Source organism: Bos javanicus, chromosome 19 (assembly GCF_032452875.1).
Source record: "Bos javanicus breed banteng chromosome 19, ARS-OSU_banteng_1.0, whole genome shotgun sequence".
Taxonomy (NCBI): Eukaryota; Metazoa; Chordata; class Mammalia; order Artiodactyla; family Bovidae; genus Bos; species Bos javanicus.
The window spans coordinates 59,626,440-60,112,445 of record NC_083886.1 but is presented as its reverse complement, the minus strand read 5'-3'; the positions used below and the strand labels follow the sequence as shown (position 1 = coordinate 60,112,445).

At 50.3% G+C, this 486,006-nt stretch overlaps 6 protein-coding genes across 18 annotated transcripts; 3 read left to right on the top strand and 3 right to left on the bottom strand.

The window, feature by feature from the left end:
* Positions 1-21,867: 21,867 nt before the first annotated feature.
* Positions 21,868-394,565, bottom strand: SLC39A11 (solute carrier family 39 member 11). 7 transcript variants are annotated; one of them, XM_061392958.1, is made up of 11 exons: positions 394,434-394,563; positions 316,383-316,447; positions 303,786-303,904; positions 298,030-298,068; positions 261,962-262,120; positions 196,156-196,297; positions 123,963-124,133; positions 68,142-68,211; positions 27,991-28,089; positions 25,209-25,367; positions 21,868-23,501 (listed from the first exon to the last, which is right to left on the bottom strand). In XM_061392958.1, the coding sequence occupies exons 2-11, from the start codon at positions 316,396-316,398 to the stop codon at positions 23,423-23,425; spliced, it is 1,053 nt and encodes a 350-aa protein (XP_061248942.1). In that variant the 5' UTR covers positions 316,399-316,447; positions 394,434-394,563; the 3' UTR covers positions 21,868-23,422. The 7 variants fall into 7 exon arrangements, with proteins under 7 accessions (XP_061248942.1, XP_061248943.1, XP_061248947.1 ...); XM_061392959.1 differs by having other exon boundaries at positions 196,177-196,297; XM_061392963.1 differs by lacking the exon at positions 25,209-25,367 and having other exon boundaries at positions 394,434-394,565.
* On the top strand, positions 362,175-381,180 carry SSTR2 (somatostatin receptor 2). Of its 2 annotated transcripts, XR_009731514.1 has the most exons (3): positions 362,180-362,264; positions 372,524-372,687; positions 378,235-381,180. XR_009731514.1 is itself a non-coding variant. In XM_061392954.1 (2 exons), exon 2 carries the CDS (start codon positions 366,571-366,573, stop codon positions 367,675-367,677), a length of 1,107 nt encoding a protein of 368 aa, XP_061248938.1. In that variant the 5' UTR covers positions 362,175-362,264; positions 366,480-366,570; the 3' UTR covers positions 367,678-368,281. The 2 variants fall into 2 exon arrangements, 1 of the variants encoding a protein (XP_061248938.1); XM_061392954.1 differs by lacking the exons at positions 372,524-372,687; positions 378,235-381,180 and adding an exon at positions 366,480-368,281 and having other exon boundaries at positions 362,175-362,264.
* Positions 393,914-406,089, top strand: COG1 (component of oligomeric golgi complex 1). 2 transcript variants are annotated; one of them, XM_061392956.1, is made up of 14 exons: positions 393,919-394,261; positions 395,907-396,151; positions 396,302-396,483; positions 396,611-396,781; positions 398,925-399,081; positions 399,955-400,165; positions 400,545-401,330; positions 401,867-402,013; positions 402,462-402,623; positions 403,424-403,551; positions 404,013-404,121; positions 404,557-404,666; positions 404,745-404,823; positions 405,894-406,089. In XM_061392956.1, the coding sequence occupies exons 1-14, from the start codon at positions 393,947-393,949 to the stop codon at positions 406,035-406,037; spliced, it is 2,946 nt and encodes a 981-aa protein (XP_061248940.1). In that variant the 5' UTR covers positions 393,919-393,946; the 3' UTR covers positions 406,038-406,089. The 2 variants fall into 2 exon arrangements, with proteins under 2 accessions (XP_061248941.1, XP_061248940.1); XM_061392957.1 differs by lacking the exons at positions 404,557-404,666; positions 404,745-404,823; positions 405,894-406,089 and having other exon boundaries at positions 393,914-394,261; positions 403,930-404,013.
* Positions 404,930-425,803, bottom strand: VCF1 (VCP nuclear cofactor family member 1). Of its 2 annotated transcripts, XM_061392966.1 has the most exons (3): positions 425,508-425,803; positions 420,477-420,576; positions 404,930-407,319 (listed from the first exon to the last, which is right to left on the bottom strand). In XM_061392966.1, exons 1-3 carry the CDS (start codon positions 425,726-425,728, stop codon positions 407,089-407,091), a joined length of 552 nt encoding a protein of 183 aa, XP_061248950.1. In that variant the 5' UTR covers positions 425,729-425,803; the 3' UTR covers positions 404,930-407,088. The 2 variants fall into 2 exon arrangements, with proteins under 2 accessions (XP_061248950.1, XP_061248951.1); XM_061392967.1 differs by lacking the exons at positions 420,477-420,576; positions 425,508-425,803 and adding an exon at positions 407,521-407,844.
* MTNAP1 (mitochondrial nucleoid associated protein 1) lies at positions 425,727-438,849 on the top strand. Its single transcript, XM_061389919.1, has 8 exons — positions 425,727-425,794; positions 426,216-426,343; positions 426,609-426,719; positions 427,413-427,453; positions 429,438-430,908; positions 434,632-434,724; positions 435,273-435,377; positions 436,527-438,849. The coding sequence occupies exons 1-8, from the start codon at positions 425,727-425,729 to the stop codon at positions 436,553-436,555; spliced, it is 2,046 nt and encodes a 681-aa protein (XP_061245903.1). The 3' UTR covers positions 436,556-438,849.
* A 24,605-nt stretch (positions 438,850-463,454) lies between these two features.
* CDC42EP4 (CDC42 effector protein 4) lies at positions 463,455-483,928 on the bottom strand. 4 transcript variants are annotated; one of them, XM_061392953.1, is made up of 3 exons: positions 483,809-483,895; positions 468,671-468,733; positions 463,455-466,165 (listed from the first exon to the last, which is right to left on the bottom strand). In XM_061392953.1, the coding sequence occupies exon 3, from the start codon at positions 465,970-465,972 to the stop codon at positions 464,929-464,931; it is 1,044 nt and encodes a 347-aa protein (XP_061248937.1). In that variant the 5' UTR covers positions 465,973-466,165; positions 468,671-468,733; positions 483,809-483,895; the 3' UTR covers positions 463,455-464,928. The 4 variants fall into 4 exon arrangements, with proteins under 4 accessions (XP_061248937.1, XP_061248936.1, XP_061248934.1 ...); XM_061392952.1 differs by lacking the exon at positions 483,809-483,895 and adding an exon at positions 482,842-483,122; XM_061392950.1 differs by lacking the exon at positions 468,671-468,733 and having other exon boundaries at positions 483,809-483,928.
* Positions 483,929-486,006: the final 2,078 nt, after the last annotated feature.

The following is a 486,006-nucleotide window of genomic DNA, read 5'->3' as shown; positions in this document are numbered from 1 at the left end:
TTCATCTGCCCACGACTTAAACAACCCAGCCCCTCCCTGATCCCCTCATGCACCCTGTGCTAGCCCATCTCGATTTCTCTGTTAAAACTCTTCCTTTGCCTGGAGGATGGACCACCCTCCACCCTTACTTCCTGAAGTCCAGCCTTTCCTCATGTTCCCCAAAGATTCTGACCTTTCCCTTCACCCTCCGAGATATTTTGCTTGTACCTCTCTTAGGAGGGGCTTGCCTGGTGGCTCAGTGGTAAAGAATCCGCCTGCCAATGCGGGAGACTTGGGTTCAATCCCTGGGTTGGGAAGATCCCCTGGAGAAGGGCATGGCTACCCACTCGAGTATGCTTGCCTGAAGAATCCCATGGACAGAGGAGCCTGGTGGGCTACAGCCCGTGAGGTCACAAAGGAGTCAGACACGACTTAGCGGCTAAAGAACCACCACCTCTCTTGGGGCGTCTGTCCCAATCTGCCTCATATAATCATAAACCCAGGAAAGGGGCTCTTTCCGCTTCCCTTCTACATTGTACACTCGAGGCAGAAGATCACACCGTGTTCAAGTCTGTGGTTGCCCCTCGGGACTAGCTGAGCAGCCGGTTTGATGTAGGTGTTTAATACCCGTGTACAGAATGAACGGATGTGCCTATTGCTTGGGAGATTTTCCAAAGGGCAAGTGGGCAATCCATTTCCGGGCCTGTCTCTCTTTCTACTTAATGAGGCAAATCAGCTGTAGCCCTAACGAGCCCCATGCTGCTGGTGGAGCCGATGACTAGGCCCATAACAGACTTGGGGCTGCTTTATGAAAGCACTCTCCACACAGCTTTATAGCGCAGCCAGGCACACAAGATCGGGAAGAGATAGCTGGAGAGTTATTGGATCATGAAGCGAAGTCGAGACAAGAGGTGCTGTGTTCATCTGCACAGTCAGGGAGACCCAGAGCACAACTGAGCCACCCCCGTGCGAAACAGCCGTCCTTGGGCCCCGTGTCGTCCACAGCCCACCCAAAAGCATCCCACGAGGTTTGGGGGAGCCTGTGCCCAGGTGCATGGGGTCAGGGAGAAGAGCCCGAGGGTCTAAAGTGGGTATAGGTGGGGGGTGGCGGGAGGCAGCCAAGAGGAGAGGAACTGTCAAAAGTGCCATGAATTCAGTGCCCGTCTCTTTCTGCCGCTCTCCCTGGCTCCCGCCTGCCTGCCCATCACCCTGCCTCCTGCACAAGGAGCTATTGAGAAGGGGCAGAACAAACGCGGCCTTATGCGGCTCCCGAGGAGGCTCTGGGTTTGTCCCAGACAGCTGCCTGTAGCACGCTATGGTTACTCATTACCCGGGCTCCCAGGCAGGAAAAGCAGCTAGCTTAATAGACCCGAACTAACCCTCAGCTCAAACACTCGAGCCGTAAATAAATAAATAAGTCAGGTGTACCGGCCCGGGGGAGGGCGGGAGGGGCGGGCAAGGGGACTCAGGGAGGAGGAGGAGGAGGAAACAAAACGCCTCGGGAAGCAGAGCGGGAGGGGCGGAGGAGGGCGCGCTCCCCTTGGAGGAAGCACAGAGGGGTGTTTGTGCTGCTGGCGCGTCCCCGCCTGCAGAGTGGACTCGGGTCTCAGCTGGCCATTCGCAGAGAAAGAGGACTTTGAGAGGCCAGGCAGGAACGCCCCGTCTCTCCAGCGCCCAGGCCCCCACCCGCCCAGGCGTGGCCTGCTTCTGGAAATGATCATCTGCCGCTCCATTTGCTGGTGGAGGACAGATGCGGTGAGACCAGGTGTGAGCTTTACCTGCCTCCTGGCTCCTACAGCAAATGGTCTGGTCCACACTCGTCACAGCTCCCCCTGAACAGGTAGGGAGTATGTGGACAGATAGAGAAGCCTGAGGGATTAGAGGCGGGGCGACAGCTGGCCTAACCCCCGATTTAAAAATATCCATACCAGTGGTTCCTTTCCAGAGGTGACCTCCGTCCCCTCCCACTGGGGACACCAGGCAATGTCTAGAGACAGTTCTGATTGTCACAGTGGAGGGTGGGGCTGGTACTGGCATTTAGTGGTGAGAAGCCAGGATTTGTCTAAACACACTCCAACGCCCAAGACAGCCCCCAGGACACAGAATGCTCCAGCCCCGAGGTCATGGAGCTTGGGAAATCCTGCCCTGGATCTCTGTCTCAGAACCGAATCCGCAGCCCAGGTCCCCTCTCCTTCTGCAGAGGGCATCCATCAGTCCCTTAACCCGTGACAGTTCCAGAAACCCACCCATCCTTCCAGGATGAGGGAGGGAGGGAAATCCTAGACCCACACCCACACGTGCGCGACAGTAACCCGTCTCCTTTTGACTAACTCTGGAGACAGAAACCACAGAGGACGTGTATCAGTCAAACCAGCGTTTCTGAGTCACTGCCTGACCAGTCAGCAGACTGAAAGTAAAAGTCGCTCAGTTTAGTTCAGTCGCTCAGTCGTGTCCGACTCTTTGCGACCCCATGAACCGCAGCACGCCAGGCCTCCCTGTCCATCACCAACTCCCGGAGTTCATTCAAACTCACGTCCATGGAGTCACCGATGCCATCCAACCATCTCATCCTCTGTCATCCCCTTCCCCTCCTGCCCTCAATCTTTTCCAGCATCAGGGTTTTTCAAATGAGTCAGCTCTTCGCATCAGGTGGCCAAAGTACTAGAGTTTCAGCTTCAACATCAGTCCTTCCAGTGAACACCCAGAACTGATCTCCTTTAGGATGGACTGGTTAGATCTCCTTGCAGTCCAAGGGATTCTCAAGAGTCTTCTCCAAAGCCACAGTTCAAAAGCATCAATTCTTCAGTGCTCAGCTTTCTTTATAGTCCAACTCTCACATCCATACATGACCACTGGAAAAACCATAGCCCTTGTTGAAAGTCTCTCAGTGGTGTCCAACTCTTTGTGACCCCATGGACTGTAGCCCACCAGGCTCCTCTGTCCATGGAATTCTCCAGGCCAGAATGCTGGAGTGGGTAGCTTATCCCTTCTCCAGGAGATCTTTCCAACCCAGGAATTGAATAGGGGTCTCCTGCATTGCAGGCTGATTCTTTACCAGCTGAGCTACCAGGGAAGCCCAGTTAGCAGACTGGCAAAGTAATTTCCATAACAAGGTTGCGGGCACCCTTCACTTTGTCTTAGGGTCTCTACCAGCCTTGACACGTTGAGGGTTTGGGAGGTTGTTTCTGGGTTTTGTTTTCTCCTCACTCTGTTTGTGGCTCACTAGCAGAATGGTCTTACGCTAAACCTTCACCCTCCCTGGACCTCAACTTAATAACGTCAGGGTGGGCAGGGATGGTCCCCAGTCACCATGTCATGATCACTGCAAAGTTTAATGAGCTCTTTGAAAAGATAAGGGCTTCCCTGGTGGCTCAGACTGTAAAGAATCTGCCCATAATGTGGGAGACCCAGGTTCTATCCCTGGGTCGGGAAGATCTCCCGAAAGAGAGAATGGCTACCCACTTCAGTATTCTTGCCTGGAGGATTCCATGGACAGAGGAGCCTGGAGGGCTGCAGTCCATGGGGTCACAAAGAGTGGGACATGACTGAACAATAGCAATATAACGGAATAATAAAAGTGCCTACCCCGTGGTTCTAGGAATGAGCACATTCACGTCAAATACCCAGTGCTGGGCGCACAGCAAGCACTCAGCAGATGCTGGCAACTCTGATTAATGCTCTTGCATGAGAAATTCTTCTTGGAGTCTAACCTCACACTGCCAACTCCCACCCCTGCTTCCCAGAAAGCCATCTCTGCCCACGAATCCTCTGTTGACTTCTGTTGCCTCTCGGTGGAGACGTCAGACCTGCCCGCTGCCGCTGTTCCGGGTCCACCCAGCTCACTCAGGAAGGGACACGGTGATAGGGTCACCAAGCTTCCACCTCGGGGACCCTGAGGTCCGCCCGGGTGGCCCAGCAGACCTCAAAGGAAGACTAGCTGGGGGGCCCCCGACCGAGGCCCGCAGCAGGCGCCTGTCTCCCTCAGTCCCCCAGATGCTGACGGCAACATTATTGCCACAATAAAGCAATGATGGCCACTATCAACACTCAGTCGGCCTCGCCTGCCCTTCACAACCGGTTTGTCAGAGCTGCCCCTCCCTGCCTTGATGTTAGCTTATCTGCTGCTGGAGACACAAGTCTCTGGTTTAACTGTGGCAAATTAATTATTGAACTTCACAGACAGCTCTTCCCCAAACACCTGACAATCACCCCCACTGGCTGCGAGGCGGGATCCTCGGTCACCACGGGTTAGTTCCACTGCCAGAGAAGGATTCGGGGTAGCCGAGAGAAACTCTCTTCCTGCTGGAAGCCTGCCCCAACACTTGCAACCCTGATAAAAAGTGAAAGCGTGAGTCGCTCTTTTGTGACCCTGTGGACTGTAGCCCGCCAGGCTCCTCTGTCCATGGGATTCTCCAGGCAAGGACACTGAAGTGGGCAGCCATGCCCTCCTCCAGGGGATCTTCCTGACTCAGGGAGCGAACCCAGGTCTGAGCCACCAGGGAAGTGCCCCTGATACCTGCATGAAACAGCAGCATCTTTATAACACAGGCTGAAGCAAACTCTTTGTAAATCGGTAAATGGTGTTGGGCCGCATAACTCACCAGCTTATTTCTGCTGAGCTGTATAAGCTGCTTGCTTGGCTGAGAGCAGATGCTTACTTGGGGTTGCACTGATGAAGGGATACACGAGGAGCCTCTCCAACTCAACCCAGGATACTGAGTAATCACCAAAAGGCACAAAACAGCATCTCTAACTCACCGACTTAACCATCACTCACTGCACTTAGGGCTTCCCTGGTGGCTTAGAGCGTAAAGCATCCACCTGCAACGCAGGAGACCCAGGTTCAATGCCTGAGTCAGGAAGATTCCCTGGAGAAGGCAATGGCACCCCACTCCAGTACTTTTGCCTGGAAAATCCCATGGACGGAGGAGCCTGGGATGCTGCAGTCCATGGGGTCGCAAAGAGTCGGACATGACTGAGCGACTTCACTTCATTTCACTTCACTGCACTTAGGGGACAGGCACTATCTGAAACCCTTCTTCCGAAGGTCTCTGAGGCTAACACTGTCGTCATTGGTCTCGAGATTACAGCCCAGATACGAAGGGATGAGGAGGTGAAGTCACCTGTCCAAGACCTAAATGAGTAGCCAACCAGGATTCAGACCCAGACAGAGTCCACACGCCTACACATTACAGTACACTGCTTCTTGTGTAGACATCACCCTTACCTACAGGGAACAGGAGACCTGGAGGCCACCACCCACCTCAAGGTCTGGAACGCGACAGGTACCACTGACATTCTTTGCCCTTTCTCCCCCCAGAAGGACGAAAACGCCTGACTTCTGTTTCTTATTCCCTTTCAGCGCAGTCTGACTACGTGTGTATGGATCTCTAAAGACACGTTGCTTAGCTTTGCCTTTGAATCTCATCAAGATGGTATTGGGACTTTGTTGGTGGCCCAGTGGTTAAGAATCCGCCTTCCAATGCAGGGAAAGTGGGTTCCACCCCAGGCTGAGGAATTCAGATCCCGCATGCTGAGGGGCAACTAAGCCTGAGTACCACACCTACTGAGCCACAACCATGACTAGAGTCCTTGTGCCACAACTAAAGATCCTGCATGATGCAACTAAGACCCAACACAGTCAAAAAAAAATTTAAAAAGTGATATTCAAAAAAAAGATGGTATCATGTTCCATGTCACTGGCAAGTCCCTCTACCCAGAAGGGACAAGCCTATTTTCTTGTATTTTCTCTCCACCGTTTATGTTTCTCTCCACTTCAACATTCCTGAGCATCGTCCATGCTATTTTATGTTCTTCTCTTCTTCCAGTAAGGTGGAAGGCTCTCTACAACAAGGATCATAAGATGGGACCCAGGTTGGACAAAGGGTCTCTGGGCACTTCTGGGCACCCAGGGAATGGCCTTGGGCACCCAGGTCAATATTTCTTGGATGTTTCATGGCCTGCAGGACAACAGTCCAAGACAAGATGGTTAAGGATGGGCCTTGGGGGCTCCCCTGGTGGCTCAGTGGTAAGGAATTCACCTGCCAATGCAGGAGACACGAGTTCGATCCCTGATCTGGGAAGATCCCTCACGCCACAGAGCAGCTAAGCCCAGGCACCACAACTACTGAGCCTGCGCTCTAGAGCCCAGAAGCCATAACTGCTGAAGCCCACTCGGCCCAGAGCCCATGCTCGAAACAAGAGCAGCCATCGCAGTGAGAAGCTGGGCATTGCAACCAAGAGTAGACCCCACTCGCCACCATTAGAGAAAAGCCCTCGCTGCAAACAAGGACCCAGAACAGCCAAAAAGTAAGCAACAAATCAGTAAAAAAAAAAAAAAAAAGAAGAAGAAGAAGAAGAATGGGCTTCAGATGGTGAATGGACTTTTAGAAAGTGAGTCTTTCCTGCATTCGGATCCCCCCGTAGTAATCAGTTATTAGCACAACTGTGTCATAAACAGCCACGGGCACACTCAGTGTCTCACAGCCACAGTCCTTCATTCCCACATTTGCAGGTCTGCAAGTTGACTGTGGTTCTGCCAATCTGGAAAGGACGCAATTGGGCGACTTGGCTTTAAGTTGCCAGTTGGCTGAGCTTGGATCACCAGGCTATGAGTTGATTCTAGTTTTCTATTGCTGCATTTAGCCAGCCCAACGCTTGGTCACTTAAAAACAAAACAAAACAAAACAGGGATATCACTGGTGGTTCCGTAGCTAAAACTCTGTGCTTCCAACGTAAGGGTCCTGGGTTTGATACCTGGTCAGGAAGCTAGGGGGCTCAGACAGGAAAACATCTGCCTGCAGAGTAGAAGACCTGGGCTCGATCCTCAGTCAGGAAGATTCCCCTGGAGGATGAAATGGCGACCCACTCCAGTGTTCTTGCCTGGAGAATGTTATGGACAAGGAGCCTGGCAGGCTACAGTTCATGGGGTCATAAAGAGTCAGACACGACTGAGGAACTAACACTTTCAGGGAACTAGATCCCACAAGCTGCAACTAAGACCTGGCACAGCCAAATAAAGAAATATTTTAAGTGAAAAAACAACATGTGACCAAGCTCAGCCAATGCAAAGGTATGCAGAGAGACATCAGTCAAGTGCTGAGTGAACCGCAATAAGAGCCAAGAGCCAACCGCAAGGGCCAAATGGACGAGGATGGGGGACACGATGCCACAGAGCACCATGGTCTCCCCAGATCCCTCGGGGAGTCCCAGTTCCAAGGTCTGGGACTGGCCCTCCTGAGTCCTTGTCCTGGATTCTTTCCTCGTCTCAGGGCATTCGAAGGACAAATGCCTTCCGATCAGAATATTTTCCAAATACTCAACATCTGGAAGGACCTGTGACAAAGGACCCCTTTGTGCGGCGGGAAAATGGGCTGTCGATAAAAACAGCACCAGATCCCAGGAGAGCTGGGAATGAAAGGGGCAGAGACACAGCGGGGAGGGCGGGTGTGAGAGCCAGGCCAGCGGGAGGTGCGCCCAGAGGGGGACGATCATTAATGCCAGGCTTGTCCCATGCTTCCCCTTTCTCTTCAGCACCTTAATTACATTAAGGGACATTGAAGAGGCGGTCATGGAGAGGGAGGCAGGCTGGATCTCAGAGGATGTGTGGAGTGGTACAGAGAGACAGGGAAGGGGGAGAGATGGAGGTGTTCCCACGACAACGTTTCTCACATCTGGACAGTGCCAGGCAGAGACACGACGGCTGCTGGAATGTTCAAAGGGGACAGCGTTCTGACTCCATCTCAAGCCAGATGGTTTCCTCACGTCCTCGGAATCGTGTGCAGGTACACGCAGGAACAGTGCACTCGCAGAAGCCTCTGGTCCCTTCGTTCCAGCAGGAGGCCATCCCCTGTGTGCATGTGTGCACGCACGTGCCTGAGGCAGTTAGGAGAACTCTGGAGTAACAGAGCACGGAGTGCCATGGGGCTTCCCACCTGTCCTGCAGCAACCGTGCCTCCAACCCAGCCCCCAGGCTGTCCCCAAACCCAACAGGGGCCTGCTCAGTGGAAAGTTCCTCGGAGACGGAAGGTCTGGGATGTCCAAATTCCTATCAAAATGCCAGGCGTGGAGAGCTGTAAGCACACTGCCTTCCTAAAGTATCTGAAGATCTCTGCATGCAGCCCTGGCAGATTCCTGGAGCTGGAATGAATGTCGGGAACCTGGTCACAAATGGACCCCCTGGGTGGCGCTCTCAAATGCAGATTCCCAGGCCCTGTCCAATGAGCAGGACAGCAAATCCATGAATCTGCATTTGGTAGGCTCTACAGGTGCTTTTGAAAACTTTTACTGAGGTATAGCTGATTCTCAACGTTGATTTCTGTTGCACAGCCAAGTGACTCAGGCATACACGCACGTACCTTCTTTCTCATATCGCCTCCACTGTGGTCCATCCCAGGTCGCTGAGTGTAGCTCCCTGTGCTTTGTCGTTTAGCCCTCCTGTATACACTAGTTTGCATCCGCTAAGCCCAGACTCCCACGCCTCCCCTCCCTGCCCCACTTGGTGACTCAGTCTGTTTCAATTCTGCAGATACGCTTGCTTGTGTCGTATCTTAGATTCCACATGTAAGCAGTATCATACGGTACGTGTCTTTCTCTGTCTGGCTGATTTCCCTTAGGATGATCATCTCTGGCTGCATCCATGTCACTGCAAATACAGTTATTCCATCCTTTTTATGGCTGAGTAATATTCCATTGTACATACATACTACATCTTCTTTATCTGTCCGTCTATCGATGGACATTTAAGTTCTTTGCATGTCTTGCCTATTGTGAATAGGGCTGCAATGAGCACTAGGGTGCATGGATCTTTTCAAATTGGAGTTTTGTCTGAATATATGCCCAGGAGTGGACTATGGGTGTTTTCTTTTCAATGCACATTCAAATGTAAAAAGTCCTGATCCAAATCATGACCCGTCTTCCAGCAGACCAGCACTGACTAATAAGACACATGCTGTTCGTTCGACCCTTAAACGTCTCTAAGGCTGCACAGTTCTCAGCACTCAGCAGGGCAGGGCATCGCTGCCTTTCTTTAAAAATGTTATCATGCTGTTTGACTATGTTTCATTTACCTGGTCCTTAATAAAAATAAGATTTTAATTTAAAAAATGATGAGAATGCTTTGGAGCACTTGTGGTAACAACCCAGAAGGTGTAAGAAAAGCACCAACCCACGTGATGTTCTCTGGCAGGGGAGGGTCAGGCTGGAGGAGTCTTGTGGGAGGTAAGAGATGGTCCCTGCGGTGCGAGCAGGGAGGGAACACAGCCTCCGCTCAACAGGTGAGGGTGTCCCTCGCCCTGCTCCTCCCCGTGGAGTTTGACAGAACAAGAGCTCAGGACAGGTTCCAAAGTCTCCCATCCCTAACGATTCACTGCTTTTAGGAACAGAGGGGCTTCCCCAGTGGCTCAGCAGTAAAGAACCTGCCTACCAAGGCAGGAAACACAAGACACGTGGGTTCCATCCCTGGGTCGGGAAGATCCTCTGGAGGAGGAAACGGCAGCCCACTCCAGTATTCTTGCCAGGGAAATCCCATAGACAGAGGAGGCTGGCGGGCTACAGTCCACAGGGTCGCAGAGAGTTGGACACGGCTGAGCGATTGAGCACAGAGCGCTCGGAAGCCCAGACTAAGAGAAGCGAAGTCAGGGTCCAGGTTCCAGGAGAGTGGAGGGATCACGGCGGCTCCGCTCTGCACGTCTGCTCCTCTAAGCCCAGCCCTAGGGAACAAAGCCAAGATCTTAATCACGCGGCGAAGCTCCGGCACGCTGGGCCTGTGATACACCTGTCTCCACCGTCAGGCAAATGAGCGGGCTTGCAGGCAGGGGCCTGCCCCACCAAACAATGCACCCCTTTGTCCCCGCCCAGGGCTCTCGGGGTCCGCAAGGAAGCCCCATCCATCAGCACCTGTCAGGGCCCTCGCCGCACACAAAGGGACTTATGATCCAGGCAGGGCGCCGGGCCTGCAGCAGGCAGCTCCAGCTGACACGCAAAGTGTCAGTCAGCCTTCCACAGGGCCGGGCGGGGACCCGGGTCCTGGGGGCCGGGCGGCGGGGCGCTAGCTCTCATTCCCAGAAGCCAAGCAGGGCCCGAGAAGGTATCCTTGGATCTCTGACCCATCCTTTCTTAAAACCAGCCCTGAGTCAGCTGTATTAAGAAAAAATCATCTTCCCATTTGAACAGAATTAGCGTCTTACTGTTGTGTGAAACCTGTATAAATCTTAATTATGTTGGATCGGCTCACAGTGCTCCTCAAGTCTACAATGTCCTTCTACTTCTCTGTGCGTTCATTCTATTCATTTTCAAGAGTTTGATATCAAAACTCCAACTAAAAATATCAGTTTATCTGCTTAAAAAATAATTGCAATATATAGTGGAACTATATGCAACCTTGTTCTGCACCTCCCAAGTCTCCTTAAAGGTGTTATCCTGCTTTTGTAATTTAAAAAATAAGAAAGCAAGAAGCGATGTTTCTGCACAGAATGTATCTAAGCTTAAAGTATACAATATTTATATTTGTTCACTTGATGATTATAAAATATAAGGCTATGAAAATAAAAATAAAAGGAAAGAAAGGAAAATCATCTTCCCATGTGGGCAGAGGGCCGCGCCAGCTACCGGAGCACTCAGGATGGGCACGTGTGCCGGGCACGCCCACCCCCAACCCTACTCACGTGGCCAGCAGTATAAAGTCCCAGAACCCCGCCCGGGAAGGGGAGGATGGAAGTATGACTTCCCGAATGAGATGGCCTACAAACGCAACACCAGCCAGAAAGGTGTCGCTGTGTCCTCTGTAGCTGGAGAGGTGGCAGGCTCTACAGAGGTTTGGGGGGTTCGCGTCCTCTGAGCACCCAGAAATGCCCTCCTTGGAGGCTGCCCGTGTTATTGTGTGTATTTCTAGACAAGCCCTGCAAACCATTCCCGGCCAGCCCCTTCTTTCCACACTCCATCCACGTGACTGCCAGTCACTTCGGCCAGGAACGCACAAGCATTTTCCTCTGGCAAACCACAGTTCCTTTGCAGAATGCTAGGTTGGCCCTGGCGCTCAGCACAGTGGGAAGGGACAGGAGAGGAGGGCGTGTCCCTCTGGGATGGAGTCGCTGGCACCATCTGCCAGGCCGTGAGGGCAAGGAAAGTTCAGAGCTACCACAAGGGCCGATTCAGCCACAACCCCCGGACCCCGTTTCCTATGCCTACCCCACAGACTTCTTTATGGGAATGAAATGAGATCATGAATCAGTTATGAGAAAAGCAGCGAATCCTTTGGGAATACAGGATGTCTGAGCTCAATCATCAAATTTTACTGTTTTTGACCCAAGGCCACTGCTCAATTTAAAGAGAAGGAATAGAAATATATAATATTTAAAGTAAATTTTACAGTGTTTCTTTGTGTATGTCTAAAAGACATCCTTTCCTTTTCAAGATGCGGACAGATCTGCTTAAATGCATAAAGTGGCACAATGTCTGAGGTTTTTTTTTTTTGGTTTTTGTTTAAAAATAAGAAGGGGAATTTGCCTGATAGTCCAGTGGTTAAAGACTCCTTGATCCCAGTGCAGGGAGTCGGGGTTTGATTCCCGGTCAGGGAAATAGATCCCGCAGGCCGCAATGAAAGACCCCAGGTACTGCAACTAAGACCTGCCTCAGCCAAATAAATAAATATAAATAAATGTTCTTTAAAAATGATGAGGAAGGGGGGCGGAACAGTCAGGGGGGAGTGGATGACTGTTGGAACTGGGTGATGGGTACGTGGGGTTCGTGACGCCCTTCTATTTACCTGAGTGTAGGTTCAAAACCCTTCACGAGAAAAGGTAAACAAAACCAACCTGCAAAGAGAAAAGAGTAAAGAATGAACCTACCAGCGTAGGGACTTACACAGGCATCGTAAGGCGGCCGATCAGACCCAGCCGTGCTTGTAAATGGTACTGGCTTTGCTTTTTTTTAGTCCAGACAGCACAAAGGTGAGTCAGTGCCTGCCCATGCTGGACAGTGAGCCACTCGTCATTTTCGGTAGGATCCAGACCAGCAGACCGTCACTCACAAAGTATGTCTGCTATAGTACAGAGTTACGTCACACAGTAGAGACCAGGGGGACTCTAAAGGAAGTTGCTAAACTCGGGATACACTGTAATCAAGGCTGTGCAACTGAAAAGTGAAAAAGTCGCTCAGTCGTGTCTGACTCTTTGTGACCCCATAGACTATGCAGTCCATGGAATTCTCCAGGCCAGAACACTGGAGTGGGTAGCCTTTCCCTTCTCCAGGGGATCTTTCCAACCCAGGGATCGAACCCAGGTCTCCCGCATTGCAGGCAGATTCTTTACCAGCTGAGCCACAAGGGAAGCCCAATCAAGGACGCAGGGATGATTTTTAAAAAGACATCACACAAAGAGAACAGGCTCGTGGCTGCCAAGGGGAAGGGGGCGTCAGGGAGGGATGCGGTGAGAGTTTGGGCTTAGCAGATGCAAACTATGATACCTAGAGCAAATAAACAAAGTTCTACTGTACAGAGCAGAGAACCATACGAAATACCCTGTGATGAGCTACAGTGGAAAAGAAGATGAGGAAGAAGCATCTTATTCTTGATCCAGGAAGATCCCACATGACGCAGAGCAACAAAGCCTGTGTGCCCCAACTACTGAGCCTGTGCTCTAGAGTCAGGGAGCTGCAGCTACAGAAGCCATGCCCTGCGAGTAGAGAGTGTCCCCCCACCCCACTGCCCCTAGGAAAAAAGCCCCTGAAAGCAACGAAGACCCAGCACAGCCAAAAACAAAATAAATTAAAAAAAAAATTTTTTTTTTTAAAAGACGTCACAAAGACATTAAGTAGAAGGAAGGGCGGGTGGGCTAACTAGAACAGCTGACAAAAATCCCTTTTCATCACCTGGTCCTCCCAGGTAAAGCAGCAAAGGAGCCTGAAGGACTTCGCTATTATTTCTGTAGAGATTTTTGAGAAAGCAGCGGCTCCATTCCTAACTGGCACATTGGAATCCTAACGCACTAATGGAATTTGCCGCATCTTTGCTGTTACTGTTCGTGCGGATCGAGGCGACCATTAGAGAGGGAATACCAAAAATCACCAGTTCAATACTTTGGCCACCTGATGCGAAGAGCTGACTCATTTGAAAAGACCCCTGATGCTGGGAAAGATTGAGGGCAGGAGGAGAAGGGGATGACAGAGAATGAGATGGTTGGATGGCATCACCAACTCAATGGACATGAGTTTGAGTGAACTCCGGGAGTTGGTGATGGACAGGGAGGCCTGGCATGCTGCAGTTCATGGGGTCGCAAAGAGTCGGACACGACTGAGCGACTGAACTGAACTGATACCTGAATCATAACATCTTGACATCCGAATGCACAGGTCCTAGCTTCTCTTCTGATTGGCACAATGCTGACCTTCTTCTCGACTTATTTAAGCATCTGACATCCTGAGCTGGCTCGAGTTCCCTCTACATCTGCCAACAATATCTGAACGAAGAATGGTATTGACCTAAGCATGAGGCATGGTCAAGGAGCAGGACATCGAGGGTTCATGGGTCATATCTCCAGGGGCCAGACAGCTGGGATCAGCCTCCCTGACCTCCTCCCACTAGAGGAGGGAGACCATGAACGCTGAACTGGCAGTGGGAGGAACCTGGGTGTAGGGGGTGGTGGCCGCCCTGGGCAGAGAAGGGAGTGTTTTCGGGGGAGCCTTGTACCCTACTTGTTTGCTGCACTTTTCCAAACCACAAAGCCCTGCTAGGAGCTCCCCTGCCAAGGCTGATTGCAATCTGCCACGCTATCTGCATTGTCATCAATCGTGCAGACACGAGGTTGGTGCTGTGAATTCCAAGGGTGCTCCCTTGGGGAATCGTGCCTTTTCCCAAAGCCAGGTTGTCTGGGCATCTAGGTACTTTTCTCCATCAGTGCCGGGGTTGTCAGGTGCATCTCTGTTAACTTCCCTCTCTCCTTTCCAACCGGCCCCAACTCTCCTCAGTCCTAACCTCAACTCATTACTGCCCGGGGCGGGGCGGGGGGCCGGGGAGGTGGTTTGCAGAAACTAACGCCTGTGGCTGGTAATTTTTATTTGGGCCAGCCCAAACTTAATTCTGTTATTTCACTAACACTTTGCAGGTTATTACACTCCATAGTTACACTGACACACCTGTGAAGACTTCTGCAGCGCCCGGAGTTTCATTTTCACTTTCCGTATCAGAATCAATCACTAAAGTTTCTTGTCTTTTTGTTGGTCTCATATTCATGCCGTCTGAATCAGAACTATACTCTGAAGATCTGTCACCATCTGAGACACTAGTACATATGTCACTGGGACCATCGAAGAAAGTAGCTGCACAAAATTTACCGAAAAATTCTTCACTCAGAATTTCTCGATGTGTCATTTTTTTTAATTTTACCGTATTACACTTGCGCTTATACATAGGGTTGGAACAAAAACCAAACAGAGCAAAATGTGAATGATAACGACAATCGTTAAGTTGTACAATGAATCTGTAATCAATTTTAAGCTCTAACAACTTTTCATGGTGATGTTCATTGGGTCACTCGCTAAAAATGAACTGATACGTCTCTGGTCGATAATGTGTTAACAAGAGGCTAAACCATCCACCAGTTTTCACCTTGGTTTTTCACACTGAAGGACAGAGCCCCTTGAGGAAAAGGTTTCAACCTGACTCTCCCTTTAAGCTCAATGGCTGTGTCATCCAGCCAGTGGCCGTCACTGTAGCTGGTACCTGGGTCCCCCCAGCCCCGAGTGCTAGGAGAGGTGGCCTCTGCCTGGCAGAGCGGGATGATGAGGGGGAAACTGGCATCCAAGTTTTTTTCTGGATTAGGAAAAGAGGATTTTACCTTTCAGCATCTGCCAACCTGATAGGTTCGCCAAGAGTTTTACATGTGCCAAGAATTCTACATTAAATAAACACACACACACACACACACACACACACACCCCTATCTCATCCCTCCCCCCTAGACAGGCATAACCTACTCAGGACGGAAACAGCTCTTAGGAAGGAGGACGGTCCGAGTTCATGGAACCTTTCTGGTTTCCACAGCACAATCCGTTCTATTTCACCAGATGACCTGAAACACCCCCTTCACGTTCAAGTTTGGGTTCCAAAGGGAGAAAGCTGAAGCTTGACTTTGACCTACCGGATTTGTGTTGTCTTTATTACACACATCATTATACACATTCTGAATGTACAGGCATATAAAGAAATTCTTAGGGGCCTCCTGGGTCTGTGTGTTCTTACTGATCTGTCAGGGGACTCTGTTCAGGAGGCATCCTCGTCCTGTCCTTTTGCCTGCAAAGTGTAGCCAATGGCTGAGCCTTAGAGGGCCAGAGCCATGGAATTCACGTTGGGAGCCAATCCGTAAAAGTTCCTAAGTCTAAATAAAGGCACTGACCACAATTAAGACCCCTCTGTCCTCGGCTTGTGCAAGTTTGCCTCACGACACAGAGGATTAGTACAATGGCCATCTCCAGCCAAGTGACCAAATATGGCAGAAATCTGCAGATTCAGGTACCATTTAGGCAAGAGTGGTCTTTCATCCTTTCAATCTGTATTGCAGGCGTGTTAGCAAACAAACACTTTTACATTCTTTATCATTTCACGTATTAAGTTCAACCAGCATTTTCACGGGACAAGCAGAAGGGGAGCAGTTCACTGTTTCCATGGGACACTTTCCAGGGGGTGGTAGTGACCAACCCAGGCTGCAGGCCCAAGTGCATGCTGAATTCGAACCCTAAAAGGCAAAGTTCAGAAAAGGGAGTACACCCTTGCTGCACACCTGGAAATCTGAAACAAAACCAGCTAAGAGTCTCTCCTCTCTTCCCCTAGCCCCCTGCCCTCTGGCTTGTCCTGTTCCCTTTCTTCCCTGCACTTCCTGGGTTTCCTGGAGGTTAAGTGAAGGGAGACACTGTGTGTGTGCTTAGTCACGCAGTCGTGTCCGACTCTTTGTGACCCATGGACTGTATGTAGCCCACCAGGCTCCTCTGTGTGTGGGATTCTCCGGGCAAGAATACTGGAGTGGGTTAACATTTCCTTCTTCTAGACCCAGGGATCCAGCCCACGTGTCCTGCATCTCCTGCAGTGGCAGGTAGGTTCTTTACCACTGAGCCACCTGGGAAGCTTGAAAAGAGACACTAGTCTGCCCTTAAACCCCAAGGCTGGGTCCTCACCAACTCCCAACAGCCTACAACAACACCCCTCCCTGCTGGATGGAGAGAGGCCAGTGAAAGACAATTTTGTGGCTTGTAGTCTGCCAGAGAATGGAGACCTCATCAGAAAAGGCTCCACCCAATTTCCAGGCTGATCTTTTAATTTGGGGGAGGGTCATGGGGTGCAGGGGCGCTGGGGTTAATCCCACTGACCCAGTTGCCCTTTTGGTGCATCCTCCAGTCCACATCCTCCGTGTCTTGAAACAGAAGGCGGTAGCAAGGGCCCTAAGGATGCCGTGGGGTCCCCAGCTGTGCAGCCCCGTCAGAAGCTGCCCAAGCCTCAGGGCCGGCTCTGGGGGACAGACGGTGATCATGTAAGACCCCTTTGCTGCCAAGGCACTGGCAGGACCGGGACACTGTCAAGTCGATGAGAACAGAGAGAAAGGAGGGTTGAGGAGGGTTGAACTGAACCTCAACGTGGGCGCAGAGTCGCTGTCTCCCCGCAGCTCTATCGATGGCCCAGGTCTAGTCTCCCGCCTGCATCCTGCTGGGAGGAGGGGAACCAGGAGGAACTGAACCCGCCCGGAGGGACCTCCTCCTGCCCAGGAACAGGCTGAGGGGCTGCACTGTGCTAGAAGTGAAGTCGCTAGAAGTTGCTCAGTCATGTCCGACTCTTTGAGACCCCACGGACTGTAGCCTACCAGGCTCCTCCCATGGGATTTTCCAGGCGAGAGTACTGGAGTGGGTTGCCATTCCCTTCCCCAAAACTGAATTCACTACATGGGACTCCCGAAGTTCTGCTGAAGCCTCGAATCCTGGAACTGGAGGCCTCCCTGCCCTGCCCTCAAGCCGAGTGAATTCACGGCGCGCAGGGGACCAGAGTGCACTTACCTAAAAGCCAATGGAGCCTGGACCGCAGGGATGCTGGCTCACAGGCGTCCCTCCGAAGCCTTGCGCCTAATTTTTTTGCACTGGTGCACTGTTTTCCCGAAAGACCACCGCTCAAACTGTATAAAGATCCCCCGTCCCACTAAACTCGCGTGCATCCGTGGAAGGGACAAGCCACAGAGGGCAGGAGCGCCGGAAGGCAGGGGTCCCTTTGGTGAAGTGAACCCGCCTCCCAGTAGCCAAGTGCAGTCGCAGGGGTCGAGGGAGGGAGGATGATTCCACGGCACGAAGCCCCGCCCACTCCCCACCCACCAGACGGCCCCGCCCCCTTGCCAGGGCCCCGCCTCTTGCCAGGGCCCCGCCCCAGCAGGTAAACAGAGCCCCTGAGGTTCCAGGAACGTGTATCCAGGCCCTGAGCACACTTGGGCGCCTGACACGTGGGACCAGGGCAGTAGCCAGGGGGAGATGACCCGAGAGCTGGGGAACCCAGGCCTTTGGAAGACCTGGCCGCAGGGCCAGTCTTGGGTGTGTAAGTTAAAAACTGGTGCAGCTCACTGCAGCAATATATTTATAATAGATAACCAACAAGGACCTACTGTACAGCACAGGAAACTCTGCTCGACACTCTATAATAACCTAAATGGGAAAAGAATTTGAAGTGGAGTGGATATATACGTATCTGTATAAGCAAATCACCTTACTGCACACATGAAACTAACACATTGTCAGTCGACTGTGCTCCAACATAAACCAGAAATTTGTAAAATCTGGTGCGTAAACACGTAAGATTGGTGCCTTTTGTTATACATGACCATGTGCTGTGCTGTGCTTAGTCGCTCAGTTGTGTCCTACTCGTTGTGATCACATGGACTGTAGCCCATAAGGCCCCTCTGTCCATAGGGATTCTCCAGGCAAGAACACTGGAGTGGGTTGCCATGCCCTCCTCCAGGGGATCTTCCCAACCCAGGGATCGAACCCAGGTCTCCCACATTGCAAGTGGATTCTTTACCTTCTGAGCCACCAGGGAAGCCCAAGAATACAGGAGTGGATAGCCTATCCCTCTTCCAGGGGATCTTTCCGACCAGGAATTGAATCAGGGTCTCCTGCATTGCAGGCAGATTCTTTACCAGCCGAGCTACCAGGGAAGCCCATAGGTAATCAAACCTTGATTTAAAAGCAAGGAGGAAAAGAAAAAGAACAGTGCCCTAGGCCCCCATTTGGCCAACTTCCACAGATTCAACCAACTTCTCTTGAAGGTGAGGGTGTGCAGGATGTTGCGTCAAGAAAGCTCTAAGGGAGGAAGGGTGGGAGGTTCAGTGGGGCATCCTCGGTACAGAGCAGAACCAGCTCTGCCCATCACCACCTTGGTGAGTACAGCTTCCTGGATCCTCCACCCCACCTCATTGTCAGGCGTGGTTGTAACATACAAGTCAAGGAGGATTCAAGGAGGTGGCCAGGGTGGGAAGCACCTTGCCTGGCACAGTCTTAACTAATGGCCTTCTGGTGCCTTCCTCAGCGAGACAAGATGAGAATGTCCCTGGAGAAGATCCAGACACTCATATGGCCCCCACCACTTTTCATTCCAGTCCCCTGGGATAACTCAAGGGGGTCCATCAAAGGCAGAGTCTTCAGGGAATGAGATGTTCCCACCATCAGACAATCAGGGATATGAGAGACAAGAGGCAGTCCTGGGAAGTGGTGCTGGCAGCTTAAAAAAAAAAAAAAGAGGAAAAACTGCTCAAGCTAGTTTAGGGCTGGCTCTGATATGCTGACCCCTCTAGAAATGGGCTGCTATGGTGTTATACTGCCATTGAGGACAGCAGGTGACGAGAAAACCTCCCAGTGGGGAGAATTCTAAGCACACATATCTACATCTCATCCGCCCACTTGGTAGGAAAGATGATTTGATGCAAGAAGCTGCATCAGTTTATGAACAGTGACAGATGGCCTGAGCAAATGGTCAAGCAATGAAAGGAAGCAAGAGTAGAGGTTTGGTGACAGACATTTGGGGAAGCAGAGAAAGCTGCGCCTCTCAGAAAGGGGCAGTTGTGAAAATAATTGTCTGTCCAGTGAAAGGGCACCTGGAGGCTCCACTGTGCAGGAGACTGTTATTAAGCAGCAAAGACAATCTAGGAGTAACAGTTTCTTTCCCCAGGGACATCGCTGCTTTCTCAACTGATTCAAGAATAAAAGTGGCCACGCTGTCTAAGAAGGCAACAAGGTGTGGGCTCAAGCCCTGGCTGTCCGTCATCCATCAGCCTGGCCAGCGCACTCACAGGACGTGATGATCCCTGACTCTGCGCACTGATGACACGCCAGTGACCCCACACGCTGCCTGGCTGCACACTGATTGCTTCGGACCTCTTCCATTATGGAAAAGGCAGAGGTTGCTCTTCACAGAGGCAGGCTCATATGTCTGGATTTGCAATAAACTTCTTGTCCATCTTATCATCATGGCATCCGATAACATCCTATAACATTGCTTCTGACTAAGGAATTCACTCTACAGTCAAAGAGGGAAGGTGATGGCAGATATCCTTACAATTTGATCCTGTCCTCCAGAATCGGTCATCTATTGTCAACCATTTTGCACCAGGCAGTGTATTAAAAAGTAGAGATCACTTTGCCAACAAAGGTTGGTATAGTCAAAGCTATGGTTTTTCCAGGAGCCAGGTACAGATGTGAGACTTGGCCCATAAAAAGTGCTGAAGAATTGATGCTTTTGAACTGTGGTGCTGGAGAAGACTCTTGAGAGTCCCTTGGACTGCAAGGAGATCAAACCAGTCAAACCTAAAGGAAATCAACCCTGAATATTCATTGGAAGGACTGATGCTGAAGCTGAAGCTCCAACACTTTGGCCACCTGATGCGAAGAGTTGACTCACTGGAGAAGACCCCAATTCTGGGAAAGACTGAAAGCAAAAGAAGAAGGGACTGCAGAGGATGAGATGGTTGGATGGCATCACTGAATCAATGGACATGAATTGGAGCAAACTCTGCGAGATAGTGGAGGACAAAGGAGCCTAGTGAGTTGCAGTTCACAGGGTGGCAAAGAGCTGGACATGACTTAGCACCTGAACACCAACAACAGATTATACAAGATTTGGTTTTATCTTGTGATAAACTTTAGCTGTGAGACAGCATCTAATGAGGCTGAGATATTGTTCTATAAAATGGGTGTTTGTTCAAATGAGTAATCACCATGTGATATCATTTCTCCCACAGCCAGACAAGGCAGGTCTGAAGGAAAAGAGGGAGGCGTACCGCCACCTCCATTCTACTGACTGACTCTTACTCTAGTCAACGCTGGACTCTGCCTGGTTAGAGTGTTTGTGTCCAAGAAAGGAGTGTCCTTCTACTGGGGCAGCTAGTCTCCAGGGAAAAGGGAATAACAAAGTTTAGATTGCCTGAGGGATGGCTCCATTATCCAAGCAGAAAGGTTTTGCTTTTTTTTTTTAAAGAAAAAAAACAGAAGAATCACAGTGATAAGAGAACAGACTCTGTATGATTTCAATACCTTCAGACCATGAAATTTTTGCATCTTGTTTTATGTCCCTGGATATAGTCCAGTGTCTCCTGGTTTATAGTCTATGGAAACTTGAATAGAGCTTTCACTCTGCTGTTATGTGCTGTGTGCTTAGTTAAAACTGCTCAGTGGTGTCTGACTCTTTTCAACACCATGAACTGTAGCCCGCCAGGCTCCCCTGTCCATGGGATTCTCCAGACAAGAACACTGGAGTGGGTTGCCATTTCCTTCTCCAGGGGATCTTCTCGACCCAGGGATTGAACTCAAGTCTCCCGCATTTCAGGCAGATTCTTTACCGTCTGAGCCACCAGCGAAGCCCAAATTGTATAAATCTTAATTATGTTCAATTGATTCATAGGACTTTTCGGGTCTACTGTATCCTTCTACTTTTCTGTCTATTCATTCTATTAATTTTTGAGAGTTTGATATTGAAACTCCAACTAAAAATCTTAACTTATCCACTTAGAAAATATTTGTAATATACAGCAGAACGGTATGTAACTTTGTTCTGTATTTTTCAACTCTCCTATAAATGTTATCATAAATTCATAATTTTAAAAATTAAAAAAACAGAGGGAAGTGTATATAGATGTTGAACAGTAAAAGAGTGAGGCTGCAATACAGTTAATTTTTTTATTCTTTTGGCTCTCCACTCTCTGAACTCATTCCAAAAATTGGAAAATCCATTATTATGGGAGTCTTAGTAAGAGGGCAAGACCTGTTAGTTCATGGACACAGGATCCAAACTCTGCCAGCTAGATGACCCTGCTCTGCTCAGAAGTTTGAATGTGAGGTCAGGGCACAAGCAACCGGGATCAGTCTAGAGTTCTTCCCCATGGAGATGCTGGGGGCATCAAGTGGTGGCGTCTGAGTACTGGTCCAGGATCAAGGGGCCATGGCATCCAGGTCAAGCCGTTTCTAAGACGTGACTGGGTCACACTCCCAGAGCTCTGGGGCCTCCCAGGTGGCACAATCCGCCTGCCAAGGCAGGAGACGGGTTTCATCCCTGGGTCGGGAAGATCGCCTGGAGAAGGAAATGGCAACCCACTCCCGAGACCTCTAGTTTTCTTGGATCTAGCCCATTTTCAAGTTTGATTCTTCATAGACCCTATGAGCTCCCTGATAACCTTCCATTAAATTCTTTGCCCAAGTAAACTGGAGTTGGACGCTGTTGTCTGCAACCGTGAATCTAGCTAGCCCTTCCCATCTGAGCTCTTTCCTTTGCTGCTCCTGGTGATGGGTAGGGCAGAGGCTAGGACTAACTCTAGTTAGCTCTCATATCATCCACTGGAAAGAGGCAGCTTTGAGAAGGACTGGACACAGTACAGGTCATCCACAACAGTATCCCCTTTATTGGTATTAATCACAGTTATGAGGTCTTGTCCATCAGAAAGAAGTCTGCATTATGTAGAACTCTGTTACAAAGACATAAAAACACCCATATGCCAACCACTAAACCAATGAATCTCTACCAATCAAACTTCTGAACGTGCCTTTAATGTTGATCATCAGTGCTCTGGAAGAAGGTACACAGATACAGCACAGGGCATTCCCAGAACAGTGTATCCACCCTTGGAAGCGATGAAACATGTCAACCTGGGGGGGGCCGTGATCACACAACGCCTTAACACCTGGCTCTTGGGTTGCCTGCCTCGTCAGCAGAACCCACTCAAGGTCCCGTGTGCCTTTGACCAGCAAGAACAGCAGGCCTCAGCTACGTTTGAAGTAGACAAGATACGCCACCCCTGCAGGAGAAACTGTGTGTATAGATTAGGGAGCAGACTGGCTTCAAGTCTCATTCAAATCTCATTCTTTAGGGGTCATTTTAGAATGATGACTTGGCTAAAATTTACTTTAAAGGGGACATGTAAAAAAATACCTCTCGTTATTCTACCCTTCTTCCTGTCTCATCCTGAGTTTTCTGACCAAAATCCAGTAAAACAGCTTAGGAGGTCTGGGTGAGGTTACAAGTTACCAAACAGTCAAAGGAGGAAGACCCAGTGCAGATTCCTAGTCTTGTATTCACTTAGGCGAGCTTCAGTGACTCCCTCCATAAGTAAACGAAGAGGTTGAGTTCTAGCAGTTTGCTGGTGTCCCCAAGGCTCTTAGAAAAATGAAGGCTGTAAGCTTATAAAAACACGTCTGGGGGACTTGGAGACCATGGCAGAATGAGTTGCTCTTGGAATCTAGAGAGAGCTGAGGTCTCTAATCAAAGTGCCTCTCTGTCCTTGGTTCACAGGGCTCACTGTGGATCCACAGTTATCCTGATTCCCTCACCTTCGACAGTGCCAATCTCTGCCTTCAGAAAAAGAAAAAGAAAAGACCAGCTGATTTTCTTCCTTTCGTCTGCGCCTCCTTCCATGCAGCATCCCCTGTCGGGGAGGAAGAGGAAGGTAAGTTCCTCCCTGGGTTGCTTTGTCTATGATGCTCCTGTTCCAGTCTTGATGGACAGAGGATCAGCGATAAAAGAGCGGGAAGGACGGATAAGAGCTGTCTCCTGGCCTTTCTGAGTCAGATGCTCGGGAGACTTCTCTCTTGCTTCTGGAGGTGACCTTGAGGAACTTCCGTTGAGTCTAGCGAGGGCGACTGAAGGTACAAAAGATTTCCCTGATCTGCGTTTCCTTGGTCATCCCACTGAAGAAAGATTCTACGTAGTGGCCAAGCACAAATCTGTAGTTCTGGGCCTGCTTGAAATTCCAAATAAAACCACTATCTCCCTCAAAAGAAATCTAAAAAGTGTCATATTTTAATCAGAGTCAATCAAGGTAATGAGATGAAAAAGCAGAGGAAGGAAAACGTTTGCATGTGAAGAAAGAGGCTGGTCCTGCCGAAGCCAACGGTGGCCGCCTCCTCGTGCTGCCTTCCCTGGGTCCGGAGCGTCTCGGCACTAGCCCAGACCCACATCCAATGACATCATCACCACGAAGCCCAGGATGGAGGCCCAGGACGCCAGTTTCCCGTTACCACTAGGAGGGAAGGAAAGGCAGAGAGTGAGCCCTGGATGCCCCGAGGAACAGCGTCCAAGCTGACAGCATCCTCCAGTGTCCAGTTCCAAGAGAAACGCACTACTCCTATTCATAATAATAGTAACAATAATAATATTGACTTGGGATTAACAGATACGCACTACTATATATACAACAGACAAACAGCAAGGACCTACTGCAGAGCACAGGGAACTATATTCAACATCTTGTAACAACCTGCAATGAAGAGAATCTGAGGGACTTCCCCAGAGGTCCAGTGGCTAAGATGCTGTCATCCAGAGCAGGGTGTGCAGGCTCAGTCCTTGGTTGGGGAACTAAGATCCCACACAGTACAGGGTACAGCCCCAAATCAAAATAAGTAAAATAAATTTGGTTAAAAAAAACCTTTAAAAAAGAAAAATCCAAAAAAGAATATCTAAATGTGTATAAATGAATCACCTTGCTGTACACTTGAAATCAATACAACATTGTAAAGTAACTGTACTTCAATTTAAAAAATAGCAATATTGACAAGCGTGCATGCCAAGTTGCTTCAGTCATGTCTGACTCTTTGCGATCCCGTGGACTGAAGCCCGCCAGGCTCCTCTGTCCATGGAATTCTCCAGGCAAGAACACTGGAGTGGGATGCCATGCCCTCCTCCAGGGGACCTTTCACACCCAAGGATCGAACCTGTGTCTTTTAGTCTCCTGCATGGGCAGGCAGGTTCTTTACCACTGGTGCCACCTGGGAAACCCCCAATCATGACAAGTAACTTTTATTAGGGCTTACCATGGTGGTTCAGATGGTAAAGAACCTGCTTGCAAAGCAGGAGACCTGAGCTTGATCCCTGGGTTGGGAAGATTCCCTGGAGAAGGGCGTGGCAACCCACTCCATTATTCTTGCCTAGAGAATTTCATGGACAGAGGAGCCTGGCGGGCTACAGTCCATGTGGTTGCAAAGAGCTGGACACGACTAAACGACTAACACTACATGTCAGGTAAACTAAATCGTGTAAACCCTGAGGATCAACAGATGAGGTCAGTCCTGTTATCATCCCCATTTTCCCGGTGAGAAAATGGAGGTCCGGAGAAGTAACTTCCTCAAGGTCACCTTGAGGGCTCCGGAATCCATGCTTGAATAGCAAAAAGCAGCAGTGACTTTCTGAAGACACACCTGACCTTGTAAACCTGCCTTAAAATCATTCTGCTAGGAAAACCGGAAGGAAATAAAGGCAGGGATCCCCCTCCTGCCCCCCCAACACCTGGCCTACAGCTGGACAATGGAGACCTGGAGGTGCAGCTGTGGTTAACATTGTAGAGCTCACCTCTCCCTCCTTCCAGCCCCAGTAAAATCTAGAGAGAGAGAAAGACAGAGAGAGACAGAGAAAGAGAGAGAGAAAGACAGAGAGAGACAGAGAAAGAGAGAGAGAAAGAATATGCAAAACAATATTCTGTGTATTGGGGGTGGAGGGTGGGGCTTGATATCAGGTCGTCCGGCTCTCCACCCACCTGCCTGTTACTCCTCTTTCGGTTTCAAAGAACCCAGTCGAGAGGGTGGAGATGACCTTGGGAAGGGGCCTGAAGAGGTGGAGGTGTAGGAAAGAGGGGCCAAAAAAGGCCGAGCAGATGCGGGGGCGGGGTGGGGGGGGCGGGGGGCGGCGCGGCTGGGAGGGAGACCAGGCCGGGTGGGGGCGGGGCGGCTTTCACCTGATCTGGGCCTCGGGGATGATGTCATCCATAATCACGTAGACCATGGCGCCAGCCGCAAAGGCCAGCGCGTAGGGCAGGATGGGCTCGGCCAGCACCACCGCGAAGGCGCCGAAGACCCCGGCCAGAGGCTCCACCATGCCGCTGAGCTGCCCGTACCTAGGAGAGAACAGACGCGTCCCCTCGGGGAGGCTCGGGCAGACACCTCGCGTGCTCCGCGGGCTGCCTCGGCTCTGCAAAAGGTGTGCATTGTCCTCCACGTCAGATCCTGCATCGCTGGGCAAAACCACCTCATTGTGTGTCGTTTCTATTAACACCACCTCTGTCTGCTTTCCCAACTCCCTATTATTACACAGTCACCGTAGGCACCCCCTCCCAGGTTTATTTTAGAGTTTTAAGTTTCCCACATTGTCTTCTTAAAATAACAGCCTTATTGAGATAGAATTCTCCTACCGAATGGGGCACCCACTGAGTGTGTACAGTTCAGTGGTTTTCAGTGTATTCACGAGGTTAGGCAACAGTTTCCCCACAATCCAATTCCAGACGGTTTTCATTACCCCCAAAACAAACCTCATACCCACTGGCAGCCACTCCCTGTTCCTCCCTACCCTCAGCCCCTGACCACCCCTAATCTACTTTTTGTCTCTAGGGATTTCCCCCCTCTGGATGTTTCCTATAAATGGAGTCAGACAATAGGTGATCCTTTTTACTGGCTTATTTCAAGGCGCATCCCTGTTGTAACAAGTGGACTTCATCCCTTTGATGACTGCATAATATCCCATTGTATGGACACACTGCTGTTACACCGCCAGCCGTTCACCAGCTGAGGGCTACATTGTCCTTTGAAGGCTAGAACACTGACAAGGAGGAGTGGGGCAGACACTTCCCAAGGACTTGGGTTGTGCTTGGTGTGTGTGGGGGTTCCGGCCACAATGGCACCCCCTTCTGAAGGACCCACACCTGCTGACCCCTGCCCACAAGGTGGACCTACCTGGCCGGGTATACAGTGAGGGCCTCTCCCCACAACACCCCCTCCTTGGATTAAGGTGAGATTTTTCCTTTGGAAAACACCCTTTATCTGAGGGTGTCTGGAGGCTGGAATCCCACGAGCTCTATTAAAACAGCAGCCCCCACGAGCCCTGAGAATTCAGTGCCTGGAGATAAGCCTGTACCTGAGCCCCATGGCTGAGCCCCACCAGCAAGAGACACCTGTATGGGCTGAACACCAATACGCAAGGTGCTGGGACATCTTTCCCACTGTTCCTTCCGTGGGCATCTGGCTCCGAGCCTCAGTCCCTTCATCTGTAAAACGGGGGGTAAGCGACAACCTCTCCTCCTGCCCTCCCACCGAGGACAGGCTAGGACTGTGAATTCCCAGCACCCAGTCCCCGCTTGCCCTGACCAGAAACAGATGGAGGGCGTGGGGGAGACACAGCCTGCACCGCAGCATTATCAAAGGAGCCGCTGCTTCCTGCTCTGTGCTTGCGTGCTCGGAGCACCCTCTGCAGCTCTTGAGTGTGTCCAGTTAAACAGAAACTTTCATCTCAGGGTCTGGACACTGACCGCAGGGGCCCTCTTCCCGCCCCTCTGCAGCCCTGGACCTTCTGTATGAGATGACAGTCACGGCTCTCAGCTGCAGGGAACTGACGTTTCAAAAGAATCTCTAGGGTCATCCTGCTGGCCTTCTCTCAAAAGCTCTGTTCCATCGTCTCCCAGGACAGAGGAAGAGATGATAACGATGGAAATAAAGTGATTGACGTATATGCAAGAACTTGTAAATCATAAGACCCTATAAAATGGAAGCTGCTTTTTAACTGTTGTTAGCAGTCCTGTAAAGCTCTCAGCAAACATTCTAGAGTGGCGACTGCTTTAACCAAGAGGCGTCCTGAGGCTTGGGGCCCTGTGAGCTGAGAGGCAGAAGAAATGGCAGCCTCGGCACCACCGCGTGACGAGCTGATTATCTGACACTCTGGGCCCCCGGGGCCCCTCCTCTGAAGCCTGGGGAGGCCCCTTCCAGGTCACTGGGAAGGTAAAAGTTGCAAACAGACTGGAAAGCCCTTTGTTCAGGCACTTGGTTGTGTCTCTTTGTGACCCCGTGGACTGTAGCCCACCAGGCTCCCCTGTCCATGGGACTCTCCAGGCAAGAACACTGGAGTGGGTTGCCATTTCCTCCTCCGGCAGATCTTCCCGATGCGGGGATGGAACCTATGTCTCCTGCATTGGCAGGCGGGTTCTTTCCCACTGAGCCACCTGGGAAGCCCCAGAAAGCCCTTTGGGGATTATGAAAACATTAAGTGTGAGCACCACGGGCTTCACCTGCCCAGATGTTGCTGAGAGAACCCTGGTCCTCACCTTGACGAGCGTCATGATGGGCGCTGGTGTGATGGCCCCTGGGGACAGACTGGGGTGAGTGAGCCTACCCAGGGCTTGTGATAGGGCCAGTGGACGGCAGAGCTGCCTCGGGTCTTCCACCAGCAGGGGAGAAAACCCCACCCTGAGTGGGCATGGCTATCCCTGGAAGGCTTTTGAAAATAGGAAACTCCTATTCAGCGGTAGTCGGGGCTGAAGGTCAAGGGACGAGCTTTGGGGGTGCAGGATCTAACCAGATGGCCGGTGTTTCTGGAAACTCCAGGTTCACTTCCGGCCCAGAAGAGGTTAAGCTCCAGGTTCGCTTCCGAGCCGGAAGAGCTTGCTCTTGAAGAGAGAAGCCGGCCGGAGGACTGCCCTGAACTCCACCGCAGACCCGGCCCTGGCCCCTGACGCCGGCATCTGCAGCACTTACCAGAAGGCTCTCCAGGTGGAGAATCCAGCCCCTCGCAAGGGCAGGCTGACGGCGAGGCCCTCCGGGAAGTTCTGGATCCCAATTCCAAGGGCTAAATTCCTGAAAGACCAAGGAGGCGCGTGAAGGGAGGACGTCCAGAGCGGAGCACCCAGGCGGACGGGGGCCCCTGGCCTCTAAGCAACGCCCTCCTGTGGCGTCAGAGGTGCGGGTGGATCCCTGTGACGGGTGAAGGATGGGGAAAGGTTAGAGCGGGAAGAGGAGGGGGACGAGGACCCTCCCCCTTCACACCGTCCCGGGTCCCTGGAGACGCTCCGTGTTGATGGACATTACAGCGCAGCTCGGGGCACGCTGGCTGGGTGTCAGGAGAGCCCGGGTTCGCCACTTACCCACACAACTCTGCACAAACCACCTCACTTCCACACCTCGGACCCTCATATGGAACACGGAAGGGGTCACGTGGGTTAACGACATCCACCATGCCGGGCTGTCGTACCCAGTGACCTGATTCTGTGCTTCTATGGGGGTGGTCCCTTCCTTTACGGCCTGAAGATGGACAAGTCACATTTTTGTTGAGAAGCCACTTCAGAAACGGGACGAGGAGGTTTGGATGCAGACTGTGACGGGGACACAGATCAGGGGCTGGGCTGGGCTTCCCGGCGGCCTCCGCTCACCAGTCTGCTGCTAACACTGCACTTCTGGGGGCTCTGGGGACTTCACCGCGACCCTCTGCCCTCCTGCCTGGGCTCTGTGAATTGGTCATTTGGTTGCAGCCAAGCCTGGAGAGCCTGCTTTGCACCCAGACCGGGCATTGGAGTGGAAGCGAGGGAGAAACAGAAAGAGACAGGACAAAGGTACTCCGTGATCCTCGGGGAAACCCCCAGGCACCCACACACACCACGAGCCCTCATTCCACAGGCAGCAAACCAGTGCAGGAAGCTGGACGTCCACTGCAGAGGATGGAACGGCACAACCGGAGGGAAACCAGGTCAGGCTGAGTGCAACGGGAAGGCAGCCTTAGGGTACCTCCCCAGACGAGACTACCCTGGCTGGACAGGTCCGCAGGGCAGCCCTTCCACCAGGGCTCATCTGATCACTGAAGGTCTGCAGGGTTTGAGATGTGGGTGCCACTTGGCAAGCAGTGCTGGAACGTGGCCCGAGGGAGTCGTGGATGGACTGGATGAAAAAGGGAAATGCCACCATCCCTTGGCTTTGGTCAGTTGGCTCATGTCTGTCTGCCTTGCTGCCAATGGGGGTCCGGCCATCAGCTCTGGACAGCGGCCAGGGAGTGCCTTCAACCAGCAGCCGGCTGCACCCTGTCCTCCTTGCCCACTCAGCCACCCAGGTGGCGCAGCGGTGAAGAATCTACCGGCTGATGCAGGAGACACAGTAGATGTGGGTTCGATCCCTGGGTCGGGAAGATCCCCCAGAGAAGGAAATGGCAACCCCCTCCAGTTTCCTTGCCTGGAAAATTCCATGGACAGAGGAGCCTGGCAGACTGCAGTTTCTGGGGTTGGACACGACTGAGCGATTGAGCACGCAAATGCATACAACAAGGTTTTTTTCAATGAGGAAGGTCAAGGTGCCTGTCCAGGTCTTACACCCCTTGTCAGAGGGCACTCTGTGGCTGGCTCGTGGTCCCAGGCCATCATCTGTCCCCCTCGTCCACAGGCAGGCACAGGACTCACCCCAGACCTAGCCAGGGAGGGAGTGGCCGCCCCATGTCGCCAGTGAGTCAGACGTGGGGCTCCATCTGTTCAAAGTCCTCCCCATGACTTGGGACTGACTGTAGCCAGCAGTCAGGCGGGCAGGCTGTGGAACCTCCTCCTCTACACCCTGCCTGGGAGCCACCATCCTGATAAGCGGCACAGAAACCCCATTCTTCTACGCCTGGCCAGCCGTATTCCCGGAGCCCTGCCCTGTCTCCGGCATGGGGCTGCCAGCCCAACCAGGTACCGCACCCTTGGGATCGTGCTAGCACCGTGGAATCGTTCCTGAGTGCAGCTGGGCTCCTTCAGCCACAGCAAGGGCTGGACCACAGCAGCTCTGCCTTCCCCACCTTTGTATCCATTCCTTCTTAACCTGGCCACCCTCTGCACACACACGCTGGGGCATCAGGTTCCCATGGACGCTGTGTCCTGGGCATCTGTGGGGGTGACCCAATGGAAAGGCTCAGTTCCCTCCACACTCTCTCTTCTGCTTCTCCACTTGCATCAGTTCAGGAATTAACTGCCCCTGCACCAGGGGGAGATTGTGAAAAATGATGGGGTCAGGCGCTGGGACTGTAGACTTGAGGAATGTGCCAACAGTGTTGAGAGCCACTGGCCTAAGAAGTCATCAAAAGGGAAGCTGACGGCGAAGACAGTGGCCACACCCACCTCCATCTCAGGAGCCCCTGCCCTGCTGGGAGCCGAGGACACCAGGGGCCACTTGCAGCTGCGTCCGATGGCCTGCAGACTGGGGTGGGTGCCAGAGGGGATCCTGGGAAACAGCAGGAGCATCACAGGGGAGGGCCACTGAGGACAGAGGATGCATCGACAGAAATGATGGGGGGGCTTCCCTGGGGCTCAGTGGTGAAGAGCCGCCCGCCAATGCCAGGGACACTGGTCCGATCTCCCATCAGGGAACATCCCACGTGCTGTGGGACAGCTAAGCCCGTGCGCCACAACTACTGAGCCTGTGCATCGAAACCACTGAGCCCGTGCACCCTAGAAACTGTGCTCTGCAAGAAGAGAGCGTTAGTCACTCAGTCGTGTTCAACTCTTTGCAGTCCCTGGACCGTAGCCCGCCAGGCTCCTCTGTCCATGGGGTTCTCCATGCAAGAATGCAGGAGCGGGTTGCCACTTCCTCCTCCAGGGGATCTTCCTGACCCAGGGATCGAACCTGTGTCTCCTGCATTGCAAGCGGATTCTTTACCATCTGAGCCACCAGGGAAGCCCAGAGATGCAACAAGAGAAGCCAGCGCGATAAGACCTTGCACCAGGACAAGAGAAAAGGCGGCACAGCAGTGAAGACCCAACACAGGCAAGAATAAAAGTGGCAGAGGGTCGTGGCCACCGTGTGTCCAGGTGCGAAGGAGAGCCGGGAAGCTGGGGCTCAGGGAGTCGGGGCTCCCCGCTCAGAGCTGACTGAGGAGCGGCAGGGACCGGACACCGTGAAAGTGTCCACAGCCCGGTGATCTTTCTGACCTTGCACCAATTCCTTCTCCAGCTCACGCTCCTCACACTTCCAGATTCTGTGACCTCCGGGTCAGAGCCAAGGCTGGAGATAGCGGTTGGCAACCAGTGGGGATCCGCTTTTCAAGAGTGACTCCAGAATCCAGCACTGGGCTCCAGCCACTCGCGAGAGCTCACACACACACTAATCAGGGAGATGTCAGGAAGGGCCCCACATCTTACAGGAGTTTACAATCTAATGGAGGATGAAGAGACCCGTTTACAAATGACTCCAGGACAGCAGCTGGCCAAAGGCCATGAGAGAAGCAGAAAGCCCACGGAGAGAAATTATTCTGGCCAAGAAAGAGATTCTGGGACTCTTTCCTGGAGAAGGTGACATTCAAAGTGGACTTTGAAGGATAAGGAGCCTTTCAGTAGCTAGAGAGAGATGGGAGGTGCTTTTCCATCAGGAAGAATGGACAGTGTAAGCAACGGTGCGAGATTTTAGGGCGGGGTGGTCCAGGCCTACCATCTCTGCTGCTGCTAAGTCGCTTCAGTCGTGTCCGACTCTGTGCGACCCCATAGACATCAGCCTACCAGGCTCCTGCATCCCTGGGATTCTCCAGGCAAGAACACTGGAGAGGGTTGCTATTTCCTTCTCCAGTGCATGAAAGGAAAAGTGAAAGTGAAGTCGCTCAGTCGTGTCTGACTCTTAGCAACCCCATGGACTGCAGCCTACCAGGCTCCTCTGTCCATGGGATTTTCCAGGCAAGTACTGGAGTGGGGTGCCCCCACCCCAATTTAAAGCCACAGGGCACAAAGAAGAGCAGAAAACACTCTGGAGTCAAGGCCCATCTCTCCTTGGCATCATCTTCTAAGACTCCTCCCTGTGCAACTAAGCTTGCTGGCTTTTCAGGACAAATGCCTCAGCTCTGACCCAGTGGTCTCCCCAAGGGCCAAGCCTGAGGTTCCATCCCAGGGTCTCCCCCCATCTCTGGAGGCTGACCCCTGTGCTGAATGAGAGGGTTCCCTTAAAATCCATGCCTTAGCCTTCTCCACTCAAACCTTTCACTTAAGAATGTTCCCTGGTAGTCCTTTGGTTAAGACTCTGAGTGCTTCCACTGCGGAGGGTGCCAGTTTGATCCCTGGTCAGGGAACTAAAATCCTGCTTGCCATGTGGCCAAAAAAACAAAAGCTTCTGGCCTTGAGCTTGGGGAAAGCTCTCGGCAAGTGTCGGCAGCAGCACAGACCCCATTGCAACAACCTGCGGCTGAAACCAGCTTGTCTGTCGTTACCACGCCTGTTGGAGGGAGACTAAGGTCCTCTGGCTAGAATAAAACCGACGATAATCATCCCTGCCCATTTATGGCGTGTTACTAAATGTCGGGCGTGGTTGGAAGCATTTTGCGTGTAGCGACACGCTCCGTACTTGCAACTACCTCCTAAGTGTTTTCTACCATCATCACCCCATTTCACAGATGGGGAAACTGATGCACAAGGGGGTCAGGTGACATGTCCCCAGGGTGACCCAGCTGGGAAGTGACAGAGGGGACCCGCAACCACTGCTCCACATGCCTCGCGTCTTTGGGCCTCAGGCAGACCCATCAGAGTATCCTGGAGAGAGACAGTTATCTGGGCTCCAGGCCCCAGCAGAGGAGGAGGTGCTGCCGTGCCTCCTGGACCAGTGAGCTGAGGCTCTGGCTCGCTCTGGCAGTGAAGGAGTGAAGGCCTGATGGGGGTGATGTTAACCAGAGATTTCCAGGTAGGGGGGTCAGAACGTTCCACCTATGGCTGGCTTCTCCTCGACCTGCTGCTCTGGACACTGGGGACCAGTTCCTTGCTGTGATCAGAGACCTTCAGGTAGGGGGGTCAGAACATCCCCCCTACAGCAGGCTTCTCCTTGACCTGCGGCTCTGGACACTGGGGACCAGTTCCTTGCTGTGATTGCCCATCTGGGGCACTGCAGGACATCTAGTGGCATCCCTGGCCTCTACTCACCAGATACCAACAGCCTCCCTTCAGTTGGGACAACCAGGAACATCTGCAGATGCTGCAAAACATCCCCTGTTGAGAACCACGGACCAGAGTGAGCAAGCTTAGGTGAACTTGCTTTCTCCACAAACACCTGAATGCCTGAAACTGCCAGACTGAACAAGAAAACCGCCCGACCGCGTGCATCGTGTTTGAGATTTGCCAGGCTCAGTGGAGTGGACTCTTCTAGGAACATTAGCTGCAGCAAGACAGATCCCTGGGATTCAGGGTAAAAGCAACACCTGAGAACCACCGGGGCCCTGATTCCTTCTTCCAGAGGCAGTAACTTCAGAACCGCAGTGCTGCATGATTCTGGGGGCACGCTGTGTTCTCAGTGAATAGCGCCCCCTGGAGTTGTGCAGTGGGATATTCCTGCTTGAACCCCAGCACAGACTATGCTCTGTGTAGGGGTTACTTTGGCTTCCCTGGTGGCTCGGTGGTAAAGAATCCACCCGCCAGTGCAGGAGACATGGGTTCGATCCCTGGGTGGGGAAGATACCCTGGAGAAGGAAATGGCAATCCGCTCCAGTATTCTTTGCCCGGAGAATACCATGGAGGGAGGTGCCTCGTGGGCTGCAGTCCATGGGGTCATGAAGAGTCAGACACGACTTAGCGACTGAACAACAAAGAGGTTATTTCTGGGGTTGCAGGCGAGGCCTCCTGGGGAAATGGTGGAGAGAGTCACGGGTTTCTCTGAAAACTGGCAAGTGAGCCTCCTTGCAGCCCGCAGACCGGCTCTTCGGGCTATGTTCTCTGGCCGGCTGATTATGAAAGGAGACCGGCATATTCCTGACAAGCCCTGCTGCACCTCGGCTTTCAGATCCTCCCAGGAGTGATGAGCGTGTGTGTTCTTGTGTGGCAGGCCCTTACACACGGTGGCGATTGTTATCATCCTGCTGTGAAAGGCCCGATTGTTCAGGCGAGGCGGTGACATCACCGGCTTCCCACTCGGGCTGCTTGTCGAGGTGTTTGATGAGCCTGCAGGTGGGAAGGGACTGGGTGCTCCCCGCAGGGCTGCCCGGCCCTACCTGCTTGGTGGAGCTGGCTTAGCACGCAAGGGATCTTCCCCCACCCCTTGTTTCTCTTCTGGGAGGCTTACTGCCACGGGCTGGAGCGATGAGATGACCCATCGGTTCCCTTCAAGTCGGCCGCCCTCCCTGAAGAGGGCTGGGAGGAGCCCCAGAAAGTCAAGCCACAAGGCAGGGTGGTGTCAGAGGGTGGTTCAGGCCACCTCTGCACACCTCTCCGTGTCAGAAAACAGAGGAGCCTACAGCTGGCTAGGTGAGCTCTACTCCCCGAGAGAGGCCTCGGGGACCTTGACCAGCTAAGTCTCCCAGCACGCAAGTCAAGCGTATGCACAGGACCAGCGTGAGGCTGCCTTGCTGTTGCTCTTTAGTTGCCAGATCGTGTCTGACTCTTCTGTGACCCACATGGACTGTATCCCACCAGGCTCCTCTGTCCATGGCATTTTCCAGGCAAGGATACTTGAGTGGGTTGCCATTTCCTTCTCCAGGGGATCTTCCTGACCCAGGGATCGAACCCACATCTCTTGCTTGGCAGGTGGATTCTTTACAGCTGAGCCACCACCAGGGAAGCCCCAAAGTTGGTGTGACTCACTTTGTCACAGGGGTTTGGCATCTCTGAGATGTGCCTGCTGGTATAGAAACCAAACACTCCCATCAAGCCAGGCTCAACGTTTTAGAGAAGGGCTTCGGACTAAAACATTTCGTTTTTTTTTTCAGCACACAAAATACCACTGCAAACCGCTCTAACCTTTTCCAGCATTTTGGCACCTTCTTCTAAAGGACTTCTTTTTTAAAGTGCCTATTTATAAGCATCTATGATTTCTTTCACTCAGGAGGTATAAGTTCATTTTCTGTCCTGTAGACGTAGGAACCAAGGCCCAGAAAGGGTGAGGGGGAAACCTGAGAACACAGCCGGGGTCCCGCAGCTGGGGAGCCGGCACTGGATCCCAGGCCCTCTCCCCCCACCCTCTATCTCTTGGGAGACACAGGAAATGCGGCCAGTGGCCCGGGGGGACCCCCACCATCTCGCCCTGGTGAACAGCTCAGCGTCCTGACTGGGCTCCCTGTGTGTCCCGTGCCCCCAGAGTCCGTTCTTGGCACATCCGCCATGTCCGCCTGCCATGCTTCTCTGCTCAGAGCATCCCTGGGCAGCACACGGCCCTCGGAGGCAGAGTCCAGGTCCTCCCCGCAGCCCCCAAGACCCACGAGCCCCTGCCCTCCCTTCCACTCCGGCCTCCTCATCCACGGCTCCTCACCCGGCTCCTTCCCCTCCAGCATCCCGCCTCCTTTCTCATCCTCTAACGTGCCTGTCTACTCCCGCCTCAAGGCACTTCTACTGGAACCTTCTTTCTCAGGTATCCGTGGCTCATTTCTTCCCCTTTTAAAAAGACTGAGCCAGAAACTTCCCTGGCCATGACTTTATTATGTCTTTTTTTTTCTTGTATTCTCATTCTCGTCAATTAGTTTCAGTTGCCAGGACTGATTCCATACAATGGTTGTAGGAGATGGCCTGAGACCACTTGGTCCCGCTCCATTTTGGTATGTCCTTTCTACTTAAAAAAAAAAATGCTGGGGATACTCCCATGTGCCTTTAACGCTGTTTTTTTTAACTGGACAGCAGCTCCTACCTTCTATATAATCTACTTATTTTTTATGTCAATTGTTCATTTTTTTACCTCCCAAAGCTCCAGTACTTTGACCACCTGATGCGAAGAGCCGACACTTTGGAAAAGACCCCGATGATGGGGGTCGACAGAGGATGAGATGGCTGGATGGCATCACTGACTCAATGGACATGAGTTTGAGCAAACTCTGGGAGACAGTAAAGGACAGGGAAGCCTGGTGTGCTGCAGTCCATGGGATCGCAGAGAGTCGGACACGACTGAGTGACTGAACCACATCTGACCTGGCATCAGAACAAGCTGAGAATCCTTGTCTGTCCCCAAGAACCTAGAAGAGTGCCAGGCGCACACTGATGAGGCAGACCTGCGCACAGACGCGGGCCTGTGAGTTCTAGCGAAACCTGAGGTCTGGTCGGCTCCCAGCTGCAGGCAGTCAGTAGCCAGCATGTCACGACTCCCTGGCCCCGATGTCTCCAGCTGTACAATAAGGAGGCTACCCGGGTGCCCCCAGGAGCTCTTTCCCAGAGCCCCGAGCTTTGTGGCTCCCACACAACGATGGCATTGTGGGTTGTCCAGATTTCGGGGGCTGCGGAAACAGGCCCCCGCCTTGGCCAAAGCTCACTTTCCTGTTGGCACACATCTGGAAAGCTCCAACCCCACACCATCGCGTTGCGCACATCTGGACAGCATAAACCGATCACCCCGAGAGGAAACTCCAAAAGAGCAGCTCAGCCAAAGCTGGAGCACGGGCCAAAGGAGAGAGAGAGAGAGAGAGAGAGAGAGAGAGGTGGGGGGTGGGGGCGGGGCTGAAAGGCTCCTTTCTTTTCCAGCCGCACGAGGATCTCCCGGGCACGATCTTTGGAGCTGAATGCTCTGTGGCTGAATAACAGACGCTCTCAATAGCCTTCGAGGGCAGCCGCTGTCCCAGGGCCCTCTCCACCTGGCTCCTGGCCAGCGCGAAACTTAAAGAGCAGGGATTTTACCTCCCTAGCCCCTTGTTTAGACTGAGCTGTACCTTCACTTATCCTTGGGGCACGTGGACCAAGTTCAAAGCTGAACGCCACCTGCTCCTCCTCCCCCTTCAGGGAGTGTGATTGAACCTCGCGCCTAGTGCAAACTGAACAGGGAGCTTTGAGCTCTAGTGGGAAACTGCTGGCTGTCTGCACGGAGTGAGAATGTGTGTGTCCCTTGGTCCTGCATCCCTCCATGTCCAGGAAGAGATTCAGTTCAGTTCAGTCACTCAGTCGTGTCCGACTCTTTGCGACCCCATGAACCACAGCACGCCAGGCCTCCCTGTCCATCACCAACTCCCGAAGTCCACCCAAACTCATGTCCATTGAGTCAGTGATGCCATCTAACCATCTCATCCTCTGTTGTCCCCTTCTCCTCCTGCCTTCAATCTTTTGCAATATCTGGGTCTTTTCAAATGAGTTAGCTCTTCACATCAGGTGGCAAAAATATTGGAATTTCAGCTTCAACATCAGACACTCAGGACTGATCTCCTTTAGGATGGACTGGTTGGATCTCCTTGCACTCCAAGGGACTCTCAAGAGTCTTCTCCAACACCACAGTTCAAATGCATCAATTTTTCTGTGCTCAGCTCTCTTTATAGTCCAACTCTCACATGCATACATGACCACTGGAAAAACCATAGCCTTGACTAGATGGACCTTTGTTTACAAAGTAATGTCTCTGCTTTTTGATATGCTGTCTAGGTTGGTCTGTGAGTACATAGTCACTCCAACACCCGGCCTGGGCTTCCTTAACCCAGGGAGGGTTGATATTCCTTTGCAAATGAAAGGAGTTTCGGGGGGCTTAGAGCGTCCTGCTAGCTCCTCAGCCAGCAGAGATGAGCGGTGCAGGGAGGGGATGGGCAGGCAGAGGAAACTTGGCTCTACACATTTGTTAGCTTCAGGTCCAGTGAGGTCAAGGGCTTGACGGCCAGGACAACCTGGGACATGGGAAGACTCAGGTTGGCAACAGGGAGCCTCTGGGCCAGTGTCCTGTGAATAGGAGGAGAGGGCTGCAGACCTGTGGCCTCTAGTAGGTGGCTTCTTCACTTTTCACTGTGTTTCCAGAGTCCATCCACGTTATATCGCGTGCCAGGGCTTCATTCCTTTTCGTGGCTAAGTCAGCATCCTACTGCGTGGATCCACTGCATTTTGTGCATCCGTTTATTCACAGATGGAGATGTGGATGGCTTCTGCCTTTCGGCCATTGTGAACAGCGCTGGGTGTACAAGTTTTCATAGGGACACCTGTCTTGGTCATTTGGGGCAGAAAATAGGAGTGGAATTGCCAAGCCACGTGTTCAGGATGTGGTGCTTCTCTGAGGATAGCTGGGGGCTGTGACGTAACATGATTAGAAGGGTGACTCTGAGTGTTCACGATGCTGGTGTGGGTAGAGAAGCGGAGGGAGGCAGGAGTTGGGGATGCCGGGTCAGGAGAGGTCAAACGAGGGCTACGGGGGAGGAGAGGAGCCACAGGGCCCATCCTCCTCACTCTGCCGTCCCCTCCTGCTCATCCATCACTGCTGTGGACCGTCCGCCTCAAGCGAGACAGAACCCTTTCCCCCCGAAGCTGAACAGAGCAGGATGCTGTGGTCCTCGCCCCCCATGTCCCCCACCTGCCTTCTGTCTGTGACAAACTTTAGCCAAAGAAGCTTAATCTCAGAAGCGAGAACATGCAGGAATAAAGGAAAACAGTCGAATCAAATAAGACTAAATAATAATAATAATGTAGTCAATGAGTTAGTTCCTTCTCAAGGACTGTAGATAATATTCTAAGCCATATTTCTGGAATATGAGTTGTCTTATAGATACTGAAACCCCACCACCAGGTGGAAGAAGTTAACTACATGATGAGCAGACTGTAGGCACAGTGTAAGCTGCCACAGTCCCAAGAACTGGCCTCAAGGAAACAGGAACAAACCAACTCTAAAACCGGCCCTGAAGTTTACAACTGTACCTAAAACAATCAAGATGAGGCTGGTCAGACCACCGATGACCAATTTCAAAGTGACCGTCAGAGCAGACTGTGCTGCTTCTGCATGTGGCCCCCCCCCTCCGTCTAAAATTTCTTGCTCCCTGATTGTTGATTGTCGGCGTGGGGAGGGAGGGGGAGTCAGCCTTCGGACAGGTGTCCACAACCACCCCCACCCGCAACATCCAAACTGAAGCAAACTTTCCTTCCATCAACGTTGCTTCTTTAATGGCGTTTAAACAGCGAGCAGCCAGACCCCACTTCTGGCTACAAAACCACAGAAGGGCCAGTAGGAGAGCCTGGTGTAGGCGAGACAGGTGTGTCAAGCTGATTTTGAACTTCTTCCTAACTGGGCTCTAAGAAACTCACTGGCTCCCCCAAAGTTTTACACAGTGTTTTTGTTTGTTTGTTTGTTTGTTTTTTGGCTATGTCCTGTGGCTCGCGGGATCTCATTTCCCCAGCCAAGGGCGGAACCCGGGTCACAGCAGTGAAAGCGCCGAGTCCCAACCACTGGACCAGCAGAGAACTCCCTACGCAGTGTTTTTTTAAAGCTAAGGGTCCCCATTACTATGTCTGAGGGAACCTCCGTGTCCAGACCATTACCTGCAACTTGGCCACGAGGCGATTTCCACCCTGAGGAAGCTGTTTATTCAGTGGAGTCTCAGCTATCTCCTTATCAACCCTCTTATTTATATAACTGCTTGACTTATGAGTCAATCTCCAGCGCATGGTGAAAGTTCAAATCCGAACAAGGTAAGACCTACAGCTTGACCTTGAGGCACCTGTTTCTTTAAAACAAGAGCAGAAAGTCGGCGACACAAGACAAAATGAACTTGGTCCACTGGCGCCTAACCACTCCGGGGGGACCAGCCTCTGAGAGAGACCTCCTGCCTGGAGTCTTTACAAGAGTTGTTTCTTTTCCTGCTCTAGAGTCCAGGATGGTGCGGGCACTCGACCCTCAGACGGAAAACACATCACGTGGTCAGCTATCTTCTCAAGAAGGCTCTGCTTCCTGCAAAATCTTCAGGGGGAGCGGGGCTCCCTCCTACTTGCCACATTCACCCCAGCAACTGTGTTTGGCAGAAGACCCATTGGCTCTTTCCAGGTAGCTAGCTCTCTGTAGGTCCTGGGTGGAAGGACAGCTGGGCGGCTGGATGGATCGAGCAGACACTCCTGAGACTTTGCTGGTGGTCCAGTGGTGAGGAATCCACCTGCCAATTCAGGGGACTCGGGTTTGATGCCTGGTCCAGGAACTAAGGCCCCGCTTGCCAAGGGGCAACTGAGCCCGTGATCTGCAACTAAGGAGCCCGCATACTGCAGCTCCTGAAGCCTGCCTGCCCTGGAGCCTGGGCTCTGCAGCAGAAGTCACAGCGACGAGAGGCCCATACACCACAATGAGAGAGCAGCCCCCTGCTCACCACAACTGGAGAAAGCCCGAGCGCAGCAGCGAAGACCCAGTGCGGCCAGAAATAAGTAAATAACAATAATGAAGAGGACAGACACTCGGACGGAAGAGAGGCGAAAGCTATCCAATGCTGTGATGGCTCTGGGTTTGCTCCTGCATTTCCTTGAGGCTGATGCGATGTGATGTGATGTGGAGGGCAGAACTGGGTCAGCAGAGGATGTCACACCTCGTGCTTGGCCTATAAAAGCTTCTACTGAGAAGCAAAAGGATGACCCAGTAGAAAACCCCATTTACAAACACGGAGCCAGGAAACCAAATCACGGTCATCAGGGAGCCCAGAGTCTCAGTGACACAAGTTGCTTCCATCTCCCTGGGGAGGACCGAGCCCCAGGCCTCCTCTCTGAGGTCTGGCAGCTTGGGGGCCCTTCCCCAGGCTTAAGGCAAGGGAGTTGTCTTGCCTTTTCAACCCTGCACACCAGATCGCAGCTGGCAGAGGGGCCCTTTAAGTCCCTGGGTCATGCCATCCAAGAGCTTAAGGCGGTTTCCCAATCAAGCTTTCAAGGGCAAATATTTGCCATGACTCACAAGAAAGGTTTCTCTGCTCTCACGTTGGCCCCCGAGGAGCCATGGGGTTAATTTCTGTTAACGGCTTGGGATTATCCACAGGCTACAACAGAAGCTGGGTTCACCAGGCTCCCTGGACGGCTGATGAGTCAGAGGCTGGGCTCCTGGACTCACTCGGTCTGGGGAAGCCTCTGGGGTCCCCGCAGCTGAGGTCACCGGAACGTTCACGGCACCACTTCCTGGAGCAATCAATGATGCAGGTGTCTGGCTCGTGGGCCGGACGGACAATTTATGAGCAAAGTAACACATCATAAGAGGGGGGCAGGAAATGCTAAGAAGCCAGCCAGCCAGGACAGAGGACCATTCTCTCTAACCAGGGAGGCCGATGGAGCTGCCATGCCGGGTTGGGACGAAGCGGCACAGCCCGTCCCGGCAACAGTGGCCGGGGATAACTCGGGCCGCTCCTCCACACCCTCGAGGCTGCCGTCAGCCTGGGCTGCTGCAGTCTGCATCCCCTGTGGCTTGACTGTTTCAGCACACAGGTGGTCCCAGGTCACTGAGGGTCCTGGGGATGCATCAGGCTCATGCGTGACTGCCATGTCATCCTGTGGCCTCTGATTCCAGCTGACCCAACTGAGGGTGGGCCCAGTGCTGAGCAGGAAAAGGATCTGTGAATCTTCACTGAGCAGATGATTCATTTTTTAATAATTCTATTTAGTTAGTTACTGAGTCTTTTTGGCTGTGCTGGGTTTTCACTGCTGTGTGGGCTTTTCTCTAGTTGCAGTGCGCCTGAGGTGGAATCAGGCTGCAGAAAGCTGGGGGTCACTGGAGCCACCAGAAGCTGGAGGGGACCCAGAAGGATGCTCCCCAGGAGGGCTCAGAGGGAGGGCGGCCCTGCCAGCACCTTGTCCCCAACTTCCGGCCTCCAGAACCGTGAGAGGATCCACCTCGGTTGCCTTAAGCCACCCGCTTTGCGGTAATTAGTTAGGGCGGCCTCGGGAACTAATCCAGGGGTGGGGGGGCATCCGCAACACCTGGATGCCAGGTGGGGTGAAGCAGCCCCAGGTGTGGGGCAGAGCGCCTGCCAGGAGACAGATAATCATTAAGAGAAGAGAAAAGCATATGTAATTATCGCTTGGAAGGGCTCAGCAGGAAACAGGTTGCTGGCGGATCAAGAGGAAATGGGGGCGGGGGCGGGCTGGGGGGGTTGCGGCTGAGGGCCCAGGGTGGGAAGGAGCCGCAGAGCTGAGGTCTGCACTGCGGTCCTCACCCCACCCTGACTCGCCTCTGCCCCGAGTTGCTTCTCCCTTCAACCTTCCCCCATCCTCCCCCTCCACCGACGGCGGGTGATCTTTCTAAAGCACAATCGCAGTCGCCATTTCAAAGGTGCCTGCCAGGAGGGTGCAAGGTGGCAGACATGAATTCTCAACCTACAGACCAGAGACCAGGGGCTGGGGGGTTAAGTGACATTTGGACGTTTAAACCGAGTCCAGACTCCAAACCCTATTTCCCTTTCCGCTAGAGGGTTAGCTGCATGGACACCTGCTCACCGTGCTCATTTTATTCCAAAACCTCCAGGGGTGGCCCACCACCTGACAAAGAAAAACATTCTCTAGGGGAACGATGAAGCAGGCGATTGGGATTAACATACACACACTGCTTATATAAACTAGATAACCAACAAGGATCCACTGTATAGTACAGGGAACTACAGTCAGTATTCTGTAATAATAAGGGAAAAGAATATATGTCTATAAGGAAAGGAAAGGGAAGTCGCTCAGTCGTGTCCGACTCTTTGCGACCCCATGGACTGTAGCCTACCAGGCTCCTCCGTCCATGGGATTTTCCAGGCAAGAGTACTGGAGTGGGTTGCCATTGCCTTCTCCAGTGGATCTTCCTGACCCAGGTATTGAACCCCGGTCTCCTGCATTGTAGGCAGATGCTTTACCATCTGAGCCACCCATATATATAAACTAACACAATATTGTTAAATCAACTATACTACAATAAAGAAAAAAACCAAACCCTTCTGCTCCTCAATGGAACACTCAGTTCCCCTAGCTCTCATTTCCGTATAAATCTCCTAATTCACTGCCAGACCCCATCAGGAGCCTTCCAATTTACCCAGAGAGAAGATCTACTCACTCTTTTTAGCGCCTTCATGAACCTATATTTATTATACATAAACATCATTATAATATGTGCGCATGCTAAGTTGCTTCAGTTGTATCCGACTCTTTGTGACCCCATGGACTGAAGCCTGCCAGGCTCCTCTGTCCACGGTATTCTCCAGGCAAGAATACCAGAGTGGGTTGCCATGCCCTCCTCCAGGGGATCTTCCCGACCCAGGGATTGAACCTCAGTCCCTTTCATCTCCTGCATTAGCAGGCGGGTTCTTTACCACGAGCGCCCCTGGGAAGACCCACTATAGATACTTGTGTTATATTGTCATTGTCCACATTTTTGAGCCCTGCTGTGGGTTCTCCCTGTGGTAGATGCTTTGCATATATTATCAACTCGTTACTACAACCACCTTGTGAGAAATATTCTAGCATCTGCTTTTTGCACAGGAACTTAGGACCGTGGCCTTGGGTGATGGCGTCTGAACCCCATGCTTTCAGCTACGCTGTGCACATAGCATTCTTGTTTCTTTTCTGCTAATAAAATCAATTTTCACGTGGCCTTTCATGGTTTTGCAAAATACTTTTGTGTATGTCATCTGACTGCAAAAACTCCCACTCCTAGATGAAGGCATCTCTCTTCCATATCTGCTCCCCATAAAGATCAGGATGCGGTTGGAAGCAGGGGGCCAGGCAGAGGTTTTGACCCACCCATAATTTCCATCAGTTGCCCACTGCCATCAAACCATCTCAAAGAAGCCAGAAAACTCCCAAGTGTCCAGAACAATGAGCTCGCTGTACTGCAGGGTAAATCCCTGGATCAGGTCACCACGGCTGTGCTGTTCGTCTCAGAAACACTGAGTCAACCGGGGATGTGTTCCCGGCGGGGACCACGCCCCGGAGAGCCGACCCCCTCACTCCATGATCCTGGGGCCCAGAAAACAGTCTTCTGTCTGATCTGACCTCTACGTGGCCATTGGGATAGGCTTAGAAAAAAAGAAAACGCAGAGGCTTGAGTCCTCTGCCAAGGCCCCCCCGGCCGCAATCCCGGGGGCCCGACAATTTATTACCAGACAGGAGCCACACAAGCTCCGTTATCACAGTTACTGCCTTGTCCGGAAACAATGTTGCCTTTCAAATTGTTTTCCGCCTGGGACGGTGGATTTATAAACTGAACTGGTGACTAGGAACAGAAGCCTGGGCTGCAAAGACTAAACACCTTGTTCTGAGTGGGTCTGGTTTAGTATTATCCTGATAAGATAAACACAGATAATGACCTGCTGGGGGTGGGGTGCTTTTATGTATACACGTCTCCACGTCTGCGTTCACCCAGGGAAGCGGCTGGCGATGGGGGGCTGCCTCTCACATCAAAGGCAAGAGAGAAAGCCACTTTTTGGATCTCTTTCCAGTAAGGAAGTTGGAAATAATTATAAGATGTTGGGTTTGTCTCTTCCCTAAACAGCTCGGAAATACTCTGATTTGGTTACTTTCCAAAAGGGTGGCCCTAAAATGGTCATGATTGCTTTCAGGGCAGTGCAGCCGCGTTGCTGTTGCTGACAAGTCTTGTTGAGGCTGGGTTGCACATGTGGGGTTAATGAAAGCAGGCTCCTATTTTCTGTGTGTATGTTTACAAATTTCTATAATAAAAGCAATATATATATATGTATATATGAGGTAATTTTGGCTGAAAAACTGCTGAAGTTGGGTGACAGGCATATAGAGGTGTATTATTGAAGTATTCTCCTCCCTGTATGTCTATTTAAAATGTTCCATGGTAAAAAGCCAAAAAAAAAAAGGACTCTGGCTGAAAAGTATAGAAGTATTAGTGGCTCAGTCATGTCCGACCCCATGGACTGTAGCCCACCAGGCTCCTCTGTCCATGGGATTCTCCAGGCAAGAATGCTGGAGTGGGTTGCCATACCATTCTCCAGGGGATCTTTCTGACCCAGAGATTGAACCTGGTCTCCTACACTGCAGGCAGATTCTTTACGGTCTGAGCCACCACGGAAGCCCACTTGGCTGAAAGGCAATGGCTTAAAACCCACTTAAAACATCAACAGATGGGCCACATACTGTCCTAGGAGATGAGAAATCAGTGTGGACAGGATTGGGTCCCTGCTCCTACAGGGCTGACATTATCCCCACAGTTCAAATATTCCTCCAGTGTGAACATCTGGCTGGGCTTCTCCAGTGGTCCCTCTGGGGGTGGGTCTTTGTGGGGATGGCAGTGTACTGAAATCATTCTGGACTTGCCTGGGGCTTGGAGAGGGGGCTGGCCCTTTGGGAATCTGTCCAGTCTGTTATTCCTAGAAACCCAGAAGCAGGATGGAAGGAGAGGGCCTTTAGGAAGCCCCACAATGTGCACTGGGATCTCTTTATTAATGTCCTTCATGAATAGCACAGGTAGCGCAGTGGTCAAGAATCTGCCGACCAGTGCAGGAGACACAAGAAACACGGGTTTGATCCCTGGGTCGGGAAGATCCCCTGGAGGAGGCAATGGCAACCCACTCCAGTATTCTTGCCTGGGGAATCCCATGGACAGAGGAGCCTGGCAGCTTACAGTCCGTGGGGTCACAAAGAGTTACACACGACTCTTTAATAACAGCCGCCCCTTGTCCCTGGGACGTATTTCCAGAGAGGGTCCAACCCATTGGTGGCCTTGGGGCCCTGCTGTGACCCCTCCAGACAAACAGCTGTCTGTCCTGTTTTGAAAGGTCTCTGGGGATGAGGAGACAGCGGCTGGCAGGGGCTGCCGGCGCTGTGAACGTGTCAGCTGGGGAGCAGGGGACAAAAGCCTTCTGTGCGGCTCCAGTGTGACGCCTCTGAACTGGCACAGGCGGCTGAAATCTTGGAATCACCAGCTTTTGGGCTTGCCGTGTACGTACATCCTTCAGGAGGGTGTTTTCAGAATCTGGGTTTTGATGGAGTCCCATGCCTAAAAATCGGTCCAAGGGACAACCCCCGGGGGAGTCTGACGGCTCAGCCTCAGCCAGACAGAAAAGGAGCTACGGGGTTTCTGGGAGGATGGGAGCTCTTGGGGGAGGGAGGTCAAGAACGTGAACACCTGTGTTTGAGGTCAGCATGTCCCTGTGCCCCTTCCAGGAGCGAGCTGCCACCACAGAGCTGAGTCCTTTGCCGGGAGATGGGTGAGGTTGGGGTCCGCTCCCCTTTTTAATGGAGAGTTCCTGTTTGGCACCTTGTGCTTGCTCTGGCGAGCTTGGTTGAAACAAGGAAACTGATTCGGATTTTCTGGATAGTTTCTCCTCAGGTGGAGAGGTGATTTTAAGCCTCAGAATCACAAAGGCATTTCCATCGAACCTTCAGGGCGTGAGTACAGTTGCTTGGGAACAGTATAGTTTGAAGGGGATCCAAGATGCTAGGTGAGACCTGGTGGCTTGGTGGTAGAGAATCCACCTGCCAAGGCAGGGGACGCAGGTTCGATCCCTGGGTCAGGAAGATTCCCTGGAGGAGGAAATGGCAACCCACTCCAGTATTCTTGCCTGGGAAATCCCGCGGACAGAGGAGCCTGGTGGGCTACAGTCCACAGGGTTGCAATGAGTCAGACACGACTGAGCACGCCCGCATATGCAGCATAATCGTTGAAACCAGCAGAACACCCGGCCATGATTTCCCATCACAGTGAAAATCAAATCCCAGGTCCTTTCAGCGGACACGTTTCCCAGGCGGCCTGATTTTTCACCAACTTGCGCCTGTGTATTTACGCTTGCCTTCACTCTCTAGAGGGTTCCACTTTGGACAGTGAAGATGTTTTTTATCCTAACAGCATCTTACCTAACCTTCTGCACTTATGATCCTGACTCTTTACCTGAAAACCTCCCAGCACCTGCTCTGCCTCAGACACACTGTTCTCCTATTTCCCAAACGTATTGCCCGTTCTGTATGAATCAATGCCTGTCACATATATCCATTTCTCAACTCTTTTCATCAGAATGGCTACCCACTCCAGTATTCTTGCCTGAGAAATCTCACAGACAGAGGAGCCTGGAGGGCTACAGCCCATGGGGTCACAGAAGTCAGACATGACTGAGATACTAAACAACAGACGCAGCATCAGACACCGGGGTGCGCTGGGGTGGCCGAAAAGTTTGTTGGGGTTTTCTGCACAGTCTTATGGAAACACTAAATGAACCTTTTGGCCAACCTGATATTTACTAGTTTCTGATACCACCGAAGTGGGGGTCAGGGGTTGCCAGGGAGGGAGGGAGGGGTCAGGATGGCACAGCCCCTGCCCTCAGGTTCTCAGATCCTGGCAGAAGAGACACAGAAAATGGTCCAAAGTGAGCTGATAAGGGGGCAAGAGAGGGAGAGAAGGAGCCCCCCGACCCCCAACGCACAGCAGAACTTGCAACCCAAAGACCCACATGAAGCACAGCTGTTCTGACACAGCGGAGGGCCCCTTGAACGCTCCTTCGAGGTCGGGGAGGGGCGGGTTTGGAGGCTTGGGCAGCATTGGCCCTATCCTACAGTTGGCATCCAGATGCTGGGCATGATTTCAGCCTGACCCACAACGCCTCCCAGGAGGGCAGAGGCCTGGAATTTCGCCTGGAGGGAGGGAGGCGCAGGGGAAGCTGGCAGAGCCTCTGACGGTGGCTCCAGGGCAGGTCGGAGATGCTCTCTTTCCCACCGAGGAGGGTGCGCAGGGTGGTTTTCAGGGGCAGCGAAGCGGGCAGGCCTCAGGGCCAGGGAGCGAGCGCCCTGCTGGCAGACGCAGGGCGATGCAACTGACGGAACACAGACACTCGTCAGGGGATGGATCACTGACTTTCCCCGGATGCACCACTCCACGATCCTGCAAGTGATTTCCAACTCTGTTCTCCTGAGTCTGAGGTGAGGGGCCTACTGCTTTTTCTTTAACCATCACAGACACATAGTGTGCGTCAGTCGCTCCGTCCTGTCCAGCTCTTTGCGACCCCCTGGACTGTAGCCCGCCAGGCTCCTCTGTCCCTGGGATTCTCCAGGTGAGAATATTGGAGTGTGTTGCCATTCCCTTCTCCAGGGGATGTTCCCAACCCAGGGATGGAAGCCAGGTCTCCCGCATTGCAGGCAGATTCTTTACCAGCTGAGCTGTCAGGGAAGCCCCATAATAGGCGCATAGTAGGACTTCAAGCCACCTAGGACAGAGGTTCTCAATCGGGGTGACCTGTCCCTGTCCCAGGAGACACTGAGCGATGTCTGGAGACATGTTGAGTCGTCACAACTGTGGGGGGGGTTCCCACCAGCACGCTCAGGGTAGAGGCTGATGGACGGGGGAGCCCCCTCCCCCATGACAGGGACGATCAGGCCCAGAGCTCAGAGTGCAGAGTTTTGGCAATCGCTTTAGCACAAAAGCAGGAAGGATGGCTGGAAGAGGATGCGGATTCTCCTTTCTGAGGGATTTTAAGAATGGATTCCAGCTGTGCTTGTAGGTCTGGGAGGCTGGGGCGAACAAAGACGCCCTAAATGGGCCGCTTGACCTCCAGAGCTCCGTCACCGCCCGGCACCAGGCGCCGGAGCTGCAGCTCCTCCCCGTCTCGTCCTTCTGCCCCTTCCTCCCACGTGGGTTGATTTCGGAGGCTCTTCCTGCACTGTGAGGGGGTTTCCATGAGGAGTGGATCCTTTCCAAACCAGAAGGCAGTAAAAAGTCCCGCCCGTGGGACCAGCGTTCCTGCTGCGTCTATGCTTCAGGACAGACAGAAACCACAGCAGGAACGCTGTGTATCGAAGTCACATCTCTCCAGATTCAAGTTCCAACCTGCAGACGCTTTACAGCCACGTCATGAGGTGCAGAGCCGATGGCCTTTTAATGACAGCCGTTCTCTGGGGGCAAGAGATAGGGGAACTTGTATAGGAAGAATACAAAAAAGGCAAAGGAGCACCTTTGAAGGGGCATTTTCTTTCCAGGGTGGAGGTAACACGGCAGGGGCCATACCTAAGGCTGAGACCCTCCGGCCATCTCTGCCCGCACAGCGCTCCAATCATGTCACCCACATCCTTCGTCTTGACAGCAGACCCATGAAGCACACACAGTAAGATTTTCTGGTTCTGAACCACTGTTCTCATGCACTGAAGTAGTTTTTCTGAGGCCAAACTGAGAAGTGGGCAGATCCAGTCTTCAAATCCTTCTCAGAAACCTGTAGGGCTTTCCAGGAGGCTCAGTGATGAAGAGTCTGCCTGCCAAGAGGGAGACCCAGGTTGGATCCCTGGGTGGGGCAGCTCCCCTGGAGAAGGGAATGGCAACCCACTCCAATATTCTTGCCTGGAAAATTCCACGGATGGAGGAGTCTGGTGGGACACAGTCCAGGGGGTTGCAGAGATTTGGACATGACTGAGTGACTAAGCAGCTGCAGCAGCAGAATGTGGTAACCTTCCTTTGTGAACCAAGGTGGACTCATGGTTGTTTCTGATGTTCTTTTAAATTTCTTTTTGGCTGTGCTGGGGCTTCGGTGCTGCGCGGGAGCCTTCTCCAGCGAGTGGGGGGTCTTTGCTGTGGTACGTGGGCTTCTCATTGCGGGGATTTCTCTTGTCGAGGAGCACGGGCTACAGATGTGTGGGCTACGGTAGTTGGGGAGCACTGGCTTAGCTGCCCCTCAGCATGTGGGATCCTCCCGGACCAGGGATCCAACCCATGTCCCCTGCAGTGGCAGGTGGATTCTTAACCACTGGACCACCAGGGAAATCCCTGGACTGAAGGTTTTTAGAGACCATGACCTTGAACGAATGTAGGAGAAGTTTAGCTACCTTCCACCTCAGCATCTCTCTGGGAGAGACTCAGAAGTTTTTTCTATTGGATGATCCCAAAGCTATTATTTTTACCGTGAAGTACCTGCCCCATGCATGACACTGTTCTCAGCAACTGACACATGTTAACCTTACCATAAGCAAGACCATCTTATCATCCTCAGTTTACAGACGATGAAACCAAGGCACAGAGATGTCAGGTAGCTTATTCAAGGCCACCCAGCTCTTCAGTGGCAGAGCCCAGACTTGGGCTCCAAAGGCTGGTTTCGGAGCTCATGTTTACAACAGTGTGCTGAGCTACCTCTCTGGGGAGTAACTCCCCAGTTCTTCAGCATTCAGACTAAAGAAGTAAAGGGAGCAACTAAAACCACAGGTCCTAAGGAACTATGAGTTTGCAAAGTGCTGGGCAGTTTACCAAGTGCTTTTCCTCAACATGATCTCTGATGGGTCCTGCAAGGCTCTGAATTTGATGGCTGTCTCTAGGAACCCAATGATGCTGTCACCAAAAGACCCAAAGCACCCTGTGTGTGTGTGTGTGTGTGTGTGTGTGTGTGTGTGTTTGCGCTCCATCCAAGAAGGACCAATGGAATCACCCATGAAGGTCCCCTCACACACCTCAATCAGGAAATTCTCTGCAGAGCCCCCTTCCCTCACTCTCAGTCCACGGGGTTCAGCAGAGGCTCCACAACCTCCAGAAAGCAGAATGAGACCCTACTCTGGACAGTGTGAGTAATTCCATCCTTCTGGCCCCAAGAATTGGTTCAAGTAGGGAGTATGTGATATCAGTTGGTCTAGCCAGACCCCAAGGGAGCTACTGAGAAGAGACGGACCTGGGAGGACACAGGACTGGAGCCGTCAGCAGGACGCCGTCTTGCCACCAGGTAGGCCCAGAGAATCAAGCCAGCACTGAAGAAGACAGAGCGAGAGGGAGAGAAAAAACGAGCAGAGGCCTGATGTTACAATTTGCAGCCCTGGATCAAACTGGTCCTGAAGTCTCGTTCCCGGAGTCTTCAGTTCTGTGAAATCAGTAAATTCTCTTTTCAGCTTAAGATGATATGAATTTTGCTTCTGTTCCCTACAAATGATATAAGTGAAAACTAAACCTATCTTATTGAAACAGTTTCAAAAGGACACTACTCTGGTTGGGAACAGGGTGAGGAAAAGCCTGCTCATTGAGACGCTGCTCCCTCTCCCCACAGCTTTACCTAAAAGGAGAATGTAAACTGTAAGGGGGGCTTCCCTGGTAGCTCAGTGGTAAAAAACCCACCCACAATGCAGGAGACGCAGGAGACACGGGTTTGACCCCTGGGTTGGGAAGATCCCTTGGAGGAGGAAATGGAAATCCACCCCAGTATTCTTGCTTGGGAGATCCCTGAGACAGAAGAGCTTGAGGGCTACATTCCAGGGAGTCGCAAAGAGTCAGACACAACTCAGTGACTGAGCACTGCACAGCCATACACTGTAGCATTATGGGGAAGAAATGAGGTTGACTTTACCGGAGCCATTTTGAAAGGAGCAGTAGATTACCTGTGAATGTTATCAGTTAATTCACAGAATTTGCTCCTGTGTGAGTTACTCATCAACTCTCCCATCCATAGCCACATGGTACCTGTGACACCAGCTCCAGGGGTTGGACATGACTGAGCAACTGACACCAGCTGCCACTTGTAATCACTGACTCTGGGTGACAGGTGGGATGGATAAGGGGGCATGGGTTGGCCCATCTCCTCTACATAAGGTCAACACAAAGTGTTTAGCATCCGAGCAGATGGAGGGCTACCCAGCTCAGTGACAAAGGCTAGACTAAAAGCATCTTCCCAGGCACATTTCACTACAGCAAAAAGCTTCTGCTTGGAGCAGCTGCTTCTTTATGAATTCTGGATTGAGGACACCCAAACAGAGCAGAAATCAAGCAAATGTCACTTCCTCCCAATGATCCTATTCTCTGTATATTTTTCTCTAGTTTCACGGCCCCCAGGAAACCCTTGCACAGCAAGGAGATCAAACCAGTCAATCTCAAAGGAAATCAACCCAGAATATTCATCAGAAGGACTGATGCTGAAACTTTGGCCACCTGATGCGAAGAGCCGACTCACTGGAAAAGACCCTGATGCTGGGAAAGATTGAGGGCAGGAGAAGAAGGGGACAGCAGAGGATGAGACAGTTGGATGGCCTCATCGACTCAATGGACATGAGTTTGAGCAAACTCTGGGAGACAGTAAAGGACAGGGAAACCAGGCGTGCTTTAGTTCATGGGGTTTAGTTCACGAACGGTAACAACAGAAAACCCTCAGCGATCTGTCCCCGAGAAGCACGGCCCCCAGCTCTGTGCTGTCCATGGCAAACAGCTGCCTGCTGACACCCTGGGTTTCAGACGAGGGGCCTCCTGGTGTTTGTTTTCCTGCTGATTGAATTACTCATGCCTCATTTGTCCACTTCCCTGAAACAATCTTTTTTGGATGCCTTTCGAAACCTGAGTCTCTGCGGTTTGTCTGGACTGGTTTTTATTTGTGGAGGAGAGTTCGCTTGTCTAGGGCGGAGAAAGATGGGGTCTGCAGAAGTCATGGCATCTGTGGCTTCCTGTCTCGTGAGCTCCTGCTGTTCTCCCCAGGAGCCAGGATTCCTCCTGGAACGCTCTCGTTCCCATTGGAAGCTCCTGATGAAACGGAGACGGGGAAATCTTGCCAAATCTGCAAAGTTTCTAAATAATTCTCAGCTCTCAGGGAACAAGAAACACATTGCAAGCTTCGAGGGCAGGGGCAGAACAAATAATTACTGAGTCTGTTGGTAAACAGACCCAGAGAAGACAACTGAATCCAGCTTGTTCACTCTTGCCTGTCAGGCAGAATTTAATACCATCCTGTTTCTGTTTTCCTTCTACCCATGACCCAAGTTACAGCTTGCTTAATTTCTGTTTACAATGTGAGGCTCCTGGTGATGGAGGGAAGGAGAGGTCTGGTCAGATTTTCCCAGGAGAGTGTGCCCTGTAGACCAGAGGTTCTTAACTCAAAAAGATCCTCAGTCGGAGAAGCCAAGTCCAATTAAATCAGAATTACTACAGAGGAGAACTTGGAAACCAGTGTGATTCCATCGTGCAGCCAAGGTTTAGAACCACGGCTTGAGAGCTACACTACATAATGTCACAGCCTGAGCCATGCATGCCTGCTGAGCGCTGGAGACATGGTACATCCAAATTGAAATGGGCTGTAAATGGAAAGTCTTCACCAGATTTCCACAAGTCAGCACAAAAAAAGAGAACACAAACTACATCATTAATACTTTTGTTATGTTGATTACATGTAAAACAACGGGGGTGTGTCCTGAGTGATGTGGGTGATGCTGTGGGGTAGACCAGAAATCTGTAAGGAATCCTCCAAGGAAGAGAAAGAAGAGATACTCACGTCTTCAAACAATTCTCAAGACATCACTGTCTCCATTTATAAGACGCACAAATCCCCAGTGAGGCCCCTTAGCACATTCACACCAGTATGAAAGTGTTAGTTGCTCAGTCACGTCCAACTCTTTGTGGCCCTTTGAACTGTAGCCTGCCAGGCCCCTCTGTCCATGGAATTCTCCAGGCAAGAATACTGGAGTGGGTTGCCATTTCCTTCTCCAGGGGATCTTCCCAACTCTGGGATGGAACCCGGGTCTCCTGTATTGCTGGCAGATTCTTCACCATCTGAGTCACCAGGAAGCCTTCCCCCACCTACACCCGTACTAGCAAGCAAGCTTGTTGTGATACATCCTTATGAAGTCTTGGTTCATTTTCTGTCCACCAAAAAGAACACAAGAGGAAGGAAAAGTCTGTGATGTTGGACTAGAGTTTCCAAGAAAAAGTCAAAGTTCAGGCTGGAAATCTCTTTTTATCCAATCTTCTTAAGCATGGCCAAAAAATATCCTCAAAGTGTTATTCTTTTCCCCATCTCATTTTTTAAATCAAAAGTCATGTAAAAGGTAATATGGAAAGAACTTTTGATAGATTGCTGCTGCTGCTGCTAAGTCACTTCAGTCGTGTCCGACTCTGTGCAACCCCATAGACGGCAGCCCATCAGGCTCCCCCGTCCCTGGGATTCTCCAGGCAAGAACACTGGAGTGGGTTGCCATTTCCTTCTCCATTTGATAGATTAGGACCAGCTAAAAATCTTGGATATGGCTGTACCAGAAAACAGTGTTTGTGATTTTTGAGGCTTGAGTTTTCAGTCTGCTTTGAAAGGTTTCCAGTGCTTTGCTGGGAGATACGAGGAACCTTCCAGAGAGCTTAAAGGTAATCCTCCCCTGGAAAGCTGCACACTTCCTTGTTACTCCCTTGACAAAGACCCTTGGTCAAAGCATATGCTTTCACGTATTTAGCTAAACCACAGAGGGAGACGAACTGAACTTTTACCTTGAAAGTCAATACCATGGGTCACAGTTGAGATATGATCAACAGCAGGATGGGACAGGCCAGGGAAAGTCAGGATCAAAAATATGGACAGACCAGACATTGTAAGAGTAGCGGGGAGAGCTGAGGTCAGTGGGTGTTAGGACAACATGTGAGAAGAGGGGAGCACGGGCAGGGAAACAAAAACCAAGATCCTGCAGATAAGGGGCAATGGGGAAAGGCAGGACCGACAAGGAAGGACAGGGGAGCTGCTCGACATTCAAGCAGATGAGACAGTTTGAAGAGTCCACATAAAGGGAAAGGTAGAGAAGAAGCAGGTTCAAGCACGCAGAAGGCACCATCGGAGCCTGGAGCTCAGCGTCCAGGGAGAGCCGGAAGGATGAGGACTCCTCTACCCACAGACCAGGTACGCAATGGGGTCAGAACCCAGGCTGAAAGAATTCATAGTCAGAGACTTAAAACCCAGGTCAGAAACTGGGGGTCAAGGGGGACGCCCAGAATGGGGGAGGGGTCTGACAACAACTCTCACTTCAACTCTGTCCATCATCGAATATAGCAAGAACCACTCCTATGTTACTCATAGATGGGAGAGTTTCCAGGGTAAGTGACAGGCCGGCCGATTATCCCAAAGAAGGCATGGGTCGTGAACCACATTACTCTAGTACTGATCAGCAACTGCTGGGTCAACAGAGTAAGACCCAAAGGGTTCCCATAGTCTGTTCTTGACTCACTGGTCGAGCTCAGCATTCTCGTCTCCTCCCTTGGAACCTCGGTCTCTGTGAGAGGCCTTAACATCAAGCTGTGCAAATCCAAAAGACCAGGAGGTTTTCTGGCTGGTCTCATTTCTCACGCCTAATTGGACTCCAAGCATTAGCCTGATGCCAAAACCAGACAAGGACATCACGAGAAAATAAAACTAAAGACCAATACCTCCTACAAATACAGATGCAAAATTCCTCAACTAAACCAAATTCTGCAACATATAAAAAGAGGCCGTATGTCATAGCCAAGAGAGATTTATCCCTGGAAGGCAAGGTTGGTTTAACATCTGAAAACCAATGCAATATTCCATACTGACAGGATAAAACAATGAAAAACAAATAATTATCTCAATAGATACAGAAAAAGCATTTGATGGAATCCTACACTGTTTCATGATAAAAACAAAAACAAAACCATCAGCAAACAAGGAACAGAAGGGACCTTTCTTGACCTGACATACAGCATCTATGAAAAACCCACAGCTAACAGCATACCCCGTACTTACTGGGGAAAGACTGAAAGCTTTCTTCCTAAGAACATGAATAAGACAAGGATGCTCGCACTTACTGTTTCTATTCAACACTATACTGGAGGTTCTAGCCAGAAATTCGATTTTTCAAAAAATCATTGAGGCTTCTGTATTGGAAAGGAAAAAGTAAAACTCTCCCTATATGAAAATAACATTAACTTCTATACAGAAAATGCAAAGCAACCCACAAAATAATCATTAGAGCTATAAATGAGTTCAGTAAAGCGTCAGGATAGAAGATAAATATAACTCCCCAATCCACTACACACTAACAAAACATCACAAAGGCTTGAAAATGACCCCAAAGGAGTGAAATGAGGTCGGAAACGTTGTAAAACGTCTCATTCCCCATCCTGAACACTGGGAGTGTTTGGGCTCTAGGAGCTCTGACCCCATGACTGGGGGCCTGAGCACCAGGAAGGTCAAGGTCGGATGCACACTCCCTGCACACCCCGGTCATGGTCAGGGAGGGCCCTGGGGGCAGTGGGGGTCTGCACTCTTCCACCAAACAGCAAAGTGCACCGTGACAAAGTGCTCCAAGAAACTAAAAAAGCAAATTATCACGTGATACAGCAGTCCCACCTTCGGGTATATACACAGAAGAATTGAAAGTTGGATCTCAAAGAGATACTGGTGCATTCGTCTCTTATGTTCTCTGCATAGGCAGGCTTCGCACCAACTGGGAAGCCCCCCAGTGGAACATCAGTCAGCCTTAAATTGGAAGGAAATTCAACACATGCCACAACATGGATGAACCTTAAGGACATCAATAAATCTGTCATAAAAAGACAAATAAAAGGGGTTTCCCCGGTGGCCCAGTGGTTAAGTAAGAATCCACCCTGCAATTCAGAGGATGCAGGTTTGATCCCTGGTCTGGGAAGATCCTACATCCCTTGGGGTGATTAAGCCCCTGCACCACAACCACTGAAGCCTGAGTGCCCCAGAGCCCGCGCTCCGCAGCGAGAGAAGACGCTGCAGTGAGAAGCCGGCGCTCCGCAGCGAGAGGAGCCCCTGCGCGCTGCAACGAGAGAAAAGCCTGAACAGCGATGAAGACGGGGTGCAGACAAAAATATAGTAAATAAATACATTTTTTTAAAGTTACAGAACAGAGAATAACGTTTTAAAAATAATAATAAAATAAAAAGGCAAATACAAAATGATCCCCTTTATATGAGGTTTCTGGAGTGAGTAGTCAAAGTCACAGAGCCCGAAAGTAGAGTAGCGGTTGCCTGGGGCTGGGCGGGGGTGGGGGTGAGGGGAGGGGTTATTGTTTACTGGGGACGAGGTTTTCGTGGGGTTTTTTTTTAAGATGAAAAGGGTTCTGGAGATGAAGAAGACGGCTACACAGCACGTGATGTACTTACTGACACAATCACACACTTAAAATGGTTAATTTTATGTATGTAAGCCTGCGTGCTAGGTTGCTTCAGTCGTGTACAACTCTTTGCAACCCCATGGACTGTAGCCCGCCAGGCTCCCTTCTCCATGGGATCTCCAGGCAGGAACACTGGAGTGGGTTGCCACGCCCTTCTCCAGGGGATCTTCCCGACCCAGGGATCGAACCCATGTCTCCTGCGGCTCCTGCATTGCAGGCAGATTCTTTGCTTTTGAGCCACCGGGGGAGCCCCTTTACACACGTATACTGTATCACAATTAAATTTTTAAAAATAAGACCAAACAAAACACCACGACACACTGAAAGAGAAGAGACATCACGGAAGAAAGGAAAAAGCTTCTTTCCTGCTTTTTGAACAAAAGACATTGCCTTTTCATTTTGCGTGAGGTCCTGCCCATTATGTGATCATCTGTCCTCCCATAAGAAAAAGCTGGCGTTTCTCTGGGTGTCATTCACTCACTTGCAGTGAAACGCTGGCCTTAAGAGGCCCTGTCCTCTGAAGTGGTCCCTCTCTCCCCTGACTTGGGAAAGCTGTGACCTTGGGAAGCGTAACCCCCTTCGGAATGGACAGTGGAAACGGGGTGGGAGGTCTCCTAAGCCCCTCTTCTCCACTTTCCTTCTAGAACCTTGGCTCTCACGCAGTGGGGTGCTTCCTGGCACAGGGGAGCCTTGACGATGCTCATTTGGCCCCTGACCTCCCATCTGGAGATGGTCAAGGGCGAAAGCTGGCTGGAGGGGGGCTGAGGTCAAGGCGCCAGACGGAAGGCTCAGGGCCACGGCAGTCCCCGTGCCAGGCTGGGCCGCGGGGTGTTTGGCCAGGGGTCCTGGGCCAGCAGTACTGCTCTGAGCTTGGGAAATGGTGTGGCTTTGGGCCAGTCACTTGCCTTCTGACTCTCTCCAGTGTGAAATGAGGCTTCCTGAGGTCTCTCCCAGAGCCAAGGTCAAGTCAGAAGGGCATTGCTCGTTTGTAACATGACGATGGTGTCTTGGCCTCCGTGACTTTTTCCATCCCTTCTCCCTCGCCTGCACTGAAAACTACCCATCTCAGGCCCCTCAGTCTCCGGCGAAGCCCCCCTGAGCAGGCCTGGGGCGCCTCCGCTCCCCACCTGCAGGCGGTCGGGACATCAGGCAGGAGGGAGCTGGGCGGGGCGGCCCCCAGCCCGCGCTTCTGGACAGAATGAAAACCCCGACGCCCCATCTGATGGAATCACACCGAAGAAAGGAAACTTGTCTCTTAAGAACAAGCGAGAGGCTGATGACTGAAGGCCCAAAGAATTTTGTGGTTGGACCTTTTTTTTTCCTGTTGTTTGTTTTCTGGCACAATCTGCCTCTGTTTCGGAGCCGACGGCCGCGGTGCCTGTGACAAAGGCCTCTTTCTTACGACAGTTTAATAGCTCCGATGTGGGGGACAGCCCCGACTCCCGCGGGGCGGCCTCTGGAGGCGGCCTCTCGGAAAGGAGAGAGCCTCGCTTTCGTCCAGTTGGGTCCGAACTGAACTGAGAGAGGCTTAAGGAAACAACAACAAAAAACCAAACCAAATGGGAAACTCCTTTCGAAACAGGAAGTGAAGGCTTGGGGTGGGGAAGACAAAATGTGTCAGGAGAGAGGAGAGACTGGATCCAAGAGGGATGCTCAGAGCTCACTGTCTGCTGAGGGCGGAGGGGAGGAATCTTTGTGGGGGCGGGGAGATGCGGATGGAGACGCGGCGGGCCGGGGGGTGTGGAGCGGGTCGTGTGTATCGATTCCCTATGGCCGCCGTAACCAAGGGCCGCCATCCAGGTGGCTGAAGACAACAGAGACGCATTCTCGTGGTCTGGAGGCTAGATGCTCAAAAGCAAGGTGTCAGCAGGACCACCCTCTCTCAGAGATCTCTAGGGAAGGTCCTCCCTCGGCTTGTCCAGCTTCCGGCGGCAGCGGGCACTCCTGGACACTTCTTGGCTTCTGGCTGAGTCACTCTGATCTCTGGTTCCCTCGGGGTGTCTGTGTCGTCACCCAGCCTCCTCCCGTGTGTATACCTGTGTCTCTTTTCCTTGCCTTATAAAGACACTGGTCATAATGGATTTGCGTGTGCACATGCGTGCTCAGTTGCTCAGTCGGATCTGACTCTTCTGCGACCCCATGGACTGCAGTTCCTCTGTCCGTGGGATTTCCCAGGCAAGAATACTGGAGTGGGCTGCTATTTCCTCCTCCAGGGGATCTTCCCGACCCAGGGACTGAACCTGTGTCTCTTTTGTCTCCTGCATCGGCAGATGGATCCTTTACCATTGCGCCTCCTGGGAATTTAATCCTGCACGTGGAAAGCGCTGGCTAAATGTTTCACGACTGCCAGAGGCAGGGCTGGGAGGCAGAGAGCGGGGGCAGGGGTGTTAATCCTGGGCTTCCGCACACCTGCCACCTGCCGTGAGCTTGACCTCAGGGCAAGTCCCTGGGCTCCGGATTTTCACCTGGTTCCTGAGAGGGCAGTAAGGACTGAGCAGCGCATGTGAACAGCCCTTCAAGGCAGCCACCAGTGCCATGCCGCAAACCCGCTAATGTGCCCAGGCTGCTGTCCTAGCTGGTCCAGCAAACGGCAGTGGATTCAACACCAGCACCCATCCGAGCCCCTGGTGACTCTGGAAAGCGCAGTTGCTTTCTGCCTCTTGCTGCATGTGACACGCGGTCCTAGAGCACGGTCAGAGCAGCAGTGGGAACGCAAGAGGGAGAAGTCTGTGTCATTCCCAGTGCCTGGGAAAGCCACAAACAAACGACGAGGCTGCTCTTCGAGCCTCGTGGGGTCCACGCCTCCCCCCAAGCCCGCCCTGGGCTAGACAGAGCACACGTTGTGCTGAGATCGGTCCCTGGTGCCAAGATGGTCAGCCCTGTCGCCAGGCACTCGGGTGGGGGTGGCCGGGGGCCGCGGAGGAGGAGGCAGAGGAGGCGGCCCCGCACAAATGGGCTCCTTGTGCTGCTGATGTGAGAAGCGGCCACCGGGCAGACAGGGCAGGGCAGCATGGAGCCGCCTCCTTGTTCTGGGCCCGAACTCATGCGGTGACACTGCGGAGACTGCAGAGTCCAGGGAACTGGGCGGGGGCGGGGGGGCGGTGCGTGCAATAGAGAAGCAGCTCGTGCTGTACAGAGGGGACTGCACACTTGAAATCACGCATAGAATTCAGGCGGGCCATCAAGGCCAGGTGCAGAGCAGACCGTGCCCAGCCTGGTCCCAGGCCCCACGCAGAGAACAGAAGAGGCCCCCGGCGAGGGTGCAAGATGGGGAAATCGAAGCACACAGTATCAGAGTGAGAGCCACCCCCACGCCAGCTCAGCACTCAGGCAAGACGGCAAAGCCAGCCTGGGAGGGCCGGGGCGGGGAGGAAGGCTGTGAAGGCACGGCGGCTGCAGGCGAGTCACAGGAGGTCAGAGCTCCCACGCTCCTGGACACGGGCCTCTGGCCTGGAACCCACAGAACCCTTGTCTCCTGCATCAGCAGGTGGATCCTTTACCACTGAGCTGCCTAGGAAGCCCAAGAACACAATTGCATATTGTTATTGAAAAGGGCTTTTGTGCATTTGAATAGAGAGAGAATTAAGTCCCTGTCCGGGGCAGGGAGACGCAGAAAGGACTTGGTTTTATCCTGAGTTTATGAACTAATTTTTGGTGATAAATACAGATTGTAAGAGAGAGTGACTGGCTGTGAGAGCAGCTTTGTTTCAATGCCTTTACTTTGCAGACTAGAAGAGGTAGCATTTGTACATCGGGCTTCACATGCCTGGGAGACACGTACTGTCCCACAATCACTAGGAGTCCTAGAACCACAGCTGCCACCCTGCTTTCTAACGTGACACAGCTGGAAATGTAGGTAGTAAGAGCCCAGGGCACAGGCGGGAGGCCAGGTGCGGGGAACCCAGAGTCTCGCCCTGACGCCCCACTGCCGCACGGTGGCGCTGTCTGCCAACCAGCTGCCAGTTCCACCGGCTCCTGATAATTCAAGGTAAGGCTAGGCAGCTGTGTCGGGGGACGGGAAAGAACAATGTATTATGGGGAGGAGCTGTCAATAGACTGACTCTAGAATTCCAGGATGGAAGACTCTTCAGAGTCCCTTGGACTGCAAGGAGATCAAACCAGTCAATGGTAAAGGAAATCAGTCCTAAATATTCATTGGAAGGACTGTTGCTAAAGCTGAAGCTCCAATACTTTGGCCACCTGAGGCAAAGAACTGACTCCTTGGAAAAGACCCTGATGCTGGGAAAGACTGAAGGCAGGAGGAGAAGGGGACGACAGAGGATGAGATGGTTGGATGGCATCACCGACTCAATGGACATGAGTTTGAGTAAACTCTGGGAGTTGGTGAAGGACAGGGAAGCCTGGCCTGCTGCAGGCCAGGGGGTCGCAAAGAGTCAGACGAGACTGAGCAATGGAACCGAAGAATTCGTGGCAAGGTAGTTTAATGGGTTCAAGAGAAGAGCTTGTCTGCCTCAAATAGGATGGAAAGTGCCATCTGCTATTGCAAATAAAAAGCAGCACAAGATTTTACTTCCAGTTTTGCTGACATGATGGAAAGGGTAGCGGTGGGGAGGGGCCTGTGTGTGTGGCTGGCCAGGGTGTGTCCTCGCACTGGTGCTCCAGTCTCAGGCTAGAGACCGCTCTGCAGCGAGCTGAGGCTCGGCTGCAGCTTCCCCAAGCCAGGAAAGCTGAGATCCAATTCAGAAGGTCAAGACTTCCTCCTTGAGGAAGAGACAGTCTCGTCAGGACTCCCCAGACGTCTGGGAACTTGGTCCCGCCACAGGGAGGTCTGGGGCGTTAGCAGAGCAGCCTGCGATGTGGAGATGGCCCTGGCAGCCTGCTCCTTAAAAGATGCTGCTGCTGCTGCTAAGTTGCTTCAGTCGTGTCTGACTCTGTGAGACCCCATAGACAGCAGCCCACCAGGCTCCCCCGTCCCTGGGAGTCTCCAGGCAAGAACACTGGAGTGGGTTGCCATTTCCTTCTTCAGTGCATGAAAGTGAAAAGTGAAAATGAAGTCGCTCAGTCATGTCTGACTCTTAGCGACCCCATGGGCTGCAGCCCACCAGGCTCCTCCGTCCATGAGATTTTCCAGGCAAGAGTACTGGAGTGGGGTGCCACTGCCTTCTCCAAAAGATACTGAGTGAACACCAATGAAAGAATTTATGTTTTATTTCCCCAACTGCCCTCCAGGGCTTCCCTTGTAGCTCAGTGATAAAAGATCGACCTGCCAAGCCAGAAGACATGGGTTCAGTCCCTGGCGGGAAACTAAGATACCGCAAGGCACGTGGTGCAGCCAAAAAAAAGTGCTCCTGGCTGCCCTGGTGGTTCAGAAAGAACCCATCTGCTAATTCAGGAGACTCAAGAGATGCGGGTTCAATCCCTGGGTTGGGAGGAGTCCCTGGAGAAGGAAATGGCAACCCACTCTAGTATACTTGCCTGGAAAACCCTATGGGCTGAGGAGCCTGGCGGGCTACAGCCCATGGGGCCGTTAAAGAGTCAGACCAAACGTCTGCTGAGTGACCAAACGTCTCCTCTCACCATGTCAACGAAGTCTCCTCTTCAACACTGCATTTATCTTGCAAACGTGTTTTCCTGATTAAACTTGAAGAGAAGTAGGTGGACAACTGGAACAGATGGATGGGCACGTACAGGTCTACGCACCTGTCAACTTATTAATGTTGACTAACGAGCAGGAAGATGTGTCTACTGCCGTCTTTGTCTCTAAACAAATGGCTGCTTAGCTGATTAATGGCTGCTGTCTTAAATGAATGCTAATATTTCAACATGCATATCGGCTTTTAAGCCAGGCAGAAGGATACACCTGACTTTCGCTTTGCTCTTTGATCTGAGCGGCAAACACAGACTTCAGAGTTTGTTCTGATGCCTTAATGTGTAACTCAATGAGCCACGTCAGGTCCAGATGCCGGCTAAGACTGCAGGCATCCTTGACCAAGTGTCTGGGTGTTGGGTAGCCATGGCTGGCCGGGGCACTCAGCAAGAAAAAAAAAATGTCCAGGAATACCTCGGTGTTGCTTTGTGGATTCTGTGGGGTGTACCGTCAGGTCAGCGGCCAGCCTCCTCTGCTGCACGTAGCCAGCTGCGGGATGTTTGCCATGCCAGCCGGTCAGGGTGTGTTCTCAGATTACAGACACCTCTCTACTCGTGCTTAAGTAGGATGCATGCAATATGTGAGGCCAAATCCGAAGCATAAATAGCCTCGCTCTCCCTGCTGGTTTGAATTATGCCTGCCGCTGAGTTAAGAGCTGAGGGCACATTTCCTCTCTGGAGCACACATCCTCTGGAGGTAATGACACTTCAGGAGGGAAAACCACTTAAGCGGCCAACTCCCCAAGGAATGGCAGGATGGAGAAGGGCTTTGTGGTGAAACCAAAGAGAAACTGCTGCGGGACCTGATCGGAAGGAAGAAAGTCGTGATTCCCTTGAACTGCTGGCGGAGGCTCGTCTTCCTCCAGGAGATGTTCGGTTTGGAACAGGTCCCCTGAAGATGTAGGCCACCACCTGGGGGAGGAAGGCGGACCAGGTGGAAGGCTGGTGATGGGGAGGGCGCCAGAGCGGCGACGCAGCTACAGCATCTGAACACTAGATGGCAGCAGCCATATACAGATTACTCACTGGGGCCCCACAGGTGGACTTGCTGCCTTTTCCTACTGTTCATGGGATTCTCGTGGCAAGAATACTGGAGTGATTTGCCATTCCTTCCTTCAGTCAAAGGATGGCAGGGCTTCCCTGGTGGCTCAGATGGTAAAGAATCTGCCTGCATTGCGGGAGACCCAGGTGTGATCTCTGGGTTGGGAAGATCCCCTGGAGGAGGGGATGGCTACCCAATCCAGTATTCTTGTCCCTGGAGAATTCCAGGGGCAGAGGAACCTGGCAGGGTTCCATGGGGTTGCAAAGAGTCAGACATGACTGAGTGACATGAACACACATACCTGTAGTCTTTTTGCCTTTTCATACTGTTTGTGGGATTCTCGAGGCAAGAATATTGCAGTGGTTTGCCATTTCCTCCTCCACTCAAAGCTATGGTTTTTCCAGGAGTCATGTATGGATGTGAGAGTTGAACCATAAAGAAGGCTGAGCACCAAAGAACTGATGCTTTCAAACTGAGATGCTGGAGAAGACTCTTGAGAGTCCCTTGGACTGCAAGGAGATCAAGCCAGTCAATCCTAAAGGAAGTCAACCCTGAATATTCATTGGAAGGACTGGTGCTGAAGCTGAAGCTCCAATACTCTGATTACCTGATGTGAAGAGCCGACTCCTTGCAAAAGACCCTGATCCTGGGAAAGATTGAGGACAGGAGGAGAAGGGGGCAGCATAAGATGAGATGGTTGGATGGTATCACTGACTCAGTGGACATGAATTTGAGCAAACTTTAGGAGATGGTGAAGGACAGGGAAGCCTGGTGTGCTGCAGTCCATGGGGGTCACAAAGTGTCAGACACCACTTACTGAATTAACAAAAACACATGTAGTCTTTTCTGGTAGCTGGTGTCACAACTTGGACAGTGAACTTGGCCATGGCTGTGCTCCAATAAAATTTTACTTATAGAAGTCAAATGTTGGGCCCGATTTGGCCCACTTGCCAACCCCTGCACTAAACGGAGAGCTCTGCCTGGCCCAGCTAGCTCGGTCCACACATCACAGGCATATGCCAGGTAACTCTTTTCCCCTCCCAAATCCATGCAGACCTGTCCCTCATTCTCCCTCAGCCCTTCTCATTTACCTATGTGATTACCTACGTCTCCTGAACTCGAACTCTCCCTCCCACTCGATGAAAGAATCAGGTGACAAATGCTGCCTATCGGTTCTGAGTCTAAACCCCCTCCTTCCCATCAGCCTCTCCATTCCCACCATCATCGAGCCATCCTCTAACTTCTCTGTCGCTCTTAAAATAACAGGTAACAGCAGTGTCAACAGCATCTGTCCAGTCGCTGGACTCTTCACAGGGATCCGTCTACCTCCCCCACACCAGAATTCTTCCCTTGAGTGGCGTCAAGGTTCAAATTGCCCCTTGGACTTTGTCATCAGAACCCACCAAGGTTGTGCTATTTTTCGATTACGTGGCGCTGAGGTCAGAAAGTCTGGTCTGAACGGTATTGACCTGGGTGTGTTCTCACCTTCTCTGTGGCACGGTGCTGTCACCATTTCTGGGAAACACCCACACCGTGTGCTTGGGAAGAAGGTTGACGTTTTCCTAACTGCTGGGTTGGGGTCCACATATGTCCATTACGCACATTTTGTTAGCACATTACCCATTTATCAGTGTCAGAGAGGGGAGCCGTTCTCCCCACCATGACTGGGCTTCTGACTGTTGCTCCTTGCAGTTCTGACCATTTTTCCTGAGCCTTGTGAGGCTGATGTTGCTGGAAGCGTACACACGCGGGATCATTATGTCAGCCGGGTACCTTGTCTCTCTTGTCATTAAGTACTGACCTTTATTCTCGCAGCGGCTTTCCGCCTTTGAGCCTGCCTGGTCTGAGACTGAAACTGCTAATGCCCGCTTTCTCTTGACCAGCATTCACCTCGTGTCTTTTGTCATGCCTTTATCTTCCACCTCTGCATGTCAACGTTTTAGGCACGTCACTTGTTAATTACGCAGAATTGGAATTTTAAAAAGCAAAACCTCTCTTTCAAAAGATGCATTTAATCGTCTGATGACTGTTTTTACACCCCCCCTCCCCCTAGCATTAGTCTGTCGTTCTCTTTTTTATCTTCCTCTCTGCCTCCCACGAAACCCTGCGTGGTCTGCAGCATGAGCTAAGGGCAGAGAAGGCTTACATGCCTTGACTGGCGGCAGGGGCTGTTCTGAAGTAAGATCAGAGGAATTTGAAAGGAAGAACCCAAACCACAAACTGTGTATGGATCTGTAAGTGGGGCAGACAGACTGAAGGACAGGGTCTGCGTGAGGCCACCCTTCTTCTGTCTCTGTGGCCGACATTGTATGGACCCACTCTCCCCACCATTCCCCACACTCCATACCCTGGACACAGGGGCAATGAGGGCAGAGTCAGAGGGGCATAAAATCCCCCCAAGGAGGCTGGTTTATCAGAGGGTTTCATGAGGCTGAAAACAGCCCCACCTCCCCAGCTCGATCGCAAATGGAGAGCCCCGAGGAGGGTTTACATAACTCAGAGGATCTGTCTGGTCTCAGGAAACAGGGAGCTGGGTTGAAAAGACTTTTCTTCTACTTTCTTCAGAGACACGAAGCTTAGCAGAAAGAGCCGGTGACAGAACATTGGAGTTGACATCTTGATGTCGAGGGAGATGAGGTGCCACCAGACGGGAAGCCGGGCCGTGAGCACGGTGCCTGGGGCAGGCTGTCACTGGCTGGCACGGACGTCTCTGGAGCGTGCGCGACTCCCGGGACTCGGGAGGGCCCCTCAGCGCCCAACACTGCCCGCCCTGATGGTCTGCGTGGTCCAAGGCAAGTGGAGATCAGATGGCTGTGCCAGGGCATGAAGCCCTCCCCGCCCCACCACTCCTGGGGCAGGAAGAGCAGCCCGCAGGCTTGATGAGGCCAATCAAGCCCCAGGTCTGGGTGATGGTCCTCACAGTCTGAGGGCTTCACCCATCTACCATCTCCTGGGATCATCGTCATAGGTGTCTTGTTTAATGCTGACCCTGGAGTCGGGGCGAGGGAGCGACTTGCGAGTCTGACAGGCAGGAATGAGAATCGAGAAAAAGGAAAAAACCTCGACCCACGACGTGGCAGCCCATGTCCGCGTCCGGGGCTTCGTGGAGCAAACGGGCCCCTTCACATGTAGCATCAGAGCCCAGCGATCCCAGTGACTACACAGACACACGGAGGCCCTAGGGCAGCTGAGGGTCTCGAGGAAAGGATGCGACGGGGAGTAAAGAGACCCCAGGAAAGGTGGGGACTGAGCAGGGAGGGTGGGATTCTGTGAGGAAGTAGTTCCTAGCAACCACAGTCCACAGACCCAGGGCAGACCATTGAAGGAAGCGGCAACATTGCCTTCAGGGGAAAAAAGTCGATTTTGAGATTGTACCGGTCAGAGGGCAGTCGAATGAACTCAGCACAGAAGCCAGTGGCCACCGGACCACCACTTTGAGCCGAATTATGTTTTCAAAATATCGTGATTTCCAGGGACTTCCCTGGCGGTCCGATAGTAAAGGATCTGCCCGCCAGTGCAAGGAACACGGGTTCGATCCCTGGTCTGGGAAGGTTCCACATGCCGCAGGGCAGCCGAGCCCACGCGCCACAACCGCTGAGCCCCTGCTCTACAACAAGAGAAACAGCGAAAAGCCCGCACGAGGCAATCGAGAGCAGTCCCACAAAGCGACACAGGCCCAGCGCAGCCACAGATTAATTAACTTAAAAGTTCTGAGCACCTTGAGAGTGCGCTTGTGCTAGCTGTTCCAAAGTCGCCGCGGACCCCACCACTCCCAACTATCCGCCCCCGAGCGGCCCCGCCTGCCTGTCCCTACCTGATCGCCTGCACCCGTTTGTGCTATCCTTCGTCCCCTGCGGGCATCTGAGTCTTCTGCCCTTGGATGGATGGCACCGCGCCCTCCTTCAGCCTGGAGGCTGGGGTACTCCTGGTTCTGTGGGCACGAGTGGACCAGGCAGCTCATCTGCACGAAGCCCCCTTATGGTCCCGAGGCTGTGGCCTTATCCCGGCTCTGGATGATCCGAGAGAGGTGGAGGGGAGAAGAACCCACAAGGCCTGGTGACTGTCTCGGGAAGACAGGGGGAACAGGGGCCCAAGGATGACAGTGAGCTTGGCTTGCTCAGCCAGGTACCTGGTGGTGACGGGAGACCAACGGAGAATCAAGCCCTGGGGCTGCGGGAGAACGGCCAGGGAGAGAGCGCCGAGAAGAAGGGGGGCCCTGGAGATGGAGCGCCGGCGAACATGAGCATTTCAGGAGGGGCCGGCGGACACAAAGCCGGCAGGAGAGCCGGGGAAGAAGCAGACGTGAGAGAGAGGAAATCGGGAGCGGAGGCAGCCAGGGAGAGGAACGCGAGGGCTCGGAAGAGAGGGAGGGTCTAGATGGCCAGCCGTGGCCTTTGTGGCTCTCTGGCCTTTCCATCCGCCTGGGGCTGAATTCTCGGATATGGGACCGGCGAATACCAAGGGCGATCACGGTACTCGAGCCCTGGCGGATTCGAGCATCTGCCGGCGGGTCCTGGAATCAACCCCCCAGAACACTGTCTTATCCTGATTTATCCATTTACAGCGTTTGGAAAACAGCATGCAGTTACATCCACGGTTGGTTTCCAAAACAGCTACCCCTAAGCCAGCTTGCTGGAAGAACTTGGCATAAGCCTGTTTCTTTGATGGAGCATCTCTCTCAGGTGTGAGCGCCCCTGCCCTCCTCCTCGCCTCCACCAGTCAGAGCTGGGGGGCTGGGGTGCTGCACAGCTCAGTGCAGACGGCTCACCCGAGGCACCAGCTGGCGCGGTGCCACCAAGGCATAAGGTGTTGCTTACCTGGCACTCTCGAAGGTGGCCGACGCCGTCTTTCCCACGGCCCCAAATCCAACTCCAACCGCAAGACCCTCTGAAAGAGACATAAAGACGCACGAGGCATCAGGAATCATTCTTCTATACTATTACACCTGCATATGGCTTCCCAGGTGGCCCCGTGGTAAGAACCCGCCTGCCAATTCAGGGCTTGTGGGTTTGATCCTTGGGTAGGGAAGATCCCCTGGAGGAGGAAATGGCAACCCACTCCAGTGTTCTTGCCTGGAGAATCCCATGGGCAGAGGAGCCTGGTAGGCTACGGTCCACAGGGTCACAAATCGTCAGACACAACTGAGCAACTACACAGCAACAATACTTGCACAAAGCCAAAACCAGCAGACCGCTGTGGGCTGGGTTAGGGCTGTCGTCCACCAGGGCAGGGAGATGCATGGTCGGACCCGCTTGGTGGGGGTACCCCTGGGGTACCATGGAAACAGTTACATACTCCATCACACTGGCAAACCTATGGTCCTTTTTGCATACTTTATAGTCACTCAACACGCTTACACTCATTCAGCTGTTCAGAACAGGCCGTTTCTTCACTTCTTCGTAAGAAATCAGAATAACAGGATTTCAGCATGACACAACACAGGTTAAAAGCAGATCCTGCAAAGGCTCATTTCTGAAACAGGTGTGCCGCTCTGTTTGCAGATAAAGGAACTCGACGTAAAGAATGAATCTTACATTTGTAAAGGTCAGTGGATTTTTCTATTACGCGTTGATGTTGAGAAACTGAAGTTTTTGAGTCCTGGAGTTCATTTGAATTTGACTGTTTTAATCCTTTTTGCTTGCAAAATGCTTGCAAAAAAAGGGGGAGCTTTGATTCAGAGGTCCAGGCTCCTCAGCCTTGATAGTTTCTTGTCCTTTTCTTTGTCTTTCAGAGATTTCCTCCAAGGGTGGGCACTGCAGAAGCTGTCACTCCAGGGAGGAATTTGGATAATAAAAGTTCAAAACTTTCAGGACTGCCTGATGCATCTCACAAGCTTCAAAAAGAATGAATGTCCTTGGCGAGGTTCCACATACCACTGGGGGCTGAATTTCAGGCCTGGCTAGGGTGGATATGTCTAAGGGTTTCAGGCATCCCTGAGATCCACGGGGAGGCAGCCTCTTACACAGCCCTGGAATCTCGGGAGCTGTCCATGGTCCCGAGAAGATAAAGTTAGAGGACATCTGAGCTGCCTCCATCTGGCCTGTCTCCCACCTTCGGGGAGCCCAGTGTTCACAAGTCTGCTGTTCTCAATCTTTTTTTGTACCAACACAGCCCAGACCACAACCCACTCCCATCAGCAAGTTGTGGTCTCCTCTGGGGCAACGTTCTTCACCAGGTGTCAAAAGCTAAGCAGAGACTGGCCTGGGTTCCTTGACACCAGGGGGGCCAATCCCTCCCTTTGAGAAAACTTGCTTTTCTAAACCATAAACAGCAGCTGGTGGCTCTTTTGTTAAAGATTCTGCTCGAATGAGTCATTTAATGTAAATGGTAGTGCAGCCCTGACAATAGGACTTACATTAATTAGCCAACTAACCCTTTCTAGTTATTTAGCACTTGACTTACTAATGCTCCCAACAGCTCTGGAGGTGGTGGTGGTGGGGGGGGGGGGGGGCGGGGAGCCGTGCGGGGAGGCTATCCAACTAACGTAGGAGAGAAAGGGCTCCTCCACACTGACAGGGTGTCAAGGGGCAGGGCCAGGCTTGACCCTCAGTCCCCCAATCCCTTCACCATCCCAGTTGGCTGAGATGGGCTGCAGCTATTCTCCCAGGTGTGGGCAGCACAGGCTGGCATCCGAGTATCTGCATCCCAAGGAGGTTCTGAGCAAAGGGAACGCATCCTGCCTCTGCCCCGCCCTGAAGCTTGGCCACGCCCACAGCGGGTACCACAGCCTCTGCCCCGCCCCGTAGCTTGGCCACGCCCACAGCGGGTACCACAGCCTCTGCCCCGCCCCGTAGCTTGGCCACGCCCACAGCGGGTACCACAGCCTCTGCCGCCAAATGCACACGCGGTGGCCCCCCAGGTGGCTCAGCAGGTAGAGTCACTCTGCAACGCAGGAGGCACAGGACATGCGGGTTTGATCCCTGGGTTGGGAAGATTCCTCTGGAGGAGAAAATGGCAACCCACTCCAGTTCTTGCCTGAAGAATTCCCATGGAAAGAGGAGCCTGGAGGGCTACAGTCAAAAGGGTCACAAAGAGTCGGACACGACTGAGCACACGCGCATGCACATCTTGGCTGTCGGCCAATCAAGTTTCCGATTTGGAATAAAGGAGAGGAAGAAGAGGTAACGGAAGAAGGGAATATGACTGCAGTTGTCTGAAGGTGGAGGAGTGCCTGATAGCTAAACTAATGAGAAACCAAGACGAATGACCCACCCGGCAAGACAACAAATACGGGAATGAAGGCAGATACTGGAGACCAGCTGGTGGTAGAAAGAACCCGCTGGGTGAAACAGGGAAGAGGAAAAAATGAGACTGGTGTTCACACCCCAGGGCTTCCACCAAAATTGCAAATCAGGGAGATAATTAAGACAAGAATCCAAAGTGGCTGGAATATTATTAGTAAGCCAGGCCTCTTTTCACAGCTGCTGCCATTAAGCCGAGTGCAGAGAGAAGGAAGACCAACTTCCAAACCTGGGGTTATAGGCCCCCGGGACGCAGGGAGCCAGGGTCCCCAGGGCAAACTTGAGAACAAGCCCCAAACCTGCTCTGCCCATTCTGCTCTTCTGCGGGTGGGGGTCTGTGTCTCACCATCTCCCACCCCTCCTGAATCTCCATCTCTCCCCACCCTCCACGGGGAGGGGGCACGGGCCTTCTGTTCCTCCTTGACCGGGGAGCAGCCTCCACCTTCAGAGACCAGCTCTCCACCCAGGGAGAGAGCATCCCAACCTCCCTTCAGCAAGCTAATCCCGGGCCTTCCCCTGGGCTGTGCCCCTCTGCCTGCAGTGTGAGTCAGTTTTCTCTTGTTCCGGAGGTGGGAACCAGTAAGCCCCCCTATCTCAGATCATTTCTCCACCCTTTCTGTATTTCAGCCATGCCATGCGGCTACTCCCCAGTCAGGGACTGTGACAGGCAGAGACGGAGGGGCTGAGCAGAGAGGAGCGGGTGGTCCGATAATGGGCCTTCTAGCCAGATGATGCTTTACCACTACTTATGCTTTAGGAGCAAGTCTGAACGTAATTCATGCCCAGGTCACTCACTGAAAAACAGACACATAACCATCCTGGAGCATCAGCTGCTGGATGGGACCACCGGGCCCCGGGGGTGGCCTCAGGAGCCGCCAAGCGGGCCGGGCAAGCTCAGCTTAGATCCCTCCTCTGCCCACCTGGTCATTGTCGCTAAGCTGGGAGATGGACATCAGGCCAGGTGAGGGGGCAGTGCTCACCACAGGGCAGTAGGTGTCCCCTCTCGGCCATCAAGGACTCACACACCACAGGGCGGTCCAGCTGCCTTCGTGCCCAAGCTGATCCCACAGCTTGGAGGCGGCTTTGGGGGATACTGGCCCCCAGTATGTGAATTCCCCTTCCTGGCCTGTGGGAAGGAAATCCAGGAAGATGGGAACTCTGAAATATCATACATTTATTAAAGAAAATATTGGTCTGTCCAGCCAGGTATTGCCACAGGATTCAATTGCCATGGAATTCCTATGGGGTCTTGAAAAGGTCTAATAAAGGATGGAAGTTATCAACTTAAACTGTTACCTTTTTTTTAGAAAAAGTAGTTCGACACACTTTTCTACTGTGGTTTGTGAACCCTGCTGTTCATATGGGATGAAGTTAAGTGTTGGGAAAGATGAAAAATAGAGGTGTTCCAGAAGAGGTGGATTTAACTCCAGTTCTTTCTCTCTTATTATTTTCTTACTTATTTTCATTGAAATATAGTTGATTTGCAACGTTGTTAATTCCTCTTGTACGACAAAGTGATTTGGTTACACAAAGACTGTATTTTATTTTCTTGGGCTCCAAAATCACTGTGGACAGTGACTGCGGCCATGAAATTAAAAGATACTTGTTCCTTGGAATAAAAGCTATGACAACCCTAGACAGCATATTAAAAAGCAGAGACATTGCTTTGCCAATATAGGTCCGTAGAGTCAAAGCTATGGTTTTTCCAGTAGTCGTGTACGGATGTGAGAGTTGGACCATAAAGAGGGCTGAGTACCAAAGCACCAGTGGCTTTCGAACGGCCTTGCTGCGGGGAAGGGCACCCTGGGGCCAGCTGCCTGGGAGGCACACCTTCATCGCTGTGGGCGCGCCTGGCCACACTCTGCCCCGCAAGCAGAGTCAAGGTACAACTAACTCCTTGTGGGGGCACCTTTGGAGGTACGGGGGGCACACAGTCATGGTTTTATGATTCCTCTAAGAAGTTGGGAGGAGACATTTTTTTAAAGCCCCTTGAAGGACTTCTGCATGAAATTAGACTTTGGCAGTTCTTTTAGGATGATGAATAACCCCGTTTATCCCTCCCCATACTTGACTCTCACCAAAGCATTTCCAAAAACCAGACAAAGAAAAGACTTTGATGCCTCAGATCACTGTCATGCTTTGCGGCACTGAAGGCAGATGGTATCTAGTACAATGCATGTGGCTCATGAGGGCGGTGGGGGGTGGTCCTTGTTTTCTTACTGGGAGGTTAACAGAGGAGGAAATTAACTCTGTGCCTCCCCCAGCCCAGTTCTGTGATTGCCAGCTGCCAGGTGGGGGCCCTCGGGGCTCTTCTGGGTGGGCCCCACGTGGTTGTGGCTCTGATGGGTGAACACGCCCACCCAGCCTTGGGTCATCACGCACAGCGTGGAAAGGTCAGGGGCTGTGTTCTCCCGAGTCCACGTCTTGTAGACAAAGCTGACCTACAGGAGGAGAGAATGTCACGGGCACGATGACATCAAGAAAACTGGCCCTGAAGTGTTTATGTCTCTGCCTGATTTATCCCCTGAAGCCTGACTGCACCTCCGCCCTTCCTTCCTGCGTCTGAGATGTGCCCACACCCTTTCAACACCTCGGTTTTTTCCTAAACCACCTTCCAGTTTTACTTTTTCTAAGACTTTAGGCACAAAAAGAGGCTTCATTTCACGCTCTTATTTTGAAGTTAAAAAGTGGTTGCTTTCAATCACACTGCTTACTGCTTTTTAATCATGGTGATATACTTTCCCTTGAAAAAAAAAAAAACACAAAACGCTCAGAAAAAGTCTAAAGTAATAATTTCCCTACCTCCAATTCCTATCCTTAGTTTTACTCCCAAGAGGCAAAATATTTCTTAACAATTCTGACTTTCAATTCTCTGATGGGTACCGCTGTCACTTTAAATAACATATTAACATATTGGTTTCTTAAGTTTATCACAGTATTGATTTAGAGAGTCGTTGATGGCTCCATGGTTTCTTCCTTATCAGTCTTCCTGTTGAGTGTCCTTATAAATGTTGAGGAACGTGGAACACATGCTTCCCACCTCTGCTTTATTTCCACCTTTATCAAAATTACAGCGTTTGATATTGCTCTGTAGATGATATTTCATTTATGATTTATTCTCAAGACAATTCAAAAAATTCAATCCAGATAAAAAGTGAATTTACAATATCGGGGTGCTAACACGGTATTCTCTATATAATCAGGTTGCTATGTGATGAGAAGGAAGAGCAAGCCTAAGGCTTTAAACTCTTCCCATTTGAAGAGGATGGTCCCAAGGCCAAGTGGACTCCTTCCTGACTCCTTTTTGGCATTCATTCCATCTTCTAGGTGTTAATTTTCTAGGGTTTCCCAGGTGGTACTAGTGGTAAAGAACCCACCTGCCAATGCAGGAGACGCAAGAGACTTGGGTTTGATCCCTGGGTCGGGAAGATCCCCTGGGATAAGAAGTGGCAGCCCACTCCAGGATTCTTGCCTGGAGAATTCCATGGACAGAGAAGCCTGCAGGGCGAAAGTCCATGGGGCTGCAAAGAGTTGGAAATGACTGAGTGAATGAGCACACCCTGCTCTTCAGTTCAGTTCAGTTCAGTTCAGTCGCGTCCAACTCTTTGCCACCCCATGAATCGCAGCACGCCAGGCCTCCCTGTCCATCACCAACTCCCAGAATTCACCCAGACTCACATTCATCGAGTTAGTGATGCCATCCAGCCATCTCATCCTCTGTCGTTCCCTTCTCCTCCTTCCCCCAATCCCTCCCAGCATCAGAGTCTTTTCCAATGAGTCAACTCTTCGCATGAGGTGGCCAAAGTACTGGAGTTTCAGCTTCAGCATCATTCCCTCCAAAGAAATCCCAGGGCTGATCTCCTTCAGAATGGACTGGTTGGATCTCCTTGCAGTCCAAGGGACTCTCAAGAGTCTTCTCCAACACCACAGTTCAAAACCATCAATTCTTCGGTGCCCTGGTCTTAATTAGCTACTATTGTCCTTCCTTCCTTCCTTTCTTTCCCAATTGTTACTTTTAACTGTGGTAAAAAACAGATGGGCAAGGAAGCTGGAAGGATGGTTAGGACTAAACCCACCAGGATGAAGCATCTCTTGAGAACTAACAAGAGAAGCAGGAGTGAAAAGAGCAGCAAGCAAGAGGAGGATGGAGAATGGCCTTGGAGCAAATTGATGACGGATGACAGAGCACGCCAGCACCCGCAGAGGAGCGGCAAAGATGATACCGTAAATCACCGTGAAGCACTTGGCAAATTTAAAGTCCGGTGTAAATGCCACATATTAATAAAATATTCAACTCAGCCGGCAAGGTGCTCTGAGCCCAGAGGCCTTCTTTTAATTAATGTCAGATTTGATCCAAGACATGCTCAAGACAGATGAGGGGGCGCTCAGAAAATCCTCCCCTGACCGGCTTCATCACTAGCTCCTGCATTCCTGGAGAACCTGCTCTCCTGCCTGACATGTGCAATCCTGTGTTTCTTGTGGGGGGCGGGGGATGCAAGACAGATGTGGGCTACCCCTGGAGAGTAGGGGATAGAGGTGAGGAATATGATGTTGTTGTGACCCCAATGGGGGGGGGGCGCGGTCAGCGTTCTAAAAAGAAGACTGAGATTTGAAAGCGCTTCACCAATTACACTTGAAAGCTTTCGCACAGCAACGGAAACCATCGACAGAAGGAAAAGACAACCTACTGAACGGGGGGAGATATTTGCAAATGATACGACCAGTAACGGGTCAGTACCCAACTACATCCACGGCATCCCAGTCACTGCTCGAAAACCAAACAACCTGATTGAAAGATGGGCAGAAGGCCTGAATAGATGCTTTCCAAGGAAGACATGCAGGTGGCCAACAGGCACAAGGAAAGACACCCACATGGCTAACCTCAGATTAGCAAAGCCTGGCCGTCGACAGCAGCAGGCGGCCGCGGGTACACTGCTGTCAGGTCCCCAAAGGAGCGGTGTGTGCTGCCCTGACCTTGTGTCCATAGACCCACCACAGCCGCTCCTTCCACCCTGCTCAAACTGGGCTCTCTTCTTCAGACAGACAACCAGCAGGCCAAGGGAGCTCCAGGCTCCATGGCGTCTGCTCATTCCTGCTTGCTGTGGCTGCCCTGGCTTTCAGGGCCCATCTGGACTGTTGCTTGTTTGGGATTGAGGACGTAGGCCTATGGCCTGCTCCAGCAGATAAACGTTTGGTTCTTCTAGAGTGTTCTCACCCTAGACTGTGGTTTGCAGATGGCTGCTGTGCGGTGGAGGTGGAGACAGTCATACCAGGATCTCCAGGGAGGGGCTGTAACCGTGGAAAGGCTTTCTGTGGGACTAAGATTCTCATCTGTGAACCCTCCAGCCGCCTCCCCATCTTCTTGCACGCATGCGTACATGCCTGCATGCTAAATCACTTCAGTCGTGTCTAGCTCTGTGTGACCCCACGCACTGCAGCCCGCCAGGCTCCTTTGTCCGTCGGCGTCTCCAGGCAAGAATACTGGAGTGGGCTGCCATTTCCTTTTCCAGCCCCATCCTCCTCCCCTCCTCCAAAAGGAAAACCAAGGTCCTGCACATCAGTATTTTCCAAATGGAGCCCCACGGAGCTCCAGTGACCACGGAAATGGGTTCTATAGTCAAATACTGTGTTGAACCACCTGAAATCACTGCTATTTAACTGGTGCTTTTTTTTTTCTGGGACTATAAAACAGCAATCTCATATGGTCCAACCTAATGAGTTCTGGAAACCTTGAATATTCAGATTTCACATGAACCTTTAAGGCCTGAAGAATTCCCCGAAGTGAAGAAACCTGTACAACTTTGTTTTCCAAATGGAGTTGACACCAGAACGCTTTTATTAGATAACACCTGTTAACATCTTGCAGAACCTGTGTTTTATAGGATTTTTTCCTTGGGAATACTGCCTCAGATAATTCAAGATAATTAAGAGCTTTCTAACCCTTATGGCAGAAAGTGAAGAGGAACTAAAAAGCCTCTTGATGAAAGTGAAAGAGGAGAGTGAAAAAGTTGGCTTAAAGCTCAACATTCAGAAAACGAAGATCATGGCATCAGGTCCCATCACTTCATGGCAAATAGATGGGGAAACAGTAGAAAGAGTGTCAGCCTTCATTTTTGGGGGGCTCCAAAATCACTGCAGATGGTGACTGCAGCCATGAAATTAAAAGATGCTTACTCCTTGGAAGGAAAGTTATGACCAACCTAGATAGCATATTCAAAAGCAGAGACATTACTTTGCCAACAAAGGTCCGTCTAGTCAAGGCTATGGTTTTTCCTGTGGTCATGTATGGATGTGAGAGTTGGACTGTGAAGAAAGCTGAGCACTGAAGAATTGATGCTTTTGAACTGTGGTGTGGGAGAAGACTCTTGAGAGTCCCTTGGACTGCAAGGAGATCCAACCAGTCCATTCTAAAGGAGATCAGTCCTGGGTGTTCTTCGGAAGGACTGATGCTAAAGCTGAAACTCCAAGACTTTGTCCACCTCATGCAAAGAGTTGACTCATTGGAAAAGACTCTGATGCTGGGAGGGATTGGGGGCAGGAGGAGAAGGGGACGACAGAGGATGAGATGGCTGGATGGCATCACTGACTCGATGGACGTGAGTCTGGGTGAACTCTGGGAGTTGGTGATGGACAGGGAGGCCTGGCGTGCTGCGATTCATGGGGTCACAAAGAGTCGGACACGACTGAGTGACTAAACTGAACTGAAGCTGAGGCTTCCCAGGCGGCGCTAGTGGTAAAGTACCCACCTGCCAATGCAGGAGAAGTGGGTTCAATCCCTGGGTTGGGAAGACCCCTTGAAGGAGGGCATGCCAACCCACTCCAGTATTTTTGCCTGGAAAATCCCTTGGACAGAGGAAAACTGGGGGGCTGCAGTCCATAGGGTCACAAAGAGTCGGACACGGCTGAGCAACTAAGCACAGCACAGAACAAGCTAGTCTCAAACCCGCCTCCCCATCACATCACTGTATTTTAATAAAAGGAAATTCACTGTTCTGTGTGTCTTATTCAACTCACAGGACTTACTGACTGCTTACTCCATCCCTCCCAGGCATCTGCTTAGAACTGTAGGTGCACTGAAACACGAACGTTCTAGCCAAGGAAGCCGCCCTCTAAGAAGGAATGGCCAGCCTGATTTGGAAGACTCAGGGAGGGCTGCATGGAAGAAGCGATTTCTGAACTGAGGCTTCGTGGAACTTCCTAGATTAGGAAGCTGGGGGGCAGCACCCAGCTCCCCTGGTCACACCCAGTTCTGTTCTCAAAGCCTGCCTCCCAGGAGATCAGGTTACCTTGTTAGGGCAACCACTGACCGAAACCACCCGCCCTTTCCAAGCATCACAGTAAACACCTGTATGAGTTCTCTCACAGCAGGAGGTCCTGGTCAGGACCATGGAACTAATGAGTTACCACCAACCAGAAGAATTGGGGAAAAGGCAAAGGGAGAGAGGGGATCCCAGTCCGTGCATCCAACCTCCCAGAACCCTTCTGGCTAGAATCTAACTACTGAGCGACGCTCAAGCTACCAGGAACGACCCTGAGTCAGAACGATTGGCCAGAGACAACCCGGAATCTAACCCCAGCACCGTCAAACCCCAGGCTGTTAGCCGCGAGGCAGAGCTGTCCTCCTGGTTCCCTCGCCTGCTGCTCTCCCCCCGGGGGCCCCTCCCAATAAAGTCCCTCGCTTTGTTAGCACATGTGTCTCCTCGGACAGTTCATTTCTGAGCGTTAGACCAGAGCCCGCGCTCGGGCACGCTGCCTGCAACGACCTGGCAGACGTGGTTATCCGTCAGCTGCTTCCGCTGCCTGTTTGCCTCGTCCTCTCCCATCTCCCTTGATGATGGTTTATTCATTTCTTTCAGATCCAACAGCTTCACCATATGCTCTGAAGTTAAGAGTCCAGTGGGGGCCAACCACTGGACTCTTCCCCATGACCCCTTCCCCTCTGTCCCTGAGCCTGTCTCTGAGCCTTGTCACGTATCTGTCCAAGGATGCCCCGTGTGGCCGAGTGAGGGGCTGTCACGATGGCTGATCTTCTGGGGAGGTGGGAGATGAAAGTGGGGTCACAGCAAGGGGAGGGTGCGGGGGAGCGGTGTGCCATGCTGTCCCCCTCGGTTTCGAGCCCTGGCCCTCCAGAGTGGCAAAGCAGTGAGGGAAATGAGGGTAAAACTCTTCTGCTTTGCTGAGGGCAAAGGGCATTTCTACAGTCTAGAATGATGTCCTAACCACCACCCCCATCCTACCCCAAATCTCCCTTTGTTCATCTGTAACAATAACTGAAGTGGACCCCCCGCCCCCACCCAGGGGACTGTGCACTGGTCCTGGGCCCTGGGTCATTAACAAGGGTGGCCGACTTCCTCTTGGAGTTCCAGCCCTTGGGATTCCCCTGTGATGACTTGCTTTCCCCTAAGGGAGCCCCAGGGTCTGTCTCATGAACAAGACGAGCATAATCGGCATCAGCAAGGAGACAGAGCCGGGACCACTGGGACTGGAGCGAGTGACGGGGCTGCAAGGCACCCGACTCTTGTTCCCAGATCAGGAGTTTGGGTCAGACCCTGCATTTAGCGACAGCTGTATCAAATGTCTGCCGCTTGTAGCCTGGAAAGAAGAGGAAAAGTGAATGACAGCAGGGGTGGGAGACAGCGGTCAGTCACAGGGTTCTGCAGACTCTCCACAAAGGGTCATCCACCCAGGGATGGGGGAATCACGTCAGTCTGACGGGGGTGCCCCCCCTCCACTGACGTGCAGCTCTTGGGGAGCTGGGCCGGCCACTGTTGCCTCCCTTTCCAATGAAATCACCAGCAAGCCACCCCCACACCCACCAACTTTTAAAAGCAGGTCAATCGCAAGCTGGCTGTTTTTCAAGCTGGTAATGAAATATTTGTCAGTTTCATCTTTGCCTTCATCTTTGTGTTCTAAGGTTCCCCTCAAAAACAGATTTTGTCTCTCCCTCTCTCATCCTGCAAAGGACAGGGTGACTCAGAGCTTGGCTCGGTGCTGATAGCGAGACAATAAGAAGGTTTTCATCAGCCTCTGGAGCCCAGATCCGTGGTTGGCAGCTAGAGGGTGGACGGGAATCAGAGCCCCTGGGAGCTCCTCTTGGCAACAGAGGCCACAGGGTCTTGTGGTGGAAGATGGGGTGCAAACTTAGGTGTGACGGTGGTTACCGAGGGGCCGGAGATGACTTAGCGTGTCCTTCCATGAACTACCCTAGGACCTGGACGAGAGACCAGGGAGGGTAATGTAACACTCACCCTACAAGGGCGAGGTTTCCCAGGTGGCTCAGTGGTTAAGAATTCACCTTCCAATGCACAGGACTTGGGTTCAACCCCTGGTCGGGGTACTAAGATCCCACAATCCACAGGGCAGCTAAGTCCAAGCTCTGGAACTAGAGGGCCAGCACATCCCAGTGAAGATCCAGAGCAGCCAAAAAAGGGGGAAAAAAAAGGAAAAAGAAAGCCAAAGGTGAATTCTCAGATCTGGCCACTGACAAGACGGCGGCGGCGGTGGGTGGAAGGTGTCGTGCTGGCTCTCGGCCTTGGGCTCCGGTGGGAAACGCATTCGGTGTGTGTGTGTGTATGCGTGCTCAGTGGCTTCTGACTCTCTGTGGCCCTAAGGACTGTAGCCCGCCAGGCTCTGTCTGTGGGATGCCCCAGGCAGAAACACTAGAGTGGGCTGCGATCTTCCTAACCCAGGGATCGAACCTGCATCTCCTAAGTCTCCTGCATTGGTAGATGGACTCTTCACCACTGAGCCACCTGGGAAGCCCATGGTCTCCATCTTAATAAGGGGAAAGCTCAAACTACCGCACAATTGTACTCATCTCACACGCTAGTAAAGTAATGCTCAAATTCTCCAAGCCAGGCTTCAGCAATATGTGAACCGTGAACTTCCTGATGTTCAAGCTGGTTTTAGAAAAGGCAGAGGAACCAGAGATCAAATTGCCAATATCCGCTGGATCATGGAAAAAGCAAGAGAGTTCCAGAAAAGCATCTATTTCTGCTTTATTGACTATGCCAAAGCCTTTGACTGTGTGGGTCACAATAAACTGTGGAAAATTCTGAAAGAGATGGGAATACCAGACCACCTGATCTGCCTCTTGAGAAATCTGTATGCAGGTCAGGAAGCAACAGTTAGAACTGGACATGGAACAACAGACTGGTTCCAAATAGGAAAAGGAGTTTGTCAAGGCTGTATATTGTCACCCTGTTTATTTAACTTATATGCAGAGTACATCATGAGAAACGCTGGACTGGAAGAAACACAAGCTGGAATCAAGATTGCTGGGAGAAATATCAATAACCTCAGATATGCAGATGACACCACCCTTATGGCAGAAAGTGAAGAGGAACTAAAAAGCCTCTTGATGAAATCAAAGTGGAGAGTGAAAAAGTTGGCTTAAAGCTCAACATTCAGAAAACGAAGATCATGGCATCCAGTCCCATCACTTCATGGGAAATAGATGGGGAAACAGTGTCAGACTTTATTTTCCTGGGCTCCACAATCACTGCAGATGGTGATTGCAGCCATGAAATTAAAAGACGCTTACTCCTTGGAAGGAAAGTTATGACCAACCTAAATAGCATATTCAAAAGCAGAGACATTACTTTGCCAACAAAGGTTCATCTAGTCAAGGCTATGGTTTTTCCAGTGGTCATGTATGGATGTGAGAGTTGGACTGTAAAGAAGGCTGAGCGCCGAAGAATTGATGCTTTTGAACTGTGGTGTTGGAGAACACTCTGGAGAGTCCCTTGGACTGCAAGGAGATCCAACCAGTCCATTCTGAAGGAGATGAGCCCTGGGATTTCTTTGGAAGGAACGATGCTAAAGCTGAAACTCCAGTACTTTGGCCACCTCATGTGAAGAGTTGACTCATTGGAAAAGACTCTGATGCTGGGAGGGATTGGGGGCAGGAGGAGAAGGGGACGACAGAGGATGAAATGGCTGGATGGCATCACTGACTCAATGGACGTGAGTCTGAGTGAACTCCGGGAGTTGGTCGCAAAGAGTCGGACACGACTGAGCGACTGATTTGATCTGAAGCTCCTGCTGATGGTAAACACGTGCGTATCCTACACTTCCAGGTCAGGCTGGCTTTCTTATCGTCCTTTTGCACGTGGGTAAACTGCAAGGGACTGTGATAAATGTATAATCTGGTTATAATTAATGGTGACAAAAATAATAGTCAACCTGGGCTTCCATGGTGACTCAGATGGTAAAGAATCCGCCTGCAATGCAGGAGACCCAGGTTTGATCCCCGAGTCGGGAAGATCCCCTAGAGAAGGGAATGGCAACCCACTCCAGTATTCTTGCCTGGAGAATTCCATGAACAGAGGAGCCTGGCGGGCCACAGTCTATGGGGTTGCAAAGAGTTGGACATGACTGAATGAGTAACACTTTTACTCAAGGGACTGTGATAAATGTATAATCTGATTATGATTAATGATTAAAAAATAATAGTCAACATCATTTAGCATTTACCACATGCTAGGTACTGCTATACACCTTTTATGTTCTTCTCATTAAAAAAAAAAAAAAATCCTGAAAATAGCCCTATCCTTCAGGGAACAACGAAGAGCCGGAAGCACAGGTGTGTGTGGAGGCTCACTGGTGTGTCACCCGTTGCAGGAGGGAACCCGGAGGAAGAAGAGGGGAATGGGAGACGCCTGGCCCTGCAGGCTCCCCTTGCCGTAGGCTGTCTCCTCTCCCCGGGAACCAGCCTTGCCCTGGACGACAGAGCCTCCAAGCTGAGCCTCATGGTCTGATGGATTCTCTTTAAAGTTTCCTGCAGCCGCCTCTGGGTTCACGCCAGGAGCCATCAGTGAGAAGACAGGACAATGGATAATAAAGCACGGGGCTCAGATTCCTAATAAAACAAGACGGCACTGTAATGTGCCCATAAGCCATGGCTAAAGCCGAATGCAGTACAGAATCGAGAAAGAAAAAAAAAAAATCAATGTGTGATTTACAGAAACAATGGTTTTTAGATGTCAAACAATCCAGGAAAGTGTTAACATCTCACATCGTGTTAATTTTTAAAGTGCAATAAACTGGTCATCAGGAAAAAAAAGGGAAGATGGTGTCAAAAGCCTGGAGAGATTAAAAAAAAAAGAGCAGCAGCGCAGAGAGCAAGCGTGGCCCTCACCCTAGGCCTCCGGAAGGTGGGCACCTCTCCACCACCCGGCGCGCCTCTCCTCCAGGGAGCGGAGCGCCCTTCCATCCCAGCCCGCCGCGTCCTTCCTCGTTCCCCACCCCTTTGCTCATCAAAATACAAGTGTCCCGACAGTATTCTCCCAGGCCATCATTCACCTGGCCAGGTGCCACGTCTGAGATGAAAAGCTGTCTCCTGGGGCTCGCCCTCCTCTCCTGAGCCCTTTCCAGCAACGCTGCTCAGGGAAAGTGCTGCTCGAGTCTTCACTGAAGACCCCTCCTCAGGAGGGCGGAGGAGGGCGTACTGCAGGGCTGACACCACGGACGGGGCTGTGATCACTCCCCAGTCCCGGCGGCTCAGATGGCAGAGAATCTGCCTGCAATGCGGAACACCCGGCTTTGATCCCTGGTTCGGGAAGATCCTCTGGAAGAGGAAATGGCAACCCACTCCAGTATTCTTGCCTGGAGAATCCCATGGACAGAGGAGCCTGGCAGAATACAGTCCACAGAGTTGCAAAGCATCAGACACGACTGAGCGATTAATACTTCCACTTCATTTTCACATCATCCCTGTACCCCCAGAAGGGCAGTCTTTGGGGTTCCTATCCGTCAGGCCGTACGTGTCCCTTGCTCATTACACGTGAGTATTCCGTTACCTTATTGACACATCCAAGTTCAAGACCTTCCAGCTTTCCTGCCCACCCGTCAGTACGCCCAGGTTTAGCACAATGACATACATGTCCTTTATTTTTTTCCATCTATTTTTTATATAGATTACTCCGATATAAAAAGAGACCCCACCAGGTCTCGAAGCTACTTGGGGAGTGACGCTAACTAATGCCAGGCTACCCATAGGCGTTTCCGGTAGAACCCATCTTGGTTGAGACGTGCGTGGGCACACACAGGAGGCTTCCTAAGCTATACCAAATACAGACTGTGAACCAGGCAAGTCAAAACAATTGGCTGAAAGGAAAGTGGAAGCAATGATCTGTAAAAGTGATTCAAAGTGCCTTGAGGGTGCGACTCAGTGACCACAGCCCTGCGCTGACCATCTCCTGTATCTCCATGACCCTGGAAGCCAGACAGTGGGGTTCAAATGCACTCGCAGAGTGACAGACCCTGCTCGAGAAAATGCTGTCTGTCGTCCAGGTGAAGGGAGGAGGCGAGGAAGGGAGCCCGATCCCTGGGTGACAGGACTCAGCTGCGGGGGGGACGGCAGGGTCGGGAGAGAAAGAAGGAGGAGGGGAGTGGGGACGGGTCACAGACTCCCGAGCGCGGGCTGCCCACAGCACAGGGATGGGCTCGTGGCAGGGAAGGAGTGAGCCAAAGAACAGAGGGGGAAGGAAAGCGCAGAAACGCAGATCTTCTTGGGTCCGGGAGGGCTGGCTGAAGAATCTTGGCTTCGGCACAAACTGTCCTAGGGCACGGGGCGGGGAGGCCCGCCTTCGCCCTCTGCTGGTCTGCACTTCGGGGTGCGTCTTCTACAGACCAGGGGAGAGTGGGTCCCCCAACCACTCGCCCGAGGGATGTCACGGTGCCCGGGCTGTGATATGAACCAGACCCGGGACAAAGCTGCCTTCCACAACTGCTAGAAGATGAGCTGAACACTTTGACCATCACTGACCTGTCCACCTGGGAGAAACTGTGGGCTTAACCAAGAATTAGGCAGACCCTTCTTCAAGGAAGGTGGAGGGATGGGGGGTAGCCGGAAGAAGCCACAAAGCCAACCTTCCCTGAGGCTTCTGAATTGGCAGAAGCAGTCTGGCCTACGGACGGGGCCTGCAGCGGCAGGCACGGGCACTTCCTATCAGCCTGGCTGTGGACCTAGAAAGCCAGAGAGCGAGGGCCCATGTGAACCACCAGCGGGGATGGCTCTGAAGTCCAAGCTGCTCTGGCTTCCGATGAACCGCCCTGGGCGCCCGTGTCTCTTGGGTTACACGATGTCATGGCACCTTTCTTGGTTTCTGTGGGTTCTCTGCACCCTCAGGCTGCCCGGTGACTTGGTCCATGGAAATGCAGGGGCTCGCGCTGTCTGCAGCTGTGGGGCACAACACCTTCCTCTTCTTGCTTCGCTGATTCATGCCTGGCTCCCGAGAAATTGATGGCTTGGGAGAGCTTGTGGCTCTCCTGGCCTCCCCCAGAAGGGCTTGGTGATGACTTTGGGTACTAAAAGCGCTAGTTTCCAGGCAACTAAAGAGCAGGGCTCCCATTAGAGCTCTTTGTTTTGCAAAAGCAAAACAGAGCAGCAGATAATTAAACTGGCCAGGCAACATCTCCCTGGAATAACCTGCGTCCGCCTGCTAAGATCCTGCTAAGACCCCTGTTCCCCAAATAAAGGAAAACAGACTCGCCTGACCATGACTCGAAGGGGCTCCCAATCTCGCATTAATTGGGGGTGTCAGTTGGCCTCACAGACCCAATCAGACGGCAACACAATCAACAGCAGACAAATGGGCCACTTTCGTGCCCCTTTATCAAAAAAATCAAAAAGTTTCTTTGAACAGGAAACAGTGGCCTCTGGTTTGAACACCTCCCATCTGTCTGAATCTACTGTACACGTTCGCCAGTTAGGCTAGCTTGCTTTATTCTTCTTTGTAAGCTGAGGTCGGGGGACATCTCATTAGCCCGAGAGGACCTAGAGCTCAGAAAAGGCCACCTTCTTCCTTTCCTGCTTTTCCTCTCCACGAGGCTCAGGCCTTGAGACCTCCCCGCTCTGTTCTGTTTCACGATGGGTGGGCCATCTTCTAATTCATGTCCTGTCTCAACTTCCAGGGAGGAATGGAGCCTGGCCATGCAGCAGGAAGGAAGATAAAGCTCTGGCTAACGTGAGTATCCACTTTTCCCATCATCCCCCAGTCCTTTCCTTTGCTCCACTTGCTTTCCACAGCCCCCTTTCCATCTCTGAGACCCTTCCCTGGGGAGCGCGTCCCAGGAGCATTTTCACTCCTGCCTCTGTAACCGCTTCTGTGGTTCTAAGCCTGGAGGACAGCTAAGACCCCAGTCCCCTGGAGGCCAGTTTCCAGGTAGCTGGACCTCCCGGCTGGTCCTTGGATGAGCTGCATCTGAGTCATCCATGGCCCGCCTCGAAAACACCCACTGTGGATTCAGTGAAGCAAGGGGCAGGGAAGCTGCGTTTGCAAGAAGCACGACAGACTGATGTTAGCACTGCCGGAGGGAAGCCTTGGGGAACGGAGTCCAGGACACAAATAGAGGTTGAAAGACCTCTCAGAGCTGACCCAGGGGAAGTCTACACCCTAACAGAAGTCTCCAGGAAACAGTGTGCCCCAAGGGACTGCATCTTATAAGACCATCATGGCAGCCCTGTACCCATCATGGCGAGTAATTTACCTGGGGGCAGCTCTGGGAAGCCAGGCTGCAAGGAACCAGCCAATTTCAATGAGTGATCCTCAAGCCTCATCACTCAGGAACCACCCTGCCCTGAGCCCAAGGCCAGGCTTTAAACCTCAAGATATGCTCTCTTGTCTGCCTTGAAGGAGGAGGCTATTGTCCTTCTCTGGAGCGGGGCTGGCTCTGCCAGGTCTCAGGTGCAGGCAGGCGGGGTCTTTTCCATGCAGACACAGACTCTCTAGTGGTAGCATGCAGGCTCACTGGTGGCAGCTGGGGGGCTCCGGAGCGAGTGGGCTTGGTAGTTGAGGCACACGGACTTAGTTGCTCCATGGCAGGGGGATCTTAGCTCCCAGACCAGGGATGGAACTGTGTCCCCTGCATTGCGAGGCGGATTCTGAACCACTGGACTGCCAAGGAAGTCCCCAGCGATGAGTTTTTCAGTCCTGCTCTTCAGCTGCCGAGGAGAGTTTGTTGCCCGCCAGCGCTCTATCTGCACTGACTTCTGAACGACCGTGGGTATTCACAGAACTCCTCCACCAGGCCTCCCAGGTCCCCCGTGGCTCTGAGTTATCCATGAAAGCTTCTTTTCCAGGCAGATCCCACATAGCTGCCACATGTTACGTCTCCGTGGATCAGGCTCATCCAGGAAGAGAGGGGAGATGCAGGTAGGGGAGACGTGATTACAGACAGCGAGGCTGGGGCATGTGTGTGCAAGCATCAGAAGGCAGAGTATAGTCGGGCACACCCTCCACCCCGCGGAGTCCACTTGGTGCCCATCCCGGAAAGGTGCTTGGACCCTGGGGGGACCCACAGACACTGCCTCCATTCTTTCTCCCTCCAGCCAATGTCAGTTCACCTGACGTTTCCCAGATGCAAACCGTCCTGGGAGTGTGCAGGGCAGGCATTAGGCAAAAGCTAGAAACAGGCTGTTGATTTCAAAGAAGATGTCATCCACCCCATCCTATAGGCTTCCCTGGGGGCTCAGCGGTAAAGAATCCACCTGCAATGCAGGAGTCACAGGAGACATGGATTAGAGCCCTGGGTCAGGAAGATCCCCTGGAGGAAGAAACAGCAACCCACTGCAGTATTCTTGCCTGGAGAATCCCAGGGACAGAGGAGCCTGGTGGGCTACAGTCCATGGGGTTGCAGACTCGGATACAACTGAGTGACTAAACACACCCACACACACTCCATCCTACAGGTGCCAAGCTTGTGGGGGTCCAGGGTTGTGAAGTCACCTCGAACAATCTAACTAACAGGGTTTTTCCTGCAGCTGAGGGTCCACCCTTAAGCACGGATATTTTCCTTCATTTTGATAGAAGCTACTCTCACAAAACAACTCATCTTGCTGCACCCTTCATTTAATTGAAAGTCTGCACCGCTGACTCAGAATCGGCTGGGAAACACTCATTACCATGTGAGGACGTGAGACGCGATGGCCTCGGGCATCTGAACGTGGGAGGGGATGCCAGGTCCTCGTTAGAGCCACCCGGCTGGTCTGCTGATCGAGGTGGCGTCTGTGTGAGTGGCACGCCGTCATCAATCCTATGTCCCAGTCCTTGTCGTTAGGACTTTTGCTTTCTTATCTCCTGGCTGTCAGGAGGCCTCCACAGAGACAGACCTTTCTCTTTCACATTTCATTTAAAATTTCTTCCTCATCTAATGAAGCTTTGGGAAGCAGATAACCAAATTGCTTAGGCTTGGTCAGAGACTAAGGATAAGCAGTATTCTGCACTAAGGCAATCTTTTCTTTAGCTGAAGTATAGGCGATTTACAATATCTTGATAGTTTCTGATGCACCACAAAGTGATCCAGTTATATAAATGTAAGTAGATACAGATATGTTCCTTTTCAGATTCTTTTCCATTGTAGGTTTTTACAAGATATTGAATATGGTTCCCTGTGCTATACAGTAAATGTTATCCATTTTCTAAATAGTACTGTGCATCTTCTAATTCCCAAATTCTTAAATTATCCTCTCCGTCTTTCCCCATTGGTAATCATAAGTTTCTTCTCTGAGTCTGTGAGTCTGTTTCTGCTTCGTATTGTAGGTTCATTTGTCTTATTTTTTTTAGACTTCACATACAAGTGATTACCTTTCTCTTGACTGACTTCATTTAGTATGATCATCTCTAGGCCCATTCACATTGCTGCAAATGGCACTATTTCATTCTTTTTATAGTTGAGAAATATTCCATTGCATATATATAACGCGTCTTCTTTATTCACTCATCTGTTGATGGACAAGCTTTCATACCTTGGCTATTATTAAACAGTGCTGCATGAACACGGGGGTGTATTTATCTTTTCAAATCAGAGCTTTCATCTTTTCCAGGTATGTGCCCATTCTTTTGTGCATCAAATTCACATGCTTCAGGATTTTTCTGATCTTTCTCTCGGAAAGCAGAGCCTTTTACCTTGACTTCCTGTTACCCAGCTGCACTCTCCATGAAAGAGCTCTTTACCACTTGCCCTGACCTTGCGAAACTGTAGAAGCACTCAGTTTCTGGGGGCTGGGAAGGAACCAATGAGTTAATCAGGTTTGTATCATGCATGCATACACACACACAGACATCCACTTAGTGTACATCTATTTTTTCCCTCCAGTTGGCAAGACGGTCTTTAGAAGGCATTTAGGGGGCTGGCTTAAAGTTTTCTGAAGATCCTGGAACACAAATTAGGATGAAAGGGGTGGTCTTCAACTTGTGGGGATTTGTTACATGCAGCCTATAGGCCCTGCACGGTACGAGGGGTCACGGGGCACAGAAATGTCCTCGGACTTCACAAGTTCATCCTTCCGTGCAGACGGGACCTGTTGTTTCCTTTTTAGATTTCACATACAAGTGATTACTTTTCTCTGACTGACTTCATTCAGTAGGCTCATCTCTAGGCCCAAAGAACAGCAAACTGTTCTTTGCTCTCTGCTATGTATTAGGTCAGCATCCAGCTTCTTCTTTAAAGTGGCTCCTAAATTCACTTCTCTCTTTCTAGGCCGCGCTCATCATCTCAGCCTGAGCTCTCATCACCAAACGGGTTTGGCATCTTCTTTCCTGTGATTCACATGTAACTCCATCACCAAAATAAGCATCTGTCCCTAACAAAGTTCCGAAGCTCCACGAGTATTTCCACTGTCCTGCCGCTTCCTGAGCCCTCCTCTGCTCCACCCACCCTCCCCAGGCCGAGGACCAGGCCCTCCTCTGCTCCACCCACCCTCCCCAGGCCGAGGACCAGGCCCTCCTCTGCTCCACCCACCCTCCCCAGGCCGAGGACCAGGCTCCCCAGGTCCGGTCCATCCCCCACTCCCCAGGCCCAGGAAACCCACTGCAGAGAACACCCTGCCCCAGAAACTTCCGAGGGGAGATTACACTCCATCCTCTCACCCCACGTCTCTGGAAATGCTCTGAAGTTTCCACCGTTTATGTTATCTCATTTTTAATCCACCCTTAAGTTGGGGGCAGGGAGGAAGTGGAGGTTATACAACCAGCACTCTTGGAAAGGAGCAGATCCAGGACACTGGCTTTTAAAGGACACGTGTTCAGTGCATTCGGTCAGATACCCAGACTTTCCATCATCACCATCGGGGGAAAAAAACACAAATATTCTATTTCTTAAGACACACCGCTGCATTGTAGTGGGCTGGGGTGTGTTTCACCCCCTCCAAAAAAATACATGTCCAAATCCTGGCCCTCGTGCTTGTGAACACGGCCTTATTTGGAAATGGGCTCCTGACAGATGTAATTAAGGTTGGGATCTCAGATGACAGCGTCCTGGATTGGGATGGACCTTACATGTAAAGGGCTTCCCTGGTAGCTCAGCTGGTAAAGAATTCCCTGCAGTGTATAAAATTTATACTTCAGGACTTTCCCTGGTGGTCCAGTGGTTAAGAATCCGCCTGTCAAGGCAGGGGTCACAGGTTTGATCCCTCGTCCGGAAAGATCCCACATGCCATGGGGCGACTAAGCCCGTGCGCCACAGGTACTGAAGTCCAAGTGCCCTAGAACCCTGGTCCACAGCCAGAGAGGCCCCCGAAGTGAGAAGCCGCCGATGGCCATAGCTAGAGAAAGCCAGGGCACAGCAACCAAGGCCCAGACAGCCAAAAATAAACAACCATGTATACTTCAACTAAAAAAAAAAGAAAGAAAACAAAAACTCTAGGCACCTCAGTCATCTTTCCGTCACCAAGCTGTCCTAATAGGAAAGTCAGCATGTCTCACACGCCCTTTTATTACCTGCTTTACAGATCTGGACTGAGCCCCAGGCAGGACCCAGCGATGAAAAGATGAATCAGAGCCAGGCCTGCTCAGGAGGATCGGGCAGCCCAAGGAGGGAGGCAAGCAGGTAAGCACACAGGTGTGAGTGAGTCAGGAGCACTGCAGCGAGGGGAGCCCAGAGGGGAGCGGGCGACCCTCACAGGGAGTGCCTCGTCCAGTTCAGCCCCACTTCTTCCGCTCATCCACCTCGGAGCTGAGCCTTGGGACCCACGGAGGACTCAATGTAGGAGCTCGGAGAAGTCGGAGAGGTGCTGACCTTGACTTAGGGGTGTGCCCATCTGAAGCCTTCATGGAGAAGGTGGCTTTTGAGTTGGATGTTAGAGGATGCATAAGGGTTTGGCAGGGAGCAAAGAGGGCAAAAACCTTAGAGAGAGAGTGAACTGTGGCCTTGGGAGGTGGACAGGACAGTGAGGAGTTGGTGTGGCTGGAGCTGGGGGGCTGGGGTGCCAGGACAGAACACCCTCTTGTCTGTCTGTCCATCTCTCTGGCCAGACCTGAGCTCAGGGTCAGTTGTATAATGAATTTAAGAGAGAGCCATCTACCCCCGCAGGAGCTCTGTTTGTTTCATTTAGTCATTAAGTCATCATGTCCGACTCTTTGTGACCCCATGGACTGTAATCCGCCAGGCTCCTCTGTCCATGGGCTTCTCCAGGCAAGAACACTGGAGTGGGTTGCCATTTCCTCCTCCAGGGGATCTTCCTGACCCAGAGACTAAGCCCAGATCTCCTGCACTGGAGGTGGATTCTTTACCACTGAGCCACCAGGGAAGCCCCCGTAGAGTAGCCACAGGAAGCTCAAAGTCAACGCTTCCCACCAGAATGGCCCCCTCTTTCCTCTCAGCTTCGCTCCCTTCCCTGGAATTCCTGTCTCTCTGGAGCCAGACATGGGGGCCCTTGGCAATCATCCCCTCTCGCCAGTGCGATCACCGCCTAGCCCGGGAAACGCTAATCCCACCCCAGCAGACTTCCCTCACCAGCCTCATTACAGCGGGAGCCCGACTCCATCCCCTCTAACCCATCCTTCCTGCTTGCCCAGTAACACAGTCTCTGCCGGGCACAGGGCTGTCAAGCCATTTACCTCTAGTCTGCCCTGCAGCTGGGAGAAACCATCACGACCCAAGGACGCTTCTGGGCCACACGAGCCACGGTATTCAGGTCTGTGACAGACACTACGCCGGGACCCCAGACAGCACAGGTGCTGACGCGCTTCTCCCTGGATTACTGCGGTCGCCCCCCAACCAGCTTCACACGTCTCGCTTCCCCTCTGTGTTTGCCACAACACTGTCAAAGTGATCTAGGTCAAGTGTGTGTGGAAGAGGAGTTCCCCACCTCCCACCGCCGGCAGGAGGAAGCCCCCTCTGGGCTGGATTTCAATCGGACAACATCCCTCGGGAAGTCTGAACTGCTGGCGGATGTGGAACGAGCTTGAGCATCCTCACAGCTGGCAGAAGAGCTCTCACTGTCCATCCCACTCACCACTCCAGGGATGCTCTCCTTCTGTACCCGTTTCATCTCCTTTAAGACCCAGCACAGACGTCCCACCTGCAGGAGCTCCTCTCTGACCTTCACACACCCCTCCTCTGCGCCCTCCTCACATCTTAGTCACTCCACACTAACACCAATCCCGCTGTTTGGAAATCATCAGTCGGTCTGGGAGAGTCTTTCCTAAAGCACAGGCAGCACATTTTAACAAGCCTTTGTAACAGAAGTTCCGAGTGGAACCCAGTAAACATTTGTTCTGCTGGTTTTAACCGGAGGAAATGGTCAGCACGGATGGCAGGTAGATGGACTGAGGCGTTTTTATACGGTTATGATGCAGAGCATCTGCATGCCAACCAGATGCTACCCACGAGAGAAAGCAGATCAAGGACACCGCGGTGATTTCTTGGGGAAATGAACTGCTGTGATGTTAATGGACAACGAGACTACAGCAAATGATACGGGCTCAAGGTTTTAACATGTTGAGTTTGACGCTTATAGAATATTCAGATGAATCTACCCAGCCAGATGGTGGGTGGGCAGTAAGCCAAACGCCCTGCAGCAAAGGAGAAAAGTCTGAATGGCAGATATTGATGTGATGTTGTCGACATACATAGTCTGCAGCTCAGACAGTAGGGAAAGGTGACCGGGACAAGACAGTGGATCCAGAGAACTACAGAGCACAGCAAAGGGAGCAACAACTTCTAAAAGGCAGCAGGCCGGCCTGCAAAGGGACGGGAGACAGACATTCAGAGACAAGAGGCGCCCGGGTCAGACTGGGATCCCGAGGGGCAACAGACGTTCGCTGTACGTGTGTACTCAGTCAAGTCCGACCCTTTGCGACCCCAAGGACTGTAGCTCGCCAGGCTCCTCTGTCCCTAGAATTCTCCAGGTGAGAACACTGGATTGGGCTACCATTTCCTTCTCCAGGGGATCTTCCAGACCCAGGGATTGAACCCACGTCTCCTGCATTGGCAGGTGGGTTCTCTGCCACTGAGCCACCTGGGAATTGGCTGACAGTTATATACACTATAACAATATATTAGCTTGACTAGAAATGCTCTTCTATGCTCAAAAACAAGTTTCATCGGATTGGTCAAAGCTCGTCCTTCAGATCGCTAAATATTCATCTTCTCTAACTTGTCATATCACCCAGGGGTCACGATGGGGCAAAAGACCAGAAGCCTACAAGAAGTCTGGAAACAGCCTCACAGGGGCCTGAGCACATGCTGAGGTCTCGTGGTACAACCTTCGGTTCAGTTCAGTCGCTCAGTCGTGTCCGACTCTTTGCAACCCCACGGACTGCAGTACGCCAGGCCTCCCTGTCCATCACCAACTCCCGGAGTTTACTCAAACTCACGTCCACTGAGTTGGGTTTTAGGAATTCACTGGACAGTAATGCGGGCACAAGGGCCTGGGCACCCAGCTGGAATCTGATGGACACGTACCCTGCCCTGCCTACACACGCCTGGGAGCTGCGGTTCAGGCTCTGAGTGTGCCCAAGGAGCCAGCGGGAAGTCCTTCCTGTCCTCAGTTAATACTGTAACTACAGATGCCTGCGAGGCCGGCTGTCCCAGACAATTGGCCTACAGCCTGTGCTGGCACAGTCTTTACATTTATCTTCCTGTCTCACTGTAAATAACCCAATTTCAAAGGCAAATGCTCTATCCACCCTCCCACATATGTGTCTTATTTTACACGTCTTGCCTTTCCATCAAGAGGGAGAAGGAGTCCTAGATACCAAAATAAACTCCCCTCCGCAGGCCTAAAAATGCTCAGCCTGTGAGAACAAAAGATTGCAGGATGAATTTTGGGGTATTTTTTTGAGATGGGAACATACCCGGGATATTCCTCGATGACCAGGGAGTATCCACAGAGGCTTCTCGAACCGTCTTAAACATTCGCTCCTCTACTTCTGTTTGGGTAGGAGGTGAGATCTATAAATGATGGGCGGAGAGATTAAGGGCTGGGGATGCTGGAAGCAGTGCTATGAGAGATGGAATGAACCAGGGTCCTCCAGGGCGCCTCAAGCAAAGCTGCAATCCGGTACCTTTAAGACACAGGGCAGGGGACCTGGTATCAGCTTATTGGGACAAGCACTCTTCAAGAGGCTCTGAAACATCCACTGTTGGTTACTTTTGAAACACAAAGCTTTCAAGGCAACTCTCCTTTTAAAAGCTGAAACAGTGGGGTTCTATAGTTGCTTCCCCTTTCCTCAGAGTCCTTCCTTCTAATAATTCAGACTACCGTGCTCCCAGCCAATGTCTACTGACCCTTGGGGAGTAAAGATAATTTTTTTTTTCTATTTTAAGACTGTACTTTATACAAAATAACCAGTTCATATGGAAATAAATCTGTAGATCTCCAAAGATCAAAAAGCTTTTCAAAAAAGCTCTTTTAAAAAATTATCCAGCACATAAACTAGAACTGACTACTGATGTAAGTGGGGGCTTCTCTGGGGGCTCAGACGGTAAAGAATCTGTCTGCAATGCAGGAGACCTGGGTTTGATCCCTGGGTGGGGGAAGATCCCCTGGCGGAGGGCATGGCAACCCACTCCAGTATTCTCGCCTGGAGAATTCCATGGACAGAGGAGCCTGGCGGGCTACAGTCCACGGGGTCACAAAGAGTCGGACACCACTGAGCGACTCAGCACAGCACACACACGGATACAAGTTTCTCAGTGAAACAAGGAATCAGTAGACCAGACAAAATACACACAATATAAAAATAAACGGTGCTCCCCCTCCGGGGACTGGCTAGGAAAGATCATGGGCTTCTGCAGCAGGAGGGCCGGGCACCAACCCCAGCTGGGGTGGGAGTCAGCGTTCACTAACTCACTCCTGTTTTTTTCTTTTCGTTAATTTATTTTTAATTGAAGGATCATTATAACATTGTGCTGGCTTCTGCCATAGATCACAGATCAGTCATAGGTATACATACATATGTCCCCTCCCTCGTGAGCCTCCCTCCCACCTCCCATCCCATCCCACCCCTCTAGGTTGTCACAGAGCCCCGATTTGAGTTCCCTGAGTCACAGAGCAAATTCCCACTGGCTATCTATTTTCCATGTTTCCAAGCTGCCCTCTCATTCATCCCACTTTCTCCCTACCCACCGCCACCCGCTGTGTCCGTAAGTCTGTTCTCTACGTGTGCGTCTCCATTGAAAGCGTTAGTCGCTCAGTCATGCCTGACTCTTTGCAACCTCAGGGACTGTAGCCCGCCAGGATCCTCTGTCCATGGAATTCTCCAGGCAAGAATACTGGTGTGGGTTGCCATTCCCTTCTCAAGGGGATCTTCCCAACCCAGGGATTGAGCCTGGGTCCCCTGCACTGCAGGCAGATTCTTTACCATCTGAGCCACCAGGGAAGGGTCTCCATTGCTGCCCTGCAAATAGGTTTATCTGTACCACCTTTCTAGAGTCTATGGTGGTGGTGGTTTAGTCGCTAAGTCGTGTCTGACTCTTGCAATCCCATGGAAGTCTGCCAGGTTCCTCTGTCCATGGGATTCTCCAGGCAAGAATCCGGGAGTGGGTTACCATTTCCTTCTAGATTCCATATATATGTGTTTTGCTGACTGACTTCACTCTGCAACCCACTCCTGAACCCACCTACCCTTGGTAATTGTTAAGGGAAAGAAAGTCAAGCAGGACACAGAGAATCCATCTCTGGTTGGTTCAACTCAACTTCGCAGCCATGTTTATGCCACATTCTAAGTCACCGTGCCCCCCTGGTCCCTGGCCTGTTCTGTTCCCCCGCTGGGAGGCATTGTCCACCCTGGTTGATTCTTCTCCCTCTCTGGACCCGTTCCCTGGGCCAGCCTGGTTATCATCTGCCCCCGTGGTACCACGTCCCTCTGCTGTAGGCAGATCCATCAGGGTTGAAGATTCACATTCATTTGTGTAATTCTTTAATTAATGTCCTCTTCCCCCGTGGGCCACAGGAGGGCAAGAACAGCATGTTTTATTAACTACTGTATCCCCAACACCACGCAATTCAAGCAGCCTTTAATTTATTAATCATTGTTTTCCCAGCATTTAGTCGGTCACATAGCCTTTAATTGCATTCTCTGGGCCTGGGGAGACGAGGTCATTTCCCCACTGATTAAACCCAAATTAGCACCCGAAGCTGTTTCCTCCTCGCTTCCTGGATCCTTCAATCAGCCTCGTCTTCGTCTAGCTCCTCTGCTAGCATCCATCTGCATCAGCCTCTCCGATCGCTCTCTTGCCATCACTTCTTCTGGCTGAATTCACTTCCCCCCATTTCTGTGCAGTAACAGTTTTCTCTAATGGTCTCTCTCATCTGAGAACAACCCCGCATTGGCATCTGGAGAATTTCTGAAGATTAGTTTGCGTTTATCCATTCTCTTTCACACAGAAGAGAAAAAAGCAACGGTAAGGACGTTGACCGACTTCACACAACCCAGTTAGCCGTTTGTGCTTTCCTTTCCTTAATTTTTCAGCGGTTTTTGCTGTATGACTTTCTCGAAACCAAATTTTCATTAGGCTGGCTCGATAACTTGACCCCAGAAAAGGAAATTTAAGAATAATACACATGTTTTGCGGTGGAGGGGTAAATTAGGAGTTTGGGATTAACGGATACGCTACTTTATATAAAACAGATAACCAGCAGGGACCTACTATGAATAGCACGGGGACCTGTACTCAACATCTTGTAATAAATGGAGGAGAATGTCAAAAAGGAAGAAGACAATCTCTTCTCAGATGAGAGAGATCATTAGGGAAAACTGTTAACGCACAGAAATGGGGGGAAGTGAATTCAGCCAGAAGTGACAGCAAGAGAGCGATCAGAGAGCTTGATGCAGATGGATGCCAGCAGAGCAGCCAGACGATGGACTATTACTCAACCATAAAAAGGAAAGGAATTGGGTCACTTTTAGAGGTGTGCATGGACCTAGAATCTGTCATACAGAGTGAAGTAAGTTAGAAAGAGAAAAACAAATATCATATACTAATCCATATATGTGGAATCTAGAAAAATGGTACAGAGGAACCTATTTGCAAGGCAGGAACAGAGATGCAGACACAGAGAATGAAAACAGGGACAAGTCGGGTAAGGAGAGGGTGGAGCAAACTGAGAGAGTAGCATCAACTTGTATTCCCCACCATGTGTAAAACAGACAGCTGGTGGGAAGCGGCGGTGTGGTGCCGGGAGCTCAGCTCGGTGCTCCGTGATGACCTGGTGGGGTGGGGAGTGGGGGGTGGGAGGGAGGTTCAAGACGGAGGGGGTATATGTCTACATAAAACTGACTCACTTCATTGAGCAGCAGAAAGCAACATAACATTGTAAAGCAATTATACTCCGATTTTAAAAAAGAACAAAAAGAACACATATGGTAACAAATGTGTATGTATATATACCGTATAACTCCATCAGTTTGCTGTACACCTGACACTAGCACAGCAATGTCAATCCACTGTAGTCCAGCAAAATTTTTTAAAAGTAAAATAAATCACTAAACATAATTTGTGATGATAGCACAAGGGAAAAAAAAGAAGAAGAAAGCACATAATTTCGACAGACAGGAAGGCCCGTTCACGGCCAAACAACAGCCCCATCCGCAAACTGATGAGAAGGACGTGAGTCCGCGGCACCTGCTGAAGAAGGAATGCCCCCGCACTGGAACAGAAGTCCTGCACAACCTCCGAGGCAGAGCCCCCAGGCCCAAACACCCCAGCCCCAAACACTGGGGGGTGCTGTGTGCCGAGACTGGTGACAGCAGCTGTGAAAGGGGGCAGCCTCCAGACACCACGTGGTGAAAAGTGCTCACGGGGGATCAGGTCAGTGAGGGGCCCGGCTACAGCCTCCCAGCATGCTTTCTGTTCTCTGTGCTGATGGCATCATCTTCATGCAACTGAGCACCATGACCTCAGAGGTCAGCATTCCGGTCCCCTCCCAGCCATGGATGAAGACAAACACTTTGAAGACAGCGGGACTTTACTTCACTCCGTGCCAAACAACCTTCATGTATTTCTTACTAATTCTGCACGTGCACTGGGACTTGGGCCCACCGAGAACAACAAGAGCGGCTGGGTTGTTGACCTGGAAACTCAAGTCAAGGAAGAATTCGTTGGGGCAAAGGGAGTGTGAAACGGAGGATAGCTTTGTGACTGGCTGTGAACGCAGGTCAACTGTCACCAAGGTGGGAAACAGGCCTGTTGCCTGGAAGATAAGAGCCAGTGTGCCGATTCCGCCCTTCAGTTGACTTCAGCGAATAGGCCTCAGCCACCCCCTGTGCAGAGGAGACTGCAGACTCTAGAGGAGCGTGTGTGTGTGTGTGTGTGTGTGTGCATGCTCAGTCATGGCCAACTCTTTGCAACCCCATGGACTGCAGCCCGCCAGGCTCTTCTTGTTCATGAAATTTTCCAGGGGAGAATACTGGAGTGGGTTGCCATTTCCTACTCCAGGGGACCTGGTGGTACAGAATCTGCCTGCCAATGGAAGAGATACAAGAGATGCAGGGTCAATCCCTGGGTTGGGAAGCCTAGAGGCAGAAAATAGCAAATCGACTCAAGGCCATCTATCTCTGAAAGTTCTGTGTCAGTTCTAAGAAAGTGCTTTTTCAAGATGAAGGAGCCTTTAGAATGTCATGCCCTGGGGCAATTTAGAGGCCTCAACATCCAGAAGTCCAGGCCGGGAAGTCGAGTTTTATTGGAGAAGGGGAACGATTTTGATAGGTAGAAACTGCCCGCCATGATGGATACATAAATTATGAGCATGATCAAGCTTCATTTTCTCTATCTGGCCTGGCAAACCTGGAGATGTTAGTGCTGGGAATTTAACTTAAATTTAGCTTTCTGACTTCCCCCTGAGGACAGAAGAGTGAGCTAAGGGGAGTCAGAGCTGCCAGGATGCTCTGAAAAATCGAATCCACTCACCACCTGGGATACAGAGATGTTACAGCAGCTTCTAGCAGGAAAGACTAGTCGTCTACCCCTGCACAACGGGGACTTGGGGATAACAGACGGGGCAGAATATCCATTTTTTGGTCTTTTCCTGTAGATAAGGTGTCACTTAGGGTTGAAGTTTTCTTGTTCCTCTAGGAGAGCAGACCAGCACATCCAGGTCCGCAGGCTAGGCTAATCCTAGAGGTTTTCTGACCTCAAAAAAGATTCCATCCTGGCTGCCCACGGGTAAATTCTCACAAATGAACATCTGAAATACAAACCAAGTGACTTGGATGAACAGACCCCAGCACGGGAGCGGGCAGTCCTGCTCCATGACAGAACTCTGCCTGCAGAGCTACAAAGATGGAGGGTGATCACACGTTTTCCTTGACTGGACGTTCGTCAGAGCAGGGAGAGGCCTCACACCGCATCTCCAAGGAGTGGGATTATAGGAAGAAAGTGTTTCTTTCCAAGGAAGCAATTTCTGAAATTCGTGTCACATTTCCATGCAAAATTCATAGGTAGGATTATGTATCACAGATTCCTGGGCTGCAGCCCAACAGGAGCACATTTCAAGAAGTCCCGTAGGGGCTTCCCTGACGGTTCAGTGGGACAGAATCTGCCTGCCAATGCAGGAGATGCAGGTTCAATCCCTGGTCCAGGAAGATCCCACGTGCCGTGGAGCGACTAAGCCTGTGCTCCACAACTACTGAGCCTGCGCTGTGGAGCCCGGGAGCCACAACCACTGAGGCCGCAGGCCGCCAGCTACTGACACCTGCGGCCCTAGAGCCTGAGGTCTGCAGCAAGAGACGCCACCACAGCGAGAAGCCTGAGCACCGCAATCAGAGTGGCCCCTGCTCCCCGAAACTAGAGAGAGGCCTGGCACAGCCAAAATACAGGAAGAAAATTCTTTAAAAAGAGGGAGAGGCCCACAGAGTGGTAGAGTCATCAAGACTTAGCTCAAATCTTGGTTCTACCCGAACTTGGGCAAGTTATGTAACTTCTGTGAGCTTATCTCTTTAAAAGAAAAAAAGAAGTCCCGTGGCTGGGCTAGCGTTCCTCAGTTAGTCTCAGGTCCCTCACCTCCCTACTGTCTTTCACCAGCTGGCCTGCCTTCTGTACAAACTGCCTGGTCCCCTGGGGGATTTATCTGAACTGGACAGGTTTTTTTCTTTAATATAATACCTAGGATTTGATGATGGAATGCATTGTATGGATCAGAGGAATGGACAGATAAGGGAGGAAAAGGATTAAAGGTAATAGCTTGCAAGCTTTTAAGGGGAAAAGTGTTACTTAATATGTGCTCTGTTGTATCTGGATTAATGGCAGTAGGGGCCAGAAAGGGATAAGCTGTGATGATGGGAAACAAGCTCTGCTTCTCTGAGATGAGGGTGCAGGGTCCACCTTTCCCCCTTCTTGGCCTGTTAGTAGAAGCCACACGGCCCCGCTCTGAAGTCGTGAACCAGAGCTCTGGGCTCCCCAGACCACATCCCCGCCCCCTGGTGAGCACGCACACAGGGAACAGACAGAGTCTCCAGGCTGGGAACCCAAGACTCCCAGGCCCACCTCCAGCTGAGAACGGGACTGTGGGTCTCAGCTCCTTCAAATCAAAGCAGACAGCAGCCTTCAAATCTAGGGCACGGGTAGCACCCAGCGGTGCCCGAGACTCGTGCCACTCTCCCCAGAGCAGTCCCACCATCCCGGGGAAAGGAGATGGCACCTTGGAGCTGATGGTAACTCCTGGGAATAGTCACCATAAACGGCAAACGGCAGATGAACTGGGAGGCTGGGACTGACATACGCACAGGACTGACACTGCATAAAACAGACGGTTAACGAGAACCTGCCGTGCAGCACAGGGAGTCTACTCAGTGTCCTGCGACCACCTGAAGGGGAGGGACCTCCTGCGTGACGGCCCAGTGGTCACGGCAGGCCACGCTTCTGCTTCGGATGGCCCGTCGCGACGGCAGGCACACGCCACGTGTAGCAGGCTGCCTGTCTCTCTGTCTAAATTCAAGACTCCACGAAGGCAAGGACTGTAGGCTAACTGCTGGACAGCACAGCGCTGTGTACATAATAGGGGCTGAACACACATTTGTTGGATGAAAGGACCGAATGAAAGGAGAGAACGAATGCATGAGAACAAACGGGAGAGAGAAGAAAGACGAGGTGGGGAGCAGGATACGGGAAATGAGGACAGGAAAGAAGCCGGGGCTTTTTATATGTATATACAGGGCCGTGTTAACATAATGAAATGCAAATCCCACTCAGAGCAGCCTGCCAATCAGCCTCCCTTTCTTTTGACTGCAGCCCAGGGGCTCTAAGTTATGAGGATGGAGCCTCGGGCAGGCTCAGCCTCAGGGCGGGAGTTGGCAGGGAACTCCTTAAATCAGCTCAGCAGGTCTCTGGTCACAACAGAAAACCTATTTCCTAATATACCAAGTAGAGGAGCCTGGAAGTCACATCTCGTTTGTTAAATGAGGCTTCCCTCCTTGTCCTCCCAGTAGTAACGGGCTTCAAATCCACCTGCTCCCATCAGCAGCACCCAGGGAGCCAGCTGGCCAGTCTGCCCTGCCTCCTTCCCTCGGGGTCACCCCACACGTATGGGGGTTCCTTGCCCTGCGGTTCCCAGCACCCCTGCTCCAGATTCCTGGAAGAACACCCTCCCTGTGGCTCTGGGCTGTCATGACCAATTAGATGGCAGCCTGAGCTATGGTTTCTGCAAACACAGCCCTCCCGCTGCTCCCAGGGAAATGTCAGATGGCGGGTGGGGGCAGGAGGGGAGAGGGACAGATGGAGACGATGGTTCACCAGGGAGAGGCTGCGGAAATGGAACGCAGGCCCAGGAGAGGAAACATGGTGTCCACAGCAAACACGCTCAGATCTAAGGATGTCACAGCCTTGGACTTGACACTGACTCAGCACTGACTGCGTGCAAGGTACTGAAGGGTTCCGTATACAAAAGACAGCACCCCAGTCCCTGATGTTCAAAGCTGCTTGGGAAAACAGCACACACACAGAGAAAGGGTAAATGACAATATAATGCAAGGTGGCAGGTGCCACAGGCTAAATAAGCCATTCACACAGGAGCTGTCAGATCGGCGCTGTCTATAGGGCTGAGGCAGCTGGGAGAGTTCCTGCAGGAGTCAGGGCGGAAACGTCGCGAATTCCTGCTGTGCTTCGGGGAAGGCTACTCCCAAACGGAGAACAGTGCCTGGGCCTGAGTCCCTTCCTGTGTGTGAGAAGCCTGAGCTGCTTCCCACACGTAGGAGGCTACGACAGCCAGATGCAAGGCAAGGACCTGCCGGCCAGGAGTTTACAATCCAGTAGAGGGCCCGAGGTTCACAAGTGCCTCCATACTTGTGATCCAGGCAGCGTGTGGGTCACAGATACTACTGTGAATGATAATAAGAGTCTACTGTACTGCCAGTGCCTCTGCAGGACTCAGTTTCCACGTCTGCATAATGGGTTTGTGAGCATTGACTGCGATAAGGAATAAGGCTGCCACTGGCGGTAGAGAAGACTTGAGTGTCTCTCCTTCTTCCTCCTTCCCTTCTGCCAAGGTGATCAGGCAAGAAGGAGACAGAATTAGACAAGGGATTTCAAGGGTGGGTGCTCAGAATGGGAGGTTCTATTTATTTCGGGAAATACTGGAGAAAGGGGCCAAAGGTGTGTGGAAGGCAGATTGTGAGGCACCGTCTCAAGCCTGTCTTCCTTCAGTTTGTAGGCTTGGATTTGAATGTGACCTCATTGGCTCACTTGGGAATGTCAGGTGGGCTCCCAGATCAACTTGAGGCCCCAACAGTGGGGACCAGGTGTTGGGACTCAGCGCTGACTTGTGTCAAACTGGCCATCAGCCCTTTAAAGCACAGATATCAGGAGAGACACCTGGTCCAGTTACAATTGACCATCCTTTTGACTATCAGAAGGAGTGGGCTGTTCACAAGGCCCTGTACCCATTGTTTTAGTGGGATTTGGGGAAGCAGCAGAGATGTGTGCCCTAAAGGTGCCACCTTTGAAGGACGCTTGCTTGGGACTTGCCTGGTGGTCCAGTGGCTAAGACTCTGCGCTCCCAATGCAGGGGGCCTGGGTTCAATCCCTGGTCGGGGAACTAGACCCCACACGTTGCTTCTAAGAGTTCGTGTGCCGCAGCTAAAAGATCCCACACGCTGCACCAGAGAGCAAAGCCCCCACGGGCGGGGACGAATCGAGAGAGCAGCAGTAAAACACATGCATTACCACGTGTGCAATCAGACAGCCAGTGGGGATGTGCTACATGGCTCAGGGAGCTCAAACTGAGCTCTCTGACAACCAAGGGCGGGGGATGGGGCGGGAGGCGGGAGGGAGGCTCAAGAGCGAGGGGACACACGTGTCTCTAAGGCTGAGTCGTGCTGATGTGTGGCAGAAACCAACACAACACAGTAAAGCAATTATCCTCCAATTAAAAATAAATAAATTTTAAAAATTAAAATCCAAAAAAAATCGCACGTGCCACAACCAAGACCCGACACAGTCAAATGAATAAATAAAAGCAGATATTTTAAAATAAATCAATGAGTTCGCTTAACTATCTGAAGTCTCTGGGTTTTTTTTAACTTTTAAAATGGAGAAAACACTAGTAACAATAACCATGGACTAGTATTGAAAGAAAATGTCTTTCCAGTTGTAAAACAGTAATGGTTAATCTACTGAAGGTGAACATACACCTACTCTATCCCCCAGCAGTTCCATGCCTAGGCGTATACACGAGAAATGAGTACATGTGTCGGCCAAAACACGTGTGCAAAACATTCACTGTGGCTCTTCTAATAGCCCTCAAACCCCCATGTGTCCAGCCACAGCAGAATGGACAGCTGGCAGTATAAAAATGCAATGGACTCCTCCTCATTGCCTGGCGGTCCAGTGTTATAATGGAAAACAATGATGGTAATCATCATCGTCTAATGCAACATGCTCATGGATGAATCTCAAGGCAAGAGAAGCCAGCCACAGAAGAGAACATGCAGCATAATCGCGCTAAGTGGTATAAAAGAACAGGCAAAATCTATCTATAGTAAAATAAATTAGAATAGGAGTTAAGAGATAACTACTATTAACAGATAGCTACTATTCTAATTCATTCTACCACAGATAGATGTTGCCTGTTATTGAATATCATTGGATGGAATTCTACTCCATGCTCTCTTCTCTATCTTGCCTGGGAATGAATACCAAGAAGTCTTCTGTACTGCTAGAAATGTTTTGATTTGATCTGAACAGTGGTCACAGGGATGTAGACACTTGTAAAAATTCTCTAAGATCTGTCTTTTGGGACTTCCCCGGTGCTTCCAACATAGGGGCGGTGGTTTGATCCCCGGTCGGGGAACTAAGATCCCACGTGCTGAGCAGTGCGCCCCCCAAATTTTTTTTTTTAATTTAGAAAAAAAAGAAGAAAGATTCGTTTTTCTGGGCATATGTTATAACTTGATTTTTTTAAGAAAAGAAAAGATTGTAATTTGAAAGCTTGTGGGGAAGATTTTCTGAGAAAAAAAAAAGATATATTTTTAGAAACCCACATGGATCTCAGAAGTAAGGAGAGAGGTCCGGCACCTTTGAAAATCAGAGGTGTGGTCACTGAGATGCTGTAACTAATACAGCTTAATTCTCCTTCCTCCTCCAGCTCTGCCTTTAGCGGTGCGAACCTTGGCAAGTCACAAGCTTCAGCCACGACCTACCTTATCTTTGAGGTCGGTTTCAATTCTAAATTCTTTGACCATTGGGTAAAAGGCAGGATTTTTTTTTAAACAAAGGAGTCTTCACTCTCTTCTCTCTTTTGCAACCAGACACAATTTCCTTGCCTTCATCCTCCCACCACTGGCTGGCTGAGAAGCTCTCGGGGTGCGGAAACCACACTGCCCGTGTCTTCTGCATTCGGCTAACCAGCTCAGGAGATGAATACAACAGAGACGGTTAGATGAAAGAGCACTACTTTGCCATGAAGGATAATGGATCTGAAGCAAAACCTTGTATCTATAAAGGCTATGACATCCACAGTAAAGCTGACACATCCAAAATAAAAATTCTGTCAGCCAAGCAGTCTAACAATACAAGGTTTTGGAAAGGGTAACTTTCTACCAGCCAGCTTAATGGACCCATGAATAAACTGCCCTGTTCCCCTCCCCCAAACTTGGCTTTGGTCATACACACACACACAAAAAGATACTGTATTTCCTTTGGCTGGAAACAAGAAAAACTAAACATATGATGTTTGAGGAGAAAGCTACTCCCCAAGGTCATGTTAATTAGAGATCATTTCTGCAGGCAGACAAATAGCTGGGCATTCAGACTGATGGGCTGGCAGCCTTTTTCTTTCACTGGATCTTCCCCCAGAGTCAAGTGTAAGAATCAGCACCATTGTATCCTAGGCATTTAGGTTGCTATTTGAAATGAGAGCAACAATAAAAAGCAATGTGAATCTGAGTGATTTAGCATCTAGCGTCTAGGGATGGATACACACGTCACAAAGACGCCTAAAGCAGTTCAACTGAAACTGTAAGACTGCAGAAGGAATGGCTAAACACACAAAAAGGTAGCGTGCTTTCAAGTAACTCAAAGGCATTTGCCACTGAGCGAGGCAGAGTGGAACGGCGCAGGGCCATCCAACAGCTCAGGAGACCTGCTTCGGGTCCCTTCTCTGCCACCACCTGGCTGTAAAAACTTGGACAAGTTCATCCAGCGTCTTGATTTGTGAAATGGGCACATAAGGATAAATTAAATGATTTCCAAAGTCCCCTTTACATGAGGAGCTTTACTATTACACGATACATAGATAAAGATACAAAGTCTGCTCTTACGTCCTCCTGTGTCAGTAAATATTTTGACAGTCTTTAAAGAGGGTTTGTGTCTGGGAGGGGCTCACATGCTCAGAATCACTACCTCTTCTTTTTTGGAGACAGCACTCCGATTTTGAGAAACCCCCACCTGACTAGGGCAATCAGATTTTCTTTTCTCAGGTTCAAAAACCGAGATGATGGTAACAGGGGCAGAAAAGAGTCGTTTCTGAGTCATCCTGGGGTCAGCCCTTTGCAGAGCCTGTCCACCAGCACACATCCATCATCACAGATCTCGGGAGGCTTTGCTACTGGCTCTCCAAAACCTGGATACTCTGTTTTCCTTTTGAGTCTCTGAGTTACTCCTTATCTCTCTGAGAAACTTCTTGGTATGATTAAGCTGGCCAGAGCTGACCTCTGTTGCGTGCAACCAAAGAATCCTAGCTGACACAGAACTCTTGATAGAATATTCTTTTAAAAAAGTTATTTATCTATGATTTCTCTGGGTCTTCGTTGCTGTGAGCAGGCTTCTCTCTGGGTGCGATGAGTAGGGGCTACCCTGTTGGGGTGCAACCTCTACACGCCAGGGCTCTGCATCTGCAGCACACGGGCTCAGCAGCTGCAGCACGTGGGCCCTCCAGCTGGGGCTTGGCAGCTGTGGCTCATGAGCTTAGTTATGGAATCTTCCTGGACCAAGGATCGAACCCATGTAGCCTGCATCGGCAGGCGGATTCTTTACCACTGGTCCACCAGGGAACTCACTGGCACAGAACTCTTTTCTGATCTGTTGTGGGACTTTAAATCATCTTTAGGAATAACAGAATTGAATTCATTCAAAAAATACCCTTAAAAAAATGAGACTGCAAAATCTAATAAGACATCCTTTCTTTTTAACTAGAATAAGTGGAGCTACTGCACATTCTGAGTCATAAACTTAATTTTCTGCTACTGAGAATGTAACTAAGATTAACTTGGTGAAATAGCCTGGTTCTTTATCATGCTGAACCTCAGCTAAGGTCGACTGCATTCCAAGTATCAAACCATGGAATTAGTTCTGTCCTCCTCTATAATCATGGGTATCACCGGAATCCTTTGCAACTCCTGGCAGCATCCAACCCCAGGCATTCCCTGGAAAGAGAACAGAAGCTGATCACTCAGCCAAAAGCCTATGATGGCCCTACTGGGAGTTCTTCTGACAGGAAAGCAATGAGCTTCTTTTTAGCAGGTGGTCCAAAGCTGTGCCAGCCAAAGCTGTTGCAGAGCTGTGAGTTTCGACAGTACTTTAGAAGGAGTACAGTGCTGACCGTCAGGGCAGAGCGGGCTCCTCACGTGGTGCTAGTGGTAAAGGCCCTGCCTGCCAACGCAGGAGGCGCGAGAGATGCGAGTTCGTCCCAACTCTGGGTTGGGAAGATCCCCTGGAGGAGGAAATGGCCACCCGCTTCAGTATTCTTGCCTGGAGAATCCCATGGACAGAGGAGCCTCATGGGCTACAGTCCATGGGGTCACAAACAGTTGGACATGACTCAGCACAGCACGGCAGAGGGGGGCAGAAGGGGGCAGGGGGGAGACTCTGAAGAAGGACACCTAACCCATTCACAGACTGGCATCATCCTCCCTGCTCCTGTGCTTTTGGGAACCCACACTGAAAGCTTGTCACCGACAGTGCTACTTATTTATGGTTGGGGACGGCTGGTTATGAGACTCTGAGGATGACTTTCTTGAAAGGACAGAGCAAGCCATCTAATGGGGCTGACCTGGTGTCAGAACCCTGCTGAGAAGAGCAGCATTACCCTCTGGTTCCAAAACGGTGTCATCTAAACCAGTAGCCACGTGTGGGCATGTGAATTTGAGTTAATAAAAATTAAATCATAATAGTATCCACACATCCAATACGGCGGCTAGCAGGTACCATACGGCCAGTGCGGAACCTGACGATTACCATTGTCATAGGAAGCTCTACTGGACAGAATGGATCAGAGGGGCCTGACCTCTGTGCAGGTCTCAGTGAGGAGTCGCCCCTTCCATGGGGGCTGCTTCCCAGTGGCCCCACGGAGAGTGGGTGAGCAAGGAGGCCAACCACATCAAGGACCCCCTTGAGGACAGTTATCAGAGTGAGGATGAAGGAACTTGTTACTGTAGCCCAGTGAGGGACCACTCCAAGGAAAACGTTTGCAGAGCTTGGCATGCCTCCCTGGAGAACTGCTCTCTGCTCATCTCCTTGGAAGAGTCCCGGCGGGAGAAGGTGGCTGGGAGAACTGCAGTGGCTGAAGGATGAGAGGGGGCTGTCCTGGGGGTAGCCTGCATTTCCAGAGGGCAAGGGGCCAAGGTGACATTTGGGAAGGCGACTTGATACAATCTGAAAGGCTTCACCCCTCAGAGGTCTACCTACAAGGGCACATTGATTTTCATGGAATTTGTGCAGAGAGGACCATCCAGGGGAGAGAGGGGACTCCTGAGGCATCGTCACGAGAAGCCCTGTCCCCACCAGTGGGTATTCCCATGAAGAGGCGCAGATGCCATGGGATGAAGACACCCTGGAGAAGATGCCGTGCTAAACGCACCCATGACTAAATCACAAACCTAACCTTTCGGGAGACGTCACCTGGATACAGTCCCCCTCCCTACAACCACTTCCTTCTTTCTTCCTTCAACTGCAAGGAGCCAGCAAGATGAGCAAAATATGGGGATTTTAAAAAACACAAAGAAAAGAGAGACCACCCACCTCTGACCCACTGCAGGCTTCTAAGGTTAATCGGACCAGAAGCTGTTTGTGGAGAGGAGGAACGTTACACTGGATGGGACTGAAGTTACATCGGTCTGGCGTGTCAGCACCGAATGCAACAGTGAAAGTGCTCGTCAACCCGAAACTTCCCGAAAAATTTCAGTATCTGCCCAGCGAGCATCCAGGGGTGGGGCAAGGGAGACCAGTGGAGGAGTTAGGAGTGACGCCTGCAGCTCCAGCGGTGATCTGGGATGACGAAGCAACCTTAAAGCCATAAGCAAAGCCAAAAACTGGAAAATACCTATGTCTCTGGATTTGTTCTGTATTTGCCATACCCATGCCAAACCCAAGCCTGTTTCCAGGCTTCTTTAAAGGAGAGAAGAAAGGTTTTCTGTGCAGGCGGCCAACCCCTTATCCTAAGTGGGAAATCAGAAAGAGGTGATTGGAGAGATTATATACATTGGTCGTCAAAGTCCCACATGCATCCTTCAGAAGCATCTTGCTTACATTTCTGAGTTGAGGAAAGTTCCTGAAGGTAGTTGCCCAGTCGTAGAGTGTAGGCACTTTCCATGACTGTATTTCTCAGTTTGGACTTGAACTTGGGGATCCCTACACCTCTTACAGGCACAAACTCCTAGACACAGCTTTGATCCTCAGTGGCACCGGGGAGTTATTTTCTAAAACATCTTAGCTATTTCTTTTGCTCTTTCTTCCCACCCTTATCCCCGTGCCAGGGAGAAAAAAAAAATTAGCCAGCCAAGAGTACATCCAATTCCCTTTCTTAATTAGAAGCAAAACATTGGAAAGCGATGGCACAGTCGCTTGAAAAGCATTTGCAAATTATCCAGGAGTGCAAAGCGAGCATATTAAGGAAAGCAACAGAGGTCAGGGCACCTGTTCCAGGCTAGTGGACAGGGTGATCCACACCCGCAGAGTGCCTGTCAATCACGGCCAGTGGGGACACCCCTAATCCCTTCACTCTTTGCTGGCCACGCAGGGAGAAGGGCTCGTGCGAAATTAAAAAAACAAAACAAAATAAAAAAAAAACACAGAGCCAATAGCACAGCTAGGAAATCTATCCTCCCAAACTAACACAACAGAATGCCTAGTAGATTTTAGGGAAGCGTTCAAATAAATAATCACTTCCTGATAGTGGAGATGAGCTTTCACACATTTCAGCCTGAGCTGAAGCTCAGAGATATGAAGGACAGAATTTCTTTTCCAAAAGAAAAATTTACTTCTCATGGACTCTCTCAAGAGACTCTTGAGAGTCCCTTGAACTGAAAGGAGATCCAACCAGTCAGTCCTAAAGGGAAATCAACCTTGACTATTCATCTGAAGGACTGCTGCTGAACCTGAAGCTCCAATACTTTGGCCACCTGATGGCAAAGAGCTGACTCAGTGGAAAAGACCCTGATGCTGGGAAAGATTGAGGGCAGGAGGAGAGGGGGACGACAGAGGATGAGATGGTTGGATGGCATCACCGACTCAATGGACATGAGTTTGAGCAAGCCCTGGGAGACAGTGGAGGACAGAGGAGCCTGGCATGCTGCAGGCTTACCGACTGAACAACAATTCACTTATAGACAAGGAATGACACCTTATAAACTCTGTGGTCTAGGGAAGGAAGGTGTGGTCTTGATCATGAGCATTTTCTGACTTCAGTGGTTCTTGGGAGCCAGTTGTGCCATAGCAGAAGTAGGAATGGCTGACTAGAGTGGATCCTAGGCTTTGTTTTCCAAGAAAATGTTAAGAGCACGTAGGCACATGGTAGGCACTCCATGGATGCTGCCTATGACATCGCCATCACCTCCCAAGGCAAGCCAGGAGATTTCATTCTTAGATGGCTGTAACTGAAAAGACTGTTCCTTCAGCTGTGCTGACATTTGTCCCCCTGAGCCCTCCACTGCTTGGTTGGAAGAGAACACAGAATGAGCCCAGACTCTTCCCCACGGTGGTCCCTCCAAGGTGTAAAGTAGATTCTATCACCTACATCTGCTTTCTCCAGCCTAAAATGTCCAGTCATTGCAACCACTGCTTCCGTCTTTGAGTTTCCAGCCCAGCATGGTATGGTGGGGAGGCTCATCTGTAGGTTCACAGATGTGTAAATGTCTTCTACCCTTGAGTACCTGGAGGAGGGAGCAGATGGCGCAGGAGTCCCAAGGGAAACCACTTTAAGGGCTGACTTATCTTCCCAGGGCTCCCTCAGTGGAGAAGAGGTTAGGAATGAATATTTAAAGAAATAAATGACCAAATGAATGATTATGTCTCTCGTTGAATTAAAGCCCCAATTCTTTTTCTTGCTCCTGAGTATGCTTGTATCGCATGTTTGAGGGATCTAATTTCAGGACTCTACTTGGGTCCCTCAGAGTCTGTTCATTTTTCACCTCGATAGAGCCCGTCGGAATTCCAGCAGTTTGGGATCTTGCAATTTAATGACTTAGCCATCCCTCAAATTACCTGTCCCTCCAGCCTTGTGTTAGCTCCAGATTAATTGCTGTGCCATCAGTGTGCCCATCTGAGTGATTAATTAGATTATGGTCAGCTTAGATTCATGCTCCTGTTGTTTTTTTTTTTTTTTTTAAGGCAGAGGAGATATCCTTTGTCTTGTCTTTCTGAAACGCAGGGTGTTATGGACTGAATTGTGTCCCCAAAACCCATATGTTGAAGTCCTGACCCCCAGGACCTCAGAATGTGACCGTATTTGGAAATACGGTTGTTGCAGATCCATTAGCTAAGACGAGGGCACGCTGGAATAGGGCTTGTTCCTAATGCAACATGACCGGTCTCCTTCTGAAGCAGATGCTTAAAGAGGGAAGACAATTGATGAGACACAGGAAGAAGACGGCCCTCCACACCCCCAGGGAGGAGCCTGGACCAGACCCTTCCCTCCCTGCTGGGAAGGAACCACCCTGCCGACACCGTGATGTCGGACATCCAGCCTCCGGGTCTGTGAGGCCACAAATGCCTGTTCTTTAAGCCCCTCATTTTCTGGTACTTTGTTGAGCAGCCTTAGGAAACTAACACAGAAGGGGAGGACCAGCCAGCCCTGGGGTCACTCTCAGCTACAACTGTTTCCTCTGAGATACAAGACCCTCTGTGCCGTAAACGCCCCCAGGGCAGGGGAAGGGAGACCTGGGTGCCAGCCCCGGAAGCAGCCTGCCTCAGTGCTTCATCCGCTGACACCACAGCAGAAAGCAGATGTGAACTTTCGTGGCTTCCACAACGAACCCCTTCAGGATGGCCGTGGGAATGTTTTTCTGACTCGTGAGCACCAGAGTTAAGAGGAAGATGTCCAGGTTTACTGATGACCACCATCTGAAACACGCAAATAATTCAAAGGCAGAGAATGGAAAATGGGACGCTTCTGCCACCATGATCTCCAAAAAGGGACATTTCCCCCCCATGGAAAGAGAAAAACCGGGCATGTTGGATTAGGGACAAATCCTATTCCAGCGTGCCCTCATCTTAGCCAATGGATCTGCAACAACCGTATTTCCCATTAAGGTCACATTCTGAGGTCCTGGGGGTCAGGACCTCAATGTATAGGTTTTGGGGACACAGTTCAGTCCATAACACCCTCAATTCAGAAAGATGAGACAAAGGATATCTCCTCTGCCTTAAAAAAAACAAAAGGTAACATGAATCTAAGCCACATAGAATCTAATTTATTGAGACAATAAATGAAAACTCAGAATTCAAGAGTCGAGTTGTGTAACAGAGTAGGGTTGGGTCCTGGGGTCCACACATCTAAAAAGAAGTCAGGATTACAATCATTGCTTGATTCTGTTGGTATCAGAAAGCACTCACTGATAACCAACAGCAATGCAAAACAACTCCCTGCTTGTCAGCTCGGGTACGAGCTCGGCTGTGTCTTGGACAACACATCAATTTGTTGAAAACACATGTAGCAAAAGAAGCCGCGTCTCTTCTTCCAGGTGTCAGAGCAAAAATCCTTCTACTCTTCCGGCCAGCAACCCAAAGGAAAGCACGGGGATTTGTGGCTTGGTTTCCTTGACAACCTGATCTTCACTCTAGGCACCATCTCCTGTCTCTAAGCAACAGGGCACTCTTCAGACTTACCGGGAGGTAAAACTTGGCACTTATCCAGAGTCTTGAGGAGCAAGCATATTAGGGCAGGACCCCAGGAGCGTGGGAAGGTGCCTGCCCCAGATGTCCTCACCAGACCCCAAAGACACCCTGGGATCCGCCCTCCCCAAATGCTGCTGCTGCTGCTAAGTCGCTTCAGTCGTGTTCGACTCTGTGCAACCCCATAGACGGCAGCCCACCAGGCTCCTCTGTCCCCGGGATTCTCCAGGCAGGAGCACTGGAGTGGGTTGCCATTTCCTTCTCCAACTACTGAGTGCTTGGAGTTCCACGCCTCCACTCTCCGCCCGGGCTTACCTCTGTCCTCTATCAGTTCATCAGCTGGCTTCCCACACGGCCCCCTGCACACAGAAAGGCCCTACGTGGCCCTACGTGAAACAGGCTGACCCCAGAGCACGGGGCACAAAACGCAAACCCAAGATGCTGCAACAGTGACTTGGTGGTTTTTGTAAACAAACAAAAAAGTGTTTTATTGGAAGAGGAGGAGGAGGGAAAAATGACTATTTTGCTGTACTGACATCTAAGAAGACTTCGTTTGTGCCTCAAAACAGGATTCGGAAACCTTTCTCTCTTCCTAGCCATCATGCCCCCACCTCCTCCCCATCGCAGAGCAGGGAGGATTTCTGAGAACATACAGAAGAGGAGCAAATGAGCAAGATCTCTGGAGGTGACAGTTTTGAATGTTAAGAATACCAAGAGAAGAGAGTTGATGAGTGCAAAGCCCGGAAGTTGAAAGGGAATGAGATTTGGATGGCGAAGGTGCCGAACATTCAACGGCCGGGTCCAGTAATCAGGATCACGGCTGTTTTTCTGGTACCTTTACGCCTCAGGCAGGCTCATCTGCTACCAGAGATCGTACTTCATGCTCATATCACCTGTGAAGAGCGGGGTGCAGCCTGAATTATTCACCTTCCTTCCTTCAGCTTGGAAAGTTGTCATACATAACAATCATACGGTCAGTAATTTTCAAAATATGATGGAAACAAGAGACTGACTCCTAACTCTTACTTATCCATAGTAAGGGGGAATTTGGCTTGTCTAAATTGCTATAATGCAAATGTAATCTCCAAGTTTTATTGTCCCTGGGAACTGTGAATCATCTTCTAATTAATTTTTTTTTCTGACAGCCCACCAGCGTGACTGATCTGTTTGAGATTCATGTCCCTGTTCATCCTCCCTGGAGCCGACCAGGAACGGACCGCTACTCACACTTAGATGTCATTTCACTCACTGCACTCAGTCAAAGAAAGGGGAACAGAAAATGGAATTCTGATTTCAGAATTTCAGAATTCACCCTTGGTTAATTGTTATTTGCAGAACATGAGTAACATTTTAATTATCTTTAACTCCACATCATAAAAGCTAACAAGGGAGTGGAGACAAAACAGAATAAACAGGGGCTTATTAGGTACATAATTAATGGGCGCTAAAATTAGCCCACATGAATATGAATGAACTGGGACCATTATAAAGCACGCACCTCAGACGTTATCAACTGATTAAACTGCATCTCAAATGTCACCAATTGACTGAACTTGTTAGGTGGCACAGCTTCTGAACAAACGAGGTCACTCAACAGGAGAGAGACAGACCCACCAGAAGATGCAACGGGGTTCTGTGATGGGTTATCAGGCAAGCAAGGGTGCTGGGTATTTTTATCAACCAACATTTTAGAAGGGCCACCATTCTCTTCACAGTGAAGCAAGGACAAATTAAACTCTTGTCGAAGATCGTCGTAAAGCCAGTGGGGACTCTGGACTTTTTATTTAGCAGCACGATCATACTTTCGATTAAGGAGGGCAGCAGCGGCCAGCACGCTCTGAATAACTGGTGCAGTGACATCTCTACGTGGTCCACACGCCAGCGGTGCCGTCCAGTAGAACCTCCTTTGAGCGTGGCGCTGTCCTCGGCCGGCTGTCCAATAAGGCAGCTCCAGCCGCCACGGCTCTCTAGCAGCTGACATGTGGTGAAGTACCACCGAGGATCTGCATTCTGGGTTTTATTTAATTCTGATCAATAGAGGAACATCTGGTGGCTCCAGGATTCAAGCCCTGGCCTTGTCCACATGGGAGTGTACTTAGCTGGGCTCTGAAAGGCTTCACACAAACCATGCAGGGGGCCCCCAGACCTTTTTGGCACCAGGGATCGGGTTTGTGGAAGACAACTTTTCCACTGACTCGGGGGGATGGTTTCAGGATGATTCAATCTCACTGCATTCATTGTACACTTTCTTTCTATTATTATTACATCAGCTCCACCTCAGCTCGACAGGCATTAGATCCTGGAGGCTGAGGACCCCTGTATATCTGCCTGGCAATTGTAGAAAGACTGGAAGTCACAGGAAGCTTTGAGTCCTAATACAAAAATAGGTTTGCATTCTCTTGCTTTAACTTTTTTTCCCTTTAATTCACATAATATGTAGCAGGATGATGTAACCCAGGAGATGTGTAAATGGGTTTTGATTTCAACCCTCATCCTCGTGCAGCCTTCCAACAGAGACTTCTTGTTCTGATGGCCAGAGACGAGCACTCAGGCACCTGTGTGTCTGGAGCCTCGAGGCCGGAGCTGATGGTGAATCTAATGTTGCCCTGTCGCTTTTGAGCAGTGACGCAGGGATCCAAGAGCTGCGATTTCACTCTTGGGGAATTTGTGCCAGTTCTCACCTTCCGACCCCACGGCCTGATTTGGGAGCGAGCTAGGAGTTTCTGCCGCAGCACATACGCAGAAGCACAGAGCTCCGAGCGGAATGTCACCCCAGACAGGAGCCCGGGCTAATTATCGCATCAGGCTTCCCACTGAGAACCAGATAATTAAAGGAGAATGTTACAGTGTTTCCAGACGCCTGGAGTAAATGTTATCTTCAGGTGTAACCTCTGGAAGAGGAAATGAAAAGTGATCTAAGACGGTCCCACCGAGACCACCAAGACCAGAACCAAGCGATCTTTGAGGAGAAAAAGGAAGCTGAAAGTAGGCAGGTGGAGGGATGTGAGGGGCCGGGAGGAGGTGAGGGAAATTAACCTTGTTCAGGTCCTACTGTGTCCTGGCCATGGTTATCCGCACTCCATGGCAGGCAACATGGGAGTGGCTTTGCTTGCTGCCATCTCACTGGACACTGAACCACAAGATAGATATTATTCCCATTTTGCAGCTGGGAAAACTGAGACTCCCATAATCTCACCTAAGGATCTTCAGCTAGCAGAGCATCTGGTGGCTCCAGGATCCCAGCCCTGGCCTTTCTGTCTCTAAATCCTGTGCTAGCCTCCTTCCTTGATGTGGTTAAAGAGGTGACTGTCTGCCTGGGTCCCGCTCGTCCCCACTCGACAGCGGAGAGGGCTGTGGGGGTTGCACGGTGACCATTCCACACACACGTCTGCAGAGCCCACAGCAGCAGGTGCCGCTGGGCGAGGATGAGGCTTCCGGTCCAGGTTTCCTCTGCCAAGATCTCCTTGCTGGACAGAGCCTGAGGCATCAGGAGTGACCCCCACACCAACATGCCGATGTGATGCTGCAGGCATTAACATCTGATGTGGCAAGCTTCAAAGAGTGAGAAGCATTTCCTGAACATTTCTGGAACTGTTGCTGAAAAGCTCTGTGATCCACTGGAAGAAAAGTGATGATGCTCATTGAGGTTCGAGGGGCCGATGGAGGTGGCACGTGGACTTCCCTGGTGCTCAGACGGGAAGGAATCTTCCTGCAATGCAGGAGACCCGGATTTGATCCCTGGGTCAGAAGGTTCTCCTGGAGAAGGGAATGGCAAAACCCATTCCAGCATTCTTGCCTGGAGAATACCATAGACAGAAGAGCCTGGTGGGTTGCAGTCCATGGGGCCGCAAAGAGTCGGACATGCCTGAGCGTGCATGTACAGCAGGGGAGGCGTGTGGAGATGTGTGTGGACCTCACTCTACCAGGACCTGCTCTGTGCCCGTGAGCTTGGTCTTTAACCTCTCTGGCTCTCAGTTTCCAAAATGTAAACCAGGGTCTCAAACATCTAAATTGTCTAGAGGAGCACTGGACGTCTGAAGTCTCAGAAGGCCTCAGGAAGTGGTGGCCTCTAGCATCAGTGATTTGTAGTTTTGAGTAGGGTTCAGCTTACCCACTGACTGAGCCTGGGTCTCTGGCTGCAGAAAATATCCCTCCAGTTTCTGGAAGCATAGATCAGTGAGATGGCACTAGTGGTAAAGACTCTACCTGCCAATGCAGAAGACGCCATAAATGCAGATTCAATCCCTGGGTTGGGAGGATCCCCTGGAGAACGAAATGGCAACCCACTCCAGTATTCTTGCTGGGAAAATTCCAAGAACAGAGGAGCCTGGTGGGCAACAGTCTACGAGGTCACAAAGAGTCGGACACAACCAAACACATACATATAGATCACTGTAGAATCAGCGGCTCCTGCATCAAGGTTTTCCTGGAAAGGTCCATGTATAACAGCAGAATTCTCTACTCTTTCTTTGCCCCAGGAAAATGAAGACTCAATGAGCTCTTCTTTCTGGCTGTTGGCTCCTTCCTGCACCTGCTCACGGCTGCCCCTGCAAAGCCCCCCGGGCAGCAGGTGGAGATCACAGGAGGATAGAGTGAGTGCTGGGGCTTGTGCCACCAACAATCCCTGGGCCCCGGGGATGGCATCTTTCCTGGCCAAGGAGACTCTGCAGACGTGATGATCCTGGATTATCTGGGGATGGGGTAACGCCCGCTGACTACCTGGGTGGGGCCCAAATTGCAGTCACTGGGGTCTTTATAAGAACGAGTCAGGGGGAGAAAAGGTACAGAAGGGGACGCAATGTGACCATGGAGGCAGAGACTGGAGCCGTGCAGCTGCAAGGCCAGGAAAGCCAGCGGCCCCCAGGAGCGGCAAGAGGCCAGTTCCAGTGGCAGCGCGGCCCTGCCAACATGTGGCCTCCTGGCCTGCAGGCCCGTAAAGAAGAAATCTGGGCTGCTTGAAGCCACTAGGTTAGGGAGAATTTGTTCCATTGGAAGCTAATACAATCCTTCATTCTGTCTCCCACCAGTAATTCAAACAACTCCAAGAAGAGTCTCTCAAGCATAAAGGAATAACTTTACTTTCATACTTTTTGTGTATGTTGGGGAGAGATGAGGGATGTTGAGGTGGTTAGGTGGTGGAGAGCATTTTGGGGGTCAGCAGATACAAGCTATTATATATAGGAGGGATAGACCACAAAGTCCTACCGGATACCCAGAGAACTGGATTCAAAATCCAGTGATAAACCACAACAGAAAAAAGCACTTTTTGAAAAGAATGTATAACTGAACAGCAGAAATAAATACAACACTGTAAATCAACTATAATTCAATAAAAAAAAGACCATTTTACCTACTTACACGAATCACAAATATTCATTATAGAAGAGCTGAGTTATGACTCTCACAGAAACATGAAGGAAACAATCAGCTGTAATCCCATAACTCCAGGATCCCAAGATAACCAACCAGTGTTAACATACACAGGAATAAATCTGTGCGGTTTTGTTCCCTGAAACAAAATCACTTCCGATGAAAACGTCGAGCGTTTGGTTTAAAGCCATGAAATGGGGTCTGTTAGGAGTCGTGAAGGGAGATGAGTCACATAATTCAAAGCAATGGTCGAACGGTTCTAGAGACACGGAGAGCGACCTCCGGCTCTGTGGGTGTCACGGTAACAGCCAGCAAAGCAACCTCAACTCTCGGCTCTGATGCGAAGAAACTGCATAAAGCAAGTGACTCACCCAGCCGCTTCTTCTAAAGACTTTTTCAGGTCAGGTCAGACAGCAAGGCAAGTCCAGTGTATCCTGGAGATGCACAGAGCATAAATGCGTCCCTCAGCCCACCTGGTGGCCAAGGTGGAGAGGAAGCTGGGATACCCGGGTCCCCTGATGGGAAGGAGGGCAGGTCCCTGAAGGCGCCAGCCACCTCCAGAGCCCGAATAGATAATGCACTTCAGTACGAACTGTATTCAACATGGCTCCAAAAAGGAGATGGACTTATTACAAAACAGAAGCACTCACAGACTTATGGCTGCTGAGGGAGGGGGGAAGGATCAGAGGAAGGACAGTCAGGGAGTTTGGGATGGCTATATTAAGCGGATAACCAACGAAGTCCTGCTGTTCAGCACAGGGAACTCTGCTCAGTGCTTCGTGGCAGCCTGGATGGGAGGGGAGTTTGGGCAAGAATGGAAACAGGTGTGTGTGTGGCTGAGTCCCTTTGCTGTCCACCTGAGACGATCACAGCATTGTTAATCGTCTACCCCAACATAAAATATAAAGTTTAAAAAAATAATAACATTTTCTTTTGCTTCTGAAAAAAGAGAAGACGATACAGGCCTTCTTATAAGAAGCTCCATTTACGAGGGGGAAATAAATACATATAAATAACTGCCATTGAGAGCAATAACTGTCAAGACAGAAGCAGACACAGGACGTGGGAGGGAGGGGTGTCACCCAGAAAGGAGCGGTGAACGCTGTGAAATAAACGGAATAATGGACTGGGCTTCCCTGGTGGCTCAGAGGTAAAGAACCCGCCTGCCAATGCAGGAGATACACGTTCGACCCCTGGGTCAGGAAGATCCCTGGAGAAGGAAGTGGCAGCCCACTCCAGTATTCTTGCCTGGGAAATCCCATGAACAGAGAGGCCTGGTGGGCCACAGTCCATGGGGCTGCAGAGTCAGAGATGACTGAAGGACTAAATAACAATAATAAAGTATTAATGCTACTTATTTTTCACTGACTCGTTCAAGGCCAGTGCTGGAAGGAACCACCATGATCATTTAGCACCCTGTCCCTCCTCCAACCACCAAATTTTCAAATGGAGCAGTGCTTGAATGAGATAACTTCTAGAATCCCTTTAAGCTCTAAATTTAACTTTTCAGTACAAAGACCATAAGCTACTCATGAAAAGAGATTAATAGAAACTCGATGGTTGGCTGATTTTTAATTCCGCTCTGACACAGAATGGCAGCCTGTTTTCCGAAGGCCTGGAAATCTCTGGAAGGCTCTGAGCCCTGGAGTGTACCCAGCGCTGCAGGGAAAGCCCGTTAGGACACAGGGAGCTCCTGAGGCTCAGAGCGGGGTCGCGTTCACGGAAAGTGTGCCAGTTTCCTTGGGAGATCATTTTCCAAAGGACTCAGCTCCCCAGGCTGAGCCAGAGACGGACTGTGAAGTGTGGAGACGCCCCTCCCCTTGGGAGTCTCTGCATCCCCGCCTTGGGCCAGCAGGGCTCAGGTCTACTGGCCTCTGTCAGTCATCACCCTTTTCTCCGGAAACATTTCAAGCGCCTGCCCAGCTGGACAGTTTGTTTCTCTAAAGCAGGGGGTCCTTCCTACTCTGGAGCTGTGGGTGGCCTTCGTGAGGTCTGTGAACACCCAAGGGCCTGGAAGTGTTAGTCCCTCAGTCGTGTCTGACTCTCTGTGACCTTAGGGACTGTAGCCTACCAGGCTCCCCTGTCCGTGGGATTCTCCAGGCAAGAATACTGGAGTGGGTAGCCACTCCCTTCTCCAGGGAATCTTCCAAACTCAGGGATCGAACCCAGGTCTCCTGCACTGCAGGAAGATTCTTTACCATTTGAGCCACCAGGGAAGCCTGTGAACACCCCAAACTGCCTGCAAACAGGTTTGCGTGCAACCATCTCTTACAAGAGGATCCACAGCTCTTAGCAGAGGCTTTGCAGGACTGTGAGCCACAGATGTCTAAGGACGCTTTTATCCTTGCACTGTGTCTTAAATATGAACCCAAGTGCCCCGGGTGTGCGCTCACACCTGTGTGCGTTCTCAAGCTCCAGGAACCTCTGGGAGACAGCACACACGCTAACAAGCTTTCGGCGTCCACATTTAAAAAAATAATTTTTTAAAACAAAATGTCATCCCCAGGACATGTAAAACTGAATCAGCCAAGACAAAAAAACTTCAAAAAAAATCAATTATCCATTTAGTCACTGTGAAAATCTATCTTAAAACCCAGAGTCTCTGGGAACATCAAAGCTCTAGTTAAATTTTTAATAAACCATGAAGGCAAGTGTTAAAGAAGAGACCTTTTCAAAGGTAGGCTGGTGACAGAGAAGCTCTTTAAACAGTGCTCATCAAAGGGGACGAAGCTGCCCGAAGGTGCCAGTGAACTTTCCTTCAGACTGAAGTCAGGAGCTTGAGACTCTGGGATTGAGCCCCACTGGAGTCTTGGGAAGCACATATATTTATATTTAGATCTTTATTCTTTTTCAACTGGTTAAACAAGGAATCTTACGTGGCAGAAAGAAAGCCACTAATTACTGTGACTGAAAAGATAGCATAAGCATAATTCTCTTCTCCAAGGATTAAGAATTGAATCCATAATTCTCTTCTCCAATAATGTGGTCAACCTGTTAACTCCAACCTGCAGTTAACAGGTTGACCATGTCTGTGGAGGTTTGGGCGCTGCCCTCTGCAGAGCCCTCGGTCTCCCAGTGGGCTCGTCAAGATACTGGGGGTGTGGGACGTCCTCAGAGGTCCAGTGGCTACGACCATGCATGCCCAAGGCAGGGGAGCCAGGTTCCGTCCCTGGTCAGGGAACTAGATCCTACATGCTGTAACTAAGGATCCCACATGCTGCAATTAAGACCTGGCACAGCCAAATAAAAAAATAAATTTTAAAAATTAATTTAAAAAAAAATACTAGGGGTGAGCGTGACCAGATCTTTCCACGGGGGCAAACCCACTTTGGTCAGATTTGTGCCCGGGGGTCCCACATACAATATCATCTCAATCCATACTGTATAGCAAGCTCCAGGAAAACAATCAAAATAGCTGACTGTTTTTGGGCAAAACCTTGGCTTTTACCCAAAGGGAAAAAGCCAAGAGGGAAATGAGAGGGAAACAGAGGCTGAAAAAAAACGAGGCCAATCAGCCTATATGATCATAGGATAGACATTCCTAAGAATCAGGACAGAAATACTTGAGGAAAATGCTTCTCGTTTAGAGGAAAGCCTGAGCCTAAAAAGTAATTAGACACTTAGTCTTTCGACACATTTCATGTCTATACACACACACACATATGTAGACAGAGAGACAAACACACACACGTGTAAGGTTTTCCCAAGTGGTGCAGTGGTAAAGAGCCCACCTGCCAGTGCAGGACACGCACGTTTGACCCTGGGTTGGGAAGATCCCCTGGAGGGCATGGCAACGCACTCCAGTAGTCTTTCTTGGGAAATCCCATGGGCAGAGGAGCCTGGGGGGCTACAGTCCATGGGGTCCCAGAGAGTCGGACACAACTGAGTGACTGAGCACACACATACACACATACATACATGTGTGTAGGCATGTGTGTGTGTGTGTGTGTACTGGAATACATAATATATTGAAATTTTGCCTTCTCTAAAAATGACCCCCCAAAATCTTCATTGCACAAGCAAGAGAATTTCAAGTTACCCACCGAGGGATAAACTCGGTTCGGCTGTGGCCTTTTCTCCCGCAGACTGAAGCCAGAAGATAACAGTATTCACAAGGGCTTCAAGGAGGAATACGTGCCCCTGGCGAGCTCTGCCCAGAGCAGCCTTCACGCCTGTGTTGGGGTAACAGGGTGACATTATGAACTCTGCAAGGACTCAGGTAATATATCACCTGGGATTGCTCCCTGAACAAGGTTATCACTCAAACCTGAGCTTCAAAACTATGAAAGATGAATCAGAGCGTTTAAGAATTCAAGACTGAAGGAGTGAGGGGACTTCCCTGGAGGTCCAGTGCAGGTGGGGGTGTTCATCCCAGTCCGGGTACGAAGACCCCACACGCCTCGGGGCAGCTGGGCCCGCGCACCACAAACCACTACGCCTACGCTGTGACCCGGACCCGACACAACTGAAACGAAGTGAACTAAGTACTTTTCAAAGAAGACTGAAGGAATCAGGAGCGTTATCCACGCTAATAACAGCTTCCGCTTTTCACATGCTCAGACGGCCGCAGTACTGTATATACTGTGTATGTACACATCTGATCTTATTTATCAAAGTAGTGTAGATCACCTTGTAAAGAATAGCCCAGTCATCTCAGTCACAGCATTATCCCCACTTTATAGGTGAGAACACCGAGGTTCAGACAGCTCAAGCCGTTGTCAAGATAAACTATTTAGTAGGCCGTAGAGATGGAACTCTAAAATGTACCACAAGGGATTCCCCAGCATCCCTCAACTTGGCTTTTAATAGTATCTCCTGTATATTTAGCTGTTGTTTCTAGTTATTCTCTATAAAACATATTATTTTTTAAATAGAACACCAACAAGTTTTTTTTTTCAATGAAAATAAATCCAAAGACATGAAACAAATTGGTTCAAATTTGCTAAAAAGGAAAGGATCACAATGCAATCGGGAGGAACCTCTGTATTCTAAGTCAGTCACTAAAGGGATGTGCCTGTAGACTTAAATCATACATAACACAGGACTTTTCTGATGGCCCAGTGGTTAAGATTCTGCACTTCCTCTGCAAGGGGTGCAGGTTATTAATCTGCCTGGCCCATCTCTGGGAACCCTGCGTCTCAGGTGATGGGCATCCTGACCAGGCTCACCTGTGAATGACTGCAAGAAGGAGGAAGGGACACATCCTCCCGGAGGCTGACCGGAACCAGGAAACAAATGTTCGCCTTTACTCTCTCCCCTTTCCGTATAAGAGAAGCCTGAATTCCAACTCAGGCAAGAAGATTCTTTGGGACGTGAGTGCACCGTCCTCCTGGTTTGCTGGTTTCCCGAATAAAGCTGCTATTCCTTGTCCCAACAACTCACCTCTTGATTTACTGACCTGCCATGCAGTGAGCAGTACAACCTTGGACGTGGTAACGACAGGGATATCTCCGAAAGATGCCCCCAGGAAGGAAGCAGGTGAGACAAACACCAGTGTAAAACGATACTGAATTCAATACTTTAACGGAGCGTCAGGGGGACCTGCCTGGTCATCCGGTGGTTAAGAATCTGCCCTTCAATGCAGAGGATGTGGATTTGATCCCTAAGCCCACGTGCCACAACTAAGACCCAATGCAGCCAGAAATAAACAAACATTTAAAAAAATTTTTTAAAGCATTAAAAAAAGCCACAGACATTCCATATTTACGAGAGGCAATAGCTAATGAATCTGTGCCCAAATAACTTGGTATCAAATATGTGAAGAAAGGAACTCAGAGGTGGACACTGGAGTGAAATTGTCTGCAGTAACTGGAACAGGAAGTTGGAACATACGATGACCAATCCAGAGCCAGTAACCCGAAAGATAAACTCAGGAAAGACTGGCGCTCCCTCCCCCACGGCCCCCTGAAGCAGGGGTCCCCAGGCTCCGGCCACAGACGGGCACTTGCTGTCAGACCAACGGCAGCACTAGATTAGACATAAAGTGCACAAGAAATGCGGTGCACTCGCATCATCCCCAAAGCACCCCCACCGCCCCGTTAGACATAAAGTGCACAAGAAATGCGGTGCACTCGCAGCATCCCCAAAGCACCCCCACCGCCCCGGTCCACGGAAGCATGGTCTTCCACTAAACCGGTCCCAGATGCCAAGAAGGCTGGGGACCACTGGAGAAAGGACCCGCACCACAGCTGCCCAAGCCCCGCTTCAAGTCGCTGAGCTGACAAAGACGCTCCCCCTGCGGACGCTCGGGCGGGCTCTCACCTGGGATGTTGTGGATGGTGATGGCCAGGATGAGCAGCGCGATCCGCCGCCAGCTGCTGCCGCCGGGCTGCACCACGCTGCCCCGAGGCGGCCCGGGGGCGGCGGGGCCCTCCGCGAGGTCGGTGGCCACGGCCCTCTTCCTCTGATACGCCTCGCCGTTCTCACTCTTGTCTGAGCAGAAAGAGAGGGACATAGAGAGAGCCGTCAGAAAGAAGGTACGTCAGGACTTGGACAAGCAGTGGTGGGGGGAGCTTGCACGACCGGACGAGGTCTATTTCCTAACTTCCTAATGGTCCGTACATGCATCCATCTGGTCCTCCACACCTTCATTCATTACTCTGTCCTTAGGATCAGATTATCCCAAATACTCATGGTTTCCCAAGTGCCCAGATTATCCCAAATATCCATGGGTGATTTGCCGATTCCTAATGGAGGCAAACTGCCCGGCTCTGAAGTACAGGAGAGCAAGACTGAGATAGAGAATCCAGGCTGCGGTTTGCAGCCCCTTACCTATCAGGGAGGCTTCCCAGAGGAGGAGGGTCTTGATCAAATCTTAAACCCGTGGTGGCACAAATAGAAAGGAGAGTCTCTCCATCATCTGAGCCTGCAGACCCTGACTCGGACGACGCAGACAGGCCACCAGGTCCTGTCGTTGGGATGTCCACCGCAAGCAGTGAGACCCGACAGCCCAGTTTTGACTTGCTCCCCCAAGGGGGTCACTAGTGGCCTCTTGCACTCTCAAAAGTGTCCTGCTTTGGAGGATAAACTGTGTGACTTCCCAGGCTGGGGGAACAGCAGAAGCTTGACTGAGGCTCTGCTCTGACAGGGCCAGCAGGGGCCTCCCCATGGTGGCCGCTTCCCTTCTCTGGGGACACATTTTTCACAAGTAAAATCATTCTTGTCTCTGAGCTGAAAACTGCAGAAAACTTTTCCCAACATCAAATTAAGAAACTTGGAGGCTTCCGTTACCCCTGACCCCAGGAGGGTGGTGCAGCCTCTGCTTACTCCTGGTGGAAGAGCAAGACAAGGGCGCTTATCTCACACCCCAGGTACTCATGTCAAGACCAGACTCTCACTGCATAAATGGGATCAGATCTTCGATTCCCTTTTCAGATGAGCAGACTTTAGTGGAATACATCAAAACATGAAAACAGCAACAACAACAAAAAAAACAAACCATTACGCGGTGGTTTGCTGAGACCAAGCAGCTTGAAGAGGAAGAAAGACATGCAGGGCAGGTGGGCTCGCTCCTCCCCAGCTGGCCTCTGGGGGCTTTCTCCCAGGGACAGTGGAGGCTCAGAGCCACTGGGGAGAAGGGGCCTGTGATCCATCCTCTCAAGTGCCAGGGTCATCAGCCCTCCAATGATCGTGAGCCACAATGCATAACACCAGCCCCTGGAGGGTGCAACTGTCTCAGGGGATTGCGACTCCTCCAAGGCGATATTTGCACAAGTGGAAGCTCAACATTCACTTTGTGGTGTCTATACGTATGTGCATGCACGTGTGTGTGTGTGTGTGTGTGTGTGTGTGTGTGCACGCGCAAGTATGCAGTTACCCCTGGACCCACCTATCTTTTTTAAATTAATTAGTTTGTCTGCGCTGGGTCTTCGTTCCTGCTCAGGCTTTTCTCTAGTCATAGCGAGCGAAGGCTACTCTCCAGTTTCGGAGCAGAGTTTCTCTTGCTGCAGAGCACAGGCTTTAGGCGCGTGGGCTCAGCAGCTGTGGTGCACAGGTTGAGCTGCTCTAAGGCATGAGGGATCTTCCCGGACCACGGATCGAACCCGTGTCCCCTGCACTGGCGGGTGGGTTCTTATGCACTGCTCCATCGGGGAAGTCTAGTACCGTCTTTCTTGCCTCCAATATTAGATGATCTTCGTGTGTGTGTGCACAGGTGTGTGCTTCTCGGCACACCTCGTTTTTTTTTTTTAATTGTTGACAATACCTGATAACTCAGGCTACAGAGGCTTGTCGTGGAACTGAACAAAACGCGTGGGATTTTAAGTCCATAAACACCAAAGGCACAAGCAAGCAGGCCTAAGTGCTGGGCACAGAGGAAGCTGTGCAGCGATGGGGGGCACTCAGCTGTCTCCGGGGCCAGTCAGTGGACACCCTGGACACCCGGACTCTCCTCTGAATACACAGCCCCAACAGGGATGCTCTCTGGTGGGAGTTGATAGAGATAAAATAAAGGAATAACTCTTCCCTTTGGGATTTTCATAACTTCAGGAAGGACAGACGGTTGGACATGGATCACGCCCTTGAATCGAAGGGACAGAAGTGCACTGTCCCAAAAAAGCACGGGGAGGCCACGCTCATATGTCACTGTCACAGAAGGATCCGACTCTAGGCCTCCTGCAAGTGATGCACAGACAGCAACGGAGCCGGGGGCCTCATGAGCAAATTCCAGCACCAAACACGCGTTTAACAGAAACATCGAGAGGTGTAAAGACTGATAAACCCAGGCGAGGATGCGCGCCTCGCCTCGGGGTCCTCGCCGAAGTGTGAACGCGGATGTGGCTGCCTTTCACTGGTGAGAAATGGGAGGGTGCAAACGCCTGATGCGCTGGGAAAGGTAAATAAGCCAGCATTTGATAACAGCCGCTAATGAGCCTGCAACGAGGAACACTAGTCCAGATAAATCATCACCGAGAGGAAGGGTGCGTCCCCAGCCGTGAATGTTCTCGCCTCTCCTGGAAAGGCTGGTTAAATCTTCACACTCTGTCCAGTAAGATGCCAGCACCACGGACGAAGGGTGACCCCTTAACAGAGGCAACAGCTGAGCCCGGTGTGGGATCAGGGATCGACCCGTGAGATTTCCTGGGAGAGGAGAGGTCTGGGCACTTTTCAAGCAGGATTTGGCAAAGGGGAAGGACGTTTTGCGGAAGAAATAGCCAATGTCGGGTTTAGGAATGAAAAACCTCACCAGTGACATGGGGGTAATACTGAGAACTTAGTCTCAACAAATCCTCCTTCCTTAAAAAAGCCCCATGAGGTAGAGATGATCCCCTTCAACAAACGAGGAGCTTAAAGAACAGAGAGGTAGAGCAGCTGGTTCCAAGTCACAGCCCTGAATTCCAAGTCCTGAGTTCATCTTGGATTCAGGAGTCCAGCTGGGTCCTTTGCCTCCAGAAGCCACCTCTTAACCAGGGCCCTGCGGTTGACCGGGAGTTGGGGGTGGCGTGGTGACCTACCCCTATGCTCACAAGAGTGTGTGTTAGTCGCTCAGTCATGTCCGATTCTTTGAGACCCCATGGACTGCAGCCCGCCCCCACCACAGTGACATTTAGGAACTTGAAATCCAAGACACTTAAGTTCAGAGAGACCCAGTGAGCTTGCATCACCAGAGGCAGAAAAGGCTCCGTGGAAACCTCATATCTATAATCACTCCCGCTCGTCCACAAACCTGAAACCATGAAGACACTATTTCTTAACCCGTTAGATCTACTGTTTTAAGTATAAAGCCGCTGTCCGTAGGATATATTTATTAACACCAAGCCAGGGACACTGGGTTACAATCCTTTAAAGAAGGTGGAAAGACTTCAAAGTTGCCCATCATCAAAACCCAATGTTTTAAAAACTTAAACTCGAGCATCTACACACCCACACCCGGAAGGGGCCCAAGGCCAGGGCTCAGCCTGCCGCCCCGCTCTTCATCCTGCTGGGGGGGCACCCCGTTGCTAAATGTGAGAATGAAGACCACAGGGAACAGACAGACCAGACCAAGGCTCCCTTTTCCAGCTGAATCACGAGGTGACTTTATTGCACACATTTGTCCCCTGCTTTCTTCTCCCCCAAACAAGGGACATGATGCTTGTACCAACACACCATGCTGTACAGCAAAAAACAGAGCGGGGGTCTGATGGGCACAAGCTGAGGAAGTTGGGGAGAGAGGAGATAAGCTCCCTCCCCTTGGGGTGTGACTTCCTCCCCCGTGAAAGGGCCTGATGTCCTCAGATCACAGGCTCTGAATCACTTCCCATCAGCGATGCTTCAGAAAGTAAGGTGGGACTTTCTATCATCTTTCCAGTAAAAAAAAAAAAAAAATACAAGGAAGATTTCAGAACAATGAGTCCTTACAGATTCAAGGACCTCAGACTTCATCTTGCTAGATAAACGCCACGGTAGTCTTCATTTCGTCCCCCTTGGGCCCAGACTCAGCAGGAACAGGATGTTTGCTGCCCCTGTGATGATGTAATCGACCAAATCCATCAATAATAGGCCCGGAGATGGACGCTCAGGCCACCAGAGAATAAGAGGAACGCTAATTAACAAATCATCAGCCACAGGAGCTTTAGAAATGTCCCCAAGATATTACTGGAGATGATCTGGTTGAATTAGCACAAGTAGGCAAATTCTCGTCCGCTAAACACAGAACGCTTCAGGTCCCTGGAAAAAACTCCTTCTTCCTAAATCCTTGCTGTGCGATGCTTGTGCTCAGTCATATCCGGCTCTGCGACCCTGTGGCCCGTAGCCCGCCAGACTCCTCTGTCCATGGGAGTTTCCAGGCAATAACTCTGGAGCACGCTGCCATTTCCTCCTCCAGAGGATCTTCCCCACCCAGGACTGAACCACGTCTCCTTTCTCCTGCATCGGCAGGGAGATTCTTTACCGCTGAGCCACCGGAGAAGCCCTTGTGGGTTATCCATTTTAAATACAGCAGTGTGTATGTGGCTTACACATCTTAATATACAGTTTCATATTCCACTTGTTTCATTTAAGACTACAGAAATATTTTCTAAATTCCTTAGCCTCTGGGACTCTAGTTTTTAATGGCTCCAGGGCATTTTTGTTCAGTCCCAAATCTATCCTTTTCTTTTTCATTTGAGTCATTGCTCTCGGTTTCCCAGATGTTAAAAGGCGCAGTGCTTCTCTCTCGCCACATGGGGGCGTACTCCTTCAGCTCCCTCCCATCCACCCCAGGAAAGCTCCTCCTTCACTTCGGGCACTAACTCTGTCTTCCAGCTTCACGATTCACACACACCACTGGACCATGTAAAAGGGCTGGCCTACCCCAGGAAGCAGAGCTTAGCAAGTGAGGAAAAGCTCCTACTGCTGGGACTTCCCTGGTAGTCCGGTGGTTAACACTCTGGCTCCCAGTGCAAGGGGGTCCGGGGTTCAATCCCTGGTCAGGGAACTGGATCCCACGCACTGCAACTAAGACCTGGTTCAGCCAAATAAATAAATAAAATAAAAGATATTAAAAAACAACAACAACTCGTACTGCAAATGGTGGGAGATGGGGAATCTCAGTGCAAAAGATCCTTAAACATTCCGGTGCTTACTTGCTTGCTCATAAATTACTCCTGGCCAACAACTGGTTTCCTGAAATTGAACTGCAACGGAGATGCGATTTGTCACATGCCTTCCACAAACGCAAATGCAAGAGAGATGCATTTGAAAATAAACCAGAGAAGATTCCTTTCACTGACCCAGGGCTCCCTCTCCATCTTTCAGTAAGTATTACCTCTTCAGGATAATTTCTGATTCCATTTCCAAAGAAAGGAGAGACGGCCTTGGAGATGGAGCGATAAACCAAACTCATTCCTGGCTTTTGATCGTGGTGGGGAGGAGGAAAGTCCCGGTGGTTTCAGGGAGAAAAAAAAGGATTTTCAAGGGCGGAGGAAGATTCTGATGCTTCAACATTCTGCCTTCAGTCCTGTCTTTGGAACCTGTCGGGCACCTGAAAGGTGACTCAGCTGTGAGGAACAGGGAAGGCGGGGTGCGATGGCTGGGTGACAGAACGCAGTCTATCGCTGATCAAGAGGAAACGGAAGGAAAAAAGATGTTCATGCCTTTCCTGGAAGAAATTCCTTACACACTCATTCACCCAGGACTGTCTTTAGATCGCCCAGAACCCCATGGAAATAGCATCACATCGGCTCCAAATGTAAAGTCCCGGCGTAAAACCAGGCAGGACATTCACTTAATGTCATCAATTTAATACATTTAATGGTTTTAACTGGTCAAGGCAGGGCTGGTTAGCCATTCAATCCATCCTGCCATTGGGCAAGGACCCCCCAGCACAAACTCTCCTCCTAATAACCTTATTTCTAAAGATACAAATGCAGACTTAAGCAACCTTGGAAAACCTACAAGTATACAGAAGAAAATTGAAATCACATCAGCTGAAAAAACATTTTTTTTGAGTTTGCTGTATTTCCTTCCACACTTTTTCAAGTGGTTTTACATAACTGGGATGATCACATTATACAACCGCAGACTATTTTTGTTCCCACTGAACACAACACAAACATTTCCCCCATATGATTAAAAACCCTTAGAAGCATTTCAAGTGGTACAAATTACTGTTCACCTTCTTAAACCACTGGGCATTTAGGCTATTCCTAAATTTTTCTTTTCCCTAAAAATATCACTGCAGAATCTTTAACCTATATAAACAATCAGCAATTTGAACCAAATTCCCAGAAGTTGAACTGCTGATCCAAGGGCCTTGACAGGTTGGTCTAACCAATTTCCAGAAAGGCCACTCCATTTACAGTCCTCTGAGCAGGGTCTGCAAGTTTTCATCATGCTGTTTTTTTCAGTCAGCCTGGGTATTTTTCATTTAAAAATAAATGTATCTATTTATGGGGGAAATGACATTTCCCCTCTGACTACAAATAAAAGCGGACATTTCTCATAGCTCCAGGCATATTACTTTCCTCTGTTGTGCAAGGGAGGTCTCTTTAAGGAACGTGAATAGGATTAGACAATCCCTTAGAGACACGAGTAATTTTCCTGTGATCCACTTATGCGTGTCAGTGAGTAACGAGATGGAGCTGGGAGCAGTGGATATCATAAAGTAGACAAATGGATCCAGTTGGTCACGTTGAAATTTCAGCCTCCACTTACTAAATTCCTTTTTGACATTCCTCAGGACAGAAAAGTGCCCTTAAGAAAAAAGTGCTGGACAAAACTATAGTTCAACAAAATGCACGCACCTCTATGTTCACAGCAGCATCATTCGCAGTAGCCAGGAGTGGGAACAACTGAAACGCCCAGCAGCGGAGGGATGGATAAAGGAGACGTGGAGATACACGCAGTGGGATATCACGCAGTCGTTAAAAAGGAGGAAATAAAGCCATTTGCAGCAACCCAATGGACCCAGACGTTATCATCCCGAGCGAAGTCAGCCAGAGAAGGACAAGTACCGCACGACATCACGTATGTGTGGGATCTAAACTATTACACAGATGAACTTGCTTATGAAACAGAACCAGACTCTCAGACATAAGAGAGCAGACCAGCGGCTGTCAGGGCGGTGGTGCGGAGTGGGGGGGTGTATTAGGGACTTGGGATCAGCAAGTGGAGACCATTATACAGAGAATGGACAGACAAAATCCTACTGTATAGCCAAGGAACTGTATTCAATAACTTGTGATAAAATAAAACGGAAAAATATGCAAAAGGATGTATATATATACCTACATATACACATATATGTTTAGCTGAATCACTTTGCTGTACAGCAGAAATTAAACACAACACTGGAAATCAACTATACCTCAACAACCAAAAATTTAAAGAGGCCTGCTATCAACATTCCAGTACACATTTTGGGTGCTGCTGCTGCTAAGTCGCTTCAGTCGTGTCCGACTCTGTGCGACCCCATAGACGGCAGCCCACTAGACTCCTCCATCCCTGGGATTCTCCAGGCAAGAACACTGGAGTGGGTTGCCATTTCCTTCTCCAAGATTTGGGTGCAAAGTGAACATTTTCATTGGGTTGCCACAAACCTTCAATTTATTAAAAAAAAAAGCAGTATCTGCAAAGTTCAATAAACAAAGTGCAATAAAACAAGTCTGCCTATACAGCAAGAATATCTAGTGTGGACAGGACCCTTGCAAGAGTTTCTCGATTTAGCAAATGAAAAGGGTGCTGCTCAGTTGCAAATGAATTTCAGATAAAACAAAACCTTTCAGTATAAGTATATCCCGAATACTGCAGGGGATATACTTATGCTAAAAAGTTCCCATTGTTGATCTGAAAGTTGATTTTGACTGGATATCCTGCATTTTAACCTACAGTCCTATCTGTGCCCGATTTCAGGCCCGAGTTCCAGGTCAGGGAGAAATTGGGCCAACTGTGAGTGCACTCTCCTCTGAAAGTGGCCACACGTTTGTCTCAGCGAGAAATCTTTCAAGGCTGTGCTTGCTACGTGGGTCGTGTATAAGTCAGGATAGGAAAAGATTCCATGAGAGACCAAGGAAGCTTCATGGAAAGATCACTGAAGTATTTATTATGCTTAGTTACTAACCTTTAGGCAGAGGCACATCTGGAGTTTAAGAAACATGGTGAAAACCTTAATCGGGGCTTCCCTGGTGGCTCAGATGGTAAAGAATCCACCTGCAATGTGGGACACCAGGGTTGGATCCCTGGGTCAGGAAGATCCCCTGAAGAAAGGAATGGCAGCCCACCCCAATATTCTTGCCTGGAGAATTTCATGGACAGAAGGAGCCTGGAAGGCTGTAGTCCATAGAGTTGCAAAGAGTCAGACACAACCGAGAAAAACTTAATTTACAACCTTAGTAACTATAATAGATATATCTCCATTTATCGTTCTAATAATCCACAATCCACAGGAGCATCAGAGGCTCTGTGCTGTGTAAGAAGGCTGACTAGATCCCCTTGTCTTTTAAGTCTGCACAATTTTTCCAGGCACTGGAAGTCATCTGTGCCTTAGCTTTGACGCTTATGAATAAGCAATTGCTTTGCTACAATGGCGAAACAAATAGGTCTGCATAATTGGTAAAAAATTAAATGTACATCAGAAGAAGAAATGGGTTCTCTATTAGCTAAAGATTTCTCATCCTATTAAGCAAACCACCCACTAAAACGCTGCTTGTTCCAAATAGCTAAGTATGATAATAACTTCTACTCTGCGTCAGTGGAGCCTGGATCTCCAATAAGATTAAAATGTCCACCTACCAGGTCAGCTCCTCTATTTTATAAAGGGACAGACAACTGTTTCATCAACATGAACTCATCTCTGGTGAATTAATTGTTCGCTAAAAAATATACCCCAAGTGGGCTCCAGAGCCATCGCTCGTTCTCCGTAGGTGACCCGACATGCTGTGTTCAGTGCAAACTCCCTGGTGGGGAAAGGACCGTCATGGCTTTTGGGGCATCCATCAGCAAGGAGACACTTGATTCCAAAGAGCTCCAGATACCTCTTTGGAGAAGGGCTTCCCTAGTGGCTTGGATGGTAAAGAATCTGCCTACAATGTGGCAGACCCGGGTGGGATCCCTGGGTCAGGAAGATCCCCTGGAGAAGGGAACGGCTACCTGCTCCAGTGTTCTTGCCTGGAGAATTCCAAGGAGAGAGGAGCCTGGCGGGCTACAGTCCATGGGATCACAAAGAGTCGGACACAGCTAGCGACTACCACCACATTGAGAGAGGGCATTGTGGAGAACTTTGGGCGTCTTGGAGAAGAAGGTTTAGGGGAGCTTTGCAAAGGACCCTCTGCCTCCCTGGGAAAGATGGTGGCTCCTGCCTGGTCTTAGTGGTTGTGAATTACCGGGTCTAGGAGGAGGCATCCAAAGCCACAGCATCTGTTATGTTTCAGGGCTTGTGTTCAACGGCTGGTGTGAGCTCCATAGTCCTAGGCCCCCTTTCACCTTTGACAGAGGCTGCTCTGCCAGCTCCGCTACCTCTGAGAATAAAGACTCATAGCCGAGATCACTGTACCTCCAAGCGCGGAATGAACAGCATCCCTAGCTGTGCATGGTGGCGGCGCTTAAGAGATGACTCCAGGACCCCCTCCTGATAGCTACTGAATTAGAGCCTCTGGGAGAAGGGCCCAGGAGTCTGCATTGTACAAGCCACATAGCTCCTCCAGGCTCACCCCAGTAATTCTGATACAGATGACGTTCTAAACATGTGTGTTTTATGGTCCAGTGGTTAAGACTTTGCCTTCCAATGCAGGGGGTGCGGTTTTGATCCCGGGTTGGGATCCCACGTGCCTCTCGGCCGAAAAACCCACATAAAACAGGAGCAGTGTTGTAGAAAATTCAATAAGGACTTTAAAAGTGGTCCACATCAAAAATAAAATTTAAGTAAAAAAAGGATAACAAGGAATTATGTGGGGGGTTCGGACCAGGGGTTGAGCAGCCTCTCAACAGAGGAGCTTACTAACCAGGAGGAAATTCCAGGAGACGATGGACACACTGGAAGCAAACGGCACTGGATCAGCAGACAAAATCCCTTCCCTGGGGGAGAGGATGTAGGTCACCACAAAGAATATCCTCCCACGGAGAGCCTGCATGGGGCAGAAGCACCTGCACTTTTCTGAGTTGAGAAGGGCTCCTGTGCCGGCGTAACCTATGAGGCTGGAAGGGTGAAGCTATATCAAGGCCCTGGTGAACATCCGTGGGTTAGTTGGGCTCATTTCCAATCAGCATGGGCTTAGCAATTAGCATTACATTGAGATGCAAATAATTTATACATTATGGAAATGCAGCTAAATGTCTGTCTCTAAAGGTCTTGTTTTCCTAATCAGGTAAATATTTCCCCAGCAGAATTTCCATGCTATTAATCTGTTCAAGAAACATTTCAGACAGAGGGCAGGGGTAAACTTCAGCACAGCTACCCACGCTGTTAGGAAAAAGAAAACAAGTCTCCCAATATCAGGGTCCCAACTAGTAAAGAAAACCTACTCTCCCACCCCGGGTGTTTGCAGGGCACCTTGTGTGACAGCGAAGTTCTGCAAAGTTTGACTTGCGGGTGGAGGGTGGACCGTGGAAAGAAAAGCCTGCTGGCATGGCTGGGGAGGCGCGAGGGGGATGTTTCTGGCTGGTCTGGTGTGAGTTTGCGAGTTCCATCATCGCCTCCCCTCTCTCCAGATCAGCAAAAGTGACCTGGACGCCTGAGCCACCTGGTTCTCGGGCTGGATGATCGGGGAAGAAAGCTACCAGGGCTGTGGGTCCTCTGGACTCTCCTTTTCAGCATATGCACCTGTGTGTGTCCATGTGTGTGTGGGTATGTGTGTGGGTGGGTGTGTGGGTGTGCCCATGTGTGAGAGAGAAAGAGAGACAGCAGTGTGCTCACCCCAGAGCAGCATCATCTTTTTGCTCCGAGGCGCTCTAACAGTCTCTCTCGGTCCTTAGGGCAGCGAGTGGTCCCCATCCTTTCTCGCGCCAGGGACCACATCATGGAAGACAACTTTTCCACTGACCCTGGGGTGGGGGTAGGGGGACGGTTTCAGGATGATTCAAATGCATCACATTTCTTGTGTACTGCATTCCTATCATTATTACAGCAGCTCCCCCTCAGCTCATCGGGTGTTAGATCCCGGAGGGTGGGGACCCCTGTCTTAGGGAACTGTCAACCAAAGAAAAGAACGCGTGGTGGGTGCGGGCAGCCAGGGACGGGGCGGACACAGGCTGAGTCGCTGGCCGAAGGCGCCCAGGCCTCCAGGAGCCGCCTACCAGGGAGACAAGTCGGGCGGGCGCCCACAGCAGGTGCTCCGGCATTGTCCTCTTTTCTCACCCCTCCAGGCTTCTCTCTGCCCCTTCTTCTCTGAGCTAATGACCCAGAGGACTCTCGGCGTCACTGGGCATGGAGGACGCGAGAGGAGCGGTGCTGGGGGACCGGATGAGGTCAGTTCACTCGCTTTCAAGGAGCCAGTTCCTGGGCCACCCAGGTTCTCATCCCGGTCCCACCATGTCCTGGTTCTACATTCAGGGACGTCGCTCGGTACCCGGGGACCTTGGTCTCCATTTCCACGTGGGGATGCTAATGCTGCCCGCCCCGAAATTCAGGTGCGAGGTGATGGGTGTGGGGCCCCTGGCAGGCACACAGCAACTACAGCGCAAAACCCGTCCATCTCAGCAGCTCCCACGGTGAACTTGTATTCCATTTATAAAAACATGAAAGAAAGGTTAATGGCGTGGCTAGCATACCTGGTCCATTCTTCACTTAAACCGCCAAAAGCAGGAGGTTCGTAGTGAAGGAGGAAAAAATTAGATCACGATCGAACCCGGTGCAGAATTTTCAAGCACCGTCCAACCCCAACGCCCCACACCCGCAATGCAGAAGCAGGCCACGACTGGAATGGAACGTTTCAAAATTCCACAGTCGCGTTGACATTTTCAGCTTACAGGAGGGACCACGTGCCGCTAAAGACAAGAGAAACTTTCCATCAATAAAAGGAGCAGGCCGGTGCCCTTCAAGATACGGTCAATCTTTCTTGGAACTACAAAGCAACTTTTTTTTTCTTTCATTTAAAAAAAAAATAGAGTTACTGATCTAATGCAGTTTACTTAGGTTAACAGTGATACCAGTTTTCACTTCCTAAAAAAATATGTGACAATCAAGGAGATGGGAGCAAAGTAGGTCACCAGCATACCTGCTTATGATCCAGAGAAAGCTATAATATGTAGACAGACAGACAGACATAGATGGATAGCTAGACAGGCAGGAGTGAAAGTGAAGTGAAAGTGAAAGTCACTCAGTCATGTCCCACTCTTTTCGACCCCATAGACTATACAGTCCATGGGATTCTCCAGGCCAGAATACTGGAGTGGGTAGCCCTTCCCTTCTACAGGGGATCTTCCCAATCCAGGGATTGAAGCTGGGTCTCCTGCATTGCAGGCAGATTCTTTACCAGCTGAGTCACAAGGGAAGCCCAAGAATACTGGAGTGGGTAGCCTATCCCTTCCCCAGCAGATCTTTCCGACCCAGGAATCGAACCAGGGTCTCCTGCATTGCAGGCGGATTCTTTACCAACTGAGCTATGAGGGAAGCCTCAGACAGGCAGACATACGTATATAAATATACATGTGATCTATGTAATATAAATAAATAATATTCTGATGCTATTTCATTAAACCATTGTATTTCCATTTTCAGATTTACTTTCATATACGCACACATATATATATATGAATATTTTGTTGTTGTTGTTATTGTTGTTTAGTTGCTAAGTTGTGTCCAACTCTCTGTGACCCCATGGACTGAATCTTGCCAGGCTCCTCTGTCCATTCAGCACTGAAGGACTGCTTTGAAGAGGTAAGGGAGAAGTCAGGAAACACAGAAGTTTTTGAAAACAAAACCAAACAAAAACAGGTAGTCAGAACATCAAAAGACTAGTGTTAATTAAAGAAATGGAGAAGGCAATGGCACCCCACTCCAGTACTCTTGCCTGGAAAATCCCACGGATGGAGGAGCCTGGAAGGCTGCAGTCCATGGGGTCGCTGAGGGTCGGACACGACTGAGCAACTTCACTTTCACTTTTCACTTTCATGCACTGGAGAAGGAAATGGCAAAAGAGAAAAACAGGCATCTCAAGTTAATGAATTCAGCGCTTGCCTCTGTATCGGAAGATGCAAGAGTCAGGCTCATTGAAATCATGCCTTCGAAACGCACCTTCACTGTCTAGGGCCAGGATCCTGTTTTTCTCCGTCCTGCATCCCCTCAGGGTACGCAGCCCAGGGCGGCTACAGTGGTGGATGGTCTGATGGCCCCCAGCATCCTTTGTTTACTGATCTGGCAGGCTATATTCTGTCCTCAGTATCAAAGAGTATAAAATTTCAGTTAAGCACGACAGACCTGTTGCACCAACAGTCAATTCTGACGTGTCCTACGTTTAAAAATCTGGCAAGGGAGAGTAGATCTCACCTGAGGTATTCTTACCATAATAAAATAACATTTAAAAAGAAATGACACCTAAATAACTTCTATAAAAATTATACTTTAAAATAAAACTTTAAGTTCAGATTCTCAGAACTCATGGTAGACCTGGGCAGGGCTCAGGACTCTGCAGGTACGACAGGCATTCTAGAAAACAAAGCTTCGGGGAGAAAGAAGGATCCAGGAAAACACAATGAAAACCCATTAAGAATGGAATCCCAGGGGCTTTGCTGGTGGTCCAGGGGCTAAGACCTTGTGCTCAAAACGAAGGCAGCCTGGGTTCGATCCCTGGTTGAGGAACTAGATCCCACATGCCACAGCTAAGACTTCTCGTGCCCCAACTAAAGTTCCCATATGCCGCGGCTAAGACCAGCGCAGCCAAAAATAAATAAAATATATATTAGAAAGAACGGACGCCCAAGCTTGTTACGCGCAGCCCAGATCCCTCACCAGCTGTTCACTGAGTGTCTTCACTTGGGGGTCTTCTTGTCATTTTGCTCCCTCTGCACTAAATGGAACATGTCACCTTACACCTCAGATGCGTTCCTCCTCTTGCGATCGCTCTTCGGATGACAGATTCCGTAATCACCCTCACTTACCAAATGAGGAACATGGGAGCAAGCGTCAGTGCAGAAAACCCAAGGAACCCCCACTGAGAAACCCTGTTCCGAGAGGAGCCCAGGGAAACCCAGGGAGGGACGCTGGCAGGGGGGCGGGGGGCGGGGAGTGTGGAGGGGAGGGGACAGGGTCCTGCGCTCTGCCCACGGGATAACCTGCCAAGCCCTTCACAACCATTCCTGAGAACCGAATATCCAACCCAGAAAGAGCTACCTGGCACTTTTCTTGGCGTTATCAGAATGGAGCAGTTATCCAGCCTAAACCCCTGAAGTGGCAAGTTCTCCCCTGCCCACCAAAATCTGTCCCCGATTATGCCCCTGCAGCCCTGAGCCTGCAGAGGAGTCGGGTCTGGGCTCAGCCAAGCCCGCGGGACCGCTGGCGCCAGAGGCAGTTAGCGGGGTGGGGGTGGGGGGCTAGGAAAGCAGGGAGCATGCTGTCATGGCAACCGACGATTAACCAGGGATGGGGAAGAAGGTGCTCAGCTAATTGAAACCCAGGCAACGTTTTAACTCAAACGCTGAGAAAGTTAATGCTCGGTTAGATTTTCTCTTGTCCTCTTTCCCCGCTGTCTTTTCTTGCCAGCAAGTAGTTTTAAACCATTGCCTCCCTCCACACCCTCCTCCACAATCACCCCTAAAAGATGAGGTTTCTGAAAATCCACTGAACCGAATCTCCCCTCCTCGTCACCACAGCCGGGCACAGAGCAGCCTGCGAGCTCCAGTTTTCTCTGTCTGTTGCCTCTCCATCCCAGAGGAAATTCTGTTTGCCCAAAAGATCCTTAGGATTGCATACGTTCTCCCATCACTTCCTCACGGCAAGAATCCAGGACAGGCATTCTCGCTCTGTAATATGAGTGAGAATCACTTGAAGAATTCTCAAAGTCAGGTTCCCCATCCTAGGAGAGCTGACTGTGGCAGATCTTTTTTGAGCTCCCCAAGGAATCCTGATATAAAGAGAACAAGTTTCACCCCATGAGAAATGCAACCCAACGGGTGTGGGCTTTTCCCACAGCACTGTCTGCCATGGGGCAGGCTGGGCTTAGCTCAAGCTGGACACGTCCTGGCCTCTCGCCCACTGCAGACGGTGAAAGGGTTAACAGGAGAACCCCTGCCGCCTCGCTGGGCTCCCTAAGCCGTGTTCGGAATGTGCTGGACTCCCCTGGAAAACACCTCCCAGGATCCTCACCATCAAGACATGCCTTCTTCAAGCCACACAAAACAAAGATGATTGGATCCCAGAAATATTCATGGATGAACTCACTGCTTTCAACGTGATTCCCCCCATTCAAAAATTCCCCCCCAGCCTACCAGCTTAACAGGAGTACGAACACGGCTCATGGGTCAGTCTTGGGAAGAGTGAACATTTGTTCATATGTTTATTTCCTTGTCCAATGTATGGAAATGTCAAATCACAAGTCTTGAAAAACACACAAGTTCATGAAACTCAAGGAAGAGAGGCTGAAGGATGACCGGCTGCCTGGCAGAACCTGGGAGCCAAAGGCCCCGCCAACCACTGAGCACTGGACGCGGGCAGGATTGCTTTGCAGACGTGAGTCTCTGCTGGAGATAGGTAGGTTTCCAGCAAGACTAACAATTAAGATAAAACCGAAATCTCCCTCCACAAACACCTAGAAATATGCATGAAATAAACAAGCCAAAAAGGTTTCAAATGCACATCTGAGCTTGCAACAGAGAAAGGGAATATTACACATCAACTGTGCCTCAAATATGTACATAAATATATATATATATGTGCCTAACTTGATAACAGGGCTTCCCAGGTGGCGCTAGTGGTAAAGAACCTACCTGACAATGCAGGAGACAATAAGAGATGCAGTTTCGATACCTGGGTCGGGAAGATCCCCTGGAGGAGGGCATGGCAACCCACTCCAGCACTCATGGACAGAGGAGCCTCTCTGGCCTGTAGCCCACCAGGCTACAGTCCACAGGGTCACAAAAGAGTCAGTCACGACTGAAGTGACTTAGTGCACACACATGCAACTTGATGAAAGCCGTAAGAGAAGAAATTAAAACCACTGAAAAGAAGCACATGTAACGAAGACAAAGCAGACATATTAACATCCTAAAAATAAAAAACACCAAACAAGTGAAAAACATAAGCAGACATAAAACTGAAATGAGGCTGCTGTCATATGGATTTTTATGATGCCCGCAGAGAATATACAACATATAACACAATTCCAGTTTGATGAAAGCTGTCTGAATGGAATCATGCAGAATAATACTGTCAAAGTGCTAAAGGAAATAAACATTTCTGTCAACCTAGAAATTTAAATGCAATTCAATTTTCCCTTTCAAGAGTCAGAGCAAAATAAAGGCATTTTTAGAGAAGACTAAGCTTTTTCCCTTCATGGATCCCAAATGAAGAAGCATCAGAGGAAGAATGGAAGCAATCAAGTCACGAGCCAGCAGCAAGCAGCACCCGCTGATGGGCCAGACTCGGGCACTGGTCAGGAAGTCCCTTTGGAAGTATCTGGAAGAGCCAGGTTCTCGTAGGGAAGGAGGGAAAAAAATCCTTTACCTACTTAGGTTCGGTGCCTGAGGCCTGTAAATTAAGCCAACAAAGACAGACTAACAAGAAAAAAACAGAGCTTATCAACATGTGCAGCACGCACACACAGAGGGGAAACTCAGGGATGAGTAACTCAAAGGGGTGGGTAGAGCTTGGGGCTGCTGTAGCATCTTATCCAAGAATAACACATCTGGAGAGAAAGACAGACAAAGGAAGAGACAGTTAGGCTTTTAGGAATGATACATGGGGGTCAATACATGCGGGAACTAATGGGAGAAAAGGGTGGTTTGGGGAAGGCTTGTTACAGATTCTGTGGTCCCTCCTCTGGGCAGAGGAGCTCTAAACTTGTCTCTGGAGCCAAAGAGTCCTTCTGCGCCTCCTAAGGCCTCTTTCTCACCGGCAATTTTATGTCCTGTTTCTTAGGTAGAAAGAGAGAGGTCCAAGAGCCCTTCCTGCATCTGCCATTTCAGCTCCAAAGAATCAGTACACCCAAGGGGCATATTTTGGGGTGGCATGCTCTCCTCCACATTCTCAAAGACTGGTGTACATGTTAAATATGCAACCCTGGGCTTCTTCCCCCGGGGAAACTGGTTCTGAAAGCCAAAGGCAGATTCCTGTTTTTAAATGGCAGTTTTTTTTAATTGATTTTTTCTCAACCGGAAAAGAGCATAAAGAAGAAAAGAAAATGGTAATGTAATCCCACTGCCCAGATAATCCCTGCTGACATTCCAAAGCATAAGCTAGAGATACGTGGTTAGAAAGACAAGCAGAACAGTGAGAAGTGAAATATTTCCTGCTGTATCAGTAAACAAGCACGTCACAGCCATCAGCTCTTCCAGCCCTCCAGTGTGAGCCTAAGGGCACTTGGGAAGGAGACAAATACCTGCAAACTAACAGCCATCAGATTGCAGCCACTCCCTGCGGTGAACCCGGGGGAGCTCAGGACCTGAAGAAACGCAGGATACTTGCCCAGGAGAGCTGAGATGCTCATGGAAGGAATGATTCTATCGAGCCCAGACTCTCACATCTTCCCACACACAGAAAAGCGCTACGGTCCTTCACTTGGGCTATCTGGTCTTCTTTAATTAACAATAATCTTTTGATCTTCCGAATACCTGCCCTTTGTGGCAAAACTTCTATATAACCTGGCTCCTCCCCTTGCCTCCTCAGAGCAGTTATCTCGGGGTCACCTGAGATGCTGTCCTCTGAGATGAAGTCTTAAAAATTCCCACTGAATAAAACATAACTCTCGGGACTTCCCTGGCGGTCCAGTAAGATGCCACACTCCCAACACAGGGATCCTGGGTTCAACCCCTGGTCGGGGAACTAGATCCACATGCTGCAGTGAAGACCTGTTGCAGCCAGATAAATATTAAAAAAAAAAAAAACCTCTCGGCTTTTAGGTTGTGACTAACTTTTTAAGTGGACGACAGGAAAGGTTGAAATGGAAACCTGGAGTCTCCCTTCCCTAGGTATCAGGAATCATAGATCCTCCTGCACTCTTTCACAGAAAAAATTAGACTAATACCAGAATTACTGTCCTGTTTAACAGTTCTTTTTCCTACCCATCCCGTTTTGTAGTTTGGGTTTTTTTTTTTTTTTTTGCTTAATCTAACCTGCAGATTTTTCTACACCTGCACTTAAAAAACCTACTTTGTTCTTCAGTTCAGTTCCGTTCAGTTCAGTTGCTCAGTCGTGTCCGACTCTTTGTGACCCTATGAATCACAGCACACCAGGCCTCCCTGTCCATCACCAACTCCCGGAGTTCACTCAAACTCACGTCCATCGAGTCAGTGATGCCATCCAGCCATCTCATCCTCTGTCGTCCCCTTCCCCTCTTGCCCCTAATCCCTCCCAGCATCAGAGTCTTTTCCAGTGAGTCAACTCTTCGCATGAGGTGGCCAAAGTACTGGAGTTTCAGCTTTAGCATCATTCCTTCAAATGTACACCCAGGCCTGATCTCCTTTAGAATGGACCGGCTGGATATCCTTGCAGTCCAACGGACTCTCAAGAGTCTTCTCCAACACTACAGTTCAAAAGCATCAATTCTTCAGTGCTCAGCCTTCTTCACAGTCCAACTCTCACATCCATACATGACCACTGGAATAACCATAGCCTTGACTAGATGGACCTTTGTTGGCAAAGTAATGTCTCTGCTTTTCAATATGCTGTCTAGGTTGGTCATAACTTTGTTCTTCAGTAGATTTAAAACAGAGAAGAAATCACATCTTCAGTGTTTTAGGTGATACTGATGTGCAGGGGTCAGCAGAGCATGCTGAGAAACGCTGACACCACGACAAAGTCTGTCTGTTTCAACATCAATCCACGCACAGGCTTGGAGATGCCCTTCACTTCTAACAAGCATCCTGGAATATCTCTGAATGGCCTGCATTTACACACTGCTCTCACAGTGCAGGTGGGTAAATATTCCTGTCCAGACTCCGTTCATCCACCTGCGAGGGTCTTGCGATAACTGCCGGGGGGTCAGATGGCTCTAAGGCAGGAAATTATTCCTGGCTTTGCCTCTGAGAACAGAGTGCCCTGAAGCAATCTGTGCACTTGCAAAGCATCATGGTTAGACTCCTGAATCACCACTCATCCATTTCCAGTCTTGGTTCGAAGCCAAAGCAAAGGTAAGCAGCCAAGAGGTGGCCCCGTCCACACAGCCAGAGGTTCTCCAGATGCAGAGAGACCCCCTCCTCCTCCAGGGGCCACACTTCCTGCAGATTCAGGGTTGCTTGTTAAGTGGGTCCAAAGATAACGCTGCTATTGATTAATCCCAAGCATCATTTTGCAGTCTCACGGATCTTTTAATTGGAAAAGATCTACCTGCTAATGCGCCTATGATATCCTTTACCTGCGTGGCATGCTCGGTTGCTCAGTCATGTCCGAGTCTTTGGGACCCCATGGACTCCAGCACACCAGGCTCCTCTGTCCATGGGATTTCCCAGGCAAGAATACTGGAGTGGGAAGCCATCTCCTACTCCAAGGATCCTTTACCTAGTTATTTCCAAAATTCCCCGGCAATCCGCCCTCCCTGGCTGCAGACAGGACGCCCACCACAGGGAGATCTGCAGGGGGGAGATGAGCAATAGCAGCAGTTTTGCTCCTGTCTGAGTGCTGGGGGCAGGAAGGAGGCAGGCGAGCCCACCCAGAGGACAGAGTCCTGGAGGTGACGGGGGGCTGGAAGCTGAGACCCACAGTCTAAATTGACAGATCTTTTGGGGTGGGTCCCCAGATCCCCACCCACACCTCAGCCACATCCTCCGAGGCGGCTTTCCCCCAAGTGGGAGACACTGGGATGCAGGAGTGCTTCACCGTGTCCCTAGGGGTGGTCATCTGGACCAGGCAGGTACAACTCACCCATCCTGGCAGCTTCTCAGGCTCAACCGTCCTCCTGAATGGAGGACACATACCCTGGGGGCTGTGGGGTAGCCCTCACCTCACTGTAACGCAGCTGGCAAAGCAGGTTTGCAGAGTGGAGAAAGCAGAAGGAAAATGGAAATGAGAGGCCTCGGAGGGGAGGCAGAGCAGAACAAATAAACATGGACCGTGAGTCCTGCTTCCTGGTGGCTCACGGTGAAGAATCTGCCTGCAGCGCAGGAGACACAGGTTCAATCCCTAGGTTGGAAAGATCACCTAGAGAAGGGCACGGCAGCCCACTCCAGTATTGTTGCCTGGAGAATCCCATGAACAGAGCAGCCATGGGGCCACAGTACAGCAGAACACGACTCAGTGACTCAAAAAGAAAACAGCTCTGCATTCCTGGCTCCAGCACCCACAAGGATCGCCTCGCCCTTGGATTCTATGCCCTGAAAACGGGTTCTCTCTTATCCCTTTGCCTCTTCTGAAATGGATTTCCTCCTTTCAACTGCAAGCTTTTTTTTTTAAATCAAGACAAAAGCCACAGTTGCGATGAAGTCTTGACGGCTGACGGTGGAACAAGAGAACAGCAGGTGGGAAACAACCACTGAAATGTTTGCCTCTGGGAGAGACTGAGCGTGGCTGATGGCTGCTCCCAGCAAAAAGAAGAATCCTGAGCCCACTCCGCCTGCCCTGCCAGATGCAGGGCCATCCCTGCTCACTGCCCGGCCCCCCTTCCAGCCCCAGACCAGATCCGGGGAGGGGCCCCTCCTCAGCAAGGCCAGATGCTCAGAGCAGGAAGAGTTCGTGCATCTGTTGCCAAGGCTGATTGGAATGCTCAACAGACCTCATGCCAGGAGAAAGGGGAAGACTTGCTGCTTGGTAATTCCAGCTCTGGTGAATCTCTGATATAGGAGCAGAAGTGATCAAGCCAGAAAAAAAAAAAAAAAAAACTAACTTAGGTGTTTGTCCCCTGCTTTCACCTTCAGAACTTTGCTCCCAGAGAAACTACCGGGGACAACTCAGAGGGAAAGAGAGCTGTCGACATGTGAGCAGAAGAGCTCTTGACGGGGTGGTGAAGGGGGGACATGGTGGCCACACGGAGTGCTGTCTATACCGGCCACATGGAGCAGGGGCCCTAGCCCGTCCCCCTCCCCGAGGAGGAAGAGGGCAGCCAAGGTCTCCCACCCGACAGTGGAGGAAATGAGCAGGACACGGACGGCAAGGCTTGGGTCCAGGCCCAGCTCGTTCTTTCTCCTAAAATATGGCCTAATCATTTCATCCCTCACGTGACACTAAGGGATGGTACAGAGGCTCTAGTTTACATAAACTGGGGGAGGGAGGAAACCCCACACCCAGAACACCCGGGCGGGCGCCTGTGTCTCAAACACAGTAGGGAGAGGGGCACACGAGCCCTTCTCTGGCAGCCCAGGGATGAAGAATCCACTTCCAGGGAGGGTGGATACTTGTGTGTGCGACTGAGCCCCTCTGCTCTGCATCTGAAACCATCACAGGGTTGTTAATCGGCCACGCCCCAACACAAAACAGGAAAGCTCAAAAGAAGAAAAAACAATACGCCTTGCAATGCAGGGACATGGGTTCGAACCCTGGTCAGGGATCTAAGAGCCCTCATTCCACGGAGCAATTGAGCCCTCATGCCACAACTAGAGGGTCCCTGCGCTGCAACGCAAGACCACGAACAATGCAGTGAAGATCCCACATGCTGCAACGAAGACCCCACACAGCCAAGTATATAAACATTTATTTAAATAAAAACCCCAAAAAGGAAAGACACAGCAAATCACTGCAGAGGGAGGAGATGGGGACATGGCGAGGTGGGTGTTTTGAGAAAGGAAAGTGGTTCTGCCATTAGACTGGAGGCTGGAATACTATTTTGAAGGGTGGGGGTGGGGAAGTCACAAGGAACGTAATCTAGTGAACTGTATTATTTTAAATCCTATTCACATCAACCCTGTGAATATTGCACTTAATTCATCCTCATTGGATTTGCCAGCAAAGCTGCAGGGTGCAACTTCAGCCCAAGGTTCAATTCCACCCAGGCAGGGAGCACAGCATTTTCTCATGTTCCTGAGAGCTGCCTAAAGAGAAGGATGAGGTTTTTATACCATCCTGGGTGACAGGCACCTTTCTGAAAGCAGCCGCCACCCCCAGAAGACTCCCTGCGAGGGTGGAAGGGTCCCTAGGAGGATGGAGGAGGTCCCCTAGGAGGGGAGCGGGATCCTGGGGACCCTGAGGTGGTCCTGGCTGTGCTGGTGAACTTGCAAAATGAAGCAGAGCTTTACGGATTCAAATCCATCGATACCAAATGCTCCATAATCCACCCATCCTTCCTTCAGACGCATGCACGCGTGCACACACACACCCCACCCCCCACACCATTTGTGCGTCTGTGCTCCTATATTCACACGAGTCGTATTGATCACCCCGTTTGTGTGTGCGCATTCATCCATGCTTATCTATCCCGGAATCAGGATTTCTATCCTAACCCGATTCTTTCCTCTTTAGCACTGCGGCACACAGGCTTAGCTGCCCCGAGGCATGTGTGATGTTTGTTCCCTGACCAGGGATCAAACGGAGTCCCCTGCACTGGAAGGCGGATTCATACACACTGGACTGCCAGGGAGGTCCCCCTAGAGGACTTTCAAGGTTTCTGTGTTAGCGACTCCTTCTGCACAGTTAAACCTGAATTTTTTCCTTTCCATCCTCAGACACCACCACGGACACAGTCGTCTGCCGTGTCCAGAAGCCTCCAGCCCAGTGGGTGGAAATAAAGGCTGGATTGTGATGGTTGAATAAATAAAAACAAAGCGACCGTGAACCCCTTACAGAGAGGAGTGGTCCCTCCTCCGAGGACCACTCACAGAGGGCAGCTGCCAATGCTTCCCACCAGGGGGCTGATCTTACAGTGAAAGGGAGTGTTAGTCGCTCAGCCATGTCAAACTCCGGGAGACTCCACGGACTGTAGCCCGCCAGCCTCTTCAGGTCTACTGGCAGCTCTGCCATTTCCCTGTGTCCCCAGCCACGACACGAGCCCCGAGGCCCCACCCGGGCACCCAGCACGAGCCGGTCCTCGGTGATGAGGTGACCAAGAGGAAGCGCATCATGGAAGCTAGTATCCCGTTGTTGGGGGAAACACCAAAACCGCTCACCCGGGCGCCATCGTAACCACTTGCATGAGTTACTTTACGACAGGAGGTCCCCGTAAGGAACGTGGAACTAACAAGCCACCACCAACCAGAAGAATTCAGGAAAGATCAAAAGGAGAGAGGAGGTCCCAGCCCACGTGTCCTACCAACCTCCCAGAACCCATCCTGGCTGACCGGTGCACAGGCCACCAGGAAGGACCCTGAATCAGAGTGACTGCCCAGAGACAACCCGGAAACTAACTCCGCCACCATAAAACCTGGGGCCTGGAGCCACGTGGCAGGGCAGTCCTGCCGGGTTCCCTCACCCCACGGCTCTGCACCGGTGTGACCTTTCCCAACAAAGCCTCTGGCTTCACCAGCACATGTGTCTCCTCAGACAATTCACTTCTGAGTGTTAGACCAGAGCCCCCTTGGGCCCTGGGAGGGGTCCCCCTTCCTGCAGGAGCACCTGGATTAGATGAACCCTAATGACGCAGCATCGTGTGAAAGGATTCAAAAGCATCAGCATCTCCATCGAGAAGGGCCGCAACACACACGCCTCGAAAGATCACTGTGTGTATCTGAGAAAGACCCATCAGCCTCACGTTACCCTGAGAAAAGTGGGGGTGAAACGGAGCGTGCTTTGGAGGGGAAATGCTGGGAAAGAATTCGAGGTCTTTCACGTCGTCCCAGTGTAACTGTGTCTCCCTCTTGGCCTCTCTCCTAGTTGGTCTCCCTCTCCCCCCCGCCCCCGCCACCTACAGCCAGCGCTCTGAGATCAGCTATCACACTGGGCCCTTGAATGGTAATTCGCGCAGCAAAATTATCGGTGGCTTTATCATCAGGCCCATTTCCCTGACTCCTTTGAAGGGCAGGCAATTAGACCCTCGAAGATAATTATTTCCACTCCGGTCAGTGTCATGTTAAAATGAGGCAACTGGGAGAAGAGGGCTCCAAACCTTTCATCGGTAATTGGTGTACGACTCTCACTGAAACCCACCAATTATTTTTTTCCCTAATTATTCATGAAAGATAATTAGGGTGGAAGGAAAATCTGCAGCTGGGCATGGAGGAAAATGGCAGGTGATTTTCGATGAGAGAGACTTTTCCAGCCACTGGGTCTTGGATGCCCCTACAGACAGCCCATCAGACCCAGTGCTTGGAGGAGTCGTGATGCATTTGGACAGACCCTCATGACGAGTGTGCTTTATTCTGCTTCCTGCTGGGCTCACGTTTCCATGCAGAAGGCAAGTGATTGGATGGATGGGGCTGTTTTCATTTTGAAAATGGCACAAGTGGGTCCCTTCTCTCCTGAACCAGGGTGGCTCCCTGACCAGAAGCAAAGCTCTGGGAAAACCAGTAACCTCATCCTGTGGAAAGGGTGTCACTTCTCTTGGAGATTTCAGGGGAAAAGCCAGCCTGTACAGCTGACCCTTGAACAACACAGGTCTAAACTGTGCAGCTCCATCTGTACACGGATTCTCTTTGGTCAAAAACACCGCAGTACGATGCCATCTGTGGTCAGCTGGACCGCAGATAGGGAAGACCCTCGGATAGCGAGGGCCCACTCTCAGCGATACCCAGATTTTTAAAAACTAGGTCAGCATCTACACAGGGAATGGGAAAACCAAAGAGAATGATGTAACTGTGCTGCATTTTTGCACAGCTCTTACTTTCAAGTTAAAAAGAAAACCCTCCAACCCGCCTTGAAACCTCACAGCATCCTTCAAAGGAACGGACGTCCCTGTCCTCAGGCAGCCAGCTCTGCGCTTGTCTTTCTGCCCAGACAGTTCCAGTTAAAGTGAAAGTCACTCAGTCGTGTCCGACTCTTTGCAACCCCATGGACTATACAGTCCATACAATTCTCCAGGCCAGAATACTGGAGTGGGTAGACTTTCCCTTCTCCAGGGGATCTTCCCAACCCAGGGATGGAACTGGGGTCTCCTGCATCACAGGCGGATTCTTTACCAACCGAGCTATCAGGGAAGCCCAGAGTTACCCAGAAATCCAGGGCTCACCTTCTGGCCCTGGTCTGACACTCTTGGCTGCAGCATATAGGTATGGTATCAGAGAGACAGGCAAACACATGCAAGAGAAGAGAAGAAATAAATTACCAAGTACAGCCACTTCTCGGGGGTTCTGAGAGCCTGTCCCGTTGTGCAACTTCAACAGTCAGTTCTCAGAAACACTGACTTAGCAGCTGCTGGGCAGACAATCTGGAGAAAAGCTGCAAATACTGAAAATGACCCCACTTTATTTCTAAAAAGCCTGCCCCTCTGACTCACCTCCCAAACCCCCAGCTCACGGCTGCTCTGAAAGAGACAGTAAGCGACCCGGCAGATCTGGCTTGACTGATAAAACAACATCCGGGTGGAGGAATAAGGATGCCCAAAGGCAGGTAGGGTGGTGAGACACTGAACTCACACCTCTCCTCCTTCGGGTCCTTTCCTTCACGGTCGGGCATCACCCTGTGATCAGGCCCCTCGAGTGATGGGTTCTCAGAGGCAGAGAACCTCCACTCTGCACGGAGTTTACAGGGGTCACAGGAACAAGATGACCAAAGACGGGGAACACGAGTGGATGGTGAACGCCCTTCTCAGCTCTCAGGACAGGGTGTCCAAGTTCAGAGGGGAGGCATTTTGATCACACCTGTGAACCCTGGAAATGACTCTTCATAAGCATGGAGTCCAGTGAACTCTCAGAGCCGCCCCTAAGGCTTTTGTCAGCCTGCATTTGTGCTCTACTCCCTGTCATCTCGGAGGCATCTGGGCTGAGAGGAAGGTGAAAGGAGCGGACGAATCCCGGCCAGGTCCCAGCCACACCGCGGGGGAAGAGGCACATGCTGCCTGCAGTCTGCCTGGGAGACTCGGACCCTTTGCCCAGCCCTCCTAGAGCTGCAGAGCCAACCTGTTGCCCACCCTACATTTAGATGGTCAGCAGATGCCGAAATAATTCAATGGGAAAAGAAAAATGCTTTCTAAAGGTGCTGCTGAATTTCAGTATGTTAAGGAAGGAAGGTGGAAGGAGAGACAGAATGGGAGAGACAGAGAAAGAAAAGAGAAAGGAGGCGGCGGGAGGCAGGAAAGGAAGGAAAGGTTGAATCCTGACCCCTGCATAACTCCATCAACAAAAATCAATATGAGATGTCTTACAGGCTTTAATATGATGCTAAAACTAGAAAGCATCTAGAAAAAAGTGTAGGGCAGTCTCTTCAAAAACCTGAGGGCAGGCAAAGATTTCCTAGAAAAGACACAAAAGTCACACACCACAAAAGGATTTGATTCAACTGAATCAAAATTTTAAAGCTTTTTCTCATCAAAAGATGCCGTTAAAAAAAAGCAAACTGAAAATGCAGACCGCAGATGGGTTAAAAAAAAATACAATACATATAACTATCTAACAAAGGACTTGTATCCAGTAGATATCAGGAAAGTTTACAAATCAGGAATAAAAAGACAAAGGACCCATTAAAAAATAATGGGAAAAGATTTGAACCTCACAGAAGTAAATGTACAAGGAGCCAATAGGAGCTTAGCAATGTATTCAACATTTCTCTCATCCGGGAAACATGAAACTGCATGAAACATGAAACTCTGAAACGACGAGATTCCAACTGACACAAACTCAATGACAGAATGGTTGAAACTAACAAAAACACCACCACCAGGCCTTGGAAGGGTGTTGACAGGAACGCTCCTACGCAGCCGCCACGGGCGTCAAATGCCGAGACCGCTTTGGAAAACCACCTGTCTCTTCTAAAGTATAACATTCATGTATTCTATGATCCAGCAGTGTCACTCTTATTTCCCCAAAACAAGTGAAAATACATGTACCCCAAAGTATGCAAAATAAGTAAGTGCATGCTCAGTCGCTCAGTTGTGTCTGGCTCTTTGCAACCCCATGGACTGCAGCCGGCCAGTCTCCCCCGGCCATGGGATTTTCCAGGCAAGAATACTGGAGTGGGTTGTCATTCCCTCTTCAGGGGACCCAGGGACTGACTGAACCTGGGTCTCCTGAATTGCAATTCAGGAGGATTCTTTACTGTCTGAGCCACGAGGGAACCCCTTATTCATACACTGTCCCAAGCTAAACAAGCAAGAACCCAGAAAGGAAGCATAGCACCAAAACTCCTTCTCAAAAAGGTGGCTGTTTCATGACGAAATCCATTCATCTGTGGATTGATTCCAAACAGACTCAAAAGCAAAGAAACACCATCGCAACAGAAGTTGTAATCAGTGAGTGCCTTTATACAGGGCAAATCAATAGGAAGTGGGAAGTGACTATAAATATTAATCATGATCAAATGAAACTCATATAAACAAACGTATATTCTGGAGCTGGGAGAAAGCGGGCAGAAAAAGGTATACTTTCGTAACAAGGAATCATTTTGTAACGTATAAACATTTACTATATTTTAAATTTTAAATTTTAAAAATTACGACATAGCAAACCTATCTTTTTAACGGTCCTCATGCTATTTTTTTCTTATCTTTCTAGGTTTTTTATGAATGACAGTCTTTTTTAGTTAAAAAAAAACTAAAAAATTTAAAGTTTAGCAATTCCTTTAACTACAGTTTCTTTTGCTTCAGCTAAAATCAAATATAATCAAAGTTAATACTTCTTTTAAAACAACTCTGAGAAACATGGGTGGCACTGCTCAGCTGTCCCAAATGGTCGCAGACACAAACGGGACCCTCGCAGCCAAAGCTCTGGTCCAGAACAACACAGACACGAGACTGCCTGAGTGAGGAACCCCAGACAGAAGCTGATCCGAACTGCAGGTGGACACTGTCCTAAGGCAGAGAGTACTGAACTGTCTCCAAAGTACATGTACAGACCTACCTGGATGGCGTTTTACAATTTACATGGTCATTTAACAGTGTTAGGCCCACTTAAGAGGCTCTGCCTACACTCGCTGGTTCTTCAACAAACTTCTGCGCTGGGAAGAACTATGGTCTTAATGGGCTCACGCCTGGAGCACCCCTGCACTCCAGCCACTGTGAGGGGTGGCGCTGGAGACACAGAGAACCACAGAGACCAAGTTGCTGCCCTATAAATAATTCACTGCCCAGTGCATCTGGTGGAAAGGGAGGAGGGACTACAGATAGTGTTTTTAATTTATTTTTTAAATTGAAGTAGAGTTGATTTACAACGTACATTACTTTCAGGTGTACATCAAATTGATTCAAAGAGAGAGATATATATCAGATTCTATATAAATATATCTATATTTCAGATTACTTACCCTTGTAAGTTTTTATAAAATGCTGAGTATAGTTCTCGTGCTATATAGCAGGTCTTGCTGGTTACCTACGTTACATACAGTACTGTGCATCTACTGGGGCTTCCCAGGTGTCATTAGTGGTAAAGAACTCGCTTGCCAACGCGGGAGACATAAGAGACGCAGGTTCGATCCCTGAGTCAGGAAGATCCCCTGGAGGAGGGAATGGCAGGCCACTCCAGTATTCTTGCCTGGAGAATCCCATGGACAGAGGAGCCTGGCGGGCTACGGTCCGTGGGGTCACAAAGAGTCAGACACGACTGAAGGGACTTAGCACAGCACAGTGTGTATCTGCTAATCCCAAACTCCTAATTTATCCTCCGCCATTCCCCTTTGGTAATCACAATTTGTTTCCTATTTCTGGGGGTCTATTTTGTATGTACGTATATTTGTATCATTTTTTTAGATTCCACATATAAGTGGTATCACATGGCATCTGTCTTTCTCCATCTTGCTTCACTTAGTATGATAATCTCTAGGTCTACCCACGTTGATGCACATGGTACCATTTCCTTCTTTTCCTGGCCGAGTGGTACCCCACTGTGCGTATGTGCCGCATCTCCTTTATCCATTCAGCATCTGAGTGGTACCCCACTGTGCATACGTACCGCCTCTCCTTTATCCATTTGGCATCTGAGTGGTACCCCACTGTGTGTATGTACCGCATCTCCTTTATCCGTTCAGCATCTGAGTGGTACCCCACTGTGTATACGTACTGCCTCTCCTTTATCCATTCAGCATCTGAGTGGTACCCCACTGTGCATACGTACCACCTCTCCTTTACCCATTCAGCATCTGAGTGGTACCCCACTGTGTATACGTACCGCCTCTCCTTTATCCATTCAGCATCTGAGTGATACCCCACTGTGTGTATGTACCGCATCTCCTTTATCCATTCAGCACGTGAGTGGTACCCCACTGTGTATACGTACCACATCTCCTTTATCCATTCGGCATCTGAGTGGTACTCCACTGTGCATACGTACTGCCTCTCCTTTATCCATTCAGCATCTGTCAGTGGACGTCTAGGTGGCGGCCTCGTCTTGGCCATTGTGAACAGTTCTGTTATGAACATGGGGGTGGTGGTGATGCGTGTATCAAGTTAGCCAAAAAGGTTGTTCGGGTTTTCCATTAACATCGTACAAAAAACCTAAGCAAAATTTTCGGCCAACCCAGTATCTTTTGAATTTTGGTTACAGAGAGTTTTAATACAGAATAACAACACTGGTCTCAGATTGCTGAGGCTCTAGGGTAGCGATAAAAAGTCATGATCCTGCCCAGAAGGTCAAAGAGCCTTCAGATCAAAAGAGATACCTGAACCATTTTGAAGGATAAGTGCTTCTCTGAGCAGAGGAACACTTCCTAGAGGCGAGGAAAGGACAAGGTTTTCTTTTCAGAACTGCAAGTAGCCCTTTGTGGCTGGAATGCAGCGTGTGTAGGAAGGCGACGATAAGAGGTCATGCCCCACAGACAGGCAAGAGGCAGATGATAAAAGCTCTGGGCCATGTTAAGAATATTGGATTTTATCCTACAACTGCTGGAAGGTTTAAGCCTAAATAGGAAAACCAGTGCACCCAATCTGCATTTTATAGAAAGTTCACAATCACAGTGGTAAGGAGACGGATGCAAGAGAAAATCCATGTTCGTTCTGAGATCCGGTGGTACATCCCTGGGAGGTTTCGACATAAACAGGATAAAGGCAAAAAGATGTTTCTAGACCTCTATTCGTTAAGGATCAGAATGCCTGAAAGATGTTCATTAAAAACGTGCATGACGTTCTTTCCTCGTTTTTCAAATGGAAACGCTGACATCTGTGTCAACGACCAGCCTGATGATGTGAAGATGAAGCGTGCCCATCACGCTGCCTTTCACTTAATGAAAATGGAAGGAAGTGTTACAGGGGCTGTAATTCAAATGAGTCTGGTATGCGTTAATTAAAAGCATACCCTGACGGAGTATATCAACTACCATCTCATCTTGGCCAACATGGGCTCCAGAATGAAAATTCTGTGAGATTGAAAACGGAGGAGAAGAAAAGCTGACTTTTATAGTCAAATAAACATAACACAATATGCTTTGAAGCTTCCGTTCATAGTAAAGATGGAAAAATTGGGATTGGATCTAACCTTCCACCGAAAACATCCAGAACAAAACAGATACAATACATAAAGCAACCATTTAAAGTGGGCAGTGAGCAAAAAAGACCATAATCTCTGAGAGAAGGGAAACAAATGAAGTAAGCCCTGTGATGTTCCCAAGTCACCACCTTGAGAGTTTCCAGGATGTGGACAGAGGGACCTTGGCTGGAAGCCAGCCGATGCCCGGCGTCGAGGAGACAGATCGGATGATGTGGAAGCAGGTTGAATGATGCTCACCACCATTCAGCACCAGGGCAGTGCTAATTAAAACCACAAGGCCTGCCCGGCTACAGTCCACGGGGTTGCAGAGAGTCAGACGTGACTTAGTGACCGCACAGCAACAAAGCTAAGACAATAAACACTGAACGTGCAGAGCGCTGGTGCGGATGTGGAGGAACGGGGCCTCTCATAGACTGCTGATGGCCACGCCAAACGGCAGAACCACTTGGGAGGAGAGTTCGGCAGTTTCTTAAAAAGTTAATCATACACCTATCATAGGGCTTCCCAGGTGGTCAGGGGTAAAGACTGCGCCTGCAATTCAGGAGTCTTGGGTTCGATCCCTGGGTAGGAAGATCCCCTGGAGAAGGGAATGGCAACCCACTCCAGTATTCTTGCCTGGAGAATCCCATGGACAGAGGAGCCTAGTGGGTTACAGTCCACGGGGTCGAAAAAGTGTTGGACACCCTGAGAGACTGCACAACACCCATCATGAACCAGCCGCGCTGCTCTAAGATATTCATCCCAAAGAAATGACAGTACATGTCCACGCAGAGATTCATAGGCGAATGTTCACTGCAGGTTTCTTTCTAAATAGCCCCAAACTGGAGACAACCGACATGTCTTCCAATAAATGAGGAGACAACTTCGATATACCCACAAAAATAAGAGGAATTACCTCAATGGCGGTGGTTCTGCAGGTATACACGTGCTGAAATTCATCACGTGGCACCCTTTAATGCAGGCAGTTTACCATGCGTCACCTGTAGCTCAATAAAGCTATTAAAAATATTTGGAAAATTCTGGTTAAATAATATTAAATGAGTTTGTCCTCTGTAGGATTTCCAGAGCCTCTAAATGCTAAGTGGGTATCAGTCTGCGAAAAGAGAATCTAATATATGTTATTTCCCAAACTTATGCTTCCTTGGAATGATTTTTCCCCTTTTATTCTTTTACTGAGAGCTCTCATGGAGCTGGCATTCCATAGATCACTTAGGGAAATAGGACAAAATCTGCTGTTGATTTACAAATTTCTAAGTGGCAAACGACAAGAAGATGCCTTTCTAAATTGTCTTCAAAACAAAAGAGGTTCCTGATTTCATGAAGTCTGCACCAGACACTGAAAACATCCCAGACGCTTAAATAGATGTGCGTACTTTGCTTAAAAGGCTGCAGAATTACTTTAGCTTCTTCTTGCAGCTACAGATCATGCTTGTGTCTTTTTTTCAGTTTCTACTAAATAAGCTATTGGCGAGAATTTATTGGTATTTTCCTCCTCCATCCCATGACATCTGCTGGAGCTGGTGGTTATTGTAAATAATAATAATACTCAATTATCTGAGCACTGCAGAGAATAGCATTCTAAGGAAGCCAACAAAATTGCTTTTTCAACTCCTTTTTAACAGAACACACCACACACACCCACAGTTCAAGAGAGGAGCAGAAGAAAAAAGCTCAGAAAACCCAAATGCAATGATTAGAAAGATGTTTCTGGACTCTTGGGAATTCCATTGTGTACTGCAAATTTCACTGCCCTGCTCCCATTGGCTTTGACCACTGCAGGGCTGACCCCAACAGCCGCAGCTCTCCATGGATGCCTTTTTAACCACATCCTCCGGCCGGGCTGCTCCGCTGTTCCACTCTCTCAAGGCCCTTCAAGCTACCATTTAATCTAGTAGTCTGAGTTTCATCTGGAGCTCTAATCATGGCAAGGAATCACGTTGACTTGGATAAGACTGGGTCACCTGCTTTTCCTGATGAAAGACTGCATAGCCTGCCTGAGGCAGAGGATGCTTTTAAGTGGAACCAGAGTGTGCATCCCTCAGCCCCGGGTCACTCAGGTGGGTTGACTCAAACGGAAACACAGGCCGGCTGGATGAAGCAGAAGCTGGAATCAAGATTGCCGGGAGAAATACCAATAACCTCAGATATGCAGATGACACCACCTTAATGGCAGAAAGCGAAGAGGAACTAAAGCGTCTTTTGTTGAAGGTGCAAGAGGAGAGTGAAAATGCCAGCTTAAAACCCAACATTCAAAAAACTAAGATCATGGCCTCTGGTCCCATCACTTCACAGCAAATAGATGGGGGAAAAATGGAAACAGTGAAAGACTTTATTTTCTTGGGCTCCAAAATCACTGTGGATGGTGACTGTAGCCATGAAAATTAAACGACGCTTGCTTCTTGGAAGAAGAGCCATGATAAAACTAGACGGCGTATTAAAAAGCAGAGATGCCACTATGCCAACAACGGTCCATACAGTCAGAGCTGTGGTTTTTCCAGTAGTCATATATGGAAGTGAGAGTTGGCCCATAAAGAAGGCTGAGGGCCAAAGAATTGATGCTTTTGAATTGTGGTGTTGGTGAAGACTCTTCAGAGTCCCTTGGACAGCAAGGAGACCAAACCAGTCAATCCTGAAGAAAATCAACCCTGAATATTCATTGGAAGGACTGATGCTAAAGTTGAAGCCCCAGTACTTTGGCCACCTGATGCGAAGACCCTAATGCTGGAAAAGATTGAAGGCAGGAGAAGGGGATGACAGAGGATGAGATGGTTGGATGGCATCACCGACTCAATGGACGTGCGTTTGTGCAAACTCTGGAAGATGATGAAGGACAGGGAAGCCTGGCGAGCTGCCGTCCATGGGGCCGCAAAAAGTAGGACACAACTTAGCGACTGAACAAAAATGAGAGCTTCATTTAGAGTTCAGTATGAAGGAACAGACACCCTGCCCATTTACTGTGCTGTGCCTTGCTTACGATTTTCTGGGCAGCTTTCTGTTCTAAACTATCGTACTGAGTATTTTAATGACCGGACCACATTGCTATGGTGGGAGATGGAAGCAAGAAAGTTCAGGGGTCTATCTTGAATGGTAGATTTGATTTTTTTTTTTTAGGATTGTTATAAATGTTTCTTTATTTCTGTTTGAGTCGGGTCTTAGTTGGGGTGCACAGACTCAGAAGTTTGTGGCCCCACAACAGGCGGGATCTCAGTTCCCCAATCAGGAATGGAACCCACGGCCCCCTGCATTGGAAGGTAGACTCTTAATCACTGGGACCACCAGGGACGTCTGTTAAATGGTAGATTTTAAAAGGGAAACATTAGACAAACTGAAACATATAAAATAAGAAATAGAGGAAGAGGTATTCTGTGTTCTTGCACAGAAAGGTTGCAAAGCATAAGGCTACTAACTCTCTTCAAATTAATAGCTTTAACACAATTCCAGTCCAAATCAGTTTAGTTCAGTTCAGTCGCTCAGTGGTGTCCGAATCTGTGACCCCATGAACTGCAGCACACCAGGCTTCCCTGTCCATTGCTAACTTCCGGAGCTTGCTCAAACTCATGTCCGTCAAGTCAGTGATGCCATCCAACCATCTCATCCTCTGTCGTCCAGTCCAAATAGCTGTAGAATTTTTAATGAACAAAGAGAGTCTAAGGGTCATCTGGAAATAAGGAAAAATTCATAATGGGCGGGACTCACTGCTAAGGATTTTATAAAAGAGAAATAATTAAGACATCTTTCTTGCTGTAGAAGGATACTTAACTCTCTTTAGAGTTCTCTTCACCTTAAAAAGGCTATTTCGACAAAGGTGTTACACACAGCACTCGGATGACTTTGCGTGGATGTTTCTAGAGCACTGCCAAAACATAGCAATTCTTATCCGGTTGTCTTGAGGCCTTCTGATGATGCTTGTAGGTTATTCTAAAGAGAAAAGATTTCCTGTGGACTGGATTCGGATTCTGAAAATCGACATCTAGGTTCTTTCTACGTTGTCAGACCAGCTTTTCTTCAGCATCTGCTTCCTCACTGCCTATCCAGACGACATGGGCTTATGATGGAGTCTGGAATGTCAACGCTTCCTGGGTACTCAAGTTTCATATTTATTCAAATCAAGCTTTGGGTCTGTGCAGCTGTGACTCTATTCCAAAGGCAGGATTAAATCTATTCATACTTTTGAGGGGAGGGGCTGTGCCACGGGGCATGTGGGATTTTAGCTTCCTGAACGGGGACTGAACCCATACCCCCTGCAATGGAAGCGCAGAATCTTAAGTAATGGACTGCCAGGGAAGGTCCCTCTAATAGTACTTTCGACATCCCTGTTAGCTAAGAGCTCAGCTCTCACAAGGATCGAGTTCTCATCCAGACCCTTCTGCGTTAACTGGAGATTTAAGCTCCATAATCTGTGATGTCAGTATTCGTGTAGATAAACCATCCGATACCTTGGTTTCAACCCCTTATTTGGTTCCTTACGTGCTTCATCTTCAGTGAACTTGTCCTACACACTATTTTACCCAACGAGTCCCAAGGGCATTGCCAGTACACGAGCTGCCTCCAGAATTTCAATTCTAGGCATTCCAGGTGGCTGACACCTGCTCCTTCCTTCCCGACCCTCGACCCACTCACTCTCTGGTCCTGCCGGCACCTCCTTCCCCGCGGCCCAACCGCCTTTTTGCTTTCGACACTCACCTGTGTCCTCCCTTCGCTGCTTAGCCAGCAGCGGTCCTGTGTTACACCCACCCACACACGTGCCTGATTAATGTTGACCCTCCCTCTTCTCTGCACCTGTTCCCAAAGAACTGAAGGGGGATGGAGAAAAGTGTCCATGCTGATGTAGCCCCAGGATTCGTTTTGTTGTTGGTGCTAAGTCATGTCCAACTCATTGCGATCTAGTGGACTATAGCCCACCAGGGTCCTCTGTCCATGGGATTTTCCAGATAAGGACACTGGAGTGGGTCACCATGTCCTTCTCCAGGGGGATTACAATGGCACCAAATAGATGCTCACTGAGGGGAATGGATGAATGAATGAAGCCGTCAGTCAATCAACTGATCATCAAATGAAGTTAGAAGCTGCATCCTTGGCTCGCTCTTCTGGTCTGTATCAGAAGGGGATCTATGCAGAGGAAACAACAAAAACTGTTTTCAAGCCTGAAGCCTAAACCCAGGAAGGAGAAGTCCGTGACGACTGCATACACTTCTCCTGGGGGGCTTGCTTTTTCATCTGCACCCTCTCCCCTGTGCCTGTGCGTGCAGTAGGTGATGCTGAGAAGCAGAGAGAAACGTCAGCAAGTGGAGCTGGGAACAGTCCCCACTGCCTTCAACAGTCCCCTTTCTGTCCTTGTGACGAGAACCATCAGCTGGTTGCATCTATAATTTTCTGTTTAGGTAACATCTTATTTGCATGCTGAAACCATGTTCTTTTTTCCCCTGTTACTGATGTAAAAGATTGCTTCTTTCTAATTATGTTGAGGGTACTCAGGGAATTCAAAGAGCAGAAAATATGTCAGGAACAATTTACAAATGGTGGCTATTTCTGTACTCGCTCGCCTGGATTCCAGAAAATATAGAAAGGGGAAAAAAAAAAAAAAAACATTAAAAATACCAGCTCTTCTCAGCAGATCTCTGCCTGCATTTGTTCTTTCAGTCCTAGCTATATACAAACCTAAACCCAAAACGTGAATGTAACTGCAGAAAAATTTCTTTTTCCCCATCTCTTGATTGTTTTCAGGGGGAGTTCAGAAATGAAAGTTTCCCTAAAGGCTTTGATCTCTCCCTGGAAACTCCATTTCTCTTGCCCTTAAGTCACTCAGTTTTCAAAAACATGCATTTTTTCCTATTTTTGTTAACTGAGCCATCGCAAGAGCTAGAAGATTCTTCCCAGAATTATACAAGTCAGGACTGAATAATTTTTTAAAACTAGTAAAAAAAAAAAATCCCGGCTTGTGGGATCTTACTTCCCTGACCAGGGATCAAACCTGTGTCTACTGCAGTGGAAGCGCAAAGGCCTAAACTCTGGACCACCAGGGAAGTCTCAGGACTGAATAATTATTCCACGCATATGGAATATCTGGACTTCCACACTCATCTCAAGGCTCTGAGACTAAAAATCTTTTGTACATTTTGAACTCCGTTAAATTATAAAGTACTCGGAAGCCTAAAATATGCCTTCTGCTTCTCGGTATGTTACCAGAGTGCTAAGAAAAGCACTGCTCAGAGCCCTCAGCATGTGAACCTTCCATCCAGAATCCCTGGTTCTGGCGAACAAAGCCTCAAGAGAACCCAAGTCCAGCAGGTCTACCCCTGACCAAAGACGGGGCAGTGGCTGCTCGTGGAGTTCTTTCAAGAGGCCTTCTGGACCATTCATTCATCAGTTCAAACAGAGAGGCTTCTCAGCATCTTCTAAGCCATGACCTTTACAGAGTCCCGTGCTGCGACATTACTTTGCGTCCTTGGTCAGCTCAAGTTTCAAGGTACATGTTGGGGGTAACCATGCATAGCCACAGAGCTGAAACAGAGTCATGAAAAGGCCTTCGAGTCAATCGAGATTCTAATACACTCTTGCATGGCCCCAGTATTCCCTGACTCTGAATCTAGGGCGAATCCCCATTTCCCCGTCACAAAGAAAAGAGCTAGCTGGCTCAAATACACAGACTTTTGGAGATGCAGGTGTGGATGGGTTCGTCAAGTCTGCTTGCACTGGGGCTTCCCTGGTACTGAATTCATTCATTCAGTTCTGTGTGCATACTTAACGTAAAGCATTATACATTAGCTTAGAAATGCTGCTTTTGTTCCTTCTCACATTTCACAGAATGGTTTGATTCCATCTCTGTATCTTTGACAGCTTCCCAGGTGGCTCTTGTGGTAAAGAATCCGCGTGCCAATGCAGGAGACACAGGAGACACGGATTCGATCCCTGGGTTGGGAAGATCCCCTGGAAGAGGAAATGGCAACCCACTCCAGTATTCTTGCCTGGAAAATTCCATGGACAGAGGAGCCTGGTGGGCTATAATCCATGGGGTCACAAAGAGTCAGACACGACTGAATGACTGAGCATGCATGCATAGGCACGCCCATAAGTTCTAAGTAGAATTATTAGCTCAGAATGAGATCCCCAGGAGAGAATGTGAAAAAAAAAAAAAAAACTAGGTGGAGAAGGGGTGATGCTGATGAAACGCTAGTGGGGAAAAAAAAGCTAATTTAATGATTAGACAAAGAAGAGGGGCCTCAGAGGGAGATGGAGGAAATATCGTCAGAAAGGAAGGTTGAGCTGAGAAGTGGGAGGGAGAAGGACCACAGAAGCCACAGGAAGATATTTCAAGAAGAGGAAGAGGATAGCAGCTGTCAATATACCAGGGATTTCAGCAAAATTACACGATTTCTGATGTTTAGGATTCACTGCTCAGGAGGTCACGGGAGGTGAAGAAATGCAAACAGCTAACGTGGTCCTCTGTTTTCAGAAGTTCTGGTGAAAAGATGAGAAGACAAGGTGGGTGGCAGCTAGACAGGGGTGGTGTGGCTGAAGGAAGATGTGTTTGTCCAAGATAAAGAGGCATGTGTGACCTGACTGATGGGCGTCAGGAGAGGAGAGGGTAGAAAGGAAAAAGGAATCTTTGATGGAAGACCAGGCGGGCAAAACAAAGCCCGATCTTGACTTTGGGGAGCAGACACCTTGACTTCTGGGTCTGAAGAGAAAAAGAGATGGTTAGTAAGTGGGTAAATTTGGAGCAAGGGGTAGAGGAGCCTGAGGGTGACCTTGTCTTATTGCCTATTATGAAGTCATTTGCTGAGAGTTAGAAGGATGAAGATCGACAGGTGCCGTAAGGAGTCTGGGGCAACTCTGAGTAGTCACTGAGTGCCCAGTAGGAAGAGCTGGCCAAGCCTTGAGGGTGGCAGGGTTGGAGTTCTGGAATCTGGAATGGCACTGATCCCTGGGGTTGTGTGTGATCCTTCTCAGCAGCCCTTGGCAGCCCAAACTGGGGAGCAGAGATGGCTCACAGGACTGGTCCAAGCTGAGGCAGGAGGACGATGTGTGAGGGAAGGGAGCGGGCTGGGAAGTGGGCAATTCAACCAAGGAAAGCAGGGGTGGCCAAAAAATAAGGTCTCTGGAGGAAGTGGGATAACATGGGGCATGGAGAGACAGGATGCTGAGGTCAGAGGACGGGATGCTGACAAGTAGTTCTGAGCTGGGAACAAGGCTCTGGGAATGATGGAGGACCAGGGAAGAGCACACCCAGATGTGTCCATGTGGGAGCTGATGGCTATGGGTGGGCTGGGGGGTGCTATGGGTTCAACAAACTCCACTTCGCACATTCCCGGCAGCGATGTGGGTCATGTGACTCGGTCCTGGCCAATGAAACGTGAGCTGAATACATACCATTTCTAGACATGGCCCCTAAAATATCTCTCACAACGTCCTCCTTGCTTATGCTCTTTCTTTGTCAGGTTGGCCGAAGGTGAAGGGTCCAGTGGGGATACCCTAAGACACCCAGTGGGGGCCACCAGGTGGATGGAGTTTGGAGACCAAAATACAGCAAGAAGCATGTGATGGACTTAGAGCAGAACACGCCTTCCCAACCTACCCCAGTGGGACTGTGGCTGGAGCAGGAACTACTCTTTTCCTGGGGCTTTAGGGGCTGTTTGTTACAGCAGTTGGCTTGTGCGGACTGAAACGGGAGTGGTAAAGGCAAACAGCACGAGCCTCGAGGAAGAGCGACGTGATCCCCGCCTCTGCTGGCCCCGAGGCAAGAGTAGCTGAGAGAAGGAGCCTCATCTTGGACAGGAAAGCACACAGCAGGCGCTCAGTAAAGATCTGCTGACTGAATGCTATGAAGGACCAGTAAAGGTACAGGGAAGAATCTTGGTTTTTACCAACAACTGCACAGGATGAAACGAGCTTTCCTGACAAGACAAGGAAAGGCATTTATAACTCTCGTTTCTAATTGTAAAAGTTACTGGGAGACCAGAGGAGATGGCAATGAAAAATACAGAATCTTCTTCTCTTGAGAGTTGTAGGGAGAGATAAAACATGAGATAATTATCTTCCTTGCGAAGAAGAAGGATGAAGGGAAATAGTTTAATAATACTGTATTCCAGGTTGAGCGGTCGATTTCCCCATTGACCGGGGGTGATTTTTTTCCAGATCTTTCCTAAGTGAGCAGTGGACTGTATTAAATCCCTCGGTTCCAGGGCTGTAAAAGGAGCTCTAAATGTCTGTGGATTCTAAGTGACGTGACACCACGCAGAAGCCACTGGTCCACAAACCAGGCCCTGGGCCAACACGCAGCTCGGGTGGTCAGAAGAGCTCAGGGCGGCACTGTTCAAGGAGGGGTCCTGGTCACTGCCCACCCCGCTCCTTCTCCACCTGACTCCCTGGGTCCCAGAGATGAGCTCAAGGGAAGAAGGCAATGAGAGCAACTCGGAGCTCACTGCCAGCACGGATGTATCTTTCTGGTACGTTCTCCAGGAGGCAATTATGTTACATCAATCACAAGATATGAAGTCTTCATTATGATAGCTGTGACTCTGATTTCAAATATAGTGCCCATCGGGACAAGGGCTTTTGCTCCTTTGTCAAAATGATCATTTATACAAAGTTCTAAGAAAACAGTACTCTCTATCCCACAAACAGTACCCGAACCCTAACCCTCAAAAGAGAGAGAGAGAAGAGAAAGGGAAAAGAAACCTGATGCTATTGAGTAAAGGAATGTGGGCCACGGACGTTCAGCCTAACAGGAAGCTCCCTGGCACCTATACGAACAATTTGTTCCGTGAAACTCATGCCTGCTACACTGCCTGGTACACTTCCTTTGGAAGAGCAGTAGGTAGGCAAGGGGGTGCGGGGGGCTTGTCTTTGCTGTCAAAGCCCTGACACACTCATGAGGAGAGCTGTGGTTAGAAAGAGATCGATTCCACCCAGGCCTGGTTCTAGACCTTGATGCCACTCTTCCAATGGGGACCAAGGAAAGTAATGGCAGTGGGCGCAGAGACACGGGAACCTCCTACACTGTTGCTGGGGGTGTGAGTCGACGCAGCCTCCATGGACAGCAGTACCGAGGTTCCTTAGAAGACTGAGAAGAGAGTTGTCATATGATCCATCAGTGCCACTCCTGGGCATATATCGGAAAAGACAAAAACTATCTCAAAAAGACACATGAACCCCAATGTCCACAGCAGCCCTGTTCACAACAGACAAGGCATGGAAGCCAGATGCCCATTGACAGGTGAATGGATAAAGAAGATGTGGCGCATGCATACGATGGAATGTCATCAGTCATAACAAAGAGGGAACAATGCCATTTGCAGCAACCTGGATGGATCCAGAGGTTATCACACTGGGTGAAATAAGTCAGAAAGGCAAAGAGCATATGATAGCACTTATACATGAATTCTAAAGAAAATAATACAAATGAACTTACAGAACAGAAATAAATTCACAGAGAAAACAAACTCATGGTTACCAAAGGGAAAAGGGGTGGGGAGGGGTAAACTGGGGGGTTGGCATTGATAGACACACACTATTATTTTCAAAATAGACAACCAACAAGGGCCTACTGTATAGCACAGAGAACTAAACTCAATATTTTTAGTAACTTATAATATAACATCTTTAATAAAAAATAACCTCTAATGGAAAAGACTCTTAAAAACTACACACACACACACACACACACACACACATATCTAACACATACTGTAAATCAACTAGACTTCAATTAAAAAGAAAAATAAAAAAGCAGGGGCCCAAAGGGGTTTCCCCAGTGGCTCGGTGGTAAAGAATCCACCTGAAATGCAGGAGCCATAGGTTTGATCCCTGGGTCAGGAAGATCCCCTGGAGGATCTAAAGCAAACCGCTCTAGTATCCTTACCTGGAGAACCCCAGGGACAGAGGAGCCTGGCAGGCTACAGTCCATGGGGTCACAAAGAGCTGGACACGACTGAACGGCTAAACAGCAATGAAACATGCCGAGATGAACAACCTTTCCCGACCCTTCCTCTAAAGAGAAACAAAACCCTTCAGTTGCTAACTGACCCCCACACCCATCACAGATTCTCCATACCTAATTTCCCTCCTCCTTCTCTATTTTCCATTCTTCCAAACTCAGTGACCCCCTCCAAAGTTTGCTTTGAGTTCAAGGAAAGAAAATTCCACGTTAACATGACCTTTGGCAAACCCGGGTTGAGACTGTTCAATAAACAGTCTCCCTGAAGAATGCTTAGAAAGTGGTATTTTATCTAACCAAATACTGACTGTAGTTAAATGAAAATTGCTAATATAGATTATACACCAATTGCCAATTTGGAGAGAATTAGTGCTAAGGAAATGGCAACCCACTCCAGTATTCTTGCCTGGAGAATCCCAGGGACAGAGGAGCCTAGTGGGCTGCTGTCTATGGGGTCGCACAGAGTCGGACACGACTGAAGTGACTTAGCAGCAGCAGCAGCAGCAGCAGTGCTTAATAAAGTGCACTAATCCCAAAGCCCTATTAAAGATATTTTTAATCTTCTTTTTTTTTTTCCTGTCGTGTGTATGTATGATCCAGTAACTTAAAATCAATAGCCCTCAACGAATCTAACTTATTTTATGGTGTCATGAAAACAGTGTCCAAGGTACATGACTTTTCAGTAGATGCAATTTTTACAAATTATCAACAACATATAATATGATCCAAAGCTCAAAGGAGCACACGGGATCATCCACAACTCTCCTTTTTTCGCTCCGTAAACAGTTATTAGCACTGCACCCCACCCACTCGGGGCTCCAAGAGATGGATAAACAGCAAGCCGCAACTACCCCACCTCTGGGTATTTATCCGCATGATATGAAAGCACTCACTTGAAAAGATATGTGCATGTCTCCGTCCACTGTGGCATTATTACAACAGACAAGATACGGAAGCAACCTAAGATGAACAGATAAAGGAGATGTGGTTTATGTAGACAATGAAATGCTACTAGGCCATAAAAAAGGATGACATTTTGCCATTTACGACAACATGATGGATCTTGAGGATATTATATTAAGTGAAATGTCAGTTATGGCCTTCCTGGGTGGCTCATTGGTTAAAAAAAAATTTCACCTACCAATGCAGGAGAGGCAGAAGACCCAGGTTCGATCCCTGGGTCGGGAAGATCCCCTGGAAGAGAAAATGGCAACCCACTCCAGCATCCGTGCCTGGAAAATCACAGACAGAGGAGCCTGGCGGGCTACAGTCCACGGGGTCCCAAAGAGTAGGACACAACTGAGTGCCTGAGCACTCGTGCACGTCAATTGGAGAAAGGCAAATATTGTATAATTTTGCTTATATGTGGTAAAATTCGAACAACAACAAAATAAATGAACAAACCAAATGAACAAAAATAAACATGCAGATACAGAGAGCAGAGCAGTGGTTACCAAGGGAGAAGAAGAAGGGCAAAACGGGTAGAGATCAACTGCATGGTGACAGAAGAACGTGACATTTTCGCAGGGCATAGAGAAGGAGAAGTACAATGCTGTCCCATGAAACGTGTTCCTGTTGTCGAGTCGCTCAGTTGTGTCTGACTCTTTTGCGATCCCATGGACTCTAAGCCCACCAGGCTCCTCTGTCCATAGGCTTTCCCAGGCAGGAATCCTGCAGTGGGTTGCCATTCCCTTCTCCAGGGGATCCTTCTGATTCAGGGGTCAAACCGGTGTCTACTGCGTTGGCAGGTGGAGTCTTCACCACTGAGCCACCAGGGAAGCTCATGAAATGTATAGAATGCTACATAAATCAACATTACCTCAATAAAAAATAAATTATACATACACAACTGTGTGGACATGGGCATGTATACACACTGGCATGCACACACAAACATGCATACACGCACAGTTGCATGAGTGTTCATATGTATGTGTGCACACATACACATACTCATGTACAAACGCATCGACGTGTGCACATGATGCACCCACGTGGTGTGATACATGTGAATACATGCCCAGATGTAGGCACCCACATGTGTGCGTGCCTTCACACAAGCATGCACACCCCCATGCTTATGTGTGCACACCTGTGCACAATGCATGTGCACACACTTGCACATGCACAAGTGGACACGCTCACACAGACACAAGAGTGTGCATGCATGTGGACACTCTTGCCCTCTGTACACACACCCACATACATGCATCCGTGCTCGTGCACGCACGCACGTACACACCGCCCTTGTTCTCCTTTCTCGTCTACAGTGGCCGAGCCTCGGCAGAACCCACATCTCTCGATTCCAGACCCAGCACTCTTGCCTCCACAGCAGCTGCTCAACGCTCAGGGAAGCTACTGCCAAGAGAAAGTAGACAGTGTTTCTTGCAGGGCAGGAGGTGACATTTCACGGACCACATGGTACCCAGCCCAAGTGGCGTGCAAGTGTGTTCACAACTCTTCAGCTAACAGCCACGTTATTGAGCCCCATCGGCCCAAGTACAGTAATCGGGTTGTGAGCTCTCTGGCTTCCTCCAGGAACTCGAATGGGTTTTTAGAAACCCATACGTGGGAAAAGGAAATACAGCGGCCGGCCGAGGTGGGCATTAGCTGTGCTCGGCTTAACAGTGCCTGGGCTGAGACGTCCTGCCCAGGTCCAAGCCGGGTAAACAGGATGCGCCGTTGTCCCCAGCTCTCCACTCTTCCCTCCATCACTACTCACTCAAAGCTGGAGACCGAGAGGAAGGAGAAAGCCTCTCAGAATCTCCCCCCAATGCCAGTGCTAGACCCTGATTCCACTCTGGCTTCCTCATCTTCAAACCCAACAATCTAGCTTTTTGTTTTTTCCTTAAATCCCATGCTCCTTGTGTTGAATCCTGATTCAAGGAGGGGAGGGTGGAATCTTATGGCAAAGCAAGGGTCTGTTAGACTTGGTGATCTCTCTCACTCCCCTTTTCTTTAAATTTTATTTATGTATTTATTTATGTATTTATGGCTGCACTGGGTCTTTGTTGCCACCAGAGCTTTTCTCTCATTGTGGCGAGCGGGGGCTACTCTTCCTTGCCGTGTGAGGGCTTCCCACTGCAGTGCCTTCTCTTGTTGCAGAGCACGGGCTCTCCGGCTCTCCGGCTTCAGCAGCTGAGGCTCCCGGGCTCTAGAGCGCAGGCTCAGTAGCTGTGGCTCACAGGCTGAGGGGCTCCTCGGCATGTGGGATCTTCCCAACCCAGGGATCGAACCCATGCCTCCTGCATTGGCGTGCAGATTCTTTACTACTGAGCCACCAGGGAAGCCCCGTCCCCTTCATTTCCTCAATGCTACTATCCCCTTCACCAACATCCACCACCTCTAAAGCACTTATCATCACTTGGATTAAGGCAACGGGCAAGACAGAGAAATCCCAAGGTCTCTGGGACTTACATTCAGGAGGGGAGACAGGCCACAGAGAAATGCACATGTAACAGAAGGTCTGTGCACAGTAAGTGCAGTGAGGAGGGGAGTACAGAACAAGGGGATGGAGAGGAACAGTGGCCAGGGATGCTCGCTGATGGCGTTCGCCTCCACGTGGCGTCAACTGAGCAGAGAGATTAGCACAGAGGACCAGGGGCTGAGGACAGCCAGAGGGAAGGGCAGTTCAGAGGCTGAGCTTGAGGACCAGTGAGGATGAGAGGCAGGAGACAGGGTTGGAGGGCAGCGGACAGGACCCAAGGGCAGCCAGGCGTCTGGAAGCCCACGGGCAGGTCCCGGGCACGGGGTTCTGACACAGGCTGACTTACATTTTTTAGGGTCAGTCTGCTGTCTGGGCAGAAAACTGACTCTAGTAGGGAAGACGGAAGGGGATAAGCGAGGGGGCAGGTGCAGCCCTCCAGGACAGAGAAGATGCTGGTAAGGAACTGGGAGGAATCATTTCATGGGAGCCTCGTCGGACAGCCTTATCTGTAGTCATAAATGCAGCAACGACAATCAACACCAGAATCCAGGCTTGCAGGCATTTCTGAGACACTGGGCTTGGAGAGAGGCTGCTGACTATGGAACAGCAGCTGAGAGAGGGTCCGTGTCCATGGGCGACCACACAGAGGGGGCCCTTGTTTTCAGCTGCTTCTTCCCCTTAAGAAGAACCCAAGCTTCAGAATATCACCTTCCTGCCTATTAAAGAAAGAAAGCACGCTGCCCTCCAGCAGTATTATGTCACAGGAGGTCACCACGCTGAAGAAACCCATCAGAGTACCAGCCATGCTGATAAGATTTGAAAAATTGGGTTCAAGCAGAGTCAGCGAGAAAGCTTTTTTCCCTTGCAGATTTACAAGAACGAAGGCTGAAAATCAATGAGGTGCATCAGCAGCAGGAATTCCAATGTGGGTGAGAATTGTGGGCGGCTGAGTCTTTTAACTGCAGGTACTGGAACTCTCGTGCGACTTTCCAGGTGGCCCTAGTGGTAAAGAACCTGCCTGCCAATGCAGGAGGCACAAGAGTCCTGAGTTCGAGCCCTCGGTGGGAAAGATCCCCTGTTGAAGGGCATGGCAACCCCCTCCAGTATTCTTGCCTGGAGAATCCCATGGACAGAGGAACATGGAGGGCTACTGTCCATAGGGCTGCAAAGAGTGGGACACAACTGAAGTGGCTTAGCAGGCGCACACATACGTGAACCTCTTGTACCAGGCAGGGGGCTTTCTCGGCCACAGTCCTCGATCCGCCAGAGCGAAGACCAGTGCCTTCCAAAGATGATTAGTGCATGACTCAGCAACTGACCCCCAGACAATTCATTAGAGGTGAGGGCTGCAAGGGAAGGTGGGGCTGAGGATAAGAGTCCTGCCCTCTTGGGCTCCAACACTTTGGCCACCTGATGGGAAGAGCCAAGTCATTAGAAAACACCTTGATGCTGGGAAAGAAGGCAGGCAAAAGGAGAGTGGGGCAGCAGAGGATGGCATGCCTGGATGGCATCACGGACTCAATGGACATGAGTCTGAGCAAACTCCAGGAGATTACTGGAGGACAGAGGAGCCTGGCATGCTACAGTCCATGGGGTTGCAAAGAGTTGGACAGGACTCATCAACTGAACAACAGCCTAAAGAAGCTAACAGGGCTTCCCAGGTGGCACAGGGCTAAGAACTCGCCGGCCAATGCAGGAGACCTGGGTTCGATCCCTGGGTCAGGAAGATTCCCTGGAAAAGAGAATGGCTTACTCACTTCAGTATTCTTGCCTAGAGAATTCCATGGACAGAGAACCAAGCCTGGCGGGTTATAGTCCATGGGGTCACAAAAGAGTCGGACATGACTCAGTGACCAAACAACAACAAGAAATTAATACAGGAGCTCAGAGAGGAATAAATGAATGAATAGGGGGAAGGGAAGGGAAGGCTGGTTCACACCACCGAGCCAGGAACCGGTACATGGAGATGGGGGAAATCGACACCCTTTGAAAACCAGTAAAAGAAGGTTTGGCATGCAGCTGTTGGAACTAAACCAGAAAGCACAGTATTAGCTCAAACACCGCCTTCTTCCCGCAGGTTCCCCTCTGCCCAGGAGGGATGCCCAGTTATGCCCAAGGCCTCTCTCCGGCCCTGGTGCTCTGTCCCCACGGCCGTGACAGAGCAGGTCTAGCCTCACAAACGGGTAGTGGAACCCAAGAGATAGTTTGTTTTTTCCTTTCAATCAAAGATGCACAACTGTAGTTAGAAAATGAGTTTAGGGAGAGGGTCATTAAGAAATTCCATCCAGGGACTTCCCTGGTTGTCTGGTGGTTAAGAGTCCACCTTGCACGGCAGGGGACGTGGGTTCGGTCCCTGGTTGGGGAACTAAGACCCCACGTGCCACAGAGCATCTAAGCCCGTGAACCACAACGAGAGAGTCTGTGCATCGAAACGAAAGATCCTGCGTGCAGCAACCAAGACCCGATGCAGTCAAATGAATAAATATTTTTAAAAATATAAAAAATGAACTCCATCCAAGGACACAGGAGGGGCAGGAAAGGCCTGTCTTCTTGGACAGATGCTCCCCAACAAAAGCCCAGTTCAGCCCCTGATGCTGGGCGTCTTGGAGATACACCCTGACCTGTAAGAGTTCCTTTTTTCTAAGACGCCCCTTGTCAGGCATAAGAAGAAGAACAGGAGGTGGCCTGTGCTCTGTGTCCACCATGTGTCACAAGTCTAGCAGCAGTGAGCCCTGGACGCTTCGTGCTTGGGGTCGCTGCTGTAGGAGGCCTGGGCCAGCCCAAGGCACAGAGGGGCAGGCGGCCCGGGGTCCTGGGCAGACGGCAGAGTTCCCGGAGCCTGGGGGAACCAGAGTGTCTATCCAAATGCTTTTTTCTTCCATCAAATTTGAAAGAAGGGAGGTAGGGAGAGAAGAGAGCTGGGAGGAAAAGAATCAGAATTTTTCAAAAGAATTGGGCTTGATGTGTCTTTTTATCTGTCTGGAATGATCTGTCTGCCTGGAGGAAGAGCAGACGAAAGGTCCTGGCAGCCGGATGATCAGCCTCCTTCCCTTATCTGTTAGCTCGGCCAGCTCACCCTGAAACCACTGCCCCGACCTCCTCTCCACTCCTGCCCTCTCCAGAATGAGAGCCCGTGAACGCCTGTGCAGGGAAATAAACTGGTGACCACTAGTCTTTTTTAAACTTTTTTTTTTTAAACCAAGCTACATGGCTTGTGGGATCCCAGTTCCTCATCCAGAGATCCAACCCGGGCCTTGAGAGTGAAAGTTTTGAGCCCCAACCATTGGACAGCCAGGGAATTCCCAATTCACGTTACTGTTTTATTTTTAATGTTTACTCATTTATCTTTGGGTCTTAGTTGTGGCACACGGGATCTCTGTTTCATCACGTGGGCTCTTTGCTTGCAGCGCACAGTCCCTCATTGTGGGTTGTGGGCTCAGGAGGGGCGGTGTGCAGGCTTAATTGCTCCAAGGCATTTGAGATCTTAGTTCCCCAACTAGGGCTTGAACACACAACCCCTGCATTGCAAGGCAGGTACTTTTTTTTTTTTTTTAATGATTTTTATCTATCTGTTTATTATCTATTTTTGGCTGAGCTAGGTCTTCGTTGCTGCACGGGCTCTTCTCCAGTTGTGGCGAGTGGGGACCACTCTCTAGCTGCAGTATGTGGGCTTCTCAGGGCAGTGGCCTCTCTTGCTGCAGAGCAGGGCCTCTAGGGCACTCAGATTTCAGTAGTTGCGGCTCCGGGCTCTTGCGGTGCACGGGCTTAGCTGCCTCCCGGCACGTGGGATCTTTCTGGGTCAGGGATCCGGGAACCCATGTCCCCTGCAGCGGCTGGCAGATTTGTCACCGTGGAGCCGCCAGGGAAGCTCGTAAGGAAAAGCCTTAACCACTGGACTGCAAGAAAGTCCCCCGAATTCTTGTTACTATTGACTGTGGGAACAGATTTGGTCACTCGGGACCCTGAGAAGAAGGAGACACGGCTTGGGCCTTGCTGGGGAGAAGGATCTGAAAATCCAGTCATTCTCAGCAGTAACTCCTGCGGGGGACGGGAAGACAAATCTGGGGGAGTGGTGACCGGGCTCCGTCAGAAGAGGGAATGAGTCAGTCCAGTGAGGGAAGCCAGGTGGGACTTTTCCAGGGATGAGGGTGCTCTAGAACGGGTGTTTGTGTCCTCACAAAATCCACAGGTTTAGGCCTTATCCCCAGAGTGATGGTCCATGTGCCGGGAACTTCGGGAGGTAATCGGGCCCCACCCTAATGAAGGGGACCAGCGCCCTTATCGAAGAGACCAAAGCCTGGGCAGAATGGCCACTGACCACAAGCCTCTGGTCCCTGACCCCCTCATTCTCGACCTCCGACCCCACATTATATGCCCGGGCAGAAGGTCACGGCCGGCATGGACCTGGATGACCAGGCTGGCTGGAGTGGGGTGAGGAGGGGAGGGTTTCCCCAGGACTCTGCTCCCCGTGTCCCTCTCTCAGTCCTAGAAACACTGAACTCAGGACACCTCGGGCCCCTGGACAAACACCAGGATGGACTGCCCAACCGGAGACACGGTCCAAACCTCAACTGGACATGCAACCAGGCTCCAGTCCCCACCCCTCTCCATCCCTTCACTGTGACTTCGAGCCCCCTGGATGGTTCCAGCGCAGCCCCGCCAAGACGGGGGACAAACAAGGAGACAGTGGCAGTGCCCGGCTGGCCCTCGGACGTGCCAGCATTTCCATGTCCTGTTCCACCCAAGCAGCTATAGAGCAAGACAGTTTGTGCCAGTTAAACACGGGGGCATGTTGACCCCTCACGTGGCCGCAGAAGAACCATCTCATCACCAGGTTCTGGCCCACCAGGAGCTCTTCGTAAACACTCCCGGGGTCCGCTCCACCACGAGCGTCTTGGAAGCGGGGGCACAAATGTCCCCAGGAGCACGTCCTCGGGGCACGCTTCTCTGAGTCCACGGCACGCACGGAGATGCACGTGGTGTGGACACGTCGTGTCGAGCCAGCCCCCGGGTCAGGTCCCCTCTGTTGTTTTTCCCTGGATGGGCTTCTCCTGACCTGAGCCCCGCAAGTGCTGATCCCACCTGCTCTTAGATTTCACTTTCCGAGCAGGTGCTTCTGCACCTCCCGCATGACCTGTCTTGGGAAACACCACTTCCCGGCTGCTCTACCATCTGGTCTCATCCCGGCCCCCTGAAACAGCCACTCCTAACCTTGTCAGTGAGATGATCTCAATGCTTAATGTTCGTTTTAAAGCTCACACTCTTGGACAGTAAGGAGATCAAACCAGTCAATCCTAAAGGAAATCAACCCTGAATGTTCATTGGAAAGACTGATGCTGAAGCTCCAATACTTTGGCCACTTGATGCAAAGAGACGACTCATTGGAAAAGACCCTGATCCTGGGGAAGATTGAAGGCAGGAGGAGAAGGGGGCAACAGAGGATGACATGGTTGGATGGTATCACAGACTCAATGGACATGAGTCTGAGCAAACTCCAGGAGATAGTGAAGAACAGGAAAGCCTGGTGTGCTGCAGTCCATGAGGCTGCAAAGTCGGACATGACTTAGTAACTAAAGAACTACAAACACAACTACATAGATTAGACCAGAAGGGCCAGAAGACACCTACAAGTTCCTATAAGTGAGACAAGAAAGAGATCAGATCCACAGAGGTCAGTGATGGCAAAGGCAAGCGGATGGGAAATTGGCTGGGGGCTTCTGATCCCATCCAGGACTCCAGAAGAAAAAGTGAGGGGATCAGCCAGAAATCTGAGCTACAAACAGCCAGGAAGTCAGGCCAAGGAGTCCTCCAAGGCCAGGATCAAGACATGGGCACGCCAGGTCAGGATGGCACCCTGGCCTTTGGAAGCAGGTTGACATGGTCTCGCCTTCCTACCCGAAACAGAACTGGGCTGAGGGCTCAGCTGAATGTGAGCCCCTAGCAGGAGAAGGTGGACAGCCTCCAGAGCACAGGGCTGGGGAGACAGGGCTCCAGGCAGTCCCTAATCCAATGCCCGGGAGGATGGCCATGCCAAAGGTATTTCAGCTGGCCTGCCACGCTGCCACATCCAGACCCTGAACCCTCCCGACTCCAGCTGGTGACAGAAGGCAGCGCATCTGAAGCGGACCTGGTGTAATGAAACGTGGCTTTAATGGATAACTGGCATTAACCCCACTGGCAGGGCTCCCTGACATCCGTCTCATTAGGGGCAGGAAACCAAAACCCAGTTCTGCCTCAGATCATCCTTCCTCTCTGGGGCAAACTTTACAGACCCCTACAGGACTTCTTCTCTCGTCCGTCTGATGAGATTCGGTTGGAAACCTCGATGTGAACGTGACTGGGGACATCCCGGCCGTCCTTCAAGGCAAATCGCACCAACAAAGCCCCGAGTTAGCCTCTGCATCTGTGAGCCGGGGCTGCCTCATCGAGATGCCTCTACGGCATGAGTGAGCGCCATCCAGAAGCCTGGATGGTTGACGCCCGCACCCGCAGCACGAGGGAGGGGGTGGCCAAGCTGGCCTTCAGGAAGCAGTGATCTTCCCCGGGTTTTCCTCCGAGGTCTTTCCTGCTCGCGTCTCTCCCGGTCCTGGGAGGGGTGTGGAAGGAAAACGCTGTCAGCAGAGAATGAGTCAGGAAGGTGGCATGAGACCTCCTTCCCACGTGGGGCCAGAGCCTGCGTGGAAATGGGCAGCCATCCTCCCGGCTCACAAGCATCTGCAAATAGCTGTCCCTCCTCCTCCTCCTCCTCCTCCCTGAAAACAACCAAGGGATGCCTGGCTCCTCCTGTCACCTCCACTCAGCGGGGCCCCCTGCACAGGTCCAGGCACATCTCCCTGCGTGTATAAAGTGACAACCCTCACACCCACCAGCAGACAGGTCTGCCCACGGGGCTGGGGTCGCAGGATGTGGTGAACCTCGGGGCAGGCATCAAAGAAGAGGAAAGGAAGGGGAGACGGAAGGAGGAGCCCAGCTGAGTGTGGTGATGACATGGGGGGTGGTGGGCAGCCGGTAGAGAGGACAGGAGAGGAAGAGCCGGTGGACAGCGTGGCTCCCATCTGGTCCAGAGCATCCTGGGGGTCCTGGGTAAGGCTGTGATGGCCCCATGCGGTGGGAATTTCCCTTCTCTTCTCTCCTCTCTCTCTCCATAAATGCTCTTTCTCCTGGACCCACTACACTTGAGAGCCCAGACTGTCCCCTAGCATCCCAGGCTAGGGATGTGGCTCTCCTCCCTGAAACCTCAGCCTTCCGTGGTCAGACCTCCAGGATGGGGGTTTGAACCACCCAGCCTGTCAGATCCACAGGTGTGAGTGGGAGGAACCTAGGAGCCTCTGTGCTTTTTCAAATAAAGGACCTTCTAATGGTATTTTTTCTTCATGGGACCTTTCAAGGTAGGGGGTAGGTAAGGTCTTAGCACACCCTCCAAAGCACTCTTGAGAGTCAACTGGACAGCAAGGCGATCCAACCAGTCCACCCTAAAGGAAATCAACTCTGAATATTCATTGGAAGGACTGATGCTGAAGCTCCAATACTTTGGCCACCTGATGGGAACAGTCAACTCATTGGAAAAGACCCTGATGCTGGGAAAGACTGAGGGCAGGAGTAGAAGGGGACAACAGAGCATGAGATGGTTGGATGGCATCATCAACTCGATGGATGCGAGTTTGAGCAAACTCTGGGAGATAGTGAAGGACAGAGAAGCCTGGTGTGCTGCAGTCCATGGGGTCGCAAAGAGTTGGACACGACTGAGTGTCTGAACCACCAAAGCACTGGTTCTAAGCACTTCCCGCAAGGATTGGGCCTGGCCCAGCACCTCAGAACCTAAAGGAGCTCAGGTCTGGGGCGGAGAGGGAATGAGGCGAGCACAGAGCCGCGCTCCTTTTCACGGCACAGGAGGCCCTGTGTGCTCAGGGGGCGAGCTTCCTTTCTGGCCTCAGCTCACATGAGATACAAATGAGACGCCCACTCCCCACCCCACCTGCACTTGCCTCTCTCCAGCCATCTCCCCTGGTCTGGGCCACCCCCCACATCTAACTCACACGCTTATTTTTTTATTTGTTTAGTCGCTCGGTCATGTCCAACTGCTCACAGCCCCCTGGACTGTAGCCCACAAGCTCCTCTGTCCATGGGATTCTCCAGGCAAGAATACTGGATTGGTAGCCGTTTCCTTCTCCAGGGGATCTTTCCGACCCAGGGATCGAATCCGAGTGTCCTGCATTGGCAGGAACTTACATGCTAGCACCTTGCTAATCCTGGAAGTGGACGACAGCTGAGCCAGCTGGACGAGCAGCCACGTACCAGGGGGTCCAGATGGTTCTCAAGTATCGGGGCAGCTCACACCACCACAGCTCCTGGATTCACACCTTGGGGACTGTTTTAACTAAAGTGTCTCTGAATTCATTTTTTTTAACGTCTGCTAAGAAGACATTTTTAAGAAACCTGCACTTTCTCTTTGCGCAAACAGAAACCAGTCACCTACACCCACGTAGCCATATGCCAAAGTCTATGCTGGTGACAAACACGTGTCCCCACGTCTGGACTTGCCCAGGAAGCCTCCCGCACACAGAGGGGATCCGGCCTTTCATTTTTCAAAAGGGGCTCGTGTGGGGGAGCCGCGTCCTCTCTCACAACACTGAGAATTTCTGCTCAGTCAATGAGTGAGGCCTGGAGTCCACTGCTCGCAAAGGCTTCATTAATCTCAATACCACGTCACCTCTAGGACAGGAAATGACGGAAGTTGTACCCCCAGTAGTGAAATGCACGCACGCTCGTGCACACGCTGTGCACATACACATAAACACCCACACTTATGTGTGTTGGTCGCTCAGTCGTGTCCGACTCTTTGCAATGCTAGAAACTATAGCCCGCTAGGCTCCTCTGTCCATGGGACTCTCCAGGCAAGAATACTGGAGTGGGTTGCCATTTCCTCCTCCAGGGGATCTTCCCAACCCAGGGATCAAAACCAGTTCTCCTGCATTGCAGGCAGATTCTTTACCACTGAGCCACAAGGGAGGCCCAACTTATAACAGGAGAGGAAAAAAAAAAAAAAAACACTTCAAAACACTATTTGATCATAAATACTACGATATGACCATATATCATTAACTCCAGCCACAGTGGCTAAAGCAGGCCTCCGGCTCCTACGAGAATTTCTGGGCGGCCTCAGGCCAGTCCCAGGAGCTCTGCTGAGGTCTCATCACTGTGCAAGCGGCAAGCACTACATCTTCTTTTTCTCTGGCTTCTAGTCCTCTCCGCTGGGCCTCCTAGCCTGGACCAAGTCGTGTCCAGCTGTCACCACGGCAGGAGCTTTTGTGGGCGCTACAGCCACTTCTCCAGGATGTCACCCCTCTGATTCCACAAATGCTCCTTCCTCCCCTCTCTCTTTCTCTCCTTAGAACCTGCCTGGAATCCAACAGTTGAAAGTGTACCAGAGACAAAATTCAAAGGAGAAAGCCCAGCCTCCCCCAGGGCCCTGAACGTGCCTTCCCGGGCCCACGCGTGCATGGCTGGCTTCTCTTCTCCAGGAACGATCTCTGCCAGGAGGTCCCCGCACCCCGTCCACACCTTGACTCAGGTCAAGCCCAGCTGATTAGCTGATCACATGTGTCCAGACCGAGCAGCTGCCCAGTAGCAGACACAGCCCCAGCTCAGGTGAGGAGTCTACACGTGTCTCCACACACACGGGGAGATCGCGGACTTGGTCAAGACCGCACATGCGGCAGAGCAACAAAGCCCGTGCGCCAGAACTACTGAGCCTGTGCTCTAGAGCCCGGGAGTCGCGAGTACTGAAGCCTGCATGCCCTAGAGTCTGTGCCCCGCAACTAGAGTAGCCCCCGCTCACCACAACCAGAGAAAAACCTGCACGCAGCCACCAAGACCTAGCACGGCCAGACACAAATAAATAAATAAAACCGTTCCCCAAAAAATCTCATTTATCCTGCAATTTTGCCAGAGCCCTAGTGCTGTGTGGGCACTGCTGAAACCTGCCAGCTGCTCTTTTATTGTCCTGGGTACAAAATAAAAGCGAGTGTAAATCACAGACACGTGAATCAGTGACGCTGGGGCCCCAGTGCGTCCCCTTGGGGAGACCAGGACTAACGAGTGAGGATTAACTAGCGGGCTGTGTCCTCCCGTGGACGTTCCTGAGCCAGCCACGTGTTCTCCCGTCTCAGTGATGACCACCACTTACCTGCACTCAGAAGGTCTCTGACTAAGATGGGGTTAGGTGCGGCAGGTGGTCCGGGACAAAACTAATGGGGATCCGCAGACCTGGTCTCGCCGACTCCATCGCCTGGCCAGCTCCGGAGGAAAACCAGAGCAGCGTGCAACTTAATGGACCAGACTCACAAGACACGTTTCTCCTAGAGGGACTCTGTGTCCTGAGCTGTAGCACGAGACCATTAACGCAGGAGGTGACTTCAAAGGTCCACTTAAACTCCAAATGGTTTTGATTTGGTAGCCAAGGTACCCTTTTAAGTTAAAGGAACCCCCCAAAAAGACAAATACTGTATGCTATCACTTACATGTGGAATCTAAAAAATAATACAAATGAACTTATTTACAGAAACAGACATAGACTCATAGACACAGAAAACAAACTTTAAATAAAAAGAAAGGATCCTCTATCTGCACCGTGTCACACTTAGCTTTTTCTTTCACAGTGAAAGAGATTCAGGAATTTCTATCCTTGGTTTTTACGGAGAACCTACTGGAAAATGCCGGGACCAGGGTAAAGAAGTAGGCTTGAGCTGATCACTTCTGTCGGGTGTGAATTCACACGGAGTGGGTGCCGACAGATCTCTTTCCGGTCAGTTAGCAGAGCTCACAAGTCTGTTTGTGGCTGTGGCAGCTCTGGATCAATCCTCATGTAAGTCCTTGCAGCTCCGCGTGCGAGGAGGGGGTTGTTTGGAGCATGCCAGGGCAGGATGAGGTCAGCCTGGCACCCACCCGGGCACAGAGTTTAAGGGAACAACAAAATCCTCAATATCAATACATAATATTTTAGTCATCTATTTAAAAAAATCAAAATCGATCCAAAAATATCCAAGATGGTTGCACAGTGATGTGAATATACTCAACACTCGTGAACTGCACCCAGAGATACGGTTAAGAGCACACATTTCATTCTGCATTTGTACCTATGTCTTGCCAAGCAAGAGATACTGGCAGTAATTTTCATTTGTCCAAGAAAATCTTTATTTCTCCTGTGCTTCTGAAGGATAATTTAGCAGAGCAAAGAACTCTCTGTCGGTGGGTTTCTTCCTCTCGAAACTTTAAATACTTCACTTCACTCTCGTTTGCTTCGTTTCTGAAGGATTGTTGTAATTCTCTTCTTTGCTCCTTTGAGAGGTAAGGTCTCTTTCATGGGCTTCTTCCAGAGGTTTTTTTTTCTTTGATTTCCTACAGTTTGAAAATTATATGCCGAGGCATAGTTTTCTGACATCTGTCCTAATTCGAGCTCTCTGATCTTCCTGGATCTATGGTTGGGTGTCTGACGTTAATTTGGGGAAAACTGACAGTCATTATTGCTTCAAATATTTCATCTGTTCCTTTCTCCCTTGTCCTTCTGGTAATCCCATTTCATGCAGGCTGCACACTCTGTAGTCGCTCCATGGTTCTTGGATATTCGGTTTGCATTTTTTCCCTTCCTTTTCCTATTTGCTTTTCAGTTTGGGAGGTTTCTGCTGAGATGCCCTTAGGCGCAGAGGTTCTTTCCTCTGCCATCTACTCTACAAATAAGCCCATCAAAGGCAGTCTTCATTTCTGCTGGGTGTTCTCGAAACAGATCCTCTAGCGTTTCTTTTTAGTTCCTTCTTAGAATTTCCATCTCTCTGCTTACCGTGCCCATCTGCTCTCGCTTCCTGCCTGTTTTATCCGTGAGCACCCCTTAGCATATTAATCAGAGCTGTTTTAAATTCCTGGGCTGATATGTCCAACGTGTCTGCCACATCTGAATATGCTTCTAACGCCGACTCTGCCTCTTCAAGATGTGCTTCTTGCCTTTTAGTATGTCTGGAAATTTTTCTTAATAGCCAGACATGACGTACCAGGTAAACGGGACTCGAACGCTGTGACGGTGAGCTGTGGGGAGGGGAAGGTCCTACCGTTCTGCGATCAGGTCTCAGTCTCCGTGAAGCTGGGCCTCCGAACCGTGATTGTCACAAGAACTTCTCAGTGTTTTTCTGCCCCGCTTGGTGGGACAGGATGGCTGGAGTGGACTGGACTTGGGTATCTCCCTTCCCCCACATCAGTTAAGTGCTGATTAAAGTTTCTCCTGAGGGCAGACTTTGTTAAAACACAGATCACAGTGCTCTGGTGTATTTCCAAATAGTTTCTTTCCTCTTCTTCAGAAGCATAGGAGGGTTCTTTTTCTTTTTTCCTTTATTATATATATATATATTATTTTTCCATTTATTTATTTGTTTTTATTTTTGACTGTGCTGGGTCTTCGTTGCTATGCAGGCTTTTCTCTAGCTGCAGGGACAGGGGTCTGCTCTCTGGCCGCGGTGCACGGGCTTCTCACTGCTGTGGCTTCTCTCGTTGCAGAGCACTGGCTCTAGGGCACTCAGGCTTCAGTGCTTGCAGTGCCCGGGCTCGATACTTGTGGCTCAGGGGCTCTGTTGCTCTGCAGCATGTGGGATCTTCCCGGACCAGGGATTGAACCTGCATCTCCTGCATTGGCAGGCGGATTCTTCACCACTGAGCCACCAGGGAAGCCCCACAGGAGGATTCTTCTTTTTCCTGATATTCACTGTGAGACCTGGGTTGAGCTCTGAGAAGTAAAACACAAGACCTTGGCCTCCATAGGGCTGGTCTCATCTCAGACTTGTCCGCACTGAGCCCTCCAGCAGCTGGTCACTTACAGCTCAGATTTCTCCACAGAGCTCATGGGTGTCTGCTCCGGAAAGTGGAGACTCTTCGCCTTCACTGTTGGTCTCCCCAGTTTGGGTCAACAGTCTGCCCTGTGACCTTATTTCCTCTACAGATCTGAGAAGACTTGTTGCTTTCGTAAGTTTCTTTAGCCTTTTCCATGTTGGTGAAATGGTGACGTCCAAGCTTCTTAAATGTCAGACCAGAAACCAGAAGTCACATTAAATATTTTGTAACAGGACTTCCGTTAAAAAATATAATGTATTTTAAATTATAAAATAAAAATAATAATTTTTTAAAAATTAGTACAGCAACTTCCCTGGCGGTCCAGTGGTTAAGACTTCACCTTCCAATGCAACGGGTGCAGGGTCAATCCCTGGTCAGGGAGCTAGGATCCCACATGTCTCATGGCCAAAAAAAGATAAATAAAACAGAATCAATATTGTAACAAATTCAGTTACAAATGGTCCACATCAAAAATACCCTTAAAAAATAAAAAATTAGTAAAAATGTAATTTTAATAAAATTACAAAATGTGTTTTTAATTCATGATGAAAATATCAACATTTTAAACAAAGGCTAGATCTGACCCTGCCCTTATGCAACACAGCCTTACTCACCACTCCCTCATTTCAAAATTATTGAATCATATCTGTATTTAGAATTTTTGCATTCTGCTTATTGTGAATTTTTGCATTAATTTGGAGTTTTAAAAATGCTGCATTAAAATATTTTTTAATCTCGATTACTACTGAGGGTTCGGGGACTCACTTTAGTTTTAAGTTCAAATGAGTGATTATAATTTTGTACGAGATAAATGTTCTACATTTTTAGACTTAATGACAAACAAAATAAATAATGGTTCTAAATTAAAAGGCTTTAACACTCAAATACAATGCACGAGACTAGATTAAATCAGACTTGGCACCCCGTACATATATATATATATACTGTATCTTGTCAAAGATATTTTCAAAATAATTCACAAAATTTGAAAACATACTGGAGATATGAGTGCCTCTCTCCTGTCTCACTCACCCTAATCTAGGCCCTGAGGTTCACCAACCCACTGGGTGCAACTGAGACAACGCGAGAGAAGCAGCAGCAAGCAAAACCCGTTTCTGTTGCAGCAGCAAAGAGGACTGAACCCTGGACAGGTGCTCAGCAATGTCATTTCATCCGTAACAAGCATGAATGGGAGTGCTGGTATCCCCATTCTACAGATGAGAAAACTAGGGATCGGAGACACGGATCATCTCACCAGAGCCACTGGGTGGGCGGTGCTGAAATGGGAACCCCGGCGTGCCCGACACAAAAGGCCAACGTCCTCGAGCTCCTACACCTGTGCTCAGGGGCTGGTCACCTGGGCCACATTTTAGACCACCGCCACCACCCCAGCCTCGGCCAGAGCCTGGTACTCGACAGAAGTCCCAGAAAACACAGGCTCTAGTCTATGCGGGCCAAAAGAGTTAGGCACGACTGAGTAGCTAACACAACGGTGTTGTAGCAAAACCAGAAATGCGTGAAGAGCCTTTGGCACGCATAGCCAAACGAGCCTGCAGGAGTTGAACGGTCCTGGCTCCTCTTTAGCTGCTACTAACAAAGCCTGGAAGCTGGACTTGTCCTTCGCCAAGCTAACTTCTCTCTGGCTCCACATAAATTACGGTCTGCACGGGGCACACGCCTACCCCTAGGCCCCTCGTACGGCTCTGCATCTCAAAAGGAAGACGCTCACAGCTGATAACTTCGAGGACACCACACCGGGTTGCCGAGCCATCTGACACAAGCTTTTGGCTATAAACTTGCAGAAAAAAAAAAGAAAAACATTCAAGACCCTCCTGAGGATACAGAGCCTCTCCCCATTCCCAGAGGAGGGCACAGGCCCTGCGATGCCAGCCTGCTGTGTGTTCATCTTCGCCAGGCAAAGATAAAGCCATTTGTTTCTGTTTCCTCCAAACTCTGTACTTCTCTTATTTGGCACTTGGGGGACCGGGGCCAAGACTTTGCCCCCAGTGGCTCTTCTCTGCTCCTGACCCAGGTCCTCAGGGACTCCGGGGGATCGGGATGAAGTGAAGAGCAGACGAAAAGTTCCGGACATGGCTCCACCACGAAGAACTGCCCCTCCCCAGATGCCAATAACCCGACAGTCTGTGGCTTTCATCAGGTACTCAGGGGGCCTCTGTCCCACAGAACGGTCAAGGTCACGGCAGGCGTTGAGAATGACGGCTTAGGAGGGTCACCCTGTGAGGGTCCAAATAAGGAGGAGGCCGGGAGCTACCTGAGGCCATCTACACAGACACCACGACAACCTTAGACAACACACCTGCCCCCTCGTTAGGAGCCAACATTGCTACTCAATTAAACAAAATTTTTTATCCTGAAACTTCACATTGCAAGTTTCAAGTTGCATCTGCATTTCTTAACGGGAGGGAGACAGGAACCGAGGCAAGTGACTCTCTTCCCTTCCTGCTCCCTCCAGAGCTGTCCCAGGGGTCTGGGAGTCCTGAGAAACTCAACATTTAATTCTCATTAAGTGGGTTCTTTGATGAGTTCAGAGAAGACAACGGCACTTAGAGGATAAGAGGCATCTCTGTGTTTGACATGTGGAGGTGAAGGGTCCTCTCCTGGGAAAGGATGAATGCTTGTCCACCTCAGTGGACCCACTTGATGTGATATTCAAACATCCCTGACTTTGCACACACAATCTAAATAGGAAACAAGAGTGGGAGGAAACGGAGACCGAGGAGAGAAAAACAGAGGTCCCACAGCCCTGTCCTGGAGCCCCCTAATCAGACTCTCAGAATACCAGTCCTGAGTCACCATGTCCTGCTCTGCCCATCAAGCTGTCTGATCAAAACCTGCGTCTGTGCAGCCTCCCACAGTCAGAATTTTAAACAAGCTTGTGGGGTCCCACGACTTCCCCGGAGCAGCTCATTAGTTCCAGGAGAAGCGTTTCAATTTCGATCGACTTGTGGCCTCTTCTCTTCGCTTTGTTGTTAAACATAATGCCCCCAAAGGCTTCACATCACTTGCTGGATCCTGAAAATTGGCTGAGCAACCGCTTAATCCAATCACTAGTAAAAAAAATTGACTCTGAAGTCTCGGTCAGCTAATAGGATCCCGTTAGATGCCAGCGTGGAGTCTTTATCCGCATCCCTACTGTCCTTTTCCAGCCATAAGACAGGTGGAGAGGAGAAAAGGGGAGAAGCAGGGTACAGTCAGAGCCCCCTGGTCGTATTGCAACAGAAGGCCCCAAGAGAAAGGAAATTAACATGCTAATCTTCTTTACCCCCTGTCTGCAGGAGACACTCGAGAAGCAAGAAAAATTCAACACCAGGTGGTTAATAATGCTAATCAAGTCGGGCCGGGTGACAGGTGGGTTGGAGGATTGTCACGAAGATGCTTGAAGGATGACTTGAAGGAGAGGCGGGGTCTCCATAACAGACCCCACGGTGTCTGCACTTGTCAAGACACTCCACCCCAAATGTGTGGCGGGGGCCCTGTCCACATTTCGCTTGGATGAGTTTAATTAGCGCTGCCAGTGGATGAGCTTCCGTTCTGCAAAACCAACCAGAAGCAAAGCCTGGAGGAAAGCTTCACCCAGATCGGGTTTTCTAGAAAGAGGGGAGGGGCCCCCGGGTGGAATCTGCCCCCAGGATCTCCACGCACAGAGGCAAGAAAGCACCTCTGAAGAGCTTTTCCAGTTACTGCACTACCAGGATCTGCTGCTCCGGGGCTGCAAACGGCACTGCGGGGCCCGACAGAGCCCGGGAGAATTCTCCAGGGACCCTCCGTGCCGAGGGCGAGGGAGGAAGGAAGGGGGACAGGTCACTGGAGAGAGGAGAGGAGGAGGGATGCGGAGAGTAAGACAGGAAGACGCAGGTGAGAGAGAGACCAGGAGAGAGGGAGGGGCCAGGGGAAGGAGACCAGACAAAGGGTGACATCCAGCTCGCCAAGCAGAGAAGTCCTGGCGGACCGCAGCAGAGAAGGGGAAAGGTTACCACGGCAACACCCTGCAGGACCACACGGGCTGCCCAGGCGACCAGGCGACGCTCAGAAAAGACCTGCAGCCCTCGGCGGCCCCGCCTGCCACCACCTCCGCTTGCCTGGGGCTGTGCCCAAGGCCCTGCGCTCAGATGCCAAGGTCTCGGACCAGAAGCCACCGCCACTCTGTCCCTCCTTGTGACACCAAGGACACTAGCCCGCCAGGCCCCTCTGCCCGTGGAATTTTCCAGGCAAGAATACCGGAGTGGGTTGCCATTTCCTACTCCATCCTTCTTGGCCCTTTCCGTAAAAGCCAAAAGGCAAGAGGAGGGGAGGAAATAAACAACTGAGATGGGACTGAATAAGTCCATTTGAGATCTTAAATCCAAAGTGCCACCTTTCAATCCACTTGAAACCAAAGTGCCACCTTATGCCTCTTCAGCTTAAGGAGCTTGTGCAAAAAATAACATCTGAAAAAAACAAACAAAAAAAAGATCTGGAAAGAGCCGGGCTGTCGGGCTTTGGCAACAGCACCGGTTCTCTGGGTAATAAAAGCTTGGCAGGAACATCCTAACGGGGGCTGGGGCTGCCCAACACTCTTGTCTGCTCTGTTTCCCAAAAGCACATTAAAAACACATTTCACTGTTTAATAGACTTATGAGCTGAAATGAATGTGTCAGAATTCTAATAAATATGATGGAACCTGCTAGCCCAGCAAATGTTAAATTTTGCAAAAGGAGACAGTATCCCTAACTCCTTCATAGACACTTAATGAATATTTTAAACAGAGAGTCCTGGCAGCTGCTCTGAAGGTTCCAATGAATTAAGTGGGGGCTTTATGACTGCCAGGATTAGGTGCTTCTGGTTTCCTCTCCCTATTTCCCCTCTCCCTTCCCATGTGCAGGACAGAAGCCCCCCACCCACCACCACCGCCCCTCCTCTGCCAAATAACCAAGCTCCTACAGCCTGGCCACGGGGGAGCAGAGGGTGGGGCTGGTGAGCGGACCAGGCTGAAACGTGTCCCCCTCCACTGGAAGGTGCCTCCACATGGGATCTCGCCTAGAAATAGAGTCTGCAGGTGGGACGAGTTAAGAAGTGGGCACAGTGGGTTAGGGCGGGTCCAACAGTTGGGGTCTTATGTAAGCAGAGGGAGATTCAGACACTGAGGCACAGACATGCACACAGGATAGAAGCCCATGTGACAACGTGTTCGAGACTGGAGGTTTGCGGCTGCAAGCCAAGGAGTGCCGGGGGCCACCAGAAGTTACTAGAACCCATGAAGCTGTTAAACAGCCTGACCCTGTGGACGCTTTGATTTCAAAATTCCAGCCTCCGGAGCTGTGAGGGCACCCGTTTCTGTGAAGACACACAGTTAGTGGAACATCATATGGCAGCCCTGGGAGATTAACCGTCAGGAGAGCACGCCTATCCATTCCCCCATGTGTGACTATGAATCCCCCCAAAGTCAGCGGAGTAATTCCTCTAGGGGGGACTGCACACCTGCCAGCAGTCTTGCAAGACGGGACTTCAGATCACCTGACTCTGTCTCTGCTTGCTGCCTCGAGAAACTCTCCACCTCATCAGTGCGGTTTTCCACACTGATGACTCAGCATTCCCAGTGCATCCAAGTATGGGAAGAACAGATAAAGAGGTGGAAATACAGTGAAAGAATCAAAGAGATAGAAAGGAAAGGAAGGGAGGAGGGAGGAAGGAAGAAGGAAGGGAAGGGAGGAGAAAGGAAGGAAGGGAACAAGGGAGGAAGGAAGGAAGGGGGAAACGGAGGGAACCACGCCAGTGCCCTTCCTTCAGGGGGTTACCATCCATAAGAAGGCAATGTTTCAAAGAAATCAGGCGCTATTAGGGGCTGAGTTGTGTCCCCTCAAATGCATGCACTGAAGCCCTAATCCCCAGGACTCAGTATTTAACTGGGTTTGGAAACAGGGTCTTTAAAGAGGTAATTTCATTATAACGAGGTCATCGAGGTGGACCCTCAACCAACAGGATGGGTAGGCAGAGGAACACAGGCGGAAGGAAGGCCAGCGGAGGACGCAGGGAGAAGGTGGCCGTCTACACACCACGGGGAGATGCCTGCGAAGAAAGCACCCCACCCACTCCCGGACCTGAGACCTCAAGACTCCAGAACTGTGAGAAAACGTATTTCCGCTGCACAAGCCGCTCACCCTGCAGTCCTTCGTTATGGCAGCCCTGACACGCGACCCCATGAACCGTAGCCCGCCAGGCTCCTCTGTCCGTGGGATTCTCCAGGCAAGAATACTGGAGTGGGTTGCCACTCCCTTCTCCAGGGGATCTTCCCGACCCAGGGATCGAACCCAAGTCTCCTGCGTTGCCAGGAGGATTCTTTATCCCTGAGCCACCTAGGAAATGTATACAGGCTCCAAGCTGCCTCTGGGACCAGGCCTCCCGAAAAATGCACGGCACACTGACGGCCTAACAGGAAAAGTGGTGTTGCAGTGCTAAATTACACAACTCAGACGCGAAAGAATCTATAAAAAGTATCCACGTAAGAATGCTCTCCCGAGCTGAGACTCGGGGACGCTCACTCAGGCCTCCCACACAGAGCCCAGTCCCAGAGGGCGTTTCTGTGTTACTTATTTCATTAAACATTCACGGTGCTAAAGAGCTCCTGGTAATTATTATCGTTGAACACTGCTGTTCATCCTTTGCTGTTATTGTTCACTCAGTCGTGTCTGACTCTTTGCAACCCCATGGACTGCAGCACGCCAGGCTTCCCTGTCCTTCACTATCTCCCAGAATTTGCTCAAACTCATGTCCACTGAGTTGATGATGCCATCCAACCACCTCTTCCTCTGTCGCCCCCTTCTCCTCCTGCCCTCAATCCTTTGGCAAAATATTTTTATCCTTTATCCTTCAGCAAAATATTTTTGTTTTGGTTTGGTTTTTTGCTATGAAAACGTGGCACAGTTTAATAGCCTCAGTGCCACTGCCACGTGCTGACAGGTTTGGTTCATGGCCCTTTAAATGAAGAAACCCAGGTTACGGGCCTTGGCCCAGAAAGGACATAACAAAAGCAAGGCTTGTCTGTTTTTCAGGTCCCAAGCAATTCCTCTCAGTGAGGCCAGGAGAAGACTGGAAAATGTCCCCTAACCAGCCAATCACAGGAAAAAAAAAAAAAAAGTCTAATTGCTAAAACCACATGCCAAGGCATTAAATTTACATGAACAACTGTGAAGTTATTCTTTATCTGTAGCGATCTTACTGATACAAATTCAAAATTACTGATATCATCTCAGAGACGTCCCTAAACACATTATTTTGGAGACCTAGTCATTTTTAAAAAAGAGCTGCATCTGACTCCTGATCAAAGTGCTCTGCTATATTTCAAATGGATAACCAACAAAGACCTCCTGTACAGCATGGGGGACTCTGCTCAAGGTCGCGTGGCAGGCTGGATGGGAGGGGAGTTTGGAGGAGAGTGGACGCACGTGTGTGGATGGCTGAGTCCCGTCGCTATTCACCTGAAACTGTCTCAACATTGTTAATCAGCTAGACCCCAATACAAAATAAAAAATTTTCTAAAAACCCACAAATGTAAGTGTACTAAATCTGACTGGAGATGTTGGTGACAGAAGTCAAGGAAGACTTGGAAAATTAGAAGATCTGTCAGAGGAAGCTTGAAGCTGCTTAAATAAGCCCTCTTTGCTTCCCTAGGACTCAACTATTCTGAGGAATTTCAGTGCTGAGGAAATCTAGGAGTTGGGAGCTGGATACGTGAGGCTGGTCTTACAGAGAGAACAGACAACTGTCCCCCAAGAAGGGAGTTCACCCCCATAGTGACTGGCTGCCCCCAAGCCCCACGTGTGTGCTGAAAACCATAATCCTCCAAAGGCCAAGCAGTGTGAAAAGCCATCTGTTGGGCTCACCTTTCAGTGGCTAAGACTCCATGCTCTCAATGCATGGGGGACCAGGTTCCATCCCTGCGCAGGGAACTAGACCCCACACGAAGCACCTGAGTGTTCCCATGCCGCATAATAATATACCATTAAAAAAAGAAGAAGCAGCAAGTGTCCCCGGTTAAAATGCACACACAGAGGCAGGACTAAAACGCCGTCAGTTACCGGTGCCTCCACATTCAACGGCTGATCAAATCTTTTCCCAGAAGCACCAAAGGGAGGACATTTAACGAGAGAAATGGGGGAGAGGAATGATTCCAAGCTCTGATTGAAGGAGGACAGCAGGATGCCTGGAGAGCAGCTGGGGGCGCCTCGTGGAGGGGGACGGGCATCGGAGAGCACACCCGCTCCATCGCAAGGTGGAGTGAGCCATCCTGTAGGCGCTCATCTGGGGCTGGGACACTTGGAAACCTTAGGCCAAAAGAGGTAAACTCTGTCTCCCAAGACCAGTTCTAGTTCTACGAGAAAATGCCACCCAGCAAGGCCAGAGCATAAACAACGAGGAATTCAAGATTTTAGACTAAGAAACAAACAAATACTTGTGTCCAGGGGTGGTAAATTTCTCCAAATTCACAGCCCACTTAAAGCTATGTCTGCATTGGTTTCATTTTGCAAAACATGGTTTCTCGTCTGCCAGGCTGTCCAGGTAGAATTATCTTTGCCAGCTGAATTCTCCTGACATAACAGAGTAAGACATCAAGGGAAAACGTGTCTCTAACAGGAGTTTCTTACGGCTTGGGCTTGCCTGACTTGAATCCCCATTCATGTCTCCCCCAACCAGCTTTGAAAAGGTTCATGGATAATAAATAGAAGCCACTTCACAACTAATTTCCCAAATTAAATCCACCTCTTTCTCTCCTGGAAAATAATGCCTGCTTCTGTTCCTTCCACAGAAACACAAAATTACATTCAATTTTCCATCTGGCATGCTAATGGATCCATAAAAAAAAAAAAAAACAGTCTTGGAGAGTTTCAGCTTCCTCTCTCAGAACAAACAAGGAAATGGGGAAGTTAACAATTATCTTCCCGGGTAGCTCAGCCGATAAAGAATCTGTCTGCAGTGCAGGAGACCCCAGTTTCATATCTGGGTCAGGAAGACCCCTGGAGAAGGGATAGGTTACCCTCTCTAGTAATCTTGGTTTTCCCTGGTGGCTCAGATGGTAAAGAATCTGTCTGCAATGCAGGAGACACAGGTTCGATCCCTGGGTTGGGAAGATCCCCTGGAGAAGGGCATGACAGCCCACTCTAGCATTCTTGCCTGGAGAATCCTATGGACAGAGGAGCCTGGCGGCTACAGTCCACAGGGTCACAAAGAGTCGGACATGACTGAGCAACTAACACACTCACTTTCACTTTCAGCCTAAAGAGTGACTTCCCAGGTGGCACCAGAGGTAAAGAACTTGCCTGTCAAAGCAGGCAGACATAGGAGACGTGGGTTTGATCCCTGGGTTGGGAGGATCCTCTGGAGGAGGGCATGGCAATCCACTCTGGTGCTCTTGCCTGGAGAATTCCATGGACTGGAGTGCTAGGGTCCTCGGGGTCGCAAAGAGTCAGACACGACTGAAGCAACTTAGCACGTAGCCTAAGGAGAGTCCTCGTGAGAAAGGAGAAAGACAGAAAGTTCACTGGCAGCTGAATGGGGCTGTTAAGGTGAAGAAACCCAGGTTCTAGATAAACACAGAGGTCATGGATCCATGTGAAGTGTGATGGACGTTATAGACCTTTGCCTTCCAAAAATGCACATCTTTTTTAAAGATTGGAGTATAGTTGCTTTACAATGTGTGTTAGTTTCTGCTGTACAACGCGACTCAGCCACGTGTACACATGTATTCCCTCCCTTGGAGCATCTCTTCCACACCCCATCCCACCCCTCAGGTCATCACAGAGCGCTGAGCGGCTACACAGCAGCTCCCCACCAGCTATCCCTTTAACCCACAGCAACGGACACATGTCAGCCCCACTCTCCCAACTCACCCACCCTCTCCTTGCCCCGCTGTGCCCGCAAGTCTGTTCTCTGCATCTGTGTCTCTATTCATCAGTGCCATTTTTCTAGATTCCTCAAAACACACGGATCTTTCTGCATAAAGCTCCAAGAGGTTCACAGACTCTTTGGTGCCCACTCTTGGGCTCCAGATGTACAGAACCTCTGGCTTAATTTCCAGAATTTACTCAACCATAGAACCGCCTACAGAGATGTGTTAACACGTGAAAATCTCTCTGCTGCATTAACAGCAAAAGACGGTGAACACTCTAAAAGGCCAACGAGAGGGGACTTATTAGGTAAGATCACAGCCAAAAATAAGAATGGGCGGCATCAGTGAGTGTTCCCGGAACAGAAACCAAAATGTGTTATGAAGTGGAAAACACCAGGCGCAGAGAAAGCGGGGCCAGGCACGACGGGGCGAACGCCACATCAGGACTTCCGAAAAGGGGGGCCGGGCACGACGGGGCGAATGCCGCATCAGGACTTCTGAGAGGAAACACGGGAGATGAGAAACAGTGTCTGTGTCTGAGAGGGGAACCTGGGCGGTAAGGGATCTGAAAGTGAAAGTGAAAGTGAAGTCGCTCAGTCCTGTCTGACTCTTCGAGGCCCCATGGACTGTAGCCCACCAGGCTCCTCCCTCCATGGGATTCTCCAGGCAAGAGTACTGGAGTGGGGTGCCATTTCCTTCTCCAGGGCATCTTCCTGACCCAGGGATTGAATCCGGGTCTCCCTCATTCCAGGCAGACGCTTTAACCTCTGAGCCAGGGATCTGAAGGAGGAAGAAAAATTACTTATAGTTGTCACCCAGGTCATTATTTTCTTAATTAAAAGAAAGTTGGTTGGAGATAGATACATAGCTGGGGGTGGGGGGCAGTGAGGGTGGGAGAAAGACAAAGAATGATTTATAAGAACTTCTGGTCTACCTGTGACCCAGACTACCCCCAGCCCTGGGAACAGTTGATACTGTAAAACATTTGGCACTGAGATGTACATAGGAAAGCATCGTAAACACATAAATGCTTTCCCTGGCGAGGGCCGCTGCTGAGACTCGGGGCAGCTGAACCCCTGTCTCGCAGAGCGGCCCTTCTGGCTTTTCCTCTTTTTGAACCAATTACAGGACATTACAACGGCAGTGCCAATATTAGTTTTTAGAGGCTGATGTTATTCACTAAACACCCATTAAACCAATCTCCGGGCTCCATTTACAGCAAGCTTAAGGGCAGATCCAGATGGTACAAATAAGCCATGCTCAGACTGGATCTGCACACAGCCAATCATCAAATAGCTATTATCAACTTTCAAGTCCTCAACTGCCTGACATCCACAAGTGTGCCCAGGCGAGAAGAGGAACAACCTTTCCGGAGGTAGCTGGGTTCCCTTGGGCTCCAAAAACCATCTCTGCGCTCCCCCCATCCTCCGTGGGCTGCGTTTGCCCTCGGGTCTGAATGGCTAGCAACAGCGACCAAGGGTTGCCTGGTAACCTGGTAACGGGCTCTGCCCAGGTGCTTCTGAGCAGAGGACAGGATGGCATCGCCTCCCATGCAGCCTCTGCTCGCCACCCGGCCCTGGGGTGGCCAAGAAGGTCCAGCAAGCCTGGGAGACTTTCCAGCAAAGTCAACTCCTGAGGCAGGAGGACCCTGAAAGGAATGCTTTCCCGGCGAGGACCCGAGTGACCCAATGGACTGTATGTCGGAGAAGCGATGGCACCCCAGTCCAGTGCTCTTGCCTGGAAAATCCCACAGATGGAGGGGCCTGGTGGGCTGCAGTCCATGGGGTCGCTAGGAGTCAGACACGACTGAGCGACTTCACTTTCACTTTTCACTTTTCACTTTCATGCATTGGAGAAGGAAATGGCAACCCACTCCAGTGTTCTTGCCTGGAGAATCCCGGGGACGGGGAGCCTGGTGGGCTGCCGTCTATGGGGTCACACAGAGTCGGACACGACTGAAGCGACTTAGCAGCAGCAGCAGCAGGACTGTATGTAGTCCACCAGGCTCCTCTGTCCAAGGGATGACCCCGGCAAGAATACTGAAGTGGGTGGCCATTTCCTCCTCCAGGGGATCTTCCCAACCCAGGGATTGAACCCGGGTCTCCCACACTGCAGGCGGATTGTCTACCACTCAGCCACCGGAGAAGCCAGCAGAGAAGACGCTGAGATAAACCAAACACAGACTCAGAACTCGGCAGAGCAGGATGACTGGCCAGAGAAAACCCGGAGGAAACGCCCCAGCAGGTGATTTAAACTACCCCGAGGGCACGAGTGTCTCTGAGCCTGCCCACGCGCCTGTCCACCGTACTGTCCTCTCTTCCTCCTAATAAACACCTCACTTGTGTTTCACTAATTTCCGTCTTCGTGGGGTTCTCTTCTACAAAGCGGAGGGGCCCGGGCCTCGTCACTGGCCACTGGTCCAGTGGCTCGGATTTGGCGCTCTCGCCGCCGGGGCCTGATCTTAGTTTCTGACTGGGAACTGAAACCCTGCTTCCAAGCCACGGCAGGCAGAGGCCACCCAACGTCAGTCCCACCGGCCCTATATTCTCGTGGTCCTGTCGGAAAAGGTTCATGTCAAAGGGATCTCTTTTTACTTTTTTTTTTTTGCTTCAATTAAGTCGTATTTTATTTGCTAATGATTTACACGTTGACAATGACCTTGAAGACGGTATTGTCAACACTTTTTAAAAATTTATTTATTTTCAATTGAAGGATAATTGCTTTACAATATTGTGTTGGTTTCTGCCACACACCAACATGAATCAGCCAGAGGTATATGCCCTTTTTTACTTTTTTGATTGACAGGCACTGAACCTTTCCCCTGTGGCCTTGAAGACTGAAAAAAATGGGAGAGGATAAAGTCTGGCAAACTCCTTCATCCTATAGACGGCTCAGAGTCAGAACCACAAAGTCTTCATTGGGGATCACAGGAGATCCAACATGCAAGAGCTGGGGAGAATTGGCAGAAAGCCTTCTGTCCCAGAGTCCCCACGACTCGGCATGGAAAGTGATCGCCTTAACTGGAGGACGGTGCCCCACCCTGGCCACCAGACAGCTCTTGACTCTCCAGTAAAAGGAAGGCCGCAGACCACGCCCGAGGGAGCTGACTTGAGAACGAATGACACGTGTGACTGGACGTGGGGGGTGGGTCGGAGTTTTCGAGCTAACCCTCTGTTACTTGAGCTCTCGTTGGATGAATTTTCATTTCCTGATTAAATTCCACATCGGAAGAGGTGGGGGGGCCGTGAGTTTCAACCCGAGTGGAGGAGGTGTTCGAGTTTCCACGAACAATTCTTGCAGGACCTAATCTGAGCACGGATAGCTGAGAACTGGCGGATGCGCGGCTATAACGCGTGTAGGTTACAGGATCTCTACTCCCGAGGTCTAGGGATCGTTTCAGAGACACCACATGCACACATCAAATTAAAACGCCAGCCCGGAAACGTGAGAGGACTTGCTCCCTTAAATCACAAAGGTGAAGACGGTGGCCAGTCAGCAGTCTCTTTCTCCTGGATTCATCTAAAAGAGAGGAACTCCAAGCAAGGGATGGGGCGGCTGCTTTCAGCATCCTTTGCCTGGTTTAGTTTCTGAGTCTGAGATTTACAGAAGTGGAGGAAAAGGAAGGGACGTTTCACCGCAACGCGGGACTTAAACAAAGGCCAAGGAAAAGAAAGGAAGCCACCTCTCCTGGTGCAAACTGGCACTTAAAGCAGCCAACTCCCCCAAGTGAGCCACGACGGGGCACGGAAGGGGAAGTCTGCACTGAGGCTGGAGACCAGCATCATTCTTCAACTCCTCCTCAGGGGGCACCAACCCAGGCTGCACAGCCCCCAAGGAGATTCAGGAATATAGCATCTCCCCCGCCCCGATTCCACTCGAGAGGATGCACTCCCTCTAGCTTAAGAGAAAATGCATGGCTTCGCCGTCAGTGTTTTTAGGTTTTCAGGCTCCAGACTGAATCAGTGAAAACAAGACCCAAAGTTGCCCCAGATGAACCAGAAAGATGAAAGTCACGTCAGCAGAAAGGAACGTCCAGGGGGCCATCAGAGCGGGAGACAGAGGGACAAAGGTCTGTCCGCTGCAACCCGAATCAGCCCAAACCCACCAGAGCAGCCCACGGGCCCACTTGTCCAAGTCAGGGAAACAGGCAAAGGTTCTGTTACATACTGTGCTCTAAGCAGGTGGTTTGGAGAACCAACATGGAGGGGAGGCGTGTGGCCAGATGCTGGCCCAGCCCCGGGCGACAGCAAGGTGGGCACCTGGCAAAGACAGGACGGAGCAGCTGGCACGTCCCGGCCACCCCTCCCACCCCCGGCTCTGGTCTCTCCTGTCTGACTCAGCTCGTGGTCTGCAGCAGGGAGCTTGCCTGAGAGAAGCCCCGCTCTACCTATCCGGATGGAAAGTTCGCTCTCGGGGAAGAGCATCCTGGCACCCTCCGCGTCGGACTTCTTCGTCAGCAGGGGGTCCAAATTCAGTGCCAGGGCCATCTGCAGGTCTTCCGCTGCACCCTGAAATGAGAAGCAGGGCATCACTATAGCACCTCCTCTGCCGTCATCCCCCAGTCCCTCCAGCTCCTGGGGACCCAGGCAACCTGCTCATCTCCACTGAGGGCACCGGCTGCCTGGGTCAGACCCAGCTGCCAGGCCGGGAGGAGCCGTGAGCAAGGCCACAAGCTTTCTGGCTGCAGAACTTTGGGGATGACAACAGCTGGGATTGGAGGCGACCGTGCTGACCCCAGAAACGGGAAAAACAAACACTGGGAAAGAGCAGGTCAAACACCAAAGCCCTCTCTCCTCTCACCACAGGGCAAAGGGCAGAAGGGACTCAGTTCCTGAACCATCAAAAGAAGCCTGGACGGCAGGTCCGCCCAGTGGTGGCCTCAGTACGGGAACCAAGGTCAGCAATTTCCAGGAATTCAGCATCTTCCGGTTTCTCATGACATCAAAAGAGGAGGAGAGGCAAATAGAAGCATCTCAAAAGAAGGAAAGGGAGAGTCCTGGAGGACACAGCACATCTAAAGTTAAGCCCAGTTGGCCTTAAATCACATCAGCCTTCTGCTTTGTCCATCACCAGTTATTTTGACTCTTCTTTGCATTTGCTGAGCAAAGTCTTGATTTTGATCTTCACGTTTACTGAACAAATATTTACTGAATGTCAACTTTCTGGACACCTGGTAAACTACCCAGTTCTAGCTCTTATGGAGCTTACAGTCCAGCGAGGGGCAAACCAGTGAGTCTACAATGGGGCTGTGAGTCTGTCTTCCAAAGACATCGACGGGACCCCTAGGACCTAAGGGAAGGTGAACAGAATCATCTCAATGGCAAGGAAACAGCAGATATCTTCTGAAAACCAGGCAAAATAGTTCCAAACAAATGGAAGTTTCCATTTAAAATGTGTGTACCTCAAAATGCCAAATACTGTATGAGTCCACTTACGTGAAATACCTAGTTTAGGCAAAATCAGAGACAGAAACTAGAGGTTACCAGCGCTTCCCTGGGGGCTCAGATGGTAAAGAATCTGCCTGCAATGCAGTTAGCCCTGGGTTCGATCCCTGGGTCGGGAAGATCCCCTGGAGAAGGGAATGGCAACCCGCTCCAGTATTCTTGCCTGGAGCATCCCATGGACAGAGGAGCCTGGCGGGCTACAGTCCATGGGGTCGCAGAGAGCTGGACATGACTGAGCAACTGACACTTTCACTTTTTCACTTTCAGGGGCTGGGAAGGAGTGGGGAGTTACTGCTCAACAGTCACAGGGCTCCTGTTTGGGGTGATAAAGTTCTGGAGGTGGACGGTGGTGACGGCTGCACAGCACTCTGAATGCAATCACTGCCATGAGTTATACACTTTAAATGGTTACAGTGGCAGATTTAACGTTATGTATATATTATACCATAATTTTAAAATAACAATGCAATATGCGAAACAGAATGGTACACTTTGGGTGAGCATCCGTAAAGCTGGTAAAAAGAAAAAAAAAATAAAAATAGCCAACTTAGTGGAGTAAATAAACAAATAAAATGTGTGATCTCAAAGGGGAGAAAAGAAGGTTTAATCACCCAATCATGGAATGCATCTGTTTATAAGCAAGTGCTAAATCTGTTTTCTTGGGTAAGTTTCAGAGGGGAATCTCACAAAAGTGATGCCTAGCTGTATCTTGCATAAAGACACACACACACACACCTTCTTGCTCATCAGGGATCAGAAAGAGAAATGATTCGGGTGTTTTACTTCATTATTTCTGTCCAACTAAAGGTAAAAAGTGAAATATAAACCCTTCCTCTCATGTCCTCTGACTCCTCCAATATATTTCTGTTGTCCTCATCATTTATTTACAATGCCCTTTATAGGGCCCTTTTCAAAACTGAAGTAGAGTTGATTTACAATGTTAATTTGTCTTGTGCAGCAAAGCCACTCAGTCACACACATATACATGCTTGGTTTCATATTCTTTTCCATTATGGTTTATCACAGGGCATGGAAAAGAGTTCCCTTTTCATGCACTTTAATAAAGACGCTGACACCTCCTTTAACCTTGTTTTAAAATGGAAGGGAAAAAAGCCTTGTGGCACTGTGCGAGCCGCCCTCATTGAAGTTCTTAGGTCCCCCCCCCCCCGCCGCCCCGGAGAATCCTAGGGGCAGCGGGCTCTCATCTGCGATGTCGCTGGGAGGGGGCATCAAGAGAGCATCCCGCTGAAGGGTCAAGGCTGACGACGCAGCAGATGGACGACCCCTGGGGACAGAAGGGCCTTGGAGCAGGCCGGCCCCGCCCTGCCCCCTGCGACAGCTGGCGTCCGTGCCACGTGCCGAGGGCCACGCAGTCTCAGCTCTTTGTCCATAAGCTTTAATTATTTCTCATCCTACATCTCACACTGACATCTGAGGCACCACCACGGCCATAAGTGTTTCCCCTGGAAAGCCTGTGCCTCAACTGGTGTTTCTTCCTTTGTCTTGCTTCTTTTTACAACGTGACTGAGGCAGAAGCGGGGCAAAGATGTGGAAAGGGAACCACTTCATTCCAGCAGAGATATGGCCGCCTTCATCCACTTGGGGTGGCTGCTTTGATGGGGGGTGGGCGGCGATCGGTCAGGTACAGCCGGGAGAGACCCTGGTTTTAACTGAGAACAGTGGCTTTCAGCTGGGGTGACTCTGCTCCCCACGGGACATTTGGCAATGGGTGCTTTGTGTGTGGGGTGGGGAAGAGGGGGTGCAGGCATCTAGTGTGGAGAAGCCAGGGATGCCACCGAACACCCAACAACACGCAGGGCGGCCCCCACCACAGAGAGTGACCCGGCCAAATGCCAACAGTGTTGAAGCTGAGACACTCCGCTTTAGAAGGATGAGAACGCTCACGACCTTTCTTTATTGCTAGCCATGCTGAGAACGCACAGGCCCTCTCTTTACTGTCAAGATAAGAACTTTGCTGCTTCCTCCAGGAAGCCTACCTGCCTTCAGGTATTTGGCAAATTTTTATTAAGTATCAACTGCACACCAGAACCAGTCTAGGTCCTGATGATTCAAAAGAGCCAAGTCCCCTGTCCTGCCAGAGACAGACAAGAAACTCACAATATACTATAAAACCGAGGGCTGGTCGGGATAATGTTGATTAGAGAAATAAATCATCACCATAGTGACATAGCAAAACTGTTTTAAGTTCTGGGCTCCAGTAAGTAAGTAAGTACTCACTGTTGTAACTACTGTGTCAGGCTTTCTTCCAGCATCTCATTATGAAGTGCAAAGCTGGAGGGTTCCTCCAGACACAGTGCTGAGAGAGGCCTCTCCGAGAAGGTGGCATCTGAGCAAAGACCCGAATGGAAGGGAAGAAGCCATACGGACTTCTGAAGGTGGGGTTTCAGGCCAGGAGACAAACCACCCCTCCCTTCCCCCACCAAATCCCTGGACCCTTTTATCAACTACATTCCGTTGGTTGTCATTACCTTATTCCAGCGCTGGGGGTGGGGTGTACTGAGACAATCCCACCTCAGCTTCACTTAGAAGCTGCCTTTTAAAAAGCTGAACAAAACCCTAGCAGATCTCGCTTGTATTCACCCCACTCCTGGGCACTGGGCCCCACCTGTGGCCTCAGGAAGGCAGGGCGGGCTGTGCAGCAGAAAGCTGCAGGGGGCACTCCCAGGTGATGGGGGGACAGCTTCTGCGGTCCAGCGTCCCTGAGCATCCCCAGACCCAGGCACCGGCCGGCCTCCTGGGGCTCTTTTTAAGCCTCCCTTCTAGGTTCCACCCTCCCCTCTCCACCACTGATTTGGAGAAGGAAAGGGCAACCCACTCCAGTATTCTTGCCTGGAGAATTCCACAGACAGAGGAGCCTGGTGGGCTACAGTCTAGGGGGTCACAAAGAGTCAAACACGACTGAACAATTTTCACTCTAGGTTCCACCCTCCCCAACCCTCCCACGGAGAAACACACCCCTTGGAATTTCAAGGAACAGTCTGGCAAGAGACACCTGCTGTGCCTTGGTGGCTTTATCATATGTTCTTGACATTGAGGGAGAGTCAGGAAACCCCTGTGGAGCTGACACCCCTCCTGGTGCCCTGGAGCCCCGTCTGCTCATCCAGCTCGGACACTGCAGTGGAAGGGTGCGGCATTTTTTTTTTACTGGACCCTTAAATAAACACAGCTTCCACCTGTGCTCAGGGGGAAGGGCAGTGGGAAAGCCACCAAGTCCCCCAGGAAGAAATTCCTGCTCTGTAGCCTCTTTGCTGATGGCAGCACACCCCTCTATAAACTTGATAGCATCGCTGTCTTTCATTTCTGAAGCTTCTTTTTTTTTTTTTAATCTCTGCAGAACTTTTCCACCCACGCTACCTCACTCAATCCTTGCAGCCCCTGGTGCTGAGGTGAGGTGAGGCCTGATCCCTTCCAGGGCAAACCTCTGAGCGAGGCAAGCCATTCTCAACCTTTCACGGCGGCCCTGACAGCCTGCCTGGCTGCTCGTCGGTGGGGCAGTGAGTCACTGCCCTCCCCTGATGCTTTCAGCAGGGCTTCTGGGATGCAGGACAGCTCCGGGGTTGCTGGGTGCCCTTGCAGCTCCCAAATGCCAAGGCAGCTAAACACAGGCTCTGTCCCAAGCTACCGGTCTCCCTCTCCTCCTGCCTCCTCCTCCCACCCCTCCAGGGCTTCCTCCCCACTGCTCCCTCCTCCCCATCCAACCCTCCAAACCCAGCTTGGTACAGAGAACAGGGAGGTACATCACAACCCCCGTCCAGAGCCACAGAACCTGAGATCATTGTCCTCTACTGACCATTATTGTTATTATTATTATTAATGGTTGTAACAAATCCCTGGATCAGAAGAAACACAGCAACTTCCACCCGGTCTGGAAAGGTCGTGCCCAGAGGCAGGAGCTGGAAAAGTCTAGCACTTTCCAGAAGAAAAAGAGAGAGTGGAGAGGTGGGGGGGGGGGGGGGGGGGGAAGGAGGAGGAAATGAAATGAGGTGGAGGAAGGAAGGCAAGCAGTCCTGCCAAGTGCTTTATGTGAAAACGAAAAAAGCTTCAACACATAACACGCGTGCCTCCTTGCAGAAATAAAATCCGGGTGCTGCTCATCAGGGTTGGCCTTCCCAGGTCCCAGGAAGACAACTCGTGTTTCTAGAGCCCCAAAGAAATGAGCCCCAAACGGACTCAGAGCCTGGAGAGCAACCCGACAGGATGTAGGTGTCTGAGGATGGAGTCAACCAAGGCAACGGAAGCCTCATGAGCAAAGCACAAATGGAGAAATGCCACGAGGTACCAAAGCCCCGAGGGACCTGTAGCCCCGAAAACTCAGGGCAATGGCTGGATGTGTCTGCCCTGCATCCCATGAGCATCCTTCCCTGAGTTCTCCTGCCTCTGGCTCGATCCCACTGGGATGCATCCTTGCTGTTAACAGCCATGGGGGGGGTGGCGGGTGGTGGGCAGAGAGGGGCAGAGGCAAAGCAGACCGACCTCTGATGATCGCCACGGGCTTGGCTTTCACCAAACCCGCATGCACACCCACTGCTGTGTCAGTTTGGGCCAGGGCGGAGGGGAGAGGGAGAGGGGGTCTCTGGGATGTCTCGGCACATACCCCTGCCCCATGGAGTGCAGTCTCTTTAATTGAGGTTTGTCAGCGGCTCGGAACTCCCTGATGAAAAGCGGAGGGAAAGGTCACAGCATTAATTGGTGCCCCCTGCCAGCCGGCCGCAGCCGTGGAGAAGCCGCACCCCCTGGGGACCCAGGTGCCTTTGTCCCAGCGGCTGCCTCCGCATCCCCACTTAACCCAGACACACAGGGTGAGGTGAAGTAATGGATGCTGTTTCTATTACTGAGAAATCGCAGTAATAATGACACTTGCAAGATGAGCTGAAATTATTCCATATAATGGAAAACAAAACTAAATGCTGGCCCTGATCACCAGGTGGAATATGGATGATTCTTACATAATAGATGACCTTCTCTCCCGGGGAGGCCGGGCGGGGCCAGGCGGGCCTCACAGCACACAGGGACACGGGGTGGCGGGGGGACAAGCGGCGGCTGTCTTCCCTGCCTTGTTTGCCCACATGTTGAGGGATCCTGGGTCACAGCCACAGACGAGGAGAACGGCCATCCGAAGTCCCTGGTCTTTGCCTGAGAGCATTTTGCCTGAGAGTGCTAGGACCGCACCCAGCCCAGCTCCCCTCCCTTCCCCTGAAATAGCGGCAGGACATCTAGGCCTCTGCAAGTAAGGCAAGTTTTCACGTTTCTAAGGCATCGCCTTTGATGCCTTTAAAAAATCCTGGCTGAAGAAGCCTGAGCTCCCTCCTCCAAGAAGTGTTCCTGGATAAACTCAGTCTAGTCTGGATTAAATACAACCTCCCTCTCTTCACTCCCTTGACATCCCGCTCAGGTTTCTCTCATCACAACTACACAACTACAAAGTAACTCTCAGTTTCCCTGGCTGCCTCAAACCATGATATTTTTGAACCTGGGCCCCTCTTGGCAGGGCCCAGGACAATGTCCAGGGACCAAGAACTCACTGAATCGATCAGACTGAGTGATACCACAAAATCTCCAAGAGGAGAGGGGAGAAGCTATATAACAGAGAAGACAAAAAAAATCCAAGTGAACACAAAATATTTAGGCCTTGAGAAAGAAAGACAAGGGGATTAGTGCAGAGATGGAAGGAAAAAGCTTAAACGTATCAAAGAGTGTTTTTTTTTTCTTTAATAAGATTTTTTTTTTGATGTGGACCATTTTTCAAGTCTTTATTGAATTTGTTAAAATCTCGCCTCTGTTTTATGTTTTGATTTTTTGACCTCAGCCTGAAGCTTCCCAAAGGCGAGGTTAACTACAGAATTCTAGCTATATTTAAAGCAACATAAGCATGCTATTGCTCAAATGATCTTTGTAGAGACAAAACCTTTTCCTATTTCTGATACCAAATTACTATTCATAATCAAGCCTATTTAATCACATAAAATAGATTCTAAAGAACCACACAGTTCTCTCTGCAAGGATACAGCTCTCTGAGAGTCTGCAAAGATAGCCCTTCAATCAGAGTTCCACGTAAGCAGCTCTGAGCTGGGTTGCAAACAACCAGGTCTCCCACTAGTGTGGCTCACAGAGAGATGGCACGGGGCAGAGTTTTCCAAACCGTTACGTTTATCCTTGTAACGTGAAATACAACTTTCCCTCAAAACAACAATATAAATCTAAATGAAGGCAAATATCGAAGTCCAATGAAGTATTTTCTTTCTAATCCTCAATGATTATCTGAGACTCAATCCTAGGAGTCATTAAAATATACTAGGAAATCAATGCTGAGCCTTTTCTGCCTTCTCAGCCATTTGAGAGCCCCCAGCTGATCTTTCCAGGCAACGGTTTCTGACTTATGGTACCATTTTGGAGAATATAAGATCCCTTCAGAAGTCTGCTCAAAGATAAGATTCCTCTTCCTAGGGAAAAAAAAAAATTGTGTTTCAGACACTTATTGTTAGCTACAAAATACCCCAAAACTTAGTGGCTTAGAACATAAATCAGTTATTACTGCTCATAAGGCCACAGTCAACTGGGCACCGCTACGCATACACCCTGGCTCAGCTAACATCACCTAGACTCACATGTGTACCATCTGTGGCCATCCCTGGCTCACCCAGGGGTTGGATGGTCGAGGATGGCACATGCGGGCCGGTGGCCAGGAGCTGGCTGGCTCTTGGCTGGGAAACCTAGATTCTTCTCCATGGAGCTGTCATCCTCCAGTAAGCTAGACTGGGCTCATTCATGTGGCAAACTCGGGTTTCCGGGGAAGCAAGAGAAGGAAAAGCTCAGTGCCAAGTGAGAGTCAAGTTTCTGCCTGCATCACATCTGGTACCACAGTAGGTCAAAAGTCATCCAGATGGGAAGGATGGAGGAGCCAACTATCCCTTCTGGGGGAGATGGGGGATCCAGGGTCACACTGCCATAGTATGGATGACAACAGGGACAGGATTTGTGGCCCTTTTTGCAAACAATCACAGCACACAGACAGAGATGAAATGCAGCCTTCTCAACCCCCGGGTGAAACTCACAAACTCAGCTTCATTCTCCTAAAAGAGTGCTTCTCTGATGGGGAGCCACGGACACATTCGCAGAGATCTGAAAGTTCTCTATAAAAATTTTTTTATTTTGTATTTTCATTTAAACCATAAAGAAAAACTAATCATCTCATACGCTAGTAAAGTAATGCTCAAAATTCTCCAAGCCAGGCTTCAACAGTACGTGAACGGTGAACTTCCAGACGTTCAAGCTGGATTTAGAAAAGGAAAAGGAACCAGAGATCAAATTGCCAACATCTGCTGGATCATCAAAAAAGCAATAGAGTTCCAGAAAAACACCTACTTCTGCTTTATTGATTATGCCAAAGCCTTTGACTGTGTGGATCACAACAAATTGCAGAAAATTCTGAAAGAGATGGGAATACCAGACCACCTGACCTGCCTCTTGAGAAATCTGTATGCAGGTCAGGAAGCAACAGTTAAAACTGGACATGGAACAACAGACTGGTTCCAAATAGGAAAAGGAGTATGTCAAGGCTGTATATTGTCACCATGCTTATTAACTTACATGCAGAGTACATCATGAGAAACACTGGGCTGGATGAAGCACAACCTGGAATCAAGATTGCCGGGAAAAATATCAATAACCTCAGATACGCAGATGACACCACCCTTATGGCAGAAAGTGAAGAACTACAGAGCATCTTGATGAAAGTCAAAGAGGAGAGTGAAAAAGTTGGCTTAAAACTCAACATTCAGAACATTAAGATCATGGCATCTGGTCCCATCACTTCATGGCAAATAGATGGGGAAACAGTGACAGACTTTATTTTGGGGGCTCCAAAATCACTGTAGATGGTGACTGCAGCCATGAAATTAAAAGACGCTTACTCCTTGGAAGGAAAGTTATGGCCAACCTAGACAGCATATTGGAGAAGGCAATGCCACCCCTCTCCAATACTCTTGCCTGGAAAATCCCATGGATGGAGGAGCCTGGTAGGCTGCTAAGATTCAGACACGACTGAGTGACTTCACTTTCACTTTTCACTTTCGTGTATTGGAGAAGGAAATGGCAACCCACTCCAGTGTTCTTGCCTGGTGAATCCCAGGGACGGGGAGCCTGGTGGGCTGCCGTCTATGGGATCACACAGAGTCGAACACGACTGAAGTGACTTAGCAGCAGCAGAATATTAAAAAGCAGAGACATTACTTTGTCAACAAAGGTCCATCTAGTCAAAGCTATGGTTTTTTCAGTAGTTATGTATGGATGTGAGAGTTGGACTATAAAGAAAGCTGAGCGCCAAATAATTGACTCTTTTGAACTGTGGTATTGGAGAAGACTCTTGAGAGTCCCTTGGACTGCAAGGAGATACAATCAGTCCATCCTAAAGGAGATCAGTCCTGGGTGTTCACTGGAAGGACTGATGCTGAAGCTGAAACTCCAATACTTTGGCCACCTGATTTGAAGAACTGACTCATTGGAAAAGACCCTGATGCCAGGAAAGATTGAAGGCGGGAGGAGAAGGAGACAACAGGATGAGATGGTTGGATGACATCACCGACTCAATGGACGTGAGTTTGAGTTAACTCCAGGAGTTGGTGATGGACAGGGAGGCCTGGAGTGCTGCGATTCATGGGGTCACAAAGAGTCGGACACGACTGAGCAACTGAATTGACTGAACTGAATAATGCCAACCGTCTGAATCACTAGGGTGGTCTCTTTGTAGCCAAATGCTATGGCTGGGGGTCAGTGCTTCTGTATGCCTTTGTGTTGATAAGAGTGGTTACCGAGCAGTGTTGCTTTCACTGCTGAGGGCTAATTGTTGAGGGTGAGCTCAACAAACAGAGGATGTGACTCTGGGCCAAGCTCAGGCAGACTTCCTCGTGGAGCCCTGTGTACATGGGGGAAGTTTCCAGGAAGTTCCAGAGCAGCCCCGGGAGTACCGCCTCCCTCCAGCAGTGTTCCCGGGACAGACCTGCCAGAGGCCCAGGCAGCTGATCACCGCAGTTGGAACCCCTGGCTCTTGGACTCGATAGCTTATTTTTAGCGAAACCTTGTCTGCCACATCACAAATTTTGGTTCCCTGACTCTGCAAGAGCCAAAAAGCACAAGACTAGTGTGTATCTACGCTCTGGCATAGTAAGGCTGGCAAATGTGTCTCTAACAGGGCTTCCCTGGTGGCTCAGACAGTAAAAAAAAATCTGCCTGCAATGCAGGAGACCCAGGCTCGATCCCTGGGTCAGGAAGGTCCCCTGGAGAAGGAAATGGCAACCCACTCCAGGAGTCTTGCCTGGAGAATCCCATGGACAGAGGAGCCTGGTGGGTTACAGTCCATGGGGTCGAAAAGACTCAGAAATGACTGAGAGACGAACACTACTACACTCCTACTAACGGGACAGTAAAAATACCTTGAACCGCGTTGGGACTGTGTGAGATATATTTCCTTTTAAATGAAAATACACCTTGAGTCAAAGGGGAAAAACACAGCCTATAGGGTGAAACAATGGATTCTCCTCCTCATGGTCTCCCTCCTTATCAACTGTCATTCAAAATACAGTACAGTCACGTGTGGGACGTCCCTCGTGGTCCAGGTAAGACTCCACACTCCTGGTGCAGGGAGCTCGGGTTCAATCCCTGTTCAAGGAACTAGATCCCACATGCTGCAACTAAAGATCCTGCATGCCAAACAAAGAGTTCACGTGCCTTGCGCCCCAACTAAAACTCCCTCATGCCGCAACGAAGGCCTGGTGCAGCCAAGCAAGTAAATGCACATTAAAGAGACACAGAGCAACATCTGCCTTCACGTGGCTACTACTGAGAGCTTGACAGTCCACAGTGACCTTGTAATGGTTTTTCTATGGACAACATAATGGGGGTTGTTGGAAATGAAGTCACGACTCTCCATGCCGCCTTTAGCCAAAGCAACGTGTTGACCGAGACACCACATTCACGTCTGTGTGCGGACGAGAGGCTCCTGAATGACCCCTTTTGTCCTGCGTGGGCATCTCCCAGAGCTGCCTGTTCACTGAGATGCTCCAAGAGGAAGGATTCCACAGACAGATGCGGGAAAATCTGAGAACGTCCGTGCATACGTGGATAAAGACTCTGAGGCCCAGATCAAAGAAAGGCTTTTGTTTAAACCTGCATTTCCCACACCAATTTGGCCGCACACAGAACTTAGTCATACTCAGCAGATAAAATTTCAGAGATCAGCGCTCAGAGCAGTTCTCCCCTGTTCCTTGCAGTCAGAATGTCCAGCAGAACAGTTCTCCCTATGTTGTGATAGCATCACATTTTATCTGGAAAAAAAGACTCAAAAAACTGGACGGGGCATCTTGGCCTCAGAATATCTATCACTTTCACAAATAAGGTCTGTTAATCATCTTGAAAAAAATTAATAATAAATATTTTAAAAAATGAGTCAGTAGAACGTATTGTGTTTCTCCCCTTGTAGTCACACCAGCTGGAGATTATGAAAACCAAGAAGGTAATTATTCTATCAAACCCACCCCTTCCCTTGTTATATAACTATCAATAACAAAATGACATATTTAGGAAAAAATAGTCTATTACCTTGCTCTAAAAGAGATTTTTATCAGAGCACCACTGAGGAGAAAAAAAACCCAAAAACTAATATCAGGCTTATCAAAAATATTTATAGCTCTGACAGCCGTAAAATCATAAAATGATCTTTCCTTGGTTCTAGGAAGGAGAGAGAGGGAAAGAGCATCTGTCGGAAAGTCACGACCCATAGAATGGACTGATGAGTCAAGAGGCCTCTGCCCATAACATTCTGGTGAGCAATCGAAGTACTAAACCAATGCGGCACGGGATGCAGAGCGGGCAGAGGCAGAGAAGACACAGTGGGCGGAGGCAGAGACAGAGTGGGCGGAGACAGAGACGGAGGGGGCGGAGACAGAGACGGAGGGGGCGGAGACAGAGACGGAGGGGACGGAGGTAGAGACAGAGTGGGCGGAGACAGAGACGGAGGGGGCGGAGACAGAGACGGAGGGGGCGGAGACAGAGACGGAGGGGGCGGAGGTAGAGATGGAGTGGGCGGAGGCAGAGAAGACGCAGTGGGCGGAGGCAGAGACAGAGTGGGCGGAGACAGAGACGGAGGGGACGGAGACAGAGACGGAGGGGGCGGAGACAGAGACGGAGTGGGCGGAGGAAGAGAAGACACAGTGGGCGGAGGCAGAGACAGAGTGGGCGGAGACAGAGACGGAGGGGACGGAGACAGAGACGGAGGGGGCGGAGACAGAGACGGAGGGGGCGGAGGTAGAGAAGACGCAGTGGGCAAAGGCAACGATGGAGTGGGCGGAGACAAATAGGAGTGGGCAGAGACAGAGACGGAGTGGGCGGAGACAGAGAGGGTGGAGACAGAGATGGAGGGGGCGGAGAAAGAGACTGAGTGGGCGGAGGCAGAGACGGAGGGGACGGGGGCAGAGACGGAGAGGGCAGAGACAGAGATGGAGTGGGCTGTAAAGAAGCATCCTTGGTGTGGACCCCAACATTTGTACAAACCCTCTTGTCTGTCCCATGGTCAGCTTCTAACTGCCCTTTCTTGCATTATCACTCTCAAACCTCAAGAACTTTTTGTGATGTAGACAGATGGCATCACTACCCCTATTATGGTTGAATTGTTGCACCCCCTCCACCCTGCTGCTAAAATTCATATGTTGAAAACCTAACCCCTAATCCATCTGAGTAAGACTGTTTGAAGATGGGATCTTTAACTTTTTTTTTTGGCTCTGGCACGCGGTATGTAGAATCTAGTTCCCTGACCAGGGATTGAACCCACGCGCCCTGCGATGGAAGTGTGGAGTCTTAACAACGGACTGCCAAGGTAGAAGTCCTGAAGATGGGATCTTTCAGTTCAGTTCAGTCGCTTAGTCATGTCCGACTCTTTGTGACCCCATGAATCGCAGCACGCCAGGCCTCCCTGTCTATCACCAACTCCCGGAGTTCACTGAGACTCACGTCCATCGAGTCAGTGACGCTGTCCAGCCATCTCATCCTCTGTCGTCCCCTTCTCCTCCTGCCCCCAATCCCTCCCAGCATCAGAGTCTTTTCCAGTGAGTCAACTTTTCACATGAGGTGGCCAAAGTACTGGAGTTTCAGCTTTAGCATCAGTCCTTCCAAAGAACACCCAGGACTGATCTCCTTTAGAATAGACTGGTTGAATCTCCTTGCAGTCCAAAGGACTCTCAAGAGTCTTCTCCAACACCACAGTTCAAAAGCATCAGTTCTTCGGCGCTCAGCTTTCTTCACAGTCCAACTCTCACATCCATACACAACTACTGGAAAAACTATAGCCTTGACTAGACGGACCTTTGGTTGGCAAATAAATATCTCTGCTTTTGAATAGGCTATCTAGGTTGGTCATAACTTTCCTTCCAAGGAGTAAGCGTCTTTTAATTTCATGGCTGCAATCACCATCTGCACTGATTTTGGAGCCCCCCAAAATAAAGTCTGACACTGTTTCCACTGTTTCCCTATCTATTTCCCATGAAGTGATGGGACCAGATGCCATGATCTTAGTTTTCTGAATGTTGAGCTTTAAGCCAACTTTTTCACTCTCCTCTTTCACTTTCATCAACAGGCTTTTTAGTTCCTCTTCACTTTCTGCCATAAGGGTGGTGTCATCTGCAGATCTGAGGTTATGGAGATTTCTCCCAGCAATCTTGATTCCAGCTGTGCTTCTTCCAGCCCAGCGTTTCTCATGATGTACTCGCCATATAAGTTAAATAAGCAGGGGGACAATATACAGCCTTGACGTACTCCTTTTCCTATTTGGAACCAGTCTGTTGTTCCATGTCCAGTTTTAACTGTTGCTTCCTGACCTGCATACAGATTTCTCAAGAGGAAGGTCAGGTGGTCTGGTATTCCCACCTCTTTCAGAATTTTCCAGAGTTTGTTGTGATCCACACAGTCAAAGGCTTTGGCATAGTCAATAAAGCAGAAATAGATGTTTTTCTGGAACTCTCTTGCTTTTTCCATGATCCAGCAGATGTTGGCAATTTGATCTCTGGTTTCTCTGCCTTTTCTAAAACCAGTTTGAACATCTGGAAGTTCACAGTTCACATATTGCTGAAGCCTGGCTTGGAGAATTTTGAGCATTACTTTACTAGCATGTGAGATGAGTGCAATTGTGTGGTAGTTTGAGCATTCTTTGGCATTGCCTTCCTTTGGGACTGGAATGAAAACTGACCTTTTCCAGTCCTGTGGCCACTGTTCAGTTTTCCAAATTTGCTGGCATATTGAGTGTAGCACTTTCACAGCATCATTTTTCAGGATTTGAAATAGCTCAACTGGAATTCCATCACCTCCACTAGCTTTGTTCGTAGTGATGCTTTCTAAGGCCCATTTGACTTTACAATCCAGGATGTCTAGCTCTAGGTGAGTGACCACACCATGGTGATTATCTAGGTCGTGAAGATCTTTTTTGTACAGTTCTTCTGTGTATTCTTGCCACCTCTTCTTAATATCTTGTGCTTCTGTTAGGTCCATACCATTTCTGTCCTTTATCGAGCCATCTTTGCATGAAGTGTTCCCTTGATATCTCTAATTTTCTTGAAGAGATCTCTAGTCTTTCCCATTCTGTTGTTTTCCTCTATTTCTTTGCACTGATCGCTGAGGAAAGCTTTCTTATCTCTTCTTGCTATTCTTTGGAACTCTGTATTCAGATGCTTATATCTTTCCTTTTCTCCTTTGCTTTTTACTCTCTTCTTTTCACAGCTATTTGTAGGGCCTCCCCAGACAGCCATTTTGCTTTTTTGCATTTCTTTTCCATGGGGATGGTCTTGATCCCTGTGTCCTGTACAATGTCACGAACCTCTGTCCATAGTTCATCAGGCACTCTATCTATCAGATCTAGTCCCTTAAATCTATTTCTCACTTCCACTGTATAATCATAAGGGATTTGATTTATGTCATACCTGAGTGGTCTAGTGGTTTTCCCTACTTTCTTCAATTTAAGTCTGAATTTAGCAATAAGGAGTTCATGATCTGAGCCATAGTCAGCTCCCAGTCTTGTTTTTGCTGACTCTATAGAGTTTCTCCATCTTTGGCTGCAAAGAATGTAATCAAGCTGATTTCGGTGTTGACCATCTGGTGATGTCCATGTGTAGAGTCTTCTCTTGTATTTTCGGAAGAGGGTGTTTGCTATGACCAGTGCGTTCTCTTGGCAAAACTCTATTAGCCTTTGCCCTGCTTCATTCCATATTCCAAGGCCAAATTTGGCTGTTACCCCAGGTGTTTCTTGACTTCCTACTTTTGCATTCCAGTCCCCTATAATGAAAAGGACATCTTTTTTGGGTGTTAGTTCTAAAAGGTCTTGTAGGTCTTCGTAGAACCATTCAACTTCAGCTTCTTCAGCGTTACTGGCTGGGGCATAGACTTGGATTACTGTGATATGAATGGTTTGCCTTGGAAACGAACAGAGATCATTCTGTCGTTTTTGAGATTGCATCCAAGTACTGCATTTCATACTCTTTTGTTGACCATGATGGCTACTCCATTTCTTCTGAGGGATTCCTGCCTGCAGTAGTAGATATAATAGTCATCTGAGTTAAATTCACCCATTCCAGTCCATTTTAGTTCGCTGATTCCTAGAATGTCGACATTCACTCTTGCCATCTCTTGTTTGACCACTTCCAATTTGCCTTGATTCATGGACCTGACATTCCAGGTTCCTATGCAATATTGCTCTTTTCCGCATCGGACCTTGCTTCTATCACCAGTCACATCCACAACTGGGTATTGTTTTTGCTTTGGCTCCATCCCTTCATTCTTTCTGGAGTTATTTCTCCACTGATCTCCAGTAGCATATTGGGCACCTAGCAACCTGGGGAGTTCCTCTTTCAGTATCCTATCATTTTGCCTTTTCATACTGTTCAAGGCAAGAATACTAAAGTGGCTTGCCATTCCCTTCTCCAGTGGACCACATTCTGTCAGACCTCTCTACCATGACCCGCCTGTCTTGGGTGGCCCCACAGGGCATGGCTTAGTTTCATTGAGTTAGACAAGGCTGTGGTCCGTGTGATTAGATTGATTAGTTTTCTGTGATTATGGTTTCAGTGTGTCTGCCCTCTGATGCCCTCTCACAACACCTACCGTCTTACTTGGGTTTCTCTTACCTTGGACGTGAAGAGATGGGATCTTTAAAGAGGTAATTAAAATGCAGTCATTAGGATGGGATCTAATAATATGACTGGGGGTTCTTATGAGAAGAGGAAATCTGAACACAAACATGCATGGAGAGAATGTGGTGTGAAGACATGAAGACAAGACAGCTTCCACGAGCCATGAGGGGGCCCTGGAACAGACCCTTCCCTCATCACTTATTTTTTTTTTCTCTTGAAAGTTGCTCAGTCGTGTCCGACTCTTTGTGACCCCATGGACTATAGAGTCCCTGGAATTCTCCAGGTCAGAATACTGGAGTGGGTAGCCTTTCCCTTAGCCAGGGGTCTTCTCAACCCAGGGATCAAACCTAGGTCTCCCGCATTGCAGGCGGATTCTGTATCAGCTGAGCCACCAGGGAAGCCCAGTCATCACTCTTAGGAGGTGCCGACCCTGCTGTTGCCTTGATCTTGGCCTTCCAGCTTCCAGAACTGAGAGGCAATAAGCATCTGCTGCTCACACCATCCAGCCTGTGGCAGTCTGTGAGGGCAGCCCTAGCAGATGGATGTTGCCGTTGTTAGTTGTTCTTTGGTTGCTCCGTTGTGTCCGACTCTTTGCGACCCCCTGGACTGTGACCCTCCAGGCTCCTCTGTCCATGGGATTTCCCAGGCAAGAATACTGAAGCGGGGTGCCAATTCCTTTTCCAGGGGATCTTCCTGACCCAGGGATGGAGCCTGCAACATCTGCTTGGCAGACGGATTCTTTACCACTGAGCCACCTGGGTAGCCCCTGTTGAAGACAGCTAAACATGAAAAGTAAGTCAAAGAGGGATTGGTCATCAGAAGGGACAGAGGTGCCCTCAGCGCCACAGTGGGGGCCCTGACCCATCAGACATGCATCCAGGGAATCGGAGTGAGAAGTATTCATTCCAACAGACCAGCAGACAAAGAGCAGCAGCAGTGCTGAGGTGTCAGGGAGGTTTCAGTGTTTGCCTCCTGAACCATCCCAGGGAAAACAAGAGTTTGCCTGCAGTCCCCCGGCCAGGGCTGGGGGGTGCAGTGGGGTGTGCGGGGGTGGGGTGGGGTGCCGGGGATGGGGTGGGGTGGGCAGGATGTTGGCGGGGCCTTGGGGCGTGGGGAGGACTCCACAGCATCATCCCTCCTTCTCACTCTCACAGCCAAGGCCTCCATTCGTCCCCCAGCCTCGGCCCCTGCTCACACAGCCAGCAGCCTTCTCAGCAGTGTCCCATCCCCACGGGGCCTGGGCCACCAGGATCTGAAACCTCAAACCGTTTCTGGAAATAGTCTCTCTGCTTCCTGACAATCGCTGCCTCCAAGACTGAGACACACGGCTTCCTAAATGGACCTGTTGTCCCGGCTATGCAGTTCAATCGAAGCCAGCTGGAAAAGGCAGAATCAGGGGCCAGTTAGTGACTCTAAGGAGGGCGGAGAGGGGAGGGGGAAGACTCTGGACGAGGGTGGAAATCCTTGTGCACTTTTATGCTGAGGAAACAGCAAATAAATGGCAGACAAACCACTTCAAAGGAGAAGCCATGGCTTTGAAGAACACGTTTGAGGGTTTTTGTTTTTGTTTTTTTTTTAATGGAGCTTTATCCAAAGTATCACTCTGCTTGGAGCAGAATTAATTATTCAACCGATCTGGGCTTGATGAGGGTCTGGCAGCCGAGAAGGGAATGAAGCAGCTTGCTTCTAAACGCTTTTTCTGCTTCCTGCTGTGGGTACATGGGGGCCAGCGTCTTCCCCTTTTCTCTCGCTTCCAAGCCGCAGTCCTAGAGCAAACAGCCAAGCTGAGACACAGCAGGCCCGCGTGGCGTCTCAGCTGCTACACGGCCAATTACCACAAATTCAGGGCTGCAAGCAACACTCGTCTCTTATCTCTCTGTTTCCATGGTTCAAGGATCCAGAAGAGGGTTCAACTGGGTCCGCTCCTCCGAATCTCACCGGGAGGACATTGAGATCACAGCCGGCCGGGGCTGAGGACCCATCTGCGGCTCTCGTCCGAGCGCACGGGTTGTTGGCGGAACTCGGTCTCTTGCAGATGAAGGACAGAGGTTCCCATGTTCTTCCCATGTTGCCAAAGACCGTGCTGCTGGGGACTCCTCCCGGCAACCAGAGGCCACCCTGAGGTCCTTGCCACGCAGTCCCCACCGCCAGCAATTTGCAGCATGGTGTTGGCTTCTTCAAGGCCAGCAGGGGATGCTGTCTCACTTCATATCCCTCTGATTTCAAGACCATCCCAGGCTCTGGTTTAAGGGCTCTCCTGATTAGGTCAGGCCCACCAGGACACCCTCCCTATTGATGAGCTCAAAGTCCACCGTTAGGTCACCTGAGCTGTAATCCAACCAGAATGACACCCCACTGAGGGGAGGGGATTCCATGGCATGCCCACCTGGGGGTGCAACTCTTAGGGGCCGTCTCTGGATTCCCCCGACCACAATCCTGGTAGTACCAAACTCTCTTTAATCTCCCCATCACCCTGAGATTTCTAGAGTCTAAATGTCTCTTTGGTGACTAAATCGGGAGCCATACATGTGGACAAGATGTACTGTCCTACCAACTCATAGAACAAATCTAGTGTCTTCTGTCTCCTTAATAAACCTCGGCGAGGTGGCAGCACGTCCCAGAAGTTCTGCCAGGCAGAGGCTTCGGCTCAGCCATCGTGGGGAAGAGATCCACAGAGGCCCCGAGGCTGACTGAGGGCTTCCCCGGTAAAGAGTCTGCCTGCCGATGCAGGAGACATAAGAGAGGCGGGTTTAATCCCTGAGTCAGGAGGATCCCCTGGAGGAGGGCACGGCAGCCCACTCCAGCATTCTTGCCTGGAGAATCCCATGGACAGAGGAGCCTGGCGGGCTGCAGTCCGTAGAGTTGCACGGAGTCAGGAAAGGCCGAAGTGACAACACTTACGCATACACAGGGCCAACGGAGCCACCAGGCACAGGAAGTGCAGTGTCCAAAACACGCTCCTAGGGGGTCCCTCAAAATGTTTTATTATAAAAGAAGAAGAAACAAATGAATAATAATGAAACAAAATAATGAATCCAGCCTGGATTACATTCATGTTTACACCAACATGGCTATAATTATATATATATATATATATGTTTGGTAGGGGATAAAGTGAAAGTCGCTCAATTGTGTCCAACTCTTTGTGATTCCATGGACTATAACCCACCAGGCTCTTCTGTCCATGGCATTCTCCAGGCAAGAATACTGGAGTGGGTAGCCATTTCCTTCTCCAGGGGATCTTCCCGACCTAGGGATCAAACCCAGGTCTCCTGCATTGCAGGCAGATTCTTTGTAGTCTGAGCCACCAGGGAAGCCCCAAGAATACTGGAGTGGTTAGCTATTCACTTCTCCAGAAGATCTTGCCAACCAAGGGATCAAACTGGGTCACCTGCATTGCAGGCAGATTCTTTACCCTCTGAGCCACCAGGGAAGCTCGTTTGGTGGGTGAACTGGTCCCACAAAGACACGAAGGGGTCTGCACAAAGACAAAAGCTCCCACAGCCCCCTGAGTCTGAAGCAGGCCGGGCAGCGGTGCCTCTTCGAGGTGCGGGGGGGTTTTCCTTGCACAGTGCTTCCCGAGGGCATCTGAGCCTGTCTCAGGAAGAGGACTCAGGCAAGCCCAGGGTCCTACAGCACTGACCTTTGGACTAAGTCGATTCAAAGTGCTAAGGGACGAACCAGGACAGGTCCCTGGCCGTCCCCGGCCATCCCCGTCCAGTGCCGAGGTGGTGATTAGTCTGATGGGAACAAACTGGCCTGAAGTCATAAACACGGGGCTAATAAGGCCACGTTTGGTCCCTGGATGAGCCCCGGGTTACGGCGGACTCCTGATGACCATCAGTCAGCCATCTCACCGCTGGGAGCGGACGGCCTCCAAGGGGACGTAAGGACATAAATGAAGCAAGTAAAACCCTTCTCAAATGCCAGGAAGTGGGCTTAAGACTATTATCAACAATGTCATGAGGATCCTCATCTTATTAAAAAGGAAATAGAGAAGCTAAGCCTGTCACCGTGTCAGAGGTGTCAGAGGTCTTAGGGTGACGCTGGGCACCAGGATGGAAGCAGGAGTAGAGACATATCAACACGAACCGGAGGAAAGAAAGGATGGACAGACGCCACATGGGAGGAAAGCACAAGGAAGAGGGGCTGCGTGGGTGGAAAGGAAGCCGGGATGGGCAAGGAAAGCAAGTGCAGGGAGAGGCAGGGGTGCGATCCCCGCCCCCCAGGAACCGTGAAACTGGGACAGACAGGAAGCTGTTAATATTCAGTTCTTGTTAATGGAACCATGGGATTCAGACTGGATAGTCCCTAAGATCTGCTCTGCACCCAGCCTTCTGTAAATCTGCAAATCTGCCTGTGCTTAGTTGCTCAGTCATGTCCGATTCTTTTCAACCCTTCCGGCTGTAGCCTGCCAGGCTCCTCTGTCCATGGGATTCTCCAGGCAGAAATACTGGAGTGGGTTGCCATTTTTCTCCTGCAGGGGATCTTCCCAACCCAGGGATCGAACCCGAGTCTCCTGCATTGGCAGGTAGGTTCTTTATCCGCTGAGCCATCCGGGAAGCCCCACAAATCTCTAGTTCCAGACAAAGACATTAGTCATCACTCTACAGAAGGGAGAGTCCCACCAACCACTCCTCCTCCCCCTACCCTAACTGTCCGAGCCACTGAGACGGTGCGTCTTGAGAAGAAAGGTCCTTGGCTGCAAGCTGGGGCCGCATCCCAGGTGGATCAGGGGCATAAGCCCAGCAGATGCCAAGCCCAGCAGAGGGCAAGAGCACAGCCGCTCCAGATTCTCATGGGCGTCTGACAGTGGGGGCACAGCCTGGGACCTCTCCCGGCGGAGGGCAGCAGGGAGCAGCAGAGACTCCTTGTGGAAACGTCACGCCCACTGGGTTCTCAAGAGCAAGAATGCCCCACGCTTCTGAGGATGGACTCCCCCGGCTTCAAGGCAGAGACTGAACAGAGAAGAACGTGACGCCCACAACCACCAGCCCAGACTCTTTCGGGTTAGGGCACTTCTCCCCGGAGGGTGATCTGTAGGTGACAACTTCTTCCCCACCAGGCAGGGAAGCCGGGAAATAGCCACACATGAAACATGTGAAGAGGTGATAGGTGTCTAGATATTCATGGGCCTGCGACACTTAGACGGGCTGCCCAGGTGGCGCTGGGGGTAAAGAACCTGCCTGCCAATGCGGGAGACACAAGAGACGTGGGCTCAATCCCAGAGTCAGGAGATCCCCTGGAAGAGGGCATGGCACTCCACGCCAGTATTCTTGCCTGGAGAATCCCATGGACAGAGGGGTCTGGCAGGCTACAGTCCAGGGGGTTTCAGAGTCGGACACACTACAGTTATATACTATATACCTTTTTACTATAGAGAAAGTGCCTGACAAGAGGAACAGGCATATACAAGCATGTGGGGGGGTGTGTCCCTGTTACGTGAAAGACTCAAATACGAATACATCATGGCATAAATCTTCAAACTGGCCTCCGCATCAGTGTCCTCTTGGGAAGGAGGCCAAAGGGTTGATATGTCCACTGAAGAGAGGCGGACTGATTTAGGAGAGAGAAGTCACAAGCACCCTGCCCCAAACTGGACAAGTTCTGACACAGGGGAAAGAGCCTTTTGCAAGAAAAATACAAACACATCCCAGGCAGGAGGTACTGATTGCCCTTCCCCATCACGCGGTGGCCACAGGTTGAACAGCACAGGAGGCGTTCATGCCATAACCTTCTGAGTGGACGCAGGAGGCCAGCAAACCAGCTTCAGGTTAACCACAGAGCCAGCTGGAGAGACAGTCATTGCCAAGATGTGCGAGGCCAAGGAGCAAGGTCAATATCCAGGGTTAACTGGATCCTGGCGCCTGGGCCGCACAGCTAAGGTGAGCACTCGCCTCTGCCTGCCCAGGTCTTCTCCGCGTGCAGCTGTTGGCTGCCGCTGCCTCCCGCTGGGCCACTGAGATGGTTCAAAGCGCGCTCCCCACTCTCCTTCTCCATTCTCCTCAGGCGGCCTCATCCCTTCTCTCACCTGACACATCCCTCCACTTGCCCCAGGCTCAGGAACGAAGATAAAAGATTCATGTGCTCCCGGTCTTGAGGTGGGTGGGGGGAGGAACTGGAAAGCAATATTAGGATTAGGTAGGAGACGCAAATGCATATCCGGAAAAGGAGCTGTTGCCAGGAAACCCCAGGAACTGGGGAGGGGTGCGGGGTGTGGGGAAGGACGGGAAGGTGCCTGGTACTGAATTTAGAAGGATGCCCCGTGAAGGTAAATATGGACAGGTCCGTGCCAGAGACACTGTGGACCCATCACTGCAAACTGGCTGCTGGATGCTCTCTGTCTCCGCCCTCTGACCAGGACAGTCGTGTGGAGGGAAGTGGAGGAAAGTCTGAAGAGCCGCTGGCGGAGCTCAAGGTTACAGGAGGCAAATGACCCAAGGGCTGTCCAGTCCCGCGGCCGTCCTGACTGCAGCCCACCTGGCCTATGGGTGCAGGTGGGTGGGTGGAGCCAAGGACCACGTGATGCCCACAGAGGCCCCTCCTTCCAGGCAGCTTCCAGCTTGTCCTGACCGCAGCTTTCTCAGCTTTAAGCCTGCAGCACCATTGACCTGAACAGGGAAACAGGCGCTTATAGCAGGGGATGAGCCCAGCGCCAGCAGCCACCGTATCCAGGATTCAGCTGCGTTGCACTAAGACAGGATTTCCCTTTTAAACCTGAAACACAGAAAATGCTCAGCATATGTGCTGTCGAGCTGCCAGACAGGCAGGGAAGAGAGGCCACTAATGAGACAAAGTGGATCACAACCCCCATCAGCTTAACATCGACATGAGAAACCCAGCTTTGACATCTTGCTGAGGGCGCCCTCGCTGACGAGAAGGAAATCAGCTGCGATACATAACGATCTGCCCTGGAAGACTCTTGTTCTAAGCCTGTTCCAAAGGCGACCAGGGCAAGAGCTGAGAGAACCACGATCCGGGGGTGGGAGGAGCTGTCAAAGGACTGTGAGTCCTGGGGTCACACAGGGCTTCTAACCTCCCCAGGCAGGGAGCAGAAGTTCAGTTAGTCGCTCAGTCGTGTCCGACTCTTTGCGATCCCATGGACTGCATCACACCAGGCCCCTTGTCCATCACCAACTCCCGGAGCTTGTTCAAACTCATGTCCACTGAGTCGGTGATATCATCCAACCATCTCATCCTCTGTCGTCCCCTTCTCCTCCCACCTTCAATCTTTCCCAGCATCAGGGTCTTTTCCAATGAGTCAGTTCTTCACATTAGGTGGCCAAAGTATTGGAGTTTCAGCTTCAGCATCAGTCCTTCCAATGAATATTCAGGACTTATCTCCTTTAGGATGGACTGGTTGGATCTCTTTCAGTCCAAGGGACGCTCAAGAGTCTTCTCCAACACCACAGTTCACACTTCCACTGGAGAAGGCAATGGCAAACCACTTCTGCATTCTTGCCTTGAGAACCCCATGAACAGTATGAAAAAGGAGAGAGGAAGCCTCCCATCAAAAGCAAAGCAGGGACCCAACGGGAACTCGTTTCTCCTGAACCGATTCCGGCAGGCTCAGCTCCGGGAGCCCGGCGTCCTCAGAGCCCCGCCCACTGGGCACTTCCCAGGGTACCATCCACCACTACACCTCTGTGAGATGCTCAGCACCAGCATCCCTGCCCACCTCCGCAGCGTGCAGGACATGGGCTGACCGTCCGCAGTACCTGCCCTGCGCTGCTGGATGATACAACTGAAAGGCTGGTTATCCTGCCTAGGGATCACCCCAGCCTCTGGTTTGCTCCCATCCCATTTCTGACCACTCCTTGCTCACCCAAGAGGGAGGTGGGGGGAGGGAGCGGATAAATCACAGAGCGAGGGCTCGATTTCCACGGCCACCTCTTAGGACGGATTTGGGAATGGTCTAGAGGTGGAGTGAAAATGAGACTTTTGGTCGCCAGTTACCTCTAGAAACTGCCTGCAAAAGTAATCAAGGTGTGTATGCACCATCCCTTACACACACACACACACACACACACACACGCACACACACACTCACTCACACACACACTGTCTCCTTCTGAAAACCAGTTTATTTCTCAGGGGGCAAGAAGAGTTCTGGGTGGATTGTTCAGCTCTGCCTCCCAGAGAAAATGGCACGATGCCCCTGATTTTAATGAAAATCTCGCCCTGTATTCCCAAACCCCTCCTGAGAATGTGTTTTCTCCGATTTTCTATCCAGATGGAGGGCAGACATAAAAGTCACGAGAGTGAGACCGCCATCAGCTCCTGTGAGCAACAGCTCTTCGAGGAAGTTTGGCTCCGAGGGGAGCAGAGAGAAGATGGGCCACGGTTCAGAGCAGCTCCCATCAGCCCTGGGCTGGGGCAGAGCGTGCCGACCGGACCTGTGGGTCAGACTCCTCCATCCCCAGGAGGAGGACTCCCCAGCACCGGAGGAGGGCTGCTGTGAGGAGCCCACAGCCCCCTGCATGGGCTCCCTCACCCCAGTATAACTGGGCACAAAGTGGGTTTATAGCTGCTTTAAAGAAGAGAAGCCAGAACAACAACAACAAGAGAGAAGCCAGGGGCAGTGAAGGCGCTGCAAACCTCCAGTGAAGCCATTTGAGACAGACAAGATTTTATCTGCAGAGCATCTGTGGTTTGCATAAAGGAGGTGAAATTCCGACTCAGGAACACACAGATCCAAGTTCTGCCTCCAACCTATGGGGGCTTGAGCTTCCTTCCAGAACGAGAATAAAGACATTTCCACGAGTTTAGCAGGATGCCTGGCACGCAATAAGCCCTCAGTTAATGTCAGGTGTGATTTTCATCAACACCATTATTATTGAATATTACACAGAATACTATTACTGGGCCTGTCTCAGCAGCGGAAATGGCAGGGAAGGGGGAAAAACGGACTGATACAGTTGAAACAAAAATCTCGATGACTCAGACCTAAGCGAGCCCGTAAAAGGCATGTCCCAGTAGAGACAAAGATCTAGAGATCAAATGGATGGACACCAAGTGGGGAAAGAAGGAGTGGGAGGAGCTGGGAGGTTGGGACCGACATCTATATTTATACACACTATTGAGACTATGTACAGAATAGGTAACTAATGAGAACCTCCTGTTCAGCACAGGGAGCCCCGCAGCGCTCTGTGGTGACCTGAATGGGAAGGAAATCCAGAAAGGAGGGGATGGGGGCTTCCCGGTGGTCCCGCAGGGTTAAGACTTCGCCCTCCAATGCAGGGTTGTAGGTTTGATCCCCGGTCAGGGAGCCAAGATCCCACACGCCTCGTGGCCAAAATAACAGAACATAAAATAGAAACAGTATTGTAACGGATTCAATAAGAGACTTTAAAAATGGCCCATGTCAAAAAAATCTTTTAAAAATAGGAGGGTGTATATATATACACACACACACACACGCACGTATACACACTCATACGTGGGCTGGTTCACTTTGCTGTACAGCAGAAACTAACACAACACTGTAAAGCAAATACATGCCAATAAAAATTCATTTTAAAAAAGAATGCAAGAAAAAAATAAATAAAATCAGTGTTTCATTAAAAAAAAAAAAAAAAGCACATCCCACAGTAGCACAGAGGCATTGCATGGTTACCATCCATCTCTTTCTCCCTACAACAGGGATGACGACCCCCACGGCCTTCACTGCAGGAAAGTGGACGCTGAGGACCAGTGGGCCGGGTTGCTGCAGGGAAGGGCCCAGAGCGTGGCCAGGTTTGGCTGTGACCACACGGGTGGCTCCCCTCCACCCCGACCTGATCCGTCCATTTGACAGGCTCACTCTGCAGCCTCCTCATCCAATCGCAAGCCTAATATTTACCCAGAGAAGGCCGTATTTGTGTGCATTGCCATTGACGATCCAGTAAGTATGAAGACAGAACAGAGGCTGCCGGCTTATGAGGCGTGAGGGCAAACACAGCCAGCTCTTTAAAGAGCCATTGCTGCAATCAATACCCTCGCCCATTTCCACGCAGGGGCCCTGGGCCAACCGAGAAACTTCATGATTATGTGCCATCGTTACGTCCCTCGGAGAAGCTTAAAAAGAAAAGGTCGCTGTTTCCAAGTTTGTTCTCCTCCATTTGCCAAACAGATGGTTTCCTGGGGTCTGTGGGGCCCTTTGTATCAAAGGCAGCCCGCACCGGCCTGCTGGGGCTGACTCCAGACAGAGCAGCGCCCCACGCCGGAACCCCGGGAGTCACCACATTCAGCCGCCCGGCTGCCCACCCCCCAACCTCCTCAGTCATGGTGAAGTTTGGGACCAATCTCTTGTCGGACATTTACTTATTTATTTATTTAGGCCAGGATTCAGAAACTACCCAACTCCGTGGTAGGTCGGGCAGGAAGGAAGGGAAGGCTGTGGGTTGCTGGACATCACGAGTAGCTCCTTCACACTCACTACTTCTGGGCAAACACGGGGATGGTCCGCCGAGCCCTCAAGCCCACCACAGACACCTCTGAGCCTTCCACTGCTCGTCCCTTTTTTAAGGGAATTTGAACTCACAGTAAAATAGAAAAGTGACAGAATCCCACTTTTTCTTGCACAGAAGGCAGTTCAAATAACTGGTTAAGATTAGGTTAGAAGAGGGACCTCCCTGATGGTCCAGTGGCTAAGACTCCATGCTTCAGCGCAGGGGGACCGGGTCTGATCCCCGGTCAATGAACTAGATCCCACATGCCGAAACTAAGATCGAAGATCCCGTGTGCCGAACCAGGGAATTGACCCCAAGATTGTCCAGAAACAGAGGGTAGGATGACCGCCTGTTAAACAAGCTGAAGTCAAGATTTCCACACTGGGTGGAATGTCTGTCCGGAGACCATCAGGGTTCCTTTCACCTTTAGGTTCTGTCCTTGTGGTTCACAGGTCACCTCCATGGATCCCCTTCCAGGACACTCTAACGGCAGTTGCAAAGCTCCTTTTGCTGGTAGCCAGCCTCACATTCATCCAACAGTCTGGGAGGCTGGTCCTGACAGGTGAACATTGCATGATCCCCACTGTTCTGGAAACACAGGACTAGGGCTTTGGGACTCAGACAGAATGGAGGCCAATGCACAGCTTTACTATTTTTTTTTTAGCCATTTAGTCTTGGGTACATTCTTTACTCCAATTTTTGGTTTCACCAACCATAAAATAAGGCCTTCCCAAGTGGCAGTGGTAAAGAATCCGCCTCTCAATGCAGGAGACACAGGAGACGTGGGTTCAATCCCTGGGCCAGGAAGATCCCCCAGAGGAGGAAATGGCAACTCACTCCAGTATTCTTGCCTGGAGAATCCCATGGACAGAGGAGCCTGGCCCGCTACAGTCCATGGGGTCGCAAAGAGTCAGACAGGACTGAATGAGCACGCATAACACACAGCCATAAAGTGGGAGCAAATATTGCCTGTGGTTCTAAAGCTTAAGCAAAATCCCTCGTGCGTTGTGCACCGCACGATGCCTAGCCTGCCTTGGCCATGAAGAGCATCCTGTAAACGTGTATTTCTCTGCTCCACCCCCCTCCAAACACCCTTTCTCTCTGCCCCCATCGATTGTGTAGGTTGCTCTTGGACAAAACAACAGATCCGGAGAGGTCTGAGTCACAGCAGTCTACTTTACAACCGAGGCTGGACACGTTTGGACAAGTCCTCACTCAGCCTCCAACTTCATGACCTACTCCTCAGAGCAGCTACTCCAATCCCTCCCTCCTCCTCTTTAGCTTCCAACCGATAATCAAATATCTGCCCAAATGGCTAGTGTTCTGAAAGCTCAAACTTGAGGTTGCAGGGGAGACAAAGACGCATTCCAGGGGCCTTCCCTGCAGGTTCAGTGGTTAGGACTCCACACTTCCACCACAGGGGGCACGAGTTTGATCCCTGGTTGGGAAACTATGTTCCCATATGCCATGCAGTGTGGCCAAAAAAAAAAACCACTAATTTTTTTTTTAAAGATGCATTACAAATGGTCTCTGCACACCAGGAGGCTACAGTCCATGCGGGCAAATGCAGGCAAATAAAAAGCACCCTGTGATGGGGATGGAGGTTCAGAAGACAGGTGAGATCATCAGAGGTTTTCTAGAAGAGTCACTGAGGTTGGGTCTGAGATTTCTGAACAGATTGAGGATCGGAGTCCCGGGCTCTCAGAGTTCCTTTTAGCTCTAGCCATCTAGGTTCTCACCACACCTCCCTACTTAATAACTGACGTGTCCTCCAGCCGCAGAGAGAACGAGAGACTGTCTCGTGTTCGAGGTCCCTGTTGAAAGGGACTCAGTAAAGCGACAAGGTAGGTGATCAAATAGCTAACCCCACTAGGACTGCAAGACGAAAACGACAGGAGACCCCTGTGAGTTAACGATTACTCAAGAGAGCAGGTTTGCTTAACCACAGGACCCAGCAGGCTTGCTTCGCAACAAAACCATGCAACAGAAACTCAAGACAGGCCCCCAGACCGTAAAACGATGGGGACACGAGCCCCACATCCTGCCCAGGGAGCTCAGTAAGTCAAGGCGCCCAGGACAAGCTCTCGGCACCCATAAAAAATGATTTGTGGACCTAGCTTGACCATGCGGGGACAAGAAAAGACCCCAGCCTGACCTGGAGGAGGAGCGGGGGATGGAAGCATGATGTCCACTCAAGAAAGACAGAGGTCTTCTGCCGCCCCCTCTTCCTTTGATTATAAAACTGTAGCCCACTGAGTTCCTGGGGCACAACACTGCTCACTCGCCCGCCTGTAGGCCTGACAGGTGTCCTACACTAATAGATCATTTCTTATCTGTCACTTTGTCTCTCGCTGAACTCTCCTCTGCACTGAGACGTACAGGACGGTGGTACGAGAGCTCTTCCGAGCCCCCGCAAACCACCCATTTGACCGGCACGGGTCTTTCCTGCTTTCCCCACCAGGGGGCGCCCTGCCCTCGACCGGCTGGCCCAGCGACAGGAGAGCTTCTCCCAGACGGTGAAGCCAACCCACCCACTTCTCTGCTCTCAGCAGCCCACCCCATGGGTCCCCTGCTCATCATTTACCTGCCCACTCTGACCAGAGATGCCCAAACACAAGAACACGTCTGTGCAATACGTGTGTGCACGCATACTCAGTCGTATCTTCCTCTCTGCGACCCCAAGCACTGCAGCCCACCTGGCTTCTCTGACCATGGGGTTCTCCAGGCAAGAACACCAGCATTTCCTCCTCCGGGGGATCCTCCTGACCCAGGGATCGCACCTGCATGGTGGGCGTCCCCTGCACACAACCCCATCTCCACCCAGTTTGTTTGAGATCATGAACTGCCCTCTTGCCCTTCAACTGAATGGGTTTTTGTCTGCTTGTTCATTTGTTTTTTGGCCCCGCTACCCCCAAGCAGGGACCAAGCCCACGCCCCCAGCAGTGGAAGTGCCGAGTTCTAACCACTGGACCATGACAGAAGTCCCCAAGTGCGTGGTTTCTGTCCCCCCCAAGGTTCTGGGCATTTCTGCAGGACACGGGTCATCCTTTCTCCTGTTTCTCCACCATGCCTGGAACAGTGCTGGGTTCAGTTATTGCTTAAACAAAGCAGGAAATATCAGCTAGATCCCAAGGGCCCAACTTATGATGAAAGACAAACCCGCAGAGGAGATGGCTTTATGGCAAAACAGCTATAAAACCCCCAGACCGCAAGTTCTTGAAATAGCATAGCAAAAACATTAGTGTTCCCATAAGAGGTGCTCAAATATAAACTGAGCTAACTCCTTTTTTGCCAAAAAAAAAAAGTCTTGTGTACAAAAAGCACGTCCTCACATCTACCCCAATTTCAGTGTGAAATATTTGGACTTTTTTTTTTTTTACAGAATTTAATTCTATCCATAGGCTTCTTATTGTTCCCAGTCAGGAAGCCACATCGCTCAGGTTAACACTTTGGGAGTTAGAAGGAACAGCAGAGCACTAAAGATAACATGTCAGTTCTTCACTGAGTAAGTAGCAGGGAGCGGGGAAAGGTAGAGATAAAACTAGGGAACAGGCTATCTGATAATTAAAAACTGAGTTATCAATAGAATAAGACGAGGGAAAAAGACAGAAACGAGACACAAGAAGTCACATCTAACATTAAAAAAAAATTAGAAAAGGAAACCATAATTATTGATGATGATGATATACACAAATCTCAGAGAATCATTTAAGGAACAATAACTATCAACAAGAATATTTTCCTTGGTCATTTGGTACAAGTAGTCTGGGAAAAAAAATCAATATTTTCCCTGTGCAAAAACAGCAAGCAGATAGAATATATTAAACAAAAGATCCCATTTGTAACAGAAACTAAAGGAAATGCAACACCCAGGAATATACTCAAAGAGAAATATGAAAAATCCCAAGGAAGAAAACTGAAAATGCTATGGAGAGACACAAAATCAATGATTTGAATGAGTCACATACCTGGACCTTAGACAGAAAATCTCATCGTCGTAAAGCTGTCACTTCTGCCCAAGTGAATCTATAAACTTGAAACAAACCTCATAAAATTACCTAGAAGATGCTTTTGAGACTAGAAAGCTGACTCTAAAGTTTGCAAGGAAAAACAAGCTAGAAGAATAACCAAGAAATTTTGAAAAGTAAAAGTAATACTGGGGGCATATGTTCATATGTGTCAGTAGCTCAGTCATGTCTACCTCTCTGCGACCCCATGGACTGAAGCCCACCAGGCTCCTCCGTCCGTGGGATTCTCCAGGCAAGTGTGGAGTGGGTTGCCATTCCCTTCTCCAGGGGAGCTTCCTGACTCAGGGATCGAACTTGGGTCTCCCACGTTACAGGCAGATTCTTTACCATCTGAGTCACTAGGGGCACAACAGATAATAAAACAAAATTCCAATCATTGGAACAGTACAGACATGAACAGATGGGGCAGGGAAGGTTAAAGCAGCACAGTGCAATATAGTGTGAGCCACAAACCCGTACCCATGAATCACAACACTTAAATGTTCTAAAAGCTGTAATAAATATGGCAAAAGAAAAACAGGTGAAATTAATCTTAGTAACGTTAATTTTATTTCATCCAATATATCTAAAATATCACTTCAATATGCTAGCAATATAAAAATTACTAATGAGATGTTATATGCACATATATAACATCTCATTAATAATTTATATATATATATATATATAATCTTCAAAATCTGGTGTGCATTTTACATTTACAGCACATCTCAATTTGGGCTAGCCACATTTCATATGCTGAATAGCTACGTATGGCTTATGTCTGGCACTGTATTCATCTTAGGACTGAAAAATCCAGAAATGAAAAATAAACACATTTTCTAATTAAGAAGACAATATAGTTGGCATTTCATACCAATGGAGGAAAGACATATTATTCAACAAATGGTGTTAGGACTTCCAGCAGCCACATGGAAATACATGCATGTTAACCTCTACCTCACTTCTTCTACTAAAATGGACTCTAGGTGAATCAAAGGTTTAAGTGGAAAAAAGGGGGAAATGAGCACAGAAAAAATACTTACTTTGACTCAACTTGGATGAGAAGGACTTTACTAAATATGGCTCAAGAAAAATTTGCAAGTAAAAATTAAGTGAACATCTACGTAGAAGAACCATAAACAAAGTCTGTAAGTGACAAACGGAGAAAATAATTGTAATAATATGATAGATAATTCCTCAACATATAAGCAACTCCAAAATAATAGTAAGACCAATAACACAACAGAAAGATAATATAAAGATATAGACGGTTCACAGAACAGGAAATACAAATGGCGGGAGACCCGGGTTCAATCCCTGGGTTGGGAAGCTCCGCTGGAGAAGGGAATGCCGACCCACTCCAGTATTCTTGCCTGAGGCATAGGGAAAGTCCTTCTCAGATGTTGTTGGTGAAAGTGTGAATTAGAAACAAGCTCTACAGAGGGTAACTGAGGAACTGCTATAAAAATGGAAAAGTCACAAACCATCCTAAATCCTGCTCTTAGGAGTTGCTGCTGAGGACGTGTCCGCGTGGACCCAAACGTGCACAGGAGATACTCTCTCTTCTGATGCAACCCAAACTGGCCATTAGTTAATTTCTAAAGTGGACAAAGGGACATATCTCCCCTGCCAGAGTAATTTCAACCTCAGGTAAATACACGTCCATTAACTTGCCCATCCTACGATGTAACACAGAAGTCATTTCCGTGCATTGAGGTCAAGAATCAAGTTGGGCTTCACCTATTTTGCAAAACCCATACCCGTAACAGTTCATCTGCAATCTTCAGATTAGGCTTCTTTAACATGGTGTAAGGACTGAGTCTGAGTGAACTCCGGGAGCTGGCGATGGACAGGGAGGCCTGGCGTGCTGCGATTCACGGGGTCGCAAAGAGTCGGACACGACTGAGAGACTGAACTGAACCGAAGGACTTAAAGACAAGCGGGGAGAAATCTGAAAACAGAGGTGTTCAATTTTTCTGATCTGTCGCCCAGACTTTGACAGCTGTCTTTGCTCTGCCTTACTCGACAGAAACTTGGTGGTTCAACATTAGCAAATCTATCGAATCCAGTTGACTGAACTCTCATCAAAACTCCTTTTCCTTTTCCACCCTCGTATTTCATCAGTTTGTGTAATATTTGGTTACATCAAGTGGTTGCAAGAAATAGCACTGGCATAAATGGTTGCAGTACACAACGGACTCTGGGTGAGCTGAAGACAGGGCAGGATCCAGCCAGTAGATACTCAGAGTGTTTCAGGCAATAGAACTCAGACATCTGTTAATCAAGCAACTCCATTAAGTAAAGTTCAGCAACAACAAAATGTCTATTTAACGGCCTGGAGGCACGGCACCACTGACAGCAAGAGCAAAGCGAGTGAGTGTGAATCAACCTGCACGCCCCTCAACGGGGAAGCGGTTTGAACACTTGCAGGACCTCCATTTGATAGAATACGGTGCCGGTCTGGCTTACAACAACAACCGCAGAGACAACTACCAAACCCAGACGGCTCGCTTAGATGTGCAGGTACAGAACCCTTCTCGACGTGTTGATTAAATCAGGGTACAAAGCACTTGTGACACATTTAAACTTGGTGCTAAGAGAGCTGCCTGCAATGCGGGGGACCCAGGTTCGATCCCTGGCTTGGGACGATGCCCTGGAGTAAGGAGGGAATGGCTTCCCACTCCAGTATCCTCGCCTGGAGAATCCCACGGACAGAGAAGCCTGGCGGGCTACAGTCCACAAGGTCACAAAGAGTCGGACGTGACCGACTATACTTTCACTTTCAGGAGAGACAGGGCACCACTGGAAGACTGGAGGACAGGGAAAAACCCTGATAGAGGAGTGGCCTCTGGGAAGTCAAACAGGAAACAGGGAGACGGGAGTGAGAGACACTTTTCCCCGAGCACCCTTTTCGCACCTTTTGACTGGTTCCATGTCAGCCTAGCCACACTGAAGCCAAAAGGCTTCCCAGGGGACTGGGTTGTTTTCAGGGAGGCAGTAGTTCTCAAAGTGGGCTCCCCAGGCCAGCCTCAGGGCACCCAGGAACTTGTTAGAAGTACAAATTCTTGGGCCTCCTCCCAGACCTCCCGAACCCCGACCTTTTGCGGGGCTGGGCTCATCCGTCCAAGGGATTCACGAGCTGGAGCTTGAGAACCACTGCAGTCAGGCAAAGCCTTTCACAGGAGCCCAGAAAGCATAGTCATCTGGCAGCCGGTCCCTCATGCCACAAAGCACTTCATCAGGCCCCGGTCATCCACCATTTCCCCCTGAAAACGGGAGACCAAATGAATCAGGAGGAAGGCCATTTGTTTATATGAAACATAACAATATCCGGAGTCTATTTCATTGACTTCTAAAGCGAATGATCCTGTTATCCAATAGCTCTGGCGAATTGGCGTGCAGCAGCAATAACCCTCTCATAGGATCGATTTTGTCTGGTTAGAAGCGGAGAAGTCACTCCCCCTCACAATTCATCCTGCATCGATTAGTTCATCAGAGGGTTAGGAGACTAGGCTGGGGGCCGGCTGGGCGCACGGACAGTAACTCATCGGAGGCTGCAAACCGCCCACGGATGTGCCCACTCAGCGCAGCACCAGGTACAAGGCAAGCCATGAGCTGCCTGGCCTACGGTGCCCAGGGAAGGAGAGCCATGCCGGGCTGGGCAGAAGGGGCTGGGGGTGCCTGCAGAGCGGGTATTCAGTCACACCTCGGCTCTCGGAGTGTCTGCCCACAACTCCACAGATGGGGCTGGCTGCTGGACCCCACAGGGTTGAGCAGTGTTTACCTGAGATGTTCATTTGCACCCAAACTCCTCTCACCAGGATGGAGCCCCAGCTTCAAGCCCCTAATGTCTATCATTTCAGTATGGCAGCTCATTGTCAACGCTCCACCTCCCTGTTACGGGTTCACCTGTGTCCCCCACCCAAAGATGCTCTAGTCCTGACCCAAGCATCTGTGACTGGGACCTGACTTGGAAATAAGGTCTTTGCAGATGATGCAGTTAGGATGCGGTCATTAGAGTGGGCCCCACTCCAATAAAAGGGGAAATTCAGGGACTTCCGTGATGGGCTTCCCTGGTGGCTCTAGTAAAGAATCTGCCTGTAATGCAGGAGACTTGGGTTCAACCCCTGGATCGGGAAGATCCCCTGGAGAAGGGAATGGCTACCCACTCCAGGATTCTTGCCTGGAGAATCCCACAGACACAGGAGCCTGGAGGGCTACAGCCCATGGGGTCACAAGGATTCGGACACAACCGAGCTACTGTCACTTTCCCTACTGGTCCAGTGGTTAAGCGTCTGGCTTCCAATGCAGGGGACATGGGATTGATCCCTGGTCCAGGAACTGAGATGCCACATGCCACGGGGCACTGAAGCCCACGCCACAACCAGAGAGCCTGTGCGCTGCAGCAAAGACCCAGAGCGGCTGAAAGAAAAGATAAATAAATAAAAATAGAAGGGGAAGTTTAGGGACAGATACACACAGGTGCAAAGAACTACCCGGAGCTTCCAGAAGGAGCATGGCTCTGCCAGCACCTTGACCCCAGCCTGTTAGCCTCCAGAAGTGACACGATGAACTTCCGGGGTTTAAAGTACTCCGTTTCTGATGCTTTCTTTACAGCAGTCCTGCTGCTGCTGCCAAGTCACTTCCATCGTGTCTGACTGTGTGCGACCCCATAGACGGCAGCCCACCAGGCTCCCCCGTCCCTGGGATTCTCCAGGCAAGAACCCTGGAGTGGGTTGCCATTTCCTTCTCCAATGCATGAAAGTGAAAAGTGAAGTCGCTCAGTTGTGTCCAACTCTTAGCGACCCCATGGACTGCAGCCTACCAGGCTCCTCCACCCATAGGATTTTCCAGGCAAGAGTACTGGAGTGGGGTGCCACTGCCTTCTCCGTACAGCAGTCCTAGGAAACCAATATGCTCGCCAATGAGACCCTAGTTCCCGTCGAGGCAGGATGGTGCTGGGAGCTGCCTCTGAAAGCGAGACCTCCCAGTCTCCACACAACCCTCAGGCGGATGCTGAGGCAGAGACACAAACCACAGCGGGGGAGCTAGACGAGCTCTGCTGGTTCCCAAACGTGGCTGTGCATCCCAGGCACCCTGTGAGGCTTCTTAGAAGCAGAGACCTCCAGGGTGCTCCAATGGCTAAGACTCTGCTCTCCCGACGCAGGGGGCCTGGCTTCGACCCTGGTCAGGGTACTAGATCCTGCATTGCCACAACTAATGAGACAGTCAATGTCTAGGTGGGTTGATAAGAAGTCCGGGGACCCACAGGAGGAGAGAGAGGTCTGGGGCTCTCGAAGGGGAGATGGAGGTCTGGAGTTCTCAAGGAGGAGGAAAGGACAAACTTTTTCTTCTACATTCCTTTGTCTTAGTCACATAAAACATTTTTTTCTTTAAACCTGATGGTTACACAACAAAACAACTCAGGTTAAACTCTGTACTAAGGATTATATAACAACAATGTATTCTAGCAAAGTGATGCTCAAAATTCTCCAAGCCAGGCTTCAATGGTATGTGAACTGTGAACTTCCAGATATTCAAGCTGGATTTAGAAAAGGCAGAAGAACCAGAGATCAAATTACCAACATCCATTGGATCACTGACAAAGCAAGAGAGTTCCAGAAAAACATCTACTTCTGCTTTATTGACTACTCCAAAGCCTTTGACTATGCGGATCACAACAAACTGTGGAAAAGTCTTCAAGAGATGGAAATACCAGATCACCTTACCTGCCTCCTGAGAAATCTGAATGCAGGTCAAGAAGCAACAGTTAGAACTGGACATGGAACAACAGACTAGTTTCAAATTGGGAACGGAGTATGTCAAGGCCATATATTGTCACCCTGCTTATTTAACTCATATGCAGAGTACATCATGAGAAATGTTAGGCTGGATGAAGCACAAGCTAGAATCAAGACTGTCAGAGAAATATCAATAACCTCAGATATACAGATGACACCACCCTTATGGCAGAAAGCAAAGAAGAACTAAAGAGCCTCTTAATGAAAGTGAAAGAGGAGAGTGAAAAAGTTGGCTTAAAACTCAACATTCAGAAAACTAAGATCACGGCATCTGGTCCCATCACTTCAGGGCAAATAGATGGCGAAACAGTGACAAACTTTATTTTGGGGGGCTCCAAAATCACTGTAGATGGTGCCTGCAGCCATCAAATTAAAAGACACTTGTTCCTTGGAAGAAAACCTATGACCAACCTAAGCAGCATATTAAAAAGCAGAGATATTCCTTGGCCAACAAAGTTCCATCTACTCAAAGCTATGATTTTTCCAGTAGTCATGTGTGGATGTGAGAGTTGGACTATAAAGAAAGCTGAGTGCCAAAGAATTGATGCTTTTGAACTGTGGTGTTGGAGAAGACTCTTGAGAATCCCTTGGACTGCAAGGAGATCCACCCAGTCCATCTGAAAGGAAGTAAGTCCTGAACATTCGATGGAAGGACTGATGCTGAAGCTGAAACTCCAATAATTTGGCCACCTAATGTGAAGAACTGACTCATTGGAAAGGACCCTGATGCTGGGAAAGATTGAAGGTGGGAGGAGAAGGGGACGACAGAGGATGAGATGGTTGGATGGCATCACCGACTCAATGGACATGAGTTTGAGTAAACTCCGGGAGTTGGTGATGGACAGGGAGGCCTGGCGTGCTGCAGTCCATGGGGTCACAGAGTCAGACAGGACTGAGCGACTGAACTGAACTGAACTGACTGTATCCTGCTTGAGGACAGGTTTTCCTTCTTGAGCATCTTCTGACTAATCCTGTCATCTTAAAATGTAAATTGTGGGAGTGGGTCTAGTAAGATCTTTACAATCTTGAGACATTCTTTTGATTTATTGTAATAACCAAGTAAAAAAGTATATAGCTCCCCTGCTTAGACTAGCAAGCGGGGCACTCTCAACCCACTTCTGATGTCTGTGTCAGAAGCTTTCTCTCTGCCTTTTCACTCTAATAAAACTTCTGCCACACAAGAGCCCTGAGTGGTCAAGCCTGGTCTCTGGTCCTGAAGCTAAATCTTCTTCTTCGGAGATCACGAATCCCGTATCGTTCACCGTAAGCTATCACTAACACCCAGTGCAGCCAAATAAATAAATAAGCAGATATTTTAAAACAAAGAAAGAATGAAATAGAGATGTCGGAGCAGGAGCCCAGGCCTCCTAAGTCAGAATATCAAGGGCTCGGGTATGAGACACCCCTTGCCAGGCACTGACGCACAAACCTTCAAGGGCACTTCCAACCGTGAGATTCACACGGCTGTACCCTCAATTCCCAGCCACTCCGACTGGCCCCAGGGACCGGCAGCATCACCTTCACCCGGGAGGCTTGTGAAACATTAAGAATTTGGGGCCCGCTCCAGACCCGTCAAATCTGACTCTGCGTGTCAGCGAGAGCCCTGGGGGAATGGTGTGCACCTTCAGGCGGAAGAGCACTCGCAGACACTGAGGACAGAGTCAACAGAGGAGAGCTGTCTGAGAGGCAGCACTGCAGGGTGGTCCACAGCGCGTGCACTGCAGCACGACTCCTGCGCGTCCCCGCTGTGGGACGCGAGCCTCTGACCTGCAAGACGCGGGCAGCGAAGCGCTTGTGTCGTGGGACGAAAGACGGCGAGTTAGCGCACGGGCACGGCTTATAGCAGCGCCAAGCACGTCTGAGGCGCTCAGCGGGCGCTACTTAGTAGCCCCAGAGAAAACCTAAGGGATGCCCTAGTTACTGCCTTCAGTACAATGACTCCAGTTTTTACACAAGAAGGGGAATAAGACAAGGGTAGGATATCACAGAGCTCCGCAGAGACCCAAAGTTCTCTCTCATTAAGTGGTTATCAGAGGGACTTGTGCAAAGTACATTCAACTTGACTGAACCGGCACTTTGCAAAAGACTCGCGTTTGTGACAGAAATAGAACAGAATGAACGACTTACCCCACAAACCACGGAAGAAATCATTGAGGGGAATCTACTACTTCCCTGGCAAATTAAGCCTTATTGAAAACGCTCCCCAAGCCCCGAAAAAGAAACAAGAATGGGTATTACAGGAACACGTGGGTTGCATTGGGTTTCTTTGAAAATCTTTGCCAAGGAAAAAAGGATTTGCTTTTTTTTTGAGTGAAGACAAAGTCCTGAACCAGAATACCCTCTCCAGATCCTTCCTCACTCCCCAAAGTCCTGAAACTTACAGACAAAGGTGGTTTAAAGTCAAGCCAATGGGGTCTCCCTCGTCCACTCGCCTACCCAGAAACAACATCTCTTAAAAATAAACAGCACGGGGAGAGGTGACTGTTTCTTCTGATGTGTTTGCCCCGGATCCCAGAGGGGCACAGCCTAGTTTACACTACATCTGAGCCACAGCATGTGCTGTGTGTGAGCTGCTCAGTCGTGTCCGACTCTTTGTGACCCCACGGGCTGTAGCCCACCCAGGCTGTTCTGTCCACAAGATTCTCCAGGCAAGAATACTGGAGTGGGTTGTCATTTCCTCCCTCAGGGGATCTTTCCGACCCAAAGATCGAGCCTAGGTCTCCATTATTGGAGACAGATTCTTTACCATCTGAGCTAGCAGGAAGCTAGCAGTGGGTCTTAACCAAGCACAAAAAGCCCCGGGCTTGTATTGTAAACGCCCAAGTGTTCATTTTGTAAGTATAGCTATCTTTCATTTTCCGAAATCAAAAGTTTTGTTTTTGAGAGCTAACTATAAATGGTTGATTTTTTCTTAAAGAAGAAGATTCTATTTTGCCACTGATTTTCACGTTTTAAAATAGAGGTGCCAAGCTTTTGCGCAGCAATGGAAATCATCTACAAAACCAAAAGGGAAGCTAGTGAAAATATTTGCAAATGAAATGACCAATAAGGGATTAAGAGCCAAAACATACACAGCTCATACAACTCAACATCAAAAAAAAAAAAAAAACAAACCCTGATTTAAAAATGGGCAGAAGAGCTGAAAAGACATTTTCCCCAAAGAGAAATGGAGACGGGCAAGCAGCAAATGAAAAGATGCGAATGTCGCTAACCAGGAAAATACTAACCCAAACCACAGTGGGACATCGCCTCACTCCTGTCAGAATGGCGGCCATCAAAAGGAGCATGGATGGCAGATGCGGGTGAGGATGTGGAGAAAAGAGAACCGTCGTACATTGTTGGTGGGAAGGCAAGCTGGTGCAGCTACTGTGGAAAACAGTATGGAGGCTTCTCGAGAAACTGAAAATAGAACTACTACACGCAGCAGCAATTCTGCTCCTGGGTATATATCTGAAGGAAAAAAATATAAACACTAATCTGAAAAGGGGCATGCATCCCTAGCTGGATCGCAGCATTGTTTACAGTTGCCAAGATACAGAAGCAATCTAAGTGTCCACCAACAGATGAATGGATAAAGATGTGGTATATCCATCCAATGGAATATTGTGCAGCCATAAGAAAGAACGAAATTCTGCCACTTGCAGCAACGTGGACAGACGCAGAGGGCATTATGCTAAGTGAAATAAGTCAGAGAAAGACAAATACTGTATGATATTACTTATATGTGGGGTCTAAAAAATACAACAGACTAATGAATACGACAAAAAAGAAGCAGGCTCACAGATATAGAGGACAAATTAGTGGCTACCAGCGGGGAGAGGGAAAGGGGTGGAGCAAGATCGGGGGTAGAGGATTAACAGGCACAAACTATTATGTATAAAATAAGCTACAAGGATATACTGTACAACACAGGGAATACAGCCAATATTCTGTAACAACTGCAAATGGAGTGTAACCTTTAAAATCGTGACTCACAATACTGCACATCTGTCATTTATATAATACTGTGCAGCAACCCACTCCAGTGTTCTTGCCTGGAGAATCCCAGGGACGGGGGAGCCTGGTTGGGCCGCCGTCTATGGGGTCGCACAGAGTCGGACACGACTAAAGTGACTTAGCAGCAGCAGCAGCAGTACAGCAACTATACTTCAAGTGAAAATAAAAGGTGCCATATTTGAAAAAAATTTCTTCCCCAGTAAATTAAATTAAATTGAATTAAAAAGCCTGGATAGGAAAACAGACAACAAGAAAGTCAAGTAACCCTGCCAAAAAAAAAAATGGGCAAAGGACTTGAACAGACACTTCTCCAAAGACGCTACGGCCAATGTACGAAAAGATGCTCAACACCACTAATCACAAGAGAAGTAAAAAACCACAGTGATATATCATCGCACACCAGTTAAGATGGCTACTATCAAAAAGGAAGGGAAGGAAGGAAGGAAGGGAAGGAGGGAGGAGGAAGGAGGAAAGAAGGAAGAAGGGACGAGATGGAGGAAAGGAGAGAAAAGAACAAAGGCTGCTGAGGGTGTGGAGGAACCAGGACCCTTGCGTCCTGCTGGTGAGACTGTAAACTGGTGCAACTGCTATAGAAAACAGGACGGAGGCTCCTCAAAAACTGAAAAGCAGAACTACCATATGATCCATCGATTCCACTTCTGGGTTTCAACAGAATCAAAAGCACGGTCTCAGTGAGATATTTACACACTCGTGTCCATAGCAGCACAACTCACAACAGCCAAGAGGGGGAAGCAACCCAAACATCCACCACCAGAGGATGGTATGTTAGAGAGTGGAATGCTACACAGCCTTAAAAGGGAGGAGACTCTGACGCATGCTACAACGAGCGTGAGCCCCGAGGACACCACACCAGGTGGAGTACGAACGTCACAAGAGGACGAGTACTACGTGATGGCACTTCCATGCTGTGTCTAAAGTAGTCAAACGCATAGAAACAGAAACTAGAATGACGGTTACCAGGGAGGAGGAAACTGGGGGCTGGTGTTTGATGGGTACAGAGGTTCAGATCTGCACGATGAGAAGATTCTGGAGATTCGTTTCACAACAACATGAACATCCTTAATACTACGGGTGCGTGTGTGCTCAGTCGCTCAGTCACGTCTGACTCATTGTGACCCCCTGGACTGCAGTCCACCAGGCTCCTCTGTCCACGGAATTAGCCAAGCAGGAATACTGGAGTGGGTTGCCATTTCCTTCTCCAGGGGATCTTCCTGACCGAGAGATGGAGCCCGTGTTCCTGGGGCTCCTCACCACTGTGCCACCTAGGAAGCCAGTACCACTGGACTGTGTGCTAAAAATAGAGGTAAGTGGTAAATTTTCAGTTACATGCTCTTTACTGCAATAAACAAAAAGAAAAATCAGTACTTGTCAGCAGTATGTATTGCGTGTTTTTACTCCCTTTTCTTTTCTTTTTTCATTGTCATAGGTGCATCGTGGTATTTCACTATGGTCCTAATTTGAAATTCCTGAATGACAGTAGATGGACTTCCCCAGTGGCTCAGTGGTAAAGAATCCGCCTGCCAACACTGGAGACGTGGGTTTGATCCCTGGGTCAGGAAGATCCCCTGGAGAAGCAAATGGCAACCTACTCCAGTAGTCTGGCCTGGAGAATCCCATGGACAGAGGAGCCTGGCGTGTTGCAGTCCATGGGGTCACAAAGAGTTGGACACGACTTAACGAATAAACAACAACAGTAGACCTTGAGCATTTTTCCATATACTTACTTGTCATCCATATAAAATCTTGGCCAAGTTGTCTGTTCACATCTTTTACCTATTTTTAAATCAGGTTTATTTCCTTATTGTTTGCTTTTAGAAGTGAAAGTGAAAGTTGCTCAGTCATGTCCTACTCTTTGCGACTGTATAGTCCATGGAATTCTCCAGCCCTGAATACTGGAGTGGGTAGCCTTTCCCTCCTCCCAGGGATCTTCCCAACCCAGGAATCGAACCCAGGTCTCCTGAGTTGCAGGCAGATTCTTTACCAGCTGAGCCACAAGGGAAGCCCAAGAATACTGGAGTGCGTGGCCTATCCCTTCTCCAGGGGATCTTCCCGACCAGGGATTGAAGCGGGGTCTCTTGCACGGCAGGCGGATTCTTTACCAACTGAGCTATCAGGGAAGGCCTGATAACTCTAAAGTTTGCTGTAAAGTTGATGTGTGTATTTCAGATATAAGTCCTATATCAAACGTCTGTTTTACCAATATTTTCTCCAAGTCTCTCAGCTTATCTTTTCATTCCCTTAACAATGACTTTCACAGAGAAGTAGATTGAATTTTAATAAAGTCCAACATCAATTTAAAAATGTCACTCTGGTATCTCCTTTCCTCTAATTGCTTAATACTTTTGTTTGCAATGAAATGATTTTCCCGGGATAACAATGAATAATGAGAACCCGGCCCAAGTGTCTCTGAAATTGCTTAGAGCAACTACTGTGACTTAAAACATGATGGCAGCAAGGGTATAAACATTCCATTTCTGTCAAATCATCCTGTTTACACCACCCCAAGATATGTCTTAAGGACAGAGATTACCTTTAAACAATCTAGTCTGATGTCTTTGTTTTTATCTTTTAATAGAATTTTTTAAATGCATCTTCTAAGAAATTAGCATTGGGTTTGGGAAGTACGTGAACTTAAAATGACAGTCTGTCATGCACCCTAAGCTGGTATAGTTTATCAAGCTAGGCTGTGAGTGAAGACAGTGTTTCTTATTCTACTGTTTCGAGACGTCGAGTTTTGCATTCACGAAGAAAAAAATCAGTTTCCGCCTGGAAAATTAAACACAGCCTGTTGCAGAAGAGTGTCCATCAGTATTTGAGTCCTGGGATATTGCTCTTCCAGTGATGGACTTTGCATATGGATATCACAAAACTTAATTATTTGGGGACATCACTGTCATCAAGGAGAGAATGAAGACTCTTGGAAGAGGCTCTCCAGTGATCACTTCTCTCTTTCAGCAAGAAGGCATCCTAGATTACACAGTGCAGAAATGAAGAATGGGGCACATACTGCCTGACTGTTTGTGGAAGATGCTGCAAACGGCTCATCCAGCCCATTACGTGAAAGGCACCACATCGCAAGCATTCCATTGCAGAAGCAAGCATTAGGCTGAGGATTTAAATAGCAAAATAAGAATTGGCAGTGTGGACTGCCCTTGCATCCCGCCCGGTTGATCAATATGAAGAGCAGACTCATTGGCAAAGACTCTGATGCTAGAAATGACTGAGGCCAGGAGGAGACAGGGGAGGCAGGGGACGAGATGGTTAGACAGCATCACCTACTCAATGGGCATGAACTGGAGCAAACTCCAGGAGATGCTGAAGGACAGTAAAGCCACGAGTGCTGTGGTCCACAGGGTCTCAAAGAGTCAGAAGACACAACTTAGCTACTGAACGACAACAACAACAAAAGTTATCAAGACTAGCAATATAATAGTTGCTTCAAAATGACCAGGAAGAAAAAACAGGAGGCGTTCAAGTATAATGGTGTGAATACATTCAAGGGAGGGATTTCATTTTAATTTTATTAGATAGGACTTTATAATACTTCTATTACTTTCTCCCTCCTCCAACACACACATACACGCACACACGCATGCACATTCACACCAAAATCCTACAGATTTTGTACAGCCTATGTATAAAAATTTAGAACACTTATACTATATGACTATCCAAAGCCAGGGACCATTACTACAAAATGTGGAAGATATTTTGGCAACCATTCCATGAAAACACAAACTCCCCTGATGCATGGCCAAATACAATTTTCTTCCTCCATTTTGACATCATTTAAGTTTTAGTATTTGCAATTTTATCTCCAGTTTTTAAGACTCCTCCTTAGGGAACTATTGCAGAGATGTAGAAAAGGACAGAAAATAATAGGATCAAAATCTACATATCTCTCACCTACATTTAGTAAAGCTTAACCTTTTGGAAGGAATGATGCTAAAGCTGAAACTCCAGTACTCTGGCCACCTCATGTGAAGAGTTGACTCATTGGAAAAGACTCTGATGCTGGGAGGGATTGGGGGCAGGAGGAAAAGGGGACAACAGAGGATGAGGTGGCTGGATGGCATCACCGACTCGATGGATGTGAGTCTGAGTGAACTCCGGGAGTTGGTGATGGACAGTGAACTCTGGTGTGCTGCGATTCATGGGATCGCAAAGAGTCGGACACGACTGAGCGACTGAACTGAATTGAACCTTTTACTATACTTGATTCAGATTTTTAAAATCAAATGCTGCAGAAAGAACGGAAATTCTTGTCTCCTCCCCCCACCAATTAAAAGATACTAAATATCTGGAGCTAGAAGCAAGATTGCTGGGAAAAATATCAATAACCTCAGATATGCAGATGACACCACCCTTATGGCAGAAAGAGAAGAGGAACTGAAGAGCCTCTTGATGAAAGTGAAAGAGGAGAGTGAAAAAGTTGGCTTAAAGCTCAACATTCAGAAAACTAAGATCATGGCATCAGTACCATCACTTCATGGCAAACAGATGGGGAAACAATGGAAACAGTGAGAGGCTTTATTTCTGGGGGCTCCAAAATCACTGCAGATGGTGACTGCAGCCATGAAATTGAAAGATGCTTGCTCCCTGGAAGAAAAGCTATGACCAACCTAGACAGCATATTAAAAAGCAGAGACATTACTTTGCCAACAAAGGTTCGTCTAGTCAAGGCTATGGTTTTTCCTGCGCTCATGTATGGATGTGAGAGTTGGACTGTGAAGAAGGCTGAGTGCCGAAGAACTGATGCTTTTGAACTGTGGTGTTGGAGAAGATGCTTGAGAGTCCTTTGGACTGTGAGGAGATCCAACCAGTCAATCCTAAAGGAAATTAGTCCTGAATATTCATTGGAAGGACTGATGCTGAAGCTGAAACTCCAATACTTCGGCCACCTGATGCAAAGAGCTGACTCATTGGAAAAGACCCTGATGCTGGGAAAGATTGAAGGTGGGAGGAGAAGGGGACGACAGAGGATGAGATGGTTGGATGGCATCACCAACTCAATGGACATGAGTTTGAGCAAGCTCCGGGAGTTATTAATGGACAGGGATGCTTGGCATGCTGCAGTCCATGGGGTCACAAAGAGTCGGACATGACTGAATGACTGAACTGAACTGAAATATCTGGAAAAGCTCATGGGCACCCTTCTTAGCCATGTTTTTATACTTTTCATAGCTTATATAATTTCATATATAAAATAGGTAATGTTACTTTACACAGTTTCAAACTTTAAATAAACAGTATTTTACCACGGGCAGCAATCTGCAATTTCCTTCTGGTTTCTGCTAAATATTGGACATTTATCTGGGTCAATTTATAGATCTAGCTCATGCGTTTTAACTGCAGTTTAGCACACTAGTTTCTGCATTTATCACAATTTAATCATCCACTCATCTGAGGACTGGTATTTTACTTCCAATTTTTCACCATTACAAGAATGCTTCTGTGACTATTCCCACGCCTGGCTCCTTGTGTATCTTTGCGAGGACATCTTAGAGATGTCCCGAAACTGGAATGCTTGGTCGTGTAAAATGTGCATCCTCAGTTTTACTATAGATTTCCAAACTACTCACACAGATGGCTGCATTAATTTGCACTTCCACCAACTGTGGATGCAGGCTCCCATTTGCCCAAATCTTGTTAATGGCTGGAACTACCAATTTTTTTCACTTTTTGTCAGATATAAAGAGTAAGAATTTAAGTGGCATTTCCCCAATTACTAGTGATGTTGTTGAACATCTTTGCATGTATCTGTCGGGCCTTTAGGGTTTCCTCCTCTGAAATTCCTAATCAAATAGTTCATTCATTTGTTTTTCTGCTTTTCTTGAAGAGTATGGGTGGGCCCTTTTTCATCGATTTGTGGCAGCTCTTTATATATTCTAGACACCAGTACTTTGTGTCAGCCGTACGCACTGCAAAGAACTCACAAGGCTTTAACGTGGATTTAATTTAGGGTATCTTTGCTCAGAGAGAAGCTTTTGCTTTTGTATTTTTTTTTTTAATGTCAGCACCCTTTAAATGCTTCCATTTTGTCACTGGGCTTCCGTGGTGGCTCAGACGGTAAAGAATCTGCCTGCAATGTGGGAGACCTGGGTTTGATCCCTGGGTTGGGAAGATCCCCTGGAGAAGGGAAAGGCTACCCACTCCAGTATTCTTGCCTGGAGAATTTCACGGACAGAGGAGCCTAGCAGGCTACAGGTCATGGGGTCACAAATAGTCAGACATGACTGAGCAATTAACACTTTCACTTTCTAAAGTGCCACCCTGATTCCCACGCCCCTCTTTTCTCACCGGCTTACTGTCATAGCCTGAGTCTAGACTAGCATCCTCCACACTGCCCTCCATCACGCCAGAGCCTTCCTTCTTAAAAAACAAAAAAAATTATTTATTTGGTTGTGCCGCGTCTTTATAGTGACATAGAAGATATTTCAGCTGCGGCGTGCAAACGCTTAGTTGTGGCAGGTGGGATCTAGTTTCCTGACCAGGGATCGAACCTGAGCCCCCTGCACTGGGATCTCAGGGTCTTAGCTACTGGACTGCCAGGGAGGTGCCCTCCCACCCCAGAGACTTCTTTCGGAAGGGAAAGAACGAAAATCTGAAGACCTTAACCAAGACCTTCATTCCCACTGCTGCCTACGGGATAAAAGCCAAGCTTTCTGGAGGCTGTGCCTCCCCTCGGTGTGTAATCCGCCCACCTGCCCTGGCCCACCTCTCTCCGCCACCACGCTCTGTGTGGCAGGGGCAGGCTTGGGCCCCAGCTCTTGACTTCTCTCTGCATCGTGTCACGGTCTTCTCACGGGCCTGGTTTATCTGCCTGCACCACGAGTCTGTAGGGCAGCCATCACAAATTACCACAAACTAGAGCCTTAAAACCGCGGAAACGTGCTCTCTCCTGGCTCTGGAGGCCTGACGTCTGAAAGCACAGCATCAGGCAATACTGCACGGACAGAAGCATCCGTGGGTCAGCTCTGGGCCTCAGCCCTCCCAGGCCCTGTTTGTTTCTGCCCCTCCTTTTACGGCTCTGCCCTGGCTTTGAGAAGGATATGCCCTGGCCCAAGGCAGGGCACGGGAGCAGAGTCAGCCCGGCCACCTGAGGTCCTGCAGCTTCAAGCCGTCGAGGCCAGCTGCCCTCCAAGCTGGAGGCAGAAGGAGGGGTGCGCCCAACGGACACGTGCAGAGATGTCCTGGTCAGTTTACAGGCAGCTGGGAGATCAGTCCTTACAGATGGCTCTGCGCCACTCAGGTCTTGTGGTTGTGAGGCAGCAATGGCTAACGAATACACACGCCTGGTACCATGACAAAACAACGAACTGCTCAGCCTGCTGCAGGGCACTTTCTTTTCTTTTTCTTTATTTTGGTCATGCAACACAGCACACAGGATCTTCCCTGGCCAGGAATTGAACTTGTGCCCTCTGTGTTAGGACCGTGGAGTCTTAACCCCTGGACCGCCCGGGAAGCCCTGCAGTGCACCTTGAGACCCAGTGTTCCCTTTGTCTGAAATGTATGCCCCACCACCACCTATCAACGCCATCCACCTGACGAATTCCAACTTAACCTTTAAGTCTCAATTCAAGCACCAACTCCAGGAAGCCCTCGGGGACTGCCCTGGGTGCACTGAGTCATGATTTATCAGGGCTCTCATCTTACACTCTTCCATCATAGCAATTACCACTCTGCCACTGCTTGTTAATCTAACTATAAGGCTTTTGATCCCTGGCACTTGCAAAATGACTGGTACCAAAGTCTGGCACTAAATGAAGCAAAGAAAAATAGACTTGGTGGGGACAGGGCAGTAGCCGGTAAGGAGGAAAGGGGAAGAAGAGACTCAGCTGAGGACAGAAGGCAGCGAAGGTCGACAGAAGTGCGCGGGTCCAGATGCCCCTCGCACCGTGATTCTGACGCACGCGGCTACTTCGGGGTCCTCCTCGTGGCTATGATAACTCATCTCATCACTGAGCCACAGACCACAATCGGGAAGAAAGCAAAAGTCTGGGCCAGGGGCGGGGGAGGTGGTCCCTGCTGAAACAGCTCAGTGAAGGTGTAAGGGAAGCCAGGCCACGCAGGATTCCACAGACGCGAAATGGAGCTGACCTACTGTCTGTGACGATAACCACAGAGACGGGATTCAGAGAGAAAAAGCAACGCACACACATGCTTTATTAAGCCTGTGCCCAGAATTTATGCCAATAAGAAACATAACCAAGAAGGTATCCCCAGCAGCTTCCACATGTGTTGATGTAACTTGTATCTATTAAACGCCTACTGTATGCTGGCCAGACTCTGTGTTAGGTCCTCCATAGGAACCTATTTAATCCTCACGGCCACACTCTCAGGTAGGATTGTACCCACTTTACAGATAAGGATACCAAGGCTCAGGGCGGTTAAGCAACTGCACCAAGACACACGGTCCTATGAATCAAGGGCAACTTGGTCAAAGATCCTGGGTGATCCAGTACAACACACCGCATCTAAAGACGCTGTAGGGGCTTCCCTGGGGGTCCAGTGGTTAAGACTCCATGCTTTCAATGCAGGGTGTGTGAGTTCAATCCCTGGTTGGGGAACCAAGACCTCATCTAAAGCTTGGTGTGGCCAAACACAAAAGAGAAGAAGTTTTAACACAACCTGGATGGGCAGCGTGGGGGCGTTAGAGAGAATGAAGATGCAATATATCTAATGCTATGCTGCTACATAAAGCCTAATGCCATTGTGAGATATCATTATATCGTGTATCATCAGGTAGTACATCATTACACTCTAGTATAGCATCACGAACTGTAAATAACCCAGAACGGCCCCACTCTGATGCCAAACCGGAACTCCCTCAGCAGGTGAGCCCATCACAAGCTTGCACTTCCATAGACGTTACCTGCCAGCCTGGCCCTAAACTCCTCTGATGCTGGATCGGAGGAAGCCTGGGCATCACGGAGGAGCCAGTCTGCTGGGGCTCCTCCAAACGCCATGCGCTGTGCCATATGGGAACTTGATATGCAAGCCCTTCCGGCAAAACGGGGAGGGGCGAGCAGAGTCGGGATCGGGGTGTCAGACAAACCAGGCAATTATTTTTCCGAAGGCTGTCAGGAGAGGACGGGGAGGAGGAAGCCAGGGGTGACTGTGAAAACATGCCGAGAAGAACCCGAAGGCCCTGGGACTGAGGAAGTGAGGCCCTCAGCCTCACCCAGACGTCACACTTCGCTGTCCCGGGGGACAGGCGTGTGCAGCTACCCGCTTGCTTTCCTTCTGCAGTGGAACTCAGGGGCAAGCAGAAAGCGGTGACAAGCACCCCTTTTAATTCTGTCCTCTTTTGCTTCCCAAGGGAGTCCAAACGGGGTAACTGATCAATGAGGAAGCTGTGAAATCAAATTCATATTTTATGGCAAGAAAAGAAAATTTCAAACATAAACAATGTCCTCTGCCCTTCGGTTTCCTCGCCCCCACTCCCACTCTGCATCTCGTATCTGCATCCTTGTTGTCGTTGCTCAGTGGCTCAGTCGTGTCTGACTCTTTGTGACCCCATGGACTGCAGCACGCCAGACCTCCCTGTCCTTCGCTATCTCCCGGAGTTTGCTCAAACTCATGTCCATTGAGTCGGTGATGCCATCCAACCATCTCATTCTCTGTCGTCCCCTTCTCCTCCTGCCTTCAATCTTTCCCAGCATCAGGGTTTTTCCAATGAGTGAGCTCTTCGCATCAGGTGCCCAAAGTATTGGAGCTTTCGGATTCAGCATCAGTCCTTTCAATGAATATTCAGGACTGATCTCCTTTAGGATGGACTGGGTGGATCTCCTTGCAGTCCAAGGGACTCTCAAGAGTCTTCTCCAACACCACAATTTGAAAGCATCCATTCTTCAGCGCTCAGCTTTCTTTATGGTCCAACTCTCACATCTGTACATGACTACTGGAAAAACCACAGCTTTGACTAGACGGACCTTTGTTGGCAGTCATGTCTCTGCTTTTTAAAATGCTGTCTAGGTTGGTCATAGCTTTGCTTCCAAGGAGCAAGCGTCTTTTAATTTCATGACTGCAGTGTATCTGCATTAGACATTGACCAAACCTCCTCCATTGGCAGAAAAACCTGCTCAGCCAGAAAGGGCAACCTTTTCCCAGTGTCAACAAGACAACTCCTTAAAAGATAACATTCCTTTTTGATTTTGTAAGAGGTCACATCACCCATGATGATGACACTTGGATCTGGACTGTGTTAACTGTCGATAATTTCTTGCCTGGAGAAACCCATGGACAGAGTCCATATGGTTGAAAAGAGTTGGACATGACTGAGCAACTGACATTTTCACTTTCTTTCTTTCTAATGTGCAGCCCTCTGTCTCAAAAATGACAGAATGATCTCTGTTCGTTTCCAAGGCAAACCATTCGATATCACAGTAATCCAAGTCTATGCCCCAACCAGTAATGCTGAAGAAGCTGAAGTTGAACGGTTCTATGAAGACCTACAAGACCTTTTAGAACTAACACCCAAAAAAGATGTCCTTTTCATTATAGGGGACTGGAATGCAAAAGTAGGCACTCAAGAAACACCTAGAGTAACAGGCAAATTTGGCCTTGGAATACGGAACGAAGCAGGGCAAAGACTAACAAGAAAACGCACTGGTCATAACAAACACCCTCTTCCAACAACACAAGAGAAGACTCTATACATGGACATCACCAGATGGTCAACACCGAAATCAGATTGATTATATTCTTTGCAGCCAAAGATGGAGAAGCTCTATACAGTCAGCAAAAACAAGATCGGGAGCTGACTGTGGCTCAGACCATGAACTCCTTATTGCCAAATTCAGACTGAAATTGAAGAAAGGAGGGAAAACCACTAGACCACTCAGGTATGACCTAAATCAAATCCCTTATGATTAAACAGTGGAAGTGAGAAATAGATTTAAGGGCCTAGATCTGATAGATAGAGTGCCTGATGAACTATGGACAGAGGTTCATGACATTGTACAGGAGACAGGGATCAAGACCATCCCCATGGAAAAGAAATGCAAAAAAGCAAAATGGCTGTCTGGGGAGGCCTTACAAATAGCTGTGAAAAGAAGAGAAGCGAAAAGCAAAGGAGAAAAGGAAAGATATAAACATCTGAATGCAGAGTTCCAAAGAATAGCAAGAAGAGATAAGAAAGCCTTCCTCAGCGATCAATGCAAAGAAATAGAGGAAAACAACAGAATGGGAAAGACTAGAGATCTCTTCAAGAAAATCAGAGATACCAAAGGAACATTTCATGCAAAGATGGGCTCGATAAAGGACAGAAATGGTATGGACCTAACAGAAGCACAAGATATTAAGAAGAGATGGCAAGAATACACAGAAGAACTGTACAAAAAGATCTTCGTGACCCAGATAATCACGATGGTGTGATCACTCACCTAGAGCCAGACATCCTGGAATGTGAAGTCAAGTGGGCCTTAGAAAGCATCACTACGAACAAAGCTAGTGGAGGTGATGGAATTCCAGTTGAGCTATTCCGAATCCTGAAAGATGATGCTGTGAAAGTGCTGCACTCAATATGCCAGCAAATTTGGAAAACTCAGCAGTGGCCACAGGACTGGAAAAGGTCAGTTTTCATTCCAATCCCAAAGAAAGGCAATGCCAAAGAATGCTCAAACTACCGCACAATTGCACTCATCTCACACGCTAGTAAAGTAATGCTCAAATTCTCCAAGCCAGGCTTCAGCAATATGTGAACCGTGAACTTCCTAATGTTCAAGCTGGTTTTAGAAAAGGCAGAGGAACCAGAGATCAAATTGCCAACATCCGCTGGATCATGGAAAAAGCAAGAGAGTTCCAGAAAAACATCTATTTCTGCTTTATTGACTATGCCAAAGCCTTTGATGGTATGGATCACAGGAAACTGTGGAAAATTCTGAAAGAGATGGGAATACCAGACCACCTGATCTGCCTCTTGAGAAATGTGTATGCAGGTCAGGAAGCAACAGTTAGAAATGGACATGGAGCAACAGACTGGTTCCAAATAGGAAAAGGAGTTCGTCAAGGCTGTATATTGTCACCCTGTTTATCTAACTTATATGCAGAGTACATCATGAGAAACGCTGGACTGGAAGAAACACAAGCTGGAATCAAGACTGCTGGGAGAAATATCAGTAACTTCAGATATGCAGATGACACCAACCTTATGGCAGAAAGTGAAGAGGAACTAAAAAGCCTCTTGATGAAAGTGAAAATGGAGAGTGAAAAAGTTGGCTTAAAGCTCAACATTCAGAAAACTAAGATCATGGCATCCAGTCCCGTCACTTCATGGGAAATAGATGGGGAAACAGTGGAAACAGTGTCAGACTTTATTTTGGGGGGCTCCAAAATCAGTGCAGATGGTGACTGCAGCCATGAAATTAAAAGACGCTTACTCCTTGGAAGGAAAGTTATGACCAACCTAGATAGCATATTCAAAAGCAGAGACATTACTTTGCCAACAAAGGTTCGTCTAGTCAAGGCTATGGTTTTTCCTGTGGTCATGCATGGATGTGAGAGTTGGACTGTGAAGAAGGCTGAGCGCCAAAGAATTGATGCTTTTGAACTGTGGTGTTGGAGAAGACTCTTGAGAGTCCCTTGGATTGCAAGGAGATCCAACCAGTCCATCCTAAAGGAGATCAGCCCTGGGATTTCTTTGGAAGGAATGATGCTAAAGCTGAAACTCCAGTACTTTGGCCACCTCATGCGAAGAGTTGGCTCATTGGAAAAGACTCTGATGCTGGGAGGGATTGCCCCAAGAGGAGAAGGGGACGACAGAGGATGAGATGGCTGGATGGCATCACTGACTCGATGGACGTTGAGTCTCCGTGAACTCTGGGAGTTGGTGATGAACAGGGAGGCCTGGCGTGCTGCAGTTCATGGGGTTGCAAAGAGTTGGATACAACTGAGTGACTGATCTGATTTGTCTCAAAAAAACTTATATGACTGTGCCTTGACTTCTAGTGGGTGGAACAGTTCTCAGAGTTTTGTGAGATGCCGTCCCTGGGTTATAATCTTCGTTTTGGCTCAAATAACATTTTCCATTTCTATCTTAGATCAACTGATTAATTTTTCATCAACAAAACACACACACAGACAGACAGTATCCAACCCGAATGCCTCTGGCATCTCTACCAAGAGTACAGAAGCCCTCTGGACAGCATAATACAACTAACATTGTAGCCACATGTCTTGGTGGTTCAGGGTATTAATTAGGATGAGCTGTGTTTTGCTGCAATAACAAAGTACCCTACTATTCCAGCTGCCCAGGGGCCCAGGGACAAAGGCTCCTTTTGCACCTTCAATCACCACCTGAGCATCCCTGGGCTTGCTGCTTAGTGACACGCGTCCTTCTGAATGTAGATCATTTGCATCACAGAAATGAGCCCAGTTTCCTCGTCTGTCAAATAAAATTAACACCACCACTGACCCCACAGGGCTACTGTGGTCTCCCAGGTGGCGCAGCGGTAAAGAATCCGCCTGCCAATGCAGGAGATGAGGGTTCAACCCTTGGATTGGGAAGATCCCTTGGAGAAGGAAACGGTAACCCACTCCAGTATTCTTGTCTGGGAAACTCCGTGGGCAGAGGAGCCTGGTAGGCTATAGTCCACGGGGTCGCAAAGAGTCGGCCACGACTGAGCGACTGAGCGCGCACGCACGCAGGACTGTGCATGCAACGTGCATGCCCACAGTACACGTTCCACGACTGTGAGTTATTCTTGTGACATTTCCCACCCAGAGAAAAAGGCAACAGGAAAAGATACAGAAAGCAAATGTTCCAAGACGTGAATTATAGTTGCTCCCATGTGGTGAGATTAAAAGTAGACTTTTCTTATCTCCGGGAACTTTTCTATTCTCTGGATTTTTTTAAATAGTTAACATATGTGATTTTAACAAATGGAGAAAAAAAAAGCCAGCGTATAAATGCATCTACCACGAGAGTGTTAAAGCCAAGTTTAAAAGCGCATGGCCTTGAATGACCTTGAGAATAAGAAGCTACAGACGGCAGCCCAGGTTCCAGATGCAGCCAGAGCCCTGTCTTTTAAAGCCTCTGAGCTACGGATGTTTTTCACATTTTTAAAGGATTGTAAGGAAGGAAGAGGAAAGGAAAAGGCAACAGAGACCATATGTGGTCTGCAAAGTGCAAAATATTTACTTTCTTGGTCGTTCTTAAAAAAGTATGCCGACTCTGTTTTAGCTCATTTGATCACCTGATTCTTCACAAAGCCTGCCTTCTCCTTGCAGGGACTTTACTTACAATTCATTTTGGTTTGTTTTTTTTTTTTTAAACCCACATGCACATATACATATTATTGTTCTGTCGCTAAACTTGTGTCAGACTCTTTGTGACCCTGTGGACTGTAGCATGCCAGGCTTCCCTGTCCTTCACCATCTCCCGGAGTTTGCTCAAATCCATGTCCATTGAGCTGGTGATGCTGTCTAGCCATCTCATCCTCTGTCTTCTCCTTATCCTGCCCAATCTTTCCCAGCATCAGGGTCTTTTCCAATGAGTTGGCTCTTTGCATCAGGTGACCAAAGTATTTGAGCTATGCACAAATGTAAATGCACACAGTACATATAATTCTCCTTTTCATTCAATGATCCCACATTTAGGAAGTGTTTATTGCATTGGGAGGTATTAGTGGGGCCACAGCATCCAGCCGGATCCAGGCACTGATGTAAGCTGGAGGATGCAGTGATGAATAAAGTGCCAGGATCAAACATGCTCACTCCATCCTCAAACGAATGATGCTCTGAGGCCCCAGCTCCAGGCCACATGCTCTGTGGCAGGTGCTGGGGATTCAGGGCAAACAAGACAGATCAAGACACTGCCCGCAAGGAGCTGACAGTTCACCAGGGAAGCAAGTGCCAGGCAGGGGCCGGGCGGAGAGGGCTGCAGAGAGGCAGGGCACTTTACCCAGACAGGAACTCCAGGAACGCATCTGGAGGAAAGGACGCATCTGGTCCTAAATAAGGACTGGCCAGCTGACGCGTGAAGGAGGAAAGTGGTTCCAGCAGAGGGAGACCGTGAGGAAAAGCTCAGATGACGATGCGCACACGTGTGTCCTGAGAACCCGCTGCAGCAGCTGACGTTTGGCTCAGGGGGCAGAAGACCGGCCTGAGCTGAAGCTAAGGAGGTAAGGAGGGGCCTGGAGCACAGCCCTGGAGAAAATCCACGTTAAAGAGAAAAGACAAAACGGCGTGGACCCGAGGGGAAGATCGCAAACGGTTTTGGATGGAGAGTAAATAGAAATGTATCTTGTATGTGCTCAGACTCTTTGAGACCCCATGGACTATAGCCCGCCAGGCTCCTCTGTCCCTGGAATTCTCCAGGCAAGAATACTGGAGTGGGTTGCCATTCCCTTCTCCACGGGATCTTCCCAACCCAGGAATCAAACCCGTGTCTCCTTACACCTCCTGCGTCGGCAGGCAGGTTCTTTACCGCTAGTGCCACCGGAGAAGCCCTGGCCACCTCTTATTCAGAGCTGAGCTCCAGAGAGCTCTGCGTCTCCAGCAAACTGTGGGTCATCTGAGCCACTAGCCGCACTGCCCGCCTGGACTGACCTAACAGCTGGTTAAGTGGAGATCATGATGCCTACCGCCGGGAACTGAGAATCAGAGCGTACGAACGAATGCTGTACGTCTGTACCCCGACATCCACAGCAGGGCTGTTCACAATTGCCCAGAGCTGGAGACAACCCAAATGTGCAGCAGCGGATGAATGGGAGACCAACATGACGTAACCAGGCAATGGAGCAGCGTTCAGACAACAAGCAGCGAGGTTCTGACACAGGCTACAGCGCTGATGAAACCTGAAAACATTATGCTGAGTTAAAAAAAAAAAAACCAGACACAAAAGGTCACTTACTGTATGATCGCATTTATAGAAAAATAGCCAAAAATGGGTGAATCGACAGAAACAGAAGGAAGATTTGTGGTGACCAGGGCTTGGGGGTGAGGGAGGGGTGGGGAGCGACGGCTTAACGGGGATGGGGGTTTCCTTTTGAGGGGAATGAAAAATGTTCTGGAACTAGATAGCAATGTTGGTTACACAGAACTGTGAAGGTACTGTGTCACTGAATGGTTCACTTTAAAATGGCCAACTTCAGGAGTTCCCTGGGGGCCTAGTGGATAGGATTCCAGGCTTTCTCAGCCGTGGCCTGGGTTCAATTCCTGGTCAGAGAACATCCGGCAAGCCCCAGTGTGCAGCCAGACATAAATACGTACAAATAAAACAGTTAATTTTATGTTATGTGAATTTCACATCAATTACCAAAAAAAAAATTATTTTTTGTACAGTTGATTTACAAGGTTGTATGCGTTTGAGGGCACAACAGGGTGATCCCATTATACATGTTCCTTTTCATGCTCTTTTCCGTTATGGTCACTCTGGATACAGAACACAGTTTCCTGTGCTATACACCAGGACCTTGCTGTCTGTCCACTGAATACATAATGGCTTGTGCCTGCTGACCCAAAACGCCTAAACTCACCACCCCCTTTACCTTCGGTAACCACAAGTTCGTTTTCCATGTCTGTGAGTCTGTTTCTAAGTTCCTTTGTCATAAAATATATATATATATATATATATATACATTTTTAAGGAGACTACAAGAAACAGAGGGTCTGGGGTATCCCACCGCCCAGGTTTCCCATCTGTGTCCCTCACACAGGACGGTTGCCCAGACTCTTCCAGCACACCTTGATGGACTGTTCTGTGATTTCCTCACTCCAGTGAGCATCAAAATCCCCTGGGGACCTGTTTCAAAATGCAGACGCCTCGGGGACTTCCAATGCAGGGGTCATGGGTTTCATTCCTGGTCGGGAACTAAGATCCTACATTGCCATGTGGCATGCCACCCCCTCCAAAGAAAAGCAGACAAACTGCAGACGCCCTGGCTCCATCTCAAGAGCCTGGGGTGGGGCCAGGGCGCCTGCGTTTGCTCGGCCTCCCAGGTCACTCTGGTGTGCCCCCAAGTTTACCAACCACAAAGCCAGGTCCCTTTTCCCTTTTCATCTTGAGACCGTCCCTCCATTACCTGCAGGAAGCCCTTCTTCCCTCTTTACTGAGTTCTTCGCAATAAACAGTAAGACTTTGGCTTCCAAAGGAAAGAAAGAGGTACTTGGATTGCAATGAACCATCCAAGCAACAGCACCTGAATCAAAGCAAGTTATACTCTGCCTCAATCAGAGGTCACCAGCCTTGGCTGAACGTCAGAGCCTTCTTGGGGATGTTTTCCTTTAGAGACCGAGGCCCTGCCCGGGACACAATGACTCAGAGCTTCCTGCGGGAGGTCCAGGCGTCAGTATTTTTCTAAGGCACCAAAGGGAACGTCTCTGCTCTTTCCCACCCACACTCCCCATTCACCCCCACCCTCTAGCACACTTCCTGGTCCAATTGCTCAGAAAATGTTGACTCTAAGCGGCAGTATAAGTCTCTAGATTCTCCAGCAAACATAATTAGGAAGTAAACAAAGCGTGAAAAAGCCTGTAACGGATCCACACGTCAGATTCAGTTTTTCTATTTAACTATCTGTGGCTCATGTTTCTGGTGCCCAGAAAGTGGTCAACTGCCAAGGAGCATAGATCTGCCTCCGGAAAATAACTCAAGGCTATGCTATGCTATGCTAAGTCACTTCAGTCGTGTCCGACTCTGTGTGACCCCATAGACGGCAGCCCCCCAGGCTTCCCCGTTCCTGGGATTCTCCAGGCAAGAACACTGGAGTGGGTTGCCATTTCCTTCTCCAATGCATGAAAGTGAAAAGAGAAAGTGAAGTCGCTCAGTCGTGTCCGACTCTTAGTGACCCCAAGGACTGCAGCCTACCAGGCTCCTCCGTCTATGGGATTTTCCAGGCAAGAGTACTGGAGTGGGGTGCCATTGCCTTCTCCGAACTCAAGGCTATAAAGCACTTTAAATCTATATCTAACATTTATTTATTTGGCTGCTCTGGGCCTCAGATGCGGTCTTCGAGATCTTTAGTTTCCGCGTGTGAACTCCTGGCTGCAGCATGTGGGATCTGGTTAGCTGACCAAGGACTGAACCCAGGCCCCCTGTGTTCAACTTAGCAACTAAACCACCACCACCACCCCTGCGTTGGGAGCCCAGAGTCTTAACCACTGGACCACCAGGAAGTCCCTGTAAAGTGTTTTCAAGTTTGAGGCTGGAAAGAGATATCATGAAGACGATCTTATTTGATCTTCCCAATATCTCCATTCATTCGTTCATTCATTCATTGGACTTCCCTGGTGGCTCAGACTGTAAAGAATCTGCCTGCAATGCAGGAGACCTGGGTTCAATCCCTGGGTCAGGAAGATCCCCTGGAGGAGGGCGTGGCAACCCACTCTGGCATTCTTGCCTGGAGAATCCCGTGGACAGAGGCGCTACAGTCCATGGAGTCCCAAAGAGTCGGACACGACTGAGCCACTAACACTATCTCCCGCTCAGTATCTCCATCCATTCATTTATTCTTCATTCCTACCTCCTGGAGGCCCGCTATCCACAGGGAAGAGAAGGGTCAAGATGTGGGAGGTGCCAACAGCTGGGATGGCCAGGGAAGCTTTCTGGTGAAGAACACACAAACCGCATTCTGCAGGGTGAGCAGGAGAGAATGTGCAAATGCCTGAAGGACTGTGTTCAGAGCTCGCAACCGTCTATCAGTTTTGGCATTAAATTCAGAACACCCTGGTCTTGCTCAGGTCAAGGTGAGTCCACCTACTATTTACTCATGGAATTGGAGAAGGGAAGCTCTGAAGGGAACTGGCTGTGATTCTAGAGACAATGTGTACTTCTGAGACACACGGCTGACGATCCCTTCCCCTCCTCCAGCCCCAAGACACAGGACCAAAGGAGCCACGGACACGGAGCTGCACAGGACATCTTCAGGGCCAGCGTCCGCGTCCTGCTCTCGCTGACACAACTTCTGTCACGTATCCCCAGGGCTCAATATAGGAGACGACAACCTTTTAGCTTTTCCAGGGGCCTTAATCCAGCTCCTTCCTCTTGAAGAAGTGGCCAGACCAACAGCTCCATCCGTAAAATTGACTCCTTTTCTTCTTTGATACCAGAATTCTGGGATCTTCTCTGGTGGTTCAGCAGTAAAGAATTCACCTGCCAAGCAGGAGAGGTGGGTTCAATCCCTGGGTTGGGAAGATGCCCTGGAGGAGGAAATGACAGCCCGCTCCACTATTCTCGCCCGGGAAATCTCAAGGACAGACGAGCCTGGCGGGCTGCAGGGTCACAAAAGAGTCGACACGACTTAGCAACTCAAGGACAACAGGACAATAGAGTCTACGAGTGGAAACGCCACTGCAGTTCCTCCCCCTGCAAGCGACCCTCGACATTCTCCCCCACCTCCACCTCCTCTGTTAGGTATCCTTCCGTTAAGTAGAATCAGAATGCTAAAGATGGAGAGTCCATGAAGGAAAGGAAAACATACATCACCCCTCCTGGGGCAAAATCATCGCCTCCTGCAGTATCTGTCCCTTCCAAACAGTGGTCACACGTGGCTCTCACCGCAACTCTGGCAGCCGGAAGCCGACACCAGCAACAGCTGAGTACATATTAGAAGTATGTGCAATACTACGTATAAAATAGACAGCTAACGAGAACCCACGTACAGCTCAGGGAACGCTGTGCTCCGTGGTGACCTGAATGGAAAGGAAACCCAAAAAAGTGGGGATATAAGTACACATGTGGCTGATTCACTTCGCTGTACAGTAGAAAATAACACTACACTGTAAGGCAACTACATGCCAATAAAAATGATTTTTAAAAAAGTATGTGCCCACCCTGCTCATTTAAGTTTTCAGCAGAGGCATCTTCCGTGCCATCACGGCAAAGACTAAGGGAAGCGGAACAGGATCGGGACACAGACTCACGAAGGGGCTGGGGAGAAGGCAGTACCCCTGACGCTTCCTGACCTTGGAGCCTGACCAGCCAGGGTCGTCAGCCACGCTGCCCGACAGGAGCGTCCACGTCCCTGCCCCCTGCAGTCCCTGGGCAGCCTCTTCGGATGTCAGATCCCCAGGCAGGGAGGAAAGGGGCAGGGAGCAGGCATCTCCCAGAGAGGAGGCTGCCAAGACCGAAAGCAAAGCTGCAAAAGCAAGTGGCGGCGTCACAGCTTGTATGTTACTACTTGTTTTTCAGGAAACACATAACAAAATCACATCTCCAGGACACACACACATACGTACGCAAAAGCACAGAGCGACCGAACTACTTAGCCGCAGGGAAGCGGTCCGGCAAGCTGCACAAAGACGGAAGGTCTCCGCACAGGTGCTAAAACGAGGAGATGAAAACCATTTCGAATTTTAAAAATAACACACAAGAAGAGAAAGCACAGACGGTTCCAACTGTGCGAAAACGCATGCAGGCACATACACATGTAAAGAGAGGGAAGTCTAAATACAGGAGGCAGCGTTCAGGTTGCTTTAGAGTTCATTTGAAGCGTACTTAAACAATACAAGCATAGGAGGGAGTGGTTATGTCAATATTTATAAGATACAATGTAAATCATTTTACAAAAGGAAAAAAAAAGAGAGAAAAGAGAAAAATCTACAAGGGTACCCACTAAACTGATGATGATGATGGTTGACTTTGATCTGGGAAGAGTTCAGGAAAAAGGAAGCATCCTATTCCATTCAGGCTGACTTTTTTTTTTTCCTTTAGTTCCTCAACCAGGGATCACACGTGTCCCCCCTGCAGCAGAAGCATAGTCCTAACCACTGGACTGCCAGGGAATTCTCTAAAACCAGGTATGTTTTTTTTAGGCTACTGTAACAAATTACCATCAACTAGGAGCCTGGTAGGCTGCAGTCCATGGGGTCGAGAAGAGTCGGACACGACTAAGCGACTTCACTTTCACTTTTCACTTTCCTGCATTGGAGAAGGAAATGGCAACCCACTCCAGTGTTCTTGCCTGGAGAATCCCAGGGACGGGGAGCCTGGTAGGCTGCCATCTATGGGGTCGCACAGAGTCGGACACGACTGAAGCGACTTAGCAGCAGCAGCAGCAGCAGCAGGTGGCTTATAAACAACAGACATTTATTTCTGGCAATTCTAGAGGCTGAGAAGCCCGAGGTCAAAGTGCTAGTAGATTCAGTGTCTGGAGAGAGCCCACTTCCTGGCTCATAGACAGTGTGCACACGTCCTGATGTGCTAGAGGCCAGGAGGGGAGCTCTCTGGGGGCTCCTTTATCGGGGCACTAATCCCATTTATGAGGGCTCCACCCTCATGACCTGGTCACCTTCAAAAGGCCCCACTTCCTAACACCATCATACTGGAAATTAAGTTTAACACATGAAATTTAGCAGGATACAGTCTGTGGCAAGAAAGGACTGTCACATAAAAATCTGTTTAATTTTTATAATGAGATTTGTGTGTTGCATTAATGCAATATTAATAAGACTAAAAAGAGAGACAGGAAGCCATGGAGATACACAGCCACCCTCCTCTCCCCACCTCCCCTCCACCCACCAGTAGAAAAATCTCTGCTTTACACTGAAGGTGCAGTCTTCGCAGTCACCGCCAATTTTAACTTTACATAGAAGCAAACTGCAAAGATCACAAAAATGTCAGCATCTCCAGATAGCTGTCCATGGTCCATTCTGCTTCTCCCTAGAGCCATCCAGGGGGACCATGGGCTCAGACTGGCCTGAGCCACACTCACCACCACCGCCTTCCTCCAGGGCCTGGCCGATTCCACCTTCCTCAGCCACCCCCGCCCGTTTCCACTCTCATTAAGCCATCATTTGGCAAAGCCTCCGTACAACTCTGTCAGCTCGTTTCCCATTAACGGTGACCGTGTCCGCCTTCTCCACTCTACCCTCAGATAAATGCAGGAAAATAAACACCCTTTCAGGGAGCGACTGGACAAGCGGAATTAACGTGGCCACAGTGGGTTCAACCTGACAGGCTGTTATGAGTAAAGCCCTTTTCATGAGCAATGTGGGGCTCAAGCTCCAAAAGGGAGACAAATACATCTGAAAGGCTGAATGGAGGGGAGCCGAGTTAGAGGACAAGGTCAGAGTTAACCATTTCCTTCCCGCCCTCCTGCAGTCTTGCCACCCTTCAGGTCCTGAATGTGTAAGAAGAAATAGGGAGGGCACCTCCCCTGTGGACTCGCAGAGGCACCTGTGCTTGGACCATCACGGGTCAATGTCAGAAGCCCTCCAGCAGGCTCTTCCCTGGGGCTCCAGTGGTTAGGACTCCGCACTTACAGTGCAGGGCACACCGGTTCAATCCCTGGTCAGGGAACTAAGATCCCACAGGCCTGTGGCACAGCCAAGGAAATACTAAAAAAAAAAAAAGGCCGAGGAAAAATTTAAGAAAAGTTTAAAAGATATATTTAGGGAATGCTAAAAGAATCCCTCAAAGCACCTCTGTGCTGAGCATACTCCTGCACCGGCTTGTTTCGCCAGGGACTGGCTTGCTCCCTCTTGCCCAAAGTCCATGCACAGTCCTCCCAAAGGACAAAGCAGAGGCTGTGGGGTCTTCTGCAGGCAGGGCCCCCTTCCTCCAGGCACTCGTTTTGCAGGACGAGCCCCGTCTGTCATCGCTGCAGCCAAAGCCTTTTGCTCTCACGACTGCGTCCTGCTCCTGGGCTGTGTGCTGAGCTGTGTGGCTTTGTCGCAAAGTGAGATGAACAGGAAACTGAAGAGATCTCAGTTGGAATTGCCCCACAGAACTCCTGGTTCCTACACTCCAACTGCAGTGAGCGTTCTGAAACCAAACTCTGGCCACCGCTTTCTCCCCCAGAAGAATGTATTCCCCTTGGCTGCACAATCAATGCTGACAACCAGCCAGACTCAAGGTCAAAACCCAATAACTCAGACTCCAAGATGCATCTTCCCTACGTCCGAGCAGCTGCCCTTTCTGGGTCTGGTTGGCAAATTCACAGTGAGACCGAGGGAAACCTCCAGCCTGTCTCAGAGAGATGGACAGACAGCTCCCCAGCACCACTCTTAGCGTCACGTTTGCATTTGGGTACTGCTGCAGTTATAAACAATGCTTATCTGTTTCCGAGTTCGTCCAAGACAAATTCCCCTTCTCACATCAACAGCATCAACTAACTTCTCTTAAAACGTCCCAGAACAGATGCTTCCTGCCAGGTTGATCTTTCTGCCAATGAGCGAGGTCCTGGGCATTCATGGTTCTTACGCCCTTTCTGAAGACCTTTCATTCTCTCCCTCAGTGCTCACCCACCACTCCCCAACCAGGCCTCATTTTCCAAGACTTCCCGCTGGGATCTTCTCTATATTCAAAGCATACAGTAGAGCAAACAGGAAGCAAAAGGTTAAGGAAAAAAAAATGTACCGCAGCATAGAACAAATGACTATTTACACGGCCCAGAGAAAGCCTCTACATTCGGGCAGCTGATCAAATACGCTGACACCCCCACCCCACCCCCGCCCTCCCCGCCCCAGTACCAGGGAACGGTGACTCCTCACGAGACAAAGAGCCCTCTGCCACATATTGCCTTGGAAGCCCAGGGGGGCTCGGGTGGGAAGGGCAGAAGGAGACCAGCAGGGGCCGTGCCAGCCCCGGTCTGCCATCCAGGAGTGAACGCCATTGGCCTTCCTGCCCGGGCAAGGAGAATACACTCCACTGGCAAGGTTACACGGAACCCAGGTGGGCTGGACAGCAGGCTATGGCAATCCACCCGGAGGACCCTCCCAGAGCCATTACCAAGCAGACGTGTCCAACAACAAGGGGGCAGAGGGTCCGGGGGGGTGGGGACAGAGGACCACAGCCTGACAAGCTCTCGTTGAACGAGAAGGACACAGTCTTTCCTCCAAGATGACATCACAGCTCCCCACGAAGACATCACTGCACAATGAGCTGTTCAGTCCAGAGGCTGGTCCCTCCGGATCAAGAGTGATCGATTTCTCATGAGTGTCTGGGCCACGTTCCTCCCAAGACTCTTCCTTCTCTCTCTCCGATGGGGAAGGAAGAAGGCAGGTGGGGAAAGGTGAGCCTACGTCCTGGGGTACGAGCCCTGCTGACTCCAGGGAACCCGACCTGCTCCCCGCCCACCACGATCCCCAGAGAAACTCTCTCCCCCGGATGGTCCTTCCCACGCCTCCTCCCTTCCTGGGTGAGCAGAGAATTCAAGCCCCAGCTCAGGTCTCTCGGGGGGCTTCTGCCCACCTCAGGGACTTGTTAAAACACAGCGCCTGTTAAGGTGACGCGTGCCTGCACTGGGTCCTTCCTGACAGCCACCCTTCAGCCAAGCTGGTTTCAGCCAATGGAGCTGGGTCACAGTCTCACGGTCTGGCTTTGGCTCTCTCTGCTCAGGGACTGCAGCCAGAATGCAGGCTGCTCTGTGTATCGGGCTTCTCTGTGAGCCAGGAAAAGCTCGCTCCCCAAAGCCAACCTCCCAGCACTGTTTAGGCAAAAAATAAAAAAAATCATCGGCTCACCCAAATTCTGGTGCCTTATTACTTTCTTTAATTCACAATTTTTGGCTGAGCTGGGGTTTCATGGCTGTGCAGACTCTCTCTAGTTGCAGCGAGCTGCGGGGGTCGGGGGCTCGAGGCCATGCAGGCTTCAGAAGTTGTGGCGCTCGAGCTTAGCTGCCCCGAGGCTTGTGGTCCCTCCTGGACCAGGGATTGAACCCATGTCCCCTGCATGGGCAGGGAGGATTCTCAACCGCTGGAACACCAGGGAAATCCTTGGTGCCTTTTTAGATTTTTTAAAATTATTACCTGGCAACCCCTTAAGGGAGTTATAAACCCTCAAGTCAAAAGAAGGAAACTGAGGGTAAGGGACACACAACTGGTTTGTGTCAGAAGCGAGCCCAGTCCAGAGCCCTGTTGCCCGGTCCCCCACCTCATCCCCCTATTAATCAGCGCTCATGGAGGGGATGCTCTGCTGAGTGTCTTCTGCTGTGGTCCAGCGTGTTCTCGGCTCCCTGGTGACGTCATAAGCTCGCTAAGGGTCAGGACCAGCGTCCCGGTCACTCCCTTGCCCCAGTCGAGGTCCATTCCTGCAGACAGTGCCGCAGCGAATGACGTCCAGGTGTTCTCTGCGTGTTTAACAAGATCTGACATTTAAAATCCGAACTTAGCAAAATGCGACTGAAGAGCTGATGAGTCAGACCACCGAGAGCTTATTTTCTTTTCAGTCACAATTCAATCCCTCTAGGTAAAAGCCCTAAATGGCTTGAAGTATCTATTTCGATACCACTAGCCACTTAACAGAGACATGACCCAGGGTGTTGAGTTTGAACAGAAGTAGATTCGTGGCACAGAGCTGGACACGCCCTGACACGAGAGCCCAGGGAGGAGCGGTACTCACCCAGTGAGGCATCAGGAGGTCGGCCACGTAGACAAAGGCCGCTCCAAGGGTGAAGCCGACGGCCACGGGGAGAAAGGCCAAGGAACCGAAGCCGCCGGAGGACATGGCCATCTCCACTGCCGGGGCCAGGAGAGACCAGTAGGAAGCCGCCAGCATGACCTGCAAAGCCGTGAAAAGCAGCAAACCGTTAAACCATCCCCAGAAGCCCTTCCAGTGGGGACTTTCCTAATTCTCTGTGGCCCAGCTGGAACTCTTGAGTGTCACCTGGGTTAAGCCTTAATTCTCAGTGGTAGGTGGGAACTATTCCAAGGCAAAAAGCAGCCATGAGAAATCAACTGCTGTGAGAGCTTAATCTGGACTTTGTGAAGAGGGAGTCTAGTTTGCTATCATCTCTCATATCCATACCTGACTGCTGGAGAAACCATAGCCTTGACTTATACTGACCTGTGTCAGCGAAGTGATGTCTCTGCTTTTAAATACGGTATCTAGGTTTGTCCTAACTGCTGCTCGTAGATAAAGAAATTGAATCTCGAAGTAATAAGATCATTTGCCCAAGGTCACTGAGCCAGGAAGTGGCAGATCCCGGGAACTGACCAAAGCAGGACCATCCCCACCTCAGTGAGAAGGGAACCACGAGAGGGAAAGGAGAGAAATGAAACTGGACTCGAATTGCAGTGGAGTCAACGGGATCCAGAGTTCTCCAGTGTTTAGTGAATTAGACACTCACTCACAGTTGTCTCCTCTTACAGATGCCGTGACGTCTTGGCTAGAGTACACCCACGACCCATTGCAACCGTATGACAGTCAGCACTGACAGGCACAGTGCTGAATGGGTTTCTAAAATTACTTAATGCCGCCTTGCCTTGAAAAACACATCTGCATCATCCATCTCCAAAATAACATCCGAGTGACAGAACCAGGTATTACGAACACAAGAATAAAGAACAAATACGTGAGGAAAGAAAATGATTTCTCTTCTGCAGAGCGTCACTCACACACAGTCATTGGCTCGGCACTAGATGCTCCCAAGAAAAATCTCAGTGCCACCTGTAGAAAATTGCACCTGCCTCAGCTGCTGTTGTTCAGTCGCTCAGTCACGTCCGACTCTTTGTGACCCCATGGACTGCTGCTCACTAGGCTCCTCTGCCCTCCTCTGTCTCCCAGAGTTAGCTCAAATTCATGTTCACTGAGTCAGTGATGCCATCCAACCATCTCATTTTCTATCACCCTCTTCTCCTTTTGCCTTCAGCCTTTCCCACCATCAGCGTCTTTTCCAAGGACTCGGCTCTTCGCATCAGGTGACCAAAGTATTGGAGCTTCCACATGAGTCCTTCTAATGAATATTCAGGGTTGATTTCCTTTAGGATTGCCTGGTTTGATCTCCTTGCAGCCCAGGGACTCTCGAGTTTTCTGCAGGTCCACAATTCGAAAGCATCAATTTTTCGGCACTTAGCCTTCTTTACGATCCAATTCTCACATTCGTACATGACTACTGGAAAAATCATAGGTTTGACTATACGGACCTTTGTCGGCAAAGTGATGTCTCTGCTTTTTAATACACTGTCTACGTTTGGTGGTTTACTCGCTAAGTCGAGTCCAACTCTTGCGACCCCATGGACTGTAGTCTGACAGGCTCCTGTCCATGGGATTCTCCAGGCAAGAATACTGGAGTGGGTTGCCATTTCCTTTTCCAGGGGATCCTGCCAACCCAGGAATTGAACCCAGGTCTCTTGCATTTAGACTCCCAGAAACAGTAAAAGTGGCCCATCAGTTCAGCTCCATGGGGCCGTCAGAGGAAGCCTGTGGGAACCTCCTCTATGCCGGGGGCTAATCATCCCTCTCCCAGACTCTGTCTCACCTGCTTTAGAATTCAACAGCCCTCTAGAGCTGCCATCTGTGGTAAGCTCCGCCAAGGAAGGCCAGCACAGAAGTACAGAGGCAGCCCAGGCATGCCCGGCAACCTCCATCCTTGCGTGTTTCGGGGCCTCCCATTTAGACCACATCGCCAGTAAGACCACTCCAGTCCCTCCCCATATCTCATCCCTGTCGATGTCACTGGGGTACTTCGCCAGCCTTGGCATCCCATCACCTTCTCAACGTCAAGTCCAACCTCTTCTGTCAAAGCTCCCTCTATCCCTAGGCATCACTGGATACCAATCTTTTTTCTGCTTCTACACGTGAAAAATACGATATTCTCATGGACAAGTGATAAGACACAGATCAGAAAGGTTATGCCTCTCAAGGGAGAGTTGGCCAGAATCCAGGATGCTGGACATGGAAAGGCATCTCCAACGACTCAGGTGGGTCCCTTTCTTAAGAATCCCTGTCCTCTGTCCTCCAGTCAAACCTGGAACCCAACAGGATTTCCTTCCTTCCTTCTCCTCAACAGTCTCCCTGCCTCCCACAGCTTGGAACATGACCAAGAATCGGTCTTGGGATGGAGCTGGGTTCCACTGGAATTGCAATGAGAAGCCTGTGCTCTGCAGCTGGAGAGTAGCCGACGCTTGACACTAGAGAAAGCTGGTGCGCTACAAGGAAGACCCAGTGCAAACATAATTTAAGAAATAATAAAGGGCATACGTGATCAACAAAATAATCACTTCTCCCCCAAAGATGTGTGCGTACATGTTAAGTCACTTCAGTCATGTCCTACTCTTTGTGACCCTATGGACTGCAGCCCACCAGGCTCCTCTGTCTGTGGGATTCTCCAGGCAAGAACACTGGAGAGGGTTGCCATGATCTCCTTCAGGGGATCTTCCTGACCCAGGGATCGAACCCACGTCTCTTACATCACCTGCATTGGCAGGCGGGTTCTTTACCACTAGCGCCACCTGGGAAGCACCCCCCTCAAAGATGACCACCTCCTAATCCATAAAACCTGTCATGTCACCTTACATGGCAAGAGGGACTCAGCAGCTGTGGTTAAGGATTCTGAGATGGTGAGATGATCCTGGGTGAGCTGGGTGGGGCCCACATCATCACAAGAAACGTTATGAGAGAGCAAGATGAGTCAGAATCAGAAAGATGTGACGACAAGAGCATGGTCAGACAGGAGAGACTGGAAGATGCTATGTCACTGACTTGACGATGGAGAAAAGGTCACGAGACAAGGGAGGTCGGTGGGCTCTAGAACCTGGAGGAGGCAAAGCAACAGGTTCTTCCCAGGAGCCTCCAGCAGGAACGCAGCCCTGCTGCCGCCTTGATTTTACCCCAGTTAGAACCAATGTGAACCTCTAATTCCCAGTGCTGTCGGATGATATATCTGAGTCGTTCTAAGCCACTGTGCTTGTGGTGCTTGTTACAGCAGCAACAGGAAACTCTTACAGCAGATAAAGGCACGTGTTCCTTTTTTTTTTTTAGAGCAGTTTTATATTCACAGCCAAACTGAGCAGAAAGTACAGAGAATTCCCACATACTGCCTGCACCACACATGCACAGCCTCTCCACCATCCACATCCTTCACCGGGTGGGGCGTTTGTTACGATCAGTAAACCTACACCGGTACATGGTTATCACCCAAAGTCCACAGTCTACATTGGAGACGGCTCTCTGTGCTGTATATTCTGAGTTTGCGCAAAGCCACAAAGACGTGCATCTACTATTCTGGTGTCAGGACCGGCAGTTCCACGCCCTAGAGCTCTCGTGTTCCGTCTGTTCATCTCTTCCGGCTCCCTGGCAACCCTTGGCAACCGCTAATCCTTTTACTGGCTCCACGGTTTTGGCTTTTCCAAAATGCCTTATAGCTGAAATTGTACAGTGTTCAGCCTTTTCAGACCGGCTTCTTCCACTTAAGTCAAGTGCGTTTAAGATCCTTCCATGTCTCTTCATGGCTTGATAGCCCGTTTCTTTTTAGCGCTGAATAATAGTCCATTGTCTGGATGGGCCCTGGTATTACTTACCTATTCACTTATCACAGGGCATCTTGGTTGCTTCCACGCTTTGGCAATTATGAATAAAACTGCTGTGATCACCCGTGTGCTGGCTTCTGTGCGGACGTAGCTCTTCAGTTCGTTTGGGTAAACAGCAGGGAGTGCGATTCCTGGACTGTATGATAAATCCTATAGATATATATATACATTTTTTAAGATAATCCCTCAACATGGGTAGCTTCCTGGAAACTGTCAACACTAGCAAAGCTCCTTTAAATGTTGGGAAATTTTTTTTTTTTAATCTGTATGTAGTGACATATTAACTAGCTGATACAGAAGCAGGAAGTAGTGTATCTGATTAACCTTCAATTACCCCTAAGAAGCAGGGCCTGCAGGGGAGAGTCTAGTGATGGGGAGGTGGTAATCACCCGGCACAAGACTTCAGGGAATGAGCTCAAAAAAAAAAAAAAAGTCGTTACCCACCAGTCCCCTTCATGACTCCAGATGACAGGTACTGAAGATCCTCCCGCAGCCGCAACCCTGCTTAGAAAGACAAACGGGGCTACCAGTGCGTCAGGGAAGAACAAATCCGACCCCACACTGGGTCTGTTTTCTTTTCTTTTACCTTGTACGTGATTGCTTTTGCTGTAAGAACATTGCCCGTAGCCCAAAATATAGAGGAGAGTCCACTCTCAAGACTCCGATCTTTATTTTTTTTTAATCTATTTATTTATTTCGTTTATTTGGCTGCACTGGGTCTTCAACGCTTTGTACAGGCTTTCTCTAGTTGCAGCGAGCAGGGGCTACTCTTCGCTGCGGTGGGTGGGCTTCTCATTGCAGGGACTTCCTCTGTTGCAGAGCGTAGGCCCTAAGGTGCACGGGCTCCGGGTTGAGGTGAAACAGGTTTAGTTGCTCCTCGGCATGTGGCATCTTCCGATCAGGGAGGGAACCCATGTCCCCTGCACTCCCGGGAGGTGCTTAACCCCTGGCCCACCAGGGAAGTTCTAGGCTCTAAAACACTTTTCCACTCAGAGAGAGATAAAAAGTTGCAGAACTGAGAATAACGTTTGTCTTTTTGAAGGTTTATAGGGACGTCGTGATTGACCTAAATAAATGGAGGCAAGAACAGCAGATTCTGACACCAGGAAGTTTGCAACAGCCACTCATACCCACTCCCCTTTTAATATAAAAGAATCCTGAATTCGGGTAAGATGGTTCTTTGGGACACTGGCCCACCATCTTCTCAGTCTACCAGTTTTCTGAACAAAGTCGCTATTCCTTGCTCCGACAACTCGTCTCTAGATTTACCGGCCTGCCATGCGCTGTACGAGCCTAGACTCGGTGACAGTGACCCCAGCCGGAAAGATGTCAAGTGGAGCCACTACCCCAAAGAGCATGTCCTCCCTAGATTCCTCGCGCAGGGGGTCCCCAGGTCAGGCTCTGCGTCTGCGGAAGCCGGAGACTGACCTCCCTGTTGCCCCTTCTCAGAAAGACACTCAAGGATGTGTTTACTCCATGAGATGAAGCAGTGAGACAAGAAAGTCAAGACAGGGGGAAAGGAATAAAGGGCATCTCCAGGCGGCGAGAAAAAAAAAAAAAAAGTACATCAGAGCGACACTGCAACAGGCTCGGAGAACCAGACCCCAGATGGGAAGAGGGGCTGGAGGGCTCTGGGAAAAGGCAGACTGTAGAGCCCAGGAGGTTTGAATGCTCGTGGGGGAGAGTCTACAGTCTTCGGTGGGAGGCTAGTGGTGGATTAACAACGGGTGCCCAGAAAACTAGGCAAAGGGGAAAAAACAGAGATCACTGCCAACTCTGGAAAACACCAAATTGCACAAGAAAGGAAATAAGTGAATACCACTGACAGTCTTAACAATGTAAGCTATTGTTTATTTCTTAACCAAGGTACTTAAATGCAAGGTTGAATATATACAACAGAAAATGTGCTCTTTAAAGCCTGGATAATTCAGGGGCATTGATGACACTCACAGTGTTGAGCAAGCATCAGCACAAAGTTCCAAAACCTTTCCACAGAACAGAAGCTCTGCAACCACGAAGAGGTAGCTCCCTGTCCCGTCTCCCTCCAGCCACTGGTAACCTCTAAGCTACTCTCTGTCTCTCTGAATTTACTTAATCTAGACACTTCATGAGGAGAAGGCAATGGCAATCCACTCCAGTAGTCTTGCCTGGAGAATCCCATGGACGGCGGAGCCTGGTGGGCTGCCGTCTATGGGGTCGCACAGAAATCGGACACGACTGAAGCGACTTAGCAGCAGCAGCAGCAGCAGACACTTCATGGGGCTTCTCCAGTGGCTCAGCAGTAAAGAATCTGCCTGCAATGCGGAAGCCTTAGGAGACATGGGTTCAATCCCTGGGTCAGGAAGATCCCCTGGATGAGGGCATGGCCCCCACTCCAGTATTCTTGTCTGGAGAACTCCATGGACAGGAGAGCCTAGCAGGCTACAATCCACAGGGTCACAAAGAGTTGAACGGACTGAAGTGATCTACTGAATACCCATGCACAGACACTTCACACGCATGTCTGGCTTTTTTCACTGGGCATAATGCTTTCAAGGTTCATCCATGTTGTCAGAACTTCATTCCTTTTTAAGGCTGAACAATATTCCATTTTTAAGCTGTGACTATGAACTAACCTTAAAAAACACAGTGTCTCTTGTGTAGGATGGTGGGGGTCGGGGGGGGGGGGTGGGGGGTGGAGATGGATAAGAGAACCAAATCCTCACCTTCCACACGAAGAAATCATGGAAGATTCTTAAAGCTGAAAAAGTCAAGAAACATCAGAGTAGGCATGCAGTTGAAAATGTGGAGGCAAAACAAGTGAGGAAACAGCTAAAATCGGTGTTCGCGCATCCCTATGTGGGAATTGGGGGTGGGGATGGTCATCAGACTTGCTTACTGTGAGCCCCACAAAACAACCTGATTTGTTAAACTATACACGCACATATCTTAGGGGAAATTTTAAAAAATGAATTGATAATATAATTTTAAAATATGTAAATATATAAGTAAATATTATAAATTTGTGATATGATAGTTTTTAACGTTTTGATCATAGAAGACCCTGATTCACAGTGAAGAGGATCCTGTGGACAAAAGTTCAATTTTCAGACAGGTGCCTGCACGACAGTGAGACACCGCTTGGCCCGTGTGTTTTTGTTAAAGGCTCCTAACTCACAGTCTGGACAAAAGGAAAAAAAAAAGGCCAAAAGGCACTTGCAGAGGAGGAGACATTTAAAATCAGCAGACAATCGGCTGTACTCAAAACGATCATTTTTTTAGCTTAAAAAAAAAGAAATCAGCGGACACTTGCAAGCTGTTTCTCATGTTGCTTGAGAGTAAAATTCCATATTTCCCATCTGTAGTTCCCCAAACTGAGCAAAGCTCCTAGGATCCTTCTTCTCAAAATGCCAGAGGGATCCATACTCTATAATGCTATTAATTTCCCTCTGGTGTCAGGGGTACCAGCATAGCATAATCACAAACAGTAGCTAAACACCTAGCCCACAGCAGGCAGATCTTTTCATTTCTGCTTAAGTGCTCGTTTTAGGACAATTTCAGCTCTGGAAACATATGTGAAATTTGTGAAGAGCGTCTTGAGGGACACATCAGAATATTCTGGCTTGATGGGTGCAATTAAGCATTTCTTCTGTGACAGTGAAGACAGTTTAAACACTGGAGGAAAAGCCAAGCTACAAAACGAAATATCCCTCTTAATAAAAGAGGGGGAAGATATTATTGCACAGAGTTCACTGACAATACAATGAATATCAATGGCAGGTGGGGCAGTGGAGAGCTGACCACAACGCAAGCAGAGGGACGGGGAGGAAAGAAAACTCAGCAGGAAACCCTGCAAAACGAGGTCGCTCATGTTCATTCAACACTGAGTCACACATCAGAAGCCCACGGTGGGGTGGGGAGGGGCACATAAATGTTGCATTGAGTCAGCTCTCCAGTGCGGCACGTCAATTCTCAGTCATGACTCAGGCATGAATCAAATTCATATGGGGGCTCTATCTATACCTAATCTTTTATTTAAAAAAAAACAACCCTCAAAATATACCAGCTTCTTGCAATTTTACAAAATTAAACCAAACAGCTCAGAATTATAATCATTTACATTCAGCTTCAATTACAGTTGTTGGTTGAGGCAGACCTGCCTGGGTGACCTAAGTCTTGCTGGCCACACCCACCTGATGAAAATAATGGAAAAAGGCCTGGCCTACCAGATGGTATGTAATTTCCAAACCAGGAAAAAGCACTGGAGCTTCAAAAAGAATCTACCCTGTGATCCACTGATCCCTCTCCTGGAGACCTGCCCCAAGAGAAATGAAAACAAATGTCCACATGAAGACTCAGGAGGGTTCAGAGCAGCTTCAGTCACAACCAAACCCAAATGCAAGAGTTCAAATGTCCATCCACAGGAGAATGGACAAACCCACCGTGGTCCATTTATAAATGAAATATTCCGTAGCAATAAAAAGAGGAAAAAATACTGATGTCATGACACAGAGGAGTCTCCAACATTATACTGAGTGAAAGAAACCTGTATATAAACACACACACACACACATACACACAGAGCCCTACCCTGTATGATTCCTTTCAAGCACAAGAATATTTAAAACCCATCTATGGTACAGGCTTCAGCAGTATGTGAAATGTGACCTTCCAGATGTTCAAGCTGGTTTTAGAAAAGCCAGAGGAACCAGAGATCAAATTGCCAATGTCCTCTGGATCATCAAAAAAGCAAGAGAGTTCCAGAAAGACATCTACTTCTGCTTTATTGACTATGCCAAACCCTTTGACTGTGTGGATCACAACAAACTGTGGAAAAGTCTTCAAGAGATGGGAATACCAGACCACCTTACCTGCCTCCTGAGAAATCTGTATGCAAGTCAAGAAGCAACAGTTAAAACTGGACATGGAACAACAAACTGGTTCCAAATCGGGAAAGGAGTATGTCAAGGCTGTATATTGTCACCCTGCTTATTTAACTTACATGCAGAGTGCATCATGAGAAACACTGGACTGGAGGAAGCACAAGCTGGAATTAAGAATGCCAGGAGAAATATCAATAACCTCAGATATGCAGATGATACCACCCTTATGGCAGAAAGCAAAGAAGACCTAAAGAGCCTCTTGATAAAAGTGAAAGAGGAGAGTGAAAAAGTTGGCTTAAAACTCAACATTCAGAATACTAAGATCACAGCATCCGGTCCCATCACTTCATGGCAAATAGATGGGAAAACAATAGAAACAGTGACAGACTATTTTTCTGGGCTCCAAAATCATTGCAGATGGTGACTGCAGCCATGAAATTAAAAGACACTTGCTCCTCGAAAGGAAAGCTATGACCAACCTAGACAGCATATTAAAAAGCATGATGATGATGACCCGCTCAGTCGTGTCCGACTCTTTGCAACCCCATGGACTGTAGCCTATCAGGCTCCTCCGTCCATGGGATTTTCCAGGCAAGAGTACTGGAGTGGGTTGCCATTTCCTTCTCCAGGGATCTTCCCCACCCATGGACTGAACCCGGGTCTCCCGCATTGTAGGTAGATGCTTTTTTTTATCGTCTGATCTACCAGGGAAGCCATTAAAAAGCAGGGACATGACTTTGCCAAAAAGGTTCATCTAGTCAAAGCCATGGTTTTTCCAGTAGTCATGTATGGATGGGAGAGTTGGACTATAAAGAAAGCTGAGCACCAAAGAATTGATGCTTTTGAACTGTGGTGTTAGAGAAGACTATTGAGAATCCCTTGGACTGCAAGGAGATCCAACCAGTCCATCCTAAAGGAAACCAGTCCTGAATATTCATTGGAAGGACTGATGCTGAAGCTGAAACTCCAATGCTTTGGCCACCTGATGTAAAGAACTAACTCACTGGAAAAGACCCTGATGCTGGGAAAGATTGAAGGTGGGTGGAGAAGGGGACGACAGAGGATGAGATGGTTGGATGGCATCACCAGCTCAATGGACGTGAGTTTGAGCAAGCTCCGGGAGTTGGTAATGAACAGGGAAGCCTGGCGTGTTGCAGTCCATGGGGTCGCAAAGAGTAGGACACAACTGAGCGACTGAACTGAACTGATGGTGACAGAAATTACAAAGTGGTTGCCTGAGGAGAGGCAGACCTGACTTAGGTAACAGAAGCTCTTTCTGGGGTGACAGAAACATCTTCGATCCCATTTTGGGCAATGGGTAAACAGATGTATACAATTGTCAAAAGCCACGGGGTGGGAGGTGGGAGGGAGGTTCAAGAGGCAGGGACATATGTATACCTATGGCTGATTCATGTTGATGTATGGCAGAAACCAATACAACATTGTAAAGCAATTATCCTTTAACTAAAAAAATAATAATTAAAAAAGAAATCCATCGGGCTGACACTTGAAGATGTGTGCATATTATTACATGTAAATCATATTCACTTTCTTTAACTCTTAGGAAGGCCGCTCCAGATTCTAATGAACCACATTTGCACTGGAGATAGTCTCTTCTGTATCCAGGTTCCAGTGTGAAACTGGAGTGTTAAGTCGGTCAGTCGTGTCTGACTCCTTGTGACCTATGAACAGTAGCCCCTCAGGCTTCTCTGTCCATGGGATTCTCCAGGCAAGAATACTAGACGGGGGGTGTCATTTCCTTCTCCAGGGGATCTTCATGACCCAGGGATTGAACCCAGATCTCCTGCATTGCAGGCAGATCCTTTACCACTGAGCCATGACCTTAACTACACTTAAAATAAGACCATGATGCTCTGAACATTTAGACTCTTCATTTGAGTTCACCATTCCTCTGGCACAAACCCACTATGGTGAATGCTGGAGAGGCGTCAGCATGCTCATTATTAATTCATCAGCCCTTACATTTGGAAGAACTCGATGACAGAGGACTCCCAGAATCCCTCAGCCTGCCAAAACTGTTAACTCCATATAGACTAAGGAAAAGGGAGGTGGGGGTGTCCTCATCAAACCTCTTCACCAGCTGGTCCCCAAGAGAGTGAGAACGCCCTGCCGTCCAAAGCACCCTCTCCATGGCACCCAGCCACCAACCCATCAGCACCCTCTCGACTTCGGCCTGTAGACGGGCGGCTGTGCCAGCTGGTCAAGCCTCCCCCACCCCACCCCGTCGCTCGCCCCCGCTGGTCCAAGCTGCTCCAGACCTGGCTGGCAGTCAAAATCTGCCAGCACGTGACAGAGGAGAGCAGACTGAGCCGTCTGGCTCCATGGAGAGAGAGCTCCGAGGTCTCTTTGCTGGTTTTCTTCCAGAGGGGGGACGAACCCTCAAACTGCAGGCTCTGGGCGTCCCTCCAGGCTCGAAGGAAATCCGCAGGGCGGGCTTAAGGACGGGACTGTCAAGGTCAAGGAGAAGGAAGGATGCTGCCCCTCACTCCAAACACAATCACGATTCGTTTTCACCACACGTGAAAGCCTGGTTCTCAGAGTGTTTTCTGTCCTAACTCACCCGATGGATGTGGGAGACAGCCATTGGTACCCTAGCCCTGATCCTGGGGACATACAAAGGGTTCCAGAGTGATGGGGCAGAACCTCAAGAAGGGACTGGAGGGAGGAAGAAGACAAACCCCACCTAGGGCTACCTGACTTAGCAAACAAAAATACTCAGTGTCCAAATATATCTGAATTTCAGATAAACAATGAATTTTTTAATTTGGTACAGGCTTCTACTAAACACAGCTTATTTGAAATTGTAATTGTACTGACCATCCTACCTTTTACCTGTCAACCCTGGCTAGTACCACCAGCAATTCCAAGGCAGATCTGCCGTCTTTCCCTCTGTCTCTCTGTCTCTCTCTCTGAAAAGCAATACTGCAAAATTTCGGACGCTGACTGCAGCCATGAAATTAAAAGACGCTTGCTCCTTGGAAGGAAAGCTATGACAAAGCTAGACAGTGCATTAAAAAGCAGAGACATTACTTTGCCAACAAAGGCTGTATACTCAAAGCTACGGTTTTTCCAGCAGTCGTGTATGGATGTGAGAGTTGGACCATAAAGAAGGCAGAGTGCCAAAGAATTGATGCTTTTGAATTGCAGGGCTGAAGAAGACTCTTAAGAGTCCCTTGGACTGCAAGGAGATCAAACCAGTCAATCTTAAGGGAAATGAACTCTAAATATTTATTGGAAGGACTGAAGCTAAAGCTGAAGCTCCAGCATTTTGGCCACCTGATGTGAAGAGCCAACTCACTGGAAAAGACTCTCATGCTGGGAAAGATTGAAGACAAAAGGAGAAGGGGGCGACAGAGGATGAGATGGTTGGATAGTATCACTGACTCAATGGACATGAATTGGAGCAAACTCTAGGAGACCGTGGAGGACATGGAAGTCTGGTGTGCTGCAGTCCATGGGGTTGCAAAGAGTCGGACACTACTTAGGGATTGAACAAAAACAGCAGTTAGTGGATGGAAGGCAGGACTCTGGAGTCAGACTACTTGGTTCCAATCCAAGGTCCAACTCTCTCTCCAAGCTCCCAGCTGGGAGTCCTTGGGTGAGAGATCCATCTCTCTAGCATTACTGTTTCTTCATATGGAAAATGGAAATAGTAACAGAAATAATAATGACACTCAGAAGTGAAATGTAATTAATAACAACAACATTTACATAGAGATTTACTGGGCTTCCCTGGTGGCTCAGAGGTTAAAGCGTCTGCCCGCAATGCGGGAGACCTGGGTTCAATCCCTGGGTCGGGAAGATCCCCTGGAGGAGGAAATGGCAACCCACTCCAGTATTCTTCCCTGGAGAATCCCATGGGCGGAGAAGCCTGGTGGGCTACAGTCTACGTGGTCACAAAGAGTCGGACACGACTGAGCGATTTCACTTTCACCTTCACTTTACTGTCTGCCAGGAACTTTCTTAATCCTCTTGACAGTAAGAGTCAAGTTCTACCATTACCCCTATTTCAGAGATGGGGAAACTGAGGCACGGTGCAGTTAAGTCATTATTAACAGTAGTCAGTAAGCGGCAGTCAAAATTCAATCCCAGCTGTGGAGTCCTTGACCATGACCTCGTCCCCACGGTGGTGCTCGTCTCCTATAGAGTTATCTTAAGGATTCCATCCATCCCTCACGTGCTCAGCCATGTCTGACTCTTTGCAACCCCATGGACTGCAGCCCACCAGGCTCCTCTGTCCATGGGATTCTCCAGCAAGTATACTGGAGTGGGTTGCCATTTCCTCCTCCAGGGGATCTTCCCAATCCAGGGAATGAACCCAAGTCTCCTGCATTAAACGTGGATCCTGTACCCCCTGAGCTATCGGTGAACACGTTTTAAGGATTATATGCAATAAAGCATGTAAAACACTTAGCACAAAAACTAGCCTAGAGACTCTATAAATAATTGGTGCTGCATATGCTTAAAATTTGTCTCTATTTTTCCTATGATAATAGTAAGTCATTGGAGAAAATAACCAAACAGGAAAAAAAAATGAAGGCTCTCAGGGGGAACCAAGGGATTCAGAGAGACAATGACTGTTAAGACAAAAACCTATCATTACTATCAGACAGGTGCGAAGGCATTGACGACATCCACAAAAAAGCACAGGCTGCTAGAGAGAAAACAAACCAAAAACAGGGAGAACGATAAACTGTTCTCAGAACTGGGAATGCTGAAGACAGCAGCAACAGGAGAAACGTTTGCTCTTCTGATGGAGGTAAAGGCGATGAAACTTCCCACCATGCAGAATAAAACTGCAAAGGTTTTATAAGAAACAGAAAGAAAAGAGAGAGGAAAATGAGACACTCGGTCCAGGAAGTCCAATAGCCAACTAATAAGACTAATAAAAAGACAACAGAGAATCAGAGGGGGAACTATTTAAAGGAACATCAAATAGCATTTACCAGAACCAGAGGGCGCTGGTTTCCAAATCAAGATATGGCAGATACAGTACGCAAATGTACCTAGAAATGTGGGAGAAAGTTTCTCAAGAAACAGACAGAAGTGGTTCCTTCTTAAAAGAGAATGGGGCCATGGAGGGGGGTGGCGGTGGATGGGGGAACTGCCTTTTTCTTTTTCTTTGTAAGCCTTCTATTAACATGTGCTCTTTGTAAATCAGTGCAACTATTAACTTTGAAAACAATAAATGATGATTCCAAAAATCGAGCCCCACGTAAATGTCTAAGAAGTCGTTAGTAAAGGATACCATAGTTATGTGAGGTTTGAAAGTGTTAGTCACTCAGTTGTGTCTGACTCTTTGCGACCCCATGGACTGTGTAGCCCACCAGGCTCCTCTGTCCATGGGATTCTCCAGGAAAGAATACTGGAGTGGGTTGCCATTCCCTTCTCCAGGGGATCTTCCTGACCCAGGGATCAAACCCGGGTCTCCTGCAATGCAGGCAGATTCTTTACCATCTTATCCCTCAATAAAGATGAAAAAAAATATTATGGCCAATTTGTATAAGGAAGTACCATGCAACCCCCAAAACAACGAGAAAAGGCTCAGGTTTATCGTGAAAAAAAGCATTTTTAAACACTATGCATGGTATGATCCCATCTTTTGAATGATGTGTAAATGAAGAGAAGTACAGAAGAGCACACTGCTGAGAAGAGACACTCGGAGGCATCATCTAGGAATGAATAGGAGGGATGCATAGTAATACTGAGGACCACAGAAACTGGAGAAAAATTCTTCCAAAACCGTAACACTCCGGGCTTCCCTGGTGGCCCGGGGTTAAGAATCCGCCTTGCAATGCAGGGGATGTGGGTTCAGTCCCTGGTCCAGGAACTGGGATCCCACACACCCCGAAGCAACTACAACCGAGCATCGCAACCACCGAGGCCGTGACCCACAGCTAGGGAGCGCTCGCACAGCAACGGAAGATCCTTCATGATGCAAGGAAGGACAAACACAACCAGATAAATAAACAGCTTTAAAACCTGTGATACCCATTACACTGATCTGTGTCTGTGTGTGCTCAGTTGCTCAGTCGTGTCCCACTCTTTACAACCCCATGGACTGCAGCCCACCAGGTGCCTCTGTCTATATGGATTCTCCAGGCAAGAATACTAGAGTGGATTGCCATACCCTCTTCCAGGGGATCTTCCCGACCTAGGGATCAAACCCAGGTCTCCCACATTGCAGGTGGATTCTTTACCATCTGAGCCACGAGGCAAGCCCAAGAATACTGGAGTGGGTAGCCTATCCCTTCTCCAGGAGATCTTCCTGACCCAGGAATCAAACTGCAGTGTCCTGCATTACAGGCGAATTCTTTACCAGCTGAGCTTCCAGGGAAGCCTGCATTGATTTATATCAATCCCAAATTCCTCATGTATCCTCCACCATTTCCCTGATATGACATAATAGTGACCCACAGGCACTGGACATTTGCAATGTGCCAACCACTCTGCTAAGTGCTTCAGATATATTTACTCATTTCATCTACACAGCAACCCTGTGATGGAGACCATCCTATGAGATCTGTTTTACAGATGAGGAAACTGAGGCTTACAAAGTGGAAGTTAACTGGCCCAAGCTCACACAGCTAATAAGCTGAGAAATCAGGACCAAACCCAAGCAAGCTGACTCCAGGGCTCACGGTCACACCAGCGTGCACGTGCGCTAGCAAAAAGGCAGTACGTCTCGGTGCCCGGTGGCCCCTGCCCCGAGCTCAACCCACAGGGCTGATGGCTTGCGACATTTCCTGGCATGACTGCATCCTGAGAACTTCATCATAATTAAATCGCGGGGAAATTTTCAAAGTGCTTCAGAGATGTAATGAGTTTACATTCAATTAGTTTCTTCCTTCATTGGGAGAATCAGAAAGACCGATTTCCTTACAGACTCCACAGGGAGGATTTCTCACTGCCTATTTGGAGATTTCATTCTGAGGTTCCAGGGATATAAATCAGTGCACACAGAATATCTGGAGAAACGGGGCTGGACTTAAAGGCAGCCAACTTCAAAGAAACCCTCAAACAAACGTGCCATGCTCATTTAACACATTTCAAAAGTATCGTTTAGAACTCTGTACTAAGGACCAAGCCTCAACAGTAAAAACAGCAGCTCCTGTCTTCTAGGGGAGCTACAGATGCTTGTCAAAAGGTACTAAATTCCAGCTTAGAGGGGGCTGAGAGATAATGATGGAAGAAATGAGATGCTAAATTTCCCTAAGGAGCAAATTTCTGATGGCAAGGATCGGGAGGGACCAGGCTCCCAGAGGGACACAGCAGGCAAACCCTGAGGGCTTTCAGAACTGAGTCCATAATGAGAGCCAAGGTGCGTTAAGGAAAGGCAAACTCCCCAGAGTAACTGGTGACGTATTTTCAACTCAACCCCCCACAGTACCAAGCGCACTCCTGCTCCGAGCCAGTCTGGATGCTAGCTATCTCCAGTAGGAAGGGGAAACCCCTCTCCAGGGACTTCATGAGGTGAGGTCACATCTAGGGTACCCCACACGGATTCACGAAATGTGGGTGTGAAAACATTCAGGCACAGTAAAGCTCTCAAAGGAAGTATAGATCTATGGGGGAGGGGGGAATAAAGACTTATCCTTCTTCATCCATCCACCCATCTATTCATCTATCCATGCACCAATCATCCATCCATGTCTATCCATCTATCCATCCATCCACCTACTTGTTCATCCATCTATTCATCCATCCATCTACCCATGCATGTATCCATCCATTTATCTTATCCATCCATCCATCCGCTCGCCTACCTACCCATCTATCCATCCATCCACCTACCTGTTCATCCCTATATCCATCCATCTACCCGCCTTTTCATTCATCCATCTATTCATCCATCCATGAGTCACCCATCCATTCATCCATCTATCCATACATCTACCCATCCACTACCCATCCATCCATTCATTTGAGCATTTTTTCATCTGTTTACTGATTCAAAAAAATAATATTGAGAGCCTTCCACACGTTAGGGGTACTTCCTTAGACTCTTCCCTGATTCTTCTCTTTTTGAAACTGCACTGCACAGGACTCCCCCCCTCCACCAGGGCCCTCTCTACTCTCCCCCTTTCCTTTATTCTTCTCCATGACATGTATCTCTGTCAGACACACTGTAAATTTCACTGCAGAGTTTATCATGTGGCTCTCAGCTAGAATAGCAGTTCTAGGAGGGCGGGAATTTTTGTTTGCTTTGCTTACTGTTTTATCCCCAGTGGCTAAAGCAGTGCCTGGCACACCCTGGGTGGGGGAGTCTGGGGGGAAGTATCTGGAGGACCACTGGAGGCTCCCTTCTTTTCCCCTCCGGCCTTAAGCCTTCCATGCACAAGTCAGACAAAGGAGTCCACCGTGGGGCAGAGAACACTCCTCACTGTTATATGCAGATAACAAAACAAGCTACAGGACTACTGGGGGGTCAGACGAGGTCACGGATGGGAAAGGGTTTTGAAAAATATGAAGCCATAAACCAATGTCTCAGAATAGTATTTGGGGCTCACGAGCTCATAAGATGCAAGTGTTCTCTGAAGTTAGCACACGGACACCCCTCTGCCCACGGGTTCCTTGATGCATAATTACAAAGTGCTGCACACAGTGGAATCGGTAATCTACTTAAAGCTTATGCACAGGCAATGACTCCGTGCCCCTTCCTCCACTTTAAATACAATACTAATCCATTTTCCCCTCGTTTATGCCTGTAACAGATATATATTCTTTCCACCCTCCTGGAGAACTAACTCACTTAGCCCCAGGGCTGTCGTGGTTGATTTCTCCACAGAAGACCAGAAACAGTTTCAGAAGCAGAAAGGTTTCAAAAAAAAAAAACTCCTATAGCAGAAAAAGGAGAGAAAGAAAATCCATGGCAGGTAAGATGAACCCTCCCCCCACACACTGCTTGTCAACTGCACGATTCTCTAGGGCAGCTGAACCTCCACTGGGCATGATGGTTCTATTCTGTGAGGCATCGGCTCCTGGCCTCCAGCCAGAGTCAGATGTGGGGATTAAAAGGCAGGGCAGCCTGACGGCAAAGATCAGCTTCCATGGGCAAGCTATTAAAGTGTTTGCCGTCCTGGTATTTCGGTCTCTCGGCTCCAGAAGGCACAGAAGCATTACACAGTCATGACTGGACTTTTCCTCCCATCGTGGAAGAAGGGAAGGATCTCAGTCTCGGTGGAGCCCTGAGATGCTCGCCTGGAGGTTACAGGACTTGCCGCTAATCACGCAGATTGTAAGGAGCTAGAAATGCAACCCAGGGCTCACGACTCCCAGGCCCAGGCCCAGGCCCAGTGCTCTCTCTACCACTGTGTTGGCTCAGAGCCTGCCTCCTGGCCTCAGCTGCCTGGAAGAAAAAAAAAAACAGCACTCCTGAGGCCGGACTCCTTGGGATAGGAGGCATCGGGATGGAGGTCCTACCTCCATCCTGCACCCCGACGCTGAGGCCAATAGCCTCTCCAGTCCCTGAGAAAGCAGCCAGCAAGGATGCTCAGCCCAAGATTACAGCTCCTCTGAGCTCTGCATGTCTCACCACCCTGGGCAGGGACAACGAGATAATAAAAACCTCAGCCTGGCACCACCCCAGTGCACTGCCCACACACTCACCCGAGACATGCCAGGTCAGGCTTTCTCTTCATCTGTCTCACCCTCAGCAAAAAGCTCTTTAAATCCATAACTTACAGTCATCCAGTGAGGCGGGACTCACCTACAAAGAGGGAAGAAGGTCGATCCCTGAATTTAGAAGGACATTCTAGGGGATGTCCCTGGTGGTTGAGCGGTTAAGAATTCGTCTCCAATGCACGGGATGCGCGTTTGATCTTTGGTTGGAGAACTGACATCCCCCATGCTCCGTGGCATCTAAGCCCAAGCCACAGCCAGAGAGAAGTCCACATGCCACAAAGATCCATGCAGCTAAATGAATAAATTTTAAAAGGGGGGGGGGGGTGGTGAAAAGGACATTTTGGAATTCAAAAAAAAGAAATCAAAGTAACACAGGTGCAGGATAATGAAACCAAGAAATGCAGAAGCATGGAATATTAAAAAAAAAAAAAAGCAAACAAACAGTATTTGGCCCAAGTTTATTCCAAATCCACAGCTTGGATGTACCCACTCATGAGAGGCCAAGAGTCCTCTACACACACAGAGATTCTGGGGAGATCACATGACTAGCCACAGACTGCCACCTCACTCTATAGCTAATTCTTGCTTCTAGAACAATGTAGCCCTTGTACTGAGAAGAACGGAGCCCTTTCCTCCCAGGACACCAGAACACCTATGACTAATCCGGGCCACCAAGGCCCCGCTTCTCTGCTGCTTGCAGAGCACAAACGAAGCCTCACTGGCTCTTTGAATTTCTTCCTTGGGTGTTTCAGGTAACAAATGGAATGGAAACGCACAGAGCCGGCACTTGGTCTCACTGGAGGGGGTGGCCAGAGGAAGGCTGGAGGCGCTAGGGAAAACAAGACACGGGGAGACGCGGTGAGGCGGTCCAGGGGTCGCTGGACGAGGGCAGTGCCCAGCCCTGGCCAGCGAACGCGTGACATCCCCACAGGAACAGGAATTAGCCTTCAGGGACACACACATAACCCGAGTCAGGCCAGCGGCTCGCTGCCTGTGAACCTCAACCCCAAGCGCTGGGGAAGACCTCGCTCCTCTGGACCTGAACCTGAGAGGATGTGGACAGACTACTGAAAATGGAGCTTCACGGGGACTTCCCTGGTGTCCAGGGGCGAAGACCCTGCACTTCCAAAGCAACGGGCATGGGTCGACCCCTGGCTGGGGAACTAAGATCCCACATGCAGCCCCCCCCCCCAAAAAAAGGAAAAAAGAAAGGAAAGCCGCACGAAGCAAAGCAGGGCCAGGAGATGGAAAAAAGCATCCCAGCATCGGCCTTTGATCCAAAATTAGCGGATTCTGAGGCTGGTTCTGTGCCTGGATATCTTAATTGCCTGGACCAATACATGTCTTTTCTTCCTTGTGCCAGAGTGAATTGGCTTTTCATCATTCATGCCCCCCCAAAGCCCCTGATAGATGCAAAGAGACGGATGGACTTATTTTTTATTGTGCACCCTTTAGTATTACTTGAATTTCTTACCAAGTTCATGTATCACTCCTTCCTTTCAAAAGAAACTAACATATATATATACACATACAGAAAACGCACGCCTAGAAAGTAAGTCAATGATACTGTTAGGGCTCAAAGTCCTCTCTGCACTGCTTTGTGTGACCAAGAGTGCTAACTGCCTGCTCAGGTCCCACTGTCCTCTCTCCTTCAGTAACAGAATCCCAATGTAAAGGCCACGAATCTTAGCCTTCCGTGCACCTAGAGAGGTCTTACCAGTAAGTGCTGGCCAATGAGTTGTAAATGGACCTGTCATGCAAGACCTGCAAGGAACCTCCCTCCTTCCTGCCATTCTGCTGCCCAGAAGGCAGATGTGATGGCCTGATCTCTAGCAGCTATTTTGGGCCAGAAAGACGAAGGCTCCCATCTGGGGCAAGGTGATGAACAACAGAGGAGTCTAGATCCCTGGTGACTCCATGGAACTACGTTCCCAGCCACGGTCTCCAGATTTCTTCTACATCAGAGGAGGCTTTCTTACTTAAGCCGCTATTTTTGGGGTTTCAGTTACACTCAGTCAAACCTCATCCTAATGGATACAGAGCGAGCAGCAAGAAGCGTCACCATCAGTACAACTAGCTGTAGGTGTCTAGTTGCCATGGAAACCACCCCAACACACAGATTCCAAAGAATAAACCACTCAGATGAGAAAAGCCTGGTGTAAACCTAAGAGACACCCCCCCAACATCTCCCCATTTCTAGGAGAGTCCCCCTCAGCCCAAAAGACAGGATGGTGAAGCTGGGTTCTCTGACTACCCCAGGGGAGGAACCCCCGGAATACAATACTTGTGAAGTGCTTGAACCTCCTCAGCTGCCTTCACGATCAAACGATGGCCAAGTCCCTGAGCTCCCCAGCAAGGATGTCTCTCACTCTCTCCCTTCCCAACTCCTCTGCGTCCGCCCAGAGTCAAGGCCACGGATAAGTCCAGGCATCACATGTAGATTATTAATGCAAGAGCCTCCAGCCTGCCTGTCTGCCCATGGCCTGCATCCTCCTACACACTCCCTGTGGCCACGCTGTCTGCTACCCACAGAAGACACTTCCTGAGAGCAGTGCTCTGTGTCAACCTCTCAAAAACCTCCAGGGTCTCCCCGTCAGTCTAGAGAACAGGACACAAACTCCCTTCCATAGGACTCCAGGTTGTTCACACCTGAGCCCTGACTTACCTTTCCAGCGTCACCTACCAACCAAGCCCATCGCCACCCTGTACTTTTCTCTCTGCACTTCCAACTTGCTGCTGCTTATACCTATAACTCATTTCCTTTCCCTGCTCGCTCCCTGGGCTTCCCTGGTGGCTCAGACGATAAAGAATCTGCCTGCAATGCCGGAGCCCTGGGCTCAGTCCCTGGGTCGGGAAGGTCCTCTGGAGCAGAAAACAGCAACCTGCTCCAGGCTTCTTGCCTGGGGAGTCCCCCGGACAGAGGAGCCTGGTGGGCTGCAGTCCATGGGGTTGGACACGACTGAGTGACCGAGCACACAGGCACAAACACACGCACCCTCCCCACCCCAAACTCTGCCTGTCCTTCCAATCTGAGCTTCAGCCACAGAAAAAGTCCTATTTCCCCAACTAGAAAGAACCTCCCTGTTTCCGGGTTCCCATCACCCTCTGTCAATTAGCTTCTTACAACCACACACTGACCTGTCTCTTGATTCCAGGTGACTGTGACCTGTCTGTCCTAACCCACCCTAAACCCCCCGCAGGGAGGGGTGACACCTTGCTTCCTGCCATACCCCGCCCCCCAAGTATACAGTAGGTGCTCAGGAAATGGTGGATGGGTTGGTCTGAAGACAACTGTCTCCTTGCTCCACCTTCTGGGCCATGACAAAGGGCTTTTCTGTGAGGAGATCACGTGTCTGGCTATCTCTGAACTCACACTGGCCTTTGACAAAGCCTGGATTATTCCCTCCTCTCCCCTCCTTGTGAACAAGGGACCAGGGAAAAGCAGGAACCCGCCACCCAATAGCAGCCCTGGCACAAAGCGCTTAAGTGAATAACGTGTGCAGATCTGGTCCTGGCGGTAAGGTCTAAAGGATAAAACTTTTTAAAAAATATTTCCTTGGCTGCACAGGGTCTTAGATGAGGCGTGTGGGCGCACTGCTCCCAGGCATGTGAGATCTTAGCTCTCCAACCAGCAGGAATAGAACTCACGTCCTCTGCATTGCAAGGCGGATTCTTAAGCACAGCACCAGGTCTTAGCTGCGGCATGTGGGATCTAGTTCCTGCTAGTTCCCTGAACAGAAATTAAATCCGGGCTCCCTGCATTGGCAGCATGGAGTCTTAGCCACTAGACCCCCAGGGAAGCCCCTTAAAGGATAAAACTTAACCAATACTAACTTTTATCCCTCGCACTCAGAGGATCTTACAAAAGAGCCGACACTTGATAAAGGTTATTTTAATGTGATTTGTACTAAGATGCCTATGAAAAACGAAGTTAGCTACTCTCTCTTTTTTTTAAATTTCAGCCGATGACGTTTAGATAAGTTTTTAAGAAACTAGCTAAACACTCAATTAGATCATCCCTCCCATCCCCCCAAAAAGTGTATAAAGTCTTTCTTGGCAAACATCTTTGGGAACAAGCTGTGCTCCCACCATCTGCGTGCCCTGGGTGAAACATCACCCTGTCTGATGGCAGCGGGTGCCTGAGATGACTTCCAGAAGGGTCCACCAGTCCAGAGATTTTTTTTTCTTTCAGACACAATACATGATCCAAGGAGGACAGTGAGTGCCTCAAAGAGAATCTAAACTCAGGCTCAAGGTCTCAAAGCAGTAGAGCCTGCCTCCCATCCTTTTGCAAATGCCAAGGAGACCCAAGAAAGAGCTGGAGTTCCCAGACGGCAGGTGCCCACTATTGCCTGACCAATTGGAAAGCATACCTTTCTCGTACAACAACTGCTGCCTCCCGACCCAGGTTGCTACCAAAACCAACCAGCCTCGGGCGCCAACTGCCAAGCGCGTGGTGGACCCCGTCACGGCAGCCTCCCCAGAGATCAAAGACAGTAGCCTCCTCCTGGGCTCCCCGTCCAAGTCCTGGACGTCCAGTGTTCCTCTAACCATCCCCCCAACCCTACGTGCTGGGTCAGCTGCATGCTCAGCCCCACAGCTGCATGGAGCCTCTGAAGGGAAATCGGCTTTTTCCAAACACCAGCTCATCCTTCGCTAAACCATGGTTCCCATCAGAACACAGGTTCTTGAGGAACTCCCTGGAGGAGATCAGGTGGTTAGGGCTGCACACGTCTGCCACTGAGGGTGCAGGTTCGATTCCTGGTGGGGGAAGTAATAGCCTACAAGCTGTGCTGAAGCACAGGCAAAAAGGACCAGGGCTTCTCACCTTTGACTGCACCTCGCCATCACCCTGGGTGGGTGCGGGGGAACCCTACGAACTACTGAAGCTTCATCCCACCCCCAGAGATTCTGATGCATTGAGTCCAGGGTGTGTCCAGGGCACTGGGGTTTTCACATCTCTCCAGGTGACTCTAATGTGCAGCCAGGGTGGCAAACCACCATGTCAGAAGCGAGGGAGCTTCCCCAAAGCCTGAATCAAACCATCCCTGGAATCAAACCATCAAGGATGCTGGGCCAAGTCAGCTCACTCTGCTAAACCAGAGATGCCAAGGACAGTAGCAAACTGGAGTTTGGTTTGAGCTGGGACCCCTGGCTTTATTTCACCATGTTAAATGACACACGCTCACCCAGGGCCATCCGTCTAGATGGCCACAGGCCGCCTTATGCGACAAGGACAACGGAGCAAAAGGGTCCACGTAACTCATTCCACTTCACTGCAAAGCTGTTTCCCTGGAGATTCTTAAAGGTCTGCCTCCAGCAAAGGGGAGTGGTGATGTCGACTTCAGGAGGGAAGGCTGGGCCCCCTTGGGGAGTGTCCACCACAAACCCACGCCCCCAGAAAACGCCCCAACTCGGGAGCCCTGGACGCTCCAGGGAGCATCCAAGACCTCTGGGGCCCTGTCTGGACAGCACAGAGCTGCGGTCCCCGTGGTCCATCACCTGCCTGCAGCTACACCCGGGGTCAGTGAACTTGGGGGAGAAGCCAGAGAGCAAATATTACAGCACCTCGGGGCTGCCGCTGTAATGCCGGAGCAGCCGCAGGTAACGTGTGGACCCACGGGCGCGGCTGGGATCCAACAAATCTCCAGTGACAAGAACAGACAGTGGAAAAGCAGACAGACAGTGGGCTGGGCGTGGGCCGCGGGGGGCTGGGCTCATCCCTACCAGACCAGACCTTCCCTAAACACAGAGACCGTCTCCCCCGGCGCGCCTTCTTATGCTCAGCGCTTGACACGGTGCCTGGAACACAGCAGGTTCTCCACAAATGAAAGGAAGGCAAGAAGGAAGGGTAGGGGAGAGAGAGAGAGAGAATGGGAGGAAGGCAGGGAAAGAGGGATGAAGGGAGAAAATGAGCCCATCTTAAAGGAGTATCTACTGAACACCTACCCATTCCTACAGAGAATCCGTAAGACTTACTGTGACTTTGGGATGCTCACATCTGACTATTTCAAGCCTCCCAAGGTCCTTTTCTCATACTGCCCATGCGTTTCTCCAGGCAAGAATACTGGACTGGGTTGCCATTTCCATCTCCAGTTCATAAAGAAGACTGAGTGCCTACAAAATTGATGCTCTCTAACTGTGGTGCTAAAGTAGACTCTTGAGAGTCTCTTGGACAGCATGGAAATCAAACCAGTCAGTCCTAAAGGAAATCAACGCTGAATATTCATTGGAAGGACTGATGGTGAAGCTGCAGCTCCAATACTCTGATCACCTGATGCAAAGAGCCAACTCATTGGAAAAGACCCCAGTGCTGGGAAAGATTGAAGGTGGGAGGAGAAGGGGACGACAGAGGATGAGATGGTTGAATGGCATCAGTGATTCAATGGACATGAATTTGAGCAAACTCCAGAAGATAGTGGAAGACAGAGGAGCCTGGTGGGCTATACTCCATGGGATTGCAAAGAGTGAGACACTAAGCGACTCAACAACAGTAACATCAAAGGCCCGTTTTAATCTCCTGCTGGTCACTTATGTACAATCCCCACCCTCTCGCTCATGGGAACAGGGAAGGATCCCCCCAAACACGGCGGAACAGGTATCCCCAGGGAGTGACAGTGCCCCAGCCCAGTCGACACAGTCGGCCCAGGAGGGCAAGGAAAGGCAGAGGGAGAGGGCAGGAAGCAGGGGGGGCCGTGAGACTGGAGGCCGCCTGAGGGTGAACGTGGGGAAGGAGAGCGGATGCGCTGAGACGGGGCGGGGCGGTAACAGCGTCCGGGGCGGGGCGGGGGGCGGCGCTGGGCAGGATCAAGGCCGCCCCTCCCATATGCTCAAGCACGTGGGCTCCTCCACTGACAGAATGCTGTGCGCTCCCATCACCGCAGAGAGAAGGTAATATATACCATTTCCTCCCCCACACGGTTTATAACGACACAGGAAATCTGAAGCATGAAATTGAAAAGAAGAAGTACAAGAATAATAATGACAGTCTGTCTCCGCCCTGGGTGCTTTTCTCCCTTTTTTCTTTCCTTCCCTTCTCGCCTGGCCATCCCCCTCCCCTCCCCAGGATGGAGTCAGGATGTCCAGGGGAGGAAGGGGCCCATCTTGCTGGCACAGGATGACGGACAGCGGTGGGGCAGAGCTTTCACCACGCCATCCTCGCACTTCACAGAAACCACTGCCACGTGGGGGCCTGGAGTGCCAGAGTCAGCCTGCTCTCCTATGCTGTGTTCCGGGTCTTCTGCCTGGGCTCAGCCTGGTCTGAGGACACCTGGCTGAGACACAGAAGTTTCCTACCAGAAACGGGCCATCTGAGACCCTGAAAAAGAAAAGGCCTTGCGGGAAGTGACAGGTGCCCCTTAGCGACGCTGCCGACTGTCCCGAGCATGGTCCTGGCTGCGGCAGGGCCGGTCCCCACACTCTCTTCCTGCTCCGGGCCACACCCTCCAGCTCACACGAGACCCCTGGGGGAGGGGGCTCCAAGTCCCACGAGCCCACCCTGGAACATGCCCTCACTATGCTGAGTGCCCACCTAAAGGGCAGCCTTAGCCTCAGAATGGGCTTCCCAGGTAACTCAATGGTAAAGAATCTCTTTCACCTGCTGATCAGGAGACGCAGGTTCGAGCCCTGGGTCGGGAAGATCCCCTGGAGAAGGAAATGGCAGCCCACTCCAGCATTCTTGCCTGCAGAATCCCATGGACTGAGGGGCCTGATGGGCTGCAGTCCAGGGGGTCGCAACGAGTTGGACACGACTGAAGTGATGAGACAGTGACACCAACGGCCCCAGAACAGACCAGCATCACCTCCCTGCCTCCTGGTGCAGGAGAAAAGCTGTGGACAGTAGGACACAGGAGGCCCTGAGGCTCCCCGGCTCCCCACGTCTTGAAAACACAGATTTAAGAGAGGAGATCCGGGGACTTCCCTGGCGGTCCAGTGGTTAAGACATCACCTTCCAAATCCGGGAAGCGAGGGTTCCACCCCTGAAGCTAGGACCCCACATGCCTCAGGGCCAAAAAACCGAAACACAAGGCTAAAGCAATACTGCAACAAATTCAATAAAGACTTTAAACACGGTATACAAGAAAAAATTAAAAAGAGAGAATGGAGACTCCATGAGACAACTGCCATGAAACTTCCAAGGTGGCCTATCTGGTCCAAGTGATGCTGGGGATGGGACCTGCTCCAGGTCCATGTGGCTTCAGCCTCCCCAGGGGGTCATCTGGGGCCATTTATCTCACTCAGCCTCATAAAGAAGAAAGTGATGGCTCGGGGAAACAAGAGCCATGATCTTTGCAGGAGTCTCATCAGAGCCCATCGGAGTGCTCATACTGTCTGTTGGGGGTTCAGCCCATTTTAGTGTGACCAAAAGACCTCACATTGAAAAATCCCCATGAGCGCATGCCAGGCTTCCCTATGTCTCAGACAATAAGGGGAAAATGCAACAGCAATTGTGTGTGTGTGTGTGTGTTCAGTCACTAAGTCGTGTCCGACTCTTTGCAACCCCATGGACTGCAGCACGCCAGGCTTCCCTGTCCTTCACTATCTCCCGGAGTTTGCTCAAATTCAATTAGTAACAGCAATTATTAGTTCGTAATCTAGGATCTGTACAGCCGGGAATATAAAAGGTAGGCCTGGGCTTCCCTGGCAGCTCCGTGGCAAAGAGTCCCGCCTGCCAATGCAGATATGGGTTCGATCCCTGATCCGGGAGGATCCCACATGCCGCAAAGCAGCTAAGCCCACGGGCCAGAACTGTCAAGCCTGTGCCCTAGAGCCCGGGAGCCACAGCGACTGAGCCCAGGGGCCACAGCAGCTGGTTCCCTCGCACCCTAGATCCCGTGTCCCCAACAAGAGAAGCCACCGCAATGAGGAGCCCTCGCCCCACGCTGCAAATAGAGAGGAACCTCTGCTTGCTGCAACTAGAGAAAAGCAACGCAGACCCAATGCAGCCAAAAATAAATAAGTCATCTCGTTTCATACATGATATTATACATGTTTCAATGCCATTCTCCCAAATCTTCCCACCCTCTCCCTCTGCAACAGAGTCCATAAGACTGATCTATACATCGGTGTCTATTTTGCTGTCTCGTACACAGGGTTATTGTTACCATCTTTCTAAATTCCATATATATGCGTTAGTATACTGTATTGGTGTTTTTCTTTCTGGCTTACTTCACTCTGTATAATAGGCTCCAGTTTCATCCACCTCATTAGAACTGATTCAAATGTATTCTTTTTAATGGCTGAGTAATACTCCATTGTGTATATGTACCACAGCTTTCTTATCCATTCATCTGCTGATGGACATCTAGGTTGCTTCCGTATCATGTATGAAACGAGATGCCAGTCCAAGTTCGATGCACGATACTGGATGCTTGGGGCTAGTGCACTGGAACGACCCAGAGGGATGGTATGGGGAGGGAGGAGGGAGGAGGGTTCAGGATGGGGAACATGTGTATACCTGTGGCGGATTCATTTTGATATTTGGCAAAACTAATACAATTTGTAAAGTTTAAAAATAAAATAAAATTTAAAAAAAAGAAAATAAATAAGTCAGTAAAATTATTTTGAAAATAAATAAAAGGTAGGCTTTCTGACCCAACTCAGTGGCTACTCCCTGCACCCTGGCCCTTCTCACTCAACTATCCTCTCTAGGAGAAACCTTTCTGGTGGATCTGGCTGAAATCTCCTCCCTGAATCCCTCATGTAATGACTTAAGCCCATTTCTTCCCATCCATTTCTCCACGGAGATGGAGAACAGCTGGTCACCATCATCCCTCCAGACTCCGAGGCCTTCACTGGAGAGCATCATTAACTTCCAACAGTGCGACGGTTATTTGCAGAAAACGCCACTCAGCACTTGCAGCACAAAAGCCAACTCAGCCAAAATGTCCCTAAGAAAAATCACATCTTTCATAAGGACCCAGCTCCCTGTGCGATTAAATAATGGATATTAAATTGCCTTTTCATGCCTAGCAGTGAGCTGTTTGATTGGTGGCCTTTCTCTTCCGCAGTTTCATGGTCATTTTTATTCTGCACAAGTACTTCTTCCTTGAGAGAGAATATACGCTGATTTAGAGAACCCTGGTTAGTTCAAACCTCACAAAAAAGAGACATCAGGGCCAGAGCAAAGAAAATGAAAACGGTGACCCTCAATGCTTTGTCCAAATCCATCCAAACGCTCATCTCCGGGGGCCGTGAGTGCTTTTCTCACTTGGGTGAAAGGGCGTTCGATTGCAAGTTTAAATTTACCGTTAATAGGTGCGTAGGGGAATAGGTGGACCGGAAACTGACTGAAACGCTTTGTAATTGCTTTACAACAAAAGAGAGACGCTAACTTCCGTGGAAACTCACCCCTTCAGACATGCAGATCGAAGACGCTCTTAAGGAACCATCCCTTCTGACACCCCCAGACTCCAGCAGACTCAGCTGAGGTCCAAGACGACCGAGGAGCCTCCCCAAGGTCACAGAGCTCAATGCTGACAGCCCCCGACTTCTCATCTGGGTTTCATCCTAGCTCCATGCCATCTAGCATTTTTTAATTCTGGGTAAGTAATTTACTCTCTGTGGTTCTGTTTCTTGTCTGTAAAATAGAGGCAGCTGGTCCAGACATCATCTAGGAGGCATTGAGCTTTAACTGTTGGGACTCAACATCAGAGGGTTCAAATCCCAGCTCTGCTCCCCGAAGACATGGAAGCATCCTGAACGTCCAACAGCAGATGAATGGATAAAGAAGATGTGCCACATGTATACAGTGGAATACTACTCAGCCATAGAAAAGAAGGAAATCAGGCCATTGGCAGCAACACGGAAGCAACTAGAGATGATCCCACTAAGGGAAGTAAGGCAGAAAGGTAAACATCATAGGATATCACTCGCATGTGGGATCTAAAACGTGACACAGATGAGCTTATCTACAAAAAGAAACAGACCCGCAGACATAGGGAACGTATGTGTGGTGGCCAAGGGGGAGGGGGAGGAACAAGAAGCGGGAGTGAAGAGGGAGTGTGGGAATAAGAGATGGAGCTCTTATACACGGAGTGGATGAGCGGCAGGGTCCTACTGCACAGCACAGGGACATATGAGCAATATCCTGTCAATGAACCGTAACAGAAAAGAATACAAATGCACAGAACCAAAGCATGTTGCTGTGCGGCAGAAATTAACACCACACTGCAATCCGCGACAAAGTTCTTAAAGTAACAATTAAAAACTAAAATGCTTTCATCTCAAATTTAAAAGAGGCACAAAAGATGTAAATTCTGGCATGTAAATATCGGTGTGCTTAAATAAAACTATTTCTTCAGTTGTTTAAACGGACCCACTGGGATCTAAACAGCGTAGGAGGGAGTTCCCTGGCCGTCCAGTGCTTAGGTCTTGGTGCTTTCACTGCTGAGGGCCAGGTTAAATCCCCGGTTGGGGAACTAAGATCCCAAAAGCCATGCAGCCAAAAAAAATTAATTAAATAAAAATAAACAGCATAGGGATTTGATTCTCTCCATTATCCACTTAAAAATGTACACAAAATAAGTTGTGTGTTTATGTCTTATGTACTTTTCTGTTCCAGGGTTATATTCTACACACAAAAACACAAGAGCTAGCTCTTACTCAAAAGTCAAAAAATGTATACCATTCCTTTTTCTCCTTGATTAGTATATCAATTCCATTTTCCCACCAAATTTTATCCTAGAGCAACTTATATTTTATGCTAGAAAGGCTATTATTGGTTTCTTTCTCATATTGGTTTGCAATAAAATATCTATGCACATTTCAATTTAATTGTTTTTTAATTTCCTGTGAGCCTAGAGTTCTAACTGCTTAAATAACAACTTCCTGGATTGAATGACTATTAAAACTATTAGTGGTTGAGAACAGATTCATAACAGCAAAAATTTAATCTACCATTTCATAATTATTAGATATTCAAAAGTCTAATAATATTTATTCTTGGAAATACTTATTTTCAAGGATGAGGTCTTTTTCTAATTTTTTCAGTTTTCATTCATATATCTGTGAATAAACATTAAGTGGTTCAAGTTTTTTTTTCTTAAACAAAGAAAATGTATTCATGTAAAGAAGATAGAAAAAACAAATATTTTGTTCTAATACTGTCATTTTTTTTAATATATTTTTTTATTTATCTACCTAGTTGGCTACTCTGGCTCTCAGGTGTGGCATGTGGCATCTTTAGTGATAGCATGTGGGATCTAGTTCCCTGATCAGGGATTGAACCTGGGCTCCCCTCATTGGGAGCACAGAGTCTTAACCACTAGACCACCAGGGAATTTTGTTCTTTGAACTGTATCTGCTGCCGCTGCTGCTAAGTCGCTTCAGTTGTGTCCGACTCTGTGCGACCCCACAGACGGCAGCCCACCAGGCTCTGCCATCCCTGGAATTCTCCAGGCAAGAACACTGGAGTGGGTTGCCATTTCCTTCTCCAGTGCATGAAAGTGAAAAGTGAAAGGGAAGTTGCTCAGTCGTGTCCAACTCTTCCCAACCCCATGGGCTGCAGCCTACCAGGCTCCTCCAGCCATGGGATTTTCCAGGCAAGAGTACTGGAGTGGGGTGCCATTGACTAAGGCCCAAAATCCCAGAGCAGTTCAGTTCAGTTCAGTTCAGTCGCTCAGACGTGTCGGACTCTTTGTGACCCCATGAACTGCAGCACACCAGGCCTCCCTGTCCATCACCAACTCCCAGAGTTTACTCAGACTCATGTCCATTGAGTCAGTGATGCCATCCAACCATCTCATCCTCTGTCATCCCCTTCTCCTCTGGCCCTCAATCTTTCCCAGCATCAGGGTCTTTTCCAATGAGTCAGGTCTTCGCATCAGGTGGCCAAAGTATTAGAGTTTCAGCTTCAGCATCAGTCCACCAGGGAAATTTACATTAAAGGATTTCTTTCTCTCTTTATTTTTGGCCACACCATGTGGCTTTAGGGATCTTATTTCCCTGAAAGGACAGTATCTGAATTGCTAAAGGATTTGTGTCCAGTGATCAGTGATCTGATCATCATCTCCACCCCAGCACCCACACACCAAGGGTCACTCCGTCTGTGTGTGGAGATGCTGCTACTCAGAGGCAAAGAACCAAGGCAAGAGAGCATCTTCCTTTGATAAAGCAGGAGAGGGCAGCTGTGTCGCAGAAGGTGGGAAGGCACAATCCGCCTTGGGATATTCTTAGGCACAGCAGTTTGGCCAAAGAGAACAAAACTGGAAGCTGAGGACACGGACACTGATTTTGCAACAACTCTCTGTGCCCCATGGAACACCTAGAATGCTTCCACAGACTCTAGTCTCAGAGTTGCTGGCTTAGAGGACTTTCAGGAGGTCCCACCCTCAGGCCACGTTTTGCAGATCACAGAACTACAAAAACAGGAGCAAGGAACCAAATTTGACTCAATGGAAAGGGAAAAGCACAAACTAACGTGCCTGCTAATGTGACTGATGACACTGAAAAATGAACTCATGAGGTCAGTAGGTGCCCAATATGCTATTGGAGAAGAGTGGAGAAATCACTCCAGAAAGAATGAACAGACGGAGCCAAAGCAAAAACAACGCCCGGGTGTGGATATGACTGGTGATGGAAGTAAAGTCTGATGCTGTAAAAAGTAATATTGCATAGGAACCTGAAATGTAAGGTCCATGAATCAAAGCAAATTGGAAGTGGTCAAGCAGGAGATGGCAAGAGTGAACATCGACATTATAGGAATCAGTGAACTAAAATGGACTGGAAAGGGCAAATTTAATTCAGACAACCATAATATCTACTACTGTGGGCAAGAATCCCTTAGAAGAAATGGAGTAGCCATCATAGTCAACAAAAGGGTCTGAAATGCAGTACTTGGGTACAATCTCAAAAATGATAGAATGATCTCTGATCATTTCCAAGGCAAACCATTCAATATCACAGTAATCCAAGTCTATGCCCCAACCAGTAATGCTGAAGAAGCTGAAGTTGGACGGTTCTATAAAGACCTACAAGACCTTCTAGAACTAACACCCAAAAAAGATGTCCTTTTTATTAAAGGGGACTGGAATGCAAAAGTAGGAAGTCAAGAAATACCTGGAGTAACAGGCAAATTTGGGCCTGGAATACAGAATGAAGCAGGGCAAAGGCTATCAGAGTTTTGCTAAGAGAACGCAATGGTCATAGCAAAAACCCTCTTCCAACAACACAAGAGAAGACTCTATGCATGGACATCATCAGATGGTCAATACTGAAATCAGATTATATTGTTTGCAGCCAAAGATGGAGAAGATTTATACAGTCAGCAAAAACAAGACCTATACAGTCAGCAAAAACAAGACCTATACAGTCAGCAAAAACAAGACCAGGAGATGACTGTGGCTCAGATCATGAACTACTTATTCCAAAATTCAGACTTAAATTGAGAAAAGTAGGGAAAACCACTAGACCATTCAGGTATGACCTAAATCAAACCCCTTATGATTATACAGTGGAAATGACAAATAGATTCAAGGGATTAGATCTGATAGACAGAGTGCCTGAAGAACTATGGACAGAGGTTCATGACATTGTACAGGAGGCAGTGATCAAGACCATCCAGAAGAAAAAGAAATGCAAAAAGGCAAAATGGTTGTCTATGGAGGGCTTACAAATAGCTGAGAAAAGAAGAGAAGCCAAAGGCAAAGGAAAAAAGGAAAGATATATCCACTTGAATGCAGAGTTCCAAAGAATACCAAGCTGAGATAAGAAAGCCTTCCTCCATGATCAATGCAAAGAAATAGAGGGAAACAATAGAATGGGAAAGACTAGAGATCTCTTCAAGAAAATTAGAGATACCAAGGGAACATTTCATGCAAAGATGGGCTCAATAAAGGACAGAAATGGTATGGACCTAACAGAAGCAGAAGATATTAAGAAGAGGTGGCAAGAATACACAGAAGAACTATACAAAAAAATCTTCATGACCCAGATAACCACGATGGTGTGATCACTCACCTAGACCCAGAGATCCTGGATTGCAAATTCAAGTGGGCCTTAGGAAGCATCACTACGAACAAAGCTAGTGGAGGTGATGGCATTCCAGTTGAGCTATTTCAAATCCTAAAAGATGATGCTGTGAAAGTGCTGCACTCAATATGCCCGCAAATTTGGAAAATTCAGCAGTGGCCACAAGACTGGAAAAGGTCAGTTTTCATTCCAATCCCAAAGAAAGGCAATGCCAAAGAATGTTCAAACCAGCGCACAATTGCACTCATCTCACATGCTCACAAAGTAATACTCAAAATTCTTCAAGCTAGGCTTCAACAATATGGAAACCGAGAACTTCCAGATGTTCAAGCTGGATTTAGAAAAGGCAGAGGAACCAGAGATCAAATTGCCAACATCTGCTGGATCATCAAAAATGCAACAGAATTCCAGAAAAACATCTACTCTTTTATTGATTATGCCACACCCTTTGACTGTGTGGATCACAACAAATTGTGAAAAGTTCTTCAAGAGATGGGAATACCAGACTACCTGACCTGCCTCCTGAGAAATCTTTATGCAAGTCAAGAAGCAACAGTTAGAACTGGACATGGAACAGCAGACCGGTTCCAAATAGGGAAAGGCGTTTGTCAAGGCTGTATATTGTCACCCTGCTTATTTAACTTATATGCAGAGTTCATCTTGTGAAATGCCAGGCTGGATGAAGCACAAGCTGGAATCAAGATTTCCGGGAGAAATATCAATAACCTCAGATATGCAGATAACAGTACCCTTATGGCAGAAAGTGAAGAGGAACTAAAGAGCCTCTTGATGAAAGTGAAAGAGGAGAGTGAAGAAGTTGGCTTAAAACTCAACATTCAGAAAACTAAGATCATAGCATCCGGTCCCATCACTTCATGGCAAATAGATGGGGAAACAATGGAAACAGTGAGAGGCTTTATTTTTTTGGGCTCCAAAATCACTGCAGATGGTGACTGCAGCCCTGAAATTAAAAGATGCTTGCTCCTTGGAAAAAAAGTTATGACCAACCTAGACAGCATATTCAAAAGCAGAGACATTACTTTGCCAGAAAGGTCCATCTAGTCAGAGCTATGGTTTTTCCAGTAGTTATGTATGGATGTGAGTGTTGGACTATTAAGAAAGCTGAGCACCGAAGAATTGATGATTTTGAACTGTGGTGTTGGAGAAGATTCTTGAGAGTCCCTTGGACTGCAAGGAGATCCAACCAGTCCATCCTAAAGGAAATCAGTCCTGAATATTCACTGAAAGGACTGATGCTGAAGCTGAAACTGCAATACTTTGGCCACCTGATTCGAAGAGCTGACTCACTGGAAAAGACTTTGATGCTGGGAAAGACTGAAGGCAGGAGGAGAAGGGGATGACAGACGATGAGATGGTTGGATGGCATCACTGACTCAATGGAGATGAGTTTGAGCTGGACTTTGAGCGGGATTTGGTGATGGACAAGGAGGCCTGGCGTGCTGCAGTCCATGGGGTCGCAAAGAGTCGGACTCAACTGTGCGACTGACCTGAACTGAATGTGATTGATGAGAGTGGAATACACAGCACCTCCAGGTGGTATTCATGCCTAGAAAATGGAATCCGCACTAAGTGAGCCTCTAGGTCTGACTCCCAGTTTACGGGAGACCCAGAGGACAGAGGAACAAGTTCAACAGCACCAGGAGGCAATCCGCCAAGGTCAAATCATGGGACGTTCTACAGACCAATGACTCAGCTTCTCTAACAAGTTACTAGGGGTAGGGGTGGAAATGGTGGGGTGGGGGAGAGTACTGTTAAATAATAAAAGAGACTGAAGATACTCAGTATGAAACAAATTCAAGGCTGCTCCCCAGTGGTCCGGTGGTTAGGACTTGATGCCGTCACTGCCAAGGCCCAGGTTTCATCCCTGGTCAGGGAACTAAGACCCAGTAAACCTTGAGCTATGCCCCAAAAAAAGGAAACAAATTGAATATGAAAATCTTGTTTGGATCGTGATTCTAACAAAACAGTTTTAGGAGACACCTTTGAAAAACAGAGGAAGTCTGTGAAGTCAAATATTGGATACTAATAAGGAAATATTAATTTTGGTAGGTGTGATAATACCATGCCAACTATGTTTTTCTTTTTTTTAATCATCATTCAGTTAGAGTTGTGCATTGAATTTACAATTATATGATGTCTGAGATTTGCTTTTACAAAACAGTCTCCCTCCCACGTATACTAGGCGGAGGGAGGTTGGGGGAGGAGGGGTATGTTAAATGAGCTTAGCAAATGTCACTAATGATTGAAGCTGAGCTGTGGGGACGCTGGGGGTACCTTATGGGATTCTCTCCACTTTTGTACGTGTTTGAAAATATCCATAATATAAGGTCTTATGGGTAACAAGGAGGAGTAAAGAACATATTTGATTAGTGCCAACAGAGCTCTGTGCTAAGCCCTCCCTAAACATATATACCTCACTTGGAATACTTATTTACAAGTCCTGAGACGGCTGCCAACAAGCCTCTTTCTCTGTCTAAGGAAAGGCAGGGGCATTCCCTTTGCTGGATGCAAACAGGGTCAGCGATCAGAGGGAGCCATTGGCAACTGGAGATTACAAAGGGGGAACGTGGCCACAAGGGCAGAGGCTGGAAATACCCCTTGGCAGAGAAATAACAGAAGAAACATTCTCCACTCAGATCCCTCCCACCATGTGCTGACTTACCCCTGCAGCAAAGCCAAGGCTTCCATCTAAGATCCGCCTCTGAAAATGAAAAAAAGATGTTTCAGTTTCTAAGAAACGTTTCATGGGATAGGAGGCAATCATAAGCCTAAGAAAGCCACATGAATAAAGACATGCAAATATATCTGGAACCCTGGACCCACGTCTTTATAAAATGAGCCAAGAGTCAGGGGGGAAAAATTTTTTTTAAACCGTCCATGCATTGCACACCCAATGAGAGGCTTCATTTAGCAGAATCCTTGGCTCACATTGGTCCACGTGCTTTACATCTTTCTCAGCGCTCCCTGTGAACCACGGCTATAAACCTTTAGTAAGGAGCTGGTATGGGCTTTCCTGGTGGCTCAGAGGGTAAAGCATCTGCCTACAATGCGGGAGACCCAGGTTCGATCCCTGGGTCGGGAATATCCCCTGGGGAAGGAAGTGGAAACCTACTCCAGTACTCTTGCCTGGAAAACCCCACGGACTGAGAAGCCTGGTAGGGGTCACAAAGAGTCGGACACGACTGAGCGACTTCACTAAGGAGCTGGTATAAAGTTGGAAATTGACAAGTACTGACAAGGAGCATGTGGACCAACCAAAATCCTCCCGCACTGCAGGTGGGCATACAAGCTGGTCCAGCCACTTTGGAAAGCTGGCAGCATCCGCTCAAAGTGAAACTTCATCAGCATGCCCCATGACTCAGCAGTGAGGGCCATGCGTAATTACCAACAGAAACACATACTTGGATTCAGCGGACTTGTGGGCAAAAATGCTTTTTATGGCACTACTTGTGAGAGCTGAAACTCAAAACTACCCAGAGGTCCACAGAGGCAGAATGGATAGGTCACGAAGATGTATACACACAGAGAACACCATGCAGAAAGGAGAACACGCATACACACGTGACTGGAGCTCACAGTCAGGCAGGGGCATTCAGGAAATGCAAAAACGGTGAAAGTGCAAGTCACTCAGTCGTGTCCAACTCTTTGTGACCCCATGGACTGTAGTCCATGGAATTCTCCAGGTCAGAATACTGGAGTGGGTAGCATTTGCCTTCTCCAGGGGATCTTCCCAGCCCAGGGATCAAAGCCAGGTCTCCCGCATTGCAGGCAGATTCTTTACTAGCTGAGCCGCAAGGGAAGCCCAAGAATACTGGAGTGGGTTGCCTATACCTTCTCCAGCAGATCTTCCCGACCCAGGAATTGAACCATGGTCTCCTGCATTGCAGGCGGATTCTTTACCAACTGAGCAATAAATAGGGTGAAATCAGCCAGACATAGAAGAGCATACACTATACAATACACTCTACAAAACAGAGAAAACGAAACTCTGCTGTTGGAGACCAGGAGAGGGGCTGCCCTTGGAATGCAGTAGGGGACTGGGGTAGGGATTGCAAGGGACCCTGAAAGGATTGCTGCAGGGGAGGGCAGGGGTTCAGTTCAGCTCAGTTTAGTTCAGTCGCTCAGTCGTGTCTAACTCTTTGTGACCTCATGGACTGCAGCACGCCAGGCCTCCCTGTCTCCATCGAGTCGGTGATGCCATCCAACCATCTCATCCTCTGTTGTCCCCTTCTCCTCCTGCCTTCAATCTTTCCCAGCATCAGGGTCTTTACATGGGTCTTCATATGGGTCTTCATCAGGGTCTGACAATGAGTCAGCTCTTCACATCAGGTGGCCAAAGTATTGGAGTTTCAGCTTCAATATCAGTTCTTCCAATGAACACCCAGGACTGATTTCCTTTAGGATGGACTGGTTGGATCTCCTTGCAGTCCAAGGGACTCTCAAGAGTTTTCTCCAACACCACAGTTCAAAAGCATCAATTCTTCGGTGCTCAGCTTTCTTTATAGTCCAACTCACATCCATACATGACCACTGGAAACCATAGCTTTGACTAGACGGACCTTTGTTGGCAAAGTAATGCTTCTGCTTTTGAATATGCTGTCTAGGTTGGTCATGACTTTCCTTCCAAGGATTAAGAGTCTTTTAATTTCATGGCTGCAGTCACCATCTGCAGTGATTTTGGAGCCAAAAAAAAAATAAAGTCTGACACTGTTTCCACTGTTTCCCCATCTATTTGCCATGAAGTGATGGGACCGGATGCCATGATCTTAGTTTTCTGAATGTTGAGTTTTAAGCCAACTTTTTCACTCTCCGCTTTTCACTTTTATCAAGAGGCTCTTTAGTTCTTCTTCACTTTCTGCCATAAGGGTGCTGTTATCTCCATCAGTTCAGTTCGGTTCAGTCACTCAGTCGTGTCTGACTCTTTGCGACCCCATGAATTGCAGCACGCCAGGCCTCCCTGTCCATCACCAACTCCTGGAGTTCACCAAACCCACGTCCGTCGAGTCCGTGATGCCATCCAGCCATCTCATCCTCTGTCGTCCCCTTTTCCTCCTGCATATCTGAGGTTATTGATATTTCTCCCAGCAATCTTGATTGCAGCTTATGCTTCTTCCAGCCCAGCGTTTCTCATGATGTACTCTGCATATAAGTTAAATAAGCAGGGTGACAATATACAGCCTTGACAAATTCCTTTCCCTGTTTGAAACCAGTCTGTTGTTCCATGTCCAGTACTAACTGTTGCTTCCTGACTTGCATACAGGTTTCTCAAGAGGCAGGTCAAGTGGTCTGGTATTCCCATCTCTTGAAGAATTTTCCAGTTTATTGTGATCCACACAAAGGCCTTGGCATAGTCAATAAAGCAGAAATAGATGTTTTTCTGGAACTCTCTTGCTTTTTCGATGATCCAGCAGATGGTGGCAATTTGATCTCTGGTTCCTCTGCCTTTTCTAAAACCAGCTTGAACATCTGGAAGTTCATGGTTCACATATCATTGAAGCCTGGCTTGGAGAATTTTGAGCATTACTTTACTAGAGTGTGAGATGAGTGCAATTGTGCAGTAGTTTGAGCATTCTTTGGCATTGCCTGTCAGGGGTTGGGGGGATCCTATTCTAGTACTTGATCTGGGCGCTATTTCCATGGACACTGGTGAAAAGTCATCAAGCTGTACACTTAGAAAATGCATTTTCCTTTCTTTAAATTATTTCTGTATTTTGGGGTGTGCTGGGTCTAGCCGTGACAAGTGAGGGCTGCTCCCCAGCTGTGGTGCCCCGGCTCCTCATCGCAGTGGCTTCTCTTATCGCGGCTCGAGGGCTCCGGATCTCAGGCTCAGTACTTGAGGTGCATGGGCTTAGTTGATCTTCCCACACCGGGGATCGAACCCGTGTTCCCTGCATTGGCAGGTGGATTCTTAACCACTGGACCATCAGGGAAGTCCATAAAATGTGCATTTTTCTATATGCGTTGTGTTTTTCAATAAAAAGATTTTCTTTTTAAGGAGGGGCCTAAGTTATATAATCTCTGGCCACATGGACACAGTTGCTATTGTTCAGTCATAAACTAACTGTCCAGCTGTTGGGGACTGGCTAAATAAACTGCACTGCATTTTTATGGCAGGATGTTCTACAGCTATCTAAGTAACTAATCAAAATAATCAAAAAACCATTTAGGGTTAGGGAGGGATGCCTATGACATCCAGTGAAAAATGCTCATTATAAAAATTCATAATTTGATCCTCATTATATAAAGAAAACAGATATGTCTGTATTTGTATACTCAAATACAGCCAAATAAACTTGAAGAAATATTTCAGTTTTCCTTTCAGAAAAGTGAGATTGGGAACGTTTTTTATTATTTCTTTCGGCTTCTCCACATTTTTTGAGTTCCCTACAATTACAATATGATTTTTTTTCAATCAAGAAAATGAATTTGGGGGACTTTCCTGGTGGTCCAGTGGCTAGGACTCTGTGCTCCCAAGGCAGGGGGCCTGGGTTTGACCCCTGGTCAGGGAACTAGATCCCACGTGCCTCAACTAAGACCCACTGCTGCCAAATAAACAAATATTAAAAAAAAAAAAAAAGAATTTCGAGTGAACTTAAGCTGCTGTTGATAGCAGTGGAGATGGCTGAGTGTCCATCATCCCCAGGAACCCTCACTGAAGCCCCTATATCAGCTGGGTGAAAACTGAGGTTTGCCGGGGCAGGAGGAGAAGTGCTTGCCTCTGGGCACTCCCGACCACAGCTGGCTTTATCCCCTCATGTCTGGCCCTTCCCACCTCTCTGGCATGGCTCCTGTGCAGAGAGGGCTCACGTAGCCCAGCTGAGCCTGCTCCCAAGGCTGGTCCTTAGCTGGCTCCTGGGAAGCTGGCACTGGGACTGCTCCCCCATCCCTGACCGATAAGGGTGGGTCCCTGTGCCCATTTCACAAACCAGGTGATTTATCCAGGACAGCTGCTTTCCTTCTGAGAGTCTGGAATTTGGGTTGGTGGCTCAGCTGCCTCTGTGGCCAGCCCCCAGTAAAGACCTTGAGGACCGAGCCTGTACTGGGCGTCCCTGGGCAGACACATCGTCCACGTGTTACCACGTTGTCACTGCTGGGGAAGGAGCGCGCTCTGTGCCTCCTCATAGGAGGAAGGGCGCGTCAGACCCCAAATCTGTGCACAGATCTCCCCAGACCCTGACGTAGCTGTTGTGTCCTTTCGCTGTGATAGACCTTAGCGACGATGACGTGGCTCAGCCATGTGCCGAGTCCCACGAGCCCGTCTAGTGAATCACGGCATCTGTGAGTGGTCGTGGGGACCCCCGACACGCCTCTGCACAGAGAAGTGTCTCAGCCGTTCCTCCTACTGACCTGGGGGCAACACTAACGGGAGACAGATTAGGGGCTCTCAGCTCCCAGGGGAGGGGGCACCTCTGCGATGGCTTCTCCCTTCCGAGCGGCCTCCACAGCACCGACCGGGCTCACTCGGGACCTGTGGACTTCCACTCAGGTCTCTGCGGCCAGCCGGCCGGCCAGAACCCAGCTCTTCTGACTTAGATCTCTGCTTCTAAACGCAACTGAAACTGGGCAAGATGGAAACACAGGCTGCTGTACCCCAGAAGGGCTCAAGGACAGGACCCTCGGTGACCTGGCACAGCTGTCGGGAGACTGGCGGGGCGCTGGGTCGCCTGCTGACAGCAGCCTGGGACCCGGACCAGTCTCTGCAGGCTCCCAGCCCAGTTCCCGGCGACATCAGCGCTGCTGTACAGGTCCTGACACGAGAGGACCCCGGCCGGCCGGCTTCCCAGGCCTCTCGGCGGGTCTGCCTCGCTCCTCCAGCGCGTGCCCACTCGCCACAGCTGCCCTGCCTGCGCCCCGAGCACGGCGGGTGCAGGGACTCTGCATTCATCAGGACGCCGTGGACTTGGGCAGCCTGGGCTGGAGGAGAGGCAGGGCCTCCAGGCACAGGAGGTGGGCGTGGGCTGGGGAGGGGCGGGAGGGTGCATGGAGGGGGGTTCTGGGAGATGTAGGGGTGCACGGGGTGGGGTGGGGTTTTCAGGGGCCTGGGGGGCGGGGGGCAGGTCTGTGTGTGTTCATCCCAAAGGGGACGAGGGAGGAAAGGAAGAGCTTAGAAATGGGCTGAAGGGGACAGAGCCGGCCACCTAGCTTTTTCCAGGGTCTTTTCTGCCCCTCACGGCACAGGGCGAGGGGGTCAAACCTCACACACATTGCCACCTGCTCCAGGCCCGAGAACCTGGGCAGCAGAGAGAAATCAGGCGGGGGCTCCTAATGGCCAAAACACTGGGCATCGGGAAGGGAGACGCAGAGGGCCCATGAGCTCCCAGGCAGGGGGCTGGGGGTGGGGGCGAGGGAAGGAAAGGGGCAGAGTTCACTACAAAAGGCCCCCCCGCGAACCCCCAAAACCAAAGCGAGGCAACTCACCTGTCCGCTAGAGAAGACGAACACGAGGGCCGCCCCGGCCGCTGTCAACCCCCAGGTGAAGAAGGTGCCCAGCAGGGCCTGGGACACGGGGCTGTGGCCGTGGAGCATGCTGGATACGGCTGTGTGCAGAGGAGCAGAGAGGGTCAGCGCCCATGGTCCCTCCCTGGGACGCGCACGCGCTAAGGGGCCCGCACGTCCTCCACGGGATCCGCCGGCACACCTGTCACTGACCCGGCCCAGGCTAGCCTGGGTGGCCTGGGTGGCTTCACCCAGGCTGACCCCAGCTATCAGAAACCATCCAGCTCTGAAAGGAGACAACCAGGGAGACACCGGGGGAGGAGACGACAGGAGGGAAGGGACAGCACTGGGAAACAGTTCTAAAGATGTGCAAAGAATGCAGATGCCTTAGCCTGGGGGAGAGAGTCTGGGACATCTGGCTGCAGCCTTTGGGCATGTTCCACCTGTTTCACCTGAGCCTTGCCTATCATCCATCATCAGTCTAGTCTCCTCCGAGCACAGGTTGACCAGCTCAGATGCCCTCCTGAAGCTCTTCCACCCAAAGAAAGTGTTGGTCGCTCAGTCACATCCAACTGTTTGAGATTCCACAGACTGCAGCCCGCCAGGCTCCTCTGTCCCTAGGATTTCCCAGGCAAGAACACTGGAGAGGGTAGCCATTCCCTTCTCCAGGGGCTCTTTCTCACCCAAGGATCGAACCCGCATCTCCTGCACTGCTGGCAGATTCTTTACCATTTGAGCTACCAAGGAAGCCTGATCGAACTTTCAGCAGCTCTCCAGAGCAGTTCTCATGGCAGCCCCCGTGGCCGCCAAGGATTCACTCCATCAGCTGACCGTCAACTCACCCAACAGCTCTTCAACCACTGCACCCTGAAAGGGCACTGTATTCCAGCTCAGCCCTGTTATTTGCGGCACCTTTCACAAGTCCCAATGGTCCTGCTCCAAGTCTCTCTTTATCCAGTTTCCTCCCCAGCCTCCAGCCATCAGACCCAGAGCATCCTCTGATAAAGCCAACTTCGTGCCACAGTTCCCTGATTCCCCTCTACTCCGGTCCCAGGGCACGTCTTCACTGCTTTCTTTGTGTGGGCTTGCCTCCTTCATCTTTTATATCATTCATTGTTGAAAAATAGGAATGATGCTTTTTCACATTTGATACCCCCATAAAATAGGGTTTTCTGGCACCCCAAAACATATGTGCTGAATTGAAAAGGGCGGGCTTATCTTGAATAAGCAAAGACACAGAAACGAAACCCAAGTGTCATTTCCCCCAGTCCACTGAGCATGTGCGCGTGTGCTCAGTCACTTCAGTTGCGTCCGACTCTTTGCAACCCCGTGGACTGTAGCCCGCCAGGCTCCTCTGTCCATGGGATTCTCCAGTCAAGAATACTGGAGCAGGTTGCCATGCCCTCCTCCAAGGGATCTTCCACCCCGCCACCCACCCCCACTCAGGGACGGAACCAACGTCTCCTGAGTTCCCTGCATTGCAGGCAGATTCTCTACCCACTGAGCCACCTGGGAAGCCCCCCGCCCCCCCCCCCACTGAGTACTTTTGCTCCCAAGGCTGAAGTTACACCACTGCCCACCAAGGAAGGAAAGGGAAGTACCATTCCCTCGTGGTTCTGCTCGGCAGACCTCCTCTAGACTCGCACATGTTCTAAATTCTAGCTCTGAAATGATAGGGAGTCACCTCACCTGTGGAAAGTTACAAGGGAGAGACCCACTTGTTGAAAAGCTCTGTGTGTAGTTGGTACAATAAACACCGGGGCTCAAGGCCTCATCTCAAAGGGCTCATTCAGCTCCCCCGATCCTCTAGCACTCACAGGGCTGGACACGACCCCAGCTGGCTCAGCCCTGCCAGGCCCTAGTGGTCTGTGAGGAGCCAGCAACCCTGAACTTGCAGACCAAAAGCTGTCGATTCTGCTCTGACCCTGGAAGGAAACCCGGGCAGAGGGTAGATGGGCCCTCTTATGCCAAGGGGGTCAGCAAACCAGCAGGATTCAGATCTAGGAAGCTGTAAGTCAGGATGAACACAGGTAAACCCAGGTGAGCCCAGGTGCGCCCAGGCTCAGCCAAGGTACCAAGAAACCTCAGCACGAAACAGAATCTCTGGACTCAGCCTGGGTCTCCATAGTCTAAGTGGAGTTCAGGAGGATGACTGCAGCAAATAAAGAAAAAAACACCATTAAGAAAAAACCCACCTCTTTACTTATGGCATCTTGTTAAGGCATCCTAAAGAGAATCGTCTGTGCTTCTAAACTAAGACATTTGGATCATTACACTGATCCTTGTGGATACAGTTTTCAAAGAGGATTTACAAAGAATGGCACACAGCTAGCATCCTCTCTGTACTTATCATCCAAGACGGGTCATAACAACAACAAAAAAACAACTTTGTTTTTCAGCGTTGAATGCGCCTTTTAGCAACTACAGAAAAGAGGAAACCATTTACATTCACCAAACAGCCAAAGTCAATGTGGGTTCTGTGGGCTGGCAAACAAGGAAGGTTGTGGGTGTTCCTGGGGGCTGGTGGGAGGCGAAAACACTGTTCTAAGACTCTATTTACGCCCGGGCACACTGAGATGTACGAAAAAGAGACACACAGAGAAGGCCAAGGCCACCGTGGATTCATCGTTGGGGAAGCCAGCCCAGTGCTCCTCAGAGAAGCTTCTTCCTTGCTGTTTTAAATCCTCACAATTCAGGGACCTCCCTGCCGGTCCAGTGGCTAAGACTCTGCACTCCCAATGCAGGCAACCCAGGTTCAATCCCTGGTCAGGGAATTAGATCCCACACGCAGCAACTAAGAATTCTCATATGGCAACTAAAGGTCCCGCACACCGCTTCAACGAAGATCGAGGATCCCACGTGCTGCCACTAAGACCCTGGTGCACCCAAGATAAATAAACATTAAAAGAAAACCCTCACTACTCTAAGGGTGGTCCCAGAACCAGCAGCGCTGGGCCCCCTTAGGAGCTAAGTTAGAAATGCAGAATCTCAAGTACCGTCCCAGACTTGCAGAATCAGAATTAATATTTTATGGGAGCTTCCCAGGTGGCTCTGCGGTAAAGAATCTGCCATCAATGCAGGAAGATCCCCTGGAGAAGGAAATGGCAACTCACTGCGGTGTTCTTGCCAGGGAAATCCCATGGACAGAGGAGCTTGGCGGGCTACAGTCCATGGAGTCGCAAAGAGTCAGACACGACTGAGCCAGGGAGCACGCACGCATGTAGCATCGCACAGCGTTCCACGGGGAATGGACATCAGGATGGAAAGCACGGATCTAAAACTGGAAGATCTTCTACAAGACCCAGAGCTTAGAAAGTGAGCTCTCCTGCCCCGTGAGGGATCGGCAGGGCCACTGCCACGCAGACCCGAGAGCAGAAAGTTTTCTCCAGTAGGCAGGACAGAGAAGTGCCTTGGCAACACGGAAGGTCAGCCAGGGTGGCTCAAAAGCCACTTGTGCAGCGGGGCTCAGACTTCCCAGGAGCTGATATTAAATCATAAGCCTGGGCCCCTCTGTGGGAGGGAAGCTGATTCTCTGCCTGCTCCAGCTTGAAAGATGCCAGCACCTCCCCACACACAGCAGCGCAGGGCTCCTGGTGGATAGGAGATTTCTGTCTTTTCTCTCCCTTTTAAACCTGTTACCCCACTTCCAAGAGTCAGCTTCAAGAGGCTGATGGAAAAGCTGCACAGGTGTAAAGAGCACTTCACGAGACCAGCATGCCTGCCCTGACTCCAAGACTGGAACTGAGCAAAGTGATTCAGGTCTGGGCGTCTGTGACTGTGGAAACTGGTCTCCAATACCTGGCTACTCAAAGTGTGGTCCGAGGACCTGCCGAACCAGGGGTTGATGAGAAAGGCACCTCCTTGGGCCCGCCGCACCTTAACCAGATTCCCAGTCAAGTTCAAGGGTCCTGCTGAGCCTCAGAGCCTGGCGGAGGGGACTTGGGGCAGCTGGACCTGCAACCAGGTCTGCTCCTGGGGGTACCCCCTCCACACGCCCACTGGGAAGTGCTGAATGAAAAGGTTCTTGGGGGACCACTGCCAACAGAAGGACAACACCCGCCAGCTTGCCCTGGAGAGGGGCAGGGGGCGTGCTCCTGGCACCCCTCCCCCTCCTCTGCCACCTGCCCAGGCCACCCTGCTTCTCCTCCGACCCCCTCCTCTCCCAGGGACACCTCCTTCCAAACTGCATGTGGCTGCCCTTCCAGGCCCCGCGCTCGGCTCCTGGTGGCCCCAGACCCCAGGCCTCCAGCCCCGCCAAAGGCACCGAAGGCGAGAAGAGCTGACTCACTTCGGTGCCCTCTCAAGCCCCCTCTCCACTTCCATCAGCCCCGCAGCCGCTGCTGGTTCTCCGGGCTCCACTCCGGAGTCACTTCCTGCTTCCCTCCAGGCACACGTGTCCCCGGCCACCAAGCTCCGCCCCACCCGCTGAAACTGGCAGATCCGGCAGGAGAATCAATTTTCTGGTTCACAGCCTCTGCGGGCTCGGGAAGACACTGGGGCGGGTAGAACTGAGAGCTGCACAACCCTGGACAACCTTCCGGGAAGCCACAGAAACCCAGGGAAACAAGGCCCTGCAACGGGCCTGATGTCAGTTAGGTTGCTGCATTCTGGTGGCGTCCCGGGTGAGCAACAGAGCATGCGACCTGCAGTCTCCACCATCAGCGTCATTCTTTAGATCAATGGTCCTCAAATTACAGCATCCAATGGAACCACCCCCAGAGACATCAAAATGCAGAATGCTGGCACCCTCTGAGCTTCTGGTTCTGGAAGCCTCTGCAGAGGTTTTCTGTTCTGAACTAGTCGGGTTGGTGCTCTGATCCTAGAGCCCTTCATCGAGAACCAGTGCTTTGCTCTCCTGGCCTTCTAGGAAAGGACCATAGGGTGGGGTTGCTAGGTTTAGTCAAAAATATCCAGTCAAGTTTAACTGGATAACTGGATATCCAGTTAAACTTGAATGTTAGGTAAACAACAAATAATTTTTGAGAGAAGCCTGGCTAGCTGCAGTTCATGAGCTCACAAAGAGTCGGACATGACTTAGTGGCTGAACACACAGCACATATCCTGTGTGTTCCTTCTCCAAGCAACTCACTGTTATCTGGGACATATTTCTGCTAAAAGCGTATTTCACATTTGTTGCTTATCCGAAATTCAGGTGTAACTGGGCGTCGGGTATTGTATCTGATGACCCTTCCAGAGGGTACCCAGAAACACTGCCCATAATCACTGTGGCCACAGACCAGAGGATCAGATAGGAGCATCCCTCTCTTGACCAGAGAAGTCAGTCGTGGACACTGGTGACCGCACCATATCCTTCCCTTCCAAGAAGAAGGGAAGACAGCATGGTGACTGTAGGTGGTCTCTGCCCTCAGGAGATTCTTAGACACAGAGCAGAGCCAGGCCAGCTATCTCAGCTCAAGCCGCCATAAGAAAACACCAGGCTGGGTTGCTTAAACACTGGACATCTATCGTCTTACACTTCTGGAGGCTGCAAGCCCAAGACCAGCTCAAGATCAAGTGCAGATTTGTGCCTGGTGAGGGCTCTCTTGCTGGTGTGCAGACAGCTGCCTTCTCACTGTGTACTCACATGGCCTTCTCCTGGTGCACACAGGAAGGAAGGGAGATGGATGCATCTCTCTCTCTCTTCCTCCCTCCCTGCTCCCTCCTTCCCTCTCTGTTTCCCTTACAAGGTACTGCAGCCTAGGCTCTGGAGTCAGGAGGAAGCCCCATACAGCACGTGGGTTTCCATGGATAAATCCCATATTCCTCTGGGTCTCAGTACCCACCTTCCCATCCCAGGTCTGTGAATAATCAATCATTCTGTGCTCCCGACAAGCGACTGTAGAGGGAACAAAGTACCCACCACCCAGCCGGGCCCCCACCCCCGGCAGACTGGAGGGTCATTGTCCTCAAGCTCCACCCTTTCATTCATTTATATTATATTATATATACTATGGGGCTTCTCTGGTGGCTCAGATGGTAAAGAATCTGCCTGCAATGTTAGAGACCTGGGTTCAGTCCCTGGGTGGGGAAGATCCCCTGGAGGAGGGCAGGGCAACCCACTCCAGTATTCTTGCCTGGAGAATCCCATGGACAGAGGAGCCTGGCAGGGTGCAGTCCATGGGGTCACAAAGGGTCAGACATGACTGAGCACCTAACACTCTCACTTATATACATACATTACATATTATATATATACACATGTATTTTATGAGCCTTTGCTTGCTCTGCTGGGTCCCAGCACATGGAGATCAGCTACAGACACGTAGGGCGGGCTCGCTCAGCCCCTCTGGGCTCTTGTTTCTTTCCCTTTCCTGAAGTCTGACCACTGACATGTCAGGAGGACTAAGATAAGCCCCTGAGCCTGGGGCGCTGGTTCTTTCAAAGTGTGGATGGTAAACTCGATTGAACTGGCGCTGATATGCGGAAGGGATTAAGGAAGTGAAAGTAATAGGCTGCTCAAAGAATGCTATTGAAATATCAGGGGTTTTTATCGGTCGCTCTTTTAGGGGATTTCCTAAGTATACCCCACTCATATATCCAGAATTCATCCATTTTGCCCAAAATAATAGCTCTGGCTCATCATCTTGCCCTGACCATGGACTTCATCTCCCCGATGAAGCAAATGTTAGTGTCAGCGGCTCAGTCCTGCCCAACTCTTTGTGACCCCATGGACAGTAGCCCGCCAGGCTCCTCCGTCTATGGGACTTTCCAGACAAGAATATCGGAGTGGGTTACCACTGCCTCCTCCAGGGGATCTTCCTGACCAAGGATCAAACCCACATCTCCTGTGTCTCCTGCACTCCAGGTAAATTCTTTAACCGCTGAGTCATCAGGTCCCAGACCATCCTCCAAAGAAGAGTCTAAGTAATTTTTTAGAGACAGAAGTCCAGCCCTCAGAGGGCTCCTTGTGCCCTTGGAGTGAAACTCTAGCTGCCTCCCTCCACCTAGGAAGCCCTACGTGACCAGAGTCTGCTCACCTTTGACCCACCTGTACCCCTCCCTCACTCTGCTTCAGCAGGCTGCTCTGCCTTCTCCGGGAACAGTGCACTTATTTCCTCCTGCCTCAGGGCCTTTGCACATGCTGTTTCCTTGAGCACACCGCCTGGAGCCTCCACCTGGAGCACCTGTCTTCAGGTCTTCACCCGGCTGGCTCCCTCCTGTCATGTGGGTCTCAGTTCAAGTGTCACCCCCACAAAGAGGCCTTCCTTCAATGCCCTCTGTGATACAGCGCTTCCAAGCCCTTCTGCATCATCTCATGGCGCTTCTCACTCTCAGGCATTCTTATTTATTCAGCCCCCCGAAAGATGAGCTTCTGAGAGCAGGACCTTGTCGGGCGTCTGCACGGCTGTGTCTCCAGTGCAAGGCATGTAGTAGCTGTTCAGTATTTACTGAATATTGGATAAGTTGTCCAGATACAAAAGTGTTATTCATTGGCTACATTTTACACATTAAAGACCTTCCTGAGAGTTACTGATACCAAGCAGGGCCTTGTGGGGCACTCCTGTGCTCAAGGCCTTTCTGTGTCCCCCATATCTTACAGAAAACAGCCTTCATTCAGCCTCCATGACCTTCCCTGAGTTCCAATGGGCAGATTGAAGCAGTTGCTAATCAGGGAAGGGAGGGGATGCGAGGCCAGGGAGAACTGTTTCCCTATCAATGGATACACATCACAATATTGTTGAGCTGTTCTGCAGATACTGAAACCCCTCCAGGTGGGAGAAGTTAACGATTAACAGTGGAATGCTGCCCACCAGCATGCAGACCCCAGACCAGCTGGAACCTAAAGGCTGATGATACTGATGGTGCAGACCCCCACTGACCTCACCACCAACCCATCAGAGGAATGTCCACCAGCTGGCCACGTCCTCTTTGAACCATTACTATACAACTTCTCACTGTCTTCTCCAAGTGGGGACACACAGGCCTGAGGGTCTTGCCCTGCCGTGGCCCTCTTTGCCTGGCAAAGCAATGAAGCTATTCTTTTCAATTTCACCCAAGAACTCTGTCTCTGAGATTCAATTTAGCACCGGTGTACAGAAAGGCTGAGCTTCTGGCATCATTATGAGAAAACAGCGTTTGTGTACCAGATCACACGGTCCCGGCTGCTCTCATCATAAGTCGACAGCATCCCAAGGGCAGTTTTGCCCCCCGGGGGGGACGTGAGCAGATGGGAGGGAACCAGCAGGCAGAGACCAGAGATGCTCCTACCCATCCACCAGCACCCAGGACAACCCCACAACAGAGAATTATCTGACCCAGAACAGCAACAGTGCCGAGATTGAGACGCCCCAGCGTAATCCCATAAAATAAATCTTCTTAGTACGGAGTGATGATAAAACCCATTCTTTAAAATTTAATGAGGCCTTCAAGAAGCATCCAGCTTCAGTTAAGGCAGTAGTTAGCATTTGATTCCCCCTAAAATGCAGGAAAGACAAGAACCAACCGCCCAGCCAATCTTTACATTCCAGTCACTGCAAAGACACGCCTACAGGGACTCCTCTGGTGGCCCACCGGTTAAAACTCTGCACTTCCAACGCATGTTAGGAGGGAAGATTCGATCCCTGGTCAGGGAATTAAGATCCCACATGTTCCATTGCATGGTGGGAAAAAAAATTTTTTTTTAATTTAATTGAAAAAAAAAAGAATTAAAAAATTATACCTACCATCAAACCTCCTAGGTGCTCAATTCCCTCAACTCTTCTGGGTTCTGATTATTTAAGGTTCTGATGTCAGGACACTGTGACATCACTGCTACTGCTGCTGCTAAGTCACTTCAGTCGTGTCCAACTCTGTGCGACCCCATAGATGGCAGCCCACCAGGCTCCCCGGTCCCTGGGATTCTCCAGGCAAGAACACTGGAATGGGTTGTCATTTCCTTCTCCAATGCATGAAAGTGAAAAGTGAAAATGAAGTCGCTCAGCCGTGTCCGACTCTTAGCGACCCCATGGACTGCAGCCCATCAGGCTCCTCCGTCCATGGGATTTTTCCAGACAAGAGCACTGGAGCGGGGTGCCATTGCCTTCTCTGCTGTGACATGACAGGGCTTCCTAAGTAGAAATGCCTGAGATGGCTTTGGCAATGAGTCCCTGGCAGGTGGAACAGGCCTGGTTGTTCCTGACACCTGCTCTCCAGTATGACTGATCAGCTGACAAAGAGGAAATTCCAACCCGCCTTTTATCTAAAAACCATCCAAAGGAGCCAAGAGCGACCTGATGCCACTTTTCTGAACCTGGTACTGGGAAGAGCTGCCCTCGAGGGCTTGTTGGGGAACTGAGTAAGCAAGCGTGACACCTTTCTCATCTTTGTTCAGATGATCGATTCTGAGCCTGCAGCAGCGAGGCTGGAGGGAGGGTATAAAGACACAGATTCTCTAAGTGTCTGTCAACAGATGAATGGATAGAGAAGGTGTGGTATAGACACACAACGGACTGCTGCTGCTGCTGCTGCTGCTGCTAAGTCTCGTCAGTGGTGTCCGACTCCTAGCGACCCCATGGACTACAGCCTACCAGGCTCCTCTATCCACGGGATTTTCCAGGCAAGAGTACTGGAGTGGGGTGCCATTGCCGTCTCCACAATGGACTATTGCTTAGCTATAAAAAGAGTGAAATAATGCCAACTGCAGGAACATGAATGGACTTAAAGATTATCATACTAGGTGAACTAAGTCAAACAGAGAAAGGCAAGTATCTGGTTTGCCTCTATGTGGAAGGGCTTCCCTGGTGGCTCAGTGATAAGGGTGCAATGCAGGAGATGCGGGTTTGATCCCTGGGTCGGGAAGATCCCCTGGAGAAGTGAATCGCAACCCGCTCCAGTACTCTTGCCTGGGAAATCCCATGGACAGAGGAGCCTGGCGGGCTACAGTCCATGGGGTTACAAAAGACTGAGCAACCAAACAATAAAAAATACGTGGAATCTTAAAAAATGGTCCAGGTGAACTCATTTACAAAACAGAAGTAGACTCACAGACCCAGAAAACAAACCTATGGCTACCAAAGGGGAAAGGGGAGGGGAGGAATAAATCAGGAGTTTGGGTTTAACATGTACACACTACTATCTGTAAAATATATAATCAACAAGAGTCTATTGTATCGCATAGGGGACGATACTCAATATCTTGTAATAACCTATAATGGAAAAGAATATGAAAAAGAATAGATTTATATATATGTGTAACAACCACTTTGCTATACATCTAAAACTGACAACATTGCAAGTCAACTGTACTTCAATTTAAAAACAAATAAATTTTTTAAAAGACAATAACATTTCAAAAGAAGAAAAAGAGAAGTATAGGTTCTACGGATTTTATACAAACCTATTACTGGGAGAGAAGTTTCCGGTATCGGGAGAGATATTTAAAATGCAAACCCGAGCCTGCTCAATTGCTAGCTTTAATATGATATGGAATTACTACATAAAAAATTACTACATAAAAAGCACCACTGATTAAATATGAAATCAACCCCGTCTCTGAGATGATAACTGGCATAAATCTGTTTTCCATCTTTTCCACATTGGCTTTAAACAACTCTCCCGGCATCTCACAAGGAATTCTATGGAACTGAATTTTGGTTTATTAAGGGTGAATCGCTGAACAAGTAAATTCTGCTTTGAGCCTGTTCTTCTAGAGCTGTATGGATCACAGAGCAGCCTGCTGGTTCATTCGGTCACTCAGCGAATGTCTGCTGCACTCCTGCTCCTCGACAGGCACTTCTGAGGACTGGATACACACCAGCGAAGAAGGCGGAGAACAGCTGTGCCCTCACGATGCTGCCAGGCCCGACGTCGCAGGCACTACCTTGAATGTGTGTTGTAAGTGAAGGCTTGTGGGAATTCCCCAGTGGTCCAGCGGCTATAACTCCGTGCTCCCAATGCAGAGGACCCGGGTTCGATCTCTGGAAAGGGAACTTTCCAGATTAGATCCGACGTGCCACAACTAAGAGTCTGCATGCCACAACTAGAGATCCTGTGTGCCGAAACTAAGGCCTGGTACAGCCAAATACACAGACACGTAATCTAAGAAAAAGAATGCTGCTTTCTTTAATTAAAAAAAAGAAAGAAGGAAGGAAACCAGTGTACCAGCACCCAGGATTTCCTCTTTTTCCAGGGGTCTATGAAATGGTTACAAATTGAAAAAAACATACTGGGTTTTGGCTCCCCCCAACCCCCCCCCAAAAAAACCCTGCAGATTATTAATAAGTGCTTAACGAAATGTCTATAAAACCTTGTTAATTATTGACTTTGGTATTCATAAAAATTTAATTACATTCGAACAACAATCTGAGGCTTAGCTTTACTCCCTTCAAGAGAATCCTTAAGTAGGCACAACAATGGCCAAGAAATCACAGTCAGTCAGAAATTAAATAAGCTTCTAGCCAAATCACTTCAAAAGCAAAATTATTTTTACAAACTTTTTGATTATTTTATGGTGGGTGTGAGGTGGGGCTACTTAATGTGGAATGCGGGGGCATTTTAATATGCCTGGTACAATCATTCAGGATCCTAAGAGGGCCCAGGGACTGGGAAGGGAGCCAGGATTCCAAGAAGCTTTATTCCTCTCTCCAGTGGGAATAGAAACCAAACTCATCTCGTGTGGATTTGCTGTAGATTGCGGAGGGCTGGTGATAGAGACAAGGGTAGGGCTGGGTGAACCTATCCAGAAAGGATGGTGTTTTCCTCCTGTGAGCATAACCCCAGGGGAATGGGACAAGCAAGAAGGAAGGAAGGAAGAGGGGAGCAGGAAGGGCAGGGAGGGAGGCAGGAAGGAAAGAAGGAAGGCAAGAAAGGGAGGGGAGAGGAAGGGACTAAATTGCCTCTCTGCCAATGGCTACTGCCTCAACCTAAGAGGGAGGTTTCCTAATTCAGTTTCCATTCTTGGACTTCTACTGGGTGAACTGTTTTTTTGTTTTGTTGTTGTTTAGTCCTAAGTCGTGTCTGACTTTTGCAACTGTAGCCCGCCAGGCTCCTCTGTGCATGGGATTTCCCAGGCAAGAATACTGGAGTGGGTTGTCATTTCCTTCTCCAGGGGATCTTCCTGACTGAGGGATCAAACCCAGGTCTCCTGCATTGCAGGCAGATTCTTTACCGCTGTACCACCAGGGAAGCTATCAGGTCACACGTGAGGCCACACCACAACATTCAGTGCCAGAAAGAACCTCTGAGAGCCTCTGGCCCCCGCCTCTCACTTCACAGATGGCCTCAGAGACCGAGACAAGGAGCTGGAATCCACCTCTCCCATCGGCCCCCTTTCCGCCGCGTTCCACACACCGTTGTGAGTCCCTAATCCTCCCAGGCTGTTGGGTTAGAGTCACAGCTTTCTGGCTCAACCATGAAAATGATTATTGTCAGTGAGACTATGGGGAGACAGGTCAGAATACTGGAGCAAACAAAAATGTTTCGAGCACTTTCCATGCGGAACCAATAACAAACAACCCACACTCCCAATCCTCGTCTAATACATCCTGCAAGCAAGAGGGATGGATGTTACAGTCATTTTCATGGTGAGACAGACTTCTACTACTACGAATATTTAAAAATACTATGTCACTGAGAATTCACAGATTCACCCTGGCCTTTTACCCGAAGTTGTTGTCATTGGTGAGGTTTACAGTCTTGCCACATATTCTGGAAACGTCAGCCGGGACCTGCAATAGATAATACAGATAGAAAGCCTTACACAGAAAAGGTACTAAAAAAAAAAATAAATAAATAAAAATCACCTGTCTAATTAAATGGAATGATGAAGCCAAGCAAATTGCCCTGGACCCTCTGCTCCCAATAATGGGGTGGATCCATCAGTGTGACTTCTCAGGAACTCTTTTAATAACATGATTTAAAATATGAGGGAGAAAAGATATTGATCATTCTAATGCTCAAAAAAAAGGGACAGGTCAGTAAATTAAAGAACATAAATGCAGCAGACTTTTAGGCAGTTAGTAAAAATGATAAATCCAGACTTCCCTGGCGGTCCAGTGGTTAAGACTCCCCACTTCCAATGCAGGGGGTGTGGGTTCAATCCCGGGTTGGCAAACTAAAATCTTACAATGCCTGGTCGCAAGGCCAAGAAATTTTCCTTAAAAGATGATAAACGCTGTAACAGCTTAGGAAACGATACGGGGCTCTGTGATAGAAGCAGTAGAAACATGCCGTCTGTGGGGCGTCCCCGGTGCTCCAATAGCTGAGACTCCAGTTTCCCAGTGCAGGGGGGCCCGTTTGGATCCTTAGTCAAGGAGCTGCATCTAAGAGTTCATATGTCGCTACTAACGTTTGGTGCCGCCAAATAAATAAACAAAATTTAAAAAGGAAAAATATACAGTGGCAAAAAACATGCAAGTAACAGAAAAACTAGAATTCACACCAATTAAAGCAGTTGGGCGATGAGACTGAAGAGCTTTTCCCCCTTTCTATAACGTTATGTTCCTTTTATCATTTAAAGACATTTCAAGAAGATATAAAAGAAGGGGAATACAGAAAAAAGGCTCACGGAGCTGAAATAGTAAGACTGAAGGTCAGTAGTGAGACCCACTTTAAGGTCTCCTAACTCTCTACACAAGCCTCTCGGTCAATCAAGTGGACGCGGCGCTTATATCCAAAATCCCCTGGAGGCTTTGGACAGCCAGGTTCCCTTGAAAATGTCCACGATTTGTCTTCATCAATCATTTCCCATGGATTTTCTCCACCTCATTAGTTCTCCCACAGGCCAGCTGCAGGGTGAGACTGTCGGCACATGACGAGAACCAGAGGCCCCAGGATGCCGCCCCCTCCACTCCCTCCCAGAGCCTGGGGACTGTCTGTCGCCACCAGGCAGGGCTGTCACCCTGCAGGCCGCGTCTCCTGCCTTGCAGCTCACAGACAGATGGCTGGCAGGGGCCTTGGCTCGGACACAACATGGGAGCCCTGGGGTGCCCGAAGACGGGGGGGGGGGCACCCGCCCCCTACCAGAGGCCCCGCCTCGGACAGTCCTGGACGCTCCCTTGCTCCTCCTGGGAGACCACATGCTCGGGGCAGAGCGTCCACGTCTAAAGCTCCTTTTCTCCTCCATCCCGGCCCAGAAGGGCACACAGTTCAGGGCCCTGACACACACCCAGCTGCCGTCAAGCTGCCACATGACAGCTGGACATTAGAATGTTGTCTCTGGAGTTGCCTGCATCCGGGGTGAAGATGGCTACAGTGAGTTCTTCCAGAACCTTCCATGGCCACAGCGGGGAAGCACTCTAGTCAGTCTGAATACCAACATCTACTCTGGGATCATTACAACAAGCATGGCTGACCTGGTCTGTAACCCTGTTCTCTCTCTAAGCCCCTGGGGATCTCCAACCACACTCCCCTCCAAAAAGGAATTTGAAAGCATTGAGTCCAACAGAGCTTCAGATCAACATGAGATACCAGGCTCTAGACCTAAGAGGCCGTCACTCTAACCAAAAGCAAAGAGATTGGATGTGAGCTTGCCTTTGCGCTTCCCTGGTAGCTCACATGGTAAAGAAACTGCCTGCAAAGCAGGAGACTGAGGTTTGATCCCTGAGTCTGGAAGATCCCCAGAGAAGGAAATGGCAACCCACTCCAGTACTCTCCTCTGGATAATTACATGGACAGAGGAGCCTGGCAGGCTACAGTCAGTCCATGGGGTCACAACTGAGCGACTGACACTTTTTCACTTTGCCTTGTTCAACTTTGAGATACATTATCGAGTGGTGGTGCTCAGTCGTGTCTGACTCTTAGTGACCCCCATGGACTGTTGCCCACCAAGCGCCTCTCTCCATGGAATTTTCCAGGCAAGAACACTGGAGTGTATTGCCATTTTCTCCTCCAGGGGATCTTCCTGACCCAGGGATCAAACCTGAGTCTCTTGCATCTCCTACATTGGCAGGCAGATTTTTTACCACTGCACTACCTGGGAAGTCCATTTTAACAATGGATAAACCACACGACTGAACAGTCCCTTCAAGCTCAGGAAGCTCAAGCTGGGAACTGCAGCTGCAAGGAGCGGGGAATAAGTGAAACCCTGGTCCTTGACTCTAAGAAGCCAGGAAAACAACAAATAAATCCACACAAAGCAGTTAACTATGTGAGTAGCTCCCAACCCTTGTCCATCGCTGGTTACCGTGGGTACCAATCCGGTTTTCAGCCCTAAAGGGAAGGATGGTGACTGTGTACCCTCGCTCTGGTGAACAGAGAAGGCACAATAAATATTTGTTGAGTAAATGAGATGTGACCTGCATTTTTTAAAGACTTAATTTTCATAGTGCACGCTCCCAGGCAAGACTTCTAGAATGCCGTCTCACAACACCTCTTACACACTAATTTAATCAAAGAAGTTGAGTGCAGCTGCTGCTCCAGGAGGCTGGTGAGACTGGAGGGGACAGGGCTGGCATGGGACTTGCAGAAGGGCCCACCCCGAGGAGGTCTCTTCCCCCAAAATGCTCATTCCTTCTCTTCTCTTGAGGATGCTTCCCCATCTTTGAACCCTTCTGGGACCAGACTGTGGCATTTCTCTGGTGGCTCAGGCAGTAAGAATCTAAGCAAAGTGCAGGAGACCTGGGTTTGATCCCTGGGTTGGGAAGACCCCCTGGAGAAGGCATTGGCAACCCCTTCCAGTATTTTCACCTGGGAAATCCCATAGACAGAGGAGCCTGGTGGGCTACAGTCCATGGGGTCACAAAGAGTCAGACACGACTGAACAACTAACACACTCGGTGGTTACTACTCAGCTGGAAACCAGTGCCACACCCATTAAATGTTGAGAGTTTTACAAGGGAGATTATTAATGGCTGGAAGACTGAGGGCGGGATCCCACAGAGCAGTGAAAGCTGTGAAGGGACAGAGAGGAAAGAAGGCATTTACTTTCTTCTGGCTGACTCAGGCTGCTTGCAGGATCTCAGTTCCCCTACCAGGGATCGAACCTGCGCATCCTGCATTGGGAGCACAGACTCTTAACCACTGGACTGTCAAGGAAGTCCCGGAGAAGGCACTCTTGATGGGATACTGGTTTAAACAAAGCCCAGAGACAGAAACTAGGGGGAATGTTCGGCTATTAAAAGTCGCTCCGTCATGTCCCACTCTTTGTGACTCATGGACTATACAGTCCATGGAATTCTCCAGGCCAGAATACTATAGAGAGTAGCTGCTCCCTTCTCCAGGGGATCTTCCCAACCCAGGGATCGAACCCAGGTCTCCAGCATTGCAGGCAGATTCTTTACCAGCTGAGCCACAAAGGAAGCCCAAGTAATGGAGTGGGTAGCTTATCCCTTCTCCAGTGGATCTTCCAACCCAGGAATCGAACTGGGGTCACCTGCAATGCAGGCAGAATCCTTACCAACTGAGCTATCAGGGAAGGCCTATGTTCAGCCAACTGCATGGACATGGGCTGAGTCACAGCAGGGAGGGTTTAGACACAGCTTAAGGATTCCACTTGAGATCATCTGCAAAGTCTTGTCAACATGGACCCTACACCCCTACATCCCATGGTAGACTTTAATTATATAAAACCTTGGACCTTCAAAAAAAAAAAGAGTCATACAGAAAGTCCTGGCGGTTCAGTGGTTAGGACTCAGCACTTTCAATGCGGTGGTCTGAGTTCAGTCCCTGGTTGGGGAACTAAGATTCCACAAGCCACTTGGTGCAGCCCAAAAAAGAAAAAAAAAATGAGTCATATATTTGTCACTCATTGGGAATATAAACTACTCAAGAGTCTGGAAACATCTCACATATTTTTTCCTACCCACCACAAAACTTTCCCTCGGGGCAAAACCATTGAGAACTGTGTGTGTTTGCATTTTAAGTCCCTCAGTCTTGTCTGACTCTTTGTGACCCTTTGGACTTTAGCCCCTCAGGTTCCTCTGTCCACAGGATTTTTCAGGCAAGAACACAGGAGTGGGTTACCATTTCCTCCTCCAGGGGATCGTCCTGACCCGGGGATCAAACCAGTATCTCCTGTGACTCCTGCATTTGCAGGGGGATTCTTCACCTGCTGAGCATTCAGTCAGGAAATGCTGGAAGTTTTAGAGTCGTGGAGTGGCCTGGGAAACGGTGGGGAAGAATCTAGAAGCAGCGGGTAACAAGGATGGGAAGAAGGGAAAAATAGGACGTTCAGGGAACCGTATGGTTCACAGGGAGAGAAGTACAATCCTCCTGGTAACACAAAACTTGCCCCGATGTTAGGAGGTGGTATTTCCTGACATCACACTTGCTTCCATTCCCGGCACAGAGGAGGAACTAACATAACTAAATAAAAGGCTTCCCTTGGGACTTGCCAGGTGGTCCAGTGGTTAAGAATCCGCCTTCCAATGCAGAGGATGCAGGTTCCATCCTTGGTCCGGAACCAAGATCCCGCAAGCCTTGGGGCAACTAAGCCGGAGTGCTACAGAGCCCTTGTGCTGCAACTGAGACTCCACACAGCCAAATAAATAAGTAAAAAGGCTCTCCTAGAGTCCCCACAGCTCGGGAATCAGAGCCTTTCTCACTAAAAGAAATTTGCAAATCCAACCTCGCCTTCCCTGGGGCTACAGTGGGGCTCACAGGGTGACCAAACATCCAGGTCTCAAAGGACTGATGGATTCCCTGGATGCAAGACTTTGGTTTCTTTCTGTTCTCTTTTTTTGCAAGTGAAATATATTTATCAGCCCACTTAATAATGCTTTTCGACATTTAAGAAACTGTTTCTACGTGGTCCTGTCCCAAGACACATTTACACACACATGCTGCCTGCACCATCAGAACTTACAGTCCGAGCAAGAACCAGGCAGGGTCCAGTGCGGGCTCTGTGGCATCCTCTACTAACAGGAAATTAGTTTAAAATATAACAGGGATTGACACATACATATCACCATATATAAGATACACAACCAACAAGGACCTACTGCACAGCACAGGGGACTCGACTCAGAGCAGAGTTTCAAAGTCTACTCAGTCGTAGACGTTGGGCTTTAACTGGAACGGTTCTGGGCAAACCAGCGCGAGTGGGTCTCTGCACACACATGACTCACATGAAGGAAAGCTGACTCTTCCTGCACAAGTTCTGCTGGAAACTTCCCATCACCCAGACTGAATGGTGGCTGCCACAATCCCTGTCTCTCAGCAGCTTTAGGACCCCCGAAGGTCAAGGTCGTGCCTTGCTATCCCATCAGTGACCTACGACTTTGCAGCCAGGGCTCCACCTTGCAGTGCCTGGGGGAGAAGCCTGGTGGAGACGTGGAATCTCAGGCCCTGCCCAGACCTACAAAATCAAAACCTGCAGGTAACAGGACCCCCGGACCTCTCTAGACACTCTCACACCCCAGAGCAGGAGGTCTGGGGATAAAGTTCCTTGCTTACGCAGTCCGTGGGTCTGTGCATATGCCGAATCTTTTATCTTTTCAGTATCAGGGTGTGTGTGTTGTGCACTCAGTCACTTCCGTCGTGTCTGACTCTGCGACCCTGTGGACTGTAGCCCACCAGGCTCCTCTGTCCGTGGGATTCTCCAGGCAAGAATACTGGACTGGGTTGCCATGCTCTCCTCCAGGGGACCTTTCCGACCCAGGGACTGAACCCTGGTCTCCTACACTGCAGGTGGAATCTTTACTGCCAAGTCACCAGAGAAGCCCCAATATCAGGAGAAACCATCCAAAAGTGGTGTTGAGCAAATCACAGCTTTTTATTATGGGCAACAGCATTCCACTGCAGGAAGCCCACAGAGGATCCTGCTTCAAGGCTCATTTTACTTCCTCCCTTCAGTCTCTCCTCCGGATTTCAAGGAAGAGCCTGCATGTAAAGCAATTATCCTCCAATTAAAAAATAAATTTAAAAAGTTTAAAAAGAGAGAGACTACAACAGGCCAGAACAACATCTTCGATCCAGTGGTTGCTGGGTTCATTAGCCAGCACTTCCTCCACTGCATCACGGCTCATATTTTGTGCCAGATGATTCCTTTTTTTTTTTTTTTTTAATTTTTTTCTCTTTCAGCTATGCCACCAGCATGTGGGATCTTAGTTCCCTGACCAGTCTTCGAACCTGAGTCCCCTGCATTGTAAGTGCAGGGTCTTAACCACTAGATGGCCAGGGAAGCTCCACGTGTCAGAGCATTCCCTGTTGGGGTGTCCAGTCCCTGGGAGGAGGTCTAGCAGCATCCCTGGCCTCGGGGCACTGGATGCCAGGAGCAGTCCCCTCCCAGCTGTCATGACCAGTAATGTCTCCTAAGGCGCAACGGCAGTACCCAGTTGAAAATCATCTGAGACAAAGAGGAGACACTCTTGGGGCAGCAAGAACCAAAGGGAGAGATTAGGGCACTTCTGCCTGCCAGGGAAGGCGTTCAAGTCTCAGAAACTAGGTCAGGCTGATCCCTGGAGGCTCCTGGAGAGAACCAGCTGGGTGTCCCGGGGCCCATCCCACATTCAGGGCGATGGCTGACTGGCTGACTGCAGCGACGCTAATGAAGACGAACAGCCCCGCTGCCCCCGGCTCGGCCGCCTGGCCCTCCACTCAGAGCTGCTCTTTATTACCATTTAACCGCAGAGACGAGGAAGGCCTTTCTGCCTTTTTATTAGAGTGTCATGCTGAATGACATCAGAGGCTTGGTAACAGCACCGCTTAAGAAAAGAAAAGGAAAAAAAAAAGACTGGATAGTTTACATGTGAATCACCAGAGTAAACCATCTGAATCTTCAGCCCCAAAACACAGCCTGAGACCCTGGCCCTGGCAGCTCCAACCCCTACCCTGGGCCGTTCTGTCCACTCTCTGAGTGACCCCAGGAAACGTGGGGACAGGAGAAGCTCCCATCTCTACCTCCAGGCCCACCTGAGCCACACGCTCCCTCAAGAAATGCAAAGAAGGTTCATGACTCTCTCTTGTTGATATGAAGATGCGTGAGGGCAGAGAGGATGAATTGTGAGATTGAGATTGACATATATACACGATTGATACTGTGCATAAAATAGATGGGGCTTCCTTGGTGGCTCAGATGGTAAAGAACCCGCCTGCCAACGCAGGAGACTGGGGTTCAATCCCTGGGTCAGGAAGATCCCCTGGAGGAGGGCGTGGCAACCCACTCCAGCCCTCTTGCCTGGAGAGTCCCCATGACAGAGGAGCCTGACGGGCTACTGTCCATGGGGTCGCAAAGAGTCGGACATGACTTCGCTGAACAACAACAGAAAGCAGACAACCAGTGAGAAGCGCTGGACAGCACAGGGGACTCTGCTCAGCACTCGTGGTGACACAAACGGGAAGGAAAGCTGAGTCGCTCTTCTAATCACCAAAAGCTAACACAGTATCTTAAAGCAACGACAGTCCAATAAAAATGTTTTAAAGGAGAAGAAGATGCAGGAACCAGCACCCCACCTGCAACATGGCCTCTGGGAAATCCGATTCATCTCACAAGGTCACAGCTGCCGACAGTCACATGGCAGGTGGGAAGCAGCCGTGACAGCCTGATCAGGCTTAGGCATAACGTTCTCCCTAGGGTCTTGGACGTTGGGAATAAGCAGAGCGGGGATCTTTTGGCCCCTGGGAGATAGATGATCACAGAGCATGGGTGAGGAGATGGGCAGCAACATTCCCGAAGGAGGCAGAGGGGGCCAGTCTTATGTCCACACTGAAAGTGTGGTCCCTGGACCAGCAACAGCATCCTGCATGAATGCAGATGCTCAGGCCCCACCCCAGCCTTACTGAGCCAGTGCCCTGGGGATGGGTGTCCCGCAGCCTGGGGTCCCGCCAGCCCTCCAGGGCATCTGACGATGCGGGTGAGGCGCTCCTCTGCACCTCCGGTTTAAATCAAGAGATTAGCACCAATCGTTTTTCTTTCTTTTATGGATTCTTGTAAGGAATGCTACATTAGCAACACGCTAGATGAGGACTAAACTGTACAAGAAAAAAAGATGCTGCCTAAATACACTGACCTGAAAAGCCAGATGTGAAGAAGTTTCATGAAATGGTGCTTCTTCCAATTATCTTTAATTATATTCCCTTATATCTATTTATAACATATATTTATGTATATGTATATCTTCCTTCAGGGCTTCCCTGGTGGCTCAGCAGTAAAGAATCCATCTGTCAATGCAGGAACCATGGGTTTGATCCCGGGGTTGGGAAGATCCCCTGGAGAAGGAAATGGCAACCCACTCCAGTATTCTTCCTGGAGAATTCCAGGGACAGAGGAGCGTGGTGGGCTATAGTCCATGGGGTTGCAAAAGAGTTGGACACGAGTGAGGACTAAACAAGAACAATATTTTCCTTTACGTGTATGTAATAATAGAAAACAAAGCATAGATGAGTTCTTTTAATAAGTAAAACTTTAAAAATCTCTAATTGGGAGAAGGCAATGGCAACCCACTCAGTACTCTTGCCTGGAAAATCCCATGGACGGAGGAGCCTGATGGGCTGCAGTCCATGGGGTCGCTAAGAGTCAAACATGACTGAGCGAGTTCACGTTCACTTTTCACTTTCATGCATTGGAGAAGGAAATAGCAACCCACTCCAGTGTTCTTGCCTGGAGAATCCCAGGGACGGGGGAGCCTGGTGGGGTGCCATCTATGGGGTTGCACAGAGTCGGACACGACTGAAGCGACTTAGCAGCAGCAGCAAGTCTAATTAAGCAAGTCATATAGTTTGGAGCAGTATCTTTTTCTTTCTCAGTGGTTCACAAAATGGTGCCTCTTCGGGTTGACAGAGCCTTTGATTTAATAAAATGCATATTCTCTTAGCTAATGTTGCTTGGTCTAACTGAAATCTCTTGTGACAGTTGAATCCTTTTCTTCAGCAAGATAGACTGTAGTTAGTCACCATCTTCAATACAGGGATGTGTCCTGCATTCAGTGATGATGAACGAGCATTTTCTCAGCTTTATTTTCCTTCGAGAGGCTCTTCCTCTGGACCCTACATCAGTCGCAAGCCTCCTGGCATCACCGTGACCTTCCTCAGATGCTCCTCGTCAGTTACAGAGCATCTGCATGAAAGTATGGGGAACACAGACAGGCTGGGCTGGACATCTGGACAACAGCTGTGCTGCTTGCAGAGGCCGGCTCCAACCCCTGAAAGTGAGTTCAGGGTGTCTTTGAGGGCTTCCCTGGTGGCTCAGAGATAAAGAATCCGCTTGCAAAGCAGGAGCCATGTGTTCAATTTCTGGGTCAGGAAGATCCCGTGGAGGAGGGCATGGCAACCCACTCCAGTATTCCTGCCTTGCCGGGAGCCGGCTCCCTGGAGAATCCCATGGATCCCGGTGTAAAGCTCTGAGGTCCTTCGGTAATCTGACAGGAATTGACTAGAGGCTAAAATAATTGCTTCACGGTCAGATCAAAGCAAGCCAGAGGGAAACGGGACAGGAGCCTGGTGGTCGACTTGTCACAGAGAGCAGCAGTGGGCTGAGCCTCCGGCCTGGCCTCTGGAAGCAAGCCCGGCCTGGAAAGAGAGACAGGCCCTTTTTCTTCAGGCACCGGAGAATTAGAAAGCTCAGCTGCAAAGACGGCCTGAAGGAGGCATGGAAGCGGAATAGGGGCTTGGCGTTGAGCACAGTCCAACACAGTGGGCTGTTACACTTAGAGGTGACGGGTCAACGCTCACTGATTGACAGAGATGTGGATAAGGCTGTGGATCTTGGGATCAGCATGCTGCTAAGTCGCTTCAGTCATGTCTGACTCTGTGCAACCCCATAAATGGAAGCCCACCAGGCTCCCCCGTCTCTGGGATTCTCCAGGCAAGAACACTGGAGTGGGTTGCCATTTCCTTCTCCAATGCATGAAAGTGAAAAGTGAAAGTGAAGTCGCTCCGTCGTGCCCGACTCTTTGCGACCCCATGGACAGTAGCCTGCACCAAGCTCCTCCGTCCATGTGATTTTCCAGGCAAGAGTACTGGAGTGGGTTGCCATTAAGCGTCTGCCTGCAATGTGATAGACCTGGGTTTGATCCCTGGGTCGGGAAGATCCCCCAGAGAAGGGGGATCTTCAGTCCATGGGGTCACAAAGAGTCAGACACGACTGAGCGACTTCACTTTCACCTTCACATATTGAACTATACATTTGATCAACTGCTTCAAGTCTAGTCATCATTTCCATTGAAGGCTCAGTCATATACTTGGTAATATAAGAAATAATAATCTTGTGAAACAAGCAAGGGATCGGCATAAAAAACTTAAATAACTTGCAGCATGCAACTTCTTTGTCTTCCCTTGTGGAGGGGGCGGAGGGCAGGGGTGGTCGTAGCGTTGCGTTTGGTGGGCTGTGCCTTTCCTACGAGAACGAAAGCTCCAAAGCAGAGTGCTCAGCCTTGAATCACCGCCCCCAAAGAAATGAACCTGCGCTGGAGGTGGCTCAGAAATAAATCTGCTTAATTTACCGATGAATCCATCGGCTCAGAGCCCTCCTTCTAGCTTAGACCACCCCGGGGAATGTGTCTAAATTACACACGACAGCTAACACGCCACCTTGCACGAGGTCACGCTTTACACACTGAACCCTCGTGTGATGTCTCAGCAACGGATGACGCTGGTGGCTGACACCGTGCTCACGCCCCCACACTAAGGACCGCAGCATCTAGGATGGCAAGGTCTTCTGATTGAGGATAGCTGCCTGGGGAGACGCCTGGGGGAAGCAGGGCCACCAGTCCTTCCCTGTGTCAAGGCAGAGTCACAGCGGAAAATCACCTCCTTGGCTTATCTAAGTCAGTGGCTGAACCCAATCAGTGCTCCTCTGCTGAGCTGGGGGTGTGGCACACCGGATATACAGAAGCAGCCCGTGTAGCCTTCCCCGAGGTGGACGTGTGGCCTCTTCTTGAACCCCACCTGTGACGGGGACCAGCCTAGGGAAAGTGGTACGTCTCCCCCCACAGCGTTTCCTCCCAGCAGCCTGGTCTCTGGCACCTCCTACATCTCTTTCCTGTGACCTAAAGGCAGCATTCAGGTCATCCCAATTCTTCCCTCCTCCAGCTTAAATACAGGCGTTTTCCACTGTCCTCCTGACGACCTGGCCCCAGTCCCTCCCCACCCACACGGTCCACTCGGGTGTGGCTGGGCTGAGCGCACGCACAATTTCCGGGAGCCCCCTGCCCGCCCTGCTTGGGCCACAAAGCTCGCTGTGTGCAGCCTCTGCATCTTCTTAGCTTCTACCTCATCCTTTCCCAATTTGGAAAATACCAAAAACAATAAAAAAGAAAAAAATCACCACATATGTTTATGCATGTATGTTTATATATGTACCTGTGTACACGTGTGTATGCATGTATGTGTACCCCACTCCAGGATTCTTGGGCTTCCCTGGTGGCTCAGACAGTAAAGAATCCATCTGCAATGCAGAAGACCTGGGTTCAATCCTTGGGTCTGGAAGATCCCCTGGAGAAGGGAAAGGCTACTCACTCCAGTGTTCTGGCCTGGAGAATTCCATGGACAGAGGAGCCTGGCTACAGTTCTTGGGGTTGCAGAGTTGGACATGACTGAGCAGCTGAGCACAGCACACCACATGTGTGTATACAAACACCCATATACACGTATATACACATGTACATGTGTGTGCATATACGTATATATATAGGTGTGTGTATATGTAGAAGATTCGGGTTCAATCCCTGGGTCAGGAAGATCCCTTGGAGAAGGAAATGGCAACCCACTCCAGTTTTCTTGCCTGGGAAATCCCACGGACAGAGGAGCCTGGCGGGCTACAGTCCAAGGGGTCACAAAAGGGGTCACGAAAGACCTGGACACGACTGAGCAGCTAAACAACAACAACGTGTGCTGATGTACCAGTGTGCCCCAGAGAAGCGCGGGGTCCGGTGGCAGAGGGCCTGAGCCCTCTTACGGACGGCGCCTCTATTTCCCCACCTGAAAAACAGGAGACTCAGAGCTGCCAGGAGGCAGACGCTGAGCACAGACCCGAGCCTCCTCTTTATTTTTTTCAAGTTTCTTTAAAAGACGCTTACTTAAAATTTATTTTTATTTATTTACTTTTTGACCACGCCACACAGCACGTGGGATCTTAGTTACCCGACCAGGGATGGAGCGCACGACCCCTGGGATGGAAGCTTGAAGTCTTAAGCACTCGACCACCAGGGAAGTCCCTGCCCCCGCTCTTTAGATGGAAGCTAGTCTGTGGAATTCCATAGGTTCTGTGTAAGCCACTTCCCTCTCTCTCTCTCTCTCTCTCTCTCTCTCTCTCTCTCTCTCTCTCGCATCTAACCACCAACTCCCCTTCTGATTCACCGCTCTCCGGGGCCCTTTTGTCTTCCTCCCAAGCCCTCTTGGTCTCCTGACCATGCTCTTCTTTCTGAACCTGACAGCAAATCCTTTTGTTGTTTTAATTGAAGTAGAGCTGATTACAGTGTTGTGTTAGTTTCTGCTGTCCAGCAACATGGTTCACTCATACACACACACACACACACACATTCCTTTCATATTCTTTTCCAGTATGGCTTATCACAGGAGATGGAATATAGTTCCCTGTGAGATACAGGAGGACCCTGCTGTTCCTCCATTTACATATAATGGCTTGTGCCCACTAACCCCCACGCCCAGCTCACCCCCCGCCCCCACCTCTTGGCAACCCCAGGGCTGCTCTATGTCTGTGAGCCTGTCTGTTTCACAGATGAGGTCGCGTGCGTCGTGTTGTAGATTCCACGTAAGTCCTGTCATGTGATAACGGTCTTCTCTTTCTGACTTACTTGGCTTAGTACGGTCGTCTCTAGGTCTGTCCATGTGGATCCTGGCAGCCCATCTTTACGTGCAGGCACCCTGCCCTCTGTTTTGATCCACACCTGCCTGGGATGTTGCCCCAGTGGGCAGCTCTCAAGCCCCACCCCGCTTGCCCGAGCGTCAGGCCCACTTGGTGAAAGTCTTGTTAAAATCCCAGAACATCTACCAGCCAAGGAAGCCGATGGAGAAAACTCATGTGTAACCCAGCGCAGCTTCCCTGAGGCACACAAACCGGCTACAGTATAATCTACTCCAGGAACACACCCTGGGACTGGCAGTAAGCTAACAAGCCTCGGTTTGAAGTCTTTTCTTTCTTTACTATTTGGAAGACACAGACAAAAGTGAACGTCCCTGGTCTTTTGCCATAACCTCCCTTCCTTGTGTTCTTCCAAAATCTTTGTGTGTGTGCTCAGTCATGTCCAGCTCTTTGTGACCCCATGGACTACAGCCCACAAAGCTCCTCTGTCCATGGGATTATCCAGGCAAGAATACTGGAGTGGGGTGCCATTTCCCTCTCCAGGGGATCTTCCTGACCCAGGGATCAAACCCGAGTCTCCTGGGTCTCCTGCGTTGGTAGGCAGATTCTGTACCACTGAAGTGAAAGTCCCTCAGTCATGTCTGACTCTGTGACCCCATGGACTATACAGTCCATGGAATTTTCCAGGCCAGAGCACTGGACTGGGTAGCCTTTCTCTTCTCCAGGGGATCTTCCCAACCCAGGAATTGAACCCAGGTCTCCCACATTGCAGGCAGATTCTTTACCAGCTGAACCACAGGGGGAAGCCCCTTTACCACTGAGTCACCTGGGAAATGCCATCCTTCCAAAATCCTACTCAGCAAATCCCTTCAAATTGCATCCACAGTTCTCTGAGCCATGAGCATAGCTGTTCAGTCATGCCAGCCAGAATTTGTTTTATTTCTTGGCGATTTCTGGAAATGACTTAATCCCCGTCTCCAAAACCCACACCTGAGCCTGCACTTCCATAAGCAAAGATCTGAACCTATTGCCACCAAACTGCTAACCCCCAACCCCAAATCCAGAGCCCAGAGGCAAAGGGCAATGCATGCGTGCGTGCGTGCATGCGTGTTCAGTCACTTCGGTTGTGTCCAACTCCTTGTGACCCTATGAACTATAGCCTTCCAGGCTCCTCTGCCCATAGGATTCTCTAGATAAGAATAACGGAGTGGACTGCCATGCCCTCCTGGTTGGGATCTTCCCAATCTAGGAATTGAACCCATGTCTCCAGCATCTCCTGCACTCCAGGTGGATTCTTTACCCACTGAGCCACCAGGGACACCCCAACGGCAACACAATTAGCCACAAACAACCAAAAGCACAGGCTCTGCCAGTGAGGAGGCTGGCACTGGAACTGAACAGGACCGAAGCTGCTTCATGACGATTTTTCCACTGGGTGCAGTGACCTTTCGATCTATGTTTATTTGGAAATGACCTTTAAGCAGCAATCAACAAAAATGAAATGCTTCAAAGGAATAAATTAGATAATGCAGATGTTCCCCAGTGGTAAGTTATGCCCGAGGAATATGAGGGAGCATACCAGCAGCTTCGCCCTGGGAAGCCACCATCCAGTCTGTTCATTAGTCTAATAAGTGAATACAGAGTTCTTGAAGCCCTTGTCAATCAAACCACTGAGGACTTGAAGCCAGGCTGATCTGGGCAGGAAACATGATTATTTCCAGAATGGAACCCAAACGACCAGTTGACATTTCAGTTTCATTCTGTCTGGAGCAGAGGGACCTTTGTTACTTGGATGCCCAGTAAGTGACGTGCCATCTTCCGGGGGAAAAACATCCCAAAGGTCTGGGCCAGGTGGCGTCCTGACGAGCTCTGCCAGGCCCCATCCGAGTCTCATTTCAGTGGAAGACGCCATTCACTTACATTAATGGGCTCATTACTGAGCATCTAACGAACAGCGGGCTCTTCAGGAAGTGCTGGAGAGGCTTAAAGGCTAGAGAGAACGTAGCCCCTCGAGGTCCAGGCCGTGGGAGACGCCTGGGCTCTGGGCCAGGGAGGCAGGACGCCCCCCCCGACCAGGCCATGGTTCTCCTCTCTACTGCGCCTGCTCCACTCTTTCTCTCCCACCACCCTGTTCTGCTCTTTCTTGCTTATACTGAACCTTAACAATGATGGCGGTCTAGGAATCATCAAACTGTGACCCATGGAGTTTAATGAATCGCTCACTCTGAAATAGTAGAAGCGTCTGAAAAGAGAAGCTCAGAACCAAGGGCTCTGGCCTCCTCTGCATCTGATGAGAGAATCAGAGGGACTTCCCTAGTGGTCCAGGGGCTAAGACTCCACGCTCCCGACGCAGGGGTCCCGGGTTCAATCCCTGGTCAGGGAGCTAGATCCCATACGCCCCAACTAAGAGTGGGTATTTCAGATCTCACCCCTACCCCCACTCCGAGGACAGCCAAGTCCCACCTCCACTTTTAAGAAGGACTGAGGGAGGTCCTTAGCCGCAACTAAAGGTCCCACATGCTACAATGAAGATCGATGACCCTGCGAGCCACACCTAAGATCCGGTGGAGCCAAGTAAACACATAATTTTTTTTGAGAGAGAGAGAATCCTAGAAACCTTCTGAACTTCAATCCCAGGACAAATACCCCCTCCCTGCTCTAGGGCATTTACCAGGGGGACCCCTTGGGGAGGACCCACAGAGTGAGAGGGTGGGTCCCTCTCCCCTGGACACCTCTCCTGGCTCACAACACCTGTCAGAGTCCCCAAGCAAAGGCCGCCTCCCTTAAGGGCCTCCAGGGGGCAGATGTGAAGTCAGATCCTACCCCCACCCCCGACCCCAAGGACAGCAGAGCCCCTCCTCCACCTTTAGGAAGGAAGAGGGAGGTCACAGGCTCAGGACATGTCCGCCAGAGGACCCTGCAGGGTCACAGTTGGGAGCCAGGCAGCCCGGGGCGGACGGGGCTCCGGGACTGCAGGAGGACTGACTGTGTCGATTCTCTTTGATTCAAGGTGATGTCTGGGGGTCATGGGGGCTTCCCAGGGGCTCAGTGGTGAAGAATCCACCTGCGATGCAGAAGGCCTGGGTTCGATCCCTGGGTTGGGAAGATCCCCTGGAGAAGGCAATGGCTACCCACTCCAGTCTTCTTGCCTAGAGAATCCCATGGACTGAGGAGCCTGGTGGGCTATAGTCCATGGGATCGCAAAGAGTCAGACACGACTGAGCAACTAACACACACGCACACACACGTGCACATGGGCGTTGGAGACTGCATGAGGAGGGAAAGGGCTTTGCGAGATTCAGAAGGGGAGAGAGAGAGTGCCTGGGCCCAGCCAGGAGGCGAAGGAACAGGACAGACACTGCAGCGCCTGCCGCGGTCAGACAGCGCCTGGGAGTCTCGGCCCAATTCACAGGCTGCATTTCCCACCAGCTCGCCGGGAAAGTCAGGTCCCTGCTCTGCTTCTTGTAAACGGATGGACACTGAGTAACCCTCAAGCGACAAACATCTGTGATCCGTGCCTGAGTGCTAAGTCACTTCAGTCGTGTCTGACTCTTTGCAACCCTATGGACCGTAGCCCACCAGGCTCCTCTGTCCATGGAATTCTCCAGGCAAGAAGACTGGAGTCGGTTGCCATTCTCTTCTCCTGGGTGTCTTCCTTGACCCAGGGATTGAACTCACATCTCTTGTGTCTCCTGCATTGGCAGGCGGGTTCTTTACCACGAGCGACACCTGGGAAGCCCTATCTGTGATTCAAAACCATTGAAAACAGGTGCTCAAACGGAAATGGAGCTGGACTCTATGGTGCCCCTGTCCCCACGTCTTCCTCTGCCCTTTGTCCATGGAAAAACTTCAGCTAAACAGTACGTTTAATCAGAAAAGTGAGAAAATGAAGGGACAACGGAAAATAGCCCAACGAGACCAAGTGATAACAGAGCAGTGGCTAAACAAAGCCAAAGACCTTCAGTTCTTCTTCAAGGCCTTGGATAATATTCTGAGCCATATCCTATGAGCTGTCTCAGAGATAGCGAAGCCCCCACCAGGTGGAGAAGGGAACCACGTGATGACCGGACTGTAGTAGCTGTGACACGAGCTGTCAGAGCTCTGAGAACTGGCCTCAGAGAGACGGAAACAAACTGAGCCTGGGACTGAGGATTAACTGTACTTAAAACAACGGAGATGACACTGACCAGACCACTGATGACCGATTTCAAGATGACTCTCAGAACTGACGGTGCTGTTTCTGCATGGAGCCCCCTCCCTCTGTCTATGAAACCGTCTGCTCCCTGACCGTCAGTGCAGGGAGTTTAGGGGGACAGGGAGTCAGCCTTGGGCAACTGTCTGCCCTCTTCCCGGATGGCTGGCCTCTGAAATAAAACAAACGTCCCAGCAACACTGCCTTTTTACCAGCTTTTGAGCAGCAAGCAACCAGACCCCTCTTTCGGTAACAAAATCAATCCTGTGCACCCGAGTTCACAGCAACACTACTCACAGTAACCAAAAGGTGGCTGTACCCTGGGCGTCCGGCAACTAACGAACAGGTAACAGAACGAGGTCTGCTCTACCGAGAGACACTATCTGCCCATGAAAAGGAGTGAAGTCCTGGGGCTTCCCTGGCGCTCAGTGGTTCCCCCTGTGCCCCACTGACCGTGGTGGGCACCACACGGGTTCAGTCCCTGGTCAGGGAACTAGGATTCCACACGCTGCATGGTGCGGCCACAAGATAAAAATAACAAACAAAAATTTTAAAAAGGAATGCAGTACTGACACAACGTGGACGAAGCTTGAAAACATTACGCTCAGTGCCGGAAACCAGACACCAAGGACCGCAGGTTGTGCTGGAGCTTCGGCATCAGCATCAGTCCTTCAGTGAATACGCAGGGCTGGTTTCCTTTAGGATTGACTGGTTTGATCTCCTTTGATGGTGCAATAGGAAAACTCGGTCTTTCTCTCTTGGGTGTCCCCCTACTACTCACACAGAATGCATGGCTTCTCACAGACGCTTCTGTTGCCAAATGTGGGGGGCTTGGGGGTTTCCTTACCAAGCAAATCTCCCCAACCCCAGCTGAGTATCCTACAATTGAACTCAAGGCAGACACCATCTACCCGGACATGACACCAGGTCCCGTAGGTCGAGGGCTCAGTCCCACGAGGGTGGGGACCCCACTTGAGACGCAGCTCACAAGCAGTGGGTCTCCACAACTTCTGCCCGACCTGGCTGCATGACCACCTCCCGCTTCGGGCTCATTTACTTTGCTAGAGCAGCTCACAAAACTCAGGGAACCACTTGGGTTTACGTTCATTAAAGGATGTGAGAAAGGATACAAGTGAACAGCCAGAGGAAAAGCAGAGGGTGAGGTCTGGGGACGGGGGTGCCTGACCGTGGGAGCTGGGGGGTCATTCTACTACACAGATGGGTTCGCCCACACAGACCCCCAGACCACCTACACAGACCTCCAGGCCACCCACACAGACGAGTTCACCCACACGGACCCCAGACCACCCACAGAGACGGGTTCACCCACACGGATCCCCAGACCACCCACACAGACGGCTTCACCCACATGGATCCCCAGGCCACCTACACAGACAGGTTCACCCACATGGACCCTCAGACCACCTACACAAATGGGCTTACCCACACGGACCCCCAGACCACCTACACAGACGGGTTCGCCCACACAGACCCCCCCAGACCACCCACACAGACGGTTCGCCCACACGGACCCCCAGGCCACCCACACAGACGGTTCGCCCACACGGACCCCCAGGCCACCCACACAGATGGTTCACCCACACGGATCCCCAGGCCACCTACACAGACAGGTTCACCCACATGGACCCTCAGACCACCTACACAAATGGGCTTACCCACACGGACCCCCAGACCACCTACACAGACGGGTTCGCCCACATGGACCCCCCAGACCACCTACACAGACCTCCAGATCACCTACAGAGGCGGGTTCACCCACATGGACCTCCAGGCCACCCACACAGACGGGTTCAGCCACACGGAACCCCAGGCCACCTACCACCAGGATTTTTATGGAGACTTCCTCATGTAGTCATGGTTAATCACTAACTCAGTTTCTAGCCCCTCTCTCCCCTCTGAAGAAGCAAGGAGAAGGCAGCTGAAACTTCTACGCTTCCAATCATGGTCTGGCCTTTCTGGTGACTAGACCCCTTCCAGGAGCCAATCAGGTGCCCACTCAAAGTCGCCTCACGAGAAGAAAAGATGCTCCTAGTAGTTTTTTTTCTACAAATTCTATTGAGGTATAGTTAATTTACAATGCTGTGCTGATTTCTGCTGTACAGCAAAGTGACTCAGTTATACACACATACGTATTCTTTTTCATATTCTTTTCCATCCTGGTTTACCATAGGACGTGGAGTATAGTTCCCTGCGCTCTGCAGTAGGACCCTGCTGCTTATCCATCCTGTATATACTAGTTTGCACCTGCTAACTCCAAGCCCTAGCACTTTTGTCCTGAGGAATTCACAAGGTTTTCCAGAGCTCCGTGCCAGGGATGGGGTCGTAAACCACATATGACAGCAAGCGATGCTTCCAGCGCTCTGATCGCCTAGGACACTGCAAGGCTCTCGGGAGCTCTGCGCCCAGAACCAGGAGGCAGAGACAAGCCTACGTGCTTTCTATCATCTCCCAGATGGTGAATTTTAAGTTTTCACCACCATTTTAAGAAGCTGTAGGCACGTGTACAGATAAATGTATAATGATCCATCTTTAATTTTATTTTGTAAATGGGCCCGTGAGAGGGCACTTGCACCCATGAGGGCCTTGCTGGCTGACTTGGAGTGGGACCACCCGGGTGGGTGAGGCTGTGGACAGTGGCACCCTTGGGAAGTCTTGGGCTTCATCTCTGGTCTCCAGGAACCCATCAGCACAGATTGGAAAAGCGTTACATAGCTGGATGGGGTTGCAGAGGGACCATCCAAACAGGCTTATGAAACAAGAGTCATTAACAAGAAGAGTCAGCTGAAACGCTCTATGCCAAGAACTAGGCTACCAAAAACGTGGACCAGAAAATGTCAGAAGGAATTCACAAATCACAGTGGATTTCTCCCGGAAGGCAAGGGGACCCACGAGGGACTGAGCAGGAGCCGGGGAGGCCTGCTCACCTGTGCCATTTGAAACTTTCAAGGGGAGGGAAAAAGCAGGGGTGAACTCGGTCCTCATGAACTTTTTAGCTCAAAGGTGGGCAAACTATAGCTCAGGGGCCAAATCTCTTCACCACCTGTTTTTTTGTTTTTGTTTCAGGGTTTTGTTTTGTTTTTTGGGGGGGGTGTGGTTTGGCCACGATGCACAGTATATGAGGATCTTGGTTCCCCAACCAGGATAAAACCTGTGACCCCTGCGGTGGAAGCAGACAGAGTCCTGATCACTGGACGGCCGGGGGATTCTGTCACCACCTGTTTCTGCAAATGAAGTTTTATTGGAACTCAGCCACAGTCACTCATGGATGGGCTGTCTAGGGCCATTTTTGCTGCAAGAAGAGAGTTGAGTATTTGCAACAGAAACCACGTGGCCCTCAAAGCAGAACACTGGCTCTCTGGTCCTTTCCCGAAGTTTGCCGACCTTTGCTGTCTTCAGAGAACTGGGCATCCTGACTGCAGGGAAGGGTGTATGTTTCACCCCTTATTCCAAAGTCAACAAGGTTTCTGCTCCTTTTTGTTCCCCTGACTGCTCAGTCAACTTCCAGCTGTGCCCTCGGTGGCAGGGGAAATCCAGAGCTGAGGATAACACGGAGGCATGTGTAACTGATTCTGGAGGCCGATAGGGGCTGTCCATCTCCCTCTGCTTCCCCCAGCAGCTTTACCTTCCCGATGATGCACGGTTTAGACTGATGTCAAGAGGCACCCACACTCTCAGAGCACCCCACCCCCAGCACCCCACCGACGGCAAGGTGCGGAGGCAGAGACAAACTCAGAGATGCTGGCTTTGTGGCCAGTGGTCAGACCAGGAGAGGGCTGTCCAGGCTTTCCCAGCGGATATCCAGGGGCAGCATGGTGGGGGTGGGGGTGGGTGTTGAAACTCACTCTTTGGCCAAAGATCTGAAAGACTGTTGGAGTCTGCCTCTTGGGAAATGCCGAGGCACCTTGAAGCTACTGTAACGGAGGGAATGCTTCCTGTGGACTGTGGGCCATGGCCTTGGAACTCCGGAAGCATGGAACTCCAAGACGGGGGGGCGGGGGGGGGTGGGGGACGGGGGGGAAGAGAGAGAGAGGTAAGCTGTGTCAGTGTAGTCAATAAGAAACTGCCAACTAAGGAACCTCAAACCTTTCATGAGACAAAAGAGGTAAAGACATTTTCTTCCTTAATGGCCAAAAGAGAGGTATAAGCGTGTACTATGAAACCAGAAGGGGGCCTCCCAGTGGCTCAGTGGGAAAGAATCTGCCTGCCAATGCAGAAGGCAATGCAGGATACACAGGTTCCATCCCCGGGTCGGGAAGATTCCCTGGAGAAGGGAATGGCTGCCCACTCCAGTATTTGTGCCTGGAGAACCCCATGGACAGAGGAGCCTGGTGGACTACAGTCCATAGGGTTACAAAGAGTCGGATAAGTGTACATGCTGATTTCCTCTCTTAGAAAATGCTTTCTTCCTGTTCTTTGTAACATCTTGGAGTAAACACAACCAGTTGGCTCCAGGAATCCATTCTCTCCTTTCTCCCCAGTTAGAGAAATCCCAGGGACTTCCCTGATGGTCCAGTGGCTAAGACTCTGAACTCCCAATGTAGGGGCCCAGGGTTTGTTCCCTAGTCAGGGGATGAGATTCTACATGCCACAGCTAAAGATGCCTCAAGTAAGACCCAGCATGGCCAAATAAATAAATAAATAAAACAAGGAAACCCTAGCTCCTTAGCTGGGCACACGGCCACCCCAGATAAAGATTACATTTCCCAGGATCCACTGCAGCTATGCAAGGTCATGTGACTGCATTCTAGCAGGAATTTGCCTAAAAGGAAGAAGCCAGCCCTTCCTCCTCTGCTTCCTCTTTCCTGCTTGTGGAGATGCAGTGTGATGGCTGTCACCACAGCAGCTCTCTTGGAGCACAAAGGGACCTTGGGGATGAAAACAACCCCCAGCAGAGCAACAAGACCGGAGGAGGCTGGGTCACTAACACTGTGAGACTCAGGATCACCCTGGCCTCTTATGGACCCTCTACCTAATTCAAGCCACGGTTCTTTAGGGTTTGCTAAACTTGGAGTTGAACTTAATCACAAGCGATGCACGACCTCAGCACCCAGAGCAAGCAGGTGCTGTGGCACTTGAGAAGACTCAGGGAAAGTTTGTTGGAAGGATGCTTGCTGCCTATCTAACCAACTTTCTGCCTTAGACTCTAGCCCATAAACTGTCTTCCTGCACTGACCTCAATAAAACACAGAGTCTACACACTCACAAAGCCCTTAACCCAGGAACATCTGTGTGTAGTCTTATACTTCTGGAGGGAAGGGGAGGATGACTGGAAAAAGAATATTCTCTTTTATTGGATATCCCCTAGACATTGAGATTTCGAAGGTATACAAAGATGAGTTATTAATAATGCTGCATTGGATTAAATGAGCTAGAATTGCAGTAATACAAAAAATCAAAAGACTTCATCGCAAAACTCCTACTATTATGTAAATGTACCACCACTTGGGAAAATGACTAAGGATAAGATTCATTATAAACAATGTTTCCATCCCAACCTGCACTGCCCTTTGAAACTTCCCATATCTGACCCAATTTATTAACTAAAAGAAACAAAAACCCCTTTAGAATTCTTTTCAGTAGCCTTTCATAGAATATTAAGCTTAAATTACTCATAAATTACAAATCATGCAAATATATGGCATTCATTTTTAAAGCTCTGCAACTCTGAAAAAGTCTCTTGATCCTAAATGCATATCCTGGTGCTGCTACTATCATTTTATTATGTAAAGAAATGATCAGAATAAAGGTGTGTGGTAAATACATGGAAACAAACGGTGGTGTGTGAATATCCGTCAGAATTTTCAGTTGCATGCAATAGGAAAGAACTCTGATTTATTTAAACAGAAATAAAATTTATTAAATCATTACTGAGTTCCTGACAGAATCCTCAGGAGAAAGAGGCATGCAGAGCTTCCCTGGTGGCTCAGTGGTTAAAAATTCACTTCTCAATGCAGGGGACACCAGTTCAGTCCCTAGTCCAGGAAGATTCCACGGTCCTCGAGGCAACGAAGCCCACAGGCCGCTTACAGTGGGCTTACTGAAGTGGGCGAGTGAAGCCCGAGTGCCTAGAGCAGCTTCTCTGCAACAGGAGAAGCCACCGCAATGGGAAGCCTGCCCACCGCAGCGAGAGAGCAGTCCCTGCTCGCTGCAACTACAGTAAGCCCACACAAAGCAAGGGATACCCAGCACGGCCAGAAAAAAAAAAAAAAAGAACCAGGTGCTATCCAATAATTACACCATAGAACTAACACAGTAGGGACAGTGGTCCTGCAAACGCCTCCCCAGGGCGTGGATGCTGCAGTCTGTACCAGCCCCCCAGACCCCTGGACAGCATTTGTAGACCCACTGCCGCTGTCCCTCCTGGAGCCTGGACACGGTCACTGCTGTCACCACCACCTTCTCCAGAATGGACTCAGCACGGTCCCGGCTTCTTTCTCTCACCAGCTTCTCATTCAAAGCCATGTGCACGTACCTATAGCTAGGCTTTCTCAGCCCATGACATCCACGCCCCAGCTGCAGTGGAGGCCAGGAACTGTCGTATGTGGTTACTCCAGAGGGGTGCTCTGTCTCATAAGGGGGACAGAAGGGTGACCACAGAGACCAGACTCCATCACAGTGTGATTTGGTTGGGGACCAGACTCCATCACAGTGCGTCACCACAGTGCGATTTGGTTGAATGTAATTTTATCAGGATGACAATCTGATCTAAACTACTCTTCTAGCGTTTTCCCCAAGTATGAGTCATTCTGGAACACCCTGAAGTGGTTTTATAACACCTAATTTTTTCTACAATTCAATTTTTTTCTGCTTTTTGGTTCTTACTCCTAATTTACTTCCAGCTCTGCATACAGAAGAGCAAAAGGTTAGAAACAGTCTTCACGTCCACCAATTCACTCAATAAGGATAGGTTACAAAGTAAACTGTATACCAACACAACATACAAATACCTACGTGGTTATTGCACTGACTTTGCAGATTTAAAAAACTGACAAGCACTGCCAAAACAGCAAAGCAGGAATCACTGCAAGGAAGTGGGTTGAAAAATCTTTTTTAATTCTCCCCATTCCCAAACATTCAGACTCTTCTCTTATTACTTATTTTCTCTCTACGTCTACACAGTTTAGAAGTTTTCTCCCCTATTTCAAACTTCCCTGGTGGCTCAGACAATAAAGAATCTGCCTGCAATGCAGGAGACCTGGGTTCAATCCCTTGGTTGGGAAGATCCCCTGGAGAAGGGAAAGGCTACATACTCCAGTATTCTTGCCTGGAGAATCCCATGGACAGAGGAGTCTGGTGGGCTACAGTCCATGGGACCACAGAGTTGGACACGACGGAGCAGCTAAGCACACTGCCCCTATTTCTAAAGAAACCTGTACGTGCTATAAGTAGGAAAATTCACAGGACTTCCCTGGCGGCCCAGTGGCTAAGAAGCCACGTAGGGGACTTGGGTTCAATCCCTGGTCAGGAAACTGTATCCTTCATGCCCCAACTAAAGATCCCACATGCTGCAATAAAGACTGAAGACCCTGGGTGCCGCAACTAAGACTGAGTGCGGCCAAATAAATACGTATTTTTAAGTAAGAAGATACAGACTGGGCAAATGTAAAACTGCCCATGGTCTTATGCTCAGTGACAAGTACCATCATCTTGAGGTCAGAGGCTTGGAACACCGATTCTGAGTTTAAACTACTGGAGCTAAGACCCCCCACGACCTGGACAAACTCCTTGAACTCACATGCTCCATTTTCTCCTTTGAAAAAAGAGAGTGTTAACATCCTTTCCCTCACAGGGTTGTTGTGCAAATTCAAAGACATTGGGTCTTCTGCCAAGCTGTGAGCAGACTCCTTGTGCCAAGTGAGTTTCTGAAACACTGGCTGTATCTCAGATCCTTGACCACGCACGGACCTAGTCATTCTTAGAAAAACAGCACATTTCATCAAGCCTCTATTACTGGACACCAAGAGTTAATTGGTGTTAATTGCTCAGTCATGTCTGACTCTTTGCGACCCCATAGACTGTAGCCTGCCAGGTTCCTCCATCCATGGGATTCTCCAGGCAAGAAAACTGGAGTGGGTTGCCATTTCCTTCTCCAGGGGATCCTCCTGACCCAAGGATCGGACGGGGATCTCCTGCAGTGCAGACAGATTCTTCACATTCTGAGCCACCAGGGAAGCCCTGGGCACCACAGAACAGGAATTGCTGGCTTAAAAAAAAATTAATCAAAGATTTCAAAATAGGGAGGAAATCATGAAAAGAAAATACAAAAATCCTTTTTGAAAAAGTCTGTAAGATATTCTAAAACTGCCCCCGTGCACGTATCATCTCAAATGTGTGCCATATCATAGACTGCCCCTCTGCCACAAACACACAGAGTGCTCGGAGAAAATAATCTTCCCCCCAGCCAGCACGGGCTTCCCAGGTAGCTCAGCAGGTAAGGGATCAGCCTGCCAGTGCAGGAGACGCAGGAGACTCGGGTTCAACCCCTGGGTCAGGAAGATCCCCTGGAGAAGGGAATGGCGACCCACTCCACTCCAGGATCCTCGCCTGGGAGAATTCCACGAACACAGGAACCTGGCGGGCTGCAGCCCACGGGGTCACGAAGGCTCAGACACACCTTAGCGACTAAACAATAACTCAGGATAGCATGCTTTGGGATCGCGTCTCCTGTGATCACGTTCAGGAGCAGAGTCCTCCTTCAATCTGATCCAGGAAACGCCCCCACAGTGCCACTTGCCTGGAGTTTCACCGCTGAGGTCGGATCTGTGGGAAACTCATCTGGGGTTGCCCGGCAATGCTGGGGCCGGGTAGGCTGCCCCTGTGGGTTCTGCAGTCACCTGCCCAGCGCCAGCATGTGCAAACAGCAGCCTGGCACAGACAGGCTCCGGGGGGGATGATGACCCAACAGCAGGTGCCAGCGGGGGTGGGGCAGATGGAGCCCTTACAGGAGAGGCAAACCCCCGAGCCCAGCAGACCCACGTTCCCGTGGTTGATCTGCAAGGCTCGTGCTGGCTGTCTACACTCCCCGGAAGATCACTCGTGTCTGGCACTGGGGCAGTGGGAGAAAAGAGAATGATAAACCCTCTCCGGACATCTGGATTTCTCTCCCCTCCTTCCTCGGGCTCCTTTCCAGTTTAGGGCATTTTTTCCTGGTGACAGCTGGTAATGAAGATGAAGCTGAAACTGAGCCTGGACCACCTGCTTGCCGCCACCCCCCAGCACAACGCCCCCCTCCCGAAGCAGCTCTGGATCCTCAGAGCCCCTGCAGAGTCCCGTCCTGTTTCAACCCTGCTTCCTATAAACCTAGTTCTGTTTCCACATGGTGCTGGGCCCCTTCCACTAGCTTCAAGATGACACTACTCTCCCTGAACTTGAGGGATAGCCTAGGAGCTTTTTCCTCTGGCTCTTTCAGTGATCCTGGGGGGAAAAAACCCAGGCCTGGGAGTCAGAGTAGCTCCAATTCTGTGTTAACTGGCTTCAAGAATTAAAGAAAGTCCCTGATCTCTCTGGAATGCAGGTGGAAGTTCATTTCTCCCAGGAAGATAAATCCTGTGTTGTTCTAAGGATCAGATGGGATTTGGCAGCTAAAGTGACATCCCTGGGCCAAGCAGACAGCACGTGGCCCATATCTGTACACCTGTTCTCCTTCCCCCATTCTCTGCACACTTCAGAGCTGATCATCTGTAAAGCACTCATTCTGCCAGCCCCGGTAGGATGATCCAATGCAGGATTTTAAATACTACATAAAAATATGGCTTTGCTCACAAGGTTCAGAAAGCAAGAGGGCTGTTACTCTGTCTCCTGTTTAACAACATCTAAATTGCCCTGCCTGGCTTCCTGTGTCCCTGTCACTTGTTAATTCAACAGAAATGCCCACACATCCAAATCCTTGAGAAGCAAATGGCTCCTTCAGCCCCTTGGACCACTCCTGGGATAAACTTGGAAAAATGCTCTATCAAAGGGATCGATCTGCTGGGAAGAGCAGCCCCCATGCTTCTGTCCTGGCAGGCTTTTACGACAAACTGTATTTGCCTGGAAACCAGATTTGTTCTTGGTTCCGAAGCCGCTCCTGTTTATTACCCCCAAATAAAACCATAACTCTCCCCGGTCACTGTGATCGGATGACATTTGCCAACATCAAGACAGAGGATGGCAAGGAATGGGTGCCAGCCTCTGGCTTTTACCAAGAGACTGGACAGGGCCTGTCTATAGATTTCAGGAGGACATCTCTGCTAAGGGAAGAGAGGGATCCAGGGAAATAGCAGAGCTGCTGAGTTTCCAATTAGCAAGGGGAGTCTGGGTCTTCGGTTTTTTCACTGGCTATGCCAACATTTTATCATGTTAATACAGAAGATGTCACACACACACACACCCCGGCCCCCGATCCCCGGGAGGGGAGAAAGACAGGACAAGGGGAGATGGGGTATTAGAGGCGGTCGGTGAAGCACTTGCCCCCGGAGACTGTGATGTTATGGGGGGAACAGGGCGGGGGAGGCAGCTGGCTGGCGTGCGTCTGAGATACCTCCAAGCACGTGGGGCGCTAAGGAGAGTGAGGAGGCTGAGGAATCAGCCGCTGGACGCACCCGGAGGGAGAGGACGTGTCTCTATGAAGCTGTGCCATCCACGGAGACGCCTGGAAGGCCGTGCACAGCGTGTTTACAGAGGTTGGTCTGGGTTAAGAAGATCGCCCAGCATTTTTGTGTCTTTTCTTTTTTTTTAACCCTGGGCTCTTCTGTGTTCTCCAAGTTTTCTTCACTGAGTACATAATTCTTTTTTATTTTTTAAAAAATATTTTATATCTTGATGAGCACACAATTCTTTTGTGATTAAAAACAAATACTAATTTTTTCAAGAAAATACGTGCTCTTACGAGCATGATCACCATGAAGACAGATATGGGCAGGAGTGGCGGCTGGGAAGGAAGACAGCAAGCCCAATCTCTTTTTGAAAATGTACGTTGGGGGCAAAACACAGGACTGGTTTCTCCCAGCATTTCTAGCCTCTCTCCAAAAGCCCCAAAGCCTCCATCCCCTCGGGGGGTGGTGCTATGAACTCAATGCAGCTCTCATCTCTTTTTAAAAGATATTTTAAAGGATTTTTAGTTCCGTTGTGGCATGTGGACCTTCTCTAGCAGCAGGGAGCAGGGGCTGCTCTCCAGCCCTGATGCTCCAGCTTCTCACCGCTGCGGCTTCTCTTGTTGCCGAGCACGGGACCAACCGCAGGAGCCGTGGTGCGTGGGCTTAGTGGCTCCTTAGCACGTGGAGTCTCCCCTGGCCAGGGATCACCCATGTCCCCTGCACCAGGCAGGCGAAGTCTCAACCACAGGACCACCAGGGCATTCCGTCTCATCTCTTCTTACGAGGATGCCAGTCATACTGGATTCGGGCCTACCCTAATGACCTCCTCTTAACGTGTAAGAGACTGATAGGCAAGCAGACAGTGGCCAGATCATATGTAAGAACAGATCTCTGACCTACAGTCTGTAGCCAGTCCAGGAAGCCAGCCCCTCGCCCTATAGAACCTAAGGCCTCTAAAATCTTGACCGTGGCCCTGCTTGCCTCTCCTTCCCCCATATCCACTCCATTCTGCTTCCCCCAAAGGGGCCCCCAGCCTATGGCCAGAACTCGGACTGCATGATGGTCAAAGCACCTGCTGGGCTCCTCCATTTGTGCTGACACCACGCGGAGCGGGCGAGCCCAAAGCCAGGCACATTTGCCTTTACAATCGGCGTGCGAGCGTGCTGCCTCATGCGAACAGGTGCTTGATAATGTGCAGTGAAACCTACCAGGCCAAGCATGTGCCTTCCGCTTTGTCTGCCTGGAACATTCTCCTCCTTTCAGATCTCATTCCAGGGTGGGCATCAGAGTTGCCTGATAAAGGTTCCTGACCCCTCCTGCACCCCAGGCACAGGCAGGACTCCCCGAATATTTTGCACACTTATCTGTCTGTCCCCCTAGACGGTGAGCTCCCTCAAGGCTGGGGTGTGCTTTTCATGTCTCTATCTCAGCAAGAACTACAGCAGCTGGAACTGTACTGAGTAAATGCTCCAAAAATGTTTGCTATATGGGTGACTTCTGGACCAGAAGTGCTCAGATTTTTCCTGTTTCTTCCACATCTGCACCTACATCCCTCTGACGCCCACAGGAACATCCCACCTGAATGAGCTTCTCCAAACTCCACGGAGGAGAAGCCCCAGTTGCTGCCCGAGTCCACCTTTCCTTCCGTCTCTTCCATCTCCCTCTCCCTCCCTCCTTCTCTTCTGTTCCATAGACGTGACATTTACCACCTCTAAAGAATCGCTTTCCAGCCATATGCTTCCCTCTCCTCATCACTGGCTCCCTCTTCTTCTCAACTAAGCTGCTGGGAACTGACTGAGCTCGCGTCTCTCCCCTGCTCCCTCCACGCCTCCTCCCTCCTCAACACGCTGCCATCTGCCTTCTGCCCACACTGCCTCCCAAGGCACCAGTGAGTTTCGGATGTTAAATCCGACGTTCACCTTTCAGCTTTCCTCTTCCGTCACCTCCTTCCTCCACCCTCCCTCCTGGGAGACTCTGCTCCAGTCATCCAAGACACCACCAGGCTCCCTTCCTGCTTTTCCCTCTGTTTCTCTTGTCTGTGTGTGCGTCTCCATCGCTCTCTCTTTCCCCCATTTCTCCCCTCCGCTCCTCTCTCTTTTTCTAAGAGGACTCATCTCTCTCTCTCTTTTTTTTAAAATTTGGCTGGGCTGGGCTTTAGTTGCAGCTTGCGGGATCTAGTTCCCTGACCAGGGATCGAACCTGGGCCCCCTGCATTGAGGGCGTGGAATTTTAGCCGCTGGACCACCAGGGAAATCCCAGGACCCATCTCTTAAACACTGGCATTCTCTGTTGTCTTCTTTTCTCATCCTTATGTTCTGTCTGGATGACCTTATTTTCTCCCACTTCCAACTATTGCTCTTGGATAACAGCTCCCAAGTTGACATGACCAGCTCCGTTTCCTTTCCCCGAGGCATCTAGACTCACAGATCAAACCATTGACAAGACATTCCCTCCACCATCCCATAGGCACTTCACACCCAGTTCAAGCAAAACAGAACTCACTCTCTTATGTCCCCAGCGTGTTCTCCTCTATCGAGTTCCTGAAGCCAAAAATCGGGGGACCCAGAGCGGGCAGCAAGTCATCCCAGGGGTTGGGACCAAGCAGTGAGCTGATTGATCCCAGCTCAGTAACACTTAGCTAACCAAGTCAATAGCCAAATCCAAAGCTAACCAAAGCACTAATACTTAGCTGGCTAAAAATAATCAAACAAAAACTAAAAACATTCACACAGATAAACAAGCAAAACAGAACTGAACAAATGAATAAAAAACTCAAGTGCAGACCACCTGGAAGGACATCTGCTTAAATATGGCAGGAAACACACGCAGTTTTCTCGTGTCTCTTCCAAATTCCTCCAAAATGACAGTAAAGAAATTCCAAAATGCAAAAAATGTGTAAGAAGAAAAAGAATGGCAGACGAAATGACAACAAACGAGAAAATGCCAAGAAAAATCTGGAAGTTGGAAAACGGACTGGGAGATAACTGCCTTTGCAGAATAGAGAGGAAACATGACCTTGAAGGAGTAAAGCCAATCAGAGAGGAAGCCAATTCATGCAGCAGAACTCCAGAAAGATCCAGGACTTGGAGGCTCCAGGTAGGGTTGGAAAGAGGATGGTCGAATGACTTGATAAGAAGTGGTCACAGTAGGTGAGGGGTTCAGCGGGTGAAGGGGATAAATTACATGGTGATGGACGGTAATTCCACCTTCAGTGGTGATCGCTTTGCAATGTACACAGATGTCGAATCATAACGATGTACACCTAAAACATATACACTGTTAAACACCAATTTTGCCTCAACTTTAAAAATGAATCACTACTTCTCTTAATCTTTATTTTAATTGAAAAAAAAAGAGAAATAGATCCTTAGATCCATTCCCCACACTTCCTTACTCCAATTTAATTAAATTTTCAGAATACTGGAGTGGGTAGCCTTTCCCTTCTCCAGGGGATCTTCCCAACCCAGGGATGAAACCCAGGTCTCCCACACTGCAGGCAGATTCTTTACCAGCTGAGCCACCAGGGAAGCCCTGTGTTTATTCTGCAAAGTGACTGAAACAGCCAAGTTCTGGACTTGGGGACACTCGACCCACTGGAAGGTGGGGTTAGGGTACAAAACTATGAACAGGGAGATAAGATGCAGAACCACACACTGACGGTGAAACTCTAGACCATCTCCTCCTTTGCTCTAGCAGCACTGTCAGCCGGGTTTATAAAACGCCAAGATCTAAGCTTTGGGGATTCCTGGGAAGCAAGCAGGCCTAATGAAAATGATCTACAGATTAGGGAGGCTCCCCAAGCAAGTGACCTGGTCCCCATCTGACCCTCCTGCAGTGAATCCACCAGTCAACAGCCACACCTGTGTGCAAAGATCCTCCAACACACACCATAGTGCTTCACTCTCAAACACAATCAAATATCACCAAGGACATCTGCAGAAAGACTCGAAGGATAAAAATAAGATAAAGGACTTTGAAGGAAACAGGCAAGGAAGAATTAGAAGGAAACTAAAAAAAAATAAAATCTATAGAAATTTGAGACCGAATAGTATATCCATGAAACAAGAGCAGAAAGTTATAAAAAGAGAACACTGATAGATTAGAACAAATGTCTAGGAATTAAAAAATACAACCGTTGGGACTTCCTTGGTGGTACAGTGAATAAGAATCTGCCTACCAATGTAGGAGACATGGGTTGGATCCCTGATCCAGGAAGATCCCACATGCCCCGGAGCAACTAAGCCCGTGTGTCACAACCATAGAACCCACACTCCAGAGCCTGGAAGCCACAAGCACTGAAGTCCTGCAACAAGAAAAGCCACTGCAACGAGAAGCCTGAGCACGCCAACAAAGAGCAGACCCCATTCGCTGCAACCAGAGAAAGCCTGCATAGCAACAAAGACCCAGCACAGCCAAAAATAAATAGATACATAAATTTTTTAAACTTTATAAAAAAACACAGCTGTTGAAATAAAAAGTCAATAGGAGGTCTAGAAGATAACAGATCACTCAGAAAGTAAAATAAAAACAGCAAAGAGATAGAAAAGGGAAAAAAAAAGTCAAGGGAATTGGAGAAATGGTCTCTCTGAATAATAAGCTAGAAAGAGAGACCAGTAACAATGGTGACAATTATTTTCTGAATCATCTCTGAAAAACTAACAGGAACAGCAACTTTCAAGATCAAGGGTTTCCAGATTAAAGATGCCCACTGAATGCCAAACACAACCAACGATAGAAGAAAAGAGTGATCCACACCGAGGCATAGCCTCATGAAATGTCATAACACCTGCAACGAAGAGAAAATTCGAAATGGTTACAGGGAAAGGCAAGGCGTGGGACACGTGGACATCCACGCCAGAAGCCAGGATACAACGGATGAATGCCCTCAAAATTCAGAGGGAGGAGGTTTCATATAGAGTCAAATCATCAGTTGAAAGTAGAGACATAAGAAAGACATTTGCAGATAAGCCCAGTATCCAAAAATGCACCAAGGTCATATCTGTGGTTGTCACACGCATGCCCAGTCATGTCCGACTCTTTGTGACCCCATGGGATGCGGCCCATCAGGCTCCTCTATCCATGGGATTTCCCAGGCAAGAATACTGGAGTGGGTTGTCATTTCCTCCTCCAGGGGATCTTCCCAACTCAGGGATCGAATCTGCATCCCCTGAGTCTCCAGCATTAGCAGGCGGGTTCTTTACCACTGCGCCAGCTGGGAAGCACACACCACAAACCGCCCAAACTCTGGTGGCTTGAAACAGCAGACATTTGTTATCTTCTATTTCCAGCATCTCGGGAACTTGAGGATGCTTAGTTGGCTGGTTCTGGCTGGGGGTTTCTCGTGAGGGAGTAATTAGTGTCAGCCAAGCCTACAGTCACTTGGCTTGACTGGGCCTGGAGGACCCACTGCCAAGCTCCTTCGTGTGGTCGTTGGCTGGAGGCCCCAGCTCCTCTCCGTGTAGGAGTGCTCACAACGTGGTGACCGGCTTTGCTCAGAAGAGATGCTCTGTGGGAAAAGGTGGGGGAGGAGAAGAAGGAGGAGGAACAGGAGGGACAGGAGGGGAAAGGGGAGAAGCAGAAGAAAGAGAGAGGAGAAGACAGAGAGGAGAGGGAGTGCTAGAGAGCCAGAAGCCGCTGACTTCCACTGAAAAGGACCCTGAAAAAGCAGCCATTGGGAAAGCCCCTGATGCTGGGAAAGATTGAAGGTGGGAGGAGAAGGGGACGACAGAGAATGAGACGGTTGGATGGCATCACCAACTCAACAGACATGAGTTTGAGTAGGCTCTGGGAGTTAGTGATGGACAGGGAGGCTTGGCGTGCTGCAGTCCGTGGGATCGCAAAGAGTCAGACACGACTGAGCGACTGAACCGAAATGAACAGAAGCCACAGAGTCTGTAATCCCTGAATCCTTGAAGTGGCGTACCATCACTCCACTTGAATTCCATTGGTTACACAGACCAATCCTGGTACAAAGGGGAGAACACCAGAAGATGGGGATTACTGAGGAGGCTGGCTTGGAGGCTGGCTACCACACACCCCTTTCTCAAGAAGCTTGTGGAAGAGATGCTCCACTAAGACAAAGAAGAAAGGCAGACACAGAGCAAGAGAGGGGAAACAGAAAACTCATGCAGAAAGTCACAAAGACAGTCCCCAGGCTGGCGGTAAAGAGAAGTCCTGCAAGGGGCTATGCAGAAGACTTAGAGGGAAACTGGCCCAGACTGAGCAGAAAGGACAGAGGGGTCCAGGAAGGAAGCCTCCAAGCCCTCACCCCAAAATGAACCCAATATGTTGAATAAACCTACCGAGATTTTCAACTCAATCAGAATTAGGAGATGAAGTACAGATAGTTACAGAGAAAAGTAAACCAGGTTTTTTTTTTTTTTCTTTTTCTTTTTTTAAAGAGGTAATCATTAACTCCACGGAAAACAAAAGGCTCTGTGAGAAAGAGGAGGCTGGCGGAGAATAATGCTTGGCTCAGCTTTAAATAATATTTACATAGTTATAATAAGGCAAGCACTGACCACTGATTTGACAGAAAGGATGATAACTATGTCGAGATGGAAGCGGGTGAAGCTCATCGTAGAAGTAGTGAGCTGGGGATTTCTTGCAATAGGAAGTCAAAACAATCTAAAACAAAACTCAAGAAATGGAAGTACAATTGCATCACTTATAAACAAGGAGGTAAATAAATAGAAGAAACAGCAGAAAGAACTGGAAGCATTTGCCCTCAGGGACTGTCACAAAGGGAGAAGGATGGAGCAAGAATCTGCTGGTTTTCATTAAAACCTTAATCCAGCACTTGACTTTTTGACCATGGACATATATTATTCAATAAAAATTAAAAAAAAAAAAGATTTTGCTGGCCAAACAAACCCTTCTACTGGCTTGTACTAAAGATCAGCATATATTACCAACCTGTATTTTATTCTCTGGACCTCCAATTGTAGAGAATGATATCATTTCAGAAGAAATTAACCAGGATAAGTAATTCAAGCCCACCAGGCAGCCTCGGTCTGCACAGGACTCCAGCACTGCCCTCCTATCCCTCTGAAAAAACGCATCAGTGCTCATTAAGTCAGGCACTGCTAATTGCTTTTTGACCAACTGCCAGCTTTGTGGCAAAATACCAAAAACCAGGACAAAGACAGTTTTAGAGACGACAGCCCTCTTTAGCCTCTTTCCTGTATGGGTTGTAAGAAACCACGAGAAAACATATGACTTCTGAAAGGTCCGCACACACATCAGGTGCAGTTATTGCCCTGAAGGCTTTCTGAGCACTTGCTGAGGATTTAGGGTCTGAGGTAGGGCCTGCTGAGTTCTCTCACCCTGAGGGTTTGATCGCAGAGCTTAGAAAACAATTTTTCTCCTTTTTTTCTCTGATATGGTCTTTTTGTTCACTGGATATATGGACAGAAGGATAAGCAACTGAATGAAGGTCTGCACCTTTGTATCCTGTTCAGATATAATCTTCAGGAGCATGATCACGTGGTCGACGCCCATTCTATGTTTGGGGTTTGTTTCTTTGTGCCGATCACATCCCCACAGTACATCAAAGGGAGTACTGGCTATTTCTAAACAGTCTAAGTATCGAATAGTGCTAAAAAAAGTGCTCATCTGGGAAAACTGAATATGCATGCAACATCACTGTGGCCAAATCATTTTTGGAACGCCTCTTTGAAAACTCACTTTGGAGCCCAAAGCACAGTGTTGAGAATAGACTCACTGGTGCCAATCGTCCCTTAGGGATCAGTTTGGGTTTCAGAACCAGCCATAATCTGCTAAGGAGTTTCAAATTTATATATGCCAACAATGTAAAGCAGCTACGTATGCATCAGTCGCTCAGTCACGTCCGAGTCTTTGTGACCCCATGGACTGTAGCCCGCCAGGCTCCTCTGTCCATGGAATTCTCCAAGTGAGAATATTGGAGTGGGTAGCCATTCCCTTCTCCAGGGGATCAAACCCAGTTCTCCTGCATTGCAAGCAGATTATTTACCATCTGAGCCACCAGCGACTCCAATAAAAATGAACAAAACAAAACAAAAAAGGGGGGATATATGTAATACATACAGCTGATTCACTTGCTGTGCAGCAGAAACGAACACAGTGTAAAGCAACTATACTCCAGTAAAAATTAATTTTAAAAAACAAGAAAGGGGGAATATATATACGTACAGCTGATTCACTTTACTGCAGAACAGAAGTGAACAGAACAATGTAAAGCAACGCTACTCCAATAAAAATTAATTAAGAAAACAAATTTAAATACGCCATGGCTTCCCTGGTGGCTTAGTGGTAAAGCATCTTCAGGCAATGCAGGAGACACTGGTTCTATCCCTGGGTTGGGAAGATCCCCTGGAGAAGGAAATGGCAACCCACGCAAGTATTCTTGCCTGGGAAATCCCATGGACAGAGGAGCTTGGTGGGCTACAGTCCATGGGGTCGCAAAGAGGCGGATACGACTTAGTGACGGAGCATGCACGCACATGTGTATACACAGAAAAGTTGTGTATGAAATTTTCTTTAAGTGCTATTTAAACGAGCTTTTTATTGAAAGGTCCCTGCAGTGAGTCCTACTGCGGTGTCCCGCGGTGAGGCCAGGCCCGAGCTGCCCTGTGACCTGCTCTGTCTGCTGGGGTTAGGCCCCCGGCGTGCTCACCTACCTCTACCAGCAGTGAAGACGCCTCGCAAGCCCTGAATCCAGCAAGCCAAACGAGCTCCCTGTGCCAGCAGGCGAGAGCCAGAACCCAGAAACTGTCACCCTTCACGGTCCCAAACAGAAAGGTCTTGCCAGGGAGGAAGACAGAGGGTCTGAGGGAGCACAGAGAATGGAGTGTTTGGAGCAGCCCTGGGACAATCTGTCAGCGATCGCTGCAGCAGGGGAGCAGGGGTGCGGGGTTGGGGGGTGGGGAGGCGCGGCCCTGGGGCTCCGCGGAGGGAGGAGCACACTTTGGGGAACCGAGCCCTCGGGGCACCCTCCCCAGTGCGGCCATCTGGTCTGGGGCCTCGGGCGTCGGGCAGGCCCTGTGAGGCCGGGGACCAGCGGACAAAACCAGCAGACCGGCTCCCCAACGAGCTGACTTTTGGAGAGCGGCCAGGTCCCTCCTGGAGCCCCACCCGGCTCATCCACGCAACAGAAACAGACTCGGGACACAGCGAACAGGCTTGTGGTCGCCCAGGGGGAGGGGGCGGGGAGGGGCGGGATGGGAGATTGCGATTAACGGACGGAGACTATGATATAGAAAATAAACTAAAAAAAAAAAAAGATCCTTCCGTATAGCACATATTCAATATCCTGTGATAAACCACAATGGAAAAGAACATGAAAAAGAAAAAATATATATATTTATGTGTGTATATATATATATACTGTATATATACTGTTGCTGTAGAGTAGAAATTAACACAATATTGTAAGTCAACTATAGTTCAATAAAAAAATTTTTTTTAATGGTATCATCAAGAGGGAGGGCACACACCTATACCTATGGCTGATGGATGTTTTCATGTTGATGTATGGCAGAAACCATCACAATATTGTAGAGCAATTATCCTCCAATTAAAAAGAAATAATTTTTAAAAAATGGTGTCAATGCCCACTGGTCTTCGTGGAATCTCTTTCCACAGAAAGGACGGAAAGTTTCTCCTCTTTGCCTCAAAGAAACGTTTGCACCACCCAGTACCACCCTCCCTTGCGGCTCCCGCGTGCAGCCTGAGGCTCCCGGAGAGAGCTCTTCCAGACCCTTTGCTGAACCCGTCTGGCTGGGAAACCTCCCCTGGCAGAATACGCATCCGCCCTCCTGCCTCCTCATCTCACCCAGACAAGGTCACTGAAGCTGCAGCTACCGCCCTACCTGCCAGGCCGCCCAGTGGTGCAGGGGCAGCGAAGAAAGCAGAGACTCCTCAGTGATGCTGGAGGACCTGCAGGGGAGCTGGAAAGCTGCTAAGTCAGAGGATTCCAGTGTGTGTGTGCGTGCGTGTGTGTGTATGTGCATGCACACACACGCACACACTGGTCCTGTTCAACTCTTTTGCAACCCCATGGACTGTAGCCCTCCAGGCTCCTCTGTCCATGGAATTCTCCAGACAAGAATGCTGGAGTGGGTTGCCATTTCCTCCTCCAGGGGATCTTCCCCACCCAGGGATCGAACCCATGTCTCTTGTGTCTCCTGCCTTGGCAGGTGGATTCTTTATCACTGCACCACTGGGAAATCTGAGGATTTCAGATTCTGCAGCAAATCTGGGTTCCAGACACTGTGACCTCGTTTTGATTCTATCAGGACTGCAGCCGGTCCTCGGGTTGCGGGGAGGGTAGGAAAGAGAGAAAAGAACAGCCAAGGGCTGGGTTTGAGGACCCCGTCCTGCAGGGCCTGGTACCCAAGCTGGCACAAGCCTGCTGGCGTGGTGACTTCTGGGTGCTCACCCCACCCTGGGGCCAGCAGAGGAACTGCAGCCTCTTTGGAAAGAGCGTTAAAATCCATCAACCACAGAGACAGAGTCAACTCCTAGCTTTTACTTCATGGGGGACAGAGGCCCTGGGGCATCAGAAATTCCTGGTCCTGAGACAGAAAAAGAGAGAGAGAGCTCCGTGCTTGCTCTGCCATCACAGACTGACACCTCTCGCCTCTGGGAATAAAGACCCCTCCTCCAGCATCAGGCCTGTGTCTCCACCTGGAGATCCTCTCCTGTGGGCTGGTGCCTTTCCCCACATCCTTTAAAATGTAAAGGTGGTGCTAGTGGTAAAGAACTTGCCTGCCAATGCAGGAGACATAAGAGATTCAGGTTCGATCCCTGGGTTGGGAAGATCCCCTGGAGGAGGGAATGGCAATCCACTTCAGTATTCTTGCCTGGGAAATTTCATGGACAGAGGAGCCTGGCGGGCTACAGTCCATGGGGTCATGAAGAGTCAGACATGACTGAAGCAACTTAGTGCACACACACACATTCTGTGTCCTGTGGAGAAACAGCTACCACTGGGGGCTCCCTGATGGTCCAGAGGTTAGAACTCTGAGCTTCCAGTAGGGGTGAGGGTGCAGGTTTGATCCTCGGCTGGGGACCTGAGATCCTGCATGCTGCCTGGAGCAGCCAAAACAGAGAAAAAAAAATAGTGTTTCTTTAAAAAAAAAAAAAAAAAGGATGAGCTGTCATCGTGGCCACCAGCACAGGAGGAAAAGGACACAGGGGCTGTCCACAGCCAGAGGAGTCATCTGCAGGAAAAGGACACAATTCCTCAGGATCGTGGGCTGGACTCCTCGTCACGGGGTGGGGTGGGGGCTGCTGGTGACACTCGGGGGCACAGACCCCAAGAGGGAACATGCCAGAAGCAGGAGGGCAACCCGGCTTGCTGATTCTGTCATTTGGCCAAGATGAAACCTGGCTCTGCTCTGCCTTGACCTAAATACGAACAAAAACCTGAGACCCATTTACTGGTTCTGGTCCGTTTGTGGGATGATGGCCCATCTCTCAGAAGCTGTGGAACACCCATTCCTACCAGAGACACAGCACTTGGAATGGGTACCTGCCCGAGGGCACCCAGGTGCCGCCCACCTCACGCGGGCACCCTCCTGCAAGACGACGGTGTTTGCTACTCAACAACGCTTTTCTTTCAGAGGGGGAAACTCTGGTTCCACCAGCCCCAAAAGCAGAGGCTCCCAGAGCCCCACACCGGCACAAAGCCTGCCCAGACCCCTCTACCCGCGACGGGATTCGTGGGATGCTGAGCTGCACTGTGAGCCCGCAGCGGCCCCGGTAAAGAGACAAGTTGCTTGTCTGACCCAGGACAGATGTTTCCCCTCCCTGATCCAAAGTTCCTGGATCTCTGAAATGAGGTTTAAGTAGCAGGGTGCTCTGCTCTAGTTGACATTAAAGTCATCTGGGGAACTTAAAAAAAAAAAAAAAAAAAAAAGATCAGGTCTTCATCCCAGGTCCATTGTATCAGAATTGCTCAGAATGGAGCTAGGGCATCTTCAGTCTTTAAACCTCCCTGGGTGGTTCTCAGTCATGTCTGACTCGTTGTTCCCAGGTGGCGCTGGTGGTAAAGAACCCACCTGCCAATGCAGGAGACACAAAAGACAGGGGTTGGATCCCTGGGTCGGGAAGATCCCCTGGAGGAGGGCATGGCAACCCACTCCATCCAGCATTCTTGCCTGGAGAATCCCATGGACAGAGGAGCCTGGCAGGCTACAGTCCATGGGGTTGCAAAGAGTCAGACATGACTAAAGGGCCTTAGCACACAAAAAAGATTCTGGTCTGCAACATGGCAGTGAAGCTCTCTACCAGCTGCTCTCTGAGGGCCATCTGGCTTCCCTGAGTCTATAAATCTGACCCTAAAGGCAGCTCTTTCTTTCCCAGGAGGAGGCTCAGGGAGCAACCTACTTAGGCCATTCAGCAAGGAGGTGGGAGGGGACAGGTCACACAGCAAGAGAGCACCAGACGCTCATTACCTGGCTCAGTCTAGAAGGGGGAGGGAACGGGCCCTAGAAAAGACCGCGTGGGCATGGTTGCCTGGGTCTCAGAGACCTTGGAAACGATCCAGAACTCATCAACAAACACCCTGAGGTTAGGGGGTCAACAGAGGGGAAAGAGCTGAAAACAATTAAGGCATCCATCATCCCTCCTCCATTTTAATCAGACACCAGGGGTGTGTGGAAGAAGGAAGGACCCCCTTCTCCACCAAGCTGCTCTGCGACCGTGCTTCAGGCCTTGGCCGCTGTGTGGCCTGGAGCACAGCACTCAGCCTCTCTGTGCCTTGGCTGCTTGTTTCACAAACGGGGAGACTCAGAACTGTGACAGGCTTCCCAGGGTTTTGGGGAGATTACGAGGTAACACGAAGTTTCCACTACAGTGCTGGGTACACAGTAACACTCAATGAGTGTTAAAAATTATTCACAGGCAAGGTTCCCCGTGGCAAAATAAACCGGGAAAACACTGGGCTTAAAGAAGATAAAGATAAAGGTTTCTTCAAGGCAAGCTTTCTCAAAATAACAATAATAATAATGATGATGAGATGGACCTCAAAGGTTGAAAAGACGAAATGGAATGATGGATGTGTGGAACACTCAGTCTCCACCAAGCACATAATGGGCCCTTAATAAATGTTACCCATGGGTGTTACTGACAAGCCTGGGGGGATCGTCAAGAGAAGGGGCAGGTATGCGCCCCGGCCTCCTGCTCTCTCCTGCAGAGCGTCCTACAGGATCCATGCAGGAGGACACGCGTGCTGGGAGGAGCCCAGGGGAAGATGGCCATCCGTTTTCCGACTCCACCACTGAGGGGTTGGAAAAAAGGACCCAGGCCAGTGTGGGGCTGGGTTCCACAAGTGAACCCAGTTCCGGAGGGAAGAGAGCGCTGGGCTGAACGGTGGGGACAGCTGGGAGCTCCCCGCTCTGAGTTTCCCACACTCCCAGTGTGAGGCGTGTCCCCACGGGAGGGGCAGGAATCTGCGATTCAGAAGAGCTTTGCCACTTTCTAGCTGGGTGACCTTGGGCAGGTCGCCAGGCCTCTCTGAGCCCGGCATCTTTTCACCTGCATAGTGATGGACCACAGACTATAAATTTGAGCGTGTCTGCGGCTCCTTCTGGCTCCAGGATTCTATGTGCAGTTCTGCCCAAATGAGGGAAGGGAGAGAAAAGTGAACCCTAAACCATGGTTACTGTCTTCTAACTGTGCTCTCTGTGTCTAGACTTACTGGAGGTCATTTAACCATCATCCCAACTCCAGACAAAGCTGGGGTGGTTTTCAGAGAGATTTTGATGCCTGCTCACTTGCTCGGCCATTGCACTCCCCAGGGATTGAGGAGTTCCACAGCAAAAAGGGATGAGCGTCCAGCGAAACTCCTACCTGTCAAGGGGTGGGGTAGAGAGACACCAAGAAAGGGCCTCAAGTCAACCCCTTCTGTATCTAAAGAGACCGTTCAACCCATGATGCCAAATGGTCAGAGTTTTACAAAAAGGTCTGTTGACCATATGCCATATTTTGCCAACTAACCATCAAGACCCATGACATCAGAAAGGGCTTCTTGTGCTACCAGGTTCAAGATGTGGTCTCGGAGACAAAATGTAGAAGCTGACGTCTTAATCTTGGTAAAAGGCACAGGATTTGTGGGTAAGGGACAGGACGTCTGCAAACAGGGGTGTCCCGGGAAGGGCAGGTAACTTGCTCAACACGCAGGTGACCTTCCCTGGGCATCTGTATTTTCTCCACAACAGAAGGGCTGCCCTTCCCATACGGAAATGACAAGCCTTATCATCCCTGGCGTTCCCGTGAATACAGCAAGACCCACCCGGGATGCTTGGACAGGCATCCGCCTCTCCCAGCCGGGTCCAAGCCTCCTCCCGGCACTCTCCTGTCTTCCTCTAGGCTTAACTGCAAGACTCACTTCCATGAAAGTAACTGCAGAGTCACAATTCCCCCCACTTACTTTATTAAGCCGCTAAGAGACACAAGACCTGCTCGGGTCTTAGGTATCCACATTGGCGCTCCTGGACTGTGAACTTCTCACCGAGGGGTGAACCCAGCGGCATCTCCCAAGGCTGAGCACTGGCCTGGGCCTGGGTCCTGCTCCGGTTCTTAATTTCCTGCTGTCTATTGTCTCTCTGATAAGTGCTGAACGAGGGGAAGGTATTATTTAATTGCTTTCAAGATATCAAACAAGCCAGGGTGGAGGTTATCTCATCTCCAACCCTTCTATTTTCCTAGCTCAAGGTTTGGTTACTTAGTTACTCAGCAAGCTGCAGAGGAAGGAGACAGCCCCACGGGTGACAGTGTAGACTGCACTCAGCAGATGGAGGGGAGGCCGGAAGAACGGCCGTTAGGACTCAGAGACGGACCGGAACCGGAGGGGAGCCACCCAGGACAGCTCTTTCGAGGCATTCAAAGCCCGCGGAGGGAGGCCTCCATTACTTGGACAAAATCAACAACTGTTCTAGATTACACAGTTCCTTCACATCAGGTGGCCAAAGTATTGGAGCTTCAGCTTCAGCATCTCTTCTTCCAATGAATATTCAGGGATGACTTCCTTTAGGACTGACGGGTCTGATCGCCTCACTGTCTACCTGATGAGAAGAGCTGACTCACTGGAAAAGACCCTGATGCTGGGAAAGATTGAAGGTGGGAGGAGAAGGGGACAACAGAGGATGGGATGGTTGGATGGCATCACCGGTTCACGGACATGAGTTTGAGCGAGCTCCGGGAGATTGTTTGGACAGGGAAGCCTGGCGTGCCGCACTTCACGAGCAACTGAACAACAGGCGTGTCTGAGGTGGGTGGATCTGACAGTAGTTTTTCCAGGCTGAACTCACCCCACCTGCCATATGGGGAGGCAGCAGAGAGGAGGAGTCACAAGGAAAGGCCAGCGAAGGGGGATTTCACTGCATCAGCTCATCCGAGATGAAGAGACTTGTTCAAGGAGGTCATGGAGAAGATGTGACCACTCTGTGACCTGAGAGCTGGCCAGGGGCAATCTCAGCACCCCCTCCCCCCGTTCTAGGCCATTGCAAACATTGCCCTTGCTAGGAGCCATTTCAAAGACACAGTCTTGAGAGCAGTGTGCTGTTGAGACCATCAGACTGAATACATGACTGAACCCCACTAAAATGAAATTAGTCACTCAGTCATGTCTGACTCTTTGCAACCCCATGGACTGTACCCCACCAGGCTCCTCTGTCCATGGGATTCTCTAGGCAAGAACACTGGAGTGGGTTGCCATTCCCTTCTCCAGGGGATCTTCCCAACCTAGGAATCGAACCCAGGTCTCCTGCACTGCAAGTGGATTCTTTACCATCTGAGCCACCAGGGAAGTCCGAGCCCCTAAAGGCCTCTATAAACTTCTAAGATTCTGGTGAGCAGGTGAATCTTATAGTGCCCAAGAAAAGCCTCGTCAGTGACTTTTCTGCTTCTTACACCGGCCACCTACCGATCTGGAGTGGCTGCCTTTTCCTCTTCTCTCCTTGCCCTCCGTGTACATGGGAGGCCGTTCTGAACTTCACGTGGGAAACTTCTGAGGTTGCAACCAACACATGTACCGATCACCCCAGCGAGCTGCCGTGAAGAGAGATGGTTATTTAGCTGGTCCTTCAGGGGCAGTCTGGTTTTGCTGGTAGAACTCATATAAAACTGGTGGAGGGCGGAGAATGCATTGTCCCATTAGAGTTATCCTGAGGGCTGGCGGGGTGGGGTGAGGGGTGGGAAGGAGGACAGTGAGAGCCACTGATTCGGCTCTTGTATAGATTAGAAAACGGATTTTTTTTTTTAAGGATGATAACAGGAGTTTGGCACTAATAGTTCAAGGCCTTTGGAAAGATAACACGGTTCCCAGGAAGGGAATTTGAGACTGGGATAGGCATTTCCTGGGTCTTCCTTTTCCTCCTCTTCCTGGAAACCAGTTGGGTCACTGGTTGTAAACTGCAAGTGGCAGCAGGTGTTGCTGTGGCAACTGCCCCCCCCCCCCGACCCCGAGCGTGGGGCGTTCTCTTGCGTTCAACCCTCGCTGCCCCGGCACTCTAGCCAGCCCTCCATCTCCCAGCTGGTGGTGAGCAGGGGCACCCCACTTGTGTCAAGCCACGTGCCCAGCCCCTGTGCTCGGCACACAGAGAGAAGCAGGCTCCCAGACTGGCTGGAACATGAGTCAACCACCCGTCCATCTGGCCCCGAGCACCAGGATGACGACTCAAGCCCCATGATGACCGGCATCTCAGAAAGAGACACATCCAAGGGTAACCTTGATTTCCACCCTCACGGTGGGTACCCCAAGACACAGCTTGGCCCAGATAGAAATCGGCAGTTATTTGCTACCTTACCTGCCAGCCCCCTTCCCAGGTCTCTGGGGCTCACCCTACCTGCTAAAGAGTCTCTGGACTGTAACTTTCACTGGTGAATTGCAAATCAGATAACAGCACTGGACAGTCAGAGCCAGCTCAGCCCACAGAGAAAACTGTAGTTGGCGTTTGCTTTCTGTTTGCTCATCCTCTAAAATGTACTCACGATGTGGAGTGTATGTGTGTGTGTGAGTGTGTGAATACGTGTGTGACTGTGTGTACTTGGAGGAGGGTGAGGAAGGAGAGGCTGCAGGACTGAATGTGACTTATTAAACTTGGAACAGAAGCTGAATCATCACGGCCAAAAAACAAACAGCTGTCCCCGCATGTGACAACCCCCACTTCATGCATGTTCCTTCTCTTTGCTCCCTCCCAGCGGGGAGGAGGAGGGGCTGTGCCCAAGGTCAAGGTGAAGGAAGGGGATGGCTGTAGGGCCTCTGCCTCTCCAAGTTGTGGAGAGAGGGTAGAGTTGGGATGAGCTGCTCCAGTGTTGCGCCTCTGATTGCTCTCCCACCTGAATTTTGGAACCAAGAGCGGGCTCAGCCCTGAGCGGAGGGGCGCTGGCCACTGCATCCAGACGGGCATTCCCCTGGTCCTGTTTTCCTCCCGCTCCTTCCGGGGGCCTTGTGCCTGGGAGATGACCCACTGCTTTGCAAAGTTGTCTGAATTCAGACACGGCAGAAGTCCCAGAGCGAGTCTGGGTCAACCAGCCGCCACTCCAGCTGTCTGAAATAGGCTGGGTGAAACAGAACCGACTCTGTGAAGGAGGACGGAAGACAGCTCGTGTCCGTGCCACCGATCTTGGGGAGGCTGAAATCGCTTGACCCTTCGCGCCCCGCACGAGGGTCTCCCTTTAGCCCTGGTGCCTGCGACCTCTGCCCGCAGCCACCCCGGGATTCTCCCGCAGCGCACCCCAGTCCGCCCACCCGACCGGGTGGGCGGAGCGAGCTGCGGTGACGTCATGGGGGGGCGTGGGGACAGGAGCCGAGGTGCCCGCGCTCCGCACTGCTAGTCCGAGCGGCGCAGCCACCCGCGCGCGCGCTTGCTCCCCCGCGCCCGGAGCCTCAGTCCGCGGCTCGGCTCCCGGGGTCTGCGGGCCACGCTCCGGGGCGCGACTCGCGAACGGAGCCGGCGGCTCTAGACGCCGAGCGCCGGCCAAGCAGCTGCGCGCCCGGCCGCCGGGCTGGGTTGGGGACAGCCGCTGGGTGCCGGCGAGCCGAGCTGGCAGATTGCAGCGGAAAAGCAAAGGTGAGGTGTGTGGGCGTGCGTGTGCGTGTGCGTGTCTGTGGGTGTCTGAGAGAGAGAAACGCACTTGGGCACCTGGGTGCATCTGCGCTGCGTGGAGGTGCGCGCCCCGGCGTGCCCAGTGTAGGTCCCGGCGCGTGGCTCTCCACCCTTGTGCTTTCGTGGGTGGTTTTGGTGGGAATGAACGACAGCCGGTGTCCCGGCGCGATCGGGACGCCGTGGATCGCCTGTGCTGGAACGGACGTGTCCGCACAGCTGCAGGCTGGTGTGCGCGGCGTGCGCCCTTATCCAGCCCTGGTCTCCCAGCCGAGTGTCCAGGTGGCAGCTGCTGCGACGGGGACAACTCTGCCAGCTGCCTGCATCAGAACCCCGACGCGAGGACAGCGAGGCTAGAGAGGGGGATATCGCCGCGGCTCCTGCCGGCGCGCGCCCCCGGATCCCTCCCCCACCTACACCCGATCTGAGCCTGTGAGTGGCAGGCAGCGGAGCAGGAGAAAAAAAAAAAGAGGGGCTTCTCCCTTGTTCTTCCTCGCCCAGTCGGGGACACGGATCCCGAGCGCTGTAGGGTCTGCTCCGCCCGGGCGGAGAGTACCGGTTGCCCAGGTTTGGAGAGACCGAGTGTCTGAGCAGCCCGAACCCCCCGGAGGCACCGGTCAAATCCCCAGGCGGCTGTCAGCGGTTCCCAGCCGTCGCTGGTGCCGGGCCCCGATCTGCCTTTGGAGATCAGGGTGCTGGCAGGACAATCCTTAATCCCTCCTCCTTCTCTGGAGATAGCAGGGAATCCTTTAAGAAATCCTTGGGTCTGATGGCCAGCGAGTTGGATGGTGCAGAGGCTAATTTTCTGTGCCAGCCTGGGGCACCCACTGGGCGGGCGGTGGGGATCCTTCCTCTCCCCTCTGCCCCTTCTGCCAGCGATGCCTCGGCTTCTCCTAAGCGCAGGAGCGCCCCACCGGGTGGCCCGCACCTGGCTTTTGGCTCTCGCCACCGGTGGGGCTCACGCTTCAGCCACCAGGAAAGGGTTAGGAGGCCTGAGGGAAGTGGGGTGGGGGCTGAATGGAGGGAAAGATGCTGGAGAGAAAGGGAAAACTGAAGTTGAAAAGGATTTAAGGTCATCTGGGACGCGAGGTCCCATTCCCAATGCTCAGTTCTTAGGCTGGGAACCGCAGACTCTCTGGGATGGGAGGGGATGCTCTAGATCAGGGGTCCCCAACCTCCAGGAAACATCCGGAAACCATCCCACCCTCCGGTCTTCCCTGGAACGGGTCGCTGGTGTCAGAAAGGCTGGGGACTGCTACTAGACCGTTCTCACCCTCCCCTCCAACAGGGCTGGACTCAATCTCAGAGGAAACCAACAACCAGACATTTCCCATACCTAACGATTTTTACGCTGGAAAAATAAAACAGAAAACCCAACTTCCTGGTACATTTAATCACAATCCAGCAGGTAGTGACGCCTGGCATTGGCGTCCACTTTCAATGAGACGCCAATGAAGCAGAAGTTGCTCGGAGATCCGAGGCAGCTGACTTCATCATTGATGCAATAAGATTCACTGTGATTCAAACTCATTTCTTCCTCAGAGGAGGCTTCTCACTCCACACTGGCTCCCCAGCTTACCCAGTCTGCCACCTTCACCAAGCTCTGAACTCTGTCTGGGGCTGCCTCTCTCAAAGGTGGAGAATGCTGCTTCTCAGGGGGAAAAGAAAAAAAACTGATCCCATTCAATCCCTTCCCGTTGCATGAGACTCCAGCCAAAAAGGCAGAGTCAGGGCTGGAGGTCAGCATTTCCTCCCATGCCAGCATCATCATCACTACCCCTGCAGCCCCGGGGTCTCCAGTCTCACCCAGACATCGGAGTGTAACTTTGCAGGTCACATAGATGGGACCCTGGAAATGCTAGTGATGAATGTCCACCCCAATGCAGGTGGTTTAAATAGGCTTTGGGGTTGGAAGAATTAAAATAACAAGACAGTTAGAAATGATATTGGAAACAGCCTGTGTTAATCTAAGGACATGAAAAACGGTTTCTTCACAGCTTCTGTTTTTAATTGCTGCCAGTTTATGCTTTTTACCCAACTCAGATATTGACTCCTGGGTCCCCAAAGTACTTTGCAGAAAGATCAGCCATGAAGCCCCCAGGCCCACTTTACAGACAGCTGTGTGGTGGGGAGGTCAGCACAGAAAAGACAAACAGTGCTCCCGGCAGTGCAGAATGAACCCGAGGCAAATGTAGGCAAGCACCCCGCAGTACTTGCTGCTGGCTAACTCCCCTGTAACTCATCAGCAGACTCTCCAAGCAGAAAGGAACAATGTCCAGTCTTCACTCAGGCGTCAGGGAAAGCACCCTGCTCCGGGGAAATGTGTCCTCCAGGTGAACTCCTCCCACTATGAGCTGAGCCCTTCAACGCTTTGCCAGCATCCCCCTTCCCAGAGTGACCTCTTCCCTGCCCTCCTTACTTCCCACTTCAGGGACTCAAGACCCAGCTCAAACATTCCTCATGTGAAGCCTCTGAATCTCCCAGAAGAGAAAGGCATTCTCAAGTCCCTTGTTCATATCTCCATGCAACTCACACCCTTAGAGTTGGTGCCCTTCCTGTCTCCCCTCCTAAGATGTCACCTCCATGTCTGGTCCATTCTGTATGACAAAGAAGTGTCCCAGGGATGTTTTATGAATAACCGCAGATAAATCATTTAATTATGTGATAAGCTATTGTTCTACATCTTAGGCCAAGCCAATAGTGTCCCAATTATTTTCTCAGGATGGAGGTAAGACCAGAGTCAGCTGCTTCAAACCAAAGCCCAATTATCAGTCAGTGGTTTTCCAATCCACTGAGCAGCGGCTGTGATGTTGTGAAAAGTAGAAAGCTTGGATGTCCTGTGTTCAAATTTCAACTTCACCAGTGACGCTCAAGGGAATGGGAGCAAGTTCCTTAAACTCGCTAAGTCTCAGTTTCCTCGTCTGTAAAATGGGGATAAGTATCCCCACATCATAGGATTGTTTGGAAGGTCAAGGAGACAGTAAATGTGAATCAGCCTGCCTTCCTCCCTCCTGGACCCTGTTTTTCCCCTTAATTAGAGGATCACAGGCAAATTCTCTGGGGTGTGAAATGATCTCCAGCATCCTGATGGGGGACTTAGGAAAGGATTCTCCAGGGCACCAGGAGGTCAAGCACTGGGTATCAGAGTCAAAGAGAGGAAACAAAAATCAACTAGAGCCAATATTTTAAAAATAAAAGCAAGCCAGATCTTTCTTTTTAATATTTAAGACTATAAACTGGTTCATTGTGTAGGCAGAGTTCAATAAATTAGAAATAAGTTGGTATTCATTGGAAAGACTGATGCTAAAGCTAAAGCTCCAGTCCTTTGGTCACTTGATGCAAAGAGCCAACTCATTAGAAAAGACCCTGATGCCGGGAAAGATTGAAGGCAGAAGAAGAAGGCGGAAGAGGATAACATGGTTGGATGGCATCACCGACTCAATGGAGATGAGTTTGAAAACTCTGGGAGGTGTGAAGGACAGGGAAGCCTGGCATGCTGCAGTCCATGGTATCCCAAAGAGTCAGACATGACTTAGCGACTGAACAACAAAAAATGAAAAAGGGAGAAAAGACAACATTTTTAGAGTTCTAATTAGGAGCCCAGCACAGCGCTAGGCATTTTCATCTTCATTTCATCACTTCGTCTTCATGATACCCCCATTTTAACAAAGGGGAGAGTGGTTGAGTACCTGGCATGGGGTCACGTGGTCTCCATGGTTTTTTCACCTCTAAAGTCTGGCATTTTTCCACTATGGGATTTTCACAATAGAAAGACTCCAAAGCAGCTGTCAAGTCAGCATAGATTTCCTCAAGGGGGAAAGACCAGGAACACAGGTGTCAGACTTTTCTAAGGTAGGGCTTCTCCGGGCTCTGTCTTCTCCACGTTCAGATCAGCCCGCTTCTTAGGAACCACTGTCTTGCAGGTAGAGTCAACTCCCACGTGTGTGTCACCAAAGATGACAAGATAAACTGGGATGACTTCACTCAAACCCTTCCCCGCCACTGGAAAAACAACTCCAAGGGCCTGCGTGTGAGAATGAGCTGGTAGTGCTCACACTGGTGTGAAAGACAACACACTTTTCAACTGAAGAGCGTCTGAGAGAGCAAACCAGAAACACGGGAAGCTGGTGACAGCTTAAGTAACCTCTGGCAGATAAGTCAATCTTCTTTTCTTCCTTGCAGATGTCACAGTGGATCCTTTGCCTCTGGGACCCATGAAGGTGAGAATAAGACCTCTGGCGGGTTGGATCTAGCCTAAGACTAGAAGGCAGCCATGGATCTGGTGTCTGAACTCAATGAGACCCAACCTTGGCTGACCGCTCCGTTCGACCTCAATGGCTCCGTGGGGGCAGCCAACGTTTCAAACCAGACAGAGCCGTACTACGACCTGGCCAGCAACGTCGTCCTCACCTTCATCTACTTCGTGGTCTGCATCATTGGGTTGTGTGGCAACACACTGGTCATTTACGTCATCCTCCGCTATGCCAAGATGAAGACCATCACCAACATCTACATCCTCAACCTGGCCATCGCAGATGAACTCTTCATGCTGGGCCTGCCCTTTCTGGCCATGCAGGTGGCTCTGGTCCACTGGCCCTTTGGCAAGGCCATCTGCCGGGTGGTCATGACCGTGGATGGCATCAATCAGTTCACCAGCATCTTCTGCCTGACGGTCATGAGCATCGACCGCTACCTGGCTGTGGTCCACCCCATCAAGTCGGCCAAGTGGAGGAGACCCCGGACAGCCAAGATGATCAACGTGGCTGTGTGGGGCGTCTCTCTGCTGGTCATCTTGCCGATCATGATATATGCTGGCCTTCGGAGCAACCAGTGGGGGAGAAGCAGTTGCACCATCAACTGGCCAGGCGAATCTGGGGCCTGGTACACAGGCTTCATCATCTATGCCTTCATTCTGGGGTTCCTGGTGCCCCTGACCATCATCTGTCTCTGCTACTTGTTCATTATCATCAAGGTGAAGTCCTCCGGCATCCGAGTGGGTTCCTCCAAAAGGAAAAAGTCTGAGAAGAAGGTCACCCGCATGGTGTCCATCGTGGTGGCCGTCTTCATCTTCTGCTGGCTCCCCTTCTACATCTTCAACGTCTCTTCGGTCTCAGTGGCCATCAGTCCCACCCCAGCCCTCAAAGGCATGTTTGACTTCGTGGTGGTCCTCACCTACGCCAACAGCTGTGCCAACCCTATCCTCTATGCCTTCTTGTCCGACAACTTCAAGAAGAGCTTCCAGAATGTCCTCTGCTTGGTCAAGGTGAGCGGCACAGACGACGGGGAGCGGAGTGACAGTAAGCAGGACAAATCCCGGCTGAATGAGACCACGGAGACCCAGAGGACCCTCCTCAACGGAGACCTCCAGACCAGTATCTGAACTGCCTGAAAAATCCATCACTCAGACGCCAGGCTCTGCCAAACAGCCGGTGTGCTCCCCAGCCCCAGCCCCCTGCTTCCTCCCACCCATCACCTGGCTTCTAGAATAGGAATCTGCTCAGCAGGAGTCCAATTCAGAGAACAGGGTTTGAGTCGGCTTGCATGAGTGAATGGTAAGGTATTAAACTGATTACACCCCCCTTAGAGGGAACATATAGATGCAAGCAGACAATTCAGAGTCTGGAGAAGAGGAGATCCCGCCTGGGTGAGACCTTTAGAAACAACTGAAATTCAACAAAAACAGAAAACTCTGCGTGTTTGTGTGTTTAAAACCCCGTGTGTAATCTCGTGGTTTTACGTTTATACCTGCATATCCTTATCTAGTCCCTGTACAGCCATGACCTAGGTACGTTTCCTGAGTTCAAGGACACAAGTAGCAAGTTCAAATGTGCATAGCATAGAGGGACGTTTATTCCAATGTGGTACCCACAGAAATGGACTTACCATGAAGCCAATAAAGTTTAAGCTTCAGGGATCTCTCTTGCTTGGGCGGTATGTCACATGGTCATATGCTTTTGTAAAGAAAGAAAAATATGTAAAAGTAAGATATTTTTGTATTCTTTTTCTTAAAAAGGTCTCCTTAAATTGTATAAGTGTCCAGCCTCACAAAACTGGCCTCTGTCCCTGAGTTTTTGCTTCATTAATTTCAGGCAAGTTAAATCAAAGTAAAAAAAAAAGGAGGGGGCGGGTGAGGAAGAAGGTATTTAAGACCCAGAACATAAATTCATGTGTTTTCTCTTCTTAGATATAATCAAAGGATTATTCATCTCTCCAAAAGGACATTAAGTGGTTGTGGTCATCGATCATTGTATTTATCCAGACATGGCCTGCTCTAAGATTGCATCATTTTCTTCTTAAATTGCCTCAATTTTTCCTAGGGAGCCATGGAAGGGAGTGGGGTTGGGTGAAAAATCACTAACGTGCAAGGCAAAAAATAGACAATCATTCTTATAGGGAAACAATTTTATTCTCCTCACCATGAAAATAAATGAATAAGAACGAACCAAAATTACACCTTTATGAGAAACCATAAAGTTGGTTTTTTTTTTAATGGCAGACATGTTCTCTCAAAGAAAGAAAATGGAAATGTTACTCAACAATCCCTCAAAGGTACTTTTTAAGAACTCTCTACAAAGCTGGGCACTAATAAAATCACAGTGCATGCGGAAGGTCTGAGGACACGGCTCCAAAACCGTCAGCACAGGCACCAGCCAATAAATATGCCGAGTGTAGGGGGTGTGGGTGTGAGCGTTGGCGCAGCCCCATCCCTCACAGGTGTGGCCGTCCCACCTTCCTCACCCACAAAACACACAATAAACATCGACCTTTAATCCTCGGGCTTCCTGAGCTATTCCTCAAGCACCGTTACAGACAGGCACTTCACACCGTCAGGGACGTTTTTCCGTCCCTGAAACTGAAGACGGGCTTGTGTACGGGCAACAGGAAGAGAGGCAACACCCATTTCGTTGACCGATCGCAACTTCCGGGGTACAAAGAAATACACACTCGGGTGTTTGCCAGGATGCCATGGTCTCTGGGTTTGTACAAGAGCCTCACTCGTTGGGTTTTAGGTATCAATTTCACCATATTTGAAAACAAGCTTGCCTCTTCCGGCTGCCTGAGCACAGGCTGTCAGGATGACTGAGGACTCCACCTGTGGTCAGCATGCTGCTTCTGTTCTATCTGCCTAGGTCACCCACGCCACCTCCTTCCCCAAAGCATTGACTGAGACCCCGAAAATGTGTTCAAAAACACTTCCTCGTGGCCCAATGGCTGGGACTCTGTGCTCCCAATGCAGGGGGCCCAGGCTCAATCCCAGGTCAGGAAACTGGATCCCACGTGCTGCAACTGAAGATCCCATGTGCTGAAACTAAGACCCCCCCCATCCCGAACAGCCAAATAAATAAAAAATAAAGGTGTTTTTAAAAAAATATTGATGATAGATAAGTCCATGCAAAAATAAAAAGAAGTACAATTACGAGACTATAAAGAAAGTTGTCACACACGAAACACACCTGCAGTACAGACTTCCCTGGCGGCCCAGTGGTTAAGATGCCACGCTTCCACTGGATGGGGTGTGGGTTTCATCTCTGATCAGAAAACAGATGCCTCAGGCCTCATGTTGTGGCCAAAAAAATGCTTGCAGTGAAATCCCACAAAGTTACTAAAAGAAAGTTCAGCTGCAAGGTCAGTTCAGGACATCTTAGCAGCCACAACTGATGGACAACGATTTCCCCTCCCTCTCCCCTTCCCACCCCCTTCCGTAAAAATAAGCAAGATTTGCAATAAAATGCTTTAAACCCAACTTTACCATTATTATATGTGCTAAGTCACTTCAGTCCGACTCTGTGCAATCCCATGGGCTGTAACCCACCAGGCTCCTCTGCCATGGGATTCCCCAGGCAAGAATACTGGAGTGGGTTTCCATTTCCTCCTCCAAGGGATCTTCCCGACCCAGGGATGGAACCCAGGTCTCCTGCATTGCAGGTAGATTCTTTATTACTAGCGCCATCTGGGAAGCCCTTACCATTATTATAATATGAGATATTCCTGGGCCTTTACATAAATGCTGACATTTACTTAAGAGAAGTGATTCCAAGGGACCAAGAATTGGTAGAAGTAATTTCAGGGCAGACAGACAAGTTTTAGGGAACTCATGCCCCTGCGATCAGAGAAGCTGCCTGCAGGGCGGTTGCCATTTTTCCCTCCAGGGGATCTTCCTGACCCAGGGATCAAACCCACATCCCCTGCCCGGCAGGCAGATTCGTTACCACTACGCCACCTGGGAAGCCATTGATGCTATAATTCTGCCCAAATAAGCCATCATGTTTCTACTCTACAAGGAAGTATTCTCCACTTTATGAACAATCTCTTTCTACGATAATTTGCTCTCAGGTTCTTTTCTTTGCTCCAAAGGAGGGGACACATATTTTCATTTAAATGTTAATGCAATTTTAGTTTCAAATTTTAATTTCAGCCTCCACTCGACATATAATTATGAAGACAGATCTGCAGGATGGTAGGAAAGAATAAAAAGTGATGCACTGCTTTGATTTTAGGGTATCTGAGCATTTGGGTTATGCAAGCTACTATTTAACCTTCTATTCACATGGGTAGCAAAGAGCTGATTAAATCTAAGTGGGTGTAACGAGAAAGGCATCAGCAGAGGTGACAGGACACTGGGGCCTGTGTTGATTGATGTCGGCTCGTCTTTCAGTAACACAGAGAGTTGAGTAAGACTGCACGTGGGGCTGGAACTTTGGTGAAGTTCATGTCACAGCTTGGAACAGTCTAGGAGGATGCAGGACATGGGAAGATGGAAGGATGCTGTGTTTCTTTCTTTTACTTGCTTTTCTGAAGAAGAAGGGGCTTCCCGGGAGGCTCAGCCGTAAAGAATCCGCTTTCGAGGCAGGAGACCCGCCTGCAGTGCAGCAGAAGCGGGGAAGATCCCCTGCAGGAGGAAATGGAAACCCACTGCAGTATTCTTGCCTGGAGAATCCCAGAGACAGAGGAGGCTGGCGGGCTACAGTCCATGGGGTCGCAAAAGAGTCAAACATGACTTAGCGACTAAACCACCACCACCACCATGAAGAAGAAAACTGGAGGAGCCATGCTCCATTGGTTGTGACTGCTCAGCAGTCCCAAGATGAATGTGTAGCTGGTCTTGAGTAATCACGTGTGATTTTATTGCATGCATTTAAAACTTTTATTTTATTGAAATACAGTTGATTTACAATGTTGTGCTAATTTCTGCCGTACAGCAAACTGTGACTCCGTTATACGCGTTCTTTTTCCTATTCTTTTACATTTATGGTTTACCTCAGGATATTGGCTCCAGTTCCCCGTGCTATGCAGCAGGATCTTCTGCTTATCCATTCTATATATAATAGTTTATTGCATGCATTTTTCTGTAACAACTTTTCTGACCATTTCAACTTTTAAAAAAAAATTTTTTTTGGTTATTTATTTCTTTTGGCACCTGGACAAGGACCTGAACCCTGGGCCCTCAGCCAACTGTTTCATCTTATAATCATACTTCTTTTTGTATTTGCATAAACTTATTTATCTCTCATAAATGGTAGGCAGAGAAGAAAATGTAGCCTGGTTGCTGAGACTTCCAGAGTTGGCAATGACCTGGAGTCTGCTTAAACAAATTCATCCTCTCCTTCAAGACAAAATCTAGCTATTGAAGTGCTTGGCTCCAGCTGCCCTAAATAGGAGCTCCATGCTGGGAAAAGTGCACAGCCTGGTCATTGACAGGAGTAGCAAGTGGATGACTGTCAAGACAGATGTATGTAATCAGCCCCGACAAGGGCTTCCCTGATAGCTCAGTTGGTAAAGAATCCGCCTGCAATGCAGGAGACCCCAGTTAGATTCCTGGGTCGGGAAGATCCACTGGAGAAGGGATAGGCTACCCACTCCGGTATTCTTGGGCTTCCTTTGTGGCTCAGCTGGTAAAGAATCCACCTGCAATGTAGGAGACCTGGGTTTGATCCCTGGGTTGGGAAGATCCCTGGAGAAAGGAAAGGCTACCCACTCCAGTATTCTGGCCTGGAGAATTCCATGGACTATACAGTCCATGGGGTTGCAGAGTCAGACATGCCTGAGTGACTTTCACTTTCAATCTGCCCCAGATGGGGCTATTCAATCAAGATGGCCAAGTTTCAATGAAAAACAGAAAGGAACTTTGGCCTTGTTGGGAAAAAACATGGCAGGAAAACCATCAAAAGGTTCCACATGTTTCTTCCCTGGTGGTCCAGTGGTTAAGAAGTCACCTTGCACCGCAGGGGATGCAGGTTTGATCCCTGCCTGGGGAACGAAGATCCCAACTCCACGGAGCAACTAAGCCAGAGACACAACTACTGAGCCTGTGCATCACTAGAGAGTCCATGAGAGTCCGTGTGCCACAAGGGAAGATGCCTCATGACGCAATGAAGATTCCACGTGCCAGGTAAATATTTTTATTTTTAAAAGGCTCCCTATGTGATGGGGAAGGTCTGATGCGTGTCTCTGAAACACTCATCATCACACAAATCACACTATTTGGCAGACCAAGCATTCAAGCTTATCAGTTCAGTTCAGTCACTCAGTCATGTTCGACTCTTTATGACCCCATGGACTGCAGCACACCAGGCTTCCCTGTCCATCACCAACTCCCAGAGCTTACTTAAACTCATGTCCATCGAGTCAGTGATGCCATCCAACCATCTCATCCTCTGTTATCCCCTTCTCCTCCTGCCTTCAATCTTCATTAGGGTCTTTTCCAATGAGTCAGTTCTTCACATCAGGTGGCCAAAGTATTGGAGTTTCAGCTTTAGCATCAGTCCTTCCAATGTATATTCGGGACTGACTTCCTTTAGGATGGACTGGTTGGATCTCCTTGCAGGCCAAGGGACTCTCAAGAGACTTCTCCAACACCACAGTTCAAAAGCATCAATTCTTCCGTGCTCAGCTTTCTTTATAGTCCAACTCTCACATCCATACATGACCACTGGAAAAACCATAGCCTTGAATAGATGGACCTTTGTTGGTAAAATAATGTCTCTGCCTTTTAATATGTTGTCTAGGTTGGTCATAACTTTTCTTCCAAGGAGCAAGAGTCTTTTAATTTCATGGCTGCAGTCATCATCTATAGTGATTTTGGAGCCCCCCAAAATCAAGTCTGTCACTGTTTCCACTGTTTCCCCATCTATCTGCCCTGAAGTGATGGGACCAGATGCCATGATTTTAGTTTTGTGAATGTTGAGCTTTAAGCCAACTTTTTCACTCCCTCTTTCACTTTCATCAAGAGGCTCTTTAGTTCTTCACTTTCTGCCATAAAGATGGTGTCATCTGCATATCTGAGGTTATTGATATTTCTCCTGGCAATCTTGATTCCAGCTTGTGCTTCATCCAGCCCAGCATTTCTCATGATGTACTCTGCATAGAAGTTAAATAAGCAGGGTGACAATATACAGCCTTGATGTACTCCTTTCCCTATTTGGAACCAGTCTGTTGTTCCATGTCCAGTTCTAACTGTTGCTTCTTGACCTGCATACAGATTTCTCAAGAGGCAGATCAAGTGGTCTGGTATTCCCATCTCTTTAAGAATTTTCCAGAGTTTGTTGTCTACACAGTCAAAGACTTTGGCATAGTCAATAAAGCAGAAGTAGATTTTTTTCTGGAACTCTCTTGCTTTTTCAATGATCCAGCAGATGTTGGCAATTTGGTCTCTTGTTCCTCTGCCTTTTCTAAATCCAGCTTGAACATGTGGAAGTTCATGGTTCACATATTGTTGAAGCCTGGCTTGGAGAATTTTGAGCATTACTTTACTAGGGTGTGAGATGAGTGCAATTGTGCGGTAGTTTGAGCATTCTTTGGCATTGCCTTTCTTTGGGATTGGAATGAATACTGACCTTTTCCAGTCCTATGGCCACTGCTGAGTTTTCCAAATTTGCTGGCATATTGAGTACAGCATTTTCACAACATTATCTTTTAGGATTTGAAATAATTCAGCTGGAATTCCATCACCTCCACTAGCTTTGTTCGTAGTGATGCTTCCTAAGGCCCACTTGACTTCACATTCCAGGATGTCAAACTTATAAGTAATAGCTTATAATCAGCCACTTTTCTAATCTCTATTTTTTTGCCAGATTCAAATATACAGAATTTCCTATCAAATGTTCTACCAAAGCAAACCTTCCCCTAAGTGGAAGGTTTTGGTTCTAATATGTGAATTTCTAGGAAAATTCCCATAGGCAGAGCCTCTAATATTTTTCCTAGAAGCTCATCTAGAAAGTAGGCATCAGGGACTGTATTCTACTTACAGCTGAAAAGAGTGTGTAGCTGTTACCGGAGTCAGCAGACCCTCAGGGCTGAGAATAACACCTCAAGGCTTCACACCCCTCCCCACTCCCACCACCAGTTCCATCGACTGACTGCCCTTCGGCTTCAAGTCCGTGGTGACTAAACACAGGCTGGCGTCTGGTTTTCTCCTGTAGATATGTCAGGTTACATACGTCTGGACTACACTTAAAAACAGAGGTGAGGCTTCCCTGGTGGCCCAGTGGTGGAGAGTGTGCCTGCCAGTGCAGGAGACACAGGTTCAGTCCCTGATCTGAGAAGATCCCACATGCCATGGGCGCCTAGAAGCCCACAGGCTACAACTCCCGAGCCTGTGCTCTGGAGCCCGGGAGCCGCAACTACTGAGCCCATGCGCCCTAGAGCCCTCGCTCTGCAACAAGAGAAGGCACTGCAATGAGAAGCTTGCTCGCATCAACTAGAGAAGAGCCCAAGCAGCAACAAGGACCCGGCAGAGCCAAAAACAAGTAAATAATAAAATTATTTTTTTAAGACCTTTTAAAAAAAAAAAAGCTAATTATTAACTGAGATTTAGCCAAGCTGAACAGAAAACATTATCAGTTCTCCTAAGACGAAAAGTGAGTAAAATATCATTAAACGAAATGCTGCAACTTGATGACTGGGCTCCGTCTGCTCCCAGGACAAAGATTTTCAGCATGAGAGCTGATGACGCAGAGCCTCGACTCCAGTGGGTGGGGAGAAAGAGGCTCTGTTTCATCTCTCTGCTCTCCTGGTGTCACTGAAGGACCAGCCCTGGGGGAGGAAAAGACCTCTTTCTGAGGACGCATGTCTGGTCCAGAGGGGGAGGATTTGTGTCCAGATCCTGTAAGGACTGGAAGAAGAAGAGGGTTGTCCTGGTTAGAGATAAAATCGCCCCATCCTTTCAGAGAAGCCTGTCCAGGAATGGGATGCAAGGCCCACTTAAAAAGAAATCCAGAATGACTTCCTAGGCTTTACCCACACCAGTTACTCAGTGATCGCAGCCTCCAATCGCTTAAGCAATAGAGAAGGTCCCTTGGCTGCGAAGAGAAATAGAGGGGTGTGCTGTGATTTACCAAATAAGACTGCGGTAGTTTGCACGCAGGAGACGCAGTGGTCCCAAGTCCTTACAAGGAATAGATTACAAGGTAGCCAGCTCAGGGGTCCTGAGAGAAGACGGCTAGTCTCAAAAGAGGACTAAGGGCTTCCCTCATAGCTCGGTCAGTAAAGAATCTGCCTGCAATGCGGGAAACCTGGGTTCGATTCCTGGGTTGGGAAGGTCCCCTGGAGAAGGAAATGGCAACCCACTCCTGTATTCTTGCCTGGAGAACCCCATGGATAGAGGAGCCTGTTCGGATACAGTTCACGGGGTTGCAAGAGTCGGACACAACTGAGCAACTAAACCACCACCACTTCCCTGGTAGTCCAGTGATTAAGATCCGAGCTTCCACTGCAGGGGGCATGGGTTCGAGCCCTGGTGGGGGAACTAAGATCTTGCATGTTTCCTGGCATGGCCAAAAACAGGAAGGTCGGCCACCAGCTCTGCAGGACTACCTACAGATGCACCAGTACCCCAAAAGGCAGCAACACCCTCTGGGACAGTATCCCACCTCTGGTCTGGAAGGTGGCTGGGTATCAGTTTCTTCAAGGCTCCCTGTCCCCCAGGCCAGGGAACATGGTCCATTCCTGAGAAGCCAGATCTTTTTTTCTCATGAGTGTTCTTTTTTAACAAGAACCCCAAATGGTTCTTACATAACACAATGAAAGCTTAGCTGTTTTCTTATCCTTTACCAGCATCCACTTCTCCAGCGAAATGGACCATCTTCTAAGGCTCTTAAGTTCAAGGACTTCCCTGATCCAGTGGTTAAAACTCCACACTTGCAGTGTAAGGGTGTGGGTTTGATCCCTGGTTGGGGAACTAAGATCCCGCATGCCACGTGACGCTGCCTAAATCAGTAAGACTCTCAAGTTCAGCTCAACTGGTACCTTCGCTGCCCTGAGTTTGCTCGGACACATACAGACCACACCTCCGAGCCAGGGCATGCACACGGGATGCCGGTGCACGTGAAGAACACGTTCACATGTGTGCATGTGACATGAATGCACACACACAGGAAGTGGACGTGTAACACACTCGCGTGCACACATGGCACAACCTCTGCATCTCTGGGGCAAGATCTCAGATTCGGAGAATCGCCAAGGCTTTCAACCGAGGAAGAGAACTAGAACCTGACTAACTCCTCTGAAGTCTAAGGATGTTGAGTCATCTCTTTCTCGATGGGGAAGGAGGACATTGGGCCGGCGGTAACTTTTCATCCAGAGGATTCTGTGCCAGGCCACAGACTGCACACTGAGCCCCAGCCAACTGTCCCTGCAACAACACTTTAAGTTTAAAAAAAAGAAAAGGCAAAAGGGTGTGGACAATTCACTACAAATCACTCCCACCAGTCAACCACCCTAAAGCAGATCCTGCTCATAGCAATACTTTTGCATAAGAAACACATGACAACTGCTTTGCATAAAAATCACTCCAAATAATTTTTTTTTAATTGATCCTTACTGAGGACAGTGTTTCAATAGACATTCCCCACCCCCACCCCGCACGACGGCTCAAGCGGTAAAGAATCCACCTACAGTGCAGGAGACACAGGAGATGTGGGTTCAATCCCTGGGTCAGAAAGATCCCCTAGAGGAGGAAACGGTAGCCCACTCCAGTATTCTTGCCTGGGAAAACTGCACAAACAGAGGAGCCTGGCGGGCTACAGTCCATGGGGTCACAAACAGTTGGAGGTGACAGAGCACACACACGCACATCAACCAAAACCACCACCACCCCGCCCACCGTGCCAGCTTCCTAATATAAATCTGAGCGAAACTGAGATGCTCGGCCACCAAGAGAATGAATCACAGTTCTCTTTCTCAACCGTGAACGCACCTCCACAAAAGCATGTCTTCAAGATAAAAGAAGTCCTCCCTTCACCCACTGTTCCACCCCGTCCATTTTCACAGCTCGAGACACCTGCATCAGCCTATCCTGTGCATTTGTGCATTTTCTTTTTTGGCCGGGGGAGGGGGTGGAAGGGAGGGGCCTGCAGCATGTGGGATCTTACTTCCCTGACCAGGAATCAAACCCACCCCCTCCACTGGAAGCATGGGATCTTAACTGGAAGCATGGGACCGCCAGGGAAGCCCCTCATCCCATGCATTTTTAAAGACCAGCCAGTATGTGACGGAGAAGAGCATCTTTTTAGAGCCTTCCTTGATGAACTGAGTGGCTCAAATGGTAAAAAGTCTGCCTGTAATGCAGGAGACCTGCATTCGATCCCTTGGTCAGGAAGATCCCTGGAGGAAGGCATGGCAACCCACTTCGGTATTCTTGCCTGGAGAATTCCATGGACAGAGGAGCCTGGTGGGCTATAGTCCACGGGGTCATAGAGTCAGATATGACTGAGCAACTTTCACTCTCTTTCAGTATGTGATGGGGAACAGCATGTTCTTAGAGCCTTGCTTGAACAGGAGTCTCCAGGGCTCATTCTCAAGATGATTTAGAGTTAGCTTAGTTCCAGCTGCACTGCCACTTTAAAGTCTAGACACTTCTAGAGCAAAGGCTCAGACTGGATTAAGACTCAACTTGGCTTCCACTTACAATGCTTGCTTTTTTTTTTTTTTTTTTTTGAAGATTAGTCTCCTACTTCCAATAGTTCCCAGAGTAATCGAAGTTCATGAAAAAGATAATGGAGACGTCAAATTCCTGACTAAAAGAGAGAACGAGGAAGTTGATGACAGAGGCTTGTCCCAGGAAGACCAGAACTGGCCTGAACAGAAGGACGTGGTGGGGAGAGCTGGAGGGTTTTCTCCATATGTCGGTAGAGTCACTGTAATAATGGAGGACGATCTGAAATTCAAGCATGCTGTTTTGGCTGTAATGGGTGCATATGTGTTACTATTTGTAAATCCTAAAATGAAAAACAGTTCGTGGGACCAGATTGAAGAAAGTTCTGTTGAAAAAGAGAGAAAGTCATCTATTTAAAACGTTCCACTTTCTGTAGAGAAGGAAACAATGTGGAGATGTCTTTGCCTTGTTTGAATAAATGATTCATCAGCTAAAAGAATAAAACAAAACAGTCTCCCAAATAGCTCTCCCAAGTGGATGGTGCTGTATTATTCATTACAGCTCCTCTGGGAGGTGACAGACCTCAGCTGTTTCATGGTCCTTCCCTCCTGTACCCTCACACGACCCCCTCTGCTTGCTCCTGGCGTTTCAGGTGGCACCGGTCACATCCTCAGGCATGCCGTGTGGCGCAGGGACTGTCTTTGCAACAAGGAAACCCCATTCCTCCTCGATCTTAGACGCGACAGCTCTAGTCCAGAGTCATCCTGAGACCTGAGATCCTTTGCTGCAGTGCTTACACCGAGAAGCACCTCTCCTCCAGCAACAAAATACGAAGAAACTGTGTGGGACTAAAAACAACTGCGTGTATGCACAGGTGGGGCAAAATTATGGACCAAAGATACGAAAAGACCCAAAAAAATCCCTGCTGTCACTTCTGAAGAGCCAGGAGCAAACAGTGGGTGTCAAGAGCAAAAGCAAGGGAACGTGTCCTGCGCACACAGCGGGGTGGGCACACCCCAAAGCCACCCCTCCAGCCTGACGCCCTGAACACACCCCCTACCCTCACCCCATATAAGGAACAAGCTAGCTTTGGGGAGTAAGCAAGGCGCCCTGTTGTTCTCGCTTCTGCTGTAGCAGGGGCCCCAATAGAGCCTTGTCTGAATTTGCTGTCTGGTTTATGATCAATTTCTATTGATTAAGGAGGCCAAGAACCCTTGTGGGTATCAGCCTCGCTCATGCCTATTCTCCATCTCTCCAGCCTTCCTATCTTGGTGTTGTCTCAGACAGAAGCAGTTTATTAACAGCTCGTGGAGTAGGAGGAAAAGGTTTCCAGTTAGAACAACCTGCTAAGGACGATGTGTTTGGAGGAGGAAATCAGCCAGGTCCAGCCCCACAGGGCCGCCACTCTCCCCAGCTGATCCCGAGGAAAAGGAACGATTCAACTCCCCACGATGATCTGAAAGCCTTTTCCCCAGGAAGGGTCTCCATTCAAGTTTCCAAGAGCCGAGAACCGTCTCACTAAGAGCAGAGTGCGGAGTGAGTGGTGCTTTCAGAGCTCGCTGAAGACGGTCTAGTCTGAGGTGTGTTCCTCATAGTCATCCTCACTCCTTGTTCCAGAGTCACTCTATCCAGCCTTCTCCAGCTGTCACGCACCATAAACAACAGCGGGTTTTTATAAACAGCAGATCAATCATCAGCAGAGGAGACTGAAGGCTCTTCACACTCGCTCTCGAATGCATTTCGCCCTCCTCGTCTGCTGTTTTGAGTGGTCCCGGCATCGTTCCTGGCTCCCCCTTTCTGAAGGTGCTGGAGGTAATGGGAGGCTTCGGGCTCCTTTCCATCCCCATCTGTGAAGGCTTAAAGGAGTTTTCTTTCTCCTTCCATGCTCTACCCATACCAGGAAACCTGGGACACCCAGAAAACGCCTCCAGCAACCTCGAAGGCAAAAAGGGTTTTAACTATGTGCTGTGTTGGGTGTTTGTTTGTTTGTTTTTTTTTTTTGCCTTTTCATACTGTTCATGGGGTTCTCAGGGCAAGGATACTGAAGTGGTTTGTCATTCCCTTCTCCAGTGGACCACATTTTGTCAGAACTCTCACCATGCGGTCCATCTTGGGTGGCCTTACACGGCATGGCTCACTGAGTTAGACAAGGCTGTGATCCAAGTGATCAGTTCGGTTAGTTTTCTCTAATTGTGATTTCCATTCTGTCTGCCCTCTGATGGAGAAGGATAAGAGGCTTGTGGCAGCTTCCTGATGGGAAGAACTGGCTGTGGAGGAATCTGGGTCTTGCTCTGATGGGGTGGGGCCATGCTCAGTAAATCTTTTAATCCAATTTTCTGTTGATGGGTGGGGCTGTGTTCCCTCCCTGTAGTTTGGCCTGAGGCCAGACTATGGTAGGGGTAATGGCAACCTCCTTCAAAAGGACTTTTGCATGCACTGTTGTATTCAGTGCCCCTGACCCCACGGCAGGCCACTGTGGACCCACGCCTCGGCCAGAGACTCCTGGACACCCACAGGCGTGTCTGGCTCAGTCTCTTGTGAAGTCACTGCTCCTTTCTCTGGGGTCCTGGTGTGCACAAGGCTTTGTTTGTGCCCTCCAAGAGTCTGTTTCCCCAGTCCTGTGGAAGTTCTGTAATCAAATCCCACTGGCCTCCAAAGTCAAATTCCCGGGGGTTCTCAGTCCCTTTGCCCCATCCCCAGGTTGGGAAATCTGTTGTGGGTCCTAGAACTTTCAAAACAGTGCAAGAACTTCTTTATAATATGTGGAGAATAGGTGTGTGCTGAAGCCAGAAATTGTTACTACTATCATGGTATCTTGGTATATTTTTGCTAATATGTCATTCCTATGTGCTCAGGATTTAGACGAAATAGCTAATGTTGCTTATGTTTTCAAATAAGCTGCACCAGCCTTTGTAATTGTGTGAGCTTCTGTCAAATAAATTTACTTCAATCTTCACTGTTATAATTGATGGTATATACTAGAAACCAAGAAGTAAACATTTTTTTTTTTTAGTGACTTTGTTTATTTTTGCAAGTGTACTGTTTCAGAAACCACCTCCACAAGAAATCACACTCTCAGTGAAGGAACACAGGGCGAAGTCTGTTCATGAGGCCAGCCATGTGGACTCAGCTCGGTTCCTGCCTACTTCTGAAAAAGATCCCACAGATTCAGGAGAATGAACCAGAGTTCTAGCTAACACAACCCACCTAAAATGGGGAACTGGAAACTTTAGAATTTTACAATTTGTCTTAGAACTCCCAGCCCAGTGAAAAGCATTCAAGACGTTCTCTAGATGTCTTAGCCATTATTTGCCTGATAGCAAAAGAAAAAAGAAAAAAAAATCAGGGCTTAAAAACAGACAACCAGGTCTTCCTTGGCGGTCCAGTGGTTGGGACTTATCCTTCCAGTGCAGGGGGTGTGGGTTCGATCCCTGGTCAGGGAGCTAAGACCCCACATGCCTCAGGGGCCAAAAAACCAGAACACAAACAACAGAAGCAATATTGTAACAAATTCAATAAAGACTTTTAAAATGGTCCACTTCAAAAAAAAAAAAATCTTTTAAAAAGTCCCATTTAGTACAATGACTTTTTAACAGCCCCATCTGATTTCTTCCAGATTTTGTAAAATAGTTTAAGTAGCATGACAAAGTCACGGTAAAGCAGACGACCAAAGGGATGATCTAAGAATGTCATAAAGACATGTCAGATTTGCCAGTACCAGACTGATGACAGAGAAATGTCAAGAGTTTTGAAATCAGGTTAAAGAAAATGACTTTCTATCATCTTCTCATCATGTCTTTCACTCAAAATCAAAACATTACAAAAATTTCCAGGTGCTTAAAACAGTCTTAAATATGAGTTAGACTGTTAAAATCAGAAAAGGAAATTAGCTAACTTTTGGAGGGCTCACGATGCGCTCCCTTTTGGAGTCCTGTTCTAAGCACTTTATATTCACCACTGTATTCAATTGCCACAAGAGCTCTATGAAGTAGGCCCAACTGTTACCCCCATTCTACAGATGAGGAAACCGAGGCAGAGCAGACTTACATCCCTCGCCCAGAACCCGATTTGTTAACCATACCACTGCACTTTGACTTATGGGAGGTGTGACCTGGAGCTCGTGACATTCCCAAACCCCTACTTTCCTGTCTGCAAAACTGGGATCGCACTACCTACCAGACAGAGCTGTATAAAGACTGGCTGAAAGGAGATAGTGCAGATAATTTATCACATTACCAGGTACGGAGGGGTGTCCAATAAACGTGAAATTCCCCTCGCCTTTCCTCGCAGCAAGAAAAGACCAGAAACTTCTGGGTCATTAAACCACCGAACATTTTCCAGATTGGCTAATATTAAACCACGGCTTCTGATCCTGCCATTAGAAAAACTCAGCTGGCCCTGACATAACTGACTGCATGATGCAAAATAAAGCAAGTCCAGCACAGAAAAGTAAGTGGATTATGCACTGCCCAGCAAGGCGCTAAACGATTTCTGTCCACACAGTGTTCTTGCCTAGAGGGCTTTCCTGCTCTGCTAAGCCTCAACTTGTCTGCACCCGAACAGACAGGGGATACGAGGTCTCCTCTTCCTAAACAGGGGCTCGTGTTGTCCAGGTGTTGCAGAAACTTTGGGCACACAGCGTGTTCTAAACTGCTGAGCTGTTCGTCCTTCCCCCGGGGTGACATGGGGGCTGGGCTGGGGCCTGGTGCTAACGGGGCGGGGGAGTCACGTCGCTAATCCGGGCTCTATAACCATCTGCATGGCACACAGTCCAGCTGGAAACAGATGGCACACTCAGAGGGGCTTAACTAAAACGAATGTAATGGAAGGAGCTGCACACGCAGGGATGGGGCGGGGGAGAGAGCTGGATGAGGAGCCCGGAGTCCAGGCAAACGTGGAAGACAGTCACCAGCCCGACACTGAAACGGGGGAGGCTGGGAGAGCCCCTGAGAGCTGACGCCACGGGGGAGGCGGGACCAGGAGCTGTGCCTGCGATGTCATTCGCCCACAGGCAGAATCCTATTACACCCCTTTGCTCCTCTCCTGAGACAGGCTGGGACCTGGGACCCTTTGCTATAAGACTTACACCCGGACACACATTTCCTCGAGCAACAAAATACAAAGAAACGACAGCAGACTAAAAATAACTGCATGCGTGCAATTGGGGCAAAATTATGAACAACGAGATACAAAAAGACCAAAAACCCAACTGCCACTTTTGAAGAGCCCAGGGCAAAACCAGGGTACCGCGCATGCCCCCTGCACACTGCACCACAGGGAGGTGAGCAAACCACCTGAGCTACCCTCCACTGGACCCCCGGACCCACCCCTACCCTTACCTCATACCTCACCAAGGTGCCGACTGGCATAACGAGGGGCCCTGGGGGCCTTCCGGAGTTAAAAGCACTCTCTAAATTCTAGGAGGATAGGGACTTCCCTGGTGGTCCAGTGGCTAAGACTCCACACTCCCAATACAGGGGGCCTGGGTTCAATCCCTGGTCAGGGGAACTAGATCCCATGTGCCACAACCAAGAGTTTGAAAGCTGCAACTAGAAGTCCCACAGGCTACAATGAAGATGGAAGATCCCACGTGGCACAGCCAAATAAATAAATATATTTTTTTTAATATATTTTTTAAAATTAGCAAATTCTAAGAGGATAAACTGGATTTTCAGAAAATAACCCCTGGACAGTTCGGGAGCAGCAAACGGGATGCAGGATTAGAGCTCCACCCGCTCACACAGGATGCCAGTTGGTCAACACCCAGAGATTCTGCTTTGGGCAGACGACGCGCCTCTTTTGCAAGACATAAACTCCTCGGCACGGCCTTTCAAATTCAAATGTCAAGTAGCACACACTTCCACGATCTGCGCCTGTACCAAAAGCCTATCAAAAGAAGATTCAATACATTTTAGCCAAGTGCTGGCATTCTCCCCCAGACTCTATTTGCAGACACTCAAAGAGCAAATTTTCCCAAGTCTTAAGAACTCAGGGTCTTTGACCACCCAGCCTCAGGCCAAGCAGGTTTATGTCTCTGATTTACCTGGTAGAGCTTAAAATACAACAGAAGCAAACAAAGTCCACAGTCCAGGAGAGACAAGGCTTCCCACAAGCACGCCTCCTGAAACGGCAGTTTGCTCGGCGATCTGATTTCCCCGCCGGCGTCTTTGAACTCTTCATGCTCTAAGTCCTCATTAACTGACACGTGAGTCCCAGGATAAGACAGGGTCCTGCCAATGGTTCATCCCCAGGAAAGGGAGACTTGACAACTGCTTCCTCCCAAGTTACTTCTCCAATTATGCTGTATCCAAGAGGAAACCCCTTCTTTCATCATTACAGTCAAATATTCTCAGGTGGCAGCTATGGGTGCCTGGGGGCCACATACTTCTCTAAGCAAGGTGAGGGCGAACTGAAGCTGCTCAGTCGTATCCGACTCTCTGCAACCGCATGGACTATAGCCTGCCAGGCTTCTCCGTCCGTGGGATTTCCCACGCAAGAATACTGGTGAGGGCAGGATTACTGAAATAACGTGTTGTTGTTGTTGTTCGGTTGCTAAGTCACGCCTGACTCTTTTGCGACCCCATGGACTGTGGCCCACCGGGCTCCTCTGTCCATGGGATTTCCCAGGCAAGAATCCTAGGGTGAGTTGTCATTTCCTTCTCAAGAGGATCTTCCCGATCCAGGGAGCAAACCGGCCTCTCCTGCATTGCAGGCAGATTCTCAACTGCTGAGCCACTGTAATAAAAAAGCTTCTCTTACAGATGTGTCCTTCAGTTGAAAACATTCAACCACACTGGAAGGGACCACCTTCCCTTGAACTTATCCTGACCCTCAGGATTGCTGTCCTAGAGTACACAGCCCAGAAGCAACGGGGAAAGGAATAAGAAGGTGAAAACGACCACAAGACTCTTCTCATTTCATAAGTAACATTTAAAAGCCCAAAGAATTCACATATTCTGGGGGTAAGGGGAGGCCTGAGCAGATTACGAATGAATTCAACACTTTTGCAATTGGAGTAATGAATCTAACCATTTCCTTTCTTTCATAGGAATTCTAAGATAAGGTATATTTTGAATGTTTATAGACTCGTCAGCATACTAATAAATTACTACAAAGTTAAATTATTTTTCACACATTCAACAAATCGTGAGTGTCTGCTGTGTGTCAGACACAGTACCGTGTGTAGTGGTCTAGAAGCTGAGAATTTGATAAGACAAAAGACAGATCAGATCTCTGCTCCAAGTTGAAGGGGAGACACGCGACAAACAGATGCATAAATAAATGAACATGTATCACAACACAGCAACAAACGTTATGATAAATGGGATACATAGACAGTAAAGAGCGATGCTAAGGTCGTGGCCCCAGAGCCAGATAGCCTGGTTTATATCAGCTCTGCCACTTCCTCAATCATTTGGGGGAAATGATATAATCTCTCTTGGCCCCAACTTCCCCTTCAATAAAGTAGAGATAAGAACAGGACCTAGTTTAGGGGGTTTTGTGTGAGAATTGAATAAGGCAGTTCATGAGGCACTGTTTCTAACAGTGGCTGACATATAAAAAGTCCTTTATAAATACTAACGCTTCCTACTTTAAGTTGGGGTGACCCGGGCAGTCTTCTCAGAGGAGGTGACCCCACGTGAAGATCTGATAAAACAAACAGACGGAGTGAAAGCCTCAGAGAGGGGTGAGTCAAGCCTTCTTTATGACACAGAAAGGACGCCAGTGAGGCTGGACTGGCACGAGAGGGAAGAGCGGGCTGAGGTGCGCCAGTCACGCAGGGTCCGGAAGGCCTCTGCTAGGAGCTGGAACTTGCCCAGAAAGGGAGAAGCCCCAGGAGGGTTGAAGCAGGGGACACCCGGGCCTGGGTCACACTTTTGAAAGATGCAGCTGCTTTCAGAACGAAGACAGTTACTAAGGGGACAGGAGTAGAGACAGGGGAGCTAGAAGGTGATCCGAAGGACTTCCCTAGTGGTCTGATGGTTATGACTCATGCTTCCAGTGCAGGGGGCGTGGGTTCAATCCCAGGTGTGGGAACTAAGCTCCCACCAACAAAAGAGAAAGCAATCTAAGTGGCTCAGATGAGAAACTGATGACTTGGTCTCTGGTAGTAACAGTGGAAATGGAAAAGGCCAGGGATATACCCCGCATCAGGGATTAGCAAATTATGGGCCAACACTGGCCCCCGGCTTGCTTCTGTAAATGACGTGTTCTTGGAACACAGCCATGCCCATTCACTTACCTACTGTCTACTGCTGACTTCCTGCTACCGTGGCCTTGCTGAACAGTTCTTACAGAGATCTCAGCGCCTGCAAAGCCCATTAACTCTCTGACTTCATAGCCAAAGTTCGTCAACCCCTATTTTGGAGGAAGAGTCTACAGGATTGAAAAATGGATTGGGTGTGGACAGAGAGAAGCATGGAGGATTATTCCTGGGGTTTGGGCATGAATAACTCAGTGGTGCCATTTTCTGAGATAGGGTTGGCTCGGAGAAGAGAATAGGAAGGGTGGCTGGAAGAGAATGATTACTTGGACATAATGGATTTGAGATGTCTCTTAGGCACCCAAGTGAAGAGTCTAAGGAGGCAGCTAGATGCATCATCCAGGAGCCCTGGGCTGAAGGAACAAATGCAGGAGTTATCTGCAAACAGCTTTCCCCTTCTCTACACTTGCACCGCCATCGTAATTCCCACCTGAACCCTTGGGGTGACCCTCTGAGTCTTTAGGGCCTGGGCAGGATGGAGTCACCTAGTCAGGCACTGCAGACTGAGGAGGGACCAGCGCTAAGGCTTGAGCCTGGACCCCTCCAACGTTACGAAGTCACGCAAAGCAAGAAGAGCCAGCAAAAGAGATTAAGAAGAAGTGCCTAGTGATGGAAGAGGCTGTCTTGACAGCAGTCAAAAGGCCACTGTGTGTAATAGGCTCTAGGTTCACCCACCTCAACAGAACTGACTCAAATGCATTCCTTTTTATGGTTGAGTAATATTCTGTTGTATATATGCAAAACTTCTTTATCCATTCATCTGTCGATGAACATCTAGGTTGCTTCCATGTTCTAGCTATTGTAAATAGTGCTGCAAAATTTGCTGTATGATGCAGGGAGCTCAAACCCAGCACTGTGGCACAACCTAGAGGAGAGGGATGGGGAGGGAGGGGGAAGGGAGGTTCAAGAGGGAGGGGACATATGTGTACCTATGGCTGATTTATGTTGACGTACGGCAGCCACTAACACAATATTGTAAAGCAATTATCCTCCAATTAAAAAAAAAGGCAACTGTGTCAATAAGGGGTGGGTCAGCCATGCTGAAGGCTGCGGAAAGGTCCAGAAATGGAGTGAGTGCTGAGACTGAGACTGACAAGATGGGGAGGGCGGTCTTTCAGTGGACGCAACGGTAATGCAAGGAGTCCTAAGGGATGGAGTTTTCAGTGGACGCAACAGTAATGCAAGGAGTCTTAATGGATGGAGTTGGAGAAGAGAACTGGGGGCGTCTTGTAGAGACAGCAATTACCAAAGGTCAAAACGTTTCATTGTGATGGGGGGAGAGGTGGGCGCGCTGGAAGGAGCCTGGAAGACAAAGGAGCATTTTTATAAGACGGGAGACGCTAGGGAGTATTTTTGACATGATGGAAACCATCCCGCTGAGAAGGAGAAAATTATGGAGGAGAGAGAAGAGAGTGAGCTCCTTGAGAGGTGGGAGGGGTGAGATCCAGAGTTGAATTTAGGGGACTTAACTTGAGGACCTTCCTGATTACTTCCGTCTTCTCCATACAAGTGAGAAAGCTCATCAGCCAGAGTGGAACAGTGGAGCAAGGAAGAGAGTGCAGGACGCTTCAAGTGAGACAGACTTAGAGAACGAACTTATGGTTGCTGGGGAGGAGCGGGGAAGAATGTGGGGAAGGGATAGTTAAGGAGTCTGGGATAGACATGTGCACACTGCTATATTTAAAATGGATAAGGGTGGGGAGGGACGTGAGGAGGGATTCAGGACAGGGGGACACACATCTGTGGCTGATTCATGTTGGCTGATGCATAGCAAAAACCATCACAGTATTGTAAAGTAATTATCCTCCAATTAAAACAAATAAACTTTAAAAAGTAAATAAATAAAAAATTAAATGGAGACCCAACAAGGACCTACTGTACGGCACAGGGAACTCTGCTCAATGTTATGGGGCAACCTGGGTGGGAGGGGAGTTTGGGGGAGAATGGATACATGTATGTATGGCTGTGTCCCTTCACTGCCCACCTGAAACTCACAACATTGTTAACGGTCTTTACCCCAATACAAAATTAAAAGTTTAAAAAAGAGAAATGAGAGATTGTTACAGGATCATTGACTGTTCATCAAATATCTCTTCGATCCTCCATTACATCAACAGAGCTAGTTAACATAGCAGGCGCTCAAATACACACTAATTAAGGGTCCAAACTAATGTTTGAAGTGGGATTTTTGATATCTCCTTTTCTAGTGAAGGTGTTGAGTTCGTGGGCAGTCCAGACGTCCAGGCTGTCTTCATCAAATGTGATGCCTGCCTGGCTATTTGTTGAAGGCAGGGTCTCCGGTATCTGCAAACAGTTAAGTCAAATAACCATCCCTCCCACGACAAATGTCACCTCCAGTTGACACAGGCTGATAAACACTGACACAGAGATGTTAAGACGACTGTGGGAGGCATTCTTACCCTACTAGAATGTCACCCAAGGGCAAACACCCAATGTCTCCATCACCGCAGGAAGTGGTTCGTGACTGGATCTTCTGTCCCGCCCCAGACACTCCTGTGATCAACACAATCGATCCTTTACCAGAACAAATTTCCCTTTCTTTTCTTTGCTATCTGTTCATTTGCTGTCAAGATTCCTCTCCTTTTTTTCCTTTTCCCTTCTTGCTTTCTCCTTTTCCATTTCTCCTAGCTTTGTTGTTAAAAACAGAGACAGGGACTTTCCTGGTGGTCCACCGGTTAGGAATGCACCATGCACTGCGGGGGGCTCGGGTTTGATCCCCGGTCAGGCAACGAGGATCCCATTGCCACTGGGCAAGTAAGCCCACATACCACAACCAGTGAGCCCACGTGCCACAGCTAAGACCTGAGCGGCCTAAAGAAATAAATGTTTTTTTTTAAAAACAGAAACAGTATTATAACAAATTCAGTAAAGACTTTGGTCCACATCAAAAAAATCTTAAAAAAAAGAAGAGGGGCTGAAATGAGGCATTGAAGTGGGTGTGATACAGGTCAGAAGCGTCTTACTGCTTTTGGTATTTCAGCTATCAGGCGACTGATGACAGAAGCCCCTTCTGCCTTTCCCAGTGTGGCCTTTGGGCAGACACTTGGTGTCTATGCGACATATAGGTAGGACGCTATTCACTCATTTTGCGTATATTTACTGAATCCTTTCATCAGGGAGCCAAGGTCCAGACGCGAGACCACACGAGGCATAAATGAAGGAGAACATGTGGGATCTGCAAAAATCTGTTTTTAAAAACCCTTCTATTTTAGGCATGATGCTGGCTGGCTTGCTATATTTCTATTTAAAAGGAAGGAGAAACCTGCCTCCTCAATGTTGAGTGAGATAAGAGTGCTGACGGGCCCAGGGAAAGGGAAAATGTCAGAACATGTTCCCGGTTTTCAAAGACAGCCCTCCAGCACGCAGACAACTGGGCCCCCGGGCATGGCCGCCCCGGGGTCACTGGCTCCCGCATCACTGGAGCCCACTCCAGCCTGGGGCCTGCACCCGCCTGAACCTGCAGACCCTCACTGCTGGGCAAAGGGCAGGAGGCGGTGCCAGTGCTGTCTGAATTCTGCTTCGGAATTGTCTGGTTCTTCTGGCTTTTGATGTTCTGAATTTTTCTTTGAAGCTAGTAATGTGACAAAGATCAAGGACCACAGAGTCAGACTGACTGAGATCTGAAGACTGACTTGACCTCCGACTGCCTGTGTCATCTCGGACAGGTGCCTCGCTGCTGATGAAACCCTGTTTTACAATCAGGTGAGTGGAAGACGAGCTACGCTGTAGAAGTACTGTGAGAATTAAACATAAGACATGCCAAGTGCTGAAGCGGGGCTTGAAATGACAGCTATTATAATCGGCAGAATGCTAGGTTTGATTTCAGGAGCCCAGGGTGATCTAAACGTCATCTCTTGAACTTAAAACACTGGATGCTTAAAATTCTACCCCAGAAGATTTAAGGAGAAAGGAGGAAAATTTGTCATCAGGAGTTGCCACACTATGCCTGCCAATGCAGGGGTCACGGGTTTGATCCCAGGTCTGGGAAGATTCCGCATGCCATGGAGCAAAAAAGCATGTGCACCACAACTACTGAGCCCATGCTCCACAATAAGAGAAGCCACTGCAGTGGGAAACCACACGCCGCAAAGAGCAGCCTCCACTCGACCCAACTAGGGAAAGCCCATGCGCACGCGCAGCAACAAAGACCCAAAGACCCAGTGCAACCAAAAATAAATAAATGTATTTTTTAAGTTAACAACAACAAAAAAAGGGTTGCCACAAGATACACATACACACATGCAGTCATCTGTAAATAAAAATTAAAAGATGGCAAAATACTGAGTGAAGTAAGTCAGACAGAGAAGCTGAAATATCATAGGATATCCCTTATATGTGCAATATAAAATGAAATGATACAAATAAATTTATTTAGAATACAGAAACAGACTCATAGACTTAGAGAATGAACTTATGGTTGGGGGAGGAGGCTGGGGGAAGGGATAGTTAGGGAATTTGGGATGGACATGTACACACTGCTATATTTAAAATAGATGACCTACCGTATAGCAGAGGGAACTCTGCTCAGTGTTATGGAGCAGCGTGGATGGGAGGGGAGTTTGGGGGAGAATGGATACGCATCTATGTATGGCTGAGTCACTCAGCTACGCACCCGAAACTATCACAGCATTGTTAATCGGCTCTATTCTAGTATAAAACAGTAAGTTTTTTTAAAAAAAGATGGCAATAAAATAAGGAGGAACCTTCTACTTGTGTGCTTCCTCGAAGAAGAAAAAAAAAGACTCTTTCACATCTCAGCCCTGGCTCCCAGCCCAGTGCCTTGCCCAGCTGCTGGAGCTGAACTCCCTGCCCACATCCTGGTTTTGTTGGAGCCACGAAGCAAGAACCGGAGGAAGAAGAAAGCCTCACTGCCACATCCATGCAGAGGGGCTGGGAAAGGGGCCGTGGAGAGGGAAGAGTCCGACACACAGTTCCCGCAGCCCCCGGAGGCCCCCGGCGCCCAGGCGAGAAGCCAGTGTGCTGACAGCCTCTGTTGGGCGCTCGGATCCGCAAGCAGAAGGGCAACAGTGGCATCTTCAGGGCAGCCGGGGGAACTTGGCTGGGGAGGCAGAGAGCAGGCGCAGAAAGCCCCGCACGACGGCAGCCTGCTGACACTCTGCTGCGATGCCAGCCTGCCCTTTCTCTACCTGAAATGACAGCTGTGTGGCCAGGGCAAGCCCCCCACCCGACACGAACCCTGAGGCCCCCACACCCAAGTTGACTGCTGACATTCCTCCCGCTTGCTGTTCCAAAGATGCCAGCCAAATTTTCATTCGTGGAGCCAGAAACTCAGGGGGTATAGGTCAGTTGGAGTCTCTAGGGCAAGCAACTGAAAGTGTTTTGATTTTGAAATATATCAATAAGATACTGGACTGCCCATAAAACCCCTGGGGAAGCTGGGGAACCCTGCTCAGCAAAGAGACAAGAACCAAGGAAAGTGAACCCTCAGAATCTAGTCGAAACACAAGATACTGGGGAGGTCACCCCTGGCTGTCACTGGCAGCTGGATGCTACAGCTGGATTCAGTGTCTCTGCTGCCCCTGGAGAGTGGATGTTTGTAGGGGTCACCTCTGTCACTGCCAAAATGAAGTCTCCCTGCTCCTTGACATCACTAGCTCTCCATCTAAAGTCGTAGGAGGGTTGTGTCTGATCGGCAGATCCCAGCTCAGCTGTGAGTGGAACAGAGAGATATTGCCATCAGCGGTGATTCTCAAACACAGAAGAGAGATCCTGCGGGCGAGGGGAAGCCAAGCAGCAGCAAGTGTCCCTACCTAATGGGGTTGCAGTAGCAGCAAAGAGCAGACCTGCCACCAGGAAGCGCTTTGAGTTTGTGGGAAGTTGCGAGAGAAGGTAGAAAAGGAATTCAGGATTCTAGGTGTACGTGCTTGTTCTGTCTCTGATTAACTATGTGGCAGGAATAAATAAGCTTCTCTGGGGGTTTTGTCAGACATAGAATAATTATTCCTACCTCCTTTCCAGGGCTGAAGTGTACATGGGATCATGTTGTGGATGGACTTTTGACGGTTACACCAAGTAAATCCATTCTGGGTTTAAAGCCTCTCTGGGTCCCAGGTTACCCACCTGTCAAATTCCCTAGGTTGCAGGGCTATGGTGAGGTAAACTAGAGTACTATTTCTATGCAGTTGCTAAGTGGTGTCCCGATTCTTTGCGACCCCATAGACTGTAGCCTGCCAGGCTCCCCTGTCCATGAGATTCTCCAGGCAAGAATACTGGAGTGGGTTGCCATTTCCTCCTCCAGGAAGAGTACTATAAATGAATGGTTCAATTGACAGATTGAATTTTTTTGATGCCTGGGATTTGTCTCAAAATCATGGGGATGGTGGGAGGGAGAGGATGTGGGGTTGGGGCATTCATGAGGCTGAGGCTAACCATGACTGAGCAACCATAAGACCCAGCTGGTGGACACACCGTATCATTCTCTCTGCTTTAATGTGCATAGGAAATCTCCAATAATGATTTGTTTTTGTAAATGAAGGGTCTTGGAAACACTCAGAAGAAAGAAGCCATACTCCCCAAGTTTCATTATGAGTCAGGCGTCCCCCGACCCCAGCCCTCCTCCCAGGCATCGTTTTCTCAGGCATTTGAGTCTTTTGCTCACTGCCCACTACTCTCCTCGCCGCACTGGCGCCAGTGTAAGGTTCTACCAGGGGAAACATCTTTGATGGTACAACGCTGGTTTGAAACCAAACACAAAAACCCGAAAGAAATAACCAACAATAGAAAACCAGAAGCAACGAGCGCGCACACATCCTTGCGCGCACACACTCCTGCGCTCCGGCCGCGTTCCGAGCATCTGTGAAGTTACTTTCCAATGAACGAAAACAGACTCCCAGGTACCTCTTCCTAACATCGCATTCGGTGGATGACCAGAGTAAACAACGAACAGGACGTCCCAAAAGACTGCAGGCTGAGAGCCAGGGATGGGGGTCCAGCGGTCAGCTCTGTGCGTCCACCCGGCTCCCAGCCCGACCTGGACACGGCGGCGGCCGGGGACCCGGAGGAGAAGGGGGCCGACCCAGGGGAAGGGGACGGGCCAAGTGTGCCATCGAGCCCTCGCAGGGGAAAGACCGCGATCCGGCGCCGCGCGAGGGGCCTGGCGAGGGGACCCGAGCATCCCGAGGAGGGGTTACAGTCAGACCGCCGGCGCTTGATGACAATTAACCGCGACGGGGAGACGCTGCACCGGCGCTAGGAGAGGCTTCAGACCCGAGTAAGGCTGCGCCCCAACACACCTGCGGGCTCAGCGACCCAGCAGCCACGCAGGCTCCCTTTTAAAAAAGTGCCGCCCAACCACTTTAAAAAAAAACTTTAAAAACAGTGCCGCCCATCACTGGCTCCGCCCCTCGGCCGCCCCGAACAAGCCTGGCCCCGCCCCCACCCACCGGGCGGAAGCGCTTTCCGCCCTCAACCAAGATGGCGGCGGGGCGGCAAGGCCGGGCGGAAGTGCCCTGCTGGGCCGCTGACGCGTCCATCATGGCGGCCGCGGCCGCCTCCTCGGCTCTGAAGAGGCTGGACCTCCGCGACCCCGCGGCGCTCTTCGAGACCCACGGCGCGGAGGAGATCCGCGGGCTGGAGCGCCAGGTGCGCGCCGAGATCGAGCACAAGAAGGAGGAGCTGCGGCAGATGGTGGGCGAGCGGTACCGCGATCTGATCGAGGCGGCCGACACCATCGGCCAGATGCGCCGCTGCGCCGCGGGGCTGGTGGACGCCGTGAGGGCCACCGACCAGTACTGCGCCCGCCTCCGCCAGGCCGGCTCGGCCGCGCCCCGGCCGCCGCGGGACCCGCAGGTCAGCCCCGCGCCCGCGCCCCGGCCGGGGCCCACCCGCCTCAGGAGGCGCCCCCGCCGCCCCCTGCCCCCGCGGCCGGCGTGGGGCACTCCTGCCGCCCTCCCCGCGCTGCTGGCCGGTTCCCCGCGGCTCCTCAGGACCCCTCCCGGGCTCCGGGCCTCGCCTCCCTCACCTCAGTCCTGGGGTCGCCGGGCTTCCTTTCCCACATCTCATGGAAACGCTAGGTGTTCAGCCCTGTTCCCTGTTTGCCGACATCGTTTCGGGAACAGAGTTCTCCCCTGTGTCGACCACCTCCCCTCCCAGCTCGTTCCTTCCTCCCGCCCCCCGCCCCCACTCCACTCCCAGGAACAACTTCCAGGCTGCAAAGAAGCCTGCTACCCTTTGCAGGTAGTAACCAGTCCCCAGGCTCTCATCTTTTAATAGAGGAACAGGTTCATTTTAAGGAACTAAGGTGATAAGGAATCTGCCTGCCAGTGCAGGAGACAAAGTTTCGCTCCCTTATCCAAGAATATCCCACGTGCCTCAGAGCGGCTAAGCCCCCTGCAGCATAACTGTTGAGCTTGTGCTCTTGAGCCCACACACCGTAGAGCTGGGGCTCCGCAACAAGAGAAGCCACCACAATGAGAGGTCTGCACACAACTCCAGAGTAGCCCCCCCCCCCACCCCAGCCGTGAGAATCCGTGGATTCAGAGGTCCCTGGAAGAAAGGACTGGAAGGACAGGCAACCCTTGACCACCAGGCTGAGACACTAGGCACTTAGAACTGGGCACACTTAAGATCTAAATGACCTTTGAAGAATGTCATGTGACAGGAAAGGGAAAGGGTAGCCTGGAGGGGATAGAGAAGGCACACGGTGCGAGTGCTAGGCTTCCGGATCCACGCAAGGGTGAGACGACGATCACCTGCAGTGGAGCCAGGGACGTGACTGCGGAAGCCGAGGTGTAGATATGTCGGCAGAACCATCAGAACGACATGAGTGTCCTGGGACGTGGTGGTCTACACAGACGTGTTGAGGGAGGTCAGGTGGCTCTAAGTTTTGGTAGGAAGATGAACCTCGTGTTAAATACACTGATCAGAAAATGAGTGAAAGTCCCAGGGAGTGTCTAGCCGCAGCAGCAAAGGCTCGATGGGGAGTGGTGAGGGCTATGTGGTGTGCTGTGGAGGGGACGTTTCAGGGAGGAGAATGGTGAAGGGAGAGGACAGACTGAGATGAGTAGAGGCGTGAGGCTGGACCCAAATTCAGGGGAAGGTTGGTGAAGAACAGCCAGCAGCGAAGCCCACAAGGCAGTCAAAGCAGCAGGACAAAGTGTAGGAAGGACGAACATCAAACTCAGCAAGGCCAAAAGCTCCCTGGAGGGGTGATGCGTGGGCTCTGGGCTGAGACACCCCAGGGGTCCCTGATACCCTGCCAGTGCAGTGACCAGATTTGGTTTGCCCCTCCGTGGGACAGGGCAAAAGTAGACCTGGTAGGAAAAACTTACCTCCAGTAATTCTGCTACACCAACCTCGATGCCTTGCCGAGCAGCACCGAATCCAAGTTCATGAAAGTTCCGTACCCCCGGATCCCTCATGCATCTCCCCCAGCTGGCCCCACGCTGACCTGGCTCTTGTTTGTCCTGACTCAGCTCTGTGCCTTTGCCTGCAGCCCCAGCAGCCATCCCAGGAGAAGTTCTACAGCATGGCTGCCCAGATCAAGCTTCTCCTGGAAATCCCTGAGAAGATCTGGAGCTCCATGGAGGCCTCGAGGTATCTCCACGCCACCCAGCTCTACCTGCTCTGCTGCTACCTCCACAAGCTGCTACAGCTGGAGTCTTCCAGTTCCCGACACAGCCCTGTCCTCTCCCGGTTCCCCATACTCATCCGGCAGGTGGCAGCTGCCAGCCACTTCCGGTAAGTGGTCCGCCAGCAGGACCTTCTCTGGTGATGGCCGAGCTGCACCGCTCTGATTTTATGGAGCGTGTCTTCTCTCTCCTCGTGTACTGGGTGGTCTTCTCCGAAGATGTCAGAAGCTCCCTGTGACCTTTGCCATCATCTCTTTAGGTCAACCATCCTGCATGAGAGCAAGATGCTGCTCAAATGCCAAGCTGTGTCTGACCAGGCTGTGGCCGAGGCCCTGTGCTCTATCATGCTCTTGGAAGAGAGTTCTCCGCGCCAAGCCCTAACAGACTTCCTGTTGGCCAGAAAGGCAGCAATCCAGAAACTTCTCAACCAGCCTCACCACGGTGGGCGTGGCTTCTCTCCCAGATGTGATATGGGGATGGAGCAGGAGGAGCTGAGGGAGTCCAGAGCATTCTGTGTTTCTAACTTTACCAAAGGACACTGCTAAAAGAGGGTGGTTTCTTCTCGCAGGTGCTGGGATCAAGGCTCAGATTTGCTCACTGGTGGAGCTGCTGGCCACCACTCTGAACCAAGCACATGCTCTCTTCTACACTCTACCAGAGGGGCTGCTGCCAGACCCCTTGCTGCCGTGTGGCCTGCTCTTCTCCACGCTGGACAGCATCACCAGCCAGCACCCTAGCGGTGAGCTCTTAGCCAGCCTCTTCTGTTTCCTGGTTCATTCGTTTACCGGGCACCTGCCAGCTGCTATGCTGGGCCCTGGGGATACAGCAGTGGATTGGACAGATACAGACCCACTTTTGTGGAGGTCACAGTCTAGAGGTAGAGGCAGATGTTGAACTCACGAATCCACAGTATCTGCTTAATAGCAATCCTGGTCATCACTCTCCAGGCCGAGTGCAGCTTGACTTGGTAGCCGTGAATGGAGGGACCACAGTCGGACAAGATATTTAGTTGCCCTGCAGCGTGTGGGATCTTAGTTCCCCAGCCAGGGATTGTACCCACGTCCCCTGCATCACAAGGCAGGTTCTTAACCACTGGACCACCAGGGAAGCCAGGACGGGATATTTAAACTGAAACCTGAAGGTTGAGTAAGAGGCAAAGAAGAGAGTTCCAGGCAAAAAGGAAGAGCAGGTGCAAAGGTCCTGAGGCCAGGAGGATGTTCGAACGTGAGGAAGTGAAAGGAAGCAGGGGCAGTTGAGGTGGGGAGGAGCGTGAGGAGGTGTGTGGCTGGTTTCTCCCTCATGACCAGTGAACTCAGCACATGTGGGCAGAACAGCAGACAGCCTTCTAGGACCTTCCGGACTCAGGCCTCCTGCACCCTGCGCTTTTACTGGGTGGCATCTGTCCCAGGTGGGATTAGACGTACGTGGCTTTTACGTGGCAGTGGTTCCCCGTGGGGTGGAGCGGATGCTGAGAGCTCACTTAAGAGGCTGTCACCACGAACCAGGTGGCGAGTGATGGGGGCAGTAGAGACGGGGCTCACTGGACAACGCGGATGTGTGTTTAGGAGATGGGTGTTGAGGGATTGGCTGTGGAGGGTGTGGAAGGGAGGTGTCCAAGTTTACCAGAAAAGGAGACTTGTTTTCTTGTTGAAGTATAGTTGACGTGCAGCGGCGTGTTTCTGGGGTATGGCACAGCGACTCATACGTTCTTGTTCAAGTTGTCATAGTTTATTGTAAGATAGTGAACATAGTTCCCTGTGCTACTAGTAGGACCTTGTTTATCTGTTTTACATACAGTAGTTTATATCTGCTCACCCCAGACTCCTCATTTCCCCCCTCTTCCCCCTGGGTAACCACAGGTTTGTTCTCTAAGTTCATTTGATTGTCTGTTTAAGGTTCACTCTGATACCACCCAGTGTTCGCTGCTGTCTTTCTGACGTGCTTCACTCTGTGTGACCATCTCTAGGTCCGTCCATGTTGCTGCAAATGGCGTTAGTTCGTTTTTTATGGCCGAGTAATAATCCGTTGCATGTACAGACTGCAGTTTATCCATTCCTCTGTCAGTGGACATTTAGGTTGCTTCCATGTCTTGATTGCTGTAAATAGTCATGCAGTGAACACTGGGGTCCATGTATCATTTCAGATTATGGTTTTCTCCAGAGGTGTACCCAGGAGTGCAATTGCTGGATCTGTTTTTAGTTTTTTAAGGAACCTCCATACTGTTCTCCGTGGTGGCCACATTCATTTACATTCCCACAGACAGAGTAGGAGGGTTCGAAAAGGAGTTGGCTTAAAAGGGCCGATGACAACTTTACTTTTGAAAACCTTGCCTTGGAAACAGCTGCGACCTTGGAGTGGGACTAGAGAGGACGGGCGACTGTGGGTCCAGAACAGAGCAGTGAGCAGTCCGGCTGGAGACACACCCGCCGTGTATTTGCATGGCTGTCATGAGGCCTTGGAAGTGGATGATGTCATAGGTAGGAGCTGGTGCAGGGGACCGAGCCTCAGGAGAGTCCAGAATCAGAGATGAGAAAAAGGAAGAAGGGAAGGGGCAGGATGTGGTGGCGGACAGACGTGTGTCAGTTGGCCTCATCTATCCTGCTTTGTCTTTCAGCTCAGCGACTGCTTTTATTTTTTTTTTTTAGCGACTGCTTTTAAAATGCAAGGATGACACAGCCCTTTTTCCTCCTCTCTCCTTCCCCTTCTGTGCCACACTCCCTCCCAGATGAGGGTGCCCCTGGACACACTCTACTTTTCTTTCTCCCCCTGTTTCTGGGGTCCAGTCTGGCTGCCCCTAGAGAAAGCCTGGGTGACTTTTGGAAACCCCTCCCGGGTCCTGTGTTAACTTCCCGGTGACCCCGCCTTGGTCCTCCTCTCCCCAGGAAAAGGTGTCTGGGTTCTGCAGGACGAGATGAAGCTGTGCAGCTGGTTCAAACACCTGCCCGCGTCCGTCGTCGAGTTCCAGCCGGCTCTCCGGACGTTGGCGCATCCCATCAGCCAGGAGTACCTGAAAGACACGCTGCAGAAGTGGATCCACGTGTGAGCAGCTCCCGGGGCAGCGGGAACCGCCAGCACCCCCGCCTCATGTGGCCACGGGGAGCGGGAGGGGCTGGGCCTTCTGGGCGGGCCTTGGGGTCGGGCCAGCCCCGCGCTCAGCCACCTCTCAGCGCCCTCACGGCCGCTAGCCGCCTCCGGGAGAACCAAGAAGGGGTGTGTGTTCCAACACACTCTGTAGAGGGTTTTAAATCCTCTCGAGCCCTGCCACTCCCGTGCTTTTATTTAGTGCTGCTGCTGCTAAGTCGCTTCAGTCGTGTCCGACTCTGTGCGACCCTGCAGACGGCAGCCCACCAGGCTCCCGTCCTGGGAGTCTCCAGGCGAGAGTGCTGGAGTGGGCTGCCACTGCAGTTGCGTTTTTTAATTGAAGTCTAGTCTACAGTGTGGTGTTAGTTTGAAGTGTGCAGTAACATGATTCAGTTATGCCAATTCTGATTTCAGAAAATTCTGAAAGTAAGTTTCAGATTATTTTTCATTATAGGTTCCACTGTGCTGCATACAGTTGCCTGTGCAATACTAGGTTCTTCTTGCTTACCTGCTTCCTGTACAGCACTGTGTATATGTTAATGTCAAACTCTTTGAAGTCATGCTCTGGGGCTCTAGACTTCCTTGGAGACAGGCCTGTCCAGGGAGTAAGGTCGGCCTGGTGAAGGGGCTGTAGGTGCCACCTCCCATCCAGCCAGAAATGCTGTTTTTTTTAATATATATATATATTTTTTTTTTTAATAAACATGCTGAGACATATAGACATTTATATTTATATACTAGGACTCAGTTAAGAGGTTTTCAAGTAGAGTCCAGCTTTTCTTAATAAAGGTGAGGTGACTACGAAGCCCCAGAGAAATGCTTCTGTTGCAGGTGTAATGAAGACATCAGAAACGGGATCAGCAGCCTGCTGATGTACGTGACGAGCACGAAGGGGCTGGCGGGGATCCGAGACGCCGTGTGGGGGTTACTCGCCAACGAGTCGATCCATCACAGCTGGGATGTGGTCTGCCGGCGGCTCCTGGACAAGCCGCTCTTGTTCTGGGAGGACCTGATGCAGCAGCTGTTCCTTGACCGGCTGCAGGTGAGGTGCGAAGTCCACAGGCCAGCTGCCTGCTAGCCAGTCCTGCCCGGTGCCACCTTTTGACTGTCTGGATAGATTTCCACCACTTCCTATAAGTATGTTCTTTCCCTGCTGACTTATTCCCGGGGTGACTCTTCTGAATAATGAGCTGTAAAAATGAACAGAGTCTGCTGCTGCGTAAGAGACCAGGCCCCCGTCGGGCTGTTGGGGATGCGTCCGCCCCCATCAGTGACGACGCTCCCCTCTGCCGCCGCCACTGGGCCATCTCTCTGAGCGTCGGGGAGAACACTGGATGCTGGGGTAGTCTGCCACTCGGTGCTCTAGGTTGAGATTTCCTGGAAGCACGTGGGATTTGAACTCTTCTCCCCTTCTCTTTCAGACTCTGACCAAAGAAGGCTTCGACTCCATCTCCAGTAGTTCCAAAGAGCTCCTCATCTCAGCCTTGCAGGAACTTGAAAGCAGCAGCTCGGCTTCAAGCAAGCACCTCCACTTCGAGCACAACATGGCTGTCTTCCTCTGGTCCGAGAGCCCCAGCGACCTGCCCTCTGACGCCGCCTGGGTCAGCGTGTCCAGCCGGGCTCCATTTCAGGGCAGTGGGCTCTCCATGAAGGCACAGGCCATTAGCCCTTGCGTGCAGAGCTTCTGCTCTGCCCTGGATTCAAAACTGAAGGTGAAACTGGAGGACCTCCTGGCCTACCTCCCCTCTGGTGACCCGTTGCCCCGCCAGGACACCTCCCCTGCGGCAGCCGAGAGCTGCGCCTTCGACAGATTTGCAGATGCGGAGACAGTGCAGGAGACACTGCGGACGCACTCCACGGCCTGCATCCGGGACATCACGGACTGCATCCAGGCGGAGCTGCAGAGCATCGAACAGGCTATTCAAGGGCAGCAGGACGTCCTTGACGGGGCCAAGCTGCACTCCGCCCTCTTCATGGCCCGACTCTGCCAGTCCCTGGGGGAGCTGTGTCCCCACCTGAAGCAGTGCATCCTGGGAAGATCGGGGAGCCCCGAGAAGCCCGCCCAGGACTCCCGGGCTCTGAAGAAACAGGGGAAGGGGAAGGCACAGGAGGTCCTCCCCACACAGGCCAGGTGGCAGGACGTGAAGGAGCTCCTCCTGCAGCGGAGCGTGACGGGCTACCGGGTCTGGGGCTCGGCGGTCGTGAGGGTGAGTGACCCATCAGCGCGCTCCTTCCGTGCCTGCCAGGCTTCCTTCCCCACCTTGCCCCTCTGTCATAGTCCAGGCTGGCCAAACTCAGCGAGGCCTTTTAATAGTAAGGGAATAACCATTCTTGTTTCACACTTGCTTTATCTCTGCCAGAGAGCTCAAGCGTAAAAACTGCCTATTTATTTTAGCCTAGATTTTAGAGACTGAAACGCTGGATTGTGTTTTTTCTTTCCTTTGATCTGATGAGAATGAAAGACTTTTCTTCCTGGACGAGGGTCTCTGTTTTCTGATCTTCAACATAAATATAAGCCCTGTCGCCCCCACTGGGGTCTTCAGAGGGGCCCCTGTGTAGCGTAGTTGGCAGCCAGACCCCACCGCTGGTATCAGCAGCTGGTCAGAAGGAAGTGATCTCGGCCACTCGCCATCCACAGGCAACCTGTGCGGCGGGAGCTGGCCACACCATCACTCAAGTAGTTTGACGAAAACTCTGCAGAGGCTCTGAGTGGTCTGTGTGGATATCTGGGTTTCATCACCAGGTTCTGGCTCATGGATTCGCCCAGTCATTACTCGTAGACGATGCTGGCTCCATCCTGGCCACAGCCACCAGCTGGGATGAACTGGAAATCCAGGAGGAAGCGGAGTCTGGCAGCAGCATCACGTCCAAGATCCGACTCCCTGTACAGGTGAGCAGGGGCCACCATGAGGGGAAAGCCTGCTTTATGGACAGGAGAGACTTGAGGAGAGATCAACCAAATGCGGCTCCTGAGGAAGAGCGGATAGTATGTGCGCCGTTCTCCTGTGGGGCAAAGTGGGCGGACGGCCAAGCACGTGGGCGGTCTGAGAAGCCATTCACGCTGCTTTCCCGTTGTAGCACAGACTCTGTGCTGGTTAGAGAACAGCTTGCCCTGCAGTGGACTCACCAGCGGAGAGCAGCGTGGCGGGTCGAGCCCAGGCCGCCAGGGGAAGGAGGGCAGACGCCACTCGGGTCCGTCCACTGGTCTGCTCTGAGGGGGCGGGCTGGCCGGGTCAGAGTCCCGCAGCGGAAGCCTCGTTAGGCTGCTGGAGCCCACTGTCCGCGCGTCTCGTTTAATCAGTGCAAGTTGGCAACTCAGCATTCCTTTGTCCCTCTAGCCATCCTGGTATGTGCAGTCCTTCCTGTTTAGCTTGTGCCAGGAAATCAATCGGGTTGGAGGCCACGCCTTGCCAAAGGTGACACTGCAGGAGATGCTGAAAAGCTGCCTGGGCCAAGTAGCTGCCGCCTACGAGAGGCTCTCGGAAGCCAAGCAGCTCAAGGTAGGCCTGTGGGCTTCTTCCCACGAAGAGCAGAAGTCAAGACCCTAGGTTGCTCTGGGGTTTGGGCAGCTCCCATCCAGGAGTCCAGGTGTTAAGGCCTGCTTGCCCTGGGCAATTTAACGGGCAGTGCTTCCGCCTCCAGGAGTTGAATCACACCCACTCCCAGGGCCAAGCAGGTTCCATGAGGCGGCAGGGACGACAACTTCAAAGTAGAGAGGCGCTGTCCACGCCCAGCCGTGTCAGGTGGTCAGCGCGGCTCTGGGCAGATCATTAACCCGTCTGCTCAGGACGCAGTGTGGGCACGTGGATGGGGCGCTGGGGAGCGGAGGTGGGGGAGTGGAGCAGCAGAGCCCACCCGCGTCAGGGGGCACACATGGCCCAGCCCCCCGCCCGTCGCCTGCTGTAAGCCCCCCGCCTCCGGCTTACTCCCATTTCATCAGTCCTGTTTCTAAGATGGACCAGCTCCTGACTTGGGAAGGAGTTCAGACAAGTCTCTCCTGAGCGTCCTCAAAAGGCCACCCCCTTCAGGCCAGGAGTTTTTTCCTTGAAAATGACTGTCTACAGCACCTGAGACCTTTTTCTAAGGACCGACTCTCCTCCCCGCCATTAGGTTTTTAGTTTTGTTGAAGACCAAGTTTCTACTTAAGTTGCTTTTGTTGTTGTCATGAGATAAAACTGGCCTCCTGAGTATAAAAAGCTTCTGAAATAACCAGCTGAAACGCAGACAAAACACGAAGCTGTTTATTCTCACCTGACAGGCCATCTCCCTTAATGGGTGGGGACGGGAAATTCATTTGCAGAAAGAAGGCGCCTTTCCAATGACCCAGAATCGGGCACTGCAGCTGCTCTATGATCTGCGTTACCTCAGTGTAGTCCTGACAGCCAAGGGTGAAGAGATGAAAAGCGGCCGCTGCAGACAGGACTCCAGGTAGCCGTGCCCACCCTTCCAGCGCGTCTCTTCCTGACCTGCACGGCCCCTTTCAGGGAAGCTGCAGGAATCCGCCTCTTCCTGCCCATTCCCTATGTTTATTCTCAACACAACTCAGGCTCATGTTACCAGCAAGATAAAGAATGGCCACCCGCTGGATCGATTCCAGTAGGTCTTGTTCCTCTCTGAGTCCACCTACCAACTGTTAGGTGTAATTTGAGCCTCTGGTGCCCTCCCTGAAAACAATATGGGGAAGTTATGTACTTCACTTAGAAGACATCCCACCAGGTTCAAACTCCTAAGGATTATTTAAGCACAGTGATCAGTGACAAGTAGTGCTAAGGCAGCAGTTACACAGAACAGACCCCCCTGTTCCAGGACTTCTCTAGCATTACAACAGCCTGAGCTTGGTTTCTGTCCTACAAAAGCTGGAGAATGACCACCTTAACCCTTTTGTTAAGAGTTGAGAAAGTGGCTGACTACCTGGAAACGCTCATCGACCCATTTGACCTGGACGTTTTCACCCCCCACCTTCACAGCAACCTCAACCGCCTCGTGCAGCGGACCTCCGTAAGTCACGGGAGAACACGCTCGCTCTGCATGAAGGGACAGGGGCTCGGGTCACAGCCCAGACCTGCCCACCACGCAACTGAGGGGTGGGGACGGCCAAGACGCAGCTGAATTTAGTCAGTCACAGGTGGAGAGAGGTTTAGATTGAACCTCAAACCTCACAGCCCAGGCAATGGGATGACCCCTTTAGTTGTGGGTAAGGACTATCAAAAGTTTTATCAGGGCTTCAGAAAGAGGAATAGAATCAGAGCTACTCGACTCTGAGAGTCTGACCTGCTGGTAATGACTTGCAGTATTAACATACTCTAGAGAACATACCCCCACCCCAGGATGGCTAGAGACAAAGTAGTGACCGATTACTGACAGGACAGATTCTCTCTTAATTGGGCAGCGCAGCACGCAGCCTGTCACTGCGTCCCGTCTCTCGTCCCGCAGGTTCTCTTTGGACTGGTGACAGGTCCGGAGAACCAGTTCACCCCCAGGAGCAGTACGTTCAACTCCCAAGAAGCCCACAACATCCTGCCGCTGGCGTCGAGCCAGATCAGGTAAGGACGCTGAGCGGCCCCTGCTTGGCCCCCAGCCCCCCGGTCCCTCCACTGAGCCACCTTCGTCCTGTCTGGCAGGTTTGGGCTTCTTCCGCTGAGCATGACAAGCACACGAAAGGCCAAGTCAGCTGGTGGAAGCATGGACACCAAAGCCCAGGTGAGTGTCCGACCGAGAGTTCCTCCCCAGGGAGCCCACCCCACCTCCCACCAAGCCACCCGCTCAGCCCCGCCTCAAATAACCGATGGAGAACCGAGTGACAAGGTGCACTAATGCTGCTTTTAATGGCGGCGCAATAAGGAAGTACACGATGTTACTAGCTTGAGCTAAGAGAGGTTTTAAAAGATGCCCACTGACACTATCAAGTAGCCTCACGGTAGAAATGACTCTCAGGCTGCCAAGGCTGTAGAAAATGTGCAGGACAGACCGAGATTACAGCTTGTGTTTAAGATTAAGAGGGTAGAAGAGTTAACTGCTAACCCAGCACTACGACTGTACTTATTTGGGAAAAAAAAAACTGCTCTGTTTCAGCGATGGTTTCGTCTCTCATTTCTCTCAGGCGGGTAGGGAGTCTGTTTCCTCGAGTTTCACCTGTTCTTGTTGATAGACATTGTCTTGTAAGCTGCCATCTGCTAGGATAGCTGTGGGAGTCCTCCGGGGGTCTCTGAAGTGTGTTGTGTACACGTGTGTCTGAGAGCTCACACAGCTGCTCCCTTCCTTCCAGCATGTGGTCCTCGTTTGCTCTCTGGTTGGATAAAAGTACTCACGATGTCTCCTTTCCACATTCCCTGCCATCAAACCCAGTCAGGTCCAAAATCCTCAATCAACAGCAGGTTTTAAAACTTGGGAGATGGGAGTAAGGTGTGAGGAGGGGAAAGTTTGTGCACAAGCCTCCCGCTCCTGAGCCCAGACCTGTGCTCTTAGCTTTCCCCACAGCTGTCCACTTTCCTTCCAGTAGCTGACCGTTCAGCTCTGCCCCCAAGGGGAACCTGCCACGGGGAAGAGGCACACGCTCCCCTTCCTGCAGTCCTCGCTCCCGGTGTCGGCTGTCCCGCCACAGCCCCTCAGTCTGCCGCGTGTCCTCTTCCATCTGGACTAAGCAGGGCCCTCCGGGAGCTGGCCGTGCTGCTCAGACCCGCTGTGTGCACGCCGCGTGGACCCCCGAGCAGAGTGGGGGGCGGGCAGCCGGGGGTCCGGGTGGACGCTAAGGCACTTTCCTCTCCACACAGCGGCAGGCGGCCCCGCCGGCGCTCTCCCGGGCAGACGACCCCAGGCAGGCCGGCTCCCTGTTCAGGCAGCTGGTCGCTGACGAGGAAGACTCGGCCGCACCCTCGCTGTTCAAACTCGGGTGGCTCTCCAGCATGACCAAGTGACGAGGACGCTCCGTCTCTCTAAATAAATACTCTTGCGTTATTTCTCCTAGAAGTGACTCTGCCCCTTTTTTTCTGAGCCACACCAGTCTCTGCGGTGGCCGTGGTGGCACGTGGCCCCCTCGTTCCTGTTGGGGTGGGCGTGACTTTACACGTAGAGCCAGTGAAGTCCATGCCCCAGAGTTCACAGCAGTCGTGACTCCAGGCCTCAGTTCCTATAGCTTATACTGCATCAGCCTTCACTGGTGCCTTCTCACACGGCAAGGCGGAATTAACCAGGGAGCTCACACTAGCTGCTAGGGGACAAGGTGGTGCCTGAGACCGGAAGTCACTTACGCATTCCGTAACTGTCCGAGCTGAGCAATGTTTCCTATGTCTGAAGACGCAAGCTCTGGAGGAATAACAGTTAACAAGCTATCTGGGGTCCATGAATCAGAAAGCCCTTCTCTCTGGAAATACAAATATATAGCAGAGAGAAGACGGCTACAGGGAGGGAGCTGACTCACTCAGTCTATCCGGGGTCTGACCGTCCTGTCCCAGAGGACAGCACTTTCAACAGGACGTCCACGTGCTAAGAGGTAGCATGGCAGTTCGCTTCAGTGCAAGACTGGTCCAGCTTTCTGTGTTCTGGAAAAAAATCTTTTTTTTTTTTTTCATGGAAAGTAGATCCTCTTTACTAGTTTATTTAAAAAATTGAAGATCCTGCAGTTTTAAAAGGCCTTTTTACATAAAGTAGAATTTCTAACTGACAGACCTGGAAAGCAGTCTAAACTGGACAAACTATGGGTTCAACACACAGATGAGGTGTCCTCCTATGGTTCCCTTGATTCCCACCCTTAAAAGAATCCTATAAAAAACTGCTTCAAAGCCCCTTGGAAATTGCAATAGTGCAGCAAACCACAAGTAAACAACAGCCTGTTAACCTATTATCTCAAATATAGACTGAAAAGCCAACAGGCATTTTTTGTGCAATTTTTTTTAAAACATCGTTAACTTGAAATATCAAATCTGCACAGCACTGTCCCTTCACAGAAGGCAAGAGTCTGCCGGCGCGTCACGAGGGGGGCCGTCCCCGATGCTGCAGGCTGTGGAAGTGGGCCTCCTTCAGGGTCTGGTTGATGTGGAAGTAGGGGCCTTGGCACAGCGCGGATGGCTCGGGCGCGGGCTGCGGGGTGTGGGGGCCAGGCCCGGCGGCGAGGTGGTGCAAGCTGCTCTCCGGCCCACTGGCCCTGTCGGGGCTGCTGATGCTGCTGCTGCTGCTGCCGCCGCTGTCACTGCTCGAAGACTGAAACAGGAAAGAGACATGAGTCACAGTGAGGCTGCTGGGGTCTCAGGAGCTCTACTGGGGTTTAACTTCAGATACCCTGGGGCTTTCCTGCTGACTCAGACAGTCAAGAACCCATATGCTGATGCAAGAGACCTGGGTTTGATCCCTGGGTCGGGAAGATCTGGAGGAGGAAATGGCAACCCATTCCAGTATTCTTGCCTGGGAAATCCCGTGGCCATAAGGGCCTGGTGGGCTCCGGTCCACGGGGTCACAGAGAATCAAGACAGGACACCACCGAGCCACACAATCAAGCAACAGCTCCAGTAACTCGGTCAGCAGCGCCCTTCTCCATCCATTCACAGCTCCACACGACAGCGTGCCGAAAGAAGTCAACGCATGAGGAGAAAGAACTCTGGAGGTTAATGCTCTTGTGTAGAATTTTCTTGGGGGAGGACACATCTAAATTTATATTCCCTTAGACGGAAACATTGGTTTTAAAATGCCTGCCTTCCATCGTGTGAAATCTACAGATTAGGAAAAAGACTGGAAAGAAACAGATCACAATGATTATGTTAGATGGAGGAATTCTAGTTTGTGGTTTTTTTCTACCGTTTCCTACAACTTTTTTCAGTGTTCTCATTATAAAAATAAACATATATATGCTTCCAGATACTTTAAACATGATTTTTAAAAAGCTAGTTCTATTCATTTTCTGATAAGAAATTACACCTACCAACATGTATATAAACTGACATGGCAAAGAAAGCCCTGTTCACAAACGTCCATCTTAAACCAAGAAATACCACGGCCCACCAAGTCATCTGCAGTTACCTATACTAACAGGTCATGGAGCCCACTGCCCACAGGCAGTAGGAGACAACCTATCCCATCTTTCTACAAAAACAAACTCATGGAAGCATTTTAAGAGGCTGAATAAGACCACACGGTAGGGTTAGCAGCAGCAGCAATTACTGTACATTTACCTGAAGACCTAAGAAGTCAAAGCCAATTCAAACAGAAAAACAGTGTTCCATGAAAAGTCCCCTGACCTAGTTTGCCGCCGGCATACGCAGCTTAGCGTGCCAGGTGGCAAGCAGGCCACTCGACTAGGGAAGATACCCACCACCAAGAGCATTTTGCCTCCTCTTTGCTTTTCTTTGCCATTTCACGTTACAAGCACTGTCTGAAAATTAAGGCAAGAACTAGAATCCATATCTAGCAAGTCAAGTTTATATCTTAGATTATTTCACACTCTAACAGCAAAGGTGACACTACTCTGAGAAAATACGGAAATTCTTTCAAATAAACAGAAAAGATGGCCGTACAAATGCTGTTAAAAAGGGGAAAGGGGACAAATACCTTCAATTTCTAGTCTGTTCTAAGTATCCTGTAGCTCAGTTTTAAAGACATGTCTTAAAATCTTTAGAGCAGCCTTGTTTGTAATAGCTAAAAATGGAGACAACCTAACTGTCTAAAACTAGAGGCGACTGATTAAACCACAACACAACACACATAAAATGCAACACATCAACTGTAATCCACAGGACGGAACTACGCAGCTGGCCAGCGGTGACGACGGAGACCTACACATACTAAAGAAGAAAGGTCTTTAACAGCGTTTTATGGTTACAGAATAATGTACAGTAAGTCTGCTGGTTTTCAAAGTGCTTATGTATACACATAAGGACACCAAAAATATTCTGGAAGGACAGACATGCCAAAATATTTAGCATTTAGACCTACTTTAAAACAATCTTTATTTTCTATAGCTTCTACAAAAAAAATACTTCTTTTGAGGACAAAATGCAGTCATTAAAAGAACTAAAGAGTGCTACTTCAAAAGAGAGTAAGGTCTTCAGTTTTTTCTAACTCTAAGACTGAGACTTAAAAAATACAATGATACTGTCTGTAAGATTTTAGGAAGGCTGTTTCATCTCATTTAATGTAACAGCTTAAGAACCTCTGAACTATTTCAGTTGAATAATTAGCAGACAGACAGCAAACTGATGATGCTTTTAGACTAAGAGAGAACCTACTGAGAACCCAGGAATCCAGGTAAATGCACTTTGTATGTTATTTAAATACACATAAAACCTTCCATACATACTATCATTAAAGGTGAAAACAAAACAAATCTCTTTCAGAGGTGCACTCGTTCCTACTTGGACCTGTCTTGGCACTTGGGCGACGGGGGCTTCAGGGAATATGTCACCATCCACAGATGGGCCAGCAGCAACCGGCATAATATAAACAGTGCCACATGATAAGGGTACTGGTTCCGTGAGGCTTCTTCTCAACAATGCACAAGTATATTCGGTACGTACGGGTCACAAAATGAAGCATTTCTATGGGACCACTTCAAAAAGTCTGAAAAGTACTCTAACAGATCGTAACTTTATGGGATAAAGGAAAGACCATTATTTCCTTTTAACCCTGAAGGTGTAAAACTAAATTTTAAGTCTCTAGCAAAGCCTTAAGATATATGCAGAAATCAATCGTTTTGTCTTATAAAACCTGAGACAAGAAAAAATTGCATTTCCCCCGCTTGGTGGAGCTTTTCTGGATCAGACTGTTTGGAGGGCCAAGAAGGGAGAAGTAACAGAAAAAAGCACTCAAAAGCCTGAGAGAAGGCAGAGGGACACGTACTGTTTCTGGCAGAAAGAAGAATACGTCTAAATCGTGGAGCAGGGGACAGAGAAGCCGAAGCTCCTTTTCGTAGTTCACGTGGCTCCAATGATACAGCAGAGGTCAAGAGAGCCTGGTGCTCAGCTAGGCTGCCCTGAATTTTACTTTCCCACAGTGTGAAGTCAGTTTAAGAGAGAGCCCACTTAAACCCGTGGTAGGAACAAAATAACTCTGAAGACTTTCTACTAATAACCTTTAGAAAGTCCCCCAGGCGGGACTGTTAATTAGTGAGTCTCTGCTTCATAGAGAGCGCCGGAATACACGTGTACATTTATTACCTAGAGCTCTATGCTTTCTCTTAATTAGAAAAGCAGAGCAACATCGTATTTTATTTTCCTTCAAGCCCTGACTTCCCCTCACATCCATCTCCCGGTTCAGTGGTGCTTTTAATTTACATGAGCCTGAAAAGAAAAAAAAAAAAAAAAAAATCTTGCTGGTTGTATTACACACTCCATCCCTAGAGTGAGAATGAAGTTCATCCTAAGGCCACTGCAGAGTGCGAATTACGTGCAAGAGGTGATCCCAGCCAAGTCCATCAGGGCTTCTAACTTAAAACTGTGCTCCCAAAATGCCCAATGACTTGAGAGAGCTCCAGGTCTGCTAATACCAGTGGGCCCATAAGACTCCAAGTAAGTTCAGTAGGCCAATTAAAACTACTTCCTAAATATGCATGAGAAGAAAATACAGGGGTCACTTTGTCTGTGTCCGTGAGTAAGTGCATATCCTTACAAGAGAGAGTTGGGCCACATCATCTGTTTGAAGTTCCTGCCTAAAAACATGTATGTATCCTCATTATTCAACGAGACAACAGTCAGGTTCAAGATGAAACTGCTTGGGTAGCTATCCATGCTCGGAGCTGATGCAGTGTATCACAAATATTTCAAGAACTTGAACAGTGAGCCTTCCCTGGTGGCTCAGACGATAAAAGAATCTGCCTGCAATGTGGGAGACCCAGGTTCGATCCATGGGTTGAAAAGATCCCCCAGAGTAGGAAAAGGCAACACACTCCAGCATTCTTGCCTGGGAAATTCGACGGAGGAGCCCGGTGGGCCCCAGTCCAGGGGGTCAAAAAGAATAGGACACAACTGAGTGACTAACACTTCTAAAACTTTTGAAAGCAGTGTTCCTCCATTTTGAATGGATCTTTTAAAAAGTTATCGGGTCAGTGCAAATGTAATTATGGTTTTGGACCATGAATTTTACACCAGTATCAGTCAGTTCAGTTCAGTCGCTCAGTCGTGTCCGACTCTTTGCGACCCCATGAATCGCAGCACGCCAGGCCTCCCTGTCCATCACCAACTCCCGGAGTTCACTTAGACTCACGTCCATCGAGTCAGTGATGCCATCCAGCCATCTCATCCTCTGTCGTCCCCTTCTCCTCCTGCCCCCAATCCCTCCCAGCATCAGGGTCTTTTCCAATGAGTCAACTCTTCGCATGAGGTGGCCAAAGTACTGGAGTTTCAGCTTTAGCATCATTCCTTCCAAAGAAATCCCAGGGCTGATCTCCTTCAGAATGGACTTGTTGGATCTCCTTGCAGTCCAAGGGACTCTCAAGAGTCTTCTCCAACACCACACACAGTATAACTAGGCTCAAACACATCTTTATTAATCAAAATAGGAACCATTTCAATCAACACATTTTCACCAATGAGAAATCAGTTTGTTTATTCCTGTTGCATAAATACCCCTGCTTCGGGATTTGATGAGCTCCTGGAAAGCATTTTCTGCCTCCTGCTGGTTGTGGACGAGTTCTCCCTGCAAAAGGTTGTCAAGACACTTGAAGAAGTGGGAGTTGGTTGGCAAGAGGTCAGGTGAATACGGCATATGAGGCGTGAGCACCGGTTGCATGACATGTGATCAGGTATTGTTCTGGAGAAGAACTGGGCCTTTTCTGTTGACCAGGTGCAGGCATTGCCGTTTTTAGTGCATCTCATTGATTTGCTGAGCATACTTCTCAGACATAATGTTTTCGCTGGGATGCAGAAAGCTGTAGTGGTCAGATCAGCAGCAGACCACCAAACAGTAACCATAACTTTTTCTGATGCAAGGCTGGCTTTGGAAAGTGTTTTGGAGCTTCTTCTCAGTCTAACCACTAAGCTGGTCGCCACCAGTTGTCATATAAAATCCACTTTTTGTCACTCGTCACAATCCAATTGAGAAATGGTTATTGTTGATGCACAGGATGAGAGATGATGACACTTCAAAACTACGATTTTTTTCATTTCCAGTCAGCTCATGAGACACCCACTTACCGAGCTTTTTCACGTTTCCAATTTGCTTCAAATGCCAAATGACCATAGAATGGTCAACAGTGAGTTCTTTGGCAACTTCCTGTGTAGCCGTAAGAGGATCAGCTTTTATGATGGTCTCAGCTGACCGCTGTCGATTTCCCACAGCCGCCCACTGCACTCATCTTTAGGCTCTCATTTCCTTTCCAAAACTCCTTGAACCACCTCCACACTGTACGTTCATCACAGTTCCTGGGCCAAATGCACTGCCCATGTTGCAAGTTGTCTCCACTGCTTTACGAACCATTTTGAACTCAAATAAGGAAATTGCTAGAATTTGCTTTTTATCTAACATCATTTCTATTGTCTAAAATAAATACAAACAGCAAGTAATAAGTCATATAAAAAAGACAAAAGCGACAAATGCACATGAAAATGATGTGTAACATAACCACATGTATCTAGAATGTATTCCAATGTGTATGTGTGCTACGTCACTTCAGTTGTATCCAACTCTTTGTGACCCTGCTGACTGTAGCCCGCCAGGCTCCTCTGTTGATGGGCTTCTCCAGGCAAGAATACTGGAATGGGCTGCCATGCCCACTTTCTGACCTGGAGAAAGAACCCGGAGTCTCTTACATCTTCTGGACTGGCACGTGGGTTCTTTACCACTTGCACCACCTAGGAAGCCTTGTATTTCAATATCAAATGGCAAACTTCAATGTTGCAAAAACTGAAATTACTTTTGCACCAACCTAATACTTTCAGTTACTTTGCTACAGGGCTGTTTTTTTTTTAATAGTTTCTTAAATTTATTTATGTTTATTTTTGGCTGTACTGGGTCTTCATTGCTGCACAGGCTTTTCTCTAGTTGCGGCGAGCAGGTCTGCTCTCCAGTTCTAGTGCGAGGGCATCTCATTCCGGTGGCTTCTCTTCTTGCAGAGCACAGGCTCTAGGGCACGTGGCCTTCAGCAGCTGCAGCTCCTGGGCTCCAGAGCACAGGCTCAAGAATTGGGGGTGCACGAGCTTAGTTGCTCCATGGCATGTGGGATCCTCCCAGGTCAGGGACCGAACCTGTGTCTCCCGCAATGGCAGGTGGATTCTTTACCACTGAGCCACCAAGGAAGTCCCCTGCTATAGGGTTTTAAGTACACAACCTTGACGCCTCACCCCGAGTCTGCCAAAACAGACTTTTGTCTCAGGCTGGTCCTACTACCCTAGACAGATTAACGATAAGAGTGAGCAAAAACAAAGTCTTAAAATACCCTCTTACAAAGCTATGCTAAATATTCCCAGGGTCATATAAATTCACACTGTTGAAAAAAAAAAAAAGAATCACCTAACATTCTGCTAATTCTTATCAGTTAAGACAAATGGACTTATGGGATCCTAGTTTTAACGATGCACAGATCCCCCTGGTTCTGCTGTTTTTGCCACGTGTCTGCACTCCTAATAAAACACCCTTGGGGTTCCAGGGATATGACATCAAAGATTTCCCTTCTAGCAGACACAAGAACAAGACAGAGGCTGTTCCAGTTAAGCCACCTCTGTTTTATTTCCACATCTTCTCGTTCTCTACCTGCTGTGATTGTATAGTGATCCAAAAGATCTTTAAAAGCTCAGTCTTGGTAAGTTAAAAGTATTGGGAAAAAAAAAAAAAAGGTGTGGGGTGGGGGAGACTTCTCTGCTGGTCCAGAGGCTAAGAGTCTCTGCTCCCAATGCAGAGGGCCCTGGTTCGATCCCTGGCCAGAGGACTAGATCCCACACACCGCAACTAAGAGTCTGCATGCCACAGCTAAGTCCTGCCTGGCACAGCGAAATAAAGTTTTTTTTTTAAGTTGGAGTCTTTGTATTTAAAAACCGTACAGCTTTTATTCACTCAGGTAGCAGTACTTCTTGTAAGGCATTTACCTACACCCCAGAGGCCAGACTCAGTGGAAGTATCCAGTGTAGTTTTTGTAAAGAAAGATGTTCAAGCTGAAAATAAAGAGCATCATTCCTATAACCAAAGCTACAATTCAAACCAAAACAGCCAGCCTAAGAAAAGGTCAGCCTAAAAAAAAAAAAAAGAAAAGGTCAACCTAAATCGATTAAATTCAGCTAGTTTTTACCCATCCAGTCACTGTGTGAGGTCAGGGAATAGGGCTATCTTTGGAAAGGACTCAACAGGAAGACACAAAGTGACCAATCACTTCACTTACTCACTAGACAGAAAATCGAACCTGCTTTAGACCTTAACTACCAGGAATCATCTAGAATGGCTTTCTAAAACCTTTTTTATTCCTATACCTGTAAATTAGATCTCAATTTTCAAAACACTACCCTAAAGCTCCCAAGGCATTAAATCTAAGCCATTGGAGTAAATATTCAAAGTCTTCAAGGCAAAGACCAATCAGAGTTGAAAAGAACACCAAACCCCAATTTCTTTACTAAACTTGCTTTTGAGCTAATACAATTTCAGAGCATTAACTGGGGAAAAATATTCTTCTCTGTTCCCATGATTCAAGAGAAGCCCAGGACCTAGCAGCACTGGATATATTTAGCAAAGTCCCTCAGACCTTCTGATCTGTCTTCTGGGAGATGGTTCACACTGTGGGTAGCTCACATTCTGGGGCTCACTGACCTGCCTTGTACTAGCTATGTATCTCTGGGCAAGTGACTTTATTATTCTGTGGCCCAATTTTCCATCTAAAAAGTAGAGATCATAACACCCACCAAAGTGACAGGAAAAAAATGTACAAGTAGATTCAGAATTTCTCTTTACATAACTAATCTGGCAAGTCGGTTCACATTCTTCAGCTTCCTAGAATTGAGGAAAAAAGAGGCCCATACCATCTCCATTTTACTGATAAGCATGACTTAACTTGTGGCACAGTTCAAAATAATTCCAACATCTCATGCCTTATTTCCCAGTACCTGCCAATATTATTACATTTAGGAGAAAACGGTGAGTTTTGGAAATTAACCAAATGAAACTTGTTCATGTTACAAGAAAAAAATTCCAAACTTAAGTATTTAAAGAAAGACACAGGAAATGGTTTCTCTTAAGTGTTTTAAAGAAATATACCTTGTTGGCCCTAGCTTAGAATTAAAAGATACTATTTTCACTAACAATACACTTTATATGCAAATTAGTAAAATTAAGAATCCACTAGTAATGACTTATTATTATATTCCCCTTTGTACACAATTGTCAACGAGCACCCAAATGTCCCTAAACTGGCTATTTTTACGCTATAAATATAATGATATACTCCAGTGGTAGATTTAATTATTCAGGACTTAACTTTCCATTTTAAAGGTAACCCCCCCTGCCATTTGCTGCTCCAGCACTCCCTGGGTTTGCTTGGCCACATTACTCAACAGCACCAGATGCCGGTAAACGTGATGAAACTGAGGGCATACCAGCAGGTTCAGGTTACCACGACAGGTAAAAAGTACGTGTCAGATCAGATCAGATCAGTTGCTCAGTCGTGTCCGACTCTTTGTGACCCCATGAATCGCAACACGCCAGGCCACCCTGTCCATCACCAACTCCCAGAGTTCACTCAGACTCACGTCCATCGAGTCAGTGATGCCATCCAGCCATCTCATCCTCTGTCGTCCCCTTCTCTTGCCCCCAATCCCTCCCAGCATCAGAGTCTTTTCCAATGAGTCAACTCTTCGCATGAGGTGGCCAAAGTACTGGAGTTTCAGCTTTAGCATCATTCCTTCCAAAGAAATCCCAGGGCTGATCTCCTTCAGAATGGACTGGCTGGATCTCCTTGCAGTCCAAGGGACTCTCAAGAGTCTTCTCCAACACCACAGTTCAAAAGCATCAATTCTTCAGCACTCAGCCTTCTTTACAGTCCAACCCTCACATCCATACATGACCACAGGAAAAACCATAGCCTTGACTAGACGAACCTTTGTTGGCAAAGTAATGTCTCTGCTTTTGAATATGCTATCTAGGTTGCTCATAACTTTCCTTCCAAGGAATAAGCGTCTTTTAATTTCATGGCTGCAATCACCATCTGCAGTGATTCTGGAGCCCGAAAAACAAAGTCTGACACTGTTTCCACTGTTTCCCCATCTATTTCCCATGAAGCGACGGGACCGGATGCCATGATCTTTGTTTCCTGAATGTTGAGCTTTAAGCCAACTTTTTACTCTCCTCTTTCACTTTCATCAAGAGGCTTTTTAGTTCCTCTTCACTTTCTGCCATAAGAGTGGTGTCATCTGCAAATCTGAGGTTATTGATATTTCTCCCGGCATTCTTGATTCCAGCTTGTGTTTCTTCCAGTCCAGCGTTTATCATGATGTACTTTGCATATAAGTTAAATAAACAGGGTGACAATATACAGCCTCGACGTACTCCTTTTCCTATTTGGAACCAGTCTGTTGTTCCATGTCCAGTTCTAACTGTTGCTTCCTGACCTGCATACAGGTTTCTCAAGAGGCAGATCAGGTGGTCTGGAATTCCCATCTCTTTCAGAATTTTCCACAGTTTATTGTGATCCACACAGTCAAAGGCTTTGGCATAGTCAAGAAAGCAGAAATAGGTGTTTTTCTGGAACTCTCTTGCTTTTTCCATGATCCAGTGGATGTTGGCAATTTGATCTCTGGTTCCTCTGCCTTTTCTAAAACCAGCTTGAACATCAGGAAGTTCATGGTTCACGTATTGCTGAAGCCTAGCTTGGAGAATTCTGAGCATTACTTTACTAGCGTGTGAGATGAGTGCAATTGTGCGGTAGTTTGAGCATTCTTTGGCATTGCCCTTCTTTAGGATTGGAATGAAAACTGACCTTTTCCAGTCCTATGGCCACTGCTGAGTTTTCCAAATTTGCTGGCATATTGAGTGCAGCACTTTCACAGCATCATCTTTCAAGATTTGAAATAGCTCAACTGGAATTCCATCACCTCCACTAGCTTTGTTCGTAGTGATGCTTTCTAAGGCCCACTTGACTTCACATTCCAGGATGTCTGGCTCTAGGTGAGTGATCACACCATCGTGATTATCTGGGTCGTGAAGATCTTTTTTGTACAGTTCTTCTGTGTATTCTTGCCATCTCTTCTTAATATCTTCTGCTTCTGTTAGGTCCATACCATTTCTGTCCTTTATCGAGCCCATCTTTACATGAAATGTTCCTTTGGTATCTCTGATTTTCTTGAAGAGATCTCTAGTCTTCCCCATTCTGTTGTTTTCCACTATTTCTTTGCATTGATCGCTGAGGAAGGCTTTCTTATCTCTTCTTGCTATTCTTTGGAACTCTGCATTCAGATGTTTATATCTTTCCTTTTCTCCTTTGCTTTTTTTGCTTCTCTTCTTTTCACAGCTATTTGTAAGGCCTCCCCAGACAGCCATTTTGCTTTTTTGCATTTCTTTTCCATGGGGATGGTCTTGATCCCTGTGTCCTGTACAATGTCACGAACCTCATTCCATAGTTCATCAGGCACTCTATCAGATCTAGGCCCTTAAATCTATTTCTCACTTCCACTGTATAATCATAAGGGATTTGATTTAGGTCATACCTGAGTGGTCTAGTGGTTTTCCCTACTTTCTTCAATTTAAGTCTGAATTTGGCAATAAGGAGTTCATGGTCTGAGCCACAGTCAGCTCCTGGTCTTGTTTTTGCTGACTGTATAGAGCTTCTTCATCTTTGGCTGCAAAGAATATAATCAATCTGATTTCAGTGTTGACCATCTGGTGATGTTCATGTATAGAGTCTACTCTTGTGTTGTTGGAAGAGGGTGCATTTTCTTGGCAAAACTCTATTAGTCTTTGCCCTGCTTCATTCCGTATTCCAAGGCCAAATTTCCCTGTTACTCCAGGTGTTTCTTGACTTCCTACTTTTGCATTCCAGTCCCCTATAATGAAAAGGACATCTTTTTTGGGTGTTAGTTCTAAAAGGTCTTATAGGTCTTCATAGAACCGTTCAACTTCAGCTTCTTCAGCGTTACTGGTTGGGACATAGACTTGGATTACTGTGATATTGAACGGTTTGCCTTGGAAATGAACAGAGATCATTCTGTAGTTTTTGAGATTGCATCCAAGTACTGCATTTCGGACTCTTTTGTTGACCATGATGGTTACTCCATTTCTTCTGAGGGATTCCTGCCCGCAGTAGTAGATATAATGGTCATCGGAGTTAAATTCACCCATTCCAGTCCATTTCAGTTCGCTGATTCCTATAATGTCAACATTTACTCTTGCCATCTCTTGTTTGACCACTTCCAATTTGCCTTGATTCATGGACCTGACATTCCAGGTTCCTATGAAATATTGCTCTTTACAGCATCGGACCTTGGTTTTATCATCAGTCACATCGACAGCTGGGTACTGTTTTTGCTTTGGCTCCATCCCTTCCTTCTTTCTGGAGTTATTTCTTCACTGATACCCAGTAGCATATTGGGCACCTACCGACCTGGGGAGTTTCTCTTTCAGTATCCTATCATTTTGCCTTTTCATACTGTTCATGGGGTTCTCAAGGCAAGAATACTGAAGTGGTTTGCCATTCCCTTCTCCAGTGGACCACGTTCTGTCAGATCTCTCCACCATGACCCGCCCATCTTGGGTTGCCCCACGGGCATGGCTTAGTTTCATTGAGTTAAACAAGGCTGTGGTCCTAGTGTGATTAGATTGACTAGTTTTCTGTGAGTATGGTTTCAGTGTGTCTGCCCTCTGATGCCCTCTTGCAACACCTACCATCTTACTGACTGTTAATTATTACCAGGGCAATCCAGTCCATGCTTCCAACTAATACCTACAGAGTGGTTTAATCACTGAATTTCTCTGGACAAACAAGAACAGCACACACGAACCCACAGGTTGAACAACAGTGCACCAACTTCTGTGAGACCAGTGCATGGGCATCAGCAAGGGAGTGAAGGTCATTCTACAAACAGCAATCAGAATACAACCAAACCTAACACTAGGGAGTATTATTCAAAATAAGAGAGCAGAAATGCTTGATTTTTTTAAAAAAAATGACCATTTACACTCCTGCTCTCAAGCATTAGAACTGTAGACGCAGGGGGAAAAAGATCAATACAAAAAATAAATAAATAAAAAGATCTACTGTACCTTTGAACTCATGCAAACATCATATAGCAGGTCTGATATACAGGCACAAGTAAAGAGATATTTACCCTGATACCACGAAAGTAACCATCATGTACTCTTTTAATGAATGGTCTTAACTCAAAAGAATCATGGAAACTCAATTCTTATCGTTAGATGTTCATGGCAGCCTTTAATCTTTGGTTTTCTTCCATCTGTGAAATTCCCTAGTTATTACGTTAACCAAAAGCTCAATACTTTTCTGCTACTCTAACGGGGGGGAAAATGATACGAGGATTTAAAAGGGGGGATAAAAGCTACAGAAAATTCAGTCTCTACGTAGAAGAATCGAGTCTGCTCTGGGGTGCATCAGCTGCTCTTGAATGAGGATTACCTACCTGACAGTTACTGATTTTTTCCCTCCTTGAGGGAGTTACTTTGGATTTCTGCTAAAGACCGGATATAGATCAAATCCTACTATCAAGAACTGAAGTACAAATTATTCTGGTTATGCGAGAATTGGGAGGCACGGAGTTCTGCTTTAAATGACGAGGCTGGGGCTTAGGGACCTCTGCAGCGAGGAGTTTCTCTCTTAGGCCGACAACTGTTGAGGGTCAAAGCTTCAAGTGCATCATTTATTAATAATAGCATCTGGTCAGCTTCCCTGCCCCACTGCAGACCAGGCGTTCAAGTGCACAGGAGGGACACTGAAGCACCCAGGAAACCTCAGTTCAGAGGCTCATTCCCTATCCAGTGGTTGGGACTTTGCGCCTTCTAATGCAGGGAGTGCAGATTCCATCCCTGGTTGGGAGCCAAGATCCCATATGCCTCAAGGTCAAAAAAACAAATCATAAAACAGAAACAATATGGCAATAAATGCAATAAAGACTTTTAAAATGGTCCATATATTAAAAAAAAAGAAAAGAAGTTGGCTTCTGTAATACCAACAAGGGTTCAAAGATGGGCTTTCAGAGGTCCATAAAACCCATAACATCCAAATTCTGGGCATTTGTATGTATTATTACATGCAAACACAGGCTGTTTTGCTGTGGAGAAGATGGGTAGCATCCTCAAAACAGCCATGACTCAGAAGAAAGAAAAAAAAAAGGTTAGAAACACTGCAATCAAGTCAGATCACTTTTCCCTACTCAAAGAATAATCTTCATTACCCAGAAGTGGCTCAAGCAGTGCAAACAGCAGGTGCTCTCGACCACACTTCCTACCTCTGTGTCCCAAGAATCGTGAAAGACAGGATTTCTACTGCTCCTTTTGGTCTGTGGGGGGAGATGGTGGTCTTCTTCACTGCCATTCCTTCTCCTTTTCCTGGAATTAAACCACAAAGAGAACAAAAAAAAAAAAAAAAGAATTGGTCTTCTGCACACTTCAAACTGTAATTTAAACATATTAAATTTGCCCTCTTGCCTGAGAGATAGATCGTCATATGATAATCCCAATAGGCAAAAAAGTTAGAAGAGCAAAAATGTAAAATAACAGGAGGAAGGTAGAGCTTAAATTAGTACAACTAATTTCTAAAAAGAAGCCTGACGATTTGAAATGCTTACGGGGAATAAACAAGCGCAGGAAGACACTGATGACTAAGTGCTCCAACTCTACCTAATTAAGGTGATCTCCTCCTCCATTTCCTGAAATTACCATCCCAAGTTACCCTAATTTTACTCCTGTCCATGTGGCATCTAAGACGGGAATGGCTGCCTTTGCCTATTTACGCTTAAAATCCTTATAAAAATGGTGCTACACACGAAGAGCATTAGAGGCTGGAGGTAGCCTCTATTCTTTCACTTTCTTTCATCTCTGATTTTCCCCCAATTATCACATTAACACAAAAGCTCTCTGCCCTCTAATGCATCAAATTACTTTTCTGGACAATCACTGCAAAGGCGGCTCTTGGACACATTAACTTGATGGCTGGCTGCACCACCTGGTATTGTAAGAGAAGTTACTTCTCCAGCTTGTTACTGTTACACTGCAGCACCAGTTGCTTAAAATGTCCAGGTTTCAAGAAAAATCACCCCTCTTTCTCGGTCAAGTATTCTGAGGTGTATGACGGAGACAGAGTTTGTATGTTTTCTGTGTAAGAACCAGTGCTGGTTGGACTTCTAAGCTCCAGTTAGAAAACAGAAATTATTAGAGGAGGTACACTTTTAAGTCAAACTGCATGGAACTGTGCTGCCCTGGTGGTTCAGCAGTAAAGAATCCACCTGCAACTCAGGAGCCACACAAGACTTGGGTTCAATCCCTGGGTCGGGAAGACCACCGGAAGGGGAAATGGCAACCCGCTCCAGTACACTTACCATGGACAGAAGAGGTACAGAAAATTCTACTGGACAGAGCTGGCGAAAGGTTGGTTTATACAAAGCAGCATAAGCTGTTATAATGAAAGCTCTTCAGAGTTCAAGTTGCTCTATCTAGAGGGTGAGAGAGCTTTCTGGAAAATACTGAATTTGAACGCACAGTATCTTCAATACAGTTACACATTCTATGTGAGTAGAGGGGCTTTGATCAGGTCGGGACGTTGGCTAAATTTATCACCCTGAGCTTAATTCTCTCTTACTTGTGAACGCATCTAACATTTTAATCGATGAGTATGGACCCAGTTTAGGCTTGGAATGATAAGATGGGGGCTATGATTCTGAGGAAGCACTAGCCAACCGGCAGGGGCTACACCGGTCCAAGCCTCAGCTCAGTTCAGTGTGTCTGACTCTTTGCGACCCAAAGGACTGCAGCATCCTAAGACTCAGCTGTTTACAAAATAAGATCTCCTCACCTTTCTCTCAGGGAATTAGATCTTACCTTGAAATACCGGAGGCTAAAAACTAGATAAATATCAGGCTTTAATAATCATTAAATGGATGTGCTAGTGGAACCAAGAAATCGCTACACCCATCCTGACAACAGTTGCAGAACACTGGTGGAAGGCCAGCTGCCGCCCAAAGAGAAACTCCTCGAATGACGGTGACGGTCCCCCAACTCCTCTTTTATCGGTGTTCCAACAGATGATTGTGCCGGGGCTGCTGAGTCACTGCCAGCAAACTCATGGTCTGACTACAACTTTCCAATTTCCTCATTTATAATGGGAGAGAAGGTTACTATCTTTCTAGTGACAAGACGATGAACGTCAAGAGGATGGGCTGGTTTTGAAGATTTCAATTAAACTGAGAAAGTCACATGAAATATTCCTGCCTCATAATTAGCTGATGTCTCCAGGTACCAGAAGGATCTCTCTGGCCTTTTGGGAGTTCTCTCCTTTGGATGGTTCTGGATTAAGAATGAGCCCTAAATGTTCTTCATTCTCCTTTTTCTAAGCTCTTTGCAGAATTCATCCTTGAAGCATTTCTCTCAACATCATGAATATTTTACAAAACCTTAGCTTCATGCTCAACAGAATCAGTCAGATTGTAACTTTTAACATTAATGCCATATGCCAGGTTATAATTTGAGCAGCCACCCTATAACTAATTACATTCTCCCTAGCCATTTAGTTACAGATTATTGTTTAGCATCTGTTATTTCTCAGGATGGCAGAATACATCACTTTTCATCACTTCATTTCTCCTCAACCCTCCTGTCCCTCCTAGAGACTGAGCACAGAAGAAATCCTAGGATACACAGACTAGTGGTTTTCAAACTTTATTTTAAAAATGACAGAACTATTTCACCCTACCAAAAAAAAAAAAAAAAGATCCTTCAATTTATAAAAGAGATAATGGATGTTTTAACTGGAGTAGGGACCTCCCTCCCACGCAGGGCTTCCCCAGTGGCTCAGCTAGTAAAGAACCCACCTACCAACGCAGAAGATGCAAGAGGGTGGGCTCGATCCCTGGGTGGAGAAGATCCCCTGGAGAGGAAATGGCAACCCACTCTGACACTCTTGCCTAGATGATTCCATAGACAGAGGAGCCTGCTGGGCTACAGTCCATGGGGTTGAAGAGTCGGACACAACTGAACAAGCACAGGCACACATACCCATACCCACCCCTCCTGTATGAAGACCCACCATCATAGACCAACGCTTCCTCTTAAAATTGAGGAAACAGATCCACAGAGCTGAACCGACTTGAAGATGCTAAGACAGCTGGATCTGATCCACTGTAGTACACAACACATGGGAGCAGAGAAAGCACTGCCAGCTCACATGACTTCTCTCACAGAAAAGAAGTTACCATGTGAGATTGTGTGAACGAGATAAAAGGGACTGCTAGGACTATAAGCGCATCCAGTGTATTTGTGTACAGCACTGGATAACAGGAATGTTTTTCAGAGAAATATTTAGACTTTTTCAGATATGTGAGACATCCCGAGGGACTGCTGGAAGTACAAATGGGTGTGGGAAGGAAAAAACTGGCAGTTATATCAGGCTTACTATACGTAAGGATCTCGTGACTAATCTCAGTAGCAAGTTGGTACACTGGGCCCCTAATTTCAAATTCAGCCCACTCTTCCTTCATATACAAGTAGGGTTTTTATGGCTCTCTCACTACATGACCCAAATCAATATGCAGAAGTTTGGAGAACTCTTGATTTTCACTATTGCGCTAAAGAACTTCCAAGATGCCTTCCAGAATCTCAACCCTATGAATTAATATCCTCTAGGATATCTAGAGGATATTAATTCCGGGTCCCCATGGAAAGACTGTCAATTACATTCAAAAATCACTGAATACAGAGAGACAAAAAAAACCTACAGCATAATTTACCAAGGCAACCCCCGTCTCATTCACTCAGGCCTCACTAAGATTATTTTGGGGGAAAAAAAAAAAAATGAAGAGAACAGTGAACCTAGAAGTTCAGTTCAGTCTTGCTGCTGCTGCTAAGTCGCTTCAGTCGTGTCAGACTCTGTGCGACCCCATAGACGGCAGCCCACCAGGCTTCCCTGTCCCTGGGATTCTCCAGGCAAGAACACTGGAGTGGGTTGCCATTTCCTTCTCCAATGCATGAAAGTGAAAAGTCAAACTGAAGTCGCTCAGTCCTGTCTGACTCTTATCGACCCCATGGACTGCAGCCTACCAGGCTCCTCCATCCATGGGATTTTCCAGGCAAGAGTACTGGAGTGGGATGCCACTGCCTTCTCCGTCAGTTGCTCAGTTGTGCCCAACTCTTTGCAACCCCATGGACTGCAGCTCCACCAGGCCTCCTGATCCATCACCAACTCGCAGAGTTTACTCAAACTCATGTCCATCAAGTCGGTGATGCCATCCAACCATCTCATTCTCTGTTGTCCCCTGCTCATCCCGCTGTCAATCTTCCCCAGCATCAGGGTCTTTTCACATGAGTCAGTTCTTCGCATCAGATGGCCAAAGTATTGGCATAGAAAGACCCAGGTAAACCAACTGAGCTTTCTAAATCTGCTTCCTGATCAGAAGAATGAAAGATGGGACTTGGTGATATCTATAGTTTTCAGTTCAAACTCCACGATGAGGGATTGTTCTAATTCCAAATAAAGTCCATCTTCTCCATTCCCGGGTACAATCCCAACATTTTCCTCCCTAACCTGTTCACAGAGGTGAGAAATGAGAAAAAGGAAAAGAATCCTCAGCACTCTCCAGGTTAAGCCCCGGGTCCAGGCTCGGAGGAAAAGTGCGTCGCAATATAGCCCTACCTCCAGCCTTCGGAGTCAAACGGCTCCGCACCCAAACTGTTTAGAATTCTGCATGCTCTTCACGCTATGGCCGAGGAGGGAAGCCACAGGTCATCACTTTGGCCCTAGCCCATTCTGCGTCTACGACGGCCCAGCAGGGCACAAGGGCTTCGATCTGACCTAACCCTTCCGTCCTGCGGAGTTAAGCCCAGTCCTTCTTCCCGACCTTGGGGAGATCGGCTACCCGCCCCGCCGTCCCCTCACAGGCCCCCGAGAGGCTCCTCTCGAACATCGGCCATTTTCCCATCCCCCCACCCTCCTAAATTTAGGACAGGGAAGCTTTGGGGCCCCCTTCTCTCCGCCGGGACCGACCGGACTCCATTCCAAACAGGGAAAGATGGGGGGCGGGGGGAGAAAAGATGGGGTCGGGGGGCGACCCGGGCCCTGAGGAGTCACCGCTCCGGCGCCCCCGGGGACCAGGTTCCCAGTCAGCCAAGCATCCCTCCCCTCTCCCCGCCCGGACAGCAAGGCACCCACACGGAGACTCGCAGGGCCCAGGCTCGCTCGGACCCCGCGTCGCACCCCCCTCGGCTCCGTGTACCCCACGACACAACACCGGGAGAGGGGCTGAGGGGAAGAGGGTGCCCTGTGGACTCACCTGGGGCGGAGGCGCTCGCTCATGGCAGCCGATGGAGACGAGCGACGCGGCGCCGCTCCGCGAGGAGAGGGAACGGAGGGCGTCGTGTTCCGGCGGCCGCCACGCCCACCCCCTCGGGCCTTGGCTCTGGACGCGGCTCTGGCGGAGGCGGCCGGCGCTGAGTACCCCTCGGGGGGACCCGTCCCTCCGCTACTTCCGGCGTCTGCTCCGCGCCCCCCCATGTCGCCGCCGCCGTGGTACCGCCCTCCCGCGAGTGCGCAGTGGCGCGAGCCCGGCCGCGCCGACCGGTAGCCCCGCCCATAGGAAGAGGCGGGCTCGGGAGGGGGTGGGGAGGAGCGACCAGGAGCCTCTGGGAAAGAGGACCTCGTTAGAGGTGGCCCGGGCTTTTGCCTGTTCGCAACCGAGACGGGCCGGCGTAAGAGTCCAGCCAGGCTTAAATGAAATTAAACCGTGTCATAATCATATGATACAAGTCTTTGATTTATAATCCCTGTGAAGCCATAGTTTAAAAAAAATAGCGGAGAAGCATCAGGCAGTGGTGTAGACGGCTTGCCCCGGGGCTTAGTCCGGGGAGTTGGGCCGCGTCGCGTGGGGTGCGCTCAGGGAGCTCGTCGCGGGACTTCCTGGTTTTTTTGTGTCTCGCGAGGTGAGACGCCACCCGGGCGGAGTTTCCACAGGCGGCGGTGCCGTCTGTGGCCTCCGCCGTAGGTCTAGGCGCGGATGTGGAGGCGAGAGGAGAGTGAGGGGAGAGCTTTCTGAAGCCGAAGGCTCGGCGCTCCGGCGCCCGGGACTGGGGGAGGCTGCGGGGCGGCCGGCCGGGCCCCAGGAGCTGCTCGGTGGTCCCACTCAACTCCCTGGAAGCCGCCCGACTGCTCTCCTGAAAAAGCAAGGGAGAGGGGGTCGAAAAGCCCACTGGAGGGCGCCGGAGGGAGGGCTCTGAGGTCAGCCCGGTGCCCAGGAGGCTGGTCCCGCGTCTGCTCTCCGGGACCCCCAGGTAGAAGTGCCCTACTGGTGACCCCCGTTATTTTGGATTTGCCCCAATAGTTTGTTCCTCTTACTCATTTCTTTCACTCGAGTGACTGCCCTAATTGTGTCCTTCAGAGGCTGACCTTAACGTCGAATTCACCCTGCCCGCCTGGGTAACAGCGGTCGTGGAGCGTGCAGATACAGGAGAAACAAGCGCAAAATTAGCATCCTTCTACAAAAACTCAGGTAAGAAAGTAGTTAATGTAATAGGGAAGGACCTTTGTTTTCTAGCGCAAATTAATCCCTAAAAGGATGTTACTTATAATCTCAAATTATACCTAATGGCCCACCTCTGAGAATCCTGCCTCCCAGGTTATGAGCATGAGGCTAAAATACCTCTGTTTAGCTCCAAAGAAACAGCCTGACCAGGCTCACCTGTGAATGACTGCAGGCGCAGGAAATGAACACACCCCCACCTCAGGGTGATGGGAACCAGGAAGTGTTTGACTTTCCTCCCTCCCCTTTTAGGATTAAAGAGGCCTGAATTGTAACTCTGGCAGCATGGTTCTTTAGGACACAAATCCACCATCGTCTCAGTCTGCTGGCTTTCCAAACAACGTCACTAGCCCTTGTTCCAACAATTCGTCTGGATTTATTGTCCTGTTGTTCGATGAACCAGACGAACCTGGACTCCGTAATTTTAAGGCACCCACGTTGAGACGTTACAGCTCGACGGTACAGGGAAGATCTCAGGAGGATTGAGGATGGAGAGCATGTAGGCAGACACCTCTAACAGAGGTCTCAATCCCCTTCTAACATCATTAGTCCAAGGCCTGTGGACTGACTTCCGTTGTGTGTCTTTCTGAAAATAAATGGTCCATGTATATGTGTGCTTAGTCCTGTTTGACTCTTTCAGTCCCATGTACTGTGTCCCACCAGGCTCCTTTGTCAATGGGATTGATCCCATCAAGAATCCTGGAGTTGGTTGCCATTTCCTTCTCCAGAGGATCTCCATGGAGATCGAACTTGAGGCTGCATTGGCAGGCAGATTCTTTACCACTGAGCCTCCTGGGCAGCCTAAACGGTCCACAACATTAGATCATAGCATCTGGTCCCATCACTTCATGGGAAATGTGGAAACAGTGTCAGACTTTATTCTTTTGGGCTCCAAAATCACTGCAGATGGTGATTGTAGTCGAAGACACTCCTTGGAAGGAAAGTTATGACCAACCTAGATGGCATTTTCAAAAGCAGAGACATTACTTTGCCAACAAAGGTCCATCTAGTCAAGGCTATGGTTTTTCTAGTAGTCATGTATGGATGTGAGAGTTGGACTGTGAAGAAAGCTGAGCGCCGAAGAATTGATGCTTTTGAACTGTGGTGTCAGAGAAGACTCTTGAGAGTCCCTTGGACTGCAAGGAGATCCAACCAGTCCATTCTAAAGGAGATCAGTCCTGGGTGTTCTTTGGAAGGAATGGTGCTAAAGCTGAAACTCCAGTACTTTGGCCACCTAATGGGAAGAGCTGACTCATTGGAAAAGACTCTGATGCTGGGAGGGATTGGGGGCAGGAGGAGAAGGGGACGACAGAGGATGAGATGGCTGGATGGCATCACTGACTCGAAGGACATGAGTTTGAGTGAACTCCAGGAGTTGGTGATGGGGAGGCCTGGCATGCTACAATTCATGGGGTCGCAAAGAGTCAATTTTCCCAGATTGACAATTTTCCCAAAGATTCCCAGAGGTGGGCCATTAGGTATAGTTTGGACACGACTGAGTGACTGAATTGAACTGAACTGTATAAAGTCTATTGGCAGAAGACAGTTTTATCTTGCCTGACTTCATGTAGGACAAGGTGGGTTGGTTGCTATGATAAATGGGTTGGCCAGGGCCAGGCCCTGTGCTCAGTTCTGAGAATACAGCTGTGCACAGGGGCTACCTTTTCCCTACCCTCTGGAACTTAATTGAATAAGAAATGTAAACAAATAACTTTCTCTGAGCTTTGGAATGAAATACTACCTTTTCCTGACTGGTGAGTATAACAGAGGCACCAATGGTACGTGGTTTAAGTATTTTTCATTTTTTTTGGCGGCAACATACAGCACATGGGATCTTAGTTCCCCAACTAGGGATCAAGCCAAGCCCCCCTGCAGTAGAAGTGCAGAGTTTAAGGGTTGTTTTTTGTTTCCAATGTTTTTATATGGCATAAATTTTACAAAAGTGTCAAACTAAACAAATTTCCCATTAATCCATTGTCGTACAAACCTAGTAAAAAAAATTGAGACCATGTTTCCTCCATTTATGTATTATGTACATTAGCCATACTTCTCTCTGTGTGTGTGTGTGTGTTTGTGCATGCATGTTACTAATGTGTTAAACATTAGTAGCATTCTCATTTTTCATGCTTAGGTAATTGAAGTTACCTAAAGTTCTAATACTTTCTTGCACCCCTGTGGATTTTTCTATACATACTGCTATAGTCTTTTATTTTTCAACTTTCTTCCCTTGAATGATGTGTTTTATAACAATTTCTTTACACTCATGTGTTATCCAGTTGCCTTGCTACAAAGTTAAATAGCAAATATTTCATTCTGGCTGGCATTTTGGACACCTTTTTCTTCCACTAACCATTAATTCACTAGATATAAGTCCTTTTGCCTGGCTTGCCTCCTAGTTAGGGATGTAGAAAAACCCCTTTGGTTATCTTTTGTAATGATTGATTCCTAGAAGATGTTAAAAAATCTGAAATACCAAGCAGAAATGGAGTCAGGAACATTGACCTTGAAATCCACCTGTGTCTGTTTTGTACCTATAGGAGAAAAAGAATGAATCAAAATAAATGTTTTAAAATGTCCTTCAGCCTGGCTTATTTCAAATGAATTTAAAAGGTATGACACCTAACTAAGGCATGAGTATTTACAGACTGTATGCTTCTATTTCCTTGTGTATGTTTTTTTCAGGAATAGAAGAGTGCTGTTCCACCCAGGATGGAACTGTGTCCTTACTGTAAGAAGCCATTTAAACGATTGAAATCCCACTTGCCGCACTGTAAGATGCTGGGAGCAACTATGCCTGCTGATCAAGAAATTCATCAGTGCGAGCCGGCTACACTCGCACGTGGTAAAAAAATCAAAGCGCCAATCAGGGACTCAATTAAAGCAAAAGAGAAAGAGTTAGGGACAGACAGTAAGAAAAGAAATCCGGAACTGAAAGGGAACAATTCAGAACGGACAGTCAAGTCCTCTTCAGCACTAGCTGTTGGTTTGGAAAAAGCAAGTCATAAAAAGGCTGATGAAAATGTCAGGAGTCAAGTTAAGCCCTCCCTCAAAATGTTAAAGGATACTAAACCAAAGGTTGCTTCCCGGGGAGAAACTACAACTCAGTTTTCTGCATCAGAAAACACCAGTTCTACAAAAGAACTTGCCAAAGCTTTGCCTCAATTAGGAGAAAGTAGAGATAACCCTTCAGAAATTGAAGCACCTTTACCTCCTGGCCCAGTGGCACCTTCTCGGTCGAATCACGATAGGAAATATTCTTTAGCCTTCCTTAATGATGTGCAAGCCACTTCAGCTGATTTAAGATTGGACAGAGTGGATGCCTCAAGACAGAACCTTCTCGTGAAATTATTCAATACATCTCTTGGTGATGGTCATAGTTCTCCCGTGAATTGCAGTCACAGGGTTCAAAGAGGAAACATGTCATCATCAGGCAGAGAGAGAGATTCCAAGGCCGAGGATCACCTCTTAGGAGTTTCTACTGATAGAGACTTCAGGACTCTGGCAAAGAATGCAGAATCACAGATTGCTGCTTTGAAACTTAACCCCTTAGGTAAAAGCCAGGGCAGGGAGAACCAGGGAAAAGCACTCCACCTTGGAGCAGAGACATATGGGAGCCAAGGAGGTGTAGAGAAAAGTGTATCTGTGACAGAAACGCAGGATTGGGCTTCCCTGAGCCATGATTCAGTCACAGAGAAGAAGCCTCAAGACAGAGGTCCCGGTGTACACGTGTTCCCACTAATGGGGACAACTTGCCCTGAGCGTCTCCCTCTAGCACAGTCACGTAACCAGAGTCCCGCCTCTCTGGCTGTAAAATTTCTCCAGGAAGAGAAAGCAGAAGCCGGCAGCCGGAATCGAGGCCCTGCTGTGAAGGCGTTGATGGCGGGTGAGGAGTGGGCTTCTCTGACATCTAAGTTGGGCTCTTGGCCCCCAGCGTCGTGCCCCCAGGGGCTGCAGTCTGCACGTTCAGCCCAGCACCACGCTTCGAGAAGCCCCTTGGCCGGTCAGAGCCTGTCGAGCGCCCTGGGGCTGGAGTGGTTTCCAGAGCTCTATCCTGGTTATCTTGGCCTCGGGGTGCTGCCAGAGAGGCCCCAGCGTTGGAGCACTCTGGCCCAGAAGCCCCTGCTTGTCATCAGTCCCCAGGGTGAGAGACTCTCCCAAGGTAAGCGCGCTCAGGTGTCAGCTCATCAGGCAGCACCGAGCCTTCTGAGTTAATGAGGTTAACGTCCTCTGTACCCTCGCATTCCAGGGCACTGCACTCGTCACTGTTTCAGAGCATGACTTCCTGCTCCCAGGGTTCAGTTTTAAGGGCGGTTCGTCATTCTCCCCTCTCCTCCCCTCCCCTCCCCTCCACCAAGTTGAAGGCAGGACTACGGCAGGCTGGCCGGTGATGCTGGTTAACACTTGACCCTCTACACTTGGAAGAGGCACAGCCTCTTCTAGAAGTTGGGTGGGTTTTTATGCTGGCAGACTCAGGAGAAGCATAAAGACTTCAGGGTCTGCTGTGCTTAGATTTCAGTCAGGACCAGGTTGGGCAGGAAATGGGTTCTGGGCATGTGGTCAGACACGGTTAGCTGGCAGCTCTAGCAGCAGATGGGGTGTTTGGATGTGGGGCAGGCTGGGGTCAAAGCTGAACTGGGAGGCAGGGCAGTCAAGGCAGTGGAGGTGGGGGGTCGAGGATGAGCCAGTGAGATCGGGGGAGGGATGCGGCCGGGAGCCGGCAGTAGTCCATGCTTCCATAGTTGTGTCTGAGAAGGATTTTGTTCTTGTCTATTGGTCACAGCCTACGACGCGTGCTCAGTTTGGGTTTCTGTATCGAGGAATGTGTGGCCATCACATGGCCTCTGATTCTGTTATAAACCAAAAACCGTTGAAGTTGGCTCCACCATTAATGTTCAGGCTTCGATGCTGCCAGTGAACCAACAGGAGACCCTAGAGGAGACCCTAGTGACCTTTCAGTTAAAGTCAAGATTTAATTTGTCGTTTGCCCAAGGACTTCAAGGCCATGGAATCTACAAGGATTGAAAGGGGGCGTGGCTTCTCAGAAAGTTCAAACCTCACCCAGCAGTGGCTATCCCTGACAGCCACAGGTTGAAGTTGAATTTGCAGGCAGTCTTTGAGGAGGAGTTTGGGCCATGATAGGCTCTGGGCTCAGGCAAGATCTTGGATGAGCCTTCCTCCTCCTCTCTCGGAAGCCATTCATCCCCTGGTACTTATAGGCAGGGCCAGTGGACTAACAGTTATTGAGGTAACTGTATATGCTGGGGTACCTGCGCGTTTGCCTCAGTTACCTTAAGTGATCTTAATGCCAGTCCTGGGAGATGGCTCTTATCCCCTTTTACAGACAAGGAGACTGAGTTTCAGAGAAGGTGAGTAACTTGCCCAGGGTTCAGTTTATCTCAAAGGTTACTTGGTGGGTCTCTGCCCGGTGTTTCCAGGCAGCGTTTCTCCTGCTGGGCTGTTGGGCTCCAGGCTGTGGTCGCTTACCTTTTCCTTCAGGGGGAAGCGCCAGTGCACAACTAGTCCTCGCACGTCAGGCACCCGAGCAGACCCAGGTGAGGGGATTGCCCCAACCGAAAGGCACCCGGGGCCTTCATCTTGATGAAGCAGGGCAGAGTGAGATGCTCTCGTGGTCGAAGAAAAGTGGCTGTGTTTGGAGACCTAAGTGTGGAGGTCCAAGGGTGCCCCCGAGCTGGGCTTCAGTAAATGCGGAGTGAGGGAAATGAGGGATTCATTCATTCCCTGTGGGATTCACCTGCATGAGGAGCTGTCTTTCGAGCTTCGGGGAGATAGATGCTCATGGATGTAACTACCAAAAGGAGTCATTTCCTGGCCTGAGAGAAAGTGGATTTCAAAAACCCAAGATTTCAGTCTCAAGAGATTCAACAAGGCCCAGAGTCTGAGAGCCCTCAGCAGTCCATCAGCCACCTTGAGAGCACTGGGCTGGGAGTGCCAGCTGGGCTTTTGGCAGAATTCCAATGCTTTGGCTTCGGGGCAGGAGGTTTGCGAGATCTCAGTTCCCAATCTGGACAGGTAAAAGTTTTACATGGTCATTTCTTATATATATGATTACTAGCCATCATGCCTAGAGACTGATTCTGAAGTAAAGCCTCAGAACCTATTTCCAGACATTTCCTCGGTGTCTCTGAAGATGAGCCACGTCTGAGAACAGCTTCTGGATGCTGGCGCTGATGCAGGTCCCTGGCACTCAGCAGTGGACTGTTCACACTGGCAGGGAGAAGGTAGTTTAGGGGGAGAAAACCAAAACACAGTTTGTGTAACTACAAAAAGCAAAACTTGCCTGGTGGGGAGACCAGAAGGTCAAGTAGGAAAACCTTGTCAGGTTCTGGGTTTTCAAAGGCCCGGAAACCGCAATAAAGGCTGTTCTCTAACCTGCACACGGGGCTGCCATCAGTAGGGTGTCCATGTGAGGGCTTTGAGGAGGGGTGCCCGTGGGGAATGGGTGGGGAGCAGTGCAGATCAGAACTTGAGCAGAAGCCTGACGGGCCGGGGCCAGGTCCCCTGGTTGACCAGAGGAGCCCGCCCATAAAAGGGGGTATTTAAGGGAAGCGCGTGTGAGTAACCAACAGCCTGAGACATGAGAGGTGAGTCGAACCATGCCTCTGGGGTTATAGCCAGGCCAGAGGGGTGATGGGACGGTTAAGCCACAGACGGCGGCTGCAGGTTTCTGACGTCTGTGTCAGCGGAACCCCTGTCCCGGTGTTGGCAGGTTGCAGAGCAGTGGCTGAGGGGTGAGGCGGCAGAGGCCGGCCGTGCATGACAACCCAAGACGCATGACCGTTCCTCGGGGATGGAGGTCAGGGCCCAGAGCATCGGGGCAGTAGGCAGGGAGTCACGGAAAAAAGCTCCCGCAGGACGCTTGTGGGCTTGGGCCTGGGCTCTCCCAGCCGAGGGCTGCTTACATATCCCAGCTTCAGGCCTCAACTGATGTCATCCACATTAAGTGCCTGGACCCGGAATGAAGTGAGCGGGCTCCGCCAGCTGGAGAAGACCCTGGGAGCCGCTGGGACCCTGACGCTCCAGGGAGAGAGGTGGTGCCATTGCAGGTTTCCCAGAGCTGTGTCATCTTTCTGAGCTGGATGGGCTTGTCATGCTTTGTTTTGTAAGATACGAATCTTCACCTTGCAAGAGAAATAGCCTTTGTGTGGTTTCTGAGAAGCCAGCATGGTTCTTGTCATTTTTAATAAATGGATGATCATTTGCATCATAGTATTTTTACATCTGCAGCAACTTCACCACACCTGCCAAACCAGTTGTAAATATTTAATTTACACTTTATCCTGATGAACCAAACGGAGACCAGAGAACCAGCAATAGTAGAGATTCCCTGCCTGTCATTAAACTTGGAAAGCTGCAAGGGCAGGGGAAGTAAGTACCTAGCAGAAACCCTCCTTCCTGGTTCTGCTTTAGTTATTCTCGTATCGAACATAAATAAGAAGCGTTTGCTGGTCAGCGGTGGTGATGGGCTGATAGAGTAGACCTGTCAGCTGTCGGCAGTAGTAACGGGTAATCACCAGGACAGTAGCAGGCCGTGCTGTTTGCTGAGGTGTGCAGCAGGCGGGAGGAAATAGAAGTGGCTCACTAATCCTGTCCCGGGGGTCATCTGGGCACTGTATTCATCAGATGAGAGACGATCCAGGTCCCAGTCCCTCGGGCCCCTTAGTCTGCCGAAGAACCTTTTCTTGATGCCAACTAGGTAGGTTGGCCTCCGGTGCTCATATGTCTGCAGCCCAGGGCAGACCGTCACCCACGACTTGGCATGTACTTTTCCCGCAGCCTTGCCCTGGGGACCTCGGGCACCGAGTGCTGGGGAAGAGGACGGATTTAGATGAGCTGTCACAGTGACTTCTGTTTGGAACCCTAGTTCCTTGGTTGGAAAGAAGCACGACGGCGGTAAGGAGCTTGGAAGCCCCGGCCAGCTCCTCTCTCAGGAGGCTCCTGGGAGCTGTCCACACAGGTGAGGCCCGAGTCGTGCCTGCGGGGCTCTCTTGCTGGTTCCAGACTTTCTCTTCCTTCAGCCCGGGCTGTCACAGCCAGGCTCTGTCACAGCCCGGCTCGAGAACGAGAAAAGGATGGCCTTTCGAGCTTCCCATCTTCCTCCCTGCCTTTCCTCATTCTGGAGTCTGACGCAATTAAAGCACTGTAGTGACGACAGCAGCAGCTGCCGTTTATCAAACAGGTTTCATTCTTTTCAGTACCTGCCCACCTCTGCCGTCCCCACGCTCACTGTCCCCAAGCGAGGAAGGCTCAGCTGCAAGACCACTCGTATTCATCTCCCCATGAAACTTTTAACCACACTCCCCAAAATAAGAGTGACTAATTGAAATTGATTAAAATTAAGCTTTTCTGGTTTTCGTTTGTTTAAAACACGTATGTATGATACAGTGGTATGTAGATTCCTCGCGCAGCAGTTCCTTTGCCTGAGCTGACCGGGTGACTTGAGTCCCTTGCAGACAAGGGCCAGTGGCCGGCCCTCTAACGTGAGCCCTGCTTCTCTGCCAACAGGCTGGATCCGGTGCCGCACCAGCGTGAGGAGCGGAGTCGGTGGCCTCACCTTGCTCTTCACCGGCTGCTTCGTCCTCTGCTGCAGCTGGAGCTTCAAGCATCTGAGTAAGCCTCCCTCTGCATCCTCAGCAGCAGGTCACAGCCCATGACATGCACCTCTGAGGGCTTCTCTGAACCGCTTTTTCATTTTTCAGTTTTGCATTGTCTGACACGCCCTAATGAACAAGCTGTTGTCCTCGAGGCTCTTGGGGTTTTTTATTGGAGGTTTTGGTTCTAATGGCCTTGATCAGATTTGACTAGAGTTTACATAGCCACTCTCCTGCTCCATTGACGATTGTCGCTGGAGATCCGGTGCGCTTGCACTTTCTCCATAAAGCTGTTTGCCTGTTGGAAGATCAGGGCTCTTCTCTTTGGTGACTTTCTGATTCTAAGAACTTCTTTCTAGGATGGAAACCAAATAGCTTTATACCCTAAGAGATGAGAAGCAAACGCAACGGTCTCTTATCAGTGTGTCTAAGGCTGAGAGCTGTTTTATTTAATGTACTTTAACGTTAAAGAGAACAAACACCTTTCTAGTTACGCATTTCAACTTGCTCCAGATCTTACCTGAAGGAAAATGCCTAGATTTCACTGCTCTTTTAATTCCAGATAACATTTGCTCATTTTTAAAAAATAGTATTGTATTAAGTCAGAAAAGGCCCAGTATTCTTCCACAACAGACAAAATCCAAATGCTTTCAGGTGAAAATTTTCAGTGCAAAAGTGTAAGATCATTATTAACACTAGAGGCCAGTAGAATTCACAAACTCTTGCAGAATGTCAGGTTTGACTCTTAGCTGGGCTTGGCAACTAATTCAGTGTCAGGACACAGGGCGTGGGTCAAGACGTGGATCATGTCTGCAGCAAGCTCTCACATCCTGACTAGCCAGCCACGGCTGCCCACCCTCGTCTCATATGCGTGGCCATCCGTGAGAAAGGAATTCCTTTCTGATCATGATGCCTGAAATCCCACGTCGTTTCTGTCGCAGGGAAAAAGCCTCCACTGAAAAAGAGACCATTCAGGTGATGTTGGAGTTTCTGTTTCACATCTTTAAATTGAGACTGAGGAAAGTGAGGCAGAAACTTACCCCTGTACCTAAGACTTTATTTCTGAATTTATAAAACAAATACAGGGGGATGATCTTCAGGGTCAAGAGGTGGAAGCCGTCCAGGAACTGGCTCGTAGAGCCTTACGTTTGTCTCTGTTTATCCCAAGAGCTGCAGCGCTGGCGTCATCAGCGCTGACCTGGACGCCACGGAAAGCTCTGCGCTCCGAGGCGAGGACGGTGGAGACACTGCAGAGCATGCTTAAGAGCGGAAACTGCACGGCGGGCAGGGTGGGGCAGAGAGAATAAAATGACTGGAAACCAGCCATTCTGGAGGAAGCCAGGTGTTTTTTTTTCAAATGTGGACAGGTCTGGTTCTCTCTGGATATTTCTTTTGGCATGTTCTCAGAAGTGACTGAAAGTTTTGGAGAAAAACTTGAGGTTGTTTAATCATAAAGGCGGATGTTATTCAAGGAGACAGGGAGATGACAGGAGTTCATTGTTAAAAATTTAAAATAGCTGTTTCCTAATTCTCGGTAAAAATAATCCCAATTCTAAATCATTTTATCCCCAAACTGTTGTCTGTATCTTGGCATCATGCTGTTCATCCCTGCCGGATACTGGTTCAGAAGAGCATCTGAAGTGGCTGGAAGTCAGCTCATGTCAGACCCTTCCCCTTGGGGGTGGGTGGGCTCCTCTGGGCCCTTGACCAGCTCTCGGCAGCTGTGAGGAACAAGCAGAGGGTGGGTTCAGAGTTGCAGGTGAGCCTCTGAAAAATCCTTGGCAAGTGATTTTTTTTTTCTTTTAAGCTGATTAAAACAGCACACTCCAAAGAATGTTAAATCATCTTTTCCACATCTGCAGTGAGAATAGCAGTGAGCATAGCAGTGAGCAAGTGGATTCTGCTTCTCATCTCTTCATGGAAGTGTTTCAGAATCCTACCCCTACACCCCCCAAGAAGCTGAGTGAAATATTCACATATTCCTCCCACTTCGTTAGGGCTGCATAAGAAGGGTGGGTTTTGGGGTTTCTTCCCTGGTCAAAATATTCCACGTTGTTGTAGTTTTATGACTTCTGCTTTGGACCCTAAACGATAACTTGGATAGACAAAGCCTTCATGGAAATCCAGTGTAGATTGCACAGATGGATCAGGTCTTCCGATCCTTCTCTAGTATCAAGGGTTGACTATGTCTTGGATACAGATGTGCCCCTGTCGGACCAGTGAGTCTGTCTGGGTCTTAGCTTTGCTTGTGATCCTCAGGCCAGAACACGCGTTCAGCCCCTTTTGCCCCCGCTCCTCCAGAACTACGAGAAAGCGGGTGTGCTGTCATAAAGCCAGCTCTCACGCATCTGCATCTCTCCCCGCTCTCTTCCGAGAACTCGATGCTGGCTTCATCTCCCCTTTCTGTTCTTCAGTCCCCTGCCTCCCCACCCTCTCTAATTGTCCCTAGTGGGAGTATAATTCTGCATCAAATTCTCCTAGTTAAGGAGAAGGTGTATTGGAATTGTCCACAAGGAAAAATTCACAGTTGAGGAAGAGTATGGTAGAGGTATAACTAAAATAGAGGTAGGTAGTTCGGTGCGACTGAGAATGTCACCGGAACCCCCTCTGGAGGGCTCTGCGGCCTTTCTGTGTAAACGCCCCAGAAGAGGCGCGTGGGGAGGAGGCCCTCCCGCAGCTCCCCGCCTCACTCTGGGTCAGAGCTGCTCGGTGCAGAGGTGGGTGGGAACGACCTCTGCGTGGGTCCTCTGCCGCCCCAGCAGGGTCCGCAGACCACGAGAACCCACAGGCACGAGCCGGCGTGGGCCTGTCCGTACGTGAGGTCTCGGGGACACAGCCCGGGTTGTTGGTCAGGTGCTGGCTGTGGCTGCAGCGCTAGCTGAGCCGTCACAGCAGAGACCGTAGAGCCTGCAGAGTTGAACGTGGTTCCGCTATGACCCTCCACAGAAAGCCTGCCGACCCGTGCCCTGGGCCAGCAGGACCTCACAGGCTCCTCCGTCGGAGGGATGAAGACGACCGGGGGTCCACTCTAAAGCGTTCAGGGCTGGAACATGTTTCAGGAGGAGCCTTTCTGAACTCAGTACCTGTCGAGATGGTTTTTGTCACTACCGTAAAGAAACCAGCACGTTGGTGGGAGCTCCCCAGGGTGAGCAGCAGCGCTTAGATTTCACTTCCAGAGCGGCTGCATGACTTCCCCACCACAGCTTCCGGCCATGTGCCAGGAAACGCAGCCTGAAAATTCACCTCCCCTCCCCTGCTGCAGCTGAGGTCATGGTGACGCCCAGGCTCCCCCGTCCTGGACTCCAGGGCAGGTCCTGTCACCCGCCCGCGTGCTGTACCACCTGACCGCCCTGCTGTAATTCGCGTGGCCAGGGAAACGGGGGGTGTCCCTGCTGCGCACTTGAGATTAATCCTGCCTTTACTGGAGAATATGTTTTTCTGTATATATAAAAATTCTCAGCTATTGCAAATAAAGTCATTTTGTTGTATCATCAGTGGAGTGTTTTTTGGGAAGCCCTCTCTGCTGTCACTACTGTTATCATGCCTTCCTTTCCTGGTTTACCTAAGTTACCTGGTTACCTGGAACTTACTTGTAACTTACCTGCTAACTTGCTTACTTTTACCTGGTAACCCTAAGTTACTTTTAATACCTGCTTCTCCCCGACACAGTGTTGCTCCTACATATTACTACTACCACTCTCCATAACAAAAATATTCCTAAAAAATATTCCTCTGTTCTGGTTATGTGCCTCTGCTGGACACTCACCTGTGAGATAAGTAGCACGTCCATCCTTGGACAAGTGATCTAACTTAACTGGAGCCTCCTTGTTCCAGGCCGTAAAACGGGGACAGGTATACCTACTCTGCAGAGACTGGTAAGATGAGGAGTCTCAACGTAGTAGGAACGAAACAATACCACCTTTGCTGACAACTCCTGTGGCCTCGTCCTGCGTCCACATCCTGAACTGGAATCCAGCAAGAGGCCCCACCTCCATCCAGCCAAACTCCAGCTACCACCCGGGCGCTTGCTTTCGTCAGCCATGCACCATTCTTCACCTGCCTCCCGCTCACAACCACCCAGTGAGGCCAAAGCGGCCGCCACATTCCCCCAGAGAGAGGGTGCAGGCTTGAGAAGGTTGGTGGTCTGGCTGCGTGCCATGTGTCACATACCCGCCCAGGGAGGAGCCGTCTGCTGGGCCAGCGTGCTCTTGGATGGTCTTGCCCCCCGCCCTCTCCCCTTCCACCAAGCGGGATAAGGCCGCTGCCTGTGTCTGCAAGACCGGCGGGCCTGGTCCCTCCACACCATCCCTCTTCTCTTCCTCCAGCGGGCCTGGCCTGGCCTCCCCCGGCCTCGCCCCATGGGTTAGGCTGCCCAGGGGGCTGACTTAGACGATGACGTAGATCACATGGTGCTCGCTGCCCCACGTCACTTCCTCACCCCCTGGGCCAAGCCTCGTTGGTACCGTCTACCTCCCCTCCCTGCCCCCGTGATCCCTCACGTAAGACGAGCACAGTATCAAATCCTGAATTTAAGGAAGCCGTCTAGGGAAGCAGCTGTCATGCAAAAGAAACTTGATTTAATCGCCAGTTTACAGCAGTAGCTCAGGCTGGGTGCAGCGCAAGTGCCCGGGAGCGGCGTGCCTGTGTGCATGCGGCCATGGGGAGCCGAGCAGGCTGCACCCTCAAGCTGGCCGTGCGGGCATTGCACTTCCCTGCTCTACGACTAACTCGTTGCTGCCACGGACAGTGAGCCCCCACTCCTGCTGTGTCTTCAGCAGCTCGCTCACTTAGAGGAGAAGAGGAAGCGGGAAACAGGCTGCTTCGGCTTCCTCTGTGCTGGTTAGCGGGCAGCACGGCCTTCCAGCATCTTCACTACAGAAGGTCCTCCAGTTCCCCAGACCAACGTGGGGTCTTGTGTTTTAATGAATCCTACCAGTTGACTCTTACTGGCATAATAGCTCATTTTTCAACACTAAAAGAGAAAAAGTTAACCGTGTGACTTTTTGTAAATTCACATCCCAAGAGAAAAAAAATGCTGAATTCTCTCGGGCAGCATAGGAGACCGTTAGCTGGCTTACTGAGGAACCTGGCTTCTACTCTTAAATGAAGTTCCTTGTTTGGCCTGAGAAAGGCCTTGAGATCCACACCCAGCATCGCTAACCCAGAGAACAGGGCTGGACAGGTAAAGAGGAGGACAGCATCGTTTGAGGAGGGCGAGCCCTGTGCCCCCCTCACCTCTCATCCCTGCACTACTGCCGTCTTGCAAAACAGAGAACGCAGAGGATAATTTACATTCTGTCTCTTGAAGGAGTGAAACATGATGGTTTTCTTCCTGATGAACCAAAGATAGCAACCAGGAAAGGCAAAGTGTGGGCTTCCCTGGTGGTCCAGTGGTTGAGAATCTGCCTGCCAATACGGGGGACACGAGTTCAATCCCGGATCCAGGAAGACCCCACAGGCAGTGGGGCAACTAGGCCTGTGTGGGGAACTACTGAGCCCCCGGGCCCAGAGCCCAGGCTCCACAGCCAGAGGAGCCCCCGCGACGAGAAGGCTGAGCGCAGCCAGAGGAGCCCCCGCGACGAGAAGGCTGAGCGCAGCCAGAGGAGCCCCCACGACGAGAAGGCCGAGCTCCGCAGCTAGAGAGGAGCCCCCGTGACGAGGAGGCCGAGCTCCACAGCCAGAGGAGCCCCCGCGACGAGAAGGCCGAGCTCCACAGCTAGAGAAGAGCCCCCGCTGGCCGCAACTGGAGACCCAGCACAGCCAAAAATAAAATTAATTCTTTAAAAAACGCAAGCTGCGTGACATCCCCTTCCTTACCAAGCTGCCCCCTCCCCCCAGCACATCTTAAGACCATTATGTATAAATAACTCAAGGGATCACTGGGCAGCAAAACAGGACCTGGAAGATGTCTAACTCCTTAGCCTTTTAAAGAAAGAAACTGGCAGGGGAAGCAAATAAAGTAAGGTTGAGACCTTACAATCGGAACATTTGGTTTATCAGCCAAATTGCCCCATTCTCTCTTAATTCACCAAAACCTGAGTCTGGCTTCTTAACCTGCTGCTAATCACCCCTCCCCTGGTCCTCAGCCCGGCAGCAGCCCAGCTCCATCATCACTCACCCTGTAGCATGGCCTGCTCCAGCACCTGAGCCCCAGGCAGTGGGCGGCCCCCGGCTCATGGGGCCTCGTCTGAGGATGAGGAGGCAGGCACTCTTGTCAGGGAGGGGGCCCCGCGGGGTTCCCAGGCAGGAGGAAGTACAGACCCCAGGGGCTGCTTGACAAGCTGCAGATAAAGTGAAGCCAGGAGGAAACACTGCAGACACCCCCTGTGCACAGACAAGGCGGCTTTACACAGAGGGCAGAGGGCCTGGCCAGGCATCCAGGCCGTGAATGGCCTTGTTTACAGCTTAATTGCCGAAAGCATCCCTTTGGATAGAAGTTAGAAATGGGCTTGTGAATTCCCCAATGCAGATGATCACGTCCCCCTTGCCATCAGCCGTCCCACCGGGGACCAGCAGGGGTCACCCTCCTCCCATGCCAGCGCCACCCCAGCCTCATTGCTCAGTGGTGTCCACCTCTTTGGGACACCACAGACTGTGGCCCGCCAGGCTCCCCTGTCCATGGGATTTCCCAGGCAAGAATACTGCAGTGGGTTGCTATTTCCTTCAAGGGATCGTCCGGACCCAGGGATCAAACCCACGTCTCCTGTGTCTCCTGCACTGGCAGGCAGATTATTTACCACTGAGTCACAAGGGGTGGCACTGGATACAGAACCCCTACTTAACAAGAGTCCAGTAGCTGCCCCCAGCATCCATGCTCCCCATTTGGCCTCTGTCAAACTTAACCAGCATCCAGCCATCCCCACCAGGGACCAGCAAGCATTGTCTATAGCAACCCAAACAGTAAATATTTTTGGCTTTGCAGGCCATCTGGTCTGTGTTGCAGCTACTCAACTCTGCCATCGTGCCATCGTATGCGTGAGCACAGTCAGAGACAGGAAATGCAAATGATAAGCTTGGCCCCGTTCCAGTGGAACTATTTATAAGCACTGGAATTTTCATTTCTGTGTGTCAAAAAATACTCCATTGGGTTTTTCTTCTTTTTTCTTCACAACCTTTAAAAAAAAGCCATCCTTAGGTTCCAGGCTGTACAGAGACAGAGGCCCGATTCGCCCCGCAGGCCGTGCCTCGCCGACTGGGGACTTGCTTAGTCGCTCAGTCCTGTCCCACCCTGTGAGCCCATGGACTGCAGCGCTCCAGGCCTCTCTGTCCTTCACAGTCTCCCGGAGTTTGCTCAGGCTCGTGACCCAGGATGGAGGCCCTCATTATCAAGGCTTGTTATCAGTGGAAGCAGCGTCTGTTCCCACGGGGACCAGCCACGAGCAGGGTGGCCCTGACGCAGAACAGCTCTGGACCACAAAGCCTCAGCTTGGCCCCAGGTCCTTTCATTAAAACCCACACATGTGTTAATCGAGCCAAAGAGGGAGAAGCTCGGGGGCTGAGACGCTCTGCCAAAAGCAGAGATGACAGAGGTGCGAGGGGGTCTGGGAGGAAGGACCCCGTCTGAGCACCTTTCCCGGGATGAGCAGATGGTGGGAGGGTGAGCGTGTGGCAACAGTGCAGGGCTGGAGAGGCGCTCCCCCCCCCGCCCCAGCGTGCTGGAAAGGAGTGAGCGCGCCGGCCCCTGCCTGCCTGCACTCACCTTCAGGTAACTTGGGTTGAATGAAACATTCATCTTAGGACTGAAGGAGGCATGGAGAGACAGACAATCACCGCGTGGCTCGAAGCCCCCCTTCCCACTGCCGGCTCACTAACACCCCCTGCACCAGCCTGCTGCCCCAACTGCGTGTTCTCAGACCCCACAGGGAAGGGCCTGAATAAGCTGACAGGACGGGTTAGAGGTCAGCGCGGCCAGCAGGAGCAAGGAGAGGTGGGCGCAGGGGGAGCCCCACCCCGAGAACCTCGCGGGTGGATGCTGGCCGGATGCTTCACTCCCCACCTCGGGCCAGCAAAGGTACAGAAGGCTCTAGAAGCCAGAGTGGGCCCAGCACGGTGGGGTGGCGAAGGGGGGGGTCGGGTTGGTCTCTCACACTTACTGTGCAAATTGGTACCTGGGTCCTTCCGGGCAGAAGCCAGCTTTAAGTAGTTAGTACACTTTGTCCTGCGGACATGTCGGTACTTAACACAGTGGACCTGCTGGCAAAGAGAAAACGGAGGCCAGACGGATCTTCTTTAGCAAGGGAAGGTGGGGGCAGAGACAGACCGCCTCAGGAAGGTGCGTCCCTCCCCTGCCGGGAGACACCCCCACATGCCCTGGAGTCCCCTTTCCATCAGGGCCTCACCGTGCTTGCAGAAACCTCGGTCGTACCACGGACAGTGCTGGGTCTTGAAGGCCGGTTTCACGTGGAGGAACGGACGTTCCTTATTGTTGCAGTCCCCTGAAAATCCCAGCATTCTCTGTGCACGAGCAGGCGCATCTTTGAGGTCACATCCACCCTCCTGGAACAAGACTGCCCCTGCCCCTTGCACACAGGCCACTTGCCTGCCTTCTGGGGGTCAGTGCTTTTTTTGAGGATAGCAAGAAATTTCTCCTCTCTCCTGCAAGCTAAGAAAGGTGGATCCCACCCGTATTGGCTCAGTGGGGCTTGGGTATGAATACACTCATCTGGAGGAGGTGGGGCAGGGCCAGATGTTCAGAAGGAGGGACTGGAACTGAAGGTATTCAGAGGGTACTTGGGAGAAGGAATGAGGAGAGGTGGGGAAGAGGAGACCCCTAGCCAGCAGCTAGAGATCCAGGAAGACCCCGACCCTGCGTGGAGATGTTGCTCCTCTGTCCATGGGATTTCCCAGGCAAGATACTGGAGTGGGTTGCCAGGCCCTCCTCCAGGGGATCTTCCTGACCCAGGGATCAAACCCGTGTCTCTTATGTCTCCTGCACTGGCAGGCGGGTTCTTTACCACTAGCGCCTCCTGGGAAGCCCTGTTCCATGGTTAAAGCTTCATCTCTACGATGAAACCTATAAGGCTTCCAGAACCTACATAGTGCTTTCTGGGGGAAATGCCGCAAGAGCAGAGCACTGCTTCAGAGTTGGCACAGAGATGAAATAAACGGGACCCAGAGGGACACCTGTGGTTTCACAGAGCCTGTGCTGTAACCCGTCTATTTATGGATCTGACCAAAACTCCTGGTTCCTAGGAGGAGCCAGCCCTATTGGCACAGACCACCAGGAGTTTGGGGAGGGAGTCTAAGCCCGCTTAGCTTCCACACAAGGCCCCAGGGGCTCTGAAGGGACCAAGGGGGAAGACTCAGCCCTTTTTTTATCTCATTCAAGTAGAGAACTGGAGAGTGTTTCCAATCTCATCCTCCTTAAAAGCCTACAACTTATCAATGAAAGATCAGAAGGAGGAATTAAGGAAACAATCCCAATTACCACTGCATCTAAAAGAATAAAATACTTAGGAATAAACCTATCTAAAGAGGCCAAAGACTTGTAGTACTCCAAAAACTAGAAGACGCTGATGAAAGAAATCAACAATGATACAAGCTGATGTAAAGATATACTGTGTGCTTAGACTGGAGGAACCCGTAGTGCTAGAACGACTGTACTACTCAAGGCAGGGACCTCCCCAATGGCTCAATGGTAAAGAATCTGCCCGCAATGCGGGAGACATGGGTTCAATCCCTGGGTCAGGAAGATGTCCTGGAGGAGGAAATGGCAACCCACTCCAGCACTCTTGCCTGAAAAATCCCATGGACAGAGAAGCCTGGAGGGCTACGGTCCACAGGGTTGCAAAGCGGTGGACATGACTTAGCGACTCAGCACAACACACAGGACCCAAGGCAATCTACAGATTCAACACAAACCCCATCAAATTACCAGTGGCATTTTCCACAGGTTTTTTGTTTTATATGTGTGTATGTATGTGTGTGTGTAAAATAGATAACCAACAGAGACCTACCGTATAGCATGGGAAACTGTACTCAATATTTTTTTAATAATTTATAATGGAAAAAGATCTGAAAAAAGTGCATATATATAAATATATAAATATATAAATGAATCACTCTGCTGTACCCAGAAACTAACACAACATTGTAAATCAACTGTACTTAAAAAAAGAAAAAAAAGAAAAAAACCCCTGCAACTTAGTGCTTTTCAGGGCCAAAAGGAACACCACAATGTCAATTCCACTGGTTTCCAAACAGATCTATTCTATACCTCGGGCTTCTGCAAAGCGAGGTCTCTCCTGAGCCCCGAAGAACGCCATGGCTTCCCCAGAATTCAACCTCCGCCCTTTCGCAGTCCTCTCATTTCACAAAGGAGGACACCGGGGCTCCGAGAGGAGAGACCTCGCGTCCATTACCACCAGCTTCCTCACACTGAAAGGTGTGCGTGCAGCTGTCCGCGTGGGCTCTCGGCACAGCGCTCCCCTGGGCTCCAGCCTTCGGAAGAAGGGAGGTGACCCCCGACCCCCGAGCAGTGGCAGAGGCGGCCTTTTCCGCGCCGCCCGGGGCGGCTTCCGTTCCTCTTTCCGCCAGCAGGTGGCGCCCGCCCCCCGCATGCCGTCGGCCGGCCCGCCCCGGCTGGTACCTTTGGGACGGGCACTCGTCCACTTGTAGGGCCAGGACCCCCGCTTCCTACCTCCTTTCAGCGGCCCTTTCCCGCTGCTACATCTCCCCAACAATAGTTTTTAAGTAAAACCATTCCTTCCAGTAAGACCAATAATTACACTTTGATAAGCACAGTATATCTAATAGAGACATTCATTCATTCACTCCAAGAGCCAAAAAAGAAAAAACCTGGCTTACACATCACAACCCTGGTGTCCACACACGCCCTCTCGCTGGGGATTGCGCGAGGGCAGACAGGGACCTGGTCCTGTTCCCAAATCCATGCCCAGCACGGCCCCCATTCCCCGAAGGAAACCAGGCAAGGTTAATTAAAAGAATAAAGTGTCGTTTTAACTTATGACCAAGGAGGGGCCAGGCTCCGGATAAACTCGGTCCTTTCCTACAAGGGACGCACAAGCTGGCAGCCCTCATGAACTGCCACCACTGGCCGGGAGGGGCAGGAAACAGGATTGAGCCTGAGGGAAGCTCTTGCTGACCCTGAGGGGGACGCCTTCTTCCTGGATACCCAGGACTCCCCCCACCCCATCAACACTAATGAGGGACAGCTGCCCGCAGCCCCACTGACGTCTCAAAGCCCAGCTGCCTGGCTCAGAGGTGTCCCTGGAGGCTGGCCCACCCCCCTCCAAGTCCCTCTTCAGAATACAGTTTGAAAACCACTGGACTAGATAATCCTTAAAGCTTCTTCCAGCTCTGAAAAGCAGTGAACTGTAAAAGTTTATCGGGAAAGCTAAGACCTGAAACACACGCACAGATCCCGTTCTTAAAGGAGGCAGTGGCTTCCCCCTGCCTGGCCCCTCGATGGCAAGAGAAAGACTGGAGTCAGAGGGAGGGGACGCGCGGGTCACACAAGGTCTCTGCAGGGGGCCGAACTTATGAAGCTCATGACGGCCCCTTCACGGTGACCCTCTGCTGCTCATCAGTGATACTGAGGCAGTCTAGTCGCTCAGTTGGGTCTGACTCTTTGCGGCCCCATGGACTGTAGACTCCTCTGTCCGTGGGATTTCCCAGGCAAGAACACTGGAGTGGGTTGCTGTTTCCTTCTCCAGGGGATCTTCCCGACCCAGGAAACGAACCTGGGTCTCCTGCACTGCAGGGGGATTCTTTACTGACGGAGCTAGGAGAGAAGCCCCCAATCAGTGATGCTAGTTTTCCGTTTAGGGAAGCGATGTAAAGCTTTCTTCTAAAGGAAGTGAAAAATAGCGAGACGGTTGAAAGAGGCGGTGATGGGGCGCGGCGATGGGGCAGGTGCGTCCAGCCCCACCGTGAAAGTTCGGGCTGTTTGGGAAACACTGGCTCCGACACTCCCTGGGGCTCCAGAGACCGCCTCCTTTCCAGACAGCCCGTCTGGCTGTGTGATTAGCCGGACGGGGCAGGGTAACAATTCGGCCTTTGATTCCCGCCCCACCCTCCCCTTCCCTGGGGCGGGGCAGGGCGGGGGTGGGGAGGACGGGCTTCGTGAGCCTGAGCCTGGCAAGGCAGTGGAGCGGGGCTCAGAAGACAGGTCCGATTTTTCTAGAGGGGTTGGAGAAGTAGGGTGGCCTGGCCTGCCACCTGGGACGCTCGAGACCTCCTTTGGGGGCCCTTCCCAAACTTCCTTCCCCTGCCTCAGGGCGGGGGGCAGCGCAGGAAGGGGCATCGCCCACCAGACTTGAAGGAGAAGTGGCACTCGGGCATCCTGGCCAGGTCGTACTGGTGCAGGAACTTGCACTGGTCGCCCTTCTTGCACACCACTGGCTTGTCGCCCCTGGTCGTGCCGGAACGGGTACAGCTTCCCTGGGGACCCAGAGCACCTGGCTGGGGGCCCCACGCACCCAGAGCCTGGGCCCAGCTCAGCCCTAGCAGGAGGTACCGCCATCCATTCCCCTCGTGGAGGCTGGAACTGGGGGCCAGAGACGGCTTAACAGACAGCCCCCAGCCCTCTCTGCCCGACGTGATGCTCGGGCCCTTCTGGAACCCCAAGAATGCCCCCCAGGGCAGACACCTCCCAAAGCACCCATCACATCCCATCCCCTCCAGCCTGACCATGCAGGGGTGGGGGGGGGGGGGGGGGGGGGGGTTGGTTTCCAGCCCTGGTGCCTCCAGGCCCCCAACCCAGCAAGGTCCCAGCACAAAGGAAGAACTCGTTAAGGGCCTGCGGAACTCATGTCTTAAAAAATAATACAAATGCTATGTCTCCTGATTCCGGAGATCTAACGTGGTGACGTGAGAGCCAACCCTGTAACAATTCAGAAGGAAATGGAAAGGTTCTATTTCGCTCTTTGTCCTCTTAGTTCAGGCGGTCTTGCCGTCAGGAAGGACACCCCTCAGTTTCTAAACAGGATACCCCTCAGTTTCTAAACAGGACTGGTGTTGTGCTGATCCAACTCTATGGTAGCGTTTTCGGGAGGTGTTCCTTCTGATGGTCTTACTCTCCACCTCTGGCCATTGGCTCACCTGGCTCTGACCTTCCAGACCTAAGAACACTTTTCTTTCTTTGCAAGAGGGTATCTCTGTGAAACCCTGCTCTAGAGACTGGATGGACCAAGCTGAGGATTCAAAGCCTGGAGTGACCAACCAGTTCATTGCTCCTCCTCACCCCACTGTCCAGGGCTGCCCCAAACATGAAGTAGTCACGTGGCCACACGGGCTCCCGGTCCCCTGCCTGGGCCCCTCCTGGCCTCCCAGCTTCCCCGGAACAGAATCACTTGGATCCTAAAAGCAGGTCCTAAACTCATTCCAGGTTTCTCAACCTAACTCTAGAGGGGAACTGGAGACCCCCAAATTGGAGGCAAGACTTCTGGGGGCAACTGGATTTCTACAGGAAGAGCCCATGAGTGGTTCAGAAGCCAGAAGACGGGAACCCCTGATTTATGTCAGCCCCCGCTCACAGAATGTCTGCAATGGGGGAGAGAGGTTTGGAAGAGCGCACAGTTGGGCCCCTTTGGGGAGGGGGAGACATAAGTTTCTGAGACTGCAGCCTGAACTTTCTTAGGACACAGGAATGGAGGGGGCCACTAAACAGGTCCCAGATTAACTCAGAGGGGCAGGAAGGAAGTCCCTCTCCTGGCCAGGGGAAAATTAAGAACTCAGGGGCCTCCTGGGAGCACACACTTGACACCCACAAACACTCCCACCTACAGCTGGGCAGAAAGAAGGGACTGTCTCCTTGCAGGCAGCCGTGCCTGCCCTAACGGGTGCTATGAAGTCAGGGACATCCCTGGGAGGTGGCGGGTAGCCCCCTTGATGGCCCCACCCACTTGCCCTTTGCCCTGAGAATGAACTCATGCCCCTTCCCACCTCCCCTTCCTCACGTGCAAATCCAGCACCCCAGTCCGGGCCAAGCTGAGCCTGCCAGCCCTCACCTCTGCCCACTCGCCTTTTTCACAGAGCCCTTTGGTGAAGAAGGTGCACACAGCTGTGCCTGACTCTGGGGGCGAAGTGCCTGACTCTGGGAGCAAAGAAGACAGAGGGGGCACTATGGCTGCCAGAGGGCCTTCACCCCCTGCCCCCCGAGGCGTGGACCTCTAGGTGCTGGCCTCTGGGAACCAGCCTCTGGACTCAACAGCTAAGCGCCCTGAACTCTGCAGTGGAGACGATGGACTGGGGGCCCAAGGCTGGCCTGGCGCTCAGGCGGCCCGTGGGGTCATCCCAGCTTCTTTCAATTGACCCCTCTAGGGTCTCCACTTTGCCAGCAGCCTGCCCTGTTTTCTGGCTTCCTGGAAAGGATGTAAGGGGGACAGGGGGGTGCCTGAGAAGCAAGAGGCTACGCTGGGGGGTCCCAGCCGGACAGGACGGTGGGCCAGAGCCCTCCTCTACCTCTCTGGTGAGCAGCTGAGAGGAAGCTGGGGGCGGACTAGGGGTCCCGGCAGCACTCACTGTCCATGGCCTGGAAATCAGAAGCCCAGTGCCCTTCTGCGTCTCCACCTCCTTCTCGAAGGCGAAGGCCAGCCGCTCCAGCCCCACGATGACCTCCTGCACCGTCCCCGCCCTGCTGGGGCTGCAGAAAGGCGCTCAGGCCTCCAAGGTGGACCTTATTATATAGCTCCTCGGAGGCCCTTAAAGGGCCAGGCTCTGCGGGGGCCCTCCATCCCCCCACCCCGGCGGGCTGCACCCCCGCGCCCGCCGTTTCCCGCTGCTGCCCCACGCAGGGGCGCAGAGCCCGGGGCCCCACACCCCACCCCGGGAACACAAGACCCGTTCCCGATGCGCGCTGCTGGGTAGGGACGAGCGAGCCCCCCCTCCCCGCCACTGCTCGTCTGCAGACTCCCAAACACGCAGCGTCCCCAAACCTGTGTTCAGGTGACTTTGTGGGGGTTTTTGGCCCAGCACTGGGTCTTGGTTGCAACGTGTGGGATCTAGTTCCCCGACCAGGGATCGAACCCAGGCCCCCTGCATCGGGCGCTCAGAGTCTTAGCCACTGGGCCGCCAGGGAAGTCCCCGCAGGTTCACACTTTTCACGTGAAGGCACGGCCGCAGGTGTAAGCTGTGAGGAGAGTTGCACAAGCCAGCCTCAGCGAGGCCGCCCTAATGCTCAGATTCACAGGAGCTGGAGGAGCCTGGGAGCCGGAGGGCGAAGGGGTGGGGCGAGGGTGCGAGGGGGTGGGGCGAGGGTGCGAGGGGGTGGGGCGAGGGTGCGGCGGGATCAGGCCCACCCCCCATCCCCGCCCCAGTTACCCTACCATCGGGCCCCCGCCCGCGGGGACCCCTGACGCCCCTCCTCCGGCCTGAGTGACAAGCAGGAGCGAGCTCTTCACACGAGAGCAGGGAGAAGAAATCCGGGGGAATCGGAAATCTCTAAATGAATAGCGCTTTGTTCGCCCGGCACACAATCCCGAGCCGGCCGGGGCGGGCGGGCGGGCGGGCCGAGCAGGGGCCGCGGCCTCCCAGCCCGGATTCCGCGGGCCACCCGCGCGCCTCCCGCCCCTGAGAAAGCGCTTTGTACACGAAATCTCTATGCAAATGTTGTTTTATGATCACTACACCACCCCTGCCCCCAGGCCCGGGACGTCTGCAGAGGCTCTCAAAGGAGCACTTGAGGACTCTAACCCGGGCCGGCCTCCACCTCCCGCCGCTCTGGCCCCCCGCGGCCTTCCCCCTCCACCAGGCTGAGGTCTCAGCGTTGCGGGGGAATGGACGCCCGCAACCCAGGCGCCCTCCTTGCTGGACAGAGCGGGCAAGGCCGGCAGCACCCGACAGGCCCGCAGCTGGGCCAACACGACGGAGCCTGCTGGCTTTTGTTTCCGCGTGGCCTTCGCTCCCAGAGTTGTCCTTGTTGTTTTGAACTCCGGTCAGAAAAGGAAACAGAGAGATAGGCCCCTGGAGCCCCGGAGGGGAGGGGTGGGGCAGGGGCAGGATCCAGGAGACTCCAGAGCTCGGAGCTCCCGCCAGCTGCACCCCCGGGAGCCAGAGGGGTTGGGGGGTGGGGGAGGGCTCTCAGAAGGGGGGGGGGTCTGGTGACGATGGGGGAGGGGAGGGAAAGTGTCGGGGGGCGGGGCGGGGGGGTCAGCAGTGTGAGAGCAGGGGCATGGTGCACCAGGGCAGGCCAAGGCAAGGTCAGGGCCTCGGTTCTGTGGAAGCATGGGCCCTGGACCTGGAGCGCCTTTTAGGACTGTTTTCTGTTTTTTGTTTTAATCGTGAAGCCCGTGGGGAGCTCGTTCAAGGTGCTGTCACACACACAGCACCCTGAAGAACGGAGTGTCAGGAGACCACTTTGCGGATGGTACAAAATAATAATTATAGTCCTGGAGATGTCTTTGGGGGCGCCTCCCAGCACCTTGGTGGCCTGAAAAGACTTCATCATAAGGGCTGACGAGGAGACCGCTCCCTCATCCACCCCCAACCCGCCCTCCTCTCCTGGCCAAGGCCCCCCACCGCCCCCCACCCCCAGAAGGTGCGTGCAGGGTGACGTCGGTGGGTTCCCTCCTTCTCTGCCTTGCTGTCCGCCGGGCAGCGTGAGTGACAGCACCGTGCTCGCAGGATGTGGGCTTCTCCAAATCCCTCTGGGAGTGGGCTGCCTGGTCTCCTCCAGGAGGTTCCAAGTCCTCACCTCGCCTGCCTGTGGCTGTGACCTTATTTGGAAACTGGGTCTCCGCAGACACAGACGCAATTAAATTAAAGATCTCAAGGTGAGATCATCCTGGAATTCAGGTGAATCCTAACCACAATGACGGGTGTCCTTATAAGAGAATAGAAGGCGACTGGAGACGCTGAGATGCAGAAGAGCCCCACAGAAGGAGCCTCGCGAAGCCGGGAAGAGACTGGAGGCACCCGAGGGACCCCACGGGAGGCCGCCCCCACTGGAAGCTACGAGCGGACCAGGGGCTCCTCCCGCAGGGGCTCCGGAAGGAACCAACCTGTGAACTTCCAGGTGTGCACCAGGTGTGCCCAGCCGTGTCCGACTCTTCGAGCCCCCTTGGACTGTAGCCCGCTGGGCTCCTCTGTCCGTCTCCAGGCAAGAGTGGGTTGCCATTTCCTCCTCCAGGGGATCTTCCCCACCCAGGGATCGAACCTGCATCCTTGGCATCTCCCGCATTGGCAGGGGGTTCTTTATCACTGTACCACCTGGGAAGCCCTTTGACACCTCAGTAGTGAGAGTGAACTTCTGTTGCTTTAAGCCACCGCCTTTGTGGCCATTTGTTACAGCAGCTTCAGGAAACATCTTCCCACCTGGAGACCGAGCTTCGCAAGTCCCCGCCCTTTTTACAGAGGCGCAAATAAGCATGCAGACAGGTTGGGCGATTGGCAAGGTCCCACAGCTCCTGAGCATCAGAGCTGGGAGCTGGGGGGGCTTCCCTGGTGGTCCAGAGGTTAAGACTCGGCACTTCCACTGCAGGGGACATGACTTCAATCACTGGTCAGGAACAAAGATCCCGCATGCCACGCAGCCAAGAAAAAAGAAAAACTTGGACATGACCTAAATACCCATCAGTTAGTCTGCCTGGTTAAAAAAATTATTAAAAAAAAAAAAAGAAGTATTGAGAGTCAGATCTGGGTCTCCCATCTGGCAGGCCCTTTGCATCTTCTCTGTCTTAGAACTAGGGGAGCTGCCCACCCTGCATCCCCATTTATATTCCTCCCTCAGGGTTCTGGAGTGGACCGTGGATCATGCAAGGATAAAAAGCCAGCCCCAGGCCAGGGGAACCCTGGCGACGCCTGGGGGAGGGTGCTGGGCTGGGGCAGGGGTGGAGGGAGCTCTGGCATGTCCCCTCTGGAACCTTCCATCTCCTCTTCTGTGCCCTGGAGCTGATCCCCCAGCATTTGTGTTTTCATTTATTAATTAATTCATGGCTGCAAAGTGGACATGCAAATCACTGTACAAACAGTGGTGTTAATTTTTAATCACCATCATTACGAGCTTCTCATTGAACTCGGACTGCGGATTTCCTGAGTCATCATCCCCGCGCTCCTTTCCCTTTCTGAAAGCACAGCTCTGAAAAGCAGGGTCTGTGGGAGCTCTGCAATTCTCCTGCCTGGAACTGGCTGAGGTCATGGAGGTCATGAGCTCTGCCAGGCCTGGGATGGGTCCCAGCCAGGGCTTTTCTGGGTAGCGTGTGGCCACACACCCCCTGGGTACCCATGCATCTGCCTTACCCCCAACTCGAATGCTAGCACTGGCATCGGGCAGGTCAGGGTTCACACCTTGGTTCTGTGGGTCCCCAGCCTGCTGTCCCAGGCCACCTCTCTGAACCTCAGATTCTGCGACAGTAAAAGGGAGACCCACAGCATGACCTCTGGGGGAACTGAGGTTGGTGAGAAGTCCACGTGGATGCCTGACACAGCAGGTAGGTGCTGTGAGGTGTGACCCGATGTTCAAGGACCCAAGTGTCCCGCCCCCAGGCCCCTGGGGCCACCCTTCTGCAAATTTATTATTCCGTCCAGCCCCTCATAAAAGGTCCTTCAGGGTGGGGGCAGGGGGCTCCACGCCGTGCAAGTGTTGCTGGAGGGGCTCTAGGTCCAGTAGGGATGGGCCTGGCTGCTGGAGAGCTGTTCGGGGAGGACAGAGGGCAGAGGAAGCACCACCTCCCGCCGTGACACACAGCTGCTGCTCTGGGCCAGGAACAGTGGGCCCGAGTGCCCTGCCCCTTTGCTGCTCTTTGTGCCTGAGATGCCACTTGGCGGGGACAGCTGTTGGTCTCACAAGAGGCACTGGACGTGCAGGGCAGGGATGTCCAGCAGCTGGGACGGTCCTGCTGTGTCCCTGCCCCGGAGCTTGGCCTCTGGGAGCCCGCAGTTCTAGGAAATCTGCTCTGGGTGGGGCATCCCCTTCCCCCAGGGGCACGGACCCAGTAACAGGGCTACTGACACTCCCAGGTTTCTCATCATGGCTTCCTCCAGTCTTCTGCAACCGCTCAAGAGGCTTCTACCCATTTTGCAGATAAACCAAGGCCCAGAGAGGTGAAGCAATCGCTTAAAGCTCATGCAGCAAGTGGATGTCAGAATGGGAACCTAGACTCCTGACTCTGTGTGTGTGTGTTAGTGGCTCGGTCGTGTCTGGCTCCGTGACCCCATGGACTGTAGCCCGCCAGGCTCCTCTGTTCATGGGATTCTCCAAGCGAGAATACTAGAGTGAGTTGCAATTTCCTCCTCCAGGAGCTCTTCCTGACCCAGGGAACGAATGTGTGTGCATCGCAGGCAGATTCTTTACCATCTGAGCCACCAGGGAAGCCCAGACTCCTAACTATTGAACCTACTTGCTGCTGCTAAGTCATGTCAGTTGTGTCCGACTCTGTGTGACCCCATAGACGGCAGCCCATCAGGCTCCCCCATCCCTGGGATTCTCCAGGCAAGAACACTGGAGTGGGTTGCCATTTCCTTCTCCAATGCATGAAAGTGAAAAGTGAAATTGAAGTTGCTCAGTCGTGTCCGAACCTACTTGCTGCTGCTGCTAAGTTGCTTCAGTCGTGTCCGACTCTGTGCAACCCCGTAGACAGCAGCCCACCAGGCTGCCCCGTCCCTGGGATTCTCCAGGCAAGAACACTGGAGTGGGTTGCCATTTCTTTCTCCAATGCATGAAAGTGAAAAGTGAAAGTGAAGTCACTCAGTCGTGTCCGAACCTACTTACTGGACTACAAAACCCCAGGGAGAAAGCCATTCATTCTCTTCTACAATTGAAAAGAACCAGTGCTCACTGGCTTTGGTGAGCTTCCCAAAGACCACCAGCTCAGTCTGCATGACCACAAGCTCCTCCAGTCAACAAAACTGCAGTTCAGGAAAGACACCCCCCACCCCATCCAGACTGGTAAGACTACCAAGACCTCCGTGACCCAAGGCTGTGCCTGTGGGCTGGCATGTGGATTGTACTTCTAGCCAGAGAGTCAAAGAGACAGGACATTTGGGGCTCAGGGAATCAGTCCTGGCCCAGGGAATGTCCCAATAGCTTATCTCTTCCAATGAGAGAGAGAGACTGAGATTTGAAGGTGCTACACTGCTGCTCTGAAGTTGAGGGCGGGGGCACAAACCAAGGAAACAGCCTCTAAAAGTTGGAAGAGGCAAAAAAATGAATTCTCCCCTGGAACCCCCAGAAGGAAGGCAGGCCTGCCAGCACCGTGATCCTAGCTCAGTGAGGCCCTTTCTAACCTCCAGAGTTGTGAGACAATACATCTGTGTTGGGGTTCCCAGGTGGCACCAGGGGTAAAGAATCTGCCTGCCAAAGAAGGAGATGCAAATGACTGGGGTTTGACCCCTGGGTCAGGAAGATCCCCTGGAGGAGGAAATGGCAACCTCCTCTGGGATTCTTGCCTGGGAAATCCCATGGACAGAGGAGCCTGGTGGGCTACAGTCCATGGGGCCGCAGAGAGTCAGACATGTCTGAAGCCACCGAGCGCGCACACATTTGGTACAGTAACAACATGGAAACAGAGACAGACGGGAAAGCTGTCGGTAACAGGCAGCGGAATCCTACGATGCGGGACACAGAGGGAGTGGGGAACAAGACCACTTTGGTCTCACCTGGGCAGCAAGGACGGGGGCCCAGGAGGCCGTGAAACAGAGGCGAGGCAGGCGGTAAAGGATGGGATTCCCCAGCAGCAGCCACAGGGGGATCCGCTTCTGGCCCTGTGCGGCTGGATCCGGCTATCCGACTCTTGCGAGACTTTCAAGGAGCTGGGACAGAAAACAAAACAGACCAAAAAAGGGACTTCCCTGGCGGTCCAGTGGTTAGGGCTCTGAGCTCGGGGCTGAGGTGCAGGGGTTCAGTTCCTGGCCAGGGAGCTAAGACCTCGAATGCTGCGTGCTGCGATGAAAAAACGAACTGACAGACAAATCCCCCCAAAAAGTCGAGGGGCTGGGAGCTCGAGAAGAGTCTTGAATCTGAGGCCTTGGGAGTCACGGAAGGAGCCACCTTTGCAGCCTTGGGTCTGGTCAAGGTCGAGAGTCACAGTAGACCGTAATTGTGAGCAAGATTCTAGTATCTAATTCCCACATCCAGGGGGACGCTCCTGCACCCCTCACCCTCACTCAGGGGAGGAAGAGGAAGGTTTGTGTAGAACACAGGCCGCCAGCTGGTCGCCAACACCATGATGGATGAGTCCTCCCTGGTCCGGCCTGGTGCACTCACTTTGATGGATGGGGGCCAAGGTCACAGGTTCGATCTGCCTTTGGGTCAATTGAGTCCAGACGACAAAGTCCATTTTCATCACCAAAGACTGCCCTCCAGTCTGTTATCTCCAAATGATTCTTGGGTCACGGGGCAGACAGACTGGGTACAGATGGAAAAAACCCTCCAGCCCTGACTGTTGACAGGGAGTCGTGTCCACTTTGTGTGCAAAGCCCAGGGGGTGTGGGTGGCAGGAGCGGGCAAGCAGAGGGCAGCCGCCCCTCCCCACTGCCAGCCTGGACGAAGCATCCTGACCCCTGGGTGGGTGGCTGGGGAAGAAGTCAGGGCCCCAGGCGCCAGGGGGGTGGGGTGGAGAGCCTTGCCCACGCTGACCTTCCCGCCTGTCAGACATTCGTCAAACCCACCCAGCTGCCCTTGCCTGTGTTACTCCTTGGCTTGGCCTTGAATTCTGTCTCCGGGCCAGGATGCCCCATCTAGATGAGCAGCTCCAGATGCATGGGGAGTCACCCCCGTCAGCTCGGGGCCCACGGACGGGGCGTACACAGCAGACACTTACATTTCTCGGTTTGGGAGGCTGGAAGTCCAGGGTGAAGGTCCCGCCTCGGTTGGCTTTGCTGAAGCCTCTTTGGCTGCCTTCTCACCGTGTGTCTTCACACGTGGATCGAGAGTGAGCCTTGGGCTCTGCTTGTATCAGGACACTAGTTTTATCACAGGCTGGGCTTCCCTGGTGGCTCAGATGGTAAAGAATCTGCCTGCAATGCAGGAGACCTGGGCCCAATCCCTGGGTTGAGAAGCTCCCCTGGAGAAGGGAATAGCAACCCACTGCAGTATTCTTGCCTAGAAAATTCCATGGACAGACCATGGGGTCACAAAGAGTTGGACACAACTGAGCAACTAACACACACACACCCACTCTTGTGACCTCATCTAAGCCTAATCATCTCCCCAAGGCCCCACTTCTTGATAACCACCCCCTCCATGCAGCCACCTTTTAATACACCTCAAATCTGACCCCAGGATGAGAAATCAGAAAACCACCTCCGTGGGGCTGCTACTCTGAGAAGACCCTCAGAGGAACACGTTACTGGCTAAGACGAGGAGCCAGCTTTCTCAATTAAAGCAGGTAACAAGATGCATGTCCATTTCCCTCCCAGAAGGCTCCATAAACATTTTTATATTTTGAATTAAAAAACAAAAAGTGACCTGAACACATTTTTAAATTGGCTTTTTTTTTCTTTTACTTTTTATTTATTTTCATTTTTTATCTTTACTGTGTCTTTGGGGGGAGGCGTTGTGCTGAGTCTTTGCTGCCACGTGGGCTTTTCTCTACCGGCTGCGAGCAGGGCCGACCCTCCCCTGTGGCGCAGGCTTCTCATTGCCGTGGCTTCTCTTGTCGCAGAGCGCGGGCTCCAGGACAGGCGGCCTCAGTAGCTGTGGGTTTTGGTCGCTAGAGCACAGGCTCAATAGTTGTGGCACGCAGGCTTAGCTGCTCCTTGGCACTTGGGATTTCCCCAGACCCAGGATCAAACACCTTGCCTTCTACATTGGCAGGCAGATTCTTCACCAATGAGACATCAGGGAAGGAAGGCCCTGGCCTTGATTTATTATTATTATTTTTTTATAAAGGAATTCCCTGGCGGTCCGGTGGAACCACCCGGCGCTTTCACTGCAACGGGCCAAGAAAAAGAAAAGGTATCCCACCACTCTGATAAGAGCTGTGGTTTTCATTACCGCGGGGATGGTCAGCAATGAAGGGGGCCATTTTGGACCGACGTGGGGCATGGCTGGCTGGGATACTCCCAGCATGCAGTGGGCAGAGGCCAGGGACACATGCCCACATGGGCTAACATCCCCACGGGGCACGGGACAGCTCGCGACAACGAGGAAGGATCCAGGCCCCCATGTGCCCACAGTGCTGAGGCTGAGAAATCCCGATCTGTCTGGAAGAATCGAAACTGCCTCTCTCGGATGAATGATTGGATAGTTTGGGCCCGGCCCTCCATAGAGTTGGTTTTATTGATCTGTGCCTTGGCATCAAGCCCTTGATTTACACTGAGCAGACATGCAGAGGTGGTGTTTGCGTGACTCAATCTGTTAGGAGGCTGTTTGCTTTTTTCTTTTTAACTTTTTATTTTCTGTTGGGGGGTCGCACAGAGTCGGACACGACTGAGCGACGTCACTTTCACTTTTCACTTTCATGCATTGGAGAAGGAAATGGCAACCCACTCCAGTGTTCTTGCCTGGAGAATCCCAGGGACGGGAGAGCCTGGTGGGCTGCCGTCCGTGGGGTCGCACAGAGTCGGACACGACTGAAGCGACTTAGCAGCAGCAGAGCCAGTTAGCTGTGTTGTGATAGTTTCAGATGAACAGTGAAGGGACGCCACCATACGGATTCGTTTCCATTCTGTTACGAGACTGTACTGGGGACACGGGCGGGGACCCCAGCCCTGCCCTCTTATCTCACAAGAACCCCTCTCAGAAAGAACTCAGTGTCAGAAAAAGCCGCTTCTGGAATTGTTCTAACTGCGTGGACTTTGTGAGTCTCGTAGCAGGGGGATTTCCCTCTTCGCTTTGACTGGTAGGAAGCTCAGAGCCCACACTGCAGTTGACGCTGGAGCGCACTTCTGTGCTCCACCCTCTTGGCTCACTGAACTGTTTGTTCCAGCCTAGTTTTCTCTCTGATCTATTTTTATCCTATTGTATTTTACGTATTTTTGTAAGCTGCCTCCAATTCTTTGGGGGAACAAAGCAGGATAAAAAAAAAAAAAACCCCACAAAATTCAGCAGAGCCCAGTGGCCTTGGCTTTTTTTTTTTTTTTTTAACATAGTAAGTGTCACTTCGGTGTTGGAGGCCCCAGGAAGGCAGCTCTCCGGCTCCTCCTGTCTCCTCCTGGGAGTCTTGGAGAACAGAAGCTCCGTGTGTAAGAGCAACAGGCTTCAAAGGCAAAACCTCCAACCTCCATCTGCCTGCAAATACCTTCCCTCCCCCAAAGCCTTCTCCCCAGCTCCCATCTGGCTATTGGCAGGAAGCCACAGGGCCCCGGGAGCCTGCGAAAGGGAAGTCGATCGACAAGCTCGCCCGCTTTCACTCCTGACTTTGCTCTCTTGATCTTTTTCTTTTCATTCTTTTTTTTTTTTTAATTGAAGTATAGTTGGTTTACAGCGTTGTGCCAATCTCTTCTGTACAGCAAAGTGACTCAGCTATACACATATTCTTTTTTAAATATTCTTTTCCACTATGATTTATCCAAGAAGATTGGACAAGCTTGTTTGTTTCTCAGTATTTATTTATTTTGGCTGCTCCAGGTCTTAGTTGCAGCATGTGAGCTCTTGGTTGAGGCATGTGGGATCTAGTTGCTTGGCCAGGGATTGAACCGGGATTGAACCGGGTCCCCTGCCCTGGGAGCTCAGAGTGTTAGCCACTGGACCACCAGGGAAGTCCCAGGACCTTGTTTATCCACACTTTCCTGCATCTCGACTCAGGGTCTCTGGGGTCTAGGGATACTCTTGTTGATCAGGCACTTAGTCGTGTCTGACTCTTTACAGCATGGACCACAGCACGCCAGGCTCCCCTGTCCCTCACTGTCTCTTGGAGTTTGCTCAGATTCATGTCCATTGAGTCAATGATGCTGTCGAACCACCCCATCCTCTGCCACCCTCTTCTCCTCTTAGGGGCATTTTGCATGCAGGTTATTACTGCAAGGGAGGGGCCATGCCAGGCAGGGTCCCCACCTGAGTGTGGACTCCGGACATTTGGGAGGCGGCCGTGTGAAAGCCAAGGTGAGACAGGGAAGGGTGGGGGTGTCAGATACCCCTGGAAAAGCCAGCCCTGCCCCCCCTGCCCCCCTGGCAACCAGCATGCTCCTGGCTCTGCCCTTTGCCGTCCACCTGGTCAGGCTGTGCCTTTTCTGTCACACCAGAGCCAAGCCAGCCCAGTCCACCTCACAGGGTCTGCTCACAAGACTGCAGCCAGTCTGCCTTCTCCAGCCTCTGTCTTCCCATCTGTAGAATGGGTGGAAGTGGGTGGTGAACCAGATCCTAAAATGTGCCGATCCTTAGACCGCCCCTCTCTGCAGGTGTCCTGACCCCTTCTTCTCTTTTAAGTCTTAGTTGTGGCATGCGAAATCTTTAGTTGTGGCGTGGGGGATCTAGTCCCCTGACCAGGGATCGAACCCAGATCCCCTGCAGTGGGAGCAAGGAATCTTAGCCACTGGACCACCAGGCGAGTCTGTGTCCTGACCTCTTTTATCTCTTTTCTATTTCTTGTGTTCATCTTCTGGGAACATGGCGCAACCCTGGTAAAGAGGAGGCGGTGGCTGGGGTGTGAGAATGGAGTCAAAGGGGAGCCTTATGGGACCAGCCTGGTACCCAGCCAGGAGGAGGGCACGAGGCTGCAGCTGGAGACAGAGGCCAGCCCCAAGCGACCCCAGGAAGGGCAGAGGCACCACCTGCAGAGCCCTTTGGACGATGTGAAGTGGCAGTAGCTGCTGAAAGGGTCCTGGCGCTGCCAGACCCTCCCCCAGCTGCAAACACACCCCCCTTCCTCTTGGGCACACCCCGACCAGCCCGGCTGTCAGCTCAGCCTTTCTGCGCCGCTCTGCCCAGTAGGTCACTGGCCCCACCTGCTCATCCCAGGCGCCAAAGCGGACATCACCAGGTTTGGATGGATAGTGGTTGCAAGCAAGGGCTTTGGAGCTGGTGCCTGGTCCGTATCCACCTCCTCCACTTTCTAGCCCAGTGGCCCAGCAGCAGTCTTAGGACACACACAGCCCTCAGGTGATCACAGCAGAGCCGTATGCACCCAGCAAAGAGCAGAGCCCTTCGACAGATCAGGGAGGCCGAGGGGAGGCGCCTTGGCGGTGGATGGACCAGGGTGGGGTTCGTCCTAATGCATCTCTGAGCCGTGACTGCAGCCCTGCCTGGCGCAGGTTTTGGGGGTCCCATGTAATTTTTGGAAATGTTAGCTGCCATCTGAATTAAAATTACTGTGTTATTACCCAGAGAGAGTTCCCAGCTCTTGTTTTGAGCTGTCAGAGGTAGAGGAAGCCCTACAGAGCAGCTCAGGGAGAGAGATACTCCATGGGGGTCCTAGGGTTCTCAGGCAAACCTCTGAGACCGAAGGGGAGAAAGGACCACCCTCCCACGCCCCTAACAACTGCCCCCCCAGCCCCAGAGAAGCTCTGGTTTATCTGTTTGTATAATACCTCATGACAAAAACAACTGGTTTTTTTTTTTTTTTTAAAGTTGAAAGCAACTGAACTAGAGTCTAAATTTTAAAGATGGAGAAACTAAAACTGCCCAGAGAGGGAACAGAACTGGTCCAAGGCCACACTACGAACGAAGGTCCACGCTGCTGGCTGGGCTGGTCTTGCCTGGTTATCCCACACTTGTCTGGTGGGCGCATTGGGCCCCAGGTCGGAAAACATGCTTCCGAAGTGTGGGGTCAGCTGGGCCTCTGCAAGCCCCCAGGTGGTCCTGAACTATCAAGGAGCAGGTCTGCAGCTTTGGGGGAGGGGCTGGGAGCAGCCAGCCACGGGTGCGTGGCCACGGGTGCAGTGGGCGGTGGGGCATGGGGGGGCAGGTACACGATGTCTCAGAGGCACGGCCCCCTACACCTGCCTGAGCCTTTGCTAACAGGGCATCCCTCTCTCCAATGCCCCCAGAGCTGGGAGACCCATCATTCCCGCTGGGCTTGGATGTCCCCCCGCAACCCCGGCCACCACCCCATCTACTCATAACTTCACATCTCTCATTACCTCTAATGAGCCAGTCTAGGGACAGAGGGACTTGGCGACATTTTAATTACGCTTCTAATTGCTCCCCAGGAGGACGATGAGCACATGCCTGAATTTCTCCCCGGGACGGGGGCAGGGTTTCCCGAACTCAGATCTCAGCCACGCCAGGCCCCCAGGTGGAAAGGAGGGCATTGGAGGGGCAGTGACAGCCCCACCCAGGCTGACAGTCGCGCCCTAGGGATGCGCCCACGCAGAGGGGAAGGGGTGAGGGAGGGGCTGACCGCTGGGATCCCAGGGTCCCACTCGGGGCTGACACACCCCGGCTTCACTTCCCCAAGTCACGAAGCTTCGAGGAGTGTGGAAAGGGTTTCCAATCAGTCCTGCTGAGTCTGCCACTTGGTGACTTTTGAGAAGGTGGCCCCGTGGCCTCTGGAGCACGTCTCTTCTATAAAATGGGGACACCAGAGTCTGCCTCCCAGGCCAGGAGGCTGAAAGGAGACCACACCCCGTAAGGTGATCCGCCAGGTCAGGTAGGGAAAGGGAGGGAGGGTAGGGCGGCCCCTTTGCTGACTTGGCTTGTGTCTTGGTGCTGACAGCTCCCATGCGAGTCAGGCACCTCCCTGGGTTTAGGAACAACTTGGTAAACACCATGGCTCAGTTGCTCAGTCGTGTCCGACTCTTTGTGACCCCATGGACTGTATGTAACCTGCCGGGCTCCTCTGTCCATGGGATTCTCCAGGCCAGAATACTGGAGTGGGTTGCCACACCCTCCTCCAGGGGATCTTCCAAACACAGGGATCGAACACAGTTCATTGCAGGCTGGATTCTTCACTGTCTGAGCCAGCAGGGAAGTCCTGAGAGCAGCAGGATTCCCATTTAACAGACAAGGAGAACGAGGTACAAAGCAGCGCAGTGACTAAGTGCCCAGGGAACCCAGCTGGTAAGTGGCAGCTCAGACACCAAATCCCAGAGCCCCCAAGGGCCTGCCTGGGCAGACGGGCACACAAGGCCGAATCCTTCCAGAAGCTGGAGAACTGTGCAGCAGGGGCAGGCCCCCGAGACAGAGAGAGAAGCCACCTCAGGCCCCTGAGAGCCGTGGGCGCTCAGGCAGCCACAGGTCCCCCAATCTGCACCCTATCTGCCTTCCCCCACATCCTGAAATAACCCCAACTCCAAAAGCAGAGACAGAACACCGGGCAGCCGTAGAGCCTTTTATTTCACGTTTCCTTGCTCTTTTAACATTTTCATGGAAAAAAATATACAGTTTAGAATCTGGAACTGACCACGGTCTAGATGCGTGTCAAGGGCAGCTGGTGGGGGGGCAGGGGGCTGCTCCACTGGAAACCAGGGAGCACCTGAGGGCACTCACTCCTTTCAAAAAGTCTGCCTCGGCCCTGGCTGGGCCCCGAGCTGGTTCTGTCTCTGTCACCCTCCCTCCCTTGACTACAAGGGCACGCGGGGAGGTGAGTCAGCTTGAACTCTGGAGGCTCACACCCAAGCTCAAGGACACAGGGAAATCCGAATTTCAGAGCGAAAAACACTAACTTTTTAGTCCAAGCATGTGCCAAATAAGTCACGGGGCATACTTAACACTAAAAGAGTATCCTCTGCACGCCTGAGTTTCTAATTTAACTCAGCATTCTGTTTTTCCTTTCGTTGCTAACTCTGGCAACACTCTGCCCTCGGGGCTGTTGACTCAGCGGTGGGAAGGGGGTTCCCTGGACAGAGGCTTGAGAGAGGAAGGGGAAGTAGTCAGTCCCGGGCTGGGGGAGGGGGAAGGAACAACCCAATTCAAAGCAAGCTTTTATACCCCGCCCCCGCCCCCGCCCCCCCAGGAATGACAGCTCTTTTAATAATCATTTTCCAGAAATTTTCTACACTGGCTGCCTGCCCAGTTGTTAATAGCTATGGGGGAGGGGGCCAGAGACAGACACACACAGACCACCCCCTCCCACCCCATACAGCTCTAAATAAAGTTTGGAAGCACTTAGTATAAACGTCTTTTTCTAAAAGGGTTGTCTTCCTCCCGGTGGCAGGTCTACAAACACCGCTCCGGGTATTGCTTTAGAAAGATTTAAACACAAGAGACAACAGACCCAGAGGGACAGAGTCAGGGCTGCGGCCTGGCCTTGTGTCATCCTGGAAGGCCCCGTCTTGATTGAAAATTCAAGCCGCCGGAGCCTTCCTTCCGTTCTGTATCCTGTTCTCGTCCCCGGAAGGGGTCGCGTTTAGTGTACACTTTAGGTCCGCTTGGCCTCCAAGGGGTTCCCCGTTGCAGATGACCTGGCACAACATTTATTCTGATGGCCACTGCTGGGACAAAAGAGGCGAGTCAGCTGTCCTCAGTCCTGGTGCCCCCGGCTGCCCCGTTATCGCCACACGTGGCAGGGACTCGGGCTGCCAGCGAGCATCCAATGGAGGCCTGGGGGCGAGGAGAGCTGATGCCTGCTGCAAGCACGCAGCCCCGTCCTAGGAGCTCTGGGGCAGGGCAGGGTGTGCAAAAAAAAAAAAAAAAAGTCAAGCACCCAAGCCAGATGCAAGTCCTCCTGGGCCCCCAGGCTCCGCCCGCACCCCTCAACCATGAGGCCCAGGGTCAAAGCCTTGGCTGCCTCCGTGGCGTGGCTGGGGGCAGGGAGGGGACCACGCCCAAAGACCCCCACCCCCGGGCCGCCTCACACCCGGATCTCGTCCTCCTCCTCCTCGTCCATAAAGGAGAACTCGGGGTCCGGCGGCTGTGCAGGGAGAGCGGCCGGGGCGCGTTCCGGCCCCCGGAAGGCTGGGCTACGCTCCTCCAGGACGCCCGACGTGCAGCTAGACAGCGAGCTGCTGTCCCGCGTGGTGTGGCTGCCCGCGCTGCGGGCCGAGCCGGGGCTGGGGGCTGCCGCCGCCGCCCAGCCCTCATCCTGCAGGGCGCGGGAGGGCACGTCTGGGCCCCCCTCACCTTCCTGCCCTGCCGCTCGGGGCGCCGAGGCCGGGATGGCGGCTGGGTCCCCGTCGCCATGGTAACCGCCATCATCCGGTGCCCCCTCCGGCTCCCACTCGCCCCCTTTGTCCATGACGCTGAGCACATCGCCCAGCATGGAGGGCCCCAGGTCGATGTGAAAGGACATGATGGACTCGGCATGCTTCAGCCCGAAGCTGGCCTTGGGCACCATGGGCAGATCCGCTAGGTCCCCGAAGGCCTGCTCCTCCAGGAGTGGGTCTGGGGAGTGCGGGGCGGCGGCCCCGTTCCGCGGAGGCGCTGCCTCCTCCAGGCTGCCCTCTGCGCTGGCCTTTTTCACGGGGCTGGACGACAGGCTCTTGGGCAGCTTGCTGGAGCCCTTCTCTGCGGCCTCCTTCTCGTTCAGCTGCGGCAGGGACATGGCGTTCTTGACGAAGAGGGCCGAGTCCCGCAGGGAGCCCAGCACGTCCCGCTGCTCCCTGTCGCTCCGGGTCACCGACTGGGACCGCTTGCTGGCCCGGAACTTGCGGGACAGGAGGCTGCGCTTAGAGGACGAGGAGGAGGACGGGGCCTGCTCATCCACAGACTCGCCGTCCAGCTCCCCGGCCTTGCTGTTGAGGAAGGAGGTGTCCCCGAAGGCGTCCCCTGCCCGGCCCACGTGCATGGTGTGGCGGAAGTCGCCCAGCGGGGCGCTGATCATCTCGGCCGTGAGGTCCACCCGCGAGCGGCGCTTGGAGTGCACCGAGCTGGACACCAGCTGCTTGAGGATCGGCATCTTGCTGGCCCAAGGCAGCAGGTGGATCGGGGGTCAGAGGTGAAATCCCGCGGAGGTGGATGGGGGGGCGGGGGTCAGAGGTGACGTCTGACAGAGGCGGATCCGGGGGGATCAGAGGTGAAGTCCGGCAGAGGTGGATCGCGAGTCAGAGGTGAAGTCGGGCGCCGGAAGGGGCAATGAGGAGATCACAGGGCTGCAAGAAGAACACAGCAGGGCAAGGGTTAACCCAGCTGTCTGCCCAGCACCAGAGCCCATCCAACCCAGGGGCGGCCATTTACACCTCCTCACTCCCACCCAAGTAAGAAAGTGTGAAATAAGCCAGCGATCAATTTCAGAACCCTGCCAGCTCCCTCCTGCACAGGCACTGGGGCTAAGCCAGCGCTCTTTGGGCTCTTTGGAGTTCGGGTAGCCATTGACACGCCTGTCCTGACACTGGAGAGAGAGCCAGTCTGTCGTCTAAAGGACTGTGTCTCCCCGCACCCCACCAGGATGCCCCCACCCCACCAGGATGCCACCAGCTAGCAGGGGAGGTGCAACGGGCAGGCAGCAGACGAAGGAGGGACTTGACTACTGCAAACAACCAGTCTGGAGACAGGCTGTCAATTCTTCCTGCTGGCTTATCTCAATCCCTGTGCAGTTAGTGGACACCTCAGCCTGAGTCACAGTCCTAAGAGAAGGAGTAGGACAGGACAGGCCCCAGGGAGGCAGGGCAGACACCTCCATGGACCTGGGCAGCCCGGCTCACTCTGAATCAGAATGAGGGTGGGGCCACGGGGATCCACAGAACCAGCTCCCCAGCCCCCTGGTGCTCGCTGGGTGTCCCAGAAGTGAGGACCCCACCTGCCGCACCTCCTCTATGGGGCCCTGAGCTTTGCCAAGGGTCCACCCTCTGCCCGCCTCTCAGGGACCAAGACTTGGAAATGCCGTTTCTTTAATCATCAGGGGTGCACAGGGCGGTAGGCACTAGACAACTGCATACACCCCCAACCCCCAGGATGTTTAACCTGAACCAAAGAACATCCTCGGGGAGCCTAGGAGACCCTCTGAAAGCTTGTACCCTCAGCCACGCGACTCCCGGCAAGGACCAAGGTGAAGTCCGAAGCTGAAGCCAAACCAGCCCCAAAGGCTAAACCCAGCAGCCCAGGGCTGAGCAGAGCGGGGAGAGGAGGGTTGCCAGAGGCAACACAGGACGCCCCACAGCGTTTCCTCCTCACTCTTGATGCTGCCCCAGGCTAGCCGCCACATCGCACCTGGCACTGCTTCCCCTTCCTCCATCCTTCACCTTCTGGCTAAAACAGCCCGCCCAGGACCCCCCAGCACAGACCCCCCTATCTGGTGCCCCGTCCCTACCTCCCTCCTTGCCTCTCCCTGAACCCTGCAGTCTGCCCTGGCCCTGAGCTTCTGTCTCCTGGACTCCGAACCGGACACACCCCTGCTGGAACACCGGTCCCCTGGCTCACCCAGCATCCTCAGGGCTCAGCTGAGATGTCACTTCTTCCAGGAAACCTGCTTTAGCCCAGTGAGACCCCTGGCCTCCTGGTCCCCCAGCCCCCACACTGCGGATGGCCCTGGCCCCAGCAGGCACTGGCTGTGTCGTTCTACAGCTGTGGCTGGACTGTCATCTCCCCACCAGACCATGAGCTTCCGGAGGGTTGCAACAGGCCCGTCGCCACTGAAGCCTATCCGGTGGTTCTTGGCACAGTCAGTCTCCAAACACCTGTTGAAACGCCACCACCCACCCCAGTCTCTGGGTTGCTGCCTTTCTGCCTTCCCGAGCCCAAGGACAATGTCGCCTCAGCCTACAGCTCTGGGGCTCCAGGCCTGACCTTTCCATGCCCTCCCGCCCCCGACCCACCGACGTGCTCCTTCCTTGTTCCTTGTCCTGCTGCAGACACCCAGCCTGATGGTTCCCCTGCTAGCTCGTGCCCCGCCCCCACCCCACCCCCAGGCAGTCTCAGTGCTCGTCACTCCAGGCAACAAAGTTCTCCGGGGCCGGCAGGCAGCAGGAGCCAGGCACCGGGGCTCACCTGCCACACAGGTGACGCGGGCTGGCAGAGTCAGGTGAGAACGTCTCTGAAAGGCCTTGAGGTGATCCCCCTCCTCACCAGACCCTTAGGAAAATTCACTTCCGCCACCCCTAACCTCACCCCTCCCTAAACCCTGGGATCTGACCTCTAAACTATTAGACGTGGAGCCGCTAGACCAGGTTTAGACAAGTGTTTTCCATGAAGGTCTAGACAGCAAAGATTTTCAGCTGTACGGCAGTTATGGTCTTGGTCTCAGCTACTCAAATCTGTCTTTGCAGTGGTAGGAAAGCAGCAGTAGGCTGTATGTAAACAAATGAGCGTGGCTGTGTCCCAATAAAACTTTATTTATAAACACAAGTGGTGGGCCAGATTTGGGCCACCGTTTGCTGCTGCCTACACTAGACACAGGGCCATCCCTTCCACATTTATCCAGCAGAGAGTCACCGTATGTGACCCTTGGGGGCAGCCATGGGGTCTCAGGCCAACTTTAGAGAAAACTCTTTGGCTAACCGAGAGGAGGGTGGAGTGTGTCAGCTTCAGAACTGTTCACATTGAAGGAAATCAAATCAGGTCTCTAAGGCACTCTGGATACTAGAGGATCCCCCAGCCTTCCACTGCCTTCAGGTCAGTGAGGCAAGAAGAGAAGGTGAGGATCTGTGTCCTCAACCTACCTGCAGCTCAGCTCCTGCCTCTGGTCACAGGAGCCTCGGCTCTCAGCACAACTGCTTCATTTTCTGGATGAGAAAACAGGCTCACTGAAGCGAAGTGATTTATCCAGATTTAAGTGCCAAAGGGCAGAGCTGGGCTGGAAGCCGGTCTCCTGCGCCAGGCCTCTTTCTGGCCTTTGGTGGGTAGTGCTTCTGGTTAGGGAGCATTTCCAACTCCCTTCCCTGACTGCTGGCTGGAGAAAAGTACCTGTCATACTGCACAGATGCTGACCCTGCCAACACCTGGAGCCCGAGAGTCCTCGGTGGTGGGGGCTCATCCCGCTCCTGTAGGCTGTCTGGCCGCATCCCTGGCCTCTACCTGCCAGATGCCAGCAGCACCCCTTCCCCAGCTATGACTGTGACAACCAAAGCCTCTCCAGATGGGCCAAGTGTCCCCCGATGGTGGGGGGCGGGAGCACCTGGGTTGAGAATCCCAGTCCTGGAGTGAGAATGTGTATGCCTGCTCAGGCAGGAACCAAAAAAAAGAGGGAAGAAGGAACAGGGGAGGAAACAAAAGGATCCGAGTTGTGGGATCTGTGACGGGAACCTCCAGAGTTGCGTAAGGGTCTCAAGCTAACAGTAGGAATCCCCAGGCCCAGGGAGCAACGTCAGGCGCTGTGGTTTCCCTGACCTCAAGCGCTTGTTAGAAAGAACGGAAAGGAAACCGCAGGCCCTGCTGCCCAGGACTCAGCCGGTATGGTGCGGACCCCCGTGGCCCCCCGCAGGGGCCAGGAGTTGTGGCCATCGTGGCTCCCCACCATCCTATCACCCTCTGTCGGGACATTCTCAAGGGACAGCTAGAGGTCAGGGTTCGAGAGGCCGGCAGGGAGATCCCTAGGCTCCTGCAGAGCCCCACACCCCAGGAAGGCAGGGCAGGTCTGGCCAGAGCTTATCTGCCACCCCTGGTCTCGCTCCCTGGGGGTGGGGATGAGGCTTTGTGGCTCGTGAGAAACCAAACCATCTTTGACCTCCAGCATGAGAACGCCCCAAGTCCTGAGAGTGGGGGCCTAGGTGGAGTCACCCACTGGGCGCCCTGCCCAGCAAGGAGGACCCACAGAACCCAGCAGCCCTGGGGCCCTACAGCTGCAGCTTCAGCACTAGTCAGAGTCCACTTACTGGGCTGTTTCAAATCTCTGGTCTTACGGCACCCTCATTACACTGTCAGCCTAAACTCTGAACAGGGAGCAACTTGGGGGTGAAGAGGTGAAACTCTGGGGATAGGAACAAGCAGGTGGTCTGCACCAGGTTGGGGGGCGATGCTGAGAGCCACCCAGAAGGGGACTGTGCCCAAGGGTACTGTGGCCTCAGGAGGGGGCTCTGCTAAGCCCTGTGACTCAGCTCAGGGGAAGTGGCTAAAATAGGCAGCCACTCCCCATGGCACACCCTGGGCGGGACGCCCCCGCCCCCCTCCTCACCCCAGAAGCCACATCCCACTTTCCTGGCCGAGCAAGGGAAAACAGAGCTGCATCTTGTCTCTCTCCCTGACACCCTCGCCTCCTCTGGAATCCGATTCCTCTCCTCTTGGCCCTCTGAGCACAGGGCATTCCTCTACAGCAGGGTGAGGAGCCTTCCTTGTGAGGCCAGGCCAGGCCAGGCCCCTGGTTGGATCGACTCTAACCACACCTTCCCTCGTCCTCGCTGGCAGGCTGTCCAGAGCGCACTGCCCCCCTTCGTCACTAGCCCAGTGGCTCCCAGACGAACCTGAGCTCCTCCGGGGCAGCCGGACAGGCCTCCCAGTGTGCAGCTGGCCTGTAAGCTCACCCAGTACACGGAGGACTCACACTTCCACGCCCACGGCCACAGCCACCGGCCCCCTCCAGCATTTCTGCTTCTAACCACCCAGGCCATCCCCAAGCAACGTGGCTGGACAGAAGGGGGCATTCGAGCTCAGTCGTGCCCTGGGTTGGATACAAGAAGCTTTTTCAGGCAGAGAGGAGAGGAAGCAGGAATTTAGGGCAAAGAGGATGGGTGCTTAGACAAGGCTATGGTCGTGGAGACGGATGGGGCCAGGATGAGGGTGTGACGATGGAGCTGGACGGGGTGGGGTGTGCTAGGGTTAGGACACATCCAGGTTTGGAGGTGGAGACCCCAGGGCCTGAGCAACCCGAGGAGACGGAGGACAGACTCCCAGGGAGCTGGAGCCCAGCTTGGGGGGGGGGGGGTCTCACCTGGTAGGCCAGGGACTTTTCCCTGGGGGTGCAATCAACGCTGTCACCAGGAAGAAGCTGACTTTGCAGAACGGGGGTGGTGGGGCGGGTGGGGGGGGGGCGGTGGCGGCGTTGTGCTGAGAACATCAGACAGCTGGAAGAACATGCTGCAGGGGATTGTGCAAGAAACGCGGGCGCCTGGGGGCCACGGGCGCCCTGAGGCTCTGTCGCTTTCTGAAATGCTCACCCGCCTTATCCTGAGAGGATAAGGAGTCCCAGAGAAAGTGGAAGACTGCTTTATTCCAACAGCCGGCCGGCGGCAGAGGGAACGGACGAGACTTCGGGAGCTTTGATGCCTGTTGCTACACAGAGCAGGAGGGACTTGGGCAGGGCCGTGGGGTCCCTTTCGCTGCCTTGAGTGTATCTGGAAGCTTTTCGTCCCTTCACTGACACTGCCAGCAGCCCTCTCTATTTGAAAGTCTGCTGCTGGCACCAGGATGTTAAGAAGCCCTGTCTTAAAATAATTTGAGCCTGAATGGCCACAATTAAATTAAGGGAAGAAAAACAAAAAAGAGCCCAGGATGGAAACATGAAATATCATTATTATAACTCCTGTACCACTTATGTATCTGTGGAGCGACCATACTCTCGGAGATGAAGAGACTAAATTAAGAGATTTGCCCTGGGGTCGTGGACAGAAGCCAGGGCTTTATTCCCACAGCCCGGCTCCGATCACTAAAATAGTGATGCATGACCCCGAGTGTGGGGACCTCAGCACATTAAAGCACGGAGCCTGTAATCTCTATACACATGCACACATAGATACATATTTTATAGATTAGAAATGAGGCTACTGTCAATCCATGCATCAATTAATAGGTTTGAGTTTTCCTTTAAAAAAAAAAAAAAAGGCAAAATATGACATTGTAGTTCTGGTGTTTTTCTTCCCACATCTCGGTGGGTTTTTTTATTTTTTTGGTTACAAAAAAAAAAATACTTTGGCCATGCCACACAGCATGTGGGATCTTTGTTGTCCAACCAGGAATCGAACCCACACCCCCGGCACTGAGTCTTAACTGCTGGACCACCAGGGAAGTCCCTCCGTGGATTCTGTGTGCACTCCTGGGGGTGGTGCTACAGGACGGGACCCACAGTGTCACGTGACGCCCACAGCGCCATCCACAATGCCTTCAACTTCAGAGATTCCCAAGACTGAGAGGGGAAGGACAGCCCAGAGATGATCCCATCCAGGGGCCTTGACTGGGCTATTGGGCTGGAGAAGAGTACTTGCCCAAGGCCACTGAGCTGGCGGTGGATGCAGGGCGTGCTGATGCCCAGGGCCGCCGTCTCCCAGTCTCGATAGGTCCTCACAGATAACACAGGCTTTGACTCACTCCAGGCATGGCGCTAGACCTTCTGGAGTCTGTTACCATCTTGCTGGCACTAAGCCGGGAAAGGGGAAGAGGAGGACTTCCCTCCCACGGAACAACAGGTACCAGGTGCCACTAGGCAGGGAGGGAGGTACAAAACCCCAGCCCAGGAGCTGCTCAGAGTCAAAATGACCCCAGGACGGGATGGTCTTGGGGTATTGGCAATTACGGCAGTTTCTTTAAACACTTAACTTTAAATCCAGAAGGATCCAGGAGCCCCCACAGTGGGAAACGCACCCTCTGGAACTATTTCAGAGCAGAAAAAAGTCCCCAACACAGATAGCCACTGACGTCTCATTCATAATATCAAGAGACTGGAAACAGCCTGATACCCAGCAATAAGAAAATGGTTGAGAAAACAAGGACACGTTAACCCAGCAGATTATCCTGCAAGCACAACAAGCGGGGTCTATGAAGACCACGCAGGACATGGAAAACTGATCACCAAACGACCTTGAGCAGAAGGAGAAAAAGGCAGAACTTAGACTTGTTTACACGCAGTGATCACAGACGACACACACATACACATTCTCGAAGAAAGGCAAAAGGGCAGGCAGAGAAATTCAAGGAGTGATGTCAGGCTGGAGAGGAAAATGGGCTTTTGTAAAAAAAAAAAAAGTTTCCTTTAATGTGGCAGTGCTGTTTTGATAATAATAATAGTAAAAATCCCAAAGCATCAAAGGCTTAAGGAAAAAATTTTAATTTCCAAACCAGCTTTAAACTATCAGATTCTCAGGCTCCCCAGCTGCAGCCCATACAAGGCGCTGGGTGGGGGATGGGAGGGGAAGGCAAGGCCGTGGGGCTCAGGCCACATACTCTCAAATCAAACGATCAAAAAATCTCCGTTGATGTCTGTCCTCTTTCTCTCTCCCCCTAAATCCGCACCTCCCCCAGAAGGACAAGTTTATCACAAGTTTATCATGTCGTCGTTTTAAGTTGCCTGGGAGGACAGAGTAGGCAGCCTATTAAACCCGGTGGCAGGGGAAATGGGGAGCTTAGGACCCACCCCCTGCCCCCAAGAACCTGCTTTCCAACAACTAGCAATTCAGAAATCACAACCTCCACCTCCCACCTGGGAGACTGGCCAATTTCCAGTGACACGGAAGCCTGGAGCTGGAGGCCAGCCTCCCACAGCGGCCATCCCCCAGTGGTACCCTGGGCAGGGGGTGGTTTGGTCCCTGCTGCTTCCATAGCCCCAGCTCCAGTCTCCTGATGGCTACCAGAGAGCAGAGGGGACGCAAAGAGGCAGGGTCACCTGAGGACACGGGGAGGACGCCCCAGGGCCCCAGCCACTGGCCGACCACCAGCAATGCAGAAATAGGCATGCCGTCAGCAGTTCCCATACACCGGGTGCCTGCTGCGTGCCAGGCATCATTAAACGTAGGCCCCTGGCCCCGCGCGCAGGGTGTCGTGATTGCCCCCACTGCACAGAAGAGAGAAACCGAGGCTCGGATGGAGTGAAAGCCCTCACGCTCTCTCTCAGCTACTAAATGGCGCTTTGAGCCTGTTTCTGGCAGACCTTGGGACACGGCCTCCGGCTTATTCACATGTCCGCAGCTGAGAATGTGCTCACAGCCAGAGAGATGGCAAAAGGGTGGGATTAGGCAGGCTGTTTATCTCAGACCTGGGGACCCAGACTCACTTGACGGACACCCCCATCAGCCATCTGCTCCCAGGGATGGTTCAAACGGGCCCCTCCTTACTCCAGATCTCATCCCCGCTTCCTGCTCTGAGGACCCTCCCTGGGAGGTGAGAGGTGGGGAGGACCCCCCTGAAGCAGAAGCCAGGACTCGCCCAGCAGAGTCAAGAGTGGGCCCAGTACAAAGCCCCACTTCAAGTGTTTCTCATGCCTGTCCCTGTTCCAGTCTCCAGCTTGTGTTTCTTGGTGGTTCCCAGTTGCCGGAAAGGAAGACCAGGACCTGGACCCCATCCCTGTCCTGAAACCTCCCAGGCTGGGTGCCTGGCGCTGGCTCCACCCTCCCTGCCTCTCCGAGTCAATCTAGACCTTGGGTTCATTGGCCCAAGGGAGCTATAAGTCCCGTTTCCTGGAGATAAACATCCTCTGGCGGATAGATTCTTCCGGGAAGGAAGGGAAAGTGAACAAAGCCCCAATTTCTCTACATGCTTTCCGCAGCCGCAAGCAGCCACCGCCCACTCTCCAGACATCCCTGGGGGAGGGGGAGGTGGGAGAGGAGTACCACTGGGGAGGGGGATGAACTGGCTCCAGGTAATCAGGACGCTAGGGTGGAGCACAGACCCTAAGGACCCCGCTGTCTGCTGCCTCTCCAGGTGTTACTACATAACGTGAGCCCACACTGTCCAATACAGCAGTCCCCAGCCCGGTCGGTGGCCATGGGGCGCTTGAAATGTGCGCCCCAAATGGAGTCCAAGTTGACCTGTGCTAAAGGGTAAAGTAGACACTGGACTTCAAAGACTTAGCATCAAAAAAAGAGAATGCAAATTAGCTCATTTTCCACAGTGATCACGTTAGAATTGATCTTTTCAAATGATAATATTTTAAAATATTGTCAAATGATATCATATTAGAAAAGGATAATATTTGGAATATACTGAGTTAAAGAAAATGGTCGTTGCACCTCTTTGTACTTTTTCAAATGCATCTATTTAAACCGTAAATTATATACTAGATTTGCAGGCTACCTCTCTGCGATAGTGCCGATTTAGATGTTTTTCTCCACCCCTCCTCCCGCTTTTTTCAAAATACAAGCAGCACTTTCCAGGGCAGAGGGATGAATAAAGCCAACCACTGTTCGCATTTGAGTGAAAATGGTTACATGTTCATAAATACCGCTACATTATCTTAGATTAAGTCCTACTGGCCTCAGCTTCACATCCAGCAGCCGCTGAAGAACGCTAGGCTGTTGCCGTTTCCTTCCAGCGCTGCAACAAGCAGCCTTCCAGCTAAGTCTGCCCAGGTCCATTTCCGGAGGATACATACCGATAAGTGAGTAAAATTACTTTTGTTTCTCTTTTTCACTTGTTCTCCAGAAGGTTTTTACCAAGTTACAGTTTCACCAACATAGAGGATGACGCTGTCCAATACCAGGCATTATGGTGTCCTCAGTTGAAAACAACAAAACCATGATCACCACCACCTTTGTAAACTTATAATTTGCATTTTCATTTTTCCCATTACTAAAGAGGGAGGGCATTTTAGAAAATATTTCTCTAATGAATTGCTTGTGGAAGCCATTTTACCCAAATTTGGGGCGGCGGGGGGGGGGGGGGGAGGGGTCCTTCATCTTTTCCAATGGATTTGTATGACTTTAAATCTTAAAGCGCTTAGGAATGTTGACTATACTTTGCAAATAATTTCTCAAGTGTATCATATGCCTGCCTACAATATGGTGATTTTGTTGTTTTCTTTTCCATGGAGTGCTCATTAGTTTTTACATGGTTAAATCTGTTTTATAATTTCTGGCTCTAAAACCATGAAGCAAAGACCTTCCCCACTCCCAAGTTTTATGAAAACATTCACTTTTTCTAAAACTACCAGGTAATGTAATAATGAAAAATTACTCATGGAGATAAAAATACTAGTAAAGGAAATACAAAGATGTCTGTGGCTTGAAACTGAGGGTCATTTAAAAATAGATAAAAAATTAAAATATAACCAAGTTAGTTACTGATTCTGTATAAAACTGGTATAAACTATGAGTAAAGGATCAGATGCTACCTTCATCAGATATAGATATAGACACCACCACCCACGGTTTCTCTGGACTTCCTTTCCTGCTTTTTTAGATCAGTTCAGTTGATCAGTTCAGTTGCTCAGTCGTGTCCGACTCTTTGCGACCCCATGGACTGCAGCACGCCAGGCCTCTCTGTCCATCCAACTCCCGGAGCTTGCTCAAACTCATGCCCATTGAGTCGGTGACGCCATCCAGCCATCTCATCCCCTGTCGTCCCTTCTCCTCCTGCCCTCAATCTTTCCCAGCATCAGGGTCTTTTCAAATGAGTCAGTTCTTCGCATCCTGCTTATTGGTCTCTGTTTATTCCAAAACCAGGTCCATACTATCAGCTCTGTGAAATACGTTTTGAGTATTCAGTAGGATAATATCCATACGTTAAGTTTTTTTCCTGAAAACTCTTTGGCTTTTCTAATGCAGTTAGTCTTCCCGAAGGACTTGAGACACATTTTATTAAGTTCCAAAAGAAGTCCTGATGGAATTACATTGGGATTGACAGCAAACAATAAGTTAATTTGGGGAGAGTTGATGTTATCACAACATCATGTCTTCATATTCATTTATCCAAGTCTTTTAGACATTCTCCATTAAATTCTGTGGTTTTTTTCTTCCTACAAGTCTGACACACGTCTTGTCGTGTTTACTCTGAGTTATTTTATGGTCTTTCATTGTGAATGGGTTTTATATCCAGCCCCTTTCATGTAGCTGTATCTTCTGACTGGTGGTAGCTGGTATATGGGAAAGCTGCAATTTTAAAATTTATATCTATTTAATGTCTATCCTACTAAGCTTGTACTGTCTTTACACACCCTAATCAACCATATGATTAAATCTTTTGAGCTTTGCAAGTGGACCAACCCAGCATCTGCAACTAATAATAATTCTGCCTCCTCCATTCCTCATTCTTATCTTGTTAAATGTGCTACAATTGCCAACATAATGTTGACTCCTGCTCGTGACAAGGGGGCGCTCGGTTCCTGGCATTTACAGCGCCGTCCTAAACCCAAGTCATCCAGCACAGTAGCCCCCACTCACATCAGGCTGTCGAGTGCTTGAAATGTGGCGAGTGCCACCAAGGAACTGAGTTTTTACATCTTCTTCCATTTTAATGATTTTAAATGAAAAACTGATGCTTGATTCAGTTATTGGAAAACCTAAGCATGTTTAAAACACCTTGAGGATGTGAATCTACTTTTTCAACTGTAAATCCCAATTCTGAGGGGGCATTTATGAAATTTAGCATCCCAACGGACGTGTGCTACAGGTGTAAAATATTGGAGAAGGAAACAGCAACCTGCTCCAGTATTCCTGCCTGGAAAATCCCATGGACAGAGGAGCCTGGCAGGCTACACAGTCCACGGGGTTGCAAGAGAGTCAGATACAACTTAGCAATTAAACAAACAACACGTGTAAGATACACAACGGACTTTGAAGACCTCTATAAAAAAACAATGTAAAATATCTTGTCAATATTTTTTATGATTACATGGTGAAATGACAGTATTTTGAACATACTGGCTTAAATATAACATTAAAATTGACTTCACCAGGGCACTTCCCTGATGGTCCAGCGGTTAAGACTCTGAGTTTCCAATGCAGGCGTGTGAGTTCAGTCCCTGGTTGGGAAACTGGAGCCCCACGTGCTACACAGCACAGCCAAAAAATTAAAACAAAATAAAAATGTATTTCTTCAGTCTGTAGTTTTTAAAATGTAGCTACTGGGAAACTCAAAACTTCTTTATGTGCCTGGCATTATATTCCTATTGATGATGCTGTTTTAGAGGTATTTCCGTTAATCATGATACTCACCACTGGCTTCATAAAGATATTCTCAACCATCTTAGAGAATTTATAGTTCTTACAGTTTTAGGAAAACTATACCAGTCACTTAGCCTGAGTTGTGGGAAAACGCACTGCAGTATGGATAATTAACTTACCCTTTGCCGAAAACTACAATGGCCAGTCTGGCTTAAAGATTAGGAAATGATACCTTAGACCCTATCGTGGACCTCAGATGGATATGTGCCCCCTGGACCATAGGTCATGGAGGAAGTATGAGAAAGCAAATGGAGATCACAATACCTTTGCCTTATACCAAGCTGGCTGCTCTATCTTGTTTAAGCTTCCCTTTTGGAGGGGCAAGTAAGAACACCATCCTAAGCATTTGAAAGACCCTAAGTACTCTTCCCAACAATCCCATGGAGTTACCGGCATCATTCCCATCTTACAGATGAGAAAACTGAGGCTGAGAGTTAAATGCTTCCCCTGAGTCACACAGCTAAGGACAAGGCTGTCCAAGTCTGCCTGATTCTGAACCCTGGGCTTTTCCGACTTGACCATAAGGTATATCATGGGCGTGCTGGAAGCATCGCTGGGGGTGGACTCAAATCTGACGAAGGTTATGGATGCATGAGCACCCACCAGACAACCACTTTGCACAGAATTTCAGGTTAAAATATCCCAAGTCCAAGCTCCGCATTCCCCACCACTCCAGGGAAAGGACAAGACAAATCCCGCGACATATAGACCACAGCCGCCCCCCACCCCAGGAGGTCCACGGTGTTGGACAACCATGCTCCTCCTGGGCTGGGGATGGGCCATTCTCTCTCCACCCTGCTCCCTCTTCATCCCAGAAGCCTATGCCTTGGGCCAGAGGAAGGAGAGCAGGAGGGCCGGCAGGGAAGGCTTGGCATGGAGGGAGAAAGGCCCTGCCCCATCACTAACCAGGAGTTACAGCCGCTCGGGAGGGAAAGGAGTGAGCCCTGACCTGGGAGTGAGAGGAAGCGGCAGCTCTGGAGCCAAGCCTAGAGGAGCCAGCGGCTCAAGGGCAACTTCACTTGTTTCCCCTCTTCCTGGAGGGGTGTGTGTGGGTGTCCGTGTGTGTTTCCCCAGCCACCCAGCTCCCATCACAGGGGGAAGAAGCTGGAGGAGGGGAGGAAAAGGAGTACCTGGAGGGGGCCCCATGCTCCTCCCTCCTGCCAGGGCTTACAGAAGGAAAGGGCTGGGCTTGACATCAGATCGGGCCTGATCTCGTTTGGTTTCACTTGGCGTCTCCTAAGAGCAGAGTGCTCAGCTGAGGAGTGGGGCATCAAAGGACACCCTGGGTCTCCAGAGGGAGCCAGGTGGATCAGGTCCGGCTCTAGAGCAGGCTGGTGAATTTCCACCTTGACTCTGTGGGATGGAGTGTGCAGCCTGGGGGACCCTGGAGCCAGACTCCCCGGTGACCTGCTGGCTCGGCCACACCGGGCAAGTTACTTGTGCCTCAGCGTCCTTATTAGCTTACAAAGCGACTGATAACACCACGTACTCCCTAGCACTGCTGTGAAGATGAAATCAGCTAACACAGGTAAAGCCCTTACACGAGGACTCATAAGGGGTGAGCACTCCCCTGTCTGCTGTGAAAATGATGCTATAATGTGTTCTTTTTCAGCAGGTGCCCCATCTCTACACCTTGAAAGGTAGAATTCCAGCATCCCCTGGGACTCTCTGCCAACGGTCACTCCCCAAGCTCAAAGAGGACACATACCTTCAGTGTCGCCCGAGGGCTCCTATCCAAAAGGCCCCAGGGCTGACCCCTTGCACAGTCCTTGGGGGCCCCAGGATGAATTGTCACAGGGTTGGGGTATCCTCGGGGCTCCCAAGCCCAGCTGTAGACTGCCTAGTCCAGACCAGCAGGGCAATCACGCAGCCCCTGGGCTTGGTCTTCTTCCCCATGTGCCTTCCCTTCTCTTTTCTTTACCTTTTAACCTTTAAGGAAACAGGAGGAGGAGACTGGCTTTTCTCAGATGGGACTTCAGCTCTTTCTGATTTCAGTTCAATACGGGAGATAAGGCCCTCCCGTTCCTCCCTAAGATGTAGATTAGTGAACTTAGAAATCGGGGGGACCAGATACCAGAAGCAAATAATGGTTGATTATCAATATGATTAACCCCCAGTTAGGACCTAACCCGGTCCTCATCAGAGGTATCCACACACGGTACTGCCAGCCCTGAAGCGGTTCTTCTGTATCCCCTCTGGCTCTCCATTCCCACCATCTGACTGAGACTTCAACCCCAAGGGCAGGGGGAACACAGGGGCTCCTCTTGATGTCTCAGTGAGCCAAGGACGACGTTCTGAGGAACGGAGAAGGGCTGCAGGGAGTGGAAACCTGAGTGTGGAGAGGAAGGAGGGGCAGGGAGCAGACACATGAACACAGAGCCCGGCTTCACTGTCACGGATCTGAAGCTGGGGTCTGCAGACCAAGTCCAGTTACCCCAAAAGCTGCCTGGATGCAGGTATAAGAACCCTGAGATGCTCCCAGGGAGGCTAGAGGCTGTCTTGGCGGACATCGTCGCCACCCTGCTGGCCAGGGGAGGAGACGGTGGTCAGAGCGGCCCTGGCTGGGCAAGAGATGCTGTCCCTGAGGTCAGCCCCAGGGCTCCTTCTTGTCCCAGCTCTGCGGCTTCTCAGATGGCCTCAGCCCCGGGGATGAAGGAATGAGAGGGAAATGCCAGCAGTTTCTTACGGGCTGGGTAACCCCAAACTGGGCTCACCTGACCGGAAAAGGAGACCCTTTCTAGCTTGGGAGGCTGAGTGGGGGCCACCAGAGCCCCTGCTCCTGGCAAGGGGGGTTCTGGATGTCAGTGCTGCCTCCCTGGCCTGGAGCCCCAAGCTGCAAGCTGGTGGTGCCCGGGGAGAGACTCTGATAGAGTTCCTGGAAGGAAGCCCAAGGCTCCTTGTATTTTAAGCTAGAGTATCAGGGACTCAGTGAGTGGGAATGCCGGATCCTTCAGGGCTCGACTTCCTCCTCGGCACCCCGTGAGCAAAGGGCCACCTCCAGTCGCCACATGAGTCCCTCCCAGCAGGATCCCACCCTCCCCGAGTCCCCAGAGGTGCTGGCCCCGAAGACACTCTGCCCATGGGTCCAGGGCTCAGTTCCCTTTCCCAAGGTTGCAGAAAGGCCTCCAGCACATAGGTCAGGAGATCGAGGCTCTCATAGCTTCCAGGGCCAGATTGCTCAACTCCTCTCCCTCCGCCCCCAAGCATATCTCTGGCATCAACCCAGATCCTGTTCCTCCAAGGGACGGGCTCCTCCCTCCCCCCACAGGGACAGGATCCTTTGAGCATGTGGTAGCTCCAGCCACTGGAGGCTGGAGCCACTGCCTGACAGCAAGTCTGGCCTCTGAGGCCTCCGGTCCCAGCTTGGTCCCACCTTCCTGCTCAGAGGAGAGGGGGCAGGGGAGAGGGCGAAGGGCGGCCTGCTGCAAGCACCTTGCCCGCCACACCTGGGCACAGCCTGTCCTGGCTGCAGTAATCAATCAGCCATTCCAAAGGTGGAGGCGGCGAGGAGCCCTGAGCCAGAGCCAGCCAGAGGTCCTACCAAAGGCTCCTGAGGGTAAAGAAGGGTCTAGGGTCCTTTTCCCGGGGTCAACGTCCGCCCAATCCCCCCACCCCCGCCACTTCTCAGACAACAGTCTCTGGGCCTGGGGCTCCCCGGTCTCCAGTCCTGTGAGGGCTGGACTGTCAGATTCCACAAGGCAACAGGACCAAAATCGGCTGGATGTGTCCCTACATGGGATTGGGGTGAGCATCGGTAAATGGGTGGGTGGGAGAGAGAAATGAGAAGGAAATGGTGGACATCCCAGAAAAAGATGGAAAGAATCCTCAAAGTCAAGGCCTGAGCTAGGGAGCATCTCATGAGCACATGGTCACTCATGAGCTGGAGCTCCAGGAACTCAGGGAGACAGCAGAGCAGCCGGCGGAGACCCCAAACCCCAGGCTCATCTCATCACACGGACCCCCTCGCAGTCCCTGCAGGGTCCCCAGGATCCCTGGGAAGACCAGGAGAAACTGCCCAAGGGTCTCCCAAGGTTCACCAAACCCCGATTTGTGGGAAGGAGCAGCTGTCCCCAGGGAGTGGAGGGGCAAAGTCCAAGTTCGGAGGAGATAAACCACAGTAATCGGTTGGTCACACGGGCACCTCACACCTGGCAGCTGATGAAAGCTGGGGCCCACAGGAACCGCCCCGCCCCCAGACTCACACAGGGTCCTGGCTACCCCCCAGGGATGGCACCTCCCTGGTCCCAAGTTCTCAGCGGGTGTCCCATTACTCCCTCTGGAGCCCTGGGGCCACCTAGAGGCTTGGCTAAGCCCAGGCCTGGTCCAGCTAACTCCCCTTTTCTGGGGGAAACCCACAGCTCAGCTTCCCCCTTCCTTTGTGCCCTGTTCTTTGTTCTCTTAAAATTCAGTCCATCCTGCCGGGGGGTCCCCTCCTCCACCTCGGCCTTGGAAAGGGGCGGAGGGAGTAGGGAGTTATTAGAAACCCAGACTGTGCAAAGAAGTTGCGTTGCTGGAGGCCCTCCTGTAACCGGGCCCCTCATTGTTTACGCGGGCTGGATGGCGGAGCTTGCTCCGGTCCAGATGGCCGCTGGAGGGGGCGGTCAGGAAGAGGGAGATACCCACCCCCCCCCCACCAACCTCCACCGGCACCGAACCTCCCCAGGAGAGGAGCAGGGGGCTTCACACAGCTCAGGGACCCTTGCCCGCCATTCAGCTGCTGAGCTAAAGGGGCAGAGAACAGGCACCGGGGACGCAGCCCAGGGCCGTGGGAGCCTGTCAGATCGCAAGCGTGACAAGAAAAGAGAAAGCATTGTATTTCCCCTTCGTTCTCCCGGGGAGAAAAAGAAAACTTCCCAGGCGCAGGCTACGGCGTCGCGTCGGGAAACGAGGAATCTGGTTTGAGTTAGCCGAGAGCACCCCTCCCCCAGACACACACTCACACACGCACGCCCCGGCCCGTCCTCCCCCGGGAAGCCCGCCGGCCCCCTCTCCGATTCCCGCCCAGCTCCCCCGGCGGCCAGGACACTCACCCGCGGCGGCCCGGCGCGCAGAGCGGCTCACCCGGGACGCGCCCGGGGCTGGTGGGCGGCAGTTTTGTGCCCCCGGACGGAGGGCGCTCCGGGGAGGGGGCGGAGCTACAGACGGCCGATCCCGCTCCACTGCCCCGAGCCGGTGATTAAATCATTAACTGGCAGCTCCCGGCTCCAGGCCAGGCCCGGAGCGCTCGGCCGGGTTCCGCGTGCGGCCACGGGCCGGGCTCAGAAGCGGCCCCACCCGGCCGATCGGCGCCGCGGCAGCCCCCCCAGCCTCGGCCTCCCGGTCTCCCGAGGAGGCGGGCGGGCGCGCGGGGTGGGGCGGGGCGAGCCGGGGAGGGAGGGTGTGGGGCGGGAGGAGGGTTTGTTCGCTCGGCCGTTCCCTCCCAGGCGGCTCGTCGCCCCTTTCCGCGCGGCGCGGTGACACGGGGCGGCGTGTGCTGCGGCGAGTGTACCAGGGCGAGTGTGCACGCCTCTGCCACTACGCGCGAGCGACTGGGTTCTGATTCACGGAGAACTCTGCACACACGCCCCCCTCGGGGGCACCGCGCGTCGCCGAAGGCTGTGCTCCCGCCCCAGCGTCACCCACCCGGGCGAAGGGGTGGACCGTTCAAAGCCGGGTGGTCCCCCGTCCCCAACCCCCGAGCAGCGCCCGGATCCGACCGGCTAAGCCCAGTCTGGGGAGGGGAAATCGACCGCCACCACCTCCCTCCCCAGCCCGGATCTGCTTGGACACCAGTGCGTGGCCCCGGGCCCCAGCCTGGCCACCCGGGGGCGGGCGCAGGAGTGGGGACACCCGGCCGCGCTCCCTGCCCCGCCGCCCCTATCGCGGCTTTTCCAACCCCCACCGCCCCGGGGGCGGTGGGGAATCGAGGTCCCCACACCGAGCCCACCCAGGCCCCGCAGGGCGCCGGGGGGCTGTCGCGGCCAAGGGCCGGGTGGGGGGGGGGGACCTGTCGCCTACCTGGGTCCCCAGAGACGAAAGCGCCGGGCCGGCGCAGCTGCGCGCTCAGCTCCGTGGGCTCGGCGAGGCGCCGGGGCTGGCGGCCCATGTCCGCTCTGCATCGGTTTGCCTCTGGCTCTCGGGCTCGGGGCTGGGAGCCGCTCGGACACTCCCCTCCCGGGCTCCGCCCGCGCCCCCCCGCGCTGATGTCACCGCGCCGCCGCAGCCAATGGCTGCTGCGAACCGCGGCCGGGCCGCCCGGCCTCCTCGGTTCAAATCGCAGAGCCGGAGCCTCCGGGAACGGCATGTGCCGCGGTTCTGGCCGGTGGGGTCCCGGCGCGCCCCCGCCTGGCTGTGCTCCGGCCTTGACCGCCTCACCTGGAGCCTGGGGGTCAGGGGCGCGACGCCCCTCGGGGGTCTAGCGCGAGCTCCTCCGGCGGCCCCTCCGGGCTCGGAGCGGAGACGGGACCGGATAACCCCCGCCCGTCCCTCCCGGTCCCAGTGCGGGAAACGCAGGAAGCCCCCGGGGCCGGCGCCGCTGCGGGCAGGGATCCTCTCCCTCCCGGACTCTTCCTGAAAACGAGGCGGGGAGGGCTTGGCCCCGAGGCCAGGCCCGGGGTGGGCCTTCGGAGGACTCGGGCCTGGGGACCTGTCTCTGATTGTCCCGCTTTCCCACATCCGCGCCCCTAGCCCCCTGAGTGTTCGCCGGAACTAAGCTTCCATGTGCGGCAAGTGAACCTCGGGGGCCAAGCACTCCTGAGACCCGCCGCCTGAATCCTATGAGAATCTCTTTAGAGAAGTAGCTTCCACTTGTAAGCGATCGTTGATAATAAACTGCCTCAGGAGAGAAGACACAGCAGTAAGTTAAGCTCTCTAGCTGATAGCAGCTCCGTGGCCTGGGCTTTTAATTTTCAGGGAAGAGGGTCAGGCGGTCAGAGGCTGTAGACTCCCTCCCACTGACCTTGGATGGGACCCCTCAGTGGTCTCTTTGGGCTGGTACCTTCCCCCCGCAGGCAACCCTCCCCCAAGGCCTGCGTCCTAGGTCCCTTCCACCTGAAATCAAAGCTTAAGTTTTATCTGTCCCCCCAAACTTTCTGGATTCTCTGAGGCATCTCCCCTTCCCCCAACCTTTCCCTCCATTGTTAACTAATTGTTTTGTCTTTAGTAATTGGTTCTCCTTTTACAGGTGTCTGAGGTTTACCTTTCAATTAGATGACCTATCAAACGAGCATACCTCCAGGACAAAGTCTTTGTAATTCTTCCACTCCTTATCCGAATTCAATGCTTTGCATCTGAGGTTCCTTCCACAATCCTTGAACATTCATTGAGGTTTGCCTTTGGGGATAAAGATAAATTAAGTCCAATCCCTGCCCTCAGGAAGCCCTCAGTGAATGCAGGTGGCTCCAGGAAGGAGCTGTGTAGATGCTACTTGGGGCTTCTCTGGTAGCCCAGTGGTTAAGACTCTGGGCTCCCACTGCAGGGGAAAATGAAAGTGAAACATCTCTCAGTCTTGTCTGACTCTCTGTGACCCCGTGGACTGTCCAGGCCAGAATACTGGAGTGGGTAGCCTTTCCCTTCTCCAGGGGATCTTCCCAACCCAGGAATCAAACTGTGGTCTCCTGTGTTGCAAGGTGGATTCTTCACCAGCTGAGCTACCAGGGAAGCCCCATTGCAGGGGGAGCAGGTTCAATCCCTGGTCAGGAACTAAGATCCCACATGCCATGTGACATGGCCAAAAAAAGTAAATGCTTCTAGACACTCGGGGCCATTGCATTGTTAATATCCTGGCAGGGAGTCTTGATTGAAAGAAAATGCTGGGAAGGATAATTTAGGAATTTGGGAGTAACATATACACACTGCTGCTGCTGTCGTGTCCGAGTCTGTGTGACCCCACAGACGTCAGCCTACCAGGCTCTCCCGCCCCTGGGATTCTCCAGGCAAGAACACTGGAGTGGGTTGCCATTTCCTTCTCCAATACCCCCTACTACATATAAAATAGATAAACAAGGACCTACTGTATAGCACAGGGAACTCAATGTTTACAATATGATTCACATTGTCGTATAGCAGAAACCAACAAAACATTGTAAACCAATTATCTTCCAGTTAAAAGTAAATTTTTAAAATATTTGTAATAACCTATGTGGGAAAAGAATCTGAATGAATAAATAAATATATATATCCCTTTGCTGCACACTTGAAATTAACACAACCTGGTA

Excerpts from the sequence above, each read along its gene's own strand:
- SLC39A11 (XM_061392958.1), bottom strand. Across the intron at positions 124,134-196,155 it reads TAGAGCGGGGCTTCTCTCAG|ACAAGAGTGAGAACGGCGAG; the intron begins GCAAGCTCCCTG and ends CTTTCTGCTCAG. Across the intron at positions 25,368-27,990 it reads TCCACCTGGAGAGCCTTCTG|GTACGGGCAGCTCAGCGGCA; the intron begins GTAAGTGCTGCA and ends GTTCTCTCCTAG.
- SSTR2 (XM_061392954.1), top strand. The coding sequence starts at position 366,571 with ATGGATCTGGTGTCTGAACTCAATGAGACCCAACCTTGGCTGACCGCT.
- COG1 (XM_061392956.1), top strand. The coding sequence starts at position 393,947 with ATGGCGGCCGCGGCCGCCTCCTCGGCTCTGAAGAGGCTGGACCTCCGC. Across the intron at positions 400,166-400,544 it reads TGTTCCTTGACCGGCTGCAG|ACTCTGACCAAAGAAGGCTT; the intron begins GTGAGGTGCGAA and ends CTTCTCTTTCAG. Across the intron at positions 401,331-401,866 it reads GGGGCTCGGCGGTCGTGAGG|GTTCTGGCTCATGGATTCGC; the intron begins GTGAGTGACCCA and ends TTTCATCACCAG.
- MTNAP1 (XM_061389919.1), top strand. The coding sequence starts at position 425,727 with ATGTCGCCGCCGCCGTGGTACCGCCCTCCCGCGAGTGCGCAGTGGCGC. Across the intron at positions 425,795-426,215 it reads GAGCCCGGCCGCGCCGACCG|GTCTAGGCGCGGATGTGGAG; the intron begins GTAGCCCCGCCC and ends CCTCCGCCGTAG. Across the intron at positions 426,720-427,412 it reads ATCCTTCTACAAAAACTCAG|GCTCCTTTGTCAATGGGATT; the intron begins GTAAGAAAGTAG and ends GTGTCCCACCAG.
- VCF1 (XM_061392966.1), bottom strand. The coding sequence starts at position 425,728 with ATGGGGGGGCGCGGAGCAGACGCCGGAAGTAGCGGAGGGACGGGTCCC. Across the intron at positions 420,577-425,507 it reads AGCGAGCGCCTCCGCCCCAG|GAAAAGGAGAAGGAATGGCA; the intron begins GTGAGTCCACAG and ends GTTTAATTCCAG. Across the intron at positions 407,320-420,476 it reads ACGATTCTTGGGACACAGAG|TCTTCGAGCAGTGACAGCGG; the intron begins GTAGGAAGTGTG and ends TTCCTGTTTCAG.
- CDC42EP4 (XM_061392950.1), bottom strand. The coding sequence starts at position 465,972 with ATGCCGATCCTCAAGCAGCTGGTGTCCAGCTCGGTGCACTCCAAGCGC.